Here is a 576,716-nt window from a genome sequence, read left to right as displayed (position 1 = left end):
CAGAATGTGTAAGAAATTAGTGCATATTTTAGACGACTCTACTGTTTCACTGCGTAGTAAGTACATGAGAATATAAACTGAAAACACTAAGATTTAGCTACTACACCATGGGGAATGGTGGTAGTTTAAATTCCAGTGGTAACCAGAGGACATTGTAACAGATGCTTAGTGTCTGTAATTAGTGTGAGAAGCGGACTCTAAGCAGGAGTCTTTAAAGTTTAACTCTCACAAGGGAAATATAAAGACTTAGTATGAGGGTGAGAAAAAAAAAAAGTATAAAAGGAAAGATCTTACCTGACATTTTTTTGTTGTTGTTAATTGTAATTCTGTCCTGGCTACCAGTGTTCACAGTGGGATTTTTGGTACCACAGTTTTGCCTGAGGCAGATCTACATTCTTCAATCACGCCTTGATTTCATGTATTATGATTGTTTATAGTGTGCTCTTGACAAAGGGACATTTTGTGGTCCCTGCAAATGTATACTGCAATTCAATTCATGTGCATCAGACCTCTCATATGGCAGACCTCAGAAGAGAAAGCAACTATTGTTCTATCTGAATATCACCTTAAAACTACCAAAACACTTTTATGGCTAACTCTAATAGCAGCTTTAGCCTCATCATTAAATTGCTTTTGCTGACTGTTATGAGTTTGGTGCTGTTGTGCAGTTCTGTTGCATTGGAAAACTTTCCACATACAGGAGAAACCATTAAGGACTCAAATGATTTTCATCACTCATATATTTTAATTTTTCATCTCCAAAGTCTGATGGAGGAAGTTAGTTGCACTCTTGTCTTTAGTTGGCTGGTAAAGGCTTATTGACAGGGAATGCTTCAGTATCATTCCTGATGTGTTCCACCTGCCAGATTCACTAATGTTGCTCAGCTCCATGCCCTTGTGAGTGTCCTTACTATTTTCCTTTTGGATATCACTGAAATATCATTTTTCTAAAATTCTTACAGAGTACTTGATTATTTTGTAAATCATGGAATTTAGATCTGCAGTAGGATGGATAGTCTCTCGGTTGTAATTCCTATTGTTTAGTTGTTGTGGTTTGAGAAGTCTTGACTTAAATATTATTATTTTAGTACTTTATAAGGTAGAAGAAATTATATTCACTCTGAAAGACAACATTTTAACCTTCAGTTTCACATAGCTTGTTACAATTTTGAGCATATTGCAGTTTTCATTTATGATTTCCATGACAGCCTGCATTCCTTCTTCTGTTGTTTTAGCAGTATCATTTGAAAGATCTTATACATTACCTGAGACCCATGTGGAATCCATCACATTTTTCTGATGAAAGGGTTTTGATCTAAGTACATTAGCCTAAATAGACCTTAAAATGAAGAAGAGCAAAATTGTATAAAATAAAATATGTTTATAAGAAGGGAATAAAGAGAAGAACAAAAGCGTGCTGAGTCAAGATCCGACTTCACTTTCTATCACTCTGCCTTTAAATGCCTCAAAGATGTTTCATCATTGTGGTGCAGTGCTGCTGCTCTTTACATATCCATATAACGCTCTACCATCTGCTGCTAACCTTCCCTCCCTGAGGGCCAGATTCTCAGCTGATGTAAACAAGTGCAGCCCCAATGATTCCTTTACACACGACCTGATTTTGATTCAGACTTTGCCTCAGGGTTACCTCGTCTACTGTCATCCCTCCCGTTGTCAGACCTGATGCAGGCTGAGTTTCTCCCAAAGGCTTGGCAAGGAGTGACCTTGGCATCCTTGCAGAGTTCCATTAACTTCAAACCCGGTCACCCTGTAGCACCTCACTGTAGTCCTGGGACTTAAGCTGAAAGCTCTTCAAGAGAAATATTTAATCTCTTTATGTTCTGAAACTCCTTCTACAGGAACTACAAGGTGAAATGAAGGTTGCCATCAGACAGCAGTGCTCATTGTTTGATTGTGTTACATTTCTCTAATGTTACCTTTTTACACAACGACTACTTTCAGAAAATACATGCTGCTCTAATCTTTGAGGAATGTTCAAGACAGCTGCTGCAAAATTTTAATTATATCTTAAAGTTTATTCTTAGCTTTCAGACAATGAATTTTCTAAACAGATATCCACCTTTTGATAGCATTAGTTCATCTTAAATTATTGGATCCCCAGTTACATCTACTTTCAGAAAAATTACAGGTTTTCCCGTGAAATTTGCATTAATGGCTTCATCTACTAATGTCTGGTTGTTGTTGTAATTGCTGTTTTTACTTTTTTGACATTGGTCCAAAAATGCTAATCTCTGTAAATAATATTTTAAAATCTATGATAGCATGAACTAAATTCTTTTACAGTACCGAAACTTTATTTGCTTTCCCACTCTTTCACCCCCTTTCCTCTATCTCTAAGCTCCCCTTCCTCTCCCCACCCTGTTTCAAATCCTCCAAAATACAGTAGTAAAATAACTAAAAACGTTTTAAAAATCTACTATTTGTAGGTGTCTGATTCAGATTGTGAAGGTCTTCCCTTCCCCCTAGAGAGGGGAGAATTGGTACAACAGATGGCTTTCTCCCTTTTTTCACTATTTATTTGGTGAAATATGCATTTTCTTTTTGGAACTCCTTTCTGATGAGACGGAAGAAAGAAAAAAAAAGCCTTAACTCTGCAGTATGTTTTACGTTCTGAAGTGAGTTTTCTCTGACAAGCCCAGCTGTGGTACTTGTGCCACTTTTCTCCGTACTCAGATTTTAGATGAGATTTTGTGTGTGTGTGTGTGTGAAGTCAGCTTGGCAGGCAATGCTTAATCCATTTTTTTTCATTTTTTGTCCATTTCCCATAATCTGTCTCTTATTACATTATGCTGCAGGCACACACAGCACCCTTTTCATATAGTAGATGACAGTACTAACAAGAATATATCAGTAGGCTGGAAAAATTCTGACACTAATTTTCATTAACTAGCAAACAAAAGTTAAAAAGCCACAGTTGTCATGAATACCTACAAAGAAAACTGTGTTACAAAAAAAAAAAAAAAAAAAAAAAGTTAGTGCAGAGCTATTACCTAACTTTCCACCTTAACAGACATTTACAAAGTTCTGCTTGCCATATACCCCAGTGTTTAGCAAAAGTAACTATTTCTACACTTTTTCTCCATGCATCAATAGCAATTAATGCTGTATCTGCATGCTACCAGAACACTCAGTATACAAATTTGATCATACTTGGGAAAGGCAGAAAGGGGGACAGAATGGCATTTCTGTCAAATGTGCACTGAAGCATAGAGTGAAGTGTTAAACCCTTTTTATTCAAGCATGTAGGAAAACAGCTAATACATTGAAATCTTTTCCATCAGAAATCTTACCATTTCAAAGTTAACACACCAACATCCTTTCAAAAATAAAATGACTGTACACAGTGAGTTGAAATTGGCTTATTATTTTGCATCATGGGATTTTCTTTTCATTTCATACCACAAGACTTAAAGATAGATTTATTCCCCAATCAAACTGAAGCCTAAGTCCATTCACTACTAGGGAGTTTGCAGGGATGATCCCCATTATAAGTAAGATAATTTCTTCTGATAACATAAATAATTAATTTTCTGTTTTTTATCAGGGAAGAAATCTTGCATCCTTAGTGTCCATCTTAGTTTACTAAAAAGATTGCCTTTTATCACTTGGGAGAGATCCTTCCCCATGACAAACACTTATTACATTTTTGCATTCCAAATCCTTTCCCTTGTTTTCATTCTGTTCAGACACAAGAGGTACCTGGGGATCAACTTCATTTGGATGTATTTTTTCCCATTTGATTTTACAAGAATACTGACGAGTTGACAAGGTACCTTTTTATTATTAATATATATATTTTTAATGTTTGTGGAATTTTGAAAGCAATATACTTCCCTGAAAAAAGAATGTGAAGCCTTCTAAGAGGAAGCCTTGCAGCAACATGTTTTCTAGGGCATATATTTTTCCTGTAAAATACACTGCACTGTCAAAGACAATGTTTTCAAAAACAAAACTCTCTTAGACAAATAGATTTTGGTGATTCTAGTCATAGCAAGTTTTCTGCCTTCCAAGTCAGACTCTGATCATTCTGGAGAGACAGAGAGAGGTCAGAATGAAAATTCAAAACGAAACCAAACATTTTGACACCATCCATTTTTCCAGAAAAGCTGGAAGATCTTCTCAAACTGAATCTGAAGAAATGCATTTTAAAATCTCAGAAACTGTACCGTAAATGGAGCTGTTTTCTTCCAATCATTTGTATGAGGAACTCAGTTTACTGGGCAATAATGTAGTTTAAGATCAGTACCACAAATAGATCACTTGCAAAAGAGACTTAATTTAAAATTTCTGATAATTTATATAACATATAACACAAAGTGGGAAGGGGACTCAGAGAAATAATATGCTGATCTGGGGATGTTCTCTTGAACTCTTATGGATGTAAAAGTCTTCCTGTCCTATAATTTCATTTACAGTATGTTTCAGACATACAAGATTATCTTTCTTCAGAGGCTGCTTTTCGGCATACTTCTGTTTCTCACCGAAGAATAGCCAGATATTATGTATATTAACAGTGAAGCTTCATCTACATGACTCTGTGCCATTTTTGGCATTACTGTAAGGTGCAGAAATCGCGCATTTTATGTACTAGAAGAGAGATTTTGGTTAAATGGAGGAAGCTTCTTTGCTCAAGTGTTAATCCAGGAAATCCAGTCAGTAAGTTCTTCTTTTCATCCAGCAAAATGAAAGGGTAGCTGCAATGTTTCCTTTAATAATTGTTTTCATTAGTGAAATGCTGAATATCACGCCCCATGCCATCTGTCTTCTTTTATTGCCCTTCTCTGCCTAACCTTTCTATTTCTACCACCTTTCACTTTAAAACCTTGCCCTTCCAATTGTGTAGTGCTTTTTGGATGTATCTGTAGACGTTTGCTGTAGATTCCTGACTTGAATAACAAAATAGAGAACAGAGAATTTAGTGTTATAACTTGGAATGCTTCCATTGCATTGAAAACAGGAATTATAGGCTCATTTGTTAAAAGATAATCACCTCACCACAGACAGTATGCTTAATTCTTGTCTAGCTGGCTATCTGTACCCTTTTTCATCAAAGGTCCCTGAATACTATTTATGTTCTCTTGCAATTTGCTTTTTTTTTAATGTACTTTGGATTTAAAATTTTCCAGTTCAGGCACTAAGATGCACCAGAGTGCAGAGAAGTACCTCGTTAAAGGCACGCAGAAGTTTTTTGGCAGCAGCCAACTCAAGATCACTGTTCTCAGCTTGATTTGGCAGTCCAGCTGCAATTTTGTTTATTTATATCAGATTTACTCAATGTCTGATGTAACTTAGAGACAGGGAAGTAGCTTTGTCAAAATGTTCCTCGCAACTCAAAGCTTCCAGACCTTTGTGGAAATTATTCATGTTTCTGCTCTGATCATGTTTATTTGTTCTCACCATACAGAGGTTGCAATCCGTAGTGATACCAAGTAGTTACAGGGAACTGAGAATAAAAATAAACAAAGCGGTGTCTAAGACAGTGTTGTACGGATGGTAATATTTAGCAGTCATCCAGTAACTCAGAAATTGTTTTTTTTTCATCCACAGATTGCACAATTCATGGAAGCAAGCATTTATCTGTGAGTATCAGTATAAACACCTGTAGTCCTTTCCTTGCCTTTGAGTTGGAAGAGACTCTTAAAGACCATCTAGTCCAATTTCCCCGCCATGAACAGAGACACCGACAGCTCGATCAGGTGCTCAGAGCCCCATTCAGCCTGACCTTGACTGTCTCCTTATTCCTTATTTCTTAATCCTTTGGACTTTTGGACTTCTGCAATGTCCTCTCGGAGAGAGCCAGCTTCAGTTCTGATTTAAGTGAGTTATTCTTGTCCCATGAATGCTTCAGCTTTGCTAACTTTTGTACTGACTGTTGAAAGACAATTGCAGGCAGTGGAAAACGAAGCTCTGAATAACACAGTACTTCAGCCAAGAGTGCATTCTGGGAACTTTCCTTTTTTCATTTTGTTTCACTTCTTTGGGGCTGTATGCTTAAAAAAAACAATCATCATTTCCAGTGTGTGCACATGATACCTATATTTAACATTTCTATCAAACTGCTATGCTGAGATCCCTACTTGAACTAATTGCTTACGTAAGACAAATTATTGGCTGCTAGCTGCAAGATAATAGGCTTTTTAAACAGATTACAGCAATGCCATCTAATTTTACTAAATAAAACTCTGTAAAGCAGTACCCATTAACTAGCTCTAAATCTCTTCCGACTGGTTTTTCCATGCGCAATCACATCTGTTTATGCTTTATAAGAAAGTGAGGTTTGAAAGAAATTGATGAAAATGTAGAGAAGCTAGTTATTTTGTAAGTTTTCCTAAGAAAATTTCTTACATTCTCTCTGAAGTAAAAAGACAAAATATCGTCAGTTCAGTTGATTTTTTTCCTGAAAATTTGGATGTGGTAAGTACAGAATTTAGCAGAGTATCCAAAACATTGATTTATTTGACAGGAATAGTCCTGAAATATTACACAGAGTAACTCAGGAGCAGCATATCATTGGATTCACATACAAAAACTGATGAACAAGTTACATGTAATTTGATTGGTCTAGCATCGTTCCTTCCTAATGAATTTTTGTTCTTCTCTGGTTCTGGTTCACACCACACTGAGATTTTGCAGATCATGAACGGTATCTTCTTAGGTGAAGTTAAACTGGAATATGAACTTTAGGAGCATACCTAACGTAGTCTCAGCTAGCAATCACTCCATCCAGGAGATCAAACTAGAGCTAAGATGCAGTATAGAAGAAATACATTAATCCTGTACTCCATAACATCAGCATTGATTTACCCTGCAGATGATCCACTCTAACCAGTCTGCTGTACTTGCTAATGTAGGGACAGCCATAAGAGACCATAAGGAACTTTAATACCTTTCCTAAGAGCATAAAGGCATGTGGAACATTGCTTCATTTCTACATGGGGTATGTTTTAGTACGTGCTTCAGTATCGTACAAACATTTCCCTTCATGATGCATGATGCTACAGATAAATTCATTAAGAAATTAATAAGCAAGCAAAACAATCCTAGGCAAGAATTTGAAGTAAAAGAAAATTGATGTTTCAAGGTGACTATAAAGCTATAAAAACTCTGCATACTCTGTGCAATGCTCAGATGAACACTATGCATGTTTGAGTACACCAAAGGTGGATTTTGTGCTATAAAACGGGCAGTGTTGTGCAGGGATATTCTTCAGTCTTCATTTTTGTTCATTCACAGACCTGTCAATTTCTTTTAGACAAATTGTTGTCCTTTATTTTTTAGGCAAAAGGTGGTCAACATTACGAAATATTATTATATTTCTTACTAGAAATGAATGCAAAAAATAGAAAATATGTGCAAAGCACTTGGCCACTGGTGGCCTACGGTGGAAACAGGCTGCTTGCCTCTGAAATAATGAAGAAACCTGACAGCAATATTTTATATCCCAAGCTGATTTTATTTTCAACTGTTGAACTCCTTTTTCATTTCTACCTCTGAGGAAATCTTGTGTAGTAGAAATGTAAAGTAAAACAGGTATGACAGCTTGAAACAGGAGAGGATTGCCTCTTTATGTAAGAAATTTGCCAAGTTCACTGCTAGAATATGTTAATAACTAGAAAATAATCCTTGGAAAAAGCTTTATGTTTCCTTCACCACAAACACGTATGCAAGATTTGTATTAGGATGCGTTTAATGACTTAGATTTTTTTTTAATATGTTTTATTTATTAGAGCTTAAAGACTTTGATTTTTTTTTTTTTTTTAATGTGTTTTATTTATTAGAGCTTAAGTGATACCCTTGGATGTCAAGAAGTCTTGTTCTTTTCTACCTTGAGTCATTCTTTTAAAGTGAGCTACTAATGTTCAAGGTAGTTTTTTAAAAAAGGCCAGTTTCTAGATGAATCCTCAATTGAACTATTCCCATTACGGATGAATAAATACCTACCTAGATTCTTTCCTGACAGAAATAAAAAATCATTCCTTCTTTTGGAGCCCATTGCATTGTCAATTTACAAACTTCTTTGTTTACTTGCCATTCGAGAGTTTTTCTCTTCTGCATTGTCTTCAAGTATGGGTTTTAAACTGGGTAGCTGTCTGTTGAAACTAATGATAATTTTCCTGAACAACTACCTAAGAAAGTACTTTCTTGTTTTCAAAGAGAGAACAAAAATATGGCTAAGAAGAAAATGTCTGCAATAATATAAACAACATAAAATGAAGTCAGCAAGCAGCCTTTTTCTCAGGAAATTGATCCAATTTGATAATTTTAGAGGGCTCATGCCTAGATAACTCTATGAGTAAGGGCAATATCCTCTTTCATATATCAAGCATTTTTAGATTTCAAGATGAGCTGCCTATTATGGAGTTTTGGGCCCACTAAATCAGAAACTTTTATGCTTTTAGATTGTGCAAAGAAATATCATTTTTGGCTATTTGTACCTCTTGTAGGAAATGGCAGCTTTATATGATTTAGACATTTATGCTCTCCTTTTGATACAACTCAAAAGAATCTGTTGTTCTCTTTAATAAAAATTAGGGCACATTTTCCATCAGAGAAATTCTGATGATATTAAATATTTGCAACATGAACTTCCTCTGCATCATCTTTCTGAATCTCAGCAAAGGTATGAGCATGCTATTGCATCACAGAAGAGGAATCTAGTAAATAATGCAGTTCATATAGCATTCCGTTCGAGCAAATATATTAAAAAAAAAAAAAAAAAAAAAAAAACCACCTTGATTTTTTTCCTGTTAGTTTCATTTAAATAATCAAGGTCTAAATTGTAGTGCTTAAATGGAAGTCAAGGAACTTGGAGAGTGATGGAGGAAGCAGTAATCAGCTTGAAAAGATGTTGAATCTCTGATGAGCTTTGAATATGTCAGATTTAGTTATGTCCTAGAAAGGGAGTTTCCTTGAACAACTGCTAGTCACTTTAAATTATTCTGCATTTCAAACAGGAAATCATCCAATTAGACTAACAGCTGCAGAGATTGGAATAAGCCTTGCATATGAGAAATTAAAGAAAATGCAGCTGAGTACTATGTAAAGCAGCGAAGGTAAGTCATTTTCTCTCTTTTTCTCCCATAATACTTAATTTCAAGGACTTTTAGGATAAGGCAATGACTACAAAATTGTTACATATGATTAAAACAGGAAAAATAATTTACCATGAATTGCGATGGATCCTGTTATCTTGTGTTCTGTTTTTTTCTAAACTACCCATTGTTTCTTAGAAAGTGGGTGGAGTTTCTTCTTAACCCAGTTCAGTTCCAATACCATCAGTATTATTTCAAAAGGTTTTAATGAAGATGAGTAACACTATCCATATCGGAATGACTCTCCTATATGAGTCATCAACATTTAAAATTTTTCTCTAGAGTACTTTCTGAGATTGTAAACTATAAACAAAATATGAAAAAGATCAGACAAAAATGTAGAGGTAAAAAAACAGTAACCCAGAAGGTGAAAATGAAATTTGTATATAATGAATAAAAACTTACTGACAACAACAAACAAAATTCTGGTGCCAGATAAAAGAAAACAATATTGAGAATATAGCATACTATGTATCTGGTGTTCTATCATGGATGAGACAGCAACTAAAGTAAAGCCAATTTAGTTTTATTTGGAAACTTCTTTTACCTGGACATATGCTTATAATTTACATGTTTGATTCAATTTAACTCTCCTTGGAAATAAAACATGAATGTAAAAGAATAGAAATAGGATTATGAAACATTGGCTAGAGTGTGTAAACCCAGAGAATTGTCTGTAAGGTTTGCAAGACCCTGAACTCCATGAAACAAGTGTGATTCTAGGATCAGAAGATGTAAAACAGCCTTTAGTTCTTACATATAAAATTGTGTTTAGTGTTAAGTAACCGGACTAATTTCACAGACATCAGTCTCCAAAAAGAAAAATAAAAATGGAATAATATGTCACTTACCAATTAAATTATAAGTTATTTCTATTTTATATTTCTATGGACTTCTGTTTTAAGCTTAGAAAAATATTGACGCAGTGAAGCCATATATTTCCATAGTGATTCCCTTAGACATCCTCAGATGTTCTCTATGCTTTTGGCAGTGTACATTTCACAACAGCCCTCCTTCATTTCTGAAGAGGCTGTTACTTAAAGAAACTCAGGCCCTATATAGGACTTTGATTTTTTAACTCGCCATGCACTAAATGTCAGGGCACATTCTCATGCTACATAAACAATTATACAGAATTCCTCCTACAGGCTTTGCTCTTAAGTGTTTTGCCTGGGGTTTCTGTCCCTTTAATACACACACCACGTCTTGCAGCTTACCACAGGAGCTCCTTGAAATCACAACTAAATCTCTAGAAGGCAGAAATGCTGCCTTTACGTGTCCTAATTCCTCTCAGCTTACTTTAAAAAGCATCATTCCCCTGATACCTTTTAAATGAACCACCAAGCATAATTAGGAAAAGTTTAATTTTTCCTTTATATGTAATTTCAAATTGTTTTATTTAGAAGATCTTTAATGAGTGTTCAAGCTTTGAGTCTTCACAGGATCATGGAAAAAATCATCAGGAAAAATATGTGGAGGAAAACGACCAACTGATTTCACCAATGTATATTCACCTCACATCAAGCTTTTAGCTAAATTTCTATAGATCAGATCTGGACTGCCATTGAAAGGATTTTTTTTTTTAGTTAAAATGTACAATTTAAATAAAAAGAGAAATTGAAAAAAAAAAAAAAAAATCGAGCAGACACTGTTGATTGCTGGCCACCAAAGAATTCAAGGACTAAGCTGCCCCAAAGGAATTAACTTTCCTATCCTCACAGCTGTAAACACTCCAAGAACAAATCTCTAAGCCAAAAGTGTATGCAAAAAGTATCATTTAATTCTAAAAATGGATTAAAGAATGTATTCAAGTGGAGGATGGAGTTAAATTTGAAATACATTTAAATGAAAGTTCTGAACAGAAATCCAGTTACTTTTATGTTACACAGAACATGCTGTCCTTCGGGAAAAAACAAAACAAAACAAAAAAAAAAGGATTTACATCAAAATGATAAGGTTTAATATTTATCAGTATAGTTGACTAATTATCTAATGTATTAGGTCCCAAGAGTATGACAAGTCTACATTATCTCAGACAGACCAGTGCATGGAAATCACTCTGGCCACTGCTGAAATGAAGAAGTGTATTAAAGAAAAAAGAGAGAGAGAGAGAAATTAAAATAGGAATGTCTGTATTGCACAATTGTTGCTAAATTGTGGTCCTGATTCAAAACACTGTAAAAAGATGTTGGCATGCAGTCACAGATGCACAGCTGACCTGGATGCATCAGTCTTCTGCTTGGGTAGTAAGTCCAGCGCTTGACCTTGCCATAACCATGCAAGACAGAGTTCAGAGCTGTCCAGCTGCTTGCAACACCACTAATCTCTACAAGAAATGAAAAAAAAAAACAGACTCTCCAATCACATCCATGGAGCTGAATTTAGCCAGGAGGTATATAAATACCAGAATGCACTTATCCACTGCCTCGTCTTACACACGGTGTCTCTTGCCAAGGGAAAGTCCAAAGGAGAAGTTGTGGAACTGCACTTTTCATCAGCTGTCAAGACAGTTTCTTGTATTACCTGCTAACGCTCATTTGTTTTGACTGTAATGTTTTTTATGTCTGATAACCACTGCCATCGTGATACAAGGCTTTAATGCCCATTGAAAATCAGCTGTAACTTCACTTTTTTTTTTTCTTTTTCTTTTTTTTTTCAGAGGAGATTAACCAAAGTTCCTCATGTTTGGATTTGAACAGACTAGATACATGGAAGATTATATTTGTGGTCACATACTGGTTTGATCTGGAATGATAGTTTATGTGCACAGTGTATTCTGGTGTGGTGGCTTTTTGTTGTATACTCAGATTGTAACCAGTTTCATTGATTGCATCATCTGAACATCTGTTTTTTAAAACCTTTTCTTTTAAACAAAAGAAGAGTAGCTGCAATCCTTTAATAAAATTTCTCTGAAAACAGGAGCCAATACATCCACAGACGAGCTCCTAAGTCCTATCCATCATAACATTTTAAAATGGAACGCATTTCAGAAGCACACCAGGTTCTTTGAAATTGTTCACTGTAACGATTGTTGTGTTGCAGCAAAAACTGAATAGCTGGCTAGGATAAAATTTATTCTTGAAAAGATAAAGATGTTTTTGTAATGATTATTACTTACCAGGTGGCTTTGAGAAGTAGTTCCTGCCAATCAACTTCATATTATTTTTATGAGAATATAACTATCTGACAGATACACGGGTGCTGATGCAGTTTTTGTATTGCATGACTTGATGCCACACACCTTAGGGTTCTCAAATGAGAGTGATACAAAGTTATTGTTGTGCTTATCAAATGGATCAAACACTTGTAAAACTTGGTTGGTTTTTTACTCTGTTTTGTTTTTTAAAGGACTCTAAATAAAAAATCGAAGGCAATTAGGTAACTTCTATGAAGATCCTTTCAAAAAGAAATGATGGAATTTAAAACTTACTCCAGCTTTTGGTTAAAAACAAACAAACAAACAAACAAAAACATGATTACTTATAAAAAAATCTTCTTTGCCATTCCAAGATAACATCAAAGACGCATGCTTGGCTATAAGTAAGTCAGATGGATGTTGAAAAAGCAATCTTTGTTTATATATATATATATATATATATATATATATATATATATATATAATATATATATATATATATATTGACTTGTTGCACACACACACATACAGAAGTTCCAGCATGGCCAAATGTTGGAATCTGTCACAGCTACAGACAGGAAGCTTTCACAAGAAAGCAATGACGCTGGAACATGGAAAAATATAGACAGCAGTGATCTGTGGGTGACCTTCCAGTTCAGTCCATATCCAAAAGGGTTAATGTGACCCCTGCTTGTATTAATGGAGTTATTGCTGGTGGCCACAGGTATCTATTTCTCATACTAAGGAGCTTTGTGGAAAACTGGAGGATTCAGACGAGTGTAGCAAGAATTAATAAAGGGTTGAACATAGCTTTGGAATGAGGAATGAGAAGCCTGAGAAGCTTAAATGATTAGTTCAATGATGAGAACATAAATGGGTAATTAGATCAGTGTCTATATGGTAGAGAAACTTAATAATGGACTTTTTAGACTATTAGAAAGCATTGAGAAAATCACTAAGTGAAAAAGCTGAAGGTGGACATATTTGTATTAAAGTTGGAGGGCATCAGTAGAACGAACAACTCAGTATTTTGGTCAGAACACATGCACAAATGTACATTCTCTCAATATCATTCTAAATAACCCACCATCCTTTAGGCAACTGTATACTGTGAAGAAGTAACTGTTCTTTAGTTTCCAATAATTATTTACACTTTTCTCTTTAGTTTCCATTTACCAGCTGACTAAGTCCATAATTATCACTAAGAATGTGAAACTAGCTCCTGGTATGCACCAGAGAATGTATTATTGGTTTGCACATAAGTGTAATCAAATCATGATTACTTGCAGCAATCATCATTAATTTTTTAGGCTTGAATTAGTTCTTCTGTACCACTAAATAAATAAATAAATACTAACCTAGAATTTACGCAAATGGAAAGCTACGTTTTAAAGGTTAAAAGATTCACTCATAATTTATTTTACTATACTGGCAGAAAATAATTACAGTATGCATTTTTTTTTCTGTTTGAAGTCCCTTAATTTTCATTCTTGTTATTATATTTTTTATCTATTTTAAATTTCTAGAGATGCTTGACCCGTCATTTACCTGATTTTCTCTATTGTGTTTTGCCTTTCTTCAGCCGCTATCAGAAAACACCTCCTCTACTCTTTTTTTTTTTTTTTTTTTTTGTGTGTGTGTGTGTGTGTGTGTGTGTGTATGTGTCAGAAAACTGCTCTTAAAGCCAAAAAGATCATTTACTTCAAATTTGTCCTGGATTCAGAAAACAATGATACCAACACATTAACTCCCTTCTCCCTCTTGTATATTTGACCCTTATTAAATGGGTTTAAACCTTCTAACTATGGAAATCTTCACATTAGCTTTTCTTTTAACATGCATTTTCATTTCTAGCTTATTGACAATGATTCTAAAGCTGGTATATAAGGCTCTGAGGCCCTAGTGCTGGAGATATCATTTATTGTCATCTTAATTTTCTGCTAAATTAATAATCTTCATCTGCTCTTTTTTTTCTGTAGGTCAACTTGTATTTTAATAAAAGCTATATCAAAAAACAATAATAAAATAGGAAAAATCTAATTTATTCTTTTGTTGACACTTATTTGTATGTGTTTATGCTACTCATTATTTTCTTATTTGAAATTATCAACATTGCAGTGAAATAAAAGCTCTTGAACGTAGTATACACTTAACTGTATTAATGTAAATCTTGTTAAGCAAATATTTAGAGTCATAAAATCATTGAATGGTTTGAGTTGGAAAGGACCTTAAAGCCATCCAGTTCCAACCTGGTGCTGTGGACAGGTGTTGCCACCCTGTAGACAAAGTTTCCCAGAGCCCCATCCAACCTAGTAAAGAGAAAAACAGATGTTAGGTCACATAAATCATTCATTATGCTGGAAAATAAAAGAACCTATGAAAAATAATATTTGGAGTGGGAAATCTAATCACTGTGTTACTTCCATAGAGCAATTGCATTGTATTTCAAAGGAAGTAATGCTGGTGAGCACTGTGCTCCCCATTAGGTAAAGTATTGTGATGGTGTTCTCTCGGCAGCCTTTAACAGGTCCTCACTGCCCTGTGAGTGAATAATTTCTTCTTCATATCAAATATAAATTTTTTCTTTTTTTTTTCTTTTATTTTCCTTTTTTTTTTCTTTCCATTTAAAACCATTATCCAATTTACATTGTTTTATTTTACTTTAGACAAATTCAGAGAAAGTTATTGTAATTCCAAAACTTTTCTTTTCTTACATACTTTGGATAGAAAAGTATTTAATGCAAAATTATTTATAGTTGTCTTATATTTTTAAGCAAAAACAGAAAAAATCCACAATTAAATGCTAAAATAAAAGGCTTAAAAAATACTATTTTAAAAGATCAAAATCAAAATGCAAGGTTTTCAAATCAATCCCTATTAAAAAGTCATTTCAAGTAATACTGAAATTTCAGGGACCTCAACACTGCACTTTTTACTGAATTAATTATTCATTTTGTTATTCATCTTTGTTTCTTGAGCCTATCTGGATAGATTGCTCGTTCCTCTTTCATGGGAAAGAAATGACTTACTCATTTTTTCTTGGCTTATGTTGCAATACATCTTTCCGTAAAAAGGTTGTAGGACTGACAGGAACAAAGAAGTGAAAGATTAACTGTCTTGAAGCTATACATTAGTATTTGGGTTGCACGAGAAGAAAAATTAATGTTTCCCTCTTGCTTGTCTATCTTAAAGTAGTTGGTATTAGACAAGGTAGCTCATAATAGTAATAACTTTCTTTTCTGTGCTATAAATTATTTCATTTCTGTTTTTTAGGAGAACACACAAGGCATAGAAGCTCATTGTTTAACACAACACAGTCTTGCACAGAGATAATTTTCATTGGGTCAGCTCAGAGAAACTAGTGAATCAAGTAGACTGCAGAATTTTCTTTCTCTCCTTGTATTCCCCAACTGAGCAGTCATTCATGTTCATTCCTTTTCCACAATGAGAAATAATGTGAATATCATGAATTAACTTATCATAAGATTTATGTTCATGGTACTTGCTATCAAGGCACAGACTGAAGAACATCATCAGCTTCCTGTCAGAAATCCCAGTACCAAATTTCTGCTGTAATAAAGAATAATGCAGAAGAGATTTCTTTTTTTTTTTTTCTAATCAAGAATGAAAACAGGATCCTGAAATTACAAAAATAAAATATTATCTCATATATGCATATATCTTTCTGAAATATATTGTGATTCAAAACTTAATACCTTCAAATACATTGCTTGCTGAGATTATCCCTCTAAAATGTTTAGAATTCTTAATTTACCAGTTGTTCTCACACAGTGTAAAAGTAAGAAGTTACCTAGCTTCTCCCACTTGGACTGGTTTTTATGTTACCTTTCTCATCAATCATCTTTTTTCCAAGGTTGCTAACACCAAAGAGCGACATTTCCAAGGAAAGAGTTTGTTACCTGTAGTTTCAGATTGGCTTCCAAATCTAAAGGTACTTTCCACTAATTCTCATTACCATACTCCAAGCACAGTGGCTATGACAGTCATGAATTAAAAAGAACTTTCTGATTAAAGTAGTCTTATAATATTATGGACTAGTCTCAGGTCAAATTTATGAAATTAATGAGAAGAGACATGAAAGTGGCGTCTACATATATATATATATCTGCCTGTTAGATGTGTGTCTAGTCCCCCTTTAAAACTAGTAAAGATCTGGTCATGATAATCAATGAAGACAAAATAGAAGGTAAGATATTCATCTTGCGCTAATGTGAAGGTCTGGGGTCTCAATTCAGCTACACACATGGTTATCTAGTACTTTCTGTGGTTTTTCTGCTCATCAAAGTCATTCAAACAAGGCTAACATATAAGACACAGACACAGAGGAGCTGTACTCTCCCAGAATGGTAGCTGGACATCAGGTACCTAGAATACTTCCAACAGCATTAAATGTGTAGGTATGACAAATGATTTACTTTCTTTGTGTTCAGTATGCCACATCTCTCTGGGTTACAGGCCTCCATCAACTATTAAGGTCAGCTTAGATGCCTGCTTTCTGTGTAAACACTCACAGGTGGTTCTTTAAATGTAACTATTCTCATTTAAAACTGAATTCTACCTTACGAGCCTATAACCAAGGACATGGCATGTAATACAAGCTTGTCTAAAGGATTCTTTAAATTTTGTTGAATGTAAGGTACAAAATTCCATATGAAGGCCTGAAATAAACTTATTTCATACCTAAAAATAAGAAGAAAGTGTAATTTCTATGAGTCTGATGGCTGTGAAAAGGGTTAACACTTCAACAGACTGAAGCAAATTGAGCATATGTGAAGAACTGCAGCTGGTAAGTCAATGCCCGTTATCACTCCTAGATCACCTGGACCAGAACCATCGATTTACAACTCATTGGCAGTTTTATATTCTGCATGAATGTGTTAAAATGTGTTCACACTAGCTAAGACTTTATTAGCTTTCTCTTTCTGAATTATTTATTCCCTTAGGAAAAAAAATATATATTAATAAAAAAAAATCCTAAGGCATTTTCCTTCCAAAAGCAGGCTTTAACTGACTACTGTATTTTCTGATTATGAGTAACGTGCAGATATACTTGCAAATATAGGTCAGTGATTCTTGAACAACATTAAATACAACTGATTCTTTTTCACAATTATGTTGTACCTTATTAGATCCCCTCATTGCTAAGGAGAACATTCTAAATTTTTAGAAAAACACACAATTAATTTTCTCTAAGCACTGAAAAACTAGGTAGTCATTTAGCATGCCATCCATGCAGTGTGTGTTGTGCTGCCAATGCTATGGGAGAAAAACTTGTTTCAGTTGATGAGCACAAATTTTAACTGCCATTTTTACTTTAGGTTAAGGTAGTGGGAAACTGGCAAATTAAAATGTGGTCAAAACCTTCCCAAGCACATTATTGAAAAATCTTTGCTTTACTTGCTTTGTAAGCCTTCTAAGAAGTTAATGCTTTTCCTTAACAGGAAAAAAGTCTGTTTAGCAAAACTGAAGATGAAGCATTCAATAAATTGCAATTGAACCAATATTTTTCACAGTTCTATCATTCTTGTTTTATGCACTTGTGTTGCTATTTCTTCTTTATGTTTTGCATATTCAAATTATGTCAACCTACTGTAGTTTAACAATACAATTTATTATATTAACACTTAAAGTCTCTTCAGATCTAGATCCCTTAGTATTCAACTAATTTTGCTCCAAATAATTTCAAAGCCAAAAGGAAAAGTTGCAATTATTTGTCTTTCATAGAGATGAGATACGTTACACATATTAAGATCCAGAGAGAATGCACTGACTCAGAAAATATGAGGTTAGCATTAAATCCAAAATAGTAATTCCAATAACCTCTCTGTTTTGAGTGAAGATTTATGGGAATGGTTTTTGCACCTTGTATACTTTCCTGCTCCAGAATTTATTGTATCACCTCACTATGCACTTCCTGCTATCAAGCAATTAATAGCAGAAATATACAGTAAATGTATTACAAATGCATAGTTAGGTAAATAAATAAAATAAATAAATAAATGCCACCACACAACACAAATTGTACAGAGAGAATGACTGAGAAACTGTGTAACTGAGTCCCCTCACAAATAAGCATCACAACCACTATTTACTAGGCCAAAAATTTTTTCTCAATTCCTCTTTTTCAAACTCTTGTTGTACTTGTGTTCTCACAGTAGCACAGCTACTGCGGAGTGAATGGTGCTCTATGTGCTGCTGTACTATACTCTCTTGATAGTTAGGAAGCTAAGAATTGAACTTACAATCTAAATGATCCTGCATTCCATTTAATATTAAAAAAGAATAATTATATTAGAAGAGCTTTAAAATCTTGGACTCATGAGTGGGCAAAGGAACCTGAGCTTCATTTTAGGGAAATATTTTTGAAAAATTAAATAGTATCTCCGTATACTTTATCTAAGGTTGTGAACGGGATGGAAAGCCAAGCCCAGAGAACGGTGTTGAATGGAGTCACATCCAGCTGGCGACTGGTCACAAGTGGTGTTTCTCAGGGCTCTATATTGAGGCATTCCTGTTTAATATATTTTTTTATGATCTGGACAAGGGTGTTAAGTGCACCCTCCCACCACTCTGGGAGGAAGCTTCCATCTGCATGGGGATAGGAAGGCCCTACAGGGGGATCTGGACAGGCTAGATCACTGGGCTGAAGCCAGTGGGAAAAGCTTTAACAGGACCAAGTGCTGGGTCCTGCACTTTGGTCACAAGAACCCCATGTAACACTACAGGCTTGGAGCAGAGTTGCTGGAAGACCGTATGGAAGAAAAGGACCAGGGGTGTTAATGACACTTGTTTAAACATGAGCCAGCAGTGTGCCCAAGAAGCCAAGAAGTCCGATGGCATCCTGGCTATCCAAAATAGCGCCACCAGCAGCAGTGGGAAAGTGATCGTCCCTCTGTACTCAGCCCTGGTGAGGCCGCATCCTGAGTACTGTGTTCAGTTTTGGGCCAGTCATCGCAAGGGAAGACAATGAAGCTGTGAAAGGTCTGGAATACAAGTGTCTTAGGAGGAGCGGCTGAGAGATATGGGATTATTTAGTCTGAAGAAGAGGACTAAAGGGAGATCTTATTGTTCTCTACATTTATTTGAAAGGAGGTTGTAGCAAGGCCTGTTCACTCAGGCAACAGTGATACTATGAGAGATAATGGCCTTAAGTTACACCAAGAGAGGTTCAAGTTGTATATTAGGAAAAATTTCTTCTCAGAAGGAGTGGTGAGGTGTTGGAACAGGCTGCCCAGGACACTACTGGAGTCACTGTCCTTGGTAGCATTCAAGAAATGTGAAGATGTAGTACTTAAATAGATGGCTATTGGGCATAGTGGTGATGTGTCGATGGTTAGACCAGATGATCTTGCAAGTCTTTTCCAACTTTAACAATTATATGATTCTATGACATATAAATAAGTATATCAATAAAGAGACATGAAAGTGAAAGGATGCTTCCAAGTCAGGATTTAGCTGTTTTTAGGAAACATTGCAGTGGGATCATCAGATTAGTTCTATATAGAGTTCTCTAGAGCTTTAAAATGACTTAATAAGATTCAGTTTTCATAAATTTTACATCTTACATACAGGAGTCCAAGAATTTTAAATTCTAAGATAGATTATAGAGGTTTTGCAGTAAATCTCAGAGGGCAATACCTGATAGCAATTCTTCTTTAGATTTTTGAACCTTTTAATTTTTAGCCACCTCAAGATAGTCATTCCCAAATGGAATTCTGCCTAGAGCAAGAACCTACTCCTTTATTATTAAAATGCCATTAAAATGAGCTTCTTTTTTTTTTTTTCAGTAGATCATATTCTCATTTTCTTAATTTTTCAATAAAAGAAAAATGAAGAGATAACTCAGAAATGCTAAATTTTTGGAAGAAACTTTTTGGTTGTAGATGTCCCAATTATTGCAGTGAGGCAGAAGGTAAAATTTACCATCTTGCCAGCTGAATGGTTATTTTCACTTTCTTGCTTTGGCTCAGGGACTACAACACTTGCCTACAACACCTGCCAGAAGGAATCTGAATCCAAAGGGACCAAATCAGCGAGTTACTCTAGGGTGAGGCATTTTCAGCTTTTTCTGCTAATGCTTTTATATCTTTTAATTTATCATTGATCCAAGAAAGAAAAGGATGAGCGTAAACAAGTGGTTATGATATTCTTCTGAAGATCCACCTAAAATACAGTTAGCTAAAAGTTAATTTTTTACAAAAGTCCTAACAGTAAATCTGTTTGAAGCTGAAAAGTTGCTGTTTTCAGAACACAGCAAAAAATTGAGATATTACTCAGTGGATAACTTGCTTTATCTAAAGGGCAAAAGAATCTGTAGATAAACAAAAATATTCTATACTAAAGCATTGCTGTTGCTGTTGTATGAGAGGTCTGATTTTCATTAGATCTGCTGGGAAGTGTATACTGCCTTTGGATATTAGTAATACGTCGGTCTGAGCCGATTAAAAGGATACCTCAACTATTCTAAAATGTGTACAAATTTAGAAAAATTCCCAACAAATACAATTGAGCCCAGAACTTGATAGAAACTTGAAAATCTTGACAACAGTGCACTTTTATCTCCCTATTCTCCTTTTCAGCCTCCCTGCTAGTAAAAAGTACATGTGCTGGGATAAAGATTTTCTTTTAAATAAAACAAAGTAAAAGGTATGCAAAATAGATAGAAAAGCATGATCCTATCAGACGTAAATGTGTATACAATAATTGTTACAGCTACTGGCCTCAGGAAAGGGGAACTAAGCATGACTGGTGTTTTCCTGGAGACGTGACCATGGTGACACAGAAATAAGATGAATAAATAAAAATAATGACACCTGGGATTAGTAAATGAAACAAAAGATACTAATTTTACTGATTTTATTTAAGACCTTTTTTTAAGTTTACTTCATAGAATAAATATTTAACCTAAGCAAGAGTTTGTCAGAATCACTGGCATAACAAATTTCAAGTTAATCAATGAACTTTCACAGAATACTGTAATGAAATTTGTTGGGAAGAATGTGGACAAAAGGCATCAGAATTACCAAGAACTGTGAATTGATCCCTCTGTTGGAATACTAAGCTCTCATGTGACAAATTCCTAGAGAAGAGATAACACATGAAATCCTAATTGCATTTTAAATAGCCTCCTGTAATGGTTGTATTAATCAATACTACTGATCATGTCTCTTAACCCATATTTCATCTTATTTATTGCAGTCAATCTCTTTAGTTATAATAATTTCTCTTAATTTTATATTTCCTTCAGAACTTTTAAAAAGATTGCACATTAGATCTCTCTATACAGAATTAAGAACTTCACAGCTGAATGATTCTACTGTGCTAAACAAATTTATATTTGCTCTTCTATAAAACATTACAGCTTAAATTTACTGGTTTACAGAGAGGATGACGAAAAATTATGCAAACAATCTAACACTTGTACATTGTTTAAATCAGCATGTAACTCAGGACATCGCTCTTGAAAATGCAGGCTATTTTTATTGCTGCAAGTGCTAGAGTGAGAATGAAGAGGTAGAAAATTTATACAGTCCACATAGGTTTATTATAGTAGTCCAATGTTTGACCTGTTTATGCTGTCTGTTAATACAATCCAAGAATGAAGAACAGTTTTCTGATTCGTAGACATCTCTTAAACTCACAACACTTGGAGAACTGTTAGGGAAAACACGTGAGTTTTTAACAAGAGAACACATGAGGAAATGACAGGTTAGCATCTTCCTAAATGTATATTACCAAATGGTTGAGCGGAATTATGTAGAGCTTTGTCTTCTTAGTCTTGTGCTCAAATAATTCAGTCAAATGAAGTTATGCCTGCTTACATTATGCAGCTGACTGACTCATAGCTGGTGCCTGCATAGCTGACTGCTGAATAAGGAAATCATGGCCTAATTTCAAGTGAAAGTCAGAGAACATTCTTAGAGAAAGTAAAATAAATGCTAGACTCTTCAAAAATTATATGATATCTTCTGTCTCATTTGAAGTTCAGTGGTCATTATTTTAATATGTGGGCTTACCATTGTGAAGTATCATACAGATATCATGTACATAAGCAGTTGAAGTCTTGCAACAAGAATTTCTTGGAGAAAATTTCTGATTGTAGTATTTAGAACCAGTTTATAACTTTACCACTTAAGTTTAGGTTGAACTAACCAGAAGTGGCCAAAGACAATAGAAATTTAAATGCCATTGTGCTATTTCATCCACCAAGACCTATCTATATGTTACCAGTTCCTTACAGATGTTTCTGTTATTGTATGTAGTAGATTTCATGCTTCTCTTTTCATTAAACAACGTGCTGAAAGCCAGTACTGTTTTTCCCAAAGGGAGCTATTCTGCATAGCTGAAAAGTTCCTGTTTCCTAATCTAATACTTAACAGTTTTTAAATTACTGTTCAATATAAGTTCTTTACAGAGAGAGTGGTGAGGTCCTGGAACAGGCTGCCCAGAGAGGTTGTGGATGCCCCGTCCATCCCTGGAGGTGTTCAAGGCCAGACTGGATGGGGCCCTGGGCAGCCTGGTCCAGTATTAAATGGCAAGGTTGGTGGCCCTGCATGTGACAGGTTGGAGATTCATGATCCTCAAGGTCCCTTCCAACACTGGCCATTTTGTTTTGTGTGTTAAGGCCACTCTATGCATATCTGTACATGAATTTCTTTAAATTGATGTCGCATCATTTCATTTCTGCTTCTGAATTCAAGTCTTATTGCTTTGATTTATTTGAAAGCTGTTCTTATTGTCCTACAGTGAAACCTAAAAAGCATGTATTTTCACATTGTGCTGTCTCGTTTCACAATTGCCTCACATTGTTATGATGCAACAAGGCATCAGTTCATTAAAACTATCTTATTATTAGAATTATTATCTATTATTATAATTACATACTATGTGAATAATATTATAATAATTATTAATTACAATTATTATTATTAGAAGCAAAGTTTTATTCTAAGGGGCCAAACTGCAGCTACTGTAGGTCTTCATAAACAAAGGTCTTATTTCCCTACAATCTTATCTAGTCACATCAGAGTGACTGAAAGTTGACTGTCTACGGTTCTAGAAACTCAAAATGCTATCAGTGCCAACTATAGATATTAAATACAACAGAAAAACACTATAAAAATATTAGTTCCAGAGTCTAAGCAACTGAAACTTAAAATATATACAATTTATTGAAGAGTTTGGTCAAAATTACCATGTATGATTTAAGGAATTAATGTCTTTGTAGGCATGATTTCTACAGTTCACCTTGCTGCAGAGTGTCTCCACTGTTACATACACATATTGTAGATTGCTATAATTTCTCCTTCTCCTGTCAAAATCTTTTAATTGTATACATTCTTTTTTTTATCTTTCCGCTGATTTTGCAAACATTTCTTCCAATTTTTTCTGAATTATCCGGATATTTCTTTCACTTCTTACTTTCACCTGAAAACTTTTAAGTATTGGTGTTTTTTTATGAATATTTAGATAGTAAATGATTTAAAACTTGTCACAGTCAAATGCAAGTCACTAACGACCCTATTAAGTCTTCTGAAACAAAGACTTTGTTGTAGTTCAAAACACATTAGCTGTTAAGTATATATGCAGTGAAGTGAAAAAAAAAAAAAAAGAAAGATATGCTGAACAAATATTTTCAATTAACTTTCAATATCATTGTGTAGAAGAGCTTAGGAAAATCTCAGCCTGCTGAAAAATTGTGTCAAATTTAAATGATTTCAATGTTTTTTGCTTCCTACCATGTTTATAATTCTTGTCTTAAAATGTCATTATCACTGATGCCAAATTATTATAGTTCAGGAGTCACATTTATAGAGATATTTTTTCATTCAGTTTTGATTTTATGAGAACTTTTGCTACTGTCCTAATTTACATCAACATTAGGAAGGTTGAGTGAGCTCTATGGATATCCATTATTAAAGTGAATTTGGCAGGTGAATGATCCTGATTAGCTGAGTTGCAGTTTGATTATTCATAAATAATGCAGATCTGAACTCAACTGTGATCAGCATTCGCTGTCCTACACGTTTGTTATTGTAAATGACTCACCATGTCCAACTAAATGAAAATATAGGCAGGTAAGCATGAGCCTTTCTTTCAGAATATTCTCTTAAAATATTTTGTAGATGAAGATTCATGCCCTACTTACTCTACATCAACAAAAAACAAAGCCTGTTCTTTTGCTTCTTTGCAAGAAAAATAAGAAATCAACATCAATACCAGAGCCAAAATGATTGTGATGATTATGATTAATATCCAGCAATTATGCTTATTCCTGTAAACACATTTTCAGAGTTATCTGAATATTTTATACCTGGTATTTGAATATATCACTCCACAGCACAAAGATTGTAAAAAATATAGAAGGAAACACTTGAGGAATTCTGTTGGTAACCATCTGCCAGCAATAAGTAGGAAAAATTAAAAAGTTTATTTTCAATCCTGAGTCCTCTTTAGTGTCTGCTGTCTTCTCATGTTGTTGTTCATCCAGCTGCTAAGTGGAACAAAATGTGCTGCTACTATTCTGGGTTTACAAACAGGATATCTAAGAGGATAGATAATATGATTCAAGATTCACCAGCTGACATTTTTTGAAAATTTTAAAGTATGCAACACTTGCAATAATCACATTGATCAAAAAGTATAAAAGATCGTATCACAGAATCACAGAATTGTAGGGGTTGGAAGTGACCTCGAGAGATGACCTACTCCAACCCCCCTGCAAAGCAGGCTCCCTATAGCAGGCTGCACAGGTCAAGCGGATCTTGAATATCTCCAGAGATGGAGAATCCACAACCCCCCAGGGCAGCCTGTTCCAGTGCTCCTCACCATGAAGAAGTTCTTTCGCATATTGGTGCAGAACTTCCTATGCTCAAGTTTATGGCTGTTTCCCCTTGTCCTGTCCCCACAGACCGCTGAAAAGAGGTTGGCCATGCCTCTTTGACTCCCATACTTAAGATACTTACAAACACTAATCAGATTCCCTCTCAGTCTTCTTTTCTCAAGGCTGAACAGATGCAGATCACCAGCCTTTCCACATAGGGAAAGTGCTCCAGGCCCTTTATCTTCTTTGTGGTACTCTGCTGGACTCTTTCCAGGAGACCCCTGACTTTTCTGTACCAGGGAGCTCAGAACTGGACATGGTACTCCAGGTGAAGCTTGACCAGGGCAGAGAGATAGGGAGAATCACCTGCCTTGATCTGCTGGCCACTCACCTTTTAATGCACCCCAGGATCCCATTGGTCCTATTGTTCACCAGGCCATACTACTGACACATCACCAACCTGTCATCCACACGGATCCCCAGGTCCTTCTCTGCAGAGCTCCCTCCCAGCAGGTCATCCCCCAACCTGTACTTGTAGTTATTCCTTCCCAGGTGCAAGACTCTGCACTTGCTTTTGTTAAAACTCATCTGGTTCCTCTCTGCCCAACTCTCCAGTTTGTTCAAGTTGAAAAGCAGATGAATAGGGATGTTGCCAAACATTCCTGATATTAAATAGGTGATTTGGCCAGAGTGCACATATCATAAATAAAGAGCTGCCGTCTGGAATTCAGTGATTCTGAAATGGGTCAATGACAGTTACATACACTAAGTTAGTCAATGTGAATAGAGCAGCAGATGTTTGTAGTGACTATTGCTGACATGTTAATAGAACACACAACTCACTTTTCCAATAGAAATTCAGTAAATTTTAGAGATCTTAAGGGGAAAAAAAAAAAAAAAAAAAAAATTGAAATTTTCAGTCTGAGCAACACATTTTTAATGTGAAATTTGGAAAAGAAGCGTACCTTTTAGCAAGCCTTTAGCATAGGCTTTTGACTCCACTGACTTACTCCTGATCTTGTCTTGTATCAGTGCCCTGTGCTCTGGAAATGTATTTTATTTTTTAAAATATACAATAATTTGAACAAAATCAAACCAAAACAAAGAAGGAATTTCTATAATGTAAGACAATTGGTATAAAAATATTCTCTTCCCACATTATAGAAATTATTGAAATAATTTCTTCTTATGCACAGATTTTGAAGCAGGATTTTTTAGTTAGGCATTTTATAATGGGAAACAGTACCCATGCCATCAGCAATCAGGAGCAGCATGTTTTTGTAAACACCTTCAGCACTTAGCTTGCATCTGATTTTAGCTTCTCTGTGGGATGACACAGTGAAGCTTTCATTTGTAAGGACATTGAAAAATGAGTCCATATTTATTTTATTATGATTGTTTTCTGCACATTCAGTCAGCATAACAGGAGCTCTTCATAAGCAGTCCTGGTTTGTTGCAAACCAAGAGATGCGTGTGACTGTCTGTACTAACTTCCAACATCTACCTGAATTTGAATTCATGAAAATCACACTTACAGCTAACCGTTGAGTCTTGTACCAGTATTACTGATTTTTGAGTAACATTACGTGTCTTATCTTTTTTCCCCAGAAAAACTTTGCATTGCAGTCATTATAGTAGGTAAGGTGAAAGAATTGATTCCAGAGAATCTAAAAATACTAGAGAATACACCATTCCTTAATAGTTTCCAGCAAAATGGTTTTCTTAATCCATTTTCAATACATCATTGGAAACTCTCAATATTACACTAACATTCTTTAATCTCATTTATTAGTATAAAGCAAAAGTGTATTTACCAAATCACATTTACAAAATCACATTTGAGATATTCTGAAATTCCATTCTAAGAATAAGTTAATATATTTTTTCCCTTCATGTTGAAGGCAAAACAGCCTGCAGTCACAGAAATTTGTTTTATTGTCAACCAGCACAAACCTTCCATTACAGAATGGATACCAAGAAATAGAACAACATAAACAATTAGGCAAGCGCTTGCACACATGTCTATCTTTTGTCTATCTTTTCTTATCCCCATATCAGTTTATTGTTTTTTGCTGTAGTTACACTTAGTCCATCAAAATTTCTCTGAGGAAGCAATGAGCATCACAGGAGTCTGAAGAAACATTTGCAATGGTTTCTGTTGTCTGTATGCAAGTTTCTTGTCGCTGTGTGTGTAATGTTTGTGCTTCACTAGTGTCCTGAACCAGGTGCAGTTTGCCCATGGCTGCAGTCCCTCAGAGGTGTTCCTGTCCCTTCTGACATGGGATGCCCTTCTAAGACCATGTCTCTTGTCCCAGTGGCTTCCTATTTCTTTTAAATACTTCTCAGCCACAGCACCATGTGCGACTCTCACTAGATAATGTTTCAGCCATCAAGAGTTCATTTTTCTCCTACTTTGCTCCAGCATGCCTTCTTGCAAGCACTGAGAACCAGAAAACCCACCTGCACTTCATCAAGCCATCTTTGCCTGAAAAGAGTGACTGTGGGTTTTGATACAAGTGGGTCTGGCACATGGACACTGGTGATTGCTAGTAGGAAATAGTGACCAGCAAGAACCAGACTAGCAACTCCACAATATTACTCATGCCAGAGAGTCAGCAGGAGTGACTGTAGTGGGAAAAAAGTCTCAGGCCACAGTTCTTCAGGTGGTTTCAGTTCATTCATCCCATTTCCCTTGCAGCAACTCATTTAATTACTTCACTCTGAAGTTGAAAATTTTTGCTAATTTTTTATCGATCTTCCAAAAAAATATGTTGAGTTATGAGACTATGGAAAGCCCTTAAAAAAGCCTGGGTATACCACATGAAGTCTTGAGCTATTTTATCATTCTCTGAGCTATGAACTCTTTTCCTCTGCCACAGATATTTCTAAAACCAGTCAATTCACTGTTGATGATTTTATACTTACATTGCTGGCAGCCATTGTTATTAGCCATATCGTGAGAAGTATAATCGAATCTAGGTGGAGTACTAGCTTCACCTAAAGTTATATAAGTGATGTATTTGTTACTCAAATGAAATCAGACAAGATACTTATTGTGTATTTTCTGTAAACAAGAATGTTCCAATTTGTCCTTTTAATATGGAACCCCTCCCCCCAAAAAACCAAAAAACATTATGTCCCAGTGTCCAGAAATATTTAATTTTGTTAGTACACATGCTGTGGACAATGATATTTCTCAAATCTTGAGGAACTGATGTTCTCAGGAAGAATTCATTTGAAAGCAGATTCTCTTTTAGCTTGAGTGGGAAGAATACAGTGTATGGAATAAATAGCTCCAAAGATATGTAAGGCAGGAATATCATGTTCTCTAGCACATATGCCAGAAGCTCCATAAGTGTCTCAACAAATCAAACCTAGCTCTGCACTCAAAGAGAAAGATACTGATCAGCATTTTGTTGAACTGGAGGGATGTACATATTTCACACCAGAGAGAATAACTAAAAACAGGCTATAGAGACAAAGTCTTGGCTCCTGAAACTTGTCCTTTGGAAGAAGAGTTTGGCTGAGATTTATTAGAGGTGAATCCAGTTTTTAAATTGCTTATGTTCCCTTGCCATCTATCTTCAGCTTTCGGATCTAATGATTGTTGCTGAAGTTGCTCTTTGCTTAGGCTCTAATACATCAGTATTATGCCTAGTGTCTGCTTTGCCAATCAAGGAAATGGCTGCCCCCTCCCTTAAGGCATTCAATGCCAGGGCTTTGAGCATCTGGTCTAGTGGGAGGTTTCCCAGCCTGTAGCATGGGAGTGGAACTAGATGATCTTAAATGTCCCTTCCAACCCAAATCATCACATGATTCTATGTTTCCATGAAATCCTAATCATGGAAGGAGATGTTTATGAAACTTTTCTCCACCAAAAAACATTTAGAATTACAGTTTACAGCATATGGCCAATGTTAGATGAGATGTAAGCCACCTATGCAGATATTTTCCCACCCTGATGGAACACATCTTCATTAAATTCAAGAGTGGTGAAATCTAATACATAATCCACATGCTTCCATATCAGTTTGAAATCCTTCCCTTAAAGCACCATCAGGAAAAGCAGTGAAGGAAATGGGGAAGTGGAAAGGGCTAGAGTCTGACTTGGTACATATATGGTATAACACAAAGTATAGACTCAAGGTAAGTTTGCACAGAAAAAAAATCTTCTCAATGTACTAAGCTATAACTTAGAGTCACCTGTAGGTCATATCATGATTAATAATCATGTCTGCAGGCTATACATCACCTTCTTTTTCATTTTTTAAAAGGCTTAAGAATGACTACCATTGAGAACTTGACACATCTTGAGAATAAGAGCCGTTTATTTCTCTTCTTTCCATCACAACCAGTATAGACCATTTTCAGTTCTTGTTGACAGCTGTGAAATCTTAGTGAATGCTCGGAGGTGTAACTATGGAAATCATTTGGCTTGTAGTATCTTATTTTTTATTTTAAACCTTTTTTACACCTTCCTCTGAAATTGCTTTCTTCTGGCTCCTGTTAGGCAGAGAATATGCAACTTTTCTAACCTATCATTTCATATTAGTGCTAATGATGATTGAGAAGAAAACAGCAAAGCTTGTCTATTAGAAATAAATTGAATTTGCTAAAATGCTAGGGTGATTATGCAGTTATGCATCCACAAATAGACATAAGGACATGTACGTTTAAAATGAACACATTCAACGTAAGACAATTAATTTCAGGTATGTTTACATGTTTACAGTTTAAACTACAGCTGAGAATGGAATATATTTTATGTATTATCTTGCATGTTTCTGCATCAGACAGACATGCTGAATATCCTTATACAAGGAAATGAAGAAAAGGTGCATAGTACAAGCTAGACAATTGACTTGTGATCATTCATACCTTTTTCTTAGCTTGATCTCACACCCATCCAAATTAGCATTCTGCCTAAACATGACCAATACCTGACAGACCCCATTCCCAAGTGGCAACTGGACACAGTTACCCTGCTTTGGAAGGGCAGAAGCAGCAGACTTGTATACACATGTTCTGCAGTGCCAAGTCTACAGAACTGATTCTGGCTAGATGTATTTAGTACAATGAGTGAATGCATCAAGCTGGATCCAGGCTGTCGCATCTGGCAGCCATGGCCAGGGACAATGAATTTTGAAACAGTAGTCTCCTTTACAACAATTCCTCCTAATGGAAGGCATCAATCTCATTGTTATGTTAGAATAGATTAATTAGCCCTATTTAACTCCATTTCTCTGCAGCTCAATGTCACAAGAGGGCAGAAGAGGCTATGTCAGTGGTTGTATTTACTTGAGAACTATTACAGCTGGGGATTTTAGTCAGTATTTTTATTTTCCCTAAGGTAAAATGTTTTCTTCATATCTCAGAGATTTCAGCCATGGCAGCATGCAGGAAATCAAAACTGAAATAACCAAGAGCAGGATTTTTGATAGCAGTGTCTACTTCTGTAATGATTTAGTTTTGTGCTTTCACTCCTTGGATGAACCTGTTGGCTTTGATTCTTAGTAAGATGGAAAGTGGGTAGGAGTACACTGCCACTGACTTAGGAACAAAATCTAAAGAAGGGGAAGTGCAGAAATATTGCTCCTAATTAACTTTTCCTCTTAAAGAAATGCAAAGGGTTTTATTATTATTATTATTATTATTATTATTATTATTATTATTATTATTATTATTATTTCTGAACAAATGGGTTTAAAAGAATAAAAATGAAAAAACTACATTTCTAAACTATTAAAATGGAATAAAATGGAATAAGATTGTCACCTCAATTTCATTTTCTGCAATGCCATAAACTCTGATGTTAAATAATTAATAAAGCAAAAGGAAAAAAAAATAGAAAATAAAGGAAAAAAATAGTCCTATTTCTAAATGCTCTATAAGTAGCACATATATGGATATTAGATGGAAGCAGATACAGCTACAACTGCTATTCTAATATGTTGCAACTCATTCATACTGAAAGGAACATCATAGAATTGTTATATAATGAATTTGGGTAAAAATGACTTTATCTTACAAAACACAGGTCCATTTGTCCTGGATTTTAGTTAATATTCACATTGTTCTGATGGAGTAAATGACTTCCCAGTCACAGGATGACATGGTATTTAGATCTGACCCTTAGTAAGGGCTGGGAATTCCCAAGTACCAGCCTTCCTGTTCCAGCCAGAAGAGAACCTTCATCATCACAAAGCGATACACCCCATGGTTTTGTCCAAAGTCACATGACAGTTCAGCAACAAAGTGAGGAATGAAATTCAACCACTCTTTTCTCAAAAGGACATTTCCTGAGGAGCTTTTCCTAAAAAGCTGGCTTAATATGTAAATAAAAACAAAGTAGAAGCGAATAGCTAGTCTTTGTAGCTATCTTCATTCAAAGATCCAGGAAAAAATTGTTCTGATAAGAAACTGGCATTTAATATTTCAAAGGAATGAGATATGTTCTTCAGGATATAAAAGACATTTCAATTTCAGGCTTATTCAAGCTCTGCAATGAAAGATCCCCATCCATCCTATTATTAAGTTGAATAAGTTAATAATTATTTCAGTAACAAAAGAGGGGGATTTTTAATTTCATCAGGATTACTAAATTGGAGATATCTGACTACTTAATGGGTTTGTATTTACTGAAAAAAAAAAAAGCTGCTGCTGAAATGACAGAGTAGTAATGACAAAAATTCAATATGGTTAACAAAGCTATGAAGAGTTTGCCATATACTGTGTGACTCAGATTTGACTGTTTCTTGATGTTCAACAGTAACATTGATCAAATATCACTGAAATAAATATCAGCAGTTAATCACAAGAGATGTAATGTTATTAAGGGGGAAAAAGTCCACCATTTTGTCTTTATATGCTTTGATTCAAAATTGTGCAGGAAGCAAGGAGCAGAAAAGATTAAATTAAATTGGCCTGTTCTGTCTCATTCAAAAGAAGTAGATCAGTCAATGCTACAGCACAACAGTAAAAAAGATGACAAAGTGTGGAGCTGAATTTGTATACAGAGTATCTTCTTCCTCCCCACTCCTACATTCACCACTTAAGCATTTTGAATTAGTGACATTCTAGAAATCAATTTTATTCATTAATGTTATATTTGAAGCATTTTCAAAATCTTGTTTCCAGGACCAGGTGTACTCCAAAATGTTACTTGTGCAGAGCCACAACTATTCTGAAAATACTTCTTTATCCAACAAACCCTCTACAAGACATTGAGAATTAAAATGACGTGCTTTACTGATTAATCCTTTGTCGTCTTGTGTGAAGAATGAGTCCAATGACCATTTATGTTTGTATAGATCTTCCTTTTGAAGGACAAAGCAAAAGCTGGTGTGGGGTCTGGAGCACAGGCCTTATGAAGAGCAGCTGAAGGAGCTGGGATTGTTCAGTCTGGAGAAGAGGAGGCTCAAGGGAGACCTTATTGCTCTCTATAACTACCTGAAGGGACGTAGCAGTGAGCTGGGGGTCAGCCTCTTCTCTCATGTAAGTGGTGATAGGACTAGAAGGAATGGCTTCAAGCTGCACCAGGGGAGATTCGGGCTGGACGTTAGGAAATACTACTTCTCTGAAAGAGTGGTCAGGCACTGGAATGGGCTGCCCAGGGAGGTGGTAGTGTCGCTGACCCTGGAGGTGTTCAAGGATCATTTGGACATTGTGTTGAGGGACATGGGTTAGTGAGAACTATTGGTGATGAGTGGATGGTTGGACTGGGTGATCTTGTAGGTCTTTTCCAATCGTGGTGTTTCTGTGATTCTGTGATTCTGTGAAATTAAAAATTTGGTGCTATAATGTATTCTCCGTTCTAGGGAAATATAAATACCATGAGTAATAGGAAGGAAATACTGTAAAAGATGGAACACCACAGAAGTCCAAGGGTAGTTCAGGAAGAGAACTCGGATCTTTCACATCATATTTTGGTTGAGAGACCTTCTGTTTACTTCAATTTCAGCAGCCCTTTTAATCCATTTTGCTCATCTTCTCAGAAGCTGGAGAAAAAAAAAACAACAAAGGAGCAAAAACTAAGAGACCAATTTCACAGACCTGTTGTCTAATCTGTAAATCATTCTTTAGTAACTGGGCGTGAATATCAACCAGTTCAGTGAGACTGATCCAGAAGCCATTAGTTATAATGCCCATGACTCCAAATAGAAATGTTATATAAGTTTTCTAACATACATTTCATAATATATATACTTTGACAGTTCGAAAAGTCTTAAAATTCTGATTTCCATTCTAGCAACTTTTAGAAAGTTTCAGAAATCCACTGACCCATTAAACATGATTCAAGAAAGGATATCTAGCCCCTGACTATACCACTAGTCGAGAAAATAAACAAATGGATAGAACTTGCAGTTGTAAGGACAATAGTTTTAAATTCTGGTATGTGAAAAAAGAAGGAAATTCTTGTGTTTTGTAAGATAAAAAAAACTTGAGGAAGCAGAGGTAAGATGTATGTATAAACCAAAGAAAGAACAAAAGAAACACAGTAGGTGTAAGCAATATTAACATGCAAAGTCCAGTTTTTATGCCTAATGCTAATAAACTAAACCTCTGTAAAGAATGGTACAGATGTTCAGGGAAATTATGACAGTTCACTTTCAGTATGAAATCCACAGGTTAGGCTCCATTAGAAGTTGTCAAAGGTACTAATCTAGAAGCTGTGCGATGTAGGAACATTCATGCTTTCCGAATCAAAAGGATAATTAAACAAAATGAGTTACTGCAGCCTATTTCAACTGTGGGCAAGTAATTTTTTTTTTTTAATGGGAACCTCTTCATAAGGAAAGAGAAGAGGCTCATTGACTTTGTAATATATGAGTAATATACCGCAGAGGTAGTCTAAAACACTAAATATGCTTTCTTTAGGTCAAGTGGGGAGTTACATTCATAAATTCTTATTGTAGTAAGTAGTAACTTTTGTCCAGTGGAAGTGATTACACTACTCCCCTATTGCACAAAACGTTCACTTAGTTTCTGTTATTCTGTCTATACATTTGGGGCTTACCGTCTTTCAACTTCTTAGAAGTAACATTGAAAATTCACTTAATACTTATAATTTATTATTTCAGAGAAAGATTGCTAGTACTAACTTGAAATAAAACTTTGAAAATGCTATCAAGTCTTACTTTTCTTGATACAGGGGGAAATATAAATATTTGTAGGTGTCAATTCTCATCTTGCTTGCTGTCTGTTGATAAGCCCGATACCATATATACCTTGTTGCAATGCCAGTATTTGCCACATGCAAACCGAAGCTGTTATGGATTGTAATATGAGGTGCAGTACAAAGATAATAGCAGAAAGCATTGTACAGAGTGTTAAGGTCATGGAATCTGAATAAATATTAGCTCAGGTCCACTGGAATTACATTTAATGTTTTTCTAATCTCTTTCCTTTCTTTTGGGATTTCAGATGCTCACATGTGAACTTTGAAATGTCAACTGAAAATAGAGCTCACATTTTTACACATTGCAGATACAGAATGACAAATGAACTAGAATTGTAAGCGTAAATTTTGTCAATTCATTGTGGGGCACCATACTTAATATTATAGCTTGTTCATATTGAGGGGTATCTTCAACAACTTTGCCTTCCTTTCTTATCTCTCCTGTAGATCGGTCATGGAAGATGGTCAGGAAAGATAGTGTGGCCTTTAGTTTCTGGCTAATTTTAAATAAAATGAAATCGGCATCTGCCCTAAATCTGAGGTATGCTCCAAGAGATATTCTGAAGAAAGTACAGGGACTACTCTAGTTTTTGCTTCCTTTTAGCTAAGGGAGGGACCTGGTGGTTAAATGAAGTGTTCCAGGCTAAAGCCAGGAGCCAGAAGTAAGAAATGAAAACTCAGAAGCAAATGGGGGTCTGAGCATTACTTTGAAGTTATATCTTTGATTTCAGGAGCTTCTTCATGCGGTTTACATTCCTCATCATGCAAACACTGTAGAAAAGGATAAAAGATATAGTGCTTCGGCTGTGGCTGAACACATTCTCTCTCCTTACCAATCCACTCCTAGTTCAGATGGTAACCCTTCTTTTCAACTGTCCGATCAATGAGGGAAAAAGCATGGAAGATTTGGGTGTGATTAACTGCAGTGAGTTGGTACCAGCATCAATAGCTACATCGTTTCCCCAGAGATCCTTTCTGTCATAGTTTTACTGATGAGAAGCAACAGTCAATAGAGGTGATACCGTGTTAGTTTTATCATGGAGTCAAAAGCATAGACAAGGAAATGTCTAGCATCATGAAACAAATGGACATTTCAGGTAATGAAAGCTAGCCCAAAGAAAAGTTCAGTAGATAAATCAGAGCAGTATAACAATATGCTAATTTCTAGGATGTGAATTAGTATAAGATACTTGGATTTACAGTAAAAGAGTCCAGTAACAGCTATAATTCCTTAAAGCACAGCAGTGAACCCTTAATAATTTTACCTGTACTGCAAAATTTTTTTTTTAAAGTTTTTAAAGAAAGAGAAAATATTTTTCTTTTTCTCCATCTGACTGAAAGAAAAGCATAAAAATAGGAAAAGTTTCAACTGAGAAGAAAGACAATGACAATATAACCTCATTTATTCCAGTAGGATTGCTCATTTGGGCAGCCCTCTGAGAGACATCAGGAGTGTGTACAGGCAGCAAGAGTTTCAGCCAGCCATTGTTTTTCCTCACCTCTTTTCTCAAAAAACATCCTGCCTAGGAATGGAAAATGCTGCAGCCTTGATTCTCAGCCAAAACAAAATCATTATTTTCAGGATCAATAAGAACCCAAAGTAGCATCCTGTATGTTATATAGTCACCCTCCACAGGACATTCTGATACTGCGGTGTGGGACAGATCATGAATGAATGTTTTCAGAAAACATTTTACCAGACTCCTAGTTTTTTAGGGAGACAGAGAGCATTTCCATCAGACAGGAGCAGTTTCAGGTTCACAACCAACTCCAAATGTGGGAATGGGGAAGGAGGCAAAGCTTCACCAAAGCACAACAGGTTGAAACTGCAGTTTCTTCTGTAACTTTTCATTGTCATTGCTGTTGTAGGCAGTCTCTCCTTCCCCATCTGTTTGAAGTCAATCTTTTCCTCCTTCATTTCTAGTTTATTCGTACCTTTCCACCAAATATATCCAACTTCCTGCAGCAGAGGCAAAGTCTGTTCTATCTCTCAATGGATGGGCTTAAAAATCATTTTCTGGACTGCTTCCTATAGAATTTTCAGCTTCTCAAATCTATCCTCTTGGCAACTGCAAGAAAACTTCCCTCCTCTGCATCACATCTCTTGCCCACGTATAACCTGGATAATAAGATAGTCTTGAACTCAAAGGAAATATCTTAAATTTCCATGTGCCAACCTTCCTTCATTTTGACCCTGGAGACAGAGAGCAAATACCAGGTGTGAATACAAGCGTTTGGACGTGAAACACACTTGTTTTCTGTGCATGAAGGAATTTCATGCCCTAACAGATATGTTCCACCTGAGGCAGAATCTAGTTCAAAATAATACAGACATTTACTGCATCCCCAGTGTAAGGAATTCAGTTAAAATCTGGACATTTCAAAAGAATTAAAGAACATACATGTGAGAAGAAAAGATTACGCTTTGAAGATCCACAAGTATAGATTTTCTTTATTAGGAATTTACACTTACAACTATGAAACATATTTCTAGAGGCTGACATAACAAAGTACTCTTTCACAGACTTTTCTGTCTCTCACATTAAGAGGACTGAAACCCAAACAAACACCTGCTGTGACAGATATTTCTTTGTCACAACCACAATTTTATCTGTAGTTATATCCTTCCAAGCATTTACAAATTGGAAAATTATTTAAACGTGAGTTTTTATGTGCATTTTCACAGATAGCTTTATTTCTAACAGTCATCAGTGTTAAAATGCAGGTAGCACTGTCTAGAACCTAGCAGTCATATGTGTCAAAATCCCTTCTGCCTTTCAAATATGTGAACTTTCAATTTACCACTGAAGATGATGTGTTATTTGGGGGAAAAGGTTTAATTACTATTGAGAAACTATTCTCTTTATCTGCAAATCCATAAATACGTGATCTCTTCTTCCTTCTCACCGTATTTCAAATGGCAAAGCAGAATAATGAGTATGCCCTTTGGAGCCTTTCTTCACTCAAGTACGTGTAATCATTACTGTCAGCCCATCAAGCACTAGGTGAAAATAGATTCTATACAAACTCTGTTAAGTCACATTTCATTAGACTCCTTTCTGTATGAGTTTGACATGGCTTATTGTTTCTACTACTGCTTCTGTGGAGGACTTCCCCAGAATAACTTCTGTACCATAACTGACAAGCCAAAACTGACTGTACTAAAGTGAATGTAATGCAGAAAGTACTCTGCAGAACATGGTAAATGGTTAATAAGCACACTTAATTGAGCAGAAGCTTTATCTGAAGTAACATAAAGCAAAAATGTAACATTGACCATGAAAGAAAAGGGTAGTTGTGACAGAGAATCTATGTAAATATTAAGAAATGTGAGTTGTCATGGTTTTATGATTTTTGGTTATTATATATTTGGCATTCCATATCACAACATCATGCAGTGCACTAGGAGTTAGAGAGCTAATGCTCTAGTTCCGGGTTCCTGTCCTGGAAGAGAAGAGCTATTACATTCCCCAGAAGAATGTTTGCCGTTCTGTTACCATTTCTGCTCAGGGGGAACAGCTACAAGGCCTTGGTAGGTCACCTGATGTGCTCTGTTCCCTTTTTCAGCTCTCATCCCTGCTACTCGACCTGACTGCGCATCTCACTTCAGCATTATGGCAAGACCTTTCCATCTTTCACACGCTCTCTCTCATTATAGGAGATTTATTAGCTTCAGTTCTAATTATATTGTATTATAGTGTGTTATCTTGCATCACCGTACCATATTTAGTAAATTAGTTTGTTTCTCCTCAGATCATTGCTACTGGTTTTAATTATTTTGGGGTTCACTGTTTCCCCTTTGCAGAGGCACGGGAGTCCATCCGCCCTGCCAGTCATGGAACTGGGCTGAACCAGCCCATAAACCATTGATATGAGGGCAGAAAGAAATATTAAGCAGACAGAAAAATGTATAAATTTAATCAGATATATGGTGCAGACAGTAATTTAAAGATATATCATATTAAGTATGAAAAACCAATATAATGAGATTATGGCTGGAACCTGTGGATGTTTCCTTTAATGTAATATTATGTCAATAATAATCAAGATTACAACATACAACAAAAAAAATTTTCTGATAGGAATGGTTTTCAGAAAATGAATACTATGAGAGATTTTGCTGATTTTACCAACAATTTTAGCATTTAACAAGAAATGAAAGAGAGAAAAGATAACTGAAAGAGCCAGATGCAGAATCTGAGAAGGAGCAGGAGAAGTAAATGCTCAGCACAGTGATACATTGAACTAATGATAAATTGCTATATCAGCTACGTTGATATCTGGAAAAAATTCAAAGTGTGCCTCTCTGACCAAGCCATTAGAGCTGGATTCAGACAAATTTATAGGTTTCACACACTACTTTTCAGATTTTAACAGGGTTAAAATTTCCAAAAAAAGAAAGCAAAATGGGCAGTAAGACACCTTCAAAACTCTCACCCATCTGCACTGAGGACTCTTGATGACTCAGAGGAAACATCAGGTCATCAAATGGTGCAAATCAGGACTGTTCAGCAGATGAAACTGGAACTGGTTTCATTTTAGGCCTGGGGTTGGGTGCACAATGAGGTCAACTGCTCCTCTTTGGGCAGTAACAGGACATTGCCATAGAGCAATGACAGACACCTTTGTCTTCCCAATTCCTCCTAAAATAAATATAGGCATGGCAAAAAGAAAAAAGAGTATTTTTGTTCCATTTATCTCTTTTAGTAGCCAGTTCTGAACTAAAATAATCTGAATTTTATTATCAGTTGAGAAGAAGTGGCATCTGCTGGCATGCAATCAACTGCTGTTTTATCCTTATTGCCACATGGGGAGAAGTTGTTCATCAGAGACTTCTGAAGTTGGGGTATCATACAAGGAAAAGGAAGATTCAGTGTCCTTCCCTGAGCTGCACACAGGAGCCAAGAGATTAAGTTTGAGGTCTGAAATACTCCAGACTTCCACAACTTACACACATTTCTGCCCATTGAAATTGCCGTGAGTTCCCCTATATTTCTATATGACACAAGCCTATGCCTCATTACTTTGCACCTGTAAGCCTCTGTATTTGACAGGCTTTCTCAGAAATTCAGTATTTGCAGTATCATACTTGTCTAAGATGGCCTGATCACACCTCCAAGAGCTTACAAAAAGGCCTGGCAGCTGGACCTAGTAGGAATTCTGTACTATTCTTCGCAGGAAGGACTGCATGTTAAAGTATGAATATATCCCAAAGATCTGAAAATGATAGTTGCCAGAATGGCTCAGCAAAGTTTTTCACACAGAGTGTGGTGACGCACTGGAACAGGTTGCCCAAGGAGGTTGTGGATGCCCCATCCCTGGAGGCATTCAAGGCCAGGCTGGATGTGGCTCTGGGCAGCCTGGTCTGCTGGTTTGTGAGCCTGCACACAGCAGGGGGTTGAAACTAGGTGATCATTGTGTTTCTTTTCAACCCAGGCCATTCTATGATTCTATGAAAGTTGCAAGAACACCTAGAAACAGCACCTGTGGTTATCAGTGTTAGGTACTCTTATCTTGAAAACTCAAATCCCAGAAACTCCTTGCAGGGAGTTCATGGCTGAGCCTGTAATAGTACATGACATTTCTCCTCAGGGATGTTGAATAAGTAATTCATCACCACCACACAGCAATCAGTCTTTAAACCAAAAGGATCTGACTGATGAGCCTGGGAGAGAAGCAGTAAGGCTTTATTTCAACTTGTCAATAAGGTATTCCAGTATTCATAAACTAAACCTTTCTGAGCCAATTTTTGGGACTGGGAAAACAAAGGAGGATTGGGTATGAAGAACAGATAGTCACAGAGCAATGAGCGCCAGCTGTTGTATAAGGGCAGGGAGCTGGAAGAAAAGCACAATACAGTGCCCAGCATGGTGGAGGTTAGGGAATGGCACTGGGGTCAGCATGGAGCCTGATAGGATATCCTTCCATGAAAGTATCTACATATGAATGTGACATGTGTTGTTCTCTGCCAGAGACACAAATTCCTGCTCTTGCTGCTCCCAGCACTCTACCCTAAGATCAGGTACAGAATAGAACATATTTCACGACATAACTTTCTCATTCTCTCCTTTACTCTCTGACTTCCTCTCGAGAAGAATTTCTGGTTCTGCCATCTCTTTCCCATCCTGGTGGAAGCAAAGAAGGAAGGGACAGGCTATATGGGGAGAATACAGAGAAGTTGTTAAGGTATGCAGGGAGGAAGTTAGAAAGGCAAAAGCCCAGCTTGAATTCAGATTGGCCACTGCAGTAAAAGAGAACAAGAAATCCTTTTATAAATATATCAATGGTAAGAGAAGAACCAAGGAGAATTTCCATCCTTTACTTGATGCAGCAGAGAATGTGACCACTGAGGATAAGGAGAAGGCTGAGGTCCTCAATGCCTTCTTTACATCTGCCTTTAATAGGCAGATCAGTTATCCTCAGGGCACTTTACACCCTGATCTGGACATCTGAGACGGTATGCAAGACACTCCCCCGGTGATTCAGGTGGAGACAGTTAGAGAGCTCCACCTCCATCTGGACTGTCACAGACGGGCTTCATTCTAGGGTGCTGAGGGAGCTGGCAGAGGTGATTGCTGAGCCACTCTCTGCCATCTTCCAGCACTCCTGGTTAAATGGAGAGGTCCCAGAGGATTGGAGGTTTGCTGATGTGACTCCCATCTACATGAAGGGACGTAAGGAGGATCTGGGGAATTACAGGCTTGTCAGCCTGACCTCAGTACCAGGGAAAGTTATGGAGCAAATCATCTTGGGTGAGATCACATGGCATGTGCATGGTGTCCAGGGGATCAGGGCAGCCAACATGGGTTCATGAAAGGCAGATTGTGCTTGACCAACCTCATCTCCTTGTACAACTGGGTGACCAGACTGGTAGACGAGGAAAAGGCTGTTGATGTAGTCTACCTAGACTTCAGCAAAGCCTTTGACACGGTCTGTCACAGTGTTCTGGGGAAACTGGCTGCCCATGGCCTGGACAGGTATGCCCTTCTGTCAACAGTTTATGGGCTGGTTCGGCACAGTTCCGTGACTAGTGGGGTGGAGGAATTTCGCAAAATCCGCGCCTCCGGAAAAAGGGAACAGGGGACCCCAGAATAATTAAAAACAGCGGCAATGATCTGAGGAGAAACAAACTAATTTACTAAATATAGTATCGGAATGCAATATAACACACTATAATACAATGTAATTAGAATTGAAACTAATAAATCAAATATAATGAGAGAGAGAATGTCCAAAAGGTGGATAGGCCTCACGACAATGGTGAGGTGAGATGCACAGTCCAGCTGAGCAGCAGGGAGATGGGAGAAGAGCTGACGAAGAAGCGCCAACGAAGAGGAGCACATCAGGTGACCTTGCCAGGAGTTATATCTCCTCTCTGACCACAAAGCCCCCTCGGAAATGTAGTTTTTCTTCTCTTCCGGGCAGGTACCCAGAACTTGAGCATTAACAGTTAAACTCCCAGTGCACTACATGATGTTATGATGTGGAATACTGATAACCAAAATCACAAAAACATGACACCTTCTTTTCTTAAGGAACTGGCTGCAGGGCCATGCCCAATGTGTAGTAATTAATAGTTAAGTCCAGCTGGTGACCCGTTACAAGTGGTGTCGGTACTGGGCCCATCTTGTTTCTTTATTGATGATCTAGATGAGGGGATTGAGTGTATGGGTCCTGCACTTTGGCCACAATAACCCCATGCAGTGCTATGGGCTTGGGGATGAGTGGCTGGATGATTGTGAAGAGGAAAGGGACCTGGGGTTGTTGGTTGATGCTTGACTGAACATGAGCTGACAGTGGCCATGAGGGCCAACAGCATCCTGGCCTGCATTAGAAATAGTGTGGCCAGCAGGAGCAGAGAGGTAATCATCCCCCTGTACTCAGCACTGGTGAGGCTGCACCTCGAGTATTGTGTTCAGTTTTGGGCCCCTCACTAGAAGAAAGACATTGAGGCCCTGGAACATGTCCAGAGAAGGACAACAAAACTGGTGAGGGGAGCACAAGTCTTATGAGGAGTGGCTGAGGGAGCTGGGATTGTTTAGTCTGGAGAAGAGGAGGCTCAGAGGAGACCTCATTGCACTCTACAACTTCCTGAAGGGAGGTTGTGATGAGGAGGGGTTTGGCCTCTTCTACCAGGCAACAAACAGGACCTGAGGAAACAGCCACAAGTTGCACCAGGGGAGATGTACATTAGACAAAAGGAAAAACTTTTTCCCTCAGAAAGTGGTCAGGCATGGTCAGGCACTGGAATGGCCTGCCCAAGGAGGTGGTGGAGTAGCCATCCCTGGCAGTGTTCAAGGGGTGGCTGGATGAGGAGCTATGAGATATGGCTTACAGACTTGTGGTAAGGACCTTGTAAATTCTTTCCAACCTTGTGATTCTATGATTTTATGATTCTATGATTCTATGACAGCGAACTAAGCTCAGATTCTGACCTTTCTCTCCTTTCTGCCAGTACAGCATCAGATAGCAAGAGAGTTTGGCCCCCCAGAAAGCCTGGGATGTGACAAGTCAAAGTGTGGTAGAAACACTGAACTTGCACTGAAGATCTCACAACTGTAATGCAGGGTTTCAGAGGGCTATCCCTCATGTAATATACTCAGTCTACAGCAGAATTCAGGACAAGGTGTCTGTGTGAATCCAGTTGTTTACTTACTCCTGAAGTAAGAGTGGCACGCATGTAGTAAACATTTCCATTGGACATTTAATTTCAGGGATAGGCAAGAGTGATGTCTGAAAACACTAAATGACACAGAGTCTTTTCAGAGCCGAGTTTCCAAATCTGACATCTTTTGCTTCAGCAACTTCACTGGCACTCTGAGGTTTAAGAGCTTAAAATATCTGACACAGTATTTCCTGGCTTGATAGATGTACACTGATCAGGAACCATAAGCAGCAAGCATGTATTTTCTCCATAGAGTTCTCTATGACCAATGGAATCCTGAATCCAAGAATGCCAGACTGTTTTTATGTGCTACCAGGAGTAATACAAAGGTTATAAGGAGATCTGAGCACTGTCACCAGTAGTGTAGGTTTCGTACAGAAGAGAAAAAGAATCAGAGATGGTTGGGCTCCTGAGGATATCTGTAAATTACAGAACAGATACACTGCCTAGTGCCTTTGATTGCTCATCATGTTCCCAACCTGCACACTTAGCCAGGTTTTCTTCTAACAGAAATTGCAGTGCCGGGAAATCAAATCTGAAAACACAATGGTGAGGCAACATTTGGGTCTCATTCCAGAAATCAGAACATGCTTCACAGGCCAGTAGGCTGAAAAGGACTTCTCATTTTACCTTCTCCTCTCCTGCCCATTCCTCCAGATAGTTATTAAAAAGTCTCATCAGTAAAATCAGTATCAACAATGAGGGATTAAAGCTATCCTATGAGGAACTGAAACTAATTGATGTGTGTATGACATGGAGCAGTGTAAAGTTTCATGTGACTGTGGTGCAGACACCTTCAGTGTAGTATTATTGCTAGAAAGACCCATCTGGACACACAGAAGGAGCTTGTGAGATAGGCAACATCAGTGGGTGTCCCAGAGTGTAGACAGCCTTGTCACATTCCTGCAACAAGGATAGTTTGTGGCTGTGGTGCTCCTGAAACTTAAATCTTTGTGTGGTTTTGTGGTTTGCAGTCGGTGGAACTTTGTCAGTTGAGTTCAGCAGAAAGAGGATTTCATCCTATTATCATGGAGCTTGAGCCTTCCAACTTGCATGCTGAGTATTTTTAACTTGAATCTTCAAATGCTATTTTCAATGGCTAGGGAGTACATCCCTATCTACATGTCTCAGTAATTGCTTTCTTGTAAGAATGGTATTTTTTGAATCTTATTTCAACACCTATATGCTGAGTGTTCATGTTTGGGCTTAGTATAAACTTTCTAACCACAAAAGAGGGTCCTATGGCTGAAAATCTCAGGAGTATCGCTCAAGAGTGACAACCTACCTTTGGTAAATCAGAGCTTCCCTGGGCATTTGTCTCGTTCCAATTTATAGGAGGGAGATGAGGTTCTTTTAATATATGTATACCCAGCATGAGATTAAGAAACAACGGTTCAAATGTCCAACCAGTTTATTATAAATCCTAATCAGGGAGACAGGGAAATACAGAAAAGATAGGAAAGAAGCAAGACTCACATAAAGCGGGGATAGTCACCACCAGGATCCAGCAGCAGTCCCGCTGCATGACATTTTGAAGGTCTGAGGCAAAGGCAGCAGGGGGGGGGAGACAGCAGCAGAGTGGCCGGCCTTGGGCAGCAAGCAGGTAGCAGTAAGAAGTCGCAGAGCCAGTCCGGGAGGAAGCAGAAGGACTCAGGTAGCGGGCCCAGGAGAGTCCATCAGCATGCAGGAATTCCGTAGTGAGGAATCTGATGGCAGACACCTTTGTTCTTCTTCAGCATCATGGCAGAGCGCAGAGCAAGTCCAGGGGGAGAGAGAGGCAGGTTGTGAGACTTCTCATGTCAGAAATCTCTTCTTCTTCATGAGGAATCTGTTGCCAGAAAACCTCTCCTCATGGTTGTAGGTCCCCTTTTTATCCTTCTTCTTCTGCCAGTGTGGCATTTCTGGGCACTTGAGTAAGAGTCATGTGAGTACGCCCTGAGATGGCCATCTTCCTCGACGCGAGTCCACACAAAAGACCGCTTCTTGGCCATTAAGCTGCAGCTTATCTCTCTCTTGTTGCCCCTGGCCTTGTCCATCTGTGTCCTTCAGACAAAGGATTTCTCAACCCTTGCCCAGAACTTGCTTGGACTTGTTCATCTGTGTCCCCAGCAAGCTTTGAGACAATGATGTAAAAGAATAATCTCTTACAGCATTTCACAGCTCACCTACGCTACTGGTAAACTGATGAGGTAATGCTGCCCCAAGTATCTAACACTATCTTCTGTGAACATTTCTTCACAGTAACACCAAAGCATGTAGTAAATAAGTCCACTGCTCACCCCCTTCTTGCAGGTGTAGACAGTGAGCATAGAACCTTCGAGTAATTGCTAGTAGTAACCAGATAAGAAGTAGTGACGCAAGTGCTTACGTACGATAAGAGGGGCGTAGACGAAGTTGTACAAGGCTATATAAGCTGTTGCCACAAGTTAATAAACGCCATTTTACCACCCACCACATTGGTGTGCACCGAGGTAGATGGACAGACCGAGGAGTCCCTAACGATTGCGAACACCTGTATGAAGCTGAAGCGGGCTTCCGGCTTCATATGGTGACCCCGACGTGATGTTAGGGAATAGTGGTCGGCCACAGGCGGCGTGGCGGGTTCCTGCTCTCGTTCCACCTCCCTTGGGGAAGGAGGTGATGACCCTAGAAGAGGGGACTGCGGCTTAGGAGAGTGGAAGCTGGGTAGCGTCGGAAGGTACGGCCGATAGCCTATAAGGCCTGTCCGAGGACCCAGGAGACCATCGGAAGAGGTGCCCGGTGGTCGCTTGTTCCGTCGGGGAGATTACGCCCGGCGATGGAAGCCGTCATAAAGGTGATTTCGTCCGCGTGTAAGACCTATTGCGGGAAAAATTCTCCTTCTAAGAAGGAAATAGGTACAGTGTTATCACTGTTATTAAAGGAGGGACTGCTTACATCTCCCTCGGATTTGTATACCCCGGGATCCTGGGATCCCATCACCGCGGCGCTTGCCCAGCGGGCGATGGTACTCGGGAAGACAGGAGAGCTTAAAACCTGGGGCTTGATACTTGAGGCTCTCAAAGCGGCAGAGGCAGAAGGAGGGTTCGGGGAGGAGCGGAGCGTGACGGGGTTGCCGGGAGCGGGTCTTTGCTTTCTCATAGATCCGGCGAGGCAAAGATGGCGGCGACGGCAGAGAGCGGAGGCGGAGAGACGGAGAAGAAGGAGTCGCCGAGTCAGTCATGTGAGCCGACAGCTCCGCCCCCGCCTTACCCTGTCCCGTCTTTATGCCCTTCTTTGGACAAAACGTCTCAGCCAGAACCGCCCCTTGAAGAACGCGATAGGGCGGTGGGCGGAGCGGGGCGGGGAAGCCCGCGGCCGCGGGGAAGCACGCGCCGGGAGGGGGGGCCTGGTTACTGACTGGGCTAAAGTTAAAGAGAAAGCGAAAGAAAAGGGCCTAGCGAATCCAGCTGCGTTTATAGTTAGCCCTGCAAACACAGGCGCTTTCTCTATCGCATCGGGTTATTGCGGAATCCGATTGGCCCTCTACATGGCCTACAGGGGCGGCACAGATGATAGCGGGAGTGGGAGGAACAACGCCCACCCGGAGGTCCGCCCAGATGGTTGAGATTATCGTAATCAGCAGGGATGGTTCCCTGGAAAGGCCTGTTCTGCTACAGCAGAACAGGGGCAGCAGGCATAACAATTTATAGTGGGGGCCACGATCTGTCAATTGTCAGCGCAGTATGCGATCCCACTGCGCTGGAGACAGGAAGTGCGACCTGTCTGGGTGGATCAGTGGTCCTTACCGACGGAAAAGCTTGTAGCGCTTCACGCATTAGTACAGCAAGAGCTTCGCTTAGGTCATATAGAACCCTCTCTTAGTCAATGGAGCACTCCTGTATTTGTGATAAAGAAGCGGTCAGGATCCTATCGCTTGCTGCACGACTTGTGCGCAGTTAACGCTCAGTTAGTGCCTTTTGGTGTAGTTCAGCAGGGTGCGCCCGTACTATCCGCCGTGCCTGCAGGCTGGGGGGTTGTTGTTATCGATTTGAAGGATTGCTTTTTCTCCATACCCCTGGCTGAGCAAGACAGGGAGGCTTTTGCCTTTACGGTTCCTGTCCGTAATAACCAAGGCCCGGCTAGCTCAGTCGGTAGAGCATGGGACTCTTAATCTCAGGGTCGTGAGTTCGAGCCCCACGTTGGGCGCCAGCGTTCAGATGCTCGAGGTCAGGGCTGTTGCGATGGCGATTGTTTATTGGCCCTCCCTTCCCTGTAACATAGTCACAGATTCTGCTTTTGCAGCTAAGCTCGCTTTGAAAATGGGCCAAGAAGGCATCCCTAGTACGGAAGCAGCGCTTATCTTAGAAGATGCTTTGTGCACCCGAGTAGAGCCTATAGCAATTTTACATGTAAGAAGTCATTCGGATGTACCGGGATTCTTTTCAGAGGGCAACGCAGCCGCAGATGCGGCTGCAGGGTCCCGTGTCCTGACGATCCGAAAGGCCAGAGACCTCCACTCCACGCTTCACATAGGCGCCCGGGCACTCGCTCGAGCCTGTGGTATTTCCATTACAGCTGCAAGGGATGTGGTGCAGGCCTGCCCTCACTGTAATTCAGCTCCTGCTATTGGGGCGGGGGTCAACCCCCGCGGCTTAGGGCTGCTGCAAATATGGCAGACGGACTTTACGTGGGAGCCGCGAATGTCACCTCGGTCGTGGTTGGCAGTTACTGTTGACACAGCCTCCACGATGATCGTGGCTACCCAACACGGAAAAGCTAATTCTACCTCGGCCCAGGCCCACTGGGCTGTAGCTATTGCGGTCCTTGGCTTGCCAGTGCAAACCAGATCTGATGAAAGAGAACAGTAACGAGGGACTCTGAGTTTTGCAGGTATGGCTCCTGTGAACACCGAAGAAGAAGGAGACAGCCCAGGAACCCTGAAAGAAGGCCAGGAGAAGCGTGGAGGAAACTCAACTGTTGCTGCCAACGAGAAAACGCGTTTCTAACAGGGGCATGGATGTGAAGACCTAGAAGGAATGTGCTGTTTCAATCTCAGCGACCACAGTGTATCCATCCATAAAGCGCTGAGAGCCCTGCGAGACCATACGGAGAAGATCCAAGTGGAGACGGACCCCATCGGGGACTGGCTGAGAAGTGTGTTCGGAGGCATCGGAGAATGGGGTGTGCACTTATTGAAGGGACTGCTTTTAGGGCTTGTAGTTATCCTGCTTTTGGTAGTATGTGTACCGTGCTTTCTACAAGTTATGCTAGGTTGTATTCAAAGGATGATTGACCGCACAGTTAACTATCGCGTAGAATATAGTAAAATGCAAAAGGCTTGTAGGCAGTCAGGAAACGCAGCGGTATAAGGGTAGCGCGGGATTACTTTGCGATTCGGGATGTAATGGGGCAAGGCTTAACTGAGAGGACAATGGCATGTATAGGCGCAAAGCGGGGCTTCGGTTGTACGCGGTTAGGGTCCTCTCAGAATAGGGTAGTTACGCTTGTGCATAGGGAGGGGGAGATGTAGACAGTGAGCATAGAACCTTCGAGTAATTGCTAGTAGTAACCAGATAAGAAGTAGTGACGCAAGTGCTTACGTACGATAAGAGGGGCGTAGACGAAGTTGTACAAGGCTATATAAGCTGTTGCCACGAGTTAATAAACGCCATTTTACCACCCACCACATTGGTGTGCACCGAGGTAGATGGACAGACCGAGGAGTCCCTAACGATTGCGAACACCTGTATGAAGCTGAAGCGGGCTTCCGGCTTCATGCAGGTTACAGTCCATCTGAACTTTTAAGATTTGTGTTAGAATTGGGTGATTCTGTTCCTCAAAATGTGCTGGGTTTCATTTCTACTTTAACACTAGAGGTTTGTCTTTTACCTGCTAAATACACCACTTCATCTCACAAGTTAAAATTATACGAATGGATGTTGAATAGCTTATTATAGAATTCCTATATTTTAGTCAACCCTGAAAACATACATGCCATATTGGCACAGAATGAATATCATTCAGTTCACAATCAGTGTCAAAATTTTGATATTTTATGGAGTCCTATCACCTGTTTTTTGGACAGCACTCCCTTCTTGACCCAAAGGTAGTCCAGAAATTTTTATCTCTGTTACATGATGATGATCAAAATCACAGATATAATTTTTAAGTCCCTTCCAATATAGGCCAGTATTGTTTTTCATTCCAGGGGTAGACAGAATCTCTAGGTACAGAAAATTAAAATCGTGCAAATTTGGGGTGCCTTGTCTAAGTATCTAAAGCCTTGGTTTTGCAGGTCTCTTAGCATTATGCATGTTTTGTCATTCATCTTGTCTTTAAGAGTGTTAATTATCTCCTCTCACCATGGGCAATTACATTGCTAATACATCTATAGAGATGTTTTGTCCAGAGATACGTAGGTAATTGAGTGAGTGGAGAGTGATCAGTGCTTCTGCAGTGGAAGACCCCTTCTGTAAAGATGTATAACACCATTAATGTTCCTGTTTCTCTCCATTGTCTGTATCAGAATTTTAATGAAATCTGTTCCAAAAGAGAAAGGATGCCTCTTTAACATCACAGCCTGGAGGCTGGGGCAGCATCTCAGAAAGCTGATGGAGTGAAATCAGTTTTCTTATTTCACTGCATGAACTTTTTCACTTCCCAAAGCCTTACATTAATCCTGCACACTGATGTTTAACAGTCACACAAGAGGGAGAAATTGTAGATATCACTGAGGCTATTTATGAAGTCTGCATGATACATTTGTTGAGTAATGTATTCAAATAGTAGCCTCAAAAGTGACGGGATGCTATCCTTTCTGAATTGAACCCGCATGGACTTCCCATGGGTGCAGTTCTTTAAGCACTGCTCCAACATGGCTCCATACCACGGGGCCCATCGGTCAGGAGCAGCCTGCTCCTGAATCCAGAACACTGTGTGAGTCTCTAAGAAACTCTCTCCACTAGTTCTTATTCTCTACAAAGCCTCCAGCCCACTTTCCTCTTACTTGAAAATTCTTAACACTTTTATTGGGAGGCTACTCTTGCTCATCTGCTATTCCACTGTCAATCAGAGGGCTGAACTGACTGATCTAGTTTCTGAATCTTTATATTTTTTTTAAATATTTACTTTACATTTTTATCTGTTTTACCAAACCACTGCATACACCCTGCTTCACTGAAGCAGATATGATTTACCCTCAGCTGACTTTGCAGATTGTTCACTGGTGCCTCAGTAATGGAATAGTGAACAAAATAAATGTACTCTTAAATGATTTGCTTTGAATTCTATTTTGCCTAGGAATTTTTATTTTCATTAGGATTAAATAAAATGTTTGCTGTGTCACAAAACAACTGGAAATAGCTGCACACCTTCATGACACAGTAGAATGTGTTAATTGGAATAATTAGCCCAAGGAGACATGATAACACATGAGAAGCCAGTAAAGTCACGTTACATGAAATCACTAGCTTGAAATGACAGACTATTGCATTTCAGACCAGCTGACTAGTGACGACTTAGTGTTAAATCATTATTCTAAACAAGGCACATGATGCATACAGAACATAGTAAATGCTCAGTAGAACATAATGCACTCAGATATCACCAGCCTCAAAAGGCATGAACTATGGCTTTCCGTGCACAGGAAAGAGGAATGAGAGATTGGAGTAATAACCTATATACAATGAGTAATGCATTTTTACATCATTAGCAAAGGGAAAATGAATGTTGTATTTGTATAAGCCTACAAATAGCAAAAGAATCTCTGATCATGTCACATTTATCACACTTGAACTGAGTTGAATCATTCTATCTGATCTGAGAGTTGTCTGCAATGGATTTCCTGTTGCTAAAGCAACAGCTAAGTTAGCTGTAAAATGAATGAGCAAAGTAATCCATAGGCATTTTTAAGTATTACATGTACAATTTTATCCTTACTGCATATAACACACACAAACGTCTTTGAGTGGGCTTTGCCAAAACCAACAGCAATTAAGCAAATTCTTATTCTATGAATGTATATGTAGGATAATTGTCTCAGAAATGTGTTTTAGTAAAATATTTCTTAAGTAGTTCAATTTGAGAATTAGAAGTTCTGAAACTACTGTGCTAACTGAAGATAATTTAGATAGATGTCATCCCTAGTAATAAACAGAGATTATTAACCACATTTAATATCTTTAGAATGTTTTCAAATGTAGACAAAGTATGTATTATTATTATTTTTTTTTTCCCATATAACAGTTCCAGCTGAGATATCAGACCTATTGCTGCAGATGATATACATCATATAGCAGGACACAGTTTCTTCCCAAAGACAATGCAGTCCATCTAGACAAGGTGGGATTTGGGAGGAATATTAGGAATGACAATCCAATAAAACAACACATCAGTGGTAGAAATAGAAAAGAAAAATGTGTTTATGAGTACTGAAAGTGTGTTTACTAGACTCAAATATTGTTTACAAATCCTTTCACAACCTTGAAGAGCCTTTTTCTGAAGGTAAAATGCATCGAATTTGGTGGAAATCAGTTCAGTTTGTGGATTTAAACAGATTTCCACCCCTGGGGAAGGGCAGATGACTGGATGGATTTGCACTTCTTGGGAAGACAATGTGGCAGCAAAAAGACAAATCTGAAATTGAATAGGGCCTCACTGAGCAGAGGGAACAAAGTTCTGAGAATGGCTGAAAAATACTGCTTTCTCTGCCTAAAAAAGCATTTCTCTGGTCCTCTTTTTGGATTTGCTGCTTGGGTGAAATTGCCTTGATCCTTTGTTGGACTTCAAATAAAGTCTGAGAGATTTCATATGATAGTGACCCTTGGTACTCAGTGTCCTAAATAGCAGGAAGCAAGAGCACTCTAGTGATAACTCTGCTGCTCTCCTCTGCATCCCAGTGTCCCATGCTCGCTCAAGTGCACTTTATTTTCATTCTAACTTTTCAGTAGATCTTGTAAAAAGAGGAAACTTTTTTCTCTCTGTTGAAGTGTTCGTAGGTATGTGCAACAACCTATTTTATGATTTTCAGTACTTAGATGACTACTTATTCTTTTGTTAAATATTTGCATAAAATATACCATTAACGCGCGTATATCAGTGAAGGTACAGACACAGACTATCATAATAGATACACTGAATTCTATTCATATATTTATGAATAGAAATACAGCATTTATCAACTGTAAAATACAAGACATACAGACATAGAATGTACAATGCATGAAGAAACAAGCAGGCAGAAAGTAATTTAAGCCAATTTAAAATTGCAAAGGCTAACTTCCTTTTGGTTCCTAGCCTTCCAGCTTGCTTATAATCTTTTTCACCCCTAGGGTCTGAATAAAGCATAAGAAGGAGAAATAATTACAATTATTTTATTCTTTTTAGTCTCTGCTTCTTTTCTTTAAAAATTAACCCTCTACAGAAACAAACTTGGATATTTTGCTGCTTCCTTAGGATTTGTCTGTTTTGCAAGAGTTCCAAGCATTTGCTACTGCTCCTTAATTGACAAGATTACCAACTATAGTCTGCAACAGCAGCCAGAATTTTATCTGAGAAAGGCAGAAGGTTTTCTAAGTTCATGAAATTTTTTGGAGAACAACTGTAAGGTTTATAGCTTTTTAACTTGATGTTGAATTAAATCAGTACATAATAGTTCCAGTTTCACTCCACAATCTATAAAGATGTATTACATTAACTAACAGGTGAGTCCCCACTTGTCTTTGTTCTTCTATGCTCTCATCTGGAGAAAGTAATATGAAAGTGTTGCTTCCCCGTGTGATATCCCAAAAGAGAAGGACAAGAGGTAGTATTATGTGTGAGATAGGGCAGGAATTTTTTCAATTGTTTTACGTTTCCAGCAATTCATTAATGGGGTATCTGTATGGTTTTATATCATCCTCTTAAATGGCAAATCTAGTTATTCTGAATTTTAGCAGCCTACATAACTTTCTAGAGAGCTTAGGCAGGAACAGGTAATCATCAAAAGTCATTTATAACTCAACCTGAAAAAAAAAAAAGAGAGAAATAGAAATGTATTTGTCCATCATGGCAGCATTCTACCTAAGGTATCCTCTACATAGCAGAGAACAACGAGTGATATTTCTGGGACACAGAAATATATGTACTTACCAAATTTGTATTTAATATGCTTCTTGAGACAGGACTTTGGAGATTGTTAAAAAAGGTGACTTTTTTTTTTTTATTATTTTTGAATAATCAAAAAGATATTAGATTTAGTCTAATTGGAAACATACTGATCCTATAAAAATAAAACAGCAGCAACATAAAAACAAACAGATGCCAAAACTACCAAAAATCTTCCAACAATATCAAAATGCTTCTGATTTCAGAGCAAATATGCCACATTTGCATCTTAAGGTTAAAAAATTGTTTTAATAAAATGTTAAAAATGCCTTTTTCAAAAGAAAGTGCATGCTACATCAAGAACAAAAGATGTATGCACCTAATTGAGTTATTTACTGCAAAGAGAATTTGTTTGCAGATGTTGTGATTTGTGATACTTTGCCTTAACAACAATAACAATTAAAAATGGTCACATTTGAAGGGAACACATGCTTGAAAAATTAAATCGTCACTAACACTGGTACTGTAACAGAGCCCAGAAGAAATAAAGATTGTACTGTGTTAGGGAGACTGAATAATATTTTAAGTAAAAGTTCATAGCTCAAAGAGCTTCCAGCCTGAGTAGAAAGTACAGAATCCTCTGTGGAAGTGAATGAGTATCACATGCAGCCAGCAAGTGAGACAGTCACAGGAACAGAGGACAGCTGAGCTGGGGGAGCACCCCTGGAAGCCATCTAGTACCACTCTGCTCAAAGCAGGGTCACAGACAGCAGGCTGTCATGTGACAAATATGTCCAGTCAGAATATCTCCAAAGGTATTCTCTACCCATCTCTAGTGTTTGACCCCCTCATATTACAACTTTTTTTTCTTATATCTATGTAGAAATCTTTGCATTTTAGCTTCTGTCAAAAGAACACCCTACAGATCTTTTCTAGCAACTTTATTTCATTTTCTAACTTGGCTGGGGAGGGAAGTAGAACTTTGTTAGCAAATGGTTTATTAAATTATGAAGGCTGCTCTAAAAACAATGTCTCCCATTTTATGATGTTGGCTCATAATGTCAAAGGAAGATGTTGGTGGGTGGCAATAGAGACTGAAGCTTCCCACCAATATTCTGTTACATTTTGTTGCTGTGAGACAGATGGCTGAAGAGGGGCAAATAGTGTTTGACACGGAAGTGTGTATGGAGCAAATATGTGGAATTGAATTTCTCCATGTGGAAAAAATTACACCCATTGACATTCACTGCCCGCTGAACGTTTGTGTAGACCAAATAGTGGATGTGAGCACAGTGAGACGTGGGTGGTGCATTTCAGCAGGGGTGACAGCAACAGTGGTCACCTCCATGGTGCAGACTTTTACATGTGCAGAATGCAGGCTCTTGTTCATCACTGGCAAACGTGTATAGCTAATGGTAGGAACTGCATTGAAAAACAGTGTTTTGTACGTGAGAATTTGTTCTGTCTAATAATGTTATTGTGCTCTTTGTATCTGTTGTAATTTCCAGGTTAATAAATAGGAGGCATTACTTTCAGAGAGTTATTCAGGGCTCCATGTTTGAGTTTCAGGAAAGTTTGGAAATTGCATTCAACACTTTGAGGAGAAAGGGTGCATTTTGTACCTTAAAATTTGACCTTTTGCTGGAAGTCTCCAGGCTTTGTTCTTCTGTGTCCAGCAGCCCATGATTTTATTGGGTCCATGTCCAGGAGGTGTCCTGGCATCTATGTCTCACTAGATTTACCAGCTGTCCCAGAACTATTTCTTCCCCTGAATGAATACAAGATAGATATGCTGCCTGAGAGGAGATAATATCTTTATTATTACTATTATTATTTTATTTTTTTTCTCTGCACACAGAATTGCAATTTTCTCATCTTTATACACTGTTGTTTTAAGTCACAGTCATTATTTCTCAGAGCATTTACAGATCTGAGGATTACTTTGGAAAGCCAAAGCCTACACACCATACGTGAGCTGAAGCAGGGGAGGGAAGGAGGCATTTTGTGATATTTGTTGCTCTTAGAGACTGTACTGTAAAGCATCTTCAATTTCAAGGGCTATATTTCCCTGTCCCTGTGCAACGCTGAGTGGCTATGGTTACAGAAAAATGCTTTGAAGGGGAAACACAGTAAATAGAATAGCAATTGAGACTGGGCTCAGATGACCATAACGACCTCAAAAAATAATAGAGGATATAGAAAATAGTTTCAGGAATGGGAAGACCTGAAAAAACACTTACAAGAAAAGATGTGCACAGTGACAACAATGCACTTCCAAAGACAAACTGCAACCATTCCTGTCTGTGGGAATTTTGCTGTTTGCTTGAACTGTCATCAGCATCAGGAGCTCTCAGGGCTTCCCCTATCAAGTTGATCACAAAGTTGCATATCACTAGGCTGCAGACAGCATTTTGCTCTCAAGAAAGAAACAGATAAAGCCTGAAGAATACCAGAACCTCCAGGATATATGCAATGGTAATTTAAGACAGACCTTTCTCTTCTCAATTTCACAATGATTTCCAGTACAGTAGATCAGCTTTTTAAATTGTTGCCCTATAAGTGTTAATAAGCATCTTATTTTCTGTGTTTTTTATTAGAACAGCACAAACCCCTTATTCTAATTATGACTTGTTTATGAATGCCCACTTGATCGTTCTAAATGAAAACACACTCTTACAGAGGTAATAAAATTAGCATCAGAATGTATTCAGAAACAAACTGAACACTGGATGCTCATAGCAGAAATCACTGAAGACAGAGCACTATAGGAGTAATCAAGAACAGTTACTGTTCTGTATATGCTACTTAATTGTCATGGCTATATTTGACACAGGAAAAAGAATTCTTGAGTTGGCTGGATTTTGATCTGAACTTGTAAAACTTATCCTTAGATGATTGATTTGCACAGCAATTCATAAGCAGAAAAGAAAGCGTGCTATTTAGTGCTAGATCAGGATCTAAACCTCAGCTGTATTTCAGCTAAGTTGCATCATAAGAAACATAACATTAAGAGACAATCACAATGCTTAGTTGCAAAGATCACACAGATAAACTCATTTTCTCACAGCAAAGTATTTACTAGTTTTCTGTCAGAGAGGAAAATTGCACTGCACATTTTAAAACAGTTTTCCAAAAATGTACCAAATGTGTAATGTCCAAAACTGGCCTTCAAAGGATAGAGATTCAAAAATAGCATCAAATACAAATCAAATACAATTTTTTTTTACTATCTTGACAATTTTCTTTCAACGTTCATATATTCCACTGTTTTAACTGTTAAATGTATTGCTCACCTGGCAGCTGCCAAAATGGAAAATCTGTAATGAATTTAACCTAGACAAAATTATCTGAGATTTATGACTTTGCATATAGGAAACATGTTTCATAGCATGTGGAAGACTGATAAAGCTGAGTATGAAGAAGCCAGCAGAGCTGCAAAGACAGACAGATGTAAGTTCTGCTCCATGTATTCAGCATTCCACAGGGAGCCACTGCAGTGAATGGAGGATGGATGGTGCTTATTGTTTTACAGAGGAGAAGTGCTATTGTAGTTTGTCCTTGTAGTAATTTCATCCATTCTAATACATTCATGCTACAGCCAAGTTAATTGCTGCAATTCTCTGTTAACCAGAAATTCAAGTTAATAGTTCAAAGACAGAAAGCTTCGTAAATTTCAAAATTCTCAGCTGAAAGATGTGGGCCTGGGGAACACTAGGAGAAAAAGTCCACTGAGGTAAATCTAGTCTTGTCAAAATCTTGTGTGGAAACATTGAAAATATACTTCTTTCAAACAGACAGAAGTCTATATGGATGCAACTTCTGATTAGTGGTCTCCTAACATGCTAGAGTGTTATTTTCTTTAACAGCAGTACAGTAATGACAGTGTTATCATAAGAGTTGGTTGTTGCTTAATTTCTGGATTAACTGATTGATTTCATTCTTGTGACACACTATCTGGAATGCACTGACCTCGTCAAAATGCAGGGATAGAATTTTTCATCTGGTAGGCAACTAAATCATGGCAGCTGCTCTTCATTTATACAAAAATACCTTAAGCCCATGGCTGATGCAAGGCAGTCATACTTCAGTGTGTGCAACTGCCAAGTTACAGTTGAAGAAAAATTGGCATGACACCATGTTTTGAATTCTCTGTGGTGAACAATTCCATTACTCTCCAGCCATAAATAGCATAATGCTACTTAAAATTCAGATTGCTACAGTAATACTACAGTAGCATATTTCGCATATGTACCAGCAAAATAAAACCTGCTAAGAACATGCAAGAAGGCTTTATGTTTTAAGTGAGCACCAGAGTACAATTTTCATCTCAGGTGACAATGACTATCTCAGAGTATACTGTGAATACAGAAGGCAATTTGAATGTAGCACATATCTACTGAAAGATCTTTAAAAAAATAATGATTACGTTCATCTCAGAAATATACTATACATTTAATGTGTTAATTTCTTTTTGTATCTTGGTGGATCTCATTTCATTTTCACAAAGATTTTATAAGGATTGTGGTTTCTGTGTTGTAATGCACTAGCTTGTCTCCCCCTGGAACAGAGGATTTGTTGCAGACTACTGACCTGAAACTTAATGCAGAGAAAGAGCATGCCAACAGAATCCTAACACATCCTTAAATATCTGTTTTCACTTTCTTCTGCATCTTCATTTTCTGTATTGGGCTGTGAGAATTTTTTTGGACAATAACATTTTCCTTTCAAGTGACACATCTTTGATACTTCCTAGGCATAATATCAGCAGTGTAATGCTATCAGGTCACTTTGTTTTCTATATGGCTGAACAACTAAGGCCCTAAGGCACCTCTCGGCCTTTTCCCCTGTTGACTACACAATATCTTCCATTTTTGATTCGCCATTTGCTAATCTTAGTTGACTAAAACCACAGCTAGGTTCTTCTGGTTAGATTATGTTAGACATTACATTACTCATAAGTTATGCAGTAGTTCCTCACTACGCTGGACTGCAACTAAACATTACACTGATTTTTTTAAGAGATTTAAATGACGCTGCACAGCAATCAACTGACATAGTCAGTTGTGTCACAGGTGATGTACACCTTTATGACCTCTCAGTACTTTATATTTTTGAATGTGTTTAAAATCGGTGGATAGAAATGCAGTAATGTCATAATGCCACCTACAGGTTTTAAACAGTTCCAGTTTCTCTTGGTGACCCTGTCTTCCATTTTCTACCGAAATATTAAGAGGAAAGATCAACAGAAAACAAAACACAACAAACTCTTGTGAGTAACAAATCATAAACAGTTATACCAAATGACTGCCCATAATGAGTATTCTTGACAGCTTTTTAGTAATCTCTGCCAGGAACAACATGAAAGTATTTATCATGTATTTATCATCTTAAGCCATGGCCTCAAGTTAGGAAATGAGATAGTGTGAAAACAAAGAATTAATTGGATAGGCCTGAATATTGCATTAAAGTTGCATGTTCAGGTTGTAACAACCACTGGGAAGCTTCTGATCTACAGTGATCGCCACTCCTATAACAGAGACGTGAAGAACCATTCTTGTTTCAACAGACACCCATCAAACATGAGCTGCAGGATACCAATTACATATTCTGGAGATGTGGGGGAAGAAGGAGGCTTAAACTGTGGTTTACAAAGATGGCAATAGCTCCAAGGGGTCCCACTACTCTACCTACCTGTAGTTGTCAAACTCGGTGTATCCTATTGCTGCCCCAATAACAAAGGATCAGATTACCCAGAGCTTCCCATGTCAGTTTAGCTCCTTTATCTCATGTAACATTTAAACTTCTCATTGTCTATATAAACTTTAAACCCGCTTTTACTATTGTATTAGGACTTGACATTAGGACAAGGCTTTGAGCAGTCACATTCCTTGTAAAAACCAACTGATACTTTCTTCTCTTACAATAAGATAAATGAAATAAAGCTCCATTAAAAAAACCTGAATGGCTGAAAAGCAGAAAAAACAGACCAGGGGTTTGAGTTTTATGGCATGAGCTTACCCAAACCAGAGGGAAAAATGTCCTTTCTTGCAAAGTGTGGTTCTTTTCAGGTTCAGAGGCAAGAAATAGTCAGAAATAGAGGGGAAACATCTTGCAATGCTTACATTTCGTCTACTTGTGTTCCTTTCTTTGAGAACCAGTGAACAGCTAATTCAACAACAATGTGAAGTACCAGAGAAAAAATAAGACTGAAAAAAAATATACAAACAGTTCATTCAAATACTGAGTCTCACATACTTTTCATTGCCTTGTTTCTTCAGTTATTATATATATAAAAGGAAAAACTGGTTACATATTCTCCTGGCAAACAGACATTCTTCTCAATCTATAGATTCCTCCCTCTGGCTGCTGTGTTCCTCACAAAGAGATTTTTCAGTATCCCCGAGAACAGTTAAAGAATCATTGAAATTATTCACAATGATGCTATATTTAAGGGAACATACATGAGAGCTTTTGGAACAAAATTTGAAAAATTTTCTTTCTAGATGAGTCCAAAAATACATCCCAAGTGTGAAATACCTTTTTAGTTGTACAAAGCCATCACGTTATTTTTTTTTTAAATACTATCAGATTTGCTTCAGTCATTAAGTAACACAATCAGAATTATTGACTCTTGTCTAACTCCCACAAACCGTAGAGAGAAAGAAGAGCTACATTCATATGAAAAGGAAGTGCTTCAAGATTTACAAGGCGTAACGGTTTTTAAATTAATAATAATTTTAATATTAACTGTAGGGTTTTTTTTATGTGCTGAAGAAAATGTTAAATGCATGCATTTAAATTCATTTAAGCATTATTAAATGCTTTCATTTAAAAAAAAAAGAAACAACATGCAAGAAGAGATAAAATGACAGCTAGACAATAGATAACACATCAGATTGCATTTTTACATGCATTCTTATTGCAGCCCTTCTCAGTGAAAAACAAGATCTTTTATCTGAGGATTTTGTACCTCACATTTGCTGTATGCAGCTATTATTTTACTTGACTTTGATGTTTCACGCAACTTTTTGAAGCAAAGATTCTGCCATGGTAGCATGATGTTTCCCATATGCTCCCTTAGCTGTATAAATGAGAAAACCTTGACTAACTCTAATTAGTATTGGCGCTGTTTTTTGTAATCCTTGCATTGGTTTTATACAAGTATTTTAGAAATTTCACAGAATCACAGAATTGTAGGGGTTGGAAGGGACCTCCAGAGATCATCAAGTCCAACCCCCTTCCCAAAGCAGGCTCCCTACACCAGGTCGCACAGGTAGGTGTCCAGGCGGGTCTTGAATATCTCCAGAGAAGGAGACTCCACAACCTCCCTGGGCAGCCTGTTCCAGTGCTCCGTCACCCTCACCGTAAAGAAGTTCTTACGCACATTGGTGTGGAACTTCCTATGCTGCAGTTTCTGGCCGTTTCCCCTTGTCCTGTCTCCACACACTGCTGAAAGCATTCTGGCCTCACCACTCTGCCCCCCACACCTTAGATGTTTATAGACCTGGATCAGGTCCCCTCTCAGTCTTCTTTTCTCAAGGCTAAACAGACCCAGCTCACTCAGCCTTTCCTCATAGGAGAGACGCTCCAGGTCCTTCACCATCTTTGTGGCCCTCTGCTGGACTCTTTCCAAGAGATCCCTGTCTTTTTTGTACTGGGGAGCCCAGAACTGGACACAGTACTCCAGATGAGGCCCCACCAGGGCAGAGTAGAGGGGGAGGATAGAGCTTTTGAAAAGTTTGGCTCTTCAAGCACAGGACAAAGTGCTCCAGCACAATGCTATAAGAGTTACTTGACTTTACATCAGTTCAAACAACCAAGCTCCCACATCTCAAAACTAGGTGGAGGTTATGGCTAGCCTGGATGCAGATGGACAAATATTCCTTCTTGCTCCACCTTCTTTCCTTATGTGGAGAGAAGGGAAACCTTCTAGAAAGCTGGTTGGTCAGCAGATGGAGGAAAAAAGTGTTTATGAATGAGGTTAATATTCTGCCTCCAGCCATAGGAAGCTTTTGTCCTTTTGCTAAAAAGTCACTGCCAACAGCAAAAGAAGAATTTAATATCCTACAGGTTAAAGGAATAGTACAAGTTGTGCATCTGGAGAGAAACAACCCCAGGTACCAATATGTGATGATACTGTTAGCCTTCTTTACAACAACGGCACACAGCTAGCTCATGTCAGATGTTTTCCACTAAGGCCCCCGTGTCCTTCCCTGCAGAGGTACTTCCCAGCCATTTATTCCCATCCTTCCTGAGTGCCTGGGTTCATTATTCCCCAAGGACAGGGCACAGCATTTCCCTGTGCTGAACTTCATAAGGTTCTTTACATCCCATTTCTCTTTGAAATCTCTTTACATCCCAGCTCTTTGAGGTCCCTTTGAAGAGCAGCACACCCATTTGGGGAATTAGATATGTTTCCTCATTCCTTTCTTCTGATAATACACTTTTTTCTTTTTATTTCTCAGCTTTCTATTTATTTAATTATCTGCTCATTTCACTCTTTCATACTTTAAGTTAAAAATTCTGTGTTTTGGCATACACTTTTATTTTACATTTTAGCATGGGGATAAGATATACACTGGTTCCAAAGGTGCTACAGTTTGAAATTCTCAGAGATTGTGGACAAGTACTGAGTAACTAAGCCTATTATTGCACATGTTGATTTGAAGCCAAGTGTTTTATCATTAAAATTCAGAACTGCTGCAGTAATACAAAAACATACCCACAAAATATATGGAGAAAAAGATAAAAGGAGTGCAGCAATTGAAAGGGCTCCTGCTGGGACTTTTTTCCATCTCTTTTCCTTATTTTTCAAATTTAACTTTAAAAATAGCTAGTGACTAAATTGTTAAAGGAAAAAGAAGCAAACTACAAAGTAGGCTAAAAAGGTACAATTTATGCAACAATATTTCTTGACAGAATAGTCTTCTGCTATACTCTCTGTTTCCTATTCCTTTTTCCTCTTATCTACTATTTGACTACTTCTTCACACATTTCTTCTCATTTGAACATAGCTTTTCTTCAGCTTCTTTTAGATCATATATTTCCTTTCTAAACAGTGTTAGCAAGTTGAGAAACAGCTTTTCTTGATCTAAGAAGAATTCAGGTAGAACAAGGTCAATATTATAAACTTGTTTTTCTTTCTCTGGATGAAAAGTCTGTGCAGAGAAGAACTCTTTTTTCACTCTGTATCCATAGACAAGCTGATATAACGAATCTTGAACACAACATACGCTCCTAATCACTGCTATAATAATTTAATTAGAGCAGACTATTTGTAACATTCATTGTGCATATGAGTTTTATTGCAAATCAGAATTTAGTTATCTGTTCGTATTCTTCCATAGATGATTATTATTTCCATGTGTTTAAGAGGCTGTTCACCACTTAACCACAACCTCCTTTCAAGGAGTTGTTGAGAGTGAGAAGGTCTTCTCTGAGCCTCCTTTTCTCCAGAATGAACAACCCTAGCTCCCTCAGCCGCTCCTCATAAGACTTCTGCTCCAGAACCCTAACCAGCCTCACTGCCCTTTTCTGGACACACTCCAGGGCATTAATGTCTTTCTTGTACTATGGGGTTCAAAACTGAACACAGTACTTGAGGTGTGGCCTCACCAGAGCTGAGTACAGGCGGATGATCAGTTCCCTGCTCGTACTGACAGCGCTATTTCTGAAACACACCAGGATGAATTCGGACCTGCCAAAAAAGACCTGGGGGTACTGGTGGATGGAAAACTGGACATGAGCCAGCAATGTGCCCTCTTAGTCCACAAAGACAACTGGATCCTGGGATGCATCAAAAGCAGCATGACAAGCAGGTCGAGAGAGGTGATCCTCCCCTCTGCTCTGTGCTGGTGAGGCCTTATCTGGAGTACTGTGTCTGCATGCAGAATCCTTAGTACAGGAGGGACATGGCCCTGTTGAAGTGCATCCACAGGAGGGCCACAAAAATGACCCAAGGGATGGAACACCACTTCTATGAGGACAGGCTGAGAGATGGGACTGTTCAGCCTGGAGATGAGAAGGCTGCAAGTTGACCTGATAGCAGCCTTTCAGAATCTAAAGAGGAGGTACAGGAAAGAAGGGGACAGGCTCTTTAGCATGGTCTGTAGTGACAGCACAAGAAGAAATGGTTTCAAGCTCAGGGAGGGTATATTTAGTTAGATACAAGGAAAAAATATTTCACAGTGAGGGTAGGGTGGTGCTACATTGGAACAGGTTACCTAGCAATGTGGTTGATGCCTCATCCCTGGAGACTTTCAAGGAGAGGCTGGATCAGGCCCTGAGTAACCTGATGGAGCTATGGTGTCCCTGTTCAGTGCGGGGATGATGACTAGATTGTCTTCAGAGGTCCCTTCCATCTCCAAGAATTCTATAATTCTATGATTCTGGCTACCTGGCACATTTCTGGCTCATGGTTTGTCGAGTGTTGACCAACATCCCAGGTCCATTTCTTCCACACAGTCTTTCAGCCATTCTGCCCAAAGCCTGTAGCATTGCTTGGGGTTGTTGCGGCCAAAGTGCGGGACGCAGCGCTTGTTGAACTTCTTCCCATTGACCTCAACCCAGTGATCCAGCCTTTCCGGATCCCACTGTAGGGTCTTCCTACCCCCAAGCATATTGACACTTCCAGCCAACTTAGTATCATCTGCAAACTTACTAAGGGTGCACTCAGTGCCCTCATTCATATCATCAATAAAAATATTGAAGAGGACAGGCCCCAGAAGTGACCACTGGGGAACATCACTTGTGACCAGTCGCCAGTTGGATTTAACTCCATTCACCACCACTCCAGGCCTGGCCCTCCAGCCAGTTCTTTAACAAGCAAAGAGTGTACCTGTCCAAGCCACAGGTTGCCAGCTTCTCTAGGAGAATACTGTGGGAGACAGTGTCAAAAGCATTCTAAAGTCTAGGTAGACTATGTCAACAGCCTTTCACTCATCCACCAGTCTGGGAATCACTTTTAACCAATCAGTCCTCTACAATTATTTTTTTCTATGAGGTGAAGTTCTCTTTCAGAGTCTCTTCCAAGCAAATATTTGAGGTATCTGTATTATCTTTTGTTTAATAACTTTTATTTCAGATCAACTAAGAAACTCTCCTTATTCTTACATGCATGTATGCTACATATGCACTTTGAAAGCTTTTCAGACTTGAAAGAAAGACATCCTTCAGCCAAATTCAACTTACTTGATAAAGGATTGAAACTGTAGTTATCTCCTTATGCTTTAGGTATAGAAGGAAAGGTAGTCCTTTTTTAGCATTATTGTTTTTTTCATCCTTTTCATTTCTTTCTTTCTTTGTTTGTTTATTATTCCTAAATAAGATTTGAGTAACACAGAACAGCTGTACATTGTTTAAGAGAAACTGAAGCAAGTCTTTTTGCAATGAAAATTGTGTACTGAACAGGTGAACATTTTAGAATCCCATTCTTTTGCCATTTTTTTGGTATAATAACTTGTGCTAACAATTCAGTGTGGTCCACTGAAAAGTTTGTTCCGAATTGGGTTATATGGAGAAATAAATCACAAATTAAATATTCTTTTATTCTGAAAACTGACAAAATCATAAAAATTGACAGTTAATAACAGTTGTGAGGAGTGACTGAAGGATTAGTGGTTGTTTAGTCTAGAGAAAGGAAAGCTGAAGGGAGATTGTATCACTTTGTAGAACTACCTAAAAGGAGGTTGCATTGAAGAAGATGTTGGTCTTTTTTTCTCTGTTAACAAATGATAGGTCATGAGGAAATGTTCTCAAGTTTTGTTGGAAATTGAATATTGGGAAGAATTTCTTCATGGAGAGAATGATCAAGCATTGGAATAAGCTGCCCATGGAAGTGATGGAATTCCCTTCCCTTGAAATATTTAAGAGACATGGGAATGGCAGTAAGGGATATTGTTTAGAATGGGGCTTATTAGGGCAGGTTGATCGTTCAACTTCATGATCTTGAAAGTTTTTTCTAATCTAAATGATTCTATGTCCTATGTTTCTATAATCTCTCTTCTTTACTTTTTATTTTTTTTTAGTATTTGGTGGCACTGTGCCAGAAATTATTGCCAGATCTACAAAATGGCTTTCATATTTCTGTCCCATGAATCCTTCAAAGCTTATTTTACTTTACTAAAATAGGTTCTGCAGTAACTACAAAACAAAACAAAACAAACAAACAAACAAAAACCTGTAGTTTCATCTTTGCAGGAAATATGTATAGGCTTGGAAATCTGTGCTTTCAGAAAGCAGTACAGCACTTATTTCAAGTATTGATTTTACAGTGAACACAAAATCTGAAAATTTTAAGCTTAAATGACTAGACGATATTTTATTTTTCTGTGGGCCCCATCTCTGAAAAAATTATTCTCATAGCTGGAGCCATGTAACTTAAAAATGACTATTTAAATCAGAACTTAATTGGGAGTGCTGCCATTGAAACTGAAATAAATGCAGTGTCTGTGATTTTTTTCTGGAAAATGCTAATGCTTTTGCCTTTGACTTACATGAACTATGCCTAGACACTAGAGCTCTATTGATTCACAAAGCAAGCAACTTTGAATAAACAAATTATTTCTAGTCTTCCAATAGCAACATTTTCATTACAAGCCTTTTAAAAAATGTATATTTTACATGTGCATGGATACTTTATCTCTTTTCATTTATTCTATGTGCATGAGACACCAAGAGATGAAGAATATAAAGGAAGTTTTAATTTTACTTTAATTAAAAATACTGAAAAACTCATGCAAACAGCGTAGCGTGTATGAGTAAGTCAAATAGAGGGACCAGGTTCTACTTTTTCTTACACACTTTGTCCATTTCCAGAGTTAAATAATTTCTCCTTTACAGTTAGATCTTTGACAGCTCTTTTGTTTACTTTCAATAATATTCATCTTTGTTTAAGAAACTAATACTTTATTGGTAGTGCCAATTATACTCTGTGGAGGAGGAAGAAAAAGGAAAAAAAAATGAGTAACAGAGAGAAAGAAAATGTGTAAAGACTAGAACCTATCAGTAAATGTTACATATCAAAAATTATTGAGCAATAGGAGGAAGTGAACACAAAGGACTGAAATGCAAGTTTCTCAGACTCCCTGTGCAACTGTAGTGCTCATCACAGAGAGAGGAAGAATATGTGCTGAGACCTAATTATTCTTCAACAGATTTATCAGCTATGTTTAATTTATTCTTCAAAATATTTACATTTTATAAATAAAAGTTCCCTTTCTGATTTATCCTTCATTGGGATATTTTGAGGTATTGTCTTATGGCTGAACACAGTTACAGAGGCTTAGTTTGGCTGATGGACATTAGTGATGAGTGGCCTGATTGCCTTGCTCTATGCCCTCCATTGCTTGTGATCAACATGATGTTAGCTGAATGTGATTAGGGCTTATTTCATGTCTAGCTGTCATGATGCCAAAACCAGCTGTATTCAGTCAGAGGTATCTGAGCACATAGCATCTGCAGTCAGCTCTCAGAAATGAGTTAAAGCTGTAATTGACTTGGATGTTAGCAGATATATTCATGAGTTTTTTAAATCATTCCTCTCTAACTGTGCAAACCAGCAGCAAAGTCATTGACATGAAACCCTTATCGCAAAAATCCACAATGGCCATTTATTTCTCCTAAGGCATATCTGCTGGGGTAGAGATTTTCAGTTCTTCATTTTGAAGGTAGTCAATCACTTAATTTTTCTTGGCTTCATATTTCTGAAGTTTGCCCTTTGCTCAGCAGCCAGGAGCGCAAGGTAAGGCATGTGTCCTCCTGTGACATTCATCCAGAGATGTGACATTGCCCAGTCCTGCCCCACTCCACCTTTCAGTGGTGGGTCTGCACCAACATTCAGAGACAGATGCAGACTCATCCCTCTACTTCAAGCTGATGATGATATGTTCAAAATTAGCAGGACACTCTGTCCTAGTTTCAGATGGGACAGAGCTGGTTTTCTTCGTAGTGTCTGGTATGATGTTATGTTTAGGCTTTGGGAGAAAAAAAATTGTTGGTAACGCACCAGTGTTTCAGTTGTTTCTGAGCAGTGCTGCACTGCCCTGTCAATGAAGGGGCTGGGGCGCATAAGGATCTGGGAGGAGACAGCACCAGGACCTAAAAGGGCCAAAGGGATATTCTGTGCCAAATGGCATCATGCAGAACTATAAAACTGAAGTTGGATGTTAAAGGCAGCCGCTGTCTGGGGACTGGATGGGCATCAGTCAGTGGGTGCTGAGCAGTTGCACTGTGCATGATTTATTTTATAAATATATTTATATAGGTTATTATCACTACTGTTATTTCTCTCTCTTTTCAGTCCTAGTAAACAGTTTTTATCTCAACCCACAAGTTCTAGTGTCTGTTTTTTTTTAGTGCTCTTTTCCATCCTACTGTGAGAGGGGAGTGGATGAACGGCTGTGTGGTGCTGAGCTGCCTGCCAGGTTAAACCAAAACACATTAAGTTTGGTGTTTTGTCAAATACAGACAAATAGTTTTTGATCTTCCCAGAGTATAATCAGGTCAGTTTTGTATTAGTATAGCAAATGCTGAGAGGGTTCAGATGCAGTGTCTACCCTTTTGTCTCTCAAGCATCAGTTTTCTGCAGAATACCTGACACTTCCTTCATTATCTCTAGTACATAAAGTTCATACCATTACAGGCACAGATTCAGAAAGGTGAAAAAAAAATTGCTTTTGAATATGCTCAGCTTTGTTTTCAAAGAAGTGGCTTGCATTTCACTAACGTACATACTTCACTGCTAATGTGTTTGCAAACTTTCCTAAATCAGACCAATACTTTTCAGATAATAATGTATCTGTAACTCAGATGATGAAATCTATACACCTGCATTTGATGATACATATTTTAGAATTAATGACACCAGTGTAATGGTACCATTGGGGTGTCAATCACAGTGAGGTGTTTAGCTCTTTTTTTTCTTGTGTGTTAAATACAGTATTGACTGTAATTGTAGTCTCTGAAAAAAAAAAAAAAAAAAAAACAGTATAAATACTACTGTTTGCTTTAGTACAAGAGGGATTGAAACCCAGGGGTGATTCTCCATCTCTAACTGCATTACTCACTATGGCTGTTGCTGTTCAGCTATGTTTCATTCCATGTGCAAAATGCCAGAAAGATTCTGGATTTTTATTAATTATTGCTCTCTTAATTAGTAAGTCTAATAAAATTATATGGTCCCATCTCCTAAGCATAAAGAAAATGTAAGGACAAAACCAAACCAAGCCCATAGTCAGAGGACGTTAGTAGATTTTGGCTTGTTTTGATGGTTTGGGTTGAGTTGCTATACTTAGAAATTTGGAAGGAGTGCCTCACTGGGCCTGGGGAAAGATGATATTAGCTAGTAAAAATGTTTATTATTGCAATCTCAAGAGAGTATTGTAAAGTGAAATTGTAGCATAAATTGTATGGCTGAATCATTCAGTAATGCAAACTTGACAGAAATAGTAGGAATAGGTATTTAGTCTGATGAAATGTTTACAGTATGTCTTAAGAAGCTGTTTGAATCCTTCATTACTGTAAGTAACAGAGGATCTGTATTAATCTGAAAGCCAAGTACCCCGCTGTTGACAGCTGGTATTTTTGAACATTTAAAGAATGGTCACAAAGAATATTCTCAGTATGACACTCAATGAGAACTAGACATTAATTGACCAGGATTGTTGTTTTAATTTTTATGGTACGCAAGGGGAAAATTGTTACACAGAGTATAATTAAGGGCTTCCATCACATCTCCTGTTATTGGAGTGGGGAGAAGGAATGTAAGAAAAATCACTACCTGCAAATATTAACTTTGAAGATGCCAAAAGATGTTTTGAAAATCTACATAAAATTCCATTAAAGTCTTTAATAGTCTTATAGGTTCCATGACAATTGTCTGCCCTCTTTTTCTTTTGTTCTTCAGGTTACCTAGCTACCTATTTCTTTGTGTCTTAAAAGCACCTTTCAAACTTCTATTTCTTAAAGCCCACTGAACTTTCATGACATTGATTAATGTGGGTGAGTTCTGGTTAAAAAAAGCAAAATCCTTTTTATAATGGGAATTTAACTGTCTTTCTTGTTTCCTTTCTTTCTTAAGCATCAAGAATAGAAAAGTTCAATAATGTTTTTTATTCAAGAGTAATTCAAGAAAGAATGAGCTGCAGACATGGCTCTCACAGTAAGGACTGGGTGACTGAATTTAAAGCTGCAGTTTATCTACATGGATAAGAACAAATACTGATATTAATTTCTGTAAAAGCAGTGAAAATTGTTTGTGTTATTTTTCTATTCTATATGTATAGCCAAGTTTCCACATTTTCTCACTAGGACTAGTTGTAATGTAAAGAAAATAGTTATTATAGGGGATTTATTTATTCATACCCAGTGAAAATAACTCATATCTCTTTAAGAAACTTGAAGGAACATTAATGATTGTCCATTCAGTGAATACTTTCTTACATTTGCAATCCTGACAACTAATGAAAGCAAGGGTAGCACATGTGCAAAAATGTGTGTATATGACCACGGGCATGTACTTGTATGTTACTACAGCCTTTCATTTTCAAATAAGCTGACAGAAATAAGCATCACATTTCTGCAAATGACTCAGAGAAAATTGATTTTGTAAGACTGGATGTGACTCCTTGCCTCTGCCCAAAATAGAGGACTGACAACTGAACAAAGAAGAGATGTAAAATATATTGTTGTCCAGGTGTTATCTTTGTATCTTTGTATGTCTGAATATATCAGAATGAAGCCTTTTTTTTTTTTTTTTTTTTCCTTCCAATCAGTTACCCAGTTACTCTGAAAGATGACATACTAGTAAGTCATTCAAAGAAAATGGGGAAATGAGAAAGCAACTGCAGAGATGTCAAAAAAAGCAGTAGTTGCAAAAGTCAGTAGAGGGCACAGAAAACAAACAAACTTCCAATAGTATCCTATGAAAGCATACTAGGGGGAAATGATATTTTTCCCATCACCATATGTTTGAGGAAAGCAACCAGGAATTCTCTACCTTTGCACTGTTTGAATGCAAGCACACAGCAACAAATTTTGCAAGCATTTCTGAATATGTGATACCTTAGTCACCCAGTTTGAAACCTGCTCATTAATTTTAATGATGCTGACTTACTTTCTAAAGGATTGTGACATGTACAGTTGGAAAAAAAATAAAGTACCCTATGGCAGGTATTATATTATTTGATTATATTAAATGTCATAATTTCAGATTGAAACTCATTGCCGTGAATGAAATTTTAATGACTTAAGGCTTGGTAGTTGAAGTGAAATGAATATTTTTATCCAGTATTTGACAGATTCCTGTTTCAGATATATACTTATTTAATGATAGTGAATTAGGTAAATATTTCAGAATTTTCAGAGTAATCTAAAAAAATCCTAGTTAATGTTTTTTGCAGTTTGTTTGAATTTCATTGTGTGTTGTTCAATTCACATCACTGACATAATACAGAAGTGTATGGTACTAGCTCCTGGATTCAAATCACCCATCCTTTATTTTTCACAGAAGCCATGTTTTGTGCAAGTTGTAAAAGCCACCTCTCAATATTCTTTTCTTTATAGGATACATAAAAAGGACAATGTTGCCACTGTTCTGTTCCCCTGGATCCTTGGGTCATGACATTTCTGTTTCACTGCTATCTCTGTTAAAGCCTCTTTAGCTTACCCCCAACAGTGTTGCTGGCAGACCTTGACATTATTATAAAGAATATAATCTGCTAGTCTTCTTCATGTTCCTCATTCCACCAGGTGAACTACCTTTCTCTTGAAGTTTCAGCTGTATAAGACACTGTTTGCATAAGGCACTGTCTTGTTGTCTATCTTGGATTTTGGTTAGGTTTTACATACCAAGGTAAAGAAGCAACTAAGGAACAGGTGCTGAAAGAATAGGAATGTCTACTGAGACATGAAGGAAGAGGCTATGCAAAAAAAAAAAAAAAAAAAGAATTGTTTCTAAGACAGTCTGCTCCCCTCTGATGTGATCTTCTCTGAAGGAAGGTTGAAGAAACCTTGATTCATTTCTTTGGATCAACTTGGGCACCACCAGCTAAAAATCATCACAGCTCTGCCAGCTTTGCAGTCAGAAGGTGCTGAAAAATTGATGACTTGAAAGAGTTGGCAGCTTGAGAGAAATTCTTCAGAAGACATAAATCAGTCCCTTCTGTTCATGGTGAGCAGTTAAATCCATTTCACCACAGCAAGAAATATGAAGCGATTTTCTTGTGGGCAAAGAACAAATCTGTTGCATATTCACATTGCCTCCTGCTCCATTTATTCAGGAATTGAATCTACTGCTCTCCAGAAAACAATTAAGCCTGTCTTTTTTTCCAAGAGGTAGCACCACATTCACCAATGACTCCTCTAGCATCCCAACTGTCTTCAGATACTACCTGGCCCCTGGCCTAGCAGGAAGGCAGCCAGATTAAGTCTATTTGGAGCTCCCTTCCCTCACAGTCAACAGAATGAGGCTATCGACTAATCTGAGGTTCAAATCAACCTCTCTAAAAGGACAGTGTGGACACAACAGTTGGACAAGCAGAAATTTAGTCTAATACTATCAGGAATAAAGATGTGTACAATAATGAAAGGACTTGCAAAAAGCTTCATGCTCCATAGAATCATAGAATTATAAAATGCCTTAGGTTGAAAGGGACTTGAAGATCATCAAGCTCCAACCCCCTTCTGTGGGCTGGTTGCCCCCCACCAGCTCAGGCTGCCCAGGAACCTGGCCTTGAGCACCTCCAGGGATGGGGCATCCACAGCCACTCTGGGCAGCCTGTTCCAATCATTACAGTCATTCTGCTATGCACACTTATTATAAAATTCATGTGTATGCAAAATAACAATATCTGTTTTTGCACATTTTTATTTATCTAATTATAAAGATTTTAATCCCCAAAGTATCTGAGTAAACTGCTAAAAAAAGAAAAAGATTATCCAAAAATTTTTCCAGAAAAAATATGTATATTCTGTGTTGGGTATGATGAAATCTCTGAAGCCGGAAGCCCGCTTCAGCTTCATACAGGTGTTCGCAATCGTTAGGGACTCATTGGTCTGTCCATCTACCTCGGTGCACACCAATGTGGTGGGTGGTAAAATGGCGTTTATTAACTCGTGGCAACAGCTTATATAGCCTTGTACAACTTCGTCTACGCCCCTCTTATCGTACGTAAGCACTTGCGTCACTACTTTCTTATCTGGTTACTACTAGCAATTACTCGAAGGTTCTATGCTCACTGTCTACATCTCCCCCTCCCTATGCACAAGCGTAACTACCCTATTCTGAGAGGACCCTAACTGCGTACAACCGAAGCCCCGCTTTGCGCCTATACATGCCATTGTCCTCTCAGTTAAGCCTTGCCCCGTTACATCCCGAATCGCAAAATAATCCCGCACTACCCTTATACCGCTGCGTTTCCTGACTGCCTACAAGCCTTTTGCATTTTACTATATTCTACGCGATAGTTAACTGTGCGGTCAATCATCCTTTGTATACAGCCTAGCATAATTTGTAGAAAGCACGGTACACATACTACCAAAAGCAGGATAACTACAAGCCCTAAAAGCAGTCCCTTCAATAAGTGCACTCCCCATTCTCCGATGCCTCCGAACACACTTCTCAGCCAGTCCCCGATGGGGTCGTCCTCCACTTGGATCTTCTCCGTATGGTCTCGCAGGGCTCTCAGCGCTTTATGGATGGATACACTGTGGTCGCTGAGATTGAAACAGCACATTCCTTCTAGGTCTTCACATCCATGCCCCTGTTAGAAACGCGTTTTCTCGTTGGCAGCAACAGTTGAGTTTCCTCCATGCTTCTCCCGGCCTTCTTTCGGGGTTCCTGGGCTGTCTCCTTCTTCGGCGTTCACAGGAGCCATACCTGCAAAACTCAGAGTCCCTCGTTACTGTTCTCTTTCATCAGATCTGGTTTGCACTGGCAAGCCAAGGACCGCAATAGCTACAGCCCAGTGGGCCTGGGCCGAGGTAGAATTAGCTTTTCCGTGTTGGGTAGCCACGATCATCGTGGAGGCTGTGTCAACAGTAACTGCCAACCACGACCAAGGTGACATTCGCGGCTCCCACGTAAAGTCCGTCTGCCATATCTGCAGCAGCCCTAAGCCGCGGGGGTTGACCCCCGCCCCAATAGCAGGAGCTGAATTACAGTGAGGGCAGGCCTGCACCACATCCCTTGCAGCTGTAATGGAAATACCACAGGCTCGAGCGAGTGCCCGGGCGCCTATGTGAAGCGTGGAGTGGAGGTCTCTGGCCTTTCGGATCGTCAGGACACGGGACCCTGCAGCCGCAGCACGGGACCCTGCAGCCGCATCTGCGGCTGCGTTGCCCTCTGAAAAGAATCCCGGTACATCCGAATGACTTCTTACATGTAAAATTGCTATAGGCTCTACTCGGGTGCACAAAGCATCTTCTAAGATAAGCGCTGCTTCCGTACTAGGGATGTCTTCTTGGCCTATTTTCAAAGCGAGCTTAGCTGCAAAAGCAGAATCTGTGACTATGTTACAGGGAAGGGAGGGCCAATAAACAATCGCCACCGCAACAGCCCTGACCTCGAGCATCTGAACGCTGGCGCCCAACGTGGGGCTCGAACCCACGACCCTGGGATTAAGAGTCTCATGCTCTACCGACTGAGCTATCCGGGCTCTTGTTTATTACAGACAGGAACCGTAAAGGCAAAAGCCTCCCTGTCTTGCTCAGCCAGGGGTATGGAGAAAAAGCAATCCTTCAAATCAATAACAACAACCCCCCAGCCTGCAGGCACGGCGGATAGTACGGGCGCACCCTGCTGAACTACACCAAAAGGCACTAACTGAGCGTTAACTGCGCACAAGTCGTGCAGCAAGCGATAGGATCCTGACCGCTTCTTTATCACAAATACAGGAGTGTTCCATTGACTAAGAGAGGGTTCTATATGACCTAAGCGAAGCTCTTGCTGTACTAATGCGTGAAGCGCTACAAGCTTTTCCGTCGGTAAGGACCACTGATCCACCCAGACAGGTCGCACTTCCTGTCTCCAGCGCAGTGGGATCGCATACTGCGCTGACAATTGACAGATCGTGGCCCCCACTATAAATTGTTATGCGTGCTGCCCTGTAGCAGAACAGGCCTTTCCAGGGAACCATCCCTGCTGATTACGATAATCTCAACCATCTGGGCGGACCTCCGGGTGGGCGTTGTTCCTCCCACTCCCGCTATCATCTGTGCCGCCCCTGTAGGCCATGTAGAGGGCCAATCGGATTCCGCAATAACCCGATGTGATAGAGAAAGCGCCCGTGTTTGTAGGGTTAACTATAAACGCGGCTGGATTCGCTAGGCCCTTTTCTTTCGCTTTCTCTTTAACTTTAGCCCAGTCAGTAACCAGGCCCCCCCTCCCGGCGCGGGCTCCCCCGCGGCCGCAGGCTTCCCCGCCCCGCTCCGCCCACCGCCCTATCGCGTTCTTCAAGGGGCGGTTCTGGCTGAGACGTTTTGTCCAAAGAAGGGCATAAAGACGGGACAGGGTAAGGTGGGGGCGGAGCTGTCGGCTCACATGACTGACTCGGCGACTCCTTCTTCTCCGTCTCTCCGCCTCCGCTCTCTGCCGTCGCCGCCATCTTTGCCTCGCCGGATCTATGAGAAAGCAAAGACCCGCTCCCGGCAACCCCGTCACGCTCCGCTCCTCCCCGAACCCTCCTTCTGCCTTTGCCGCTTTGAGAGCCTCAAGTATCAAGCCCCAGGTTTTAAGCTCTCCTGTCTTCCCGAGTACCATCGCCCGCTGGGAAAGCGCTGCGGTGATAGAATCCCAGGACCCCGGGGTATATAAGTCTGAGGGAGATGTAAGCAGCCCCTCCTTTAGTAACAGTGATAACACTGTACCTATTTCCTTCTTAGAAGGAGAATTTTTCCCGCAATGGGTCTTACACGCGGACGAAATCACCTTTATGACGGCTTCCATCGCCGGGCGTAATCTCCCCGACGGAACAAGCGACCACCGGGCACCTCTTCCGATGGTCTCCTGGGTCCTCGGACAGGCCTTATAGGCTATCGGCCGTACCTTCCGACGCTACCCAGCTTCCACTCTCCTAAGCCGCAGCCCCCTCTTCTAGGGTCATCACCTCCTTCCCCAAGGGAGGTGGAACGAGAGCAGGAACCCGCCACGCCGCCTGTGGCCGACCACTATTCCCTAACATCACGTCGGGGTCACCATATGAAGCCGGAAGCCCGCTTCAGCTTCATACAGGTGTTCGCAATCGTTAGGGACTCATTGGTCTGTCCATCTACCTCGGTGCACACCAATGTGGTGGGTGGTAAAATGGCGTTTATTAACTCGTGGCAACAGCTTATATAGCCTTGTACAACTTCGTCTACGCCCCTCTTATCGTACGTAAGCACTTGCGTCACTACTTTCTTATCTGGTTACTACTAGCAATTACTCGAAGGTTCTATGCTCACTGTCTACAAATCTCAAACTGTTGAAATGAGGCTTCAACAAAGAAGAAAGGATATTAAGCATTTTATGTTTTTTGGATGACAATACCACGGTTTTTAATTGCAATTTCCAGACAAAAAGGAGTCCTAGGAACTGCACATGCTTGTACTTCTGCTCATACAGCAGGCAGTGACTGCTCTGCTGCTTTACAGCTTGTTGTCCAAAATGGCTGTGAGCCTAGTAAGAAGAACTTGTAATTAAACATGATTAATCAGACACATGATTCTCTATTGTGGCCTCTGTGAAGCTGTAAACAGACTGATGTTCTTTGTTACAACAGGGTCCTTGTGCAAATGTAGCTCTCAGTGCTCCTGGGCTGTTGCTGGTATGACAGTCCCCACTGCCAAATGGGGCCATGTGACAGATGCCCATCTGTCTTCTCTCTATGCTGCCCAACTACCCAAGCACTCCTAGGTAGCTCCCAAAAGCAGAAAACCCATAGATTTCATAGAACTATAGAATCATTAAGGTTGGAAAAGACCTCACAGAATCACAGAATCACAGAATCACAGAATCACAAAGGTTGGAAAAGACCTATAAGATCATCCAGTCCAACCATCCAAACCTCTGATATCATCTAGTCCAACTGCCAACCCATCCCCAACATGCCCAATAATCCATGTTCCTCAGTGCCTCATCTCCACATTTCATGAACGCCTCCAGGGACAGTGACTCCACCACCTCCCTGGACATCCTGTTCCACTGCCCATTTCCAATAATTTGTACTTAAGCCACACAGACAACTTGCAGCTATACCAAATTTAAGTACAATATGCATGGCATATCCTTAACAGGCAGAATATGCTTTCACTTAACATGTAATAGAGTAATTGAGGTGTTTAGCACTTCAAAGTAGCCTGAAGAGTATTATTTATTTTGAGGTTAAACTGCTTCCAGTACTTGAACTACTTTGCTCAGAGGTACCTTGGATCTCTATGAATATGTTATGAGCATGTTGTGCAAATGCAACCTGAGCAGTGGAAGGCTCAGCTAGGACTTGAACAGCTGAAGAAGAGAACAGAGTAGCAGAATTAGAGTCTAGAGGGACCGGTCAAATCTCTGGGAGATTTCAGCAGAATCAAGTTGTGAATCACTGATGAGAAAAATCTTGTCACAGTGATTCCTAAAATGATCAGTGCTGCCACAGTCTAAGAAAAAGACTTCATTAGAGCTCAGCCTCACAAAAAACATTCCCTGCAGCTATGTAGTATTGCTTTTACGAAGCAAATCACTTGCTACAATACTTTTTTGTGTGTGAAACTGTGTTAGACTGTACTTCATATATATATATATATATGTATATATATGGATTTAAATAAATAAAAGAACATATTTTATTTCCTCAAAAGGACTCTTGTCTTGAAATCTATTGCCTGAAGTCATGTTTATCAGACACTCGCTCAGACTTCACGGTGAACTGCAGGTGTCAACGCTTTGTACAAAATCATATCATCACAGTCATCACTGTTCAGCACCATGAATGTCATCGGTGCATTATGCTTCTGTGTGGTATATTGGATTAAGTATTCCAGTAGTATTTTGTCTCATGTCTTCACTATTTTCAAGCTTAGTACCCTCAGCCTGTCAAGATTTGGATCTGAGAGTACTCCAGTAATTAAACAATGTACGTGTTGACAGTTCTGCCCTAAAGTTAACTTGGGAAATATACATGCACCATGATTATTACAGCTGATGAAATGAATCTTGCTGAGCCAATGGCCTCCTATTCATCTAGACCTGACATAGAAACCTAACAGGTCTTGCACAGCAGAGGGGAATAAAGGGAACAAAATGAGAGAAATGAAATCCTGAGGTGCAAGTAAAAGGGTTATGGAAGGAAATTTTACACAGCAGATATGGGTCAAATTCACATCTGATATATACATTAGATATTATGTATGTTTTACTAATGTTATATGTATTATTTATTAAACAGAAACCAGTTCATAGAAGATTTTGTCACAATCAATTTGAATTAATTTTCTGAAAGAAACATCCTGGGAGAGGAATGGGTGGTATTTTCAGAAGAGGAGACAGAAAGATGCTTTTCTTTAATGAGAGAAAAAAATTCAGACATTCTTTTACATGTCTTAGACAGATATACCTGAAGGTTTTAAAGGTCTACTAACAAACATCCAGTGGGTTTTAGACTAGAAGAAACATTTAACTTTTTATATCTATATGTATCTATATATAGACTTTGTATAGATTTTTTTAAAAAGTTTAAATGATATATAAATATACATATATAATATAATAATATGTAGCTATATAAATTATGTATTTAAAATCTCTCTATAGATCTATTTAGGAATATATATATGAATGATATATATATATATGTAAAAATACAGATGAAGAGATAAACATTTCTCTTGGGTAAGTCATCCTCATTTATAGGGCTTTAAAGTAAAGTTAAAAGTTTAGGCAGATTGCCTTTAAAAGGATAGCCAAAGGGTCAATGTACAGACAAAAGCAATACTTACTTTCTGCTTGAAGCTTTCCACAACCACCTTCATATCTGTAGCACTGATCACAGAGGTAAACTCAAACAGAGATAAAAGTAACTAAAAGGGACTATATTCAGGAGTCTTGCTTTCCCTCTACTCAGTGTTGGTGAGGCCACACTTGAATCCAGTTCTGGATCCACCAGTACCAGACATAGACATACTGGAGAGACTCCAATGGAAAGCCACCAAGACGAAGGGACAGCAATGCCTCAGGACACACTGTGAGAGCTGGGACTGCTCAGCCTGAGTAAGAGGAGGCACGGGGGGATCTCATCAATGTACATAAATATCTGAAGGGACGGAAGGTGCAAAGAGTATAGAACCAGGCTCTTTTTAATGGCACCCAATGCCAGGAGAAAAGGCACAAACAAGCACGTAACCAGTTCTCCCTGAACACGAGGAGCACTGCTGTGCTGTGCAGGTGACGGAGCACTGGCACGGACTGCCCAGAAGCTGTGGGGTCTCCTCCTTGGAGATCTTCCAAAGCCACCTGGGCACCCTGCTCTGACACAAACTGGTCTCCAATGTTGCAAACATAATTCAATTATTCACAGATTCTTCTGTGAGTGGCTTGTGCTGCTTTTAAAAAGAGAGTTAGTCTTGTTCTTTAAATAATTACACATCTTCAGAGAAAATAAGTGGCTGGTACATAATATAAGGCTGGAGAATTTTCAATTAGTAAGAAAGAAGAACGCTAAATGATATAAATTATAAGTAAATATTTTGAAATTACATCCTAGGTAACTAATGTCAACAGATCTCTTAGAGTGTTGATGGAGAAAATTTCTCATCTGGTAATTTAATTTTTTTTAACAGTTTTGGAAATCATGAGACAAAAGGCAGGATGTATGCTAGCAGTTTGTCAGAAATCAACAAGGGAAAGGAGAAGTGAGTTCAACAACAAATTCATGAAGAATAAAATCAAATGAATGCTAGGCAGCATGGATTGCCAGTTTGTGTGGAAAACTGGTCCCACCCTCAGAAATGTCTATGCATCCTCAGAGGAGATCTAGTACATGGAGCTAATCAATTTACTCCCTGTGTCACAACCACAACTGCTATATACTCAGGAGGAGGTTACATAAAAAATAACAAGAGACTGGAAAGAAGAAGAGCCATGAGAAGAGGAGGCTAAGAAAGCCCATAATCATTTTCATTTCAACTCCTTCATGTATTCACCTGACGCACTTACAGGAGGGCCTTCTCATCGGCAAGGAAGCCTACGAGGTCCAAAGCTCTCAAAGACTTCATTTGTAAGCTTGCTCTGTGAATGTTCTGAGCCTCATAAAGCATGCATTTATCTTCACTCTCATTAAAGGGCATAAATGATATTTCCTTCATATCTAGTTGCCTTTTCTATTAAAACCTGAAGGTACTTAGGCCTCTACCTTCCTTTTAATTCACTTGAAACTTGTTATGGATTCAAAAGTCATAAGGATTACCTCACTGTTATGAGACAAATTGAACAAGCTTTACTTTCTTAAAGAAAAGAGGGAAAAGAGAATTCCCACCAGCCATTTTCAAAGAATCACATGATAAACGGTTAAAAGCTAACTGACAAATGTCAGCAGCAGTGGCCACTGGAACACAAGGACTGGAAGGATATGCTTTTAGTAAATTCAGCATGCCATCAGTGTAGTGGACCTAAATATAAAACAAGCGCTGTACAAATCTGTGAATGATGAAAGCTCTGACAGAGACATAAACAAAGAGAGGCAATCACTGAGCACAGTCTGTATCATTTGGCTCATTGGACACATTCCTATAAAATGTCTTTTAATACAATTGCAGCAAAGAATGTGGGCCCTAACAACCAAATGAGAAACGTCATCTGGAAAGTAACTCAGAAAAAGGAGTTATTATGAACAGCATAATGCAGTGGTAAAATGGGTAAATGTAATTCTAGGATTTATAAACTCAAGCACATTAAAGTGTTTATAGAATGTGAGGACAAAAAAGAGAAGAAAACAATTGCTATAATCTGGAATAGAACTCAGTAAAGTCAAAGCAGAAAATGGAGTATATTTTTAATAGTGAAGATGATTAGCAAACAAAGTAGGTGAGTCTTATATTGGAAAAACTTCTACAGCTTTAGGGAGATTTCTCATAGAATCACAGAATCATAAAATGGCTTGTGTTGGAAGGGATCTTAAAGACCACCCAATTCCAACCCACTGCCATGGGCTGAATGCCACCCACCAGACCAGGTTGTTGTGGCCCCATCTAAGCTGGCCATGAACACCTCTGGGAATGGGGCATCCACAGCTTCTCAGAGAAGCCTTTGCCCAGTGCCTTATGGCCGAGTAAGGAATTTCCTCTACTCTGAATCTCCCCACTTTTAGCTTTAAATCATTCCCCTCTGTCTATCACTATCAGACTGTGTAAAAACCTGGTCTCCTTCCTGTTTTTAATTTCTCTTTATTACTGGAAAACCCACTGCCATCCATGGAGAAACCATGCTGAAAGAAATACCCACATTGCAGCCTGTGGAGCAGGTATTTCCTGAAGCAACTTTGGCCATGGAGAGAGCGATGAAAAGCATGAAGATGAGTCAGCAGCAGAGAGGATCTGACATGGACAGACCACAACCCCTCATCCCCCGAAGTACTTGAGGTGGGGAAGAGGCTAAGATAGAGTTATCTTTCTTCATAGTCACTGGTCTGGTTCTGTGTTTCAAGTTTGGGATGAGAATATAGGTTGATATCACGTGGATGTGTTAGCTGTTTCTGAGCAGTGCTGCTCAGAGTCAAAGGACATTTCAGTTTCTTGCATTGTCCTGCCAGCAATGAGCTGGGAGTACACAAGAAGATGGAGTAGGATAGAACCAGAACAGCTGACCTAAACTGACCGAAGGAATATTCCACACCATATACTGCCACACTAAACAATAGTACTGGAGGACTTGGCTGGAGGGCAGCTGCTGCTTGGGGACTGACCGGGCTTTGGCTGGCTGGTGGTGAGCAATTGTATTGTGCATTGCTCATTTTATATGTTCTTTCATCATTATTAATATTATTATCATTAATCATTACTATTTTCCCTTCCTTTTCTATTCATTAAACTGTCTCCTATCCCACTGAGGGGAGAGTGAACAAAGGATTGTGGGGCTGAACTTCCTTATGGATTAAACTACAATAATGATAAACTTAATTAATTTTTCCTAGTTTCATTCAAAAGAAAATGGTAGTAGAAAGCATTTTGCATGTTAGGAAATTCACAGGATCTAATTGTATCTACAACTGACACCAGTGGCTGTAATAACTAATTCAGCGATTCTTTACAACCAAACACCATTTGGCATTTGAAAGTGGGAATGTTACAGCAATGTATTCATTTTATCTGGGTCACAGGAGTGAAGTTGTATTGGGTGATTTCTTTATTTTAGTAAAGATGCACTGACTAGATCTTGAGAATGTATTCATTATGATTATCATGTATTAATTTCAATCATACAGCCTTGAAAGCAAGCTCTCTGTTTTGTTCTCTGTAACTAAGAATAATTTTCAGTTTTAGAGTGTCTGAAAATTCCATCTGTACAAACAAACAAACAAATCAGGCTGTCAAAAAAAATCACAAGACTGGGGAGAGGTGAAAGTTTCCTAAACAGCTTAAACATGAACTGTGCATCCATCGCTACAATTTTCCAAAGGTGATAGTTTAAACAAAAGGCATCTGTGGTAGATACATCAAACTATTTCTTAAACTTATCACCATTCTCTAAAAAAAAAAAAAATACACTGGGTGCCTGAAAGACAAGAGAAAGAAAGCAATAGTAATACTTCAGAATATTGTTATAGGTGATGTGTCAATAATGTAATTATTAATCCACTAAATTACATCTATAGTACATTCAGAAAACCAAAACCAAACAGTTCTTAAACTAAAATACTTGTGGTATATACTAAAGGTATTTTCTCCTCTTTTTTTCATACTGATGTGCGTAGATGCACGTCTACATCTTAGTCTTAAAGATGTTCTTAATATTTACTTTTTTGACTTTTACTTTAATATTTACTTTTTCTTCACATTTGCAAACTTTTTTTCCCCTGTTTTAACAGAACAATTCTTTTGTTTTTGTATTTTTTGCTTTTTCTTTATCCCGAAAACAGTTATCCTAAAAGTATAAGTTCAAAACAAGTCAGATATTTCCTTATTTTTTCACTGTATTCTGTTGTTGAGATTTTTTTTCTTGGTTTGTGGGTTGTGGGTTTTTTTTGCCAACACTTTTTTTTTCTTATTTGCTCTCCTGTCGTACCCAGATTGTTGCTAAACTCCTTAGTCCTGAGTACAGACATGAACCAAAACAGTCTAACAAACAATTGACACAAAAGACATCCATAAGCTTTAATTCTGTGATACATTTGTGAAAAAGTGAAGGAGATCAGCAAATGTCTGGCATTTCAGTTAAATCTTTAGGAGAATCTAGGAGAATTTATTAAATTATTCATTCACAATAAAAAGCATAACAGTAAAAATGCAGAGCAAGGTGGGTGTTATATATATATATTTTAAATTGTCAGCACTTCTATCTGATGCTAATTCACCAACATCCCTACCACACCCACCCACTAATAAGAGTTCAAAAATCTTTTGCAAAATTTACAACAGATGAGCTAGACCAAGAATAAATGAAATGGAAGAAATGACAATAAATCATAACATCTTGAACTTAATAAACCATATCTCAGACTGCGAAGATGCCTTGGGAAGTAAGGGAAAAGCCTGCAGTTGTGTCACATCACAATATTTTATGTGGTATTTAGCTGACTCTCATAAACTTGCTTCATGCTGTTGTATTGCTCATCTTTATAAGACAGAGATTGCTTGCTTTTGCTGAACTTACTATCAATCTAGGATCTAGCAAATATGTAAGAAAGTGTACTTTATAAGGTAAAGAACTTTTGCATTTGCTCATGTTTTCAGAACGGAGGTACAGTTTGTAAATACTCTCTGTTAGATATTTTAAATGCATTGCGCTTTCAAAGTGTATCTGCTTAGTAGTTTGTGAACATTAATATTCTTGAATGTAGTATGTTTTCAATAAATAAAAGTGAAGCACTCCACTAACTTCACTGAACAGGAATGCTCATCAGTGATATTTCAGTAACTCCTTCACTACGAATCAACTAGTTAATAAAGATGTAGATATCCCACAAATTAACAAACGCATGTGAGAAAAAAATAAGATGGAAAAAAAAAAGCAGTGGAAAGCAATATAGAGTACAAAAGAGAATGGAGATACCATCCACCATAGTGGATGATCTCAGAAGCCTAACATGGGTCTATGGTTTATGTACAAACATGATGACTATCTCTTTACAGAGCCTCAATTTCACCTTATAATCTCAAATGAATTAATGTATCAATATTTAACTTTTAAGATCTGAGAGATTCTTCTGCTTGACTTTCTTCTTCAAAATCTGACTAATCCAAATATTTTGTTTCTCTTGGGATCTTAAAATTGGCATTAATAGAAAATGGCACTAGCTCTACACTGTATGGGAAGAATTTAATCAGTCCAGACTCTGAATAATGTCCTCTACTAAGCTCATCTGTTTGGGCATTAAACCGGGGAAAGAGGATATTTGACTGTGTCAATAGAAATGAGTTTATACTGTGCTATCTTCCTGTGCAATCCCTCGACTGTGCTTAGATGAATTGCAATAAATGATGATAGGGCAATTATACTCTGCTGTTTTACCAGATGTCTGCATTTCTCTGAAATACTATTTTGCTCAGTTTTATAACCTCTGGCTCTCCAAATACCAAGCCACAGGACCAGTGTGTCTAGTTACTCTTTCTTCATTACTGCAAGAGCTATTTTGATGTCACTCTTTATATTGACTACGGTATCTCTTACAGTAAAATGTTTCTGTTTTATAAAAATGATAATAATTTTATTCACATTTATAATATTTCACCGTAACATTAAAAATGATATTTTGCTCTATGAAAAGATCCAGAAGGTGCATTTCCATGTTCTTGAAGGAAGATGATTTACAGTAATCACCCTGCTTCTTTTCCTCCTACACAGGGAGGCTGTATATGATGGAAGAAGACTGAGTATGTCTGGACTGAATGCAATACTAGGGCTGGCACTGGAACCTAGCCATATCACCATTTCATTCACTTCCCATAAATCTTTAAGAGATACAAACAGTGGAAACACATTTCCCATTATGGAGCAGAGAATGGACCCTTTATTCATGAGTCAGAATCACTGTTACTAAATGAAATGACACCGCTGTAGAACTATCAGAGAGAAAAAAACTATTTTAACATTCTTAATGTGACATATCTTGACTTTGACAAGGAAGCTTTGATGTAATGAAGAAAGAAGGCAGAATAAAGGAAGTAAAAGGTTCTGTGATGCTTCCTTTCCCCTAAATCAATGACTCTTTCATGTGCTGATTACAAGACACTGTATACCAAAAACATTTTTCAACATATCATGGCATTTCAGAGCACACCTTGGGATGTGCTGCAGAGCACCTTTCTTTGGATTTGTTGTCTTTGTGACCTTATATTCTCAACTTCGAGATTTTCATCTTGCCCTTTTCCTCCTCCTTCTCCCTTCCATCTCTGAAGATAGAAGCCTGAGTAGGATGCCCTAGTAACTGCAAAATCCTTGCCCATCCCAAGAAGCCCTTCAGTATGACTCTCCACCTTAGCTCACTAGAAATCTTGAAAAGTTGTTGCTTAAGCATCTGCACTCAGGAAAATTTGTTATGGCAAACCAAAGCAGCCACGGAGATGCAGAAACTGCAGTCAAATGCTTCATACATTACAAGCCTAAAAACATCATTTCCATGAACAGTGTGCACCCATCCAGTTCCTCTGAAATCAGACACCAGTTCTTTCAGAGAACTGTTAATGAAACAGTTCTGCTTTATCTTCTGTGCTTAAGAAATGAAGGTCACTTCCCTGTAGCTCTCTTCACACGTTTCTAGGCAGTGGTGTTTATTCAGAATTGTAGCAATCAACTTATGCTTTCATAAATATAGAAGCATAAGAAAAAAGCAAAGCAAAATGTATTTCTGCACTTACTTAAATGTAACCGCTCATTTTGAATCCTGTTTACAAACACTGTCCCCAACAATGCATGGCAACTGCTGTTGTTAATATCTCCTGCACGTGCTTTGGTGCAAATCATGTTTGGAAAAAAAAAAAAAAAAAAAAAAAAAACACTGTCCCCAACAATGCATGGCAACTGCTGTTGTTAATATCTCCTGCACGTGCTTTGGTGCAAATCATCCATAAGCTACTCAGAAAAATGCAAGAGACTTATTTATGTAGAAAGAATATAACTTCAATACTTCATTTTAACTTTGGTATTTGTATCCTTAAGTACAATATGAGTGGAGTGGGGGGGAGAGGGTGGAAGGCTCAAGATAAACAAACAAAAAAAACCAAATATATTCACAGTATTGCTTGAAGCAGCAGCCTGAAGAACTTTCAAAGAATCATATCATCATTTGAACTGGAAAGGGCACTTAAAGGCCACCTAGTCCAACTCTCCTGCAGTGAACATGGACACCTACAGCTCTATCAGGTTGCTCAGAGCTCCATCCAACCTGACCCTGATTGTCTCCAGAGATGGGGATTCCACCACCTCAAGGGCAACCTGTTCCAGTGCCTCATCACCCTCACTGTGAAAGACTTTTTCCTTATATCCAACCTAAACCTCCCTTCTTTTAGATCGAAACCATTTTCCCCTTGTCCTTTCACAACAGACCCAGCTAAAAAGTCTATCCCCTTCTTTCCTGTTGCTCCCCCCTTAGATACTGAAAGACTGCTCTCAGGTCTCCCTGGAGCTTTCTGTTCTCCAGGCTGAACAGCCCCAGCTGACCTCTGTAGCTTGTTGTAGGCAACCTGCTTTGCAGGGGGTTGGAGGTCCCTTCCAGCCCCTAGAATTCTATAATTCTGTGATTCTGTGATGTCTCTCCTGTACTGAGGACTCCACATCTGAATGCAGTACTCCAGGTGAGGTCTCACCAGTGTAGAATAAAGGGGCAGGATCACTTCCCTCAACCTGCTGGCCACACTTCTTCTGATGCATCCCAGGATATGGTTGGCTTTCTGGGCAGTGTGAGGGCACACCACTGACTTGTGTTCAGTTTGCCATCCACCAGTACCCCCAGGTCCTTTTAGGCATGGCTATGCCTTATCCTTACGTCCTCCAGCTTGTATTGACAGCAGGGTTTGCCACACCCCAGCTGCAAGGCCTTGCACTTGGATTTGTTGAACCTCATGAGTTTGCCTTGGCCCACTGCTCAAGCCTTTCTGGGTCTCTCTGAATGGCATCCCATCACTTGGGCATATCAACCACATCATTCAGGTCAGTGTTATCCACAAACTTGCTGAGAGTTAATTCAATCTCGTTGTAGATGTCACTGATGAAGATATTAAAAAAGCACTAATCCCAGTTCTGAACTCTGACGGACACCACTTGTCACCGACCTCCATACAGACATCGATCCATTGACCACCACTCTGAGTACCATCTGCAACCAGTTCCTCATCCATTGAACAGTCTACCCATCAAATCCATCTTTCCAATTTGGAGAGAAGGATGTTTTGGGGACCATATTGAAGGCTTTACTGAAATTGAGACAGATGACATCAGTGGCTCTTTCCTTGTTTGCCAATGCAGTTACAGCATCATAAAAAGCAACAAGTTTGGTCAGGCAGGACCTGTTCTTGATCCATCATAGTAACAGAATAAACAGATTTTCACTGCCTACCAAAGTCAAGTGCTCAGTTCACATAACACCATGTCACTTATGTGCAGTCAACATTTTCCAAACAGAGATCTTGGCCAGCAGGAAAAGCTATGACTAGCTATTTTTTGGTACTATTTACTTCTGCACTAATTCCTTGATATAGTATCCTTGGAGGGTTTTATTAAATTCTGTTGACAAAGAAAGATAGTCTGAACTATAGCACTAATTGATAGGTATTTACATACACAATAGGTACCACTAAATCATGGAAGTGAGGTATGACTTATCTCAGTAGCTCTAAACTTTGATATTTAGCAGAACTCAACAAAAAGGACATGTGCATCAGGTACACAGAATTCATTGTTTTCATCTACTTAGGTACCCATTTTGTGTGAGCCCTTATTAAAGTATTACTACAAACACATAAAGTCTCAGTCCACATTCTTGATATCTCATTTTCTAATTTGAATATTTGCTTTTGAAGTGTGGTATTTGATGCGCCAGATACATCCTATCTAGAATTTTTTTTTTTCTCTAGAGTTTTCAAACTGTAATCTTTCTGCTCATTATTTAGTGAGGCACTTACTTTCTATCTCCAGAAAAGGAATGCCACATAAAAGTATAAGCCATCATTTTTATTTCAAAGGCAAGGCTCTGTATTGATAACACGTTCAAACTCACCAAGAAGACTTGTGGGGACAGCAAAACCCTGTTGATTGCTTCTGAAATACTCAATTGCAATATGTTTTCCCAATAAAAAGGCTGAGTACAAATGTATGATCATTTGAGAACACAAAAGCAAAATGCTAATTGCACTGCATTATGCCAACAGTTGGTCCCACCATCAAACAAGGCCCTCGCCACCTGTTGTCTCCAGTGATTACAAAGTGAACCCACAAGGTCCTTGGCACTGTGCAAAAGCCTTTAACTCTCCTTTTCTGATTTTCTTTTAGAAATGTCAATCATAATTATTTTGTGGGGGAGACTTTTTTGTTTGGTTGGTTGTTCATTTGACTTTATTTCATTTCTCTATTGCCTGCGGTTCTCACTTCCAATTTCCTTTCAGGAAAAGCATAGGTGTATCCTTGCCAAGGCTTTCAGTAGGGACAAAAATATTTGAGGAATAATATCAGAAGAGATGAAACAAGCAGTGATCCTTCCTCAAGTTATTCTACATTCTTCAAGAAGTAACAGAGATGCTTTGTAGACCAGAAATAGTACTACTGCATTTAATTGAGGGCAAGCTATTCTCTTCCCAAAGCCAACTGCTCTGATCTGGGGAAGCACTGTAGACTCTGGGCTTCCAGTCGCTAGAAACTTTCTTTCTATGTCAATACAGTATTTTGCTCCAACTACAGGTTATCAGCAGCTGAGTACAGCTGAGTGGAGCTCAGGTATCTAAAGAGAATTACAGTCTACAGTGTCTGAGGAACAGGTGCAAACAGGCAAGAAAACAATTACATGTGGTCACCAAACTGAGAGACTGCCCACCTCTCCCAAAGCAATATTCATAAATCTCATTCAACTTCTATTCTGTTTACACTCTACAGGTCTGTATCTGAACATAATCAAAATGAAGATAATCTGAAGATAATCAAAAGGTAATTATTGTTCCTTTCCAGCGTAATGTACCAATACAATGGGGCTGAAAAGAAGTTCTCTGCTAAAAATCTTTTTCTTCATAATTCAGTGATGTAAGTAGAGAATGCCTCTGGACTTATTTTTTTGAAAAAAAAAAAAAAAAAAAAGAAAGAAATGTACATGATTTGGTAATTAAACTTTGAAATATGGAGCATTTGCAAGAGCACTCACTTAAATTCAAGAAGATGTATTGTGATCATCTCTTGTATTTAAGTGACTATCTCTGTCTCTAAAAAGAAGTGGAAATATCACTGAGGCTTGTAATGACCAACTTTATTTGTACTGTACCCTAAGAAGACACCAAATACTTCTTGCTGCAAAATTGGTGGGATTTATATCTTCCATTGCAAAATAGGGAAAAGATTGATAGCAAAAATGTGAATTCCATAAAGTCTGTATTATTACATCCTCTTCTTGTGAAATAAGGATTTTATTTTCATTTGAAGAATGTAAAGTGGAAGTCATAGAAGTACTGTCAGAAAATACTTGACTGCATATGTACTGATGTCTATGTGAATGGGAAGTATAGGGTCTAGCATAGTACATCGGATTTACCATATTCAACTTTAAATATCTCTACTGCTGTTGTCTATATCTGTCTATATCTATATCTGTTTAGTTACCCTAAACATTTTGTATTACAAATAATGAGAAATGAGCACATTTAGAACTATTTAAGATATATACAACAGACTGAGATGCATTGAGCTCTTGCTTAATATGAGATAAATACATAAAAAATACTGTAAAAGGAATGGTTACTGTCTCAGAGTATGAATGAAGGCATCTACATTTTTCCATAAACTAGGTAATATCCAGAAGGACATCTGAGCTGGGATATGGTACTCCAAGCAGGGAAATTTTTATATTTTTGCTACTAGATTTTTACAAGAGAAGGTCCAAAAATTCAGAAGTCTATTTGCTTCTGCATTATTTATTTATTTATTTATTTATTTCAATAATATTCATCATTCAGTAGTGAAGAAATCTCATTCTAATGTATGTAAAAAACCTATTCTGGAAGTTATGTTTAGTAAAGTTTCTAAGTTTCAAGACCCCAAAATTAGGCAGAGAACAGATTCACTAAACCAAACACAAGATAAACACTGTAAAATATGGTCAGCTAAAACTTTCTACTATGTTCTGCAGGATCCACATTTTTAACATTAAGGGGGAACCTGAAGCATCTTGAAGGGGAGAGATTTCCATGCAATTGTCTCTTATCAGCTGAGGTCCTTATCTTTACTTTCCCATAGCCCTTTGCTTGCCACAGTATTCCATCAGTTTTGTGTGAGTCCACATCCTACCTTGTTCTCCACTAAACTGCTGAGGAAGCCTTTGCAGTGTAAACACAACATATTCTGCTCTTTTTCTGTTTCATTTTCTAGTAAGTTTAGGATTGTGTTATTAGTGCAATAAAACCTCCGAGAAAGATATACAAAGCTAAATGTTACAGAACTTATATACTGACTTACAGATAAAACCTACTGAAAAAAGTGTACATTTTATGAAATTGTTATTCTTTCTCACTTCCTGGAGCACTTTTAAATAGTGTGCACAAAGCAGAATAACTTTAACAGAAAAGAGCTTTGGCTCCTTGGTTAGGGCCAAGGAATTCATTAGGTTCAGAAATAAATTTATGTTCCCCATGTGGGGTATAATATCAAACTTTCATCTTCCAGAAGAGCACAGAGCAGGGTAGAGAAAAGGCACTTCCATTTCTGAAGGGTCAAAGGTGCATTCACGTGGCACTTCAGGAGGACATTGCACAGCAGGGAATACCTGATACAGGAAGGCATATCTTCAAGACTATCTCAAGTATGTAACCTTAACTGCTTAGACCCAGTTTTTTTGTTTTTTTTTTTTTTCCTTAATATTTCAAGTTTATTTTGGTATAGCAATACTGCACTCGGTTACATAAAGGTACTGTAAGAATTCCTGAGCTCCACTCAAGGTGAGATGAAATTTTAATTGATTTTTTTTTAGTTTAAGAGCATTGACACTCACTGTTTCTGCATGGTGTAACACTCATTATTGTGTAGATGAATGTAGAGGAAAACTAAGATTGAGGGTTCTGATTTCCTATAAGCAGACAGATGCCTGCAAGGGAAGTATTGCAGTCATATGCCATTTATAAACTGCTTTCATCTACACCTTGTCTTTTACGCTTTACAAAGATCCATGTGTGGAGTTTGCAAAACAGAAATGACTGAATTTCCTAATCATAATGACTAGGTGAATCACAAACACAAGCTGAGCTGAGCAGCAAAATAAACTAAAATTAGCAACGGCATGCCCCTGGCCTAGGGCAACATCCAGCTGATGAACAGAGACAGCTGGGACTTCATCCTCATTCTACATTCCATTACCAAAACAAATTAGTTGTGTCACTTGTATAATAGTAAGGACAACAGCCACCTTCTGGAGCACCTGCACTGCCATGTCTACGTGGTTTTGTTCCTTTGTGGTTGCAATCTGCCTGCTCAGATGTATTCATCAGATCATATAAATGTCAAGAGAAAGAGGGAGGTGGAATAGCTGTTATTACATCTATCACTGATAATCCACCTAAAGCCTTTGCATTTGTTCTTCACAGGATCTATAAAGGCATTTCAAGGGATCTATATAGCTGTGTTTTGAGTCATCAGCTTCCCATCAGTGTTTTGTGAGTTTCTTGCTTCCCACAGATTAACACTCTCTCTCTTGGTTGTAAATGCCGCAACATAGCTTTTTATAAACTAATCAATATTTAATCATTGTAATACTTTGGAGGTTAAGAGAGGTTCAGACACAGAAATTATATTGCACTTTTCTGATACTGAAAAGACCTCACGTCAACTCCATGAGACTAATAAATCATATAATTCCCATTACAAGAATTCTGAAATATGCAAAAACTACATAAATTACCCAGGGTTACATGGTGGATTGGTAGCAGAGCAACAAACCAAACTGGCAGGTAATTCTCAGTGAATTAGACCAGTTCTGTCACTGTTTTTGTTTCAAGGGATATAATCTCTGATGTAAACTCCTATTGTGGGTATTCCTACACAGCCCACTGAAACCACCTCTGAATTTTTCTCCATTTAACATGACCATTTCATCATATCAATGAAGATGAAGAATTGAAAGCACTCAGAGAAGCTTTTTGTGCATGAACTAATGGTGAGCATCTTGTCAAATGACCAGGATTTGAATAACACTAGTGTCACTGAATGTCTGGTGGTGAAAGAGCAGCATGGGGTCCTTAGGAAGTATTGAATGTGTCAGTAGCAGAAAAACTCATCAGGAAAATTTTTTTACTCCTTGCAAATTATTTATAGAGAAGACATATACATGCCAACTTCTTGTCTTGGAATTATATTTCTAGGTTAATATTTCCAAATAGGTTGTCCAAAAGATACTCAACCACTTCTCACATCTGTCTTCTTTTTCCTTGAAGTTCCTGAAGGACTTTGATCACATTGGAAAAGGTGATCCTGAGTGGGTAAGTACTTCTTCTTGTGGATATCAGTTTTAGCCAATCACCAGGAAAGCAGTTTTGCTGATTCCTCTACACTCCTTGAGTAGATAGCATGAATCATCTGTCAGGTCAGCTTTGCAGAGCAGAAGTCATTTAGCTTCTCCACCATACCAATTCTCATTACTAACCTGCAAGTTTGTATTTACATCTAAGACACTCCTCATATTGCAGTCCATGTTTCTCAGTTTAGACAGTTTTAGCATGTGATACCGTTCTTTTTGTTTGGTCTAAGACTAGTTTCATCCGGTGAGAACTTTACAGAAGACCTTCATTTCTCTCATCTTTTCATGTTATATATTTCCTTTTGAAAACTCTCCTGGCAGCAGAAGTAAATACTTACCAGATAAATGTTCGGGTTTGTTCATACTTCTCCTTTGCATCTTGCCATCAGTTCATGAATATATGGAAAGAATATTTTCCATGAAATACTTAAAAGAACTGATTATTTAAATATATATACAAGGGCTCTAGCAGAAGTGGCTATGTAGCTGTGAATGTTCATTCAGGAATAAAATCCTCCGGAAAGCTTTCCTGAATGGCTACAAAAAAATACACTGAAAGTACATGAGCAAACAAAAAAGACAACATTAAGATGCAAATTCTTTGCAAGAATATATTTCAATAGACTTCTTCACCTCCTCCTCATAAGAAGATGTCATACTATCTGAAATCTACAGATTCCCCAAGAAACAGAATTTAAAACTGATTCTGATGGAGGATGTATTTAAGATGCTAGTTACAACATAGGCTTCTTTACACCAATTTGAAACCATGTATTAATTCTATCAGACAACAGAATACTTAGGGATATATTTAGAGTTAAGATCTCATCATTTCCAGAAGGACAATAATTAACCAGTTGAAAAAGCAGCTTTTGTTCTCATCTTTCTTTGTCCCATCTTCTTTTTTATAAAGAGATCCTTTTCTCTCTTGGTTATCTCTGCCAATAGTTTACTATTGCTGCATAGCTTTTCTAACACATCCTGTGCTTTGCATTATCTCTCTAGCTTTTTAACACTATGGAATTAGCTGAAAGGAGCAAGAAGCCCTATTTGTCTATTATTCAGACATTTTCATAAATACCATTAGCACTCTCTTTGATTCTTTCTCTTAGAAATGTGTTTAACAGCTCAAAGGCAGTTGGACTCTTTTATTATGTAGAATCTTCCCAGTTTGCAAACAGCTCAGAAAGGTTACTGCATTTGCCTAATATCTGCACAATACAGTAGTCTTGCTGGATTAATCAGTTTGCTAGAATTCTCCTCAGGGCGTTCCTTTGAGAATTTTGGAGTAGTTCCTCTTGTATGAAAAGACCATGGAATAATATTTAAGAAAAACAGGAAACTCAGGTGGGGTTAAGAACTTCCAACATTTAAATGAGATAGACTCTTGTTATCTGTTTTGCTCATGCCTTTGCAATAGATTTGCATGTAACCAACAATTTTCCAGAATTATTGTATACAGGCAAAGGAAACTGTTGAATGTACTATATTTCACAATCCTCAACCTGAGCTGAATATTCATACAAAGATGATATGGATCATTTCTTGTTGTCATGCCTTCTCTCCTGAGCATGGACAGGAACAAGTTGAAGATAATAAAAATGAAACAAATATCCAGGTCCTAAAAATATTCTGCATGATTTTTTGAGTCTCATGAACATCTATTTTCCCACTCCCCACTTTTCTGTCACTTTTTTTTCTTTTTTCTTTTTTTCAAGGAGAGATGACAATTTCCTTCTGGTATTTTATTATTATTTTTTTTTAATAAAAAAAAAATTAAATCACAGCTGCTGAAAATATTTTCTAGGTCTGTCTTAATTAGAAAAAGAAAAAATAAAAATAATATTAATAATAAAAAACACCAACAACACAATGGCATTGTTTCTGCAAATCCCAATTTTCTTAAGTTTAATGTATTTTTATTAATATTACTGTGGACACTGGAGTCCACTGAAGGTAAAAAGTTGTAATGAAAGCCACTGAACAGTGATGTTGCCTAGACATCAGAGATAGGACTGACTGACTGACCGTGAGATCTTATTCACTCCAATATCTGCATTCCTAGGAAAAGGTAATACAAGCTAATGAATACTGAGGGCTCATTGTCTGAAATACAGAAGTGCTATTGCATCTCAGTAGAGCAAGGCAATAAACATCTTATTGAAGCTTCATGAATTGCAATACCTGCTGTGGAAATTCATGTTGTTCCTGTAAATCTAGAACAGAGGTTGACTGAGCTGAACTAACTGAAGAGAGGTAAGCTTTCTTTTTGTGTGTCTTACAGTGAACTGCCAACTTCCCGTTTTCAAATGATTAAATAGAGTTTACTAGTTGATGTTATATTAAGTATGATGAACAGAAGAAGGAAACTGTATTACAGAGTAATAATTTTCAGAGATCTGTTTGGATATTCAGTTTTTATCATTGCAATTCACAGAATCACAGAATGGCCAGGGTTGGAAGGGACCTCAAGGATCATGAATCTCCAACCCCCCTGCCACATACAGGGCCACCAACCTCCACATTTAATACTAGACCAGGCTGCTCAGGGCCCCATCCAATCTGGCCGTGAATACTTCCAGGGACGGGGCATCCACAACCTCTCTGGGAAGCCTGTTCCAGCACCTCACCACTCTCTCTGTAAAGAATTTTCATCCAATCTAAATCTTCCCTTCATTGACTTAAAACCACTTCCCCTTGTCTTGCAGTTATCAACCCTTTCAAAGAGTTGATTCCCCTCCTGTTTGTAGGCTCCCTTTAGGTACTGAAAGGCTGCAATGAGGTCACACCACAGCCTTCTTTTCTCCAGGCTGAACAAGCCCAGCTCCCTCAGCCTGTCTTCGTAGGGGAGGTGCTCCAGTCTGCTGATCATCTTTGTGGCTCTCCTCCGGACCCTCTCCAAAAGCTCCCTGTCTTTCTTGTACTGGAGGTTCCAGACCTGGACACAGTACTCCAGATGGGGCCTCACAAGAGCAGAGTAGAAAGGGACAATCACCTCCCTGTTCAATTCCAAGTTCAACATCCTCACAGAGAAGAATGAGTGAAAAGGTAGGCAGAATAAGCTGAGAACTCATCTATGCATGGATTATGGATTCTGCTTATTCCAAAAATGTTGTCAGAAGACACAAGAAATGCTTATACTGTGTATCAAATATGAATATATATTTTAGACTGACATTCTTTACAGATTTAATTGCAACTTTCCTTACAACTAATTACCCAAATTCCATCTTTACCAACTTCTATAATAATACCAGTTTTAATTCCTCAGTTGTATTCAGAAGAATAGTGAAAAAAGCTAATACAGCCTAAATAAAATCTTGCATTTTGAGGTAAAGAATTTAGGTCATGTTTAGAGTAGAATAACTGAGAAGACAAAGACTCAGAAAAGAATAAGAAGATTATAATGAATACTGAGCTCTTTCAATGACACAGGAGTGAAGAGGACACTAATTTCATCTCTACCCTCATTAACACTGAAACCAATGTTTAAAAGTTGCATACAGCTTTACTCTGCAAAAAAAAATTAAAAATTGGAGAGTGTTTCTATGAAAGTTATTTGAGATCTAGTGAAAATGTCTTACATAGGAAGACTTTCAACTCTTACTAATAATAGAGTTTACAGCTATTATTGCTATAAACAATATGTATGACTAAACTAGAGTTCATTTGTAAGGGACATCCTAACCTCTTCTCCATTATTTATATGATGGTTCAGAATAATTCAGAACTGTGTAGATAGTTTGGCTTATCAGCTCAATGCTTTTGTTTTCTGTTTTTTGTTGGTTTTTTTTTTTTTTCTTTCTTGGGTTGGAAGGGACCTCAGGTTCTAAACGCTCTGCCACAAACAAGGTTGCCAGTCCCTAGATCAAGTACTAGACACAACTGCCCAGAGCCACATCCAGCCTGACCTTGAATGCCTTCAGGAATGGGGCATCCACAACCCCTCTGGGCAGTCTGTTCCAGTGCATCACCACCCTCTCAGTGAAAAACTTTCCTCTCACATCTAATGTAAATCTTCCCTCCTTTAGTTTAAAACCATTCCCCCTTGTCCTATCACTATCTAACCATGTAAAAAGTTGATTTTCCTCCTGCATGTAATTTCCTTTAAATACTGGGAGGTGGTAATGAAGTCTCCTTGCAATCTTCACTTGTCCAGACTGACCAAACCCAGATCTTTCAGCTTGTCATCATAGAAGAGGTGCTCCAGATGTGTCTGATCATCTTTCCGAACATCTTTCATAGAACAAGCCTCCTCTTTTGACATACAAATAACTCAAATATAAGAAGTATTCTAGTATTCTAGACTATTCTACTGTTTTATTTTATATGATCCAACAAGGGGGCATCCTGGATTCTGGTCCAGGGGCTGTCTATGTATTTCATATTAGGGAGTCACTAGACAAAAACAGAAATAATCCTGAAACCAAAACCAAAATACAAGAAAGTTCTCTCTTACCTAAAGGGCTTTTAGACCTGTTAGTTCAGTGTCATCTCTCTGATTTTCTAGTTCACAGCTCCAGCTATACTGTAGGGCAGCTTGAACAAGAGTCTAAACTCTTTTCCTATTGAGAACATCTTGTAATGCTAAAGTGTGAGAACTATGGGTATGAGAGTACTGAAGGCAAGACAAACATCTACTTTCTGAGTGTGGTTTGGATTGGAAGGATCTTTAAGATCATACAGCTCCAACACCCTGCTATAGGCAGGGACACCTCCCACTAGACCAGGTTACTCACAGCCTCATCCAGCCTGGCCTTGAATGCCTCCACGGAGGGGGCATTAATAGCCTATCTGGGCAGCCTGTTCCAGTGTCTCACCACCCCCACGGTAAAGAATTTCTTCCTAATGTCTAGTCTAAATCTACCCTCTTCCAGATTAAACTCATTTCCCCTTGTTCTGTCAGTACATGCCCTAAAAAAAGTCCGTGCCCAACTTCCAGCTTTCCTGTAGGCCCCATTCAGGTACTGCAGGGTTGCTATAAGGTCTCCTAGGAGCCTTCTCCTCTCCAGACTGAAAAGCCCCAGCTCTTTCAGCCTGTCCCCACAGGGAAGTTGTTCCAGCCCTCTGATCATCTTCATAGCCCTCCCCTGACGCAGCTCCATGCCGTTCCCTCGGGCCTGTCGCTGTCACACAGAGCAGAGCTCAGCCCTGCCCTCCACTCCCTGTGAGGGGCTGCAGCAGCCATCAGGCCTCTCCTCAGCCTGCTCTGCTCTGGGCTGAGCAAAGACCTTCAGCCACCCACACATTTTTCATTCTAAACACATCACCATCTTTATAGCCCTTCATTGGGTATTCTCTAATAGTTTTATGTCTTTATGATACTGTGAGACCCAAAACTGCACGCAGTACTCCTAGTGCAGCTTCACTGCTGCTGAGCAGAGTGAGAGATTTGATATTCTTCAAGTCTGCACATTCTTAACCTGGGTAGTGTCATTTTTCAAAATGTTCTTGTTGCTAATGATACTGCAGAGTGTATCAGAAAAGCAGAGTGTCATCTATGAGTTACTTCAGTCACATTAATCTGACCTCTTTGATAAGCTGATGTCAGATGGCAAAATGTGTTATCATCTGCTGCACCTCTGGAGTGCTGTAAAATCACAGATCTGGGAATAAAATCTCAGCTGAGATTCTGTGGTCATCTAGTTTGATCAAGTTTGAGAAAGTCTCAGAGATCACTTTTTGTTCTTAGTTCAAATGAAGAACTCATTCTGGAAGAAAGTTGAAATAGGGAGATGACTACCAGATCACTTTAAGTCATATAGCAAGTCATAAAACCTAGGTAAAGAAGACTCTGATGGCAACAACAGTCCAGTTTTTAATGTCAAATTTGTAGGATGTTATTGAAAATTTGTTGAAACGTTTTCAATATTAAAAGAGAAAATATGAGAATTGATAATTCACTGCCACTTGGCTTTAACTCTGACATACACCAGCACATTCAGCCCAGAACTCCAGTTTCGTTGTAGAACTTACAAAGAAAGAGAAAGATTCAACTCCTGGTATGCCAACTACAGCAAAATATTCTATCAGGATGTTCTGTAAAAGGTAAGATCATCGATGTCTCTGTGACTTTTAGAAAAAAGGAATTATCTTGCCTTTTGTACTCTTGCATATATTTTCAATCATAGAGCCATAAAATCATATTATCATAGAATCACAGAATGATTTGGGTTGAAAGACCATCTTAAAGACCATCTAGTTGTAATTTCTTCGCTATGGACAGGGGCACCCTCCACCAAATCAGGCTGCCCAGTGCCCCATCAAGTCTGGCCTTAACCACTTCCAGGGATGGGGTATCTCCAGCTTCTCTGGCATTTTTCAGAGTCTCACCACCCCCATAACAAAGAATTTCTTCCTAATATCTAACCTAAATCTACCCTCTTTTAGATTAAAGCCATTACCCCATGTCCTTCCATTACACTCCCTGACAAACTGTCCCTCCCCAGGCACCATTTAGGTACTGAAATGCTACAATAAAATCTCCCTGAAGCCTTCTCCTCTCCAGGCTGAACAATCTCAACTGTCTCAAACAGTCTCATAGCAGTCTCAAACTGTCTCATAGCAGAGGTGCTTCAACATTCTGAACATCCTTATGGCCCTCCTCTGGACCCACTCCAACAGGTCCAAGTACCTCTTGGGCTGGGGATCCCAGAATGGGCTTTCATGAGAGTAAAATACAGTAGAATGGGACAATCACCTCCCTCACCCTATTGGTCACACTTTTTTGGTGCAGTCATTGATACAATTAGTCGTCTGGGTTGCAGGTGCCACTGTGTGCTCTTGCTGAGTTTTCACCAAATATCCCCAAGTCCTTCTTGGGGTTGCTCTCAGTCCATTCTCTGCCCAGCCTGTATTGATGCTTGGCATTGCTCTGACCCACGTGCATGACCTTACATATGGCTTTGAACTTCATGAGGTTTGCAAGGGCAAACCTGTCAAGGTCTTGCATCCTTTTCCTCCATCATGTGAAATGCACCACATAGCTAGGTGTTGTCACTGTATGTGATAGTAGGAGGAAATTTTTTTTCATTCCACTTTTAAAAATATATTTCATGAGGGGCAGTAATTTGAGATTACTCTGAACAACAATGAATTTTTTTTATGAGTTTCATTTCTAGCCAATACAGTCTAAAATTATTGCAGGAGTTTTGAATTCTCTGACAATAAAATCTGAAACACCAGTTAGCAAAAACCAGATTTACCAAAGAAGTGCTCTCCACAGCCTGTCCTTCTCTTTCTCTCTGCCTTGTGTTGCCAGGACATTGACAGCATGGTAACTATAAATATTGCCTTGAGCGCTGTTCCAAGGAATGAAATCTTACATACTCCTCTTGCATTCTATTTTCAAAGCATTTCACAAAGCAATGCAATGTGGAGAGGTTTCATTTGACCAAATGTAAATACCTAGAGTATGCACATCTACGTCCCATCTAAATGCTCAAGGCAGTCTATAGTGAATGGAACCATAAACAAAAGAAACAATGGGCTTTTGGATCACAGTTCACACTGTCCCTCAACAGACACTTAAAATAGGTCAGATGCTTAATTATGAGTATCTGCTTCTCTCTTTTAGATTCTAAAGGTGACCAACTCAGACACAGATATGTACATTTTAGAGCTCTACAATTACATGAGATAAACCCCACTCTCAGTATCTTATTTCTAAAGGCTACACAAAAGCTCTCCATTATATGTGTTATGTTCACATTAGCTGTTGCTATGCAATTATTATGGTTATACTATTATTAAAACTTCAGCACAGAGCTGGCTTAACAAAACGCCCAGTATCAAAACAATTTCTGGTTTCCAACCTTCACATTTCAGCTAAACGTGAAATCATACCCTTGATTATCTACTATTCTTTTTTTGAGGAAGGATGTACTTAAAAATTAGTCATTTTTGCCAGGCAGCAAAACTCATAATTACTTAGGCTCTTTGAGACTTCAGTTCACCATGAATGTGAATGTACCCTGCAAAGCAAAAAAAAAAAATCTCTATAGGATCCATCAACTGACCTGCATGTTTGTGTCTCCATACATGTTGAGATATGTCCTGGAATATTTTAGAAGGGATAGTGCTTCAGGTGCACTTCAGTTTCTGGCACTTCCAGTCTGACTGTTTTCAATTACCAAACCCTTCTCATTTCTTGTACAGAGAAGGGTTTGTCCCTAAATTTAACCTGGTTTTGTTGCCTGCACTTTTTGTTTGTTTTGATTTGCTGTGTTCATTTTATTTGAAGAACAGCATTTAAACTGTAGGTGACGTGTTGCTTATCATGTTTTCTTTTAAGGGCTGCTTTGTAAGTAATGCTTCCTATTTTATTATGTTAACCCAATACATCAGAGGCAGATGCTGGTGTTATGGCTGTACAGGTTGAATCTTTCCACCAATGTTCCATTACATTTTGTTGCCACGTGACAGATGGCAGCAGAGGGGCAGTCTGACAGAATGACATCTTACATGGAAGTGCACTTGAAGCAAAGGTGTGGAATTCTTCTATGTGGAAAAAATGGCACACAAAGACGTTAACTGATGTTTGCTGAATGGTTATGGAGATATGTGAGCACAGCGAGGCGATGGGTGGTGCGTATCAGCAGATGCAACAGCAGTGTGAAAGACAAGCCACATTCTGGATGACCATGCAGATTTTTACAAGCGCAACATGCAGTCCCTTGATCATCACTGGCAAAAATGCATAGCTAATGGTGGGCAAATAGGAAGTACCTGAAGACTGGAAAACAGCTAATGTCACTCCAGTCTTCAAAAAGGGTAAGAAGGAGGATCTAGGAAACTACAGACCTCTCATCCTCACCTCAGTCCCTGGATAGGTGATGGAACAACATATACTGGATACCCTCTCCAAGCTACTAGAAGAGTAGAAGGTTATCAGGGATAGTCAACATGGCTTCACCAAGAGGAAAATCATACCTCACCAACCTGTTAGCCTTCTATGATGTCATCAATTGGCTTGATAGATGTGGGGAGAGCAGTGGATGTGTACCCTGACAGTAGATGAAGGAATAGGGTCCACCCTCAGCAAGTTTGCTGATGATACAAAGCTGGAAGGAGTGGCTGACACACTGAAAGGCCATTCTACCATTCAACAAGACCTGGACAAAATTGAGAGTTGGGCAGGGAGCCTGCCCAAGATTTTGTGTCATTAAATACAATAAATATTATCAAGTGCTTGGTCCAAATTGATATCTTAGAAAACTGACTAGCAACAGAATTAAGCAATGATATGTCGTGAGGCCATCTCTCAGGAATTTGCTCAGGGTGGAGTATCTGACACCTAGCTAAAGGGAAGAAGACTCCTATTGTGGTGCTTGAGATCAGTGGTATACACACTTGTTGTAATTGCATTGTACAGAAAGCTGGTTTAACTTTGACATTATATATTGTATCATGCCCCAGACATTTCTTTTGCCACCTTTGCAGCACAGACAATAGGCCATATCCTGTAATAGCAAGACTGCTTTTTTCTCAATCTATGCGACAGCATCATTCTGTGAATAAAGGTGGTATCTAATTCACCTTGACAGTGCATTCTCAGACATGTCGAGTAATATTGCCACAATCTGTAATCACATTAGATTTGTTCCTAGACATCCATTCCCTACATATAAACCTTTATATTCATGACTATACCTATGCTGATATTATTTACTCCCTTCCTGGTACAACAGAATCTCTCATATCAACACTAATAGCTGAGTTTATGTGTAATTTACTGCACTTAATGGTTTTTAGACACAACATTTTCAAGTAAGAATGACAGATTATGCATCTCTCTTTTTCTCATGCTGTCCTCTTGAAACATGTTCCTTTCTCTGCCCTTTTAACCCTACACATCACGTTGCTCTACACTGCAGGAGATGGTGATGTCATTTCTTTGTTAAACAATTTGCAGGATGCTTAAGCATTAAAGGTTTTACATCATAACATGCCTCACTTAGAAGAATAGTATTAAAAACATATGGGAAAAACATGTTAGCAATCCAGCTGGGATTTAAAAAGAAATCAGATTCCATTTCTTGTTTTGTAAGTTTGAGATAGTTAGTGAAGACCCAAGATAAAAGATTACTACAAATGAATCAAAATTAATGATAGTTAATTTGAGTTAGCTTTCTATTTGGTAAAATAAGTTAAGTTCTTTTGAATTCTGTCACAGAATCTTTCAAGAAAAATCAAAGACACTGGAGTCACCTTGCATTTGCCATGAATGCCTATTGAGAACTGATGCGTTATAATGAAATATTTCTTCCTGAGTCAGACATCACAGTGTATTGGCACTCAATTTTTTGGCCAATAAAGTGGGGATAGTGACATTTCATGAATCAGAAAGGCATTGCAGAGATAAAAACAGATAATATTGAGATCCACAGTTAACAGCACAGGGAGATAGTGAGTAATACAAGCCAAAAATGCCAGTGAAGGTACAGACATAGTAAGGAGTGTAAGAAGAGTAATGGATTTCTTCATCTATCAGTAAGTAAAGAGGTCTCTGGAGCTGAATGCTCTCTGTCTTAGTCTGCTGGAGAGTAGAAAGTGGCAGTAGAGATTGTAGAGGTTGAACTTTTCCCAGACAGTTTTCCTTTCATGGCCTTTTTTTTTCCCATTACCAACCAATTTACATCCTGAGTACTATTTGTAGGATATTTAAAGTATAAACTAAATTGGCAGGGTGGAGATTAGTGAGCAAAAAAATTAAAAATAAAGGAAGAGCTCTCCAGACAGTGGGGACAGTTGCATGCTGAATAGTGAGGACCCTCCTCAATGATCCTTTCTGTCGAGGTTTTTGTCAACAGTGCTAGAAATGACCTGGTTGTATTATGCTCTTTCAGAGCGCAGGAGGAAAGGTGACTGATCCTTGGAAGATCCATTTCCAATAGAATTTGAGTGTATCATGATGTAATGATGGGAACTCATGTCCAGGATGACCAGTGTTTTACCTTAGGGCCTGAATTGGCCCTGCCTTTCTATCCCATATAAAAAAAGTCACTACCTATCAGTGCCTATCAGTGTATAACTGGAAATGTGATAGGGACTATAAAATAAGAAACAAATGTTTGCTTCTAGGATGTTGTCAGAGGCAGACAGGGAAATAAATTAAAGATTGATACCAAAAAGTAACATGAGCTGAAGCATTTTATTCATTACTAATTTCTGGGGGCTATAGCTGTGTTTTTTAAACCTCCAGAAAAATTTGACTCCTAACATATTCCCTCCTTGTTTTGAGTGCAACCTTATTAACAATAATCAGAAAGTCTTCCATTTAAAATGTGTCTTCAGAACAGGTTTTGTTTTTACATATGCCTGGATAGTGCCTCAAGCTGATGCTTTACATTAATTTTAAGAGAAATCCCTAAATATTCAAAGCCCTCCTGTTGCCAATAATGGCTGTCAGAAGATTCACAGATTAAATTTACTGGGGCTGGCAATAATTTGCTATGTACAACATGTGGAAAATGCTCATTATTAGCATTGTGATAACAAGCACAACGTAATTGTCCTCACACAGCATGTCTGCCCAGGCTGACTCACATGGGAACTCAGCAAATCTTACAGATCCAGACAGCATGTCATATCCTGGGTTTTCCTCAGCTGGATGGGAAGACAAGTACCCTGGGCTGATGGCACCTTGCTGCCACTGAACTATAAGCTTATTTGAGGGTGGAGAGACACTGGAACAGGTTGTCTCAAGAAGCTCTGGACCCAATCTTTTCAATGATTCTATGATTTGAAAACTTTACACGTATGCCTTTGCTTCTGGAGAACTAAGTGAAACCTGCCTGTTCAGAGAGATGTATGGAAAACTCACTCAGTCAAATCTTTGCCTTATCCTTTCAGCTCTTGCAGTGGCATATAATTGTGCTCCCACAAAGCTGAAACAAGGACAGGGTAATAAATAAATTAAAGTTCACAGCTAGAGAAGGACGGACGTGCCTGAAGGGAAGTATTGGTCATAGATTTCTGTGGCCAGTAGAATCATAGAAACAGAATCACTTGGGTTGGAAGGGACATTGAAGATCAGCTAGTTCCACCCCTCTGCTATGGGCAGGAACTCCTTCCACTAGAGCAGATTGCTCTGAGCTCTACCCAACCTGGCCTTGAATGCTGTGATTGGACACCCACAGCTTCTCTGGGCAGCCTCTACCAGTGTCACATCACCTTTATCATCAACAGCAGATTCAGACTGCAAAAATGAAAATGTGTTTTTTGGTTTTTTGTGGGTTTTTTTTTGTTTGTTTGTTTTGTTTTTTTTTTAAATATCAGCTGTTCTATAGACAATATTTAAAATCTTTTCCAAAGAAATAAATAAAGTCGAAGTGAGAAATATGCATACTGTATTGGAAGCACACCTTTTTTTTGTCTTTTTTTTTTTTTTTTTTACTTCAGCAGATGGATGCACCTTTCGTCTGTCACAGACCAGCTATTCAGTCTTTGTTAACTTTTTACGTATTACAACCTGATCACTCAAACAAAATGCACTGCATATTTAGAGTATCAGTTGTGTGCACATAAGCTTAATATTTGTTTGTATTTACAGTAGCCATACTTTCATTCAGAATTTTTTTTACTTGAACAAAATTTAACTCAAAACCAAACAAAGGTGATGAGATGGTGAGATACATCACTCTGCAACTCGAGTATTGTTGAAATACAATAGTGCTGCCAAAGTAGAAATTATTGGTGCCACCTATTGGCAGGCAATGCAAACACAGCAAGATATAAAGCAGAAAAATAACGCAAAAATAAAATGCCAATTGCTTTTCAATCATGAATCTTCCTTTCCAGTAAAAAATAACATTAATAATTTCTCCTTTCCAGCGTTCTTTTGTGCTTTCTCTGCCTCCATGCAGTTCGAATATTAATTATAGAACAGTGTTTTTTCAGTAGATAATGGAGATAGTACTGAAAAATGACTTTTTAAATTTGGATATTTCCAATCAAAGTGGGAAATATTATTTAAAGATATTATTTAAAGTATCTCTCTCTATTTTAAACATTTATGCTTGTTCAGTCAGGAAAGGAAATGTATGATGCTATCCATATATCTAGCTAGGCAGTATGGAATAGAGAAGTTTAAAAGCAATCTATTCATAAAATCTTCTGGGAAATGACTCAGTTGATTATCAAAAACCCATGTAAAGTTCATTCTGTTCAGTATCTTTCAAAAATGCACAAACTATTATAGCTTATTTAAATTTATATTATTAATATGCTAAACAAAATTTATAAAGTTTAACAGATCTACAGTTTATAATGAAAGATCTGAACGTAGTGAGAAAAGATTCCAAAAGCTACAACAAGTTTTTGTGAGTACTATGCATTTAGTATACCCAAATTGTGAATATACATATTTGCTTGCTGAATTTTTATACAGAAGTCTTGCTTTGAATGCAAGACACACCAGTTGATAGGGGCATAAAGGATTAAACGTCACAGGTCTGACTAAACCAGATTTCATTTCCTGAATCCTGCCATCTGCCTGTAGGTTGGGAAGCACAGTATTAATTGCCTCTCCTGGTCACAAAGGAAAATAAGAGAGACAAGTCCCTGGAAACTGCTTGCAACAAGTCATTCCAATTTGACTGTTAAGTATTGATAAGTGCTTTATCAGTAAAAAAATTCAAGTCGTTTTGTGCCCAATTTCTATAATCTTGTTTGGAATAGACTTCCCTAGCTTAATTATAATAAAATTATGATGCAGTGTTAAAAGCTGAGTGTGACATCTGCTGCTTCTTTTCTATCTGCAGTTGCTCTCAAAGAAGAAAATTAGATTATTCTGATACAATTTTGTCTTGACAAATCAATGTTGACTGTAACTAATTTCCTTGTTTTCCTTTATATGCTTACAAATAGTTAGATTATTTGTTCCACTGATTTAGCAGGAACTGAAGTTCATTTGATTAGTCTAATTCCCTAATATTTTCACATTCCTTTCAAAGATCAGTAACACATTTGTTCCTGATTCCTCACCTATTGTCCTTGACTTCAGAGTGACTTCAGTCATCTCTTATTTTCTATCAGCTAATTTTTTCGGTATCACAGCATCACTGCTAAATGAAAACATTTACTTTTTTACTAATTTTTTAACTTATTCCTTCCCACCTCGAGCCTTGGGCTTAAGTTTTCTTTGTTATTACTTATTACTGTAGTACTGAACTGTATCTCAACTTTTTAGAAAAGAGTTACGCAGAAAAAGTATTTAAAAAGATGCGTCAGTAACAGCTCTTGATTATTTTCTGTCTTTTTTTGAACAGCTATTTAGTTAGTCTTTGTCCTTTTTTTTTTTTTTTTTTTACATGATGAAAGAATGGATTTTATTATCATAACGGCCTTTGGGATTGAAATATATTGTGCTTCTTTCTTATTTTTGATTCTTTGGCATCACATTTATGCAAAACTACCCCAATCTTAGGAAGTGTCCCTGCTTCACCTTTTCTTAGGCTGCATGGAAAGATCTTAATTTAGCATTATTTGCTCATAATTTAGAAGATCTTATACTTCCTATCTATCTTTCAAAAAGGATAATTTGCATTTATGCTCTTAAAATTGTTCTCTCAAGAAACTTCTAGATTTCTTAAACTCTAATGAGGCACTGTAAGACAATTCTAAGTTTGCTGAAGTCCACTTTCCTGTAGTCTTATGCTTTATTTTGTTATATTTCTCTTTTCCTACCATAAAGCTTATTAATTCTACCATTTCATGGCTTTTATCACCCCTTACTGCCATGTACATTAAAGTCTCAATCCATTAGGTACAAGAAGACTCTCTAGCCACGTTCTTCACCATCTGCATTCATAACTGTCACCAGTTCATTCCAGGGATTTTCTGGGAAGGTTATATATTTTCCCAACAGAAACACACTTGATAGAAGGCCTTACTAGCCTAAAATACTGTCATCTATATAGTTTTGAACTTAGTACACAAGAAATCTCATTTCCTCAACTATCCATGTAGATAAATTATTGTTCATCTATGTGCTTCAACAATGTATAGCTTTTTCTTTATTTTAATTATTTTTAGAGACATACAAATATCACACAGAGACAAAATCCATTTGGCTATATTTATTAACAAAAATATTCCCCACTAGTCATTACCAACTGCAAAATATCTAACAAAGCAAGGGACAGTGAAGATTTCTAATCTCTAACTAGGGACCAAAAGCACTTGAGAAAAGACACATTGTAAATGCTGCTCATAGCAGCATTGTAGGAGTCTTCAGTTTGTTTTCAGTTTTACCCTCAGCAAGGTTGATGATGACACCAAGCTGTATGGTGTAGTGGATGGGCCAAAGGGACAGGATGCCATCCAAATAGACCTGGACAGGTTTGAGAGGTGGGCTGAGGAGAACCTCATGAATTTCAATAAATCCAAGTGTAAGGGCATGCATCTGGGGTATGGCAACCCCTACTTCCAGGAAAAGCAGGAGGGTGTAAGGATGGAGCACAGCCCTGCTGAAAAGGACCTGAGGGTACTGGTGGATGGCAAGTTGGACATGAGCCATCAGTGTGCCCTCGCAACCCAGAAAGCCAACTGCATCCTTTGATGCATCAAAAGATGCGTGGCCAGCAGGGTGAAGGAGGTGATCCTGCCCATCTACTCTACAGTGGTGAGGCCTCACCTGGAGTACTGCATTCAGATGTGGAGTTTTCAGTACGGGAGAGATATGGACCTGTTGGGGCGCATCTAGACGTGGTCCACAAAATGATTCAGGGAATGGAACACCTCTCTATGAGGACAGGCTGAGAGCTGGGGCTGTTCAGGCCGGAGAAAAGAAGGCTGTAAAGTGACCTGATATCAGCCTTTCAGCATCTAAAAGGGAGCTACAGGAAAGAAGGGGACAGACATTTTAGCAGCATCTATTGTGATAAGATGGGGGGAAATGGTTTCAATCTAAAAGTGGAAAGATTTAGGTTGGATATATGGAAAAAATATTTTACAGTAAGGATGATGAGGCATCAGCACAGATTGCCCAGAGATGCCTTGGGTGCCCCGTGTATGGAGACTTTCAAGGTGAGCCTGGATCAGGCTCTGGGCTGTCCCTGTTTATTACAGGGGAGTTGGAATAGATGACCTTTAAAGGTTCCTTCCAACTCTAAGGATTCCATGATTCTATGCTGAAGCACAATTTGATTATTTATAAGAAGATTGCCTCTGTGTTCTTGAAATTCCCTTTTCTGAAGTACAACAAAAAAGAATAAAATAGAGATATAATAATGGAGAATAAAAGAAGATTCTCAAAGACTATTTGGTTCTTCATTTAATGTATATCAGTAAATACAGTAAATGAGGAAAAAATCAATAATGTCTCTTCTCCTGTTATGTTTGTGAGATAGATATAGATTTACATTTAATCAAAATCAATTCCTTACCTTTTAGCCGTTACTGCAGCTTAATAACAGTCTTGCAGAGATTTCTTTTTTTGCTGTCTGAAGTCAAGGGAATTTTGCAGTCAGCTTCAATGGAGAAAGATTTGACCCAAAGCAGTTCAATCTAATGATTTCTTATTAAAATAGTGGAGCCTACTTTGAGCTTTATTATGTCAGACAACTGCATTTGTATCTCTGTATTCCAAGGATCTTCTCTTTATAAAGTTGATACCACTGAAAGATCAGTGATTATCATGGTGATAGAATCTATGCTACATCAAATCCTTTTCTTTTATAGCATTTTTGAATAAGGAGTTCCATAGACTATTGGTTTTGTGGCAAGAAATTTTAAATTGTACATCTTTTGCCACTGCTGGGCGATAAAATGTAGGGAACAGACGTTCAACCATCAACTAATTGATTACAGCCTCAGGCTAAGATCTCAGTGCTTGCTCCCATTTCCCTATCTGACTATCCCAATATCATTAGCTTCTTAATCCTTTCTGTTCAGTACAGATGTCTTATGTTAGAACTATCTGTACAAACACTATAAACTACCAGATGTACCTCTTTTGCTTCTTTGCTTTCTCTTTCAGTATTTCAGCATAGAAGGAAACATGTCAGTGTTGCTGGATAGTAGCATCATTTTGGTAAGCAGCTACCAGCAAGCCCAGTGGGACTCTTAGAGTCAGACCTATGTTGCTCCCCAGTCACACTGGACTTCATTGCTTTCCTCACGCACAGCTGATGTTACTGAATCTGAGAAACAGTGCCAAAACTGCTGTGGTTATGGTGATCATTGTGTTTCTCCTGAGAGATTTCACTTTCTCTTCGCAAGACAGATAGATTAGCAGTTCTGCAGTACCCCTGGATAATGCTCTCAGTCAGATAGGTAGGCAGGTAGAATTGAGGAGTGGATAACAATAGTGCTCTACCAGTTTTATGCAGCATAGCATCCTACCAGGAATGATAGCACACAGTTCTATGTGCTCAGCTAATCTGTGCAAGCTAACCAGTCTTGTCTTTTGGTATGAAGAATGACAATATTATGTAACTCCACCTCAAAAAGTCCACTAATGAATAGAGCAGTACCATGCCTCAGTGCAAAGCACAAAATCTCCTGACTTAACAACTTATATGAAAAAATTATCACCATATAATCTTCATCAATATTCCATTATTTTCTTGTCTCCAAAATTGGTATAACTATTCAGTAACAGAAACTGAAGGATACACCTTCCCTGTTATAAAATTTCCTTTCACATCCCATGCGGGATGGTTTCATACAGGAGACTGGATTAGATCTGACCTGGTGTGGAAAATCATACATCTTTTATTTTGCTGGCAAATTTTTGACCAAAATATTGGATTTTATACTGCAGTGACATGTGCTATGAGACAGACATTTCAGAGTGATTTTTCTTAAAAGATAAGTCCATCCAGGGAAACTTTTGTGCTGAAAACCTCAAGCAATTTGCTGAAAATATTATAAAACTGAAGTAGTATCAGGATTTTCTCAGAATGCTGCAGGGAATCACAGAATCACAGAATCACAGAATTGTTGGGGCTGGAACGGACCTCTAGAGATGATGGAATCCAACCCCCCTGCACAGCAGGCTCCCTACAGCAGGCTGCACAAGTGGGCATTCAGACAGGTCTTGAATATTTTCAGAGAAGGAGACTCTACAACCTCCCTGGGCAGCCTGCTCCAGAGTTCTGTCACCCTCACCGTGAGGAAGTTCCTTCTTTGGTGAAGAACTTCCTATGCTCCAGTTTATGGCTGTTTCGCCTTGCCCTGTCCCCACAGACTACTGAAAAGAGGTTGATCATTCCTCTTTGACTCCACTCTTAAGATTTTTATAAATATTAATCAGATCCCCTCTCAGTCTTTTTTTCTCAGGATTGAACAGATCCAGTTCCCCCAGCCTTTCCACAGAGGGGAGATGCTGTTTATCTTCTTTGTGGCCCTCCACTGGACTCTCTCCAGGAGATCCTTGTCTTTTTTGTACCAGGGAGCTCAGAAGTGGATACAGTACTCCAGGTGAGGCCTGACTAGGGCAGAGTAGGGTGGGAGGATCACCTCCCTTGACTGACTGGCCGTGCTCCTTTTAATGCACCTCAGGATCCCATTAGCCCTCTTGTCCACCAGGGCACACTGCTGTCATCCACCCCAGGTCCTTCTCTGCAGAGCTCCTACCCAGCAGGTCATCCCCCAACCTGTACTGATACTTGTGGTTATTCTTTCATTGGTTCAAGACTCTACACTTGCTTTTGTTAAACCTCATCTGGTTAATTGTTGTCCAGCTTTCCAGTCTAGTCTGTCCAGGTCTTGCTGAATGGTATCACAGTCTTCAGCTGTGTCAGCCACTCCTCCCAGCATTGGTGTTCTTGCTGAGGATGGACACTATCTCCTCACTGGGCACAGCAGCGACTCCTGGGGAACACCGGTAGTCACAGGTCTCCAACTGGACTGCACCACTGATCACAACCCTCTGAACTCAGCCAGTCATCCAGTTCTCAACCCACCTCACCATCCACTCATCTATCCCAGACTTACTCAGCTTCAAGTGTCGTGGTCACTTTCTAGAGCTGATGCATTAATGAATTAATCATACAATGTGATTAAAGTAACAGCCTCAACAAAACAAACACTTCCACACTTTAATTCATACTGCTCTTTAAATGCTGAATATCTTCTGCATATATCTACAAAATAAATCTCTAAGTTCTCTCAATGAAATGTTAGTCTTAATGCTTTAGCATTGGCTCGACCTTTTATATTCTTTTTAAAGAATATGTTTTACAGATGGATACAAGCAACTATATATCTATCGCCATTACAATGCACAAAAGCCTCTTGAGCATGCAAAGCCATGCATCTGTTCCTACTGCCTGAATTAGAATAAAGTCCCACATATGTAGTTACTTGAACATAATGACAGTGACAATGAAATAAGTACTATTTATGAGACTGAGGGTTGTATGACAATTTTGTTATAGTCAAATCGTGCTCATGACAATAAACCAGAAGTTTTATTATAAGGCCACTTATGCAAAGACCTTTATTTTATCTAGTAATAATACAAAACTTTCATTTTCTGTGCTGAACACTGGATATAAAAAAATTTAAGCAAATTGAAGTATTTAAGGGAAACTAACTGTGGAGAGATATGGTGGTATGAATGCTGCCAGATAAGTAACAGCCTACAAAAGTCTCATTAAGAGTTTACTAGAATGGCTTCTTTGGAGGTTTTTCCCTATTTCACAGAAAGCATACACTGAACCAGCTTCAGGAAGCAAGATAAGTGCTAGTACAATAGCTGGTTAAAAATAGATCAATCAATCTACTCCATCTGTTCCAGAAATTCCCTCAAAAAATAAGGAAGCTCTATCACTTAAAGGAGAATCCTGCATTGATTCACTTCATTGTTGAGAATTGTTTGGTACAGCTCTGGTATAGCGTCTCTCAAAATTCTCTCTAATCACGTTTTTTGCTTTTTATTCCTTTTCTAAGAAAGAATCTGATGGTGATTCCCATAAAGAATTTTAACCTTGGGCCTCAGTAGAATTTCCTGGTGCAGACTCTTATGCGATGAAGGTCCAAGGGGAGCTTTGAGAAACCAGTGTGAAAGCGATGGTTCACAGATGCAGCTTCCAATCCACAGTGCCTGAGTTCTGCAGAGCTGTTGTAGTGCTTAGGATCCCAAAAGGAACAGAGTTAAATACCTTCAACCTTACACAGCTACAAAGTTCCCCAGGACTAGTGCCTGAAGATAGGCTCAGCAGTTGTGAAGTTTCCCTTAGGAAGCTCCTTCCCATAGGAGACATAACCTGTGGAATGATGATAAAGACGTAATATTCATGAATGCCAGCACAAACACAATTTTATTGTATTTTATTTTTTGCCAATTATCTCATGCAGGTTAGAGTTGTGAAATGCTAGTGGGAGAACTAGTCAGAAAATCAGAATTTTATTTGTGGATTTTTTTGAGAGGAAACAAAAAAATCTTTTAAGATTTCCCTGATGGATATTTCACAGCATTAAATGCACAAGAAACTCCTTCACTATCCTATGACTGCCTTCCAGCTTAACTGTTAAAACAGTGGAGTGTTAAAATCACTCTTTGGAGATAAAGTAGCACAATCATGCTTTGAAGTGTAATAAACATGGAAAAGAGAAAGTGCTGCTTACCAGTGTGAAACACATTATTTTTAAAAGGTAAGACATCGCTTCCTTTTTCCTTATTTAAAGGTCTTCACTTCCCAAGGGCTAAAAAAAGTTGGAGAAATTGGATATATTTCCATTATGTCCAATTCAAAGAAATACAATCCCTGAAAACACATTCTAGTGAAATTTTCTTAAAAATAACTTTGAAAGAAAAATATGCTTTCAATTCCTGCATATATAGGATGAGCGTATTTGCAGTAATCAGAATTAGTATTCTTTATTAACTAGAAAGCTCCCACCAGAACAGAGACAACACAAGAGGATCAATCTTCTGAAGTTTTAGTCCAGGAGTGTATTTTACTTAAACTATAACAGGAAGATTAGAAAGGTAATTCTCATATAGGACTATAGAGAAAATCTAGCTTTAGTCCGCTATTCATAGCAATCCTTTCTTCTAAAGCCTTGTCTTGATTTCTGAAGGGACCAGAGCATACTGGCATTACTAGAGTAAGTAGTTCATTAGCCATCTTCTAGTCTTCCAAACATTAAGGAAAAATCACCACTGTGTGTAAAGTATACAGTTTCATAGTCAGTCACATATCTCATCCCTGGTTTCATACAATGAGAAATCTTGGCAGAAAGGCAGCATTGCAAGTTCCTGTTTATAAAGATAAAAACATTAATTAAAGAGAGAAAGAAAAAGGAGCATTTGCCTGCTTACTACTATTGAAAGGAGACTTAAAATATGTCATTGAAATTGGCAAATTAAAAATCTGCTGAAAGTGTGACATAAAAAAAAATTTGAAATAAAAAAATACTATCAACATCAGTGTATTTTTAAATGCTAATAAAGTATGTATCTAAATTTTGATGGTTTTTCTTTTATAAGAGTTTCTATTCTGAAGAATATTTTACTGGATAATTTTCAGACCAATACATCAAAAGTTCAGCTGAATGATAAATTTTAATTTCTATCTGATGACTGGTATTCCACAAGAAATAAATCTGTGCTGCCAGAATATTTCAGACCAAAGCTTGCAGAAGCCAAGGATCAAATAAGGTGGATGGGCAATTACTTGTATGTACCAAAGAGACAAAGATCACAACAGAAGCACATTTTTAAGACACGTAGCAGAAGCAGAATGCAGTGCTGCTGCACACACCTGGCCTCTCTATCTCAGACGCACAGATAATTTCTCAATATGGGAACAGCTCCTTTCAGCAGCTTTATGGGCAACACGTTTAAAAATCTTGTCAGTCGTATAGCCCAGCTGACCTCTCAAAACAGGCACTCAACCTACTGGACTTCTTTTCTTCTAAGCAGAGGCATTTTATTTAGTAGCTAATGACAAAGTAGCAGCCAAAGGGAGCTGAATCGCAGATCTGATACAAGCCCTGTTCCTGAGGGTGGACAGTAGCGCACAGTGGATGCTTAAGAAAAGAATATAAGAGCAAGACAACTTCATATATCAGAGCCACTGATGTCATCTATCTTGACTTAAGTAAGGTCTTTGATGTGGTATTCCACAGCATCCTTCTCTCCAAATTGGAAAGATATAGATTTGATGGGTGGACTGTTTGATGGATGAGGATCTGGTTGCAGGATCAAACCCAGAGAGTGGTGGTCAACGCTCAATGTCTGGATGGAGATCAGTGATGAGTGGGGTCCCCCAGGGGTTGTTTCTGTGGCCAATACTTTTTAATATCTTCATCAGTGACATTGATAGTGGGCTTGAGAGCACTCTCAGCAAGTTTGCAGATGACACTAAGCTGTGGAGTGCGGTTGACCACCAGAGGGTCAGGATGCCATTCAGAGGGACCTAGACAGGCTTGAGGAATGGGCCCAGGTGAACCTCATGAGGTCCAACAAATCCAAGTGCAAGATCTTCAACCTGGGTTGTGCAAACCCCCATTATCAGTATAAACTGGGCTATGAAGGAGAGCAGACCTTCTGAAAAAGACTTAGGGGTACTGGTGGATGGCAAGTTGGACATATGCCAGCAATATGTACCTTGCAACTCTTCTGAGTTTTGGTTTTCTAACCAACTGTATCCTTGAATGCTGTATCCTCGAATGCATCCAAAGATGTGTGGCGAGCAGGTCAAGGGAGGTGATCCTGCCCCTCTGCTCTGTGCTGATGTGGCCTCCCTCATCTGGAGTACTGCATCCAGTTCCGGAGTCCTCAGTACAGGAGCGACATGGAGCTGTTGGAGTTCATCCAGAGGTGGGCCACAAAAATGACCCAAGGGATGGAACACCTCTCCTGTGAGGACGGGCTGAGAGAGCTGGGGCTGTTCAGCCTGGAGACAAGAAGGTTGCAAAGTGACCTCATAGCAGCTTTTCAGAATCTAAAGGGGAGCTACAGGAAAGAAGTGGACAGCCTCTTTATGGGTCTGTAGTGACAGAACGAGGGGAAATGGTTTCAAGCCCAGGGAGGGTAGATTTAGGTTAGATCTAAGGAATCTTTCACGAGGGTGAGGGTGGTGGAGCACTGGAACAGATTGCCTAGAGATGTGGTTGATGCCCCATGTCCAGAGACTTTCAAGGCAAGGCTGGATCAGGCCCTGGGCAACCTGATCTAGCTTTGTTGTCCTTGTTGATTGCAGGGGAGTTGGACTAGATAGCCTTCAGATGTCCCTTCCAACTCTAAGGATTCTATGGTTCTAAGATATGCTACCAGTATCTGACAATTAGTGGCTCAAGAATTTAACAGGAATAATTTCAGATATTCGTGTTTAACAGCCTTTTGGGGGATGTTTTGTAACTTCTGTAAATTTGTATCAACCAGTTTCTACCTTTATCTTTCAGAATATCCTGTGGCAGTTATTTCCACATTTTAATTAGGAACACGTTAATAATAGAATCATTAGCTTACAAACTATCATTATACTTGATCTATATACTATTACTATGTTATAGAATTTCTAAAAAGGAGGTCTTATTTAGTTAAATTTTTCTGGAAACCAGAACTGTAATGTACTGTTGCTCATCCTTGTCATTTCGTTCTTGATTTTCTATTTCTCCTATAGATCATAAACAGAGGATCAAAGTTTAAGAGTTGTACAAGGTTAGTAGAGACTAATCTCAAAAAGCACATAAGAAATTATCACTTTTTTTTTTTTTTTTTTTTTTTTTTAACAAATGCACAACATTAATGGAGGCAGATGTTGTATAATGGATGGTGGTCAACAACACAAGAATGAATCTTAGTCTGATCCCAGTGGGTTTTAGTATTCACAGAATGGTTGTGGTTGGAAAGGACCCTTGGGTCTGTCTGATCCAAGGCAACTGCTGAGGCAGGGAAACCCAGAGCAGTGTGCCGAGGATCACATCCAGGTGGCTTTGCCTAGTACAGAATATTATTAGTGTCCTTTGTAGCAAGGACACAGTGTTGACTAATGTTCAACTGGGTGCCTACCTGGCCTCCAGTACATCTACCCCAATAGCAGGTATATAGTGAAGCCAAGTTTTGGTCTTCAGGAGAATGTCAGAAATATAATCCTAAATGTAAAATACAGCGACACTGCAAACTCCTATGTTTGAAATTTCATCTGTGGAAGTAGTTTGGCAAATACTGTGCACTGTGTTCAAGACTGCCTTGCAGACCAACAGTCCTCCACTTAAAGAGCAGATGAACTAATTTCTTGAATGTTTTTTATGCTAAATTCCCACTGCCATATAATTTAAGATTAGGTTGCCAGTCTATCTCAGTGTCCTGTATGGTATCTGAAAATCAAATCTATTTGAGCACGGCTCGTATGCTGATTAATGTAAAGGGAATTTTCATGTATTTCTCCATGTATTTCTATGCACATGAAAGCTCTGATTTTTCTCCCTGTATATATTTCTTAAAACAACAGAAAAGTTCATTTCATCCCAGTGTTGTAATCATAATAATTTGAGCAAATACTATCATCTCTGACTCCCATGATACTATGTGACTCCCCTGATACTGAATCTAAAGTCGTTTTGACATATGGCTTACAGCTCAGATGGCATTTGGTTTACACTTCCCTGTGGAATTTGAAGTCATAGAAGTCACACTGAACAGTTCTGAAGGAAATCATGCAGAAAACACTCACAATACAAAAAAGGCATAGAAACGATGTAAAAATTGGAAAATACTGGAGGGACAAAAGTATATGTAAAATAATTCAGAAAATATCAAACTAGCCACTAGATTTTTCTATATGATAGTCAATTGCAAATTGCTTTGTCTTCTGAGTATTTTTTTTTTAAGTAAATAAGTGATACAGCCTAAATCCAATATTTTGTGGGGAAAATACTAACTTCGTTTAAAACAAAGCTACAGTTCAGCCAAAATATATTTGAAATTAGCCAGATTTCTCTAAAGTATGGCCACTTGTATTACATGTTAGTGAAAAGAAAAAAAAAAAAAAGTATTGATTAAATACCACTGAAAGCACAACAATCCAGAAGATTTTTCTTTTCCAAGATAGTGTAAATTCACCATATTAACACTATTGACCAGAACTGACCATAGTGACACAGTGAAATAATGTTCTTCAGCAATGTGTAGCTTATATATTCTAATACATTATAGGAGTTGAATGTAGTAAAATTGCACTATTATAGCACTTTTTTTCTCTTACAGTATTTCTAATGGAAAGATAACACTTTGTATTGAACAGTGACAGTCTATACTGTAAGTTATTTATCTTTTTTTGTTGTTGTTATTATATTGGTTCCTTTAGCGTTTTTTTAGCTAGATAAGCAATGCTATCTATCTTGAATACTTGAAAATTGTAATTTGAAATGACTACATTCTATTAGCCTCCTCTATAGCTTATCGGAAAAGAACAATTGAAACACTTGGTCTAAATGCTATATTCATCTTCCAAATCTCCACTGACAATATGGGTGCTATCAGGAGCCTAATTAGGGCTTGTAGGTTTATCCTTTAGCAATAGAGAGTTAAATATAGAAATAGATATTAAAAAATAAGCTTATGTCTCCCTGTTAAGAGTTTGCATGAACTTTGTTGGATCATGCCATTAAAAAAAGCCAATTTGGAATTAAATGCACTGAGGGATGGATGGCTCGTTGAGATTAGGAAAATGACAAAGATGGTGGAAGATCAGATACTGCAAGGATGATTATAAGGCTTCTATCCACACAGCAGATGTCTTTTGGGAGGATGTTGGCAATTGCTGTTCATTACCACTTGAGCTACAGCAGTCCTTCCCAAAGCCACTCTGAGATTTCATCAGTTCTGTATGGCCATTGTCTGTGAACAGAAACTTCCATCTGACAGTCAGGAACACATGGCTGCTCTAAGGATAGGACAGAGATGCATTAAGGATGGAAAAGGAGCTCTTCAGAACAATAATAGAAACATTGGAAATGTGGGGCATTTTTAGATTTTTACAGGAAGCAACTGGCAAATCATCATTAAAAATATACCTGAGATAGAAATTAATTTGAAGAGGCTTCACTACACAACCCCCCAAAAAAAAACAACAACAACAAAAAAAACCACCCTAACAAAACTAACAAAAAAAAAGATACCTGGCAAACTCTATGAAATTTTTATATCTTTATACTAGAAACTAGAATACTCTTCAGCTAATGTGAATCAAGACAGTCTTCAGCTGAGCTACACTGATTTACATGAGCTGCAGACATGACCCATTGTATTTAATTTAGGCATTTTATTATAAGAAAGTTATTCACATATTGGAGAAAGATCAGAAGAAAGCGGCAAAAATGATTAGGCCTCTGGAGTGATTGATGTATGAGGATTGATTGCAAGTGCTAAATATGCATAGTTTGTCTAAGATATGACTAAGGGGGGACATGGTAGCAATCTATAAATATGTGAAGAGTCTAAATGCCAAGGAGGGAAAGGCTTTTTCAGGATATGGGAAAGAAGCAGCAGAATGAAAAAGAAAGAGTGAATTTAAAAGTAGATCCTAAATAAAGCCTTTGGAGAGTGGAAAGCTGTTACCTTTCAGAAAGAAAAAATAGATATAAATATAGGTGGATATATCTGTAAATTCGTGGCATGCATGATTGGTCTTGAAAAATAAATTTTAAGGACAGTTTTATGCAAATGATCAGACTACACAAGCTGATGATCTCTCTTCACGTTGGTGTCTGTTGTAATTTGTTGTTGTCATTTTTTTGTTGTTTTTAGGGTTTAAACAACTGTCATTCCACAAGAGGAATCATATAATTGGTAAAAAAAAAAAAAAAAAAAAAAAAAAAAAAAAAAAAACACATTGCAATTGCAACTGATTTAAAATTAGAACATCCTTTTTATCCAAGAAATACCACTTTACTTTGATGAAAATAAGGAGAGACAAAATATCTGTATTTTCCCTGTTTTAATTATATTTGGAGCCAGTGGTCTGATTTAGGAACAACAAAGGAAAATGTTGCCGCTGGAGATGCCTTCTGCATTTTTATGCTGCCAGAATATTTTTGGAAAAGAGTGATGAGTTTAGAAAATGCCAATGTGTATGTAGAATAGAACTAAACAGTTGGAAGAGATCATCACTGATCATCAAGTCCAACTGCCTGACCACTTCAGGGCTGACCAAAGTTAATGCGTCTTGATGAGGACATTGTCCAAATGCTTGCTCTGTCAGGCATGGGGCATCCACCACCTCACTAAGAAGTATTTGCTCATCCTCACAGTAAAGAATTTTTCCTAATGCCCTGTCTGTTCTTCCCCTGGCAGAGCTTTGTGCCATTTCCAGGAGCAGTGTGTGACTCCCCTTCTCAGGCAGCTGCAGGGAGCAGTGAGATCACTTCATGGCCTCCTCTTCTCCAGAATGGACAACCCAGCTGTTCTCAGCCTCTCTTCATACTAGCTGTGTGGTAGTCTTCTGGATAGTGAGGGTACTCTTCTGGATGCTTTTAAGTTCCTTAAGATCCTTGTGGAAACCAGTACTACCCATAGTATTCAGTGTAAGGCCCACAAACACCAAATATAGCAGGAATCATTTCCTTTAGAATAGCAACTATTCAGAAAATGCATATATATATATACATTGACTTGAGAGACCACAATGGCATATTAAGTATGTTGCAGAAGCTTAAAATAAATTCGGTTGTTCTGGCAGGAAAAAAGAAAACTACTTACTCATCATTGTAAATTACATGTAGGTAAACACCAACATCTGCTTCTCATGCAAACAGAGTCTCCCATCACAGGACCCATTATATTATTATAAGTAGAAGAGATGATTTAATATTCATTATATAGATACAAGCAGTAAGATACTGCCTCATGCACATACCGATGGACAGTAAATGTATGAACTGTATTATACTAACCTCCACTGTTAGTACAATTACAGTTTTTAAATGTTAGCCGATATAATATGAAAAACTAATAGCATGAAAGAGAGATACAGAGGTGATGCGTATGCTTAGTGAATATATGTTTTAAAAGCTGTAAAAGACTAGCTGATAAGGAAAATCTAGTAATCATGCTTTAATGTACAAACAATATTAAGTGTACTACTTTTTTTACCTCTTTTGTAAAAACTCATATTACATTTTTTGGAACAAAAATGTCAGTACAGCTCTAAATGCTAATAAAGTGAGATGGATTAAAATAAAAAATCTTGTGCAATACCCATATGCTTTCCTTGGATTTCAGTTTTGGGATGTGGGACAGAACAGAGGCATTTCTTTGTCTGCCAGCTGCACCCTTGCTTTGCATGTATAGCACCCAGCAAGCAGGAGAAATTAGCACTTCTCATCCACAATATTTCTGCCCACAGAGATAAGACACCACAGAAAGTAATAAACAAAATCATAGTAATGTATTATGTAATGTATTATGTAATATGATTCAATGGAACTTTTTGTATTAATTGATTTAGTGAAACTAGAAAACATGAATGTAAACAGCATGATTGCAGATTAGAATTCATATTTTTGATGAATACTAAGTGGTTTCTGTGACTCATTAACCAATCAGATAAAAAGTAGGGTCATGGAAGAATTTTTGTTGCAGAAGACACTGGAAAGCATAGAACCATTTACTTTAAAGAGGTGCTAAGTAGTTAAATGCACCATCAGCATGGCTGTTCTACACAATTCTAAGTATAAAAACTTAAGTGCAGTTACCTAATCCACAAACAGCCCATGTGAAACCAAGATATGGAAGTTTTCCAATCCTTTGAGGCTGTCACAATTCACTGAAAGATTTGATACCGTATAGGCAAATATTAGAATCTAATCTTTTCATTGGACATTAATTTATCCTAGAATCTTGGAGACAAGTTTTGCTGATGATCTCACAGATAGTCCCCACATTAGCCAGCTACAGGAAACTTTGCAGCCTCTGTGGGTTATTTTAGGCTTGTTATGGACAAATGAAATAGCAGTCACACTGCATTGTTTTTCCTACAACACTTACCTTGTAGTAGGAGAGGCTACCATTCACTGAATTTTGGTGCTTAGTTTTTAGATTTGGATTAAGTTCTTCATGCTTAAAGGAATCAAATTCTGAGATGGAGCCTCTTTAACTTATGCCAAATGCTGGATTTCCTATGGAAATAGATTTTGACTTTCAAGTAGTTAAATGTAGTTAACCTATATAAGCAACAGAGAATAGCTACAAAAATGCAACAGTAGATGACTTCATTTAATTTTTGTTCTTTATACAGAAAGATCTGGGCAGCTTTCGTGCAATGGATATATGAGGTTCAATCTGTGCAGTCTTCTCATTCATATTTGTAGGCGGTCTCAGGAATGTGCAAAACTAACAGTGAGGTTTGTAAAAACCATATTGCTCCAATGGAGAAATATCTAGAAAAGAACAAACTCAGACTCCTAAAAACATGTCCTATCACAAGACACACTTAAAATTATGCCTATCATAATTCTTGTAATCAACAGGAATGTATGAATGGTCAAATCAAAATTCCATCTATTCCAGGAAGCTGAGTGATATTGGCTAATAATGAAAGCCCAGAAAAAGATAAGTGTGGTGCAACCATGACAAATACTTCCTAAGTTAACCTCCTAATCTGTGACTGAGGAACTTCCAGAATCAGAGATTCTGCTTTTAAAAAGTCTTGATGGGATTTTCTTCTCTGAAATTCTTTTATTCCTTTTTGAACTTATCAAAGCTTCCAACATTGCTTGCATCATGTGGCAGTAATAAGTTCAACAACTTAATTATGTATACCACATAAAATTAATTTATTTGGATTGCTTGAATCCTGCTATTCCAAAATTTCATTTCATATATTTTGGGACTTAAGTTGTGAGAAATAAATGAATAGTTGTTTCCTATTCCACTTTCCAGAGTCATGCATGACTTCTCTTCACTAGGTTTCTCAGAAGTATGAGACAATATCTAAAGGGTCTGTTCCAGGACAAAGCAACCAATGCCTTTTTCTGAAATTGAAGCATATGCAAATCTTAAATAAGTTCTTATATATTCATATACAAACCTCAATTCCATCATCATCTCATACCGCAGCCAGACTCACAGAACTGCTAAGGGCTAAAAGATACTGTAAAAGAGTTAGCTCATAATCATACCATCTATCTTTTTGACTAAGATATAATAAACTTAATATCTTCGGATCATCTTAAATAACAGTGATTATATAAACATCTGCATTTCTGTAATATACAAACTCTTATTTCTTTCCTTTTCTGCTCTGAATGGCATAAAATGTATTCTCCACTTCACGATAGTGCTTAGCAACCAATCTTCAAGATACTAAAATAATATTTGTTTCTTATTCTCACACTCTTACTTGCTGCTACTCAGTATTAAAACAGTCTTATGATTCACTATCAATATCTTCAACACTGACCAATTAAGTGGCACTTCTAAGAGTGTGGTATCATCAGATGTGAAACAAAATACCTTCATCTCAGTTCTGACATTCACTATTTTAGCAGCAATCTATTCTAGAAGTCTAAATACTAGTATGGTGTTCTTGTCTTATCTTAAGTATTTCTCATTCATACCATGTTAGAAAACAGCCTACTGTATTTCAACTTAGAAAGAAAATATACAATGTGAGCTTCAGGATATCTGGAAACAACTTCAACATCAATTCTTATAAAAAATACAGCTTAAACAATTTATAGGGGTATTTCTGAGACACATGTTGTCTCTGAGCTACATCACGATGCTAACTTTGCAGGAAGGGACTGCAGCTATTTCAGGAAGCAATGAGAATATGTGGTGAACTGAAATTAGAGAAAGCATTAGAATTTATTTACCTTCTATCTTCTAATTTATTTAAAACACTAAAAGGTTACCTGGAGCTCTAATCTAATTTAATTATTCAATAATAAAGTCTCGAAGGGATCTTCTCAATGTCTACAAATACCTGAAGGTATACAAAGAAGATGGAGACAGAATTCTTTCAGCGTTGCCAACTGCCAGAATAAGAGGCAATGGGCACAAAATTAGTAAGTTTGAAATCTGGTAAGAAAATCCTGTTTTTTTAGTGATTTTTTTTTTTTTTTTTTGGATGTAAAGGAGCTGCTAGATAATTACTTTTTTTTCTGACTTTTTTTTCTGAAACTGTGACCACACAATACAGATCATAGGAAATACCTAAAGGAGAAAACTTAATTCATATGTGAATAGTAGAAATTCTATAGATAGCAGTTTTTAAAGATTGAACAAAATGGAAGCTAGTTTTTCTATGTCAGGAAGTAATCAGCAGCACTGTCCATCTGATAAAAGATAATGTTATGAGACTCTAAAAGCAGGTTCCACCAGGCACATATTTACGTGCTTTTATGAACCACTGCCTGAAGAACTGAGCAGTCAATTAAAGATTTGGAGAAAATTTTGTTAAAGGATTTAACCTTTAAAAACATTTTTAAAACATTTTGTCATATTCTCTAAAATTGAGTACCTAACAGATAACAGATTTTAATAAAAAAGCAACTCTGTTATAATTTGGTCCCAATTCTTCTAACCTCATACATGCCCAACTTTCAATTTAGTAATGGAATATCTCTGTAAATATGAACAAGATTAAGTTCCTTTCTATGTCTTTCTTTTCCAAGATCTTAACTAATCTGTGTGTGTAGTATGTTGCACAAATGACTCAGAGAGCATCTGTGATAAGAACTGAGTGGGCCAACATTTTCTAGCAAGTAATATGATACATTTTGCTCTTTTCTCTTTGCAAATTCTGAACAGATTTTGTTTTTTCAGCATGTCTCTCTTCCCTTAAGTTGGAAGTTGTTCTCAGACTTTGTATCAGATTTCATCCAGCTCTATTCAGTGATGAAGTTGTCTGGTCTTTCCAAGAAATTTGGAAGAAGACTAAGAGTAGGGTCTTGATTAGACTAATGTGTTTGCATCAGCCCTTCCTCCAGTAAACACTGCTGCCGGACTAATTTGCCAGACTGTCTTCTATGAGAAAGCTGCTTGACAATGCACAGCTAATCATAGAGGAAGTCTGGAAAAGGTGTTGTCATCTGCGTTCCCATGCATGCCCATTGAAATGATTGTAAACTTTTTGCATTCTTCAGATCTGTCATCTCTTCAATGCACATGTCTGAGAGTGGATATTGAAATGTTTGAAAAAGAAACATTCTCTGAGTGCAATTCCTGTAAGTTGGGCTTGTTCAGCCTGGAGAAAAGAAGGCTGCAGGGTGACCTCATTGCAGCCTTTCAATACCTAAAGGGAACCTACAAACAGGAGGAGAATCAACTCTTTGAAAGGGTAGGTAACAGCAGGACAAGGGGAAATGATTTTAAGTTGAGGGGCGCAAGATTTAGGTTGGATGTCAGGGGGAAGTTCTTTACTATGAGAGTGGTTAGGTGCTGGAACAGGCTTCCCAGAGAGGTTGTGGATACCCTGTCCATTCCTAGAGGTGTTCAAGGCCAGACTGCATGCGGCCCTGGGCAACCTGGTCTAATATTATATGGGGAGGTTGGTAGCCCTGCATGTGGCAGGGGGGTTGGATATTCATGATCCTTGAGGTCCCTTTCAACCTTGGCCATTCTGTGATTCTGTGATTCATTGTAAGAATATGCTCAGTTTGTGTTCATAAGTGTTTGGCAATCTTGGCGAAAAATCTTCCAATAATTATTAATTAAGTAATTCAAATGAGTATTTACAAAAACCTAGTTCTAGTAGCAAAGGGCAGGCTCTATTTTAAGTCAGTTTTTCACACTGAAGCAGTACTGCTGGGATAGTTTGTTTAATATAATTTTTTTCAGAAGGAATATGTAAAAGGAAAATAGGTGGAGGTCTGTGCAAAATAAAACTATATAAACTGTTGTAAATGTTGGACACTGAACAGAAGGCATACAGAAACATTCCTTAAGTTTCTATTAAATTAGTCTGGATCTGGATGACTGTTGTGCCTGGCTGGTATCTCCTGATTACAGTACACTTTTTACAAGTATACTTTTTAATACAAATATATGTCTTTATGCACATACATCACTTGTCTATTGAGGAAGAAATATTTGGAAACTACTTTAAAAATATTGTGCAAATTACAATGATAGTGCTGGTACTACTGAATGTAGGAATGAAACTGAAAAAATTACCTCGCAGTGTCCTTTCTTACCCATCTGTGACTGTATTGATGGCCCTGCAAAAATCACTGGAGATATTTGTGGCAGTACATATCAGGGGATCCACTATGGTCCACTTCTGTTTTGCTTTAGTCAGCCTGCCCTTTGACCATGCCTCGTCTTTGTAACTTGGTTTGGGTTACAAGAATGTTATCTCATTGTTGCCTTTCAGATTAAGGGTAAATGCAATTAATTCAGTCTAGTAAATCAAAGAGAGAAGTTAAAAAAAAAAAAAAAATTAAAGTGTCAGATATAAGCACAGCATTACCAAAAGAAAACAAATTTCTAGGGGGATTGTAAAGTTCCCTGACAATTTTTTTTCACTGAAGTTGAAATGAGATAAATTAAGCTGTTACCACAACAAAACCCAGGAGATTTGGAAAGTCTTCACAAGACAACTAGAAATGCAGAAGATTTATGAGGAAATAAGTCGTATAAATACAGGTATAACATATTGGAGAATGACTACATGGGCAGGGTTTTAATCATAAAATTCGTACTTGGGTCCTTCCAGTAAGGCAGCAGCAGTATTTCCCTGTCTAATCATAACTCACAAAAAAATCAATTTTGACAAATCCACTCTACTTTTCTCTTTTAAAGTTCATGAGAAATAATTTACAACGTTAGCTATTAAATGGTGTTTTATAAGCATAGAAACTATGAAAGATGTTCAAATATATGTTGTTTCACATTATAGCTCTTATCAGTTGTCAGTATTATTCTTCCTCCTTTTTGCCTTCTTATTGTGTCTAAATTATTTACTGAAGCTGTTTACACTGATTGATTTTATAGCACTCAAATATGAATCAGTAAGTTGCTTCATATCTTTAATTTGTAAACTGGCTTTAAAAATGCATAATACATTGTGTAAACTAGTCAACAAGTAGCTGCACGCCATTGTAAGGGACTAATTCCAGAGCAACTTAGAGCTTCTGTGATAATTTTACAGGTTTCATAAAGCACTACGATTAGCAAATCCTGGCAGTGGGATCCGTACATTTTAGTTAATAGGGCAGTGCTTTGCTTCCATGATGGTCAACACTTTACTCATGGACACTGGCACAGAATTCAGTATAATATGAGTAGTAGCATGAAAAAAATATGCAAACTTGAATTTGGCAGTCAATTTGCTAGAGTGTTAGCCCATGTGTAAAAATCATAGAAGATATCAAGTCTGATTGTGTAGCTTAAACTTCCCACGTTTTAAATATTTCCATCTGTTGAATCAGGAAATGCAAACTGATTTCAAGACACTAATAAAAGACATAAGTCTTAAGCTATCTAGAAAATACTTGGCAGTACTAAATGATCCATATTTTCAACGACATATTTTAAACTACATTTGCAAAGACAGAAACATAAATCAGTGGCAAAATGTTTTATAAACTGGATACAAGTTTTCTTACTTCTCTTCTAGGTTTACATGCTTTTCAAGTATTAAATTGAAATGTTGACTTAAATCAAGTTTTCTAAAGCATAACTTTCAAGACAATAGGAAAAATAATAATAAACATGGCTGACTTCCTATTAACATGTTGATGAAAATATAAACCGTCAGAAATGTTTTTTCAATATACTTTTTAGTGCAAATATAGTAATATCCTTCTAAAACTAATCTTTAATAATCTAAATTCATTGCTAATGAGAAAAATGTTGCCATTCCAGTGAGTTCTGATTGTTGTTTATGGGCACCACAAGTTCTGCCTGTACATAAGTGGACATAAGTTGTTGCTAGTGAAAAAAATTTCATAAGATTTGAAACGTCCCTTTCTACTCCTATTCCTTTCACTTTCCTCCTCCCACCCCTCCCTTTTTTTTACAGTTTAGTGAAGAACATGGCAAACCTGAGACAGAATTCAACTATGCTCAGGTATACAGCTATAGCTAATTCATATTCTATTTCCATTTCATTTCTGGAAAATCACTCTTTTCACTTACTTTATACTTTGCTGCTGAACATCACAATATTAGGGAACTGCTTCTGGTATCAGATCAGAAATTCATCTTGGCAGGTAGCATTCTATTAAAAGATTACAGTAAAACAGCAAACACTTTGATCAAAGTCAGTGTTTCAAACTGATTTATAATCTTGCAATTACAAACTACTGTCTATCCCTGGGTTGGGTATAAATACAGAAGATGGCGATGAATATTTAAGGTTGGGTTAAATTTTCTCTTCCTACAATTTAGAGATGCAAATTGTGAACATAGTTTTACATCCACAATAATTGCTTATGCAATTTATCTCATTTGGATATGTAACTGCTTGATTAAACCTAAGAGGTAATTATTATGAGGCTTCCTCAACATCGTGTTATATTGACGTAATACTAGAATAATTCACTGGTGAATCAGACTCCGTAAATCTACAGAGCATAAATAGTCTCCAAAATTATTTGTTCTTCTATTACTGCAGGTGTAAAATGAAAGTACAAATAAGGTCATTCTGAATAATGTGTTTCTATTGTATTCAGAAATCTTTTTGGCTTAGCTTTCACAAGCTTATATCTTACCATTTATAACAGCCAAATTTTAGCAAGTATTCAAAATCTCTGACCTGTATTTAAAATAAAATAAAAAGAGTAAAAAAAAATTTAAAGGTTTCTAGTGTCTTGCTAATGTTAAAATGACACAGAAAACCATTATCTGGGCAAATATTTGTATATCAAACATCTAGCAAATTATTTTATCACTTAGTTCACCTAACAGTAATAGAATTAAAAAAAAAAGTTGTTTCAGTTCTTGTACATATCTCTTTATCAGAATAATTTTCACCTGTGTCATCTTTACTTATGCATATAGATGAGGAATTGAGCCATTTCAAAGTTTAGATCACAGCAGTTGAAGATACATCCTAATTTTGATTACTGTCACTTGCAGATTTTAATGATATCCACACTGAGATATGAGAATGCTTTATCTGTAGCTTCAGTAAAAATAGTGTGAAATAATCATAAACTGTGAGTATTTTTTATTCTGCTGTCTTGGGATCGTTTCTTGTGAATGTGTGAAAAGAATCAAAATGGAAAGCCCTGATTCTCATAGAATCATAGCATCAGAGAATGGGTTGGAAGGGACCTTGATTATCATCTAGTTCCAACCCCCTGCTATAGGCAGAAACAGCTCCCACTAGACCAGGTTGCTCAAAGCCCCATCACAGCCTATCTGGGCAATCTGTTCCAGTGTCTCACCACCCCCACAGTAAAGAATTTCTTCCTAATGTCTAGTCTAAATCTACCCTCTTCCAGATTAAACTCATTTCCCCTTGTTCTGTCAGTACATGCCCTAAAAAAAATCCCTCCCCAATCCCCAGCTTTCCTGTAGGCCCCCTTCAGGTACTGCAAGGTTGCTGTAAGGTCTCCTATGAGCTTTCTCTTCTCCAGACTGAAAAGCTCCAGCTCTTTCAGCCTGTCCCCACAGGGAAGTTGTTGCAGCCCTCTTGGTGTTCATCATCTTTATGGCCCTCCTCTGGACCTGCTCCAACAGCTCCATGTCTTTCTTGTGTTTGTGGCTCCAGAATTAGATGCAGTTCTCCAGGTAGAGTCTTGTGAGAGCAGAGCAGAGCAGAATCACCTCCCTCATCCTGCTGGTCATGTTTTTCTTGATGCAACCCAGGATACAGTTGGTCTTCTGGGCTGCAAGTGCACATGGCTGGCTCATCTTGCATCTTTCCTCGACATGTCCAAATCCTTCTCCTCAGGACTCCTCTCAAGCCATTTCTGCCCAACCTTTATCTGTTCGTGAGATTGCCCTGACCTAGGTGCAGGACCTTGCACTTGACCTTGCTGAACATCATGATGATCCCGGTAGCTACAGGCCTATCTAGTCTCACCTCGGTGTCCGGGAAGGTCATGGAACAAATAATCTTGGGAACCATCATGGACTGTGTTCATTTGGGCACCTCAGTACAGAAAGGACGTGGAAGTACTGGAGCTGGTCCAGAGAAGGGCAACGAGTCTAGTGAAGGGCTTGGAAAATCAGCCCTATGAGGAGAGGCTAAGGGAGCTCAGACTGTTTAGTCTGGGGAAGAGGCGGCTGAGGGGAGACCTTATTGCTCTCTTCCAGTACCTGAAAGGTGCTTACAGTGAGAGCGGGTAGGGTAGGTCTCTTCTCACTGGTGACAGGTGACAAGACGGGAAATGGCCTCAAGTTGCGCCAAGGTAAGTTTAGATTGGACGTTAGGAAACACTTCTTTACAGAAGGGGTGATTAAACATTGGAATAGGCTCCCCGGGAGGTGATTGAGTCACCATCCCTGTAAATGTTTAAGAGCCGTTTGGATGTGGTGCTCGGAGATACGATTTAGCAGAGGGTTGTTAGAGTTAAGGTACTATGGTTAGGCTGCGGTTGGACTTGATGATCCTTGAGGTCCCTTCTAACCTGAGTAATTCTATGATTCTATGATTCTATGAGGTTGGCATGAGCCCACCTCTCAAGCCTGTTCAGGTCCCTCTGGATGGCATCGCTTCCCTCTAGGGAAGTGGTGCATGTCAACTACCACTCAGCATGGTGTCAACTGCAAACTTGCCAAGGGTGGACTTAATCTCCTTGTTATATCAGCATTATTGACACTGAAAATAGTGAATAAGGTTCATCAGAAAACACTACAGTTAGATTTAAATCTCACTTGGATTTCTGCAGTTTTACACCAGAGTGAGTCCAGTGATGTCATAAATTGATGTCTAGAGTTATCTAAGGCAAGAAATAGACCTGTCCCAAGGATCTCTATTTTATTTTCCACTTGAAGGTTTATGTGACCTGAAGTTCATCAAGGTCAGGACCTCTCTTCTGACAGTAATCAATACCAGATGCACCACTGGAAAGCATAGAAGTCCTGTGGCACGGAGATACATCTGAGTTGAAATTACTTTCTGTTTTCATTGTTTGTTTCTTGTTATTTTTTTTTTAAGAATATCCACAGGTTTGGTACCTTCCCCTCCATAGAGCCTTTCATTGAAGATTTCTGTCATGTGAACAAAGTTTAATTAACACTCTCCAGCATGGTCTTCTACCCAATTAAACAAAAACTCCTGCAACATAAGTTTTGTCAAATTGTTCATGCATTTTCTCAGCAATGCAGTGACCCAGAAACAGCCCTGGCAATAACAGATGGACTCCAATCTGAATGTCACTACTGTTTTCAGTAATTTAAATCCAGGTTTCTATTTGAGTTGATACAATCATCCACCACTCCTCCAATAATGACAAAAGCTGGAAAACCAGCTCATGGTTTCTATAACTTATATGCCTTATGCATTGCATTTATCAGATTTTTTTTGTTTGCAATTAAAAAAGACACTTTTCACCTAAGTTGTCCTTCCTTCAGAAAAGGATACTCTATCTATAACTACACAGTACAGCCAATGCATAACAAATGCAGAGAATAGCAACATATACTACAGATATGTTATTGTGATTATGATTTAATGCAAATAGAAATTAATTAGGAGACTTTATGTCTGCTTATTTATATTTATACTTCTAAAGCTTTCTAAATTTAGAATATAGTGTGGGATGGGATGGGATGGGATGGGATGGGATGGGATGGGATGGGATGGGATGGGATGGGATGGGATGGGATGGGATGGGATGGGATGGGATGTTTGGGAGAACAGAATATATGGGAGAGACCTTCAAAGATCATAAAATCCAACAGCTTGGCCACTTCAGGATTAACCAAAAGATAAAGCATATTCATGAGTGCATAGTACAAATGTATCTTGAACACTGACAGCCATGGGGCATCAACTGCTTCTCTAGGAAGCCTGTTCCAGTGTTTGAGCGCACTCAAGATAAAGGATTTTTTTTGACATCCAGTCTGAATCTTCCCTGGCACAACTATGTTTTCTCTTGAATCCTACCATCAATTGCCAGAGAGAAGAGACCAATAATATTAACATTTAATAGTAAGCTTAATATAAAGCTTTAAGGTATTGCTATCTAATAATTATTTTGTGCATGCCATTAATCATTAGGAAATTGCATATTACAACACAAAGCACAAGATAAGATAGATCTTGCTCTACTCTGGAAAAGACAGAGCAACCTGGGAGAGCAGTAGAGGAAGTAATAGATTCTGAGGAGTATTTGGCTTAGCATAAACAAAAGCAGATCACTCTTCTTACAGCCAACATTATACTGTTTTGCTCACACATAAGACATCAACTTTATGTTTACTTAAAATGCAATCAAAGGTAGTCTGTAAGTTCACTACAAATAAATCATGAGTACTGCCAGCATTTCAGAATGCTGAAACGATTTTTTATTTTTTATAAAGTCATTTTAATTCTTTTAAAAAAGATACTGAAAGCATCAAAGAAGTAAAAACAGAAATTTAAAATTTCCCTGGTGATTTGATCAGAAATATGTTTATCTCCCATAGATGGACCAAATTCATTTATAAGAAACTGGCTGTACAACCTGTCAAAATATTTTATATGTACAAATGAAATAGTGCAGCTTTGTGATGCGGGCAAATGTTATTGTCTTTATGGACTGATGGGTTCGCTGAAATAGGAAATGGCAATGATTTGCACAAAACTACAAAGGTAAATCAGTCTGAGAGAATTCTGGAGCATCTGACTAACTCAGATAAACAGACTGCTTTATTTCTCTCACTGTTTTATTCCTAAAATAAAGAGTACAGGGGAATATGCTCTTGCAGTATGGAGCAGGTAACAATGAATTACATGCGAAAAATATGATCCAGCTGCTGAGTCCCTTCCCTGAATGTTGGGGCATTACTGCCTTTGTCCATCTCCTTGTCCATTATACTTTTAAGCAAGAGAAAGTCTGAAATTCTTACTAGTTTTCACAATTGCTTCAGCATATGCAATTTATATTATGTCGTTTATTTCAACCTAAGTGTTCCTAGATGTGTATCCCATAATAAACTGTGCTTTGTGTTCAGTTACCAGCCCAACCTACCAAAAATATACATACAAAATTTGCTTGGGTTATGTGATCAGCTCCTTTTTTATCTGTATAGCTTAATCAATCCATAGCACTCATTCCCACCAATTCCTGCCCAGCATAACTTTCATTCTAGCCATTTCGCCATACAGAAAATTACAGCATTTTAGTTGGAAAATAATGAGGAACAATCCACCCAAAAGAAAGAGATGAGGAAAATACCCGTGCAGGAAATACATCTCGATCCAGCATTAGTTTCACTGGCACAAACATTAGCATCTACAACCTTGTGTATTTATTTTATTCATAATTTCCGCAGTAATAATTAATGGTATCAAAAGTGACAAACTACTACATTTGGCTGGATGTTAAATATGCCTCAAAAATGAGAGATGATTAAGATATGTGCCATGAGCCAAGATCTATTTCTGTAAAAAAAACTTCTGAGGAAAAAAAAAAGGAAGACATGCTATCACAAGAATAAACCTGTACACTGCTAGTTGTGAAAGATTCAGAGCATTCAAATGAAATAGTCACCACTTTGTACTCACTCTTTTCTTTCTGTGTCTACAAGACAAACACCCACATTTCTACAGTGCTTCTTTATCTCTGGTAAAGACATAGAGAACTGTTTTTTTTAAATCCCTTTTAAAATCAGAAGATGATCCTTTCCTCTAATTCCTAACACAGCATCAGACAAAAGATGAAATTAAGCAGGACTATGAGGTATTCAAACATCCATGCAGCTATTAAATTAAAAACCAGTGGAAGAAAACACTCATAATATTGAGACATAAACCTTCTCTCATTTTGATTACTCTAAGAAATCGGTGAAAGAATATTAATATAAAAATTGCTAAGTGTAAAAACTAGAAGAAACCCTACTGAAGAGTTCTATTCCCACTTTCTGCAGCAAATTATCATCTTTACACTCTGTAGCAAGACATATTAAATAAATAAGGCCTTTTACACAGGAACACAAAATGTACATTTTAATGAGTCATTATTTAAGACTGGTAATCAGGAGGCTTAACATCAGAAGATAAGGTCATATTTTTTTTAACTCTAGAAGACCTCTGCATTTACCTTTACAAATAATTATACATTTACTGAATCATATATACTCAAACTGCTCTGACAAGTTATATGTAGAAGTTTATTCTTTGTAATGTCATAATTTCCAAACTACTGAGCCATCTTGATTCTCCCATTCTAAATTTGTGCTGTGGTTTATCCCTGACAAGTAGCTCAGCCCCACAGAGATGATCACTCACTCTCCCCAGGTGGGATGGGGGAGAGAATCAGAGAGGTAAAAGTCAGAAAATCTGTGGCTTGAAATAAAGGCATTTTAATAGGTTAACCAAAAGCTTCATACACAAGCACAGCAAAAAGAAATTCATTTGCTACCTCCCATCAGCAAGCAGGCAGATGTTCAGTTGCTCCCAGGAAAGTTGGGCTCATCACATGAAGTGGTTTCTTGGGAAGACAAATGCCATCACTCCCAACATCTACCCCTTCTTCCTTTTTGTCCAGCTTTTATTGCCAAACATCATGTGATGGCATATTGAATTATCCCTCTGGTTGGTTTGCGTTAACTGTTCTGGATCTGTGCACCACCAACTTCCTGCGCTTTCACAGCTCCTTCCTGGCAGGGTAGTGAGAGAAGTTGAAAAGTCTTTGTCTCTATGTAAGCACCATTCAGCAAGAACTACACCATCCGTATCTTATCAACATTGTTTTAATCATAAATCCAATAATGGCACTGCACAAGCTGCTTTGAAGAAAGTTAACTCTGTTCCAGTCAAGACCCTAATGCCTGCACTGTAAACAGTTAGAACAGTTAGGACAGTTTTACAGCTGCTCCTAAACAGTGTAATGGATTTATCTAAATTGAAGCTATTAATTGAAACATCTTAGTTTCAAATAATTTTTCTATGTCAAAAAATACTGATAAACACGATGTAGTATTCTTCCTACATCCCTCTTCATTATTATCAAATGATTATGTTTTTCTTATTAATTAGAATCATTCGCTCATTCCATGTGATAGCTAAATCGTAGCAAAAATATGTTTAAAATGTGAATGTATAAATTAAACAATATATTTATCAGTAATGAATAGGCCATTAAGAAATTCCACACACATTGCTGGAGAGAGTCATCCTGAACTTTGCAACTCATAAGAAAGGGGAACAAGAGGAACATGAAGATTTGGAATATCCAAGGGCAATGGTGGAACTGTGCAAACTGATACATAAAAGAACGTTCAGAAGAAGGGAATTGGGAAGGAGCAAAGAAGAGAATCAACAAAAAAGTGTCAATGAGGCTTGTCAGTGCACTTCTCTGGATGAGCCTTGCACGTGATCACCACAATCTGTACTAACTTCTTATTAAAATTTTTCTTAACTACCACTGTGTATAATTTCATTTCTTTCTCTTGTGTGTAAAGGCTGTAAGGACTACATGCCAGCTACTGTCAGAATCAGTGTGAGTGAATTTGAGGTCACCAACTGGACAAGGTGGTGTAGGCACAGTAGGGATTGGGGGATTTCAGTGCCAGCCGTCTTCACGTGGGAAGCCCACAAAGGATCAATTTTGAGAAGACACCCCATGTGAAGCAAGGGTGTGTGACTATGGTAGAGCGGCAGGGATGGACTGGCTGCAGACCCCTTTGTCCATTCCCCTGCACTGCCTGGGAGGAGGACACTGGATATGGTAGAAGGGGAGATGTTTTCCTTTGTGTTCTCACTGAAGTAGTGTGTTATCAGCAAAAGGTAATATATTACATTAATATCCCTAATTTGAATTTATTTTTCCTGTGACAGTAATTGGAGAGTGATCTTCCTGTCCTTATATCTACCCTTAAGCCCTTTTTCATCACATTTTTTTCCTCTTGTTCCTTTGAGTAGGAACGGATGGAGAGATGGCGGATGGAAAGATCAGTGTGGTGGAGTTCAGACAGCCATTAGTGTGAAACTGCCAGACTGGTTATTTGGACAGGAGACTTCATCTGAATTTCAGCTTTTCTGTGTTGTTATTGTTGATGTTCTTGTTGTTGTTTCCTTAACATAACTTATTTTTTTGAAAATAGTACTACCTGTCATCGTTGTTTCTACATCTTTAATGTGTAGTCTTCAATAAAAATATTTGATTACATGAATAAATAATTTTTAGGGGCAAAAAAAAAACCCCATACAGCAACATAGTTAAGCACTTACCAACTCAGACTTACGAACTTATAAGACACAGATAGAATAAGACATAGATATTAAAGTTCTTTTTCTTGATCTACAGCTGCTGGCGGCACATGGTTGAGATCAGAATCTTTGCTCTCATGTTCCTATGACATTTCTAGCCCTTTAGGGTAGTAGAAAAACTTGAAAACATGAGCTGAGCACACACAACACCTAAAGTGATCTAAAATATCCTGGAACAATGCCAGGAGATGTCAACTATTCTTTTCACTCTGAATTTTGAGACTCTTTCTAAGAATTAAGGGCAAAATAAAATGTGTTGTTTGGGTGGTTCCAACTGCGTAAGCTGTTACATTTCTTGTCAGTACTATGATCTTTACAAATGTGTATTAAAACACATTTTGCTGCAAAACAGAGTCATCAAATCATAAATCATAAAGGTTGAAAGTACTCTAAAATCATTTAGTTCAACTGTCCAAGCATTTCTAACTGAGCTCATGCTGAGGATACACAAAAAAACCCCAAAACCTTCAGGACAAAATGGTGATTAGCTGTTTTGAAGGCCAATATCTAAAAAGGATAAATTAAGAAAAACTCATGATGCTTCCTAGACAAAAAAAATAATCTCAAAAATAAACACTTTATTAAACTATATTTTCAGTCACAGAACTGAACAGTTTCCCACTGCTTCAGAAACTGAGTGTAAGTTCCATACTTTCAACTGAAAAGATGATCTGACATTTGTATAAAATATTGTATTTAATAAAGGCATTACACAAATAAGCTATTTGTTTTTGCCTTCTTATTTTTGACTCTATTTTAAACAGTATCTTAGTCCATTCTTGCCTCGTTATCTAAGCAAAAATGTGTATTTTCCTCTGTGTGCGTAGACTAACTTCTCACAATATATTTACTAATTTCTTTAGATATTTAATTTTTCTGTCTCTCTTTACACAGTATAGAACCCTGAGAAATAGAAAGTGAGTGCATACGTATATTATCTGTAGTCTGTTTATCCAAAATCCACATGTACATATAGTCTGATTCTGCAATATTCTGAATGACCTCTGTTTTTTTTTTGAAGCATTTTATAAACATAGAGCTTTCAAGAAAAGGCAAACATTTTGTAATTACAGTAAGAAGATCTGGCATATGCCCCAGAGAGTTAGTGACCTCTTTTCACAGATGTTATTAAAGGGAATCACTGTAACAGCATATATGGAATACAGATACATAGAATTAAATGTAGGAAGTGATTGAGGACATAATCCCATAACCCATCATTAGGAAATAGAAGAGCACCAATAAAGATTCTATTCCCCTGACTGTGGATGTACAAACTAGTGTATAAAGTTTTCTTTTATGGTCTACTGTTTGACCCTAAAACCCTGCACAAGCAGGTAGTACAGCAAAATGCAAACAACTTCTTTAAAAGAGAAGAAGTTCGGTGCTCAGGAGAGATGAGCTACAGCTGTTAAATAACAAGCATGGTCAGAATTAAATATATACAAATGTATCCTAATATATAACGCCACATTTTATCTCTCACATAAAAATACTTGTTTGGACTCTGCTAGCCACTGATGAATAATCACAAAATTCTACTCCTGTAAAACTTACACTTTTTGCTAGATATTGGAGTTTTGCTATCAAAACTCCAAAAGTTTGCTTGATATTGGAGTTAATATCAACTATTTGCCTCAGTCTGGCCTAAAACGTCAAATTTTTGTATTTCAAAGAACACTTAGAAGACCACAGAAACTGAAGAATTCCTATCTCAGATGAGCTTTCAGCTTCAGTATTTTGCAGGATGATACTGGAGGAAAGGAATACATATGTTAACAGCTTGTTAACTACAGTTGTAGTTTTCGGGCTTTTTTGTTTGTTTGGTCAGTTGGGTTTTGTTTTTTAACTGAAGATTTAAATTCAGGCTATTACCTCTTTTCTGAATCTTTCAAGTTTTCAGATTAATTGCCTTATAGAAGGAATTGAGTGTCATACAGGGCAATGAAACAAATTCAGCACAGCAGATTTGATTTCCACCTCAGGGTTTTTAGGCTACCCTGTTTCAGTGTTCTATGATCATACAAATATAATTTATTTATTTTTCCCTAGAAAATTATATAAAATAAGCATTTCAAAAGAAAATAACCATTTCATAATCTATGAGAGTTTAGTTGTTAACATGTAGTATGTCACTGCGTGTTTAGTTGTATGCTGTGCAAAGATACAAAGAGCTGAAATAGGAGCCACCATATCATCATCTGTCAATACATTTCTACATGATTTTTTAGTAGCAAGAATGCCTCAAATTCTTTAGTGTTTTCCAGCATCCAAATCATATTAACTCAGTGTTATAAAACTTTTTCTGATATAAGTAAAAATTTCATTCATTGTTACCACATTATACAAAAAAAGCATGAATAGTAAATTACTTTTGATGTTGTGTGTCCTGATACTACCCTGTTTCTCATATGGTACAACTTCCCTGTAGCAGTTCTTCCTTTCTCACCAGCACAGGTAGGCTAACTGACTGTTGGCTTCAGTGATAAATGATAATGACAAGATGGCAAGCATACATGCAAACAGAAGTTGTCATTAAAAACCATTCAATTTAATGACTGCAAAAAATCTTTATGGATTTCATCATTATCATTATACTAGCCAATAATTATCAGTAAATTATAAGTACCAGTTACTTTGCATTGTTCATGCACTGGTACAACTGTCATCAAACTAGATGGACCACAGTTCATATTACAGCTGTATGCAGAAGTTCAAATCAGAATCAGGAGCCTCCAAAGAAGAGCAAAGGCAGTAGGCAGCATCTCAAAACTAGTTTGAAAGACGGTGCATGAGCAGATGTGGCATGCATGAGAAAGGATGAAGCACAAAGAAAACTGTGTAGTCATTTATGGATTCTTCTATTATTAACATGAAAATCTTGAAATTTTCACTCTTCAGGTTTACTATTATCTTTTACTATCCCTACATATTCTTAGAAAAGCTTGGTTTTCTTTGATCCAGTTTCAGGCTCTTAGTAAACTAGCTGCAACTGCTTTGCTGAGTTAGCATGACCTCAACACACTAAAATACTATGGCAGTTTCTGATCACAAACACATACAAAACATGTTAAATTATTTCCCTGCAGACTTAGAGCGGGTTACTTTTTTCTTTCTTTTTGAAAAAGGGAACTTATTTGTAGTGCGTGACTATTTCTTTCTCTGAGTATTCTTAGAAATTTGTCACTTGCATGATAACTTCACTTGCTATATTCACTCACTTCCACCAATAAAACGTATTCTCGTTATTAATGACTGACAGAAAATGTACTGGTTACATTTTTTAAAAGTTCCATGGGCTTTGGATCAGGTCTTATCTATGAGATTAGGATGCCAGCACTGAAAATTGAACAAGCATATTTGAAAGAAAAGCATCATCTCTCACTTTGAAATAGTTCGTCTGTATTCATGGAAAAGTCCTGACTTAGCTAATTAAGAATATACTCTGTCTCAATTCAAGTGCTGCCAAGGGAGGCATATTTGAATATCTCATTATGTAAACGACGGCTAATTATATTTATTTTCTTTTAGTACATTCACTACAGCTGAAGAAACTATCTTTGCACTAAGCCATTTTCCTCACATTTTGACAATGAGCAGAAGAAAGGCGTAAAACCTGACCAGTATGAGTTTGTTAAATATGTAACAAGATGAGAAGGAGAAATAAATTTTGTGACGTTCTTTTCAAGCACTGATATTTCCCTTAGTGCCACACATGGTTGAGGTAAGAAATTTTGTGGCTTACAAGGCAGACAATGAAATTTGCTCTTACAGCCAGTTTACCAAGCATACTCTGCTTTGCACCATCACACTTGGCTGAAATAAGGTCTGTTGACAAACATGGTTTCCAGGCGCTATACCAAAGGCACTGCTGGTCTTTTAGAAAGATATTTGACTCACAAACACTCAGTAGCCTGTGAAGAAGACCTGCACGTCTATTGAAGCATTTAGTTAGAACTAGGATAGTAAAATATGATAACTTTGATCAACAATAAGGGAAAGCATGATAATAAGTCATACTAGAACTGCAAAACTTCAGCTTGGTACCACAGAAAAACAAATAGACCATGCTGGAGCTGGACTTGAAATCAAGTGACTAAGCATTGCTAATGCAATTAACAGATTTGACTTCATGGTTTTTAAAAAAGTAATTAAGTTGAGTAAAAATATGATGTTAGTGACCTTGGCACTTTATACATGGTGGGTCAGTAAATGCTTGTTCATGTGAAGAATCTTAACCTTGAACTTCTTGGGATTTGAATCAGGTTTCAACTCTGATTTATTTTAAAGATGAATTCAAAACTTTCTCTTTTGCACTCTTTGTGCTCATGGGGACAGACAGGAGAAACATTACCTTTAGCACAGGAGTAACTTTCCCTTTAGCATAACTTTCCCTTTTTTGGAGTAACTTTCCTTTAGCATAGTCCAGTCTGACACAATGAGCCCTGCCCTACACCTGTCCTACTGCTACTCGAACACTGCCAGATGATACCTATTGCAATATGATTAATATTTATTATGACAGATTTTTTTTATAATACTTTTTCTCCGTTAGACCAATATCTTTTTTCAAAACTTTCTGAGTGACATGAAGATGTCATACTTGGCTTTGCAAAGCATGGCCTTTATGCACTTCCTTTATATGCACTGACATTTCTGGGACAGGTCTGGCTCAACACAATCAGCGCAGAGGGAGAAGAAACAGCAGCACTGATGTTAAATTGCCAACAAGTTTAAGATTCTGTGTCTCACAATATACTTAATTCTGTATATTAGTTGCATTGTATTATCTGATGTGGAGTCTAATTGATTTAAAAAATAGTAAAAAGAACCATAGGAAGACAGCAAATGAAATTTCATCACACAGGAGTCAAAGGAGTACAATATCATCACAATTCTTGTGATACAGCCAGCCACAGAGAATCTGAGCCATTAAAAAAAATTGCTTCTGATTCTATTCCATATTTGATAAGTTACAAACATATTAGTAAGATACAAGAATTGCCCAATGGAGAGCTACAAAGATGGGGAATGGTCTGTAAGCAACACCTGTGAGGAGCAGCGGAGGTGCCTGGATGTGCTCAGCCCAGAGCAGAGCAGGCTGAAGGGAGGCCTGATGGCGGCTGCAGCTCCTCACAGGGGAGGGCGGCGCTGAGCTCTGCTCTGTGTGACAGCGACAGGCCCGAGGGAACGGCATGGAGCTGCGTCAGGGGAGGGCAGCTGGGGGTGAGGGAAAGGGTCTGCACCACAGGGCGGTGGGCATGGAACAGCCTGCCCGGGGCAGTGGGCACGGCCCCGAATCATGCATAGTGTTTGGATTTTGGGAGGTCCTGTGTGAAGTCAGGGGTTGGACTTAATCCTTGTGGTTCCCTTCCAACTCAGGATATTCTATGATCCTATAGGGAATTCTAGATATTTTCTAAGAGAAAACAGATAAAAGAGTGAAATGCTTTTCTTTGATGGCCTCAGATGAAGATTCCCAGTGAGAGCACAGAATGCCTCAGTTTTGCTCTCAGTAGGAATTCCATGGGGAAATCTTTATGGAGCCCACTCAGCACACAGTGCCCAGCCACCTCTCTTGTCGCACTGACCTGAGGGCATGGCTGCTGGTGCACACCGTACCTGTTTCCATACTGCTCTCTGATGGACCAGCTGCAATGTTTTCAAACCCTCATACCCACATCATCTCAGAGCATCCTCTGGTTTCCTCTTTACATCATTATGTTTGCAGAAGATATATTTATAGAGAGATTTCTACAAACATATGTAGAAAGGGATGTAAAATATGTGTAAATATATTATCTACATATCCATATATTGATATATATAAGTGCATGACACCTACATATGCATATATAAAAAGAAATTTAAATTAAATCTCATAAGGAAATAAAGATCACACATACCAGAAGAAGCAGAAAAATGGGTTAATCAATCAGGAATTTTTATTTTGAAATTTTCACACGGGAACAGGGAGGGTGGTTTGTGCAGAGTGGGGCACCTTCCGACTCTGCAGTGCAGTGCAGGCTGGGGCTGGGGGCTTTCCTCATCCCTAGGGCAATGTTACTCCAGAGAGCTGCAGTGACCTCAGGCAGAGTGGCTGAGGAGTGACAGGAGTCTGCCATGGTCCAGCTGTGTCCTGGCCTGGGCCTGTGGATGTAGAAGGTAGTGTAACATCAACACACACAGGGAGCAGCCACCCATGGTCAGCATGGGCATCCCCTACCCTCACCTGGGGCTTTCCCCATCTCAGGACAAGGCTGTCAGTCCCAGATTTCCTGGTGGCCAGGAGACATCCGTCCTGGTGTGGCTGTGTCACTCATCCCATGGTGACATGGACCTCTGCCGGTCCGCTGCCCTCTGTGGTATAGGCACTACTTCACTGGAGTTGGTGCCCAGCAATAATTTTTGATTCCTTATCTTTATTTTGATGTGCTTGAGGAAAGCAGCACATCTCTCCACCTTAGTGACTGAGGACAGGAGCGTGGCATGGTCTGGTCATGTCCCTGTCCAAGCCTCTACCTCTAGAAGACAGACAAAGAAGGAGCAGCCATCAGCTGTTGCATCAGGTGGTGAGATGGGGCAACCTCAGCTCTTTGCCTATCCCTCTCCAGCCCTGCCCTCTTCCCCACTTCAGTCCTTTCTCACCCACTGCTTGCCTCTGAGCTGGTCTGGTCAGCTCACCAGGACAGCCCTGTCCCAGACAGCCACCAACATTCTGCCCACTGTGACATGGCCACCACATCGCAAGATATGCTGGTGTATCTGACCTGATCCCACAAAGCTTTTTCAGGGACATCCAAGAGCTTCTGTGTCACCTATGCCAGATCTCAATGTTTTTCCACATAAATGTTTGTACATTTCAAATGCTTTCCTACATTTTGATTTCCAAAAATTGGTTGCATACAATGTGTTGCTAACAGATACCATGAGAGGCTTCATTCTGTGCTCTGGTATTTGCAATTCATCTGAACTATTTAGGAGCAGTGTCAAATTGAGACAAGCATCTTCACAGAAATGATGGTTTTCTTTTGTAATTTAGCACTAGAGATGACCCATTATTCTCTAAATACAGCATTTCATCTCACAATTTATAATTATATATGTATGGGTGCTCTATTGCAGAATCCCTATCTTTTAGTAAATCCTGAAAACAGAATGACTGCCAAATTGTCTCGCAAGAAATAGTATCACAGAACTGTAGCAAAAAGCAGCTCAATGCAGTATCTCACAGTTGTGAGTAGTCTGCCAAGCAGTCAGTGACACCTGTAATCCAAGGAGTCTGTCAAGCCTTGCTTGCAGTGACACAGTGGACACGGGACACCAGTTTATGAGTCTGTCTGCATACATACTGGTTCTTCTTGAGAATGTGTCAGTTTTGGATGCATTTCTCTATGCTGTTTCATCATTGTGAGTCATTGGGATGTACACGCTGTTTCAGATTTGGTTGTCCTGAGAAACTGCAGGCAGATTTGTGCAAAGATCTTGATGATCTCTATCTATCTATCTATCTATCTATCTATCTATCTATCTATCTATCTATCTATCTGTCTGTCTGTCTATCTATCCATCTATCACCCATGTTAGAGCCCTCCTCCTGCTGGTATTTTGTACCCAAGCATTCACATTTCCTCCCCATTTATGCCAGTATATTCTCATCACAGTTTTCCACATTTGTGGAAGATTCCTGGATTTATATTTCCTAATACATTGTAGGCAATTTTCTGCCTGCTAGGAAACAAATAAACAATCAATCAATCAATCAAACAAACAAAAAAAAAAGAAGGAAAAAGGACTGCTAACTTTTTATGACCCTCGAGTGTTCTCCCAAGTCTCCCTAGCTTCTGGTGTTGCCTGTTAGTATTTCAACAATACATTGTTATAAATGTCCAGAATAACAAATAAGACAATTCACTTCCTTCTATGCAGTATTTTTTTGCATGAATTCTAATCTGATCCAATCTTCACATTTGGCGAACCTTGCCACTGATAGGGCAGAAATAAGAAAATCTGCTGAGTAATGGAAAAAATAAGTATTTATTTCACTTTTATGTGATGTTATAAATGTTTTTCTAGGGTTTCATACATCATTTATGTCTTGGAGTGGCAGTTGTTTCTCTCATTAGATTAGCAGTGTAGTATTAATGCTAGATAGTAAATAAGAACTTCTCTTCCACAAATCCCCTACATGAACAAGCCATGATGTTCAATGAGAACTAATCTGCGCAAGAATAAGGCAGACACTTTTATGGAGGTGATATAAATAATAAGAAAAAACATTTTCTGTATGTATGCCAGTGGATAGCATATTTCATACAGTTTCAAACACTGAAATGCACAAAAACTGCATAAGGCTTGTATCTTCAGTCTTACATTGTTATTAACAGTTTGAGGAAAAATCTAATAGGATAAAAAAAATCCTATTCAATTACTTCATTATTATCATACCAGAAGACAATTTGGAAACTTTTTCAGAACCATCAGATCATAAAAATCTTGCCAATACTTGTAAGAATGAAACCCTTTCAAGACAGATTAAATCATCAGTGAGCAGCTCCTTCAAGACTTTGTACTGCCTGTGAATGTCGCCATGTACAGCAGAGCTGACATGACATTCTGTTTCAGGTCCTATGATTCACATATAAGCACATTATTGTGGCAAGCATTATCAATGATCCCGCAACAACAAGCTTGTTACCATAGTTTGTCACAATAATTATGCCCTTTCCCTAAACTGGTATATTCCAAAGGCGTGTCCCCATCCTGTTACAGCAGCATGTACATTAATGACATCATATCTCTATCTGAAATAATGGCTTGAAAAATTTTTAAAAAGTCATCTTTCAGATCTTCAAGTTGAACAACTCATATTGTTATACAGAACAAAACTTTTCAGCTGGCATCATCAGCACATTTAAATCTACAGCCAGAGGATTAAATTAGTCCTCAGAGACCTCCCTCTCTCGCACAGTGTTTGCAAATAACCTGTCCCCCAAACTGCTGATTTTGTTCCCTTTATTTGTAAACACTGTAATGCCACTTTGCAGCTTCCATATCAGAGCAACTTGTCCAGCAAGACCTCAGCATATTTTACAATTGTCAGGTAATTTAGCTTTGCAGTACTTCAAAGTGGACACCTGCTAATGGCTTTCATTTTTTTTAAAGGTGAAAGGTGAGATGCAAACATGTTAACCATAGCCTTTTCATTGAAAAGCTGAGCATCCATGCCTTTGAAATCAAGAACAATTAAAGCTTAGCAAATTTTAAACTCAGAGCAATGACAAAATTCTTAGGGGTGTCATAACTCTTTCAAAGGAACTCAAAAGAGAGAAAGCCCTTCACAATAAGATTGTCATAACTATTTATCCTCTTTTTTTTTTTTTTTTTTTCTGTACAGAATTCGATTCCATGTTACTCTACACTACCTTTGGTTTAAATGTAATCTGTCGGTCAATATTTAATACAGGAGGTTAAGGATAAAATATGAAGCATCTGACTAAAAATGTTTTGATACTCTGCAGTTAGATTTTTTTTGAGAAAAAAAAAATAAAGAAAGAAAATACTGCACAGATAATCATTTTTATGTTGCTATTTATACCATCAAGATGGTCACTACCAGGATAACAACTACATATGTATACACTGTATTATTTCTCTTTTGAGTAAAATCAATGAAATTCTGAGAATTCTGGGTAACATCATGCTGCCCAAAGACTGATCTGAGTATTCCATAAATGGACCACTACAGACCATTAAAAACACCATATAGTGAGTACTGAGATCAGGCAGGCTTTGATTAATTTAAGGGAAGCAATTATCCTAAATCCAACTACTCTGGGAAAGAGACATCATAATTTTGAAAGAGGCTCTGCTGAAATAACCTGAATTCAATATTGTGTGTAGCTCATCACTAGCTGGTGAATTCTTTGATCACTGGAGGTAGGAGAAAGGAAAAGATTTCTATCATACACTTGCAAAACAGGTACATACAGTGTGGTATGGAAAGATATATCTTTGTTTTTGAGGAAGTAAAATAAACACACTACTAAGACAACAAGTAGAAGCAAGGGGCAGGTCGTAATAGTTTTTCAATATTCTTAGAATGAAGAATAGTTTAGATTTTTAAGGGCTGTGATTGGAAAAAATGATGGAAAATTAATTGCTTCCGTTTGTATGACTTGCATATCTTTATTATGTTAATAATATCATGTTTATGCCTTCTTCTTGTAATGATGTGGGGGTGTTTGTGAAAATGGAAGTACGGTAATGATTGCATCTATTATTAATTGGAAATGAAAGATGAAATTCATCCCGCTTAACTTTAGCTTTCTAAGAGTTGAGCCTCAAGTCTAAGTTCATTATCTGGACTCCCTTTGGAGTCATTTGACAGCTAAACAGACAGCTAAATATTTCCCAGCTTAAAATATCTAATAGCCTTTAGACCTGCCTGTCTCTTACCATTGATTATAGAAAGAACCTATAGACTTAATTTTCCAGATACACAATTTTTGTGTAGCTGAAGTTAGATGATAGTAATGCTACCTTAATACAATTTTCTCACATGAAATCTTCTTTAGGTTAAGAATTAGAAGCTAAGAACTGCTATTGCATTTAGATGTAAACTTTTGTATAAATATTTTGTGAGATCTTGACCAGGCAATTTTCAGAAGTAAAATTTTGAGCATATAGTCAAAATTCTTACTTCCATCAGGAATTATAATTTTTAAATAGTTCAATATTTCTTAAGTAGCAATTAGTAAAGCATTTAAGTAGCTAGGGCAGGTACACTCTTGACTGGGTAAGGAACTGGCTGGAGGGCCAGGCCCAGAGAGAAGTGGTGGAGAGTGGTGAATGGAGTTAAATCCAGCTGGCAACCTGTCACAACACCCCAAGGGTCGGTGCTGGGGCCTGTCCTCTTCAGTATCTTTATTGACAACCTGGATGAGGGCATTGAGTGCACCCTCAGTAAGTTTGCAGATGACACCAAGTTGGCTGGAAGTGTCAATCTGCCTGGGGGTAGCGAGGCCCTACAGGGGGATCTGGACAGGCTGGATCGCTGGGCTGAAACCAATGGGATGAGGTTCAACAAGACCAAATACCGGGTCCTACACTTTGGCCACAACAGCCCCAGGTAACGCTACAGGCTTGGGGCAGAGTAGCTGGAAGACTGTGTAGAGGAAATGGACCTGGGGGCATTGATTGATGCTCAGCTGAACATGAGCCAGCAGTGTGCCCAGGTGGCCCAGAAGGCCAATGGCATCACGGCTTGCATCAGAAACAGTGCCGCCAGTAGGAACAGGGAAGTGATTGTCCCCCTGTACTCAGCTCTAGTGAGGCCTCACCTTGAGTACTGTGTCCAGTTCTGGGCCCCTCACTGCAAGAAAGACATTGAGGCCCTGGAGCGTGTTCAAAGAAGGGCAACAAAGCTGGTGAGGGGTCTGGAGCACAGGCCTTATGAAGTGCAGCTGAAGGAGGTGGGATTTTCAGTCTGAGAAGAGGAGCTCAGAGAAGACCCTATTGCTCTCCATGACTACCTGAAGGGACGTAGCAGTGAGCTGGGGGTTGGCCTCTTCTTTCATGTAACTGGTGATAGGACTAGAGGGAGTGGCTTCAAGCTGCGCCAGGGGAGATTTAGGCTGGACCTTAGGAAATACTACTTCTCTGAAAGAGTGGTCAGGCACTGGAATGGGCCGCCCAGGGAGGTGGTGGAGTCTCTGACCCCGGAGGTGTTCAGAGACCGTTTGGACGTTGTGTTGAGGGATATGGTTTAGTGAGAGCTATTGGTGATGGATGGATGGTTGGACTGGGTGATCTTGCAGATCTTTTCCAGCCTTGGTGTTTCTATGATTCCATGGTTGTGGTTGGTCTTTTCAAACCTGAGAAATTCTATGATTTTATTATTCTGATTTATAAAGAAATTTTGTCAATCTAATGGAGCTCCTCCTAAAGATCAGATGGTGATGGCATCTATAACAAATAGTGCATTCTTGATTCCTGCATGACACTAAAAAAAAAAAAAAAAAAAAAAAAAAAGACAGAATAGCTGAATATTAACTACAAAGTATTGTCATAAAATACAAATTTAATCAACAGGCTTTTCTTTTCAGTGGCACAAGTAGGTCCTATCAGCACCAGTGATCCTTGAATCTAAATCAGCCACCAAAAGCAGGGCCACACAGATTCACCATTCACCTCTGTAAGTGATTATACCTGCCTCGTTTCTGTGACAAGACTTTGCATTAACTGTGTCATACTAGCTGCTGCAGCTCTCAGGAGTGTGAACAGAAAAATCCATGGAGACAGAGATGATAAACTGTGCTAAAGAAGCCGTGACTCTACTGCAGTCAAGGTTGCCTTTGGTCAAGATGCTGGAGAGGAAACCTGATACACTTAATCCATTTGCAAAGCTTTGGAAATGAAAAGAAATAAATAGATAGATAGATAGATAGATAGATAGATAGATAGATAGATAGATAGATAGATAAAATCCTAAGAGTGACAAAGTCAGGGCTTCCTGCATCCACTGGGGAAAAATTTGTAATCTCATTCTAATTTATATTTGTCCCCTAACCTAGCCAGGCTGTGCTATTTTTATATTTAGATAGTTATGTGTCCGTGTTCTTCATCACTGTTTCTTTTCTGACTTTCTTACCTCCACATCATATCAAGAAAAGCACCTTTGGTATCTGTATCTTTGGTTGATGCACAAAACAGACTTTCTGAAGTTTCACATCAAGAATGTGTCAGAATCTGGAAAGCAAGAGATGCAGCTTTGCAGCTTTGCCCTCAGTCAGACACCCCCATCCACCCCAGTAGAACCTATCTTCAACGCTTTTCTGAACTCCAGAAGGCTGGATGCAGAGTTAGCATTACTTATTTGGGCCTAAGTCAAACAAAAGGGCTATGTAAAAGCTAGATTTTGTATTTTGCCTTCCTTCCTATTAGACATGTCACAGTCTGAGACCACTATTTCAACATGGGAAACAGAAGCCAGCACTGTGCTGTTAAGGAATAGACTATAGCTTTAGTTGAAGGAGTGATTTAGCTATCATATGTCTGTAAGGACTGTGAGCCTGAGGTAATGTTTTAGACTTCTTCCTAGAGCATCTAACACAAGGAAGAGACTCTCTGCTCAGGGTTCACACTTGTGAGAAGGGATAGCAATAAAAAATAATCGATATTTTTTCATTGGGTAACATAACCAAAACTCTGTGGAAAAAAAAGATTATTTCATCACCTGTATTCAGAATGTACTTCTTCCCAGGAGAACAGAATAGCTAATCAGTTACAAGTTTGTGTACTGGAAGGATTACTTGACCCTTAATCATCTGTGCTTAGAAAATTGTTCTGCATGTTCTTCCTCCTGCTACATTTTTGATGGCACTGAGGCTTTCGGGGAACTCTGAGTACTTTGACACTTAGGTGATCAGTGCAGGGAAAGAAGTACAGGACTTACTGCCTTACTGCTTCTTTTTTTCTCAGTAAACTCTGCTAAGACTAATAATTAGCACAGCAGCATTCAGCTCCAAACCTGAGCTCAGCACAAAGGAAGCCATCACTGTGAGCAATAACAAAGGATGAGAACAACAAAATCGTATTTATGGGAAGATCAACTAAGTGAACTCAGTCTGCATGTTGATTTCTCTTACAAAGTTGCTTATGGTGGCCTCTCCATGGTGTACTGCTCAGGTGCTTTTCTCTACTGTTCTCAGCATGTTTTGCGGTGCAGTAACCTCCTTGACTGTTTCTTGATTTTCCCCATTCCTGAATTTCTGCACTTGCAGTTTTGCTGTTCTATTACTTTGCAGATACGTATGACTTTTTCCAAATTTAACTCACAATGCTTTTCAGCAGATGCTCATGTACCTTCATTTTTCTTCAGGTCACCCCTAAGAATGATGATCTCATGAATCATAGATAACTAAACTTTCTTGCTTCTTGAGGAAAACAGAAGTAAGTTTTCTCTAAACTAAACAAGCAGTTTGGAGCATTCAGTATTTTAAGTTTTTATTTTAAAGAAAGTGTATGCAATAAATGAAGTGTAAGATCCATGGCCCATGAAGCTTTTACACTTTTACATTGGTCATATGGAAAAACAAGGAGGTAAAAGAATGGACAATACAGCTCCCAAAATCAAGACTAGATGTTGACTTGTTCATTTATATTTTGTCTGCTTTTATGTATTGTCTGCTTATTCAAAGATGTAAAAGAAAAAAAAAAAAGTGAAATTTTTGAACTGATTTTTGTTTAACTGATTCTTTTCCTTCTCTGATTTTCCTCTCTTGGTTGATATGCACTTCAGAAGCATGAAAGTAATAAGGAGGAATTTCAATCTTCTCAGTACTGAACCCTTTCCAGTGCAGTTTTCAGAATTAAAAAAAAAAAAAAAAAGAAAGAAAAAAAAAAGAAAGAAAAGAAAAAGAAAATTGCATATCCAGTGCTTCAGATATCTTTCTGCAGTACATAAGGTGATTGATTGACCATTCACATGTCCTTGCAGATCTTACTTCTGGCTGCCTTCACTGAAAGTCGTATCAGGTTGTGAAGAAATAATAAAAACATCGTGTTCCATTCCAGTCCACTTCACCCTCTATGAAGGCAGCCTGTCCTTGTACATTTTATGTGGCCTGTATAACCTTTATGCAGGACTCGTCTCCATGGAGCAGGACAACTTTTCTCTCTCTGTCTCTTTTTTTTTTTTTTTCAACCAAAAGAAACTGTTCAGATTTAACCTTGACATAATGTAGCCTGTTCATAAGAGATTCCACTCATGGGTTCATATTTTAATCTGCTGGAGAAACAGCAAGAGGGAAAACGAGTATCATACACACAGTTAAGCAGAGGTCATCAAACTGTTCTGTGTCCTTCTGAGGAGTCAGGAGAAAGTCCAGCAATGTGGAGCAATCAAAAATTTGGATCAGGGATGATATCCAAGGGACACTTCATGGTTTTCAAGTAGAGGATCACTGGTTTTATGAGTGCTTAATTGTTGAGAGCAGAACTTCAGCCTGCAAGCCTAGTACAGTATCTATCTATCCAAAATTCAGATCAAAGCCTTAACAGATGCTGGATATTGTTCCCAAGGAAGAGAAAAATATTGTGAGTGCTCTACATGCTCTGATGGTTTGGCATGGAGCTCCAGGGTATGATGTTGAGGTCAAAGTATGAATGATATGCAGTAAGAACTAAGAGCACTGGCTTCTTTCCAGAAGTCTCAGAAGGACAAGTTGCCTTGAGACAATAGAAGTGGAAAATAACTGCTTTGTTTTGCTTGCACATCTTTCTGATCTTCATTCATCAAAATGCTATGAAGAAGCAAGAGAAGCAGAGCTGGGCCCTGAACAAACAAGTTATTTGAAGTAGATAACATGCAAAGACTAGCAAGATAAGTGTTATTGCTCCAGATGTTTTATGATATCTGCCAAGATCGAGAAAAGGGTCTATGAAAGAGATCAGAATGCATTTGGGGAAACTATCTTACAACACTAGGGAACAAAAACCCAGTTAATTTGTAGTTAAATTGAACAATGTGATTTCTTTGTTTTGCTTGTACAGAACTTACTAATAGATTTCTTTGTTGGCATGTGCCACACTGAGTTATGGAATCTTGTCTAGCAAATAAGTGTTAGAGTGACTTAATTGCTTAATAATTTGCTACATTCAGTTAATGCAGTAATAATTCTAGTCTGTCAATATTCTACATAGTATTTTGCTGACTTTGTTACTTTATCAATAGAAAATCAATGCAATAAATTATTAAGGTAATTATGTCTTGGTTTTTTGTTTTTTGTTTTTTGTTGTTTACCTTAGGGATGTATATAAAGATTAAAATTTCTGTTTAAGATCTAAGTTAATAAGATAATACAAAAGGAACAAACAAAAAAAAATATTTGATTGGGAGATCAGAATACTTTCTGTATGTTTGGTATGTTATATGAATAGCACTGAAATAGTTATCATCTTAGGAAACAACGGTTGTCTTGAATCTTTGAATACACATGAACAAAAAATACAACAAACTCATCAACTACAACGTGTTCGCCTGAAATAATGATGTTGCTGAGTTTTATTAAAATTTTATTTTCTTAATTAAGTGAAATATGAGTGGTCATAGATATCACTATCTAAACATAATGTATTTTAGCTATAACATAATGTAAAAAAGAAGTTATTGTAATCTTTTTAATAATTATTTAGTCAAATACTTAATCTCAGAATGTGGGTCTTGACAAATACATATTTTTCAGACTACATTAATGTTGCATTTTATTTCATTAGAGAATTTGCAATGAATATTTCTTGAGTAACCCAGTTCTGTCACTGTCTGCTTCATCTGTCTGCAAGCCAACCGGGTTTTCTGGAGTTTGCACAGGTGAATGCAAATCTGTTCACAGAGTAAGAAGCTACATTTTGAGATGCCTATTTATTCTTTTATTTCTGTGTTTTATTCCAGTGTGTTACAAAAGTTTAAGGGATAGATTTGTCAGTACTTCAGACATCAACAATCCAGTTGACAACAGTTGCTTCTCAGTACCTTAAAAATCAATCCCTTTGGAACACATGTTTTTAAAATTTGGAAGCTGATAAAAATGTGGAAACCACTTTGACTTCATGACAAGGAAATAAATAACAGGAGAAAAGGAAAATTTAGTTAAGAACTATGTCAAAGAGACAAGAGACAGCCTGAGTAGCCTTTTTCTCATCAAATTAATAGAAATCACAAAGCAAAGAGCTTTATTTCTGTTTACATGCTGACATATTTACTTTGCTGTAATAGTGCCAATATGACATTAATGTAATTATGCAAAAGCCATTTGAGATGCTGTTATTTTTAGAAAATATTTTCAAATATTGCTATTAAACCAAGGTTATCATCATTTTGTACAGCTTGAAGCTTTTGATAATTGGGCTTCAGGTTAAGGCAGTACTGTCACCTGCATTAGGCCTTCTTTAAATTCCTTTTCACTGGAGTCCTTCAGGACACATTTCTAGTGAAAGTAATTATTTTATTTCCTGCACGGCTATAACGTTTTTTATAAATAGATCTTAAAAAAAAATAGTAAGATTGTCTTCTTTTCACATTTGGAAATAATTTTTGAAAAATCAAGTGAGACTTCTTTCAGAATGAAAATAGATGCATAGAATCAGTAGGGTTCACAAAATTTTGATAAGTATTCAATAAGTAAACCAGTACATGAGAAAAGTTGTTCAGGAAGTGTGATTTTTTTTCAAAAAATTTAAATGCAGTTATCTGTTTCTGACCACAGATATATCACATTTCTTGCTCTAAATGGTAAGAGGTGACACAGGCAATTGCCTCCTTTTCAGAGATGACTACTCCAGGTGTAGATATTAACATATGCACAGATGAATTCTGTACTAAATTTTAATAAATGATGATGTGAGGGAAAAATTAAAGCTCTTTTAATAATTTGTGCTACTACGAGGCTTGAGAACTTAAAAAGGATAGTAGATATATCAAAGTATGCCAATGTAGATTAAGACATTGCACGTAGTCTTAACAGATATTAACAGCTGCAAAACTTTTACTCGTATTTTTGAACAAATCTTTGAAGTTTACATTTTCTGCTTGGAAATATGATTGAAACTCCCCCTCACTTAATTATCATATGATCACTGATTAAGTGAATAGTGCTTTAATAACCACAGTCATACATTTATGTACATTTCTGTATGCTTGAGTATCCATATATTTTTGAATGTGCATTGCTTGAATTAAAGACTAATTCTCCAATATTTCTTCTTCAGAGACAGTTGCTATACTCTACTAATTTCTGTGCACAATTAAGTTATCTGTATAAATTTAGCACCTCTTCTGCTACACCAGTTGACTGCTTTTGATAACAGACCTCTAATATTCCAAGTGCATCCTGAGGAATTACATGGAACAAATATGCAACATTTTGCTCAGCTTGGAGACTTTTAAGCTGACAGATAAAATGAGAGTGACATCTATCTTTCCTAATGTTTCAGGGAAAAAATTCTCTCCAAAAATAAATCACATCTTTATATGACTATATATTCAATTTTATTTTTATTCTGACAAGATTTTATTTATAACTCTATGCTGCTCTGTTCTTTTTTTTTTTTTTTTTTTTTTTTTTTACAAAGGCTCTGCACTGATCACTTGAGGAAACATTATACATCTTCAAATTCACTAATAAATATGTACCTCCATGAGTATTCCTCCTAAAATTAATAAAATTTCAACGCAATTAAAGCTGATAAAAACATCAGAAATCAAATATTAAATATATTCTTAGAAATATCAATTTCTAATTAACAGTGTTTTTGATTTGTTGTGAAATTCCTTGTCATTACAAATCAATTAAAGATATAACTTCATGATCCTTAAATTTCCTGTATCTTATGCTTGCTTATATCAATTAAGATGCTGCATGGTAACAATAAAAATGAGAGAATATGGCATTTAATATTTCCATGCTGAAGATCAAGATAAAAAATTCCAACAGCGTATTTTTTGTAGATTTACGATACTGTTGTGCATTACCAGTGTGCATTCAAAGCCATTCAAATAAAGCAGAGCTTATTGATTTTCACAAATACATCTGATCATAATTGAAAGCCCATTGGCTCACTGAGAATTTGATTTTTTAAGTTATCATAATCCAGTGAGTGACCTTGAAACCATAATCCAGTGAGTGACTGAAAACCTTGAACATGCTCAGCTTTTCTTGAGTTTCCCAACACCTTTCAGGATTGTGCTGGGAGTTAAAATCTCATGAAAGGCAAGTAAAGATGTGTAGGAAGTTTCCAAGACACAACCTTTGAAAATAATAAAAAAAGATAACTCTGTATCCATAGTGCTTCAAAGCCCTTTGTACAGAATGAAAGCAAGGAATTAGATTACAAATCCAATAACAAACCCATACATGAAAGATTCTATCCAACTCGAACCCACAGCAAGACAAGCTGCTCTTCATAGTCACAGAATCACAGAATCACAGAAACACCTAGATTGGAAAAGACCTACACGATCATCCAGTCCAACCATCCACCTATCACCAATAGTTCTCACTAAAGCAATAGTCCTTTATTCAACCTTCTGACAAAATGTAGTAAAATGTTAATCTTCTTTAATTAAGATAATCAAAGTTTGGAATTGCAAGACATATAGATACATGCAGTGAAATTCTGGTGACCAATGTACAGAACTACAATTTTGAAGACAATGTTTGGTAACTTCTTCACCAGCCAAGATATGGGCTGGATAGCCAGACCCATTTCATCCATAATGCTAAGCATATTGTTCACTGCCTAGTGAACTGCCTTGATTTGGGGCATCACTAATGATTTGTTTATAATCATGTAGTAATAAATACGCTTTTTCTTAGTCAAACATGTAATCAACTGACTAGACCTGTGAAATGACCAATAAGAATAAGGTATGAGAGGAAACTTACTTGTTTCTAAAATTAATTGCTATATATTACAACATCACACTTCTAAATCCCTACAGTATTGGCAGCTATGATTGATTCATACTTAGTGGATTTATTATACTTTCAACCTTAGTCAACAACTGCTCTCACAAACTCTGTATTCATATACTAATACATATTTCAGTTATGATAAACACGGTTGAACATTGAGATTATGTTTCAAAAAATATGAAAGTGAGTTTCAGCTGATACAGAGATATTTGATATTTAGGGAGAAAAAGATAACTGTACTCATCAAAATATATTTTTTATTAATAATGATTTTAGGGTGAAGAAGAATTAAAATGATCTAATCAAAGTAAAAATGCAGCAACATCTGGGGTAACTCATTAGAGAAAGTTTTGTTTACACAATAGCTGGAGCACTGACATAAGATTTTGATGCACAGAAGAAGTAAGGTTTAGAGTCTACACGAATTTCCCACCTGCCTGGTGAAAATTCATCTCTCCAGTCATTTCCAAAAAGATAAGTGATATTGTACCAAAGGTCACGTTCATTAAATATGGAAGGAGGATACAGAAGGCCAATTCATCTGAAGTTTTTCTCCCATTACTGTGTGTGACCAACTGGCATAATGTTATAATGTTTAACTATCACTTTAAAAAAATGGTAAAACAACTTTGGTTCCTACCATCTATTAAACAGAAACTGCATTCAGGACAGTTTGCATGCAAAACATCACTTTCACAGCAACACTGTGATTAAGAAGGTAGAAACTCTCTTAGTGTTATCAAAATAGTGAAATTTTTATTCATATACATATTTTTTTTTCATACAGCATGTACTTCTACAGTGATGGTACTGAATCTATATGGAGGAGCTGTAGTAGTAGACAAATCATATCACTTAACAACATACTGCATCTTGAATGCAATTTCTTTGGACCAAGCCATAAAATAATGTTTTCTGAAGCTCCTTTATTCTGAAAAATCTGACTTGCAGAATTGAGCCCACAGTGTGAATTTCTTTCACTGTGTTTGTATAAAATGTGCTGGTATATCTCTGATACTTATGATATGTGCAGATTCAGCAGCACTATACAATTTTGTTTTGACTCACTGATTGGATGAGAAAAATTTTCATAAATAAAGGAAGGGGAAATCAAAGAGCTCTGAAGATAGATACATAGAATGGCATTCATGAGATCACAAATATAGGCATCAGCAATATAGATATTTTCATGTCAGCTAGTTGTCAAGACTTTTTCACAGTAAGTGGAGTAAAATTGGCACTTTCAAAGCATGAGTCATCTCATCCTAAAATAGATGATTAAAATAGGTCAGATGAATCATTGGATATTGCTGTCTATTGACCTTGAAGAGCACATTAGGTTACAGTATGTAAACATATAAAGTGCAGACATGAAACTGAGTGGGAAGGATACCACTACCAGATGTCTCTGGAAACAATATTCTCACAACAGATAAGCACAAAAGAGACAAATAAACTAATATTTCTGATATTCTGATATCTTATTTCCATTTGAGTGGAAAATAAACTGAAGGAGAGTACATATGATTTAAATCAGTGTTCTAAGTCTCTATGTAAAGTATTTGAATATAAAAATATTTTCCTAGCTCTAGAAGATTCATGTGTTTGAAATAGTATCATAGTGTTTTAGTATGTCATTGCTAACATACATCAAATGTCTTTATAGCTCCAAGACATAGACATTGTAAATTATTGATTCATTTGACAAAAAGAATGTCCAAGACTAAATACATTTAAGTGAATCTTGAAAGATTCTGATTAGATGATAAACAACTTTGCAGCAAACTACAAATTCTTCCCCTGCAATTAAAATGTAAACTCAATACAAGTGTTAAGCTTTTGACTGAGAAAGATAGTAACTGACCCTTTTGAACTTCAATGACAAAAAGCATACATTTAATGTTTTAATATCTTTCTTCTCTAATTTCCTTCTTGTACAAATTCCTTCAAGGGCACTTTCTCGAAATCAAAATCCAAAAATCATTCATGCTGACATATCTGCCAGGTTTCATCCCCAAACCATCAGAATATTAACAGAAAGGGTACAAGCAGCATTATGTCTCTGTGCTGTGTGTTTTTTCTTCCTATCTCTATATGACCTGAAAGTGAACTTGAAATCTGAATTCAATATGGATTGAGCTTTTCGTGGCTTATTTCATCTTCCATTTAGTCATGGTGATGCACTACAGAGTTAACAGCTTTTGCTGTTCTGCTAGAAATGAAGACCAAACAATCTGAAATCCAGTTGAGTATATATCTCTCCAGTTCGGATTTAAATAAGACTGTACTAAATCCAGTGTTCCTAAAGTAAAAACCATCTACCTGTTTTCATTAAGTTAAAACAACTTAAATCCATGTTTTACATTTGAAAGTTACTCCTTAGTGTCTATAAATTCTTCAGTGGCTCATTACTTCCACAAATTGTGTAATTATTGCATATTCTCCAGGCTTCTGAGCTTGTGTATACATTCAAGGCACTAGTAGTATAACTTGGTAAATATTAAGGAAAATACAGAAAAATGCATTTCCCAAGATAAAAAGCTTTCACAAAAATTGGATAAAACATTTCAAATAGCTGTAGGAGAAAAGGGAAGTTGATAATTTTGAAATTTGTTTCCTTCTAAAAAGAAATAAAAATGAAATTATCATTGGAAAAGATCTTTCAATCCTTAGAAACTTCTCAAACCAGAGGAAAAAAAAATTAAGATGGAAAAACCTGAAATTTCTTCCTTTTTCAAAAGTGTTATTATAGTATGTGGTTGATTACCTTACTTCAAATTAAGTAGACTTTTCTCCTTTGCCAGAATAATCTCCTGGTTCTTTTGTTCTCATAATTGGAAAAAAACTACAACATGCATTCCTACCAATGTAGTAGTTCTCATGTAACTACTTTTGAATTGCTTTATCATCCTTGATTTTCTTGGAATTTAAACATTTAGAATGTTGTTTTCAGACTAACTGGACATGTGCATTGGTACTTTGCTGAAGTAAGATTTAATTAAATAGCACTGTTGTATTGATACCAGTTTTGAAGAATTATTAAATCCTATGTTTAACTATACATTAGTGAAAAAAGAGAAGCTGTCTGGAAGGTAAAATACTTACAAATTATAACAGTAAGCTAAAACTGAAGTTTGCGAGGATGTTGTAATTTTATCAAATACTCATGTTTGCTTTTAGTTTTCACTCCTCTAGTCTGACATTGTTAGGCAATAAATTATATGAATCCCCCCTAAACTCAGTTTGTTTTGTCCATTATGGTAATCTATGTGCGATCTCTTTGCCTCATCTCAACCTAGAGGCCTTTTTTTTCACTTTTCATCTTCTTCCTTCAAAGGGACTAAGACATCAGTGTGGTGGAGCTTAGCCAGCCATCAGTGTGAAACCAACACTATTTAGACAAGAGATTTGGGGTAAATATTAGAGGGTATTTTTGTGTTTCTCATTGCTGTTGTTTTGTGTTCCTTTATAAAACTAATGCAGTTTTACAAAGTATTTTCTTCATGTTTAAAGGAAAATATAACTAGGAATACCAAAGGCAATCTTTAATGTCTTTATACTTTTCTTCCTCCTTACTTTTTATTTCTTTCATGGAGAGTAGAAATATATGTAAACTAGGAGGGTGAAAACCATTTATTGACACCTTATACTTGAAAAAGGTTTCTGTATATTCCTAATAGAAAGAAATGAAAGCACAGTGAGGTGTTTATATATATATTTTTATTTTCTCCATACTTGTATGTTTTGTGTTTTCCTAGTTTCTTGCCTTTCCAGTACAAAAATTAAAGCAAATAGTTTTTTTTCTTTCATTCCATTTAAGTTATTAAACTTCCTTTTTATGCTCTTTCTTTAGAAACTAAAACAAGAAAAGAAAAAAAAAATGCTGTTGTGCAAAAGAAAGAGCTAAATATTGAAAGATAGTGTGGGTAGCCCACAGTTTTTAATTTTCTTATATGACACTTTTATCTCTTAGAGGATTCATAAGATTTGGTAATCTTGATCTGGATACCATAGAGAATTAATTATAGCTTCATTGCATCAGACAATAAATGAAAACAGTTCATTCACAAATTTTGTTTCCCTTTAAAAATAAAATTCAGTAACTATTTGTCACAGTTGCAGCCCAGTTTGTCCTGGTTCCATGGGAAATGAGGCAGAGGGACCCATGAACCCAAGTCCAGGAGAGGGGGCAGAGGAGTAGGGAAGAAGGTGGGGAGATGGGCCTAAAAAAAAAAACCAGCAGCAATGAGCTAAAGGGGAAAACTAATTTACTAAGTATGAAAGCAGAATGCAAGATAACACAATATAATACAATATAATTGTAATTGAGGCTAATAAATCAAATAAAATGAGTGTCCAAAAACTGAAGGCCTCACTCTCATGCAGAAGGTGAAACAGCTAGGGAGCACATACTGCAGAGACGAGCAGAAAGAAGGGACAGCCCTGTGACTTCCAAATGGTTTTATCTTTCATTCTGAATGAAAACAGAAAAGGAACAGTGAAGTCTTCTGGTAGCTGGAGTTGTTCTCTTCTGAGACACATACGTAGAAATATCAACAATCCATGGAACTGCTCTCTTTAACTACTAATGCACAACACAGTGTTATAATGTAGAATGCCAATAACAGAAATCATAAAACCATCACGCAATTATAATCATCTACTATGGAGAACAAGAGCATGGTGTGAAAGCAGAAGAACTTCAGAGTGAAAGCTCCTTTTTCAGGCTGCCATTTGTCATGTATATGAAGACCCAATCTTCATCTTACCTCTATAAATTACAAATATTTAAAAAAATAACAAAACTGTTTTCTTCTTGAGCTATGCAACAGGTTGTCATAGCATACTCTTGGCACAATTGGTATTTTACCCAGATTTCAACTTTCTGCAGTATTCCTCAGCTGAACTCTGTGATATGTTATATAGGTGCTTCATGTCCCCCTCACATAAATGGAGATTGTTGTATCTTGGCATGTGAGTTCTTAAGAAAATCTTATGTCAACTTTTACAAAAGCAATTCCATCAATTAACTCAGGGTTTTAAAAATATCCTTTTAAGAGGGAAAAATAAAGGAAAAAAAAAATACAGAATGATAGGGATATGTCACAGACACAATTTCCACAAGGATTCTGTTATTAGTAGAAACTACTGTCCAGTGATTTGTCCTGTTTCTTTGCTGCTTTTATCTGTCTTTGTCCCATTCCTTACACCTTAAACATTTTCCATAGCTATTCGTCATACTGTTTAGTATGTTGTTTAATTATCAGCTTGCCAGTTTTTTTTTTCATATGTGTAATATGCACACAGTGTAATCAGAGGACAGATAGCAGCACATTGTATTACCCTGTGCAGTAGTCGCTTACAGAGGACAGAAACAGTAGGTGTAATACAATAGGAGTAATAAAAGGTGAACCGTTGTAATGAATTTCAATCAGGATATACACAGCGAGTAGCAAATCTGGCTAAGGTTCTGAAGCTGTGCTAAAATGCAGATTGACCCATCTTTACAGACACTGTTATCCCTGTTTGCTGCAGAAAGGTTCTTCTTCCATTCATCCCAAGTAGTTTTAGTGTGATAGATTTCAGGTATCTCACAATCCTTTGCAATTTGTGCATGAAATGCATTGTGCACCTTCTTTGTTGTTCAGCTGTCTAAAAGCACTTCTCTGTATTGATATATCGCATGAGAACATCTCAAGTATCTGGTGTTACACAGATTCATTAGTCTGTTAACTGAAAGCCAAGCTGCATTCCAGCCTATTAGCATTATGACTATACACCTTTATCCTGTTTTCAGGTTTCAGCTTTGCTCTGTCTCTTATGGCTGAAAGTAGAGCTGTGTAGGAAAAAAAAAAAAAAAGACGTGGTTAGTTTTAATTTTAAAGGGACTGGGAAAAAATTCATTTTCAGTGAAGTTCACATTGTAAAAATTCAAATTTTCATTGAAAAACAAACACCAGAATTAGTCTTTTCCTTTGCAAATGAAAACTCAGAAATCTTTGAATGTAAATCCAGGTAACTGCACTTGTGCAAACAAGTGAAAAAAGTCTTTTCTGTCCACAAATAAACATTTGAGGGCATTTGCCCATTTTTGGATGTACTTGCTGACTAATGTAATGCCCCCTGCCCTTTCCCTAAAATCCTCTTAATAGTATTGTTCCAGTCTGTACATCTGAAACTTCTCACATAACCAGAATAATAATAGACAGTAGAAAACATTCAAATAAATAAACAAGTTGACTAGACCGTGTGTTGATTTCAAGTACCCTATCCACTTGAATTGTTAATTTCCATTCCAGTCTCTTTTCTCTTAATTATCTGTTCAGATGATAAGTGGTGTTGAGATGACACTTTTCTCAGGTACTTATCCATGAATTGATAAGTTCAATCATACCACTATACCAGTCCATAATATTATTCACAGGATTAAGTAAATGAAGTGGTTTTAACACAGCATTTTCATTGAGGTGAGCTATCTGAGTCTCGGAAGCCAATTTTGTTGCTCAAGAAAGCAAGCCACAGTCTGAAAATTGACTCTCTGAAGATAGTGTAATTTGTGGCATTATGCCATTTCATGATGACTTCCATATTTCATTTGTTTTCTTAGGCTTCAGTTACTCCTGTTAAGAAACAGCATACTTATGCTTGCTTAAAGCTGCTTCCTTTGAGTGTATAGACTATATCACTGCACTCATTTGGAAGAATCATAGAATATTCCAGCTTGAAAGTGACTCATAAAGATCACTGAGTCCAACTCCTGGCTCCACACAGGACCACCCAAAATTCAGCCTGCATTTCTGAGGATGTTTTCCAAATGGTTATTGAATTCCAGTATTGTAAGGCCATGCCCACTGCCCTGTGCAGGCTGTTCCATGCCCACGGCCCTGTGGTGCAGACCCTTTCCCTCACCCCCAGCTGCCCTCCCCTGCCGCAGCTCCATGCCGTTCCCTCGGGCCTGTCGCTGTCACACAGAGCAGAGCTCAGCGCTGCCCTCCGCTCCCTGTGAGGAGCTGCAGCCCCATCAGGCCTCCCCTCAGCCTGCTCTGCTCTGGGCTGAGCAAATCCAGGGACCTCCGCTGTTCCTCATGTGCTTTGCCCTCTTCACCACTCTCCTCCTTTGGATAGCCCTCCTTTGGATACTCTTCAATTTCAGGTTCAGAATCTGTGAACTATGATGTCTCAAACAGGACAATGGAACAGTAGCAGTCAAATTTGGAAGCCACATCAAGAACCGTGGCTAAGTGTTTATGCAAGAATAACTGAATAAAAGAAAATACTGATAGCTTGATCTAGTGGTTGGCAGCTCTGTCCATGGCATGGAGGTTGGAACCAGGCGACCTCTGACGTCCCACCCATCTGAAGCCATTCGCCGATTCTGGAATTCTGTGACAATTCCTAGTGGCTTGAAAAATGCAGGTAAGAAAGAACCCAAGGTTTCCTACTCCATTTAACAAGAATCTTGGCTGCTATACTCATCATCTTCTTTAGCAGTATAGATAGTACACATCAGTATAGCTAGCAGGTTGAAGGAGGTCTTTCTCCTGCTCTGCTCCAATCTCTTGAGACCTCACTTGCAGTACTGTGTTCAGCTTTGGGGCCCCCATCATAAGATGGTCATAAAACTGTTGGGGCAGATCCAGAGCAGGCCACGAGAGTGATCAGAGCGCAAGAGCACCTTTGGTGTGGAGACAAGCTGAGACAGTTGGAGTTGTTCAACTTGGAGAAGGTTCAAGGAGTCCTTTAAGCAACCTTCCAGTCCCTAAAGGGAGCCCACAGGAAAGCTGAGGAGAGTCTGTCAGAAAGCGTAGTTACAGAACAAAAGGGAACAGTTTTAAACTAAAGGAGAGTAGATTTAGGTGAGACAGTAGGAAGAAGTTCTTCACTATGAGGGCAATAAGGCGCTGGAACAGATTGCCCAGGGAAGTTGTGGGCCTCCCTGTTTGTTGTTCAGGCCAAACTGGATGGGGATTTGTGCAACCTGGTGTACTGGAAGGTGTCTCCGTCCAGTTGGAACTAGATATGGTCCTTTCTAACCCAAACCAATCTATGATTTTGTGATTGCATGATTCATTATCCTGAGTATGCATATTTGTGATCTTGATTACTGTAATTTTAATTTATTATTATTCTAAATAAATTAATTTTTATGCAGACAGGTACACAGCATATGTACCACATAACAGGAACGGATTTAATTGAATATGTATTTTTTGTACTGTTTTGGATTTTTCACTGAAGGAAAAAGTCCTTAAGTGATTTGAGAAAAAAATGGTCCTTTTTAAGGAGTACTTTCTAAGTAAAGGATTGAAAATGTACATGGGTTAGTTGCTGATAAGCATCTATTTGGATAGGACATTACTTCTTTCTCATATTCAGTGTATTAAAATATTTATCAAAAGAAATTCCTCAGGGGAAGATAATGCCAGTGTTGAAACTTTACCATATGTTCAGTATATCATTTATCACATACATATCTTAAGTGCAATTTAAGTAGTCTTGTAGAAAGATGAAAGTTTCTAGAGTATAAAGTATCAAATATTAATTCTTTTTGCTAAGCCATGATTTTTGTTGATATTCTTGTATATGTAGCTGAAAAGAACCAAAAAGATACAAAATAAGATGGCTTTGTATTAAAAGTGAAGATTTTTTATATAAAAATATTTTGAAAATCAAACCAAAATAATGGATATGCTTCTAAGACTTGACCATATTTCACCTTGAGTGACCTAAAGTCCACTGAATCCAAAGATAGTTCCAAAAGCTCATTCAATTTTGCATCAAAATCTTAATGTGACTTTCTACAATATTTTGATTACAGGAGGGATCTGTGCAGCCTGGAAGAAAAAAAGAAAGAAACAAATAATTGACAATCTCCTCTCCTCTCCTCTCCTCTCCTCTCCTCTCCTCTCCTCTCCTCTCCTCTCCTCTCCTCTCCTCTCCTCTCCTCTCCTCTCCTCTCCTCTCCTCTCCTCTCCTCTCCTCTCCTCTCCTCTCCTCTCCTCTCCTCTCCTCTCCTCTCCTCTCCTCTCCTCTCCTCTCCTCTCCTCTCCTCTCCTCTCCTCTCCTCTCTTCTCTCTTTTCACGACTGAGGAGCTAGTGTTTTGAAAAAAAAGTGAAACAAATTAGAACTGACTCTAGAGGGTACACAGAATAATGTTTAAAGAACAGCTGCAGTTTAGTACCCACCTGGACTAAGCAGCAGTCACTGTAAATTAGGTTAAATGTCAATGTAAATTACAAAGTGTTATAAACTTCATTTAGTTTCTGTGTTTAATGTTTTACAACTGCAATTCGTTTGAAGTTTAATGACTGTGTATCTATGCATATTTCATCACAGAAGGAATGCAAAACATAGCTCTTCCTAAAAGCCTTAGTTTTGACCCTGTGCTAGTTGTTCCAGTACTCAGTGGAAATGCTAGCAATGTGATATGAAAATCAAGAAAGAGGTAAATAATGGGTCTCTACATTACTGCAGGTTATATAGTCAAAGAAATGAAAATCAACTCTTAATAGAAAAAATATTCGATGTGGTTAACACTGAATAATTTTCTGTTCTATTAGCATAATTTGGCAAATTATCTACAGATTCTGTCTCTGAAAGAAGTATCACTCATTGACCTACAGAATGCTTGTATTGACTCAGAGGTAAATACTAACATTCCTGTAAAATCATCAGTAGAAAAAAACAGACTAAGGAGCTTTTGTATAGTTGTTTTATTTTTTCCACATTCTTCCATCAGAGCAAAGCAGCTTGACATCAAAGCAATCTTTTTGAAACAATTTCTGTTGAACACAATATCAGGCAGAAATGGTATTATGGATGTTTAACTGCAGGACTGTCCTTTGTGGGTGAGTAGATGTTTTTCTCTATACCTACAAATCAATTCCAGAAAAATATATTCCAGTGCTGAAAAATAAATTCTCTTTTCCTTACTCCCTGTCTCTCATTAAATCATTCAGCAGATCACCAATTCCTTCATTTCCCTCTCTTTATGCAATTGTTGACTGAAAAAAACCCTTAAAATGTTGGACCTCAACCTTTGCCCAGCTTTCACATTCATCAGTCAGCTCAGTATATCAGTCATGCCGGTCTTAATCTTTCAGCACCACCCCATCTCAGCTCCATAACAAATGGTTATACCTCAGCTCCCCGTATTTTATCCTGAAGTCTCTTCAGAGAACATACATAGGTTCTTTTCATAAAATGAATACAGAAAATAAAGAAACAAATCACAGCTTCAAATAATTCTTATGCTTTCTATCTAACTAGACAATTCACTCCCTGGAATACTTTTGTTCTCTAATTCCAGAATCTAACTGCCTTTGAATTCATGATGCCATTCAATGACAGCACACAGAGCATCAGCAATTGGCGTAAATTTTCATTTTATAGTCAATATCTAGTGTACATTGTGCTTTTTCACTCTGCAGAATGCTTAAGTGTATATATACATGTAGTTTTAAGACCTCCATAATTGGGTCTTCTAAGATAGACAAGTCCTATTTTTTATTAGTCAGCTATACACTCTAGAAGGAGAGAATGAGAAAGTTATCAGTGTGCATTTTATGCTGTTTTGCTACAAACCCATATGTTTAAGCTATTTGATAACAACTATTCCTGCTTATCACAACTGTTTTAATGCGTCCCAATGGAAAATATTACTGAACAAATTTAACTTTGCAGTTATTTAATCATCCATACCACTGCTTTTACAGGGACCCTGATGTACAGTTGTTGAAAAATATGATGTTATTGACTCTCTAAGCGGGAAAATGCTCAGCGGGAAAGGAAGGCTGAGTGGATGCCAATCACATTAATTGCCTGTCTTCTCACCCTTTGTAGAGCTGTGTTCATTCACAAGAATGGTAGTAATGCCCTTTTTCAAAAAGGAATTAAGCAATTTATTTTTAAGTGCACTTGGTTGGAGAGTAGAGAGTGAAAGACTGTAAGCAGCTTGAAATAGAGTAAAAGATGTGGTTAAGATGATTTTAGAGGTCTTTGTGATGCTGTAGGCTGGTTATTTACAACACTACATGCAAGTAACTTTGTCTAACTGATGTGTGACCAGCAACCTTGTGTGACCAGACCTTTCCAGGAAAGGCCGATGCATAGAGAGTTATCAATATGCTTGTTTATTGTAGCCTAAGATCTTTAAAATGGAGATTCCCTCCCTCTCATAACCAATGAAGATGCTTTGCCACTCCTAACTCAGTTCAGATACAGACAAAGAAAGAGATTTTGGGAACTGCTTTCATCATGAAGCTTAAATGTTCACAGAATCAGAGAATTGTAGAGGCTGGAAGGGATCTCTAGAGATCATCGAGTCCAACCCCCTGCAAAGCAGGCCCCCTGCAGCACAGATAGGTGTTCAGATGGGTCTTGAATACCTCCAGAGAAGGAGACTTCACAACACACAAATGTTGATTTAGAAACACTAAGAGGTAAATCCAGCCTCACTGAATTGATGGAGGAACAAGGCTTGATTGTTGCACATACATCCAATATCAAATGCAATTGCTGAGCACTTGATACAAGACTTATTTTTCAGTCTGATAATGCTCAGATTGGTTTCACTGGTTCCACATAAATGTTAAAACTTTTTATCAAAGAATCATCTAATGGCTTGGGTTGGAAGGGACCTTAAAGACCCATCTAGTTCCAACACCCCTGTCATAGGTAGAATTGCCACTCATTAGATCAGGGTTCCCAGAACCTCATCCAACCTGGCTTTAAACGCTCTCTCTCCTGTTTATAATCTGCTTGTCAGTATTGGAAAGCCACAGTGAGGTCTCCCCAGAGCCTTTTCTTCTCCAGGCTGGATAAGCCAAACTCCCTCAACCTTTCTTCATAGGAGAGGTGCTCCAGTCCTCCAGTCATCTTCGTGGCCCTCTTCTGGATCCACTCCAACATCTTCACACCTTTCTTGTGCTGGGGATCCCAGGCATGCACACAGTACTCCAGACGGGACCTCACTGGGGCAGAGTGGGACACTCATCTCCCTTGACTTGCTGGCAGTCCAGTTAGCGTTCCTGGCTGCAAGTGTACAAGTGTACAAGCTTTTCATCACCAGAAGCCCCCAGTCTTTCTCACCAAGGCTGCTCTCAGTGAGTTCTCGCAGTCTGTGCACATGTCAGGAATTGGCTGCATGCAAGTGCAACACCTTGCACTTGGCATTGTTGAATCATGTTAGGTTTGCTAGTTTGTTGGTTTTTTTGAGCTTTTCTAGGTCCCTTTGGACTGCATCCCTTCCTTCTGTAACACCTCTCAGCTTAGTGTCATCAGCAAACTTGCTAAGGTTGTACTCAGTCCCACTATCCAAAGGTGCTGAAGATCACTGGTCTCAAGATGGACCCCTTGAGTGCACCAATCAAGACCAGCCTCCATCTGGACATAGTGCCATTCACCACAACCCTTTGGCCATGACCATCCAAACATTTCCTTATCCACCAAGTATCTACCTTTCAAATACATATCTTTCCAATTTAGAGGTAAGAATGAGAAATGGGACCATATCAAAGGCCTTACAGAAGTCCATGTCCATAATATCAGTTGCTCTTCCTGTGTCTGTTGAAGCTGTCATTCTATCATAGAAGGCCACTGGATTGGTCAGGCATGATCTGTCCTTGGTGATGCCATTCTGGCTGTCTCAGATCACCTCCTCATCTTGTATGTGCCTTAACATCTGGGAGGATCTGCTCCATGATCTTCCCAGGCACAGAAATGGGAATCACTGGTCTGTAGTTCCCTTTCTTAAAAACAAGAGTGATGTTTTCCTTTTTCCAGTCACCACGGACTTCATCTGACAGCCATGATTTTTCCAACGTGATGAGGAGCATGATGATGCCATGATGATGGAGTTTTGCAATCACATCAGCTAGTTCTTTTAGGACCCTGGGATGCATATATAGACTTGTACAGGTTTGGCCTCATAACATGATCTCAAACTTGCTCTGCTCTTACAGTGGGAGGGATTTTGCTCCCACAACTCCCATGTAGAGTTTCAGGGACATCGGAGACATAGAAAGCCTGACTGCCAGTGAAGAACGAGACATAGAACTTGTTAAGTGCCTCAGCCTTTTCCATGTCTATTGTTGTCATTTCTCTCTTCTCATTTATCAGAGGGGATATATTATCCTTGGCCTTTCTCTTCTGATTAATGTACCTGTAGAATCTATTGTTATTTTTCACATCTTATGCCTGGTTCAGTTCCATCTGCACCTTGGCTTTTATGATCTCTCTGCACATCCAGAAACAACTAATTAACTTACATAAATAATGACAAATATTACCTTCCTAACTTATAGAGTGCAATCTTTATATTACTTCTGCTGAAATTACAGAAAATTGTGCCACTAGCTTCATTTTCAAAAAAAGTCAGTTCATATAACTTCAAACACGCGCGCACACACACACACACAGAAAAAAAAAAAAAAAAAAAAAAAGCTGTGAAAAATAAGAGGAATGAAGAAACATAAATAATGAAAAATTTTATTAAAAAAAAAAATTGGCAGAGATAACTAGACAGAACACATTGAAGAAGGAAAAGAGAATGTATTGACAGCTCTAAATCAAAGCTCATTTGTTTTAGGTACTAAAATAGAAATGCCAAATTCTAAATAAAATTATAAATGTGTTTGATTCTTTGATGCCAGTTGGGCATATTCTGGTTAGTCAAGTTATTATTCAAGTTACTAAGGCTGATCCTATGCTTTTCTCTTCTGAGGAAAATTTTATATTTTTTTACACTATAAGTGAATTGCTCAAATAATGGACATATTTTAAATGTAGATCTCCAACATGACCCATCACTAACTCTGTCTTTACAAGTACTTGATTTTAGACAAATCCAGGGTGCTTTAATGATTTTTGAATGTACAAAATCATGTAATTAAGATTTAGAAAATTTATATTCTATGAAGAATATCTGAAAGAAGAGATTCATTTAATGTTTGTATCCAAACTGTATTGTGCTAAGTAGGACCTTATATATATTTATAAATCAAATTTATTGCCAAAACTAAGATTTTTATCATCACTACATTTTAATTAAAATGTTTCATCGAAATTTTTAAAATTAATTCTAATTGATAGCCTAAGTGAAATTTAGACATTATAGGAACTCTATTATTTCCTATAGAAATTGAAAAGTTGCCTTTGAAAAATGGCAAAGTTATTAAGTCATTAAAGTCACATTTGCAGAATTTAGTGCTGATTACTGATTTGACCACCATGAAACAGACCAAAACATATGAACCAGCCTACTAGTTCTCTGTGATTATCTTGCACTGAAGTCATCTACAATCAAAAAAATAATAATTTTTAAAGAGATCGTAGTTGTCTCTACTATTTTTACCTACCCACTGCATAGATGTCAGAGTGAGTCACTCTGATATGAAAAAAAGAAGAAATTGATAGGATGGAAAAATAGGCATATTTTAAAGAAAGAGTCATGTGACTTGTTTTACACATCTAAATATTTCTCCTATCAGACTGTATGTTAACACACCAGAAAGAGGCTGAGGTGTTTACCGCTGCAGAGAATCAAAATTGTGCCAATGCTTCTGGAGGGTCTCTGATCACCAAGGCTGGGCATGTTTCAATAATTCTGTGGTGGGGTTGTAATAGTTGCAGTGTCTCCCAGGGGTTGGCCTTGGAACCGGTGCTCTTCAACATCTGTCACGGAGTTAAATAGGTTAATCCGTGCCCCCCTCTCTTGTACCCCCCCTCCCCCCCCCACCCGTCCCACAAAACGGGAAAGAAAAGGGAAAAGGGATAGGGAGATGGGAGCTGGACTCAAGGGAGGGGAAAAAAACAGCAGCAATGGTCTATGGAGGAAAACTTATTTTACTAACTATGATATCAGAATACAAGATAACACAATATAATACAATCTAATTGAAATTGAGACTAATAAATGAAAATAAAATAGGAGAGAGAAAGTTCCTGAGACCGAATAAAACCTAAAAAGTTTTGTACAGCTAGGAAAGCACCCTTCAACACCCCGTGCAAGGGGTGTAAGAGACCATCCAACCCGGAATGGCCAGATCCCATGACTTCTGCAATGTACAGGGACAGGTACCCAGAACTGGAGCATTAACACTTTAACTTAACTCCCAGTGCACTACATGATGTTATGATGTAGAATACCAAAAACCAAAAATCACAAAACCATGACAACACGACATCACAGGGCCAGTTTGGAAGGGACCTCAAGGATTGTGAATATCCAACCCCCCTGCCACAGGCAGGGCCACCAACCTCCCCATTTAATATTAGACCAGGTTGCCCAGAGCCCCATAGAATCTAGCCTTGAACACTTCTAGGAATGGGGCATCCACAACCTCTCTGTTCCAGCACCTCACCACTCTCTCCGTAAAGAATTTCCCCCTGACATCCAACCTAATCTTCCCTCCCTCAACCTAAAACCATTTCCCCTTGTCCTGCTGTTATTTACCCTTTCAAAGAGTTGATTTCCCTCCTGTTTGTAGGCTCCCTTTAGGTACTGAAAGGCTGCAATGAGGTCACCCCGCAGCCTTCTTTTCTCCAGGCTGAACAAGCCCAGATCCATCTGCCTGTCTTCGTAGGGGAGGTGCTCCAGTCCCATGATCATCTTTGGATCCTCTCCAACAGCTCCCTGTCTTTCTTGTACTGGGGGCTCCAGATCTGGACACAATACTCCAGATGGGGCCTCACAAGAGCAGAATAGAGAGGGAAAATCACCTCTCCCTGCTGGCCACCCCTCTTCGGATGGAGCCCAGGATTACATTTGCTTTCCGAGCTGCAAGAGCACACTGCTGGCTCATGTTAAGTTTGTCATCCATCAGGACCCCCAGGTCCTTCTCTGCAGGGCTGCTCTCAAGGACCTCTCCTTCCAGTCTGTATGGATGCCTGGGATTCCTCCGGCCCAAGTGCAAAACTCTGCACTTTGCTGTGTTGAACCTCATCAGGTTCACCCAGGCCCACCCTTCAAGCCTGTTGAGGTCCCTCTGAATGGCCTCCCTTCCTTCCACCGTGTCAACCACACCACTCAGCTTGGTGTCGTCAGCAAACTTGCCGAGGGTGCACTCGATTCCGTCATCGATGTCATTGATAAAGATGTTAAAGAGCACCAGTCCCAAGACAGACCCCTGGGGGACGCCGCTCGTTACCAGCCTCCACCTGGACATGGAGCCATTGATGACCACCCTCTGTCTGCGGCCTTTCAACCAATTTCTTATCCATCGAGTGGTCCACCCATCAAATCCACATCCCTCCATTTTGGAGATAAGGATGTGGTGGGGGACCATGTCAAAGGCCTTTCTCAAGTCCAGTAAATGACATCAGTTGACGTTCCCTTGTCCACCAATGCTGTCACTCCATCATAGAAGGCCACCAGATTGGCTAAGCATGACTTTCCCCTGGTGAAGCCGTGCTGGCTGTCTCGGATCACATGCCCTTTCCTCATGTGATCAAGCATGTCATCCAGGATGATCTGTTCCATGATCTTCCCAGGCACAGAGGTGAGACTCACCGGCCTGTAGTTCCCGGGGTCCTCCTTGCTCCCTTTCTTGTAAATGGGAGTGACGTGACTCTTCCTCCAGTCATCCGGGACCTAACCTGACAGCCAAGACTTTTCAAATATGATGGGGAGTGGCTTGGCAACCACCTTGGTCAGTTCTTCAGAACCCTGGGATGCACGCCATCCGGCCCCATAGACTTGTATGCTTTCAGTCTCATGAGATGGTCTCAGACTTGCTCTACCTTTACAGTGGGGGGGGATTTACTGCCTTGGTCCCCACCTAGAGGTTTAGGAATGCAGGCCTCAGAGATGTGAGAAATACTAGAATCCTGGCTGCCAATGAAGACCAAGGCAAAGAACTCATTCAGTACCTTGGCCTTCTCTTTGTGCGTTGAAGCCAGTTCTCCTTTTACATTTACCAAAGGAGATACACTCACTTTGGCCTGTCTCTTCTGGCCAATATACCTGTAGAATGTCTTCCTTTTGTTTTTCACATCCCTTGCCAAGTTCAGTTCTGCCTGCACCTTGGCTTTCCTGATGCCACATCTGCAAGTCTGGACGGCATCCCTGACACCAAGCTAAGCAGTGCAGTTGTTAAATTGGATGGAAGAGAAGCCATCCAGAGGCATCTGGACAGGCTGGAGAAGAGGCACCATGTGAACCTAACCCAACAAGGCCAGGTGCAAAGATAATCCCAGGTATTTATATAGAATGGGGTAAGACCTCCTTAAGGGAGGCCCTGTGGAGAAAGATGTGGGGGTCCTGTTAGATGAGAAGCTGGACATGAGCCAGCAGTGTGTGCTTGCAGCCCGGAAGGCAAACCGTGTTCTGGGCTGCATTAAAAAAAGGGTGGCCAGCAGGGAGAGGGATGTGATTGTTCCTCTCTACTTGGCTCTTATGAGACCCCATCTGTAGTATTGCATCCAGGCCTGGGGCACCTAGTGCAGGAAAGACGTGGAGCTCTTACAGCAGATCCAGAGAAGGGCCACTAAGATGATCAGAGGACTGGAGCACCTCTCCTATGAAGAAAGGTTGAGGGAACTGGGCTTGTTTAGTTTGGAGAAGAGAAGGCTCTGGGGAGACCTCGTTGTGGCCTTCCAATACTTAAAGGAAGTATATAAACAGAGGGGGAACGGCTGTTTATATGTGTTGATAGTGATAGGACAAGGGAGAGTGGTTTTAAACTGAGATGGAAGGTTTAGGTTAGATATTAGGAGGATGTTTTTCGCACAGAGTGTGGTGACACACTGGAACAGGTTGCCCAAGGAGGCTGTGGATGCCCCATTCCTGGAGGCATTCAAGGCCAGGCTGGATGTGGCTCTGGGCAGCCTGGTCTGGTGGTTGGTGACCCTGAACATAGCATGGAGGTTGAAACTAGATGATCATTGTGGGCCTTTTCTACCTAGGCTATTCTATGATCTCATCTTGCCCTTTTTCTTGTTTTACCACTTTCTAGCATCCTGAACGCCAAATGTTCACAAGCACATTGAAAACAACTATTATAAATATTCCTACTTTTCAGCTTCCTGGACTTATTATTGGATGGTCTGTACAGTTACAGGCTATAAAAATGACGACAACAGAAATCTGGTCTTTATTCCATAGGCAGATATATGCGGCATTGGATGACTCCTCCAGATGTAAGAGGTTGGGCAGGATTTTTCTGTGAAAACCCATCACTTTAATAAGATCTAATGTCTTCCCATGAAAGGCCAGGTGAGGCCTAAAATTTTAAAACTAAATATACCTAATATATGTGTTAAAAAATCAAAGCTGTGAACCCAGCATTTTCCATATCTTCTGTACTGCTTTTTACAGGGATAGAGTTGCTTTACTTTATAGCAGATCCAACAGTTCTGTTTTAAATCTGTGGTAAAAAGAGTGTTGATAACACAGACTTCTTTAGTTGTTGCTGAGTAGTGCTTACCTGCTAGAGACTAGCTGGGGAGGAACAAAACCAGGATAGCTGACTCAAAGTGGCTGAAGGGATATCTCATGTCATATGGCATCATACTCAGCAATAAAAGCTGGGGTAAAGAAGGAAGAAGGGGGAAAGATGTTGTATGTCTTCCCAGGAAACCATTACACATAAAAAGCCCTACTTTCCTGGGAGTGGCTCAGCAACTGCCCACTGAAGGGAAGTAGTGAATAAATTCCTCATTTTGCTCTGCTTGCACATGCTGATTTTACCAGTTTACCAGTAAACTGCCTTAGCTTAATCCAGCAGTTTTTGCAGTTTTACCTTTCTGATTCCCCTGTCCCATCTGCGGAGAATGAGTGAGAAGCTGTGTGGTGAATAAGCTTTCTCAGAGGGTTAACCTGGAACAATCTCTGTGGTTAAATTCCATGATTTTCCAAAACTCCAAGAAGGTATCTACATTCTAACCTTAGAATGGTTTTAAGAGTAAGATTGCTTTGGTGCATTTCCTTATAACTTTGGCCTTTGAACTTTTTGGCTGCATACACTGTAATATTCATTAACGTGGCATACCTTGTGATGCTAGGAGTGTATTTGCTAGTAAGTAATGCATCCATTTTCAGGAGTAGAAGCCTTCCTTTAAGTAACTCTCACTAAAACACCAGCTATAAATATTCTGTTATTCTTCTCAGTAAAGACAAACAACAACTATATGGTCAAATTTACTTGCAAAAATAAATCATCTATTCTGGGAAAAATCATCCACATAATTATGTATTTATAAACTGCCAAAATATTTTATATCGACTGTGATTGTTCATTTAGCAGAATTTTCATTCTCTGAATTGCTTTCTTGGCCATCTCATTGCTCTGTAAGAGTTCTTCTGAGCTGACAGAGTTCTCAAACTGGTAAATCTCAGTAAAATTCTTCTTAGTCTTTGAGATTAGACCCAGTCACTGCCTTTGGCAAGCAGCAAACTAGTTTCATTAGGGTATTCAACATTCAGCATTTGTGTTTGTTAAGCATTCCAGACCTAAAGTAGACTCATCAAATTTAAACCCTTCCTTAGTTTCTGCAACCCTCTTTCACATTCTTATAGATTCCTATAGATATGTAATATGTTCCCATATTTACTATCTCTTAGTACAGCTAGCTGCATCACTTTCCAAGCACACAGTATTTCTTATTCTTTAATATATTTCTTTCAAGGCTCAAATTACTGCTGCAGATATTATCAATTATTTAGAGTACTCAAAATAATGTTTTTGTCCATCTCCTTCTCAGTAGCCACTTGCTAAGCCCAAGATCAAAATTTCAGCAAGGCTGAAAGTCCCTGCAGGGCTCTGACTTCAAGCTCACTTACAGTGCAGTCATACTTCCTTCACACTTGTTTATTCCTTGCCAACATTCTTCCCCCAGCTCAGACTGGCTAAAGAAAGTATAAGAACATGCAGCTATTAATGTCTTCATATAATAAGCACTCTACCTTTCTGAGTGCCAGACTCATGCCAATTTGGGATCCCAAAATTTATACTGCATTTCAAAATTTTGGCCCAAGTATAACAGGCATAAGAAGCTAAAAACAGCAGAATAAGCAATCTATACTGTGAGTATTTGCTAGAGTTGAAAATCTGCGAGAGTTATTTCTTGCTCTGCAGCATCACAATTGGATTGTGGAAACAGAAAGTCAGAGGCTTGGCCATAGATCATGCAGAGCTCTTTGCAAGCGTCGTGGGAGCAAAGGTAGATTCAGGCAAAGAAATTCCGAAAGTTTGGCTTTGCATTTTCACGGTGCAGAAGTGTGTTTTACCATGTGGTTCTTGGTTTGATGTGGGATGCAGATAGATAACACAGGCTGAATCAAACTAAGAAATTCTAGTAGAAAAAAAGGAGGGGGGGGAGGCGGAAAGAAAAGGGAGAGAATGCTGCTTGTTCCGTGAATTGCATTTTCTCAATGAGGAAAGAGAAAAATTAGAATCCAGATACAAGGAGAGAGCACACTGATGGAGCAGGGATGAGTGAAGGAAATAAAAAAACCTGCAGTCTTACCTGAGAGTCCTTACAAAGGGTGCTGACACACCATGTTTGTATTTTCTCTGCTGTGAGTAAATATGAAACACCAGGAACTGGGAATGGAATACAACAGTAGCATAACTTAGATGATGTAATAATTGTCTTAACCCCTTAAATAATCTTTTGAAAATGACCAAAGATATGACCTCAGTTTAAATAACATCATGTATAGTGCAGAAACTAAAAAATAATTTATTTCTGACAAGTTTCCCTTCGGTCTCAATGCTCTGTTTCACCTCCACGGTGAGTTCTCCTGACTTTTATACCAAAGATAAAGATTGAGGAGTGTCCAGAACATGGAAGCATTCCACAGTAATTTGTAAGGATTTTAACACACTTTTTCCCTACCTTGAGCATCACACCATGCTCTAGAAAGTGCCTGATGGATACAGTTGTCTGTAGAGTGAATGCAGTCTGCTCCCAGTACTGAAGAGCCAATGTGTGGTCACCACCACAGGCCCAAGGACATGATCTCTTTTGCATTCAGGCTCCCTGGTGTACAGAAACAAGTACAGTATCTTCAAAACTGTGTTGACAAATCCACTCAGTGACTATTTCTTATAATGCTCTGAATTCAGTCCAAGTGCTTCCTAATCCACATAATGAAAACAGAATAAAATATTCAGAAACAGAACTGTAGTATGTTCTGGTGAACTTCTGGCCAGAAATTCTGCGAGGTTAAGATCAAGAGCATCATTTCCGAAGAAAAGTAAACCAATTCAAGATAAGAAATGAAAGGAAGACATGCTGCAGTTGTAATGGTTTTATTCTCTGGTTTATTTCATGCACTTTCCACTGCTTCCAAATACTTGCAACATTTAAATCACCAGTGGTACTGAAACAGCTCTTTCCTGCCTGTGTGGTGCACCTGGCTCTTGCTGTGGATTGAAATCATGATTGGATCTGGGGCTGAGCAATAAAGTTCCTTTGTATCACACAAAAAGGAACACAACAGCTGTGGGGCAGGTACTCTTTTCTAACTTTCTTTTAGTGTGTGCCATAGCTCAGTGTTGAAACTCATTTTACCTATTAAATTACTTCTTACAGCCAGAATATTAGTGGCTCTCTTGAGTTTCTTTGCTTCTTCCTATTATGATTACTGGTATCTCATGTGGCTTTTGACATACTTCTTATGACCATTAGGAAGTATTCTATTGCTGGTGGTGGTGATTGGTTGGTGCTTGTGTCTGTAATCGTGCCTCCAGTGCAGGGGAATCCTTCTCTTTCACATGCTCCTCTACGTGATTACCACTGTTCTCCAGATGTGTCCTACTGCTACCCAGAGGTAGTTGGTAGATGCTGGTAGATGCTGGTATTTCAGTATTCTTGACTGGCAGGAGCAGAAGCAGATACTGAGGTATCACAGTGTGGTTTGGATGCCTTAGACTTTACTAACATGTAAGTAAAACACCTGAGTATTAAATACATCCTACCTTATGCACCAGAAGTATATTACTACTGATTCTTTGCAAGTAAAGATCCAGTACTTTCCTCTCCTCCACTTCTTACTATTTTTACTTTTTTAAAAAATTTTCTAAAATGTAATTTGAAAAGCAAATGTTTAGGCATGAGCAATTACCTAAAGAAGATGTAGTCTGCTTAGGAAGTAGTCATATAAGCATTCTGATTCATCCCAGCCAAAAGTAAACAAAATACTAGACTTCTGAATTAGGTCACATGAACTGTACCTATGAAGTGCCTATTTCTCTCTAGTACTATAAGGAAGCAAAGGTTGCCTAGTCTGAATGCAATCTGAACATCTCTGTATAGAAATCTAAAAGTAGATGAAATGAATCCCTCCTTGGGCAGTAGGCAGTTTGATGAAAGCATCATAGTAAAAAAGGACGTGTAGAAGTTTATTTGTTTTTTTTTCCTCTCAAGGAACCAATGAAGTGGTCAGGTTTGCTGTTCAAAGAATACTTCCCCATTACTTTGCACAAAGCAGGTTTCCTAATGAATCAATGTCTAAAATACTCTTTCAGCAAGCATTGCCCTGTAAATTGGGCAAGCTTTGTGACAAAGCCAGGAACAGAGCTTAAAGCAAACAACACAGCAATTGGGGTTCTGGCTCATAAACCAGAAGGGAAAATAAAACCTATTGAGTTTTTGCATGATGAGTGAGCATGATGTTTCATGGTTTTTTTGTGTGTTTTTTTTTAATGATGTTTCATGGTTTTTGGTGTTGGTTGTTTTTGTTTTTGTTTTTGTTTTTTTTCTTCTGAGTGCTGTACAACTTTCAGAGACATTAACAGTATATTAATTTTCCCACGTGGAATTCTGCGTTCTGGTTAATTTAGAACTAATTAATTTTTGAAGGTAATGGGTCTCTAACGTATTGTACAAATGTATATTAACTACTCTTTTTAAGAATTAATTAAGAAAAGCACAGAAAATCAAGACTATCTGTGGTTAAATTAGTTAAGGATGAACTTATCCAGATTCAAAATAACTGTTTTCTTTATATGGTGATGGTTAGAACATTTCAGAGAATAAATAAAAGTCTCTGTGAAAAGATCAAAATATGTAGTCTATAAATACATTGCTTCAACACAATCCCTTGAAGTTATTTTCATATTGTATTCAGCTACTGCCATGAAAATTTCCCCTATTCTGTTCATGTTTCTGCATTTAAAACTGAAATAAGACTAAGAAAAACACTTGAACAAGAGAATACAGCAACTTTCTTTGGAAAATCTGGGGAGGCAGCAAGACATGAAGACTGAGCCTTACTTCTGTGCACAATGAGTGCCACAGGGAAGAGTAGATCACATAGGCTGATTTTGAGTGTAATACAGATTATAACTTCTCCATTTAGAGAGTGAAATTAAACCAGTGTCAGAGAACCATTACAATTTCTTTGCCAATCATGCATAAATGATCTTTCTTATGAGCAAAGCAGGTAGTGGAAGACTTGCAATCCACAAAATAATCCATCTTCTTTTAGTTTAAAAATCATTTGAAAAGTGGTACCTGCATCTCTGCACTTGGTCCTTACAGTATTTGGAGTAGGTCTTTATTATAGATAAGTTTTGTAGCTCAACAACAGTGAAGTATTTCGTCAATTCAGTACTGAAAGAACAGTGTTTAAAAATTTCTCAACTGCCATCTCATTGAATGTCACAGCTTTCCTAATGCCAGTGTAACCAACTTGCAGACTTAAACAAGAGTACCACCAATTTAGTTCAAGTTCAAGCTTTAGTTTGAAAATTATTTCCATTTTTACTCATGACTTTCCTTAAGAAGAAAGACATACAAGATAAATAGGCAACTTGTTAGGTAAGTCAAAAACAAACAAGATACAGCTAAATTGAAAATGGTATTTTTCAGTTTGCAGTTCTTAAGCAAAGTATGACTTTGGTCATACTGGCAGAATTCCATTCCAGACTTTCAATAAAACCATTAAGACAAAATTAAGATGATAGCATAAACCATAAGCAGACTGTCACATGGTGAAACTCCTGACTGAATGTGAACTGAAGCAGCCAGCCACTTCCCAGCAATCCTTCTTATTTATATCATTTTTTAAATCCCATAAACAGAACAGCTAAAACTAAGGCTTAATCTGGAATATAGAAAGTGTCTCTCAATTCATATCTGTGCAAGAAATATTTTAGTAAAATGTGAGTAGGCTGGAATTGCACTCAGAAAGAATAAATCGCCATTATCTGTTCTCTTTTTGACTAAGGACTGTAATTGTGGCCTTTCCAACCACTACAGATAGTAATTCTGGCAGCCAGAGAGCAATCATAAACAATGTTGAAACAAGATTCCCAGAAAAATTGCACTGTCTCAAAGAAGGTAAATCAGCTGTATTTTACAGAAACAAGGGCTTAACTATTACACTACAAATGGTAAAAGCTAATGCCATTGAAACTAATAGTGAAGTAAACTGTTTCTGTTACAAATGTATTGTAAGCTGATGTATGATCATTTTGAAAGAACAAATTAGTGTAATGTCTCAAAGATGACAAGAGCAAAACGTTGAGGAAAGCAGACATGAACAAACAGCAGGAGACTAAAAGGTAATTCAAGGGCAGAGGAAAAAGACTGCAAACACTGATCTGAGTTTCTGCTGTCTGAATGGCAGCAGTCACGAAAAGCAGGTCAACCCACCAGGTGGTAGACTGCAATTGTTTGATGCTAAGCTCTCCAGACAATGCTCGATGTAACATGCATGTTCAGAGCGCAGTACAGTATGTAAGCAGCTATATCATCACAGTAAAATTCTCTCTTAAAGGGGATGGCAAATTCAGCCAGCCTTTTTGGAACAATTTCTCAAAAATCTAATTGCTGTCATGTAGCAGAGCACCAAGAACTGACCCCATCCCTGGACACCTGTTCCTGTGAAGTTCTCTGCTCCATTTTCACTGCAAACATGAATTTTCCCTCAGCACTTCACTCCCGCTTCAGTCCTTTCCATATAGCATCAGCTTCTCATCCTCTGAAAGCTCTCTGCATGTTTTTCCTCCTTGAGTTAGTTTTCTGATCTAACTGCCAAGTTCTCCCCTTTGTTATTTAAGTTCCTATATTTCATTAACTCCTTGTTTCAATGTTGTACTGTGGGTGTTTTCTTGATAGTGTTCCATACCATCACACGATTCTTTCAGCCACTTCTCCCCAGCAATGATCATCTGCTTTCCCATACTATCTAATATTTAGGCTGCATCATTTCTAGACTGAAATAATAGATTCTTCTACCATCTTCACACTCAAATCAGTTTTCTCATAAAAAGTTTCTTTTATGTGGAAGAAAAAAAAAAAAAAAAAACAACCAACCAAAAAGCAGAAAGTCAGAGACAGTCTTTTTGTTTCCTTTGTAGAACAAAACTAAATTACGGAACTAACTTCTTTTGTGTGTGTGTGTGTGTGTGTGTGGTGGTGTACTACATCCTTTCAATCAGTTTTTAATAATTTCTTTTTATGTGCTTTGACTGAGCTAGGAAAATTGGATTGAGCATGGGAACAGTGTGTGAGTAGCTCCACTTGCAACATAATCTAAATATTATAAGTATGTTGCATTGACTTATTTTTCCTAAAACATAACTTTATCATTTCAAGGAGGTAGGTATATTAACTCACCTGAGACTACACTCTAACTATTGTGTAAATATAGAGAATTGACCTTTTGCATCTGTGTTTAAATAATCCCAGGTAAACTGTAGTTTTAATGGAAAAAAAAAAAAAAAATTATACATGCAAGCATTCAAATATTCATAGAAAGTACCAGATGAACATAGAACAGGAACAGACAGACTCCTTGTAATACTCTTAGAGCAGGTAACCACATCATCCAATAAACTGAAATATAAGATACTGTTATACAGTAATAGTCATTTACTAAAATTGTTTTTCTGTAAAACAGTATTTCACACTCATTTCCTTTCCTGCCTAAATTTATTCCTGGACAGTTTGTTCCCACTTGTTTGCGAGCCAAAACTATTCTTAAGCTTACATAGTTCCTTCCTGTCTCTGGCTTTACCATCCTGATGTACTTAAAGACAGCAATCCCACTCTTTCTCTGCTTTTGTTCTTCTAAAAGTCTAAGCTCTTTCTGTGTCTTTTCATGAAATAGACTCTTTCTTCCCCTAAGGATCATAAAAGCCTGTCTCTTATACTTTTTAAAATTCATCTCTCCTGACTACGAATGAGGAATTGAACACAATATTCCAGATGAGGTCTCATCCAGGCCTGCTACAGTGGCATTAATATTCTTCCTCCCTCCACTGGAAACATCTCCCCTGACACATCCCAGTCTTTCATTCGTTTTTTTTGCTGCCACACTACAATGGTAGCACACAAATTATCCTGTGATTGATGAATGCACTCAGATACACTTCCTTCTCATTGGCACCCCATTGATAAGCTCTAAGATTATTACAAGGCCTTTGCTTGATTTATTAGTCCCTAATAATTAAAATCCTCTATACTTTGTAATTTTGAATGCTCTTCTATTTACATTATATAAATCTTAATGTCGAACAACTCTCTATGAATAACATCCTTTTATTAGTTTATATTGACAATACCTGTAATTTTCAAATCATCAGCACACTTCATTAGGACACTCCTACTTTTTGAGTGAAGTTCATTAATGAAAACATTACACTACATGAATTTTGAAAACGATTCTTTAATGCGTTCACTTAAAATACTTAGCTTATACTTCTCGTTTCAGCATCATCCAGTTGGTTTCCTCCTGCTAGCTGATTTTTCAGTCACTTAAAGCTTTTTGTTCTTCTCTCAGTTTTTACTAGCAATTCCCCACGTGGAAATATTGTGTTCTTTATTAAAATGTAAACTGTAATGAACCAAATTCATTATGTCTTCCAAGATCCCTTGTATTCTAAACCCAATTATCTTATGAAAGATGTCATTTTACTCTAGTTTAGTCTGATTTTTGTAAATCTTTTCATTCCATTTCACTTTTCAATTCTTTCAAAACTATTCTTTAGAGCTTCCAGTTGTCCAAATCTGTCCATGTCACCTTTTCCACAATCCTAATAAATATTCACTTACTGTCAGTGACGTATTTTTCTCCTGCATTCTACGTCTGCTGTTTCATCCATTTCCAAGACTACTTTTCTGATTTTGCTGAATTCAAGTTACAATGCTTTTAAATTCTACTATTTTACGTCACTTTCCATTACCACTGCTATTAATGATCAGCCACTGTTTTGAGACCTATTAGATTCACTGTATCCCTTCCCTGTCTTTAACACTACAGCCCTATTTTTTCTACCTTCATTCTTTTCTACTTCCTTTTTTTGTAATTCTCCAAAGCTTTATTATAAAAAAAGGGGGGGGGGAGGAAGGGGGGAATAACTGCCACAGCACGTGATGGAATAAATTTTGCCTCCTTAAGTGTGCAGCCAAAATAAATTTGTCTATCTCCAAGGATTTTCCACTTCTTGCTGCTGAGTCAGAGTGCCAGGGATAAATCCAGCACTCAGAGTTTGCATCAGAGGTATTGTCCATAAATTAAACTCATGGCCTCTTTGAGATGACAAGAATGCTAGTATCGTATAACTCTATATTAGCTGAACAATGTAACCCACACAGTATTTTCAAGGTTATTTTCACATGCGTTGGTCAGATCAGGTTGTACCTCAGTCACTATCCACCGTGGCGCAGGGATCAACTCAGGAATGCATTCAAAAAGTCTAAATCCCTAAAGTGCTAAAGTAAAAAAAAAAAATAAATAAATAAATAAATTGCTTGTTATCTTCTATGCTGTAATATGTTTAGACAGTCATTTAAAATTCATTCTGTTGGCTGGCTTCTTGTAGTTCTCAATTGTTTCTTCTTCACAGAAATTTCTGAAGGGATGGGTAGGGATGGTGAGGGCAGTGATTAAGGAGGAATGAAGAGAAGGGCAAAAGGAGATACCAACTCGATGCATCTTTTTCATTCAGAGTCATCAGACCAGTCATAACCAACAGTGCAGTAGATGGCTGATCCTTCTTGGTTTCTTATGGAAGGTGTGAGCAGGTACTAAACACTCCTATGCACAACAAATTAAGAGAAAAGTTCTTGTGCTATTTAAAGGGGGAACACTGTTCAAATACTGCAGTCCCCTGAGACAAGCTGTATTTATAGGAGAATCAGCTTAACTACTGAAAGTCACAGATCACAGAATCACAGAATCACAGAATGGCCAGGGTTGGAAGGGACCTCAAGGATCATGAATCTCCAACCCCCCTACCAACGCAGGGCCACCAGCCTTCACATTTAATACTAGACCAGGCTGCCCAGGGCCCCATCCAATCTGGCCTTGAACACCTCAGGGAAAGTGACACTATTTAAAGATTTGTATCTTCCACCACTCACACCTCAGCAAATTCACATTTTAGAAATGAACAAAAAAAATAATAAGGGCTCAAGTTTTCCTCGGTTAACTACAAGGGCTGCTTGTATAGAGAAAGCTACTATGGCTTCTATTTTTTTTTTTCCAGTGAGATGTTGAATTATTTGGACATCCTCTAAAGCTGTGTGACCTACTAGAAAAGCAAACCTTAAGAATTTACTATCATGCAACAATAACCTGGAGAGATAAATACTCTGCAGAGAGGGAGCTGTAAGCTGCAGAAAATTAATAACAGCCATTTCTCTATGAAAGAAAAGTGACTTACTCCTAGCTAATATTTTTCTTTCTTGTCTAACATTTCACAGACTTTTGCATTTTCCCAGGATACAATCAGGGGCCTTCAGCCCTTCAAATTTTCAGATCCAAACAAACCAGAAAGGGTTGTTTTGGAAAAGTTGACATCTTCTTTCTTGGTCAAGAGGTAAAATTGTGCTTTTCTTTTTCACCTGTTTCATTACTCTACTGATCTTAATGTTGATGTATATTTTTGAGTCTATCCGTAGGTAGGACAGATAGAAAAAAAAAGAGGATTATTGAGGATGATTGTATGCATACAGGACAAAATACTGCATAGATAAGGAGTACAATGAGAGAAGTAGAGGAAAAGTGGAGAATAGAAAATACTGATCTGTGTTTAGTCCCTTTGCCATACCAACAATTGGGCTTTGGATGTGACAGTAAGGGAAGGAGGGAAGGAGGGAAGGAAGGAGGGAAGGAAGGAGGGGAGGAAGGGAGAAAGGAAGGAAGGGAGGATTAGAGAGTATCAGTCTTCCTCATGTTCTTTTTTTTTTCTTCTATTAATTTTTTCCTTTCACCATCCCATCTTTCCATTTCTGATTCTTTCCAGAACTTCATTCATCCTGTGATGCTGAGCAAAGCTTGTGCTGATTCCACAAAGAGTTGGCATTGGAGAAGACAGCACTAGTAGAGGTCCATCTTTTAGGTATCCACATTTTTCTTCTCTAAAAAAAATCAGCCTAATACAGAGTCTGAAACAAGGACACAAGCAGTACTCCCAGTCTTAGCATGGTTCCTCCCTTCCCTTTATTCGTGTCTCACTGGCGGGGGACTGCTGTCTGTGGAAACACTGGGGATTGTTTCCTGTCTATGAAAAGCACAATGTGTTGAATATAGTGTGATATGTTTGCCATGCAGTAATTTAGACTTAGATATGTAAGAGATGTGGTATTACCTAAAATTGTGTTTGTTTGGGTTTTTTTAATTGCAATTTTACAGAACCCTGATAATTTTATATTGTAAGTGTATATTAAGATATTCCTTCAGAATAACAAGCTTCATATGTGGTCCAACTGCAGCTTCAGAAACAGACCAGTGATCATTGTAATAAACATGGATTACTGAGAAATGGCTTCTTGCTCTTGCTTGACTACAGTTCTTTTAATACAGTCTTAGGTAACTTGCTTAGATTTTGTATTTCTAAATTATTTTTCAGCCAAAATGAGATGAGTTCTTCAGTTTTACATGTTACCATTGAGAAACAAGGAGCTCTGAGGATCTGTATTTCTGGGGTATTATTACTATATATACATATCAATGATCTGAGGCTACAATAGCAGACAAATTGATATAGAAGTTAAGGTGCAATTATTAAAATATTTGTGAGTGTATCCAAAGAATAGCACATAAAAAGCAGAACTGTGTTCACATTCAGAAAGAACATTACATTGCAGTGTGGATTTCTGAAAAGTGTGAGAAAATGATATATGTACCCAGACATTTCAATGAAAAGATAGAAAATTTTAGAAAACTCTTTCTTGTGTCTTGTAAAACACAGCTTGTATATTATGTTAAGCCTCATCTTTACAGACAATAATAAGAGTTTTATTTATGGTTGTTGTGGTTTAAGCCAGCAGGCAACTAAACACCATATAGCCTTTCATTCACTCTCTTTCAGTCTTCCAGGGAAGAGAATTTGGGGGGAAAAAAAAAAAAAAAGGAAAAAAAAAAAAAAAAGTAGAACTCATATAAAATACTTACTAAGACAAAAAAGAAAGGGAAAAATAACAGTAATTAGAATTATATAAATATATATTTTTTCAAAACAAGTGATGCACAAAACAGGCACTCTGAAGAAAAACAGCTCTCTCCTAATGAAACCAGGACAGCGCCAAAAAGCAACAGGAACAAAACCTTCTGGAGTACAATTATGATGTTAATATCTATTATTTCCACCAATACACACACGTGAATTATTCTGTACTTTCAAGTTCAAATTTGCTATTTGAAAGATCTCTACATAATCAAAGTACCTGTTTCAAACATAATTAAGAACTATTTCATCTTAAGAAACATGAGGAATGCTTTGGATGACATGTGACAGGTCAAAGATAGCTCACGTTTCTTACTATTGGGCAAGCAAGAAAATTAGAACAGAAATCATAATGCACAGCTGTACTTCCTTTTCAGTGTTAACGTGAATCCTGAAATAATTACACTGAATCTCACAGAGAATAGACATATTATCATTTGGGTCAGCAGCTATATTCCTACTTTTCATTCTGAATGTCACAGTGTTTATAAACTGCTCTTCCTCACATGAAAATGTGGTGTAATGCACTTATTTGGAAATCAATGAGGAATTGTGGAGGGTTAGACTCTGAGTGTGTTAGCCTTAGAATTTCTACTTTTGTGTTAGCAGGTAGAGACTTCTGACACTTAAAAGAAGAAATTATTACATCTAATGTGCACAAGTGTGAATTTGCTAATAAGCAGAGTTGACATCCAACCTAGATGTTTTGTCAGTCAAAACAGTAAAAGTAAAAACCCATGGGAGATCTGATTATATATATGTTCACAGAATGGTGGGTGTGTTTCCAAAAAAAACATGATTATAAAGGTAACTTTTGGAAAGAAAAGTTGCTTTAGACAGATGTTTCTACTGCCTAACAGAAAGCAAGCAGATTTGAGAGTGTAACTGTGAGCGGATCCTCACTTTGTGATTTGGTTTAGAATTAATTCTGTTTTTCTCCCTGCATTCATCTAGTCACAGCAGGTGGACTAGCTGATTTCCTTTGTTTAGTTCATAACTGAAAACCTAATTATTATTTTTTTTTGTCCTTCTGGAATATTTTGCTGCAGTGAAGCCTGAACTAGTTAACAATAACACTTAAAGAGGAGGGTGGAATACCACTGTTTAAATTCTATAAATACATGCTGGCTTTATATATATATATATATATATATATATATATATATATATATATATATATATATATATATCTTAAATGCAGGTAGAATAGGAAGTGCTGTGCTACTGTTATGTCCATCGAACAAGTATTATTGAAAATTTCTTTGATGTGTCCACAGTAAGATGCCATGGCACTATTTTCCCAATGTATGAAACAGGTGTTAAAATTACCTTTTACTTTTCTGAAAAAAGTCTTTAATGTGCAACTGCAGTTTACAGTGACTCCTATTGAAAATGAATCAAATCCTTCCAGGGAGGACAAAGGAGTTGAAGGAGTTGTTCTTGATGTGGAAGGGCGTGCAGAGCTGTGTTTTGAGCAACTTCATAATAACATAGCCTAATGTAGATTTAACATGCTACAAATGGCATTTTGTTTCTAATGTTCCTTACAGTTCCTAGATCGGCGCATCTCTGGTTTCTGTTCTGTTATACAAGTAGTCAGTTTTCAGTAATTTGTTTTTGAAACAGCTATCATGTTACACAATGTGATATATATCAGATGTGAGCATTTTATCTACTTTCAGCAGGCTGATCTGGAAGTATCCATCCCAACCACCAGGTATGACTTGCCTTATCTAATCATAACTGTATGAAAACTAACATCCCTCAATGCATGAAATAATCCCTAAGAATACTCCAGGCATGGTATGTACAAGTGCTTCAAAAGCATTGTGAATGAGGAATAAAATTGCAATTTGCCAAGGCAAAATGGAAGTGCCAGAATCAAATCATTATAGTAATGGGTGGCAATAGCATACAAATATAGGTTCAAAAATAGTTTATCAGAACAGTCCATGGAACTTTGCATGTATAGACATACAGCATAGTGTGGCTTAATTTTTATTCCAAGACAGAGAATCAAAGATACATGCAAAAATAAAGAAAATATTATCCACCAAAAATAAAATGTTAAAGAAAAAGGAAGGATAAAAATAGGATAAAAATGCTTCCTTTGTGAAGAAGTGAAGAAGCCTTTCAGCTTTTTTTTTTTTTTTTTTTTTTTTTTTAATTGCAGGAGATATTTATGTATTTTAATAAAATAGAATTATTTGTGTAGATAATAGTTTAACTGTACAAATTTGTCACTTTTAAATTGCAGCTATAAGGAATATTCCAGACTTAGTGGATATTAACAATTTTGTTAGCTTGTTTCCTACTCAGTTGTACATCTCCCTCAGAAACTTGTATTTAATAATGTGATGAAGAATCACATATGGTGTCTATAACTACAATAACATGTGATATTACAAGAATCTTAAACTGCACCTAATTCTGATTATTTTGAATTGAGTAAAATAATAATAACTGATATTAGGAAAAAAAAAAAAAAGAGCAGAATTAAGACAGTATTTTGTGGATTTTTTCAGCATGCTGGCCAACAACCCAGTCTACTCTGAACTTGTTTCCTTCTGGGCTTTCAGAACAGATTAACAAATATGCTCACCACAGGGTACAGGTTAACAAATCTACTTACTACAGGTCATCAGTTTTTTTATATATGCACACATGGGTAAAGATTAGAGCAGGAGGAACTTCTTAAACAGCACATGAAGATTTAATAGAAACTAAGTGCTTTTAGCACTCCACAAATCAGCTCTAATTTTAGGACAGAAATCTGAAGGAAAAAAAAAAAATCAATGGTTACTTTTAGAATTTAGTATCTTAAAAATAAAGCATGACTGCTGGCCAAACGGACAATAACTAAATGTTTTTCAAAGAACAATACAAATTCTAAAATTCTTTGCTAAGCTTTCACTGTATTTTCATACTATCTTGGTTTTACTATATCTCACTCTCACTGTCTCAAATTCCTAAATAATTATCTTTTTTTTTTTTTTAATAAATAAATAAATAATCCACAGCCATCCAATCAACAACAATTACAAAATGGAAATTCAGCAAATTTAAAACTTTAATGGAGACTTATAAAGATCTATCGAGGTTGGTCAGAAAATCTTCATTCTTCATTGTTAGCTCAGCATAATGATAATATACCAAGTACAAACAAACTTTGCCTGTTTTCTGACTGTGTATCAAAAGAAAGCAAAAATGTACCTGCTTAATGTTCAGCAACAATCCAAAACCCCAAATAAGTACGAAATTTTATGGTCACAAGAGAAGTGTCCTACAAAGTATTTTCTGGAATATTTCTGTTCTACACAAATATTTACTATCCTGTCAAATTTATAGTACTGTAAAAAAAAAAAAAAAAAAAAAAAATCTATGTAACTCACATTTTTATATTGTTCATATGATTTATGGTTTCTTTGATACATATTTTCTTGTTGAAATTAATTCTGCTTCTCAAACCCTTGCATTCCTTGTCTTTCTATTCTATTTTGGAAATTGTATGTATGTATAAATGAAACCACACTAACTTTAAAATGAAATCACTATTATAAAATCAGTGATATTTCAATGTTATCATCAAATGGAGCAAATTTCCTAACTATTTGCTATTATGGAATAATAAGCTAGGAATACTTTTAGGCAGGTAAACAGCTGGCATTATATGTTTGGCTACTTCTTTTTATGTCTACTGAGTAGTTTTACAGTACTGTTACTACAGTGAGAATGAACTCTGGTTTTAAGACCAACGAACAAATAAACAAAAACAAAACAGAACAAAACAAGCAGAAAAACAGCAAAAATAAAATGAACTGGGATAGAGTCATATCTTATTTTTTTTAATGGTAAACTCCTCTAAACTTATTCAGAGGACTTAAGTGCAAAGCATGCTAGGAAAAAAAAAAAAATCAAAACCTATTTTCCTTCTCGTTGTGTTTAGTTTCAGTAGGTAAACACCATACATTCATTTGTTAAATCTACCCCCAACCATCAGTGGGACAGGGGAGAGAACCAGAAAAAAAATACAGCAAAAAAAAGTAGAACTTGTGCACTGAGATAAAAAATGGTTTACTAGCACATAAAAGGAAGAGGGAAAAAAAGATATAGTAAAGATAATAGTATATATATATACCATTGATATATGTATATATATATATATATAACAATGATATTTATGATATGGTAATATCATGATGATAGTATGATATAACGATAATAACATATGCAATATATATATATACATATTTATATTACAATATATTTTTTTATGTTCCTTTTCTTATCAATATATATTTATACATATTTATATTACTAAATCGACTGATACCCAGCCAGTCCCTGAGTAGTGGTTGCCTGCCCAGCCATTTCCCCACTATTTTTCAATGTTTTATTTGCATGATGCCATATAGGATGAAATATCCCTTTGGCCAGTTTTGGTCAGCTGTACTGATTTTGTCTTATCGCAGTCCCTTGTGCTTCCATCTGAAACTGGGAAACTTCAGAAACTGCTTAGAAAAAGTGAGATAATGGTGACAGAATTTGCCATCAGCAGAAAATTTTTTCCTTCAGACATTTCTGATCTTTCCTCCTTTCTGACTGACTGGCTGTGCTGCACTCTCAATTGTCATTTTCTATAATCAACACTCCAAAAAACAGTATTTTTTTCTTCACATTTTAGACTAAATGTATCTCTCACAATTAATTTAAATACTTCTCTCCCGACTGGAGTGATTGTAACATTTTCCCTATAATTTATCAACATGGACGAGGCATGTACCTACACAACTATAAGTACTGTCCCCTTATATGAAAGCTATAAAGTGGTCAATCTAAAAGCTTGTCCATCAAACAAGAAGTGTATATGCTGAAAACTCCATCTTCTTCATTATTTATAGCAATGAATTGTTGTTTTTGTTGTTCATCTTAGAGAGAGATTTTTAAAGTGTTATTTGGTAACATTTTATCCACCATACAAGACAGACTACTTCATGGTTCTGAGATGATTTCCTTAATATATTAATCTCACCAGCATAACCCTCTAGACAGTCTTTGTGATGGTGCATCCAAATACCTTGGCATCTTCAGAAAATGAGAGCCAAATTATTCCACCTGTTCTAAGAAATTTTCATAATTGCCTCTAAATTTTCACCAAACATTTTTCATTCTCAAGAAAATGGGAAGAGCTGCTCACATTTATTTGCCAACAGAAAGTCCAGGTGTTTTGGAATAGTGTAGAAAGGCTGTATATTTTATTCCTCTTAATCTGTCTTTTCCACAAGCTATGGACATTTTCAATCATTTACTAATTATGACTGTATGTAGTCATATACAACTTGTGCATTTTCAGGAGACAGAATATCTGTATACATACCCATTCTTAAGTTTCCTAGCTCCAGTACAGGTACACATTCCTGATCTAAATAGATATAATTATTCAGCATATGTTTTAGCATTTATGACGTCTCAAGTGAAAATATTTTGCACCAAATATTTCAAAAGTTATATTAGGCAAAATTATGCCTTTTTTCTTTCAGAGAAAAGACTCATTGTTCTCTAAGTTAGATTCAGATTTCTACCTGAAGTGCTGTAATATAGAACAACTAAAATGGACTCATTGTTTGCTTGTTTTATATAATAATGTCCAGTTATGGAATATTTGGTCTTCTTTTATCATAATTCATGTTTTCTTCTTCCAGAAATTTTTACATTTTGAAGCACTTTATGTATCTATTCCCTCTAAACTGCTTGGAATACTGTGTCTACAATAAATAGTTTCAAAATTACTTAAAAACTTAGTCTCAGATTTTAATAACTTCCCATAGGAGCGTACACTATGAACTCTATTATTCCACCTGAGATGTTTTGTGTTACTTCTGATTCCTCATTATTTTCTGCAGCCTGGTGACCAGAACTGTGTACATCTTTCCACAGTTTTGATTTTGAAACATGCTCACATGTAGCACAAGTATTCATATGAGTTTTGTTACAGGATCACAAAACTAGGAATTTAGACAACACTGGAAATGAGAAAATACAAGATGTGATCAGAACATGAAATGCTAATAAGCTGAAAGACTGGTAAGAAAAAGTCTTGTTTTACCATTGTAGCTCTTTCTAACTTAACTCAATTTCTGTGTTTGCTTTCAGAGGTTATTGACATTTTGTCATGTTCTTACCCTTGGGAAATTACAGTGAAGGAGTAATTTTGCTGGATCTATCCAGTGATCTGAGATCTAAGATGTTCATTGGATCTATCCCTTTATATGAAGGATTTTGTGAATCCCTTTTGGAGGAGAGAAGAAATGGGTCATATGATTAATCCCTGTGCTCGTGGGGCTTGTTCACACCCTTTCCCTCTGTCCTTTTATCTTCCACTTCTGCTATTTTTTGTTGTATGGCATTGATGTACATCTGATGTTCTTTCTGAAAATCTGCATTATTTTGGATAAACCAACCAAATTTTTCTATCTAAATCATAACAGAAAATCACAAGCAAATGAAGGCTGCTTATGAAGTGCAAGGCAGAAAAATCTGCCAAATAACAAAGGTGTGTGGCTAATAATTGAGTGACAGAATGCTTAAGAAAAAAAATTAAAGGAACAATTTACAATAAAAAAAAATGCACTGTCCCTCAGAACTGTTCACCTCTCCTCCTTTTCAGAATGCATTTACTTACTGATCTAACCTTAGTAGGTATGTTGAATTTTTATGAAACTTTTCAGTGTTGGTAATATGGTTAGTAAACCTCATATACTGTTCTTTCACACAGTAGAGCATGAGAAGTCTCCATGATGTCCATGTAGGTTGTATTTCTTCCCTGATTCTTGTCATCTCATCTCATCTCATTGTCATCTACTCAAATAAGTTAATCAAATTTCTTGAGCCAGCTCTCCTTTTCATGAATTCATCTTATAAGTTTGCCTGGCTTCTGCCTCTTTTTATGAAAAAGACCCAGGACAAAAATATATTTTAAAAAAAGAGAAAACAAAACAAAGTAAATAGAAAACTACAGAAGAAATAGAAAGGCTTAGGTACATTTATTTTAACAGAACCCATAGCCCTGTACTGAAGGGGCAGGAGCCCCTTAACTGCTAGACTGTGCTGGCAAATTCATCTTCAGCTAGTTAGTAGGATAGAGGAATGTTCTTGAGCACTATCTAACTTTTAAATTTCAGCCTGCAGCCATTCCCAGCATATCAGTAAGCATGCATTTCTCTCAACATCTTACCTAATATTGTGAGAAATCTCACGTGAAGTGTTTGTATACAAATCATATTCAAGTTGAATTTAAATTTTTAGTTTTTTCCCACTCTAGTTTGGGACCCTTATTCTCTCTCATCCAGTTTTCATGAATACCTGTAGTTCTAGTGTTTGCTACCAGTTAAGTATGAGATTTTACAAGTAGCATCTTTCAAAAAAATTCCATGTGTATTTATATAAACGTTATACACAATGGATATGTAACTATAACTGTACATATTGCAAATATAGTATTAATTCATCTTCTAATGCATATTTTACTACAATTCCAACATAACTTTCTTCACTTTATTTTCTTACATGAGTGCTGCTCTGAAGTAATGCCTCCTATGTTATGTTGGTCCATAACATCAGAGGCAGGCATTGGTGGTATGGTAGAAGAGATTGAGTCCTCCCACCAATATTCTGTGACATTTTGTTGCTGTGTGACAGATGGCAGCAGAGGGGTAGTCTGACAAAATGTCGTTTGACATGGAAGTGCACAAAACCACGACAATATGAAGCAAAGGTGTGTCACTGAATTCCTCCAAGTTGAAAAAATGGCACCCATTGTCACTCAGTGATGCTTGCTGAACATTCATGGAGACAAAACAGTGGCTGTGAACACAGTGAGACTGTGGATGATGTGCTTCAGCAGTGGCTGCAGAAACAGAGGGTCACCTCTGCTACTGCAGATTTTTATGAGCACAGCATGCAGGCTCTGGTTCATAGCTGGTGAAAATTCGTAGCTAATGGTGGTGAGTATGTTGTAAAATAGCGTTTTGTGGTGGAGAATTTTCTCTATCAAACAGTGCTGTTGTGTTCTTTGTATCTGTTGTAGTTTCCATGGAAATAAATCCGAGGCATTACTTTTGGAGCAAACTATGTAAGGTCCTTCTTCATGAATGTATATCTTCTCAGTAGCTGACTTGATCTTCCAATCTAAAGCGTTCATATGCCTGTTTAAGCACGAATTTGAATTAAAGCAATGATTTTCTTTCTGCTCCTTTCAGTATGTAAGCATCTCAAATGCATTAACACCTTTAGCTTCACAGAACACTTGTGAATTTAGACTGTAGGTTTTTATAGAAGAAAACTGTGAAAAGCCTATACTAAAATGATTATGTTTTCATACATCTTGAGTGCTCTGCTTGTAAAAGCAGCTCTCAAGGACCTGCTTTTTCAGCTACTTGACCAATTCACTTAGTTCAATAGCAGCATGTGTGTACAGCACCCATGGAATTCAGACCAGGATGTCTCTGAACTGCTTCAGAGAGATCACACAGTGAGTAGTTTTTTCCTTTCTGAACCCCATCTGCTAGTGACACAAGCCTCTAAATTCAGCTCTGCGGACTATGGCTCAGTATTTCCTAGTCAACATATACTTTCCAAGACTCAGAGCACTAGATGCACGTTTGAAAAGGTGTCATCTCCAGAATTATAGTATTTCTCTATGTAAATTTGTCTGCTGTTTCCTGGCAGCACTTCAGCTCCAGTTCTCTGGTTTCCTTCTCATAAATCCTGACTTATGACACTAGGCTATTGAGCACAACAAAGTGCTAGTGTATTTATGAAGGCTTTAGACAAAGTTCTGAAGAGGAATGATTGTTAGTTTTGGAAATGAAGGAAGTTACAGGTAAAATTGAAACATATAATTTCAATAAATCCCAGGAGATCTAATGCCAAATACACTTCTTAACATATATTCAGTTTCCTCTTCTTTGCTGTGATCAGTACAAAATCTTACAATATTTAAGGCATCATACATGATGACCAGTATTACCTGTACGTCAGCTTGTTTAAATCTGAAACTTCCCCAAAATCCCGATTCTTTTCAAAAGTTTTAAATACAGGAATAAAACGTTATACAGACAGGAATCAGAAAACTTCCTCCATCCTGATTCCTTTACTCAGATTCTTCAGACCAACAGTTATGGGCATACTAAATGAGAATTTTTAGCTACACAAGATAAGATTCACAAATTTCATACCTGGGTATTTCGACTGCTAACTTAAACTGACAACTGGAAATCACAGCTCCATAAAGAGCAAAATTAAAACTTCCTACTGCTTACTCATTGCTCCTTTTTAGATCTGCTCTCTTCCTTGAGTTGAACCTATAGTAAAAAGCACAGTGCCTTCAGTCAATAGGATGAAAGAAGCACCTCTAAGTACAACTTAATAAGCCCACAGGGAGTCACCTTGTTCTAGCCAATCTGTCAAATTCTGGTGTTTGCCTGAGAGTACAATATTCCCCAGACTGTAACTGCCTAGGGTAGACCTGAAAAATGGGATCTCTATCCCCTCCTGTAATAAAACATAGTTATCAAAGAACTTAAGAGTGTTGGCATGGTTCTGTTTTAAAATTTGAATATATTTTAGAATGTAGTTATGAATGCCATCTGAAAAAGGGTTTTTCTCTTCTGTATTTAATCCTCTATTGCTCCAAGGGTTTCTCATTTCTCCTGATATCCTCATGCATACACAATTCACAGTAAAAAGAAGAAATTCTTATTAAGTAGAAACTAATGTCTCAGATGCTCTTGCAATAGTTGAGCAAACCTCTGTTCCCAACTGTCTCTGAAGAAACTTCTTAAAGTTTTTATAGACTTAAATCATTCTTTTACCAGTAAATCACCAGGAATTACCATAAACTAAATAAGGCCCAATATGACATAATAAGTTTCAAGTCAGAGCTCCAAAAATAGATGTTTTCTTAAACAAAATAAAAAATACTGAATTACTTTTCTACCAATAGCCTTTATTTAAATAAACTACTTAGTGATTTTACTTGAGATTTAAAGAAGATACAAATCTATATAGCTTGAAGCTTATGTGCTCGTGTAGAAAATTCCCGTCCTATGAACTATGAAGGCACAAATGACAAGACATAATGGGAAATGTCTGGTAAACTAGCTAAATATATGTCTAAATACAGAGAGGGTTGATGTTTTGTCATGCAATGTACTTACATTTTTCACTAAAAGAGTATATTATTTTGTTCCATTCCTTTTCAGCTGTTGCTGTGTCTTAGCCCATCTACTTTTTTATAAGCTCTTTCTTCCTTTAGTTTCTTTCTTCTATCTTCGATGGTCAGATGGCAAAACCTGAGATCCTGTGTGGTGAATTCACTACTGATATTGAAGCGGTCATGAAATGAAACGAAAATGATTGATCAGTGTGTTAAGAAACATTGATCCTTAATATTATCAAAAATTGACATAATTTGCTTATAATTAATGGTTTAAAATGTTCTGCCTTGATCCAAATTGTTTTGGAAGTGTAATGAATCATATATTTTATGGAGACCGATAACCTACACTTCTCTCAGTCTTAATCCCACTGAGGAAATCTGAACTTTCCACTGACAGCCAGCCCATCTTATGAGTACTTACAAAATTGATTTCTTAGAATTCTCAGTTTCTGCATATAATAATTGTTACTTTAGAATTCCATGCTTTTCACATTTCTTTATTATTTGGTGATATAAATAACAGTTAAATAGAGATTCTTTCCACTCTTTTTTTTAATTTTTATTTTTTAATTTCAAAAGCCAATTAACATTATGTTGAAGATCAAGAGTCCTTCACATAGCTCTTCCTTGGATGAAACTTCATATACAGGTGCAAGTTGTACCAAGGTCAGAATACAATATAAAAAAGACATTGAGTATTTTTTTGCAAAAAATGCTGACAGTCATTAAAGAAAAATTGGTGTGGATTCTTTCAGTCAGATAGTTTTCTGTCATGTCAGCAGCAACAAGTTCCTGTGTCAGTGTCCTGAGGAACTGAAGACAGATGTCGTTTCAAGTCTATATCTTGGGCTAAATACTTTACTATCTCTCTAGTCATTAGTTCCTATATACAGAAATACTGAAATGCAATGCAAATGCTATCAACCAGTTTTAGTCCTCTTTGCTAGTCAAATTTTCCCTTAGCAGACTGTATGAACTATATTAACAAAAGGTGCTGTATTCCTTTTTGAACCTTCAGAGTCTCAAAAGCTGTATATGTAGATATTATGCATTCAGTTTTCTTACTGCTTTTCATTTTAGCAGCATGCTCATGCTGCATAGGGCTTTTTAAAAGGTTTGTGTTTGCTACCTCCAAACATTTTGGCCAGCTGCAGTATCTAGCTTCTATTTATGTCCAGTTCTTATTTGGCTGCCTCAACTGAATCATATTAGATTTAGTTATTGTGCAGTGGGGAAAAAAGAGTTCTGAGATTAGCACATTTTACATGTGTCATTCACTTGACATGAAAAGTTAAATATTTCTTCTCCACTTAGAATTATTTCCCCTTTTTTTTTAATATTCACAGTTAATACCCTTATTACAAAACATTACAACAGTTTGTATTGTCTGTCAGCACACGTTAGAGGCTTTTTTGGATGCAGGTCATTTAATTGTCATAGTCCGAATCGTTGCCTGATTTCATGTGCATTCAGTGTTACCAGTACTATGCAAATGACTTCAGGAATGCAGATTATAGTGGTCAGCTTTCAAAATCATTTGAGACAGCTCACCTTCTGAAATTATATGCAAAATATATCCAAACATTCAGAAGCCTTAAAAACATTTAATTCAAATTCTTGAAATGGTTATGAATTTGCTATCATTAGAAACTGGAGAGTTGTCATTAGAGCAATTTTTCAACACTGGAAAATGCTACCCCTATTTTCTACAAATGAATAGTTACATACAGTTGTATACAATTGTAGAGAAATTTACAGTAGTGCCAGAAATTGGGATTTTAACTCCTGTCACAGTATCTTTATGTCACTCTTCTAATAGGGCATGTAAAAACTGAATTTGTATTTTACACCTAACTATGTATTCAACATTACACTCACACCTAGAATAAGTACAGTGCCTGAGCTCATGCAAGGCCATATGTGTTCTGGAGGTATTGCATTTGGAAGGATTTGAAATTTCCTTCACATAAGATGGGTTGATCACGTTGTTATTGTTATTTCATTCCAAATCTGACTGACCTGACAGCCAAGTCAATTCACATATTTTTCAAAGTGCGAGGAAACATTGCACTCCATCTCCCTGTATTCATAGCGTGTTGTTTGACCAGAATATCTGCAAAGATCAGAAGAGAGAAAGAATCGCACTTCAGTATTTACTGAGATTTCTTTTTGTTTTCACTTTGCTCTTGAGAGGAACAAATTCAGAAATGCCCATGAAATGCAATAATACCACAATCTGTCTCCAGTGTTGATTTACAGTGACACAGGTTGTAATAGTATTATCAGGTCCAGGGGCTGCTGCGCAGTAAAGTAGAACTAGGCATGAACCCAGTCAGACTCAAGTGGAATTTCCCTGAATTGAAAAGACCTGCAGAAATCTCTTTACATTACAAGAACTCAAAAAAATCAGACTAAATATGTTTCCACATTTTCCCAATCAAATTCTGCTGTGGATATATAGCAGCCAAAGTCAAACTACTTCTGCAAATAGGAGAATGCATTCAAACATGTGCCAAAAGAAAATTTTGATTTGGTTTGTGGTTTGTAGTTTTCTTTCAGCTAAACGATAGAATTATTTACCTATAAATATCTATTTTTCAAGGTCGGTCTGACATGCTCTGGAATATTATTTAATTACAGCAATAAATTTTGAATGTGGACAGCCAAATGCATGTACCCCAAAGTAATGACTGAAGCATATTTTTATTGAACTTGGACCTCTTTTTTTTCATCTATTCAATAATTAAATTGTTAATTTTTCTCCTTACTTCCACACAATCAGTTCTTTGGAAATATAAGACATTCTTTAAAGACATATGACTTTAAAGGCAACCCTATGATGGTTGAAAAAGGGCAAAAGATAAGGAGAAAATGTTATTTTTCTGCCAATTTGTCTGTAGTTCATGCAATAATCTAAACTATTTATGTAATTCTTTAGAGATCCTTAACTGCTATGCATTATACAAAAGCAAACAAAAAGGTAGTTCTCCCAAGACCACTTTTAATCTACTTCTAAGATGAAAAAGTACTACATGAATAATAATAAATCAATCAGCAGTTTCATTCAACTTAGCTACTGCAGCAATTATTTATCCGTGGCCATAAAAAATATTTTTTTCATTCTTAAGTGTCTTAACAGCGTCAGTAAGCACAGTCATATTTTTTACCAGGAAAGAACTTGTATATGGAAAATTTAACAACTGATATGAGCATCCTCCACCCAGAAGTCTCACCAGAAATGTTTTTTTTTAAAGTTGACAACTTTAGATTACTTTCCCCAGAGTTCTGAGTCATTGCATAAGGGTTTCATGAACAGAGGACCACGTGCAATAATCTTCTTTGGGGAGCACTACACAAGGCAACTGTTGTCTGCCTTGCAATGACAAGGACTACATTAATACCAGACACACCATTCAATTCTGATCTTCGGTGCACCTTAAAATGTGGTCCTTGGTCTGCTAGGGTTGACAGAGTGCAGGCCTGTAGAAATAGTGGTGATTCAAATGTAGTACTAGATTTTTCAACTTATTCCTTTTCAAGCTAAGTAAAGGTAATCTTTGTACATAACACACATTAACCTGGAAATACAGTGTACTCCTTACAAAATTTAAATTACTCTTCTATGGCTGTATAAGATAACATTATATGTAGTTATATGTCTCAATCTTGCAACATCTTGAATTTAAAGACCTAAGACCACAATTTTGGAGTAAAGTCTGGTAAAAGTATTTTACTGTATCAGAAAGTCTAGTTAGATTTTGACTTTCTTTCCTCTCTCTTGCTATTTTTCTCTGTATGATGTTGCAGTGTGTATAGTCTGTAACAATATATATACACAAACATTTTTCATCTTGAATCACAAATTAAATGAAATTACATTGGGCCTAATAAACTTTGTCATCTAAATAGCAGCTTCATTAGATTTCACTATAAACATTTTATTATTTAGAATTTACTGTAATGCTGACTACTGTTTATTTAATTCCAGTAAAAAATCTCCACACATTATTATGTGCAGGCTGAACCTTACAATTGTATTACATCAAGATCTGAATATGCATAGCTAAGATTTGTAAACTGTTTTGCACTTCCTAAGGGGTAGCCACAGCACAGAAGTAAAATCACCAAAATGAGCACATGCAAAATCCTTGTAAGTGAAAAGAAAATGAACAGTAAATACAGTGACAAATAAGATAACCAGGGATTAATAAAACATATCCCCAACATCCTCCAATAATCAGAGATGCATTTCATAAATACTACTAATAAAATTTATTAACAAACATTAGAATATGGCCAAAGTTCCAGTCTAGGACTAGTACCTGTTGAAGTAGACATAATGCAAATGGAGGTATAAGATGGGTGTTACAATCTATCTCACTCAAGACATAACATTAAATACTAAAAGTCTGTACAGCAGCTGAATGCATCAGAAAAGTATTTTCGGAGGCTTGGGAACTATTAATGCCACTGTATAAGTTAAGTATTTGGGCTTCATCCGGAATATTCAATGAAGTTCTAGCTGTCCTCACTCAAGAAAAAGAGTTCAGATTGCAAAAACATAAAGTTTCTTAGCATGAACATGAAAATGAGAAAGGTTGCCTTTATGGACTGTACTGAAAAAGCATGACTTGTTTATTTGGCCAAAATGAATGCTGGGATGCAAAGAGGAATATGATTGATTTATTTTACATAATAAAGGAATGGTGTAGGAAGATGAGGTAGGATGGTGTCAGAATGGAGAGAGAATCAGCAGGGAGGCAGAAGAACTACATAAAGGAAGGACATACTGAAACAAGAAAAAAAAATGGATATAAATTGGACAGAAATAAATTCAGGTTTAAAATTAGAAGGAGGACTGACAGAGTGATGGAGACAGAGGGACCACATCTACTTTTCAGACAGCCTTAACCAGGATGGCTCCATGTTATCAGGGAGCACAAGTTAAAGCCCAGAGCTTTCCCATAGCTGTCCCACACTTCACATTGGTTCAGAGTTTCAGAGCAATGAGATCTGATGAAAGAACAGATCAGACCTGGGAAAATGTCGCCTTCAATCCCCAGCATTACACTATAGAACTTTCAGAAATTAACATGGTCTTGTTGGAGGATCTGTTCAGCTCTCAATCTCTACGCTCAAATTCCAATGGTATTCAAAACAGTTGACATGAGAGAATGATTTCTGGCTCAGAAAGCAAGTCACAGAACCCATGTGTCTGGTTTTTTCTGTTAACTGATCTTCATAAAATACATTGCAGTGTGGTTGCTCCTAAACCCTCAAATTTGGCAGGGAATAGATTTTTTATAGAGACAATCACCATGGTATCTCAGCTCTTTCTATACTGGGAAATTTCAACACTTGGCTTGATTAAACCAGACTTATAACAGATTTTCAGAACAACGTCTATATCTTACCATAATGATTTTTACTGTGTAAAAATGCATACACAAATTAACAGTATTACAATAATATAGTTTGTAACATTCCAGTGACACTTTCTCTGCTGCTGGAATTGAAAGAAATGACCCAGAAAAGACCGTCAAATGTATATTCCAGAACATTAATCATAACGTTAAATACAAACTCAGAAGAAAATGTAGTCAGAGATTTCCATTTGCTTTTTTTTTTTTTTTTTTCTTGTTAAGGTTGAATGAAAATAGTCTATAGTCAAAACTTGTTCCCAGTACAAAGCAAAACCCAATGGAGATAAATCTGAACTGAAGAAAATAATCTCAACAACTACGCTAAATATGTTAGTTGTGCTCCTTAATCTTGAAGAAAAGGTCATCAGCTAAATTTTGCTCTGTTCATAGAATAGCTGCAGGATGACTCAGAATAAACTGGAAAAAGCTAAAGCAGCACATGTAGTAGATCTGAGTACTATGTGTACAGAACTGCATATACAGATATATTTGCACTGCGCAACACAAATATGTACGGTGCAACCTCTTCTTGAACGCTACAGCATCAAATGGCCCTGAAGGTACAGACAAACATCAGGTAACAATGGAGCAACAGGGCTGATGTAAGAGCAGGGACCAGTACTTCTCTGTGTGCGCACTGCATTCCATGCTGAGAAAATCGTTTGAATCTTGTGAAATGATTTATTTCCTTCCTCTGGTGGTCCTGATGATGCCAGGCTTTATAGACAGTGATATGAAAATAATTCAAAATGCATACCATAACCCCTCAAAAGCCCATATCATATTATTCATATGTATAGACTTTCCTAATGAAACAGTCTTTCTTTACAAGACATAGACCAGGTGTTAATTTCTTGGAAGTTTCGTGGAGTCCCCATAAGTTTAGATCAGGAAGAAAAAAAAAATCAGAATGAAATCCAGCCAATCTCTTAATTATTTTTGCACATTTCCCCAGGAAAGGGATTAATTAGCATCTTCACAGCAAAGAGAGCTATTCATGCAAGTCTTTGTCTCAGTAAACATCTGGCCTAATTTGAAAAATATTTTACTGAAAGGTCAGCTACAGGAGCATTATGTAAACCTCTATTTCACACAATATGATGCTTCTGCAGAAAGTAGGCCATATTCTTAAACAATTTTCTTTCATCATTGTTACAGTGGAGTAGTACTTTACTGCATAAATAGCCTGTGTCTGCATGCCATTTGTGTTGGGTTTTTTTTTTCTTACTTTTGTGAAGGCAAACTATGTTTTGTCTCCAAGTCATAGTTTTTTATTGAATACTGTTTTCCAGAAACTGCGGTATGGTTTGCATAGTAGTTGAGAATTCTGCCCTGCTGTGATGGTAAAAACTGGAAAAATTATTACCTGCATTGCTCATGCATTAAGTTTCCTTCTTCCACTTCCAAGGCCATTGCGAATCATCACTACAGAAGCTAAATAAGTTCTTGATATTATGTAAAGGCATAACCAAAACATCGTGAAGAAGATGACTGCTGCACTGATGGAGGACAAAAAGTTATACAATTTAAAAAGAATAAAATGGTTACAAAAGGAGATATAGGAATTGAAAAAAATGATCTGTAATTATTACAAGAAAAGAAAAATCTGTTCAAAACTTCTGCTTTGCTGACATGTGCAATAAATGTCTTTAGAGAAAAGAAAATAACACAACTGGTTATTTAAAGTGAAATCAAAACTTTCAGAGATGAAGTTTATAATGTAATGTTGTAATTCATCATGAAATAAATCTCAGCAGAGTGTTACAGAACATCAGTGAAAGATAAAAACAGGAGATAAGATTAAGGGCAGGGTATGAAAAGCCCTCCCACCTCAACACAACATTGCATCTCTCTTTATCTTTTTATAAAGCTTTTCAGTATGCAAAGATGAGTGTAGTCAGGGAAAGCAGTATGCCAGTTACAGAACTGCTACAAGCAAAATGAAGTGTGGGCACTCTGCCGATTTGATGGAAAGATATTCTTCACCAAGTATTCAAAAAACAAAGAAAAGCAGAAAACTAAAATGCATTGTGAGTCAATTCTGAGCCACAATTCATTGTGGCTATTCAACATACTAAATATACATGAAAGTGGATGAAGTATCTCTGTAACCTCACGTGCAAAGCCCTGATCAAGTGGCAGGAGAACATCTTTCCAGCTAGGAAGACGAAATATGATCAGGGATCTCTCTCTCTCATCTTGAAAGCAACATATTCCAAGAGACGTAAAATTAATCCTATCCTTTTCAAAGAGGAAGCTTTCTATTGAACTATTTGTATTGATTTTGCACTGAACAAATGTAAAAAATTGTCTTTAAAAAAATGGAGGGTCACCTTAATTATATTCTACAAATATCATTTGTTTCTGACTCACCCAGAGACAGAGAGTACTTCATGAAAAGTTCTGATTTTTTAAATTCAGTAACACTTCCTCACACAACTTCCTCTTTTCTAAATTTCTTAAGAGAATCTGCTTGCCAGTGAGTTATTGGGCAAAAGAGAAAATACCTTCCTTCTACCTAATGCACCTATTATTCAGAAAACATGCCTACTATATTATGAAAAATTTCATTTGATCTGTTTTTTATTGTTTTGTTTTTCTAATTCCAAAAAGTAATTTAGTTTTTTTTTTTTTTTCTTGTTGGACTAGCTGAAAATGTCAACAGTTTATAACCTTTTGCTATAGACCTATTTCTTTAAACTGAAAAGCTCATTCAGTTGTACCTGATCCTGAAAGTTTAAAATGGCCAGAAAAATTAAATGGAAACAGCTTTCAGTAAAGAAAGTAATTCTATCAAGGTTAATCCTTTGTGAAAACATTTTACAGGGTTTTTGGTTGTTCAGTTCTTTTTGGAGAGGTTAGAAATGAATGGAAGAAAATCTGACAGAGCAAGAGCACGAATTAAACCTTCTCCTTTATTCCCTCCTCATTGTTTCAGTCAGTTAATCTTTCTGTATACAAATGTAGCGGTCAAATTCAAATATAAGCCCTTTTTTCCTGCTATTTAAAGCAAACAATCACATTTCGTAATTGTTCCTTCTAGCACTGAGAAGTCAGGGCCCAATAGATTTGCACAAATGGACAAGATTACATGGGATTTAAAGATCTGTGAAAACTGATGTGAAAAAGCTCATGTTTTCTTCTTTTCCAAGTTACGCTCTCTTTTCCAAGCCAGAGTTGTAGATGTTTATGGATATTCTTGCACCAGTGTGGATTTAGCATGAAAGTGTTACAGCAAAGTAGGAATCATTTGAAAAGTTATAGTATGTCAGCTATCTTTCTCCAGCTACAAGAAGTAGTTTTTGTTATTATCTTCTTGTTGACAGAATCTGGTGATCGAGTAATAAAATGGTAGTGGAAATGCAATAGAAAAGTGAGAAGTAGTACACAGAGGAAAAAATAGGATTATTGATGAATGCTGAAGACTCCAACTTAGCTATTATCACCGTGAAAAACTCAGAGAACTACTGTGTGCAGTTCTCTCAAAATGTCAAGAATATATTCAAGCAGCTCTGCTAGTTGCTGGATTTGGGGGTCTTTCGCAAGATAACTGAGGACAATCTGCAAGAAATAAATATGTCAACATTTAAATTCAGTTTCCATATTGGAATATCTCATAAGGTTTACTTCAAATAATTGCATTAAAAAAAAAAAAAAAAAAAAAAAAAAAAAAAAAAGTGTACCAGAAGAACAACACAATACAAAAATAGAGTTTTTTATGCATAAAAGAAAAATAAATCAATATCATCTGGGAAACAGAATAAGATATTTTTACAGGCAAATATGTAAAATTACTATCAACACAGAAAGGAAAGATTATTTCTAGTATTTTGTAACAGAATAATGAGGAAACACACTAGGAAATTATCAGGAAGTATATGAACATGAAATGAAAATGAAATAAAATGAAATGCAACTGTAGAATTAATGACTGCAAGATATCATGAATATTTAAAATACAGGGAAGGTTGCAGGTAAGTGAAATATATTTGTGAGATGTATTTCTGCCTCTAGGTATTACATGTGGTTGGCTATCAACGTCAGTTGGAGAACTTATGTTGTGCAAACAATATTCAGTAGTTCTTCCAACTATCATGCATTTTAGCAGCATGAACCACATTGTCTTCAAATTCTAAGCTTCCATCTCAGCCCAGATAACTGTGAGAGCAATTGCTACCCACCAGTAGATAAGACTAGCCACATACGATTTGATGATGTCATATGACTTGAATTTGGTAGATGAGAGGACAGCTGTAGATGTTGTCTACCTTGACTTCAGAAATACCTTTAAAAGTATCTCACAGAGACACTGATGAACTGGATGAAGAGTGAGGTGGACTGAAAACTAGTTGGATGACTGGGCTCAACAGGTGAAGATCAGTAGTACAAAGACCAGTTGGAGCCCAAAAATTATTGATGTTCCCTGCGGTGCTGGAAAGAAATAATTCCAGGAAGCATAATATGCTAGGAGTCATCCATCTAAAAAGCAGCTTTGTGAATAAAGATGTGAGGGTACTGTGGATGAGAAGTGGACCTGAGCCATCCATGTGTCGTTGGAGCAAAGAGGGCCAACAAAGAGGTTAATTTCAAATGTGCTTTTACACTTGCAATTCTCTGGACATGCAGGCAAAGCATTCAGATGTAGTTATGATCTTCCAGTCCAGCAGAATTACTTAGTCTTCCTGGTACTGTCTTTCAAGACATTTGAAGTCCTTTACCATGGTGCTCTCTCTGTGCTTTCCCAAACATATCAGAAACAAACCCGTATGATTAGCCTATAGAATATGTCATTTTTAAGTCAAAATATGTGCAAATAGGTAATTATACATATGAACATAACCTGACACAAATAAGTCATTTTTTTGCTTGTGCTGGAAGCTATGTAACTGTGCATGAAAAAAAGACTTGTTCCAATGTGTGATTATGCTCTCTTTTCTAAAGGAACATAATGGGAACGGGGAGCAGGATGGAAGTGTGGACAACAAGAAAACAACAGTGGTTTTTTGTTTGTTTGTTTTTCCCCAAATAAATACTCAGTGTCATGATTTCATCTTCCAGATGATTATTTTAATTCTCATGTAAAAGAATAACTCAACAGGATCCTCATTTTTCACTTATTAAAAATAATCAATTATTCATACAAAGGAGTGCTGCCATGAGGAGACATCAGTATCTGGAGCATCCTAAATTGTGAAAAACACAGAAATAAATCCCGTCAGCTTGCAGAGGGGAATTCTGCTCATCCGTTTAGGAAGAGGTAGGATTTTGTCATCATCACCACAGGATTTAAACATCTCCACCATTCCACTCCTTTTTGCCAAGATGTAATTATTCAGTGAGTTCACTAATGCTTCTGAAGCTTCATGTCCTCTTCTACGCTCACAAATCTCTCCCTCTGTGATTTAGCAACATGACTACTACAGATTATGAGGTGTCCATTAAGCAGAGGTTGACAACTACAAATGTCTGGCTAGCAAGACATTTTCTGTGCTATTTTAAGCAGTAGGATTTGAAAACATACAGAATCCATGTGCTTGTGGAGAACTTTATGCAGGAAGCTCTCCAGACAGATTTTTAAAATAATGCACAGAGTGAGAACTTGTTGGCTGTTTGTCATAAGTCACACGTTGCTAATGCTGACCTCAAAGGGTTCAGGCAATAGCAGTGTCTAGTTAAAGCTGGCAGATTGGAGGTACATCTTCCCAGTCACCAGAAAGGTCAACATAAGTCTTTATATACAGAAACAGATATGCTCCAGAGGCGAAGGTTTGGTGGGTAACCATACACATGTGAGAAGGCCACACCTCAAGTATTCTGTCTAGTTTTGGGCCCCTCACTACAAGAAAGACATTGAGGCACTGGAATGTGTCCAGAGAAGGGCAACAAAGCTGGTGAGGGGTCTGGAGCACAAGTCTTATGGTGAGGGGCCAGGGTTGTTCAGTCTGGAGAAAAGAAGGCTCAAGGGAGACCTTATCACTCTCTACGATGACTTGAATGGAGGTTGTGGTGAGGTGGACATCAGCCTCTTCTCCCAAGTAATAGGATGAGAGGTAATAGCCTTAAGTTGGGCCAGGGGAGGTTCAGGTTGAATATTAGAAGCAATATTCTCAGAAAGAGTGGTGAGGCAGTGACACAGGCTGCCCAGGGAGATGCTGCAGTCACTGTCCCTGGAGGCGTTCAAGACGTGTGTAGACATGGTACTAAGTAAGGGTTAAGGTACTAAGGTTAGTGGGCATAGTGGGGATGGACTGAGGGTTGGAATAGATGATCTTACCGGTCTTTTCCAACCTTAATGATTCTGTGACTCTATGCAGTTAATAGGACAGTGTGAAGGGAGCTTGCTGGGAGGTTTGGACACTGCCAGCACCCACAGATGTCACTGACCCAGTGGCAGGCAAGCAGGACTGGGAGGTGACAAGTCATGGCCAAAGTCCATTCAGGAAACTCAATGAATAACTAGGAACAGGACTAGGGGCCCATACCCCAGTACCAGTGCTCAGGCAGGCACCAGAAGCTTGGGACTGGGCAAACGAAACCCTCAGTCAAAGAGTGTAGGGACATCCAAGTGCCCCTACTTCTATTGTCCTTGGGCTCCTACGTCTGTAAGCAAGGTGAACACTTATGCACCTACACAGTCATGTGCAAAATATTTGTCATTCAAACCCAACTGAGAGCCCCAGGAACTGAAAATGGAAAGTACTGGCCTGTAAAAATAATAGCATGCTGCCCTTTGCAAGCTTAGCTCGCTGTAACAAGTGTTGTTTTTCACATTTTCCAATGAAACTATATGACATAACCAAATTGATTTACAAAAGCTTTTAAAATTGAGATCTGTTGAATTCAAAAAACTGTTCATTTTGTAGTACTCTTGCAAAGCAGAGGTTGTGTGCACCCTTAGTAGGACAACAAGCAATTGATCAAAACAGTGGTACTTCTATAATGTGAACTGTTGGCAGCAGCATGCACAAAGCACTAAGCAGGGACAGGTGCCTGAGCCTTAAGGAAAATTCAACAGTAATGCTTCTGTTCTGTTTTGCATTCACAGAATATATGAAATTACCACACTAACTAGCTGCAGTGTTAGCATGGTTGAGATAGTGATACTGTCTCCAGTTTATAACTCTTACCTATCTAGTCTATCCTAGGAACCTGTGTCAATATCCACCTCCTTTCCCATTTCTCTCACTGCTTTTGTCTGTTTCCAGTACCAGTTATTTCATTTTCCTACAGCAGTGTTCAATAGTTTTCCTAAAAGGACTAAGATATCCTGACATTCTACTGGCATCTGGAGGTGTCACGACTGTGTGACATTAAATAGTGCTGTGGAGGGTGTGTTCACAACCCAGCTCTAGAAGACTGACACTTGCCACCAAGTCCTGCCAGGGTTATTTATCTTATTGTGCCTAGTGCTCATTGTTTTCCTTGTGAATCAGGACACATACAAAAACACATATGGAAAACTTTACATTCTTTTCTAGTCAGTGCAAAGTATTCTCTTTCAATCTAAGTGATGAGAATAATCTTACCTAAGTCAATTTTGGTCTCTTAAAATAATCAAAACCTCTTTAAACAACAATAAGCTTGCTTGAAATTACAGAATCAGAATCACAGAATCACAGAATCACCAAGGTTGGAAAAGACCTACAAGATCATCCATTTATCTGTTTGCTAATAGAATTTGCTGATAGTGACTGCCTGTTCATAGATTCTATTATTTTCTTCCTATAATGTCTAATAAAATTTACATCTGCAATATATCAGTAGGCACAAGATAAAGTTTCTTTATAAAAAGAATATGTACCAGAACAAAAAGTCAGGATGCTAACTTTGCAACCTAACAGCTAAGTTAGAGCAGCATTTTACTTTAATTTCATACAGTTTCTCCATTGGCACACAAGCAAATAAAACTTCTCAGGCGTGAAGGCAACAGTAACAATGCAGAAAAACTTATTTAACCAAAAGATGTGGGTTTAAAAGAAAAAAATAAAATCTATTTAAGTTTGATTTATAACCAGAGTTGTTCTTTATCACCTTCTTTCTACTGTTTCTTTCTAAATCTTATCACATATAAATAAAAAGCAGACAACATAATTTTCAGGCCTAACGATAGACTAACAAACAGTAAATACTGAACTTTTTCAGAACCATTCAGCAAGCAGTTTCCAGTACCACTCCAGAAACTAGACTTCTTTCTTTAAATGTCAATTTCCATTAATTTTACACATCTCAGTTCCTTGTTTTCCAAACAGCATCCTGTAGTATTATTCTAAGCTAACAAAAGAACATGCTTTAATGATGAAGAAAAACCCTGACCTATAAAATTTCTGAGATTATAGCAACAGTACTAAGTATCATTGGTGCTTTCAAAACCCTGTGACTTTGAAACTATTCGAGTAAGTAGATCAGTTTGGTGTTGTATTAGAAGATCCGGTAACACAGTGGGGAAAAAAAAACAAACACTGAAAAAGACATGCCAGACCATGTGATACTTTCGTATCAGTTTGGAATCCAAGCACTAGCTGCCTTCTGCTCCAATTTTGATGCTGTTGTGTTATCAATAGTAGCATTATTTCAGAGAAATAGTACCATCCACATTAAATCTACCACACACAACAAGCCTACATTTACAAATTACTGTAATCTATATACATTTTCCTGGGAATATATACATGTAGATCAGAAATTAGAATGTCAAATTTTGCATATGGATCTCCTCTGATTGGCACCTCTTAGTCTATATGTCTAACAAGCCCATAGCAACTTCAGTAAGATGTTTATAAATAAGATAGACATTTATAGCTAAAACATCTCATATTGCCTCTGGATATTTCCCATGGCAATACAAGAAAAAAAAAAGAAAAAAGAAAAAAAAAAAGACACAATTTTTCCAAATAGACCTGTCCTTTAAAAAATCTATTTGCTTTTTGAGGATTTCCCCTACTATTAAAGAATCTGAACATTGAAGCTTCTGAAAAACTGACAACAGTGAAACAAATGGTCAGTGAGGAATTTATTTTCATTTTCAAAATCATTAATTTCTTGAAAACAACAGCCTTTGAGCTCCCATTTCAAGTAAGACAGGAAACTGCTGGCGAGAGTCCAGTAGAGAGCCACAATGATGATGAAGGGTCAGGAGCATCTCCCTTATGAGAAAGGCTGAGACACCTGGGGCTGTTCAATCTGGAAAAGAGGAGATTGAGGGGGATGTTATCAAGGCATATAAATAACTAAAGGATGGTTTTCAAGTGGTTGGGGCCAGGCTCTTTTCAGTGGTGCCCAAAGACAGAACAAGAGGCAATGAGCACAAACTGGAACATAGGAAATTAAACATGAACATCAGAAAAAAAACTTTTTCATTGTGAGGGTGACAGAGCCCTAGAACAGCTGCCCAGAGAGGTTATGGAGTGTCCTTCTCTGGAGATATTCAAAACCACCTGAATGCTTTCCTGTGCAACCTACTGTAGGGAACCTACTTTAGCAAAGGGTTGGACTGAATGATCTCCGGAGCTCCCTTCCACCCCCTACAGTTCTACAATTCTGTGATTCTGTAAGCAGGAGGCTGAAATTGCTACAAACGTAAATTATGACTCCAAACAGAGCATAGCCCAGACCACAAGGCAGAGATGAAAGACATTTCCGGATTCCATGAAATGAGGCCTTTGAATAATATATAATGAATACAAATGTATTTTCCCGTTAAAGCCTAGTTCTACAGCTTTGCTCACAAAGTATAAACTATGAACCACTTGATGAATGTGTGTAAATGTTCACGGATACTTAGAGTAAAGGTCAAACTCTGTAATATCAGTCAGTCAGTCAATCAATCATCTGTTTCCATTGACTTTCACAGATTGCTCTTTGGACACACAGATGAGGTATTCAAATTATTTGCTAAGTTCTGGTTCATCAAACTGGATGACCTTGTAGGTCTTTTCCAACCTTGGTGATTCTATGATTCCACAATTCTATGAAATGGTCTTTCCCCATACTTTAGCTTTGTATTTCACATGTGATCTTAGTATCTCATTCTGGGAACTCTGGGAATCATTCTTGATTATATTGACAAGTTCTCCAAAGCTACTGGGATATTTTAAGATACAGAGGGAATATTTTTATCGTATCAACATATGTATTTGGGACAGGTGTTTTGTTGTATATTTAGGATTGTATGATATAAACTGGTCCTACATTTTAGAACATAACATGCTAACAAACTTTTCAAGTTTACATGTTATCAGTTGTTTCTTAAAATCCTATTAACACTAATAGGTGACTTTGATGTGCTGACACTTTGAGATTCATTTTATGTCAAGAAGGAAATCTTAAAGCAATTGGAGTAAGTATTGACCATTTCGAAGATGTTCAAGCATGTCTGAATCTATCCCAGCCATCACTGTTTTTACAATTACCTGTCACCTTTCTCAGCCAGCTCTCGTTTCTCTATTTGTCTGGGTTTTGTTTCTTATTATAAACTTTTTCTGTGGACTATCCAAAGCAGAAAGATTTGTTTCCTTTATCTGTATTGCACCTGAAGGAATCTCATATCTTTTTAATGTTAGTAACAAAAGCAACTTCAAATAGCTTGGAATTCAGACCATGGACTCTCCACAAAATTTCCCTCTACCTCTGCCTAAGGAAATAGGACTAACCTCTCAAGGAACTTTTTTATTTTTTGCTAAGTAGTTTAACCAACTCCGTTGCCGTTTAACAGCAACTAAACAACTGAAAACTGTTTAAGAGACAAAAAGTACCACCAGGTTTAGCAGGGATGTTGGACTAGGTGGTCATCAGAGGTCCATTCCAAACCCTACAATTCTGTGTTTCTGTAATTAAAACCACTACCTCACAGTGGTTGAAGAGACAATATGGATAAAATAAAAAACTGGAGGACAAAAGGAGTAAAATAATCATTGTTTTTTCTGCTAACACAAATTTACTCAACATACGTTATCCAGTACTGTATTCCTGTTCTAAGCTTGTTTTAAGGCATGTTTGTTCCATTAGGTAAAGATTCCTAGCTCTGAATTCCAATGTCAGTAATCACATTTTCATCTAGTGTCAATAGCAGGCTTTGAATCAAAGATCCCAAATACTTCAGTAAAGAAGCTAAAGGCACCTACTTTTTCCCTAATATTCCATAAATTGTAAGTGCTTTTCATAGGTTCTGTATGAAAATAATTCCATTTATGGCTGAAATATTGTTAGTATTTTTATCACGAAAAATAGCTAGCTGTTATAAATTTTTATTTTTCATAAATTCATGATTCATCATTCATAAAAGTTCTGCCTATTCCCTGCTCTGATCTATTGACATTCCCTCCACATTTTTCATTCATTTTTTTCATTCAGTGAGTGCCACTGTTTCCTCAGTCAGAGTTCATCTTGAAAAATCTTACTCTTTAAATTAGCCTGGACTTGCCCTGCCCTTTAAAAACAGTGTTTCCTAGCCTCCACATGTGTTCCTGCTTAGCACAGTAAATTTCATCTTCAATAAAAGCTTCCAGTTATTTTTGTTCAAAACTGTATTAGCGAGTGTGCTCTTACTAGATACTGGCACATTTCAAGCAACTTTCTTCAATAACACACTTGCTCATGCTGATAAAAGAAGCAAAAATTGCTTATATGTCATTACTCTTTATTAAAGATAAAACATACTATAATTTCATTTCAGAAGTTTTCTGGCTCCTTCTGAGCTTAAGAAATGTTTTGTTCTTTTTTATTTATTTATGAGTTTTTTATGCAAACTTTAATCAAGTTGCAGGTTTTATATAACAGTAGAAGATCCATATTTCCATCTAGGTGAATACAAATGTATTCAAAAGACACTGATCATTATGAAGAAAATACAGAGCAAGCACAGTTTCTAATAAAAATTTTGACATAAAAATATGATCACTAGTTACCTTACTGGAGGAGCCTTCCTTTTTTCTAAGCTACATAAGAACAGAAACTCTATGCTGTATGCTGTTAAGTTTATAAAATCAAGCACTTGCGAGTGTGAAAATCATGGAATATGAGCTACACTTACAAGTTTAAATTTGTTCCTTTTTACACATGTATTATTTATCATAAACTGTCATTACACTATTACTGTGAGTATTTTCATTTCATAGTCTACAGCCCCTCACAGGGAGCGGAGGGCAGCGCTGAGCTCTGCTCTGTGTGACAGCGACAGGCCCGAGGGAACGGCATGGAGCTGCGGCAGGGGAGGGCAGCTGGGGGTGAGGGAAAGGGTCTGCACCACAGGGCCGTGGGCATGGAACAGCCTGCACAGGGCTGAGGGCACAGCCGGAGTGCCAGAGCTCAGGGATATTTGGACAGTGCTCTCAGACATTGGATTTGAATTTTGTTTGGGTGGTCCTGTGTGGAGCTGGGGATTGGAGTCAGAGATCCTTATGGGTCCCTTCCAACTCAGCATATTCTATGGTTCTGATTTTGACTCAGTGTGTAGTCATTACACAAGAGAGTAAATATTCAGCGGCAAATTTCAAACCAATCCTTACCTAGACAAATTTTATGGAACTAGATAAATGTGATGAATACACTGCAAATATGTATTTGCTAATCACATTACGGGCTCTTAAATATATGTAAAATTTATTCATATGACCGATAAGGTATCCTCTCCCTAAGCTTGCTGTTTCTCTGACTGTAACCATACTATATTGTTAATTCCAAAAATGCCTGAAAATGTTGAACTTTGAAACTCACATTACTTGGTACATTCTGTTGCCCTCAGTACTGAGATGTAATCAATGAAAATGAAGGAAGGATTTCATTTTGTGCATATATGTCATGTTAAAGGTAATTGGTATTTGGCAGAAAATGAACCCCCATACATTCCATCTTGTGAAATATCTGGGGGAGGGAGTGGCTGACCTTAGTTAGACTCTGTGTCGTGCTCACTTCAGTGTACAGATTTGGTGGTGTTCAATGAACTACCACAATTACACATTCACAAACAGTGCACTGGCCAGTTCATCTAGTGGTCATCAAATGGGCTCCCACAACAATCTGAAGGAGTTTGGGCCACATCCAATGAGAACTTACATGACTAGATTAGTGAATAGTGCAGTTTATTAAAGCAACATATTACATATTCTTTTGGATTGCCAGTAATAAATACATCGTCTGTAAATAAAGGGAGGTTAAATAAGAAAGTAAATAATATGGTCAGGTACAATTTTAAATCATGAAAAACGCTATAGAGATTTCTAAATTTGCTGGGAAAGACCTTGGTACAACCATGTGTATGAACCCTACCTCCTTGGAGGAGGGTTGCTTTTGGGATGGAGGTGTGTTTTCGTATTATATTGAGTAAAATTCAACTGAGGGATAGTATTATGTTAAAAAATGGCAGACTATTGGCTCAAGGTAGCAAATATGTGGCTTACTGATTCCATAATACCATCATGTTCCCATTTCAGCGGTGGTACCACAGAACCTGGCCAAGGTGTCTTCATTCCACCTTCCGTGCATTTCTCTTAGAATCGGCACATCAAAGTTCTCTGATGCTGCCAACAACTGAGGTTGCCTACGGAACTTCTGTGGAATGGATTCCTTGTACACCGGCCTCTTTCCTCTTTTGTATCCCTCTCCAGTGTGTGAACAATGATGTACCTTTAATATAAGTTCAATTTCCAAGTCACCTCTAGCAATTATTCTTCAACATGGAATAGCAGTAACTGTTCATAATAAATACAAAGACATTTTTCTTTAGGATCAGTTTTGTCTGAAAACAATTTGTTCTGCATAGAGTCATAGAATCATAGAATTCTTAGAGTTGGAAGGAACCTTTAAAGGTCTAGTTTAACTATCCCAGTGAACAGGGACATGTACAGCCAGATCAAGTACTCAGAGCTTGGTCCAGTATATCTGTGAAACTCTCCAGGGATGGGGCACCTGCCACATCTCTGGGCAACCTGTGCCAGTGCCTCACCACCCTCACCATGAAATACTAAAATACTTTTTCTCCTCCCCATGTTTCATGCCCCTACAGGATTCCTGCTACTTGCACTTCAAAAGGGTATTTTAAAACTAACTCGGCACCTCCAACCTACACAGAAAGATCCGCCACCAAGGCTGACTCACAGGCAATTGTATCGCATATGACATGACAGCTGCTGTTGATTCTACCTTAATATCATTAACCTATGAAAAATACACTCAACATAACCATAGCCTGCCACGCTGCTGAACTTCATGAAGTAGTTCAAATCATTGTTTGCTGCAGGTCATTAAGAAACTAGTAAACAGACTATTTAACAATGCTGCTAATGTAAATTTTCCATGACAGCAGTCACTGGTATCCTGCTGACAAATGATAATGTCATTGCAACGTGTCCTTAGAGCTCACTAATTATTTCTATATTCATGAGTTTATATGGATGAAAGTTTTCCTGTTCTCAGTGTAAAAACTCTCAGCAAAGTTCACACACGCTTGTGCATCAGGTGCTTGTATGACATGAAATGTTTAAAATACCTATGAAGAAATACTCTGTTCACCTTGGGTGTCACACTGTGTTCCTCCCACCACACAAGCCTCCTCTTGAAATACTGCTTTAATGAACTATTGCGTTAGCTCTTTACCTTACAAGACTTTTGTCGACATTGAAGAGCTTTGGATAATGCCCTTACTAATGACATGCTTTCACTTTTGGTTAGCCCTGCAGCGGCCAGGCAACAGGGACACGATGATCTTTGTGGGTTCCTTCCAACTGTACTGTTCCAAATTCTGAAAAAAATGTTTCAGGGAACAAAATGTGAAATACTTCCAAACAGCTGCAGCGAACTAGCTTTGAATGTGTCCTGTGTGAAAGTGAATTTTGTTATTGCAAACAGCACTACAAATGAGTATTTTGGATGTTGTGGGGAATGTTACTGGGAGCTGAAGCGTAGTTTTATGATGGTGATTCTTTCAAGGTACTTTTAAGCCTTCTGAAGTATTAAGAAGGACAACATCAGAATGTCAGTAGTTAAGACATAGTATCTAATATTTCTAAATGAGATTTATGTATTAAAATGCCCAAGACATGATTAAATTTATCTTCAATTACATAAATAAATAAATATCATTACTTTAAGCACCAGTAGTTACACGTGAGGAGTCATATTAAATAGAGATGGTCTCAGAAAACAAGCAACTGGGCATCTTATAGAGAAGGATAATAGAAGATTCAAAGATAACAGATTATTTCACATATCTACAGGACTACAAGAAAAAAATGAATAAACATGCAAATGGTGAACTTACCTGAAGAATAATAAAAATAGCCCAAATGTACTTTTCAAAAACAAATTATGTCAAACCAAGTTAATTTCCTTCTTGGACAGGATAACTGGAATACTGAATAAAGAAAAACAAAATTTACCCTGTCTTGAGTTTGAGGAGGCTTTTTATATTTTCCATATTCAATTATCGTAGGAAAATAAGGGAAATGTTGTCTGAATGAAAAAATCATAAAAGACTGTGTGGCTTGAAAAGCTCTTCTGTAAGAATAGCTGTCAGTACCAAACAGGGACTTCCTTTCAAGCTGGCTCCCTCTGAGATTTCAGGCCCAACTGTCCTCAACATTTCATTAAACAAATGCACTTCAAAGTTAATGTATAAAATCTGTAAGTGTGTTAGGGTTACTGAAGGGTTATAGAAGTCTGGTGAACAATTCCATAATTCAAAACTGTCTTAATACAGACATAATCAGGAAGGAAGGAAGGAAGGAAGGAAGGAAGGAAAGAAGGAAGGAAGGAAGGAAGGAAGGAAGGAAGGAAGGAAGGAAGGAAGGAAGGAAGGAAGGAAGGAAGGAAGGAAGGAAGGAAGGAAGGAAGGAAGGAAGGAAGGAAGGAAGGAAGGAAGGAAGGAAGGAAGGAAGGAAGGAAGGAAGGAAGGAAATTCAGAGCACAATAACTAGTTAAGGAGAAATGAAAACTCAAAATGACAAATAAGGAAGAACATGCATTCTGTAACATATTAGCAACGAGCTGTGAGTCAACATGGAGTATCACTGGAAAGAAAGGAAAGAAACAGCTCCTGCAGTCAATAATTTTGCAGGCAAGATCTGGGTGGGGATTGCCTCCTTGCTCCCCAGAAAAGTGCAGCTGAAGCAGTCCTCAGCACCATCCTCCAAAACATTGGTAGCCACTGTGGAAAGCCCACAGCACAAACAGCAAGATGGAGAAGAGGACTCAGAATGCATTATCCGTGAAAGAAGACTGCAGAAATGGGGTTCCTTTAGTCTAAGCAGGTAGGGAGTTGATAAATCTTCCAGGGTACAGAAAGCTGTTCATAAGAAAGACAGTGATAGATTGGTATCCATTGTTCACCAGAAAGAATGACAAAAGGAACCCAGTGTAACTTTCTGTAAAGGCTATATAGGCCAAATACTAAGGTAAAACTGAGAGGAAAAATCTCGAACAGGACACCCTCAAATGTCTTTTGGCAGAAATTCTAAAAAAATATGTTCCAGAAAAATTCTCTGCGGGAAACTCCATTGTATTTGATTCTTCCCCAGCGCCAGGGGACTGAACGATGTAACCTTTGGAAATCTATTCCATCCCTGCATTTCTAATTCAGTGGCCACATGATGTGCTTTAGCAAGGACCATTTATGGATTTTTTATGAGTGCTCTAAGTGACATAAGGTTAGATAATTCCGCCCTTTCACAGAGCACATTTTCTTCCCCAAAAGGCACCCTACTTCTCTTACAGTGCTAGTTAGCACAGCTAAAGACAGAGGAAGTTGTTCTAAATTGTATTTGGGATTATTTAAAAAAATGTGACTGTAAACAAAATCTGACCTGACTCAGAGTATGAATCACTGTTTATTAAGTAATAAATAAATCAAAAGCTTCAAAATTAATTGTTTTTAAGGGATTTTAGTGCCAGATGAGATCATTCTAGCCCTGATTTGCTTCATGTAACTTCACCTTGTAATGCAATGGACATACCCACTTTGATTATGGTTAGAAGAACCCCATTATATATACATATTTAAAGAGTTAACTGGTTGAAAACAGATGTGTATTGATCATCAGAATACTCCTAAGAACACACGCTTCAGAACAAATACCAGGTAGGTTTGCAGCACTTAAGACATCAAAGAGTGTTCTGATTTTCTAGGAAAACAGATCCTAGTTGTACAAACAGTGAGCACGTGGCTACAGCTGAATGGCAGCAATTACCTAATCTGCAGCTTCTGCTGTGGGCTGTGGGGACAAGTGCTGGAAGACGGCTACAGCTAAGAAGACAAACAGATTTATTTGAGATAAACTTCAACTCTACCACTAAATAAAGGAAGTAAGAATATCCAAACTGTGGGCTGAAAATGCATCCCTAATGCATGCTAATGCATGCCCTATGCAGAGTCCTATTGCATGAGCTCTAATTAATACGAAAATTAAGTAAAAATTAGAATCTGCGTATGTTAAGAAAAGCATTAAATTTCTTGGGTCTTTTTTTTTTTTTTTTTCCCCCAGAGCTGGGAAATAACTTCATGTAAATAATTAATGCTTTGATATAAAAGTACAAGCGGCATGATGGCAGTGTTTTTGTCTCTCAGACTTACTGATATGGGTCAGTTTGAAACGGGGAAAGATAAGACTAGATCATGGGGTATACCTGGGTGAAAATAATCCTTGTTATTGACAAGAAGCCTAATGAAAACTAATTTTATTTTAATGAACAATTTAGTGTATCAAACTGCAGTTATACTCTACAAGTAGGATTCTGTAGAAATAGCACTGAGGGTTTCCTGATTATTGTGCTTAGACTTTTCTATCAAATTTATTTCAAAAACATGGGGCAGTGGCTTCTTCACTGCCAGCTCAGCAATCTCCCCATCTCCTTTCTTCTCACCTATCTGCCATCTAGACTACATCCTCTTTGCCCATCTGCCATCATCCATACTGAGGCTTCTGCAGATAGAGCTGATATGGTGAGTCTGGAATATCCAGTGTGAACCACAAGTGCCCAGCTCACCCTTTCACGTGGGTGGAAGCATTGGAGAGAACAAGAGCTAAAAAATCTACCATCCTCAGATAAAGGTGAATTTTCTGTTTGTGTTTTACGGATAATGTTAATTAGGTCAACACAGTGAGGGAGCTGCTCTGGGTCGTGAGCAGAAGCCATTCTTTATACTGTGGTGACTTTTTCCTGACTCAGCTGCTTACATTATGTCACAGAAGTTAGGCAAGATATTTTAATAAGAAGTGGTCAGATCATTATTTTCAGTATTTTCTATCAACAGTTGGAAAAAAAAAATTGGAGAAAAATCCATTTTTTTTCAAGGAAATAGCATCATGTTTTGATATTGGCTTTGCTGTTGTTGCTGTTCTTGTTTTCTTTACAGAATCCAATGAAATTGTCCTTTTTCATTTGAAAAATAAACATTTATGGAAAAACAATGTTATTCACAATAATTTACATTCCAAATATCTGTAATTATCTAACTTGAGTTTCTGCCTCCCGATGATTTTCTCCCAGGTTCTTTCCATATTATTCCACGCTGAACTCAGTTTTATTGGAAAGTTTTCAACTGCAGGGGTTTTTTATTGCCTCAGATTTTGTATGGTTCGGCAATATAGAATCAACATGATACTTCCAATTAAGAAACGCAGTATTTAAAAATTCCATGGTTCAGGAGGGCCATATGCATGCCTCTTATCTGTAGCAGAGGAGCATGTGGTGAACAGCCTTTTGACCTGCACCCTCCCTTTCAGGGAAGTGTGGGGTGACAACAAACCAGACACCTACAGCAGAGCAGGGAGCACTCTCACTTTGCTACCCCAGATGAGTACTCAGCAAAGATATGCATAAAAACTGAAACAAAATGCTTAGGTCACTCCAAAAGTAATGCCTCCTACTTATTTCCATGGAAAGTGCAACAGATACAAAGAGCACAGTAATACTTTTTGATAGAGAAAATTCTCTGCTACAAAACACTATTGTTCAACATAGTCGCCACCATTAGCTACACATTTTTGACAAAGATGAACAAGAGCCTGCAAGACACACTCACAAAAATCTGCAAGGCTATCCAGAACGTGGCTTGTCTTTCACATCACTGTCCCCACTGCTGAGACGCACCACCCACCGCCTCACTGAGCTCATACCCACTGTTTGGTCTCCATAAACGTTCAGCAAGCATTGATCACTGAGTGCCATTTTGTCCTCATGGAGGAATTCAATTCCACATCTTTGCTTAATCTGTACTTCCATGTCATACACCATTTGTTGAACCGCTCCTCTGCTGCCATCTGTCTCACAGCAACAAAATGTAACAGAATGTTGGTGGGAAGGTTCAGCCTCTATGGCCGTATCACCAGCATTCACCTCTAACATCATGAGCAAACACAGTAAAATAGGAGGCATTACTTTTGAAGCAGCCCTTGCCCATTTATTTTAAACGGTATTTCATGTAAACTTCCTGTAATGGTATAACCCATACAGCAACTAGAAGACTGGAAATCACTCATGCATCATTTGCACTTGGGATCCAAGTATTATTAGAAGTGATGTGAAGAAACCAGCATTAGCAAAAAATTGATATTTTTCACTAGAAAAATAGCCCAGATGAGCTCAGGTGGAATGCATTTAAGTTGGTGCAATTTCCCACATACACACATCTCTAATTGATGAGGAAATGGCCCCATCCTTCAGACCTGCCTGGCATTACTACTGTGATAAGCTGTGCTTAGGAAAGAAACATTGCTTCAAACATTCTTACTCCCTCAGGTACATCCCATGATGCAGATCAGGTTATAAATCTGACCAGAAGAAACGTATTACACCATTAAAAATGTAACAAAGATGAGATTAAATTTAAAGGGCATAGATTCCAATTTTGCTCTTCTATGAAATTTACAGGGACCTTCCTGTCTGGGAAGTATTGCAGAAGAATCTCAAAATATTAATTGACTGAAGCAATGAAGTGGCAGATGAAATTCAGTATCAAAAAAATGCAAAGCAATGCACATGGGAAAAATAATTTTAACAAAACTATATACTCTAAATTAGTTATTAGCATTCAGGAGAGGGATCTTGGAGTCCTTGTTGGCAGTTTTCTAAAAGCACTGCCTGCATACATGGAAGGAAATGGCATTTTAGGAACATGTAGGCAAGTAAATGAATAAAACAGAAAACATTTTTACACCTGAAAAAAGAAGTGTCCTATTCTGGGTGTCCTACTTTTTCAAAAGTTGCAAGAAGACGTAGAGAGTGGTGGCATGGAGTTCTAGTATATAGCACAGAATATAGAATATAGGAGGACAGAATAGTTGGAGGATGTGTTCTTCACCTTGAAAGAGACGTAGCTGAAGTGTTATATTATAAAGGTATACGTTACTATGGGTGATATGGTATGGTAAATGGCTTTTACCTCTTTTTTCTTAGCAAAGTGCCAAGAATGACAAATATGAAAGATGTAAAGCCAACTAAATAAAAGAACTTCTTAGAATGAGTTTTAGAGCTCATTTGCGTAGGATAATGTGGACACAATTTATAAAATATGTTTAAGATAAACTGGATAAATACACAGAAATTATGACTGTAGGAAACTCTTCAACACATTGACCCCTCTGAAATCTTCAGTTTAAAAACCTGAAATCCCTGACTGTCAGGAGCTGAGAGCTCTTAGTGAGGAAGGATTTCTCTGAAGTTCCCTCAAGTTTAAATGAACCACTGCTCAGATTCTCATACCTCTCCCCAGTAACTTTTCATCCGTTAATTCTGGATATAGGATGTTCTTCTAACTGGGCATGAGGTCTAAATTAATTCTATCAACATTTCTCTCAAACTGGAATAATCGTGACTGATATCACTGTGATTTAAAGTATAATCAGCCTTTTTAGCTTTCTGCAGGACAATCACAACAGCCTCTCCTTTCAAGGTCAAGATCTCTTAGCATATATATTTAATTTCTTAAACTTGGTACATTTGAAAAGAACGTTTGCAGACACTGGCAGAAAGGAATGGGAGCAGTGGATGAACGCAATCAAAGCCAAATGTTTTTACTACCCCTGCCTCAGTATCAACATAACACTGTTAATGAGAACCACTATTAAAAATAATTACCTGTTCTGGCTACCCAAGCATTTAGATGAATAAAAAATAAGTCAATAAGAACAAAAATGCAAGAAAGCACTAAGGCAATTTCCTGAAAATGAGTTCTGTGACTGAAAGGGACCTATCTGGCTAACTGCCTTGTTCTGGTGCACTGCTAATCTATTCATAACTGTCGGTATCACTTCAAGAGGTGATGTGAGATGATGCCAAAGGGTGGAGTGTAAACAGTTCTAGATGAATGATTTGTATTTTATTTACTTTTTATTGCCCATAAGTGCTAAGCACTTCACAAAAGACATATCTTTGTCCCAGAGTTTACAGTCTAATGGATCTATCTGACAGGTATGTGTGAGCTACAACATATCATAAGGCACGAAAGGACTAAGAAAGGACAGGGTGCTGAGTGAACTGTTTTTATTGCTGAAGCATTCACGCTGACCACATAGTGAAAGTCACATCTGAAGCAAGACTAATCTAAACGACTGAATTTAGTTTCCAGATTGATCTCTGCCCAGATGGCTGTGCCATGGGGAGCCTTTTTGGCACAGACATTTGCCTATTTGGAAGGAGCTCATTCAGCAGCACTGGCACACAGGGCAGAGGGAGAGTGTTCTCTGTTTTCATGCTGTCACTGCCTCAGTGCACCTAGAATCTGTGGGGAGGAGTGGTGATGGATTTTTGTTTCTGTCTCTCTTACTCTGAGTGAAACCACTCTTACCTTCGTCTTTCATCCTCTCCATACTCCTAATTCTCAACCTATCCTTGATAATTGTACAGCTTCTTTATGCCTTTCTCAGCCAAGTCCTCCACTCCCTCGCAAAGTTACGTGTCTTCAAAACCATAACAACATGCCTTAACAGATTGTGTAGCTGGGATTTGTATGTTGAATGCAGGAATGTATAAATACGAATCAAAGTTGCTACTTCAGCATATGGGTATTTATCAGTACATACACATTAAAGTTCTGTCCATATGACAAAGTATCTGTATCTACTTCGTATCTTGCTTTTTCTCTAGAATTTCCATTAGGTGGATGCCTCTGGTTTTCTCTGTAGTTTTACTCCTGGCTAACATACAGCCTTCATTTCTTCTATAGCAAAAATCTTCTCGTATTCCTCCTCTTCCTTCAGGGTCTCTTCATAAACATATTTACTCCAAGCGCATGTCTGTCTGATGAAGAAAATAGCTGAATGTTTTCAATCCTTGCTAGAGGGAAACTGTATTGTATTTATACGCCTTCTGCAGCAAGATTCACTCAGGTGCTGCAGCAAATAGTCAGCATGTCAGCTGATGTTCTGAAAAAGAAGTCCTCTCTACCAGTGGCCTCCAGGCAAGGCCAGTAAGAGCTGCTATGCGCCCTAAGGCAAAGAAAGCATTCACTGCCAATAGATCCCTACTAGTCTATCCCATCCTTACTGCTTAAATATTCAGTAAAACACTTTTCAATCATTTCTCACCATCAGAATTCTTTTTTTAATTATTCGCAAATTACTTTTACCCAAGTCAAGACTGTTTTGCCTTTGACAGTGACTGGTTAGTGGTCTCCCTATCTTATCTTGACCCATGAGCTCTTCCCCTCATTTTCTCCCTGTGTCCTGTTGGAGACGGGGAGTGAGAGAGCAGCTGCACGGCACCTAGCAGTCAGCCAAGGCTAACTACAGCAGCAGCAGTTTAAAAACCTACCTCCCCTTCTTCACTCTCTGTCTCAATCTTGATTACATCCCTGTTGCCTTTCCTGTCCCAGTTTTTCTGAAAGGTAAAATCTGTGGCCAAATACTTAATCATCTACCATGCACTTTGCCAAACTCTGCTGAATTGAACTTTTGCCCTTTGACACTGCAACCTGTCTCTTCTTCTTCCCTTGTGTCACTTACACAAAACAGCTATATGGTGGTATCCTCCTGTTTCTTTCCTCTGCTTTCCAGAACTGAGAAATGATCTCGAGATGTCTACTCAAGGTACTATCAAGAAGAGGATGGGATCATCTCCAGGAACAGCTCTGAGTGATACTTCTACTGGAACACTGGGTTTATCTCTAATCATAAATATTAGAAACCAGAGCTAAGAAAATGAGGGTTTTAACAAATGAGTGTAGGAAACAACTGGAACAACTTACCCAGGAAAATGATGGATTTCCTGTCTTTTGAAGTCTTTACATCAAGATTGGATGTTTTGCTAAAATACATGGTTTTACTCCGATAAAAATTACAGACTTTATGTAGGAACTGCTGAGTGAGACTCTTGGCCAGTTCAAATTAGACTATTGTATGAAATAGTCCCCTGCAGATTCTTGAATTAAATTTAAGTTAGCATGTTACCATCATATTTGAAAAAGACGTAAAACATACTCCTTAGTTCAGCTGATAGGCAGAAACTCACTGTGCCAATATAAAGGATGTGAGTCTAAAATCCTAATCTTGTTTACCTGGAGTACTGCATCCAGATGTGGAGTCCTCAGTACAGGAGAGACATGGAGCTGTTGGAGCATGTCCAGAAGAAGGCCACAGAAATGATCCGTGGAATGGAACACCTCTTCTACGATGGCAGGCTGAGAGCTGGGGCTGTTCAGCCTGGAGAAGGCTTTGGGGAGAACTGAGAGTGGCTTTACAGTATCTAAAAGGGAGCTACAAGAAAAAAGGAGACAGACTCTTTAGCAGGCTCTGTTGTGACAGGACAAGGGGAAATGATTTCAAACTGAAAGAGGGAGGATTTAGGCTCAATACGGGGCTTTTTTACAATAATGGCGGTGAGGCACTGGCACTGTTGCCCGAGAGGTGGTGGATGCTCCATCCTTGAACACACTCAAGGTCAGGCTGGATGGGGCTCTGAGCAACCTGATCGAGCTGTGGATGTCCCTGTTCACTGCAGGGGAGTTGGACTAGATGACCCTTAAGGTTCCCTTTCAACTCAGATGATTCTACAATATGTGCCATGAATTCCACGTGTGTCAAATTAACTCAATGCTTTACATATTTCCAGGCTTAGTTGCTATTAATTGTGAATAATCATCCAGCCACCACGGAATGGAAATTCTACTTCATCCTCATTACTATATTTTCCTGTGATTTCCAAAGTCAAAAATTGGAATGCTAAAGGATGGGGAAAAAAAAGGAAGAGCTGTACTTAGGGGAGAATTCAGAGAGACAAAGATTTCTTGGCAGGCAGGAAGAAGAAAAAGACAAGCAGGAGCAAAACCAGAGATCACAAAAAGCCACTGGTAAATAACAGGCAGCACGAGTCGACAGATTCAGAGACAGATGGGAATATGTGGTGGGAAAATAAAGGAAAGTTGAAGAACTACTCAAAAATAAAGGAATGAGTATACCAATATGTAGATGAAGTCTTTTTACCATTGACCTGTGAAGAAATCTCTCAAAGAGTAATTTGTTTGCAGGAACACCACACTCTACCAAAAACACACACAGCCACACACAGTCACACACAGGTGCACATGCCCATGCAAATAGCTTTATGCATCTGTTTTCAGTGCTCTTTGCTCAGTCTTTGCATCATTCTTCAGAAATCACTGTCACCCTCCACAGCAATTCAAGGGGATCTCTTTCTCCCCTGTAAGATACAGAAATATGGCAAGAAAAGAAGCCTGGGTGAAAGCAGACAGAGTTCTGGTCTTGGAACAAATGTGTTTGAACACAAACCAACAAAGTTCACCTTAAAAATCGATATTCTTCCATATTGCCAATTAACATTTCAAAATTAATTTACTGAGGATCTGATTGTTCTGTGCAGAAATCTCTGCAAAGCCACAGGTAAAACCAGAAACTCCCATCTCTGACACACAGTTATTTTGGGATGACTTCATTACCTATCATTTATTACATGCGTCTTTTAATTATTAACTGCCATTTCCCCAGACCTCTGGCAGCCGCTTTGGCAGAAGTTCCAAGGCTTCAAACACAACGGTAAGTGTTTGGTTGCAAAAAAGCTCTGTGATTTTTCCCACCGAAGGTTAAAATAAATGAACAAACGGGAGGCGGAGGAGCAGGGAAGTTTTCCTTTCATTCGCTCCCTCCTCTTGGCAGCGATGCCCGCAGGTCTGAGCGCATCCCCAGCCCTCGCCCCCATCTCTGCCGCAAACCCCGACAGAGGGGGGTCCTGTCGGGACGTCCCCCCTCCCCCGACCTCCGCAGCTCAGTGCAGGTGGATGCGCGCCGCCACCTTCATTAACAACAACCGCTGCTTAATGACAGCGGCCCGGGGCTGCAGCAGCCCAGCAGCGATGAGGCATTCCTAGTTCTTGGCCCCTCCGCTCTGTCCCCGCGGTGCAAAGTTCCGGATATGCGGAAAACAAAATAAAGAAAGATAGAATAATTAAGAAAATAGAAAACAGAAAAAAAAAAGAAAAGAGAAGAAAAAAAAAAAAACCCACACATTAAAACCAGAGGGATCTGATGGTCTGATCCGCGTTGCCGTGGCGCTGCGGGGAGCGTCTCCAAAGCGCAGCGGCTCCGCGAGGCGGCTCCGCGGAGGGCGCGGAACGTGCGCGGCCGCTGTCCGCCCGCGGCGGTGCGGGAGGCGGCGGCGGCGGCGGCGGGGAGGGTTGGGGGGGGGGGGGGGGAGGTGGGGAGCACGGCGCATGTCCGCCCGCGCCGCGCCGCCGCCAGCCGCTCCCCCCCGCCGCCAAACTCACCACCATCTTCTGCATGTGCATCGCTCGCAGCCGGACACAAACCGCTCCCCGGCGATGGAGACTGCGGGAAAAGCCCGGCGCGGTGGGATGGCTTGCTGAAACTGCGGCGGCTGCAGAGAGAGAGGCAGAGCGGCAGAGAATAGGCAGCAAATCCTAAAGCAACGGCAAAATAAAAACTGACCAAAAAAAAAAAAAAAAAGGAAAAAAAGAAAAAAAGAAAGAGAAAGGAGAAAATCTCTCTTTTTCTCCCCCTTTTCCCTCTTTTTTATTTTTTTTTATTTTTAAATTCTTGATTTTGTTTGTAGCCGCCTCGTCCTCAATGCCTCTCTGAGCAGCATCTAGCGAGCGAGCGGGAGAAGGCGAGAGAGAGGCAAAAGAGAAGATGAGGATAATTTGCAGACAGCTTGTCTTGTTGTTTTCTGGCTTTTGGGGACTAGCAATGGGAGCTTTTCCTAGCAGCGTGCAAATAGGTAAGCGCTGCATTGGGCTGTGTGCGGGTGCTCAGGGGTTCGAGCCTTTGCGAAGTGAGTTGGGAAGGCGGCTCTGAAGGCAGCTTGCAGCTTTCTCCTCCACCACCATCCCATTTCCCTGCCTTCGTTGACAGCCCGCGTGCATTTGTGTATGTGTGCGTACGTGTGTGTGTGTGTGTTTGCGTGCCGTAGGAAGGATGCTCATCTTCTGCCCAACTCATTCCAGCCCCGGGGTGCACAGGGTCGGCAGGAGGGGAGGGCGCTTGGGGAGATGCTCCTGCGCTGCTTCGGCCCCCTCCGGCTTCCCATTTCCCAGAGCTGAGGTTGCGGTACCGTAGGCATGGGGCTGAAAGGCAGCGCTGCCTTCCCTTCCTGTAGTTGAAAAGTTTGGGATTTTGAAAGACTAACCGCTTAGCTCTGTGCCCCTTCCTCACCCTTTTCCCATCGCCTCCCGCTTCCCTCCGTCCGGGCGCGTTTCGGATGGGACGCAGCTATCTGAATTCCTTCCAGCTCATCTCCATCGCTGCATCATTGCCCGTGGACTTGTGGAGATGCTGCTAATAGAGCTGAGCGGCTCCCTGCCTGCACATGGCTGTGGAAGAGCAAAGTTCATTATATTCCTGTTTAGTGCAGATAATCCGACACAGAGTGGGTATTTTTTTTAATCCGGAAAGCATCGTTCCCCTTAATCAGCCCGCCACTTCATGTGAGAGGCTGCTGAGTAGCTGATTTAGCAGTGTGTTCAGTCGCAGGGAGATGGAGGCTAAACACTTCCAAAGGTCACTGTAATCATGGCAAATCGGGGTATTTACATGTGAAAGGCTGGAAACCGAGAAGTCGGGAAAGAAGCATGAAGCGTCGGGGTGGTGAATATCGATTGAGAACAGTGATTTAAAGGCAGCGGTTGTGATTATGAATGTGATTAGTTCCTTGCCCATTAAAGTCTTAGGACTTTCCTTACTGTGCAGCTTTGGGAGAATCAGTTCCTTGGTGTTACAAGACAGTAGCTTGCCAGCAATTCACCTTGCCTCCTCTGCATCTTGCTATTTTTTTCCTTTTTTCTTTATTTTGTTTTTTTCTTGTAGGTGGTCTCTTCATCAGGAACACAGATCAGGAATATACTGCTTTTCGATTAGCAATTTTTCTTCATAACACCAGCCCCAATGCCTCCGAAGCACCTTTTAATTTGGTTCCTCATGTAGACAACATTGAAACAGCTAACAGCTTTGCTGTAACAAATGCCTGTAAGTAAACGTGCCATTGATCTGACCAGCTTACGGGTAAATTGCAATGAAAATAACAGGAAATCACATTGCTATCGTGCATTGGAAATACAGCAGAAAGTCTGGTTTTGGTGTAGATACCGTAGCAGAAGAGCAGGGGGGGCAGCAGTCCTTGTTAGTCCTAACTGGAGCACAGTCCCCTCGCCCGCCTTGTGCTCACTAACCTGATGTGACATTTACTTTAGTGTTATTCCTGTAGTTTTTCGCTTTCTGGTTTCTATGGAGATGAATTTTGTTGTTGTAAAGAAAAATTATGAATGTCTCGATCCATCCATAAACCCCACTGTTGCTCTTGTTCGCGTTCGGGTATGACGTGCCTTGCATGTATTTGGAACGTGAATGTGTATGCTCACGAATGCTTTGTTAATGCTTGGAAAGGAGATAGGAAAGCAGCGGTGTGCAGGATTATATATCTGAGTCGGTTGACGCTGCAGTTGATCTGGTGATGTCACTTGAGGCAGCCCTGCTCTTATATTCTAGGTTGTAAATGTCTCTTATCATCTCGTAATGCATACATCCTGTGGATATGTCTCTATGCATCCATACATTGGTGCCAAGTCAAGTTAGTATCTGATCTACTTGATTTCACAGACCACCTCAACTGGAACAAATATTCTCTTCCTACTATATATTTTCTACACACACACACATGCACACACACAGGCTCACATACGCCATGAAAGGGAAACAGAAAATGAAATGCCTTTACCAAATAACAGTAACGGTTAATCTTTTTTATTATTATTTTTAACAGATTATAATTAAGTGAATTTCCTACATTTCGATCACCTTGGGGTCTTTAGCAGTGGCTGAAACACATGCTGAATAGTGCTTGGTCTCAGAGAGCAGCAGAGCATCATTTCTGTTTAACTTCACGTATGTCAGGCTGATAAGGAGGAATTTATTTTATTACATAAGACAGTGGGATACAGTGTGGCAGAGCTGAGGGCTGTTAGGAACCTCACGTTCATGCTTCAGAATTCAGTTCTATGGGTTTTCCTCTTTGGCCTTTAAGTTTTTGAACCCCTTCTCTTCATTCAGGAACAAATTGCCTCTGGATGTAGATGCCCTGAGCGGCATTGCTTATTGAGTTTAAAATAGAAATGAGCTGGAGAAGGTCTTCCTGTCCACTGTGCCTTTAAAATATGTTCTGTGTTTCTCCCCAGCTTCTCACAGCCATCTTTTAATATGTAAACATGCCATGCACTGTGCAGTTCTCATATATAATTTATTGAATGTGCACTAAATTTATTTATGTGAGTCTTCAGTACTATAAGTTTCAGATGACCTTGCCACCTTATTTAACAGGAAAAGCTTCAGAGCTGCCAAAATGGCTCCATTCATTTCAGGCAGGAAAGACTGATGTCCCATTAAGTGTGAATTCTATATTAAGCAATGTATTAGTTGTGTTTAGCATGAAAATCAATATCAAATTCCATGAGAAGAAAGCATTTCAGAAGGGCTTTTGAAACTGGGAGGCATCAGATGTGTGCAGGTGTAGTTCATTGAGAAAACATTACCATGCGTGTCGAGTTTGAAGGCGCCGATTACATATTCGTGGAGACAGATGACACGGGAGCTTTTTTTAAACTTTCGTTTTTAGCAAAGGAGGAAGGGACTAAAAATATTGCATATTGAAATCAGTAGTTTTAGATAAAGTCAATTATCTTAGATTCTGCCTACCCATCTACTTCTGCCAAATAATTTCAGAGGCAATTGTTACTTTTTGGATTAAGGGTATTGTGGAGAATTTCCATTGGAGTGCTGGTGAATTAACTCTGATTTGCATACATTTAAGATTATCTAAAGTTGAACCACTTCTGTGTGTCAGACTTCAATGCCTTAGATTCAAACAAGGGTTTGTCCGAAACTTTCCCTAATTTCAATGATCCACAGCAGATTCTTCTCTTGTTCCAACCACCTTAGGTTATTTTAGCCTGAGTATCTTAACTGAGGAAAACCTGTCCCCTTGTATTTGCTACAATCTACAGAAGTAGTGATTCATAACCTTGTTCTTTTATTTTTTGTTAAAGTGAACCCATTTTTATTTCTAAAGAATGTAATGACTCAGAGATGATAAATCTGCACTGTATAGAGGGAAGCAGAGAAAAAAAGAGAATAAATGTATATGTTTATATATGTGTATACTACTATAATTCTGTAACTGTATTAAATAGACAAAACCCGACAGGCCTTTTCAGCTCTGTGCTTCTCACTTAAACCAACGTGTATTTTTAGTCCAACTTTGTATTTACGTTACATTTTGCAGTCTCATTCTAATAATCTGTTTCTCATTTTTCATATAATACTGGAAAATATATTTTAAATAACAAATGTTCTACTAATGAAACACAGGCAAAGTGACTGACAAGTGAATAAACATATCACATGTCCCTTAAGCTAAATATGAGCAGAATCCTGCAAAAATCAATTGTCTGATAGCTGGAGGACACTGACTTCCATGTGATTGAATTTCCTGCCTTGACAGAGGCTTCTAAAGCACAGATGTGTGAGGTTTTCTAATCTAATTAAAGAACCCCCACCATCAGCTCAGAATTAAATGATTTCATGGCAATGTAAAATGATAACTCTTTCCTGAACCGCTGTTAAAAAGTGGCTTTGGACCTTGTTATTTGTATAGAAAAATTCCTCTGTGCACACGTTTCCAGATACAAAGTACAAAAGCATTAGAGCTGCTGGGCTGAACTGAATATTCATATGAGTTCATGCATGAAGGTCTAAGACATGACCACTTACCTCTGGATCTGTTTCTATGTGCACAGAGGTTACTTGTGAAGATTCAAGGCCTGGCTCATTGGATGTGTTAGGGACTCTAAACAGACTATTTCGAAGGATTATGGAGGGTATGTTGGTGGGTAACCCACTGCAACGTTGAAAAACTGTGGGGTATTTTTTCTTTTCATTAAATATAAACATATAGCCAAGTGTACATTCAGAAGTGCCTTTGGAACTGGAGTAATTTTGTATATTTCATTTAATATAATGTCTTCTAATGATTGTCATGGACATTTCTGTTTTCTTTAAAAAGGCCTAGGAACAATTAAGTGTGAATGCACATGAAACAGGTTGCTTAAGCACAAGGACTCTGTTGTAAATCAGCAAAATGAATCTGATCTGTATCAGTTTGGAGATAGTCATTCCTCTCCTTTCCCCTTCCCACTTGCGTGTTTTATTTAAACCCTGTTCGTTTTTGCACTGCATACATTATTCAGAGAATCTCTCTTACTGACAGAGCTGAAATTATTGCAAAACATGAAAAGTACAAGGTTCTTACTCGTCAGGGCACAATACACCAAAGCTGAAACATATGCAACATTGACATATATTGGTTTGCACATTACAAGTGGGAGATTATGCTCATGATTGGAAATCCAAATTCAGGTAGATGTCAGAGGTATGAAATTTGCATTGGTTATTGGAGAGCATTTTAGATATTTATTCTTCAGCTGAATGCTGAAGAATTTTCACCATTGCATGCAGAATCTATATTGCATTAGTAATTCTCAGAAAAGCTATCAACATTATACCTGCTTGAATCATTTTGAGAGGAAGTTGTATAGTTTCACAAAGAACCATCTACCTTCCAACTCTTGTCTTGTGGTTGGGAATTTTTTTGTTGAAATTTCTGATGCAGGCCAGGCAATTTAGAATAGTTTGACTGGAAAGGACCTTCCAAGAACATCGCATCCAACTGCTTGACCTCTTCAGGGCTAACCAGAACTTAAAGAATGTTGCTGAGGGCATTGCCCAAATGCTTCTGAAAGGCATGAAGCACCAACTACCACTCTTGGAAGCCTGTTTCAGTGCTTAATCCCTCTTATGATAAATAAATTTATCTTAATACTCAGTCTGAACCTCCTCTAGTGAAGATTTGTATCTCACATTCTTCCTCTTTTAACAAATTAGTAATCACTGCATTTATCTCAGCATCCATCATGGTATGTAGTGCATAGTTGTTGACTTTGAAGGGCCTTGAAGAAAAAGAAAATAAATAAATGCTTTCTCTGCCCACTGTGGGTGAGGCATTCTGGTTACCCATAGTCTTTGCACTCCAAGTTGCAGTGCAGATTCTGAGCCAAACTTTGTTCATTTTTTTCATATATAATCTCTAAGGGTACAAGAAGAGATCACACCTGTTCCACACCTGGTCACACTATTTTTCAGAGTGATCTTGTTTTTCTTAAGCCTTTAACTCCAAGACCTCTGATTTTTATGGCTAAGTTTCATCATTAAAAACATACTACACTGTGACACTTAGTTGTGAAACATGTATAGCTAACTTGGTTTCAGTTCAGATCACAGTACATGAGAAGACAACACTGGAAGCTTCATTGTGGAATGTAAAGCTTAGCAGAACACCTTGCTGCCTAGATTACCACATCTTCTCTGTTCTGCAAACAAGCTCTTTAAAACATAGCTGAAGTTGTTCCTCTGTGCATGAGCAGAAATATGGCAGTCAAAACTATGTGCACTCTACACAGCATGGTGCACTGTGATATTTGCTGCAATATTCTATTCCACAGACTATGAAATCATTATTAATAAACTCCACCAGTCCAATTGGTTTGTGAAACCACGTGCACAGAGCCATGCTCTGATTTTTTTTTCCTGGAGAAGTCATTCTGGAATACACACACGTACTCAGTTGAAATATTTGTTTCAAAAATCTTTCATGTATAACCAGTCTTGCAGTTCTTGTACATGATTAGGCTAAATGGGAAAGAGAAGGTCTTGGTTCAAGAGTTTCATCAGTACCTCATATTAAAACTACAGCTTTTCCCTTTGAGTCAGTTCAACTTCATGTATGTACTGAAATGAACATATTCCTAATGGATGTAACTTGGGGCAAATCAAACACTCCTTATCTTGCACACAATTCATTTCTCACCAAATTTTTTATCTCTTCCCTCAAATTGTAATCCCAGTAGATAGTATTGAACTATCTACTTGAGTTTGCTACATGTCACATAGATCTGGAAGGAAAAGAAAAAAAAGCCTACTGGAATTTAAAAAAAAATTGTATCTTGGAATAACTTCACTCTCTTTCCAACAGTTTGTTTCTTTGATTGTAATGCCCACCAGACTAAGGGCGAGCTGGGGACCTGAAACTAGTGGTCTGACTCTACCTCACCAGATTGCAGTTTCTGGTTGAGCTCCACCAAGCTTGGAGTCATCCCCAAGGGCAGACAGGAGCTTCTTTCCATGAGTCCATCTCTGGCCTTGAGATGTTGGTTGTGAGAGCAAAAGCGGTGCCATCTGCTGAGGCATCCAGGAAGCTGAGGAAATAGGCTCAGATGTAGCATTGCTTTTCTATCATGACTGCCATCATGAAACTTAGAGCAGTTTCAACTTTGATTTGAGAAGATTTTCATTAAATTTGATAATTAATTCTACTTTAATAATTACAACTCACTTTAACAATAAGTGTGTACTCTTTGCTTAATAATCAGTGCCATTTATACTGTGATGGTCTTTATATAGAAAGTGAGTTTTGATAGTTTAAAAATTGTTTTCACAGAATCAGAGAATTACATGATAGCTGGGAAGGGACCTATGTGTCCCCTGGCCCAAGCCCTGCTCCAGCAGGGACACCCCGAGCAGGGTGCCCAGGACCATGTCCAGGTGCCTTTGAAAGGAGACTCCACAGCAGTGCTCCTGGTGTTGAGAGAGAACCTCCTGTGTGCTACTTTGTGCCTAATGCCTCCTGTCCTGGCACTGAGCACCACTGAGCAGAGCCTGGCTCTGTCCTCATTGCACCCTGCCTTCTAGTATTTGTGGACACTGATGAAATCCTTGTGTGCCTGTTCTCTGGGCTGAACAGTCCCCAAACAGCTCTTTCGCTGTCAAGAGTAGTACAGCATTCCCAAGGATGCAGTTCAGAGTTTTGAAAGTTACCATAAAGGCGTACCATGTGCTCAGGTTGGAACTGCAAAATCAAACATTGTGCTAGTTGCCTATAAAAATGGAACTGGATTAAATCTTACTGTTCTGAAATAGGAGTGATTACAAACAAACAACAATAACAGCAAAAAGCAACCCACAACATTTGAAGTGTTTTTCTTTCATGTGTGGAGTTAGTCTCAAAATAAACCACAATTCTCGGAAATGATGTCTCTTAAAATTCTGTTTTTTGAACTTGCTGATGGAATCAGAGAATATGTGGGTACTTATATGTCATTCAGTGTATGAAGGATTTTGTGCATGTGTACCTGGGAGAGGATCTGCATTCAAAGAGTTTCATAGTTCTAAAAGCAGTGAGAAAATCAACCATCAGTAGCTCCAATCCATCAGAGTCTGGATTTAATTTTCAAGGTCATTGTTGGGAAAATAAAAGATGGGCCTTTGGTGAAATATAGTCAGATTTCTTCAGTGAAAATTCAGAACATGCATTTCTCTAGCATGAAATAAGGCTTTTGTCTTAGCATTCTACTGGACTGGCTAAAACTGTAAACTCAAAAGCTTTATTAGAGGCTACAGAACTAATTTCATCTTCCTTTCATGGTATTAATGACAAAGATTGTGCTACTTCATTCCTCCTGCAGAAGCCAACGCAGTGCAGTGCGGTGTTTTTTGTCTAAGACAAAGCACCTTTACAAAAGTAAATTGAATGGATTAACTTCAGCTTTATCATTGCAATCTAAGTTTGTACGCTAGTCAAAATAGCTTATGCATTTCATTTTTAGATCTTGACTGTTTTAAGACTTGCTTGATCACAAGAGAGGAGGCCGTCTGCTTTGATTTCTTAAACATTTTACACCCTGCTATGAATTGTGCAAATTCAGGTTGTGAGCAGGTGCAGTTATTTCAATTGAAATATGTTAGGCCATATATCTAATCTTTTCTTATAGGTCTTACTTCTTAATAGGTGACTGATTTAAAAGGGGTGACATTTGCGCCAGTGCAAACATGAAGAAATTCATAAATTGGATAAGTGTAATTAAAAGGAAAATTTGGTCTCCTGTCTGGATTTCCATTTCTCCATACAGTTGGCTTGAGGCAATGATTTTGGACTAGCACAGCACAAAATCCTCTAGATTGGCCTGGGCAGGAACTCCTGCAACTTTGATGGGTGTGCTAATATCTGAGTTATGTGATTGGGCAGAAAGCCCAAGTGGACAATGTATTCCATGGTTATAATGGTTCTTACCTATTATTAATTTTTTTAAAGATCTTGCTAGGTTTTAACAACGTTAATATGGATGCTTAATAATTCTATATATCTGAGCTGTATGTTTTCAGACAAGCACGTTAAAAAAGAGAGATTTCCTCACATTTTGGCATGCAGAGCTTGTTCTACTATTTCCCAGCAGCACCTGTCTTCCCAATGGGAACTGCTTATTACTAAGCACTTAAGAAAATCTGTCCTTTTCTGCGTGATAAAGTATGGGTCAGGTGCCTTGTTTCAGTAGTGTTACCTCTTTGTGAGGATTTTCCCTCTTTTCTTTCCCATGAACCTGCCTGACTTGTTTGGGTGAGCGCAGCCGTTTGTTGGATCTCTGGTTCCTTACGGTCAGGTGGAACCAGAGTGTGACATACACACCATATTTATAGTGGCTGTGTGATGTGAAGGGACAGCCCATTTTCTTCACAACATTCCTCAGATTATGGATAAGCTTTCTGTGGGAATCAAGGGGGAAGACCTGTGTTCACAAGCTGCTGTTCTTGCTGGGTGTTGGCCAACCGCACTGACATGAGAAAAATCCTGCTCAAATATTGGCCCTCGTCCCACAGTTCTTTCCCCAGGCAGAGCTGTCGCTGAGTTAAGTAGGGGCTTTACCTGCAGCTGGAAGGAATGGTAGGGTCAGCTTGTTTGCAAGATGAACGGGTTCTCATACTTTTCTCTCATTTCTCAGTTTTTTTGAGTATTAAATTGCTTAACTCATGTTATTTTTTAAAAAATATATGTTTAGGAATTGGACCTCTGCTGTGTAGTTGCCTATTTAAAAAGAATGTCAATTGGGCTGTTTTCTTGTGTTCCACAGGCTATTTCAGTGTTGTACTTACATGCAGCCATTGCTCCTGAAAAAATACAGTCTTGTACAGTACCTTTTGATATTCTAAAATCATGGACAGTGTAAGCTGTTGTCGACTGCGGTTTATTTCTGTAAATACAAGTAGAGCACAAGGGAGGCAAAAAGCAGTTGCAGTGTTCGTTCATTACATTCTTGATAGGGAAAGGCTTTAACACATTATGAAGATTCATGCTAAAATATATCATATTTTACTATTCATAAGAAATCCCTCAGTTTCTCACTCACAGACCTTCTCCGAGGTAGATTCTATGCCATTTCTGCATGCACTTCTTCCACTTGATTTTATGGTGTGTTTGCATAGTAGTCTCTTAAGCTCATAAAATTTGAACTTCATTTTTATGTGAATGTCATCTGTTCTTACAATTGGCTTTCCCAATGAATATCCATCAAACAGGTGTTTTTGAAAAGCTCACAGGTAGTGCAAGTGAACTGATGAAAAGAATTGAGACCTCTACTCTGTCTTGAAATCTTTTGAATTCAAATTTTGGCACTTTGCAGTAAAAGGCAGTGTATGTGTTAATATTAAAAATGCTACACAAAATAATTAGGAATTACAACACAAAATATTCTGTTCTTGTTAATTTATTTCACAGCCTTGTGTTACACTTCATTTCCTATGGTTAAACATTTCACGTGGCCTTTTTTTTGGTGTCAGGGTCAGACCTGTTTCCTTAGTGGATAAAATGATTCATGTAATACATATTCAAGGTAGAGGCAGGGGAGAGTGAGAAAATTCTTCTTGAGCCAAGAGAGTACAAAATGCAGATTATTACCGGTCCTCAAAAGATTCCTGTTCTGCTTCAGTGTTCCTGATGTACCAGTATTTCACGCTATGAGTTCATGTGAGATACAGATCTGGACAGCGCTGTGGTCAGCTCTGGAAAACTACATAGAGTGCAAGTGAAAAACCGTTTATCAAGCACAGATACATTCATGTAAAATTCAGGAGTAAAAAGCTCTAATATTAAAAATAAAAAGGGGACATCTGTACATCAGTACACTTAGCACTTTTTTTAAAAGCCTTTTACATTGATAGGGAGAAAGGAACAAAGCTTTAGAGAGCCACAGTCTCAGCAGAGTTCTGTAAGGCCTTTTATTACTGATTTCCTCCAAGTTTTCTTCTACTGAGATTGGTCCTTTCCACCCATTTAAACTAAGAAGAGTGTTTAGGAAAGGACTTTTCAAAAACACTGCAGCTGGGAAGATAATTTGCTTTGGAAATCAATAGTCATGTGCTCTTGCCTGACTCAGGAGTTTTTCCCAATTTCTCCCTTCTACTCCAGGCAGGAAGCCCGGGCAGGCAGGGATCTGGCTCCTGGGGTTGTGTGCACAGCCAGGTAACACTGCTCTGCATCCTGCTGGTTGCAGTGCCTCCAGCACAGAGCTCTGCAGGGTGTTTTCTTTCCAAATTCTTTGTTCTGCTCAGTATCCCTGTTCTGTGCTTCTCTTGAATAGTAAAAGCAACAAGGTAAAACTTCAAGTGATGCATTATTATGTATTATTATTATTACATTTGAGCCATTATTACTTTGGCAGGGGGGGTTGGACTCGATGTTCTTTGAAGGTCCTTTCCAACCCCTACAGTTCTGTGATTTTCTGGTTATGTAGATAAGAAGAACGGGAAGTGGTATGTGGAGGCATAAACTAATGTCCAAGAAAAAGAGCATAAGAGGACATGGGTGTATTGGAAGGACACATATATGCATCTGTTGTGAGGTTACATATGCTTCATGAAAGTGGCTGGCAGATCAGAAGTGGTGCCATATGGAAAGTGATCCACATTACAAGTCCTTACAGATGATACAGAAAAGATGTGAAAGCAGTCTGGAGGATGAACTGTTGTCTGATGGCTGCGAGTATCAGTGCCTCAAAGAAGAAAAAGCAAAGGAGCTCACCAAAAAAAATAGAGAGTGGGTAGCATGTAATAGCATTCAGTTTATTGTGTTTTAAGGCTAAATGGGACCAATTTGATCACCCACTCTGAGTTATGAGATATTAATCAGCCATTCTCAATTAATTTCTTTGTCAAATCCATAATTCTTTTCTTTCTGAGTACCCAACTTCTCAAAAAATAAAAAAATAAAAAAATAAAAAAAAATCCTGTACTGAATTAAAGCCTGGAAGAAGCATGGGTAAACTGTTATGCCATCAGCACAGAATACATCACATATCACTGTCTTTATCTGTGTGCGGTGTGCAGGAGTCACACGGAGTAGGCAACCAGAAAAAAAGTTTCTCAGTTGTGATTGATCTCTGATTTAGAGAAGGACTGCAGTCAGTAATGCTGGAGCACAGGAGCAGTATGGGACATACTATGGGACATATTAGCAGCAAGACCCATTGTCCTACAAGACACTTAGGGAATTACTGGGGCTATTCTCGTGCTCCCTTGAAAATGGACGCATGTCCAGTGGACACAAATGTGGGTAACAAAGAATATCTCCTAACCCCACAGCTGGGGTGTGGCTTGAAGCACAAAGAATATAAAGATGGTATGTAGGTTCAGTGGTCATAAAGTATGTTTTTGCTAATGAGTGCACACAAGTTCCTATGATTTGTATGCAAAGGCTTGTCTAGCAACCAGTACAACTTAATGGTTATGTGTGTTTCACATACTTCACTTTCTTCGAGCCACAGAGTGCATAAATCTATTACTGCTTTCACCTGGAGGATTCAGGCTGTTAGCTTCAGATACCGAACATACGAATTTGGCTTTGGAAGTCCCTGGTTTCATCTCCTTTGTGTGTCGGAGGAGATGGCAGCCTAAACACAAATACGATGATGAATGAGATTTGCAGGAAGCCAAAGCCTGAGTAAAGGGATACAAGAAGTGCTCCCATAGCTGTCTTTAATAATTCTGAATACCAGGCACAGTCAAGGGAATGCACATGGGCAGCACGCAGGTGGTGTGGTTTGTCTGGGCAGTCCATGATGAGAAGGGATGGCTTTGCCCTGTGCTTCAGGGACCCTCATGGACCCCGGGGTGGCACATTGCCTGGGACTGGGAATCAGCCTATTTGAGGCCATGTAGTTGAAGTTTCTGTTTGTCCTTAGTTTTTGAAGTGGGAAAAGGCGTTCAAGATGCAGTGGGGACCATGCATTTGTTTTATGTTGGGGAATAAGGTTTCTGGTGAGTGCTGAGAGCAGAGGAAGAGCTGATGTGCAGCATAGCTCATGGCTTTAAGAAATGGAGCAGGAATGTACTGCTGGTGCTTGTGAACTAGGGATTGCAGCTGGTGCAAGCTGAGATGGCTTTGAGGAACTTGAAACTGGACAGATGTTATGCTAAGCTAAAAATGTAGTATGGGGAGAGATGTAACGATTTGCCCAGCAAGCCTGGTAGAGTACAATAGGAGTCAATAGATGTGGAAGAGCATAAGACTAAAAATACTGCTCAGAAAGAGAAAACCGTGCTCCTGCATCTGCCATCCTCCCCCTGTGCAGTGCCCCAGTTCTCACGGTGCAGTGGGAGCTGCCTGCCAGGAGCGGCCCGCAGTGGCAGTGGTGGGCACAGCACTTCCAGCTGCACACAGCTGGAGGGAACCGCAGGCGTTCAGCATCCTGCTGCCCTGCTCCCCTTCTGCCCTGTAATGCTGCGGCTTCGGCACGGTCTGTATTGATTGCAGATAGCTGTCAGCTTAACGGCTGCAGGGAAAAGGAGGGAAGGGACAGAGCAGGGAGTATCAGTTTCTTGGTTGAGAACAAGAAAGGAATTGCATCCTTAGAAAACCTCAGAAAAATTGTGCGAGCTTCCGTCTCTGTTTTGCTGTCCTCAGCCTGTCGTAGACTCTGTCATGGCCAATGCTTTAATATTTTAAGGGAGTGAATGGAAGAAGGGAGTGGCAGAGTTGTACCACAAAAGGCAGTTTATACAGATGGATTGGATTGCTTTCCACCATTCTTCTCTGAGTTTCTGACAGGTGTGTAAGGACTCCTGTACTTTTATTTCCTGATGAAAGCCCCAGGAAGCCCATCATTCTTTCAGTTACTGGTTATGATCAGAATCTTTTGCACTTCAGTAGAGCTGCCAGGCACCAGAGCTTCACACCTTAATCACATTTCCTTTGTCAGCTTTTCACATACTATGTTAAATGAGAGACTGGTAGAAAATCCTTTGAGCAATTACAGTAATAGGATAATAATAACAATTGTGGATCCTTGCACTTACAGAGTGAGAGGAAAATGAGATCCAGCATAATGTTGCCCCTTTGAAAAGGTGTGGCTGTTCCCTCCCAGCAGCATCTCTTTGAAAAACTGCTCTCCAGGGCCTCAGTTCCTTGCTTCCTTGGCTGTGTTGTGGTCAGGCGGGCACTCCACCTTCCCATTCCCACCCGTGAACTATTGGCTGCACAAATAATTGGGGAGAATTTGAATGGGAGGACTCAGCAGCATGGGGAAGGGTTTTTCCTGTGTGGGGCAGGAGAACATTAAAAAGAGTCTTCAGTTCAGAGGGTGCACACCTGCATGAGATATATGTGCCCATTTGATAGGACAAGGGGAGAATGACAGGATGAGGGGAAATGGTTTCAAACATAAACAGAGGAGGCGTAGATTGGATATAAGGAATATAAGTACAATGCTGTACGCTGTCTCCTGTCTCAATTACATGAGTGACTGAATCAGCTGTGTTTGTCACCTCAGTTATCTGATGTAGCTTGATGCTTGACTTCCAGAAAGCACAGAATGGCTCAGAGTTTGTAAAATACCAAATATGTATTATAAATGTGTGTAAGCTCGTGGCTCCCAGCATAGCCAGTTTCAACCCAATATAGAACCCAAGGCTTTTCAGCTCCTTTAAACTCTCCATTTGGGCTTTATGATTTTAATTGCAAAAATTCAGGAGACACTTTGCAGGATGATGCTTAAAGGAGGTCAATGCATCTCACATCCTGGCATGGAAAATCTGATAGCTAATTTACTTGGACAGAGTTTTGTTCACTTCTGGTTGAAACTGTTGCCCAAAAGCCTGTGTAAATGTGTGTGGCTAACAAACAGCTGCCCCTCTGTGCATGCATTTTCATACTTCTTTCAGCTAATTCACTGATCCAAATACTAAATCTATCAGTCAGACAGTTTTTGGATTTATGGCAGTCCCTGAAGGACTTTGACTTACAGTTATCCATATAGGTAGTTTTTAAAATTTATGACAGAAATAATAACTCTGTGATGGTGTTCTTCCTTTTGCTTATTCAGAGCACCTTATGTGAGAACAAAAAGAAGAGCAGCTGGAAATTCCTGGGGCAAAGCTCTGGCTGAGGGCTCTGCTTTCCCTCACTCTGTGTGGCCGCCAAAGAAATTTCAGAGACTTTAGAAAATTTTGAGAATTTGCAGAGACATAAAACCAGAGTGAAATTTAGCCCAGAGCAGCTACCTATCATATGCAACTGCATTTTAAAGATTCTGTTCAACTTTTTCCACTTAATTATTGTTTTCTGCACTTCAAGGATATGCAGAAGCATTTTGTGAATTGCCTCTGCCCTGTTCTGCAGGATGAGGGGAATTTTGAGCTATCTGCTCTGTCCCCCCTGGTCTGCACCCTGGGAGGTCAGAGAAGGTCTCTTGGTTCTGAGGCAGTAATGAGGGTATAACGGAGAAAAGAGGATGGGGAGTTGGAGGCGAATGGAGCCACGTCTCAACAAACCACTGCTGTGGTGTTGCAAGAAGAACTTGCTAATGGCACTGCTCAATCAGGATTGGTACCAGGGATTAATACTTTTTCTGGTCATACCTCCCATTGGTGTTTTCCATGCTCCTATGGATACCTGGTGGAAGTGTGATGTTGTTCTGGTACCCAGGGATGGGGAAGAGGACGTGGAACAGAAGTGGGTAAGGTGATACGGTATTTCCTGGGCAGGAGTGGGAAATGAAAACTGGGTTCCTTCTGTATTCCTCCATATGAAGAAAGGAAAGTAAAGCCTTCCTGAGGCTGGGCTCATGTTTTCATTGAAATAATATGGAAGTTAAACATGATTATCTTAAGGACCAAGAAACAACTTCAGTTGTAGACCTGTAACATGAGAAGACTTTCTCATAAGGGAAAAGGATGAAGTAGTCAACTGCTATTGTTTTAATTTGTGGCTAAGGTAAAAAGAAAGAAGGAAACGTATAATGAGTGCATGAGGAAAAAGCTGCCAGGGGCTTGGGGTCAGGAAGAAGTGATGCCTGGTGACTGTCTGGCTGGCAACAGGGCCTGCAGGGGCACCAGGCGTTCTCAGACAGAGGTAATAGCTTGCAGACACCAGTTACCAATTTCAGACATGCTGCAGCGAGCACTGTCATTAATAGCACAGTAGTAAACATCAAGGTGATAATATGTGACTGCAAAACTCTCAGGCCTCCTAACAAGCCAAATAGCTAGTGTTTGTTTCAATGCCTTAAAATGATGTGTGGTTTTATTTCAGTCTTTGGGGTTAATACGCTACGTTCACATCTTTAGAGCATATCTGGTACATGTTTCTAGCAAGATTTCTTGAAATGCTGCCAGAAGACTTAGATTGCTACTTACCTTGCTTTTAACTCTGAGTGACAGCTTTGCATCACATGTTTTGCGCTGGTGGTGAGGAATGTAAATATCAGGGTGTAATTATTACGTGTGTTTATAATTCACTAATAGGAGTTAGACAAGGCAGGCTAAGAAAATTGAAGTTGGTGCTTAAATAATAGATACTGGAACAGAATGTATGGAATTTTTCTTTCCTCCATTTTGCTTTGCTGCAGTTATTTGTGTGAACTCTCAAAGTTGTTCCAGGAAGAGGAGCCAGAAATAGGACAAATGTACATCCATCAGCAGTGTGATGTGAATTCTGAAAGTGAGCTTTAAATGCAGTTTGGACTGCTGAACATAAAATGAAAAGGAACAGTCCTGCATTCTGTAGTAAATATTTCTCCAGCAGTCCCCATTCAAACTTTGCATATATTGAGTAAAATATTTTTAACTATGTCCTTTCCACTAGTTCTTGAATATATATAATAAGTTTTATTGACTTCATGATAAATATTTCAGGCATTGTTTATCGGTTTGTGTGAGATAGTTGATCTGTCATTGATTTAATGACATAAAGCCATATTTAGGTAGTGAACTTTTTAGTCGGTCTTTCCCTTATAAACGTATAATCACAATTATTTTTCAGGCTAAATTAAATGTAGCACCTGAAAAAGGTAATGTATACATAACCTATCACATACTTAGCTATAACTTGTCTAGGTAGCAGAGTGCACTGTTACCTAACCATCAGTCTGGCTTTAGAGGAGTAATCAGCTGAAAGAAAATGATGAGTACCTAATTTTATGTAATTAGAGATAATTATTGCAACTGGAAATGCTTTTAACCTAAAGGTGAATAAACGGCACCTGTGCACTATATATGAACATATTCTTTGAAAGATAAATTTAAGTGAAGGATGGAGTGAAAGGCAGAAAACTGGAATTCTCAGTTTGTGCATAGCATCATTTTGATCTCATGCAGGTGTCTTAGGGCACTTGAGATGCAAATGCCATTTAATAGAACATGCTAGTTGTGTACAGCCCTCGTGGTAGGTACGGGTTGCAGAGGTCCTCATTGTGGTGGTCTTGGACCATCTGGACCAGGGCTTGGCCAGGAGGCTCCCTGGTGGAGCTTACTGCTGCCAGGCAAAGTTCACCAGTGAGTGGCCACAGGGAGAACTCCCCATGGCTGCTGCCAGACAGAGCAGTAGTGATCTGGGCTATTTTCTACCAACAAGATGTTTAGGACCTATCTTTTGGCAGTGGTGTGTTGAGGACACAGTAGCAGCAGGAAGGCTAATGGGAGATGTGGTTGTTCACTTCTCAGAAAAGAAGGACTCAGTTTGACTCAATTCTGCCAGTCAAACAAGTCTGTAAAGCTTATTTGTTTTGTCTGGAGAAAAAAAGCCAGAAAGGTTTCTGTGAGAGCCCATATGGAGGCTCGGCCAATTATGGAATCAATAATTTTGTGAAAGGACTTTAACCATTGACTTCCAGTTCAATTTCAGTTTGTAAAATAAAAAGAATCAACTGAAGCCCCTGTCTTTTACAGCTTCTGAGACAGCTGGAAGCTTCAGAAAGATTTGCTCCCCAACTTTATCTGCTTTGTGTTCAGTAGCATTTCCTAGGTGCACAAATGGCAACATGACAATATTAACTCTGTTCAGTTTTCAACAGTTTAATCGAAGACAGAAATTTCCTTTTCTCAAGATGTTCTCATCAGCAACAATCTGTTGTTTTAGTAAATGTCAATGAAAAGTTAATGCAGTGGACAGTTAAGATGTAAGTGAAAGAGATATTGCTTTGTGATCCATCCAGTGTGCATTTTACTCAGAGAGTGGTGAGGCACTGGCACAGGCTGCCCAAAGAGCTGTGATGCCTGATCCCTTGAGGTGCTCAAGGCCAGGTTGGATGGGGCCCTGGCCAGACTGAGCTGGTGGGGGGCAACCAGCCCATGGCAGGGGGTTGGAATCTGGTGATCTTTAAGGTCACCCAACCCAAGCCATTCTATGATTCATTTAGTGATTCTACTTTAAAAATGTGATATGGACAGTATTGTTTGTTTAAATGTTTTTTTCATAAAAAGGAATTCAACTCAAAGACATTGCAGTTACATGTATGTCTAAAGCATACTTTTAAATGCTTAGTTGAACAAAGGATTCAATGCACTTCAGTGTTCTTCAGGCTGAAGCAGAAATATTTTACAAACGGGGACAGGAAAGTGACATCTTTGCTTGGGGCCAAGGAACCAGTTGCCAGAAAGACTGGAAGGAACTAAATTCTCTGATCAGCTTCTTGTCAGAGGGAGCACAACTTTAGAGCCATTTACATACCTAGACATTGGTATAAGGAACTCAGAGTGGTTATGTTTTATGGATGTCTTTATTCTCTGAAAGTGCTTTGACAGAAAAATAGGAGTTTTTTTAAAGAGCCAATAAACTACTACTAGACAATCTATTACTAGAGTACAAATAAACAGGAATTTATGCATATTTTCATCTTTTTCTGTTATAATGTTGTCATGAATAAGTTTATAGCCTTAGCAATATGTTTCATTTTCCCCAGTATCGTTAAAACTGTCATTTAGTTTTAGTGTATGTTGTACAATTGCTTGTCAGTTTATCGTCAAGTTTAAGATGATATTTCCTGCAACATGGAGTACACTTATCCCCAGACAAAAAAAATTCCCCAATTGTGAAGGGTAAGAACAGATGTTGAGATATTGTTTTATCATTCTGTTTTTAATTTTAGTTTTTACATAGTGTAAACATTAATCCTTGCCTGAAAAGACTTTCTGGGAAAAAAAAAAAAAAATGCATCTGTTAACTTTCTCATTCATATCCACGGGTGCTCCGCTGTGTGGTTAATTACGTCTCTGCCAATCTCTGTGTTTCTTTGTGGGATAAATGGGATTAGATGACCTTTTAAGAAATCCTTGAAAGGTCTCTTGTGGTACTAGTTTGTATAATAATAATAAGGAAGGGTGTTAAGGAAAAATTATGAACATGTTGGATTTTTACAAACAACGGTGTAAGTACATTACTAATTTTCTCTATCAGATGGTGGGATAAACTTTCATAATTTTGGAAATACCGTTGTAATTGTTCCAAGATCTTATTTTTTGTATATCTTTGCTATGTTTCCCCAACAATGCTTGTGTGTATCTAGTTCAAAACAAACAAGCAGCTAGAATTTTACCTGGATGGGGGATCTATGGGACCCTTTTCAGGTGCAGAAAGTTTGCACATGTTGAAGTAGAGGTTAGCTGTGTACTTCGGAAAAAGATCCATGACACCAAGTCACATCAGACTTGGAAAATCCCATGAACTCTAAGTAGTTGTGTGCTGAGAGGGTATTCAGGAGAAATACACACTTCAGGCCACTGCTGGAGATAGGTGGGCCCCTCACCAGAGCCAGTATTACGATTCTTATTTCAGGGGTACTGTCAATCCACGTGCATTTGCAGACTCCTTATGCAGTATTACGCAAACATAAGAACAGAGTAGTCATGATGGCAAACCAATGTCTTTGGAGTTAGCTGTGTGATGGGAGGGACTGATCCCTGAGCATGGCCACCTGGGAAGACTTGGAGGATGCTGCTTATGGTGGTCAGTGTTGGCTTTATGAAGGTGTAAATGATGGCGTGAGATGTGAAATGGGAGAGGCTTAAGCTCTGTGGGGTAATTATGTGCTCGGTGCACGTGCCAGCACTAATGATATACCTCACAGGTATAACCAGAGGAGAACATACCCTTTCTGCTCATAAACATCAAAGGATCTGTCGGGTAACTGATTAGGAACTGCAGCTTCTTTTACTTAAGGAAGTCATGGATAATTAATGATTTTGCGTTCTGATTAGAAAATTAACATTGCTAATGCTGCTACTAGATAACTGAATTTTGGTATTATAAAAGCCTTTTGAAATGCAATTTGACAGAGCATATATCAGATTAAATTGGATTGATTATGGGAGTTTTGAAGTTGTTGATTTCTTTGAGAGCTCTGTTAATGAAGCATTATATTTTAACAGAACCCATTAATAGCTCTGTTCTACTTAGCTAACAGCCCATTTGCCTCAATAGGTAATAAAGTACATATGCAAGCTACCATAGGAAGCAGGGAGGGACATGGTGTTCCACTAGGTCTGCCACAGACCAACAAAACATTTCAGATATAATGGTGCTGGAGTGTTTGGTTTTCACTGTGAGCCTTGTGTGGTTATTTTGCATCCCACAAACTGTTGTCAGGAAACAAAACCACAGTTTTGCAATCAGCCTGAACTATTAGCACTATTGACTGTTGCAAAAATACCATGTGGCAGGATGGCATGGTGACAGTATTCTATCTATTCAAGGAACTAATTAAAAAGATGGGTGCTGTGACCCTTCCCAAAATGGCAGTGAAGTAATTGCCCACAGTGAGTTTTTCTTGGTTTCTTCTGACTGAGCTGCTTTTCTCTCTAGTAGCCAAAGCAACTGCACTGTACTCTGAGGTACCATGAAAGAAATACAGATGTGTGTTAAATGAAAATTAGAAAGCTAGCTTCAAAGTAGGAGTAATTAGAGGTTTTGGCTGCGTACCAGAAGATCTTCTCAAACCTTTACAATCTTCCCTGCTTTGAATCTTGATCAAAAATGTATCATCCTACATATCCAAAACTTTGGAGAGAAGAAGCCTTGGTGTCCCATTTCTGAATGTTGTTGCCGCAGTTGTGGAGCTCTTTGCTACCCGCAGTAACATACAGTTGCTGTAAAGGTCCCACTGAAGACAACGGGCAATGCCAAGGTATGACTCAAGGATATCATCCAGTGGTGCAAAGATAATACCAAGAGTTGTTTTTCATCTTCTCAGCTTTTGATTCTAGCGATGGCAAAGGAAAAGATATTTTCTCAGCTGGCAGCTGAAACTGCACTTTTTAAGGTCAGGAAGATAGAAGGTCAAAAAATAATAAAACCCATGCTGCTATCTTTTCTTCTTTTTGCAGTGAAATTGCCCCTTAATTCACATTTTTCCAAGTCTATTGTTCCCTACTGTGGTTCTCTAGAGCTCCAAAAAAAAAAGTAGCCTGCAGAGGAAACTACTAATAGGGGAAATACATGACACTACAGGTCTTTTGCCATCCTTGCATGCATAGTCTGCTTCATTATGCCTAACAGATAACATTAAAAAAATATTTTATTCTGTGAAGAGAGTTTTGGAGGCGGCAGGAAGATTAGGGATGTGAAAACTAATGTGCTTTCAGGAGATTTCTCTTTACTTGCCCTAAAAATCTCGACTGTAGAAGGTAAAATATGGGCTCTGAAGAGGTTAATAGGTCTGAGAGCAATAACCACCGTAAACCTAAATGCACCTGTCAAAGACTGATAAGAGCACAGGTCTGTCAGCTGCTCTTATTGAAAGAATCTGCATTTCTGTAGTTCCGGAATTGTGTCAGCCCAATTTCCTCTCCATTTTATTACTTTTCAGTAACAAAAAATCTTAGAGGAGTTCTGATGCCTTGCAACCCCAGAACATAATTCAAATTATTCATCGCCGGAACTGCACTTACAGTCTTGGCACATTAAAATTCTGCCTCATTGCAGGGGGTAGGTTCCTCAGTGTCTAATATTAAGGAGGAAAAAAAAAGCCACAACAGCAAAATACAATCACTGGCATTTTATTTTAGACTCCTCTGTCTCAGATTAAATTCATTTCTTTTCCCAATGAAAATGGCTTTACATGGGGGTAATTATACTGAGTTCATTGGCCTTCATCTGAATGTACACTGTGCTGTGTCTCTTTTCTTTTAGCAAGTGTTGGTTCTCAGTACTTCGGGTTTCATTTTGAAAAGTACTCTCTACATCCAAAGTTTGTTCTTGTGGAACAGGACCTATAATCAAGTAAAAGCATAGTTCCAATTAGAAAAAAATACTATCAAGACAAAAAGGTGGAAATGGGATGTTGTTTTTTTTAAAGTGAATTTCATCTGTGGAAGAACAAGTGAGACAGGGAAGTACAAAATGGTTGAAAAGAGAGGGCTGACAGATGCTGAGACGTGAGAAATGTGTTATTAATGTAGTATCTTTAGTCAAGATATCAAAAGAGCAAAAAGCAGATGGATTCACTGCCACAAGTAAGCAGGGAAGTACAAAGGCAGCATACAGAGCACTGCAGTGTACAAGCAGTTGTGCAAGCTGGAATGAAGTCCATCTAACCATCATCTTCCCTCCATCAGTTGCCACGGGAGAATAGTTACAGAAGACAATGGCCTGTGTGGGTGATCATTCCTGAGTGATCTGTGCAACTTCTAGCAGAGTGTAGTGACATCTGGAGCCTATGTTTATGTCCATGCCATTCCATCTTATTCTACAACTTTTTCAATCTTTCATGTTTTGCCTGATTCCTTTCTGAGGTCATGTATCCTGAAACTGGGACAGTGTCGCATTCGTGCCCTACAGTGTGCTTCCTTCTTTGAGCTATCGGATAAGTGGGAAGGAGTATTGAGTTTACATGGTGAGACTTTGTTTGTAGGGATGACAGCGGGGTGGCTCTGTGAGCAGTGTCCAGCAGTCCCCCACATCAAAGAGCAGCGGCAACTGCTCCCACAGAGACCCACCGCTGGGCAGAGCTGAGCTGAGCATGATGCTGGGTGTGCCTCTGGGAGAGTGGATTGGAGGGAGGGAATCAGATCTGTGCAACTGCAGCTGCGAGAGAGGGGTGAGAGATGGGACAGAAGTGGCCCTGCAGCCCTCAATGTCAGTGCAGGAGGAGGGCGGGAGGTGCTCCAGGCACAAAGCAGCAGTTCCCTGTGACCCAGGAGGGTCCTGTGGAGGAGCAGGCTGTCCCCTGCAGCCCACGGGCACCACATGGAGCACATCTCCATGTGCAGCCATGGAGGAGCCCACTGTGCAGCAGTGGATGAAGGCTGAAGGAGGCACAGCCCATGGATACCCCTGCAGGAGCAGCCCAGGCTAGAGCTGCAGCCTGTGGAGAGGAACTGTGGTCGGGCAGGAGGGCTGGGGGAGCTGCCGCCCGTGGGGCTGAGCTGGAGCAGTGCCTGAAGGGTGGGTTCTGTGTGTTGGAGCAGTGCTGGGAGAGCTGCGGCCTGTGGGAAGCCCACAGAGGGTCAGATCAGGAAGGACTGTGTCCCGTGGGAGGAAGCCACCTGGAGCAGCGGCAGAGTGACCATGAGAAGCGATGAAGTGTTATGGAGTGACCACAAACCCCATTCCTCTGCAGTGTCCAGGGAGAAGAGGTAGGGAAGGGTGGCTGAGGAGAAGGTGGTTTGAGTTTGAATTTGCTTTTATTTTAGATCTCACTGCACTTGTCTATTGGCAGCAAGCAACGAATTACATTAATCTCCCTTATGCTGAGTCTATTTTCCTGTGGCAGTAATTGCTGACTGATCACCCTGTCCTCATCTCAACCCACGAGTCTTTCTTCATCCCATTTTGTCCTCTTGTTCTATTGAGTGGTGGAGTGACAAAGTTGCTCTGGTGGAGTTGAACTAGCCATCAGGGTGAACCCACCGCAAGGAGACAGGGACTTTTCCATAAGGTGTGCAGAAAGCTGCATCAGGCAAACCAATTAAACTTGTTAAATATTTTCTTTGAAATACTGTTTAGCCAAATGTATAGATTTGTTTATGTTTGTCATTTCATTAATCCATTTAAGTTTTGCAAATGCATTCAGCATCTTGTTCTCTTTCTCTCTTTCCCTAATTCCTTAGGAGTCATTATATTCAAGTTAGGTATACTTAAATACCACCTTCCAGTTTTAGTATTTGATATTTTTGTTTTAAATCTGCTTTAAATTCAATGTCAAACATCATTCTTCCAACAGTGACTTAAACTGAAAAGGAGATTTTGTTTTTTACATTTAGATATGCTTCTATTTCAAAAGCAAAAAGGAAAAGATTTCATCTCCATCCACGACAGATATTAATTTTATTTTCCGAATCACAAAAGGAATGAAAAATAAGTTATTTAGAGAGTTTTGCCGCTGCATCTTCAGAAAAGGGACATAAAAATGTTACTTCAGAACTTTCAAATTACAGCAGCATGGAGCTGCGTCACAGGAGGGGCAGCTGGGGGTGAGAGAAAGGGTCTGTACCAGAGGGCAGTGGGAATGGAACAGCCTGCCCAGGGCAGTGGGCACAGCCTGAGTGCCAGAGCTCAGGGAGTCTTTGGACAGCGCTCTCAGACATTGGGTTTGGATTTTGGAAGGTCCTGTGTGGAGCCAGGGGTTGCACTCCATGATCCTTGAGGGTACCTTCCAACTTGGGATATTCTGTGATTCTGTACAACTTTTATATCATGGTACCCATTGGTATACTCCTTGAAGTAATTTCAAAATACATAGCAAGGCAGCACAATGAACTGGATGGTGCTGACATGTAACAGTCTTATTCAGGAATGGTATGGTTCTCTACCAGAGTTGTTAGGACTCTGCTTTCCTTGAAAAAGAATGGAAATCCCTGTGCTTGCTTTAACCTCAACTGTATAGAACACTGAATTCAGAGGGAACAAGAAATAATCCTGATGACAGACAGTGTAATTAGATCATTTGCATTTTATTTTCTCTATAGTTTATTCCACTCTGTACTTTATCACCATCTGCCTAATTAGGAAGATACCCATGGTAGGTGAGAAAATTGCTTGGATACTGGGGGCTTTTTGTTGGCTCATTTAGAAGCAGCAGAAAACAACTAGAATGAACGAAAATGTTCATATGCAATGCTAAATATCATCCTAATTAATGTTTGGCAGTAGTCTTTTATGTTGTAAAAGCTATTAAAACAAACAAACAAACAAACAAACAAAAACTTTTTATGCCAGACCAAATGATAAGCCAGGGGGACAGAACTTCTGCTAGCGTAAATTAACACAAAGCCAAAGCTCCATCTTAAGTTTTGAAAACGGTATAAGAAAATTGTTTGGAATGTACAGTTTTTCATATTTTCTTCCCTTTTTTTTTTTTTTTTTCCCTCTACAAAGTGAGTCATGTTCCTTTCCCTTAGTGGAATTTTAGTTTTCAGAATTAAATATGGTTACCTGTGAAATAAAGGTATTGGACTAACATTGCAGGCTACAAAAATGTCAAGAGAAATCACTCACATCCTCTCCTAATTACTGCACATGATGTTCCAAAAGCAAATGCGAGATTTTTTTTCTCTATCGGACTGGCTTCTGGTTGCGCAGACAGTGGCTGAGCAGGATTTTACATCAATATTCTCAGTAAAATTAGACAGCTGTATTAGTAATCTTGCTCCAGTCTGTGTGCTGACAAGCAGTGCATGAGTAATGAAGAGGTCTTTCCAATGTGACCCCACTGCAGAACACTAATGAACAGGGATGTGCATTATTAGTTGATAGTACATACCAGAATTACAAAAACAGAAATGTGATTTAAGGTGCTGCATACATATGTAATGTTCTATCTTGTTTACTTTAGGAACAGTTAAGAAACAAGACTTCTGTGCTGGGTCTGTCTAACTAGTATTTTCCTTGTTCTTTTAGGAATTAATGTTTTTTCAAGAGTAATCTAGAAAGCTTCAAGAAATTATTGTTCCTAGCCTTACAGTCCAAAGGCAAACACATGACCTGTAAAAATATTTCCATTAAATTAGAGTTTTGATGAACTTAAAAAGTGAACTGTCATGCTCTTTTACAGACAGTGAACATTTCACCTATAAATGCAAATATCATCCTATAAATGCAAATGCAAATACATTTTAGGTTTTGCTACCCATTGCTACCTCAGAATTAATAGTCAAGCAAATAAACTGCTTTCTGTCTTCTTCTCTGACATATGCCCGCTGACCTTTTTTTTGACCAGTTGTTTTTCTTGCCTTATTACAATTTTGTGATAATGGGCAATGATGTGTTTGTGATGGTATCCCTTTTTGCATACTTAGGCCAAAAATTAGCCCTTCCTGTTTTGAAATTGCAATTGGTTCCACAGGAAGAGAAAAGAAAAAAAAACAGGATAAAATTTCCACTCAGGGTGACTGCAACCCATTGGTTGTCATTTCAGTGAGATGGCAGCCATGCGATTTTGTCACAAGTTCATGGATTTAAACCCATGGTACATTGCTCTAGTTTGGCAGGGTCAGCACAGACATTTTGTTCTGCATTACTATAATCCTCAACACAGCCATGCCTCAGGACAGAAGCAGAAAGAATCATAGACTAATCTAGGTTGGAAAATGGCTTTCCAGATCATCAAGTCCAACTATCAACCTGCCCAACCGAGTCCAGTCATTAAATTATGTTCCTTAGTGCCATATCCCCATATCTTTAAATACCTTCAGAGATAAGGAATCCGCCACTTCCATGCGCTGCCTGTTCCAATGCTTGAACATCTTCTCCATGAAGAAATTATTCCTAATACCCAAGTTAAAGCCCACCTCATGCAATTCAATACTGTTGTTGCTACCCACCCAAGACTGGTGATATACTGACTGGTGAGATGAGTTTTATTCTCCTGCAGACTTTCAGCTTTGTGTGCACAGTTTTTCACAAGATTCTCAAAGAGAATAAGTGAAAAAAGAGGTGTGATAAGCTTCATGTTCGATGTGATGTGATGGCAGGGTGTATAGTTGTTGCCATGTTTTCCAAAGGAGTCTTTGGCCCTTGGGCCAAAGATGTCTAAAAAGGTTGGCAAGTATTTCGCCAGTCTTGCTTCTGTGGACAACTTTTTTTCCCTCTCAGCTTTTAAATTAAATTAAAGGTAGATAAGAATTGTACCTTAAGGGATGGTGATCGCTATTCTTTTGAATTTTTATTCTAAATCTTTCTTTGTCCCAGAACAACTGGAAGCTATGGAGCAGTTCAGTTACCTTTTCTAGCTTGAATTTCTATTGCTTATCATTTTATTTCCCGAAGATTCTCCTTAGGAACAAATTACTTTCTGAAAATGATGACTCATTAATTCATTTAATCACAAAAATAAAGCTTTCCATCTTACTCTTTTATTGTTTAAGAACTTTACTGTATTCCATTTAAAGTATTCCATTAAGTCTTTAAAAAAAAAAAAAAAAAAAAAAAAAGAGGAAATGCAAATGCTTTTTCATTCTAATTGAACCATGTATGAGTAGGATAAGGAATACCTAGTTCTTAACCAAGTGTGAAATCATCTGTCAGTTTCAGTTGACTGGCTAATCTGAGGAAACATCTTGTCTGTGATCTGCATGTCTCTCAGTGGACTGAGGAAGCGAGTCTTGGAAGACAAGCCGTCTTCCAAGTCCAATACAATGTGTGTTGTTTCATGGAAAATGATAGCAGCTTGGTCTTCCACATTGTCTCATAAGCGATTATACTAAGGCTGCACAGAAACAAGTAGAGGTAGGATGCTTATTCATACTTGGAAGCATAGTGAATGCAATTCTAGTGCTTACATCACAACAAGTCCATCAAAATATCATTGTTTCATTAAAAGTTAGCCCCCAGTCTGTATCCTGAATCTAGGACAATTGTGGAAATAATGGAAGAGGGAAGTCACACATTATTATTCTATTCAGTTTGTTTAGTTTGGTTTCAATGAGAATTTGCTTGTGTATTTGCTATTATTTTCCTGTGAGATTAGTGCTGAGGAGAGAATAATTTCTGACTACATTGAGATTGTTTCATTCATGGGAAGGATTATCTCATATTATTGCTAGTTTGAGAGTTCACTTCCAGACAGACATTTCTGTGTTTTCCTCAAAGTTTTAAAGAGATTTGTAATTTACGTGACTGTTATGAAGAAAAAAGGCCACATGTGGAAAAGCCATCTAGCTGACACTTTTTTCAGCAGTTCTTTGGTGGCCTTTCTGGGTTACATCTCTTCCCCGTTAAGAGATAGGCTCAGTGTCCCGAATGGTGCATCTGTATTTCTAGAAGTCATGTTGCAGCACTTTACAAAGTGAATATATAAATTTAGGATCAGAGAAATGTCAGAGACTTACTTTTGCTTCTTCTTCTGTTTTTATAGTAGGTATTTTAGAATGTGGGTCTTGTGTCTCCATGTATCTGCTTGGTAGGCTCCTTTAGAAAAAGTTTTCTTCAGTTAAAATGTAGACAACATGCATATGTAAATTTATGCATACAGACATAAGATGTATGTGTGTCACACTTAAGTGATGAAGCAGTCTGTCCTTTTGCAAGACTGACAATTTTAGTGAAGTTGCTTTAAGTGAAGGAAGGGCTCTTATCTTAAGGCTAATAAAGGCTGTATGCAGGCAAGCTTCATTTGTTAATGCTTATGAGAATGTCTGCACAGAGCAGCTAGATTTGATTTTTCTCTGGCGTTGTACCATTTGCTGACAGTCAGGTTGATGTGCATGGCCAGGTATACAGACCTGCAGAACTGCAGCTCCCTTCCTCCTCAGCTGCCTTGGACACTGGAGGAAATAATTCCAGAGACCATGGGAAGTGGAAGCCTTTGTTGTTTGTGAAGGAGAATTTTTGTTTTGGGAAGAATCACATTATTGCTGACCATGAGTATTCCCAGTCTTACTCTGGGAGGTGCAACAGTCAGGATATGTCTGTTGCACCACAGGCTGAAGCTATACTTTGCCTCTAATTTCTAGACCTTAAAACCTGAAAGTAATACAAAACATGTCTTACACACATAATTTCCTTGCTTTCAACTAATTATATTGAAAAGAGTGGAGGTTTAGATTACATGTTATGTATCATGATTTGTATAGACTGGGTGTTAAAACTTTACCTTACATTTTGTTAGGGAGTTGTAATGATGGCACAGTGAGGATTTGCATGTTTGATGAATGAAATAGATTTTCATGTACCAGGACCAGTACACACCAGTACACTCCAAAGCAAGGCCTGAATGGCATACTTGATCACAATTGTTGGATGAGTACAGAGATGCAGAATCAGAGAATCCCTTAGGTTGAGATCTCTAAGATCATCAAGTTCAATCATTAACCTAGCTCTTGCAAGTCTACACCTAAGCTGTGTCCCTAAGCCTCACATCCACAAGTCTTTAAAACCTCCAGGGATTGCTACTCAACTACTTCTCTGGGCAGCCTGTTCCAGAGCTTTAAAACGTTCAGTCCTAATATCCAAACAAAATATCCCCCAGTGTAACTTGAGAAAATTGAACTGAACAATATTGAGGAGTACTGTTTCTGGCTTGGAGATGACATCAAAACAGAAGAGTTGTGTAATTCATTTGGATCTAGAAGGCTGCACTAGGAGGCCTCTTTAGTCATACACTGTGAAATCCTGCATCTCTGTGTGTTCTGTTGACTAAAAATTGTAATTAAAACCTTTAAAATATACATCAAAGTGTCTGCAGAGTATAAAATTAAGAATCTTGTACTATGCCAGGTTGAGTGACAAGATAATATATATTTAAATGAAAAATGACAGTGGAGCTCCACCAGGCTTCTCTTGAATTCGAGCAGCAATTAAACATTACTCAGTGTTCCTAATGAAGAGATAGAACAAGCAGCGAGGAAACCCACAGTTAGAAAATATCAAAACATAAAGCAGTCATTAGCAGCAAGTCAATATTTACTACACTGTAAATATGCAAAGTATTTTCTTTTTTTAAAAAGAGTCAAACACGAGGCCATAGTAAATGTCATATCTCTGCAGTGATGACTACTGTCACTGCAAACAGCTATCAAATAAATATGCTGCCAAATGCTATTAGCACTTGGGCTTGCCACAGAAATCAGAAAAGCTTGCATACAGTTCTTAAATGAGGGCAGCGTAAGTAGCTCTGGGCAATAATTCAGACTGCCTGATCATGTCAGTTTTACAAGAGAATGTAACTAACAATAGCTTGCCAGCACCAGGAATAGTGAAAGCAGCTTGGTACAGAATTCTGGATGTGGAAATTCAGGTTGTGGCTCATCTCAATACTGCTACCTCAAGTGGAAGCATCTTGCTTTATGTTGTTTTAAATGTAGATAAGGGAGAGCATTGGATGAGTGAGAGCTTGGGGAGTTCAATCAGTATAACTAAGAATAAAGGGCTGAATGTGTATACAAACATTTCATGCAAGATCTTAAACCTTGGAGAGTTCTGAAATGAATTTGTTATTTCAAGTTATGAGGTTCAGTTTGCAAGATGTGGTAAAGACAGTATGTGGTAACGTTAACATTGGAGGTGGTGGGAAGCATGGTATCACCACTGGGTAATGCTGGGAGTTCACTGTCATATCACAAAATTACAAAACATGAGGGATTTAAAACATACTAAATTCAATGAAGTGAATAAAATAATACCTTAATTGACAGTATTTGAGGAAAAAAATCACAGCTGTTCCCATCAATATACTACAACAGAGACAAAACCTGTCACAGTATTACAAAACTATTTTATTCAATCCTGAGTTGAAGCTGCTTGACTTAAAATATTTGTTTCCTCAGATCTCTAAAACGTATTGTGGACTTGACAAAGGATAATCAAAATAAATCACTGTCTAAACCTAAATTCATTATAGAATTGAAATGGCAAATCTAGACTTAAGGTTGTCCTGCCAGATTCAGTCCCATAAAATATTACTATAGCCTATTACTAATTACTAATAGCTTATTACTATTACTAATGCTGAAATGTCAGTCATGCTTTTATTCAGGCAATGTACAAAGTAATTAACAGACAGATTCATTAAAATTAATATTACAATTAATTTAAAATGTTCTATCATTTGAAATGTCCTAGCATTTGCCTGAACTGGAGGTGACTGAAAATTGGAATAAAGGGTGGAAATAAATATAGTGGTGGTTGTGCTGGTTTTATTTTTATTTTTATTTTTCTTTTTGTTTGTTTTTCACTTGGTATAACAGATGAACATCTTTTCTGTACACTTCCAGCTCTAATATTTAACATGAATAGCATATATTCATGTATTATGAAATACTCAATTTGACCATGTTCATTAGTAACCAATGAAAAGTGCAGTTGCATAAAACAAGTTGCTCAATATGGTGTCCCAATAATGTCTCTATACAGAAAAGTCTGCATGCAAAGAGAATTGTAATACATTTTGTAATACAGTAGAAGAAGGCACTCAGGAACAGCAGTTGATAGTGATACTGAATATCCAGACCAACTTTGGTAACTTATTTTCTTTCCAAGAGGTAAAACCACTTGGTAAGTCACATGATCATGTAAGGAGATTGGTATGGTTGATTTGCAAAACTTAGCATACAGAATCCAAACCTTCCATCCAGGTTGGATGGGGATTGGAACAACCTGGTCTAGCAGGAGGTGCCCATGCCTGTAACAGAGAAGTTGGGAGCTAGACGATCTTAAAGGTCCCTTCCAATCCAAACCATTCTATGATTCTGTGATTTGGTGTGCTCTATCTTGCTTGATGATTATTTCAATTAATACAAGTACTGCTTAAACCAGATGAAAGAGGGAATGTGGTCTAGAAATTCAGTATAATACTGTTGCTAGTGTTGTTGCATTTGGTTAAATTCCTGTGTTTCAAAATGGACAAATTTACGTTTTCCTCAGATCTATCTGAGGTAGAGTTTTTAAAGTAGCACAGTGCATATGTACAGCGCATCAGCAATTCATAGGAAGTTTTTTGTGCTGCGTGAGCTTCCAGAAAAGTGCATATTTTTCCAGATAATTGATGAGACTTTTGAAACAAAGTGCAGATTTTTTTCAAAGGATTACTGGGATTGTTTTGGAAAAAAAAAAAAAATAGAGCAAGATAAAAATCATCAATTAAAATTACTTGGTGATCTTTACTTCGGACTATTTAGTATGCTAAAAATTTGAAATGTATGAACTATTTTAAAAGATCATTTCAAAAAAAAGTAAGGAAAATTGTTTTTCTGATGAACAAAGCAAAACATTCTTCTAAAAAATTTTGCAAAAACGTCTGCCATTTCTACACTGTTGTGAGTTTCATAGCCATAGAGGCACATAACAATAGCACAGCTACACTCTTGAACTGAATCCTTTCTCATCATCAGACTCAAGGACGAATGTTTTCTTGTGGCAAGGGAAAGTAATCACATTTGCAGTAAAAGAAATACATGTTCAGTCTGGAGAAACTAATGTAGTATCAGACAAAATGCCTTTATAAGTTCGGTAAAACAGAGATACTATTAAAGTTACTTTGCCTTTTGAAATTTCTATTATATGTGCTCCTTAGATAGATACGTCTCATATCTGTGCACACTACTCTACAATATGACTTGGCTTCTGAATGTCTTTTTTCCTCCTCTAGTTATAATAGAGGTGATGTTGTAGTATTTGGTGTTAGAAAACCATCATTATTTAATTACAGAAACTTTAGTGATAATATTATGAATGGAACATTAACTCCTTGGGATAATATATTTTGAAAGGAACGCCAGGCTGTAGTTTGGGGTAAATTATACAAATCAAATGACCTTTGTGTCTTCTATTGATCTCATCTAATCTAATTAAAAAGGCAAACAAAATGGTCCCCCACTGAATTGCAGATGAGCTAGAACTCTGTATTTTGGCTTCACAGTTCTTTGCCAGTAGTTAAGGGGCATCAGGAATGCTATGAAATCTGTTAAATAGCTGATGTACACGACAGAACGATGTAGTTTCCTGGTAGGCGCTCTTTGCAGCCTGATGGCAGGTGCCAGACCTGGGCTGTCTGGCTGCAGTGTGAGACAGAAACGTGCTTTCCCAGCTGTTTGCCTAAAACACCCCAGTGCACCATCTTAACTTGTCACCTTGGATCCTCATCAGTCCATATTGCTTTTTATTTCCATACATATGTATGATGGATGAGCTTCTGTGTTGCTTTGTGCAAATTAAAAGTACCGTCAGATCAACATCCGAGTGGCATGCAATTCCTTCTAATATCTTCTTGTTTGTTTGTTTGTTTTTGTTGTTGTTTTTGGCAAAGCATTAGTGTCTGTAGGAAGTTCAAAGCAGGGAAAAGCAGATTGAGTTTCTGGTCTTCAGAATGTATGATGGGAGCTTTTGATCTTACTGTGTTGATTTTGACCTGGAAGACTTGAGGTAGTGTTTGCTAGAAGTATATGAGCAAAATTATAGAATCATTGGAGTTGGAGGAGACCCTTGAAGGCCATCTAGTCCAACTCCTCAGCAAGGAACAAGAATATCTATAGCTATATCAGGTTGCTCAGAGCTCAGTCCAGCCTGACCTTGAATGTCTCCAAGGACGGAGCTTCCACTACATCTCTGGGCATTCTGTTCCTGTCTCACCACCCTTTAAAACAAACAAACAAACAACAACAACAAACCAAAAAACTTCTTACTTATATCCAATCTAAATTTTCCCTCCTTTAGTTTGAAACCACTTTCCCTTGTCGTGTCACAACAGACTGCTAAAGAGTCTGTCCTTCTCTTCTAGCCCCCTTTTAGATACGGAAATGTCACACTCAGGTCTCCTCGAAGCCTTCTCTTCTCCAGGGTAGTCATCCCCAGCTCTCTCAGCCTCTCCTTATAGGAGAGGTGTTCAGTCCCTTAGATCATTTCTTGTGGCCCTCTTCTGAATGCACTTAAGCAGGTCCACATCTCTCCTGTACTGAGGATTTCACTTCTGAATGCAGTACTCCAGGAGAGGCCTCACCAGCACAGGGTGCTGCTGGCCACACTTCTTTTGATGCAACCCAGAATACGATTGGCTTTCTGGACTGAAGGGGCACATTGCTGTTCATGTTCAGCTTGCCATCCACCAGTACCCCCAGGTCTTTTTCAGCAGGACTGTGCTCCATCTTTACATCCCTCAGCTTGTACTGAAAGCAATGGTTGTCGTGATCCAGGTGTAAAACCTTACATTTGAATTTATTGAACCTCATCAGGCTCACCCACTCTTTGAGTCTGTGTAGGTCTTTCTAAAAAGTATCCAAAGGGTGGTGATGTGCTGGAACAGGTTGCCAAAAGAGGTTGTGGATGCCCCACCCCTGGAGGCATTCAAGGCCAGGCTGGATGTGGCTCTGGGCAGCCTGGTCTGGTGGTTTGCAACCCTGTACACAGCAGGGGGTTTGAGACTCGATGGTCCTTTTCAACCCAGGCCATTCTATGATTCTATGATTCTTTGAATTGCACCACAAAGTATGGTGTCATCTGCTGAGGGTGCACTCAATCCCACTGTTGATATCATTGATGAAGATGTTGAAGAGCACTGGTCTCAGTACTGCTTCTGAGGGACACGACTTGTCACTGATCTCCATCCAGACATTGATCCATTGACTAACTCTCTGAGTACGATCTCATAACCAGTTCCTCATCCATCAAACAGTCCACTCATCAAATCCATATCTTTCCAATTTGGAGAGAAGGATGTTGTGGGAGACAGTGTCAAAGGCCTTACTGAAGCTCAGATAGATGACATCAGTGGCTCTTTCCTTGTCCACTGGCAAAATTACACCATCACAAAGAATGACAAGATCGGTCAGGCAGGACCTGCCCTTGGTGTAGCCATGCTGGTAAACTGATGTGACTCCAATTGTTCAATAATTTCTAGGATTATTTGTTACCATTTTCTAAAGATTGCCACATGATATTGACCCATATTTTGGTCTCAGCTGAGATCATGGTGGGTTCTGGGGGGAGGAATTTTTTTTTTTTTTTAATAGATCCATGTAAATTCTCAGGAGCTAAAGAATCTTTAGAAATGAGAATTGAATTGTATAGAAATAGAAAAACTCTCTTAGTTATGCTGAGCTTTCTATTTTGTTTATAGCATCTTTGTGACTATGGCTGAAACTGCCTCTTAGCTCTTGTTTTGGAGTTTTGGTAGTATGTACAAACTGTCTACGTTATTATCGTAAAAAACAGTTAATTATGTGAGAATCTCTCTGCCTTATGCATTTTGGAAACTAAGATATTGAAACCATCATGTAGCTGTATAACTTACTTGGAAGACTTCAAGCAGCTCAAGAAAATTTTTTATGTGCCCATTTTTCATCTTTTTAAAGTGGACTTGGTAGCTACTTTGTATACCTGTTACAGTCTGTAAATCTCTGAATGCTATTCCTAAATATACTGTCTGGAAAGCATAACATTTATCATGAATTCAACTTTGCAGTCAGACAGAAGTGTGATTCTAAAATGTATTAATTTAATATAAACATACTGAGTACTGACCATATAAAAATAGTGAATTTAAAATATGAAGTATAAGGGAAAGTAGATAGCCAAGATTGGCTTATGTGAGTCATCAAAGGTTTAGACTGATTTGTCATATTGTGAATGTGTCATACTTTGATTTTCTAGCTCAGTTGTTCACTACCAAAAAGTCAGTTTGATGCAAGCATTTCATTTCAACAGGTCACAGAATGTGGTTGCATATGTACTGTGAATTATTATTGTTCATGTCTGTAATTCGAAGGCGGTAACATCCTAGACATACCGCATTAGGCACTGTAGCAGCTTAAGGAGGCCAGTCCCTACCCAGCAGAGATTGTGAGTCCAAAGTAAAAGGAATAAATCATAGTGCTCATATGGGCAGGTATTGGCAAGTTAGTAGTGATATCAAACTGAACATTACTTGTGGATGTAACAGTTGTATTGTTATGGAAAAAAAAAAAGAAAATAGGCTAAGATTTCAACTGCAAGTTTTTTAGTAGTTTGCATCCAGTAGTTTCTTGTAAAGGTTGATTATTTCTTATGTAATAGCTTTTGATCTTAGAGGTCTTTTCCAACCTTAACTATTCTATGATTCTGTTATTCTAATTGTAACAATTTCTCACATTTCAAGGAGCACAGAAAGAAGGCAAAGCAGAATGCATGAAACTGTTTAGGATAGACCTCTATGTATCCACGAACAGAATTTAAACAGTCTGATTTTGCAGAAGCCTGACAATATATACCTTACACAACAATCTGCAAAGTACAGTGCAATTCTCTTTCCATTTAAGGCAGAATTCTGGCTTCTAGGAACTGAGATCAAGAGGGGCTTTCTGATATTTCCAGTGTAGTAGTGTTTGGAGCTTGGTGCTTACAGGAATAAAAACTTGAAGGCTGCCTATTTCTCCAAGGAGTGCACTTAGAATTGGCCTTTAGTATCTATTGAGAAAGAAAATCAAGGCAGGCAGAAATATTCATGGATAAAAATGACTTTCAGTAGTGTTAGCAAAGCTACACCTTTTCTCTCATTTTCTCTGCGTTTCTTCTGCCTCTCCACACAGCTTTCTTTCACACATTAAATGTTAATTAGATGGTAATGTACTCACTTAAATTACAGGAAACATTCTTGTGATTTTATGCTTTGGATTTTGCAAAATCAGTAAGGAAATACATTAAAGGACTAGTACAGATGTAGTGCAGTTATATTCAGTTCTATATAAGTGTGTACTGCATTTGTCTCATTGTCACAAAATCTCTAGAAAATTGGCATTTTTAAACATTGGAGTTATTACAAAATGGAAGTTCTTTCTGCCTCCTCACGCCTTTGAAAATTGTAAGATGTGTTAGTAATTGGTAGATAAATGTAAACAGAATAAAATTACACACATATTGTCTCAAGTATATGTTTGCAGCTCTAACCTTGCCACCTTATGCCCCCTCAGTGCCCAGTGGCCTGCAGGGGTACATCCATTCAGAAATGTGCCCTACTCTCAAGACCAGTTTGTGAAAGAGGAAAGGTGGCAGAGAGCTTCAATTTGTAGTAGTTCTTTTACCTTAGTTTTATGATCCATCTCCCAGAACAAGAAGATTTGGTAAGTTTTCTACATTGTAACTTGCTGAAAAACAGGAAGAAATACCTCATTTACAAAGGAACTTTATGACTAGTGTGTGTTGATGATGAGTACGTTATAGCATTGATCTGGAAGTTCTTAGGTGTTTTTGTATTCTGTGGCTGCAGTTTCTGCAAGCTGACATAACTGTGTCTGGGCTTTGGACTTAGAGGCCTTTCCAGTTTTAAGGCCTGGCTATATTTCCCATCAGTGTCCCAAATCTACATTCCACACAGACTTATTTGTAAGACTATATGCTTACTTGTATTTTATTTCTAACCATAATTGCAGACAGATAAAACTCACTGTCTAAAAGTGGTTTACACTGAATCCTAAGCCTTTTTCATATTCCTTAGCCTGTCTTTGCTAACATCTGCACCTTGCAAAGTAAATCAGCTGGTTAGTAGCTCAATGGAACAAGATTTTAAATCATAGAATCATCACAGAATCATCACAGAATCATGGAATGGCTTAGGTTGGAAGGGGCCTAACAGATCATCTAGTTCCAACTCCATGCCATGAGCAGATGTACCACCCACCAGATCAGGATGCCAAGGGCCCCATCCACCTGGCCTTGAATGCCTCCAGGGATGGGCATCCTTAGTTTCTATCACAGCAACCTTTTCCAGCACTTCTCCACCCTCTGAGCAAAAACTACTCCCCAACATCTAAATCTCCCCTCTTTTAGTTTAAAGCCATTTCCCCTTATCCTGTCACTATCAGACTGTGTGTAAGCTCTTTGTTATCTCCCTTCAAGTACTGGAAGGCTACAATGTAGTCTTCCCAGAGCACTGAATGCAATTTAGAAGCCCTGTCTGTGTCAAACCACCATACTTCTTCCCACACCAGTACACTGAAGTCATCTCACCTTCTTGCTTTGTCTTCTAGATTGCATGCTTCCTTGTGTAATTCACCTCACAGGGCCGTCTTTTCTCTGTATTCTGTGCTTGGCAAACTGAATCTTTTGAATTATTTGCACAGGTCCTTTATTATCTCTACTATGTCTTCATCCAGAGGAGGGTCACTAAGATGATCAGAGGGCTGGAGAACCTCTCCTATGAGGAAAGGTTGAGGGAACTGGGCTTGTTTAGTTTGGAGAAGAAAACGCTCCGGGGAGACCTCATTGTGGCCTTCCAGTACTTGAAGGGAGCATATAAACAGGAGAGGGAACGGCTGTTTACAAGGGTGGATAGTGATAGGACAAGGGGGAATGGTTTTAAACTGAGACAGGGGAGGTTTAGGGTAGATATTAGGAGGAAGTTTTTCACTCAGAGGGTGGTGACACACTGGAACAGGTTGCCCAAGGAGGCTGTGGATGCCCCATCCTTGGAGGCATTCAGGGCCAGGCTGAATGTGGCTCTGGGCAGCCTGGCTGCAGCAATGACCCTGCACATAGCAGGGAGTTGAAACTAGATGATCACTGTGGTCCTTTTCAACCCAGGCCATTCTGTGATTCTATGATTCATGTCTTCTTCTGAACTCCTCCGTCCCCCCCACGGGGATTGCTAATATCAGATCTTCACCTTTGTAAGCAGTGTTGTACACTTGCAGCACATGCTCACTGTTGTAGGTTTGACATCTGTCACTTTGTGTCCGAAGTATTGAGGTATTTCTATGAGGTTGGCTGCAATGCTGTGCCAATTACTCAGTTCATAGCTAATTTTGGAGAATGCACTCACAGAATAAAAGACTACTGTTTGCACTCCATACAGCATAATGTTTGGTCCATTATTAACTTTGAAGATGCTTGCCATGAAACCTATGCTTGTTTGAAGCATAAACACATATTATTTTATTGAATATTTTACAATAGATACAACATCCCTTCTGTCATATATTCAGGTTACTAAAAATGTTCAGTTTTTCATTACTTATTCTCTGTGCAGCTGCTAAAATAAAAGCTTTGCCATAATGCTGCCTACACAAGTTTCTGACACAGAAGAGAGTTAGTAACAGGTATTGTAAGGATGTTAAAAATCACAGAATCACAGAGTGGCACAGAATGGCCAGGGTTGGAAGGGACCTCAAGGATCATGAATCTCCAACCCCCCTGCTACACACAGGGCCACCAACCTCCTCTAATGCTAGACCAGGCTGCCCCATCCAATCTGGCCTTGAACACTTCCAGGGACGGGGCATCCACAACCTCTCTGGGCAGCCTGTTCCAGCACCTCACCACTCTCTCTGTAAAGAATTTCCCCCTGACGTCCAACCTAAATCTTCCCTCCCTCAACTTAAAACCATTTCCCCTTGTCCTGTTGTTATCTGCCCTTTCAAAGAGTTGATTCCCCTCCTGTTTGTAGGCTCCCTTTAGGTACTGAAAGGCTGCAATGAGGTCATCCCGCAGCCTTCTTTTCTCCAGGCTGAACAAGCCCAGCTCCCTCAGCCTGTCAGGTCGGCTCCCTCACTCAGGGATCCCCGAGAGAGCAGAGCAGCCGCGCAGCTCTCGGCTGACCAGTTCTCGCGAGAGCTGCCGTCGCGGTGGGGGCGTTGCCAGGGCAATGGCGGGAGATTTAAACGGGCGCAAACCTAGAAGGAGCCCTTGATCGCCGAGGATCGTTGCTTCGGTGCTGTTCCAGCCAGAAGCGCAGCGACTGACCGCGAGGTACAGGGGGGTTTCGGTCGGTTCCCTCACTCAGGGATCCCCGAGAGAGCAGAGCAGCCGTGCAGCTCTCGGCTGGCCAGTTCTCGCAAGAGCGGCCGTCGCGGCCGGGGCGTTGCCAGGGCAGCGGCTCTGCACCCACCCCCCTCGTCTTGAAAAAGCCTCGGGGAGGGCAGCGACGGATCGCTGCTCACTAGAGGAGGTGTGTGAGAAACACGTAGGCTGATTTGTCGAGGAGAATCAGTAAGCCAGTCCTACACGGGACTCCCCAGCAAGGACGGTTGTTGTTGTCAGGGTGAGTGATAAGTGCGGGGGCTCCTGTTAACGACCCGGCAACGGGGTGGGGTCAGAGCCAGCACTACCGGCAGCAGGGCGGGGTTGGTCAGGCACGCCTCAGTAAGGCTATCTAGTAGTGTTGGTGTGCCTGCTGGTTGGGGGTGGCAATGGCTGCACCCCGGAGGAAGGCTAACGCCACAAAAATTGTGGAGACTCAGGCGGAAGTTCCATGCTCACGCAGAAAAAACAAACAAAAACCAAAAAACAGTGTTCAGTTTCAACTGTGTTAATATGAACTCTAAACCCTGAACATGGATCCCACTTCATGAACTCCATTCTTTAACCTTCCATGAAGACATTTCTCTTAGTTTTTTTTTTTTTTTTGGCTTAATTTTAGTGTTAATGTAATGTGTGCATGCAGTCTGTAAGAAACACTTACATCCTGTGCTTGTAAACTGAACAGGATGCAAAATCAGGCAACAGTACTTTTGCAACAGACAGAAATATTATTGAGTTGCATTATATCCTACGTGGCATTAGTGAACACATGAATTGATCTGATGTACTTTTTCTCCCACTTGTCACCAGATGGATCACCACAGTTACGTAGCACCAGTCATCTGTCTTATTTCTACTTTATATTATCCAGTGGGAAGCAAACAGCACTGAGTAAACAACAGCATGGTTCGATACCCTGTGCTGATTTATGAACACATGCAATACAGGAATAAAGTCAGAAACTACTGTAGTGAAAATGAAAAAAATGTCATTTTTTGTATATACCAGGAAACCTGAAGTTATATTCCTAGTGTGGAGTCAGTGCACACTGAAGCCCTTTCTCAGGAGAGAATTTCAGCATCTGCATCCTGGTGCTGTTTCTTGCCTTGATTCAGACTCCTAACCCAAATGCACTGACCTGTGTGCCACACACTTGCCTGAGGGAGCAAAGGGTGGTGTAGTCACTGTGACCTCTGGTTCATACAGATGACCTTCACATTTTTCTTTGTGGGCACGTGGGGTCTTTGCAGGGACAGAGGAATGAAGGTTCTCTTACTTAAGACACGTTTACTTGCTTCTTGTTAATCCCTTTGGGAGCTACGCTGTGGTATCAAAGTAAGCATATACTGTTAATCTCTAAAGCAGCCCTCTAACAGGTTACTGGAATTTATAGCTCTTAACAATTTGCAGCAGTGTAGGTGAATAAAGAGTCTTTAAAATAAAGCAGCCGCTGACTCAGCCTAGATAGAGGCTTGGGAGTAAAACTGAGCATTCAGCAGTGCCAGTGCCTCCTCATCTATCAGCTGCATGAAAGTATTACCCTTTTCCTGCTAATCCACAGAGACTGGTGTAATGTAAAGAACTGGAGATAGGGGTGTCTAAATAGCAGGAGATTGCTAGTGTTTGGAGATCCTCTAAAGGGTAGCTCCTCTGGGTATCCCCTCACGGCTGACAGGGAGAAATATTAAGGTTTACTTTACATCTGAAAGCTAACAGAACTGCTCGGGCAAAATCAGCAAAGCTAACAAACATAGAGACAGTTCAGTAAGGTTTTCTTTGCCATCAAAAAGTGGTAGAAGTGTTTATGAAGCTGGATCTGAACACTTCTATATTTTGACTACTTGAGATGAGTAAGGTTTGATATTCAGCCCAGTTTGTATAGCAGTCATCCAAACAGTTCATTGCAGGTACATTAATAAAAATTATAATCACAGAACATCAGATTTAGGTAATATGCTATTGTCATATGATAAAATAGAAATGCGTGTTTGTTGAACGGTATTGGGAAGAGTTACATTTGAACTCCACATTCAAGGCCAATTATTATATGAAATATCAATTTAATCCACAAATAATTATTTTAACCTTCCAATTGTCCAAATGTCTGAAATGTCTGCTTAACATTTGTATATGTATTGAAAAATGTATACTTAGGTGCAGATTAAGAATAAACTACAGTCAAAGATGATGTTCCTTCTGGTAATTTAAGATGAACATCCTTTCATAGCTATATTTTTTTCCTTCGGTACTGATGATTTGATGAGTAATAGGAAAAAGTACAGTGTAATAAGTAGAATATTGAATATATATAAAAATATTATTTCACAGATTTAACAGAACAACAGCGTCTTGAAAAGGCCAAGCTTCATATTCTCCTGTCAATTCATTTCTAATATCTGATGTTTGATTGTTTATTTCTAGAAAATAATGGCCTTATAGTTGTGTAATTATTTTTTTTCTAGTTATGTAAAACCACACTGAGAATTTGGCCTTTCTCAGAGTGGTTTAAGAGCCACTTAGTTGTCATGCAAGGGGTCTTTCGGACACTATTCACAATGATTATTTCATAGAAAAAATAATTACGTTCAATTTTGTATGAGCATATTGTAGCTGATTTTTAATTTTAAAATGATAAAAAAAAAAACACTGAATGGTATATCTGAAGTCAGTAGAACTTTCCTATATTTCTGCTTTTTTTATCCTCATAAGCCATTACACTTTGCTTTTGAGTGAAATGTACAACTCCCTACTTTATGCTACTTCATTAAGTAGAACACAAGAAACTAGTACTGTAAGCAAAATCCCATAAACAGAATATTGCCTTCAGTTATAGAGATAGAAGCATTTTGAAATTGCAAATGCAATGACAAAAAAAAAAGAAAAAAAAAAAAAGAAAATGAAAGTACTCTGTGCTCACAGATATTTGTGGAGAAACTTCTGGAATCATTAAATGCCTCATTTCATTCATAATATGGGAAAGTAGCAAGACGCACCTGTTCAACCTATCAGTGATGTGAGCTTTTACAACAAAAAGCTGCATGTGTTTGTTCTGCAGGCAGATAACATGAGATGAAATATCAGATCATTTGTGTGTAGAAATCCAGTTAATAACAGTAAAAAAAAAAAAAAAAGTCTTCAAAAACTTTTATGAAAGTTGGATATATTTTGATTACTGTTCCATAGAGAGAAAATACTATTTTTTTAGGAGCTCATGATACTGGTAGTTAAATATTACAGAGACTGCGTTACACAAAATGAAGAAAGGGAGGTCTGGAGTTTATATTCATGGCTTCAACATCTAGATGTCTGTATTTCATCTCCAAGTGAAATGAAAGCTGAATCCTAAACCAGCTGCTATTTCACTACGACTTACATGTATGAATGTAACTGGAAGAGAATGTAGTATAGCTGAGTATAGCAGATTGAGCAGAGTGTAGTAGAGAGAATAGTAAAAAAATATGATGGTATCTTTTTATAAAGAAGTGTCTGTATGCTTTTCATGTCTTTACTTCTAGTTGATGCCCTTCAAGGACTAGAAATTGAAAAGAAACTCCTGGTTCAAGCCAGGAGACTCCGGTACAGCTCCGCTTATGTGTAGCACGGGGAGCTTTGGCCCCAGCTGGCTGCGAAGTTCCATCCTCTGGCAAAGGCAGATAGTCTTTTCTGGAGTGAGCTGCCGATGTTTTCAATACTGGTAACCCAACTCCATGTTGCAGCCTTAGCCTACTGTCATGAAAGTCTGTGTGGGTGGCCGCTGTCTTCCCTGTTCCTCTGATCTTTCCCTTGTTTATGTGAGGAGTCAACCATGTTAGATTGAAATGTCTTCACTATTGATTTAAGATTGAAAAAAAATATTTTGCATTGAGGATCTGAGTTTAGTAAGTGCATGTGGCCTCCATTTAGTTCGCTTTGCTGTTGTCATGGTGATCTCCAACATGGAGGTGGTAAAAAATGGCCTGAGGTAGTATTTGCAGCTGTTCCAGCTGCCTGAAAAGTGAATGTGTGTCTGCGATCTTAGATGGAGGGTTGCAGCTTTCTAATTAGCTGTGAATTTTAGTCTTTAAAATAAATATAAATATTTTTTTAAAAAGCCCTTGAAATGTATATTTATTTAATTCCATAGGGCCGTATTTTAATTCCAGTGCTGTCAATAGTACTAAATGTAACTGTATGTTGTGCTCTGAGATTATATATTTCAATTCTTATATTTTCCCTAGTCACAGTCTAGGGTCTTGTAGTCTTCTCAGGTCTAGCAGCAAAGATAGTCTTGTAAACATTAATTTTCTCCATAAAAATGTCCTTGAAAAATAATTCTATGCAATTAGCCTCCTACCATTTTGTTCTACACTAACTACAAATACAATGTTTTACTATTCATTGAGTCTAATTTATATTAAGTCTTTAGATCAGGGCTGTAATTTCTCTCCATTTACATTTGCGATACTATGTAAAGTTTTCGTATTATTGAACTAAACCATAATTATCATAATTTATCTTTTTTTTTTTTTTAAATTTTGTTCAGTAAGGACTGGTAAAGCTGTTTAATTATAAGGTGAGTGTAACGGGGAAAAAAGTTGAAGGGGCTGGAGAGCTTTTCTCTCAGTCTTTGCATTTGTCAGAGATGCTCTGTGGAGAAACTGAGGAGAATAAAAGCATAGTGTGTCTAAGGTTGCTAGTTTCTTTTGTACCTTCAGAAGTGTAAAAAAAAGCAGACCTTTCCAAAATCTCTTCACAGAGCACAAAGGCTCTGTGAAGAATGTTATGTTGGTCCTCAATTATTGGAATCATAGGAGACTGTTCCAGAAGGCTCCATATTTCCTTTGTGCCCAATTATGTTGCTACTCAGGCAGATGCAATGATCTGGGAATGGACATAGCCAACAGGATATCTTGTGGCAGTGTCTGTTGGGATACAGGGCCACATCTGTCACCACATTGTGCAGTGTTATTCCTTTGCAGCTGAGATAATTTTCTTCTTGCAACTGAGAATAATAATTCCTTTAGGTGATGTTTCTATCTTTATCAAGCCCTTTTTACGTGACTTCACTTTTCTTAAACTATGAGGTATTTTCCTTCAGCTCTGAAAGAAAACTTGCCAGATGTACCTACCCATCACTGGCTCCAATTCAGACTGTGGGAAGGCAGCAGAATGGTTGCTGCAGAACTGTCCTAGCAGAGTTAAATCTGGATCTATCAAAGCTATTGCTTCATTTCTCTATATGTTGTTTCCAAACCTGGAAGCTCAGTCTGGAGTCATATGAATCCGTGATCACAGCTTGCTGCTTTGGGTCTGAAAGTTTAGGATAATTCTAGGCTTTATCCTGGGCAATCCCCATCCAATTTTTCTGTATGGCTCAATGTGGTTCCTGGCTAACACACTCATACAGCCAGCAAACCTGAAACCAGTTCTAGTTAGTGATCACTGGGAAGTACCTTTATGTACAGTACTCAGTGCAGTCAAAATTAAGCAGGTTTTAGCTGTACTCATGCATGTATGTGTGTGATGCAGTGATTGTGTCACTGAACCAACTTAAATGAAGGAAAGAAGAAATATATGAAAGGATCCAACACAGCTGCTGTCACTGGATTTGAATGCAAGATTGAGGCTCTCAGCTTACACACTGTTTGCCATGGGAATGGAGGTCTGGAGAGAACAAGGTGCTGAGTATTATGGCAGAACACATTCCTGAGGTTCTCCTGAAAGATTTCCCACACTTCCCCCAAGCACAGAGCTGGCCAGATATCTTGTGAGCCAATGCTAGCATACACAGCTCAAAGACAGAAAAAGATCATGGATTTTAGGATAAGGCAAAGGGAAATAGGTTCGTATGTAGGACATACAGCTCTGGTAGTTTCTTCCTGAAAGCAGAGTTTTTAGAGTTACTCTAATTTGACTGAAGACACCGTAACAGTGTCTGAAGAATTCCATGACTTTAACTCACTCAGAGATTTAGGGGACAGTCAGACAGTGATTCAGTATGCATTTGCAAGTTCAGTTTCAGTCTGATATTGTAATTAGGAGTTCTTTAACATACAAATGTGTCTTTAAGTGTAATAAATTGGATGGCAGAGGTTTGTCATATAACTATATATATATATATGTTTACATTTCTTCTGTAGACCCTCCCTGTGCAAAGAACTATCTTTGGATAGTCTACTGTCATTTCAATCTTGCTTTTCTTGAAATGAAAATTGGGAAGAAAAAAAAAAGTTGCATTTTTACTTGTCCCAAGCAAAACTGACGCATTAGCCAAGTTAACCACATATAAAAACCACTGATAAGAGCACATGAAAAGTTAATGCTTCAGTTTTCACTGCATTTTTTTGTAATTTGGTAACAATTATAACTGTTGGTAAAAACAAGAATGCATAGTAGTTTGCTTAGCCTCTCTTCCTTTTTTTAAAATGCCTTCAGCTACCCGGAAAATTATTTACTATGTCACAAAATTTCCTGCCTTATTAGTTGAACGAAAATATTTCCCTACAGATATTTTCACATTTAATGCTATTTCCCATATTTCACAAGCTGTTTGCAGTTTAAACTTAATCATATTTGCATCTCTGTCATTGAGGCTTTTTAGAATTACCTTAGAGATCCAGATCTTATTTGGATATTTGTGGCATAATTCGATTTGACGTATCGTACTTTGTTTATCTCAGTTAATGCCTGAAGGCTTGATTCTAATCTCAGATATGCAGAGGCAGAGCACTAAATTTGGAATAAAATCTGTATCAGAGAGTCTAATAGCAGTCCCTGTCCAAAACAGTTACTCTGCTCTCCTCTTTTCTCATACAGTGTGCTAGCTTGGAAAGATGTATTTTGTCTGCAATGAGATAATGACAGGAATTGGAGCCAGTCTGCAGGATTTTAGTCTCTTGTTGCGTTCTCTCTCTTTCCCTGTAAAGCTAGCACCTGGATATACTTTATTTACTGGAATAAATATGGCTTTTGAACTTTAAAATCTACTCTGCCACAAAAAGATCTGATCATCTCTACTTTTGCTTTTTTTTCTTTTCACTCTGTTTCTAATAATGCAGAAATCTATTTATAAAATTCAGCTTTCCTCGAAAGTCAGTCTGGACTGATGACGTCCCTGAAATAACTTTATTTATTTTTTTATTCCTGTGAGTCAATGAATTAATCATTATCCATAATTTGTATTTTACCTTCACTAAATGAAATATATGTTTTGGTTGATTTCTTAGAACTATAGAATCATAGAATCATTAAAGTTGGAAAAGACCTCCAAGATCATCTTAGCATCAATATTTCCCTATTACACCATGTCCCTTACTATTACATCTGAGTGTTTCTTGAGCACAGATATCTTCCTATCACTAACAAAGGTTAGTGCAATATCTATAGGCTGAGGGTGCATCAACATTAACTGCTGTGGTTTTTGTGTTTGAAGTACAGTGAATTACAATCTGTAATGTGTTACGTTTCCTTGTCTTGTATGTGTGGCAAGACTGTCATCATCCTCCTCTCAGACAGACATTTTCATCAGGGGATTTGGTAATATGGTAGCATCTGCCACTGTGCTGTTTCTTCATGTTGGTGATGAAGGATGGACATATTTGAAAGCAAGAGTGCTTAGCTGGTGTACAGTGCTTTGCCTTTGCCCACATTAATGAGTAAACTGGCACGGGGGAACCTTGCTGTGTTCAGCTGTGAGAAAACAGCACATGACAGGAAAACCCTTGTAAAAACAGTTCACTGCTTTCAGTTGAAACCCTGAAATATATTTGCCAAAACGTTGGAGCTGATCTTCCAACTGAGAGCTGGGCCCCTCTGTACTCCAGCCATGCTGGCTTTGCTCATCCCTTACTTAGGTGTGCTGTAATGCAACTGGAGAACTCGAATTGCTGGAAAGTACATTTCAGCTTCATAAGTTTGCTGATGATACACAATAGGAAGGATTGGCTGACACACCTGAAGGCTGTGCTACCATTCAACAACTTCTTTACAGTAAGGGTGACAGAGCACTGGAATAGGGTGCCCAGGGATGTTGTGGAGTCTCCTATAGAGATATTCAAGATCTGATTGGATGCCCACCTGTGCAACCAACCATAGGGAACATGCTTTGGCAGGGAGGTTGGACTCAGTGATTTCTTGAGGTCCCTTCCAACACCTGCAATTCTGTGATAATTGTCTACTTGTGGCAACTGATCCCTAAAGAGAACAAATAAAGCTGTAGTAAAGCAGAAAAAAATCAATCGTGCTGAAAATTAATGTTTCTAAATAATTTAATTTCTTATTTGTCTGTTTGTGTTGTTTTGGAGAAAATACAACTTTATTAAGAAAAGACAAATGATTATATTTACTCATTATTCAGAAGTTCTGTATACAGTAATTAGCACTATACTTTTTCTCAGATTTTCAAATTATGGAGTACAAATAAATTCTAATTGCTAATGATATATACAAAAGTTACTAATTTCATTATAATAGAATGTTGATACTGTGCAAAATTATTAATGCAGTATGCATTTTAGACAAGAGTAGTCCAATAATTATTGTTACTATTAGTATTCTAGTACTAACAAAATTTACCGAGCCCTCTGGAAACACAGAAGACAGCACAGCCTGTATCTTAAAAATGCATAGAGCAGCAAGAAGAGATGTAATATGCAGAGAGTCAGATTGATGCTAGCAAATGTCTCATTATTTACAGGTTTGCTACTGTCTGAGTTTACATTTAACGCATTTGCAGTATTTAAGCTGTTGCTGTCTGCACTAATCCATCTAAATCAGTGACCAATCTGTGGCTCTTGAGTAGCCGACATGCAGCCCTCTGGCAGTGCAGTGTGCAGGGCTGTGGTAAGGCTGCCTGTCACAGTCATCACTGGATAAATAAAACCCACAGTCGTGGAGCTGGAGGATGCTGCCAATGCCAGCTTGGCGCCGAGGAACATGCTCACACCAGGCTCTGTCTGGTCTGGACAGGAAAAGCTCCCCTGTTAGGTATGAACTGCTCCAGGGTTTTGCACCTATTTCCCTGCTCCACTGCCTCCCAGTCCCCATGTGGGGACATGCTTCTGTTTTACTTCTTGTGAAGCTCCTGATATTTTGCATGTATCATCAAGATATTGGGTCACTTCTGATCTTTTTTCTCCAGCAGTTCCCAGCTTAAAGGGAAGTGGGTGCCACAGATGTGCCAACACCATGCCCTCTGGAAAGCAGACTGCTCCAGGAGAGTCTCAGGAAGGAGTAGGGGAACTTGTAGTCAAAGCAATTTCTTATCTCAGAGGAATATAATAAATGCAGCATAAATAAGGGTGTCGTTAATACTTGCTCAGAGGTGAGGCTGTGGTGGGAACGAGTCAGGGAGACTGGCAGAGATGACTCTCACACATACCTCCATACAGGCATCTCTGGGAATCAGAGTTTGATAAGAAGCAATAGGAGGACAGAGAAAAGATGACATAAATGAAATGTAAGAAAAAAAATTGTAGTAAGTGTCAGACATGAATTGTGTGAGTGAGTTAGGTAAGGAAAAGAATTAGGGGTCTTGGTTGACATCAAGCTGAACATGAGCCAGAAATGAGCCCTTGCCACAGAGAAGACTAATAGTATCCTGAGCTGTATTAGAAGTCCATTGGCAGCAGGCCAAGGGTCCTGCCTGTCTGCTACGTGTTGATGAGGCCATGCCTGGAGTCCTACTTCCAGTCCTGGGCTCCTCAGTACAAGAAGGACCTGGATATGCTGGTGGTACTTCAGCAGAGGACCACCAAGATTATGAGGGGCCTGGAGAACTTCTCCCACAAGGAGAGGCTGAGAGCTGGGACTGCTCAGCCTGGACAAGGGGAGGCCTGGGGAATCTCATCATTGTACATAAATATCTGAAAGGTGGTTGCAGGGAGGTCAGAACCAGACTCTGCAGTGGTGCCCAGTGCTAGGACAAGCGGGAATGGACACAAAGTGGATCACAGGCAATTTCTTAGGGAAATCAAGAAGTACTTCTGTGCATGCGTAAGCAATGGAGCACTGGAACTGGTGTCCCAGAGGGGCTGTGGAGTCTACTGTTTGGAGATCAGGAGATTCCTGGACATGGTCCTTGGCATCCTAATTGAGCAGGGGTTGGAGCAGGTGACATCAGAGGACCCTTTACACGTCATTCTGTGATTCTGTAAAAATTATGTCAGAACTTGGGGATGACCTGCTGGAGAGGAGCTCTGTGGAGAGGGACCTGGGTGTCCTGGTGGACGACAGGTTGGCCATGAGCCAGCAGTGTGCCCTTGTGGCCAAGAGGGCCAATGGCATTCTGGGGTGCATTAAAAAGAGTGTGGCCAGCAGGTTGAGGGAGGTGATCCTCCCCCTCTACTCTGCCCTGGTGGGGCCTCATTTGGACTGCTGTGTCCAGTTCTGGGCTCCCCAGTACAAAAAAGACAGGGATCTCTTGGAAGGAGTCCAGCGGAGGGCCACAGATAGTGGTGAAGGGCCTGGAGTGTCTCTCCTATGAGGAAAGGCTGAGTGAGCTGGGTCTGTTTAGCCTTGAGAAAAGAAGACTGAGAGGGGACCTGATCCAGGTCTATAAACATCTAAGGTGTGGGGGGCAGAGTGGTGAGGCCAGAATGCTTTCAGTAGTGTGTGGAGACAGGACAAGGGGAAACGGCCAGAAATTGCAGCATAGGAAGTTCCGCACCAATGTGCTCAAGAACTTCTTTACGGTGAGGGTGACGGAGCACTGGAACAGGCTGCCCAGGGAGGTTGTGGAGTCTCCTTCTCTGGAGATATTCAAGACCCGCCTGGACACCTACCTGTGCGACCTGGTGTAGGGAGCCTGCTTTGGTAAGGGGGTTGGACTCAATGATCTCTGGAGGTCCTTTCCAACCCCCACAATTCTGTGATTCTGTGAACTGTATGGAGAAAAATAAGTGGTTCTGGAGGAAAGCAAAGATCTCTTTTTGGTCATGGCGAGTTTAAGCAGATAGTGTGAAATCATGTGAGTTAGGTTGATTTATGGAATTTAATAAATGGAGACAGGACATCACTGAAGAATCAGTACATGAGTTTTACCTAACAGTGTTTGAGCAATCAAATTAGCAAAAAAAGAGTGAGAAAAAAAAAAAAAAACCAAACACAAAAGCAAACCAAAAACAACCAACTCCAAGGGGAGCAGTCTAAGGAAAAAGCTATTTCAGTTGTTGTGGAAGTAAGGGAATCAGTCAATACAGTAGACAATTACATTTGAACTGAAAAAAACCAGAAATACCATTCACTGTTTTCCAGTTTCTCATCTGATAGTAAATTAACACATGTCAATTGTTTTAAATTTACAGTAGCCGAAAATCAGACCATCATTAATGAAAAAGGATGGCATATATAAAATGGACCAAGAGACCCAATAAATAACTTATTCGACCTTTATATATTATTTATAAAGGGCTGTGCATGCAAAGTGCTAAGCACTTTTCATTTTCATTGACTTAAGCAACCAGCCTGCACTGCTTTAGTACAGCGAAGAGGGAAGCTATGTACATTAGAGAATTTGCCCCAGTCAGTGAGATATAGGCTGTTCTGTTGCATAGTAACGTGAAACAGCCTTGAAGTGACACCCAAGAGGAGATTTGAAATAGATCAGTGCAAGAAGTAACCAAGCCTTTATGGAACTGGTGGTGAAAATACAATACAAGAAATTGAAGTCCACTGCTATGGATTAATTTAAATATGGTTTACATTTAAAAATTTGTTCTGTAAGACAGTTTCTGTAAGGCTGATGTAAATCCTGTACGGCAGATGAACTGTTCTTTGCAAGGGTGTTAAATGAGAGTTTAGTGCTATCTAGGAAACTTATTGCAGGTCAAGTAATTATTCATATTAGGTGGCAAATTCATACCAAACAGCAAGAGGAAATGGAAGCTGGTACAGCTGTATGACTGCACATGGGAGGTGGCTAGATGGTCATGGTCAGGTTTTTCAGGATTCTGCACTGGGTCTTTAATGCATGGGTTCCCCAAAGCCTGTATACTGGGTGCTACAGATTGTGCTCCAGATCAGTGAAAGTGTTTGCTACCAGAAGCTATGGCTGTAGCGTATGTTACTTTGAGTTTAGCTTTGGAGACTTGAAAGACCTTCACAGTTCTATGCTTTCTCTGAAAGAGTCACAGAATCACAGAATGGCCAGGGTTGAAAGGGATCTCGAGGTTCATGAATCTCCAACTCCCCTGCCACACGCAGGGCCACCAACCTCCTCATCTAATGCTAGCCCAGGCTGCTCAGGGCCCCATCCAATCTGGCCGTGAATACTTCCAGGGACGGGGCATCCACAACCTCTCTGGGCAGCCTGTTCCAGCACCTCACCACTCTCTCTGTAAAGAATTTCCCCCTGACGTCCGACCTAAATCTTCCCTCCCTCAACTTAAAACCATTTCCCCTTGTCCTGCTGTTATCTGCCCTTTCAAAGAGTTGATTCCCCTCCTGTTTGTAGGCTCCCTTTAGGTACTGAAAGGCTGCAATGAGGTCACTCTGCAGCCTTCTTTTCTCCAAGCTGATCAAGCCCAGCTCCCTCAGCCTGTCTTCATTGGGGAGGTGCTCCAGTCCCCTGATCATCTTTGTGGCCCTCCTCTGGTCCCTCTCCAACAGCTCCCTGTCTTTCTTGTACTGGGGGCTCCAGACCTGGACACAGTACTCCAGATGGGGCCTCACAAGAGCAGAGTAGAGGGGACAATCACCTCCCTGTCCCTGCTGGTCATCCCTCTTTGGATGGAGCCCAGAATACCATTTGCTTTCCGAGCCACAAGGGCACACTGCTGGCTCATGTTAAGTTTTTCATCCACTGCGATCCCCAGGTCCTTCTCTGTAGGGCTGCTCTCAAGGACCGCTCCTTCCAGTCTGTATGGATGCCTGGGATTCCTCCGGCCCAAGTGCAAAACTCTGCCGTGTTGAACCTCATCAGGTTCACCCAGGCCCACCTTTCAAGCCTGTCAAGGTCCCTCTGAATGGCATCCCTTCCTTCTACCATGTCAACCACACCACTCATCAAACTTGCTGAGGGTGCACTCGATTCTGTCATCAGTGTCATTGATAAAGATGTTAAAGAGCACTGGTCCCAAGACAGACCCCTGGGAGACGCTGCTCATTACCGGCCTCCACCTGGACATGGAGCCATTGATGACCACCCTCTGTCTGAGGCCTTTCAACCAGTTTCTTATCCATCGAGTGGTCCACCCATCAAATCCACATCCCTCCAGTTTGGAGATGAGGATGTGGTGGGGGACCATGTCTGAGGCCTTTCTCAAGTCCAGTAAATGACATTGGTCATCTTCCCCTTGTCTACCAGTGCTGTTACTCCATCATAGAAGGCCACCAGATTGGTTAAGTATGACCTCCCCTGGTGAAGGCATGCTGGCTGTCTCAGATCACGCGCCCTTTCCTCATGTGATCAAGCATGTCATCCAGGATGATCTGTTCCATGATCTTCCCAGGCACAGAGCTGAGACTCATTGGCCTGTAGTTCCTGGGGTCCTCCTTACTCCCTTTCTTGTAAATGGGAGTGATGTGACCCTTCCTCCAGTCATCTGGGACCTCAACTGACAGCCATGACTTTTCAAATATGATGGAGAGCGGCTAGCAACCACCTCAGCCAGCTCCTTCAGAACCCTGGGATGCACGCCATCCGGCCCCATAGACTTGTATGCATTCAGTCTCACGAGGCAGTCTCAGACCTGCTCTGCCCTCACAGTGAGGGGGGGATTTACCTCCCACTGTGGGATTTAAGAACAACTGTTGTAAACATAACTGCTTACCTCCCTCAGATTTGATTAGATTGAATTTTTCTTACAACTGAAACAAACAAACAAAAAAAACAAACTATGTTATCTTTTTTTTTTTTTTTTAATTTCATCAAGTTTTGTATAAATCAGTGTAGACAGTCCAAGTTAAACACTTTATCTAACATCATTGGAATTTCTTATACAGTGAATTAAAGATGTGCCTTTTATTCTCTTAAACATTAAACGTTTTTTTTTGTCTTCATGCATTCTGTGTCTACTGATATAACTCACTTTAACTGCATTGCAAAATAAGGTTGCTTTTTAAAAAAAAAACACAAAAAACAAAAAACAAAACAGAGTAGAGAACAGCACTCACAGTACATTAGGAGCCTTTCAGCCTCAGTGCTGTGGGATGGATACCAGCAGATTTCATCATTCAGTATATTTTCATGTCAGTGTGACTTTTTTCCACTCCTCACAATTCTGCTCTGTTTGCACCTGTAGATATCTGAGGCAGTAGTGCTGGTATCTCTGCTTATGGGGCAGCTAATCCATACATTTCAAGGCAGCATAGGTTCTTTGTATTCAGCCTAACTTAAGCTTTAGTTTCACCTTCTCCTACTTCATTTTACAGTTTGTGCAAATATTAATACCTTTTTTTCCTACTCTTCTATGATTTAAGCATGTGCAGACAAGCAGCTACTAGTTTTCTATCATTTATAAAGATTTTTCTGATGGTTTAGGGAGGCAAATTTAAAATAATTTTATCGTTTTAATCTTCTTTCTCCCTTTTCTTTCTCACCTCTCACACTCTCAAGTGGTTTTTTTTTTTGCCTTTTCCTGATCACTTCTTCCTCTTCTCATATGCTGATGAACTTGGTTCATGCCCAAACTCTCTTGGTGCCTCTTTTACTCTTCTGGACAACATTATCAGTTTCACCTTTCTACTTGCTCTGCTTTGTTGCCTTTAGGAATAAATCATTTTCAACAAACAACAAACAACACATTTTGCTTTACTAATGAAAACATGGAAGTTTTCTGGCAGTTAAAATGGCAGAGACTTCTAATTTCATAGAATTGATGAAGTGAAGGAGTCTCCATTCATGGAAGTATTTAAAAGGAATGTAGATGTGCCACTGTGGACATGGTTTAGTTGGGACTTGGTTGGGTAGGTGAGATCTGATAATTTTCCACCCTAAATTATTCAATAATTCTATTATTTAGGTGATATTAGAAAAATGAGTTGCTTTTCCTGTCATGCTGTATACTCTGTGACATAATCCTTTAATCTTTTTTTATTTAAAATGGAGCTATTAGTTCTCATTACAAGTTTTTTATCATTTTCACATTATTTAGTTGTTTTTTTTTGACATGTGAAAGCTCATGAGATGTACAGACCAAAACTGGAGAAAATAAAGTCGGCAAGTATAGTCTATGCAATCAAAGAACCTTTGTGTTTTAAAAAATCAGCATAGACAAATATATATATTTTTTCTCCTGCTAAGTATATAAAACAAAATAATTATAGCAGACGACTTGAAGGTATACATGGAAATATATTGTTACCTCTTTATAAGTGTTCTGTATTTCCTGCTGTATCATCTTATGTTTTGTCCTATTATGTATTTAAAAACTCAGATAAGGATGCAGATGTAATTTGAAGAAAGTAGTCTTAGAAATAGGATATGGTTGTTTTTGTCCACATAGAACACACAGCAACACAATCAGAGAAATTGGCAGCACTCTGGATAAGAAAGGGCACTCAGTATCAGACACTGCTTAAGGCACATCTCACTAGCTGCTTGATTTCCTGATTGCTCGGCATTTTGCAGAAGATTGGAATTACACTAAAAGTAAACTTATGTGTTTTGTACAAATTATTTACTACTTCTTTGCTGCAGGGCTATCACAAAAACAACTTGGCGCTTTTCTGCTTTTTTTGCAGAGGACCTTTTTTGATCAAAGACAGTGATAACCTTGCCTCACCAAATCAGATGAGTATAAATCAAAACACAGTACTCACTGCTAAATACCCAGTATCAGACAAAACATCAGCAGGTGTCCCAAGTGTTGGTGTTTCCTTCTATGCTGTCATTCCTTCATTTATCCATTTCTAAGCAGAAGCATTCCTAACCATCAGACTTCATGGTGAAATGTCCTGTCCTGATGAAGTGTTATCCTTCCTGGAGAAAATTCATTTAAGATTTTCAGTACTCCACCATTCCCTGTTTTTCCTCTTGGTGAATCTGAACTTCTCTTGTATGTGATATTACTTAAATCATAAATTGAGGAAGTATATTTCTTTTCTTTTTCTTCCCAATCTCACTATTAATTGCACACAGATTTTTATAGACATAATCCCTATGTTTACATAGTATTCTAATTTTGTTAATGAAGGATCTGCTATGCCTGTACAGGAACTGATGTCCACAGCTGTGTTTCATCTTTTACTTTCTTGAGATAATATGAAGATGTGGCAATAAATAAATCATAGTACAACAGAACAAAATTCAGATTCTATAGTAAGCCAGTTACCCTATTCTGACATGTCTAGACACACGCCCTAGGCTGCATACAGTGCCAAATAATCCAATAGTGCTGTTTAAAATACCCATTGATACATGCTGTTTTATTTCCTGATGCCAAGGGATGACTTCAGGGTAGATTGTGGCTTTATGTGAGCACACGCAAATCCCAGTGACTTTGAAGCAAGGTGACCCCACACAGGCCTGTGATGTTGTCCCTCAGCCTTTATGGCAATACAATTATTTAATCAATTGAAGTTGTGGTTTTGTCACACTTCATAGTGCACCCAGTCAATAACAAATGGTTGGTCTGTACTGACTGCAAGTCAGTAAGTGACTTGGACTAAAATGTGTTCCTGATTGTGTTAATAACATTATTATCAAAAGATCAGCTGTGCATAAACAAGACTTTTATTTCCTTCTTGCAGTTACAAATTTGGCACAATGTAAAAAAATATGACTACCAAGCGCAAATGTAATGTATAGCTAGGCTCATATTTTCAGAAGCATATGTATATTTATCTTGATTGGTATTGCCATTGATACCCTGTGTTTTTAAGAGCATTTTGTGTGCTTTATTTTTGCTTTAATAGCAATGCAGACTTTGTTCACGGCGGTTAACTACTGCTTACAGCGCTCAGTGAAAATTGTGATGTCTTGCAGAGAAGTGCTTTTTAACCAATAATAAGCACAGAAGAGTGCTTATTAACCAGTGTTTGATTATTTGCCAGCAGTGTCCTGGGCTAAATGAACAGGAGCAGAGCCAGCAGGTCAAGAGGAGCAGCAACCTGTGAGGATATGGGAGTGCTTAGCCTGGGATGGCTCTGAGGGACCTAACAGCATCCCCCAGTGCCTGTGGGGAGGACATCCTTTGGATATAGCTGGGCTTTTAAGTGGAACAGGGTGGGAAGATGAGAGACAATGAAAATATACTGAAACAAGGGTGATTCTGACTATAAGGGAAAAATTGCCCCCCGTGAGCATAGTCAAGCTGTGTCACAGGCTGCTCAGAGAGACTGTGCATTCTCTGTCTCTGGAGGTTTTCATCCCAGAGCAGGTGAAGTCCTGAGCATCCTGGTCTGACCTCAGAGCTGAGTCTCCTGTGAGCAGGAGGACCAGAACCCTCCTAAGCACCCTCCACTTCTGAATCACTCTGTGACCCTTACTCCATTTCTACTCTGCAACCAGGTAGTTTGAAATTTGTTTTTTTTCTTTTCCTGAATTTTGATCTTAATCAAGTGCATGGACAGAAAGTAGTATGATAAGGAAATCCTGTGGGATTTTCCAGCACTCAAGATATGACAAGGAACTGAGATTTCTTTAGGCCTCTAAGTGCAATCTTCCCTGTTCTCACAGTCCACTGAAGGACAAACATCCCTCTTCTTCAATCTAGAGAAAGTGAGTCTAGCAAATTAAGTAGCTGGTTTGTTTACACTATCTTTTAGTACTATTGTATTTAGAGGAAGAATCATCCAGCAAAGAATAACAAGTGAAGCAGAAATATCCAAACATTAGAAATCAAGAAAATACAAGAAGTACACTAGTAGGACTGGATTTCGTTCAGCTCAGTTCAGTGAGACAAACATTAAAACTAGTAAAACCTGCAAAGTACAATGACTCTCCCTACATTATATTTGATCTTTGTCAAAGGAATAGCTGGTGCCAGGCAGCATCTCTTTCTTTTCTGAGCTATGTTGCTATAGAAGCATGAGTACTGTGGAAATTTCATAAAAATAGAATGAGAAAGAGGCTGTAGAGAAAGTTGGATTTTAAAGAGACAAGTTTTTTGTGCTTCTGTGCGTTATTTCTCATATTCTGCAACTCTTCTGCTTCAAATCAAGCTGTGAAAAATAATGCTGTTGCTTTAATAGCATCTTTGTTCCTTTGTGAACAAAACAAATCAATCAGGCTAAGGCTAGTCAGTTTGATTCTGAATAGCTGTGTAGAAGAGAAAAATCATAGAATCATAGAATCATTGTAGAATCACAGAATCATTAAGGTTGGAAAAGACCACTCAGATGATCTAGTCCATCCACCGACCCTTCACCACCATACCCACTAAACCACCTCCCTTAGTGCCACAATGCTTTGCTCCTTACATTATTTCTGACTGTTTGAGCTTAGGTATGCTATCAGTATTTCATGAAATACTTGGTTCACTGCAAAAGTATAATCAGTGTTTACTGAAGTCGTGAAATAATTATTTACCAAAGTTGATTTTTGTTGGTAATTGTGTATTTATATAGTAAAATTCTGGTATCTAATTACCAGTGAATCTTCTGTATGTAGACATTTGTAGATCTTAAAACATTTTATGCATATATTTAATGTGACTTTAAAAAATAATTAAAAAAAAAAAAACAACATGGTGTGATAGCCCTTGGCTACCCAAAATTGTTAGGCTTTAATGGTAGGAGTTCTTTTAATAAATATGCTATTGTGTATGTATAAAAAATATTGTGTTGCAATCCTTATTCAGGAAAAAATCCTTTCTGTTAATATTTTTTTCTGAAGCAGAACCCAGAGTAAACAAGACAGAGTCTCAGAGAGAAAGTACATCTTGCTAGAATCATCAAAACTGGTTTCAATATTATTTTATTTTAGAACTAAAAAGAAAAGACTAATTGTATGGTTTTCTTTAAAATTCTGCCTACAGTGTTCTGTCTTCTTCTAATAAGCCTGTAAGCAATACCAATCCATTATCCTAAGACAGTCAGACTCATCCTGCACGGGAAGTAGTTCTGAAGTAGTTCTGCACTTCTGTGCTTGCGTGATAGATTTGGTTTGAGTGCACATTTCAACAATCACATTTCATCCACCAACTCTTCAGCCTCTGTTACTGATTTTATTTTTTTTTAAATAGCAAGAGACTTGGAATTATAAAAAGAAGATATGCTAATTAAGACACTAAAATATTTTAAAGATACACAAATGTTAATAGGATTTGAAATAGGAAGCAGCTTGAGGCCACTACCGTAACTAACAGACCATTTAAAAATTATTAGCATCAGGCCCAGTGGACCAGTAGTAAAGTACAGCTGTCTTGTACAGTATCTGCACAGCCCCTAGTCCCTGACTTTTACTCCAGTGATCACAGCTGTGGACTGTGGTGAACTAGTTTTGCTTATTTCTGCAAATGCCAGCATAGAAGCTGCTAGCCTTACATAATGCCTGGAGTGATAGATAGAATACTTTGTTATTGGTATAGCAATCTTTACAGCAAGTTAATTTAAGTACATCTGACTGGACCAGCAGAGACATGTTCTTGCATTCTTTACATCAAGATGTTAAATGTTTTATTAATTTTCAGTGGTCTCTTTTACAAAGAGACAAAGAATAACGAAAGGGAAAATAGAGTGCATTGCTCATTTGGTTGATCAAACTATTCAATGAAGTGAAGGGTTATGCTTTGGTCAGCCCTGCAGTCTAAAAATAAAATGAAAAATAAGCATTTCTTTTGAGAAGAGGTCTATTTGAACATAAAGTGACAGCTATTTTGAATCCGCTCTGATGACTGTGATAAAGAAAAATATTTTGGAGTGGCAAATCCTGTTTGACTCCTTTCCCCTCAGGGCCCCACAGTACACCCACCTTTGGTCCATTCATAGAGATAACAGGGTGCCAACTAACCCATCTCAGCTCTCTTCTTATCTCTGCTCTTTTTTAAAACCATCACCAGTATATTTCCCAGCTCAGTAGAAATTCCAATTATAGATAGTCCATTTCCAACTGCCGTATGGATGAAGCCCAATTTCTGCCAAAATGTGTGAGAACAAAATGAGAGGAGTTGTGCTCCTGTTTTAAACTGTGAAGTTGTGGAAATACTTGTTTAAGATGGAGGCACAGAGAGGCCTGTTTCTCAACATGGAGAAAAGAGGAATAATGACAGATAACTTAAAAATAAATTGTATTACTGCTTTCTTTTTGTTAGTCAGTTTCCAAATACAGAAATCATGATTTACCTTGAGAATGTACATTTTTAGGGAAATGAGGAAAACTCATCACATGTCAAAAGATTCAAAGCATTACATAAACCTAACATTAACATCTGCTTTAAGATTGAACCAGCAATTTCTGAGAAGCAGTTTTATTTCTTTGCAGTTATGATTTGAAACCAGTGGGTTGTACTGACATCTTTTTGTGTATTGGGAAATAGTGTGAAAGATTACTGTGACTGAAAGAAAGATTCTGACATTACTGTAGTCAACAATGCAATAACGCAATTTTGTTCTATGCTAGTGCAAATTGATTGACTTTAATGCCAGTTGGCAATTTCACTCTTAGAGGACAATATGCTCTATGTTTGGTAGTTCCAGTATTTCATGAAAGGTCATGTTGTTTACTGAATGGTTCTTTGACTCAAGGAGGACAGGTCAGGCAACGCACCTTTACCTACATCCTACAGGCTGTTCCAATTGCACCCAGGAGCTCCTGTTGTGGATAAATACACCATTTTGTTTGATTTTTTTACAGATAGAGTTATGTAAGAGATGATCATTCATCACAGAAGTCACAATATGATTATTTCATGTGAAACAATATTTCATGGGTGGTAAATATGCTTTATTCTCACACTGCATGTTAGGTTGTAAGACTAAAGCATGTTTATTTCTGTGAATATCTTCTGAATGAAATAAACTTTTCTTGCTATTCCAGGTATGGAAAAGTATATAAGTAAGACAGATACGTTAGCCACAGTTTCAAAATCAAGTATTTTTCTTTGACGTATCTGCTTTTTTCTTTAAAGACACCAAATAATGATATCTTAATGTCATAATATCACAATATTTTAATCCTAATATAATAATCCATGGAATGGCTTATGTTGGAAGGGACCTTCAAGATCATCTAGTTCCAGCACCCTACTACAGACTGATTGCTACTGATCAGATTAGGCTGCAAAGGGAAGCTAAGTTAATGTTGGGCCCATTTTATAGTAGAGATTTCTAAGTAATTAATAATATTATGACATTGGAATTTGTGATCTATAGAAATAGAAAATGATATCTTACAATATATATGCAGATGTGTTTATTTATGCGTTAAACCATGTTTTAAGTCTTAACTGAGAGGAACTATTTAGGAACAATACTCCCTTCATGGCATATGACTCTGAAACCTGCTTTTCTTATCAAGTAGTTAGAGCCTACAGTCATTAAGCACAGGGGCATGACTAGAATCTATCTTGCACTGAGATGTGATGAAGCTGGTCTTCCCTTTAGAAGTTGAATGGCTTTCACTTTCAATAACCTTGATTGAACAGTTCATTTTTGAAGGGTAATTCCTTTTTCTCACTATTTTAATGATTATATGAGACCTACAGCCATTTAGGAATGCCTTTTATACATTAAAAAAAAAAAAAAAAGAAAGAAAAAAAAGAAAAGAAAAAAAAAAAAACAGGAAGATTAGTTTTTCACTGAAAGAAAAAACATCTTGGTGTGAAAAAATGAAGGCAGTGAAAGATACATTTCCAGTAACCCACACCAAGCATTTGATTTTAAAAGCAGCTAGCTATATTGCAGCTGATTCTCACCAGCATGACTGTGGGAGGCTAAGAAGGCACGCGGGGAAAAAAAAGGAAAAAAAAGAGGAAAAAAAGAAGAAAAAAAAAAGAGATGGCTCTGAGTTTCTTATGCCTTGGACTTTTGGCTGGCCCTACCCACATGGTAATCCCTAATGTCATTTTGATACAGGACGTCCACAGTAAGCAGAAACTGCATCTAAAAGTCCATTAGCTACAGTCACTGCATTATCTGGGGAAAACAGGCAAGCTACAAGATGCAGAAAAATTTTCATTGCAGCAAGATGATCACAACAAGGCTACATAAAGTACAAGTTAAAGTGCAGGTTGTTTGAGATTTCAGCATAAAATACCTGAAGTAACTGTGATCTGAAGATGCATAGAGTCACCCAAACAGGCTATAATGCAAACTTCTGGAAAAGCAGGAGATAAACTGTTTTGATATGGTTTTGTTTTTTTGAAGTTTACAGTAGTAATGCCTAGGGCATTTGAGGGAGAGCTGAAGTATGAAGAAGGCGATGCAAAAAATCTTAAAGAACTCATGCTGAACAAACCAGCGATGGATAATATTTACAATTATATTAGTGATTCTTTGAAAGTATTTTTTCCATTGCCATGACTTTGTATGGTACATAAGTATTATAATCTTTGATTTGCAGATTGGGATACTGAAAGTGGCATGTCTGTGGCCGGTGGAAAGTACATAAAATGGGAGTTAGACTGAAAATACACTAACACCTTTCTTATCATTTAAACCACCATCTCTGTGGCACCATTTACCAGATCATTAGATCAAGCCTGGGAAAAAGAGTAAAAACAATGAGATCACAGAATTTATAGGGTATTTCTAGGAAAAGTCAGAAGCATCTAAGCATTCTGGGACAGTCATCATTAGTGACAGTAAAAAGATAAATACAACATAACATATTAAAAAAACACATTCTGGATGTACATGAAAAAATGAGTTTCACGTCTTTTTTTTTTTTTTTTTTTTTTTTAATTTACTGTGAGATGTAATACAGAAGAAAAATAATGGAAGATTGAAATATCGTATCTAGTAGAAATAAAACCAAAATCCTCAAATGTGAGAGTACAACAATTAGCGCTTTGCATACTTTGATCCCTGAAGAGCTTCTAAGATGCCCTTGACTTGAAAGTAGCTGTGGCAGAGCCTTGTGTACTTTCTCGGCAACTGCTATTCTTTCAAAACAGCGTCACAGGCTGCAGACGGCAGGAGAAGAGTTTCATTTCTATGTCTTGATAGGAGGTTTCTCTCCCTGACCAAGATATCTATAATCTGACAATGTGATACTTTGTTTCATTGACATGAAATGGTACCAGCTTTAAATTCTGCTTTGTGCCATGACTTGGAAGGAAAGAAACAGAAGAAAAAACAACAAATCCTATCAAAAAATATTCAGAATCTCTTCTTATGGAAGTCCCAACTGTGACAAACAAACAAACAAACAAAAAGTAAAGTTTTTTTCTCAAACTAGGATATGTATAGTTAGATTATAGCTTCTCTTAATCCATAGGGAAGTGGGAAAAGCAGATGAACATTTTATCACATATATTCTCTTAATACTGACATTGTTTTCAAAAATGAGCAATCATGTTTCCTGGCTTTTTATAAAATATGTAAGTGTAGGAATAACCAAGAAAGCAATGTTGTGTTTAATGCTTTCCAATCAACATTTGTGGTGTGCATCTTTTAACATTACTAAGGCAAAAGAGAATCCAAAGTTTTATTCATTTCTCAGGTGAATAAATGTATTTCAGAGAAGGAAGGTGTATTTTTTTCATTTGCATTCACATTGTGCATTTGCATTATGTGAAGAAAAGTCAAAGTCAGTTGTGAGCGACTGTTTATTTCTGTCTTACACATCTTTCCTTAGAAGCTCATAGGACGAATAACAGCATGGAATGATTTCAGCCCAGTCTTTCTTTTATAGGTCAGTAGGACATTGTTGAGATGTAAAGTCTAGTCAGAGTTCCGAGAGCATTATTCACTCCACCAGTTTACAGATCGCCAAAATAAATCAGAAGCAAGGTATCCAATGATATAGATAGGTCAGAGTGTTATTTTTGATGATACTGTCTGGCACCTACATTAATCAAAATAAGTGATAGTTTAGGTGGTTAGTGAGGGGATGTGGTAGTGTGAAATCTGCTACTGAGAAAAGAAAATAGCCAAAACCCCAGCTCACCTCCACCAGTGTTCAAAAGCCTGGGCTGGACCAACACCACTGCGAGTCAGAGAACGATCTGCCTTAGCTATATGATTGAGGTGGAAGAAATGAAGACACAGTTTTACCAGTAACATAAAAACAAAATTCCCGTGAATGATCTGTGATACTGTGATTCTGTGATCAATTGACATTGTTCCCAAGTTCTGATTCAAAAGATAAAGTTATGAACCAGACAAAAATCTGAATTCTAGTTTCAATGACAAACACCTTTGGACCTTCAGTGTAAATGCAGGATCTAGTTAGACACATCTTTCATAATTTCCTATCTTCTTTTCCTTCCTTTTCCTACATGTTTCAGAGATCTGGAGGGAGATTTCCAAAGTCAGAGGGAGCAGTTAGGTGACTACTCTCCCCTTTTAAAAGATACACATGGAAGCCCAGTAACAAACTTACCTCAGTATTTCAAGAATTCCCTTATTTCAGCTTCTAATTACAGCAGATTTCATGTTTTGATTTTGTTCAGTTGAATTAGAACACAAGGTTTGATTTAAAAAAGCACTATTTTTTCCAAATGTGAGGTATAAATGATGATAATGTTGAAATTGCATCCATTGAACAGTTTAGGTCAGGAGCCTTAACATATGCTTTAATATATTGTTCCAGCTCTCAGTTTTCCTACTAAATTCAGTGAATTCCATTCAGTGACAGCTTTGCTTGCAGAAAAACTGCAGAATTAGCATGTTTCTTCAAAAAGAAGAAAAAAATGTGTTTTTTTTTTCTTTTCTGTGAGAAGTACTAATACTTGTTCTTCTGCATAAGAAAAATCTGTGATTAAGTAGCTATGTTTAAAAATATACTTTTATCTAATCAACTACCCATTTGATTAGATGCCCTCCTATTTAAAACAGTACTGATTTTTTTTCAGTTCTTCTGGAAAGAAAAAATATCTGCTTAAATGTGCTGATTTTCTTCCTTTTCAAGATAAAAAGAAACAGGAAAGCTATATATTGTAGAAAATTGGGCCATCAAAGGATTACTTCTTAAAACAAAATTCAGACTCGTCTTTGTTCTGTTTCATTAAAGTTGGATGTGGGAAAAGGTTTTATAAAATATTACATTTTTGTGAGAAATCAAGCGGCTTGCTTTTTTCCTCTACAAAGGAATGTCTGGATGAAGTTCAGACTTGAATTAAAACAAATACCATGTCACGTAAGAAAAAGAATCAATGAACACCACCAACAACAAACTAATCACACAGGCAATCTAGATGCATTATAAGCCATGAATTCTGTAGATACTCATAAATGATCAAGATGAGCTTTCCCTCAGCTAACAAACTAGAGATTTTTTACACAGATCTCTAACCACCACATGAGTATCTGAGTTGAAATGTTGACTTTACTGAAGCAACTGGAAATTATACCGCTGATTTCATTGTGTTTAACTGTTAGTCTACTTTAATTTACATACAATCTGTTATGCCTCTTTAAGTTTCTATTCTGAAGGAAAAAAAAAAAAAAAGAGAACTGTCAACATTTTGTCCTTGAGAAAACCTGACAGAATCATGGGAACTTTTTACCAAATCCATTGGTCTTAAATACTTTTCTAAATATTTCTCTGAGTTTGAAAAGTCTTGCAGTACATGAGGTGCTGATCATTTTGTCAGTTTTTAAAAACAGCCAAAAAAGAACTTCTGTACCAATGTGGGTTCCCATTCATATGAAAGGTAAATGCTGCATGTGGATTCTCTTTGGGAGAGTGTTCAAAGAGGAAGCTTTGGTTGAGTTAGAGAAACACGTGTTTAGGTGCATAGCTCTAAATGCCAGACCCTGTGTGTGTGTAGTGGGCCACAAAGGCACAAAGACTGGGTAATTTATTGCAGAGAGAGCCATTAAGTACTTTTAAAAATTAGAAAAGATTTGTTAGCATTCAGCACATGTGAAATTCATGAGAGGAGTTCTATCAAGTAGATTTGCCAAGGCATAATGGAAAGAGAAATTTTATAAATAAGCCCAGTGGAAAATGTTTCTTGTGTAAAAAAGTTCCATTGGATTTAAATGATTTGGAATTATATATTAATGAAAGTAAAATACCTTAGTGGTGGAGAAATGTTCTGATGGAAATTACTAGAAGATTAAAGTTTTCCTCATAGAAATTTATGAAAGGCTGAGCTATTTTGTGTTCTCCATCAAGAAATGAGAGTTGTCAGCACTTTCCAGGAAAACAGATACAGAGTCTGTATCCGAGAAATGCCTGCAGCCTTGGCTAGAAGAAATCAGTGCCCTCACTGTGTGAGGAGGATTTTGGGAAAAGTCAGCTCCAAATCACACTGAAGCTACAGATGGACAGGGAAAAAAAAAAAAAAAAGGGAAAATTTCTCTAGTGAGACTTTAAAAACCTATAATATTAAATGTAGTTATCTAAGTGTAGAAGAGACATACAGTGGGTGAATCAGCACATCCATCTTAAGCTGGGATGATCTGTTTTGTGAACATACCTTTTTCCTGTTTTAGAGATGGAAAAACAATCAAAAAATACCTTTTTGGTGGAGGGCTCAAATGAGACAGTCCTGTCATCTCTCTTTGTGTGCATATATACTTAAAGGACGTAGATGCCTTTTTCACAGATTTTTTGGGACTGGCATGGAGAAAGCTTTAATCAGTGTCTTAATTTGAGAAGAGCAAAGCTTGCTCCATAGGAGGCATAGAGTTCAGCAGTTGAATCTACGAGTCAGTCATGCCTAGTTTCTGTGGCCCTTTCTTTTTTGTTATTTTGGGCATTTCTCAGAATAACTTTCTGAAGTTAATGTTCTGTAACTTAGTGACCTGGTGCAAAACATCACACAAAAAAACACTATATTACAGTGTTCATACAGATTTTGAAAGAGGAAAACCCTGTGCATGTTAATTAAGCTAGTTCAACTTCTTTTTCCATTCAGTAAGCAAGAAATGTATTATCATGTCCTACTGTTATTTCAGGAACTTGTCTTTTAGAGACAATTCACTAGAACTGTTTCTGGAAATTTAATTATTAATTAAAAAATGTAACACATCTGTGGTATAGCTTTGCAGTATTTTCTCACATCTGCAGTTGCACAAAAAAAACTATACTTCCCAAATTACTATATGATATAGTAAACCAAAATTTACTATTTTTTAAAATACTTTTATTATTTTTTAATAAGCTGGCAGGTAACTTAGAGATATTGGTAGAAACCCACTGCTATGAGTTAAGATGTAGAGGCAACTCATGACTTTTCTGTGACTCGTTTGATAGATCCACCTGCTGATTTCCAAATAAGTACTCCTGCACACTCTTTACTATGTGTTTAATTCTATTTATGAAACTAAACACATTAACCTCTAGGACAAGTGCTTATGTGATCTGTTTCTTTGGGTTCTCAAATTTACTACAGAAAGTTTACAAAGTGCAGGTCCATTAGGTTTTTAACATAATTAACATAATTATTTATATTGAGTCTCACCCAAAGGCCACAGGTGAGAAAGTTAGACTAACTATGCTGTTAATCTACTTTCAAACATCTAAAAGGAGACTGGCCTTTCTGTCAACTGCTCATAGTCTGAAATAGACCAGGCAGTTGAAATGCTGGGAACTAAAAGATGGGAATGATAGAATATCCTGAGATGGAAGGAACCCATAGAACCAACTGAGCCTAACTCCTGGCTCCACATATGAATGTGAGATGATTTGACCTGGAGTATGAATTTAGTTTCAGAGGTTCAATGCCTGACATACTGGACTTCACAGAATCACAGAATCACAGAATGACCCAGGTTGGAAAGGACCTCAAGGATCATGAATCTCCAACCCCCCTGCCACATGCAGGGCCACCAACCTCCACATTCAATACTAGACCAGGCTGCTTAGGGCCCCATCCAATCTGGCCGTGAATACTTCCAGGGACGGGGCATCCACAACCTCTCTGGGCAGCCTGTTCCAGCACCTCACCACTCTCTCTGTAAAGAATGTCCCCCTGATGTCCAACCTAAATCTTCCCTCCCTCAACTTAAAACCATTTCCCCTTGTCCTGCAGTTATCAACCCTTTCAAAGAGTTGATTCCCCTCCTGTTTGTAGGCTCCCTTTAGGTATTGAAAGGCTGCAGTGAGGTCACCCCGCAGCCATCTTTTCTCCAGGCTGAACAAGCCCAGCTCCCTCAGCCTGTCTTCACTGGGGAGATGCTCCAGCTCCCCTGATCATCTTTGTGGCTCTCCTCTGGACCCTCTCCAACAGCTCCCTGTCTTTCTTGTACTGGGGGCTCCAGACCTGGACACAATACTCCAGATGGGGCCTCACAAGAGCAGAGTAGAGGGGACAGTCACCTCCCTGTCCCTGCTGGTCATCCCTCTTCGGATGGAGCCCAGGATACCATTTGCTTTCCGAGCCACAAGGGCACACTGCTGGCTCATGTTAAGTTTTTCATCCACTGCGACCCCCAGGTCCTTCTCTGCAGGGCTGCTCTCAAGGACTGCTCTTTCCAGTCAGTATGTATGCCTTATAATTATTCAACTATATTGTACGAGAACAAACATTTAATAAATATTAGAGAGGATAGAGTCTGTGATTCAGTTTGCACTTTTTTTTTCAATCAGAAAGATCTAGGTCTCTTTTGGTTCACCTCAGTCATTAATACTATTAATATTAATACTATTATATATTAATACTGTATTAAACTATAGAGCAATAAACTGATTTCTGTTACAGTAACAGTGTAATATTATTTGAAGATAGAACGTTTTAGGCATAGTAGTACCAAAGTATGATGTGTGCTTCCTGAAGGTAGAGGAAGATAATTTTTTTTGCCTGAAGAAATTTGTATTGAAAGGGCAAAAGCAGATCATGTGAGGTCTACAAAATTGAAAACAATATGGTTAAGATAGGTATTTCTTTCATTGGACAGAGAAAACATAAGAAACTCTTCCATTTTTCCCTTATTTGGATAGCAGTAATTAGATATATCTTTTTCTATGCAAGACTGTTTTTAAGATAGCAGTAAATTAGTCCTAATACACCTATAAAGTTTTTAATCTGCCCATTTTATGTAACATTGTCTTCTGTACTATAATACTATCCATCATCTCATATTAATGATTTAATTGATGAAGGTACCTCATTAAAGTGGTCTCGGTGCTCAGAGTTTTTCTTAACGCAAGAGCATAATTTAGTATAAAATCAGCAGTCTTAATCATAAAATCAAGGAAGATCACATTTGTGTGAAATCTATTCTTGATTTGGGGCAAAATGACTGAAAACTACATAGGGATGAATCTGGATCATTTCCCTTGTGATGTGGAGCCTTACCTGATTTTGTGTCCTCCTCCAGGAATTGGGGTCAATGGAGGGATCAGGTGGAGGTGGATCAGGGAGGACACATGAGAAAGAGATGTTGAATTCTGTGCAAAAGCAAAGAAGACTTTTGACAGTTTAACAGGGAACTCTCGTCTCAAAGTTGTTTTAGGAGTTGTACTTACTCTCTTAGGTCTTGGAGCTCTTATGCACATAGCTTGATAAATCATTTGACCTTGGGAGATAGATCTTTATTTGGATGAAATAATTTTCCCTTCTGTGCTGCATTTCAGTTGAAGAGCTTTCATCAGTCCATTCCTCGTTGAAGGAGTTCAGCAGGTAAAGAAAATTTGCCCACTACTTTTACTTCCGTGCTGGCAAACACAAGTGTACAACAGCAGAACAAAATGGAGAACACAAGAGTGTGATCCAGGGCTTGACAGCACTGCAGTCACTTATCAAATGAAAGCCTTCATATGCTACTATGGTGGCAAGGAAAAATACATACCTACATAGATATTTTATATGAATTCCTTTTGGAGTTGAGAAAGCATGTTAGGCTTCTGTGGCAAGATTATGTAGTGTGGGATGTATCAGGGATGTCCATTGTGAGAAGAGACCAAGAGCTGCCCCAGTTTCCAGCTAGTTGTAGTGAGTTCCAAAATGGACCCATGGTTGGCCAAAATTGAACCCATCAGCAAACCTGGTGACATCTCTGTGATAACACAGTTAAGAAACAATGGCTCAGCTGTGAGAGAGAGTGGTGAGAAAATGAGAGAGAAACAACCCTGTAGCGACCAAGGTCAGTGCAAAAGGAAGGCAGCAGGTGCTCCAAGCACACAGCATGCATTTCCCTGCTGCCCATCAGAGGCCCATGGTGAAGAAGGTAGCTCCTACAGCCCATGGAGGGCCCATGCAGGAGCAGGATCCTGGCAGAAGCAGTTGTGAGAAAATCCCAGGCTGGAGCAGTTTTTTGAACTGGGGTTGGTGGGTGACCCATGTTGAAACAATCCGTTTTTGAAGGACTGCAACTCACATGAAGGACCCATGTCGGTGCTATTCTTGAAAAAGAACTGCAGACCATTGGAAGGACCCATGCTGGAGCAGTAGGAGCCTAAAACCTAGAGGAAAGCATTTTAAAAAAGAGGTCAGCACACTGTTTCAGAGTCTGTGCCCTGGAAGTCTTGGAGGCATGGCTGTGAAGAATAGTCCTGCTACTTCCCTGTTAGGCTGTGAGTTGGCCAAATTCCTGCCTGTATGGTATAAACGCTGTAAGCTAACAAGCAAAATTGATATTATTGACAGATGTGCTCTGCTTACCAGATTTAGTTTTGTAAATATATTCTTAGCATGATGTTTCATTTGCATCTTGAAGAAATCAGAAAATTTTGGGGTCTGACCAAATAATGAAACAAAGCCAATGTCACTTTCACAAGGCAGACTTTCACTGCCTTGTGTCCTTTTCACGGGTACTGTTACAGCCATATGTGGACTCTGACATTCTACCTGTTCTTTTAAACTTTATGGATGCAACTTTTGAAAATCAGTAGATAATAAAAAATTGGGATATTTTTCTTCGCATTTCTTTTTTAAGAAAATGGTTTGTATTTAAAATGAGAAAGAATACCACATGTGCCTTGACTGTATATGTTGGTACAATTTTTGCCATTATGGCATCATGATTTATTCTTTTTAACCGAAGGTGCCTCGTGTTCTTTTAAAGTGACAGTACAAATACATAATAACAAACTGCTAGAATAGAACATACCTCATTCGTATTATAGGTACTAGGTAATATTAGGTAATATTAGATAATATTATAGGTAATAGGTAATATTACCTTGTGTATTTAATGTATACCATTCTGCTTATCTTTAGTGAGAACAACGGTATTGCTAAATTTACAGGTGAAAATCATATGTGTAATACTGAAATCAGTTGTCAGCTACGAAATGATGACTTGTTTAAAGACAAATTATTATTCAATAACTTTCAAAGTATGTTCATGAAAGTCTGTTTGTCACTGCTTTATATTTATGGGGGAAAAAATCCTGAAGAAAATTATCTTGGAATGCTTATACTAGACTGTATTTTACCAAGCATAGTTTAGTCAATTTATAATAAGTGAAATGCTTTTGGAATCATAAGAGAAATAAAGAATTGGGAAATTCAGGTAGTCATGTTTGCCTGGAGGCATTTTCTGAGAACAGTAGTGAGGTAGAATGCAAATACTCATGGTTTTGCTGATTTTTGTGGTCGCTGCTGATTACTATAAAATTGATTCAGGAGCGCTGCAGCATCTCTGCATATGTTTGAGCCTAATCTCCATAGTGTCATAGGCATTTTTTCTCTCTTGGAATTGTACTGAGTAAGAAAAAATTCTAATAACCTTCTTCATCTTAGCATTTCTTCTTATCAAGGAGCAAAGAAGGACACTATTCAGTAACTTGCCAGTCTTGATCTGAAGTAGAGCAGTTTAAGCTTTCTTGGATTTGTTATTTCAAGACTTTAATGATAGGCAGGTAATGTTTTATTGCATTTGGAGTGTAGGCTGTGGCAAAGACAGTTTGCTTAGAAAATGCAAAGAGTTATTCTTCTATTATTTTTAGTGAAAAGGTTAATATGTTTAATGACATTCTAAGGCTTTTTTTCTGTCTTTTCTTTTTTCCCAACATCTTGAGAATGAATCTGAGGTTTAACTCCACCAAGGGGACCATTTCACAGCTTGATACTGATTTCTTGAATTTTTTATCATGTAAAATCCAACTGTATGGACTAAAAGTACTTTGCCTGCATAAAACTGGAAAGAATTAAGGCAATGCAAGCCCTTATTACCTTATAGAAGGTTTTCTCTAAACCAAAAATACATTTATTAACTAGCAGTTGTGCACATATTTTAGGTTCAGCTCTTTCAATTGGTAAAGTTGACTGTACTGTGCTTGAGAATGGGGACCCTGCCATTTCCTTACAGAAAGAGTTGTAGAATCTGAAGGAATCCTTTTGCAGGGGAAGGTAGCTTGCAGGATGGGACTCCAGCACTGAAAGAATGAATGATTATACAAGAAAGACATGAGAAACAAATACTTTTAAATATCAGTAAGAAAAGTAAGTAAAGAGGTGGGTTGTTCGTTTGTTTGTTTTTGTTTTTCAGAAATCAGAGCCTACATTAGTGCTGCCAGTGAGAACAGAGTTTTACAAAGGATGTTGATACAACTGCAAAAGGTCATTTAGATCTATAAATACAAAGGGAAGATATAGTAAAATAATTGAGACTGGTATACATTGATGATGGAATGAAAAATCATGAAAATCTGGATATGGATGAAAACTAATAGGTACTTCAAGGAGGATGTTGACCTTGAAAGAAGAGACCCAATGGCTAATGGGAATTGGGAAATTGCCCCTTTTTCCCATGATTTTTGAAAAGTTTGTTTACTGAAGGGCAGATGCAATAACAGATGCTTCTTAGTAGAGCTGTTGAATGAGTTGTGATACACATGGTCAGTGAATAGAGAGTAGAATATTTATTTTTGAAGTGGACATAGAAGCTGTCAGCCATGCAGTGGCTAGCATCAATAGTCTGTAAGGTAATAGGACAAATTTTTTTTGAAATAAAATGTAAAATACAGCTCTGGACTTCAAATGCAACCAGGAATTAACAGGATGGAAAGTATGGGAGTAATCAATACCTTTCTATTGCCAAGAGTCTGAAGTAAAATAAGCATGTTCCTAAGAAAAATTATCTATGGAAATAGATGTAAAGAGGAGAATTACAAGGTAGGTGTGGAACTAAGAGTGCAATGGCAACAAATGCTAGTAGAGGAGTTTATAGAGGAGAAGTGTAACTGATATTGGGAAGGTACTAAGAGATTGCTTTTATAACAGACATGGGGTTAAAAAGTCACAGTACACTGATGGAATTTGCTGGTGAGGCAGACACAGACATCTGTAGAAAGTTCAGAGCAGACTAAGAAAATAACTGGAAGTATATAATTCTGAGGAATATGGCAATAGATGCGACATAATGGAAAAGTTGTACATTGGTGACTAATAAACATACTGTGCACTAAGCAGAAACTCATCTTTTGAAAATGACCTAGGAAGACAAAAGAACAGAATTTTGATCCTGAGATGATTGTCAGCCATTGCTGAGATGCACATTTAGGAAAAAAAAAAAAAAAAAGCAATGTGATCTTAGGATATGTTAGCAGAAGTGTTTTACAGGGAGTAATGCAGAAAGAAGCAGAAAGCCTTCAATTGAAATTCTGGGCAGGTTGTTCATCTGTGTTCAAGACAGACAAGATGAAACTGAAAAAGTGCAGAACAGCACTTTTTGGGATGATTAGGGAAATGGCGAGCCAGTCATTTGATGGTTTTAGGAGAATGTATGCTGTGTGGTCCAGCAAAGCAAACACTAAGGGCTTTATAAGAGCTGTGTATCGACATATTGAAGGAGACCTTTGAAGAAGAAAGCTTTTTAACTGTTGAAAGTATTTTTGTATATTCTGACTGTGAAAATCTTTAGGTTAGGGGCTGAAATAGTAGGGAAATACATAAAATCCCAGAACTGCCCTCCAGTGACTTGTTCCAGTTCTGGCTTCAGATAAATCACTGAAAACTAAGGAGAAAAAATGCATAAGTTTTATTTTCACTCTTCATGCTATAGTATGAAACAATTAAAGCTGAACTGATTTGAATAAGCCTTTTGCTAAGAGTGTATGTGATACCCTGACCGTGCTGATCTATCTGGGTGACTGTGACTTCCAGGTTGGAAGTGAGGAGAGCTCTTCATAGATGAATTCTTCATAGAGAACTCTTCATAGATTGGATGGCTACAAGCTCTTCAGAAGGGATAGATGAGGGAGGAAAGGTGGTGGTGTGGCCCTTTGTATTAAAGACTGTTTTGATGTTGAAGAGCTTGGGGTTGGGAATGATAAAGTTGAATGTCTGTGGGTAAGGATCAGGGGGAAGGCCTGTAGGGGTGACATCTTGGTGGGGGTCTGTTATAGACCGCCTGATCAGGTTGAAGAGATGGATGAGGCGTTCTAAGAGCAGCTTGTGGAAGTCACGTGATTGCCAGCACTTGTTCTCATGAGAAACTTCAATTTCCCTGATATATGTTGGAAATATAGTACAGCATGGAGGAAGCAGTCCAGGAGGTTTCTAGAGTGTGTGGATGCCCTGCTAGACCTTCTCTTCACTAACAGAGAAGGACTGGTGGGAGATGTGAAAGCTGGGGACTGTCTTGGGCAGAGTAACCAGAAGGGTGACTAGCAAAACTGCTATCTTGAACTTCAAGAGGGTGAACTTTGATCTGTTCAGGATGCTTGTAGCATGGGTCTCCTGGGAGTCACTCCTTAAGGGTAAAGCGGTCCAGGAAACCTGGTTGCTCCTCAAGATGGAAATCTTAAAGACGCAAGAACAGGCTGTCCCTGAGTGCTGTAAGGCTACTGTTGAGAGTCCGGAAGAAAAAGAGAGTCTATGTCCTCTGGAAGAAGAGACAGGCTTCTTGTGGAGATTACAAGGAAGTTGCTAAGATATGCAGGGAGGAAGTTAGGAGGGCAAAAGCCCAAATTTAACTCAGATTGGCCACTGAAGTAAAAGAGAATAAGAAATCCTGGTATAAATATATCAGTGGTAAGAGAAGAACCAGGGAGCATTTTCATCCTTAACTTGATGCAGCGGGGAATGTGAGCACTGAGGATAAGGAGAAGGCTGAGGTCCTCAATGCCCTCTTTACATCTGCCTTTAATAGGCAGATCAGTTATCCTCAGGGCACTTTATGCCCTGATCTGGAAGTCTGGGGTGTTACACAGAATACACCCCCAGTGATTCAGGTGGAGACGATTAGAGAGCTCCTCCTCCATCTGGACTGTCACAAGTCCATGGGACCAGATGGGCTTCATCCTAGGGTACTGAGGGAGCTGGCGGAGGTGATTGCTGAGCCACTCTCCGCCATTTACTAGCACTCCTGGTTAGCTGGAAAGGTCCCAGAGGATTGGAGCTTGCTGATGTGACTCCCATCTATAAGAAGGTCCATAAGAAGAATCTGGGGAACTACAGGCTTATCAGCCTGACCTCAGTACCAGGGAAAGTTATGGAGCAAATCATCTTGGGTGAGATCATACAGCATGTGCATGGCATCCAGGGGATCAGGCCCAGCCAGCACAGGTTCATGAAAGGCGGGTTGTGCTTGACCAACCTCATCTCCTTCTACGACTGGGTGACCAGACTGATAGACGAGGGAAAAGCTGTTGATGTAGTCTACCTAGACTTCAGCAAAGCCTTTGACACGGTCTCTCACAGGATTCTTCTGGAGAAACTGGCTGCCTGTGGCCTGGACAGGTGTACTCTTCTTTGGGTAAGGAACTGGCGAGAGGGCCGTGCCCAACGGGTAGTGGTTAATGGAGCTAAGTCCAGCTGGCGACCTGTTTCAAGTGGTGTCCCCCAGGGGTCGGTACTGGGGCCTATCTTGTTTAATATCTTTATTGGTGACCTAGATGAGGGGATTGAGTGTACCCTCAGTAAGTTTGCAGATGACACCAAGTTGGGAGGTGGTGTTGATCTGCCTGAGTGTAGGGAGGCCCTTTAGAGGGATCTAGATAAGCTGGATCGCTGGGCTGGGGTGAATGGAATGAGGTTCAACAAGGCCAAGTGCCGGGTCCTGCGCTTTGGCCACAACAACCCCATGCAGTGCTATAGGCTTGGGGATGAGTGGCTGGATGACTGTGAAGAGGAAAGGGACCTGGGGGTGTTGGTTGATGCTCGCCTGAACATGAGCCGACAGTGTGCCCAGGTGGACAAGAGGGTCAATGGCATCCTGGCCTGCATTAGAAATAGTGTGTCCAGCAGGAGCATGGAGGTGATCATCCCCTGTACTCAGCACTGGTGAAGCCGCACCTAGAGTACTGTGTTCAGTTCTGGGGCCCTCACTGCAAGAAAGACATTGAGGCCCTGGAACGTGTCCAGAGAAGGGCAATGAAACTGGTGAGCACAAGTCTTATGAGGAGCGGCTGAGGGAGCTGGGATTGTTTAGTCTGGAGGAGAGGAGGCTCAGGGGAGACCTCATTGTACTCTACAACTTCCTGAAGGGAGGTTGTGATGAGGAGGGGTTTGGCCTCTTCTCCCAGGCAACAAACAGGACCACAACAGGCCACAAGTTGTACCAGAGGAGGTTTAGGTTAGACATGAGGAAAAACTTTTTCTCTCAGAGAGTGGTCAGGCACTGGAATGGCTGCCCAGGGAGGTGGTGGAGTCGCCGTCCCTGGCAGTGTTCAAGAGGCATCTGGATGACGAGCTACGAGATATGGTTTAGTAGCTTATGGTAGCAATGGTAGTGGGAGGACAGTTGGACTAGATGATCTTTCAGGTCGTTTCCAACCTTGTGATTCTATGATTCTATGATTCTGTGTCATCTAGTTATCAGGGCATGACTTCTGTTTTCCCTTGTTCAGTGTGCATGTAGGAATGGGCTGGCAGGAGAGAGGATCTGCAACGGGAGAACATAAGAAATACATACCTATGATGACACTTGGCTGTTCCTTTCTTAATTTTCCATGACTGTGGGATAACTAACTGATAATTATCACACACTGTTTCTAGTAAGCTGTTCTATGCTTCAAGAGAAAAATAGGATGTTTTTCATTGGGAACTTATTATGCTAGAAAGGCTGTACTTACTCAAGAAAATATCCTGTTTCTATGTGCATACATCAGTAAGCCCTTATGCAGTCAGCTGAAATCAATAGAAGTCTTTCTTTATGTCTTAAATGATCCCAAGAGCAAATCAAAGTTCAGAATATGTATTAAGGTCATTTGTTTTTTAGTTTTGAGGTTGATCCAGAGTAGAAAAAGGTTTGGGGCAACAGGTTGGTCACAGTGACTTACATTTTTCATCAACTGGTCTCTTAAAGTCAAAAAGATGGTTCGTGAAGTAGTTTGTTATTTTTTCAGTGTCTGTAATAGTCTTAATACAGAATGGGGGATCCATGCTTAAAAGTGATGAAACTTCTATGTTGCTGTGATTTAGAATATCCAGATTTCCCTCATGAGATTGATTACATTTTTGTAATATTTTTCATATTTTGAAATGTGAACACTTTTCTGCTTAAAATAATGTAAATGATCAAACCCTGATAGAGCTATGACTAAAACAGCGTATGCTGGCTTTTGACTGGCATGCAGTCCGTATTATTTACTTTCTATTTTATTTTAGAATTAAAAACAAAAACAACACCAAAAAAAAAAACAAAAAACAAACAAACAAACAAAAAACCAAAAAACTATAGATAATGTAATGTTCTATGCATAGATTCCAAAAGTGACAAAATGTTATTTTGATATTTACAAAGTCTGCTCCAAAAGTAATGCATCTTATTTATTTCCATTGAAACTACAACAGATACAAAAAGCAGAATAACACTATGTAATAGAGCAAATTTCAAACCACAAAACATTATTTTTCAACACAATTGCCATCATGATCTATGCATTTTTGACAGCAATAGACAAGAACCTTCTTGCTGCGCTCATAAAAATCTGCACCAGCAGAGACGGCTCACTGTTTCACAGCTGCTGTGATGGCATCATTTTGCCCACACAGTCCATCTTTTATCAGCCTGAACAGATGCAAGTCAGAAGGCAACAGATCCAGACTATACAGTGTCTGTGGCAGGACAGTCCAGTCAAGATTGGCAGTGTACTCCATGATCTTCAGGCTGGTCTAGGGCCTGGCATTATGATGTTTCAAGAGAAAGATGTTCTTCTTCTCTGACCTGACCGTGGAAGTTTGAGCCTTCAACTTAGTCAGCTTTGCAATGTGGCGATCAGAGCTGATGATTTGTCTGAGTTCCAGAAAATCCAGAAGAATCACTTTCCTATCCCAAAAGACAGTGCACATGACAGTGTCTTGAACTTTTTGCTCAGTGAGAACTTCATGTCACCATTCCATGCATTGCTATTTTGACTCCAACTCATAGTGGTGATACTACATCTCACCACTGGTAATTATGTGATTCAGGAAATTGTCACCTTCAGACTCATATTGATTCAATGGGCACTGACAAACATGCATACAGTGTTTTTTCTGTTTCTGTGTGAGCTTTCATGGGACCCACCTGGCACAAACTTTGTGATATTCCAGCGTAGCCATAATTGTTTCCAACAGATTGAAGCTGATATTCAGCTATATACACAGATCCTTCGTTGTAATCCACTGATTGGTGTGGTTGAGCTGATTGAGACCCTCTTAATTTTGTGCTGTGAAAGCTATGCATGGCCATCCAGAATGTGGGTTTTCTTTCACATCGCTGTCACTGCTGCTGAAATGTACCACCCATCATCTCACTGTGCACTGTGCTATGTTTGATCTCCATAAGCGTTTAGCAAGCATCAATCGTGTCAGTGGATGCCATTTTTTCCTCATTGAGGGATTTAGGTACACACCTTTTCTTCATCCATGCTTCCACATCAGATGCCATTTTGTTAGACTGCTCTTCTACTGCCATCTGTCACATAGCAACAAAACATAATGGGACACTGGTGGGAAGGTTTAACCTCTACTGCTGTACCACCGTCTGCCTCTGATGTTGTGGAACAACATCATAACACAGAGGGCATTACTTTCAGAGCAGCCCTTGTATTTATTGGTTTCCAGAATGAAACACACATAAATATTGAAGTTAACTATATAGGCAGAAATGGAAATCTTCGAATTATGAAATTAGGGGTGTTGGAGTAAGTATGTATTTACAGATTTTTCTGTTACTAAATGAACTTTTTCTTTTTTTCTTCCAGTCTGCTCCCAATATTCTAGAGGAGTTTTTGCCATTTTTGGACTTTATGATAAGAGATCAGTACATACCTTGACCTCATTCTGCAGCGCCTTGCACATCTCCCTCATCACACCAAGTTTCCCCACCGAAGGTGAGAGTCAGTTTGTGCTGCAGCTGCGGCCATCGCTGCGGGGAGCCCTCCTGAGCTTGCTGGATCACTACGAATGGAACCGCTTTGTCTTCCTTTATGACACAGATCGAGGTGAGTTGTAACCACTTTTATTATATTAGTTCCATTGGCTTTTGCAGGAACTGTGCATTTTTATATGGCATTGAGAGATTGGGGAGTCAAATTTAAAAGCTCTTCCGTTTTAAATACCTTTCTCTGAGCAGCTCTGTCGCTGAAGGAAGAATTCCTTCATCTGCAAACGCTGGACAGTGCATGCAAATAGTAATCGACCAGCCGAAGCTTGCACTTCAAGTCTAGAATAATAAAACATTTTAATTAATGTTAGTGAAATAAAGACACAGTTCAATAAGCAGAATTGTACAGCTCAGTTCACTTTTCAGATCACTTCATAAGTGACAGCAGTAGCAAGAAGTGGAGAGGGCTGACCACTTCTCTGCTGCACCTGCACCAATGTGAGCTGAGAAGTGAGCAACCCTCTCATGCCTTTGGAGATCAGAACAGGCTCACGAAATGCATGATCCTTAGGCTGCAGCAGAGAAATGACAGGTGATACGGAGAGGACATGGCAGCAGCCTTTTCCATGTGCTACTCCTTTCATCTGGAGTTTCTTCTGTGGTCAACTATACTTTTATAAGATTTATAATGCATTGCAAAAGGCTACACTTTTTATTTGCGTTCTCCATTCCAAACTGCAGAGCATTTCAGAGCTTTTGAGTGGTAGAAAACTATAAGTGCATTACTGCATTTTGTCATTTACTGCCTAATTGAGAAGTAAAATCTCAGGTTCTCCATGTTATGTGTTCACTCTGGTGGCAAAGCATTTTGCCTTGGCGTATGGAAGGGGATTTGGCCAACATGGCTGAGCTTCTGGGAAAGAAGCAAGATTTTTATGTTGATGGCTTACTTTCAGGGGAAAAGTGATGCATGGCTGTAGTCAAATAATTATTTTACTACAGCCATTTCACTGTAGCTGCCCATATAGATAGACTATTCTGAAGTGGCTTTATTCCAGAGTCATTATTCTGCAGTAGAAATAGGAAATCATACTGACCTAACTAAATCTGTTTAATTATTTCATTATGGCTATAGAAGTCAATTTTCTGGTATACACAATCACTAAATTTTAGTGAGTTTTTAGTGAGTTTTTAGCACTGCATAAATACCTGAACTTAAATAAAAAAAATAAAAAGGGCTTATATTGTTCTGTAATTGCTGGTGTTTTTTTTATTTTTAAGCTAATCTGTTGGTTCTGTTTGTAAGTTTGTTTGTTTGTTTGTTTGTTTGTTTGTTAGTTTATGTTTGCTGGTTCAGTAAGGGAAGTTTTGGCAAGCTGTTGTGTTAGAGGACAACATATTGAGTGATGCCCAGTTTGGCACTGTAACTCCAGTCACCTTCAATATATGAACTACCACAATTACTGATTCACAAATAGCACACTGCCTAATTCATCTAGCAGTGTTCCATGAACTTATTCACAGCCCCCTCATTATTTGTCTAGCAGTGCTATATCGGAACTAGCACAGCTAGATCAGTGAAGGAATTTTGGCCATGGCCAATAAGAACTAACATAGCTACCTTAGTGAATGGTGCATTTTATTAGCAACTGGTTACAGGTTCTTGTGGATTGCCAGCGATAATTCACTGTCTGCAAAGCTTGAGTGTAACCAAAAACAATGCAAAGCATGTGCAAAGAGCTAACAGCAGTACACCCTGGCCAGAAGCACACTAAAAATTATAAAACAAACTTTACAGTGATTACTGCATTTCCCAGGGAAGCACTCAGCATTAACCAAATGTGTGAACCATACCAATTGGTGTCCCTACGGGCAGGAAGAAGGACTTGGCCTGTCAACTGATCACAGATGTATGCAGGTGTTCTACCAACTTGTCTGACATGGTATCTTCCTTAATCTTTCCCTCTCTTAAGCCATTTTTATACTATTTCTTACTATACAGGTGGAACTTGAGTTACTCTGGTCATATATACCTTTCTTCTGATTGGTATAAAATTCTCTTATTTCACTTTTAAAAGTACAGGTTAAAAAATCCAAAAATCCCTTAGTGAGGGGTGGTTGCAACTTGAAGATGGATAGCTTTTGAGATGGAGGTGTATTTGGGCATTATAATGAGTGTATGACCAAAATTAACCCAGAGCATGGCATTTTGTAAAACAAAAGTGACAGACTTTTGGCCTGGGGCAGCAGGTGGTTTTATGAGTGCCTTGGCTTCTCTAAGTCCCATCCCAGCATTGTTCTTCCTAAAGTCAGTGCATCACATTCTCTTGATGTCACCAACAACTAAGGTTGCCTGGGGAACTACTATGGATTACAGAACTTGGACACAGTGTCTTCACTCTGCTCTACCTTTGTGCTATTTAATGGCTTTCCATTGTTTTTGTACCCCTATGAACAGTCTGTACCTTAGTTTTAATGAACAGGGTTATACCTTAATTTTCAAGTTGCCTGTAGCAATTATTCCACATTTTAGAACATGCTAGATAACTATAAAAAAGAGAAAAAATGATGAATTTAAAAGTGTTCTTATTTGAGACATCATAATGGGGAACAAGTAAACAAGCACACAGTTACAGATGTGATCCTATAAGTTCAACAAATTGTCATGAGAAGAAGAGCAAAACCAGCAGTCTCTTTTCTTATCTAAATTCACATGCTTAATTAGATTGAGGCATCAGTTTTAAGCATGCAATATCACACCAAGGCCAATTTCAGAATATCATCTATAACACTGTGGTCAATAAACAATTCTTATGGCAATAAACTCAGCAATTCTGAACTCATCAGTGTGTCTGATAAAGAGATGACATTTGCCATGTATATGGAGATTGGATTTTCTCTCAAAATTTGAATAGGTCTTGTGACTCCATTTAATGCAGGAGAAGGTAAGGTGTGATGTACCTTTAAGTATTAGGATAACTGTAAAGATATAATAATTTTCACTACCACTCCACAATACAGTTTTGAATAGGGAGCTCAGATACGATATGAAAAAAAAAAAAAAAGAGTAAATATAATCTTTAAATTTAGTGTAATCAGGAAAAAAAATCATTGCACTTGAATCACAATAGGGTTTCTGTGAGACCGGAACTTAGTCACATCCAGATTTTTGCCAAAGAACCTTCCTTTCCATTCCAGACATATCCCCATCTCTCCAAGCAGCTCCATCTAGCCAAGCTGCAGGGATGGGAACAACTGTTATGTCTTCTTTTTTACATTAAGCCCACAAGTTTCTCTCTGCAGCTTAACCAGAAAGCTATAAATAAATTCTTATGCAGGAAGGTAAATAATAAGCATACAGCCAGACGCAGTTGTTTTTTAGGAAGAAGGCAGCATTCAGCAGTGTTGTTTTCAGACTTGCTTTGCCAGCCTTTCCATCGTACTTGCCTCTCTTCTGTTGCATGTAGCTCAGTTCTTAGAGGGCGAACAACTGACTTCTTTGACCAAGGTGGGTTTCTCTGTTGTATCGCTCTGTTCATCTCTGGACAGACCCTCAGCTCCCTGTAAAACTACAGCCTTTTTGCTACTGAAATGCACTATCACTGCAGTTCTCCAAGTCACTGTCACACGCTGCACTTGGGTTTATGCCACGAAGTAGTCTTGGCGCTCACAAATTCCAGTGAGTTGGTAGCTCTAGCCAGTATGTTCTCCTTTTCTGAAATTCTGCCAGACTTGCAGTCTGAAAAATCACTGTCCTGTGACAGAGTGTAGATAGTACAAAGAACAACATAGCTACAAAATGAATTGTAAATAGCAAGGGATGTTACAGAAAAGGAAAACAGGTTTTGCAAAAGACATCAGGTCTGATGAAATATGTAACTTGTTACTTAGCGGGGAAGGTGAGCAAATAAGAAGTGAGGCTAAAGCCTCGTGGACCCTTTGGTTTCAGTACATCCTCCTTTCTCCTACCCTCCTCCTATAAAAGGGTTTAATTATTAACCAGAACTCAATACAATTTCTGTTAACTGCAGTAAATATTAACACCAAAGTTCTGGAAAAATGTACAGAAACGGGAAAGAGCAGGCTGAAGAACACTTAGCTGTAACTCAGCTGACAAAGCATAACAAAGCATGACAATGGTAGTGTAAATTGAAAGTCATGCCTCCTTGAGAAAAGAGGGAAATCCTATGGAGGCGAAGTTCTCTGTTGTTATTTGTTGTCAGCTCTAAAGGGAGAGAAATGAAGGGGCCAAACAGGCAGACCAGTGGAATATTGGGGTTACGTATGTTCTTTTCATTGTGACTGAGAGGCATTTCTTTCAAAAAGAGACATACAATCATAAGGAGATTTGCATCTGAAAATTAGCAGGGGAGTTTTGACTTGGCTCAGGTGCTCCTGCAGAGTTTTGCTGGTTGATAATGGTAATTTCTAGCATCAGAAAGCAAAAGCCGGAGCCTAAAACCACAAGAAGTCTGGAAGAGTTTGGGTGAAGTGTGAGAATCTGTTTTAGAGTCTTCTGCAGGCTTGTGTTCTTTGTGCTGTACACAGCCTTCCCGAGAGCTGGAATGTTATCAGTTGCTGGTAGAACTGTGGGCATTGCCCAGCTCAGGGAGCTGGGGCTGGAGCCCAGAGGGCTGCAGGGCTGCACAGAAAAGTGAGGAGGACAGCAGCCAGTAGGCTGGAAGGGCTTCCACCAAAGTAAATCAGCCACTCGAATCTAACGCTGTTTCCCAGCAAGAGTTGTCAGCCCCTGACTGTGACTAAAGAGCTATAGCAGGAGCTGGAGCTACCAGCTGGCCTAACAGTTGGCTACGCAGAGACTGTAAAATAGTTATTGTTCTCTTCTAGAAATTAGGCATTGTCCGTGAGCCTGTTTACGTACCTTGTTGGATTTTTTTTTTTTTTTGCTTTTCTCCTTTTAATTACATAGTTTTCATTAAACCAACTCAGTCATGGTTGCAGGTAAGAAAAAATCAGCTCAGTGTGCACAATATGAATTTAATTTCCCCAGATTGCTGCAAACTGCCTTTATAGCAACTCCTTTAAAGTTGGAGCAATTGCATTTTATGAAAATCTAAACCTGGCAGTAGGGTTAGAGAAGTTCTAATAACATGTTCAAGGTCATCCAAAGCACTTAAAACAGCAAAATGCAAGCATCTGTCTTCAAGTACTTGCAGAGGATAGGTGAGGTCTCAGCTATCTGGAGAAGACAAAGAAAGATATAAGAAATATATAGCTCTCCATCTTACTTTGAGATAGATTTTTGGAATTGTTATTAATAATCATTTTATCAGGCTAATCTAATTTTCTCTGTTGTCAGAATATCTGTCCCAGCAGTTAGCAGCAAATCTGCTAGCTATACTTAATTCCTGCCTTGCATTCCTTCAGAAAATATGGAAAATAGAGAAGAAGCATAGCATGGTGTCTGGAAAATTAAGAAACTGTATGCCCAAATAGTTTTTTAATAACTCAAAGAATCACAGAATCATAGAATCACAGAATGGCCTGGGTTGAAAAGGCCCACAATGATCACTGAGTTTCAACCCCCCTGCTATGTGCAGGGTCACCAACCACCAGACCAGGCTGCCCAGAGCCACCTCCAGCCTGGCCTTGAATGCCTCCAGGGATGGGGCATCCACAGCCTCCTTGGGCAACCTGTTCCAGTGTGTCACCACCCTCTGAGTGAAAAACTTCCTCCTAATATCTAACCTAAACCTCCCCTGTCTCAGTTTAAAACCATTCCCCCTTGTCCTGTCACTATCCACCCTCGTAAACAGCCATTCCCCCTCCTGTTTATATGCTCCCTTCAAGTATTGGAAGGCCACAATGAGGTCTCCCTGGAGCCTTCTCTTCTCCAAGCTAAACAAGCCCAGTTCCCTCAACCTTTCCTCATAGGAGAGGTGCTCCAGCCCTCTGATGCATCTCCTCTGGACCCATTCCAGGAGCTCCACGTCCTTCCTGTACTGGGGACCCCAGGCCTGGACGCAATACTCCAGATGGAGCCTCACAAGATCTGAGTAGAGGGGGACAATCACCTCTTTCTCCCTGCAGGCCACCCCTTTTTTAATGCAGACCACACAGTTTGCCTTCCGGGCTGCAGGTGCACGCTGCTGGCTCCTGTCCAGCTCCTCGTCCACCAGGACCCCCAAGTCCTTCTCCACAGGGCTGCTCTCCAGGAGCTCTTCCCCCAGTCTGTATAAATACCTGGGATTGCCCCGACGCATGTGCAGCACTCTGCACTTGGCCTTATTGAGCCTCTCTAGGTTTTCATGGACACGTTTTAAAAGTAAGAGTATTTTTCAAGTGAAGCAATGGGTTTGTCTTTGCCCTGGTCTTGTGAACAGCCATTACCAACTTGCATGATCACAAAGAGTTTTAGTTGGTTACCAGGCTGGCTAAGGTAAAGAGAGTGACTCATAGCAGGTTTGAAGTTTGAAGTGATCTTACTCAATAGATATATCAAGAAGGAGAAGTATGATAAAGGCAGGGCAAAGGGTAAACTTGGAAGGAAAAAAACATAGTTACACATACAAAGTGCAAAGTGACTGACTTGACACCAGTATCTTCCAAAATGTTTCAGGAGTGATGGTGGGTCTTAAAAATAATCAAAGAGAAGTCTATAATACTTTTTCCAAGAAATTAAATGTCATTTTGAGATTTAGGAAAAATATACTGCACATAGGAAATGGAATATGGATGTTGCTTGCTTTCAGATGGCTGTGCTGCTATGTTGGATGCTAGGATTCACTCTTCAACAGCAGAGATTGAAAATCCGCAAAGCTGAGGAAGTGGAATGGAATCAGGAGAATGAGACATGCAGAGAACATTATGATGGCAGTAGTGTCCCACAACTTTTTTCTTGCTATCTGAAAGCACTAGGTAGTGTTCACATCTATGTCAAAGGCATTCGGTATGACCATGGCACAATGATCAGGCATCTGTTGCTGGAGTGGCACTGTGGTTACTGGTGACCATATGTATCAATTTCACAAGTCCAGAGGAAAGGAGGAATATGAAAAAGAGTGAAATCATGACTTGTGAGAAAAAAAAAAAAAAAAAAAAGCTTAAAGAATTGAGATTATTGTAGGAGAAGTTTGTTGAGGAGAAAAGACCAGTTCTTCTTTGTACCAGTTGAGATCAAGGCATTAACAAGAATTATTTTGCAGAGAGGCAGATTTAGGGTGTTAATAGGAAAAATGTTTCAGTGTGGTTAGATAATCACTGTAGTAAGCTGAGAAGATTGTTGGCATTCTTACCACTGGAGGTTTTAGTGAAGAGATTAGAAAATATCTACAGCAGTGATCTGCTTTACTACATCCTGCTTCTGACGATCTCTTAGGTCCCCTCAGGATTTATATTTATGTAATTTTCATGGTTTCTCCAGGAAACTGAGAATGGTTTCTCCACAATGGTAAGGACACTTTACTAAAGAGCAACTTTCTATAATATATTATTGCTATTCAATTATATACACTGCCTTTCTAAAACATTTAGTATGTTCTATTATTCAAAAATCAGATCAAAAACATTCTAAGTGACTTAAGTTAAAAACACCGTGAAATCGGGTTGAAGGGCTGTAATTATAATATGGCACTCAGTAAGCTGAGTTACTGTTTGCTGAGCATTCAGAAAATGCAAGAATTGTCCCTACATCAAGCTTTACTTGATATTTTTACTGCACTTCTGAACAAATTTGTCAATGCCTTAATAATGAAAAGGAGAAGTTATATTATAGCAGCTATAAAGTTATTTTAATACTTAGTTCAGTTGAAAAAGCTAGACAAATCAAAGCCAGTAACAACATAGAAATACAGACTGCTTATTTATCTGCATAAAATTATCAAATAAAGTTTCTTATTAGTGAAATGAGTTTAAAAGTACCAAATGCTGCTAATAAACAGCAAATTGAACGTGAACTTACAACACAGTACTGCCAAGAAAATATTTTGCCTTTAGGTGCTGTTTAACTCCTGAATATTTTCTGCATATTGCTCTTGAGCCCAGACCATGTCACTCTTAAACCACTAGAATATGATCAGAGGGTATTTCAGGCAAGCACACATGTTCATGGAGAAGATTAAGATGGCAATCTGATTTTCTTCAGTTTCCTTGGTTTTGGGTCCTTTCTTTCATGACAGTCACCAAGAGGAGTTTGAAATGTTTCCTACAACAGGCGTTTTTTATACTACTGACTTTCAGCAAAATGTCCAAGAATAAATGAGAAACAAGATCACAACTGTGATCCACCATCCACTACCTAAAAACAAAAGATTCTTACCTGCAGCATGAAATTATGTAGTAAACTTTCATGAAACCAAAAAATGGAGCTGTCATGGAATTGCAATTATATTGAAATGATATATTTCAGAAAACAAAGTCTGATACCTTGTCCTCGAGGTTTTTTTACACTATTCTAATGTCTGGTGTGTGTTTTTAAACTTTTCAGTGTTTTATGTCTGTACAATTGCTAAGATCAAGATCATCAGTGTTCTCAGCATGTCACCATGTTACATATTTCATCAGATCTGGTCCAGTGATAAAACTAGTTTGGAAATTTCAGTAGCCCTATTAAATTCCAGGAATTAATTAGTGTTTATGCCATAGGTGAACAGACAGAAGTTCTCACTAGATATTATAAAGAAGCCATTTGTCATCAGCAAACTCTTTAGATGGACAGTGGACCTACATATTGGTACCCAAATATCGCTCTGTTTGGTTCTTGCCAAACACATGTTGTACTTTGGTGCTGACCAATCTGAACTGATACATGAAATGTAAAGAGAAAGTTCATAAGATATCAGAGAATATATAAAATACTGCAGTAAGTTTGTCCCCCCATCTCTACTCATTTACAGTGAATACCACGTTTTTAATAGAATAAATAATTAATTGATAATGTTTGTAGCAAACGTAGTTTTGCAAGAGTTAGCTCATTTATAACTATATGAGCAAACTGACAACATGTTCTCATCTTCTCTGTAGCTGATAACAGCTCGAAGATCAAGGTAGTAAATGTACACATGAAATAAAGACGCATCAGCATCAGTAATGATGCAGTGACTTCCTTTGTCTTTCTACCAAATTTCTGTCTTTCCCTTGTCTTACTACCAGATCAGATGGTATAACTGTCTAGAAATGAACTCAGAATTTACTACATATGAAAATCTTCCATAGTCTTTCAAACTGCTTCATTAAATAAATGTACTCCCCTCGTTGATTATAATTATTGAACATTAGACAAAGGTGGAGATTAACAGAAAGTGTAGATGTGGAAATCAGAAACTGGCCATGAGGTGTACAGGTGAGTCCTCTGATTTTGCTGTTATGTAGAAGGTGTGGATCAGACATATCTACATCAGAACTTCTGGGGGTGCTTTGTTCATCTAGTTGAGCACGTGGAATACACAGTGCAGCTTAATAGAGGCTGTTGGACTCAATGATCCTTGTGGGTGCCTTCCAGCAAATGCTGTAGAAATACATCAGTCAGGAAACATTAAATAAAGAGCTACTCATTATCTTCCTGATCTAAAAAGTTTGCTTTCCTTCATTGTGGGCCAGTGGATGTCATGGAGAAGGCAAGGCTCATGATCTCAAATTTTGCTTTTCAACTTGCTGTGTCAGTTAAGCATCTAAATCTATGTTTAATGATTTGTTTGTGACAGTACTGTAGAATCTTCAGAGCTAAGTTCTTTCCCAGGAAGTATTCATCTCAGCCACACAAGCGTAAAACTCAAGAGTATGGCTGTAGATTCTACATACTTTTGTATTCCGACATCCTAATGCTAATGTAAATAGTACTTCTACCTCCAGTGCTGTGTTCTAATAATTTCAGACACATACAGTTTACTTGTTACCTGTTTCTGTAACACATTCTGTATTCTACTTGAAAGCTAAACAGTGTAATTCTGAATACCTTTTTCCATTTCTTAAGGAGATTTTCTATAGCAGAAAGTTATATGGCATTAAGAAAGGAAGTGATCTTATAGTAATAGTATTTTTGAAAAAAAAAATAAAACCAAAACCTTCTTGAATTGGAATTTTTACTCAAGATTTTCTACAAAGCAAAATTAATTTCAGCTGTGCTTTACTAGTACTGTTGTGGTTCTCAGAATGATCCTGAGCATGTGCTATACTTGACTACATGAGTAGGCTTTGTTTTGATTAGTATTTTTTTCACTTGTCCTATACAGGTAAGTCTGTGAATGCTGTGATTATTTCATCCTATGTAAGAGCAGGTGATTTATGTGAATACTAATGTGATTTGTGTTTATCTTTTCTATAGAATAAATACATTCCATCCAGATAACGGAGTTCTTAGCAGAAATTAACATTGTGATTTACTGCTTATTTAGCTTTCTTACTACTGACCTTGCCATTTGTTACATAGATGTGTATCAGTGGCATCACCATTGACAAAAGCTGCAAAAATCTGTCTTCACGGAAGGGACTCCAGCAGCCTTACACTAGAATATCCAAAAACATCCTTACTAAGTACAAGGCTGTTCTCTGTTACCACTACACGTTGGTCAGTATTAGTGGTGCAGACAGGTGATAGATACAACCAGCCCTTCAGACCCTCTAAAGAAGACCTTGAAAAGACTCAGACAAGGAAGCCAGCCACACATCTAAATGCTTATGCTTTAGAAATTTATTTCATTGTGGACATCTGAGTCCCGCAGCTGCTGTACATAGCCTTTTATATAGCCACAGGTGTTGGCTTCAGTGCTGGAGCAGAGATGGCAGCAAACAAAGGGGAGTATAGTCGACGCTGCCAGAGAGCAGACATAGTGCCAATTTAATACTGAATCTAAAACAAATACTTGTGCCAATTTGTTTATAAATGCATTTTAGTTAGAAAAATTAGCTTGTCTTTGGAGAACATTATCTATGTGTGGGTGAATGTTCCAAGTTTTAATACAGTATAAAGCAGGGTTTAAAAAAAAAAATATGAAAATAAATAAACAAAATACAGACTTACAAATAGCCTTACATCATAGCCTTACAAATATCAAAACATATTTCTGTTGGTTTTGCCGTTATTGCTTAAATAAGTATTAAAATGTATTAGAAGATTTTTTTTTTTTTAATCTCTCCATGGAAGAGAAATTTGGTGAAACTAACTTATCTCTTATGTAGTGCAAGTGACTTCTTGGAATCTGCAGCAGGAAGCAAGGGTAATTCAGCATTAGAATGTAATGTGAAATAAACCTAAGTGTTTACATCCAGGGATATTTCTAGAGTTGGACATTTTTAATTCAACTGACTGATCTGTCATTGCATAATTTAAGAACTACATTATCTGCTTTTATAACAAATGCATATTCCAACGCATTCAGATTTTTACTATTTGGAAATGCATTTTGCCTGTAAAAAGACTGTATTTTAGGTATTTACCTCATTAATCACAGCTGAATCCTGTTTACTTACATATTTGTACAACTAATTTGTCTTTGCTTGACTTCCACAAGAGGTGGAAGTGTAGAGATCCTTTCAAAATGATTGAGTACTTATCACAGTACTATAGATGCTATTTCTGCCTCTGTACAGGGGATTTCCTTCACTAGTATTTACAGATAATAGCATTAACTGTTGTTTCTGTTACCAAAATTGCAGAGAATGTTTGAGATATTTAGCATTTTGCAATTGAAAAGAGAGCTACCAAAAGCTTGTTTAGTCACAAGGACTCAAAAACTCTATTGTAAAATCCCCTTGTTGGGCTTTAATATACACCTGAATGGTGCAGGAAATTTTCCTGTGAGCAAGACACATGTTTTCTTCTAATTTGACTTGGACTGCAGTGATCAACTTTTAATGTAGTTTTGAAGATCTGGGCATAATAAAGGACAAAAGTGTCACCAAAGAGAGAAGTTGGGAATGCAAAACTATGGTTGCTAGACTAAATGCTTGGAATAAATATGCATTTTATGTTAATCTATCACTGTTTTTTTTTTTGTTTGTTTTTTGTGGTTTTTTTTTGTTTGTTTTGTTTTTTTGTTTTTTTACTCGGAAAGAAACTAGTCAGAGAATAAGAGTGTCTATCCTAGGTCTTCCCTGTCCTAATAAAGAGCCCTACTTGATGCAGGACTGTTGTTATTCTGGAAGGTTGTAGATACTCACTTTACAATAGCTTCTGAAGCTCATTTTTCTCTGTAGGGAGCTCAGAATAAGAAAACTAATTAAAAAATTGCAAGTGTAGGTACACATTACAAAAACTGTGCATGTAAAGATAATAAGCAAAATGTTTTAAGCGAGTTTATACAAATGAGTTCCTCATAACAGAGAAATATATTTGTTGATGGTTGTTATGAAATGGTTTGATTAGTATGAATGAAACAACATGAAAAAGACAGTTTATTTATACACAAGTTTGTTACAAACAAAATAGTTTAATAGAATAGATGCTTTCAAATAGGTCTGATTGTTCAAAATACTTTCAGCAAACATCATCTATTGGAGTTACACATACCTACTTTGCCATACTAAAGATACAGTTTACATTTAGTAGCATAAAACAGGTCATGAACCTGACCCTCAAACATGCTGACTATCCCAAGGACAGATCTATTACTGATTGTTGACTGGGGTCTTCTCTTGTGTGTGCTGATGGTGTAGATGACTTTTTATAAGTCTAAATATATATAAAAATCCTTGTATATGTGGTTATATGTATGGATTATAATAGTTTTATTTCCTAGCTTTGTCTGAATGCAGAACAATTTAAATCATTTAAATCTCAAAAATCTCACCTTAGAAGTTCAGGTCATGCCACCAGAGTCATAGAGTCATAGAACTGTCTGGGTTGGAAGGGACCTTGATTATCATCTAGTTCCAACCCCCTGCTATAGGCAGAAACAGCTCCCACTAGACCAGGTTGCTCACAGCCCCATCCAGCCTGGCCTTGAATGCTTCCAGGGAAGGGGCATTCACAGACTCTCTGGGCAACCTGTTCCCATGTCTCACCACCTTCACAGTAAAGAATTTCTTCCTAATATCTAGTCTAAATCTACCCTCTTGCAGTTTAAAGTCATTTCCTCTATTCTTTGTCACTTACAAAAAGTCCCTCCCCAACTTTCCTGTAGGCCTCCTTCAGGTACTGGAAGGCTGCTATAAGGTCTCCTCAGAGCCTTCTCTTCTCCAGGCTGAAAAGCCCCAGCTCTCTCAGCCTGTCCTCATAGGGGAGGTGCTCCAGCCCTCTGATCATTTTTGTGGCCCTCCTCTGGATCTGCTCCAGCAGTTCCATGTCCTTCTTGTGTTGGGGACTCCTGAACTGGATGCAGTGCTCCGGGTAGGGTTTCACGAGAGCAGAGTAGAGGGGCAGAATCACCTCTCTCAACCTGCTGGAATGTCTTCTAGCAGTAGTTTCAGATTATGTGTTTTATTTTGTCTAATTTATATTTTCATTCTCATTAAGTGTTACTTTAAAACCAGTGCTTTACACTTTTAAACTAGTATGTCTCAATAGTCTCCATGTTTTATTTCAAAACCCATTCAAAGTAGAATAATCTTAACTGGGTTTTTTCCATGAAAAGGATTTTGTGTTTACTTTTCAAAAAAAAGAAATTTTGGGAAAAATGTCCCATTTAAATTCATACAACAAGTATGAAAAGAATAAGAAAAGAATATCCTTTATCTGAAATATTTCTTTTTAAAAGATGAGTTTTTGAGGGAGGGAAGATCTAGGTTGGATGTCGGGGGGAAGTTCTTTACTATGAGAGTGGTGAGGTGCTGGAAAAGGCTGCCCAGAGAGGTTGTGGATGCCCCTTCCCTGGAGGTGTTCAAGGCCAGATTCGGTAGCCTGGTCTAGTATTAAATGGGGGGGTTGGTGGCCCTGCCTTTGGCAGGGGCGTTGGAGATTCATGATCCTTGAGGTCCCTTTCAACCCTGGCCATTCTATGATTCTGTGATTCTGTCATCAGTATGGCATTGTGTATATCTTTTAAATTGTGCCTTGCATGAGATTGATTTCATATCAGTTTGTGAGAAGACAATTTTTTTTTCTCCTCTGGATCAGAATTTCCAGTTTCGGGTTCTTATCCCATGTCTCCATTGTGTGCAACAATCTTCTGTACATTCACAAACTCTGATCAATAGGGCCTCCCAAAACTCAGAGTATCCATTTTGTTTCTCACATTTCCACAGCCTCAGGAAGTTTTAATTATCTTTAGTTATGTTATCTCTTGTATCACCTCTACATCTACTTCTGCACTGCTCTCCATATTTTAGACTACTTTCACATATTTGTCCAGATTTATTTTCTTGATTCTGCATTTCTTTTTTTCTTCAATCACTTATCATTGCCTTTCTTTTCTACACCTTCTATTTCTTTTCCCACACTTTCCTCTTCCAGCTGTGTGTTAATTTTTGTCCCTGAAACATTTTTTGAGAATGAAATGATTCTTAATGTTAGTGTGTGCCTGTGCCTGCCATGGAAGAAAAAGTGCAGTTTTGTATCCAGGTTAAATAAATAGTTACCAATACATCTCAATGCATTAGCACTCAGGTTTGAATGAAATGAAAGACAAAAAGAAAACAACACAGTTACTGGCTCATTTTTATTCCAAATAAGTTTAGAAAGGGTGATATTTCAATTTTTTATGTGCTTACATTATTGCTGCTAAAAATGTATATGGGCTTCATGTCCATGTCTCATCAAACAGCAAAAAAAGACGTTCACCAAGGACATTGTCTTGTATCCTCAAATGCCCCTCTAGGCTACCAGACAAGATTGATAATAAGAAATGCATAGAGGTGCAGTATTTTGTCTACGCTAAGAGCTGAATTCACAAGTAGACTAAAAGCCAAATTGCATAATCTCTCCTCCTGCAAATCAGGCGCGTTGCGGTGGCCATTGCACAGCTGCTGGTCTGGGTGGCATCCAGGCAGACACAGTCACAATTGGCCCTTTTCATCTGGGTCATTCTGAATTCCTTCAACAGGAAATGGAACACAAGCAGAAAACTTTTAAAAACACCCCAGACATGAATCAACAAAAACCCGGAACATCTGCTCATCAAAGCTCATCAGAAAACAGTGTATTTTATTTACACTACTCTTCTGGATATTCTTAGAATGCCTAATGAGATTAGAAATCACTGGAAAATATTGCCAGTATGAAGTGTCCATTTCACTTTCCAGATATCCAGTGTAACCTATACAAAGTATTTGAAATACAATAAATCATATCCACAACCTCAGCAATTTTTTTAACTTATTTTAGTAGAAAGAGATGAAATTTTATTAAATCCACAGCTGGCAGCAAATCCAAGCTGGTCAAAACCAGGTACAATATTTTAATTAATATGTCAATTTCTTTTGAAGATCATAGAACCATAGAATGGTTAAAAGGGACCTTTAAGATTGTCTAGTTCCAACCCCTTGCTATAGGCAGAAACAGCTCCCACTAGACCAGGTTGCTCACAGCCCCATCCAGCCTGGCCTTGAATGCTTCCAGGAGCGGGCCACAACCTCTCTGTGTCCTGTTCCACCACAAATCAGGCCACTTTCTTTAAGCACTTAACACCATATAGTTTTTCTGAGCCATAGTCTGTCCTCAATCATAACTTATGAATCCTCATGCCCTTGAGAGGTTTTACTACTGGGATTGGTCAAATTTCAGCTGTTAGTTTACTTGTCCAGACTAAGAGCTCAGATACATACCTTTTTTCAGAGGTTGGCATTTGTTTGGTTTTACATTCCAGCTATTACACATGGAGGTTTTAGAGCTCAAAGATGTGTGCTGAGTTAACTGAACTATTTCAGTTATTTTGAGGACAGGTTCACCTCAGCTACGGAGAGAAAGTGTTGCCTTACAGTGACCATACAGCTTAGTGACCTTGTCCTTCCGAAGTCCCTCGTTCTTCTCTCTGTGTACCAAAGGATAGCGAACACTTCTTTTTTAAGAGTAGGATTTGTTGGTGAGGGAAGGGGATGCTTTGATTTTACTTGCCCACTGATTCTTGTCTTTTTCAGATCTTGTAAATTCTACCTATCACCTCAGCAGTTTCCTCTGAGGCTTTTCTGTTTCTGATCATAGGAAAGCATCTTCCTTAGCAGTGAGTGCTTTTAAAAGAAGCCGATGTGGCAGCCTGGTCATCCTTTAAAAGTCAATTTGGAAATTATGCAGTTTATTCAGTAAATTCCAGAAGCAGCAACACTGTTATAGCGTTGGCTTGGAATAAGAAGACAACAGAATTGATGAATGCCTTAAGCAGCTGTAAGTCACATAAGGGATAATTATTTTTTGCAAGCGTAGAAGGGAATTTTATTCTGCATGTCTGCTGTGTAGCTACAAAATATTGCTGTCAATGCCAGAAAGGATAAACACCTGCTAAAGGATCCGTGGAGAGGATTATCTTTTTCTTATGCATGCACTTATGCAATGCGTACTACACGTTGGACAGTCTCCAGTTCTTCCCTTTTTCTCTCAGTGCATTTCCAGCCATTGAATCAATTGTTCATCCTCTCTGCCTGACCTGTGAAAAATACATCTGCTGTGCAGAGAGGCCAAATATCAACATATGACATGCTTCAGTTACCCTGTGCCAACCTTCTAGGAGAGAACAATTATTTTCAACCGATATGCTTTTGGATTCTGTTGTGTGAGTCTGTCAGTGGGCTGTGGGGCCTGTACACGCTGCTACTCCTTATCCCTCCTCACCACTCTGGAAAGAGCTCCGTGCTGATTTCGTTCCACCTGTGTGGTGGTGATGCTCTGCCTGCAATGCTAATGCTCCCTTGTCAGTTTTTAAACATTCTCCCAAGTAGAGAGAATTAATAACAAGATCTGAGTCATCTCTAAAGTAACCCAAATGCCCCTGTGTCCTGTTCCTTCAGTATTATGTCATTTTTCAGCTCCTGTCCAGGATGATAAAAAGGGTTTGTTATACTTCCACAGCTGAGAAGTGTGTCAGGGCAGGCCACACCATTTATTCAGGCTACCCTTTTGCCTTTGTGGCCCTAAACATTTAAAAACCTTCAGGCCAGATTTTCCAGTCCATGTCATGCTGCTCAGCTGGTGCAAAGTGGATGGATTCCGGCCAGAGCTGGCGAGTGGCCATGGCCTCCCCCTCATACCCATGTGGACAGCCAGGAAAGGCAGTGAGGCCTCTGTCCTCACAACCCCTCTGCACGAGGCTGCCCCACCTGGTCCCTGACACCCTCTGTCCTCACTGGGACCCCATGGTGGGCTAGGACTCATGTCTGTGTGCTTGGGGGGCACAGGGTGGCATGGCTAACGTTGGTTCCTCTGTGGACATCCACGTTTCAAGCATGGCTTTTGGTGTTTAAACTGGAAAGCAGTAGAGTTAAAACAATGGAAGAATTTGAGTGAATGTTAAATCCAAAGGGAGAAACTGTTGAAACTGAATCATATAGCTGGTAATGTCTGCAATATAAATGCCTGTTATAACTTCGACATCAGCTTTTCACTGTGCTGGGCTAAACAGATCTGATGCTCTTTCATTTGTTTTGTTTCATCATTTTCTCTCAATTTCTAAGCAGATCTAAGATCTCAGAATATCAGAAGGACTGTCAGAAGTGAATGCTAGAAGATGCTTTGGGATGGCTGTGTTCAGTTGGTACCATGTCTTCAAGAAGTGCTGCCAAATCACAGAATCATAGAATTGTTTGATTTGGAAGGACCCTGAAAAGTCATCTGTTCCATTTCCCCTGCAACGTACAGAGATACCTGAGCTGGATCAAGCTGCTCAGAGCCCCACCCAGACTGACCTTGAAGGTCTCCAGTGTTGGGCCATCCACCACCTCTCTAGGCAACGTGTGCCAGTACCTCACTACTCTTAGTGTAAAAAAACTTCTCCATTATATCCAGTCTAAATCTTTCCTTTGTTAGTTGGAAACCATTTCCCGTTGTCCAATCACAACAGACCTTGCTAAAGGGTGTGGTCCCTTCTCTCTTACGGTGCCTTTAGATAATGAAAGGATAGGATAATAATCCTTTTAGGTTTAAAACATACTGTTTCACTTTTGTTTCAGTAAGAATCATGAAATCATTAAGGTTGGAAAAGATCTCTTAGGTCATCTAGTCCAACTGTCTAACTACCTCTAATGTTGCCCACTAAACCATGTTTCTTAGTACCACATCTAAACATTTCCTGAACACCTCCAGGAACAGTGACTCCACCAACTCCCTGGGCAGTCCATTCCAGTGCCAACAGCACTTTCTGAGAAGATTTTGCTAGTATCCAACCAGAACCTCTCCTGGTGCAACTTGAGGCCATTCCCTCTCATCCTATTGTTAGTTACCTAGGAGAAGAGGCTGACACCCACCTCACCACGATCTCCTTTCAGGTAGTTGTAGAGGGCAATAACATCTCCCCTGAGTCTCCTCGAGACTAAGCAATCCCAGTTCCCTCAGCTACTCCACATAAGATGTGTGCTCCAGACCTCTCACTGCCCTTCTCTACACATGCTCTGGAGCCTTGATGTCTTTCTTGTAGTGAGGGGTTCAAAACTGAATACAGTTTTGAACACACCAGAGTTGAGTGAAGAGTGATGATCATCTTCTCCTGCTGGCTACACTATTTCCGATATGAGCCAGGATGCCACTGGCCTTCTTGACCACATGGGCACACTGCTTATTCCATGTCCTACTGAGCATCAACAGACGCCCCCAGGTCTATTTCCTATGCATATTCTCTCAGCCACTCTGCTCCAAGCCTGTGTAACGTTGCCTGAGGTTGTTGTGGCCAAAGTGCTGGGCCCAGCACTTGGTCTTTTTGAACTTCCTCCTGTTTGCCTCAACCCAGCTATCCAGCCTATACAGATCCTTCTGAAGATCAACACTTCCTCCCAACCCCTGAGGAACACCACTCATGACTAGTCATCAGCTGGATTTAACTCCATTCACCACCACTGTCTGCATCTGGCCAACTAGCCAGTTCTTTATCCAGCAAAGTATACTTGTCCAGAATGAAATAAGAAAACTTGGCCTTTAGTCTCCAGAACTACTGGATGGTATGCAGAGAAGAGACAAAGGAGTAGATGTTGCTCCAAGCAGTGGTGCTTCCTTTTTCTTTTCCCAGAACTTTTCATTTCTTTTGCAGTTACTGGAATCTTGCTTTGACTGAGTGTCGTTCTTCCCTTTCCCACGGCTCTGACAAATGTCTGTGCAGCTACAATCATAACCTGGTATGCTCTGAACACCTTTTTCTCCCCTCTCTGCCACACATATTAATCATGATCTTTACCATTTGGATGGCATCCATGTTGATCTCCCACTGTACCTCTGTCTGTGCTGTGTTTGTTTTTTCCCTGGGCCATTTGGCTTTGAGTTTGCAGTTCTGCAGGTTTGTTTCTTATTCTGCAGCCTAAGTCTTCCATTCACCATTAAGAAAAAGGAACAATACTGCCAGCTTGCCTGCATAGTATCTCTAATTATCAATATGAAAACATTGAGACAGCTTCTACTGTTAGTGTGCTAAAAGGCATACCTTTCTGTGGAAATGTGAACGTGTTATACTGTGTCACCTACCACCTGACAGTCATGTGTCGGTCTTTTCCTGTTTTGTGCTTGTAGATTACACATATATTTCACATTGTGTTACCTTTTCCCCATCACTATCCACTGCTTTTACTGATAAGGGTTTATTCTATGCTTGTTATGATGATATGGAATAGTCAGTGCTAGTGAACTCTCCCCTTTGCTGCTTATAGCCCCAGAGGGATCAGTATGAGAGAAGGAAGACATGTTTTTAGGTCAAGTACCTCATGTCACCTTTTTTCTGGTCAAAAAGAGTCAACTAGCTTGATGAATTTTTTTGAAGAATCTTATTTTTTCTGAAGCTGTCTTCCATCTGTTTCAGGGCATCTGTTTGCACTTGAGTAGGTGTTAGCACTTTAATATGATAAGTTAGTTGTTCTGGATGAGTTATGTGGTACTAGCTGCTAAATTCCTTTTTGTCTCACTGCTCAGTTTGTAGTAAAGAGGTAGTTTCTGAAGGCCTAGAAGTTATCAGCCTCATAAAGAAGAATCCAGTCTCTGGCAGAGACTTGAGCTATAAAATTTGACCTACTTAGTAAAAAATCCTATTAGATGGATTTACGCATGGCTCCATGAGATCAAACTGTCCAATATGAAGAATAGGACCTGAAACCTTTTACTATTTAATGCTGCCAGGTTTTTTTTTCAGGCTACTTCTCCTTGCTTCTTTCAGATTCCGATTCTAAAACCAAAGCAAAATGTATTCTGATCCATATAGAACTTACAGTTATGAATATCAGCATGTCAAACTATTAAACCTACTATGTTACAATTTGATAAACAGAATTACTGTAAACAAGAAAAAAAAAAACTTTAATCCTGATTTGCCGCAACTAGTTATGTATGGCAGAACAGCTCTCCTGAGAAGCTATTCTGAGTTCTGAAATAGTCAGTTCTCATTCTAGTTTGCTGCAGTCAAAACTATTTTTTCCTGACTTCGTACTGCTGCATCTCAGCCCATGCTGCAAAACGTGTGACTTTACTGCAAAGCTAACAGCACTGAATGTTTTTTTCTTCGGTCTCTTGCTTCAAGAGTCAGATGTTTTTGTGAAGGTCTCAGCACTCCTTTCTGTCCAAAGAGAAAACAAAAAGAAGCAAATTTTTCATTTACTTTGCTACAGAAAAGTTTGTGCCTCCAGTACACTGCAGTGGCTCAGAACTAGGGAGCAAGCGAACCAAAAACCCAACTATAGATTGCTATCTTTAAATCTTTTTTTATTAATCATGTAATTACCTTTTCCTTTCAAGTAATGATTCTGAAAGTTTGTTTACTTAACCAAAACAGTAGAAACAAATGAAAAGCAGAAGCAGGAGAAAGCAAGACTGTTTTGTAAAGCCTCTTTTTCTTTCAGGTATATATTTGGAAGTAATACTATTTTAAAATAATTGCAAAACTTTTAAGCAAACAGCCTTCCTTAAAAAAAAAAAAAAAAAAAAAAAAAAAAAAAGTGGTTATCTATGTCTAACCAAAAATATCCAAAAATATTTTCTTAAATATTTTCTTTGACTTCTTCTTATCTTGTAGATAACAGTGTTCTTGAAAATGAGATATTCCTTTGCCTAGTACCTCCTTTACATAGCTCTCACCGGTTCCATAGCCTGGGCAGAGGGAAACACAGGAAACTAAAAGCCATTCTAGCAGTGGCATAACTGGCAGATTTGCTTGCTGCACTCCTCGGAAGAGTTGCTCAGTTACCCTCTGGCAAAACTTGAAAAGATGCTTTCTCCATAAAATGTCAGGGACAATATTTCTGGATCCTGGGCTGTTGTGGTTTAACTCAGCATGTGGCTCAGCACCACACAGTTGTTCACTCACTCCCTCCACTCCCAGTGGAATGTGGGAGAGAATTAAAAAAAAAAAAAAACAAAGTAGAACTTGTGAGTTGACATAAAACTACTTACTGAGCTAGAGAAAAGGAAAAGGATAATAGTTATAATAATTTATATGTATATTAATGTGCGTAACAAGTGCACAAACAATTGACCACCACTTACAAACAGATGCCCAGCTAGCCTCCCAGGAGAGATGTGCTCCCACCCCCTTCTAAACTCCTTCCATAGCATGTCTTATGATATAGAATATCCCTTTGGTCAGTTTAAGTCAGCTAATTCTGTCCCTTCCCAGCTCCTTGGGCCCTTTGCTGCAAATGATCTTGGCTCTGTAAGCACTGCTTAGCAGCAAATACTAACATAGCTGTGTTATCAACATTGTTTTTCTCCTAGAACCAAAACATGGCATTGTACCAGACACTCTGAAAAAAACAATTCCATCCCAGCTTAAATTAAGACAGGAGCAAACAGCTTTATCTTCCTGTATCCTTAAGAACAAAGCGAGGGCACTGCTGTCTTGGGTATTCAGCTGTGTCGTTTCCTATGTTCTTTATATTAGAACTTATGGGAAGTCTTTCACATAGAAGATATATGCATAATATTAAAAAGTATAGTAATAAGTATTCACTAACTATAGCAATAAACTTTCTTCATGCTTTAGCTTTTAAAAATTGTTGTGAATAACTTTGTGAAGAGGGCTGCATTCCCAGCTGTCATCAGAAACAACATCAAGGCATTTATGCGTTTATTCTCTGAAGTTGGGCTCCCAAGGCTCTTTTCTGACGTGACTGTTGTGCTAGTAGAGTTTGAAAACCTTACGCTAAGAATCCATAGTAAGGCAAGGTTGGTTTTATAGACGTGGATACAACCGAAGGACTCTCATTTACCATTAAAAATGTGGGCACTCATGTATCTCTGTGTATATGCATGTGAGGGTGCCTTAGAGTTTATTTCGCTCATTATTTGCAAACATAAATAGTCCCTAGAATTCCACCTCACCTTAGTTAGACTTGGCTAACTGAAGCTGAGGGTACACCTCTTTTACATATGTTTCCTCCCTGCATGTTTAGTCTCTGGAGGCTTTAACAATCTTTAGAACAGGTGCAAACAGAAGGTGAGATATTATTAGTATGAATTAAAACAGCTTACACCAATTTTGCATTTAATTGTCATAACTTATCAAGAAAATGCAGAATATTGATTCCTCATTTGTCAGCCCGTTGATGTTTACAGTGCATTTGACGTGCAAATATTGACCTTGATATGATGTTGGTCAATGTTATCTCTTAAAACATTAAAATCTTAACCTCATCTAAACAGAACTGGCTATCTGATTATTGTCTCCTTAGTCTGTATGAATTATTTTACGTGACAATATATTAATTATATTTGAATTTACAAATACATTATTTGAAATAAAAATAGTGTATTAAAAATCTCTGGTGAAACAGAATAGATTTATAAAAACTGCAAGTGCAAACATAAACACGGTGAATTTTCTTATCTCTTTTTACATTTAATGTAGTATAATCTTTCTGTCATACAATTAAGTTTGGTCTGTCACTGGTTTATGTGAAAGGAAATTTAAAGTAGTTCATATCAATTAACATGAAAAATGGTATGAAAGGAGTTAATCTCAGTGCTACAAATCTGGAAGTATTTTAAAGCATATCTTGTCCTTTTGAATTAAAAGGACCATTTGTGGCTGAAAATTTAATCCTAGCTGAATTGTTTTTCAATTAAGAAAGTAAGAGCTTTTGAAACAGTTTGTGATTTATAGATAGTCTTCAGAAAGTGCACATGAAAGTGGCTGTTCCTTCAGCCTGATACTGCTTTCACTGACATTGTTGACAATTGGTAGTAGCTCCAATGAAGTCAATGAAGCTTCCTGGGGAAAGATGAGACCAAAATGAGGAATTTACAGTTGTGGAGCAAATATATAGCAATGATGGATTATATCTTTATGGACTATGACACTGCCTCAATGAAGAAAAAATATTAGTGGCTTATGAGCAATTGATTTTTTTTTCAACACTGAATCAAGTAGAACCACTATTGGCCACTGTCCTTATGCAGAGAAACAACTGGAAAATTGTTAAGAAATTATACTGGATGTGAAGATGTTCTTCAAAAATATTTTCAGTTTAATAATTGAAACATAGTATTTTGCCATTTTATAAGGGGAAGTATACTTTTCTGTAACTTCTGATAAAGTCTGCCTGATAGGAAACAAAGTGGAGAAATGCATGCCAGAGACTTCCTAAAGTATCTTTTATTTGCAGTTAGTAATCTTTAAGAATAAATTTAGACTCCTTCAGATTGGGATATTTTACTGTATGTCGGTTTGAACTATTGCATCTCAATGTTGAGTAACATTTTTCATTTTTTAATTAATAAATGATGGATAACTTTGGGTTAAAGAGCTTGATCTAGACTTTAACTTCTGATGTTTCTCTTAAACTATTATTAACTCCCCCCACAAATCTCAGCTTTACATTCATACAGGTTAGTTAAATGGTTTTATTTGATTCATAGTGAACACTGGGAGCTAGTAACATTTATTAATCTATTTAATTTATCTTTTCCTTGCTGTTCCGTGTCCTCTGCAAATTATCTAACGCTTAGTTGTGATCCTCAGGAAAAAAAAAAAAAAAAAAGCTACTGTATTTCTCTATTTCTCTTCTAAAGGATCAGATAATAGAGAGCACAAACTGACACCTAATTCTATCTGTTTAAAAAGCTGAGGGCAGAAGTTTCATTCAAGGATAGAATTTTAATAGCCAACAGGACTTAATTTTGTGAAAGGAAAGAAAAAGGATGACAAATTATTAATTTTCTTTGAAAAGAAGATTAGAAAACTAAAAAGAAGATGGGGGAAATTAAGAAGACTGAGTCTTCTTTATAATAATGAAAATGACTTAAAATACTGTTTTAAAATATCCAAAGAATCCTAGACTAAGAAAGCATCATGTGGGATGAATCCAAACACTGGCAAATACAAAACATTGTAACTGTGGGACTACTAAGGTTTCACTAGATGGAAAAGAAACTACTTTCGGATTCTCCAGGCACAGAAAACCTCAGGTTTTGTTCAATGCCTTTGAAATGATACAGAGGAAATAGAGCAGATATCTAGGAGGAGAACAAATAAACCCAGTATTAGAAGAGACCACATGCGCCTCTTTCTCCATATAAACCAAGATATAGTAGATGTTCTGGAAAGGTGGGCATTCAAAAACTGATAAATAATTTTATATAGAGTTTTGAAATTAGAGTATGAAAAAAACACACAATATTACTGAATATATCCTATAATACAGGATTTTACAAATGCATTGTGCTTCAGTTGTCAATTGGAAAACGCTCTGAGCAGCAGTATCTTGACTAGAAGCTATGAGATATGGCTTAGTAACTTGTGGTAGCAATGGTAATGGGAGGACAGTTGGACGAGATGGTCTTGTAGGTCCTTTCCAACCTTGTGATTCTGATTCTATGACTTACTCTTCTAGAGCCAAATGAGAAGACAACAACTTGTGTCAAGCTTGAAACTGGTATCTGAACACCAGATATAGAGTCTATTGCATAGCAACTGGTTTTTTGGCCTTTTTGTGAAGCAGCAGGATAACGGGTGATTTGGACTTTGTTTTATTCTGTGTCTAAAATGATAATCTGTAAAATAAAATTTATACAAATTAACTTACTAACAGAATGATACAAAGCCTGTCTGTACAAAAATTCCTTGCTTAAAATTTCTCTTGGATAATTTGTCCAATTGTATTGTCTAGTAGAACTGTGGTAATTTATCCCAAATGACAGTAGACCTTAGAGTTCTAAGATCGGCTGGAAAAGAAATAAGAGATTTCAGCAAAAACTAACACTGAGAATTAATCACTTTGATTTCAGAAGGGAAAAGCACCATGATACTAATATACTTTTTTTTTTTTTTAAATTAATGATAACATAAAGTGAATTTCTAGTTTGGGAAAGCAGCACTTCACTCTGAGTCTCAAGTTGAATCACAGAAAGTTTCCTTGCAGGGTTCAGCTCCTGCATTGTTAGTTTGTAAAGCTCAACTTCAGGTGATGCCATTGATCTGGTACAGCTGGGCTAATATTTGGGGTAGAAACTTTGAAAACTTAAATGCTTCAAGATAAACATTGAATTACTTTTGGAACAGATAAAAGTATCTGTTTTGGGTGTGATAAAATGTTAAACGTAAGTGACAGAAGGATGGAAAGAAAGATGTGGGCATTTCTACATTATATTATGTTGTCAGAGCACTAGTGGTACTTTGTCAAAGAGACTGATTTATCTGTTGGTATCAAATTGTAAATTGTAACAAACTATTTTCTGTTCAGTGGAAAACTATTGAAATACATAATTCAATTTAAAAAAAAAAAAAAGTAATAATTAATGCCCATGTCACAGAAAACGTTGTGGGGGTTTCTTCTGTGATCAGTTTTAGGATGATCATCTATCAAAATCTATCAAAAAGTCTATCAAAGTCTATCAAAAATGAAGAAATGAGATGTTATTTTCTGAATGACAGTAACAGAAGTACTGTGAAATCTAAAGAAAATATTTCAAGCGTCTAATGAGAAAAACAGAACAGAATAGTTATTTGGATTCCTGGTAGTTTAAAAATGAGGTGCTTGAAAAGTAAGCACATATGTAAAGAGAGAAATGAGCATATACATCTAAAATCACTTTCAGTGAAGTTTTAAAGCAAAATTTTTCAAACATCTCTGATATCTTTTTCAGAACTTATGTATCCACATTGCTTAGCACAAAGTGTTTATGCTATATTATTTATATTGGTGATAAGCTGCTAATTAACACATTACTGAATTGCTTTGCTGCATATTGTCTTATTTGGAGGAATGACTATGTAAAGATTTTTGAACCAAAAATTTTTAGAGTTCCAAAAGTACTGACGTAGTATATTTGCACAGGGTAGACTGGGCATTTTCTCATCCCCTACTAAGATGAAAAAGCTAATACTTTTCAGTTCAAAAGTCTAAAAACATATAGCCATCAATCTATTATTCTCACAGTTATTCCCAGTTCAAATCTGATGGAATGTAAAGTTAATGGCCACAGTTTTTCAAATGTACTTATGATTTTGTACCCTGCTATTTTGAATGTTAATTTGATTGCCTTGGGACCTTAATTTTTATAGGGCTTAGTGCTGCCATTTTTTGCAAAGAAGAATCCAGTCTGATGCTTCAGTGTGCTCTAAAAACTATTCTGTGCTTTAAAATATTTAGGCAATCTGAATATGTCCTGATTGTAAGTAGTTTATCCACAATATATGATGAGTTATGTATAATATATAATGAATTACTGATAGCTTTAGGACTGAAAGTATACAGTAAAGACATAATAGCAGGTGAACAAAACCTTGTCTATCAAAAAGAAATAATATCTGGGTGGGAGAAATAAATTATTACAGGAAGAACTAGTGTATACATTCACAGTAGATTAATTATTCCACAGTAGCTTCCTGACTATGTGGGAGGTAAACCAAGTGATCTGACAGGGTGCAAGCTAAGAGTCTGTACTTCTTTGCCTGATAGTGACCCATTAATTTCTTCACATAATAAATATTTTTCAATGTTTAGTAATACAATATGACATTTAGAGACAGCATGCATCAAACTGTTGGTCTTAATTCAAAATTCTTAGATTCATGGAATCATAGAATCCTAAGAGTTGGAAGGGAGCTCTGGAGGCCATCTAGTACAGTTCTTGATTGACAAAAACATTTAGGAATCCATATCTAAGTATGAAATTAGAAATTTGGACTTCAGTGAAGGGTTTAGCAAATTAATAAAGTAAGTAAAATTTGATCTACTACAGGTATCAGTGATTAAACCTCAAAATCTGGGAGAATTTAACTAAATTCAGTGCTTACCTTCTTGATATTGTTTTATATGATAAGAGGTAAAGCTACCAAGTTTGTCCTGAGCACTGCAAAGTTTGCAGAACAAAATTGCTTGTTCGGTAGTCTTGAACTGTCCAATATTCTTGGCATATTCAAGCATAGATGGCACTCTTACAAGTTACTTGCTCTTTCTCCATTGGTTCCCAGTTTCACCTTTCATAGTTTTTCTGTTCTCTTTGTTATCCTTGAAAACAATTTCACCTGAGTGAGTAACCAACCACTGACCATTCTGATTTGTGGTTACAGTTGCAGGCATCCACTGTCCCCCTGTGCCCATACTCTTCTATCATAAACTTTTATTCTGACTCATGGACCATTCACTATATACAAAACATCTACTTGTTATCACTGCCTGTTAATCATTAATAAGTTTTGTACCACAGATTTGGACACAGCTGAACTGAAGCTAACACATTTTAGGCAATAGGCACCTACCTGCTAAATGTCTTCTAAAACAAGCTATGATAATCACAGGAAAAGACAAAGCCATGCAAGTCCAGAGGCCTGCACTGTTAGTACAATACAAAGCCTTTGATCTCTTGGTAATGGCAAAGCCATTTTTACTGGTGTGCAAATATGATACTTCAAGGTATCTACAGCTGTTTTGGGGAATAAGTATTTGTTTCACGGCTCAGGTTCATTATGTGCTAGAAAACAAACAAACAAGCAAAAACCAAACAACCATTGATCTGTTTTAAGTGAACAGCCATTTCTGCCAGTTTTCTTCCAAGTTTATTCCCACGATGTCAGGAATAAGCAAGCTGGTTTACACAGAGCAGGAGATCCTGGGACTGGAGCCAACAAGAGAACTACACAGTCTACAAACAATGGAGAGAGATTAAAATAATCTTGAAGGAGATGTTGGATGCTGCTTTTCCTGGAGAGATGCTGATGGCACCCAGTATCTTAGGAAGAACCAAGTGATTTCAAGAGAAAATCATGGCTATGAGTTAGGACATTTTGGCACATTTTCATTTTCTTCTAGGAGGTGATGGGTCTTTACAATAAGATTGGAACTGCCTCCACACAAATTGCCAGTAAAATATATGTATTTGTAGGCTTTTGATAATAAAAAAAAATGCTTTGGAGTGATGAGCTACTGTTGAGTAATGTAATAATTACAAATAATCAGAACGTCTAAGCAGTAGTTCATAAAAGCCTTTAAAAACGGCTGTTTATTGTTAGTGAGTAGAAGAATATTAACTAGAAAGCTGATGCAGGGATATCTTCCCAGCCACTTTTTACTGCCTTGGCTAGAAACTGCCATTCATTTATGAACATACTCAAACAGATTGCATTATGAGAGTTAACCAAAGTACCAACAATATGTATTTTAAAGGAAGTATATTTCACCTTTTCATTGATTCTTAACTTGAGTAGGATCTGTCCCCATTTGTAGCTTTAAAATTAGAAACTGTGATTTCCCATTTCAAAGGATAAATCTGTCTGCTAAACTAAAAAAACCTGAAGAACTAACAAAGTAGAGATAAATTCCTTTTATGACTTCAGTTAGTCTGCAGGAGAAACATTTATATTCTTCATTAACTGAACAGCATAGCTCCTGTAGTTCTGATCAACACCCCTGCTGAGTCTTGGATTGTTTGTTCATCTTGGATTACATTTACATATTCTGACTTCATTTATATGTGTTTCTTTATCTTGTCAGACTTCATGTAGTCTTTAAAACAGATGAAAAGAGGAGACTAGTTCCCTTTTCCGTTTTATTTGGATTGTAAACTGTATTCATTTTATTTGTATTGAAAATTTTATTTATTGTAAAACAGAATGTTTCTGATAGCTTGTGAATGATGAAGAAATGAAGTATCTCATGCCATATACATCAGTCTTACTCAATGATGACTTAAGGGTTATAAGGCCTGATGGTTTGGTTGGCTGTGTTCATCTACCTGTATATTTTAGCATACACAGTGTGTAAATTTTCTAGGTTTCATATTTAACCAAGTGTACTCCTAGTTAAAGCATTTACTGTCTGTCATGCAGGGCTTTCACACTGAACAAATACGTGTTTTATCAGGATCAGAACATAAATCTACATTAAAAAAAAAAAAAAAGTGTAGCAGAAATTTTCTCCAAGAGATTTTCCTCTGATGCAAAGTTCACCATGAGTCAGCACTGTGCCCTTGCTGCTTAGAAAGCTAATTGTGTCCTGGGCTGTATTAGCAGGGCTAAGGAGGTGAACCTTTCTCTCTCTCAGCATTAGCGAGGCCATTCCTGAAGAGATTCCTGTCCAATTGTGGGTCCCTGATATCAAGGGGCATACCAGTAAGAATCCAGTAGAGGGACACCAAGATAATGAGGGGACTGGGGTACCTCTCCTATGACGAGAGGCTGAGAAAACTAGGATTGCTCAGACTGGAAAAGTCTAAGGGAGGTCTCATCAATATCTTTAGATACCTGAAGGGAAGATGCAGAGAACACAGAGCCAGGCTCTTGTCAGTGATGCCCAGCTCCAGGACAAGAGGCAGTGGACATAAAGTAGAACAGAAGTGGTTCTCTCTGAACACCAGGAGCATTTCTGTGCAGTGTGGGTGATGGAGCACTGGCACAGGCTGCCCAGAGGCAGTGGAGTGTTCTCCTTGGAGATCTTTCAAAGACACCTGGTCATAGCTCACATCACCCTGCTCTGGGTATCCCTGCTGGAGCAGGGCTTGGGCCAGAGGGATCCAGAAATCACTGTCATTCCATTAAAATTTTTGCTAAATCTCAGTTTTAATCTGTACATACAGCATGTCATCCCAACAATTATAAAACAAAGACTGTGCATGTTTAGATGGCTTTCATGAAAATGGTTTACCTAAAGTCCACAGGAACGTAGTAGTCTGCAGTCACAGGATTAGCTGTTATGATCTGTGGCGTAAAGCTGTGGAATAGGTTTCAGACAAAGCAAGAATAAGGCTGAAACACATGTCTGAGTCAATAATAAAAACATACCATTGGCCCTGCTAAAATCATAAAATCAGAATAATTTGTTTTGGAAGGAACTTCTGGATGTCTTCTGACTAAATCTTCTCTTGAATAGGCCAACTTCAGCAATAGAGCAAGTTGAAGAATGGTCAGTCTTCAGGAATGGAGGTCCCAGAATTTCTCTGGGAAACCTTTTCCTTTGGCCACCTTTAAATTTCACTGTGAAAAATTTAAAATTCTATTATTAGAACTTTTGTATGCAGGGCTTCTTCCTCATTTACTGTGCACCATCAAGAGTTTGGCTCCATCTCCTTTCCCTTCTGTTATGTAGTAACACAGAGAGCAGTACTGTCTCCCTTAGCCTTCCCTGCTGTTGCTGCCTTCTGTCTCAAGTGAGGGCTGTGCAGGTGAAAGATGTAGCTCTCAGAATTTAAATTTAATGTTGTGAACCAGCAAAGGCTTTGTCCCAATTTATTTAGCCCCGGGCAGGCTAAGCAATTATTCCTCAAAGAGTTAATATCCTTCTCAGACTGCATTTTGAGTAGCAATTTGAAAAGAGTAAGGAACCTTATTTGGAGTCATTTATGCCACTAATAACAGTTTTCAATCTTAGTTATGGTGTCACTAGTATAATATTATAATAAGAAAATTCTTTTTCTCTGCCTTAAGGTAAAACTAACCACAGAGACAGAAAATGCATATTGTAGGTTAGACTCTGCCAGTTATACGTTCTCTTAGCAGAGGGAGAAACAATCTGTGACATTTCTCCAGTATGTATTCTGTAAATTATCAGCGCATCCGTTTCTGGGACAACCGATGCAGAAACAGTGAGTGTCATGCTTGAAATTATTCCCATCTTCGATGTGTAGCATGTGAGGAAGTGGTCACACAAGGACTAAAGATAATCTAATTGCATGGAAATATTCCCCTTCTTCTTAGATATGCAAACACACAATGCCAAGGGCTGAATTTTTTGCTTCAGTGCCTCTGAGGATGGGGGCACAGCATATGGCTAATTGTGTTGTCGGTCCACTAGCCACAGGAAGGAAAAGGAGCAGGCACCTTTCAGGTACTATTTCTCCCGTCTGCTGCACTTATGTGATCTGACGGAGGAAGACTAGAGGAGACAGAGACAAGAGGCCACCCCGGATCTGACCCCCAGCAGTCCCGTCACAGCAGCCGGGCTGTGGGGAGGCCACAGGGGTACACCTGGGTGCCCAGCTCCTGCTGCTTCTCTTGCAAGAAGGGAGCAGGGGACTGGAAGGTGACTTTCTGGGTCACAATTCATACCTGAACCTGCCCCTGGGCTGTGCAATTATACTTTTTCCATTTGCAGGCTTCATGCTGACTGTGTGATCTAAATAAATTTCAGACATTCTATTCATGTAACTGTGATTAGATGAGGTGGCACAATGGCTGTTTTTAAACAATCACAGTGCTCTCGGCATGTAGGATCAAGTTAAATGCTGAAGAGAAGATGTGTAAATAATACTTTTCTTCAACTGAAATTTTGTTTTCGGGTTATAAATGAGGGATTTTTTAAAGGGCTTTAGCTGGATGTATGTAAAACTCTCTACGCCATTGACAAGGCAATGACAAAACTAAGTTTGATGCAATAAATGTGATACTTCTAAGCTTTCTGGTGGGCCTACATCATAATAGTATTTACAACACGAATCAGCCTAATTCTTTCTGCCAGGTTGCTCGTGTCATTTTCTCTTCCTTCCAAAAGCGATAGTTCTTTACTTCTTTTCTCTGAAAAGCTGAACTTCTCTTCTACAATATAAGGCTTCAGAACTTAATCTAATGTTATAAACTCCAACAGAAATATATTTTATTTCCTTTATTCCAGGTGGAATTATTATCTCAGTGTAGCTCTTCAGAATCATAAATATATTAATGCAAAACATCCAACATCGGATGATTATAAATGTACAGACGTCAGAAAATCTGAAGTTATTATTCCCACACAGGTTGTATTTTTTTATTGGATATCTGCAGTAGTCTGTATTTCTCATGAATGCTTTACTTAGTTTTTATTTCACAGCCACATTATATATGATTTATGATTACTGCAGGAGATGTTAATTCAAATTTCCAAGGTGTTATCTGTTAATACAGTAATTTCTTTAGGTGTGTTATATATAGAAGAGTGTTGTGAGCTTTTTTTATTTTTTATTTTTTAAGGGGATGAGGAGGGGAATCAGCGCAAAGTAAGGAAAGGAGGGAACACAATTAAATATTAAATACATTAATTAAATACATAGCTGTACCTTCCTGAAAGATACTGCCTAATTGTGTCAGAAGTGTCTCTCTGTATTGTTGCTTACTTCAGGCCTTGTGCTGTAACTAAAACAACATCTGATTGGGATGTATTTGTATCGTGACCTCTCAAAAATGTGCATTATGATGAGATGGCATAATGAGCAGAAGCACTTGTAGCCACTAAAGTCTCTCCTTGTCACTGCTTGTATGCAGCTGTTTATGTAAAGACTGTCAATTCTGTGAACTCAAGATGAAAGCAGTAGAGGGAAAGGAAAACCAAGAACATATACTCAGTAATCATAGAATCATAGAATCACTAAGGTTGAAAAAGACCCACAGGATCATCCAGTCCAACCATTCACCCATCACCAATGGAAACGTGCAGTGGAAAACTGCCAGGTTACAGTTTTTAAAGGATTATGCATGTTCTCGATCTGATTTAGAGTAATTCTGCCCAGGCTAAGTTAGAACCTGAATGAGAGGGAATTTGAGGAGTAACATCATTATCTTGCCTCCTTTTTGGAAATAGGCTGAATAAGCGCGTACTGAACTGTGCCGGTCTGGTCAGTAACAGTGACACCCACATGCAGTGGAAGTGCAAACAATGCTGCCTTTTCTTATGATATGTCAAATCACATGACCAAGGAAATTTTGTTTATGGAGAGAATAAAATCGATGTGTCATAAGCCAGATTTTTGTGGAGCAAACAGCAATATCTCATAAACTAACATTTATTTTTATCTTTTTGAACTATTCATTATGCTATGAAAATTCACAGTTTTATTTAAAAATAAAAATAAAAAATAAAGTGATGAGAGCAACATGCAGAATGACAAAAACACCAACTGCTGATGACTCCATTTCAATATTAGACAACAACAACAAAAAGAAGGCACAGAAAATTCAACTTCCTCAATAACCCTCCCCCTCCTCTTTGGAAATACATTTAACAAATGACTAAAAAAATAGAGAAAAAGCAAAATACAGGGGTACCCTATTTTAGTCTTCCTTGATATCAATATTCAGTTTTCTGGCTTTTGTCACACCTACAAAAGTACAATGACTGATAATAAAACATATAATTAGATGGAAAACACTTCTACTCATGATGTGTGCTACTCATGATGTGTAGTGCCAAATAAACAGCGATGAATTTAATTCATTTTTATTTTTCCAACCTTTCTTTTTCTTATCAGTGATCTCCATCACACATCTTGATCTCTTTTTTATCTTCATGTGATTGCAGTGCTGCTTGGGAGAAAATGTTGAGAAGGTTGTAACAAGGAGGCCTGGATACAAAATGCTAAATGACTTTTGAAAAATGCTCTGAATCTTTTCTTCCTTGAAAAGCCTTCGGTCTCCCAAGTAGAATTACTCTATACATTGCAGCACTGCTGAAAAGTAGTCATGTGGGAGTAACACATAGGCATGATTATTTCTTACATCCAGTAGGATGTAGGATGGAAGAGATGCTAACAAAACGTCTAGGCGTTCAATTCAGTTGGGATTTTTTAAAAGACTTTGGCTTTCAGCTTCCAGCTTTTCAGATATCATACTCTCACTTCACAAAGCTATCTGAAACGTGATTCATTAAACATAATTAGAAATGAATCAAGACAAAGTGAATTATGCCTACATTTCAAGTTGTTCTTTGATCAGAACTCTTTTGTTTTGGGCTTCTTGATCTGCTCTTTCTGGGACCAAGTCACTATTTTTGCTTTATTACATATGAGATTCCTGGCTACTCAAGAAACATTTCCAAAAATACGTATTCTTAAATATTCTTAATAGGTGAATAGCAAGAAAATTTTAGAACAAAATTAGCTTCATAATTAGTCAAGAGTAAACACCACCATAATGGAAACAGTACGTTAATTAGGCAGCTATTTGTTGGTATCAGCATAGTGCTTTAGAGTGGTAGTCAAAGGACTCAGAGATTTACACAAAGAAGCACCATCATTCCTGAAGTGATTTTATCTACGTATAGATAGGATAGCAAAAACACATCAAAAGATGGCAAAATTCAGCCACACTGGGAGCAATGAACAATATTAGCAACATGACAGTCTAATCATTTTCAAACTTTCTTGCAGGTGTAATGGAAAAGCAGTATGTTAGGGAGTGTAATGAGATGACTAAGCAAACACTCACAGCAAGCTGCTGCTCAGCCTGCAGAACTACGAAAGTAGTCATGAATGCTGGAAAATCTCAAAAGTTGACAGGAGATTAGCATCAGCAGTGATCACCTTCTCTTAAACATATGAGAATAAAGTAGAGGTAGGTCAGAATGGGCCTTGAAAGTGGGTAGAAGTATTTAATTTTGATGCAGTGAGAAGAGGACAGGATGAAGGAGTACGAAGAAAGTGACATCACTAGAACAGTGAACTAAGAGTCATTGATTGAGAAATGTTATGGATGGACATGACAGAGAAAAAAATTATGTGTGTCTAAAATGAATGAAATAATATTGGAAAAAAGAGAAAAAGAATGGAAGACGTGATGAGTTTCACTTTGGAATGAATACAGTATGCTAATAGTAAGGAAGTTGAACTACAAAATAATAGAAAAATAGAATGTTTAATGTGACAACTTTTTTAGGAGTTCTGATGTGTAGGTTAAGAATCTGCCTTACAGATGAAATATTGTTATTAAATTATTACAGGATTTAAGAAGATCAATAGGCAATTCAATGAGCAAAATTATTCACTAGAAAGACAAGTTTCAGTTTGCAAAAGAGATGCACTGGGAAAACAAATGAATAGCTTGTACATAAAGATGGCAAAAGGAATTTTGACTGATACAGAGAAGTAGTGGGAGGCAAGGAAAAACAAATGAACGGCCGAAAACTGGAGCATAGGAAGTTCCGCACAAATGTGCGCAAGAACTTCTTTATGGTGAGGTGACGGAGCACTGGAACAGGCTGCCCAGGGAGGTTGTGGAGTCTCCTTCTCTGGAGATATTCAAGACCCGCCTGGACACCTACCTGTGCGACCTGGTGTAGGGAACCTGCTTTGGCAGGGAGGTTGGACTCGATGATCTCTGGAGGTCCTTTCCAACCCCTACAATTCTGTGATTCTGTGAAATGAGACGATCTGAGAAGGACTTGGTGAAGATGTATGCATAAAGCAGTTCCGAACACTTAATTAAAAAAGCTTATGGAGAAAGGAGAATTGAGTAGTATTGTAAAGGCAAATAGAAGCAGGATTGATACAGATCCTCTGATCTGAAGTAAAGGATGATAACTAATGTATATGTTAGAGTGAATGTCTGTATATGCATATTTATAAGCTTACAAAATAAAGTCTATACTCCAAAGAGAAACAGATTTTTTTTTTCACTCTAGCCACATTGCCACTTTATAAGAAGCATGTGGACTGTTTTTAGAATTTAGCAGGTCCTTTAGAATAAAAAGTGCATAATATTGGCTTAATTATTAAGACATTAAAATTTATTGTTAAATTTTATTAAATTGCATTATTTTTTTCTGTTGAATGCTTTGTTCCACTAATAGTATAGGTATGTGCTAGAATAACTGGTTTATATTACATTTAGAATATAATATGCAAGAGGACGGATGTTGCTTTTCTAAACCTCCTTTGTTGCAGAGAAAGATAATGAGAGCTATATAAAGTCCTGAAATCATAACCAATTTATCAGGCCCACTGTGTGAGCTAATGTAAGACTAGAGACATACTGCATTGACTGCTGATCATTTAATATGACTTTTAATGCCCTGAAATGAAAAGAGAGAAATTAATGAGGAAATAAAGAGAAAATTGAATATAAATAATGTATTTTTTTGACATTTTGAATCTTACCCTATTATTAGACTTTTTTATCTGGGAAACAAATCCACCATTCCAATCAGATGAGTATCCAAATTCTTTACTTCATTCCATATTCAGGGATAAGAGAATACTCAAATAAGTGTTGCAAAATAATACATTTCTGATAAGAACACAAAGGAAGCAACGAATGGGAACTGACACAAATGCAGTTTTCTGAGTTCTGATGCTTCAGAATTCCAATAGTACTTGTTTTTTAAGTGGTTAATATTTGTTCAGTATTTCTGTTATAGTATGTTTTTTAGAAGTCTGAAACTTCTAAAACTTAATCATGAGGTCTTGCTTTAGTCTAAAAGTTGACATTGAAAATGTAAGATAAATTACCCTGACTTATTTTAAGTCAGATGAGGGAGAAGGAAACAAAGAGCAGTGGTAATAATTTCAGGCATGTTTGATTTCACAAGAAACTGTGATGTCTAGTCTGAACTTTGACATCTAGGCTTATGAATAAAAAGCTGTCTGTATATCTTTGGTTAGGATGGTGCTGCAGACCTTGACGTGGTGGGAAGGCTATGAGGAAGATGCCTAGGGAACGGGAGGATGAGAGAGGCTCTCATACTCTTTCCAGTGAAAGTTCAGTGATTGTGGTCCCATCACAAGTGTCTGTGCATGGGCAATAAACAGGCAGGATTAGATGTCCCTGTGCAGCTACTGAGCTGGGACCATATGTGGGATTACATACAGTGATGAGATGGCTCACAGTATGGGTGTAGAGCAGGGAATGAACACAGGATTTTCAGGAAAGATGGGCTGGGAAGATAAGGAGCAGGACCTGTGCTCTGGTCAAAGGAGCAATTGCAGTGTGTGGCAGCTGCCTGTAGACAGGACAAAGTGGCCTGGAGCACAGTATTCAGGAACAGAGGACAGAAAAGGAAGGGTAGGTGGTATGGTAATAATAACCTGTGACATGCTGCCTAATTAAGTCATAAGGAGACTTCTGAATGGTTTTTCCTAGTATAGAGCTGCCTACCAGGAAGATGTAGAAGGATCTAGAATCCTTGCTCAGCAAGAGGAGAGAAGTGAAGCAATGGATTTTCTCATTACATATTAGGAAAAGCCATTCAGATTTCTTCTGAAGGTGGTGAAGCACCAAGACAGGTTGCACATAGATTTTCTAGAATATTCATCAAAATTTAATTGTTCAAAACTCATCTGGACATATCTTGAGCAATGTGGTGCAATTGGCCCTGCTTTGAGCAGAATACAGAACCAGATGGCTTACAGAGTTCCCTTCCAGTCCAAATTATTCTGCAATTCTGAGACTGTGGAACAAGTATGTACAAAATTATTGTTAATTGTTCTGGAGGTAAACTGAAGGCCAAGCTTCCATGTGAACTCAGTATGATAGCAAATATGTAGCTTTAACTTCACTAGTACTTCTGATGTTGATGAATGGAGGTATAGAGCATCCATGGTCCTGGGATGCCACAAGAAATAGAGGTTAAAGAGGTTTGCTGTCTTATTTCCCCAAAGAATCTTTCCACAAAAAAGAGCAATATATTTTTCTAGCTTCGCACTAGGAAGAACATACAGGTGATCTGTTTCAGAATAAAAAAGACCAGGCTTGCAAAAGCACTTTAACACAAAATTCCTGTTGTTTTTCATGGAATTTTTTGATGCTTTATGATTCTGGTCTTTGAGTTCTAACAGGCCTTTTTGAGAAGTAAATTTTTAAATCTAGATGGTCTAGTTGAGTATAAAATAAATATTTATATTGTGATCTTCTTGAACATTTAGAATTTAGGAGTTAGACAAGGGAAGAAACTAAGTACTGGTAATGAAACTATATCATGAACATTACTGTTTTTTTTGCCCTCTCCCTCCCCAAAGAATATGTTAGAAAGATTGCAGTAGTTTGTATTAAGTCCATTAAAATATTTGTGTATTAATTTAGCAGTTAATTTCAAAATGAGCATATTTCCTCATTTAAGACTCTTTAATAATTTTTTTTTTAACATTTTGATCTCCCTGCCTTGAGCTGTTTTTTCTCAAAACTTAAACCAATGTGCCTACTACTTGGCAACAGCAGGTTTATAATGATAATGTATGAAATCTTACAAGGTTCAGGCACTAAATAAAATGGGGTTCTGTGAGGAAGAAATATTCAAATTTCAAATGTTAATAAAAGAGAGAATGTGGTGTTTCCTCATCTTTAGTGTTTACTTTAGGAGGTGTCTTAATTGGAAATAATGGTAGGCATCTTTACTAGAAATACTGAAGATTGGACAGGTATGAGTATTTCTCTTGCGTGATTCACACCTTTCTCCACCAAAAATGTTATATAAATGTATTTTTTAATCCATTTTTCATTATTACAATACATTTTAAACAGTGGCAAATTGTTGTGTGCAATTTATGATGTTCAGTCGTTCTTTGAAAACTACTGTTCTGCTTTTTGCTCTCCAGATTTCATCTTTTTTCTTCCTCAGTAGCTTTTTTTTTTTTTTCCCATGTACTAGAACTGCCCTGAGAGCAGTCTGAGGTTCTCTTAGTTCTTGTGAGAGTACTGCACCTCTGGAGAACCAAATTTACTTGGCTACCAAAGTGCTGTAGAATACAATTATCTCATGAGATTTCATGCTTGGTTAAGTTAAATAGCATATGCATTTCATAACTCGTTATGATTATTTTGCATATTTTCTAAATGTTACCACAAATAGTGTGTTATTAAAAATAAATAAATAAATAAAAGTTTATATGAATAGTGTTAATCATGATAAACCTTTTCTTATTTGAAATGTGGGTCATATAAAATCTTCCAGCTACATATTTTAGTTTCAAAAGGAAAGCTGTGATCAATAAAAGATTTTACTTATTGATTCATAAATGCATAACGTATTTAGAGAACTTCCTGCCTGTCAGTTAATGCCTCCTGTCCAGAGCTTTGCCTGCTGTATTTTTGTGTATATTTATGCTACAGTCTTATATACCAGAACGCTTTATAGGACCGCACTGTGAAGAGGCATTCTAGGAAGAAATTGGTAATCCCAGTAACTCCAGAATAAAATTTAGATCAAGATCAAGAAGAGCAGAAATGTGACCTTCTTAAAATACAATTCATAATTTGTTGAAAGAACTAGAAGAAATTCTCAAAGAGATGATGGTGTTAGTTAATTCTGGCAGAATGTCTTCATTTTGTACCAGACCGTACACAGAGCTCACTTCTTCCTTCTCATTTTCTTCCACTCTAGGGAATGGAGGGGAGATGGGGATGGGAGGACTCCGTTAATCCAGGAAGAGAGGAATTGATTCAGGACATTCATTTAGCACATTGAACACACAGATAATCTGGAGACCCATTAGATTATTTGCACACGGATGAAAGATACTATCATCTCCTAATGTGAAGTCTGAGATCAAATTGCCACAACTCATTTGAATTTCTCTGTGACTCTTGAAAATCATCATAAGAACTAATTACAAAATCACAGAATAGTTGAGGTGCGAATGGACATCTGGATATCAATTAATCCAATCCCCCTTCTCAAAGGAGTGTCATCTAGAGCAGGTTACACAAAACTGTCCAGGCATTCTTTATGTGTATCTAAGGATGGAAACTCCACCAACATTCTGGCCAGCTTTTTCCAGCATTTAACAGCACTAGATGCAGCACTCCAAATCAGTCTTAATGAGGCAGGTTAATCCTCAGGAAGGATCTCCTCTCAGTCTGTTGGCATTTCCCTGCCTGACGCAACCCATGTGAGGGCATACTGGGTTTGTTTCTCTCCAAGGGCAGGGTCTGCCATTCCAAGAGGCTCCTTTTGGCCTATTTCTGTTTCTTCACCTGTCAAGGTTATCCTGAATGCTAGCATATCTATCTGGTGTATTTTTTTTTTTTTCAAACATGAAACTAATTCAGAAACTCCTACAGTATGAATACAATTCAGAAATTGTTCTTTGTGAGATTCTACCTGTGAGCTTTGTAGATGCTAAGTGGTACAAAGGGTGAGTGTATATTTAAGATCAATTATCCCAGGAGAGAGGAAGAAGAATTTAAGACATTCTCCAAGGGCACACAACAATTCAACCCATGGCAATTTTTGTAGCTCCTCTTCAAGAAAGGGGGATTTTGAAAAGGTCTGCTAGGGTAATCATTGTTATGGATAACCCGTGTCACCAGAGGAGGGTAAGAAGTCTCATCTGTAGATGTACAGTAATTGGTTTCCATAAATGTATTTAAAAAGTAATGGAGAAAATTGAATTGTTCAAGCTAAAGGACAGTGCTGAATCAAGCACAAAGCAGCATAGCAAGGCCTAAAAAGACATTCGTGAATTTATGCTGGAAATCCAAATACCGTTAAGAAAAACTGGATAAATTTATTGAAGAGCCACCAAATGATTTTTGTGGAAGAAAGATTAAAGCATCTTTAAGAGGGCCATTGATGATTCCTGTCTTATTATATTTTGCTCAGGTGTTTCAAACAGGGCTCAATTTAACTTTCAGAGTTAAATCACAAAGAGAAAATGTCAGTACTTTATGTACTTGATAAGAAAGATAAGTTTCTGGGAATGAGTCACCTGAGTTTGCCCCTCTGTTTCTTATTATGTCTTGCTGTATGGAGAGGAGTTGTTCTGCTTGCTGGGGTCAAATAACAATGCTCCTTCATTAGATATGGCAGTCTTTGACAGGGTTTTTAGGAAAAAAAGTTTTTGTTTCCCTTTAGATTTTTTCCAATCCCCAATATCATACCAATGTTTTCCCTGAGATCTTTTCGTCTCTTGCTGTTCCTATGGGATGTTATGTTTACCTTGTTGGAAAGAAACAAAAACAAAAACAAAAACAAACCAACCCTGACTTCCCTGACTCTTATGCAAGCAAAATGCATTTGAATAAAATCTTGAATGAAAACAAACAAACGAAAAACTGTTTATCAGGAAAAGCCCCTTCCAAATGCATGTTCTACCCCGCAGACTGTATTTTTTACCTGGATATAATTGACTGAATTTCTGCAGTAAGCTTATTCTAAGTTCTTTACATTTCACTGGGAATATGCATATCAAAACCAATCTCCCTTTCGGTGCATATTTGTTTGTTTGCAGTGGGTACACGAAGTCTACATGTCCATATGGAAAAGTGAGTGGGATATGAAGGCATGTTTATGGGAAAATTATGTAGACCGTGCAGTTGGAATTCAGGAAGGCCTGGACTATGAGATTGGACTCAACTGTGCACTGATGCTGGCATTTTATGTTTATCAGATTGCAAGCAGAAGCACCAGACAAAACTCTCTATTGAATTGGTACTGATGATGTGAGACTAAATAGCATAAAAAGGCTTAATTCCGTTTCATCACTCAGCATATTTCACTGTGTGTAAGAGCAACAATAATAATTCTTTAGAGAATTGGAAGAGCTTTTAACTCAAGGTGATAAACCTGTGCCACATAATGAGGAACAGTCACAGTTTTTATATGATTATCATCAGTATCTTTGAACTTGATTACTTCAATCTTTAGCTAACTCTTAATCTCAGCATTGGAGTGGCTGTGTGCTTGGAGTGGCTTGGCATTCTGTTCTCTCAGAAATGAGGAGGAAATTACCGAGTGTAATTTTGAGTGTCTTCTATGGTGTTCAGAATTTGAATGTAGGGTTATTTCCCAATCTATTGGCTGCTTTTAATATTTTTTACATTTTCTTGTGGATAGATTAGTGATGTAACTCCTAGTTTTTGCTAAAAGGAAGCATTGAAATAAGAAAATAGCACTGTAAAGCAGTTAAACAGATATACTAATAATTCCATTGATCTTGATTCCTATAATTTTACTGATGTGTCTATGAATCCCAGTAGATGCTATGAAGTACTCTAATTCTGCATGGATTTGTTGTTCAAGGAGAGTCCAATAAGAAAATAGATTACAAATTCTGAAAAGACTAAAGGAGCAATATTGGGAAAAGAAAATCTGATAATGCTTTTTCTTAGGATACGCCCATAGTATCTCCTGATCTTCTGAATACTTCATTTCCTGCTAAATTTTCCTTTCCATTTTACTGGTAAATCCAGGGAATTTGCAAATCCACAGAATGCCAGTCTGGCATAAAATTTAATTTTTAAGTACGTATCAGGTACGTTTCAGGTATCTCAAGTGACTGACAGTACCTTATAAACTTATAGTCTGTTCTTTTTAAGTCCTACTTTGTCCATTTATCCCATACATGTAGCTTGTACTGCAAGTTATACTGTTGTGGAATTGGGACTGTGACTATGGGAACTGGGAAACTGTGGCAACTATGACTATGGGAAATGGGAACTAGCATTTAGGTATTTCTTTGCTGTCATTCTGGTTACTGTACAAAAGCTGATTCTCAGGACACTTGCCACTATGTTAGACGTAAATTCTGAAGGATTATCATAGAATCATAGAATCACAGAATGGCCTGGGTGGAAAAGGACCACAATGATAACCTATTTTCAACCCCCCTGCTATGTGCAGGGTTGCCAACCACCAGAATATCTAACCTAAACCTCCCCTGTCTCAGTTTAAAACCATTCCTCCTTTTCCTATCCACCCTCATAAACAGCCGTTCCCCCTCCTGTCTATATGCTCCCTTCAAGTACTGGAAGGCCACAATGAGGTCTCCCTGGAGCCTTCTCTTCTCCAAGCTGAACAAGTCCAGTTCCCTCAACCTTTCTTCATAGGAGAGGTGCTCCAGCCCTCTGATCATCTTAGTGGCCCTCCTCTGGACCCGCTCCAAGAGCGCCACGTCCTTCCTGTACTGGGGGCCCCAGGCCTGGACGCAGTACTGCAGATGGGGCTTCACAAGAGCTGACAGGGGTGGACAGTCACCTCTCTCCCTGCTGGCCACCCCTTTTTTAATGCAGACCAGAACACAGTTGGCCTTCCAGACCGCAAGCACACACTGCTGGCTCGCGTCCACCTTCTCGTCTACCAGGACTCCCAAGTTCTTCTCTGCAGGGCTGCTCTTCAGGAGCTCTTCCCCACTTTGTTAAATACCCAGGATTGCCCCAGTCCAAGTGCAGCACCTTGCACTTGGCCTTATTGAATCTCATTAGGTTTTTGTGGGCCCACTTCTCCAGCCTATCCAGGTCCCTTTGGATGGCTTCCCTTCCTTCCAGTATATCAACTGCACCACTCAGCTTGGTGTCATCTGCAAACTTGCTGAAGGTGCATTCTATGCCATCGTCTATGTCATTGATGAAGATGTTGAAGAGCATTATGTAGGGTTTCACGCAGGTCTTCTTTATGTAAGAAGGTTAGATGCTTTCCAGATTTTAATGTTGCATCTTAAATGTATCAGGGCAGGATATCAGTAGCTGACTGTAATATTTGCATTGTAATCAATCTGTAGGACAGAAAACCTTTGGAGTGCCAAAGAAGCAGTGTAACGAAGAAGTGTTGCTGTTAACTGACTATGTATAAGAGATTTAAAGAATAATGTAGCTTTCAGTTTTGCGTATTACCATCTTGTAGCACAAAGACCTTTTTTGTCCCAGTTTTGAGTGACATAAGATTGCAAGTTCAATTCTGTAGGGGTTTCAGTAGAAACATACAAACCTGGAGCATGCTCGGAGCAAGTTACTGTGCCCACAAAGAAAGTCGCCTATTCAAAATGAATGTTTAAATGTCAGTTTATTGTAAGCTATCCTTAATAAATTCTAACATCTCCCTGGCAAATATTTTGTAGTGTTTATTAGCATGATAGGTTTTTTTTTTAAAAAAATTATTTCCTACCCAGATATTGACTGTCTCAGATATAAAGTGCTGAGATAGTTCCATAGTGGAAAAGGGATCTTGCTATTGCAGTCCATTGGCATGTCCTACTCTTTATCCATTTACTTCTCCTCTGCTAGGAAATAACTAATTTTGACATAATGGCAAGCTGACAACAAACTGTCAAAACTATCAGGAATATTAAAAAGAAAAGATTATGCTTAAAATATGATAAAACATATTTGGTCACGTTTGAAGTGCTCCATTTGCAAACAAGGCATGGCATTTAACAATCAGAATCTGTTGCTTCCTTGAAAGCATCTCTTGAAAATGATCCAAAAACATATGCCATATCTTTCAGCTTGTAGTTTTGACATGCCAAAATTCTGCCAAATCTTTTGACCACCCTGAAGTTGTGAAACTGAGTCTGTATGAAAGTTACACAAGAGAAAGTTGTACAGAGAAGGTGAACATTTGGTCTAAACTGTGAAATATATACATATATATATATTTCTGGAGGAAAAAAAAGTATGTGAGAAAAGGATTTAAGTTAAGAATAAAACATCAATTCTGATCTAGACTGTAACTTACTGTGTATATTACCCAAGTCCAGCTGCATCTTTTAATGCCTTGTGTCAGGACTGTAGTTTTAATATAGAAGGGTAATAGTCCTCCAAAGAAAGGTCCCCATCCTGCCTTCCACCCATAAAGTTCTTTGTCAGTTACATTCACCTGCCACAGAATTAGTTGCTTGCTTAAAATCTAGTCAGTGTACTAAATGAGACTTGGAATTAAATGCTTTCAAATTTTCATTACATGAGATTTCAAATATTGGACCATTTTCTTCTCCCCTGAGCAGTTCCAACTAAGGTCAATACCAATATTTTATGAGATATGCAACAGGATTTGTCCTATTTTTCATAAGCAGTCCTAACAAAAAGCATCTTTTAGAGTATTCTTCTTGTTCTTCTTTTGTTAAATTCAACTTAGAATATAAACCATGAAGTGATTCACTTACAAAGTTGCAAAGGAATGACAGAAGGGAAAATATGTACTAGGTTAGCTAAGTCATCAACTCTTAAATATATAAATAAATGCAACAAATATTTATATAAAAAAATAAATGTTAATTTATGTTGTGTTGCTCATCATATTCAGAATAAATTACTGAATATTCAGGTGAGAGCAATCTCTTATTTTTAAACAGAAATGAAAAATACTTTTGAAATTTCTTCTGACCTAATTTAAAAAAGAAAAAAGAAAGAAAGAAAGAGAGGGAGGGAGGGAGGGAGGGAGGGAGGAAGGAAGGAAGGAAGGAAGGAAGGAAGGAAGGAAGGAAGGAAGGAAGGAAGGAAGGAAGGAAGGAAGGAAGGAAGGAAGGAAGGAAGGAAGGAAGGAAGGAAGGGAGGAAGGAAGGAAGGAAGGAAGGAAGGGAGAAAGGAAGGAAGGAAGGAAGGAAGGGAGGGAGGAAGGGAGGGAGGGAATGGAGGTGAGGAAGGGAGGAACGGAAGGGGAGGAAGGGGAGGAAGGAAAGGAAGAGGAGGAAGGGGAGGAAGTGAAGGGAAGGAAGAAAAAAAAAAAGATGGCACAATTGCCCTTCATAATATATTTAAGTACAAACTCCTCTTTTCTGAGCATTTTTCTGTAGGTGCTTTGGACAATTACACCTCTGATCACAATATTATTGATATAAATGCAAACAGTTATTCCTAGCAGGGTGCCTACAAATTTTATCTGCATTCTCTCACAGAGTGTATTTTACTGGCCTTTCTCATATTTCCTGATAGTTGTTTCAGGAACAGAATAACCTTTTTAATCTTAAAAATGAATTAACAATAGACACTTGCTGAAAGAGGACTTGTTCATTTAAACTACTATGGAGATGAAAGTGAATATTAACATTTTCAGACAGAGATAAAACTTTTAAGAGGTATCTTTCAAGTAATTGCAACCTTTTTGCTTACATAAAATACATTCTTTAGCCACGCCACTAAGGTTTTTTTGACTATTTCATTAAGTGATGTACAGGGCAAGTCACCATCGTAAATAGAATATTGAATGCAAGTAGAACTGGTATCCTCTAGAATATTTTTCAATAAAGAGATGTTTTGATGTTTCCTTTATTAAATTAAAGAAAAATCTCTTCATTGTGGCTGTCTTGAACACCTCTGGGATTTGCTAACAACATGCTCCAGAGCAACTCCAACCCAGGCAAGCTTGACCCGAGGGCAGACGTCTCTATGGATAAAGATGCAATTAGACAACCAAAACCTAATGTGGTTAAGGAATGACATGGAGCTTTATAGCTGCAATTTGGTCTGCTGGAGACTCTTGAGCATCCCCAGTGAAGGAGTTGGGTGTGGAGTCTTCTCTCTTCCTTGCTGCTACAGAGAAAATGCCCTCCAGTGTTACTCATGGCCCACTGCCTTTTCTGGAATAATGTCTCAACCCTCAGGTTGAGAAGGCTGGACATCATATATTAAGCAGACTGGAAAAAAACAAATCTGCATTGTATCTCTTGAGGAAAATAAGACAGTTGAGGTAATTTATAGCATTTAAGATGTTCTGTTATGAAACAGTATCTCAACAGTCACACTGAAAAGAGCAGTGGGATCAGAGGCCAAACAATATAGAAAATATTATTCAGCAGTATTTTTTTAGGGTTTTTTTGCAGCATTTTTTTCAGCAATAAGCCTAAGGACAGCAGTTTATAAGAAAACTCAAGATAAATTTAACAGTCTAAAATGCCAATTATGTGTTCTTGATCTTATAAAGTATTATATATCTGTTGAGTATGACTGGATTCTCACTTGTCATTGCTCTCTTGTACAAGGAGAGCTCTCCACTTCTTCAATTTTTTATTGCCAGTTCACAAATGCTCTGCAGCTTTTTTAGGGTATTCTTTTATAAAATGCTTAACCACTGAAGAGTGCAGTTAAAGTTTCCCACTCTGATGAATACTGTTTGTACCACACTGCACAGAGGGAGAGAGTGTATTGCTACCAGTTCTTTGCTGGGTGACAATTATGCAGGTACCAAATTACGCTTTTTTTTCTCTGTTCACAGAGATGCCCTAATCTGAAATAATTAAGCAGTGTCAATTTTTGTTAGATGTTTTCCACTCTTTTAGAACCTTTTTTTTTTTTTTCTTTTTTTTTTTTCCTCATTTTGGCGAGTCCTGTGCAGAAAAACTCCCTCATTTTCATTAAGACCTGGGATGTCACTAGAGTGCACTTTTCTGTGAACAAACACCTGTTCAGGGGAAAGAAAATACCCAGCTCTAAAATGAGCAAAATTCTTAAGGCTGTTTGCTTTCAGAATGGTCAGTGCAAGTGCCATTGGGTGATGAAATGTCACAGGCACTTAACTTTTATGGAGCAGTTTTTGACTGGTCACTGTGTTCATTTTTACACTAATACCAAGGTCAGTTAAAACTAACCAAAGTCCAGATCAACATATGTTTAATAGCAGAAACTTGCCAGGATTGTATTACAGTTTTCTGTCCTGGCTTGTTTTCAGACAAACCATTCGCAGTTTTTAATGTCTGTATTCTTTTACCTGTTATCTTTGTCATTATACTTTGCCTATTTCTGTGTTTCCCACTAAATGTCAATTCCTACAGCTGAAATTTAATTTGAATTGTTAAATATATTCATTCTACCAGAGCTTTGAACATGAGTTTATGATTACTTCTTGGAATATAGCTTGCCTCAGTGGGATGTAATAAATTAGTCTAATCATATAGTGAGTAGTTACTTCATCCTGTGTTTGTTCCTGCTAGGAGCTGAAATTGTCTCTGTAATTGTATGCAAATCCCTTCCTCAGAATAATCAAAGAAAACCTGTGTGAAGCTGCTCAACCTCTACAAGAGAAGTGTAAAAGTAACCTAACTTTTAATTCTAATTAAATGAAAAGTTATGCTTTCATATGTAAGTTAATAAAACACAAGAAGTTAGAAGGCATGTATGTGGTGGGTATAGCTCTCTCCTTCCATTAGCTGTACTTATTTCCATCATAAAAGTTACACAGTATGCAATCTAATAAGGTGCCTGAGAATAAAACGTATCTTTCAGAAACTCACTCAGGCATCAAAGGGCAGAGCATCTGAAGCAACTGTGGTTAAAAATTTTTTTCACTGTTAATAGTTTGCATTTTATTCTCAATAGCAAATTTCTTCTGTACTTATCCAACTAGTTACATCAATTAAAGAGAAAGAAACATCTTAGTCTGAGTAAAATGCCTCCATACTCAATAGAGCTAAAAGGAAAAGTTATTTTCCCCTGAGGATTTGTGTGGTAGATGCTAAGATGTTTTGTTAATTGCCTTCAGAAGGGGCCTGTTTTCCCCCTCTTGCTGGCTGAAGGAAGCCAGAGTAACTGGCATAGGCTTAGCAATGTAACAGTTAGGTGGGAGAAATCCTCCTCTAAGTCTTGTACTGCAAGGCATGTTTTATATATTGGCCTCAAATCATTCTGATTTGCTTCTCTGAACTCTGTCAAATATTTTAGTGTTATTTTTTATAATGTGGACTAAAAAAGTGGTTTAGTCATGTAGCAGTAAAGCAGTATTCAGAGTGAAAATCACATAATTCTTGGCTTCCTCTTCTCCATGTCTCTCTCAAGTAGCTTGATGTTACCTTAGCTATCTTACATCATCAAAGGAACTGCTCAGGTCTGCATATCTATGACTGTAAAGCCAGAATTGCAAAGACATTCAATTTATTTCTTTGGACACTTTCAAAGAGCTGCATGTCTTTCCTTGTGCTGGGGGCCTCAGACCTGGACACAGTACTGCAAATGGGGCCTCACAAGAGCTGAGCAGAGGGGGACAATCACCTCCCTCTCCCTGCTGGCCACCTCTTTTTGATGCAGACCAGAACATAGTTGGCCTTCCGGGCTGCAAGCGCACACTGCTGGCTCATGTCCAGCTTCTCATCCACCAGGACCCCCACATTCTTCTCTACAGGGCTTCTCTCAAAGTCTTACCCCATTCTATATAAATACCGGGGATTGCCCCAGCCCAGGTGCAGCACCTTGCACTTGACCTTGTTGAATCTTATTAGGTTCACATGGGCCCAACTTCTCCAGCCTGTAGAGGTCCCTCTGGATGGCTTCCCTTCCCTCCAGTGTATCAACTGCACCACTCAGCTTGGTGTCATCTGCAAACTTTCTGAGGGTACACTTGATGCCATCGTCTGTGTCACTGATGAAGATGTTGAAGAGCACCGGTCCCTAGACCGACCCTGAAGGACACCGCTTGTGACCGGCCTCCACCCTGACACAGAACCATTGATCACAGCCCTTTGGCTGCGTCCAGCCAGCCAGTTCCTAATCCATCGAACAGTCCATCCTTCAAATCCACACCTCTCCAATTTAGAGAGAAGGATGTGGTGAGGGACCATGTCAAAGGCCTTGCAGAAGTCCAGGTAGATGACATCCACCACCCTTTTCCCATCCACTGAAGCTGCCACTCCATCATAGAAGGCCACCAGATTGGTCAGGCGTGATCTGCTCTTGGTGAAGCCATGCTGGCTGTCTCGAATCTCTTTATCTCATATGTGCCTTAACATAGCTTCTAGGAGGAAATAGAGATAGTATTAAAATTGTCTCTCTCTTAAAATGAATACTTCCTAGTATGAGTGCTTATTGTTTCAGTCTGAGACTTACATTTTCTCATTATTCTATAATTACATAAATTCTGATTTAGCATTCAAAGTTCTAAGTAAGAATTTGCTAAAATTTAAGAAATTTTCTTCATTGCTTCTTGTAAATGTCAGAGGAGCTTAACACTTCTTATCTGATTCTATTGTAACAGAGCCCTTTGGCATAGCTCAAGGAAAGAAAATATAAAATGCTAATAACACACATAATCGTGCTTAGAATATATTTGCAACTATGCTCACATGTGTTCATCTCTTTGTATGTAGTCATAAGAAAGGTTACTAGTCTTGGTGTTACAGTTTTACTTTGAAGTCATGTAGTGATGTGGGAATGGTAATGACATCTGAGAACTGGGAGAGCACAAGGGCAGCTGTCAGACTGCCTTCCAAACCAAGATTTCTCTGCAGTTCCTCTCAAGTTTTCCATCATCTTTATTGCATGGCATTTTGATGAAAAACCTTCACAGTGTATTTCATACAGAGGTTGAAGTCTGAAATGCAAAAAAGGGGAACATTTTGCTACAGAATGGGTACAGCACAAATGGGACTTGACATTGCCTGAACCTTTGATCATGAATTTCCATGGCCAGGCCATCTCCCATTTACTTGCTGAAAGCACATGATCTACACGCTGTTGTTTCTCTTAAGACTTGTTTGGAAAAAAGGTTGTGTTTGAAACATACTAACACCATTTCTTAGGTCCATCTCAAGAAAAGAAAATTATTACACACTTCAGCTAATGTTATACGTGCACAGCTCTCTGCAGCATTGAGGGAGAGAATGACAGAAAGTCTGACCACAGACAACTGATAGAGCTTGTTTTGGAGGTGTGTTACAACACCGAGAAGTTATTCCAGGTCATAGATATCAGTGAGTTGAGATGCATAAACTCAGATCATAAGGGTAATTTCCTTTGTCATCATATATTCTGAAATCTGTGAAGCAGACAACAGTAGAGACAATGGCTAAAGTGATCCATTGTTTCCACAGTTTTGTTTCAGATCCATCTGCAATAAAATTATCCTGATCACTGACAGTAATGGTGACATAGTTCATAACCTACATCATACCAAACATACGTATGTAACATAACATATGTAATATAACATATACAATTGAAACTATGTAGAATTTGGAAGGCTAAATGAACACTGACGTGGATTTATTGGGGGCAAGTCATGTTGGATAAAGCAAATTTCCTTCTTTTACAAAGTAGCAAATTTTATATACTTTGAAAAGAGAAGGTGTCTCATTCTAATAGGAATTTTTAAATAGTTTAAATGATTTTTTTCTAAATAAGATAAGGAAATTTTGTCTCAATTCAATTTCTAGAACATGACAAAACAATCATCATGCTTGGACTCAGAAAAATGTAGATGAGGTTCACTGTCAAATAACAGAGTATCAGGTAGTGACCTATTCTGGCGTCAGTTTTTCACAGTGTCTTTGTTAATGTCTTGGGCGAAAAAAATGTGGAAAACATTTATTTAACTTTCAGATGATAAAAAAAACGAAAGGACTGTGTCTGCTTAGGAATGTGTGTTTAAAATATATAGCGTTTTCAGCACTGCACTTCAAGAAAGATGTGGATCAATTGCAGCATATCCTGAGGAAAGGAAAGAAAATAGCCAGAATCTAGACTAAAACATGTTTCACAAGAAAAACCTGAAAATCATGTTTCATCAAGAGAAAAGCAGGCAGAAAAGAAATGAAACAGCAATCTTCAGTTATGCGAAGGATTGCTTTAAAGAAGACAGGAACAAACCATTCTCCATGTCTACCAGGGTAGGACAGAAATGAGTGGCTTTAAATTGTGCCAGGGGAGATTTAAGTTTGACTTCAGGAAACATCTCCTAGTGATAAGGATAATTAAGCAATGAATATATTACCTAGGAAGCTACAGCTCCTCTTTAGAGGTTTTTAAGGACAAACAAAGATACCTGTCTAGGCTGATTTAAATATAATTTATCTGCCTTTGGGGATGGAGGGATAGAGAGGAATAGATGGGATTGTTTCTTGAGCTCCTTGTCTTATTTTCCAATCTTTCTGTCAATTCAGTGAATTAGACCTAAGAACGACTCAGAACACACTTCTAGTTGTAGCTTTCACTCTGGCATCTGACTTAAGCAGTTTGTACGTTTTTTGTGTTGAATGATCTGGCTGCAGCTTAAATGTGGAGAAGGTCAGGCATGTGAATGAGTAATCATGTGTCAAAGGTTGTATGTCTAAGCTTATAAATCTCAGTTCAGAAAACTGCATACTGGCCAAAAATATAAAATAAAAAAATAAAACAAAATCATGTGTTAATAAGGAGATATCAACTCTAATGAGGAAAAACTAAAATGCAAATGAATGTGGATGTTTGTAGTTACTGGATGAACACATCCAGTATAATCATGAATCATTTGTACTATGCATTATTTGTATTGGTTTCATCACGGTAGTGTTAGGATTAATCTTGCCAGGGTTGGGCTGTATAAATGGCAGGTGTTTTCACTAAGCTTCATGTCCAGATTCCTTTTCTGTAGAAACAGAAAAGCACCTCTGAAATAAATATCTAAGAGAAAAAAAAAAAAGAAAAAAGAAAAAAGAAAAAAGGAAAAAAAAAAAAAAAAAAGCTTTTTTATGGGAGATCCATCTCTGTTGTGGAAGCCTGAATGATTAACTTAGACACCTTCTTTATAGACAGCTAGTTTCAAGTGACAGGAATCCCATCCTGATAGTCAGGTATATTGGCTTATCCATATCAAATGATTTGATCATTTATTCTCTACTTCTGCTGTTTGTTGGATTTATAACAAATGCATTTCTTTCACTGATCCTCATATGAATTCCATTAGACGGAAGTCACTTTCATAAAATACCTCCAGTGTCTCAACCTCTCTAGCTGAAGGGATCATAGATAATTTTTGGAACAGCTGGATTTTTGTTCCTGCTGGAAAGTTACGTGGACCAGGAAAAAAATGTATTTGCAGTTCAGCAATGTGCAGTATGTAATATCTGTTTTGAAAAAGACAAAAATCCCTGTGTTACACAGAGCTGTCTTCTACTCCTTGGGCCATAACAGAAATACATTGCATGTGTTGTTCCTAAGTTCATTAACCTGCTAACTCGTGTCAGTCACTACTGTCAGAAAAGAAAAGAACAGTAATAATACATGAACAGTACACACTGTGCATCATAGAAAATTAATATTAAGTTATTTTCTGCCCCATAATCCCATACCATGATTTATTACGAGGGTGCTGTTCTTCAGAGCAAGCGGCCACTCTGCTGGCTGCCTCCTGGCAAACCCATCAGCGACTGCATCCTTTTAGAGGGACAGTGGAAAAGGTTTCCCAGAATTAACAGATTTCTGGAAGATGAAAGTTATTAGAATTCTAATTATAGCTCTGTAATTGATCACTGAAATATTGCTAGAGAAAGCAAACAAATGAGAAGGTAAAAGAAATGGAGAGAAAGAAAAGGAAACAAGCCAACCATGTGCCTGCAGGCAGGAAAAAAAATCAAGAAATGTTTATCTGATCACTTCAGTTTATTCTGAACACACTGAGATTTAGGTATCAGATTTTCCTTTTCATTTAAATGGAAATAAATAAAATTAAGTCACTGACTACTGAAATGAAATTGAATGGGGGCAAGCCTAGCTGGAGCAGAAGAAGACAAATAAAAACACCTGAAGGACTACTGAACTTCTATAATTGAAAAAGATGACTCGTGATTTCAGCTATGTGGAGGGAAGGGGCAGGAAGAGTAAAGACGGGGCAGTGCAGTACTGGCAAGGAGAAAGCCCGGGCTCCCGAATTCAGGCACTTATAATGTGCTTTGCACACTTTGTTCTCCAGCAAGTGTCTGTGATGGTCTCTGAAGAATTACTAATCTCTCTTTAAACAGACATAAGACCAGGTGCACACCTGGCATTGCTTCTCTATGATTGATGCATTTTGCAGTGAAAAACATGCCTATGCAATGGGGAATGAGGAAAGTAGGGTCAAAAACATATGAGGTTTTGTTTGTAAGGTACTTAGCTGCTTGTTCCTAGTAAGTAAAAATTTGGGGATAAGCATTGTCTAGTCTGATTTTACAGAAAAAAAAAAAAAAAAACAATTCTTTGTCTTTCTTTGTTTTTCAACCAGACAATTGTCAGGTATCCATTTGGAAAACAGGAGCAGTGTGTTAGATTACCACAATTCCACTTCACCATAAAACAGAAGTAAATAGGCTGAGAGAGTTGTGGCTGTTCAGCCTGGAGAAGAGAAGGCTCCTGGGAGACCTGAGAGCAGCCTTTCAGTATCTAAAGGGGAGCTGTTAGAAAGAAGGGGACAGACTCTTTAGCAGGGTCTGTTGTGACAGGACAAGGGGAAATAGCTTCAAACTTCAAGATAGGAGATTTAGATTGAACATAAGGAAGACTTTTTTACAGTAAAGGATGGTGAAGCACTGGCACAGGCTGCCCAGAGGGGATGCCCCATCCCTGGAGACACTCAAGGTCAGGCTGGTCAGGACTCTGAGCAACCTGATCGAGCTGCTGGTAGCCCTGTTCACTGCAGACTTTTCCTGTCTCAGGTTTGATTCCAGGGTAGTGAAGTGGAGCTGCTATTACTGGACATTGAGCAGTTGTCAATAGAGTCTGCATTTGAGCAGTGACCCACAAAAGCAGTTGGCAGACTTCTCATTGCAGGTTATTAGAGGAAAATTCCACAGGATCACAGTCCTGTAAAAAAAAAAGAAGATATTCTTGCATATAGCATCTTTGCATTTAAGGAAGACTTCAACTATGTTTCCAAGCAATTTCAGTGATACCTTCTCTTGTTCAGAGATTTCCTAATTTAAATAATCAAACTGATGGAAGGACAGGTATTCTGTTGATAAAGATCCCCAGTCTTCAACCAGTTATGTCTGGACCAAGTAATTTGCATTTTTTCCTAATGATTTAAGTGGATTTAAAGGTTGAATTGGTGAAGAAAGGTTATTATATATCTATCTGACAACTTCCTTTTCTTTTGTTTCTTGGTATAGACCTAAGCATTTTGTAAAATAATGGTTTAAATAAAAAACATTGACCGTGCTGCTCAGATGACAGGAGTTAGCTTCTTTTTTAGTTTGCTTTCATGAAGGCAGTAATATTCCACAATACATGGGATGAAATTTACACATATCACTAAATATCCAGAAAATGAATCACTTATCTGCCTGTGACATAACTGAGAATAAACAGCAGATAACCAGAAAACAAATACTTTTCAGAGCACAGCTGTACGATTCATGTCTGATGTCTTCGCTTGGGCAAACACATCTCTGAAGTCTACAAATTTTGTCTAAGCAGAAGCACTGCACTTAGTTTCTGTATTAATAGTATTAACGCGGGTTAGTTTCATTTTTTGTTGCTGTATAAGATATTTGCAACATCACATAAAACTTTTTTTTTCCTCTTGGTTGTTGCCAATTATTTTACCAAATAGTGATTTTCTTCTGCATGTGTAATTTTGATGCCTTCTGACCCTGTGATTGCCTTTATTCATTCTGCACAAACTCCATCCTTGTCAGGCTGTTTTATTAAAATTTCTTCTTGTGCATTGAATATATAACTGTACCATGAATTACCTGCCTAGGAATCCCTCACATCTTGTGGAGATGTGTGCTATTTCCAGTTACTACAGATTACCTGTTTTATGCTTTATATGAAAGATATACTAACATGAAAACCCATGTCTGAGTGCCAGCTACTGATGAGAAGCTGTAGAAGCCCAAAATGCCTACATGGAGGCAGTTGCTAATGAAATATGGCAAGTCAAATCTTGATCCAAGGTAGAAAAAAAGCTTTTCTTTGTGTTTGTCTGATATTTGTCATGCTTTATGCTGGGATAAACTCCCAGTTTGATCAAAATACATCTCAGTAAAGTTGTCAAAATGAATTAAGAGGGGAATGAGGGGATGTCAATTGCTCTTTCAAACACCATTCATTCTGAATCAAAGAAAATGTTAATTTGTGTCAGGAAGCTGAATTACGTAAATGTTGACTGTCTTTGTAGCAAAGACCAGTCAAAGCTACAGTGTAAATGAAACAGGAACCCCTATAACACTGGAGTAGTCTTAATGTACATCTATATATGGAAATGAATAGGAAATGAAGCAATTAATACAATGTTTGGGAAAGAATCGCGTCATGATTTGCAGAGATAATTACAGACAAAAAGGAGATTTAATATAGCAACAGGAAAAGCAGAATAATTATGTAGCAATTAACAGGAAAGCTGTATGGTTCTTTGAAAAAAAATAGCAGTCATCAGGTTAAAAATATATGCTGAGTACAGAAATGTTTTAACAGTCAATGCATGAAGTATTTGAATGCATTTCCTAAGGTAAAACATTGTTTTATAAATTGAATGTCTAATTTATAAGATAAAATAAATTACACAATTTGTGTTTTCATTATAGGCGTTTGCATTTTTATCTTAAATAACAAGAAGATACAGATTTTAAGTTAATGTTTCAAGGACTACAATTGTCATAGGAGCCAGTGAGAAAATAACTACTCCTAATTCGCAATAGAATTAGTGTCGTATGTCCTAAAATCTGCATATTCTGCTAAAAAAAAAGAGCATCTGATTTTACTTTACTGGGTAGCAAGTTTGATTTTTGGTAGTTTTGTTGGTCTACTTTATCAGTTAGCAACTGCACACTCACAATACTCTTCCTGTAACTTACAAGGCCCCTCTTGCAGTCTGTGTGAATCTCAGTCAATACCTTTCATGGGGAGCCTGCCATGCAGTGATGCCTCCAACAGCTGGGGATCCCTGTGCCCAAGCATGGGATCATCCTGTGAAAGACAGAAAAAAGGCACCAAGTGTATCCATGTTATCACATGAGAGTTTGAAGAGGTGAAATCTTTTGAAGATAATGGGAAAAGCCAGATAGCAATTAAAATGTCTTATTTTTTTGTGTTTTGATTCTGGACAGAGGCACTTTCTTCGAATTATATCATTTCTACCGGTATGTTGTCAACAAACATGCCTGTCCTTGTTTTTCTTAAACATTAGCTCTGGATCTGAGATGTGCAACCTTCTCTGCTTTATATAAATTCCCCGTTTAGATAAAAGATGGGATAGCACATGCTTCCAACTTCTTGGGAAGGTCAGGGCAAGATGTGCAAGATATCCTGTGTAGGCACAGGCTCCTCTCCTGCCTCTGTGCTGCACTTCTCTAGTGAGAAAAATTAGAAGGATTGAGGGGAGTGGCAGGAGGCTGTGGGCAGGGAGCCTGCCCTGTGGGTTCAGGCAGAGACCTGGGTGCAGATGCTGCTTTCGTCACCTGTGAATGGACAAAGAGATGACAATGGGGGCATCAAATAGTAATGACAAAGAGCAGTAGTAATAATTAATGCCTCTGTGGTGCCCTTCGTTTGTTGACCTCTAGTCACTTTGCATGCATTGATTAAAGCTATATAGGATCACTGAAATAGATCAATGTGATTTTTATTCACACATATCTTTACTGGCATAAATACAGAAGTTACTCTGAAAGTAATGCCTTATTATTATTTTTTCCGTAAACACTACAGCAAATACAAAACACTATTTGATAGAGCAAATTGTCAGCTGCAAAATGCTATTTCTCAATACAGTCACTGCTATTAGCTGCACATTTTCATCAGCAATGAACAAGAGTCTGCATGCTGCACTCATAACAGTCTGCACCAGTGGAGGTGCCCCACTGTCCCCATGACCACTGCTGAAACTCACCGTTCCCCCCTCATTGTGCTCACACAAACAGTGCTCACTGTTTGTTCCCCAGAAACATTCAGCAAGAGCTGATGAATGCCAATGGGTGCTGTTTTTTTCTGCATGAAAGAATTCAGTTACACACCTTTCTGCTCCTATGTATAAGTAAATTCTTATTAAGAAGCATCAAAAGTCACTTGGCTTAAGTGTTAAAAAAAAAAAAAAAAAAAAAAAAAGTCCACTGACAACAAAAAACAAAGCATCTCTGCTTTTTTAGTATACAAATCTTTCTGGTGAATGAGTGGACTCTGGTATTTTCTTTGTGGTATCATGAGAAAGGTCTGGATATATAAGTTTGTATGAAACTAATCTGGGAAATTGAATGGTTGACAGGATGAGTTTGTATGTATAAATCGTATGTGGCTTATCCAGAATACTGAGAATCATTCCAACAGTTCTGATTATAGCAATTGTAATTTTCATTAATTACATAATGTGCGCTGATCATGGCTAATAACATAGGTAGGGATACAGACTTTATCTTATTCTTCTCCCTGCAGGAGCCAATATTAAGAGACATAATATTGTTTAAGAACAATTCCTATTTAATAATAATAATAATAATAAACAATTGTTGTGTTACTAGTGTATTGTATCTTTTTCTTCTAGGTTATTCAATACTTCAAGCTATTATGGAAAAAGCAGGACAAAATAGCTGGCAAGTCAGTGCCATCTGTGTGGAGAATTTCAATGATGCCAGCTACAGGCGGCTTTTAGAAGACCTGGACCGAAGACAAGAAAAGAAATTTGTAATAGACTGTGAAATAGAAAGGCTGCAGAATCTCTTAGAACAGGTAACACTCCTTTTAATGTCTCTGTAAGCACATTACTGAAATTCCAAATGAGATAACACTGTGCATTGCTTTTTGTTTCTTTTCTCAGTGGAAATGAGATTGCCTGCTCTTCCCTTTGGTTTTTCTTCATGGGCTGACATCTGTAGGTCCACATTCACCTTCTGTTTGCCTTCCTGTAAGATTCTTGTCACAACAGCCAGTGCCTGAGCACTGAGCCCCTTTTCCAGCACAGGGCTCTGGGCAGCACCTTCCTGTCTGATGTGACCCATGCTGGGGCCTTTGGGCTGATAGAGCAGCACAGTGCTGTTGTGTCACCATGGTGCCCTCCTTCTGTACCTTAACGGGGAGAAACTGACTGTGTTTGAGGGGGAAAAAAAAAGAAAAAAGAAAAAAGAAAAAGCTTATTTGAATCCTGTATTACTTGCAATTCACAAGACCATGTATTTCTAGCTATAAAATGTTTTCCACTTATTACTGTTTATATTTAAGCTGATAGTTTTATGACCTTAGCAGGGTGTGTGTGAACATGGAGAACAGCAGGATAAAGGTGCTGTTGAACTGAGAAGGAAGGCCAGGTTCTCCCATGAGTTATTCACAGAAAGCTGCTGTTATGTAGAGAAAACACTGTTCCAGACAGACAGCTTGCACTGAGCAGTACCTGCTCCAGTGTGTGGATCTGACTCTACACAGTTCTTGATTGAGGTCTTGAAAACTGGAAAAGAATAAAATAATTCCATGAAAGGAGCATTTTGTTAAGCGATGAGAGAGTAATTTAGGGTCACCTATCCGCTCCTCAGTGATCCCACAGTTGGGGTGCCAGTTCACTGCCCACTGGCAATGCAGGACCTGCAAGACAGGATTGCCATCTGCTGGCAGCGGGGCCTGAACAGCGCTGCTCACCCTGGATCCTGATGCATCTGCTGCTGAAGTCACAGAAATAAAAAACGCCATTTGTGATGCAAAAGCACATAAAGTAATCCTCATAGACATATATGCATCACATTTTCTTTTAAAGGCAAAAGACAGAGAAACTGAGAATTAATGGTATGGCTGATTTAGAAAGGACTTTTTCTGTCACTGTTGCCAGGAGAAAAATAGATGATGTTGTATTACTATGATATTCATTTGCCCATTTTTTGTGTCAGTAATGCCATTATATTTTAACACATGCTTTCTATAGTTATGATGAAACTCTCCCCAGGTTCAGCCTATGTTGTAGTAAAGCAGAACACTCATTTGAGTGTCTCTTAAAGTATATTTTGAAAGATATTTATTTATCCCCTCAGCTTTATGTGTGTGTGTGAATTTAGATGCATGTAGTTTCTTTTACACAGCATGCAAATGTGAATTAGAAAAAGTGTGCTGTATTACGAAGAGTTCAGAATACACCCACCATCCTACGTAGGTGTATGCACTGAGCATGCACTCAGTTGCACAGGCAACTAAGTCATTTGAAACACAATCAGAACTCAGTGATCTCAGACATACATTTTATTTCCTTCCTGGAGCTACACTTTTTTTTTTTTTTTTTTCTGGATTAGCACCTGCATAGTCAGTTCTCTTTGAGTGTAACCTTGTGCTCTTTATTCAGATCAGTCAGAACTGGACAGGATATTGATTTTAATGGAACTAGGTGTTGACCTCCTCTGATTTCATAGAGGTCTGGATTTTACCTACCTAAAATAAGCACTTAATGCATATATGACACGTCATAAAAAAGCAGAGCTTGTCCTCAACAGGGTGAGTCAGACACTGTGAATCTGGCTAATGTCTCTGCAGGGTAAGCCTGAAAGCTGATGGAGTCCTCTTTCCATTAACTGTGCTGAGACAGTCAAGGGTAGGAGTTACACCCAATTTACAATGTTCCTGTGTCTTAGCCAGTCATACAAATGCATTTAGAAAGTCACTCATTTGACTACTGCCTAATTTGGATGGGATTAAGTTTACCTAAGAAATAATCTATTCTGAATTTGTGCAGGTGAATTTTCAAAACTAACTGTACAATCTTTGTACTGTTATGTGGACTTCTGGAGTCACCGCAGTGACCACTGATATATTTACGCTACATGTAATTATATTGAAGGTTAGATACTTCAGAACATTTCTGCAATTTATTCAGATTGTGCATTTTCTTCTGCTCTGCAGAGAAGGCCCTGGATATCCTGGTGAACAACAGGTTGGGCATAAGTTATCAGTGTGCCCTTGTGGCCAACAAAGCCAATGGTATCCTGAGGTACATTAGAACTGGGGTGAACTTCCCCCTCTAGTCAGCCCTGATGAGGCCACATCTAGAGTACTGTGTCCAGTTCTGAGCTCTTCAGTTCAAGATAGACAGGGAACTACTAGGGTCAAGCAGAGGGCCACAAAGATGTTTGGGGCCTGGAGCTCTTCCTTACTAGGGAAGACTGAGAGATCTGGGCCTCTCAGCCTTGAGAAGGGAAGACTAAATTGGAATCTTACCAATTCTTATAAAGGCAGGAGTCAAGAAGATGGAGCCTGGTTCTTTTCAACAGCACCCAGTGACAGAACAAGTGGCAACAGGCACATACTGGAACACAGGAAGTTCCATAAGACATGAGGAAAAACTTTACTGTGAAGACGACAAATCACTGGAACAGGCTGCCCATAATGACTGTGGAGTCTCCTTCTCTGGAGATATTCAAAACCCTCCTGAATGCTTTCCTGTGTAACCTATTGCAGGGAACTCACTTTAGCAGGAAGTTGGATGATGATGATTCCTAGAGGTCCCTTCCAACCCCTACAATTCTGTGATTCTACGCCAACAACCCTGGAGCACCACTTCATCTTTCAGGAGGAATGTCCCTGTACAGGCAGCAATGCTGTTGCAGGCAGGCTGAGTGAAGAACACAGGAGACCTGTAGCTTTACTCTCTAGCACCCTGTCTTCCTAGATCAGATCACCTGTGAGTAAGCCTGGGGTTCTGTGTTTAGCCACTGGCTTGGGACTCCAAAATGAAAGCAGTTTGCTTTCAGATAACCAAAAGCAGTCAGAAACCATCTCAGAGAAAAAACGTAGACAATCTGCCAAAAATGGGAGTGAGGCAAAAAGAATCTGCCCCAATGTAGAAAACGCAAAAAAAGATCAGTTTTAAAATAATCAGTCTCTGAATTTCCAGTTTGTATGAGGACTTCAATAGACTGCAGCATATTGGTATGGTGACTTCGCAAATGGACTAAAAATTGGAATGCTCTTCCCTATATAAACAGAGGAACTGATTAAGCTTCACTGATTCTAATTAACTCAAATTTTGCTGCCTGGTTCTCCTGTAATTGAGAGTCTTAGCTGTGACTATACTGTAATACTTCACAACATACAAGTAAATAATCTTAAGAACATTTAGGAAAAGTAATTACATCTCAGTAATGAGATGGTATCTCAAACTATTTTGCCCTTAAATTTATGTTAATGAGGGGGGAGAAACTGGCTTGTGGGTTTGCAATTTTAGTCTCAAGTGACTGCCCACATCTGTACACATTCACACTTCTCATGGCTGTGCACCTCAAGCACGGAAGACTGTTTTCACCGTGTCCAGAGAATGAGTGTGTGGGGTGCTCTCCTGCCTGTATCTGGTCCCCACTTATCCAACTTGGAGACTTCTTCCACTTTCCTCTCCCAGCTGCCCAGCTGAGAAGAGCAGCCCCTTGCCATTTCCTTGTTCTTATGCAATTTTAATCTTATCATTTTCATTTTTTTCTCTTATATTTTTTCTTAGTTCATTGTTGTATTTTTCTTTTTTTTTCATTTATTTTCTCCTCTCCACATGCCTTGATTTATGCAGAAGCTGTATCCACAATCCATATTTGAGGTCTGTCTTCATGGAAAATTCTTTTCTGGATCATAAAAATGTTTTGTAATCCAAACTCCAGAAACTGTGCACAAGCCAGCATGTGCATTTTTCATTATATAGTCTTCCTTTCAGATTATTATGTTTCTGTAGTGAGGCTATTTTTGGATATTTTCTAGAAAGGGATGGTAGGATAAGTGTTAAATTCAGGAGATACATTCAGCCTGCCCTCAGGTACTTATGTCTAATTTACTTGGATTGCCCACAAAAAGTTTTGAGTTTTCCCTCCTGAGGTTATGCCAAGGCACACCATTATGGTTTTGTCAGTAACACTGTTTCTCTTCTTTAACCATGCTCCCCTACACAGGACTGCACATTATCTCGTTGATGGTAGAGATATTTGGTGTTGATAGAAACATTTCACTTGGTTTCTGTACTAATGCCAGTTGGCATGGCTCAGCATTGTTCAAGCACTGGAAAAAGGCATCACTTTGAGCAAGGTCATAATTGCTTTGATTTGTTACTTTGATTCATCAGTGAGACAGGCAGTGTCTTCGGCCTATCTGAGTCAGTACATGTCCACCTACTCTCAAAAATCTGCCATAACTTAAGTGTACCAGGATAATTTTAGCTCTTTTTCAGATTTTACTGTCAGGATAGTGAAAGAACACCATACCTCCTTAATATCAAATAACCACTATAGTGAGAAATGCTTTTGGTTGTCTCGGAGTGAGATTCCTCCTCTATACACTCCTCTAGCATACCTCATCTTCCTGAAATCCCAAGCTATGAAAGACCAAACACAAACATCAATACCTATGCTGTAAGTTTTTCTTTGCTTACCCATTTCCATTCTACTAACAGCAATGGAGAAGACTACACAAATGGTGACAAAAAATCTCTAGCTTATCAATCATCTTATCCTTTCTGTAGTACAAGCCCAGACACAAGGCTTGATGCTGCTACTTCTGTTCACCCCAAAATTGTGAGTCTTAGAGCCACACAGGAGCATGGAAAGCAATAACATGTCAGATTTCTGCCGAACTTCAGAACATGTGCTTCCATTTTGGAGAAAACACATCTACATTTTGCAGTTGTGGAGGACTTTTTATGCTTTTCAGATTTTTTCTGAAACTTCATAAATGATCTCTCTAAAGCTAATGAAGTGCTTCCCCACTTTACTTACCTGGCCTTTTTTTTTCATTTGTTCTGACACAGTCAAAATAAAAATATTCAACATTTTTAACTAAAAAATTATGATAGCCTCTATTTCTATTGCATAAATGACTAGGAAGAAAAGGTCCCATTTTCCTATGTGCATGAAATTAGAGATAGTTTTTTAGCATCAGATTTCCAGTTTAGCAGGACAGAATAGAAATAAAAGGAACTAAACCAAAGATCTAGATAGATAAAATGACATATCCATAGTTTTGTATAACAGATATAGCTTATATATAGCTGAAGACAATTCTAGTGATTCATATTCTTGTGTCAAGGACCGTGACGTCCTTGTCAACAGCTCTTTCTACTGTGAGCCACGATACATTCAGTAAGTGATCTTTAAAGAGCACTGCAAAATTCTTTTTGAATCAAAGAATGAAAATCACTAAGAAAGATGGAAAATTCTCTGCTTATGTGTCACTTCTTTCGAATTGTGTTTCTAAAGTGCTTCCCTGAAATTAGCACACAGAACTTTCTGTTTAACACGTAACTGATATTTTAAAAACTTTGTAATGTTATGATTTCATAGAATCATAGAATGGCCTGGGTTGAAAAGGACCATAGTGATCATCCAACCTGCTTTCAACCCCCCTGCTATGTGCAGGATCACCAACCACCAAACCAGGCTGCCCAGAGCCACATCCAGGCTGGCCTAGAATGCCTCCAGGGATGGGGCATCCACAACCTCTCTGGGCAGCCTGTTCCAGCACCTCACCACTCTCTCTGTAAAGAACTTCCCCTTCACATCCAAACTAAATCTTCCTTCCTTCAACTTAAAACCATTTCCCCTTGTCCTGCTGTTATCTACCCTTTCAAAGAGTTTACTTCCCTCCTGTTTGTAGGCTCCCTTTAGGTACTATAAGGCTGCAATAAGGTCATGCTGCAGCCTTTTCTTCTCCACGCTGAGCAAGCCCAGCTTCAAGTCAGGCTTAGTTATTTGTTTAACATTTATTGTTATTTTATTCTGATTAGTATTTATTAATTGTTTGATTTCTATCTTTGCAATCCCAAAATAGGAGAATGGAACTGTGGTTAGAGTTATTAGAACAGCAAGAAGTAAGGACTGACAAAACCCCTTTGGGTTTTGTGGGTGTTGATTTACTCTCAATCTAGCACTGTCAACCAATACCATAAAAATCTCCTTCCCACATACATACCAAACAAACAAGAAATAGCATTTTCTATAGCTAAGCAGAAATGTTCACAAATTCACCAACCAGGTAGTGCCCATGTGCTGGCTAGTGAGCTGTCAGGCAGGAGGCTGAGTGCCTGGTTTGTCTTATCTCTTTGGTTTAATCAGATGGATCTGTGTTAGTAATAGTAAGAACAATACAGATTGTCTTAGATGTCTTAGATGATGTCCTAGTGACATGATCTTTCTTTCAAATATAGCCGACACTGTTCCCAGTGTGTTAAAAGATATTTTCCTGAAAAACTGATAGACAGACATACAGACAGAGCAGTAGTGAAAAAATAATATCTGGAAAAAGCAGAACTGTGAATATATAGTAAAATGCACACTTGTAAGAAGATGTCCTGTCACTCTTTAAGATGTGCTTCTATTTAGTTAGCAGGATTAATGCACCTTCAGCAATTACATATCATAGAATTCTTTTGTTATTTCTTCATTTGCTAACTTTCTAGCTAAATGAAGTGTAATAAAATGATGAACTTGTGGACAGATTTGGAGAACAACAGAAAATCATTTTGAAGATTTCAGTGAAAATGTATTATTTGTTCAACCAGTATTTCAGCCCACTTCCATTGCTTTTTGTTGTTAATCAAATTAAAAAAAAAAAAAAAAAAATTCAAAATCATATAACCAAATTACCAAAAACATGAACACTGAAGTTGAAATTTAACTGTTACAGTCCCCTATTTATTTTTCTGGCAAACTTCTTGCTGGGAGCACATATGAAATACCACAGAGCAAATAAGTTACCAGGAAGAAGACTGGAGTCTCACAGTCGAGTTTTACTTTTAGGCAGATGTAGATCTGTTTGTGAAATTCAGGCTGTGAAATAATGATGCTAACAGGCCTGTTCTACAAACAGTCATAGAACAGCAGAATGGGTTGGAACAGACCTCTGAAGGTCATCTGGACCAAATTCTTCTCAAGGGGGCAAGCTTAGATTAATTACTCAGGCCCCCTGTCAAATTTTGAACACTTCGAGGGATAGAGATCTTGCAGCCTGTCTATGCCTGGTTCCATCATTTGACTATCTGCTGGTAAAAAAATAAAAATAAAATAATAAAAATCTAATATCTAGTTAAATTTCCTGTAATGCTTCTTATTCTGTTGTTATGCACCTTCACGATGAGTTAGATACCCTCTTCCCTACACCATTCCATCAGGTATTAATGCATGTTAATAAGAGTGCCCTAAGACTTCTTGTTCCAGGCTGAACAATCCCAGCTCTCTTAGCCTCTCTTCTTCCATCAGGTTCTCCGAGACCTCAGACTCTCTCCAGTATGCTGATGTCTCTTGCACTGGGGAGCCCAGCACTGGGCACAGCACTCCAAACATGTCTCACCAGGGCTGGGCAGAAGGGAAGGATCATCTTTCCCGACCTGCTGGCAATGCAGCCCAAGAGGCTGATAGTTTTCTTTGTTGTGATGATACATGACTGGCTCATAGAAACATATCACAGAATTATAGAATGGCTTGGTTGGAAGGAAACGCCAAACCCATCCAACTCCATCTGCCCTGCTGTGGTCAGGGTTGCCACCCACCAAATCGGGCTGCCCTGGGCCTCATCCAACCTGGCCTTTAATGCCTTCAGGGATGGGGCATTCACAGCTTCTCTGGGCACCCTGTGCCAGTGCCTCTCCACACCCTGAGGAAAGAATTTCCCTGTAATATCTAACCCTTTCTTCTAGATCTCCTTTCTTCTAAATGTTTCCCCCACACCCCCCAGTGTTCTGTCATCCAGATGATGTAAGAAGTTGGTATCCATTCGTTTATAAGCATTCTTTAAATATGGAAAGGCTGCAATGAAATCGCTCCGGAGCCTTCTCTTCTACCAGAATTCCCAGGACCTTTCCTGTAAAGCTTATTCCTAGCCTGTGTGTGCCCTTCCTGTCCTGCTCTCATTACTGAGTCAGGAGAAGGGTATGGACAAAAAATAGGGCACAGATCAACACAGATGACCTCATTTGGTATTTGTTCCTCTGTTTGTACAGGGATAAAGATACCTTATGGGTAGGTGAACTATGTGTCACTATTGAATCTTGCAAACCTATATTGTGCTTGCATCAACAAGAGTTAGAACGAATACCAGGGTAATCAGATAAACATCTGTGTTACTGCAAGTGACTTTATCTAAAACATTCTTCACTAAGAGGGCACCTGCTTCTCCAGAACTTTGGTTCCTTATTCTGTGCTGCTGAAAGCTCTGCTGCACTCTCTGTAATTTCTCATAGTTTTCTTAGGTAGATTTCAAGTAGAAATTGAATTTAACCATGTCTGCATAATGACCTTCATACAAAGCATGGCCAAGTAAAGGCAAAAGTACATGCTAGGTATGAGTGCATTTGCTTAGCACCTCTGTGCCTACTCCTTTCCAAAAGAGCATGTTGTTATCCTAATTTGTGCATTCCCAGAGCTCCTGTGTCTGTACATACATGTACGTATAAAAAAATATGTGCATAGCCATGTACAGAACTTCATTCAGGAAGAAAAATCCCTTCTGGAAGAACAGCAGTGAATTTCCTTTCCTTTCTTCTGCCAATAGCAGTTCCACCCTCTCCCTCCATCTCCATCTCACAAAGTTCAAACTTCAGCACTCCTGCGTTAAAAGTCCTCCAAGGTGTCCGCTGCAAGCAGCAGCATCTTCTGAATTTTGCATTGCAATTCAGTTTTGCTGTCAGATACTCAGTCTGACTCCTGCACTGCCTAACAGACTGATCCCAGTCTTTTTCTTCTTTCCAGCCCTTCCACATAGGAGCTAAATGGGATATTTCCCAGTAGATTTCTCAGCTCTGTCAGCACTCTGTATCAGCAAGATGAAGTGTCTCTCCTCGTCCAGGGCTGTATTCGCCTTTAAATACAGAGGTGAAAACTGCTGTGCAGCATCTGGCATGTATTTAATGCTTCAGTGCACACAGCTGAATTTATACATAATCATAAAAAGAACATTCATTGCATTTTGTAATACTAAAAATTAAGCACAGGTGTAAAGTTGTCACGTAGCAAAGTACTAGTATTGTTAATCTTGTAAAAATTAGAAGCCAATAAACTCTAATTACTAGCATATAATAATATGTATTATCAAGCATGGAAGGGAAGTAGCTGCATGGTGCTTTGGACTCTGTTCATAACTGTCTGAGTAATTCTGTTTTTCAATGTATTGTTTTCCACCTCTGATCCTCAGCTTCCCTAGCCTTAAAGAAAGAGTCTTGAGAAATGCTGCCAGAGAGTACCATATTATTGTTAGTACTCCAAACCAAATCTGTCTGATGGGTAAGATGGAGCATACTGCCATTTGAACGATTGATTATTATTGTTACTGGAAAATGAAAGTAAATGAATGCGTAAGCGGTGAAAAATACAGAAACTGATGTATTCCATTCCTTCTTGTTATGATTGCAATATTTTGCTGCTGGCGTGCTAAACCTGAAAAAGCAATTGTTTGATTGCTGAAGCTTTCTAAATTGATAAAGCCGTAATTTTTGCTGTTTTAAAAAATATGTTGTTTCTTAGCTTAATTTGCCGTGTGTCTGCTAACTGAAGCTGGCAACTGACATTTTTACAAGTGATATCTAGACTAATTAATTGAGAATAATAAATCGAAACAGAATACTTAGGGAGAAGCAGATATTAACCAGATACATGAATTCAGCAGAACATGAGCTCAATCATTCCTCTACAATCTCCTCTGATTGAAGCATAGAGGTTCACCACCTCAATATGATCAAGTGTTTATCAAGATATTTGTTGGGTTTTTTTTTACATTTAGTTGCACAATGAGGATTTCTTTATCCCTTGAGTTGAAAGTGCCATGAACTTGCCTAGTGTCTCCTTGTCTCCACATTTCCTGTTCATTCTTTTGATTTAGTTGAACAAAATGTAGGTTTAGTTCTTCTCACAGAGTAACACAGAAGCAGATCATCAGCCAAAGAATTTGGTGCATGCAGAGCACATTAATTTGGGCCAGAAGCAGCATCATTGGACTTAGGATGCTTCAGGGCCATAGTACCAGCACTCTTTGTATCTTTTCTTCATCCAAAAGGTTTGGAGAGATCCGTAATGTGCCTTTTCCTCATCACTTCTGTCCCTCTGTATTTGTTTGCTTTTCCTCTAGGGATCTATGGAGTTGCTTCTGACACTGATGTCAATGTAATCTGATAGCTCTTTGAGGCAGCCAGCTGCCAGCGCTGCTACCAGCGTCTTCCTCACCCTGCAGTCAGCAGGGGCTCCCAGCCTAGGTTCATTTTCTATAGAGCAGCTGGGATTTTGCACACAGTAATAGGCCCACACCACAAAGTAATACAAATACATTTTGTCACTGCGCCTCAAACTGATGAGGTTTGGACCCAAGAAATAGCTCATTTCATGAACAAACAAATAGGCAGAGACAAAGGATGAATACAAATGGTTTGTGAGATTTGTAAAGTGACTTTCTTCCCACACTCTTCCTGCCTCTCCCTCACTGCACATCCCTGGCTGTGTCATTGGTGTTCAGCCACCCAGCCTGCTCCACAGCCGCTGCACAATTCAGGAAGAAACACGTAGTCTGTAGAGAGACGATGCTGCTTTGTTCATCGCCTTCTTGTACACCCTACCCTCTGTGGTGATTTTATGCTTTTAACTGTCCACCATCTCCCCAGCTATAATGCCCTTTTGAGAGCAATAGCTTTTAACATTAAGCATGTTTTTCAATGGCATTTTTACAGCTTTGTAAAAGATCTATCCTTGCATCAGATATTTTATAAAATCCCATTTCAGTTGTGGTTTATATCATCACTGTTTCTGCTAGAGTATTTCAGGTCAGGTCTCAATCTTCCATCTTTAACAAGTCCCTAGACTTTTTACATTGTGTTAGACAGACTTCATTTTATTGCATGTATTCTTTTTTTAAGGAAGTGGATTGTGAGACAATTCCAAAGAGGAGAACCTTTTTTAAAGTCCCACTGGTAATGAACAGCTATCACCCTTTGAAGAGATTTAACTGAAAAGAAATTCTTTCCGCACTACCTTTAGTGACCTTCATCTGTTGGAAAACATAATGGGAGAGATTTCATGCTATGGAAGTTAAGCATTCTTTTAAAATGAGTTATATGCAATATCCATTTCTGTGGCAGTGAAGGGCAGAGACTAACTTGGAGTCTGATTCTCTGTTCAGACACTGATGTAAGTCTGTAAATGGCTTTATCAAAGTTTGTGAACATACCAGTCCTGAAGGGAATAAAAACAACAAATAAGAGAGAGAGAATAAAAGCAGACACTTAGTCCTCTTCTTCTTTTTGATAATGGAATAGTTTCCAAGTTTCCTAAATTAGACTATTGTTAAGCTAAACATAATGAATAGTGTTGCTTGGTAAAGTCAGAAAGTTCTAAGTTGTGTATAAAGCCTAAGTTTCATTCAGATCTCCCTGGCTCTGCTTTTACCACACTTCAAAGTCAGTAGTATTATTCTAACTACTGTGATTATCACTTGACATTACTGACATCAGAATCAGATAAGAATAATAATAGCAGGACAAGGGAATATGGTTTTAAGTTGAAGGAGGGAAGATTTAGTTTGGATGTCAGGGGGAAATTCTTTACAGAGAGAGTGGTGAGATGCTGGAACAGGCTGCCCAGAGAGGTTGTGGATGTCCCGCCCCTGCAGGTGTTCAAGGCCGGGTTGGATGGGGACCTGGGCAACCTGGTCCAGTATGAAATGCAGAGGTTGGCGGCCCTGCCTGCAACAGGGAGATTGAAGCTTGATGATCCTTGAGGTCCTTTCCAACCCCAGCCATTCTTTGATAATTCTATGGTTCTATGATAAGGCATGCTAGATCAGCAAGAAAAAGTTCTCACAATACACTGTTCTTACACACAAATGCATTTAATAATGTGAGTGATTTTCAATAGAGCATAATATTGTTTTATATTTTTTCTAAGTTCATCTTTTTGTGGACTTAAAGACGGACTTACAAAATGATCTTTGAAAAAAAAAATTGTGTTAGATTCTTATAAGGCACTGATAGTTGATGTCCTTAGTATTTCATTTTGTTTGATTCTCTGTTGCTACATTTACTAAAACAAATACTCACTTATAGTGTAAGTAGTAGCTAATACTTTGAGTTTTGTTGTCTTTCATATTAACAATAATTTGGGAGAAAGTTGTGCCTCCTTATTCATTCTTTTTCAGAAGTGTTGCTTATTTAATAATTTCTTCAGCTGTACATACAAGCTTAAAAGAGCTTGCTAAATTGCAGCATGCATATGCCCCAAAACCAGCGCAGCACCCCACTTTCCTGTGCTCTCATCCTTCCCCACAGGTTATAAGTCAGTTCATCCTGCCTAATGCTTTCTTCCCAAAATCTCCCTGGAGGAAGCTGAGGTCACCTTGAACTCTCAACACAAAGAAAGCTAGATATAATATCTCTGTGTGTGCTGTTAAGATTGGTAGCATAGAGCAATAGTAAATATTAAAAGATTGAAGAAGTAGTATATGAGGGGCAGGAATGGATCTGGCTCCTGATGCTCTGATTGCCAGCACCAGTTCATTTTTTAACTGAAGTATCCTGAGGCCGTGCACAGGGTCCTCCCTTACGTGCCATACCAGGAGTTTCATTGTGTGTGGTTATTATATGACTGGTTATTATATGACTGGTAAAGCTCATCACTGGTTCCTGGCTCTCCCAGGCTCTGTGTCAGGCTGGGTGCAGGCTGCATCAGGGCTGCTCCCTGGCAGGGCCACCACACGGGGCTGTGACACTTCAGCCTCTCTTCAGGGCCTCCATTTTGAAATGAAGATGGCTCCCAGTACCCAATCTCGCACCACAAGTGTGCCTGCCACCTGTCCCACATGCACATGCAGCATCTTAATTTGCTTCAAGAATGTGCTTTTTGGAATGGATGTCTTGATTGTGGCCATTCATTTGTGCTGTCTTTCACATCAAGGTGTCCTGTGGTCTCTGAATACATTAATTTCTTCTGGGAGATGCCAAATGAGGTGTGCCCCTAGATGTGAACTAGCTTCCATTGTGAGTTGTGCCCAAGGAGCAGGTTAGAACCAATTGAGAGTAAAACCCTGAACCATGCTTGAAATGGATGCCAGCTCCCTAGCACAAACACTTGTGCTGTGTACACCCTGTCTTATGGGGTTTGCTGCTTTCTGTCATGGAGATGATAGACAGTACAACTCTGTTCTTTCTCTGCATTGTTACTGAGGTTGACCTTTTGGTCAAATTTGGGAACGTATGAGGTGGCATGTGTTGTTTTAAGGTGTCCCCAGACCTAGAGAATTTCTATAACAAAAGATTTCTGGAAGATACCTCATTTACCAAAATCTCAGTCTTTTTTTTTTTTTTCTTTCAGAGTAGATGTCTGGCTTTTTTTTTACCTTACTCCTCAGCTCTACCACAAGAAAAGGAATACTCTTTCCTGACTCACTAGCACTCATGTCTTTACTGTGTAGTTCATGGCTATAGCTACTATTATTTGTACAGAATGGTCGAAGTCTCATCTCTGTTAAGGTCTCCAGTCACTGATATCAGTTAAAGGATAGAGAAGGAAAATGTTTGAGTCTGTGGAACTCTTTGAGAAGTTCCTTTTTTTGTTAGAAATTTGTCTTAGTGCAGAAGTACAACATAAAGAGGGATGGTTCATCAGGTAGCAAGGATTCCTATCCTATATTATAGATCGTAAGCTGCACATTTAAGAATTCAAGAGATAAAGGTGGAAGCTATTTTCACTAAACAGGCACTTTTTTCCTAAATCATGAGTGATAAAAATCAGAATTGTGTTTAATCTTGGTTGAAAATGCGAGCATATAGCATCATTTCTTTTCTCTGTCTGTGTGATCAACATTTTTAGGGTGAAATTCATCTCAGTTAACACTAGGGATATAAAATGTAGGTGCCTACATCAGATCTAATCATCATCAACTCTTCTTGTAGTCAGCGGAGAAAAATAAGCACTTTCAGGGCACAAGCTGTCTAATTAATTTTAGACATGTACTTCAGAATAAGATGAATCATTTCCTCTGAGTGCCTGTTCTTTCTACTGACTTTAAAGGAAGCACAGACAACTAGATGATATGTAGATGTGTACCTTTATTACATACCTTCAGAGACAAGCTTTGAGAGAATATGCTTACAGAAATCTTTCCTTTATTCATAAATTTTCTGTATTTTTCACATTAAATCTGGGAATTCTGCAGTCGTTACTACATATATTTGCTAGGAAAAAGAACAGGGGCAAATCCATTTAATCATTTGCAATATTTACTCATTGTGACTATGTGAAAAACTACACCTCAATAGATTACAATAGTTACCTTGTGCATGCTTAATATAACCAATATCTTGCAATGATTGTCATACTTTGTGTTACAAAACTGTACCAAGGAACAAATCACTAAGGGTGTTAACTGCCAAAGCTGTATCAGGTCCCAAGAGCTTGAAGGGAGTTGCAGTGATTTCCCAAGCTGAGGATCAAACCCATGGTTATCCCATTACATTCATTTTAAATCACATCTTCTTATACTGAAACAGTGATGCTGTATATGTTCAAATTGTGGGGTTTTAATCTCTATCATTTTCCCTCTAGTAGGGAGGCGAGCATATTGTCATTACCACAGACTGTGGAGGAAGTATGTATGTAAAATATTACTGATGTCAGAGATCACATTTCCACTGAAGCCATTCAAGTCTCTCCTTGTACTACCAAGGATGTGAATTCAGTATTTACAGTGGGGAAAAAAAAAGAAAAAAAAATTAAAAAAAGATATTTAATTACTGATATTAATAAATGATAAAAAATTGCATATTCACTTTATTACTTTAAAATAATGAAATTAATTATTATCAATCTGCAGCACATGGCAAACATTTACCTATATCTTATTTATTCATTTGAAAGGAAGATAAAAATGTATAGTGGGGATGAGTGCTTGAGGAGAAAAAAACATGATTTTATGATTCTGTGGTGATATGTTGACAGTTGTATTTGATCTTAGAAGTCTTTTCCAACTTTTATAATTCTTTGATTCTGTGATATATTTAACTACAAATAGACTTTCTTAAAGTGAATGGTAAACCATTCAATTTAATTGAAAATAAGAGTTAAAGGACTCTTTGCTGGCATTAAACACAAGTTGCATGGTATCACGGGTATCGCTACAAATTTATTTAGTAAAAACACTTCTGAAGTCTAACAAATCTATTAGCGCCATTTTCTACTGAGAAGATTTTCACTCCTCATTTCTGGTATTCAGCACATTAAATAGGCATGCTGTCATAGAAATGGCGGTGATATTGGTACAAGGCATGGGCTGACATTGTTTTGTCTAATCCCTGTTTGTTGAGCTGTATCAAAACCATAGCACATCAGGAGTGTTCCCCCTTGCATCACTTGACATTAGATGTTGGCTATAGGCTCAAATGTGTATGGCTTCCCCACAGGACCAAGCACTGTGTTGCCCCTCTCACCTCCTGCATCACCAGAAGCCCCTCACAGCTGGAGACAAGGGGCTTTCACAGCAGCAAGTCTGGTTGCCTCTTCTTGCTCTGTCCTTGCTCATTCCCATTCCCGAATCTCCAGTTTATTACTGAGAAGTGAATAACGCTCAGAGTACTTGACCACCTCAAGGGCAAAAAGCTTTGATACCAAGAGGTGAAAACCCAGTTTGATTCATAAATGCTGCACTCATTTGAAATGAAAAAGTACATTAGGAGGTAGGCTTTCTAGCTAATGTGTGACCTCCTGCTTCTGAATTTGTGTCCCGCAGGTAATTGCTGTACTTGATGAAATAGTGTACTACACTAACACTTTCAATCATATGGAAGGCACTCAGATTACCAGTTCATTACTTTACCCACTTTAATTTTAACTTTTTTTCCCATGATTAAACACCTGGAAAGTTATAGCTACTTTATTGGAGTAGGACTGTCAGTGTTATATTGCTAAGGTTAAATGCTTCAGAATTTATATCTATATGGGTGTGAAAACACTGTATGACAGGTTTTTTTCTGTTTTTTTTTTTTTTCCTGTTTTTATTTTCTGCATCTTTCTTTCTTTCTTTCTTTCTTTCTTTCTTTCTTTCTTTCTTTCTTTCTTTCTTTCTTTCTTTCTTTCTTTCTTTCTTTCTTATTTCTCTCCTACAGATTGTGAGCGTGGGAAAGCATGTTAAAGGATACCATTACATTGTTGCCAACTTGGTAAGATCCTTTTCTAGAATTATACACCTGCTTGGTAAGTGAAACGCTCAGATTTGCTTTGGAGTCTCAGAACTTTATCTGCCTTTTGTCACGAATATGTGGTTGCATATAATACATTCTTTAGAACGTGTAAAAGAACTTGGTTCTGGTGTTCTGCCATCTATACAAGAAAGAAAGATAAAATGTTATCTTCTTAAATCTTATCAAAATCAATGTAGTAAAGAACAGCTGTGTGTTTCCTGTGGCTGAATCAGATGCCTTTACAGAACTACACTATCAATGTTCACTCATCTTTTTAATAATAGCGTAACAATTATTGGAGTAACTTTCCTACATTGAGTGGGGAAAATTCATTTTGTGGTAAGAGCATCTACTCCCTGTCAAATCACTAATTCAGTATTTTCACTCTAAGTCTAAACAGCACTTTAACACGAATGATGTTTAGAAGAAGGCAAATGAAGAGCAAATATGATATTTTGTTATTAAAATAGCTCATTTTTCAAGTTGAAATACCTTCCTGGTCAAGCACAGTGAATGTAGGGCAGAGTCTAATGCGTTCTTCCAATTGTTTTCTTTTTATTCTTCCCTCAAGGAATTTTAGCTGACATGAAATATGTTACTGTTCTTTGGTATACTGGTACCTTAAGATCATTTCACATTATTTTTAAGACCTGAGGCTTTTGAAATGAGAGAAGTCTATCCTCTTAGGGTCTTACAAATTAGATTTTCATCTTACCGAATTTAGAATTCCCCAAGTAACCTTTTCCATGCAAAGTGGTTGCTGTAAACAGTAGGATATACCATGGAGACACTCAGAACTTTAGCATGAGTGCATGCTCCTATCTATCAGCTATTCAGTAACATGAGCAATATGACTTACTAATGTGTTGCTTCTCATATACACCATTAGTCTCCTTTAGGAAATGAATCAAATCTCTGTCTTGAACATTGTGGGTTTGTTTTGTTTTGCTTTGTTTTGTTTTGTTTTAATGTGGAGTATTGGGTCAGTGGCCCACAATTACTTTTTCCTGAATTTTTTCTTGAAGTTATACGACAGTAGACTTCATTCTCTACTGTTAAATGCCAATCAGAGAAATTAAAGAATGTAATGAATAAATAAATAAATATATAAAATCTGAGATACCATAAAATGTAGCAGCAAAAAATTAAGATTTTCTTCTTACTTTAACAGTTTGCATTATGCAGTCTCTTGAAGTTCAGTTGCATCTCTAAATGCAAATTTTACTAAAAGATTTGTTTGTGTGCCTTTGAGACAAATGAGCCTTAAAACCAGTAAGTCAGGAAGTACATGTACTTCTTTTTTTTTTTTGTTCCATGTTGGAAGTCACTCTAGATTTTAGACAGATTTAGATCTGAGAACTATCACCACGTTTCACAAAAGGTTGATTCTGATACTGTTTTCCTTTTTTCATTGTACTAACAGTGAGACACTCATGTCCTGTTTCTGCGTTCTAAAGCCCATTATATTATTTCATAACTTATGTTACTCAGATAACTTCAGCCTAAACAATGAGTCCTGGAATAAATATATTTATACAATAATGTTCTTCACTTTGTAAACATGAAAAGAAGCAGGGATGTAATGGACCAAGCACAAACACATTAAAATCTACCAACTTCAGTGGAAATTGATTCTAGGATTCAATGTTCTGCAGGCACTTTTCATCTCCAAATGCACTCCTTCTAAAACTAAACTGACTGCCATTCCCAGCAGTGTGTTACTGAGCTGTTGAGACCACTCTATCAATAATGTGAGAATTTTGTTTTCTGATTTTGTTTCTTTCTTTATAACACAAATGGAAACTATGAACTTTCAATGTCCAATATTATTCTCTGGTTTTAAGTCTTAGCTGCTAATGGAAACCTGCTGTTGCCCTTCTTTATGCTGTCTTACTGATCTAGAACAGATTGAACTCACAGTGATGTATAAGGGCAAACAAAATCTTAAATTGATTTTCTAGGGATTCAAAGATATTTCTCTGGAGAGGTTTATGCATGGAGGAGCTAATGTGACAGGATTTCAGCTAGTAGATTTCAGTACCCCAATGGTAACTAAGTTGATGCAGCGCTGGAAGAAGCTGGACCAGAGAGAATACCCAGGATCTGATACTCCACCAAAGGTAATGATGAATATGAAGCACTATCAAAGATATCACTTAGGTGTTCCAATTTCTGATTAACACTGATAAATAAATGAGTAAAGACCTTAATATTTAGACAGAAGCTAAGGCAGTTTATCCTACTATTACTGGCAGCTAATTATGTCTTGTCCTTGTGATTGTATGATAGCAACACAGACTGCAACACATTTCACTGATGTACTTTACTGTTTTTTGACAGTCAGTCTGCAAATCACCTCTTTACTGACAGGAACTAAAGGTCAAACACTTAACTGACAACTTAATTTCAACCTATTTTATATTAATTAATCTAATTATCTAGATTCACTTAGAGCACAGAGCTTTCCTGACAGCTGAATTCTTCTGCATATGAGATATAACCACAGTCATAAATTTAGTACCTTTAAATTTTCATCTGGAATTTCCTTTGGAATTATTTCTGTCTCAAAACTTGGTGTAATAATCATTTTCAGGCACAATCTTACAGTGCAATTATATCCCAGTGTTCCTCTATCCTAATCCTTCACAGATGGATAACAAAATATTTCTGTCACCTATAATTTTCTTGTCAGGCAAGTCAAAGCATAGTTATAAATATGAATTCATCAAAACAGCTCTGATTTATATATATACAAATACATGTCAGACCCAATTGTGGCTCTTCTGCGCTCTGCAAAAATATGCAATCAACCATTCTGTGGCTAGAAGAGCAATGAGTTGGCAAAACCTATAGAAAGAATCAAGATGGGTAATACAAAGGATATCGACATCATTTGGTGAATATTCAAGAAGTTTGTTTTATGGAGTGGAAAAAATACACAAGGATGCTGTGGTCTCTGGAGTGCAGAGATACACAGTACTGTTGAGTGGAACTATTTAGCCCATAGGACTCATTTTCAATGAATAGAACTATAATACCTCCTTCTAAGAAGTTGACATGATTAAACAGTATCACACATAATTCACCTATGATTAACCAAAATTCACGATTTTAAACTTAAACATGCCCCAACAGGCTTAAAATATGCAAGACAAAGGACAGGAAGGAAATTAGCTTTCAATAACTGACATTTTGGCATCTAAAGTGAATTTCAATATCAGCCCTGTGGTTATGACCCATTTCTCCTGATGCAGGAAATTCATCGGAGAACCAAGGTGCAAAAATGCCCCTTTGTTTATATGCTCCTAGCTAAAATCTGCTGAAGACATACTCTATGCATTTAATTTAACATGTTCTCAATCTAAAATAGTTATAATAGTCTAGAAACACAGACTGCCTTTGATGACCTGCCAAGCCCCCTTTATGCTTCACTACTGTTCAGTACTGTGTGTTATTCACAGGGCTTGCAATAGGAAGAACTTACTCTTGATCATTCTTAACAAATCCAGCAACTTGGATTTTGGCTCATTTATTCTTGCTTATTATCTTTTTCAGTTACTATTTATTTTATTCTTTTTTTCTGTTTGAGTGAGTTGGATGGGTAAGACAAATATTTTAAAAGTTTCTTCTGATAATTCTTCAGAGGCAGATTTTTCTGTGCTTATGAAATACAGTCTAAAAGCTATAAGTAGTGTAATGTACTCTTCTCAATCCTGCATTCATTCCTTAGACAAAACTGCTTTTGATTTTGAGAGGAGTTTTTTCTTAACGAAAGTGTAGAAACTGCTGTGTAATGCATCAAGCTAGAAAGAAGCAAGACAGCTGATTTTTGCAAAGTGTACCAACGCTAAGGCATTGTGTTTGTCCATCCATTTAGTATACATCTGCATTAACATATGATGGAGTGCTTGTGATGGCTGAAACTTTCCGCAATCTTAGAAGGCAGAAAATAGATATTTCAAGAAGAGGAAATGCTGGTGATTGTCTTGCTAATCCTGCTGCCCCATGGGGTCAAGGAATTGATATGGAGAGGACATTGAAACAGGTAAGGGTGTACTTTATTCTATTTAGTGATCTTTGTGAATATTACTTACAAGTTGTACATTACATTATTTGGAAGACACTATATTTGAGGATACTGACGGGAGAGAGGAAATTTATTTGTCAATTGCCAGTTGGAATCAGCTGGGGCTGTTTTGATGTTTTAGTTTGGAATGAATTGGAATGAATGCAGAAGGCAATTGCAACTGTAGAAAACTTCTAGTAGTTCTAGTCTTACTAGATAGTTGGGACTTGTGTTACTGAGATGTTGAGCTCATCTGTTGCACTTTGCATATAACCTGGCTGTGCAGATACTGTCATCTAGGGGAACAGATCAAATACAGCCTTTCAGATATTCTTCTGTCATCTTGAATAAATGCAGATTTCTTCCAGGGAAATCACATAGGTAGTGTTCTTTTTTTTTTCTTTAAAAAGACATAACCCAGAGCCATTGTTCACTGATGTCAGGATTTTGAATTCCCAATGAATATGGATGCCTAGAAAGTTCCAGATCTCTGTCAAGATGATTTAGTCTTTCCTTTGGGTGGGACAGTAAGAAAAATAAAAATCTTGCAGTTGAATTTAAATCATTGCAAATGAGAAGGCTCTGCTCAGGAGAAGATGCTGAGAAGTGACTGCTGACAGAGTCGGCAGCTCTATGCCTGGAAGCCTGTGTTTCAGACCTGGAGAAAAATCAGCACAGATACAAATGGTCAAAGGGAAAGAGTAAGTGGTTTAAATCCACATTCTGACTGCTAGGAGGAGATATAAAGCATTTTATCTGCTTTGCATAGTCTCTGCAGATGCACAGATCTATAATAATTGTGAAAAATGTGAAATCAGGCTTCTGTGTTAGGTTGGACAGCTTGAGCCTCAGAGTCTGGCCAAAAATGCTTGCATGGCTGGATCCTGACACAATTAGAGCCAGCAGCAATATGGACGTGATTTCTTTGGAATGAGGTCCACAGTCTGGGTGTCCTCCAGTAAAGCAGTACTGAGCTATAAGAACAAAACATGTTTTGGTTTCAGCTCTGAGACAGGTGGTGGAAAACTGCCCCAGCCAGCCTTGTGACTTTACGTCTGTCCTTCTTCACTGTGAGGTCTTGAAAGCATTTCTTTCAGGCCTTGTGCATCACACTCATCCTCTGTGATAGTGAATTGCTTTGCTGGCAAGGTTGCTGGCAAGGTTACTTTAAAGAGCAACACATATTCATTTTATGCATTTAATCCTCCAGAGTGTGAGGTAAAAAGATATTTTTCACTACTCTGTGACATCTGGAGTAAAGAACATAAGTCTGGATCTTCATGATGCTTTTTCTTCCATTTTTAGGTTCGAATACAAGGATTGACAGGAAATGTTCAATTTGACCACTATGGTCGCAGAGTCAACTACACTATGGATGTCTTTGAGCTGAAGAGCACAGGTCCTCGGAAGGTATGTGCTTACAGTGTTTATTATCTTTATACCTTGTAAATGCGAGATGGAGCCCTGAGTAACCTGATCTAGTGCTTGATCAAGCAGTTGGCCCACAGCAGGGGGATTGGAACTAGATGATCTTTGGGATCCCTTCCAACAAAAACCATTCTGTGATTCTATGTTTCTATGAATCTATGACTGTGATTTTTTGATAAATGAGTTTACAATGACTAAAGATTTAAAATAAATCAGATTCTGTGTCATTTAAAAAGGATAATATATCAAATACATGGATAGTATGTCAGGTGTAAGCAGAAAGACTATTTTCTACTAGATATTATTGTTCCATGCAAAAATTGGGGAATACAGAAACAAGTGTGCATCTTAGAGATGTGAAATGTCAGTCAGTCTGTCAGGCAGGCTAATAGCATAAGTCCCAGCAGCTATGTACGAATGCACATAGACCATCACTCAGCCCAATCATTCTGAAAAGATAAGCCTTATGTTTTGTTAGCCCTTCCTATTTTGTGCTCAAATTTTTTCAATTTATCACAGTATAAAACAAATAAAGATTAGAAAATGGACTAGACCTCAATGGATTTATTTCTTTTGGAGACACTATGGCCTGTATTGTTTGCTAGGACATCAGAAGATGGACATCACAAGCCTGGTAAATAGTATCCCAGATAAACAGTTTATTGCCAAAGATTAGTTGCAGTGATGAGGAGGCAGTGTTAAAGAATTACTCATTAGGTTGCGCTTACTGACAGTATATCCTAGTATAGAGCTGTAGACCAAAGCAAAGTTTGTCCCTGCATATCAGGTGTATTAGAGCAGTTGACTTTTGAAAGTATGACTTATGGCTAAGAAACACACTGGGAAAGGTGAATTTGTCTTGCTTCTCTCTTGAGAAGTCCTGTGTCTTCTGCCAGAGAATGTCTGACCTTGTTTCCTGCCTGGCTATGATCCATGCTGTCAACAGCTGGGAGGATGTACAGGTAGCTGGGATGCCAAGGCAATTGGTGAGTGAGGTACAATCTCTCCATCCCCAATACCCAGTGGTACCAGAGGGGAATCTAGGTAGAAAAGGTGTAGTTAATTAGGTCACAACTTAGGTAACTCATTAGGGAGCTTGCTTAATGGAAAATTAACTGCCCCAATTGGTATATTGTTCTCGTTTCAACATTTCTCATCCATTTTGGGAATGATGCCATTGACTTGCACCACTGCAGGGATGTCCCCATCCTCTCTTCTTGACTATGATTTGAGGGGAAAGGTGGTAACAAAAAGAGGAGTTATGTCTGTGCTGCATTAGCATCCCAAGGTGCTTTTCTTATCTTTTCAGACATGCTTTCCTTTTGTCTCTATGCCACTCTCAAACCATTACCTGTCTTTGATATAAACAGCCATAACAGCTCTGACAGGTCTGGCTCCTCACAAGAATTTATTTCTTATGTATTGTTTGGGATTTTATATGTGATCATTGAACCAATTCTGTGCTCCATTCAACCTGACAAATCCTATATATTATGTGAGAAATGACTGTACTTAATTGAACTAAGAGGCCTTCACCTTTAATGTCTTCTTCTCACATCCTAAATAACATGATTAATGAATCATCCAGCAATCTTTTCAGAACTAGTCTTTCCAGTTAGAATAGCACATGCTTCTAATCTTTAGAAGAGTGATTTTTGCTGTCTACAGCTTTAAGGTTGTGAATAGAGCATTACAAAACTGCACAGCTAATGAGAAGTAGATTTGCATATAGTGTTGTCAGATGAGAGACAATAACCCATGCTCCTGTTGGAGCATTCATTTATGCAGCATTCTATAGAAGGTTCTTGTCTGCAAAACAATGGTGTCAAGATTAAAAAGAAAACAAAACATAGACAAAGTTTATATATATATTTACACGTCTAAGATTTGAATGTCTAAGAGTTCGAACTTAGTCAACCAAAATAGAAATTACCAAAAATTTAGAGTTGTCTGTTGCTTGTGGGCTTCAGCAGGAACACCTCAGTGGTTGACATAAGGTGCACAGGCCTTCAAAAATGACATTGTTCATTCAAAAGCCAAACAGTTTTGACAAATATACTTTGAGGCAGATATTTTTACAATACTGTTTTCTGAGTGATAAATTCAGCCTCTCTATAAGTAGACAAAACTGCTAAAAAATCTAATGGAAGTCCATATTGAATTGGATTTACTTATATAATAGCTGAATTCAATCATTTCCTTTGAGGAGTTTTTCCCCTGAGAACTTGAGATTTTATAGGTAAACATAATGTATTTTAGTGCTTTCAGAGTTACTGCAAACCTATATTCTCATACATTTGTCATATATACCTTATATATTTGTTAGTAATCCAGTTCCAGAGTTGATTTAGTGCAGGTTTGAGGTACACACGAGGAAACACCTTTGCTCACAGGCTGAAATTCCTTTAAAAATACCTGCCATTCCTCAAAAAGCTCCTTTATTTCTGTCTGCTTTTTGCTATTGTACTTACTTTTACAGTACACTGCATCATTCATTTTCTACTTTCCTTCTGAACTTCCCAGCAGTGAACACTTGCACAATGAAAAACAATCACTCACTGTTATAATGATCTTCCCAAACTGCCAGGTTTCAGTGTACGCATTCTGCCTCAAGTCGGTCACAGTTCTTGACAGCAACTTGACATTTTCAGTTATCAATTTTATCTTTGAATCTGTGATTGTCTGTATGAAAGAGAATATTTGTTAGCAGTGCATCCTACTAGGAAACCAACCTGCCTCCCCACTGTATCAGCAAAACTGAAGCTTCCGTAAGCTGTAGACACATAAATCAAGGTTTGTATGTTATAGTGAAAAGAAAAGGAATGTGTCAACCAGAAGTAACAAAAGTTGTGCATTGGAAGAGTTTGTGCCTGTTCGCTACACTAGTTGAAAGTAAAATATTGGCTCATACTCACTCATCACCCATACTCTGCTACTTTTTATGTTTGTCATTCTCACAAATGCCTATTAACTGTTGTGATGAGTGTGCCTGAATATAGCTTTAGGGACTGCTAAGGTGACTTGCCTCTCAATAAATTAATTTAATAAAACAAATTGAATGGAATATTAAACATAATGAGAAATTTAAGAATGCATAGTATCCAGTAATGCATATGAACTCAGGAACCAAAAAACACCCCCCTGCACTTCTAGAGTCATCTACTGCATCACTGCATTTTTCTGAACAAGATGATTACTACATTTCATGGATAAAATCCTTTGTGAAGATGAGTTTTATTCTGGGTTCTGAAAAAACGTTAAAAATAATATTGGCTGCATAATTGATCTCATTCTCCAGCCAGTTTGCTTCACACTGAAGTCTTATCCAAGGCACAGACTGTTCTTTGGCACACACAGTTACACTCTAACAGAAACTCTAACCAGACCCCATTTTCCTCTAAAATTCCCCCTCTTCTAGTGAGATGGACAAGGAGTTCTTTTCTCTCACCTCTTGCTCTCATGAACTCCTAATTAATAAAGGCAGGCAGGAAGGAAGAGTAATTGCTGACAAATCCCCAGCTGCTTCTCGAGTGGCCTATGCCAACTTGAACTGCTCAATTTTGAAAGGAATCTTTAAGATCACTGCCACTTTCTGCACCTTCCCTGGGAAGAAGAATCAGTTGCTAAATTCAGTTCATTAGAAACAAAGAGCCGCTTTAGGTGCGGGTATTGTTCAAGGGACACATCTGTATTCATGCATAGCAACCCAAAGACTTAGTATATAGTACATATATTTTGTTTACGAGGGTGGATAGCGATAGGACAAGGGGGAATGGTTTTAAACTAAGACGGGAGAGGTTTAGGTTAGATAGTAGGAGAAAGTTTTTCACACAGAGGGTGGTGACACACTGGAACAGGTTGCCCAAGGAGGCTGTGGATGCCCCATCCCTGGAGGCATTCAAGGCCAGGCTGCATGTGGCTCTGGGCAGCCTGGTCTGGTGGTTGGCGACCCTGCACATAGCAGGGGGGTTGAAAGTAGGCGATCATTGTGGGCCTTCTCAACCCAGGCTACTCCCATGATTCTATGACCTCGTGTGCTCATGAAAATTACCGAGTGCAGACGGATTGGAAAAAAGGGGAGGTGGAACATGGAGGTGGGATTTGGGTGGAGGGTCCCCAGCCCCGAGCTGGGTGCACGGGTGCACCCACACCGGGGAAAGGCATTGTGACATCACAGGGCGGGACATGACATCAGTCTTTATTAAGTCACGTTGGAAGCCTCCCCCAGCTCAGACACGTGGGGCGGTCACTCCGTCCTGGTGGTCACTGCTGGAGCTCCGCTCTGGGTGACAGCCACTTGTGTGTTGAGAGTGGTCCTTGGGAGAGAACAGGATGAAGCTCAGCCTGACTCTCTTCCTGATCTTACTAGCTTTCATGTCTCCAATTCCGGACTTTTCCAGCTGTCTCAGCTGGGACCGGAATTGGGACAAAAAGCTGCTCCTTCCCGAGGAGCAGCATCCCGTAGAGACCGAGTGCCAGACCTCCAGCTGGATCGCCTGGCTTGGTCTAACCACCTGTCCCAACAAGAGCGAGGATGGGAACGAAAACCAAGTCCTCCCCGAGGAGCAGCGCCCGGTTGAAACCAACAGCCAGACCACCACCTGGCTCTGCTGGCTTGGCCCAACCACCTGCTCCACCAAGATGGAGGACGAGAAAGAAAACCATGTCCTTCACGAGGAGGTCAGCCCGGTTCAGACCGAGAGCCAGACCACCACCTGGCTCTGCTGGCTTGGCCTAACCACCTGCACCACCAAGGTGGAGGATAAGAACGAAAACCATGTCCTTCATGAGGAGCAGAGCCCGGTTCAGACCGAGAGCCACACCACCACCTGGCTCTGCGGCTTTGGCCTAACCACCTGCCCCATCAAGATGGAGGACGGGAAGAAAGACCAGGTCCTCCCCGAGGAGCAGCGCCCGGTTCAGACCGAGAGCCACACCACCACCTGGCTCTGCTGGTTTGGCCTAACCACCTGCCCCACCAAGATGGAGGACGGGAATGAAAGCCATGTCCTTCATGAGGAGCAGCGCCCGGTTCAGACCGAGAGCCACACCACCACCTGGCTCTGCGGGTTTGGCCTAACCACCTGCCCCATCAAGACGGAGGACGGGAAGAAAGACCAGGTCCTCCCCGAGGAGCAGCGCCCGGTTCAGTCCGAGAGCCACACCACCACCTGGCTCTGCGGCTTTGGCCTAACCACCTGCCCCATCAAGACGGAGGATGGGAATGAAAGCCATCTCCTTCATGAGGAGCAGCGCCTGGTTCAGACCGAGAGCCACACCACCACCTGGCTCTGCTGGTTTGGCCTAACCACCTGCCCCATCAAGACGGAGGACGGGAAGAAAAACCAGGTCCTCCCCGAGGAGCAGCGCCCGGTTCAGACCGAGAGCCACACCACCACCTGGCTCTGCTGGTTTGGACTAACCACCTGCTCCACCAAGATGGAGGACGGGAAGAAAATCCAGGTCCTCCCCGAGGAGCAGCGCCCGGTTCAGACCACGAGCAAGACCTCCGACTGGCTCTGCTGGTTTGGCCTAACCACCTGCCCCACCAAGAATGAGGATGGGAACAACAACCAGATCTTTCATGAGGAGCAGCCTACGGTTGAGGCCAAGAGCCAGTCCACCAACTGGCTCTGCTGGTTTGGAGTAAGCGCCTGCCCAACCAAGATCGAGGATGGCAACAACAACCAGGTCCCTCCCAAGGAGCAGCGTCCAGTTGAGACCATGAGCCAGCCCTCCAGCTGGCTCTGCTGGTTTGGACTAACCTCCTGCTCCACCAAGATCGAGGATGGGAAGGAAAACAAGGTCTTTCAAGAGGAGCAGAGCCTGATTGACACCAACAGCCAGACCTCCAACTGGCTCTGCTGGATTGGACTAAACACCTGTCCTGGAAATGGAGACAAAAAACCTGTGCGTCCCGAGGAGAGGCTGCCCATCAATGCTGAGCGCCGTGCCTCCAACTGGCCCTTCTGGATTGGCCTTTCTCCACATCCCAAATGGGTCCCGTACAGGGTCAGCAAGTCCGTTGTTCCAGAGGGCCCAAAGCAGCAGTCCCCGCGCACCGAGCAAAAGGCCTTCAGCGTGTCTGACACCCTGCGCCACCTCTGGGGCTTCCGTACGCAAATCCTGCTCATCAGCTGCTTAATAGATTTATCAAGAAACTGGTACATGTTTCGGCTGCCGTGGGTTGCCTACCGGCTCTGGAGAGGATTGTGAAGACATTAGGCACAGGTAAGCGACCCAGATTCATACAGCACAGAAGGGACTGTGGGTGGGGAGCAGGGAACCGCAAAGGTCTAGTCTGGGAGGGCTTCCAAGAAAAGCAGACCTCCAGAGGTCCATCCGCTCTCCCCAGAGACTGGCCCGGCCGTAGGGCTGACACCTAGCCGGAGACTCCCATGCAAAACGGGGCCTGCCGGAGGTGCGGTGAGCCCCACGGGCTGCCCCGAGCTGTCCTATGAGGCTGGAAAAGCGACGCAAGAATCACAGCCCTGCAGGGTGATGCTTTGCAAAATGAGCCTGCATCCCTTTCTCTGCGCTCATGCCGTGTCATTTCCAGGGAACGGGACAAACGGCCTCGGCTTCCACAGGAACAGAGTGATTTCCACAAAGCACTTCTCTCCATCTGACAGCCTGTGGGTCAAATGGTGAACGTCAGTCGGTGCGGCGGGACACGCCTCAACCCACCAAAGGTTGCTGCACTGAAGGCACCTGCGATGACAACAACGTCTCCTACTGGGTGGACACCAACCTCTCCCAGATCATCACCTCCATTTCCTAGCAGTCATTAAATTAATAACATCATCATTGCTGCAGCCTGTGTCGTTGTGGTGGCAGTGGGTCCGGGACAGTGGCAGCACTAAAGGCATTGGTGCAGGAGAGTGCTGCTGTACGGGGACTGGGGGCATGTTCCTAGGGCGGAGGAGGAAGGGCGCTGGGCCGGGGATAAAAGAGGCATCGGTGGCTGTGAAGTGTCCAGAGACAGCCATGCCCCAGGGGAGAGAGCACATTTGGAGCGGGAACCTACGTCCCAGGGAGGTAATGCAGCGTCCCCCCTGCAGAGTACACGGGGAGGTCCCGTGAGTCCTGCAGCACGCTGGGAAGCATCCAGAGCACTCTGGGAATCCTCAGCTGGGCCAGTTCTGCAAAGATCCCGTGCGCATCACCTTCATAGAGGAGGCTCGCACAAACGGAGCCTTCCCAGAAAGGGAAAGTGGCGGCAAAACACCACAGCAAGATCTGCTGGAGAAGGGAGGGAGGCCCTGAGGCACGGCGACTCAGACTCCCTGGTCTGTTTCGTCCCTCTCATTAGTACTGCCGCCTGGTAGTTCAGGCCGGCAGCCATGAAGTCGCTGAGAGAAGCCTGTGGGCTGCCAAACGGGACTCTGGGGCACTGGCGTGGTGTCACGGTTCCAGCCCGGTGCAGCCCGGTGCTGTGACTAATGGGGTGGAGGGACAAACGAACCCATGAACCAGGAAAGGGGGAAGAGAGGTAGTGAAAAGACAGGGAGATGGGCCTAACAACAAAACAGCGGCAACGAGATAAGGGAGAAAATACTAATTTTCTGAGTATGATAGCGGAATGCAAGGTGAAGAAAACAGATGAGGTTTTCCAAAAGCAAGTGTAGAGTCCTGCACCTTGGAAGGAATAGCCGCAAGTATCAGTGCAGGTTGGGACACGACCTGCTGGAGAGGAGCTCTGCGGTGAGGAACCTGGGGGTCCAGGTGGACAACAGGTTGGCCATGAGCCAGCAGTGTGCCCTGGTGGCCAAGAAGGCCAATGCGATCCTACAGGGCGTTAACAGGAGCGTGGCCAGCAGGTCAAGGGAGGTGATCCGCTCCCTCTACTCTGCCCTGGTCAGGCCTCACCTGGAGTATGGCGTCTGGTTCTGGGCTCCCCGGTACAAAAAAAGGCCAGGATCTCCTGGAAAGAGTCCGGTGGAGGGCCATGAACATGATAAGGGCATGGAGCACCTCTCTTATGAGGAAAGGCTGAGTGACCTGGGTCCGTCCAGCCTTGAGAAAAGAAGACTCAGAGGGGATCTGATCAATGTCTGTATCTAAGGTGACGGAGGCAAAGGAACAAGGCCAAGCTCTTTTCCCACGCCGTGCGTGCTGATAGGACAATGGGAAACGGCCAACATAGGAAGTTCTGCACATACGTGCATAGCAACGTCTTCACGGTGAGGGTGACAGGGCACTGGAACTCCTGCCAAGGTAGGCTGTGGACTCTCCTTGCCTGGAGATGTTCAAGACCTGCCTGGACGCCTACCTGTGCAACCTGCTCTACGGAGCCTGCTTTGGCAGAGGGGTTGGACTCGATCATCTCAAGAGGTCCCTTTCAGCCCCTACAGTTCTGTGATTCTGCGTCAGGGAGAACACTGCGTTGCTGAGGAGGAGAGGACAGATACAGACACTGCTACGGGAAATGTAAAAGCAAAGGCTCAGATCTCTTGGTCTGTACTATCATATATTCTTTTATTTTCTTTTCCACATCCAAATAAAGGAAATTAATCCAGTGTTCACTGCCGCTGGACTGAAGGGGTCAAAAGGATGGGAGAGGATCACCTGACCTCTGTTTACATCTGTTTACGAGGGTGGATAGCGATAGGACAAGGGGGAATGGTTTTAAACTAAGACGGGAGAGGTTTAGGTTAGATAGTAGGAGAAAGTTTTTCACACATATGGTGGTGACACACTGGAACAGGTTGCCCAAGGAGGCTGTGGATGCCCCATCCCTGGAGGCATTCAAGGCCAGGCTGCATGTGGCTCTGGGCAGCCTGGTCTGGTGGTTGGCGACCCTGCACATAGCAGGGGGGTTGAAACTCAGTGGTCATTGTGGGCGTTTTCAACCCAGGCCATTCTGTGATTCTATGATTCAGCGATTCAATGATTCTATGATTCTATGATATAATCTGTGTGCAGTTTTGGGGGCAGAAGTTTCAAATTTTTACCGTACAACCCCCAAGCATATGAATAAAAGTTTGAAAGAGAATCTCCCTTTTTCAGTCTGTCTTCATCCCATCTGCTTTTACAGCAAGTAATGCTGGCTCATGTCTTGTGCCCAGCAGCATCACTACCAATGCAGAACGCACAGCTGCAGCTTATACTAAATGCCAGAGGTGTCCACTGCAAAAACTGTATCTGTATGTAAGGGGAGAGCTTCTGATTCCAAGCATTCCTTTTTTTTTTTCTTTTTCTTTTTTCTTTTTTCCTATGGATGATTTAAACCTCCCAGTATTTGAGCACCAGCAGTGAACTAAGGCGGTTATTTCACCTTAAGGCTGCTCTGGGAAAGGTTGTGGTCAAGAAGCCTAAAACTGATTTGTTTCACCTCAGCAGCAGACTTAACAGAGAGATTTTCAGACTATGGTCATGCTTACCATGCTTTGGAGTGAGTAGGGAAAGGCAAGTATGAAGTTCTTCATTCTATGAAGTATTTTCCAGAGGGGAGGCATATCATTCATGAGCTGCTTTATAGTGCTCATCTCTCCACTGAGTATAAAAAAAAAATTAACAGGAATTGTAATGTAGATACCAAAGTCAATGCCAATGGAACAAGCTTTTTAAGGTCCTGGACTGGAAGTCATGAAAGACTCACAGTGGAGCAGGAAATGAAGCTCATCTACTGCACTGCGAAGCTGCAATCTGACGTCTTTCACTCCTCCAGAGACCAGAAGTTGTCGGGGATTAATGTATGAAAACTTTCTAGCAGAGAGCGAGAACTCTTATATCTCTTTCATTTATGGCCCAAGGAAGGATTCGGAATATTGCAGGTGGGGTTTAATTTGTGCCCCTGGTTGAAATAAGTTTCACAGGTCAGTCAGGATCTGCTGAGGCAGCAGTACCAGGTCTGTCTGCAACAGTACTGCAGGATGGTATATATACCCAAAGTGCTGGGTGGATACTACTTTGCACCCATCTATGGCAGCACTTCTTTGGTATAAAATTGCCTTTGGATCACACTGTTTTTCAAACAATAACTGTATCTGCAGTTTCACCAAATGTGAAGTTACCTGCTGTAAATTCTATTCCTTTTATTTTGCAGGTTGGTTACTGGAATGACATGGATAAATTAGTTCTGATTCAGCATGAACCTACACTTGGAAATGACACTTCAGCCATGGAGAACAGAACTGTAGTTGTCACTACAATTTTGGTAAGGTGTTTTTTTTTAATCAGTATCTTTTTTTTTCTTTTTTTTAATGCTCATACTATGTGACACAATATCCTTTTTAGTTATAGTGTTATTCAGTCTGCCAGTTCATGGGTTTTTGGGGAGGGTGAGAGCCATATATCTTAATAATCTTGACTGTTATGTTTGTTTAGAGGTTTTTTTGATATGTATTTAAAATAATGATTCACTTGATGTCAGGTTTTTAGAAATAAGTTGAAGTAATTTTCTTTTGGTATACAATCTTTTCCATTTTTTACTGAAGTAATTCTCAAAAATATACATGAATACTTTCAACCTCTGATTGATAAATGTTGACTCACAAGAAACTGGAAGAAAAGAAAAACCTAAAATCTCTAACTGACATAATTGAACAGATGTCTATAATGTCAGTGTCCTTTTTGGTGACATATTATAATTTCAAAGTTCATTTTAGTAAGAGCTAAAATTCTAAGCACTATGGTTCAAAACTGTTTTATCTACCTGTAATTGTAAACGAAAATATGAATTTAGTAGATGCATTTGAACATTTTTCTAAATATAATTATTCATCGTGTCAATTCAATTTTCCATTTTAATAAAATCTAAATAAATTTGAGATTTTTCAGTGTCAGGTTTGTAATTAGTGTTTTTGAAGAGTGGTTGCAGACCAAGAAAAATGGAGTTGTTTCATTCATTTACATTTTTAAAACACAGTTTTTCAAAGCGATTTTTTTTCTTCTAAATCTGTATTTTAAATAAAACATTTAACAATTTTGATTCAGAAGTCAGAAATGCCCTTTTAAGCTGATGTTTATAAAAGCCAACTGGCAAAGGCTGACCTTTATCTGACCACATCTAAGATTTTACATCTCAGTTCACTGCCCTTTTCACCTGTTTCATTTAGACAAGATATTTTAACCCTTTAGGATAAGCTACGTGTCAAATGGGAAGGAATATTCTGTTTGTTTTGTTAAACAACAATTTTCTAACTTAATGCAGAGCTTAAAATACCCAAAAGGAAAGTGTCAATATATTTTCTTACTCAAAAATTCAATTACTACATTTCCAGCAGTGTGTATCAGCATTTATACATTAAGTCTATTTTTTAAAATCTCCTGTTGAAGATTATCATTCAAGGATGCAAACCAACCAAACTACTGTGCAGGAATTCAGAGTGTAAATCCTAACCAAATTGTGTAATTTTTTTTTTTTTTTAATTTGCATGGGACATTTAAAATAATATGTATCTTTTTTCCTAAAAAAGACTTGGTGATGGAAAAAAAAAAATACTTCAGTACAGTCCTCCTCTTTTCAGCCTCTGATGAAGAATCCTATTTTAAGAAATTGATCAAGGAAGAAAAGAGTCCCAAGATGCTGCGAACATTCCTAACTAAGGCTCAAGTATTAACCACCAGTCTAGTAGCATTGAGCTAATTTTTCCATATGGATTACTGTTCCTCTGACTGGATGACCAGGCACTGAACCACCAAGAAAAGTTCTGTGACTAATCTGAAATGTCTAGAACAGATGACGTTAACCTTCAACTTTGCCAAGCTGAGAAGAGAATGATGTGAATAACAAGCTTTCAGTCGAAATTTTCCTCTCATACCAATCCTGATATCTTTGACTGAAGCTACAATACATGAGTACTGTAATTTCCATAAATAGCTCCAAGCTTAGTAGAAGCGAGTAAAAAATAATAATGAAAAGTAATATACAACGTTCCTGTTTGTCAGAAAGAAAAAAAAAAAAGGAAAACAAGAAAGCTTTTAAAATGTGTTATCTTGCCTATCCTGTTTGCACTGAAGCATTTTGATGTCAATAATAAGTGTTATCTTCAAACGAACTTTTCCAGTCCCTGTATTGAAGGGACTGGTGGGATAATTTTCAAAACCAAAAAGCTGAATTAGTATTCCAAAGCATGCCCTCTGTTTATGCAGCATGTCATTTTGGGATAAATACAATTATTTAAAAGTAGAACTAATTATTGACCAAAAATGTCCCTTTTCAGTGTTTTGAAATCACAGTGCAAGAGAAATATATCAGAATTTGGTTTGAATATATGGTGAATTCTGCCATAAACTAGTCATGCACATCTCCCATTGATGATCCAATGGGAGCTGATAACATGATTCTGAAGGCAGATTACAACCATGATTCTTAGTATTCACTTATTGAAGTAATTAATTTAATATTCAGAAGCATAATCACACACCTAGACTCCAAAAAATATATATTTAACTAGAGCAACTCTTTCCCAGACAATGAGTTTTTTGACCTCTTCCTTGCCTACTTCACATTGAAGGGAGGTTGAACCACTTGTAGATGGCATATAGTTTTGGTTGCATGCCTATTTTCCAACATTAAAGTGAAACGCTTCTGCAATCAGTGCTGTAGACTTTTCAGTCGTCAAAGAGAGGTGTCATGGCAGAGTTAGAAAAGTTTACAAGTTCTCAGCATGGCTTGCTTTAATTTCTGCCTGAAGCCAAATAGCACAAGTTGATTTGCCTTCTGTTTCTTCACATTTTGTGTGTCTACGCCTACTTCGCTGTAACATGGCTGTATGGCTATGGTATTATAGAGAATTAGCTCTGCAATCAAAGAACCTGGTACAGGGTTTTCTGCTTGGTAAAATGTTATCTTCATTTGTAATGCAGTAAGAGCATACAGAATTTTTTTTACAGATTTAGTGTAGCACATAGACACTCAGCCTATCACCAAATAGTCAAGTGGTGAGGGAGCATCCCAGAGTGAGAAGGTAACATAGGCAGTGACATACATTAATCTACCAACTGCCACATAGCCCTGGATTTTATAGTTCCTGGAAGAGTCATGTGTCATGCACTTCACGTGCTTCACATCCTCCTGCACGCCTGGCCCTCTCAGAATGAACAGATGTTCTCCCTATGTGCAGAGCAGAAGTATGGCCCCTCACCCCCACCCCTGCCCCCCCAGAGGCCCCAGCTTGATTGTGCAGTAGGCTCATTATATGGCTTGAGTAGAGACACTGTATTTAACTTTCTCTAAAAGTAAGGCAAATATAGTGCTTTATTCAGCCAGGAAAAGTAATCATCACTGTACTAGTGAGATAAGAAACATGTTGGTAAGATCACAGAATCAAAACATGGTTTGGGTTGGAAGGAACCTTCAAGGCCACCCAGTTCCAATCCCCTTGCTATGGGCAGGGCTGCCACCCATCAGATCAGTCTGCCCAGGGCTTCATCAAACCTGGCCTTGAGCACCTTCAGAAATGGGGCATCTGTAACTTCCCTGAACAACCTCTTCCAGCTCCTCATCACTTTCTGAGATGCTGAACTAGAATATATAGGAGTAGGCTGTGATGAGTACCCTAGATTCTCTAATCCTTTTCATGATACAGACAACGCTGTACCTAATCTGAGACTGCAAAACCTAAACACCACAAAAATTATGTAGAACCAAAGCTATTTCAGCTCAGTTTTTTAGTAAGATAGTCTTCGCATTGGCAGACTAATCTTTAAGGGCAGAATCTCATTCAAGATTGTGCCATCTAAATGTAGATGTCTTTACAGAGGGTCTCAATTCAGTTGCCCGCTTAGAGTATGCAGTGAGATTTATGATGCTGTAGGATATTCTGCCTATTCCCATTTCTGTAATTACACCAGCAGGATGAACCTTTCCTGTCTTGCCTGTCTTATGCCATATATGACCAATCCATGTGGATGTCTTAGCTACCATATGATGTTTCACACATGGGATAAATTGCTCACCAAGTGTGTAAGCTTTCATGAAGGTACTCAAAGATTTAGAGATTGCTTCAATTATCCATAGGTAGGTGGCTAACACTGAGGATATCTGAGCTACCCAGACCTGCAGAATGACAAATGGAGGGCAGGCAGGCTACTGTAGGGCACCCAAGATGACAGACACTTCCAGTAGGTGACTAAATATCACCCTCTGTTTTGACTGATGTACACTTGCCTGAGTCTTACCTCAAAAATTCCTTGATCTTCTCATAATAGAAAAATATTTTTTCATAAAATATATTTATTAAAATCTTTAGTAAACTGGAGGAAAAAAAAATATATTTGTTGCATGACAATAATAAAGACTTCAAACCGAATCCTGTACACTTTATTCCGGAAAAAAAAAAAAAAAAAAAAAAAAAAGTTAAATTGGGTACTATAGAAGGTGGGTTTTTTTCAGAATAAAGTGTGATGTGTGCCACTCCTGTTAAAAAATGAGACATTTCCTTGCACAAATATTTGTCACTTTTACAATTTATTTTTACAGTGCTTAAAGATTTTGAAATTAACTTCTTAACAGTAGGCAAGGCATACATAGATCTGTTTAATATTTGGACTAGTTACATTCTCCAGCTTCCATTATAGTATGAATCATCACTTGTGAGCATTTTACTGTACACATGAATTTATGGGAATGTGGTGAAATGATTTGTTCTCATCTATAAAGGTAATTGTTGCAGACATAAACTTGTATTTACATATGTTAAGTATTGTTATAAAATTGTGAAATATATAAGTAAAGCTTGCACCATTTCAAATATCTGTTCCTGTGCTAGTCATTGATCATTTCAATGCGGACTTTTCCTTGATTTACTACAAAATAGAATATTATTAAACAGCTGAAATCTTGCAAGTACCATGATATCGAGCCTCACTCAGCAATAAGTCAAATCTGTGTTTTTCATCAGCAGGTTAAGAGTGTATTCTTCAAAAAATGCAGTAAATAAAAAGCTGGTAGGGAGAAATAATATTTTTATTAGACTGGAAACAGTAAAAAACCCTCTTAGAGTCTTCAGCCATTTTGATTGATCTAATAAAAGATAATATCCCTACTCAGATATCTTACATCTCTCATTCATTTGGACCAGCATGGTTACACTTACCATAACCACTGGTTTAGAAAATGCTATTGTAATAGACTGTACAGACCAAATAATCTTTTTTCAGTGTCACAGGTAGAATGTAACATACAGCTGAGTACATGCTACTGATTCAGATCTTTTTTGTCTTTGCAGCATGGTCTTGCAAGTTCAGTTGTATCAGTTGCTTCTTTGCAAACCAGTAAAACTTGCCTTCCAGTGTCCTGATGTTATTGCGATAGCATCTGCACACCTCATTAGTTTTAGCCCCAAAGTCTGATGTGGCCAGAATTGAAACTAGTTCATCTATCTGAATTTTTTTGCAAACAGTCTTTTACCAGAAAGCCACATCCGGTCCCATCCATATTCCCCCATCAAATTCTACCTTGAAAATACATTTCATATTGGCAAATAATGTAGACACAAAAATTAAATAAAATCATTTATTCTGTAAAATAGATTGAAGGGAAAGGATAGCACAGTAAGTAAGAGGAAATATGTGTTCCCTTAATTTTAATTGCATTGCCTTGTGCTGAGAGATTACACTGAACTGTGGCTTCTTTTAAAGTATCTACAGCAAGTAGTACCTCCCTCTATAATAGATTCACATTACAAATGATGCTCTTTGTTGTATCTTACTCTAAATCAGAAAATCAAATGAGTAGAAAGGGAAGCAGAAGGGAAGTGAGCCAAAATGGGTCTTCAAGTCACCCAAGCGATCCCTGCCAAAACTCAGGCCAAGTGAGTCTACACTCACGGGTCCCTGCACAGGATGGGACTCACTACTGCTTGCACCTACGGAGAGTGGTGCTGAATCTCACTGCTCCACCTCTTGGTGATCCCTCAAAGAGCTTGGAGAGAGGAGGGCTGAGATTTATGTAGCCATTAACAGGAAGAATCAAGCATCAGTTGCTTTGCTATGCAGAGGCAATTGAAATGATTTTATTTTATTTTGTAGCAGCTCTATCAATGATGTACAGGCAGCAGCTCAGTGTCAGGGTTCTGGGAGAAGCTGGCCTCCTCTACACCTGTCTGGTTCAAACCTCTCTCCAGGATTTATTTATTTATTTTTTTCCCCATGAGTTTAATTATATGGCTTTGGTTTGGGATTTATAAGAATGTCTGAATCAGAAAAGCTAGCAAACACTGATGCTGGAGTTGAAAAACAAAATGACTTTTCAAGTGCAGCAAGCAAATGTAATTGAAGTTTGTAAAGAGAGTCCACAACTTCAAGATATTGGACAGGACATGGTTCTACTGCTAAGTCAGGAGACAGGCTATTTTTTTCCTCTGATTATTTTTAATCATTTATCTGGGGAAAAAAAAAAAAAATGTAGAAAGACAGAGGTTTTGACATCTCCTCTAATGGGAACACAAACTGTAAATGAGTGAGGAACATTTGATTCATGTGCCTGATATACTCCCCAAAATTAAGATGTTCCACAAAACTGAGGACAGAACCCCTTATCCCTTCTCTTCTCCTTCCCTCCCCCTGGAAAACAGGTGGTTGACATTAAGCTCACTTGACAGGGAATGGGAATATAATGAAAGAAATGGACTGCTGCTAAAATTCAGCAGGTTTTTTTAGAAGATCCAAACACGGCACTACAAGTCACTGCACTGCATCATTGCAGAGATTATAATGTATGGTTAATGCTGTGGCCTTCTCAATGTCCGTGTCACATATGCCAGGATGATAACAGCTTGCTTGGGGATTGCTCCAGTTTTAGCAGTCCTTGGTCATGCAGTGCTCATAACAAAATCCTCAAGAAGTGCAGCAGTCTGCTATTATCCTCAGATTTCTCCGGGCTTTTACCTATGTGTATACATAGCAAGGAGCTGGGTAGCCAGGTAGCATTTGAATGTGACCACTGCAAACAGTTTTTTATGCAATATAATTCATAGTGGAATTAATGGTGGTAATGTATAAATGGCCTCCAGTGCTGAATTATCACTCAAAGATTGTGGCTCATGAAAGCACATCAGTAGTAAAGAATATCACAAGGAGATGATGGGAGAAGAAGATTTCTGGGGATACATCTGAGAATGAAATATTCTTGCAGTACTTACTAACCTACATCTTTGTTTAAGTAACCTCTGCTGCTTCCCCATTCCCAAACTGTTTTATTTAATCTAGGATATTTTTGTCACATTAAGTAAATGAACAATATAACTTTCTCCATTCTCTTTACACAAAGCTCCCTTCTGCCATCCTTATACTGAGGTGTGTCATAAGCACAATTAGCACAGGGATTAAATTTACATAAGGGAATAGTGCCTCCCATATACAATCTCACTCTTCTCAGGTTTTCTGCCTTTTCATTCTGTAACAGTAAATTGAATATACTGTTCAAACTCGCCTATCAAGTTCTTGTCTTGGGTGGGTTCAGATGCAGCTAACAGGAGCTACATTTTTGTATCTGAAAGAAGAAATTTATCTGGCATACTAAAAAAATTGGAATTGATGTATGTAATCCTTCATTGCTCCTTTAATGCCATGTATCCTTTTTTGTTAAACACTGAATATAGGTCACATAATTGCTGCTGCATAACACTGATGTTCATGTAGTACCATCTAGAACAAATTCTCAATCTACCCATTTACCTTCATTTTATTTGTGCACTAATTAGATATGTAGGAAAGATGTGACTAGGGCAGAAAACTACCAAGGTCAGTGTCTAAAAAGCATGCCAAGAGCCAGCACAGTTATAGCCTCAGAGAAAATTGAAGTTGCCAGTATTTTATGATGTAAATTCAAACGAAGGGTGACATTAGCAACATTATTTTATCTGGAACTGGCTATTAATATGGATTATGTGAAGTCATTTAAAATACCACCACGAACTATAGTTTGACATAGTGATTGCTAAAGTCTGAAATCCTCACAGAGCCAGATAAAAAAAAATATGATTTTAATTTCCCAGTCACATGTTCACTTTTACTGGGGTAGCATGATTTACAAAGACTGTTAAGATCTACTTTTCAAAACAATTTTCACTTCTTTCCAATGTCACTTAATAACCAAAATTGTATTTTGATAATTTGACATGCATCTTTAATATCAGTCAGCTTTATACTATGCTTTTTCATGAATATTACTTAGGTCCATAGTAAAAGACCATGTAAAATATGCACTCTTCATTCAAAGATTATATGCTTCCTATGGATCATATTTCCATATTCTCACCAGAATGTACATAAGCCTCTGCTGTGCACCTGAAATTATGTACAAAGGAGTTACATTATGTTACAGGATACAGATCGGTTGAGCTGAAATTAACGCCTCCTATTTATTTTCATGGAAACTACAGCAGATACAAAAAGCACAATATCAGTATTTCATAGCACAAATTCTCAGCTACAAGGCACTATTTTGCAACAGAGTCACCACCATTAGCTGTGTAAGAGTACTTGTAAAAGTCTGCACCAGTAGAGGTGACCCACTGTCCCCACTGCTAAAACACACCATCCATCACCTCACTGTGCTGTTGTCCACTGTTTGGTCTCCATAAACGTTCAGAAAGTGTCTGTGAATGTCAGTAGGTGCTATTTTTTTCTGCATGGAGGTATTCAATTACATTTCCTTCATCCACACTTCTGTGTCAGATGCCATTCTGTCAGTTTCTCCTCTGCTGCTACCTGTCACACAGCAGCAAAATGTAATACACTTGTGGCAGGAAGGTTCAAACTCTACTGCTATAGCACCAACATCAACCTCTGACATCATGAGCCAACATCATAAAATAGAAGCCATTACTTTTGGAAGAGCAATTTCACTCATTGCAGTCAAAAGTGTGATTTATACCTTGTATTATCCCACTGTCATTTGCATTGTACAGATGCAACCTCTGATCTTGCTTTATATTCACTATACACTGTACTAAGATCTTTAATTTAGCACAAAGTAAAAACGTACTTGGGTCTTTTTTATGATTTTTATTTGTAAAGGTTGATAAAGCTTGTGAAATGTGTAAGCCGAATTATAGTATGTCCAGAATAGTATAATAGTATATCCAAAAGGATTTCTGTTCATATGTTTAAATTTAAATGTGCTAACAATATTCATGTACTTTTGATTAAAAGTGTGTTATTCAGTCAGTAGATTACATGTTGCTTTTCAGAGTATATTCTGTATACTTCTCCTTTACAGTTCTAATTCTTTCATTATAGGAAGCCCCATATGTTATGTTCAAGAAAAACCATGATACGTTTGAAGGGAATGACAAGTTTGAAGGATACTGTGTAGATCTGGCGTCAGAAATTGCAAAACATATTGGTATCAAGTACAAAATTGCCATTGTTCCTGATGGAAAATATGGAGCAAGGGATCCAGAGACAAAAATCTGGAATGGGATGGTGGGAGAACTTGTTTATGGGGTAAGCATACCAATTTTTGAAGCAGGATTTAATTTATTTTAGTATTAGTCATAAATTAGGAAGTATATGTGTATTTTATTTAAACCTGAAGTCACAGAAAAGAAACAATTCTGTTTCGTATCTCTGTGCTTTCATTTATTTTCAAGAGAAAATCAAATAGCTTCATGCAAATTTTGCAATTTGTTCAACCAGTACTTTGTGACATTAGAACATCCATAGTTTTCACATCCCTTAATTTTTTTTTACTCTCAGAAGTAATATAGGACTTTCAAAACCACCTATTCTTGATATACTGTAAAGTTTAGCTGGGAAGAGTATCGCTCATTGATTCATTTTCATGGAATGGGGGCAGATCTTTTAAAAAAGATAGGACTGTTGGACTAGTGTCAGAAATTGTCATTTATTAGAACATATAAACAACATATAGGAACATATAGGCACTGAAATAGCATATATTTTAAACTGATCCGGAGAAGAATTCTTCAGAAAGAGCATGATGGCTAAGAATTCTGTTGACGAAGTTGTAAGTGTGAAAATAGTTCCAACAACCACAAGAGAAATATTTTTAGTATTTAGTGTTACCAAAAAGAGCAAAAGCTCAGAGCTCTGCTTGCTGGTTGCTTCAGCTGCTGCTATCTGTACTGCGAACAGATCCAAAATTTTAGATAACCTTTCAGTGATGGAATAAAAAAAATCCTGAAGCTCTTTAGATGAGAACATTTCCATCAGTGAGCATGTATCATGCTTGCACCTCTGTGAAAGACTGCTGAGTAACAGCTGTTCTACTCACAGTTTTAGGCAGAGCCTTGCCTGCCCAATGACGGCTAGGGCCCTGCTCTGTTCGATCAACTACATAAAGCTGACAGATTTTGTCAGTCTTTTACTCATCAGTTCAGGTATCTCCATGACATGGAATAGACTTTGTACAGTAAAAGTATGGGAAACCATGTCCGCAAGTTTGTTGATTTCCTTTGACATGAGAATGGGAAGATTATATCAGCATCACAAACTCCTGTGTGTTCCTGGAAGCTCTTGAATGAGCTAATCTCACAGAGGAAAAGCTGAGTGATCACCAAGCATCTGTATCTGCTTTAGTGCTTTAGAACTCCCAGAATGTTAAAAATCAAGGGTTTTTCAGATTTATCCTATCCAAATTAAGGCAACTTCTTATCTGGCTTTTAATTACATTAACCATCACATAGATGTGATCATTTTGCACTTTTACATCAGTAGTTTCTTTTAAAATATCTGAGAAATTATACAAATTGTGAAAAAGTTCCTTTTTCCAGATTCTGTAGAGTTTTGATAGCAGAGTTTTAGTGGCTTATAATCTAGTGAAGTTATAGAGAAAAATTGAAATTACACTTTTTCTGTTTCCTGATCATTTGTGGTTTTTTTGTTTTGTTTTGTTGGGGTTTTTTAATTGTTTTTTTCCCTTATCTTGAAAAATTTACCTCATGAAACACAACCATCCCTAGTAATAGGCTAACACACAAATTCCTGTTGGGAAGCTCAGACGAGGTTCATACCAGTCCTGGAATGTGACTGCTGCTGTTGACATATTTGAAAGCAAGGAAACTCCCAGGCATGAGCAACATGTTGCAAATAGCCTGAAGAGGACATTCCACAATGCAGGGTCAGAACTTCATTTTTTGAATGGAGAAGAATGACATGAAAGCTCTTTAGAGATTTGATGGTCAAGCAAAAAGCTCTCAGGACTGCTTTTTTAACTAAAAAAAGTAACAGTACTCTGCTGTTGCCCAGTATTTGCTGTAGCACCCAAAAGCTCCTATTGGCAGCGTTGATCCCAGTATGTCAGTAGTACCAGGGAATGCCTCTGGGTACTTGAACTCTCTTGCCAAATCTGCTACATTATCATAGATGTATACAAAGTCCATGGTGTATTTTTGTCCATAGTTACTCTCCAAAATATTTTCTGGTCCCAGCTTGACACTAGAATGGGAGATAGACTACTCCCTATAAGCAGCTTGACTGCAGCCATTCTGGCTTGGAGGCTCAAGGACTTTCCTGGCAGAGACACAGCCTGTCCTGTGCCAGCTGGCCAGGAGCTCCCCAGCCATGTTCAACTTACTTTTACAGATGTAGCTTTAAAGCAGATTGTTCTTCCTGTTAATGCAGAAAAGTGTGTTACTTAAGATTTCCACAGGGAAATCAAGAAAACCATTCTCCCTGCAACCTCCTTGAGTCCTTGCCAGATGATTTACACAGCAGCAGGTCCCCACTTAGAGAAGCAGGAAAATCAGCCCATCCTTCCTGCAAAGCTCTCCTGTAAGGGGCTGCTCATCTTCTCTGGTAGATCCGCAAATCATAATCACAAAGTCTGAGTGTTTGGCTGTGCTTCAAGCAGGGCTTTTTATATGCAGTCAGGATTGAGACCAAATTTGCAACTGAATTAGCAAGTTAACAAGACAACCTGCTTGGGAAACATTTTATGGATCTAAATGCTAACCATATTAAAGGGTAAACAGCATTGTGCCACCCAATGAAAGCATTTCTGCACTACACAGGACAGTCCTTGCCTCTCCTGCTTTTTCCATAAGGACCCAGTACCATGTAGCACTGCTCATGTTGCTGAGGTTGGGCACACGTGCCAGTTAGTCCCACGTTACCTAGTTAAACCCATATGCACTTTGTGTTTTTCTGGTAGCTGGACGCCTTCAGATTCTGTGCAAATGGCTTGGTTGTTACCTGAGCTCTGTAGCTCATTTTTTTTCTATCGTTGCAGGGGAAACAGAGTGATAATGTGCTGTGATATGCAGCTTTGCTATGACTGTACATAAGGTCATAGCAAGGATTGATTTATTTTCCTATTTTGATTTTAGCACTATATGAAAAGCCATCGGAAAATCTTGCTAATTTGTCCCTGATTTATCTGAGCGCCCTCAGTAATCTCTTGTGGGGCTCTGTAGCCCTTTGTAACTAGCCCACTCAGAGAAGAAATGCTAGCTGAGGTTGAAATACCATTGATCATGTATAACAGGTGTTTTCAAATGCACTGACAGTCAACCTTGATTAAAAATTTATTCACCTGACAGAATATGCTACTCTTGCACTGCTTCATACAAAGGGTCGGACCTCATTTCTCTTTAAAATCTGAGAAACCGTGTGCTTCCACAGTTGAAGTTACTTCCTGTATGATTTTTTCTCAGATAGCTTTTCATACAGATTGCACTAAGCACAAATTTTATTTAAAAGATTACAATAATATATTCTGGAAAAGTGAAAATCTGCACCATCAGGCTTAATCTTGTTCCATTATTTTAAGCTGGAAGAATGCAGAATACATCTGTACTTGGTAGTGTGGAGCCTAGACTGAAATACCATTACAGGTGAAGTTGGTTTGAGTATGAGGTGTCGTTAGTCTTTGTCCAAACAGATTTCACTGGGAACATGATCATGAATAATTTGCAGTATTATTATACTGTTTATCATCTAAATCCATAAACACTGATACTTTTAATGCACAGCAATTGTTGTTATTTAGCTTTCCACTACAAGGAGTTTATGTAGGTCTCCATGTACCACAAAATATCCATACAAAAATAATAAGTAATATGATCAGATTGGGTAGGTTGGATTTTTTTCCAAATATTGGGCTTCTAATCGTGACCTAGCTGTGTACTGTTCATTTACATTTGTTGTCATGAAACAAGTTTGTCTACATTATGAACCATCTGACATTAGACAGCAACTGTAATGAAATGGGATATGTACTTATTTCTGTTCTTTAACTCCTTAGGGTAGTGTAGACAGCTCATTCTTCACGCCTTTTAATTTGGTAAGATGCAGCTCATCCAATGTTTTGCATACAACAACAGTGTGCTAATTAGGTCTTTAAATTAATCTCCACAGCTAGCACCAAAGTGGTGCTGTCACTTTTCCACCTCACATCATAAAAGCTAACAACTCTCAAGGATCCATTTTTTAACACCACTCATAATCTGCAGACACATAAGAAAATCAAGATTTAGCAACACTTTTGAAAACCAAGCTGAGCATTTACACTGTGTTAATAAAGATACTAGTATGTGACTGTGACAAAAACTACCAGTAGTAGACCATGATTTCCCTGAGTCTTTCATGTATTTGGTTTCAAGGACTCCACAGAAGGCATTCACAAAACTTGAGATTTAGGATTATAAATGACATTGACTCTAAGGTAGGAAGCCATCTTTCTAGAAAGAGGGAAGTGATGAGTGAGATGAAGTACAGAACTATGCAGCAGTGTCAGTAACCCAAACCATCATACAGTCCTTAGATTACAGACACTAGATTCAATTTCTACTTGTCAGGATATTTGAGAATATATTTTATACACTGTTTGTCTTTGTATTTTTTACTAATAAAATCACAACACTTTAAGAAATGAGATTTTTAAAAATGCTCATATCACAGAATTTAAAATGCAGAGAATTAGCAGTATCGCCGTAATGGTTACCCGAGATATTAGCACAGAAATAATGGCTGGTATGCTTGCAAAATGATGATTTTAATTATACTGCTTAAACTGTAATATCTTTACATAAAATTGGGGTAAGTGCATCACAGCTCTTTCAGAATGACAGATATAACCCAATGATTAATATATAATAATTTAAATTTGAATTTGCATTTTTGGACCATTGCACTGTAATGAGTCACTTCTTTTAATGTATTCAGAATTATGCAGCTACAAATACACATTTAAATTATAACGACATTAAATTAGTTTAAAATTAAATTCCATAAAATATGTATAGCTTAGTATAACTTAGTTTATAAAAAAACAACAGCATATTACTTTAAATGCATATATCTGTTTTAAAGTTTAGAGATGACAAAAATCCTACATTTCAATTTTAATTTTTCTTTATCACACAAGCTATTTATGTAACACTTGGATTAGACAAACTATTTAAGCACATCCTTAGTTTTCACCCTATTTTAATCTCGTTGAAATTTGAGGGATTAAAATATGTCCTTTTGTATTTTACTGAGTATTTATGTCCTGAAGAACTCACTAAAATGAAAATGCTTAAATTTTGATAAACTATGAGATATGTACTTTACTTGAAGATGCTACTCTGTAAGATGAATTTGGTCAAAATGAGTATTTAGAAAAGAAAATGAAGACAGTTACATTATGGAAGTTTATGAATAACTCAGCTGTGCCCGTGAAGATGATTGGGCTTGGAATGGGGGGAAACACATACAGAATATCTCACGTGTTGAGATCTGAAGCAGAATATGGCCACTGCAGAAGGCTGGTTGCAACCAAAAAATGTATTTCCTAAAGATATCCTCCTTAGCCCATTAGCTAAGAGGTCCAAACTAGCCAGAGAGCCTGGGCTAGCCTTCATCTTTATAAATGCATCTGGAGATAGCACTGTGGCAAACATAGAATCATAGAAAGTTTGGGTTGGAGGGGACCTTAAAGATCATCCAGTTCCAACTGCCCTGCTATGGGCAGGGTAACAGGATGACAGGATGAACAGCAGAAAGTTTTCATCAGCTTCTGCATCCCTGCCCCCCTATCACTGTTGCATCTTCTTCCCAGTTCCTTTTACAACTCCCATGTAAAGTACTACTGTAATACTGTACTGTATTACAGTATATACTATAGTATATATAGTATATACTATGGTATACTATAGTATGTACAGTATATAATACTGTAGTACAACTGTACTACTGTACAGCTTTAGCTCACATGGCAGGGAGCAAACCTTAGTGTGATGTTGGTCCTGGATCACAGAAAAGACAATTAGTGCAGTTACAATACTTCGTAGTTAATGCAAATATCAGTGTTAGCAGCCATAATCAACATCATCATCAGTAATGATTCATTAAAGACAGACAAAAACATGTTTAAAGAAACAGATCTTTTAAAAAATTCTCTCTGATGGAAGTGGATTCAACAAACTCTATCATTTAATGGCACAGTTTTGTATCCTGTTTTCCACATACTTGTCTTTTGTGCTGCTTATAACTTGATTCCTTTGTACTGAACTATCTTTTCCTCAAGTTGTCTTCCTGTAGTTTTGTGGCATTAATTAATCACCTTTGTTACTTCATGGAATTTGGAATTTCCATGAGACTCTGAGTTGGCTTGTGCAGAACGATGATTGTACCTTATGAAAATATGATAATATGCAACTATTTCTGGGATCTTATAAAAAATACCAATATATCTTGTGTCAATAAGGCCATTTTCACTTTGAATCCTTCCTTAAATTCTTTAAATTTGAATTAATACCTAAAGTGACCTACATAGACTGCTGCCCACCTCTGTAAGAACTGAGAATCTTCTCTCAGGAAAATTAAGTATTTCTGTAGTTCTGCAATATGTTTATTTTTCTAAAAGCATATTGAGTAAATGTAGACTGTGGTAGTACAAAACAGAAACATAGTATAAAGAACATATAAGCCACAGTGTCCTGATGTTGATAACATACCTTTGGAATTAGCTGCTTAGCTGAGTCTATAAGCCAAATCCAATTAATCTATACATCTATATTTCTTTTTTCTTTATAGAAAGCAGAGATTGCTGTTGCGCCTCTGACCATCACTTTGGTACGAGAAGAGGTCATTGATTTTTCTAAGCCTTTTATGAGTTTGGGGATATCCATTATGATCAAAAAGCCCCAGAAATCTAAACCAGGAGTATTTTCCTTCTTGGACCCTTTGGCGTATGAGATCTGGATGTGCATAGTCTTTGCCTACATTGGTGTCAGTGTGGTCCTGTTCCTAGTTAGCAGGTTTAGCCCATACGAGTGGCATACAGAAGAACCAGAGGATGGGAAAGAAGGACCCAGTGATCAGCCTCCCAATGAATTTGGCATATTCAACAGCCTCTGGTTTTCCCTGGGTGCCTTTATGCAACAAGGATGTGATATTTCCCCAAGGTTTGTGTCAAATCTTTTTACGTTTGCATTTTATCTTCAACACTGAAGCATAAAGTCCCCCTTTTTATTTTCCTGGCAGTGTTTTGAAGTTCATTCTTTAGGAAGCTTTTTCATTTTTCTTGTTTTAATAATTACAATAAGAGTAAAAAAATATGCTTTGAATTTCAGCCGTTATTGTTTACATATGTCAATGTGCATAAATCACAGACAGTTCTCAGAAACAACAGGTACACACGGGAGGAATCCCACTGTGTGGGTTTCAGAGGAATTGTGTTGTTCCTAAATTAGTTCCATTGTATTACAGTTGTGAAATGCACACTATTATGCTACTTAACTTGTCTGAACAAATGTCCCATTTCTGTTCCCTATTAAATTCTTCAGCACTGCATCCAGAATATCCCTGTCTACGCGAGAGATAATATTTGACCAGCTGTCTGTGAAAGCCATGCTGTAGTGCCAAACTAGGCATTACAGAGTGGGTTACTTCAGATGTAATATGTGATCTCAGTCCTGAATCTCTCAACCTTTTTAGATATTCTGGAACTTTAGTGTGCAGTAACTACAACTTAATTTATGACCCATTCTTTCAAATTTGAATTAGCAATGAGATTTTAGAGCATCAGCACTGACCTCTAGCTCTGCTATTATTGAAATCAGAAATAACATTGCTACTGATTAATACTGGTTGTACATTCCTCTTCAAAAGCCTTCACATCAAATTGCAGGTGGTAAAATGGAAAGTAGTTTTTACTTATCATAAATAACAGTTGCCACAAAAATACCCGCTTCTTAAATAACAAAATATGAAATGTTGAGTTATTACAGTTGTGTTCAGAATGTTTGATAAGTCCTTGTGGTAACTGAATATATGTTATGTTGGTCACAGGAACATTTTAATCCTGGAACCAACATAATGCATGTGCAAATCTTTCTTAAAGATGAAAAAGACAAAGCTATTGATTTGCAAGTACTAGGCTTTACTTTTGTCTCAAAAAAGAAATTACATACTTAGGATTTTTTGCAACGTTTTTGCCATGCTAGGAATTTCCTGAAATAAGAACATTGGGATTACTGTTCAAGAGAATTCATACTTCTGTGTCTATGAGATATATGTATTACTATAGTGGACTGTATACTGTAGGCATTAAGATTAAAGAGAAAAAGTGTATATTTAAAATGTGGATAGTCTCCTTCCCATTCTCTGTTAGGTAATGACATATTCAGTAATAATAGTGCCTTCTTTTTTTTTCTCTCTCTCTTTGTTGCTGAAGAGACAGGAAAATGTGCATTATCTTATTCATGTTTAGATCCCTCTCAGGTCGCATTGTTGGAGGTGTCTGGTGGTTCTTCACGCTCATCATTATTTCATCCTACACTGCTAACCTCGCTGCTTTCTTGACTGTTGAGCGAATGGTCTCACCCATAGAAAGTGCAGAAGACCTTGCCAAACAAACTGAAATTGCTTACGGGACACTGGACTCAGGGTCAACCAAAGAGTTCTTCAGAGTAAGTTGGCATACCCATTAGAGCAGCTTTCCCTAATGACCACCCTGATAAGACGCTTGGAAAGGGTGAAGTACCATTACTTTGCAATTATGTATAATATGGTTTGTAACTCATGCAATTCTTAATCTACATTTTTACCCCTGACACCTTTTGTTGGAGTTTTCAGTTATTTTAATTCATGAAAAACTTATTGATCCTGTCACATTGGAGAGAAGAGTTTCCCTGAGGGATACTGGAGCCTGTGGTAATTAAAGCAGCATTGCACTATTGATTCATTTGTAGCTACAGCACTAAAATGATGTGAAGCACTGAAAGTCCGTGATGATAATATGCAGTCTTGCAGGTTTTGCTTTTACTTCTGGATTTGGCTGCATGTATTTTCCTTTAGGGTCTTGGATAGGAAATGCATTATTTTTAATTTATAGACTTTCAGATGAATAATAAAGAGAAAATATAACTTGAGGGAATGGGGCTTAAACATTAGAAAATAGCCTAAATAGCCATTCATATGTCTGTGCTGTCTCTATTGATTACTTCATTTTCATTTGCTTTCCTATATATCTGTAGTTGGCAAGTAAACCTCTTCCCATGCCAGTCAGAAAACAGGGAGTCTGGGCATCATCAAGGGTACATAATAAATAACCCCTCCTGCTTTATTTCACATTTCCAGCAAATGAAAGTTAAACTTGCGTTTGAAAGTGTGTGAGTTTAGTGTTTGAACATGGCTTTGAATAAGCGTTGTAAGCCAGTAATCCTCCCTTGGTAACTAACAAGACTATCAAGACTAAAATTTATATGAAAGATACAGGTTAAGGCATTTTTAGAAGAAAGAAAAGTTTGTCTTACTGAAAGGGTACTGTTCAGACGCTCCCATGTAGCTTGAATGTTTTCAATTTGGCCAAACTGAAGTCACTCAACAACATTATGAATGGAATTTGTGAACTGAAGACAGTATCAGTTCAAAGAGAGTTGCAGAGTGTTGTCAAAGAAGCCTGTAGTGAAATAATATTTTCATTGTAAGATACAGCTCCATAGAAAACTTGCAGATATTTTCTTGCATATTTTAAAGCTGTAAAAATATGGTGCCTTATGGGAGTTTACTCTTAAGAGAATTTACTAGATTTCATCTGTAGATACTGAATCCTGTCTGGGACAAGAATTTTAGGATGGAATAAGTCACCCATTGAAGTATCTTTCTCTTTGCACCAACTCTAGAGTGATTCATCAGAAATGGCTGGAGTGCTTGGTATTTCATTTTTTGATGGATATGTTTCAGGGACAGGTGTCTATACCTGTCTTCTTGCATAGTCAGTATGCTGCTATACACCTAAATTCAATGTTACAGATGTTTTCTGAGAGCAGGCTTCGTTATCCCTGAGGTGGTAGAAACACAGGTTTTTATTCTTGGAAGCCTTGATTTCACATCAGACACCTGCCAAAATGGTGGCTTTCAGATACAGAGAGCTTATCCAAAAACTGAAACACTGTAATCCCTGAGATGGCTGGATTTCCTATTTTCTAGAAAATAGCATAATCCCACAGTATTCCTTTTTATTTTTCTTCATCTATGCTTAACCCATAGATTCTTCTTCAGTTCACTTTGTGCAAATTCTGGCATTTAATTCTGAGAATTCCAGTTCTAGTACATTAAAATGTATGTATTTCAGTATTTTTTCAACAGGCATGAAGCTGTGACGATAATTAAAACCATGATGCTGAGATCAAAGCAGGTTTATTTAATTATTTATTTATTCACTTCTTGCATTCTCAAGAATATACAGTACTTGCTGTTTTTAATGTGATCATACAAAAAAGAATTCCCAGGGGAGATCTAAAGGTCCTTCCCAACCTAAGCCATTCTGTGATGATTCTATTTCTAAAAATTTTTGCACAAAACAGGGACAAGGATAAAATATCACTGACAGACAATATTTATACAAGCACTGTTTGCATAATCTCAAACTCAGGCCCCAGCTCAATCAATAGTACATGAAGATTTGTTTCCCAATTAATTTTTGTGTGTGTGTGTGTGTGGTTGGAAGCAATCATCAGTTTTAGAATTAGAGTCATGGATAACTTCTTTTAGTGATTACTGGAAGTGATTAGTGGCTGTGATCCGTCAGAACATTTTCTTATCATTTGATCGTTTCTTATCAAAACGTCAGAAAATCAGAACAGACATTCAGTCTGCTTTAAATCCTGATTGAAAACAGAAAAAGAAAGTCATTTTAAAGACACAGTAAAGAAAAATAAGATTTTGATTCACCAACTATTTACTCTTATTTCCTGTTTTGGAAGCATCAAGAGTTGCACTGTCAGAGCAGCTTGCTCAAGAGGAAGAAAGCAGTCTCAGAAAAGCCCTAAATGAAAATCATCCTATCTTGACTGACTGCAGTGGAAAGCTGCTAAGCTTTCTCATGTGGTAATAAGGAATATCTTCATTTTTCACTCTAGGTTGACATGTGCAATTTGAATGTTAACAACTGAAAGCTTGGGAGACAAAAATGGCCTTACAGAGCAAATGTCTTGTTAAACTTTCTGTGTTTTTTATCTCTTGATGGAGAAACAAAATAAGATCCAGAAAAAAAAAAAAAACCAATCTTAAATGAAACCTTTTTGTTAATTGACTTAGGGCATAATTCCATGTTAATAACAGTACTGCTTTGTGTGGCATGTTTCTAGTTTTGAAGGAAAGTGTCCTATTATAAGTTTACTTATAATATATATACACTTATATAATATTAAGTGAATGTTAATATGTAAGAAATTGTTAGAAGTAAAGGTAAGCAAAGGCAAGTAAATATTCCTGAAATGTTGCCTGATTCATTACTGTTCTTTTACATTTTTTTTTTTCTTTTGGTACTTTTAATTGTAATTGTAAAGCAAAGGGAAGACATGGGTGGCTTGACTAAGGCTCTGCTCTTAGCTGCTATTATGTAAATGAAAAGGAGCTGTGTCTGCAGTGAAAAGAGAGGATGTGATTATGGATATACACAACTATTATTAATTTAAGTTTTATTGTGTTTGATGGACAAAATGGGATAGGTAGACAAACTAAAAAAAGCATGGATAATTTATGATGTTCTGTTGTATTGTATTTGTATCTAAATGTTGAATGTCTGGTTGAATGATGCCTATTTTCCAGTTAGATGTTCTTCTAACAACTTCGTTTCTGAGCCATAATACATTCAGTCAGTATTTGCTCAGTGAAATTACTCTTAACCTATGCAAAGTCTTGGTTCCAGAATTCTTAAAGCCATTCTACATTTAAATAATACCTAGATGACATTATTTTATGTTTGCTCAAATATTCTAAGATCCTTCTGTTTCCTTCAGTGTGGGGCCATATAATAAAGTAATTATTTTCCTGCAGTGCTCAGCACAGCATAGGAATGGCTGACAGACCAAATCTCTCTATGCTTGAAATTCTTGTTGACTCAAGGAAAAGCTTTCATGGCTAGAAAGATTCTTTTTTCACCCACACACTAGAGAAGACAAATGCCATGTCTTATTAAATAAAAATACTGGATAGTGGTCAGCTGCCATGCTGCTGGTTAGCATGTATGTATTGCTGTTGCTGGATGAAGCAGAGGAGTTGCTGAATTAATGTAACCAGCACAGGGAAGCTTCTGATATTGACAGCAGTCTCACCACTGGTTTCCGAGTTTAAATTCTACCCTTTCTGATGTTTCATTTCCTTATTTATTTATTTTTGCTTAAGGTTTATCGTTCCCTTATTCTTTATTTGTGAATACATCACACAATCCCAGTCGGGAAAATCTCCAGCTAAGTCATGAATTCCTGCACATTGCTTGAGCGAGCACATGTCCCAGCCAAGTACTTGCAAGATATAAACCTTATTTATTTATGAACTACTGTTCTAAAATCATATCTAATATTTGTTTAAGACCAAATGCTCCCTGCATTATATCTCCTTCAGCAGCATATTTTGTACAATTTTTTGTTTTCATCTTTAATTTGAACCATATCTTCAAATATACAGAATCTCAATTGAAGTTGAACCAGTTCTGGAATTGTGAATAAGCAGAAATATTACTTAAGCTATTGTGGTTTCAATTACGTGGGTGTAAGAACAGAGAATTAACTCAAGATACAGCTCAATATTTATGGAGGAACTCTTTTTTTTTTTTTTTTTTTTCTCTTTTCCATACAGGTTTCTTATGGATATCTATTTCATACATAATTCCCTAAAATACTCCTTATAACATTTACTGTGTGAACTGCTTTTATCTAAAAATAAATTCAGGCCCTAAATATGCAGTTACTTTATTGTAACTGGTCTACAAGTGATATCTGATTTTATAATACATCATTGTTATGTCTTTTTTTCTTATTAGTCATTGGATTCAAAGGAAACCCTTAACAGTCAGATTTTCCTAATACCCATTATTTGAAAAATTGTGATTGATTTTATTTTGAACAGCACCACTGTGAAATGTCGCAACATTCTTTTGTTCTAACTTCTTTTTAATTTCCTCCAGAGATCAAAAATAGCAGTGTACGAAAAGATGTGGACCTACATGAAATCAGCAGAGCCGTCAGTGTTCACTAGGACTACTGCAGAGGGAGTAGCTCGTGTCCGCAAATCCAAGGGCAAGTTTGCCTTCCTGCTGGAGTCCACCATGAATGAATACATTGAGCAACGAAAGCCTTGTGACACCATGAAAGTGGGAGGAAATCTGGATTCGAAAGGCTATGGCGTAGCCACACCGAAGGGTTCTCCATTAAGGTGGGTGGAATAGTATAACAATATAAAATGTGTTGTTATAGTATTCCACCTTCCCTGATGTCCCTGATATAGCTATTTTTTTGTTTTGTGTGTGAACATGGTATGTTGTTTTTCTTTTCTTCCATTTCATATTTTGTTTGATCAGCAAAGGTAACAGTTCCTAATTGCAATATGGATTTAACAGCTATAGTTGGCATACCTTTCAAGGCCATATAAAAACCAAACTGGTTGAACACTAGCTACTTGAAGTCAGCCTCAATAGAATTAACATCAGCTATTCTATTTCATCAGCTTTTTTTCACCAAATTCAACCCTTTATAGAGTATTACGCATACATTATTTACATCAGTAGCTGCATCAATAATAATGCCTACATTTTATGTTTTGTTCATTGATCTTGGCTGCCAATTTCTGAAAAAGAAGCTGCTTTTAACATTTTTTTTTTTCAATTGTCATCATTTAGAGGCAATTGTTCTTAATTGAATTGCTTCTCTTAAAGCACCTTCTTATTTAGAAAAAGAAAAAGGTTTTGTTTCCAGCATTATGCATTTCAGTACTGCCTTCAAAGTCACCAGCATTTTTGTTATCTTGGTATAAAACACAGTCAAGCAGGAGAGTTTTAGATTCACAAACAGAACATTGTTTGCTGTTCATTTGGATTTTCAAGGAAACAGAAGTCTAGGTACTTCTCTGTGTCAAAACTGGCAATATTTACCATTGTGATGTCTTCAGCATTTAATGCAAACAAAAGTTGTCTTTTTCCTATGGTAGACTTATCAATTTTCTTCAAAGCATAAGAGCAACTAGCAGATAGAGAGAATATGGCCTGTGATGTCGTACAGCAACAGGGTGCATGGAAGTTGGGAGAGGGAATGGGCCATGGAACAACCAGCACTCCCTGCAGCAATTTCACTTGTGCTCACCAGTAGGGGTTAAAACAGTCTCTGGTAACACAGTCAGTAGTGAGATGAGAGAGGTGCTGCAGGCGCAAATGGAGACATTATTTTGTGTAGGAAGTAACTGGGGATATTTGTCTACATACATGACTGCAGAGGAAACAACTTTACCACTATTCAATTAACTAGGTTAACTCTTAACTCACTGATTTAACCTGCTCACAGTACCACAGACCTCAAGCCTTAGCTGCGCCACACTGATGGGAATGGAATTATCACCATGTCCATCTGCAGCAAAAGAAAAGGGGTGTACATTCAAGGGAACATCAGTCCAGTTATTGCCAGGATTGAATATTAATTTTTGGTCCTTAACATTCAGTACCTCTCAGATTTAAAAATTGACTCCTTTGACACTGAATGGAATGATAAGAGAACATAAGGAGACGAGAGAGGGAAAATATCAACAGTAAAATACTAATTGTAAAGAAATTACATCCAGAACTCATGGGGCAGTAAAAGCAGAAGGTAGTAGATAATAGAAGAGTAATCTGTTATCTGAGTATATTTCCAAAGCACACAGCCACATATTTTTAATTTTATATTTTTAATATATTACTCTCTCCTCTCAGTGCTGCAGAGTATCTAGAAGAGTTAGGCAGCACTGCAGTTGAGTGGAGCTGCTTTTTTTTGCAGCTTAGATAATACAGTGCCCAAAGTCAGAGCAAACTTGTTTAGAAATCATTTCAGTTGTTCACGTATATATCCTAGCCGTGGTCTGTTTGCCCTGAGCATGTTTTGTGGTGCTCTGTAGTCCTTCTCAGTATTTTCTGTCAAGTATTCAACACCAACAGTAACAGACAGCCTATTATCCTGAGCATTAGCAGCCAGTGGTAGTTATTTTATGTCAAATTTGGGTTTATCTTAGGTTTGGTTGGCTGGCAAGATAAAATACACTGAGAGTAACAGGGCTGAAACATAAAGTGGTTAGACCAGAAGGGAAGAGAGCCCATTAAGACAGTTTAATAGGAACAAAAAATGAAAAGCCATGATCACAAGGATAAAGTATGAAATCCTGGTTCCATCCCATATAAAAACAAAGCTCACATATGTTTCTGTGAGGCCACAATTTGGTCTAAGTGGGAGTCAGAAAGTATCATTAGGGTGATATGATCAATATTTAGTTTTTCACCTCCTAAGTTCAAACATGTTTCATAAAAGGCATAGGGAGAATCTTACCCAGGCTGAAAATCAGACCAAATCTTCTTTCAAGCTGTCTTGACTGGCTGTCAACGTCCATGTTTTTCCTGAGCCTTTCTTTCACATGTGCTAAGCTGCTTGTTCTCCTGCTGCACCCCATTCCTCTCCAGCCCCAGTGACAAACCTTAAGCAACACATTAGTGCTGCTTACCCATTAAAAAACATTAAGCAACTAACTTAATGTTCTGGACAAGAAGAAAGAACAAGCAACATCTCACATGCCTACCACCTGATCCATGTGTCCATGTAGAACTAGAGTGAAGAGGGGAGAGGCGTCCTAGCCGTGTGCTTTTGAACAGAAAAGATTCAACTGTACTTTTTAACTGCATGCTTCAGTATTTCCTGAGCTGTTTGGAACCATAGAGTGTGCTGGGTTTGCCATTTGGACTGCTACCGGTCAGATGACTTATGTAACCGCTGCCAGCACAGATAATTGCAAATATTGAACATGCACTTTGAAATTCATGAAGGGCAGACTAGCTCAGCTCATTACATAAATTAGTCAAAAGACATAATTTGCTGTGGGAGTTGAAAATTTTATGTTTTACTTAATTATCATAACTTCCTTTTGGAATTATGTGTTTACCATAAATTACTTAATGTAGTTCAGAAATAATTGCAAATAACATATAAATGTTAAAAATTCACACTATATTCTTGGGTTGTTCAGGACCAGGGAAAAATATCAATTTTTTTCAAATGAATTATTCATGGCAAGTTATTTACTAAGCTCTTTGAACACCTATTTCACTTGAGATATTCTGTTCTTAATCTTCATCCTATCTACAATGATTGCAAATCAGGAGTTTCTTCACTAAAAATGTGGTAACAGCTTCATATAATATTGATATGATTATATGGAAAACCAGGCCATATATTTTCACATATGTAGCACAGACAGAAATTGGAGGAAATATAATCAGATTTCTTCCGTTTATAATGATTTCCAGCCATCACATCACTGGGCTTGCGTTCATTACAATGCACATACCCATTCCTTTGCTCATACAGATGAAATCCACCCTTCAGAGTGACCAGGGACTGGTCTCTCTGTTGCTCATGACCCTGCTCATGAGCAGGTTAGTGGATTTTAATTTGAAACTCTTCTTTATTGGATTCCATGCCTCACTCCTGCAGTGTTCAACCAGTAGTTATTGGCTAACTTAAATGATTTATTCTCGGTGCTGGTGGAGGAGTAGGACTCATGCATATATATCACTGGGTGGAAGAGAATGAGAAATGCTTGATGTGTGCTTCCTTTATGCCCAGTGGGCAGTATCATGCTCCACATCATGTTTGTCTCCTTCCTTCCTGCCTTTTCAGTGATATTCTTTTATAGATAATATGGTAAAAGCCTAACACATCTGAAAAGGAATGTGGGATGAAGGGCAAAGATTCATCACAACAAAAACTGAGTTTCTTTCATAGCATTACCCAGTCGTCCCACTGTTTCCTCTTCCTACCACGGTAGGTATCTGTCCAAAACTACTGTGTAGTAATCAGTGTAACATAAAGAGTGTTTTTCTTCAATGGTTGTGTATTGAAAGTTGGTTAAGAGAGAGCTCCTGGTCTGCTTAGCCACACCTGCCTTTGTAAATGTGGTGTTGTTAGAAGATGGGCTAGTGGCCAGAGTTCTGGTCACTGTGTACCACCCCTGGCTTGTTGGCCTTGCCATGCACAGTAATCTGTGTCTCTACAGGGCAGTACCTGGAGGCCTTTCGCTGTGCAAATTCTGTACCTTGCATGCTTATGCTCTTCTGATTTGGTTATGTAGGCATCATAAACATGTTTGAATAGTGATGAAAATGGAAGTTCTTTGCTCTTAAAGATAAAGGAAGAGTAAGCAAAGGCAATATTGTCTTAAAGGTACTGCTTTTTGTACTTGAAGCTCTTTGATGCAAGGATAACAGGTTGAGCTAGAACATCATTGTTGCCATGACTGCTTCCATGAAGGACATTGTGCTGGGCTGGCCTGCAGCCCACAGCGTGAAGTGTGAATGGGTGCAGGGTGGTCAGGTTAAAATGCTGGTGAGGCTCTTTGAGACCTGCTCAGTGTGAGTGGTAGAATTAGATCTGCCTAAATAATTAACAACCGTTGTGTGAATAGATGTGCTGATGAGATGGAATAAATGTGTTAGAAATTGGTGGGATTGATGGTGGCTGTCCCAAAAGTGATCAAATCCAGAGCTGTATTAAGTTCCTGCTATTGACCTTACAGAGAGTGTTTATAGATACAAATCTGGGATTCCATATTTCGTTATTCAAGTCTCTATTCTTTATGTATAGTGAAGAATAATTTCAACTTGACTTTAGAAGGAAGTGTTTATGTTCTGGTAAGGAAAGAGAACAGGGCCATGTTGCTGAAATGCTAGTTCTTCACCCCTTCCTCACTGTGTTTCTTATAACATGTGATGGGAAACATGGGAAAGGCATTAGTGAAGCAGGTGATGTGGTTGTAATTTTCTGATCGCTGGTGTGAAGTGCAGAAGTGCAATGGGAGCAAAGCCATGGATTTTAGTTTCTAGCCCTTGCAAGGAAGAAGTCTTCTGGAAATGCTTGGAGTGAAAAGGCATCCCCATGGTGCCCTGCCAACATCTTCAGTCATTTGAGTGCAGAACCTGAAAGAGTTTTACCTACAGTGGGGTTTCTGTGATGGAAAAATCTTTTTTCTTGAGTTAACTTGTGAGTTTATGTGAATAAGATAAATATCCATTATGAATGGGGGTCTCTGTGTGGGGAGCTTTGCAACCTACTGTCCTGATATTAGTGACTTTATAACTGAAGTCCAAGTTTTCTTGAGGCAAATTTCCAAACTGTTGTCTAGCTGTCCATCTAGCTGGCAGCTTAGTGTCAGTGCAGAAATAGTTTCCATGGGGACACGTAGATTGCTCTTTGAAGTAATTCAAAGATTTATTGATGTATTTTTTTGTTTTTTTTTATTTTTGGCAGGACACAGAAAGTGCCATGAGTGCAGTATCATGGACACTAATGAGGTGTTTTCTCTAGAGAATAAACTCTTAATAATAACACTTTTCAATGCAATTTTGTCTCTTAAGTCAGGATTGTTTTGATTTCCTAACTTTCCACTTGTAAAATTTACAAGAACAAAACTCTCCAAGTAAAAGATTTTACTTAAATGTATTTGCTTGTTCATCCTGCAGTGGAGCTCTTTATCCAAACACTTAGTGCATTTATAAATGTTTCCTTTTTTTCTCTCTCTTTTTTTTTTTTTTTATTGGATTCTTTTCTTACGGAGAAGACCCTTATCTTTGTTAAAAATTAGAAAGTTAATACATGAGGCATCACTGTGGAACAGTAGAACCTAGGACTCTGATCTCTGCTATCTCTATCTCTGCTCTCAAGATCTTTTTTTTTTTTTTTTTTCCTTTTAAAACAGACATTCTGTTTTCAGACAGAAATTATCAGAAATAATCCAGGTAGCAGAAAGTAAATATGCCTCTGAGACTCAGCTGAAGGAACAACTTGCTAACATTCTTTGCCAGGCTTTCTGTTGACTGATTTTCTTTTGACCCCTGACTTTTACATTCCTTGCTAAAGAGTGGTCCCCTCTCTGCCTTTTTACCCAGTAAATGTTATTTTTAGTTGACAGAAAACCCAATGCATTCTGAAGGATTTGACCTGTCTGAGAAATATCCATGCTATAAGCTCTGACACTGCATGGGTAATGGGGTGTTAATTTGTGCCTTGTTATGCCTAAAGTAAAGGGAAGAATATTATGTGAAGTCATACAGTATGATCTACACCATCAGTCAAAATGGGATAATGTTTACAATATGCATAAGATGTTACAGATCACATTCCAGTTTTCAAATCATTTTGCATCACAGGAACAAATGACCTTATAAAAACTCAGTAAGAAAAACTCTTGACTAAAATTCTGTTCTTGAAAATACCAACACAGTGCCTGGAACTATGCTGGGATTCCTGTTTTCTCAGCTTCCCCTTGCTTTAAAAGAATAGAAGTCAAACTCAGTGATTTCTCACCACTACCGCATTTTTATCATCCATTATTCACCAATTGTTTCTATATGTTTACAGCAACCATAAACAACACCAGTTTCTAGCTCCTCCGGTGCTCTTCTGAAATGATTTATACCATGGTGATGCTGCTTATGGGCAAGACTTGGCTTTCTGGTAGAGTAAGAGAAACACATTTAAAAAAAAAAAAAAATAGCTTTTTCTGTATCTCTTCTCATTCATTTCCAAAATCTGAGGAGGTACAGAGCTACATGGTGGACCTCTGCTTCCGCCGATCTATTCCTTACTCCCAGGGAAGATCCCTGGGAACTTAGTGAGACCAGTTGTGAAATGAGGTTTTTGAGCAGGTCTGAAAGGACGAAGTGGAGATATTGCAGTGAGGAGTGCAGTGATACACAGTGTGGAAACAGCAATGAAACTTCTGCCTAGAAGATAATCTTTATCTAAACGTTGTAATAGCAGCAGATATTTTTAAATTTGCAGCGGATCTCAGTGAGGTTAAACTACCATTCTGCCTTTTCATCTTCAACACTGGCTTAGCAGCACAATGAGGTATTTTTTTCCTTCATCCTCCTTTTTTTTTACAAAATATTTAGACAGGAGCTTTGTCCTTCTGATACTTAGTGATTGCTGAAGGTGAAATTTCTGCTCTTATAGAAGCATTGATGGGACCATCAATATCTGTAGAAGAAATGAAGGCACCAAAAAAAAAAAAAAAAAAAAAAAAGTCATGTTTCTTCTTTTGTTCTTTTGTTTGACTGCTCCAGGATTATTTGAATGCAAACAAAATAGGAGCTACCAAATCTGACCAAATGAAGTCTGTCAGGTCATTTGCTTCCATGTCAGGTAAAAAAGGGATGCATACAAATAAAGCATAATCAATGAATTTCCCTAAAACTATCAGTGAAGAACCAGAATCTCTCAAAAAGATGGATATCGTGGCTGTACATGTCTTACTGACTGTCTGGAAGTTTTACCCTTGATAAGCATTAATCCCCAGAGTATGCCAGTGGGATACAAAAAAGGGTTATCATTGTTTCCCATCTGCAGATACTTGGAGGAAAAACTCTGCTTCTTGGCACTTCAGGAGTAAATTTCTCCTGTCCTTTTCCCTGCTATTTCCCCAGTTTCTTGCAAAGCAGCTCTGCGAGAGCAAGATACAGCTCTTTATATTTTAACAATGCAACTTGTTATTATTTCTCCTTTTTCTTTTTATTACAACTCTTTGGCTGCTTAGGTGTCAATTTCCAGGAAATGGACAGGCTTCAGAGTATGTATTCATTAAAGGCACAATCCAGCCACCCTTTGAAGTTGATGGTACAATTCCCACCAAGTAAAAGATCTATCCCACTAAGATAGTAATTGTCCAGGTAAATTGTAGGTAGACTAAAGCAAGGGAGCAGGGCACTGAACAGCATCTAAGCAGCTTGTAACAATACCTCTCTGTGGAAGTGACATTTGGGAAACAAATAGCACCTTCCCAACAGCATGCAATTAATCTTTGTGGTAGTTGCAAAACTGACCACTTCCATTTGATGGTAAGTACCAGATGGACTTCCAAGAGACAAAAAAAATATGGCCATTTAGTTTTTTCTATGCAGCCTTGGCTCTTGCAAGAAATCCAAAATCAGAAGTAGGAAAAACAGTTTCTTTCTCACATAATTTAAGTGAGCTGAGTATTTTCATCACTCAGCACACTGAGTAATGGATGGGTTGAACATCCCAGAAGGCAAAGTGAAAAACTCTTCCCAATAAAGCATAAAGAAAAAAAAAAGTCAGCTCTAGTATCTATTTACCCACGTCAACAAGATATTCCCAAGGTGCTCAGGTTCCAGATAAAAATGGACGTACATGTATCTCACAAACCAACATGAGTTAAAAAGATTTAATAGAACAAATACTTGTGGTCGATCGGTAGTCATTTCTCTGAATTGGTCTACCTTGCTTGTGATAGGAAGTAGAGTCAAAACTTCTGCTCTTTTATTCAGTTAGTTTCCTTCAGATATCCTTTGTGCAAGTGTGTCAGTATTTTTATAGCTAGAAGACTTACTCCCAGCTTCTGCTTCAGTTCTTCTGCTATCTTTTCCATTTAAGTCACAAAGTACTTAAAGCTGAAAAAGGTTTTAGCTTCTGTTTAACTATACTTTTTAGCACATCACATGATGCTAAACAATTCTCTCTGCTCTTTTGTTGAGCGAGACTCCCTTTTAACAGCTTTCAGCAGGACTGTCAGTTTTCTATAGTCAACGTTTTAGTACAATTTTCCTTCCACTTCTTTAAAGCCAAAGGTAGACTGGATGAAAGTGGAGTTATAGGTCCTAGCGTGACCTGATACAGAGACCTATTTTATTGTTACACTTCAGTTATTTCTTTCCAGTGTGAAAAGGCATGAGAAAATAGTAATTTGTCTCCAGGACCCAGAGGACATAGGGTTTGGGGTTTTTTTCCTTCCTTCCTTCCTTCCTTCCTTCCTTCCTTCCTTCCTTCCTTCCTTCCTTCCTTCCTTCCTTCCTTCCTTCCTTCCTTCCTTCCTTCCTTCCTTCCTTCCTTCCTTCCTTCCTTCCTTCCTTCCTTCCTTCCTTCCTTCCTTCCTTCCTTCCTTCCTTCCTTCCTTCCTTCCTTCCTTCCTTCCTCCCTCCCTCCCTCCCTCCCTCCCTTCCTTCCTTCCTTCCTTCTTTCCTTCCTTCCTTCCTTCCTTCCTTCCTTCCTTCCTTCCTTCCTTCCTTCCTTCCTTCCTTCCTTCCTTCCTTCCTTCCTTCCTTCCTTCCTTCCTTCCTTCCTTCTTTTCTTTCTTTTTTATTTTTCATGGAGCCAGGAATGGCATCTATTCAGGAAGATCCAACTCCTTTGCACCTTCCAATATGAGCAGCAGGGATGATCAAAGTCTGCAGGTGAGAGTGGCCCCAGTATCTGGCAGCCCATCTGTTACCTTAAGGATAGGCTTCACAGCTTCATAATTATATATTTCAATACATTTCAATCTTTTGTTTATATGATTTGATCTACTAAAGCCAAAATTCACAACCATGTGCACCTTAAGAGAGATTTTTATATTTAGAATTAGATGTTTGGCTTCCTTGGTATGGATGCAGGCAACTAATTTTGCACACATCAGTGTGGAAATTCTTTATATAACATTTTAGGTTGTCTCAACTATGTGATTCAGATCAATTTTGGATCTTAAAACTGAGCCTATAGAAAAACTCATTGGATGTTGTTGGAAATCTGTAAATTATTTCCTACAGAATATTTAAACTTCCTGTGTGTAAGTTAAATCACCCTCATGTTAGGTGCCTACACGCAAACATTTCCTTGGCAATTGCAATTTTTTTTCATGTTTTTACATTTTAAACAAAAATTTTGAATTTGAAGCTTTTCACAAAAGATTTTTGGTTGCAACACACACACACACACAAACACACACACACACACACACACAAAGGCAACAGCTAGGGTATAGGTTGGTGCTTCTCTCTTTGCTGGTTTTAACTAAGAAAATTATGACCTTTTGTGTGTAACATCTGGGACCAGCCCACATTCAGATGCTCTGTGCTAAGATCCAGCTCCTCAGGTTTCAATCAATATGTAACCATCTTAGTTACATTCTAACCTTATCTGCTGATAAGGAATTTGTTGGTTTTGTTGTTTTTTCCTTTAAATCACACATGACAATTGGATCTAGTTGTGTAGAGTTTAGATAATGTGAATTCAGGCTGTGAAAGTGTTGAAAGTGAACAGAAAATCATCAGGGTTTCTTGAAGACTTCAGAATTTTTCCTATCACAGATAATTAAACAGACTGCTACTTTTGGCATCTCTTTTAGATTGTGGGCAATCATCCAAGGTTGTTTCCAATTAGAGTGCTTTTAGTTCATCCAATTTGTAGGCCACAAGAGAAGATATTTTGGCATCAAATGAAATAATTGCAAACATTCAGACCATATCTTGAGTACTGCATCCTTTCTTGGTCCTTAATTCAAGAAAAACATCAATAAATTGAAGCAATTTCTGCAGAAGGTTGTCAAGATGGTCAGGAGCTGGAGCACTGACATATGAGGAGAGGCTCAGGAAACTGGCTTGCCCAGCCTGAGAGAGAAGGCTTTGGGGAGGAGCTGACCAAGGTCTCCAGTGTCCCTGAGGAGGTCACTGAGAAGATGGATTTGAAATCTGCAGCAGTGCAGGTCAGGAAGGTGAAAGGCAATAGACATAAAATGAAACAGGAGAGATTCAGCCCGGATGTAAGGAGAAATTTTTCCTTGATAAGGATAGTCAAACAGTAGCAAAGGTTACCCAGAGAGGCTGAGCACTGTCCATTTTTAAAGGTTTTCAGGCTGGGCAAAGCCATGAGCATCCTGTCTACTCTCAGAAAACACCTGCTGTGAGCAGGAGGCCAGAACAGACATTCTAAGGTCCCTTTCAGTCTGTGCTATCCTGTGATTCTTTTGTGGCAATTACAGATTGAACATCTCCAGCTGTCACATTCAACCTCCTGGAATTCCAGGATTATCTGGAAAGTGTCAGGAGCTTATGGAGAAGAATGTTTGCTGCTCTTTTAGTAGCTGGTCATCTCTGCTTGTACCAAAGCTGCTCCTTGCCACCAGGCTTCAGTGACAATTTCTGTGAATCACAAGTCAGTTAGGTTGTTCTCATCTAAATCCCAGTCACATGCTAGAAAAGCAGAAGAGTAAGGGTAAGTGAGCTGAATGAAACAAGCAGCATTGCTTTGTACCTCTTCTTTCTCAGGACACACATGGAACACTTAACTTCCTAAGTAGCCTTGTAGGATTTTTGAGTGTTTGATAAGCTTTGTGGAACCCCTAACACCGGGATCAAAAAGTGATTTTTTTATTGTGGAAGTCAGAGCCCTCAGTTTGGCTGTCCCCCACTTTCATCAGGGTGTGCAGAAAAATCAGAAATTTTTCATGGTTAAAGACTGAGTTGAGGGAATTCAGGCACAGTTTTTTAAGTGCAGTCTGGGTCTAGAAAGTAAGTAACTTCGTTGTGAGGACAGAAAGCTAAATTTTTGCCTGAGAAAGCCCAAAGATTTCTGAGAGGCAATGAAATGTGCTTGACTGAGCATGAGGCTGAAAGTCATGTCAGACTGATGAGCTTAATTGTGATCTTGCTCCCATCTCCCAGGAGACTTGGAACAGGTCAGTTCACCTTATGACTTCAATTTCACCTTTGCAAATTGAGGGTAATGACAATTGCCCATCAGCTTTAGAGGGATTGTGAAGATGAATTGCATAGTGTTTACTGTGTTGTGAATATGTAAAGTCTGTTCTTACTTCAGATATTGGCATTATTAACTTAAATCCATGGAGGTGTGTGCTTCAGAATGAAACCCCACAGTAAATTTCTCACAGTCTTTGATCAAAGAGACGGTTTTAGAGACAAAATAGTGGGAATGGCTAATTAACTAATGGCTTATAAGCAGCAGTCTTCGAACACACATTGTTCTGTCTTCCCTCTAAAAAGCACAGCAGAAATCTCCATCACAAGTGGATCTCATTCCCTCCAATTTTTTAAAAAAGGAGTGGCATGTGGGCATGTGTTCAGGACAATAATTGCATTAGTTAGATCTCTCTGTCTACTGTGGAGATCCTTTCCATACCTGTTTTTTTTTTTTTTTTTTTTTTTCTCTCTCTCTCTCTATAGTCTGGCTGCCTGTGATTGAAACACAAACTGGAAGTGTTACTGTGACTGTGTACCTGTGACACTGGTACACTGCCTGGTTATGAGTGCAGGTGCCTTTGCATTTTCTGCTGTGTGCATATCTGTACCAGTGATCACAACTTCTATATAGCTGGTTGCCAAAGGGATTTGTTTGTCCTTGTGTGACAATTTCACCTGATCTTGGACTGATGTTCAACTAATGTTCAACTGGCTTCAGGGCATTTTAATTATCAGCATACTGGTTATTGGATTGGCCATCTCGTCTGATTGCTGGCACTGTTTATGTTTGTCTCAGCCTATCAGATCTTCTCCATTAACTTTTGCAATAATATTCAGACAGAAAGTCCTAGGAACTCTTCCAGCTAATCCCTATTTTGGCTGCTGACCAAATAAGGCTTTATATGACACAACTGTAATTGCTTCATTTGTATGGTATTGATCGGGCATTAGGCAAAACACAAGCCAGCATTTCACTAAGGCTCAAGTAATGCTGTATTATTTATTGTTTGCATTGAAGTTCAGCCAGGGTTCCCACCTGGGGAATGGACCCCTGGTGTTTCTCTCAGTCCCTGTTTCTACTTAAAATAATGTACTTGAAAGTGCTTGCACTGTAATTAGACCAAAGCTTAAGAAATCATCTCTTAGCAGGGATCTTTGCATTTGTTGCCTTCCTTCTAATCCTTTTTTTTCTGAAGAGCATCAGTATGAAGACACAAAGAAGCATGTAGCAGTACAGAAATATCTCAGAGCTCTTCTCAGTCTAAATTTAGTTCTCATAATAGTATCTTAGGCATGCAGACCTCACTAGGTAGTGTCTGATTTTGGAAACAGTTAAAATAATCTAATTTCTCAGTGTTATCAGTGGCTTCTGACGTGGCGGCCATGTCATTTCAATACCTTTGTGAACACTGATCTTAGTGAATGAACTCCCTCAGAACTAAACTTCATTTTCCCTTATATCTTTCCCATGTCTGGTTACTGCCCTAACAAGGAACAATTACTGAACAAAATTAGAGTGCTTGTATTACAGCATTTTCAGTACCATGCAGTATGCTGACAGTATTTGGCTTTACAGTCATTTCATGCTTCTTTCTCACTGAGGTTCTAACCACTGGGACTTGGTTAGAACTGGACAGCTGAAAGTCCAGAAAGACTGATGCTTATTGGAAACAGTCTCTAAGCTGGCAATGATGGAGTTTGTGAAAAAGATGTGCATGAATGCTCAGTCTTTATGACATCTTTATGTGTAGCAATTCCTCCATTCCTGATACGGAAAAAGCAAAGTATGCTGACATACAGGTGAAATTCTCTTATTTTTTCAAAGATATTCTATTTCAAAGAAAACCTACATAAAGCAAATAATAATTAATCCTGAAAACTAATAACTTAATGTGATTTAGGTAGTGCCAATCAATACTAGTGATGCACCTGTCACTACTACAAGATATTTAAATTACTTTAAATTCAATGTAGAGGAAACAATAAATAAATAAGCTGGCAGTAGTAATAGTAATTATTGTTGTCTATCTAAATTACTGAAGAAAACCATATTTTACTGGACTGTGTTCATAAAAAGTAAAGATTAGCATTGCAAAGATATTTCTGGAAAAGGAAACAGCATTATTTGAGCCTTTATAAAACCAAAATCATCATGCTTGTGTATAATTTATCTTCTTAATATAGTTGAAATTCTAAATGTTGTAGTGTAAACACCACAGACAAGGAACAGAAGACAGCATGCCAGAAGTGAAAAATTATTTATTTCATCATCTTATGTACCCCTAATATAAACACTATTATATCGATTTGTTAGGTTTTTTTCAATCTACTCATTTGTTGTGAGACATGGATGATGGAATCAAGTGCATCCTCAGCAAGTTTTCTGATGACACCAAGCTGAGTGGTGTGGTTGACACAGTGGAAGGAAGGGACGCCATTCAGAGGGACCTCAAGAGGCTGGAAAGGTGGGCCCGGGTGAACCTGATGAGGTTCAACACAGCAAAGTGCAGAGTTTTTCACTTGGGCCGGAGGAATCCCAGGCATCCATACAGACTGGAAGGAGCGGTCCTTGAGAGCAGCCCTGTGGAGAAGGACCTGGGGGTCCTGATGAATGAAAAGCTTAACGTGAGCCTGCAATGTGCCTTTGCAGCTTGGAAGGCAAATGGTGTTCTGGGCTCCATCCAAAGAGGGGTGGCCACCAGGGACAGGGAGGGAATTGTCTCCCTCTACTCTGCTCTTGTGAGGCCCCATCTGGAGTACTGTGTCCAGGTCTGGAGCCCCCAGTACAAGAAAGACAGGGAGCTGTTGGAGAGGGTCCAGAGGAGAGCCACAAAGATGATCAGGGGACTGGAGCACCTCCCCTACGAAGACAGGCTAAGGGAGCTGGGCTCGTTCAGCCTGGAGAAAAGAAGGCTGCAGGGTGACCTCATTGCAGCCTTTCAATACCTAAAGGGAACCTACAAACAGGAGGGGAATCAACTCTTTGAAAGGGTAGATAACAGCAGTACAAGGGGAAGTGGTTTTAAGTTGAGGGAGGGAAGATTTAGGTTGGATGTCAGGGGGAAGTTCTTTACAGAGAGAGTGGTGAGGTGCTGGAACAGGCTGCCCAGAGAGATTGTGGATACCCTGTCCCTGGAGGTGTTCAAGACCAGATTGGATGGGGCCCTGGGCAGCCTGGTCTAGCATTAACTGGTCTAGTATTAAATGTGGAAGTTGGTGGCCCTGCATGTGGCAGGGGACTGGAGATTCATGATACTTGAGGTCCCTTCCAACCCTGGCCATTCTGTGATTCTGTGAGAGTTGCATTTGAAAAGTCCTTGATATTTTCAAGTAAAAGTTCGATTTTCACATTATTTTATTGTATAAACTGTGCTGCATATCAAGGCAGATAACAATTTCTTAATCTTAAACATCTCTAACATCTTAACCAGTTGCTGTTCTGTGGTCTTGCTGGAAGGAAAGAAATGCATCATAAGGTATAGGATAAAAGGAAAGATTGAAATGGTCATGTAAAATTAGATGTAGTCGCTTGTAGTCATATTGCCATTCTTTGTTTATAAGATTCAGCCTAGGCCTAAGTGACAAGTTGCAGAAGCCTGATATTGCAGTCTTTTCAAATATTACCAAATTTGGACCAGTTTCTAAAAATGCTAAAGAAGCTCAGTGGTGCATGAAGAAAGATCTTGGGATTATTATATTACCTGCCTTGCTAGCCAGAAAACATAGGATCATATAGCACATTGAGAAACGATGATGGATAGGAATCAGAAAAACTAATTTTTATATTGAGTCTCACAGGATATTTTGCTTTTTGTGGTTCTTAGTGAGTCAGCAATGAGCCCTGGCTTTCTGGAGGTCACAGTGCCATTTCTTCTGAGGACAGATGATTCAGCCCAGAGCTAGGTCTTCCCACAGATGTAAGCTGTGAAATTCTCAGTTCAGGGCACAATATTTCTGCCACTGCTGGGACACGTTAATGGAGTGAAAAATTAAAAGCTGCTGAAATGGCTGCCATGCACTTTGTGCAGGAAGTTTTTGATGTACCCAAGTCTTCCTCCTTGCTGGGTGGCCAGAGTGTGTGATGTTAATAGCAAATGTTAATCCACCAGTGATATCGAATTTATTAAGATGGATATAGAGAAGAAACAAATTTCTGGAATGTAAGAAACTATGCCTTATTTCTCTTCAATAAGCACCGATTGCCTCCAAATGAGGCACATTTTTCCTGATCTCATCCTCAGTGAAAATATTCATTCCAGGACTCTCAAAAGCAGAAACTTAGAATGTCTTAGCTAAGATATTACGTAAAGCACATTTAAAATTGCTGGCCAACATCATTAATGTTGAATAATATTTTCAGTCCTGCAGAAAACAAGCCATCCACTCAAAAAACAAACAAACAAACAGACAAAAAAAACAGATAATTTGTGCAGACAATAAACTGCAGCATTTGGCTTTTTGCTGCAGAATGAGTAGCATAAAGAGTCTGTATGACATATGCCTGGATAACATAACATATTGTCACTTAGGCCTGCACTGATGCGGTCCAGGTAGGGCATGAGATGTGGTAGAGGGTCATTGCTGTACCCCCACCACAAACCCTTATTTCCTGGCACTTACTTTCATCCTGTGCCCCTGCCACAGACTCTGTACCCATTCTCACCAATGCTGCTATTTGATCTCAGCTGGGTGCCTCTAAGAGTAAGAGTTACTGGACAGGCACATGAAGCAGCATCCAAAAACCCCACTGTGACAAGACCGTGAGCAGAGATCTGCTTCACCTGTGGTGTGAAAAGGCACAAGGCTTTGTGGTGACCATGCCAGAGGTGAATTTTACTGTCTGAAGGAGTTAGGCATATTTGGGAGAATGTATTTAAAAATGCTCATTTTAAACATTTCCACCTTTAAAATATTTTAATTGCTTTCAGCTCTGTAGGATGCATAAACAAAGTAAAGGGCTTGAGATTCTCAATGTTTCAGGAGTGAGAAGGTTTCAGCAATGGGCTAAAGCTATCCTATGAGCAATTCCTAGCATGCAGAAACTTATACCAATGCTAAGACACTTTTGAAAAATCCCACTTAAACCTTTAAAACATATTTTGAGTTGCAGGAGTTGGCTGCAGCAGCCTAGTCATATAATCCTGCTTATGCTGAAACCAGCAAGAAAAACTGCACTTTGGAAAGTGGCATTTCTGCACGTGAACAGGATTACGTTGTTGTTAGCCAAAATTAAAATAAGCTAGTGTTTCTGCATCTGCTGAACCAATATGAGGAGTTACCTTAGGGACAATTTTACTTGTTTATATTTACTGCATAAACCAGAGAAACAAGCTAAGTTGCCTTCCCAGGTCAAGTGCTGTTGTTTTCACTCAAGCAAAATATATATTTAATTGTTTGTGCCAAGAAACATTTGCATACTCTAATTGCAGTATCTCACTGCAAAACAGCTTTTGATTTATATAAATATTTTAAGCTACCGTCATCGGACCTCTAGCTGGAGTAAATTGTCAGAACTTCTTTGAATTCAAAGTAGCTATGGTAATTTTTAGCAGCAGTGGGTCTCCCATTAATTGGATCTCCTGCTGATCCTCAAGGTGTCTGAGTTTGGTTCATATTTGTCTACAAAGCTCAGTTGAAGTAACTGAACTGCATAGTTAGGATATGCATGGAAGCTGCAAATACTCAGTGCCCCTGGAAATTAACCACCTTATTTGTATGTCTAAATAAAGAGCAATTATTTTAATCAGCTACAACTGGAAAGCATTTGAACTCTGCTTTAAATTTCTCATCTCTAAAAAGGAAAAGCAATCAATATGCATTCTTATAAAGATACTTTATTCTTAGTATTTGTAGAAAATTTTGAGGTAATCTTCTGGTAGAGGTGATTTAAATGTAATTTAACAGGTGATTTTTAAATAACATATAAATGATAATTTCTAATGTAGTGTGATGCCAAAGAGACACAGCTTTGCCATAAGTTTTCTGCAGGAGGTAGCTTTCTACAGTCCAGACGGACCCCTGGGGACTGTGGGACTGAAGAGACACCCACTGTCCTGATGTGTGCTCAGCCAGGCACTCACCTGAGGTGGCAGGTCATGTCTCTGCTCTGTATGATAAGTATGTATACAGCAGTAGAGGATCTTGTCAGGAAAGCCTGAGAGACTTAATGCAGGAGAGCTAATATAATTGTGAAAGCCTTCAACTTCATTCTATATTTAATAGAAATGATGGGCGAGCTATCAGAGCAAGTGCCAAGGACTCTATGTTGTTTTCACTAATATATACACATGAAACTGTTTGGTGCTGTGCTTCATTTTATTCATTTCTCAGCATGCAAACTTTCATCAATCCTAGTACAAAAATGATTCCCATAAATTTTTAAATGTGTTTTAAAAAACATGATTTCAAAGTTGGCCCTTTGTCTTTAAAATTTCAGCTGTTTTTCTTGTAAAAATGCTCTTGCAGTTAGCTTCCTTTTTTAATATTTGCATTATTGATTGATCCTTCAGGCCTTCTGAGGATGGAATGATGTAAGCTTTGGCTACATCTTCCTCATTAACAGAGTGCTTGTTTCATTCCTAATTTATTAAGCACATTCAACCATCTCCATGCAGCTTTACACTTAATTTCTCTTGATGAATTGTCAAATACCCTTCAACTGTGCTGCATTTGTGTAGTGTTACGATCTGCCATCAGCACTTTTCAAAACGCTTTTCAAAAATATTTCAGAAGACAGGGAGGGTTTTCCTGTTTTTGTTTGATAAGGTTGCATTTTATTTTTTTCCCATTTGAAATGATCTGAACAGCTGACACAACCAGGCTGTACGAATGCACCCTGTGTTTCGCCAGGCCCTCAGCCACAGCCAGGCAGTGCTGAGTGAGGCAGCTGGGGCCTCCTCTTCCCAAACACCTGGGCTGGGTACAGATCAGATCGTGAGGGAATAATTGTGCCTCACATCACCAAAAGAAGGGCACTGGTCTTCAGAAGGGAGTAACTGTGACACACAGCACAGAAATACTGTCACTGGGCTTCAAAGGGCACACTCTGCCATGCCTTGAGGGTTGGTCCCTCCAAGTCAGGAGGGCTGAGCAGCCTGGCTGTGTCAGCAGGGAGAACAGCATGAAATGCAGAACAGAGGTGGTCTTTGAGTTTCTGGAGAGGCTTCAGCAGTTGCCAGCACATCTCTGCCTTCAATATGATATTCCTTTGATAAAGGAAAACCTTTATTTTGGTGAATTTCTCTTCCAGGTGTACCACTGCATCCATGGCTTTGCTTCCCATTGTGCAGTAGTTTCTTGGTCCACACTTCTAGCCAGCCACTGCTTACATAGGAATGACAAACCAGGCTTTCACTGGAATGATAAGCAAAACCTTGTATTTTGCCAGTTCATCCATACCTTGTATCTAGCCCACCTACTGTTCTGTAATAGTTTAAAATTCTGCTATTATCTGTTTGAAGTTTGCTGTACGTTTAAAGAATCTAAGGTTAAAGAGAGGTGGCATCCCTCTGCATTGTGTTGCTTCTAAGCAGCTAAGTGATTTCTAAGGTTTCCCAATATCAGTGAAAAGGATTTGAGAAAAGCCTTTTATATGGTCAGGGTCTGTGCTTCTGACTCAGTATGCTCCAGCAGTGTTACCAGCAGTGCTGGGATGATACGGTGTGCAATGCAGCTGCAGGCTAAACAAAGATGGCTCTGTGTGTGTAGAGTCTCCTCAGTGAGTCATATTGTTTAACTCTTCCTGGTTGTTATTTCAAGTGAACAACCTCCCTAGAATAACGCTAAGCAGTGAAACAGCAGTGCCACCATCTGTGAAGGAAAAGTCAGAATTTCTCCAGGAGTCTGCCTGGGAAGTATTTTGGCATCTAATGTGGCAGTTACACAGGATTTATGAGTCTAGGTTCAGGAAAGGGATTCAGGAAAATGTCAAACCTGTTTAAATAGCTAAGGCATTTAAGTTTCCCAGGCAAAACTCTACTGGTTGCTTAAAAAATTGCTGTTAAATGCTCCCAGCAGAGATCCTGCCATTGTTGTAATGAGTACCTGGGGATCTGTATGTGACTTTAGGCCATTTATTATTCAAAAATGGGTATTCCGTGACCTGGCTTTTCTTGGAGAAAGTCTGTTTGCTAAATGTGCTTAGGCCACGGCTGACTCTCCAAATGGCTTCTGCAGGTGGTGTTGAGTTGTGCTAAGGGATGTGATTTCCAGGCATCCCATAACCACTGTGCTTCTGGGAATTTGGGGAGCAGCTGTGGCTGAGACCATGGATACTTCTTCAAGTCTAATCAGGCTGGAGAGATCCTTTTCTACCTCAGAATAAGGTCTCAGAGTACAATATGTTGGTGCTCTGAGCATCAGACTGTTGAAAACAGGGTTGGCCTTACCATGAAGGATGCGTTTCATGTGTTCATTTCTGGTTCTTTCAATGCCCAGTTGTGGTGCAGAAATAGATACTTCAAGCAGTGCACTAGACAGCTTTTGGTGTCCTCTCCTGAGCTGTTCCCTTATGGCTATCTCAGATTTTCAGCAGTGCCCACTTCTGATTCAGGAAGTGTAGTGGTAGAATGATGATGATAAGATGATAAGATGAGGAGTGATTTTTAACTAAAAGAGAAGAGATTTAGGTTAGATATTGGAAAGAAATTTGTTACTCAGAAGGCAGTGAGGCACTGGCACAGGCTGCCTAGAGAAGCTGTGGATGCCCCATCCCTGGAGATGTTCAAGACCATGCTGCATAGGGCAGAACAACCTAATCTAGTGTGTGGCAGTCCTGCCCACACCAGGGAGTTGGAACTGAATGATCTTTCCACACAAGCCATCTTGTGCTTCTCTGATGCTTGTTGCGGTCCCCAGCTCAGGTCTTTGCCTCATTCACTCATGGTGTAGGGACCTTTGTATGTCTGTATCAACCCCTTCTTTAGTTGAGCATGTAATTACTGGGTACCACAGTATTGTGTGCTGTAGTGTTTGTGCATAATGCCTGCCTGACTGCTTTGTACAGACTGAAGTCCAACAGATGGGTTGCCCGCTAACTGCTGTTGTGACCCAAACTCATTGGAAGTCTAAGCAGAACTCTCTGCCAGCTTCCCAGGGCTTTGGGCAAGCACCATGCTGTCATTCTTTTGGGTAGCAGACAAGTTATCTCTGTCCAGTTTTGTAGATGTTATTTTGGAAAGGGCTGTGTAGGTGCTCCGTCACCTTCCTGTGCAGTTTTGTCTTCTGCTATGAAAAGCATATCTGCAGGTGGCACAAGCAGGCTCTTCAAAACAAGTGACACTGATTATCATTTTAAACAGCTTCTAACTATTTATTTATGAGGAAGTGGAAAGTGATTTTAATGGAATGAGAATTATTTAATTCTCATCAAGTTTTTCATAATGTAAATCTGTAGGCAGCCTACAAAAAGCTGTGATCCATGCATTGAAGTCATTGTCCATGCACTCGTGTAAAAGTGGAGGAATCACTGTAATACAGAGGGCTGCAGTTTGGGCTCAATCAGTGTGACATTTGCGTATAAGGACTCCATTTTCTTCTGGGTGATAGAAAATCCAAGATTGTGCAATGACTGCAAGGATTAAGAGTCACTTGTTAAAGCACTTGCCTGCTTTCTACTGTTAGACTCTTAGTCTTGCAGAGCTTTCAATTCCTGTATTGATAAACAAATTGTTCTTCAATGGCAGTTTTGCCTAAGTGTGGAATTGAGGATTCAGCCCTATTTTTTAATGATGAAAGAACATTTCTGCCACCAATAGTCAAGTCTGAAAATGCCTTCCTCTATGGCAGAATGAAGCACTGTCCAGGAAGATCATGAGTGATCTAGCCTGGCTCTGAGGTCTCAGGTACATAATTTTCAACATAGTCATCACTGCATTTACCAGGGTCTCCGTTGGAGCATTTATATGCAGGATACAGCATTGTTCTCTGTGTTTTGCTGACCGGAAGGAAATTGTTTCCACATATTGCAGTGGACCTGGATAACAAAGCAACAGAGAAAGCAGTGTGAAACTAACCCGTTTTTACATGGCCTACTAGACATGATGAGGACAATAATATGTTACATTTATAAACAATACCGATAATTTCAGAGCAATTATTGCAGCTAAATCCACATTTACATCGTCATCCTTTTTATTTCCATTTCTCTATTGTGCTGTGAAACTGTCTATGGATATGGCTAATAACCCAACTAAATAACCCTCTCATGAATGGGTTTCATTTATTTATTTATTATTCCAATATTACTATCAACCAGCTGCAACTTCTCTAAAATACTGTGGAAAAAAATTCCTCGATCATCTTCAATGTTTTGAAAGATAAATTTAAACAGTTGGCAAGCTTTCCCCCTTCAACATTGAAAATAAACATGAAAACTTATATTGTTATAAGATACGAATCTCATTTGTCCATTCCTGCATGGACAGGATTAGATGACAAAGTGTTTGGCTACCTTAAGAGAATTGCAGTTACACCTGCCATTTATCCACACATCATTGAATTTCTTCACTTTGACATTCAGGGCACTGGGCAGAAGTCAGTGCTAATTTGCCTGGAAGTTTTTTATTCATCTTTAAATAGCCATGTAAAAGGCCAAGGTAGACATTAATTTGAAAAGCTTGAAAAACTCTGAAGTCTAAAGATATTTACAGTGCTGAAAAAATTTGTAAGGTTTCAGGCAATTCAAGATAATATAAAGACTGAATAAAAACTTTCATAAGTTTTATGAAAGCATAACAACTTTGTCTAATTCAATGAGCTTTAGTGTTCTTAAAAAAAAAAAAAAAAAAAAAAAAAGTAGCTTAGAGGAAGTAATATGAAGATGCTTTTTCAGATAGACTGGTAAGGCTTCCAAACTGCTTCAAAACAGGACTGTGCTTACATGACTCATGGAATGGAGCATTAGTGATGTTCCTTGAGATGCGTTCCATCCTCTTGGGAGTGATCACTCCATAGCACTTTCAAGGTGGCTATTTATGTTATTGCTACCCAGTATGACAATTAGACACAACAGCATTAAATTAGTCTGGTTTCCCTTGAAAGGAGCAGGAGTTTTACTGACTCCGTAGACAGCTCAAGCTATGTATTGAAGCCATTTTCTGAATAAGTAGTGTTGATCCTCCTCAAAGAAACAGTGTTTCTAGGATAATTTTCATTTATAGCTAAGTCTTAAAGTCCTTTCAAAAGCAAAATTTACATTTAGTATATTAGAAAGGTGGCTATTAAGTGTCAGGGCTACACTGCTATCTTTCTGAAGGGGGCAAAGAGGGAAAAAGCATAGGCACTGAAACAAAAAGCTGAGTAGGAAATATCTGTAGTAAATATAAATGGCTCAAAAGCAATTGCTTCCAAGAACAAAAGGGACAAATGAACAAATTCATTCCAATTTTGTTATTTCTCCTCTCCCTCTGGAGTGCAAACCATAATTGGAGCTCTTATACAAAATCACATTTGTCAGCCTGGTTGCTAAATTCCCCTTAAAGCTTTATGCACAAATAGCCGTCTGATGCCAGTCCCACAGCAGCCTAGAGTTCTCATTTGCACTTTCAGGGACAGACAGTTTCTTTATCTGTATGAAAATCTCTTACAAATGTAACCACAGTGATATTAGGTAAGGTCAGTTCTACACAAAGCTGCTTCCAGACTTCCTGATCAGACAGTGAAGACCTGTCTTAGTTCCAGCAGGAGCTGTATGAAAAGCTGTTACTAGGCAATCGAGGTATGTCCTAAAGCTGACACTGCTCCCAGAAGCAGGGTTAGTGATGCAAGGAATGCTCCGCTCCATGAGCTGAGAAATACCACAGTTCATACATGTATGCCAAGAATAACTCTCCTAATAAGGGAGATAAGAATTTCCACTCTAACACCGGAAGGGATCTTCATGGACAAGAGACCAGCCATCTCCAGTGAGAGTGAATTACAATCCACATTGGCTTCTGATGCCATAAGATCTACTGGATTCCTGTCACAGAGGATCTTTCTTCCCCAACCTTTCTGCAAGAGCTCTGAAGGTGTTGTGTCCTCTGATAATTGATGAAAGGAAGATGTCATTAAGATGCATCTACTTCTTGACAGGCAGATCTTGGCAGTATTAAATAGCTTCTAAGAGGGAAACTCCATGTTTCTCAATTTCTCTTGTCCCCGAAGAGCAGTATTTAAGCTACCAGAACAGGTACTTCTCTCCTATTAAAGATGCGTTGTGTCTCAAGGATATGATGCCATTGTTCCATGTCACTGCACATCCATAGGCAAGCCTGAGCAGACATGCATTAGAAGCAGTGCACATGTCTGATAGTCATGGGAGCCCTACGGACTCCCATGTTATTTATTATGAATTATTGAATAGGAAGTCATACTTTAAACAAGTGCAAAGCTTCCTCAGGAAATGTGTAAGTTCCTTGACAGATTAGTTGTCAACTGATTTTAAAATGCCACTTAGGGACTGTAACTCCTGTACGAAATCTAGGTGCCTCACAAGGTTTGTATGGTGATCTCTGGACACCAAAAAGAAAACCTCAAAGCATGGGCAGAAGTAGCCCCGTTCTAGGACCAGACGTGCCCCTCTTTTGCCTGAGTTTTCATGCAGTCCTGACAGTCTTAAGTTCATGTCAGATAGAAATGGTGCTTCTCATTAGCCTTCATTTTGGAAAAGGTTTAAAACCTGGACGGATCCTAAGTGGTGCTTCTCTCACCTGGAGGAAGAGCACTAAACTCAAGATAGAAGACACTGTGTCATGGAGCCCCTTTTGGCCTGGGTGCCTGTGCCACTGTGCTGCTAGCAATAGAGGAATCACGTTCCATGCAGTGACAGAGCAGTGCATGTAGACCCTTCAGGGAGAAGTCACCAGGACGTCCCAAACACCCACTTGTGTCTCAGCACCTAGCTGAGCTCAGTGCTGACTTCCTAGTGCTTGAGTTTCTGCCTAGCTGTCCTGTCTCCAAGTGTCTCCATGGGAGATGTCCTCCATCTCCACCTTCCTCCCTAACACCAGTGTTGAAGGAGTCAAGCTGCTCTCCCAAGGAACAGGAAGTCCCTGGGAGAAAGCTAGACCCAGGGTCTTGCATTTCAGCTAAGCCTCTACTGCGCAAAGGCAATGGGACTGTTCTTTAACCTGCATGCTGAATGCATAGATGTCCTTAGAGCAGGCACTGAAACTTCAGACAGACAGTATCAAATACATTAAAATAGGAAACCTCCATGTTTCTCAACTTCTTGTCCCTGAAAAGCAATAGTTAAGCTACCAGAACAAATACTTCTCTCCCACTGGAGATGTATGGTTTCTCAAGAATGTGAAGCCATTGCTCCCAGGCACTTCTCCCATCATTTCCTATTGCCAACAGTCAGCATGAATGCTGCTAACTGGGTTTGTTTGCACCTCATCCTCCCTACTGCTGCCTCTGCATCCACAGTCCACAGCTAGCATCCTGAGAGCCATATGCAATCACATTACTTACTCTATGTCAAATCTGTAAGAGGTGTAGCAACTGACAGGGCCTACCCTAAGCCAGATGGGTATGGCCTGTGTAGGACATGGGAATGAATTTTTCCCATCTAATTGAGAAATCAACCCAGGACCATGCTAAGTAAATTTTCTTAATATAGATTCAAATAAATCTGTGTAAATTGTAATTCCAGACAGAGTTTTATCATCATTATAGCAAAAACTCTTTTGGTTGGTTGATAGAATTTTCTTGTTAAAATTCAAGCCGTTCTGAAAATCTTTTCTAGACAGGAAATACATTTTTCATATTTGAAGGTAACTACAATTATGTACGCTGCAAAGGGCTTTGAAATATGGAAATGAGAGGTTTATTTAGTGTGTGGATCAAGCTTATGAACAGCTTAAGTCCTCATTCCTTCTAACATCTTAACAGCTGTGCAGTTTCTTACAAAATATGTTTTATCGTTTCAAGAAATGCTGTTAACCTCGCAGTTTTAAAACTGAATGAACAAGGCCTCTTGGACAAATTGAAAAACAAATGGTGGTACGACAAAGGAGAATGTGGCAGCGGGGGAGGTGACTCCAAGGTTAGCCTCAATGTCACCAAAAGCGGGTAAACAGTATGTGAAGTAATTGGTGCATCTGCTGGGGTTTAACCTGAGCCGAAATAGCTTCAACACTATCATGGCACTGCCAGCACCTGCAGTTGAAACCTAGGTGTATGCAATTACTGTCAAAGCAAAAATATTTGCATTTGTTTAAGCATCCCAAAGGGAACTCTTAAAACACTCCCTGCTATGAGATATATTGCCAGTTTCAGAAATCCACACCTTTTGAGATCATGATGAGCCTTTTCAGAGCTTTCTCCTGTGAATCAGCTTGAAACCCTCGGGAACAAACACCAGCTAAGGCTTATTTTCCACTTACATTATACTCCCAAAATAATTTTCAGTGACATTAAAGACAAAGGGTGCAAATCAGTGTGACTGCCTCCTACCAGGAATTTAGAGCAGGGCCCACACTCACACAAACAAAACTGGTACCAATTGTGATTTTCTCATGAGTAGACAAAATGGGTGGGCAAATTTCAGCTGAAATATCTGTCTTTGTACAGACATTTTTTTATGAAATCTTATCAACAAACAGAAATGCATAGTGATTCCCATAACAGAATTATTAGGCAGGAATTTCCCAGAACTTACAACCTTCTCTACTGTGGCATTCACAGCTTTTCACCACTTCTGAATTTTAGGCCGAGGTAACAACATCTTATTGTTCCTTCCTTTCTAAATCTTCCACACTGGTTCATGGCCTCATCACAGCTTACTTCTGGGCTGTGAAACTGGAAGATGTGGTAGTAGAGAAGGATGAAGATACTGAAAATTCCCCTTCAGTGCCAGGCAGCATGTATTAATACTTATGTGCTTGTGTGTGAGCAATATATAAGAGAACATTGCACAAGGTACTGGTGCAGGCATAGAGCTAGTCAAACACACATTATTAAATATGACAGATTTGTTATATAAGCTTATGTAGCTTCCTTTACAATTGCCTACATATATTTTTTCTTTCTATCTTCTCTCCTCCTTCAGTTCCCTTGCTCTTTCATGTTGTGTCCTGGCCTCAGGGACCGTCCCTTGGGCTGCGCTGCACTCACCCAGAACTGCTGTCCTAATTCTCTTCACTTTACCTCTGATCCTACTACTCTACCTATTTTTTCCCACTGCTCTGCTTGCCAGCAGTCACAGTTTCAAAAATGGTCTCTATTTTCTGTTCCAAAGTGCATAGGCATATTAGACTCAATAGCACTTATGTGCAAGTGGAGCACACACCAGTGTCTTTTAAGAAGACTGACATGTGAACCATGAATCTCCCATGTTGCTACTATGATAAGCTCCACCCAACCCTGAATTTTTGCATTATTGGGAGTGGAGGAGGCATTTAATTTTTTAAAAAGTCACAGGCAAAGAGTCTTATAATTTAAAGATCTCAATTTTCTTAAAAATATACTTTTCACAAATCTACTGTGGTTGAAATGTGAGGTAAAAGTTAGGTAGCAAACCAAAGATTTTAACTTACTGGTAGTTTGAGTCACAAAGTGGCACAAGGGGAGCAGCAGGGCTGGACCAGGGGATGTGTCTGCAAGATGCTAGAGGGGCATATTTGGTGTGATGGCAAGTAACAGAAGAAAGAAAAAAGAAAAAGAAAAAAGAAAAGACAGTGCAGTTCATGGAGAAACTAATAGGATCTGTGAGTGCAGGAGAGAGGTCAATGAAAATAGGTGATACAGGTGGGACTTCATGAAAATAGAGTGGGCAAGACATTGCTAGCTAGGAATGAGGAACATGATGGAGCTCAACCTGTGGTCATAGGACTACAGACAGCCTTCCAGGAGCATTTGTCTTTTTTTCCTATGCACACAGGAAAGAGTAGCCAGACCTGTGCATAAGGACTGTGTTTGCTGAGAGGAAGCCCAGTGATTTGGGTCTGCCATGTGCCTACAGCCGCCTTGTTCAGGAGGAATGGACACATGAATATGCATTACTCTGCTCTTCATATTCTGCACTGCACCATCATCTGGTCTTCTTGTTTTTAAACTGCGTCTGTACTGACTCCCAGAACTGTTGGGTAGCCATTTATAATCTACAAAATTCATTTCCTTCTTCAGTGACAGTCTTGTAGAATTTCATCAATTAAGATCAATAAGATCATTTCAGTTGAATTAATAGAGCTCTAAATATTTAAATTTTATATTCTATCAATTGATTGTCAGCAGAATAGCAGGACACTGAACTCTGTTGCAAACCTGATGACTGCCAGCAGGTCCAGAACCTAACCAGTACTGCTTTTCTGTTTGTGAATTTAGGAAGATCAAAGTCTGAGCTCTGTTAGCAGCTCTGGCCCAAATTACAGAGCTTCCTATTATAATGATGAACAATAAGAACATTCTTCTTGTACTAAAAGCAGCAGAGCACCTAAATCTTAATTGGACAGCTATGCTGTTACTTCTGAGGTTGACGTGAGTGTCTAAACCTAGAATACCTTCTCCATTGTAATACATAGGGCTTGAGTAATCAGGAAGTTTCATGAGAGCTCTAAAGGTTTGTGTTACTCTACAATCTAAGATTTCTCCTACTTCCACTCTGTGCTTTTAAAAGGTCATCTGTACCTTCTTTTGTAATTTCCCTTCAAGTAACAATCTTCCAAAATTCAGAAAGAAGTTCATGGAGTGAATCACAATTACCAGTTTCCCTCAGAAGACTGTGTTACCAACTGGGTAGCTGGCATTGCCTTCACCCATGGCTTAGTGACCTCAGAAGAAAGTCATATTTGAAGGGAAGACTGAGATCCATCAATCATTGGAGTGCTTCTGAAAATACTACTTCTGATCTCAGTAGCATGCCAGCATCAAATCCATTTGGTCCATGGAGAGCTATCTAAAACCAGTTTCTGCCACTATATTCCATAGCTTTTATAAAGCTCTGGATTGAAAGAAGCTGTGCTGGTGAAATTCTCCTTCTGTCTCTGCTGGCAGCCTCAGGAGAATGCAGCAGCTCTTGTTTTTAATTCAGCAGGTGAGACTGACCTTTCACTTAATTAATGGATCAGCCCTGAGTGGGTAATGGAAAAGTTCCTAAAGCATACTCATGATTGCTTTTTTTTTAAACAATTCCTGTCTCCTAAATTCTGTACCGGTTTCAGAATCACTCAGCATTGTAATTTAAATGCTATAACTTCCCATTCATTGTCCTGTACACAAGGAGCTCAGAACTTCATTAATGTCATTTTAAGGCACTTTGATTTTGCTGAAGTTCCTGGCACCAGATTCAGCCTGGGGCTCTTAAAAGTCCTTCCAATAGTAAGTGATGGAAGTGATGGAGGACAGGATGGGAGGAACATCCAAATGTGAAGATGCCAAGAGGGGCAACTGAGGACATGTTGAGAAGGTTGAAAACCACTGTCCCTGTGCTCCGGTCAGGCTGTGCCACCACTGCTTTCAGCATATGGAAGAGCACGGTCTCCTCTGCTGCATCAGATAACATTTTTGCACTGTGGCTAAATGGGACTAAAAAAGTGCTGTCATTTTCTGCTGTAATATTGAGCATAAAAGACTGAACTTGATGGGAAATTTAATTCTAAATGCTGAATTTAGCCTCAGTATATAATTCAAGTAGATTGTTCTTGCTTGTGTACAGTAGATCATAAATATTCTTAATTTCTGCTCCTTTTAATGTCAGTGGACTATTCAGTAACCAGTTGAGTGAGCACTGTAGTAACACATTGTAGTGCACAACTGGCATAATCAAAATGATGCTTATTTGAAGAAAAGGTTTTCTAAGAAGGAAAGATGTCTTAAATAGTCAACTTGCCCTGAAAGCCAAGGTGATTTGGGCATTCATCTCCCATGGCAGCTGCTGAAAATCTCCTACGAAAGTTTAAAACCAAGAAAAACAGCTTAAAATACACCAGAAGTCACCACACTGGCAATCTCTTCCTGTGACTGCAAGCAGATATATATGCTGGTGTTCTGAAAACCATAAGCTGAAATTTTCATTTCCGAATCTGCAGCCACTCAACTGGGCTTCACTACTGGGTTGAGTATGAACTTGTCCTATCGCATGTTCCTGATTTACTCTGGGATTCAGGATGAGTTTCAGCAAAAATAGTGGAAAGGAAGAACAAGGGCTTGGCCTCTGAGACATGACTGGCTGTATTTCAGGGAAGAGTAGGAATGAATTGCCTCATCTGTGCTCACCATTGCATTCAGTTATTTATTGATGATAGTACGGTGATTTTAAGCATGAAATTGATTGCTCTTCCCAAAGAGCTTCTTTGCAGAGACAGTGCAGAAAGGCTGGCACTAAAAGAATTACAGTGGCAAAGAAAAAATCCCTGCCTGTATCAGGTTATATATACCTGAACTGTTTGTGCTGGGAAAAAGAAATGGCTGGGAAACATCTGTTTTTTAACTTGTCCAAGCTTGCTGCTGGTCTCGATAGTTTATACAGAGCCCTTATTGTTGCACCACTTTAATCAGTTTAGTCCGCAATAGCTTCACAAACTTCTGATCATCTGTGTAAGAACAGTACCTAGATGTCCCCAGCCCTTGTCACAACAGTCCCGTTACACAGCTGGGATTTGGGAGCACTGAAATGCCTCTCAGTGCCAGTGCATGGCAAGTCACAGATGAAGGCTATCCAGATAATATTAATTATTTCACACTTATATTCAAAGCAAACGGAGGATCATATGGCCAGGCAACATGCCAGCATCTCAAGCTGCTGCCCGCTTCTTTCCCTCAGGGACTTGCACATCCCACTTTCAGCCTGCACAACCTGATGCCAAGGAGCCTGAAGGCAAAATGTAAGTTTGAATACTGAAAAAGATTGAGAAATCCGTGCTAGCAGCACCCTGTTCCATATGACCTAAGTGTGTGAGATTTGGAAAGTGGCTAAAGCATTTCCTTTATTTAAAGAGATCACTTGAAAGTTCCTTGGGATTTTCTCACCCAGCTGTAACTGTCAGAAATTGTCATTTTGATGCAAAACGGAGTCCTCCTCAATAGTAAATCTGGATGGTATGCTTCAACCTCTCTTAAAACTGGTAGCTCAACCCATCTTTTTCTTTTAACTAGAGAGAAGCCTGGACAGGCATAACTTTCTGGTTGGAATGCTGAAGTGAGGTGAATCTCACACTGTATGCAAATGTATACAAAGAGTAACCAGAAAATGTTGAAAGCCAGGATCCCTTAAGCTAATAGTTGCAAACAAGTTTCAGGATGTTTCATATATGTATGTTAATATATACACAAATATATGTATATAAAAACTATTGGGGCTTTCCATATAGAGTAACCAGTTATAGAGTGTAAGTATGAGCCCCTTTTCTCTTTCTAATATCTGCTTTAGTCAACTCAATTGTTCTGTAACAATTAATGTTTGCACCATGTTGTCTATTTTTATTTTAAGTTCTGAATTCATGAGTTGACATTTTAGCAGGGTATGGATTATGGTGCATTATGAGAGATTAATGGTACCACAGGAATCTGCTGGCACACACAAGATCAGTCTCTGTGTCATCCGTTATCACCAGCAGCCTATCTATCACATGCTGCTTCTGTTTATCTGCCTCCTTCTCTTATATATACTGTATTTGCATGCACACCTGCACATAAATAGATAACTATATGCCTATCACGTTAAGAATTAAACAGTCAATGTTTAAAAACAGAAAGTATGGAAAATAAGGCTTAATCATTTGATAGGTCTTGAGAAAATAAACTGCTTCAACTACATGAATTGGGCATCATCAGAGCAGTTCATGGCTTTGAGGCATAAGATTAGGTTTCATCTTAATATTGAATTCCATTGTGTCATCCACAGCAAATGCCTCAAGAAAGAGAAGACACCCCGAGCAGTGATTAATAATCAATCTGGGACCCCTCAAGTACTTTTTTGAATAAGTGAGATTGAAAGAAAAGTCTAGAAATTGAAAAAAATGTTGGAATATAGGATACGGAAATGCAATCCTGGTAGAGGTGATCTCAGCAGAGGCACAGGCACTCAGAATGAGGGCAGGTCCATGCCAGGGGCTGCGGTGGCAGCCGGCAGGAGCTGCTCCTTCTCTTGCCAGCTTCATTTTGAGGGCAGTAAATGAAATAGCTATGGCCAAGTCATGTCATTAGTTTGTATGCTTGCAAACCACAAATGGATCAAGAGCAAGGAACGCAGAATGCTTCTTAAGTCATATATGCAATTGTATTGTATTATGTCTCTGGAGGCTATGTTGTTAATGTGTTTAAGCCAATAGTTTTGGGTTCACAGTAATTGCATACCATTTATTTACAAATCTTCCCCAGCAGTATGTGCCTGTTACCTAAAGCGATGGAGCAGGTCCCGGTCGTATGTCTGTCTCTAAACCTGGGCCAACAGTACATGACATAGCACCCACTGTGGCCTCTGCTCTGTCACTTTGCAATGCGATTCTATGTAGTTTTACTTGAATAACATAAAATAACATATATAATGTTATTTATGTTATTTTCCACGTGAAGAACTCCTGTAAACCTTGCCGTTTTGAAACTCAGTGAGGCAGGCGTCTTAGACAAGCTGAAAAACAAATGGTGGTACGATAAAGGTGAATGTGGACCCAAGGACTCTGGAAGTAAGGTCAGTCGCTGCAGTTCGGGACCTACTATCGTGTTCACAAAGCAGTAAAGGGAGTAATGAACAAAATTACTTAGAAGTAAAATAAGCAGCTGTAGACACTCACAGAGCAAATTGGCTTGGCCTCATCTTGATGGGGGTCATGGTTTAGTTTAAAGAAGCACTATTGTTTTTTGAAGTATTCAGCAATATAAATCACCCCAAATCACCTCATACTCTCCTATCTTATCGGGGCAGCCACTGAAGAGTTATAAGGCAGGGTTTTTTTTGAGGGAGGTAGATTGAGTTGTATTTTTCCATCCTGCCTAAGAGGATGCTCTGTCCCCCTCTGCTGCCCAGAAGCTGTGTGGCCTGGCTTCATCCATGTCTTCTCCTTTCAAAGCTGGCTGTTTTCCTATTTTCAGACAGGAGGAAGCACTAAGATTTCATTAGTTCTCTGTGTAGAGGATAGCTGTGCCTGGATCCTATTAGGGAGGTCTCTGGCTCCTTGAGGAACCAAGGAAGTTCTAACTTGAGCTTTGGAGTGAAAGTCTTCAGTAATTCACTGCATTCTATTGCTTCTTAAATTTACCTTAGTCCATTCCCAGAGTAATCCTTGCAGCTTTGGGGAGTGTAGACTGATATTTCCCCTGGGGTTAAGCCCACAAACAGGTGTTTTTTCTGGTGCACCACAGGCAGTATCAGCTCTGTGTGCTGGAGTCAGACATGTCTTTGTGATGCTCAGAGCTGGGAGGACAGCCTGAGGGCCATGACTGCTCACTGTCCATGCCCTACACATTTTGCTTTTTCTTGCAAGTGGTTTGGAGGAAAGAGTAAAAACCTTAAAGAGGATGGCAAGGTACCCATAGAGCATGGCTGGGAAAGCCTCGATGCACTGTGTCCATTGGATCAGATTCTTCCCTGTCAGGCCCTGCCTGCTCCCTGTTCCCAAGCACCATATTAACAATTATTACCAGAAGAACTAAGTCATGTACAAGGCATTCAGAATCCTCCTATACAGCTAAAAAGAGCCAGACAAAACAGAACCCCAGCAACACCTCTTTACATCCATGGGAATTACTACTGTGCTGGTCTCCTGACTGCACAGCTAATAGTGCCTCTTTAAATTAAACCCAAATATTGAGAATAAGTTAATTTTTCATACAAATTATAATTGGAAGTTAAGTACTCTCCTTACTTTAGGTAAAGATTATATAGTCTGCATAAGAATATAGCTTTATAAATATCTTAAGGCACACAATGTAGTATATGGGAGTCAATCCTGAGAGAGTTCCTTGAGAACTGTGCTATAAAATGCACATGGATTTCAAATCATAACATATGTGAACTAAGCAGTGAAGTATAGAGAAATGTAGAATAATTATTTACAACAGTAAGTCTAAAACGGTGATTGTTTATCAGATGTTGCATATTTATTAATTTGCTAAAGAATGTTGTAATAGTTTTCTAAATTATAAATATTGTGTAAAGTTTAATATATCACTTTTTATATAACTGTATAACTGCAGAGCCTTAGTAGTCCATGGGCATGTACCAGATCTGTATCTAGAATAAAGTAGAAACAAAATACAATAAACAGTAAGAGGCAAATATATGATGATGTGTATGGCACAGTGTGCACTTTCAAGAAGTGTTTGTTCCAATAACTTAAGCCTCACTTGTTATTTTTACCTTTTAGCAGAAAGTCAGTCTGGATCTTTTAAAATAACAGCAATGCTTATCAGAAGTGAAAATTGTTTTATATTGAAGATCAAGGAGAATCTTGTTTAATGTAAATGGATTTCTGGATTCCAAAGCTTTTAAAGAGCTTTGTGTAAATGCAGTTTGATGCCAGTGTTAAAATGTGCCCTAGTGAGGACTGGATGTGTCATTGTTTAATTCTCCAGCTAGTGGAAATAATCCTTGGCAATAAGTAAACAATGGCATCCTGATATACTGGCAGTAAATTTATGATACTTCTATGTCGACCGGGAAAAGCAGGTGCTTAATATGCATTCTGTAGATCCCGATAGGAGAAGTTTTGTGAGAGGCATGTAAACGATGGTCACTTAATTTCAGCTAAACATTGTTGTTTATTTCTATTTCCAGTGCTTTAATGTGTACCTTGTGCTGCAGAGGTCTGGATGCTGGAGTTAACTGTGTTGCTTCTGTTTCCCCAGGACAAGACGAGTGCCTTGAGTCTCAGCAACGTTGCTGGAGTCTTCTACATTCTGGTTGGAGGCTTGGGCTTGGCAATGCTGGTGGCTTTGATAGAGTTCTGTTACAAGTCCAGGGCAGAGGCGAAGCGAATGAAGGTGGCAAAGAGTGCACAGACTTTTAACCCAACTTCCTCGCAGAATACCCAGAATTTAGCAACTTATAGAGAAGGTTACAACGTATATGGAACCGAAAGTATTAAAATTTAGGGGTAGGACTTAGGGCCTACTACAGTGAGTGGGTGATGCATCTTGTACTGCAGTGTTGTGACATGTCTGTCTAGTGGTGCTTGCTTCTAAACAGAGCTTTATATTTTGGAAAACTTCAGTGCAAAGTGGTTCAGTTTTTTTGGCTGCAGATGTACAGTATACTATTCTATGTTGCTAATAGACATCTGCATTACAAGAAATTTTTAAGACAAAAATTACTTTTATAACGGCCCAAAGTTATTCAATCTGTTGGGAGATGACAGCTATTTGAAATTGAGGTCCTAAAATACATATCCAGAGGGCCAGTGTTTAATTACTTGATTGGCCAGTCTGTCCTCCTAAAGGTTGGCACTATACTGGTGACAAATTGATGTAAGCTTTTATTATTCTCTGTTGGCCCTAACTGGATCTTCCTTACAATGAGGATTTAGGATAGGCAACGTCACTGAACCATAGTTAACCTAATGGAAGACAAGGCACTGTTACAAGAAGTCTAAATGTTGTTTTACCTTCTCCTCCTCCTCACCACCCTTCTCCTTCACCCTCCTTTCAGTACACGTTTTATGCTAATTGTGTGGCTTTTTTTTTTCTCCCCCCCACAATATCCTGCTTCAGGTCAAGCTTTGCCCACTATAATAACCAACAAAATTCACTAACCACTGAACAGACTTGGACTACTGTCCTCAATCTTCAGTAACATATGCCCTTTTCCTTGCTCTGGACTCAGTTTTCAGATGCTCATGCAGTGGTTTCAGACTGAAATGCTGATAATTGCTGAGCAGCATCCTGCATACTTCCCCTTAGAAAGCATGCAGGAATAGTTTACTAATGCATTTGATCTTATCCATGTGGTGATTATCTTGCCAACTAATCATTAGTAAAATAGTCAAATCAGCTCCCTGACCTTTGGAAATGGCACGCAGCTTCTAAACATAACTCTTCCATAGCTTACAAGCTATTCTGGCTGCTTTGTAACAGAGGTGCTGCCAGGACACTGCCATCTCATTGCTACTTTGAGTCCCCTTCTTTTGCACACAGCAATCTCTGTCTCTTCTAACAAACACCTACGTCCTCCTGAAATCACTGAGCTATCCCTGTAGAGGAAGTAACAAACAAAAATGAAGTGAAACGAGATGAATAGAAATGTTATGTTGCCACGTAGAAAAAAAACTCAGAGGAAACAACTGGAGATGAGATTATTATTTTTTATTTATTATTCATATAGCGCTGGAGTACACGGCGCTGTACTATAGGTGAAGTGTGCCAAGCACATAACAGGTCCCTGTCCCGAGGAGCGTACAGGCTAAAGACACAGCCGGTACAGTACCGAACCATACAGTACAGAGCAGACACAGAGTGAGCAGAGCATGGTGCTTGAGCATGGTAGCTGGAGCGCTGCAAGGAATAGGTGGGTTCTCACGGTAAGGGGGGGCTTGGCATGCGCTGGCTGGGGAGTTTCTCAAAAATGTTGTGGTGCAGTTTTCTTTGTTTCTCTGTTGTATACAACTCATGGCCCTGGGTACATGTGCATTGTCATGGAACCTGATATCCTACTGTGCCTGATTTGTGCACAGCAAAGCATCAGTTTGCTGATGGATTACCCAGCTAAGCAGGTGTCATCATGGCTCCGGGGGTACAGGTCAGTGGTCACTACTGTGACAATATCCCAAGCTCACTGTCTGTTCTCTGTAACAAAGGTCTTAAAAAGAAGTGAAGCCCCGGCACAGGCTGACCATAGAAGCAGTGGATGCCCCATCCCTGGAGTTGTTCAAGGCTAGGTTGGGTGGGACCCTGGGCAGCCTGATCTAGTGCTTGATTTAGCAATTGGCAACCCTGCCCATGGCAACTACATTGGAAATGGATGGGCTTTAAGGCCTCTTCCAACTAAGTCATTCTATGAGTCATGCCATGAAATAATCCCATGAAAGTAATTGAAAAAAAAAAAAGAAAATAAAAAATCCTTTCCATAGAATTCTTTAGTGCCCATCACTGAGAGCATCCCTAGCCCAATGCATAGAACAGTGTGTGCATATGTCAAGAAGTTCCAATGATAAGTGCCTTTTTGTAAGCAAATCTAGTCCATATTGACAACTAATTTTTTTAAGCCAGCATTTTGTTTTATTGTAAATTCATCTTTGCTTCAGTGGTAACTTCTGATAACATTTAAAAAAACATTTCAGGATAGAGGCATTTAAAAAATTTCAAAAAAAAAAATAGAAATTGCTTTGGATTTTTGAGCAGATATTTATTGACCCAGAAATTCTCCTTATCTTGTTTGCTGTACTAGTTACCAGAGAAATGTTAGCACATGAACCTGACATAGAAGAGCTTATGCTTGTCGGAGGCAGCCTGCTGAGGTGAGGTCACACTCACCAGCAGTGTGGTTCCACCCATGTGCCCTCTCCTGCCCACACTGCTTATAGACCTCTGCCTGCCCACAGCAGCACAGAGTCACAGTGCTGCACACATGTATTTCTACAGACATATGTCTACATTTAGCACCTCAAAACCTCAGATGTGTTCATTTATCTGAGGTGTAAAGGGATTGTATTGGAACTAAAACTTGCTAATACAGAAAGATGCTTGACAGTTCTAACCTGCATGAGTAACCCACATGCTTATTTTTAAGCTGACATCAAATAGTTTTAATTATTTATGTGTTAAACTTATAGAAAACAGCTTAAATAACCCACTTGGAAATTAACATTTATTACTATTTTTTTCTTCTAATTGAATCCAGTAAGAAACGAGTAGCCACAGGGAAATTCACCAGTCTGCAAGGCAGCAGAAAATGGAAACGTAAGACGTGTGGTAAAGATGTTCAGAAGGGATGACAGACTATTGCATCTGCCCTTGGCAGGGAAGGAAGTGTGCTCTGAAGTGGGAGCAATCCCTTCCCTTTCCCTGAGCAGCACTGTTCCATTTTCATTTATTCATAAGCCAGTCAACTTGATAGTCTGGAGGAAATACGGAGCCAACACTTCTCTCCAGCTGCTCAGAGAAAACTACTGCTGGGTTCCTCCCATCAAACCCATGAGTGACAAAGGGGTTGTCCCAGAGGCATCTTCCCAGCCACCACCACCACCACAGTCCTCATCGTGGGCCATGAGACTCACCAGCCAGCTCCCAGCTCCACTGCATTTGCTTGCGCTCCCACCTTGTGCTGGTTATAACTGACCAAATTAACTACAAAATTTACGAATATATATATATAATATTTACATGAAATTACAAAATGAATGACTAACAAGGCCAAATTGTAAAAGACAACTCAGTAAATCTGTAATGTATTTATCTTGACTTACATACTTCCAATTTCATTTTCCATATAGTAAAAGTATTTGAAAGTTCATCTTCAAGTATCTGTGCAAAGACATTCCCAGGTGACCTAGGTGCTAGAGACGTCTAAACAGCAGAGACCCAGCAACTGGGTACTTACATTACATAGACTGAGTAGATCAGCTTCCTACATTCCTATTTCCTACTGGGAAGAGGCTGGGAAGAGAATCACATTTTCACGTGATTAAGTGAACAACTAGTTTAATCAAAACTAATGACATTAATATGAAAATTAACTACTGCTGAATTTGAAACTAACACTACTAACTGAGTACACTTACTGAACAGCGACTTCCTAACATTCTTACCAAATACCAAGAGTTTTCCTTCTTATCCCAGCCTCTCCTGAAACCGTTTTTAAAGCCAGGCCATAAATCTGAAATTGTAGTAGCACAATCAAGCACAGTATTAGCCTGGCTCATTACCCACAGCTTAGTTTGAAATAAAGCACAGACACATATTTGGTTAGTTTACTTTATGGCAACTTCCTGAGTACAAGTTTGACCTGCTCCTCTGGCTTTGTCGACTGTCTCGGTTGTTTCCTGCAGTGTGCTGCTGAATTGTTGTTACCCTGTGCTGTGAGCAGAGGGGAGTTGCCTTACTGCAGCTTTTTCTGTTGTTCCATGGAAGGCTGCTGAGAGATTGTTTTTTCTCATTTGCTTTTTCTTTTTTTTTTTTTGGTAGATCCTTTTTTCAGTGTTTTTCTGTCCTGCGCATGTTGTCAATGGCCAGAAAACCACAGACCTAGAAAAACATAAACTTTTACATAGATCACTGTGTCCCCTAAATCCCCTGTAAACATGAGCTCTGATTTTCCAGTGGCAAAGGGATGGAGAGATGCTGTACACAATGACAATCTGCTGGGAAATTTACCAAATCTGGAGTAGACTGTCCTGTTTCCAAGCCAGTCTGCATTCTGATCTGATCTGCTCTCCCATCCCTACCCAGAACTCAGCTAAAGACCTTTTCTTGCCATTGACCAAAACATGTTCTGTGCATTTCTGCAGACAGACAATCCTTGATGCACATTTGCAACAGGACATGCACCATGTGGAGTTCCACCACATTGCATTGTATCTGTGTAAATGTAGTTTTTTTATTTGCTGCTGGGTGTAGCTGAAGTCTTCTGTATTCAGTAGAACTCTGTGTGGGCCCAGATCCTCACTCACTCGTTATCTATTTCTCTATTCTTATATCTAGCTGTTGAATTAGGATAAGATCCGCTGGGTAACAGTCACTGCCACAGAGTACTGCAGCAGCAGGGGGACTTTTCAAAGGGTTACTTTGGATGTTGCAATTGGTGGTTAACAAAGCCAAGGTTTTCAGCTTGAGGAGAATGCTGTAACACCCTTTGTAAACGGGGCCTTACCCCCTGAGAATTTTACAATGATTGATTTGGGAAGTTGCTCTTATACATATCCTACTGTGCCATAAGGGCAGCTATACTTGGAAGAATTCTTCTTTGAAGGAGTTAGTAACAGCAATGCAATATGAGGCAGGTGCATTTCTTAGAGGTGCACCCAGAGAATGGAAGTTTTAAGGGAATCTCCCTTATCTCAGCTTAGGATTTAATTGCTACCTTGAAAGGAGAAACTGGGCTCAGAGGGACAAAGCTCTAATTGCAGAGATCAGTAACAAGGCAAATAAAATGATTTTATGCTTGTCATCCCTTTGCTCCTATGTGAATGCACTCTCCTGCATCCCATTTTTTCCAGTCAGTATTCCAGATTGCATCCCTGCACATTAATTATAAGAGTTAGTTGCATAGAGCATGGTTTCTGTTGGCTAGAAATGAGAATTACTCACTAATTATTATCTTAACGCAGTGTCTTTGAAATCTGTTTCAATACAGTGTAGTTCAGGTGCCTGCTGTGCCAGGTGCACATTGGCTTTTTCTATCATTACAAGAGAGCCCTCTTAGATTAGATTCCTTATTTTCGAATGGCTGAAGTTAGATGGAATAACTATAAATGTTTTTTCTTCTGTTTGAGGCAATCAGTCTCTAAATAAGATATTTTGTTTGACTTCACTGAAGGTAATGATTTTGAGGCAGCAGGATTTAAAATCCTCTTGTGGAAAATTTAGTTCTAATGTAGAAAAACTATAGAAAATGTGTTTTCTCAGTGAATGGTATTTCCTTTGAACGTTTTTACCTTCCCTGATTACAGCAAAATGCATATACGAAAAGAGTTTTGTGAATGGATGCACTATGAGTAGAAATAATAATTTCTTTAGTTTGATCCATGGAATTATCACAAAGATAATTGAAAGAGCTATACCGATATATAAGCAATTTTCAGTAGTTATTTTTTACCTTGAAATACCTTGTTGAAGGTCTCAGTCTAGAAGTACTCATGCATGACTTTATTCAAAGGTGCTAATACTTTCAGGTTCATGAAAGGTCTTGACTCTCATTTCACAATATATGAATGTAGTTTGAAGTACTTTACATGAAAGTATTCCTTCTTCTGTTGATTTCCTGTTCAAATTTGGAATTTATATTTAAATGGATGATGATTTATTGTAATAAAATTTAACTTCAGAATTTTGAACCTTTTTCCCCTAGTATGCTATGTATTTTATATATATGATTAACTATAATGTTAAAATGAAAAAAAAATGCAGATGTCTAAAATTTAATATTTTGGTGTTTGCTGTGTTCTGGTTTCTTGAAGGGTAGAACCTTTCTAACACTTTTTTTTCTCTTCTCCTTTATTTTTTATCATAGCTTACCTTTTCTGAAGCCATAAGAAACAAAGCCAGATTATCCATCACGGGGAGTGTGGGTGAAAATGGCCGCGTATTGACTCCCGACTGCCCGAAGGCTGTGCATTCCGGAACTGCAATTAGACAAAGTTCAGGATTGGCTGTAATTGCATCGGACCTACCATAAAAACCAAAAAAATAATTGAGTGCCTTAATTAAACTGTGTTGGTGACTGATGGGAACACAGCACAGACTGTAACGACATGGGAGTGTCATTGATGAACTAATAATTTGGCTGAGAAAGGGAAGTACGTCCAAATGCGCCGGTAATCATCAGCAACAATGTGTGCATGAGCTCAGCTCGGAAACCCAAACTCAGATTTTATATCAGGAAAATTCATAATTTAGTTTTGTTGGGGGGAGGGGGCTGGGAAGGGTGTATTAACAGCAACAAATTTCACTTGAGTGGACTAAAAACTAATAAGACTTTCCAATTTAGCGCATTAAACTGTGAAGAACATGCTCAGAAAAGAGAACATTTCGGTCTTTGTCTTGACAAAGAGAGAAAAATAGCTATAGAAGTCAATGAACATGCTAACCTGTGTCTCCAGAACATCAATATATACAATGGAAGAATATTCAGCTGTTCAGCTGTAGAAATGAATCACTAAACTGTGATAAGAAAATAATAAATATGTAAATCCTGTGAAAAAAAATAAAGAAATTATTTACATTTTCTTTGAAAAAAGAGGAATATTGAAACATGCTTGCTTTTTAACTGATGTAAATTCGGTAGAGGACAACACAATTCTTTTTTCTAACCATCTTAGGGAACAATTCATTGCAATAATTGATATAAAATGCCATCACTGTAATAAAATTCAGAGACTTTTTTTTTATAAAAGTTGTTGGTCATCCTCTTGTTTGCTGTTACCTTCATTCTGTTCCATCATTCTGTGTTCCACAGATTTGCATCCGTCTAATACAAGAAAGAAAATGAAAAAAATGTTTAGAATACATCGTCAGTCTGCAGTGTAGAATCAAAAGAGACTACGGGTCACTCATGTTACAGATATTATTTATAATCTTGTTCTGTGTAAGAAACTGTGGTTTTTGTACCCACCAAAAAGAATAAAACAACAAACGTTCTTATAATATCGCCAGAGCTTGAGTTGTTTTCTGATCGTTAGGGACAAGTAGGGGTGTCACCTGGGAAATTGAACAGAGTGGTTCATTAATTACTGCAGGATGCAGGACCTTATCTAATATGGTCTGAGTGCACGTCTGTGAAGAACTCTGAAGCCTTTAGAGAGACAGGACTCTAAAATGTCAGAGTATTGCAGTGTTTATTCACTAGGTATTTTAGTAGTAGTCACTGATACTGATAGGTTACAGAAGCATTTAGTGATGGTGTTTGTTCCCTGGGGAGTTCAAAAGATGTCGTACTAGGGAGCAGGGAAGTAATCTTTCAAATTGACTTGGTATGTAGACTTTTCTCAGTGCCTGTCAACCTGAGCCTTCATCATACATCCTTCCAGTGACATCAGGGAAAGGCTACTAAGCACCATTTGAATCAAATTCAGTCTCTATGGGAGAAGGCGCATCCATCACTCCTCTCATGTGACGGCCATTCCCCTTGGCTGTGCTAGACACTGTGGTGGTCTGAAAATCCAAGCTCTTAGCACCAGGGCAGCAGTTCCAGTCAGAGTCCAGACTAAAGGTCAGATTAGATTTGGATTAATCACAACTTCTAATACCCACAAGTGGTCATATTCGGATAGCTTAAATTCTCTCAGCCTCTGTTGCTGGTTCTCCTCTTGGGTCCCAGGCCTTCAGGCCCTCACAAAAAAGAATGCAGGCTAAGAGCGAAGCCTAATGGTACCAAATGATGGGCAGCACTCACCAACTCCAGCAAAGGACAAATAAAAAAAGCACTATGAAGATGAGATTCATCCTATCTAATACAGACAGGCATGAAACAGTAAAGAGTTAGCTTCAGTTCAAGTATCAACAATATAGATATGAATTTCTCTACCTCAAATACTCCAGACACCCTTTACAGTTATCAGAGAGAAACAATAAATGAAATTGAATGATCTCATCTTAAAGCTGGCATTAAAACACCAAACTGCTGAATCATAGCACAAAAAACCTGTATCTTTCCACTAACTGTAATCTAGGCTGAGGGTGAGCAGTTCTTACAGTGTAGGCAAAGGTGAAAATAAGGTGATGCTTACCCCTAAGGCGTAATGACTATAAAGTGTGCAGGTGTTTCAGAGGGAAAGAGCATCTAACTGTACAGTGAATGGCTGTGACTCAACCTAGTGAATATCTTTGTTTTACTGGTATGTTTATCTCATTCATGAGTTACTATGAACTGTTTGTGTCTGTGGCCAGAATGGTGACTTGTCTGACATTCCTGTTTGAGTAAAGCTGTGAGCTCTCTCATACTTCTTTTTACAACTCAATTAAAAAAAAAAAAAGTCTTTTTGTTAAAAGTATAATAGGCTTCTTTTGATTTTGTGTAATGTTGTAAAGTAACTGATTTACTGATTTGAGGCTGAACAGACTGGAAGACTGAATATAAGGAATGCTGTCTACTCTGTTCTATTGTGCCTGTCTATTTTTCCAGGAGTCTGTCTTCAGCCTTCCTTCACTCAGGACTGTGAGCAGTGCCATTGCTGTCCTGGGATATTTTACTGTCTTCCTGTTTTACTTCTCTTTCCTCCTGCTCTGTCTCTATGATGTATTATCTTTATTTCACGTTTTCAGCAAATGGCACATCACAGCACTTTTGAATGTCACCCCATGGAGCCTAAATGGGTTTCCACTTGACAGCCAAACCCTGCAGTCCTTTAAGATGTCAGTAACTACCAAGTTAGTTCCAAGGACTCCTATGGAAAGGATTCTTGATGGAGCAGCAAGACCAGTGTTGCCACTGAGCATCACAGCCATAGGGTAGCGTGGAGCACATGGCCAACAGCCACAAGAGTTCCATCTCCTTACCACTTCCAAGCCTTGTCCTTGGCCAGGGAATGCTTTGCTCAAAGAAAGCTTGGTTAGATGTGGTGAAGGAAGACTGTGATGCCTGTAATAAAATGCCATGGTCGTGAATTTAAAATAAAATAGTAAAGTTAAAAAAGAGAACTAGACAGGAAGATGGTACAGCAGAGAACAGACTATATATAATCTGGGGAGTATCGTTCCACCCTCGCCATAGTAGCTTACTCTATTATCTTATTCAAAGGGGTAACTTTTAATGACTCCTATGACCATTTTCACATATCTATCTCAGCTATCTCTCAGAATTTTTTTCTTTTGCATTTCACCCTTCTCCGGAGATACACATTACTCACTCCTCCCTGCTAAGACATTTGTGTTTCTCCCTGCTAAAATATTTGAGCATCTGTGACAGAAGATAACCTCCTCCCTTCTACAGGCAGGAAATATGACCTGTGTGAGGACTCACCCTCAGGTCAGGTTCAAGAAGGTTATGGTTTCTAGTACAATGGGTATGAGAATCTAAGGCTTTGTCATTAGATCAGGGCTGCTACAAGGCAGCAAGAAGCCATGATGCAACTTCTGTTGGCAGCTGGGCTGCATCCTATCCTCCTGGCACAACAACATCAGCTCTTTTCCATGCTTCTGTTTTGCTTTTTCTTCAGCTTCTGTGGCAATCACTGGCTCAAAGTGAGAAAAAATGAATAAAGGAGGCTACTGAATAAATGATGCTATTCATGTTGAGGTATTTACTCAAGTATCATCCACATCTTTTCCAATATTTGTCCTCAGAAAGAATACACACAGAAGAACTTGATCCAATCTCTTTGACATACCATTCTGCTTGGCCTCCAGCTACAGGTCCAGTAAGAGTCCCACTAGCTCTGAGTCATATCAGTCAGTCCCAAAGATGCCTCAGCCATTGAAGAGAATCAGAAAAAAAGCATAGGATAGCCACATGTGGCTGAATGAATTTTCTTATCAAAAGAGTGATCTGATCAACTGAAGTCTTACTTTTACTGCATAAACCTAGGCAATTAGGATCACCTGAGATGCCTTTGAGTATCCTATCTGGTGTCCTACTGGGAGTCCAACAAATTATGAGTTTGCTGTAGATCCTGGATCAGATCTAAGGGCACTATGAAGATGAATCAAATAGCCTAAGGCATCTCAAATTGTAACAGGCACAGTAAATGAACTGTGCTTTTGAGTCTGTTCAGGTAATTTATTTTCACAACTCCATTGACTCGATCTTCACAGAGCATGAAAAAACCTCAGATACATAATTTTTCTACAAACATCTACATTCAGCTATCTTAATCATGAAGTGAATGTTATACATATTTATCTGTTTCTAAAATAATTTCAGCTCTGATACAACCAAGTGCAGTTGTTAACATTAATATTTACACTTATTTACAAATTAATTATCACCTGTCTGCAAATTAAGTGTACTCTAAGCTCGTGCCACACTAGGCCAAGACTGCTTTGCCATTCATTGTTATATTTCTTGCTTTTCATTCTGCATCTCCAATCCTTCTACACTCGTGGTGTATCATATTAAATATCTGCTAAATTCAAAATCAGTACGGACTTGCTGGATTGTCTAAGGACCTCACATGCAAAATTAGTCTTAACTAATTCTTACTGCTGAATTTCACATGGGGACTATCCTGGGAGTTGAATGTATATGTCCAAAGTTGAATTTGTCTTAGTGCATTTAAGAACAGAGCCTAAGGAGAGGAATACAATTTTATACAAGTGGTTGTAAGCATTGGGTGAGGTGAAGAAGGAGCAGTACCTGTCCCTTGCTGTCCTTTAGTAATTCTATATCAATTTCTGCCCTGGTACTATGTCAGGATGAAGAGCAAATATTCCTTAATCTGATGTAGAAGCCACAGCGTTCTTCTGCCATCTCAATATGCAAGTAGATCTTCATCCACAATTGGATGATTACAGCAGAGGGAAGCTCCTGCAGCTCTCAGTTGGCAGAATGTAGCCTATACACTTATTCTAAAAGCAGGAAAAGAATGGCAGATATTTGTTGTGAACATGGATTAATGACAATTGCTACAATAAATATGCGATTGGTATGCAACTGGCTGTTAAACTTCAGCTGGAATATATCAGAAGTCACCAATGAGATTATAAATAGAAGTTTGGAATCATTTCCTTTTCTAAATGAGATGAATGTCACAGATCGCAAATAACTTATTGATTTCATAACAATTGTGTCGAATGTAAGGTCAGGCAAGCTGAAACTAGTAAATAGGAATGATAGGATAATTTAGATTGGAAGGAACAATTGAAGGTCACATGCCTCAGACCTCCATTTAAAGCAAGTCCAGCTTTGAAGGGACATCCAACTTGGAAGAATTAGAGAGATTGCTCAGGTTAGCCCTGCTAAGCTTTGAATATCCCCAGTGCTGAGGCAGCGTAACATCTCTGGGCAACTTTCTCCAAGGTTTGATCCTCAATAGGAAAATATTTTCCTAAGTTCAAAATCTTCCTAATAAATTTGTTTAGCTCTGCACTGATAGTGGTTTCAAAATTGCAGCAATGTGTATTCCAAGTATTCCCAGATGCAAATATGTATTATTATTAGTGCAGCTGAGCTCAGAACCTGAACCGATCTGTTAGGTTAGAGCAAAGGCAAACTATCACCATCCTTCAGAGGAGCATGTGTTGCTGCCAGACTTTCCTTAGGGCTAAAAAGAAGATTCACTCTCTTAGCTCACCAATCCATCTCCTTCCACTAGCACAAAACATTAAAGAGTTACAAAGGTCTTTTCCTACATTTCTTTTTAGAAAGTGACAAATCTCTAAATAACTTTAAAGAATTTTGATAAGGCTAAGCTACTGAAGAGGACTTAAAAGCACTTTAAGAGTCACATATTCACATATATAAGAATCACATATTTTTCTAAGATTGAAGAAGGAAAACAATACTTTTCCTTCTTCTATTAGATAGATATTCTATTTTATCTATTCTTCTGAGAATTCTGATACTAAGGCACTGATTCCACTCACTCTGACATGAGATGCAACCAATGATGTAGTTGAAAAGTTCTGATCTGGTGAGACTTCTACACCTACTTCAGTCTTACTGTGTAGAAATTTCAGGGGGAATAGAAGATATAAAACTGTAGAAGTTCAAATCCAGTAATTCTATTGAAGGTCTTGTTACATATTGCAGCAGTCATCAAGTCCATAGCATTGCAAAAGAGGTGATGCTTTTCCTTCTTCCACCATACCAGGTATGTGATATGTGTCTGGAGAGAATATTCAGACCTTGTTGAGCAGATCAGGCCACAAGACTGCAAAAAAGTAAAAGGATATCTGAGAACATCTGCTGATAGTTGTGATGACAATAACTGTTAATATCTCCACTGTAAATACCAAGAAATGTGTATGATATGTCATATCTGATTGATTTTATATGACTTTAATGGAAGATATCATCATCCCTTATCAATCTCTGCTTTTTGTTGATTAAGGCAACCAGGAATGACTAATTTGTATGTCAACATTTACTCTGCAGATGTCTACACTTGACGAGGAGACTCCTAATTCTGGAGACCTAAGTCCAACAAGCAAATTATGAAAAGGACTGAGAATAGCTGTGCAATATCAATCATACAAGGGCAGAGTGACTGGAATCACCGCCAAAGTGTATGTTTATGATATTCAGTTTCACAGTATCTGAACTCTGGAAATAGCTTGTTTTCCACCCATGTACAAACAAGCTATTTAGGACTCCCTCCGGCTCTCACTACTGATGTTTACATGGCACTACACCCTAGAGATAACAGTTCAACCTCAACTCCAAAAGATTATGTTGCACACATTTAATTAAAATTGCTGATGCCAATTGTGAGCTGGTGGGAGATATAATTATTTTTAGACTCAAGTTTCCTGTTTTTTAATGTTTTGTCTGGGTGAGAAAACTGGAAATGAATTGAACACGAGTGATTTAAGAAGAGAGGAGGCTGCTCCTAACATCCTAATGGGACTGGTGGAGTTTTACAAATTACTGCCAATCATTTCACTTGCTCAAGTTTCCACTGAAAGACAACAAACATGAATGTGCTTTTAATGGGCTCTCTGTGAGCCTGTGACCTCAAACTCTCCCAATTCAGCATGAGGGAGAAGGCAGATAGGACAATGAGAAACGGCCAAAATAGGAAGTTCTGCACACACATGCATAGCAACGTCTTCACGGTGAGGGTGACAGGGCACTGGAACTCCTGCCAAGGTAGGCTGTGGACTCTCCTTGCCTGGAGATGTTCAAGACCTGCCTGGACGCCTACCTGTGCAACCTGCTCTACGGAGCCTGCTTTGGCAGAGGGGTTGGACTCGATCATCTCAAGAGGTCCCTTTCAGCCCCTACAGTTCTGTGATTCTGCGTCAGGGAGAACACTGCGTTGCTGAGGAGGAGAGGACAGATACAGAAACTGCTACGGGAAATGTAAAAGCAAAGGTTCAGATCTGTTAACATGTATAAATAGAGTAGTGCTTAACAATAAAGCAGACTAATAGCCTTTAACCACGGTGTGCTGTTATGTCTCTAGCGCGTCCTGAGAGTCCAGAGACTTCCCCACATTTGGCGCCTGAACAGGGACCCTTCGTGGGACGATTCGGGGAAGTGAACAACGGCAGGACGGTCGCGACAGAGGTTGGCACCGTGTTGCGGTAGCTGGATTAGGCGCCAACGTAAGTGTTGCGGTTAGCTGGAAGCGGGGTCGCGAGCCACCCTCTGTATCCACGATGGAGTGGGAAGCTGCGGAGAAACTGCCGTTAAATATTCTCTCTAAGAGAGGGGAGCAGTCATCTCCTAAAGGCATGACCAAGACCCTGGTACATTGGGCTCGGAAGAAAGGACATTTGTCAGAAGTGGCACTGATATTCAGTGTCGACAAATGGTGTGATATTGGGGACTGCATGTGGGAATCAGTCATTAATGGTGGAAAGGAAGAAAAACTATTGCGGCCCCTTGACCCCTTGTGGAGGTCTGTTATTAACTCTTTGAAAGCTATGCAAGCCACGCGACAGGCAGCCGCTGCAGCTATGCAGGCACTGGCCGGTACAACAACTAATTTGGCTTCAGAGTTTGACGTGCCTGTTCGGGGTATCACACACCCTGTGTGTTCCTCGGCGGGTCAAGTAAAAGCATTGGTAGGGGCTGCAGCTCCTGATCTTTCAAATGACACTGCTACTGAGTCATCTGCAGTAGTGCAGCAGGAAAAAAGGACTATATCTGACATCACCCCTGATGGACACTGCCACGAGCAGCCTCCTGCAGAATCAGAGTGCGTCAGTGAGGGTGAGGGATTAGAAAAACTGGATTGCAAGGTTAAAATATTAACAGAGCGATTATGTAATCTGGAAATCTGTATGTGGCAAAAAAAAGATATGGGGCCTGACCGAGACTCTCAACTAGTGCCTTCTACGGGTCCTGACCTACTGATAGTGCCTTTTGCTCCACCGACTCATCCAGCAGCGCCGCCCGACTGAACTACGGAGAGCTCGTTTCGCGCGCGCCCGCACCGTTCTGTGGGACAGGGGCTGAGCGGTCAGGATCTGTGCGGAGTTCACTGGCGAGGGAGCAGCCGGTAAATCTTGCAGCGTTACAGTTAGTTGACGTTTCAGAATCAGCCTGTAGTTACCTTAGCATTAGTTACTTTTCTCAAATGGTAAAGCAAAAATGTTCCTGAATTTCCGAAATCTGGATTCTCTTTCTATGGAGAGTTTGGGGCAAAATTGGGAGGTTTTTATTACTATGACAGCACGGCTGCTAAACTTTTATTTGTTTGGAACCAAATAATGGAAGGGCTTAAACAAATTCGACAAGGAAGAATTTCTTCCGATTATTCCCCATCGCCCTCCCTCCCACCCCCACCGCTACCCCTCGGTGCAGAAAGCAGCTCTGCTCCACATTCGATCCGCAGCTCTGATCCCACCCCTGACCGCGGGGAAGAGAAATCGCGACTCCCTCCCTTCACTCCCCTTCCACCCCCCATCGCTGCTGCCCTCGGCTCTGCCCCTGGCGCTCATCCCGCTCCCACCCTCCGCCCCACCCCCGTTGCTCGGGGTGACGCTGCTTTCCTCTACCCCGCCTACGTCCCCTCACGCTGCGTCTCTGCAGCCTGCGTGTAACTTAGAGCCAATAACGGTCCTGCTTATATTTCTAAAGGCATTCGAACTTTCCTCCAAGAATAGGGTGTTAGATATATTACAGGCATTCCTCATTCTCCCACTGGACAAGCTATCATTGATCATACTCATCTAACATTGAAATCCATTCTTAATAAACAAAAAAGGGGGAATATGGGAGACACACCACAAGAAAGACTGTAAGTGTTTTGCTTTCTCTGTGCCATCTGTCAATAAAGTGGAGCCAGCCTCTCGGTATCAGTGGGTTGTACTGCCTCAAGGCATGAAGAATTCTCCAATTATGTGTCAGATATTCGTAGCCACACCTTGCAACCTATTTGTAAAGCAAACCCTCATATGATCATTTATTATTACATGGATGGCATACTGTGCTGTTCAGGAACAGCCTTTTGATAATAGCTGGGAAATGCAATTAATCTCCCATATCTCTCAATTTGGCCTTACAGTGGCACCGGAGAAAGTGAAACGCACCTTTCCTATGTTAAATTTGGGTTGGAAATTATCAGATGCTATGATATGCCCTCAGACTGTAGAATTGAAAATTGACATTTCCACACTCACTGACTTACAAACTCTTTTAGGTCGCTTTTAATGGCTACGGCCAACCCAACGGTTGGCATTTCCAATGTTCAATTAGAACTGTTGTTGTTAAGAGGGAGATGTGCTAATGATGCTATTGTACTGACGCCTGAGGCTAAGCAGGCTCTAATTCAGATTACTGCCCAAATTCAATCAGCAGCTAGCTATTGACAGTCCTTACATCACAATATCTCCCTTGTCTTGTATGTCCAGGAGAAGCATGCTGTCGCAGTCATTTGTCAATGAAAACAAAAACAAACAAACAAACAAACAAAAAAACACACTTCTCCTCAAAACAGGCCTACTAAACAATCTTCTACTTCTCCTTCTGTGTTTTTTTTTTTTGCTGAAATGGCTATTTCCCCCTGCTCAGCCTCGGTTGTCCTTGATGACTCGTATCAATATAGTAGCTGAACTGATTCATGTGGGCAGAGTGGGTGTACTGTCACTCCCTCTCCTTACAGTTCACTTCAGAAGGGTACCCTGGTCATTTTCATTTAGAACGCCCTGATCAGCGAGTAGCGTAGTTTCTGAAAAAAAACTGACTGGATTGGAATACCTCGGTATTCGAAATAATCGGTGGATGGTCGCACAGTATATACTGACACTGGATGCTGGAGCCACAAAGATGTCTGTGTGTGGTGGGACAATAGCTGGAAGCATCAGTTTGTGCCAATGGAGCTGCAAGACAGTTTACAAACTATGGAACAAAAAGCAATTTTATGGGCCTTTACTGCGTGGCCAAATGAACCTCTAAATGTTGTAACTGATTCCCTCTACATGGCTGGCATATGTCAAAGAATTGAGGATGCCCACATTAGAGACAACAAGAATGTGTGCCTTATCTCTCTGTTTTTACGTCTTAAACACACATTACAGCGAAGAAAGGAACCATATTGTGTCATCCACATTCGCAGTCACCTAAACACTGTTGGTTTAGGGGAGGGTAATGCTGTTTGCTGATAAATTGGTTGTTGTAACTCCTGTTAATCTGTCCGATGCTGCTTGTATCTCTCATTAGATGTTTCATCAAAATGCCCGTGGTTTACATAGACAGTATAATATTGGTGTGAATGATGCAAGGTTGATAGTTCAAACATGTCCACAGTGCAGTTACCATAACAGTGGCCTTGGGCTGGGGACTAATCCCCGAGGATTGAAAGCATTGGAAGTATGGCAAACGGATGTCACCCATATTGCAGAGTTTTGATTGATTGCGATGTGTTCATGTTGCTATCGACACTTACTCTGGATTTATATGGGTTTCTCCTTTAGCGGGTGAATCTGCTAGATACGTCATTAAACATTGGATTGCATGTCTTGCTATCTTGGGAGCTTCAAAACAAACTAAAATGGATAATGGGCCAACCTAAAAGTTGCAGTCAGTACAGTCCTTTTTGCAAAAGTGGGGAGTTCAATATAAGTTCGGGATCCCACATGCTCCTCCAGGTCAGGATATTATAGAACGCACACATGCTACACTAAAAACACAACTAAACCGAATGAGCGATATACGTGATGTGCCAGATCACCTCATGAGCATTCTTTTCTCCCTTAACTTCCCTTTTGTACGAGGAGGCTCATATAGTTCATACATTCTATAACCTTGCATCATTCAGGCACTAGTATGACAGTGCTATCTGAGTCTGCAAAAGTATCTTACAAAGATCCATTGACTGGAGATTGGAAGGACCCAAGTACTACCATACTTGTAGAAAGAGGTTATTTTTGCCTTTTCACAGATGATGGCCCTATTTGGATTCTTGCTCGCAGTGTTTGCCCTTGGTGCAGAAGCACTACCTGAACCGCACCAAATCAACTCATGGCAAAATATGTGGGTCACCTGGACTAAATCAACAGGCTGGACCAACTTCTGCTTAATACTTGCTTCTGCCACTGATCCCTTCCAAACTTGTTTTATAGGGATGTTGTTTCTCAATGATTCTGACTTTTCTGCTTACTCCACAGGTAGTTGCAATGTACTGGATACTCCAGGTGATTGTTCTTTTAAGCTTCTTAGGAGTCTCAATACCACAATACCCTGGGACTCACAGGAGTTAAATCTTCTTGGAACTCAAAAGATCGGTAACACATCTAAGGGATGGAAGAAAACATGTTTTATATTTGGAAATACCAGGAAATGCCTTTGGGGGTCCATGTTACATTGGTAAATTCACTATATTTTCTCTCACTTTCCAGGATATGCGTGATATCCACTCTAAACTTAGCGCACGGGAAGCATTAGCTGTCCTTATACCAGGAGCTGTTCCTAGGAATAGGCATTATAACCATTAGTATAGTTATCCGTATTGTAAAATGCTTACTTAACAAACTGTCCACTACTGTCTTGCTTGCGCAAAAGGAAAAAGGGGGAATGGTTGTGCGTACTCCCATTGCAGCTCACGGAACCCACAAAAAGAATGGTGTCAGGATGTGAAACAATGAGAAAGACTGAAACTAGGCTTGAAATGACCATGAACTCATAATGATTGGGATTGTGTGCTTCTTATTATTTGGTTTTGCTTTGTAACTTGTTGTATTGCAAATAGCAGAGTAGTAACCGTTGTGTAGGTTTTTTTAAATTTTTTTAGTAATAGATTGAATGTGAATTACTAATGCTGAAATCTATGGAGATAGCTATTTTAATGTATTAGTAGTGCTAAGACAAAACCTGGAAAGGAATCCCAAGCAAAGGGATGACCCTATATTATATAATGATTAACTCTTTCATCCCACTATTCAGGAATTTTAAATATGATCATGCAGCACCTGAGACAAAGGCACACGCTAAGAGAGTTAACCTTGATAGTTCATTCTGCAAGCAGATGTTCCATTTGGCCTCTGTATCACGCACTGGCCTGCGGATGCAGTGTACAAATGGAAAATACCCTTCAGACTCTGAGAAGAATAAAAGAAAGAGAGAATCTGTGGTGGGTGAGAGAGGAAAAGTGCACCTTGAAGCAGGGGACGCCCTGCTGGCACTGCCTATCGCATTCACCACCTTTTTCTGCAGGTTGTAATTTCTCGAGGGTCAGTAAGTAATAATGCCCCTAGTTCTATCTGGCATGCAAAGTTCCTCAACTATTAATTTTCTATTAGCCCAGAGGCACAATCATGAGCACTCTAAAAGCATCTGTTGTACAAATCTTAGTGATTTTTCAAAATCAATATATCAGAATATATAAAAGTTGAAGATTTCTTTCAAAGCAGTTAGAGATTAGCACAGAATGGGGCCCTTGGGGATTTATTTCCAGGTTGCAGAAAGTTGGGCTGCAGACCAAACACGTGTTTGTTCTTTTTAGTAGGTTAACAGTATTTCTTGTCATGATATTATGTTTGCTTTGTCTCCTTTCTCACACTTATAGTATTGTCAATCGAGGCCTTGATTGAGTCATAATGATTGTAATATTAATATAATTAGTGTTATTATTTTATAGTATAGTAGAAGTTTGCTAATAAACAAAAAAAGGGGAAATGTGGGAACGTAAGAAAAAACTGCACGGAGCAGCAGTTGCGGAGCAAGATAAGCGGCATGAGAACCAAGGACACCTTCAGAAGAAGAAAGAACATCTCACGGCTCTGATTGGCTAAGCACCTGTCTGAATGGTTAAAGAGTGTTTTTGCAAAATGCTCTGTTAACATGTATAAATAGAGTAGTGCTTAACAATAAAGCAGACTAAAAGCCTTTAACCACATTGGTGTGCTGTTATGTCTCTAGCGCGTCCTGAGAGTCCAGAGACTTCCCCAAACCCATGAACCAGGAAAGGGGGAAGAGAGGTAGTGAAAAGACAGGGAGATGGGCCTAACAACAAAACAGCGGCAACAAGACAAGGGAGAAAATACTACTTTTCTTTTTCAGACTCCCTGGTCTGTTTCGTCCCTCTCATTAGTACTGCCGCCTGGTAGTTCAGGCCGGCAGCCATGAAGTCGCTGAGAGAAGCCTGTGGGCTGCCAAACGGGACTCTGGGGCACTGGCGTGGTGTCACGGTTCCAGCCCGGTGCAGCCCGGTGCTGTGACTAATGGGGTGGAGGGACAAACGAACCCATGAACCAGGAAAGGGGGAAGAGAGGTAGTGAAAAGACAGGGAGATGGGCCTAACAACAAAACAGCGGCAACGAGATAAGGGAGAAAATACTAATTTTCTGAGTATGATAGCGGAATGCAAGGTGAAGAAAACAGATGAGGTTTTCCAAAAGCAAGTGTAGAGTCCTGCACCTTGGAAGGAATAGCCGCAAGTATCAGTGCAGGTTGGGACACGACCTGCTGGAGAGGAGCTCTGCGGTGAGGAACCTGGGGGTCCAGGTGGACAACAGGTTGGCCATGAGCCAGCAGTGTGCCCTGGTGGCCAAGAAGGCCAATGCGATCCTACAGGGCGTTAACAGGAGCGTGGCCAGCAGGTCAAGGGAGGTGATCCGCTCCCTCTACTCTGCCCTGGTCAGGCCTCACCTGGAGTATGGCGTCTGGTTCTGGGCTCCCCGGTACAAAAAAAGGCCAGGATCTCCTGGAAAGAGTCTGGTGGAGGGCCATGAACATGATAAGGGCATGGAGCACCTCTCTTATGAGGAAAGGCTGAGTGACCTGGGTCCGTCCAGCCTTGAGGAAAGAAGACTCAGAGGGGATCTGATCAATGTCTGTATCTAAGGTGACGGAGGCAAAGGAACAAGGCCAAGCTCTTTTCCCACGCCGTGCGTGCTGATAGGACAATGGGAAACGGCCAACATAGGAAGTTCTGCACATACGTGCATAGCAACGTCTTCACGGTGAGGGTGACAGGGCACTGGAACTCCTGCCAAGGTAGGCTGTGGACTCTCCTTGCCTGGAGATGTTCAAGACCTGCCTGGACGCCTACCTGTGCAACCTGCTCTACGGAGCCTGCTTTGGCAGAGGGGTTGGACTCGATCATCTCAAGAGGTCCCTTTCAGCCCCTACAGTTCTGTGATTCTGCGTCAGGGAGAACACTGCGTTGCTGAGGAGGAGAGGACAGATACAGACACTGCTACGGGAAATGTAAAAGCAAAGGCTCAGATCTCTTGGTCTGTACTATCATATATTCTTTTATTTTCTTTTCCACATACAAATAAAGGAAATTAATCCAGTGTTCACTGCCGCTGGACTGAAGGGGTCAAAAGGATGGGAGAGGATCACCTGACCTCTGTTTACATCTGTTTACGAGGGTGGATAGCGATAGGACAAGGGGGAATGGTTTTAAACTAAGACGGGAGAGGTTTAGGTTAGATAGTAGGAGAAAGTTTTTCACACAGAGGGTGGTGACACACTGGAACAGGTTGCCCAAGGAGGCTGTGGATGCCCCATCCCTGGAGGCATTCAAGGCCAGGCTGCATGTGGCTCTGGGCAGCCTGGTCTGGTGGTTGGCGACCCTGCACATAGCAGGGGGGGTTGAAAGTAGGCGATCATTGTGGGCCTTCTCAACCCAGGCTACTCCCATGATTCTATGACCTCGTGTGCTCATGAAAATTACCGAGTGCAGACGGATTGGAAAAAAGGGGAGGTGGAACATGGAGGTGGGATTTGGGTGGAGGGTCCCCAGCCCCGAGCTGGGTGCACGGGTGCACCCACACCGGGGAAAGGCATTGTGACATCACAGGGCGGGACATGACATCAGTCTCTATTAAGTCACGTTGGAAGCCTCCCCCAGCTCAGACACGTGGGGCGGTCACTCCGTCCTGGTGGTCACTGCTGGAGCTCCGCTCTGGGTGACAGCCACTTGTGTGTTGAGAGTGGTCCTTGGGAGAGAACAGGATGAAGCTCAGCCTGACTCTCTTCCTGATCTTACTAGCTTTCATGTCTCCAATTCCGGACTTTTCCAGCTGTCTCAGCTGGGACCGGAATTGGGACAAAAAGCTGCTCCTTCCCGAGGAGCAGCATCCCGTAGAGACCGAGTGCCAGACCTCCAGCTGGATCGCCTGGCTTGGTCTAACCACCTGTCCCAACAAGAGCGAGGATGGGAACGAAAACCAAGTCCTCCCCGAGGAGCAGCGCCCGGTTGAAACCAACAGCCAGACCACCACCTGGCTCTGCTGGCTTGGCCCAACCACCTGCTCCACCAAGATGGAGGATGAGAAAGAAAACCATGTCCTTCACGAGGAGGTCAGCCCGGTTCAGACCGAGAGCCACACCACCACATGGCTCTGCTGGTTTGGCCTAACCACCTGCCCCATCAAGACGGAGGACGGGAATGAAAGCCATGTCCTTCATGAGGAGCAGCGCCTGGTTCAGACCGAGAGCCACACCACCACCTGGCTCTGCGGCTTTGGCCTAACCACCTGCCCCATCAAGACGGAGGACGGGAAGAAAGACCAGGTCCTCCCCGAGGAGCAGCGCCCGGTTCAGACCGAGAGCCAGACCACCACCTGGCTCTGCTGGTTTGGCCTAACCACCTGCCCCATCAAGACGGAGGATGGGAATGAAAGCCATGTCCTTCATGAGGAGCAGCGCCTGGTTCAGACCGAGAGCCACACCACCACCTGGCTCTGCGGCTTTGGCCTAACCACCTGCCCCATCAAGACGGAGGACGGGAAGAAAGACCAGGTCCTCCCCGAGGAGCAGCGCCCGGTTCAGTCCGAGAGCCAGACCACCACCTGGCTCTGCTGGTTTGGCCTAACCACCTGCCCCATCAAGACGGAGGATGGGAATGAGAGCCATGTCCTTCATGGGGAGCAGCGCCTGGTTCAGACCGAGAGCCACACCACCACCTGGCTCTGCGGCTTTGGCCTAACCACCTGCCCCATCAAGACGGAGGACGGGAAGAAAGACCAGGTCCTCCCCGAGGAGCAGCACCCGGTTCAGACCGAGAGCCAGACCACCACCTGGCTCTGTTGGTTTGGCCTAACCACCTGCCCCACCAAGGTGGAGGATAAGAACGAAAACCATGTCCTTCATGAGGAGCAACGCCCGGTTCAGACCGAGAGCCACACCACCACCTGGCTCTGCGGCTTTGGCCTAACCACCTGCCCCATCAAGACGGAGGACGGGAAGAAAAACCAGGTCCTCCCCGAGGAGCAGCACCCGGTTCAAACCGAGAGCCACACCACCACCTGGCTCTGCTGGTTTGGACTAACCACCTGCTCCACCAAGATGGAGGACAGGAAGAAAAACCAGGTCCTCCCCGAGGAGCAGCGCCCGGTTCAGACCACGAGCAAGACCTCCAACTGGCTCTGCTGGTTTGGACTAACCACCTGCCCCACCAAGAATGAGGATGGGAACAACAACCAGATCTTTCATGAGGAGCAGCCTACGGTTGAGGCCAAGAGCCAGTCCACCAACTGGCTCTGCTGGTTTGGAGTAAGCGCCTGCCCAACCAAGATCGAGGATGGCAACAACAACCAGGTCCCTCCCAAGGAGCAGCGTCCAGTTGAGACCATGAGCCAGCCCTCCAGCTGGCTCTGCTGGTTTGGACTAACCTCCTGCTCCACCAAGATCGAGGATGGGAAGGAAAACAAGGTCTTTCAAGAGGAGCAGAGCCTGATTGACACCAACAGCCAGACCTCCAACTGGCTCTGCTGGATTGGACTAAACACCTGTCCTGGAAATGGAGACAAAAAACCTGTGCGTCCCGAGGAGAGGCTGCCCATCAATGCTGAGCGCCGTGCCTCCAACTGGCCCTTCTGGATTGGCCTTTCTCCACATCCCAAATGGGTCCCGTACAGGGTCAGCAAGTCCGTTGTTCCAGAGGGCCCAAAGCAGCAGTCCCCGCGCACCGAGCAAAAGGCCTTCAGCGTGTCTGACACCCTGCGCCACCTCTGGGGCTTCCGTACGCAAATCCTGCTCATCAGCTGCTTAATAGATTTATCAAGAAACTGGTACATGTTTCGGCTGCCGTGGGTTGCCTACCGGCTCTGGAGAGGATTGTGAAGACATTAGGCACAGGTAAGCGACCCAGATTCATACAGCACAGAAGGGACTGTGGGTGGGGAGCAGGGAACCGCAAAGGTCTAGTCTGGGAGGGCTTCCAAGAAAAGCAGACCTCCAGAGGTCCATCCGCTCTCCCCAGAGACTGGCCCGGCCGTAGGGCTGACACCTAGCCGGAGACTCCCATGCAAAACGGGGCCTGCCGGAGGTGCGGTGAGCCCCACGGGCTGCCCCGAGCTGTCCTATGAGGCTGGAAAAGCGACGCAAGAATCACAGCCCTGCAGGGTGATGCTTTGCAAAATGAGCCTGCATCCCTTTCTCTGCGCTCATGCCGTGTCATTTCCAGGGAACGGGACAAACGGCCTCGGCTTCCACAGGAACAGAGTGATTTCCACAAAGCACTTCTCTCCATCTGACAGCCTGTGGGTCAAATGGTGACAGTCAGTCGGTGCGGCGGGACACGCCTCAACCCACCAAAGGTTGCTGCACTGAAGGCACCTGCGATGACAACAACGTCTCCTACTGGGTGGACACCAACCTCTCCCAGATCATCACCTCCATTTCCTAGCAGTCATTAAATTAATAACATCATCATTGCTGCAGCCTGTGTCGTTGTGGTGGCAGTGGGTCCGGGACAGTGGCAGCACTAAAGGCATTGGTGCAGGAGAGTGCTGCTGTACGGGGACTGGGGGCATGTTCCTAGGGCGGAGGAGGAAGGGCGCTGGGCCGGGGATAAAAGAGGCATCGGTGGCTGTGAAGTGTCCAGAGACAGCCATGCCCCAGGGGAGAGAGCACATTTGGAGCGGGAACCTACGTCCCAGGGAGGTAATGCAGCGTCCCCCCTGCAGAGTACACGGGGAGGTCCCGTGAGTCCTGCAGCACGCTGGGAAGCATCCAGAGCACACTGGGAATCCTCAGCTGGGCCAGTTCTGCAAAGATGCCGTGCGCATCACCTTCATAGAGGAGGCTCGCACAAACGGAGCCTTCCCAGAAAGGGAAAGTGGCGGCAAAACACCACAGCAAGATCTGCTGGAGAAGGGAGGGAGGCCCTGAGGCACGGCGACTCAGACTCCCTGGTCTGTTTCGTCCCTCTCATTAGTACTGCCGCCTGGTAGTTCAGGCCGGCAGCCATGAAGTCGCTGAGAGAAGCCTGTGGGCTGCCAAACGGGACTCTGGGGCACTGGCGTGGTGTCACGGTTCCAGCCCGGTGCAGCCCGGTGCTGTGACTAATGGGGTGGAGGGACAAACGAACCCATGAACCAGGAAAGGGGGAAGAGAGGTAGTGAAAAGACAGGGAGATGGGCCTAACAACAAAACAGCGGCAACGAGATAAGGGAGAAAATACTAATTTTCTGAGTATGATAGCGGAATGCAAGGTGAAGAAAACAGATGAGGTTTTCCAAAAGCAAGTGTAGAGTCCTGCACCTTGGAAGGAATAGCCGCAAGTATCAGTGCAGGTTGGGACACGACCTGCTGGAGAGGAGCTCTGCGGTGAGGAACCTGGGGGTCCAGGTGGACAACAGGTTGGCCATGAGCCAGCAGTGTGCCCTGGTGGCCAAGAAGGCCAATGCGATCCTACAGGGCGTTAACAGGAGCGTGGCCAGCAGGTCAAGGGAGGTGATCCGCTCCCTCTACTCTGCCCTGGTCAGGCCTCACCTGGAGTATGGCGTCTGGTTCTGGGCTCCCCGGTACAAAAAAAGGCCAGGATCTCCTGGAAAGAGTCCGGTGGAGGGCCATGAACATGATAAGGGCATGGAGCACCTCTCTTATGAGGAAAGGCTGAGTGACCTGGGTCCGTCCAGCCTTGAGAAAAGAAGACTCAGAGGGGATCTGATCAATGTCTGTATCTAAGGTGACGGAGGCAAAGGAACAAGGCCAAGCTCTTTTCCCACGCCGTGCGTGCTGATAGGACAATGGGAAACGGCCAACATAGGAAGTTCTGCACATACGTGCAAAGCAACGTCTTCACGGTGAGGGTGACAGGGCACTGGAACTCCTGCCAAGGTAGGCTGTGGACTCTCCTTGCCTGGAGATGTTCAAGACCTGCCTGGACGCCTACCTGTGCAACCTGCTCTACGGAGCCTGCTTTGGCAGAGGGGTTGGACTCGATCATCTCAAGAGGTCCCTTTCAGCCCCTACAGTTCTGTGATTCTGCGTCAGGGAGAACACTGCGTTGCTGAGGAGGAGAGGACAGATACAGACACTGCTACGGGAAATGTAAAAGCAAAGGCTCAGATCTCTTGGTCTGTACTATCATATATTCTTTTATTTTCTTTTCCACATACAAATAAAGGAAATTAATCCAGTGTTCACTGCCGCTGGACTGAAGGGGTCAAAAGGATGGGAGAGGATCACCTGACCTCTGTTTACATCTGTTTACGAGGGTGGATAGCGATAGGACAAGGGGGAATGGTTTTAAACTAAGACGGGAGAGGTTTAGGTTAGATAGTAGGAGAAAGTTTTTCACACAGAGGGTGGTGACACACTGGAACAGGTTGCCCAAGGAGGCTGTGGATGCCCCATCCCTGGAGGCATTCAAGGCCAGGCTGCATGTGGCTCTGGGCAGCCTGGTCTGGTGGTTGGCGACCCTGCACATAGCAGGGGGGGTTGAAAGTAGGCGATCATTGTGGGCCTTCTCAACCCAGGCTACTCCCATGATTCTATGACCTCGTGTGCTCATGAAAATTACCGAGTGCAGACGGATTGGAAAAAAGGGGAGGTGGAACATGGAGGTGGGATTTGGGTGGAGGGTCCCCAGCCCCGAGCTGGGTGCACGGGTGCACCCACACCGGGGAAAGGCATTGTGACATCACAGGGCGGGACATGACATCAGTCTCTATTAAGTCACGTTGGAAGCCTCCCCCAGCTCAGACACGTGGGGCGGTCACTCCGTCCTGGTGGTCACTGCTGGAGCTCCGCTCTGGGTGACAGCCACTTGTGTGTTGAGAGTGGTCCTTGGGAGAGAACAGGATGAAGCTCAGCCTGACTCTCTTCCTGATCTTACTAGCTTTCATGTCTCCAATTCCGGACTTTTCCAGCTGTCTCAGCTGGGACCGGAATTGGGACAAAAAGCTGCTCCTTCCCGAGGAGCAGCATCCCGTAGAGACCGAGTGCCAGACCTCCAGCTGGATCGCCTGGCTTGGTCTAACCACCTGTCCCAACAAGAGCGAGGATGGGAACGAAAACCAAGTCCTCCCCGAGGAGCAGCGCCCGGTTGAAACCAAGAGCCAGACCACCACCTGGCTCTGCTGGCTTGGCCCAACCACCTGCTCCACCAAGATGGAGGACGAGAAAGAAAACCATGTCCTTCACGAGGAGGTCAGCCCGGTTCAGACCGAGAGCCACACCACCACATGGCTCTGCTGGTTTGGCCTAACCACCTGCCCCATCAAGACGGAGGACGGGAATGAAAGCCATGTCCTTCATGAGGAGCAGCGCCTGGTTCAGACCGAGAGCCACACCACCACCTGGCTCTGCGGCTTTGGCCTAACCACCTGCCCCATCAAGACGGAGGACGGGAAGAAAGACCAGGTCCTCCCCGAGGAGCAGCGCCCGGTTCAGACCGAGAGCCAGACCACCACCTGGCTCTGCTGGTTTGGCCTAACCACCTGCCCCATCAAGACGGAGGATGGGAATGAAAGCCATGTCCTTCATGAGGAGCAGCGCCTGGTTCAGACCGAGAGCCAGACCACCACCTGGCTCTGCGGCTTTGGCCTAACCACCTGCCCCATCAAGACGGAGGACGGGAAGAAAGACCAGGTCCTCCCCGAGGAGCAGCGCCCGGTTCAGTCCGAGAGCCAGACCACCACCTGGCTCTGCTGGTTTGGCCTAACCACCTGCCCCATCAAGACGGAGGATGGGAATGAGAGCCATGTCCTTCATGGGGAGCAGCGCCTGGTTCAGACCGAGAGCCACACCACCACCTGGCTCTGCGGCTTTGGCCTAACCACCTGCCCCATCAAGACGGAGGACGGGAAGAAAGACCAGGTCCTCCCCGAGGAGCAGCACCCGGTTCAGACCGAGAGCCAGACCACCACCTGGCTCTGTTGGTTTGGCCTAACCACCTGCCCCACCAAGGTGGAGGATAAGAACGAAAACCATGTCCTTCATGAGGAGCAACGCCCGGTTCAGACCGAGAGCCACACCACCACCTGGCTCTGCGGCTTTGGCCTAACCACCTGCCCCATCAAGACGGAGGACGGGAAGAAAAACCAGGTCCTCCCCGAGGAGCAGCACCCGGTTCAGACCGAGAGCCACACCACCACCTGGCTCTGCTGGTTTGGACTAACCACCTGCTCCACCAAGATGGAGGACAGGAAGAAAAACCAGGTGCTCCCCGAGGAGCAGCGCCCGGTTCAGACCACGAGCAAGACCTCCAACTGGCTCTGCTGGTTTGGACTAACCACCTGCCCCACCAAGAATGAGGATGGGAACAACAACCAGATCTTTCATGAGGAGCAGCCTACGGTTGAGGCCAAGAGCCAGTCCACCAACTGGCTCTGCTGGTTTGGAGTAAGCGCCTGCCCAACCAAGATCGAGGATGGCAACAACAACCAGGTCCCTCCCAAGGAGCAGCGTCCAGTTGAGACCATGAGCCAGCCCTCCAGCTGGCTCTGCTGGTTTGGACTAACCTCCTGCTCCACCAAGATCGAGGATGGGAAGGAAAACAAGGTCTTTCAAGAGGAGCAGAGCCTGATTGACACCAACAGCCAGACCTCCAACTGGCTCTGCTGGATTGGACTAAACACCTGTCCTGGAAATGGAGACAAAAAACCTGTGCGTCCCGAGGAGAGGCTGCCCATCAATGCTGAGCGCCGTGCCTCCAACTGGCCCTTCTGGATTGGCCTTTCTCCACATCCCAAATGGGTCCCGTACAGGGTCAGCAAGTCCGTTGTTCCAGAGGGCCCAAAGCAGCAGTCCCCGCGCACCGAGCAAAAGGCCTTCAGCGTGTCTGACACCCTGCGCCACCTCTGGGGCTTCCGTACGCAAATCCTGCTCATCAGCTGCTTAATAGATTTATCAAGAAACTGGTACATGTTTCGGCTGCCGTGGGTTGCCTACCGGCTCTGGAGAGGATTGTGAAGACATTAGGCACAGGTAAGCGACCCAGATTCATACAGCACAGAAGGGACTGTGGGTGGGGAGCAGGGAACCGCAAAGGTCTAGTCTGGGAGGGCTTCCAAGAAAAGCAGACCTCCAGAGGTCCATCCGCTCTCCCCAGAGACTGGCCCGGCCGTAGGGCTGACACCTAGCCGGAGACTCCCATGCAAAACGGGGCCTGCCGGAGGTGCGGTGAGCCCCACGGGCTGCCCCGAGCTGTCCTATGAGGCTGGAAAAGCGATGCAAGAATCACAGCCCTGCAGGGTGATGCTTTGCAAAATGAGCCTGCATCCCTTTCTCTGCGCTCATGCCGTGTCATTTCCAGGGAACGGGACAAACGGCCTCGGCTTCCACAGGAACAGAGTGATTTCCACAAAGCACTTCTCTCCATCTGACAGCCTGTGGGTCAAATGGTGAACGTCAGTCGGTGCGGCGGGACACGCCTCAACCCACCAAAGGTTGCTGCACTGAAGGCACCTGCGATGACAACAACGTCTCCTACTGGGTGGACACCAACCTCTCCCAGATCATCACCTCCATTTCCTAGCAGTCATTAAATTAATAACATCATCATTGCTGCAGCCTGTGTCGTTGTGGTGGCAGTGGGTCCGGGACAGTGGCAGCACTAAAGGCATTGGTGCAGGAGAGTGCTGCTGTACGGGGACTGGGGGCATGTTCCTAGGGCGGAGGAGGAAGGGCGCTGGGCCGGGGATAAAAGAGGCATCGGTGGCTGTGAAGTGTCCAGAGACAGCCATGCCCCAGGGGAGAGAGCACATTTGGAGCGGGAACCTACGTCCCAGGGAGGTAATGCAGCGTCCCCCCTGCAGAGTACACGGGGAGGTCCCGTGAGTCCTGCAGCACGCTGGGAAGCATCCAGAGCACACTGGGAATCCTCAGCTGGGCCAGTTCTGCAAAGATGCCGTGCGCATCACCTTCATAGAGGAGGCTCGCACAAACGGAGCCTTCCCAGAAAGGGAAAGTGGCGGCAAAACACCACAGCAAGATCTGCTGGAGAAGGGAGGGAGGCCCTGAGGCACGGCGACTCAGACTCCCTGGTCTGTTTCGTCCCTCTCATTAGTACTGCCGCCTGGTAGTTCAGGCCGGCAGCCATGAAGTCGCTGAGAGAAGCCTGTGGGCTGCCAAACGGGACTCTGGGGCACTGGCGTGGTGTCACGGTTCCAGCCCGGTGCAGCCCGGTGCTGTGACTAATGGGGTGGAGGGACAAACGAACCCATGAACCAGGAAAGGGGGAAGAGAGGTAGTGAAAAGACAGGGAGATGGGCCTAACAACAAAACAGCGGCAACGAGATAAGGGAGAAAATACTAATTTTCTGAGTATGATAGCGGAATGCAAGGTGAAGAAAACAGATGAGGTTTTCCAAAAGCAAGTGTAGAGTCCTGCACCTTGGAAGGAATAGCCGCAAGTATCAGTGCAGGTTGGGACACGACCTGCTGGAGAGGAGCTCTGCGGTGAGGAACCTGGGGGTCCAGGTGGACAACAGGTTGGCCATGAGCCAGCAGTGTGCCCTGGTGGCCAAGAAGGCCAATGCGATCCTACAGGGCGTTAACAGGAGCGTGGCCAGCAGGTCAAGGGAGGTGATCCGCTCCCTCTACTCTGCCCTGGTCAGGCCTCACCTGGAGTATGGCGTCTGGTTCTGGGCTCCCCGGTACAAAAAAAGGCCAGGATCTCCTGGAAAGAGTCTGGTGGAGGGCCATGAACATGATAAGGGCATGGAGCACCTCTCTTATGAGGAAAGGCTGAGTGACCTGGGTCCGTCCAGCCTTGAGAAAAGAAGACTCAGAGGGGATCTGATCAATGTCTGTATCTAAGGTGACGGAGGCAAAGGAACAAGGCCAAGCTCTTTTCCCACGCCGTGCGTGCTGATAGGACAATGGGAAACGGCCAACATAGGAAGTTCTGCACATACGTGCATAGCAACGTCTTCACGGTGAGGGTGACAGGGCACTGGAACTCCTGCCAAGGTAGGCTGTGGACTCTCCTTGCCTGGAGATGTTCAAGACCTGCCTGGACGCCTACCTGTGCAACCTGCTCTACGGAGCCTGCTTTGGCAGAGGGGTTGGACTCGATCATCTCAAGAGGTCCCTTTCAGCCCCTACAGTTCTGTGATTCTGCGTCAGGGAGAACACTGCGTTGCTGAGGAGGAGAGGACAGATACAGACACTGCTACGGGAAATGTAAAAGCAAAGGCTCAGATCTCTTGGTCTGTACTATCATATATTCTTTTATTTTCTTTTCCACATACAAATAAAGGAAATTAATCCAGTGTTCACTGCCGCTGGACTGAAGGGGTCAAAAGGATGGGAGAGGATCACCTGACCTCTGTTTACATCTGTTTACGAGGGTGGATAGCGATAGGACAAGGGGGAATGGTTTTAAACTAAGACGGGAGAGGTTTAGGTTAGATAGTAGGAGAAAGTTTTTCACACAGAGGGTGGTGACACACTGGAACAGGTTGCCCAAGGAGGCTGTGGATGCCCCATCCCTGGAGGCATTCAAGGCCAGGCTGCATGTGGCTCTGGGCAGCCTGGTCTGGTGGTTGGCGACCCTGCACATAGCAGGGGGGGTTGAAAGTAGGCGATCATTGTGGGCCTTCTCAACCCAGGCTACTCCCATGATTCTATGACCTCGTGTGCTCATGAAAATTACCGAGTGCAGACGGATTGGAAAAAAGGGGAGGTGGAACATGGAGGTGGGATTTGGGTGGAGGGTCCCCAGCCCCGAGCTGGGTGCACGGGTGCACCCACACCGGGGAAAGGCATTGTGACATCACAGGGCGGGACATGACATCAGTCTCTATTAAGTCACGTTGGAAGCCTCCCCCAGCTCAGACACGTGGGGCGGTCACTCCGTCCTGGTGGTCACTGCTGGAGCTCCGCTCTGGGTGACAGCCACTTGTGTGTTGAGAGTGGTCCTTGGGAGAGAACAGGATGAAGCTCAGCCTGACTCTCTTCCTGATCTTACTAGCTTTCATGTCTCCAATTCCGGACTTTTCCAGCTGTCTCAGCTGGGACCGGAATTGGGACAAAAAGCTGCTCCTTCCCGAGGAGCAGCATCCCGTAGAGACCGAGTGCCAGACCTCCAGCTGGATCGCCTGGCTTGGTCTAACCACCTGTCCCAACAAGAGCGAGGATGGGAACGAAAACCAAGTCCTCCCCGAGGAGCAGCGCCCGGTTGAAACCAAGAGCCAGACCACCACCTGGCTCTGCTGGCTTGGCCCAACCACCTGCTCCACCAAGATGGAGGACGAGAAAGAAAACCATGTCCTTCACGAGGAGGTCAGCCCGGTTCAGACCGAGAGCCACACCACCACATGGCTCTGCTGGTTTGGCCTAACCACCTGCCCCATCAAGACGGAGGACGGGAATGAAAGCCATGTCCTTCATGAGGAGCAGCGCCTGGTTCAGACCGAGAGCCACACCACCACCTGGCTCTGCGGCTTTGGCCTAACCACCTGCCCCATCAAGACGGAGGACGGGAAGAAAGACCAGGTCCTCCCCGAGGAGCAGCGCCCGGTTCAGACCGAGAGCCAGACCACCACCTGGCTCTGCTGGTTTGGCCTAACCACCTGCCCCATCAAGACGGAGGATGGGAATGAAAGCCATGTCCTTCATGAGGAGCAGCGCCTGGTTCAGACCGAGAGCCAGACCACCACCTGGCTCTGCGGCTTTGGCCTAACCACCTGCCCCATCAAGACGGAGGACGGGAAGAAAGACCAGGTCCTCCCCGAGGAGCAGCGCCCGGTTCAGTCCGAGAGCCAGACCACCACCTGGCTCTGCTGGTTTGGCCTAACCACCTGCCCCATCAAGACGGAGGATGGGAATGAGAGCCATGTCCTTCATGGGGAGCAGCGCCTGGTTCAGACCGAGAGCCACACCACCACCTGGCTCTGCGGCTTTGGCCTAACCACCTGCCCCATCAAGACGGAGGACGGGAAGAAAGACCAGGTCCTCCCCGAGGAGCAGCACCCGGTTCAGACCGAGAGCCAGACCACCACCTGGCTCTGTTGGTTTGGCCTAACCACCTGCCCCACCAAGGTGGAGGATAAGAACGAAAACCATGTCCTTCATGAGGAGCAACGCCCGGTTCAGACCGAGAGCCACACCACCACCTGGCTCTGCGGCTTTGGCCTAACCACCTGCCCCATCAAGACGGAGGACGGGAAGAAAAACCAGGTCCTCCCCGAGGAGCAGCACCCGGTTCAGACCGAGAGCCACACCACCACCTGGCTCTGCTGGTTTGGACTAACCACCTGCTCCACCAAGATGGAGGACAGGAAGAAAAACCAGGTGCTCCCCGAGGAGCAGCGCCCGGTTCAGACCACGAGCAAGACCTCCAACTGGCTCTGCTGGTTTGGACTAACCACCTGCCCCACCAAGAATGAGGATGGGAACAACAACCAGATCTTTCATGAGGAGCAGCCTACGGTTGAGGCCAAGAGCCAGTCCACCAACTGGCTCTGCTGGTTTGGAGTAAGCGCCTGCCCAACCAAGATCGAGGATGGCAACAACAACCAGGTCCCTCCCAAGGAGCAGCGTCCAGTTGAGACCATGAGCCAGCCCTCCAGCTGGCTCTGCTGGTTTGGACTAACCTCCTGCTCCACCAAGATCGAGGATGGGAAGGAAAACAAGGTCTTTCAAGAGGAGCAGAGCCTGATTGACACCAACAGCCAGACCTCCAACTGGCTCTGCTGGATTGGACTAAACACCTGTCCTGGAAATGGAGACAAAAAACCTGTGCGTCCCGAGGAGAGGCTGCCCATCAATGCTGAGCGCCGTGCCTCCAACTGGCCCTTCTGGATTGGCCTTTCTCCACATCCCAAATGGGTCCCGTACAGGGTCAGCAAGTCCGTTGTTCCAGAGGGCCCAAAGCAGCAGTCCCCGCGCACCGAGCAAAAGGCCTTCAGCGTGTCTGACACCCTGCGCCACCTCTGGGGCTTCCGTACGCAAATCCTGCTCATCAGCTGCTTAATAGATTTATCAAGAAACTGGTACATGTTTCGGCTGCCGTGGGTTGCCTACCGGCTCTGGAGAGGATTGTGAAGACATTAGGCACAGGTAAGCGACCCAGATTCATACAGCACAGAAGGGACTGTGGGTGGGGAGCAGGGAACCGCAAAGGTCTAGTCTGGGAGGGCTTCCAAGAAAAGCAGACCTCCAGAGGTCCATCCGCTCTCCCCAGAGACTGGCCCGGCCGTAGGGCTGACACCTAGCCGGAGACTCCCATGCAAAACGGGGCCTGCCGGAGGTGCGGTGAGCCCCACGGGCTGCCCCGAGCTGTCCTATGAGGCTGGAAAAGCGATGCAAGAATCACAGCCCTGCAGGGTGATGCTTTGCAAAATGAGCCTGCATCCCTTTCTCTGCGCTCATGCCGTGTCATTTCCAGGGAACGGGACAAACGGCCTCGGCTTCCACAGGAACAGAGTGATTTCCACAAAGCACTTCTCTCCATCTGACAGCCTGTGGGTCAAATGGTGAACGTCAGTCGGTGCGGCGGGACACGCCTCAACCCACCAAAGGTTGCTGCACTGAAGGCACCTGCGATGACAACAACGTCTCCTACTGGGTGGACACCAACCTCTCCCAGATCATCACCTCCATTTCCTAGCAGTCATTAAATTAATAACATCATCATTGCTGCAGCCTGTGTCGTTGTGGTGGCAGTGGGTCCGGGACAGTGGCAGCACTAAAGGCATTGGTGCAGGAGAGTGCTGCTGTACGGGGACTGGGGGCATGTTCCTAGGGCGGAGGAGGAAGGGCGCTGGGCCGGGGATAAAAGAGGCATCGGTGGCTGTGAAGTGTCCAGAGACAGCCATGCCCCAGGGGAGAGAGCACATTTGGAGCGGGAACCTACGTCCCAGGGAGGTAATGCAGCGTCCCCCCTGCAGAGTACACGGGGAGGTCCCGTGAGTCCTGCAGCACGCTGGGAAGCATCCAGAGCACACTGGGAATCCTCAGCTGGGCCAGTTCTGCAAAGATGCCGTGCGCATCACCTTCATAGAGGAGGCTCGCACAAACGGAGCCTTCCCAGAAAGGGAAAGTGGCGGCAAAACACCACAGCAAGATCTGCTGGAGAAGGGAGGGAGGCCCTGAGGCACGGCGACTCAGACTCCCTGGTCTGTTTCGTCCCTCTCATTAGTACTGCCGCCTGGTAGTTCAGGCCGGCAGCCATGAAGTCGCTGAGAGAAGCCTGTGGGCTGCCAAACGGGACTCTGGGGCACTGGCGTGGTGTCACGGTTCCAGCCCGGTGCAGCCCGGTGCTGTGACTAATGGGGTGGAGGGACAAACGAACCCATGAACCAGGAAAGGGGGAAGAGAGGTAGTGAAAAGACAGGGAGATGGGCCTAACAACAAAACAGCGGCAACGAGATAAGGGAGAAAATACTAATTTTCTGAGTATGATAGCGGAATGCAAGGTGAAGAAAACAGATGAGGTTTTCCAAAAGCAAGTGTAGAGTCCTGCACCTTGGAAGGAATAGCCGCAAGTATCAGTGCAGGTTGGGACACGACCTGCTGGAGAGGAGCTCTGCGGTGAGGAACCTGGGGGTCCAGGTGGACAACAGGTTGGCCATGAGCCAGCAGTGTGCCCTGGTGGCCAAGAAGGCCAATGCGATCCTACAGGGCGTTAACAGGAGCGTGGCCAGCAGGTCAAGGGAGGTGATCCGCTCCCTCTACTCTGCCCTGGTCAGGCCTCACCTGGAGTATGGCGTCTGGTTCTGGGCTCCCCGGTACAAAAAAAGGCCAGGATCTCCTGGAAAGAGTCTGGTGGAGGGCCATGAACATGATAAGGGCATGGAGCACCTCTCTTATGAGGAAAGGCTGAGTGACCTGGGTCCGTCCAGCCTTGAGAAAAGAAGACTCAGAGGGGATCTGATCAATGTCTGTATCTAAGGTGACGGAGGCAAAGGAACAAGGCCAAGCTCTTTTCCCACGCCGTGCGTGCTGATAGGACAATGGGAAACGGCCAACATAGGAAGTTCTGCACATACGTGCATAGCAACGTCTTCACGGTGAGGGTGACAGGGCACTGGAACTCCTGCCAAGGTAGGCTGTGGACTCTCCTTGCCTGGAGATGTTCAAGACCTGCCTGGACGCCTACCTGTGCAACCTGCTCTACGGAGCCTGCTTTGGCAGAGGGGTTGGACTCGATCATCTCAAGAGGTCCCTTTCAGCCCCTACAGTTCTGTGATTCTGCGTCAGGGAGAACACTGCGTTGCTGAGGAGGAGAGGACAGATACAGACACTGCTACGGGAAATGTAAAAGCAAAGGCTCAGATCTCTTGGTCTGTACTATCATATATTCTTTTATTTTCTTTTCCACATACAAATAAAGGAAATTAATCCAGTGTTCACTGCCGCTGGACTGAAGGGGTCAAAAGGATGGGAGAGGATCACCTGACCTCTGTTTACATCTGTTTACGAGGGTGGATAGCGATAGGACAAGGGGGAATGGTTTTAAACTAAGACGGGAGAGGTTTAGGTTAGATAGTAGGAGAAAGTTTTTCACACAGAGGGTGGTGACACACTGGAACAGGTTGCCCAAGGAGGCTGTGGATGCCCCATCCCTGGAGGCATTCAAGGCCAGGCTGCATGTGGCTCTGGGCAGCCTGGTCTGGTGGTTGGCGACCCTGCACATAGCAGGGGGGGTTGAAAGTAGGCGATCATTGTGGGCCTTCTCAACCCAGGCTACTCCCATGATTCTATGACCTCGTGTGCTCATGAAAATTACCGAGTGCAGACGGATTGGAAAAAAGGGGAGGTGGAACATGGAGGTGGGATTTGGGTGGAGGGTCCCCAGCCCCGAGCTGGGTGCACGGGTGCACCCACACCGGGGAAAGGCATTGTGACATCACAGGGCGGGACATGACATCAGTCTCTATTAAGTCACGTTGGAAGCCTCCCCCAGCTCAGACACGTGGGGCGGTCACTCCGTCCTGGTGGTCACTGCTGGAGCTCCGCTCTGGGTGACAGCCACTTGTGTGTTGAGAGTGGTCCTTGGGAGAGAACAGGATGAAGCTCAGCCTGACTCTCTTCCTGATCTTACTAGCTTTCATGTCTCCAATTCCGGACTTTTCCAGCTGTCTCAGCTGGGACCGGAATTGGGACAAAAAGCTGCTCCTTCCCGAGGAGCAGCATCCCGTAGAGACCGAGTGCCAGACCTCCAGCTGGATCGCCTGGCTTGGTCTAACCACCTGTCCCAACAAGAGCGAGGATGGGAACGAAAACCAAGTCCTCCCCGAGGAGCAGCGCCCGGTTGAAACCAAGAGCCAGACCACCACATGGCTCTGCTGGCTTGGCCCAACCACCTGCTCCACCAAGATGGAGGACGAGAAAGAAAACCACGTCCTTCACGAGGAGGTCAGCCCGGTTCAGACCGAGAGCCACACCACCACATGGCTCTGCTGGTTTGGCCTAACCACCTGCCCCATCAAGACGGAGGACGGGAATGAAAGCCATGTCCTTCATGAGGAGCAGCGCCTGGTTCAGACCGAGAGCCACACCACCACCTGGCTCTGCGGCTTTGGCCTAACCACCTGCCCCATCAAGACGGAGGACGGGAAGAAAGACCAGGTCCTCCCCGAGGAGCAGCGCCCGGTTCAGACCGAGAGCCACACCACCACATGGCTCTGCGGCTTTGGCCTAACCACCTGCCCCATCAAGACGGAGGATGGGAATGAGAGCCATGTCCTTCATGGGGAGCAGCGCCTGGTTCAGACCGAGAGCCACACCACCACCTGGCTCTGCGGCTTTGGCCTAACCACCTGCCCCATCAAGACGGAGGACGGGAAGAAAGACCAGGTCCTCCCCGAGGAGCAGCGCCCGGTTCAGTCCGAGAGCCACACCACCACCTGGCTCTGCTGGTTTGGCCTAACCACCTGCCCCACCAAGGTGGAGGATAAGAACGAAAACCATGTCCTTCATGAGGAGCAACGCCCGGTTCAGACCGAGAGCCACACCACCACCTGGCTCTGCGGCTTTGGCCTAACCACCTGCCCCATCAAGACGGAGGACGGGAAGAAAAACCAGGTCCTCCCCGAGGAGCAGCACCCGGTTCAGACCGAGAGCCACACCACCACCTGGCTCTGCTGGTTTGGACTAACCACCTGCTCCACCAAGATGGAGGACAGGAAGAAAAACCAGGTCCTCCCCGAGGAGCAGCGCCCGGTTCAGACCACGAGCAAGACCTCCAACTGGCTCTGCTGGTTTGGACTAACCACCTGCCCCACCAAGAATGAGGATGGGAACAACAACCAGATCTTTCATGAGGAGCAGCCTACGGTTGAGGCCAAGAGCCAGTCCACCAACTGGCTCTGCTGGTTTGGAGTAAGCGCCTGCCCAACCAAGATCGAGGATGGCAACAACAACCAGGTCCCTCCCAAGGAGCAGCGTCCAGTTGAGACCATGAGCCAGCCCTCCAGCTGGCTCTGCTGGTTTGGACTAACCTCCTGCTCCACCAAGATCGAGGATGGGAAGGAAAACAAGGTCTTTCAAGAGGAGCAGAGCCTGATTGACACCAACAGCCAGACCTCCAACTGGCTCTGCTGGATTGGACTAAACACCTGTCCTGGAAATGGAGACAAAAAACCTGTGCGTCCCGAGGAGAGGCTGCCCATCAATGCTGAGCGCCGTGCCTCCAACTGGCCCTTCTGGATTGGCCTTTCTCCACATCCCAAATGGGTCCCGTACAGGGTCAGCAAGTCCGTTGTTCCAGAGGGCCCAAAGCAGCAGTCCCCGCGCACCGAGCAAAAGGCCTTCAGCGTGTCTGACACCCTGCGCCACCTCTGGGGCTTCCGTACGCAAATCCTGCTCATCAGCTGCTTAATAGATTTATCAAGAAACTGGTACATGTTTCGGCTGCCGTGGGTTGCCTACCGGCTCTGGAGAGGATTGTGAAGACATTAGGCACAGGTAAGCGACCCAGATTCATACAGCACAGAAGGGACTGTGGGTGGGGAGCAGGGAACCGCAAAGGTCTAGTCTGGGAGGGCTTCCAAGAAAAGCAGACCTCCAGAGGTCCATCCGCTCTCCCCAGAGACTGGCCCGGCCGTAGGGCTGACACCTAGCCGGAGACTCCCATGCAAAACGGGGCCTGCCGGAGGTGCGGTGAGCCCCACGGGCTGCCCCGAGCTGTCCTATGAGGCTGGAAAAGCGACGCAAGAATCACAGCCCTGCAGGGTGATGCTTTGCAAAATGAGCCTGCATCCCTTTCTCTGCGCTCATGCCGTGTCATTTCCAGGGAACGGGACAAACGGCCTCGGCTTCCACAGGAACAGAGTGATTTCCACAAAGCACTTCTCTCCATCTGACAGCCTGTGGGTCAAATGGTGACAGTCAGTCGGTGCGGCGGGACACGCCTCAACCCACCAAAGGTTGCTGCACTGAAGGCACCTGCGATGACAACAACGTCTCCTACTGGGTGGACACCAACCTCTCCCAGATCATCACCTCCATTTCCTAGCAGTCATTAAATTAATAACATCATCATTGCTGCAGCCTGTGTCGTTGTGGTGGCAGTGGGTCCGGGACAGTGGCAGCACTAAAGGCATTGGTGCAGGAGAGTGCTGCTGTACGGGGACTGGGGGCATGTTCCTAGGGCGGAGGAGGAAGGGCGCTGGGCCGGGGATAAAAGAGGCATCGGTGGCTGTGAAGTGTCCAGAGACAGCCATGCCCCAGGGGAGAGAGCACATTTGGAGCGGGAACCTACGTCCCAGGGAGGTAATGCAGCGTCCCCCCTGCAGAGTACACGGGGAGGTCCCGTGAGTCCTGCAGCACGCTGGGAAGCATCCAGAGCACACTGGGAATCCTCAGCTGGGCCAGTTCTGCAAAGATGCCGTGCGCATCACCTTCATAGAGGAGGCTCGCACAAACGGAGCCTTCCCAGAAAGGGAAAGTGGCGGCAAAACACCACAGCAAGATCTGCTGGAGAAGGGAGGGAGGCCCTGAGGCACGGCGACTCAGACTCCCTGGTCTGTTTCGTCCCTCTCATTAGTACTGCCGCCTGGTAGTTCAGGCCGGCAGCCATGAAGTCGCTGAGAGAAGCCTGTGGGCTGCCAAACGGGACTCTGGGGCACTGGCGTGGTGTCACGGTTCCAGCCCGGTGCAGCCCGGTGCTGTGACTAATGGGGTGGAGGGACAAACGAACCCATGAACCAGGAAAGGGGGAAGAGAGGTAGTGAAAAGACAGGGAGATGGGCCTAACAACAAAACAGCGGCAACGAGATAAGGGAGAAAATACTAATTTTCTGAGTATGATAGCGGAATGCAAGGTGAAGAAAACAGATGAGGTTTTCCAAAAGCAAGTGTAGAGTCCTGCACCTTGGAAGGAATAGCCGCAAGTATCAGTGCAGGTTGGGACACGACCTGCTGGAGAGGAGCTCTGCGGTGAGGAACCTGGGGGTCCAGGTGGACAACAGGTTGGCCATGAGCCAGCAGTGTGCCCTGGTGGCCAAGAAGGCCAATGCGATCCTACAGGGCGTTAACAGGAGCGTGGCCAGCAGGTCAAGGGAGGTGATCCGCTCCCTCTACTCTGCCCTGGTCAGGCCTCACCTGGAGTATGGCGTCTGGTTCTGGGCTCCCCGGTACAAAAAAAGGCCAGGATCTCCTGGAAAGAGTCCGGTGGAGGGCCATGAACATGATAAGGGCATGGAGCACCTCTCTTATGAGGAAAGGCTGAGTGACCTGGGTCCGTCCAGCCTTGAGAAAAGAAGACTCAGAGGGGATCTGATCAATGTCTGTATCTAAGGTGACGGAGGCAAAGGAACAAGGCCAAGCTCTTTTCCCACGCCGTGCGTGCTGATAGGACAATGGGAAACGGCCAACATAGGAAGTTCTGCACATACGTGCATAGCAACGTCTTCACGGTGAGGGTGACAGGGCACTGGAACTCCTGCCAAGGTAGGCTGTGGACTCTCCTTGCCTGGAGATGTTCAAGACCTGCCTGGACGCCTACCTGTGCAACCTGCTCTACGGAGCCTGCTTTGGCAGAGGGGTTGGACTCGATCATCTCAAGAGGTCCCTTTCAGCCCCTACAGTTCTGTGATTCTGCGTCAGGGAGAACACTGCGTTGCTGAGGAGGAGAGGACAGATACAGACACTGCTACGGGAAATGTAAAAGCAAAGGCTCAGATCTCTTGGTCTGTACTATCATATATTCTTTTATTTTCTTTTCCACATCCAAATAAAGGAAATTAATCCAGTGTTCACTGCCGCTGGACTGAAGGGGTCAAAAGGATGGGAGAGGATCACCTGACCTCTGTTTACATCTGTTTACGAGGGTGGATAGCGATAGGACAAGGGGGAATGGTTTTAAACTAAGACGGGAGAGGTTTAGGTTAGATAGTAGGAGAAAGTTTTTCACACAGAGGGTGGTGACACACTGGAACAGGTTGCCCAAGGAGGCTGTGGATGCCCCATCCCTGGAGGCATTCAAGGCCAGGCTGCATGTGGCTCTGGGCAGCCTGGTCTGGTGGTTGGCGACCCTGCACATAGCAGGGGGGGTTGAAAGTAGGCGATCATTGTGGGCCTTCTCAACCCAGGCTACTCCCATGATTCTATGACCTCGTGTGCTCATGAAAATTACCGAGTGCAGACGGATTGGAAAAAAGGGGAGGTGGAACATGGAGGTGGGATTTGGGTGGAGGGTCCCCAGCCCCGAGCTGGGTGCACGGGTGCACCCACACCGGGGAAAGGCATTGTGACATCACAGGGCGGGACATGACATCAGTCTCTATTAAGTCACGTTGGAAGCCTCCCCCAGCTCAGACACGTGGGGCGGTCACTCCGTCCTGGTGGTCACTGCTGGAGCTCCGCTCTGGGTGACAGCCACTTGTGTGTTGAGAGTGGTCCTTGGGAGAGAACAGGATGAAGCTCAGCCTGACTCTCTTCCTGATCTTACTAGCTTTCATGTCTCCAATTCCGGACTTTTCCAGCTGTCTCAGCTGGGACCGGAATTGGGACAAAAAGCTGCTCCTTCCCGAGGAGCAGCATCCCGTAGAGACCGAGTGCCAGACCTCCAGCTGGATCGCCTGGCTTGGTCTAACCACCTGTCCCAACAAGAGCGAGGATGGGAACGAAAACCAAGTCCTCCCCGAGGAGCAGCGCCCGGTTGAAACCAACAGCCAGACCACCACCTGGCTCTGCTGGCTTGGCCCAACCACCTGCTCCACCAAGATGGAGGACGAGAAAGAAAACCATGTCCTTCACGAGGAGGTCAGCCCGGTTCAGACCGAGAGCCACACCACCACATGGCTCTGCTGGTTTGGCCTAACCACCTGCCCCATCAAGACGGAGGACGGGAATGAAAGCCATGTCCTTCATGAGGAGCAGCGCCTGGTTCAGACCGAGAGCCACACCACCACCTGGCTCTGCGGCTTTGGCCTAACCACCTGCCCCATCAAGACGGAGGACGGGAAGAAAGACCAGGTCCTCCCCGAGGAGCAGCGCCCGGTTCAGACCGAGAGCCAGACCACCACCTGGCTCTGCTGGTTTGGCCTAACCACCTGCCCCATCAAGACGGAGGATGGGAATGAAAGCCATGTCCTTCATGAGGAGCAGCGCCTGGTTCAGACCGAGAGCCAGACCACCACCTGGCTCTGCGGCTTTGGCCTAACCACCTGCCCCATCAAGACGGAGGACGGGAAGAAAAACCAGGTCCTCCCCGAGGAGCAGCGCCCGGTTCAGTCCGAGAGCCAGACCACCACCTGGCTCTGCTGGTTTGGCCTAACCACCTGCCCCATCAAGACGGAGGATGGGAATGAGAGCCATGTCCTTCATGGGGAGCAGCGCCTGGTTCAGACCGAGAGCCACACCACCACCTGGCTCTGCGGCTTTGGCCTAACCACCTGCCCCATCAAGACGGAGGACGGGAAGAAAGACCAGGTCCTCCCCGAGGAGCAGCACCCGGTTCAGACCGAGAGCCAGACCACCACCTGGCTCTGTTGGTTTGGCCTAACCACCTGCCCCACCAAGGTGGAGGATAAGAACGAAAACCATGTCCTTCATGAGGAGCAACGCCCGGTTCAGACCGAGAGCCACACCACCACCTGGCTCTGGGGCTTTGGCCTAACCACCTGCCCCATCAAGATGGAGGACGGGAAGAAAAACCAGGTCCTCCCCGAGGAGCAGCACCCGGTTCAGACCGAGAGCCACACCACCACCTGGCTCTGCTGGTTTGGACTAACCACCTGCTCCACCAAGATGGAGGACAGGAAGAAAAACCAGGTCCTCCCCGAGGAGCAGCGCCCGGTTCAGACCACGAGCAAGACCTCCAACTGGCTCTGCTGGTTTGGACTAACCACCTGCCCCACCAAGAATGAGGATGGGAACAACAACCAGATCTTTCATGAGGAGCAGCCTACGGTTGAGGCCAAGAGCCAGTCCACCAACTGGCTCTGCTGGTTTGGAGTAAGCGCCTGCCCAACCAAGATCGAGGATGGCAACAACAACCAGGTCCCTCCCAAGGAGCAGCGTCCAGTTGAGACCATGAGCCAGCCCTCCAGCTGGCTCTGCTGGTTTGGACTAACCTCCTGCTCCACCAAGATCGAGGATGGGAAGGAAAACAAGGTCTTTCAAGAGGAGCAGAGCCTGATTGACACCAACAGCCAGACCTCCAACTGGCTCTGCTGGATTGGACTAAACACCTGTCCTGGAAATGGAGACAAAAAACCTGTGCGTCCCGAGGAGAGGCTGCCCATCAATGCTGAGCGCCGTGCCTCCAACTGGCCCTTCTGGATTGGCCTTTCTCCACATCCCAAATGGGTCCCGTACAGGGTCAGCAAGTCCGTTGTTCCAGAGGGCCCAAAGCAGCAGTCCCCGCGCACCGAGCAAAAGGCCTTCAGCGTGTCTGACACCCTGCGCCACCTCTGGGGCTTCCGTACGCAAATCCTGCTCATCAGCTGCTTAATAGATTTATCAAGAAACTGGTACATGTTTCGGCTGCCGTGGGTTGCCTACCGGCTCTGGAGAGGATTGTGAAGACATTAGGCACAGGTAAGCGACCCAGATTCATACAGCACAGAAGGGACTGTGGGTGGGGAGCAGGGAACCGCAAAGGTCTAGTCTGGGAGGGCTTCCAAGAAAAGCAGACCTCCAGAGGTCCATCCGCTCTCCCCAGAGACTGGCCCGGCCGTAGGGCTGACACCTAGCCGGAGACTCCCATGCAAAACGGGGCCTGCCGGAGGTGCGGTGAGCCCCACGGGCTGCCCCGAGCTGTCCTATGAGGCTGGAAAAGCGACGCAAGAATCACAGCCCTGCAGGGTGATGCTTTGCAAAATGAGCCTGCATCCCTTTCTCTGCGCTCATGCCGTGTCATTTCCAGGGAACGGGACAAACGGCCTCGGCTTCCACAGGAACAGAGTGATTTCCACAAAGCACTTCTCTCCATCTGACAGCCTGTGGGTCAAATGGTGACAGTCAGTCGGTGCGGCGGGACACGCCTCAACCCACCAAAGGTTGCTGCACTGAAGGCACCTGCGATGACAACAACGTCTCCTACTGGGTGGACACCAACCTCTCCCAGATCATCACCTCCATTTCCTAGCAGTCATTAAATTAATAACATCATCATTGCTGCAGCCTGTGTCGTTGTGGTGGCAGTGGGTCCGGGACAGTGGCAGCACTAAAGGCATTGGTGCAGGAGAGTGCTGCTGTACGGGGACTGGGGGCATGTTCCTAGGGCGGAGGAGGAAGGGCGCTGGGCCGGGGATAAAAGAGGCATCGGTGGCTGTGAAGTGTCCAGAGACAGCCATGCCCCAGGGGAGAGAGCACATTTGGAGCGGGAACCTACGTCCCAGGGAGGTAATGCAGCGTCCCCCCTGCAGAGTACACGGGGAGGTCCCGTGAGTCCTGCAGCACGCTGGGAAGCATCCAGAGCACACTGGGAATCCTCAGCTGGGCCAGTTCTGCAAAGATGCCGTGCGCATCACCTTCATAGAGGAGGCTCGCACAAACGGAGCCTTCCCAGAAAGGGAAAGTGGCGGCAAAACACCACAGCAAGATCTGCTGGAGAAGGGAGGGAGGCCCTGAGGCACGGCGACTCAGACTCCCTGGTCTGTTTCGTCCCTCTCATTAGTACTGCCGCCTGGTAGTTCAGGCCGGCAGCCATGAAGTCGCTGAGAGAAGCCTGTGGGCTGCCAAACGGGACTCTGGGGCACTGGCGTGGTGTCACGGTTCCAGCCCGGTGCAGCCCGGTGCTGTGACTAATGGGGTGGAGGGACAAACGAACCCATGAACCAGGAAAGGGGGAAGAGAGGTAGTGAAAAGACAGGGAGATGGGCCTAACAACAAAACAGCGGCAACGAGATAAGGGAGAAAATACTAATTTTCTGAGTATGATAGCGGAATGCAAGGTGAAGAAAACAGATGAGGTTTTCCAAAAGCAAGTGTAGAGTCCTGCACCTTGGAAGGAATAGCCGCAAGTATCAGTGCAGGTTGGGACACGACCTGCTGGAGAGGAGCTCTGCGGTGAGGAACCTGGGGGTCCAGGTGGACAACAGGTTGGCCATGAGCCAGCAGTGTGCCCTGGTGGCCAAGAAGGCCAATGCGATCCTACAGGGCGTTAACAGGAGCGTGGCCAGCAGGTCAAGGGAGGTGATCCGCTCCCTCTACTCTGCCCTGGTCAGGCCTCACCTGGAGTATGGCGTCTGGTTCTGGGCTCCCCGGTACAAAAAAAGGCCAGGATCTCCTGGAAAGAGTCCGGTGGAGGGCCATGAACATGATAAGGGCATGGAGCACCTCTCTTATGAGGAAAGGCTGAGTGACCTGGGTCCGTCCAGCCTTGAGAAAAGAAGACTCAGAGGGGATCTGATCAATGTCTGTATCTAAGGTGACGGAGGCAAAGGAACAAGGCCAAGCTCTTTTCCCACGCCGTGCGTGCTGATAGGACAATGGGAAACGGCCAACATAGGAAGTTCTGCACATACGTGCATAGCAACGTCTTCACGGTGAGGGTGACAGGGCACTGGAACTCCTGCCAAGGTAGGCTGTGGACTATCCTTGCCTGGAGATGTTCAAGACCTGCCTGGACGCCTACCTGTGCAACCTGCTCTACGGAGCCTGCTTTGGCAGAGGGGTTGGACTCGATCATCTCAAGAGGTCCCTTTCAGCCCCTACAGTTCTGTGATTCTGCGTCAGGGAGAACACTGCGTTGCTGAGGAGGAGAGGACAGATACAGACACTGCTACGGGAAATGTAAAAGCAAAGGCTCAGATCTCTTGGTCTGTACTATCATATATTCTTTTATTTTCTTTTCCACATCCAAATAAAGGAAATTAATCCAGTGTTCACTGCCGCTGGACTGAAGGGGTCAAAAGGATGGGAGAGGATCACCTGACCTCTGTTTACATCTGTTTACGAGGGTGGATAGCGATAGGACAAGGGGGAATGGTTTTAAACTAAGACGGGAGAGGTTTAGGTTAGATAGTAGGAGAAAGTTTTTCACACAGAGGGTGGTGACACACTGGAACAGGTTGCCCAAGGAGGCTGTGGATGCCCCATCCCTGGAGGCATTCAAGGCCAGGCTGCATGTGGCTCTGGGCAGCCTGGTCTGGTGGTTGGCGACCCTGCACATAGCAGGGGGGGTTGAAAGTAGGCGATCATTGTGGGCCTTCTCAACCCAGGCTACTCCCATGATTCTATGACCTCGTGTGCTCATGAAAATTACCGAGTGCAGACGGATTGGAAAAAAGGGGAGGTGGAACATGGAGGTGGGATTTGGGTGGAGGGTCCCCAGCCCCGAGCTGGGTGCACGGGTGCACCCACACCGGGGAAAGGCATTGTGACATCACAGGGCGGGACATGACATCAGTCTCTATTAAGTCACGTTGGAAGCCTCCCCCAGCTCAGACACGTGGGGCGGTCACTCCGTCCTGGTGGTCACTGCTGGAGCTCCGCTCTGGGTGACAGCCACTTGTGTGTTGAGAGTGGTCCTTGGGAGAGAACAGGATGAAGCTCAGCCTGACTCTCTTCCTGATCTTACTAGCTTTCATGTCTCCAATTCCGGACTTTTCCAGCTGTCTCAGCTGGGACCGGAATTGGGACAAAAAGCTGCTCCTTCCCGAGGAGCAGCATCCCGTAGAGACCGAGTGCCAGACCTCCAGCTGGATCGCCTGGCTTGGTCTAACCACCTGTCCCAACAAGAGCGAGGATGGGAACGAAAACCAAGTCCTCCCCGAGGAGCAGCGCCCGGTTGAAACCAAGAGCCAGACCACCACATGGCTCTGCTGGCTTGGCCCAACCACCTGCTCAACCAAGATGGAGGACGAGAAAGAAAACCACGTCCTTCACAAGGAGGTCAGCCCGGTTCAGACCGAGAGCCACACCACCACATGGCTCTGCTGGTTTGGCCTAACCACCTGCCCCATCAAGACGGAGGACGGGAATGAAAGCCATGTCCTTCATGAGGAGCAGCGCCTGGTTCAGACCGAGAGCCACACCACCACCTGGCTCTGCGGCTTTGGCCTAACCACCTGCCCCATCAAGACGGAGGACGGGAAGAAAGACCAGGTCCTCCCCGAGGAGCAGCGCCCGGTTCAGACCGAGAGCCACACCACCACATGGCTCTGCTGGTTTGGCCTAACCACCTGCCCCATCAAGACGGAGGATGGGAATGAGAGCCATGTCCTTCATGGGGAGCAGCGCCTGGTTCAGACCGAGAGCCACACCACCACCTGGCTCTGCGGCTTTGGCCTAACCACCTGCCCCATCAAGACGGAGGACGGGAAGAAAGACCAGGTCCTCCCCGAGGAGCAGCGCCCGGTTCAGTCCGAGAGCCACACCACCACCTGGCTCTGCTGGTTTGGCCTAACCACCTGCCCCACCAAGGTGGAGGATAAGAACGAAAACCATGTCCTTCATGAGGAGCAACGCCCGGTTCAGACCGAGAGCCACACCACCACCTGGCTCTGCGGCTTTGGCCTAACCACCTGCCCCATCAAGACGGAGGACGGGAAGAAAAACCAGGTCCTCCCCGAGGAGCAGCACCCGGTTCAGACCGAGAGCCACACCACCACCTGGCTCTGCTGGTTTGGACTAACCACCTGCTCCACCAAGATGGAGGACAGGAAGAAAAACCAGGTCCTCCCCGAGGAGCAGCGCCCGGTTCAGACCACGAGCAAGACCTCCAACTGGCTCTGCTGGTTTGGACTAACCACCTGCCCCACCAAGAATGAGGATGGGAACAACAACCAGATCTTTCATGAGGAGCAGCCTACGGTTGAGGCCAAGAGCCAGTCCACCAACTGGCTCTGCTGGTTTGGAGTAAGCGCCTGCCCAACCAAGATCGAGGATGGCAACAACAACCAGGTCCTTCCCAAGGAGCAGCGTCCAGTTGAGACCATGAGCCAGCCCTCCAGCTGGCTCTGCTGGTTTGGACTAACCTCCTGCTCCACCAAGATCGAGGATGGGAAGGAAAACAAGGTCTTTCAAGAGGAGCAGAGCCTGATTGACACCAACAGCCAGACCTCCAACTGGCTCTGCTGGATTGGACTAAACACCTGTCCTGGAAATGGAGACAAAAAACCTGTGCGTCCCGAGGAGAGGCTGCCCATCAATGCTGAGCGCCGTGCCTCCAACTGGCCCTTCTGGATTGGCCTTTCTCCACATCCCAAATGGGTCCCGTACAGGGTCAGCAAGTCCGTTGTTCCAGAGGGCCCAAAGCAGCAGTCCCCGCGCACCGAGCAAAAGGCCTTCAGCGTGTCTGACACCCTGCGCCACCTCTGGGGCTTCCGTACGCAAATCCTGCTCATCAGCTGCTTAATAGATTTATCAAGAAACTGGTACATGTTTCGGCTGCCGTGGGTTGCCTACCGGCTCTGGAGAGGATTGTGAAGACATTAGGCACAGGTAAGCGACCCAGATTCATACAGCACAGAAGGGACTGTGGGTGGGGAGCAGGGAACCGCAAAGGTCTAGTCTGGGAGGGCTTCCAAGAAAAGCAGACCTCCAGAGGTCCATCCGCTCTCCCCAGAGACTGGCCCGGCCGTAGGGCTGACACCTAGCCGGAGACTCCCATGCAAAACGGGGCCTGCCGGAGGTGCGGTGAGCCCCACGGGCTGCCCCGAGCTGTCCTATGAGGCTGGAAAAGCGACGCAAGAATCACAGCCCTGCAGGGTGATGCTTTGCAAAATGAGCCTGCATCCCTTTCTCTGCGCTCATGCCGTGTCATTTCCAGGGAACGGGACAAACGGCCTCGGCTTCCACAGGAACAGAGTGATTTCCACAAAGCACTTCTCTCCATCTGACAGCCTGTGGGTCAAATGGTGACAGTCAGTCGGTGCGGCGGGACACGCCTCAACCCACCAAAGGTTGCTGCACTGAAGGCACCTGCGATGACAACAACGTCTCCTACTGGGTGGACACCAACCTCTCCCAGATCATCACCTCCATTTCCTAGCAGTCATTAAATTAATAACATCATCATTGCTGCAGCCTGTGTCGTTGTGGTGGCAGTGGGTCCGGGACAGTGGCAGCACTAAAGGCATTGGTGCAGGAGAGTGCTGCTGTACGGGGACTGGGGGCATGTTCCTAGGGCGGAGGAGGAAGGGCGCTGGGCCGGGGATAAAAGAGGCATCGGTGGCTGTGAAGTGTCCAGAGACAGCCATGCCCCAGGGGAGAGAGCACATTTGGAGCGGGAACCTACGTCCCAGGGAGGTAATGCAGCGTCCCCTCTGCAGAGTACACGGGGAGGTCCCGTGAGTCCTGCAGCACGCTGGGAAGCATCCAGAGCACACTGGGAATCCTCAGCTGGGCCAGTTCTGCAAAGATGCCATGCGCATCACCTTCATAGAGGAGGCTCGCACAAACGGAGCCTTCCCAGAAAGGGAAAGTGGCGGCAAAACACCACAGCAAGATCTGCTGGAGAAGGGAGGGAGGCCCTGAGGCACGGCGACTCAGACTCCCTGGTCTGTTTCGTCCCTCTCATTAGTACTGCCGCCTGGTAGTTCAGGCCGGCAGCCATGAAGTCACTGAGAGAAGCCTGTGGGCTGCCAAACGGGACTCTGGGGCACTGGCGTGGTGTCACGGTTCCAGCCCGGTGCAGCCCGGTGCTGTGACTAATGGGGTGGAGGGACAAACGAACCCATGAACCAGGAAAGGGGGAAGAGAGGTAGTGAAAAGACAGGGAGATGGGCCTAACAACAAAACAGCGGCAACGAGATAAGGGAGAAAATACTAATTTTCTGAGTATGATAGCGGAATGCAAGGTGAAGAAAACAGATGAGGTTTTCCAAAAGCAAGTGTAGAGTCCTGCACCTTGGAAGGAATAGCCGCAAGTATCAGTGCAGGTTGGGACACGACCTGCTGGAGAGGAGCTCTGCGGTGAGGAACCTGGGGGTCCAGGTGGACAACAGGTTGGCCATGAGCCAGCAGTGTGCCCTGGTGGCCAAGAAGGCCAATGCGATCCTACAGGGCGTTAACAGGAGCGTGGCCAGCAGGTCAAGGGAGGTGATCCGCTCCCTCTACTCTGCCCTGGTCAGGCCTCACCTGGAGTATGGCGTCTGGTTCTGGGCTCCCCGGTACAAAAAAAGGCCAGGATCTCCTGGAAAGAGTCCGGTGGAGGGCCATGAACATGATAAGGGCATGGAGCACCTCTCTTATGAGGAAAGGCTGAGTGACCTGGGTCCGTCCAGCCTTGAGGAAAGAAGACTCAGAGGGGATCTGATCAATGTCTGTATCTAAGGTGACGGAGGCAAAGGAACAAGGCCAAGCTCTTTTCCCACGCCGTGCGTGCTGATAGGACAATGGGAAACGGCCAACATAGGAAGTTCTGCACATACGTGCATAGCAACGTCTTCACGGTGAGGGTGACAGGGCACTGGAACTCCTGCCAAGGTAGGCTGTGGACTCTCCTTGCCTGGAGATGTTCAAGACCTGCCTGGACGCCTACCTGTGCAACCTGCTCTACGGAGCCTGCTTTGGCAGAGGGGTTGGACTCGATCATCTCAAGAGGTCCCTTTCAGCCCCTACAGTTCTGTGATTCTGCGTCAGGGAGAACACTGCGTTGCTGAGGAGGAGAGGACAGATACAGACACTGCTACGGGAAATGTAAAAGCAAAGGCTCAGATCTCTTGGTCTGTACTATCATATATTCTTTTATTTTCTTTTCCACATACAAATAAAGGAAATTAATCCAGTGTTCACTGCCGCTGGACTGAAGGGGTCAAAAGGATGGGAGAGGATCACCTGACCTCTGTTTACATCTGTTTACGAGGGTGGATAGCGATAGGACAAGGGGGAATGGTTTTAAACTAAGACGGGAGAGGTTTAGGTTAGATAGTAGGAGAAAGTTTTTCACACAGAGGGTGGTGACACACTGGAACAGGTTGCCCAAGGAGGCTGTGGATGCCCCATCCCTGGAGGCATTCAAGGCCAGGCTGCATGTGGCTCTGGGCAGCCTGGTCTGGTGGTTGGCGACCCTGCACATAGCAGGGGGGGTTGAAAGTAGGCGATCATTGTGGGCCTTCTCAACCCAGGCTACTCCCATGATTCTATGACCTCGTGTGCTCATGAAAATTACCGAGTGCAGACGGATTGGAAAAAAGGGGAGGTGGAACATGGAGGTGGGATTTGGGTGGAGGGTCCCCAGCCCCGAGCTGGGTGCACGGGTGCACCCACACCGGGGAAAGGCATTGTGACATCACAGGGCAGGACATGACATCAGTCTCTATTAAGTCACGTTGGAAGCCTCCCCCAGCTCAGACACGTGGGGCGGTCACTCCGTCCTGGTGGTCACTGCTGGAGCTCCGCTCTGGGTGACAGCCACTTGTGTGTTGAGAGTGGTCCTTGGGAGAGAACAGGATGAAGCTCAGCCTGACTCTCTTCCTGATCTTACTAGCTTTCATGTCTCCAATTCCGGACTTTTCCAGCTGTCTCAGCTGGGACCGGAATTGGGACAAAAAGCTGCTCCTTCCCGAGGAGCAGCATCCCGTAGAGACCGAGTGCCAGACCTCCAGCTGGATCGCCTGGCTTGGTCTAACCACCTGTCCCAACAAGAGCGAGGATGGGAACGAAAACCAAGTCCTCCCCGAGGAGCAGCGCCCGGTTGAAACCAAGAGCCAGACCACCACCTGGCTCTGCTGGTTTGGCCCAACCACCTGCTCCACCAAGATGGAGGACGAGAAAGAAAACCATGTCCTTCACGAGGAGGTCAGCCCGGTTCAGACCGAGAGCCACACCACCACCTGGCTCTGCGGCTTTGGCCTAACCACCTGCCCCATCAAGACGGAGGAAGGGAATGAAAGCCATGTCCTTCATGAGGAGCAGCGCCTGGTTCAGACCGAGAGCCACACCACCACCTGGCTCTGCTGGTTTGGCCTAACCACCTGCCCCATCAAGACGGAGGATGGGAACGAAAACCATGTCCTTCATGAGGAGCAACGCCCGGTTCAGACCGAGAGCCACACCACCACCTGGCTCTGCTGGTTTGGCCTAACCACCTGCCCCACCAAGGTGGAGGATAAGAACGAAAACCATGTCCTTCATGAGGAGCAACGCCCGGTTCAGACCGAGAGCCACACCACCACCTGGCTCTGCGGCTTTGGCCTAACCACCTGCCCCATCAAGACGGAGGACGGGAAGAAAAACCAGGTCCTCCCCGAGGAGCAGCACCCGGTTCAGACCGAGAGCCACACCACCACCTGGCTCTGCTGGTTTGGACTAACCACCTGCTCCACCAAGATGGAGGACAGGAAGAAAAACCAGGTCCTCCCCGAGGAGCAGCGCCCGGTTCAGACCACGAGCAAGACCTCCAACTGGCTCTGCTGGTTTGGACTAACCACCTGCCCCACCAAGAATGAGGATGGGAACAACAACCAGATCTTTCATGAGGAGCAGCCTACGGTTGAGGCCAAGAGCCAGTCCACCAACTGGCTCTGCTGGTTTGGAGTAAGCGCCTGCCCAACCAAGATCGAGGATGGCAACAACAACCAGGTCCCTCCCAAGGAGCAGCGTCCAGTTGAGACCATGAGCCAGCCCTCCAGCTGGCTCTGCTGGTTTGGACTAACCTCCTGCTCCACCAAGATCGAGGATGGGAAGGAAAACAAGGTCTTTCAAGAGGAGCAGAGCCTGATTGACACCAACAGCCAGACCTCCAACTGGCTCTGCTGGATTGGACTAAACACCTGTCCTGGAAATGGAGACAAAAAACCTGTGCGTCCCGAGGAGAGGCTGCCCATCAATGCTGAGCGCCGTGCCTCCAACTGGCCCTTCTGGATTGGCCTTTCTCCACATCCCAAATGGGTCCCGTACAGGGTCAGCAAGTCCGTTGTTCCAGAGGGCCCAAAGCAGCAGTCCCCGCGCACCGAGCAAAAGGCCTTCAGCGTGTCTGACACCCTGCGCCACCTCTGGGGCTTCCGTACGCAAATCCTGCTCATCAGCTGCTTAATAGATTTATCAAGAAACTGGTACATGTTTCGGCTGCCGTGGGTTGCCTACCGGCTCTGGAGAGGATTGTGAAGACATTAGGCACAGGTAAGCGACCCAGATTCATACAGCACAGAAGGGACTGTGGGTGGGGAGCAGGGAACCGCAAAGGTCTAGTCTGGGAGGGCTTCCAAGAAAAGCAGACCTCCAGAGGTCCATCCGCTCTCCCCAGAGACTGGCCCGGCCGTAGGGCTGACACCTAGCTGGAGACTCCCATGCAAAACGGGGCCTGCCGGAGGTGCGGTGAGCCCCACGGGCTGCCCCGAGCTGTCCTATGAGGCTGGAAAAGCGATGCAAGAATCACAGCCCTGCAGGGTGATGCTTTGCAAAATGAGCCTGCATCCCTTTCTCTGCGCTCATGCCGTGTCATTTCCAGGGAACGGGACAAACGGCCTCGGCTTCCACAGGAACAGAGTGATTTCCACAAAGCACTTCTCTCCATCTGACAGCCTGTGGGTCAAATGGTGAACGTCAGTCGGTGCGGCGGGACACGCCTCAACCCACCAAAGGTTGCTGCACTGAAGGCACCTGCGATGACAACAACGTCTCCTACTGGGTGGACACCAACCTCTCCCAGATCATCACCTCCATTTCCTAGCAGTCATTAAATTAATAACATCATCATTGCTGCAGCCTGTGTCGTTGTGGTGGCAGTGGGTCCGGGACAGTGGCAGCACTAAAGGCATTGGTGCAGGAGAGTGCTGCTGTACGGGGACTGGGGGCATGTTCCTAGGGCGGAGGAGGAAGGGCGCTGGGCCGGGGATAAAAGAGGCATCGGTGGCTGTGAAGTGTCCAGAGACAGCCATGCCCCAGGGGAGAGAGCACATTTGGAGCGGGAACCTACGTCCCAGGGAGGTAATGCAGCGTCCCCCCTGCAGAGTACACGGGGAGGTCCCGTGAGTCCTGCAGCACGCTGGGAAGCATCCAGAGCACACTGGGAATCCTCAGCTGGGCCAGTTCTGCAAAGATCCCGTGCGCATCACCTTCATAGAGGAGGCTCGCACAAACGGAGCCTTCCCAGAAAGGGAAAGTGGCGGCAAAACACCACAGCAAGATCTGCTGGAGAAGGGAGGGAGGCCCTGAGGCACGGCGACTCAGACTCCCTGGTCTGTTTCGTCCCTCTCATTAGTACTGCCGCCTGGTAGTTCAGGCCGGCAGCCATGAAGTCGCTGAGAGAAGCCTGTGGGCTGCCAAACGGGACTCTGGGGCACTGGCGTGGTGTCACGGTTCCAGCCCGGTGCAGCCCGGTGCTGTGACTAATGGGGTGGAGGGACAAACGAACCCATGAACCAGGAAAGGGGGAAGAGAGGTAGTGAAAAGACAGGGAGATGGGCCTAACAACAAAACAGCGGCAACGAGATAAGGGAGAAAATACTAATTTTCTGAGTATGATAGCGGAATGCAAGGTGAAGAAAACAGATGAGGTTTTCCAAAAGCAAGTGTAGAGTCCTGCACCTTGGAAGGAATAGCCGCAAGTATCAGTGCAGGTTGGGACACGACCTGCTGGAGAGGAGCTCTGCGGTGAGGAACCTGGGGGTCCAGGTGGACAACAGGTTGGCCATGAGCCAGCAGTGTGCCCTGGTGGCCAAGAAGGCCAATGCGATCCTACAGGGCGTTAACAGGAGCGTGGCCAGCAGGTCAAGGGAGGTGATCCGCTCCCTCTACTCTGCCCTGGTCAGGCCTCACCTGGAGTATGGCGTCTGGTTCTGGGCTCCCCGGTACAAAAAAAGGCCAGGATCTCCTGGAAAGAGTCCGGTGGAGGGCCATGAACATGATAAGGGCATGGAGCACCTCTCTTATGAGGAAAGGCTGAGTGACCTGGGTCCGTCCAGCCTTGAGAAAAGAAGACTCAGAGGGGATCTGATCAATGTCTGTATCTAAGGTGACGGAGGCAAAGGAACAAGGCCAAGCTCTTTTCCCACGCCGTGCGTGCTGATAGGACAATGGGAAACGGCCAACATAGGAAGTTCTGCACATACGTGCATAGCAACGTCTTCACGGTGAGGGTGACAGGGCACTGGAACTCCTGCCAAGGTAGGCTGTGGACTCTCCTTGCCTGGAGATGTTCAAGACCTGCCTGGACGCCTACCTGTGCAACCTGCTCTACGGAGCCTGCTTTGGCAGAGGGGTTGGACTCGATCATCTCAAGAGGTCCCTTTCAGCCCCTACAGTTCTGTGATTCTGCGTCAGGGAGAACACTGCGTTGCTGAGGAGGAGAGGACAGATACAGACACTGCTACGGGAAATGTAAAAGCAAAGGCTCAGATCTCTTGGTCTGTACTATCATATATTCTTTTATTTTCTTTTCCACATCCAAATAAAGGAAATTAATCCAGTGTTCACTGCCGCTGGACTGAAGGGGTCAAAAGGATGGGAGAGGATCACCTGACCTCTGTTTACATCTGTTTACGAGGGTGGATAGCGATAGGACAAGGGGGAATGGTTTTAAACTAAGACGGGAGAGGTTTAGGTTAGATAGTAGGAGAAAGTTTTTCACACAGAGGGTGGTGACACACTGGAACAGGTTGCCCAAGGAGGCTGTGGATGCCCCATCCCTGGAGGCATTCAAGGCCAGGCTGCATGTGGCTCTGGGCAGCCTGGTCTGGTGGTTGGCGACCCTGCACATAGCAGGGGGGGTTGAAAGTAGGCGATCATTGTGGGCCTTCTCAACCCAGGCTACTCCCATGATTCTATGACCTCGTGTGCTCATGAAAATTACCGAGTGCAGACGGATTGGAAAAAAGGGGAGGTGGAACATGGAGGTGGGATTTGGGTGGAGGGTCCCCAGCCCCGAGCTGGGTGCACGGGTGCACCCACACCGGGGAAAGGCATTGTGACATCACAGGGCGGGACATGACATCAGTCTCTATTAAGTCACGTTGGAAGCCTCCCCCAGCTCAGACACGTGGGGCGGTCACTCCGTCCTGGTGGTCACTGCTGGAGCTCCGCTCTGGGTGACAGCCACTTGTGTGTTGAGAGTGGTCCTTGGGAGAGAACAGGATGAAGCTCAGCCTGACTCTCTTCCTGATCTTACTAGCTTTCATGTCTCCAATTCCGGACTTTTCCAGCTGTCTCAGCTGGGACCGGAATTGGGACAAAAAGCTGCTCCTTCCCGAGGAGCAGCATCCCGTAGAGACCGAGTGCCAGACCTCCAGCTGGATCGCCTGGCTTGGTCTAACCACCTGTCCCAACAAGAGCGAGGATGGGAACGAAAATCAAGTCCTCCCCGAGGAGCAGCGCCCGGTTGAAACCAAGAGCCAGACCACCACCTGGCTCTGCTGGCTTGGCCCAACCACCTGCTCCACCAAGATGGAGGACGAGAAAGAAAACCATGTCCTTCACGAGGAGGTCAGCCCGGTTCAGACCGAGAGCCACACCACCACCTGGCTCTGTGGCTTTGGCCTAACCACCTGCCCCATCAAGACGGAGGATGGGAAGAAAGACCAGGTCCTCCCCGAGGAGCAGCACCCGGTTCAGTCCGAGAGCCAGACCACCACCTGGCTCTGCTGGTTTGGCCTAACCACCTGCCCCATCAAGACGGAGGATGGGAATGAGAGCCATGTCCTTCATGGGGAGCAGCGCCTGGTTCAGACCGAGAGCCACACCACCACCTGGCTCTGCGGCTTTGGCCTAACCACCTGCCCCATCAAGACGGAGGACGGGAAGAAAGACCAGGTCCTCCCCGAGGAGCAGCGCCCGGTTCAGTCCGAGAGCCAGACCACCACCTGGCTCTGCTGGTTTGGCCTAACCACCTGCCCCACCAAGGTGGAGGATAAGAACGAAAACCATGTCCTTCATGAGGAGCAACGCCCGCTTCAGACCGAGAGCCACACCACCACCTGGCTCTGCGGCTTTGGCCTAACCACCTGCCCCATCAAGACGGAGGACGGGAAGAAAAACCAGGTCCTCCCCGAGGAGCAGCACCCGGTTCAGACCGAGAGCCACACCACCACCTGGCTCTGCTGGTTTGGACTAACCACCTGCTCCACCAAGATGGAGGACAGGAAGAAAAACCAGGTCCTCCCCGAGGAGCAGCGCCCGGTTCAGACCACGAGCAAGACCTCCAACTGGCTCTGCTGGTTTGGACTAACCACCTGCCCCACCAAGAATGAGGATGGGAACAACAACCAGATCTTTCATGAGGAGCAGCCTACGGTTGAGGCCAAGAGCCAGTCCACCAACTGGCTCTGCTGGTTTGGAGTAAGCGCCTGCCCAACCAAGATCGAGGATGGCAACAACAACCAGGTCCCTCCCAAGGAGCAGCGTCCAGTTGAGACCATGAGCCAGCCCTCCAGCTGGCTCTGCTGGTTTGGACTAACCTCCTGCTCCACCAAGATCGAGGATGGGAAGGAAAACAAGGTCTTTCAAGAGGAGCAGAGCCTGATTGACACCAACAGCCAGACCTCCAACTGGCTCTGCTGGATTGGACTAAACACCTGTCCTGGAAATGGAGACAAAAAACCTGTGCGTCCCGAGGAGAGGCTGCCCATCAATGCTGAGCGCCGTGCCTCCAACTGGCCCTTCTGGATTGGCCTTTCTCCACATCCCAAATGGGTCCCGTACAGGGTCAGCAAGTCCGTTGTTCCAGAGGGCCCAAAGCAGCAGTCCCCGCGCACCGAGCAAAAGGCATTCAGCGTGTCTGACACCCTGCGCCACCTCTGGGGCTTCCGTACGCAAATCCTGCTCATCAGCTGCTTAATAGATTTATCAAGAAACTGGTACATGTTTCGGCTGCCGTGGGTTGCCTACCGGCTCTGGAGAGGATTGTGAAGACATTAGGCACAGGTAAGCGACCAGATTCATACAGCACAGAAGGGACTGTGGGTGGGGAGCAGGGAACCGCAAAGGTCTAGTCTGGGAGGGCTTCCAAGAAAAGCAGACCTCCAGAGGTCCATCCGCTCTCCCCAGAGACTGGCCCGGCCGTAGGGCTGACACCTAGCCGGAGACTCCCATGCAAAACGGGGCCTGCCGGAGGTGCGGTGAGCCCCACGGGCTGCCCCGAGCTGTCCTATGAGGCTGGAAAAGCGACGCAAGAATCACAGCCCTGCAGGGTGATGCTTTGCAAAATGAGCCTGCATCCCTTTCTCTGCGCTCATGCCGTGTCATTTCCAGGGAACGGGACAAACGGCCTCGGCTTCCACAGGAACAGAGTGATTTCCACAAAGCACTTCTCTCCATCTGACAGCCTGTGGGTCAAATGGTGAACGTCAGTCGGTGCGGCGGGACACGCCTCAACCCACCAAAGGTTGCTGCACTGAAGGCACCTGCGATGACAACAACGTCTCCTACTGGGTGGACACCAACCTCTCCCAGATCATCACCTCCATTTCCTAGCAGTCATTAAATTAATAACATCATCATTGCTGCAGCCTGTGTCGTTGTGGTGGCAGTGGGTCCGGGACAGTGGCAGCACTAAAGGCATTGGTGCAGGAGAGTGCTGCTGTACGGGGACTGGGGGCATGTTCCTAGGGCGGAGGAGGAAGGGCGCTGGGCCGGGGATAAAAGAGGCATCGGTGGCTGTGAAGTGTCCAGAGACAGCCATGCCCCAGGGGAGAGAGCACATTTGGAGCGGGAACCTACGTCCCAGGGAGGTAATGCAGCGTCCCCCCTGCAGAGTACACGGGGAGGTCCCGTGAGTCCTGCAGCACGCTGGGAAGCATCCAGAGCACACTGGGAATCCTCAGCTGGGCCAGTTCTGCAAAGATGCCGTGCGCATCACCTTCATAGAGGAGGCTCGCACAAACGGAGCCTTCCCAGAAAGGGAAAGTGGCGGCAAAACACCACAGCAAGATCTGCTGGAGAAGGGAGGGAGGCCCTGAGGCACGGCGACTCAGACTCCCTGGTCTGTTTCGTCCCTCTCATTAGTACTGCCGCCTGGTAGTTCAGGCCGGCAGCCATGAAGTCACTGAGAGAAGCCTGTGGGCTGCCAAACGGGACTCTGGGGCACTGGCGTGGTGTCACGGTTCCAGCCCGGTGCAGCCCGGTGCTGTGACTAATGGGGTGGAGGGACAAACGAACCCATGAACCAGGAAAGGGGGAAGAGAGGTAGTGAAAAGACAGGGAGATGGGCCTAACAACAAAACAGCGGCAACGAGATAAGGGAGAAAATACTAATTTTCTGAGTATGATAGCGGAATGCAAGGTGAAGAAAACAGATGAGGTTTTCCAAAAGCAAGTGTAGAGTCCTGCACCTTGGAAGGAATAGCCGCAAGTATCAGTGCAGGTTGGGACACGACCTGCTGGAGAGGAGCTCTGCGGTGAGGAACCTGGGGGTCCAGGTGGACAACAGGTTGGCCATGAGCCAGCAGTGTGCCCTGGTGGCCAAGAAGGCCAATGCGATCCTACAGGGCGTTAACAGGAGCGTGGCCAGCAGGTCAAGGGAGGTGATCCGCTCCCTCTACTCTGCCCTGGTCAGGCCTCACCTGGAGTATGGCGTCTGGTTCTGGGCTCCCCGGTACAAAAAAAGGCCAGGATCTCCTGGAAAGAGTCCGGTGGAGGGCCATGAACATGATAAGGGCATGGAGCACCTCTCTTATGAGGAAAGGCTGAGTGACCTGGGTCCGTCCAGCCTTGAGAAAAGAAGACTCAGAGGGGATCTGATCAATGTCTGTATCTAAGGTGACGGAGGCAAAGGAACAAGGCCAAGCTCTTTTCCCACGCCGTGCGTGCTGATAGGACAATGGGAAACGGACAACATAGGAAGTTCTGCACATACGTGCATAGCAACGTCTTCACGGTGAGGGTGACAGGGCACTGGAACTCCTGCCAAGGTAGGCTGTGGACTCTCCTTGCCTGGAGATGTTCAAGACCTGCCTGGACGCCTACCTGTGCAACCTGCTCTACGGAGCCTGCTTTGGCAGAGGGGTTGGACTCGATCATCTCAAGAGGTCCCTTTCAGCCCCTACAGTTCTGTGATTCTGCGTCAGGGAGAACACTGCGTTGCTGAGGAGGAGAGGACAGATACAGACACTGCTACGGGAAATGTAAAAGCAAAGGCTCAGATCTCTTGGTCTGTACTATCATATATTCTTTTATTTTCTTTTCCACATCCAAATAAAGGAAATTAATCCAGTGTTCACTGCCGCTGGACTGAAGGGGTCAAAAGGATGGGAGAGGATCACCTGACCTCTGTTTACATCTGTTTACGAGGGTGGATAGCGATAGGACAAGGGGGAATGGTTTTAAACTAAGACGGGAGAGGTTTAGGTTAGATAGTAGGAGAAAGTTTTTCACACAGAGGGTGGTGACACACTGGAACAGGTTGCCCAAGGAGGCTGTGGATGCCCCATCCCTGGAGGCATTCAAGGCCAGGCTGCATGTGGCTCTGGGCAGCCTGGTCTGGTGGTTGGCGACCCTGCACATAGCAGGGGGGGTTGAAAGTAGGCGATCATTGTGGGCCTTCTCAACCCAGGCTACTCCCATGATTCTATGACCTCGTGTGCTCATGAAAATTACCGAGTGCAGACGGATTGGAAAAAAGGGGAGGTGGAACATGGAGGTGGGATTTGGGTGGAGGGTCCCCAGCCCCGAGCTGGGTGCACGGGTGCACCCACACCGGGGAAAGGCATTGTGACATCACAGGGCGGGACATGACATCAGTCTCTATTAAGTCACGTTGGAAGCCTCCCCCAGCTCAGACACGTGGGGCGGTCACTCCGTCCTGGTGGTCACTGCTGGAGCTCCGCTCTGGGTGACAGCCACTTGTGTGTTGAGAGTGGTCCTTGGGAGAGAACAGGATGAAGCTCAGCCTGACTCTCTTCCTGATCTTACTAGCTTTCATGTCTCCAATTCCGGACTTTTCCAGCTGTCTCAGCTGGGACCGGAATTGGGACAAAAAGCTGCTCCTTCCCGAGGAGCAGCATCCCGTAGAGACCGAGTGCCAGACCTCCAGCTGGATCGCCTGGCTTGGTCTAACCACCTGTCCCAACAAGAGCGAGGATGGGAACGAAAACCAAGTCCACCCCGAGGAGCAGCGCCCGGTTGAAACCAAGAGCCAGACCACCACATGGCTCTGCTGGCTTGGCCCAACCACCTGCTCCACCAAGATGGAGGACGAGAAAGAAAACCATGTCCTTCACGAGGAGGTCAGCCCGGTTCAGACCGAGAGCCACACCACCACCTGGCTCTGTGGCTTTGGCCTAACCACCTGCCCCATCAAGACGGAGGACGGGAAGAAAGACCAGGTCCTCCCCGTGGAGCAGCGCCTGGTTCAGTCCGAGAGCCAGACCACCACCTGGCTCTGCTGGTTTGGCCTAACCACCTGCCCCATCAAGACGGAGGATGGGAATGAGAGCCATGTCCTTCATGGGGAGCAGCGCCTGGTTCAGACCGAGAGCCACACCACCACCTGGCTCTGCGGCTTTGGCCTAACCACCTGCCCCATCAAGACGGAGGACGGGAAGAAAGACCAGGTCCTCCCCGAGGAGCAGCGCCCGGTTCAGTCCGAGAGCCAGACCACCACCTGGCTCTGCTGGTTTGGCCTAACCACCTGCCCCACCAAGGTGGAGGATAAGAACGAAAACCATGTCCTTCATGAGGAGCAACGCCCGGTTCAGACCGAGAGCCACACCACCACCTGGCTCTGCGGCTTTGGCCTAACCACCTGCCCCATCAAGACGGAGGACGGGAAGAAAAACCAGGTCCTCCCCGAGGAGCAGCACCCGGTTCAGACCGAGAGCCACACCACCACCTGGCTCTGCTGGTTTGGACTAACCACCTGCTCCACCAAGATGGAGGACAGGAAGAAAAACCAGGTCCTCCCCGAGGAGCAGCGCCCGGTTCAGACCACGAGCAAGACCTCCAACTGGCTCTGCTGGTTTGGACTAACCACCTGCCCCACCAAGAATGAGGATGGGAACAACAACCAGATCTTTCATGAGGAGCAGCCTACGGTTGAGGCCAAGAGCCAGTCCACCAACTGGCTCTGCTGGTTTGGAGTAAGCGCCTGCCCAACCAAGATCGAGGATGGCAACAACAACCAGGTCCCTCCCAAGGAGCAGCGTCCAGTTGAGACCATGAGCCAGCCCTCCAGCTGGCTCTGCTGGTTTGGACTAACCTCCTGCTCCACCAAGATCGAGGATGGGAAGGAAAACAAGGTCTTTCAAGAGGAGCAGAGCCTGATTGACACCAACAGCCAGACCTCCAACTGGCTCTGCTGGATTGGACTAAACACCTGTCCTGGAAATGGAGACAAAAAACCTGTGCGTCCCGAGGAGAGGCTGCCCATCAATGCTGAGCGCCGTGCCTCCAACTGGCCCTTCTGGATTGGCCTTTCTCCACATCCCAAATGGGTCCCGTACAGGGTCAGCAAGTCCGTTGTTCCAGAGGGCCCAAAGCAGCAGTCCCCGCGCACCGAGCAAAAGGCATTCAGCGTGTCTGACACCCTGCGCCACCTCTGGGGCTTCCGTACGCAAATCCTGCTCATCAGCTGCTTAATAGATTTATCAAGAAACTGGTACATGTTTCGGCTGCCGTGGGTTGCCTACCGGCTCTGGAGAGGATTGTGAAGACATTAGGCACAGGTAAGCGACCCAGATTCATACAGCACAGAAGGGACTGTGGGTGGGGAGCAGGGAACCGCAAAGGTCTAGTCTGGGAGGGCTTCCAAGAAAAGCAGACCTCCAGAGGTCCATCCGCTCTCCCCAGAGACTGGCCCGGCCGTAGGGCTGACACCTAGCCGGAGACTCCCATGCAAAACGGGGCCTGCCGGAGGTGCGGTGAGCCCCACGGGCTGCCCCGAGCTGTCCTATGAGGCTGGAAAAGCGACGCAAGAATCACAGCCCTGCAGGGTGATGCTTTGCAAAATGAGCCTGCATCCCTTTCTCTGCGCTCATGCCGTGTCATTTCCAGGGAACGGGACAAACGGCCTCGGCTTCCACAGGAACAGAGTGATTTCCACAAAGCACTTCTCTCCATCTGACAGCCTGTGGGTCAAATGGTGACAGTCAGTCGGTGCGGCGGGACACGCCTCAACCCACCAAAGGTTGCTGCACTGAAGGCACCTGCGATGACAACAACGTCTCCTACTGGGTGGACACCAACCTCTCCCAGATCATCACCTCCATTTCCTAGCAGTCATTAAATTAATAACATCATCATTGCTGCAGCCTGTGTCGTTGTGGTGGCAGTGGGTCCGGGACAGTGGCAGCACTAAAGGCATTGGTGCAGGAGAGTGCTGCTGTACGGGGACTGGGGGCATGTTCCTAGGGCGGAGGAGGAAGGGCGCTGGGCCGGGGATAAAAGAGGCATCGGTGGCTGTGAAGTGTCCAGAGACAGCCATGCCCCAGGGGAGAGAGCACATTTGGAGCGGGAACCTACGTCCCAGGGAGGTAATGCAGCGTCCCCCCTGCAGAGTACACGGGGAGGTCCCGTGAGTCCTGCAGCACGCTGGGAAGCATCCAGAGCACTCTGGGAATCCTCAGCTGGGCCAGTTCTGCAAAGATCCCGTGCGCATCACCTTCATAGAGGAGGCTCGCACAAACGGAGCCTTCCCAGAAAGGGAAAGTGGCGGCAAAACACCACAGCAAGATCTGCTGGAGAAGGGAGGGAGGCCCTGAGGCACGGCGACTCAGACTCCCTGGTCTGTTTCGTCCCTCTCATTAGTACTGCCGCCTGGTAGTTCAGGCCGGCAGCCATGAAGTCGCTGAGAGAAGCCTGTGGGCTGCCAAATGGGACTCTGGGGCACTGGCGTGGTGTCACGGTTCCAGCCCGGTGCAGCCCGGTGCTGTGACTAATGGGGTGGAGGGACAAACGAACCCATGAACCAGGAAAGGGGGAAGAGAGGTAGTGAAAAGACAGGGAGATGGGCCTAACAACAAAACAGCGGCAACGAGATAAGGGAGAAAATACTAATTTTCTGAGTATGATAGCGGAATGCAAGGTGAAGAAAACAGATGAGGTTTTCCAAAAGCAAGTGTAGAGTCCTGCACCTTGGAAGGAATAGCCGCAAGTATCAGTGCAGGTTGGGACACGACCTGCTGGAGAGGAGCTCTGCGGTGAGGAACCTGGGGGTCCAGGTGGACAACAGGTTGGCCATGAGCCAGCAGTGTGCCCTGGTGGCCAAGAAGGCCAATGCGATCCTACAGGGCGTTAACAGGAGCGTGGCCAGCAGGTCAAGGGAGGTGATCCGCTCCCTCTACTCTGCCCTGGTCAGGCCTCACCTGGAGTATGGCGTCTGGTTCTGGGCTCCCCGGTACAAAAAAAGGCCAGGATCTCCTGGAAAGAGTCCGGTGGAGGGCCATGAACATGATAAGGGCATGGAGCACCTCTCTTATGAGGAAAGGCTGAGTGACCTGGGTCCGTCCAGCCTTGAGAAAAGAAGACTCAGAGGGGATCTGATCAATGTCTGTATCTAAGGTGACGGAGGCAAAGGAACAAGGCCAAGCTCTTTTCCCACGCCGTGCGTGCTGATAGGACAATGGGAAACGGCCAACATAGGAAGTTCTGCACATACGTGCATAGCAACGTCTTCACGGTGAGGGTGACAGGGCACTGGAACTCCTGCCAAGGTAGGCTGTGGACTCTCCTTGCCTGGAGATGTTCAAGACCTGCCTGGACGCCTACCTGTGCAACCTGCTCTACGGAGCCTGCTTTGGCAGAGGGGTTGGACTCGATCATCTCAAGAGGTCCCTTTCAGCCCCTACAGTTCTGTGATTCTGCGTCAGGGAGAACACTGCGTTGCTGAGGAGGAGAGGACAGATACAGACACTGCTACGGGAAATGTAAAAGCAAAGGCTCAGATCTCTTGGTCTGTACTATCATATATTCTTTTATTTTCTTTTCCACATCCAAATAAAGGAAATTAATCCAGTGTTCACTGCCGCTGGACTGAAGGGGTCAAAAGGATGGGAGAGGATCACCTGACCTCTGTTTACATCTGTTTACGAGGGTGGATAGCGATAGGACAAGGGGGAATGGTTTTAAACTAAGACGGGAGAGGTTTAGGTTAGATAGTAGGAGAAAGTTTTTCACACAGAGGGTGGTGACACACTGGAACAGGTTGCCCAAGGAGGCTGTGGATGCCCCATCCCTGGAGGCATTCAAGGCCAGGCTGCATGTGGCTCTGGGCAGCCTGGTCTGGTGGTTGGCGACCCTGCACATAGCAGGGGGGGTTGAAAGTAGGCGATCATTGTGGGCCTTCTCAACCCAGGCTACTCCCATGATTCTATGACCTCGTGTGCTCATGAAAATTACCGAGTGCAGACGGATTGGAAAAAAGGGGAGGTGGAACATGGAGGTGGGATTTGGGTGGAGGGTCCCCAGCCCCGAGCTGGGTGCACGGGTGCACCCACACCGGGGAAAGGCATTGTGACATCACAGGGCGGGACATGACATCAGTCTCTATTAAGTCACGTTGGAAGCCTCCCCCAGCTCAGACACGTGGGGCGGTCACTCCGTCCTGGTGGTCACTGCTGGAGCTCCGCTCTGGGTGACAGCCACTTGTGTGTTGAGAGTGGTCCTTGGGAGAGAACAGGATGAAGCTCAGCCTGACTCTCTTCCTGATCTTACTAGCTTTCATGTCTCCAATTCCGGACTTTTCCAGCTGTCTCAGCTGGGACCGGAATTGGGACAAAAAGCTGCTCCTTCCCGAGGAGCAGCATCCCGTAGAGACCGAGTGCCAGACCTCCAGCTGGATCGCCTGGCTTGGTCAAACCACCTGTCCCAACAAGAGCGAGGATGGGAACGAAAACCAAGTCCTCCCCGAGGAGCAGCGCCCGGTTGAAACCAAGAGCCAGACCACCACCTGGCTCTGCTGGCTTGGCCCAACCACCTGCTCCACCAAGATGGAGGACGAGAAAGAAAACCATGTCCTTCACGAGGAGGTCAGCCCGGTTCAGACCGAGAGCCACACCACCACATGGCTCTGCTGGTTTGGCCTAACCACCTGCCCCATCAAGACGGAGGACGGGAATGAAAGCCATGTCCTTCATGAGGAGCAGCGCCTGGTTCAGACCGAGAGCCACACCACCACCTGGCTCTGCGGCTTTGGCCTAACCACCTGCCCCATCAAGACGGAGGACGGGAAGAAAGACCAGGTCCTCCCCGAGGAGCAGCGCCCGGTTCAGACCGAGAGCCAGACCACCACCTGGCTCTGCGGCTTTGGCCTAACCACCTGCCCCATCAAGACGGAGGATGGGAATGAAAGCCATGTCCTTCATGAGGAGCAGCGCCTGGTTCAGACCGAGAGCCACACCACCACCTGGCTCTGCGGCTTTGGCCTAACCACCTGCCCCATCAAGACGGAGGACGGGAAGAAAGACCAGGTCCTCCCCGAGGAGCAGCGCCCGGTTCAGTCCGAGAGCCAGACCACCACCTGGCTCTGCTGGTTTGGCCTAACCACCTGCCCCATCAAGACGGAGGACGGGAATGAGAGCCATGTCCTTCATGGGGAGCAGCGCCTGGTTCAGACCGAGAGCCACACCACCACCTGGCTCTGCGGCTTTGGCCTAACCACCTGCCCCATCAAGACGGAGGACGGGAAGAAAGACCAGGTCCTCCCCGAGGAGCAGCGCCCGGTTCAGACCGAGAGCCAGACCACCACCTGGCTCTGTTGGTTTGGCCTAACCACCTGCCCCACCAAGGTGGAGGATAAGAACGAAAACCATGTCCTTCATGAGGAGCAACGCCCGGTTCAGACCGAGAGCCACACCACCACCTGGCTCTGCGGCTTTGGCCTAACCACCTGCCCCATCAAGACGGAGGACGGGAAGAAAAACCAGGTCCTCCCCGAGGAGCAGCACCCGGTTCAGACCGAGAGCCACACCACCACCTGGCTCTGCGGCTTTGGCCTAACAACCTGCCCCATCAAGACGGAGGATGGGAATGAAAGCCATGTCCTTCATGAGGAGCAGCGCCTGGTTCAGACCGAGAGCCACACCACCACCTGGCTCTGCGGCTTTGGCCTAACCACCTGCCCCATCAAGACGGAGGACGGGAAGAAAGACCAGGTCCTCCCCGAGGAGCAGCGCCCGGTTCAGTCCGAGAGCCAGACCACCACCTGGCTCTGCTGGTTTGGCCTAACCACCTGCCCCATCAAGACGGAGGATGGGAATGAGAGCCATGTCCTTCATGGGGAGCAGCGCCTGGTTCAGACCGAGAGCCACACCACCACCTGGCTCTGCGGCTTTGGCCTAACCACCTGCCCCATCAAGACGGAGGACGGGAAGAAAGACCAGGTCCTCCCCGAGGAGCAGCGCCCGGTTCAGACCGAGAGCCAGACCACCACCTGGCTCTGCTGGTTTGGCCTAACCACCTGCCCCACCAAGGTGGAGGATAAGAACGAAAACCATGTCCTTCATGAGGAGCAACGCCCGGTTCAGACCGAGAGCCACACCACCACCTGGCTCTGCGGCTTTGGCCTAACCACCTGCCCCATCAAGACGGAGGACGGGAAGAAAAACCAGGTCCTCCCCGAGGAGCAGCACCCGGTTCAGACCGAGAGCCACACCACCACCTGGCTCTGCTGGTTTGGACTAACCACCTGCTCCACCAAGATGGAGGACAGGAAGAAAAACCAGGTCCTCCCCGAGGAGCAGCGCCCGGTTCAGACCACGAGCAAGACCTCCAACTGGCTCTGCTGGTTTGGACTAACCACCTGCCCCACCAAGAATGAGAATGGGAACAACAACCAGATCTTTCATGAGGAGCAGCCTACGGTTGAGGCCAAGAGCCAGTCCACCAACTGGCTCTGCTGGTTTGGAGTAAGCGCCTGCCCAACCAAGATCGAGGATGGCAACAACAACCAGGTCCCTCCCAAGGAGCAGCGTCCAGTTGAGACCATGAGCCAGCCCTCCAGCTGGCTCTGCTGGTTTGGACTAACCTCCTGCTCCACCAAGATCGAGGATGGGAAGGAAAACAAGGTCTTTCAAGAGGAGCAGAGCCTGATTGACACCAACAGCCAGACCTCCAACTGGCTCTGCTGGATTGGACTAAACACCTGTCCTGGAAATGGAGACAAAAAACCTGTGCGTCCCGAGGAGAGGCTGCCCATCAATGCTGAGCGCCGTGCCTCCAACTGGCCCTTCTGGATTGGCCTTTCTCCACATCCCAAATGGGTCCCGTACAGGGTCAGCAAGTCCGTTGTTCCAGAGGGCCCAAAGCAGCAGTCCCCGCGCACCGAGCAAAAGGCATTCAGCGTGTCTGACACCCTGCGCCACCTCTGGGGCTTCCGTACGCAAATCCTGCTCATCAGCTGCTTAATAGATTTATCAAGAAACTGGTACATGTTTCGGCTGCCGTGGGTTGCCTACCGGCTCTGGAGAGGATTGTGAAGACATTAGGCACAGGTAAGCGACCCAGATTCATACAGCACAGAAGGGACTGTGGGTGGGGAGCAGGGAACCGCAAAGGTCTAGTCTGGGAGGGCTTCCAAGAAAAGCAGACCTCCAGAGGTCCATCCGCTCTCCCCAGAGACTGGCCCGGCCGTAGGGCTGACACCTAGCCGGAGACTCCCATGCAAAACGGGGCCTGCCGGAGGTGCGGTGAGCCCCACGGGCTGCCCCGAGCTGTCCTATGAGGCTGGAAAAGCGACGCAAGAATCACAGCCCTGCAGGATGATGCTTTGCAAAATGAGCCTGCATCCCTTTCTCTGCGCTCATGCCGTGTCATTTCCAGGGAACGGGACAAACGGCCTCGGCTTCCACAGGAACAGAGTGATTTCCACAAAGCACTTCTCTCCATCTGACAGCCTGTGGGTCAAATGGTGACAGTCAGTCGGTGCGGCGGGACACGCCTCAACCCACCAAAGGTTGCTGCACTGAAGGCACCTGCGATGACAACAACGTCTCCTACTGGGTGGACACCAACCTCTCCCAGATCATCACCTCCATTTCCTAGCAGTCATTAAATTAATAACATCATCATTGCTGCAGCCTGTGTCGTTGTGGTGGCAGTGGGTCCGGGACAGTGGCAGCACTAAAGGCATTGGTGCAGGAGAGTGCTGCTGTACGGGGACTGGGGGCATGTTCCTAGGGCGGAGGAGGAAGGGCGCTGGGCCGGGGATAAAAGAGGCATCGGTGGCTGTGAAGTGTCCAGAGACAGCCATGCCCCAGGGGAGAGAGCACATTTGGAGCGGGAACCTACGTCCCAGGGAGGTAATGCAGCGTCCCCCCTGCAGAGTACACGGGGAGGTCCCGTGAGTCCTGCAGCACGCTGGGAAGCATCCAGAGCACACTGGGAATCCTCAGCTGGGCCAGTTCTGCAAAGATGCCGTGCGCATCACCTTCATAGAGGAGGCTCGCACAAACAGAGCCTTCCCAGAAAGGGAAAGTGGCGGCAAAACACCACAGCAAGATCTGCTGGAGAAGGGAGGGAGGCCCTGAGGCACGGCGACTCAGACTCCCTGGTCTGTTTCGTCCCTCTCATTAGTACTGCCGCCTGGTAGTTCAGGCCGGCAGCCATGAAGTCGCTGAGAGAAGCCTGTGGGCTGCCAAACGGGACTCTGGGGCACTGGCGTGGTGTCACGGTTCCAGCCCGGTGCAGCCCGGTGCTGTGACTAATGGGGTGGAGGGACAAACGAACCCATGAACCAGGAAAGGGGGAAGAGAGGTAGTGAAAAGACAGGGAGATGGGCCTAACAACAAAACAGCGGCAACGAGATAAGGGAGAAAATACTAATTTTCTGAGTATGATAGCGGAATGCAAGGTGAAGAAAACAGATGAGGTTTTCCAAAAGCAAGTGTAGAGTCCTGCACCTTGGAAGGAATAGCCGCAAGTATCAGTGCAGGTTGGGACACGACCTGCTGGAGAGGAGCTCTGCGGTGAGGAACCTGGGGGTCCAGGTGGACAACAGGTTGGCCATGAGCCAGCAGTGTGCCCTGGTGGCCAAGAAGGCCAATGCGATCCTACAGGGCGTTAACAGGAGCGTGGCCAGCAGGTCAAGGGAGGTGATCCGCTCCCTCTACTCTGCCCTGGTCAGGCCTCACCTGGAGTATGGCGTCTGGTTCTGGGCTCCCCGGTACAAAAAAAGGCCAGGATCTCCTGGAAAGAGTCCGGTGGAGGGCCATGAACATGATAAGGGCATGGAGCACCTCTCTTATGAGGAAAGGCTGAGTGACCTGGGTCCGTCCAGCCTTGAGAAAAGAAGACTCAGAGGGGATCTGATCAATGTCTGTATCTAAGGTGACGGAGGCAAAGGAACAAGGCCAAGCTCTTTTCCCACGCCGTGCGTGCCGATAGGACAATGGGAAACGGCCAACATAGGAAGTTCTGCACATACGTGCATAGCAACGTCTTCACGGTGAGGGTGACAGGGCACTGGAACTCCTGCCAAGGTAGGCTGTGGACTCTCCTTGCCTGGAGATGTTCAAGACCTGCCTGGACGCCTACCTGTGCAACCTGCTCTACGGAGCCTGCTTTGGCAGAGGGGTTGGACTCGATCATCTCAAGAGGTCCCTTTCAGCCCCTACAGTTCTGTGATTCTGCGTCAGGGAGAACACTGCGTTGCTGAGGAGGAGAGGACAGATACAGACACTGCTACGGGAAATGTAAAAGCAAAGGCTCAGATCTCTTGGTCTGTACTATCATATATTCTTTTATTTTCTTTTCCACATACAAATAAAGGAAATTAATCCAGTGTTCACTGCCGCTGGACTGAAGGGGTCAAAAGGATGGGAGAGGATCACCTGACCTCTGTTTACATCTGTTTACGAGGGTGGATAGCGATAGGACAAGGGGGAATGGTTTTAAACTAAGACGGGAGAGGTTTAGGTTAGATAGTAGGAGAAAGTTTTTCACACAGAGGGTGGTGACACACTGGAACAGGTTGCCCAAGGAGGCTGTGGATGCCCCATCCCTGGAGGCATTCAAGGCCAGGCTGCATGTGGCTCTGGGCAGCCTGGTCTGGTGGTTGGCGACCCTGCACATAGCAGGGGGGGTTGAAAGTAGGCGATCATTGTGGGCCTTCTCAACCCAGGCTACTCCCATGATTCTATGACCTCGTGTGCTCATGAAAATTACCGAGTGCAGACGGATTGGAAAAAAGGGGAGGTGGAACATGGAGGTGGGATTTGGGTGGAGGGTCCCCAGCCCCGAGCTGGGTGCACGGGTGCACCCACAGCGGGGAAAGGCATTGTGACATCACAGGGCGGGACATGACATCAGTCTCTATTAAGTCACGTTGGAAGCCTCCCCCAGCTCAGACACGTGGGGCGGTCACTCCGTCCTGGTGGTCACTGCTGGAGCTCCGCTCTGGGTGACAGCCACTTGTGTGTTGAGAGTGGTCCTTGGGAGAGAACAGGATGAAGCTCAGCCTGACTCTCTTCCTGATCTTACTAGCTTTCATGTCTCCAATTCCGGACTTTTCCAGCTGTCTCAGCTGGGACCGGAATTGGGACAAAAAGCTGCTCCTTCCCGAGGAGCAGCATCCCGTAGAGACCGAGTGCCAGACCTCCAGCTGGATCGCCTGGCTTGGTCTAACCACCTGTCCCAACAAGAGCAAGGATGGGAACGAAAACCAAGTCCTCCCCGAGGAGCAGCGCCCGGTTGAAACCAACAGCCAGACCACCACCTGGCTCTGCTGGCTTGGCCCAACCACCTGCTCCACCAAGATGGAGGACGAGAAAGAAAACCATGTCCTTCACAAGGAGGTCAGCCCGGTTCAGACCGAGAGCCACACCACCACATGGCTCTGCTGGTTTGGCCTAACCACCTGCCCCATCAAGACGGAGGACGGGAATGAAAGCCATGTCCTTCATGAGGAGCAGCGCCTGGTTCAGACCGAGAGCCACACCACCACCTGGCTCTGCGGCTTTGGCCTAACCACCTGCCCCATCAAGACGGAGGATGGGAATGAAAGCCATGTCCTTCATGAGGAGCAGCGCCTGGTTCAGACCGAGAGCCAGACCACCACCTGGCTCTGCGGCTTTGGCCTAACCACCTGCTCCATCAAGACGGAGGACGGGAAGAAAGACCAGGTCCTCCCCGAGGAGCAGCGCCCGGTTCAGTCCGAGAGCCAGACCACCACCTGGCTCTGCTGGTTTGGCCTAACCACCTGCCCCATCAAGACGGAGGATGGGAATGAGAGCCATGTCCTTCATGGGGAGCAGCGCCTGGTTCAGACCGAGAGCCACACCACCACCTGGCTCTGCGGCTTTGGCCTAACCACCTGCCCCATCAAGACGGAGGACGGGAAGAAAGACCAGGTCCTCCCCGAGGAGCAGCGCCCGGTTCAGACCGAGAGCCAGACCACCACCTGGCTCTGTTGGTTTGGCCTAACCACCTGCCCCACCAAGGTGGAGGATAAGAACGAAAACCATGTCCTTCATGAGGAGCAACGCCCGGTTCATACCGAGAGCCACACCACCACCTGGCTCTGCGGCTTTGGCCTAACCACCTGCCCCATCAAGACGGAGGACGGGAAGAAAAACCAGGTCCTCCCCGAGGAGCAGCACCCGGTTCAGACCGAGAGCCACACCACCACCTGGCTCTGCTGGTTTGGACTAACCACCTGCTCCACCAAGATGGAGGACAGGAAGAAAAACCAGGTCCTCCCCGAGGAGCAGCGCCCGGTTCAGACCACGAGCAAGACCTCCAACTGGCTCTGCTGGTTTGGACTAACCACCTGCCCCACCAAGAATGAGGATGGGAACAACAACCAGATCTTTCATGAGGAGCAGCCTACGGTTGAGGCCAAGAGCCAGTCCACCAACTGGCTCTGCTGGTTTGGAGTAAGCGCCTGCCCAACCAAGATCGAGGATGGCAACAACAACCAGGTCCTTCCCAAGGAGCAGCGTCCAGTTGAGACCATGAGCCAGCCCTCCAGCTGGCTCTGCTGGTTTGGACTAACCTCCTGCTCCACCAAGATCGAGGATGGGAAGGAAAACAAGGTCTTTCAAGAGGAGCAGAGCCTGATTGACACCAACAGCCAGACCTCCAACTGGCTCTGCTGGATTGGACTAAACACCTGTCCTGGAAATGGAGACAAAAAACCTGTGCGTCCCGAGGAGAGGCTGCCCATCAATGCTGAGCGCCGTGCCTCCAACTGGCCCTTCTGGATTGGCCTTTCTCCACATCCCAAATGGGTCCCGTACAGGGTCAGCAAGTCCGTTGTTCCAGAGGACCCAAAGCAGCAGTCCCCGCGCACCGAGCAAAAGGCCTTCAGCGTGTCTGACACCCTGCGCCACCTCTGGGGCTTCCGTACGCAAATCCTGCTCATCAGCTGCTTAATAGATTTATCAAGAAACTGGTACATGTTTCGGCTGCCGTGGGTTGCCTACCGGCTCTGGAGAGGATTGTGAAGACATTAGGCACAGGTAAGCGACCCAGATTCATACAGCACAGAAGGGACTGTGGGTGGGGAGCAGGGAACCGCAAAGGTCTAGTCTGGGAGGGCTTCCAAGAAAAGCAGACCTCCAGAGGTCCATCCGCTCTCCCCAGAGACTGGCCCGGCCGTAGGGCTGACACCTAGCCGGAGACTCCCATGCAAAACGGGGCATGCCGGAGGTGCGGTGAGCCCCACGGGCTGCCCCGAGCTGTCCTATGAGGCTGGAAAAGCGATGCAAGAATCACAGCCCTGCAGGGTGATGCTTTGCAAAATGAGCCTGCATCCCTTTCTCTGCGCTCATGCCGTGTCATTTCCAGGGAACGGGACAAACGGCCTCGGCTTCCACAGGAACAGAGTGATTTCCACAAAGCACTTCTCTCCATCTGACAGCCTGTGGGTCAAATGGTGACAGTCAGTCGGTGCGGTGGGACACACCTCAACCCACCAAAGGTTGCTGCACTGAAGGCACCTGCGATGACAACAACGTCTCCTACTGGGTGGACACCAACCTCTCCCAGATCATCACCTCCATTTCCTAGCAGTCATTAAATTAATAACATCATCATTGCTGCAGCCTGTGTCGTTGTGGTGGCAGTGGGTCCGGGACAGTGGCAGCACTAAAGGCATTGGTGCAGGAGAGTGCTGCTGTACGGGGACTGGGGGCATGTTCCTAGGGCGGAGGAGGAAGGGCGCTGGGCCGGGGATAAAAGAGGCATCGGTGGCTGTGAAGTGTCCAGAGACAGCCATGCCCCAGGGGAGAGAGCACATTTGGAGCGGGAACCTACGTCCCAGGGAGGTAATGCAGCGTCCCCCCTGCAGAGTACACGGGGAGGTCCCGTGAGTCCTGCAGCACGCTGGGAAGCATCCAGAGCACTCTGGGAATCCTCAGCTGGGCCAGTTCTGCAAAGATCCCGTGCGCATCACCTTCATAGAGGAGGCTCGCACAAACGGAGCCTTCCCAGAAAGGGAAAGTGGCGGCAAAACACCACAGCAAGATCTGCTGGAGAAGGGAGGGAGGCCCTGAGGCACGGCGACTCAGACTCCCTGGTCTGTTTCGTCCCTCTCATTAGTACTGCCGCCTGGTAGTTCAGGCCGGCAGCCATGAAGTCGCTGAGAGAAGCCTGTGGGCTGCCAAACGGGACTCTGGGGCACTGGCGTGGTGTCACGGTTCCAGCCCGGTGCAGCCCGGTGCTGTGACTAATGGGGTGGAGGGACAAACGAACCCATGAACCAGGAAAGGGGGAAGAGAGGTAGTGAAAAGACAGGGAGATGGGCCTAACAACAAAACAGCGGCAACGAGATAAGGGAGAAAATACTAATTTTCTGAGTATGATAGCGGAATGCAAGGTGAAGAAAACAGATGAGGTTTTCCAAAAGCAAGTGTAGAGTCCTGCACCTTGGAAGGAATAGCCGCAAGTATCAGTGCAGGTTGGGACACGACCTGCTGGAGAGGAGCTCTGCGGTGAGGAACCTGGGGGTCCAGGTGGACAACAGGTTGGCCATGAGCCAGCAGTGTGCCCTGGTGGCCAAGAAGGCCAATGCGATCCTACAGGGCGTTAACAGGAGCGTGGCCAGCAGGTCAAGGGAGGTGATCCGCTCCCTCTACTCTGCCCTGGTCAGGCCTCACCTGGAGTATGGCGTCTGGTTCTGGGCTCCCCGGTACAAAAAAAGGCCAGGATCTCCTGGAAAGAGTCCGGTGGAGGGCCATGAACATGATAAGGGCATGGAGCACCTCTCTTATGAGGAAAGGCTGAGTGACCTGGGTCCGTCCAGCCTCGAGAAAAGAAGACTCAGAGGGGATCTGATCAATGTCTGTATCTAAGGTGACGGAGGCAAAGGAACAAGGCCAAGCTCTTTTCCCACGCCGTGCGTGCCGATAGGACAATGGGAAACGGCCAACATAGGAAGTTCTGCACATACGTGCATAGCAACGTCTTCACGGTGAGGGTGACAGGGCACTGGAACTCCTGCCAAGGTAGGCTGTGGACTCTCCTTGCCTGGAGATGTTCAAGACCTGCCTGGACGCCTACCTGTGCAACCTGCTCTACGGAGCCTGCTTTGGCAGAGGGGTTGGACTCGATCATCTCAAGAGGTCCCTTTCAGCCCCTACAGTTCTGTGATTCTGCGTCAGGGAGAACACTGCGTTGCTGAGGAGGAGAGGACAGATACAGACACTGCTACGGGAAATGTAAAAGCAAAGGCTCAGATCTCTTGGTCTGTACTATCATATATTCTTTTATTTTCTTTTCCACATCCAAATAAAGGAAATTAATCCAGTGTTCACTGCCGCTGGACTGAAGGGGTCAAAAGGATGGGAGAGGATCACCTGACCTCTGTTTACATCTGTTTACGAGGGTGGATAGCGATAGGACAAGGGGGAATGGTTTTAAACTAAGACGGGAGAGGTTTAGGTTAGATAGTAGGAGAAAGTTTTTCACACAGAGGGTGGTGACACACTGGAACAGGTTGCCCAAGGAGGCTGTGGATGCCCCATCCCTGGAGGCATTCAAGGCCAGGCTGCATGTGGCTCTGGGCAGCCTGGTCTGGTGGTTGGCGACCCTGCACATAGCAGGGGGGGTTGAAAGTAGGCGATCATTGTGGGCCTTCTCAACCCAGGCTACTCCCATGATTCTATGACCTCGTGTGCTCATGAAAATTACCGAGTGCAGACGGATTGGAAAAAAGGGGAGGTGGAACATGGAGGTGGGATTTGGGTGGAGGGTCCCCAGCCCCGAGCTGGGTGCACGGGTGCACCCACACCGGGGAAAGGCATTGTGACATCACAGGGCGGGACATGACATCAGTCTTTATTAAGTCACGTTGGAAGCCTCCCCCAGCTCAGACACGTGGGGCGGTCACTCCGTCCTGGTGGTCACTGCTGGAGCTCCGCTCTGGGTGACAGCCACTTGTGTGTTGAGAATGGTCCTTGGGAGAGAACAGGATGAAGCTCAGCCTGACTCTCTTCCTGATCTTACTAGCTTTCATGTCTCCAATTCCGGACTTTTCCAGCTGTCTCAGCTGGGACCGGAATTGGGACAAAAAGCTGCTCCTTCCCGAGGAGCAGCATCCCATAGAGACCGAGTACCGGACCTCCAGCTGGATCGCCTGGCTTGGTCTAACCACCTGTCCCAACAAGAGCGAGGATGGGAAAGAAAACCAAGTCCTCCCCGAGGAGCATCGCCCGGTTGAAACCAACAGCCAGACCACCACCTGGCTCTGCTGGCTTGGCCCAACCACCTGCTCCACCAAGATGGAGGACGAGAAAGAAAACCATGTCCTTCACGAGGAGGTCAGCCCGGTTCAGACCGAGAGCCACACCACCACATGGCTCTGCTGGTTTGGCCTAACCACCTGCCCCATCAAGACGGAGGACGGGAATGAAAGCCATGTCCTTCATGAGGAGCAGCGCCTGGTTCAGACCGAGAGCCACACCACCACCTGGCTCTGCGGCTTTGGCCTAACCACCTGCCCCATCAAGACGGAGGACGGGAAGAAAGACCAGGTCCTCCCCGAGGAGCAGCGCCCGGTTCAGACCGAGAGCCAGACCACCACCTGGCTCTGCGGCTTTGGCCTAACCACCTGCCCCATCAAGACGGAGGATGGGAATGAAAGCCATGTCCTTCATGAGGAGCAGCGCCTGGTTCAGACCGAGAGCCACACCACCACATGGCTCTGCGGCTTTGGCCTAACCACCTGCCCCATCAAGACGGAGGACGGGAAGAAAGACCAGGTCCTCCCCGAGGAGCAGCGCCCGGTTCAGTCCGAGAGCCAGACCACCACCTGGCTCTGCTGGTTTGGCCTAACCACCTGCCCCATCAAGACGGAGGATGGGAATGAGAGCCATGTCCTTCATGGGGAGCAGCGCCTGGTTCAGACCGAGAGCCACACTACCACCTGGCTCTGCGGCTTTGGCCTAACCACCTGCCCCATCAAGACGGAGGACGGGAAGAAAGACCAGGTCCTCCCCGAGGAGCAGCGCCCGGTTCAGACCGAGAGCCAGACCACCACCTGGCTCTGTTGGTTTGGCCTAACCACCTGCCCCACCAAGGTGGAGGATAAGAACGAAAACCATGTCCTTCATGAGGAGCAACGCCCGGTTCAGACCGAGAGCCACACCACCACCTGGCTCTGCGGCTTTGGCCTAACCACCTGCCCCATCAAGACGGAGGACGGGAAGAAAAACCAGGTCCTCCCCGAGGAGCAGCACCCGGTTCAGACCGAGAGCCACACCACCACCTGGCTCTGCTGGTTTGGACTAACCACCTGCTCCACCAAGATGGAGGACAGGAAGAAAAACCAGGTCCTCCCCGAGGAGCAGCGCCCGGTTCAGACCACGAGCAAGACCTCCAACTGGCTCTGCTGGTTTGGACTAACCACCTGCCCCACCAAGAATGAGGATGGGAACAACAACCAGATCTTTCATGAGGAGCAGCCTACGGTTGAGGCCAAGAGCCAGTCCACCAACTGGCTCTGCTGGTTTGGAGTAAGCGCCTGCCCAACCAAGATCGAGGATGGCAACAACAACCAGGTCCTTCCCAAGGAGCAGCGTCCAGTTGAGACCATGAGCCAGCCCTCCAGCTGGCTCTGCTGGTTTGGACTAACCTCCTGCTCCACCAAGATCGAGGATGGGAAGGAAAACAAGGTCTTTCAAGAGGAGCAGAGCCTGATTGACACCAACAGCCAGACCTCCAACTGGCTCTGCTGGATTGGACTAAACACCTGTCCTGGAAATGGAGACAAAAAACCTGTGCGTCCCGAGGAGAGGCTGCCCATCAATGCTGAGCGCCGTGCCTCCAACTGGCCCTTCTGGATTGGCCTTTCTCCACATCCCAAATGGGTCCCGTACAGGGTCAGCAAGTCCGTTGTTCCAGAGGGCCCAAAGCAGCAGTCCCCGCGCACCGAGCAAAAGGCCTTCAGCGTGTCTGACACCCTGCGCCACCTCTGGGGCTTCCGTACGCAAATCCTGCTCATCAGCTGCTTAATAGATTTATCAAGAAACTGGTACATGTTTCGGCTGCCGTGGGTTGCCTACCGGCTCTGGAGAGGATTGTGAAGACATTAGGCACAGGTAAGCGACCCAGATTCATACAGCACAGAAGGGACTGTGGGTGGGGAGCAGGGAACCGCAAAGGTCTAGTCTGGGAGGGCTTCCAAGAAAAGCAGACCTCCAGAGGTCCATCCGCTCTCCCCACAGACTGGCCCGGCCGTAGGGCTGACACCTAGCCGGAGACTCCCATGCAAAACGGGGCATGCCGGAGGTGCGGTGAGCCCCACGGGCTGCCCCGAGCTGTCCTATGAGGCTGGAAAAGCGATGCAAGAATCACAGCCCTGCAGGGTGATGCTTTGCAAAATGAGCCTGCATCCCTTTCTCTGCGCTCATGCCGTGTCATTTCCAGGGAACGGGACAAACGGCCTCGGCTTCCACAGGAACAGAGTGATTTCCACAAACCACTTCTCTCCATCTGACAGCCTGTGGGTCAAATGGTGACAGTCAGTCGGTGCGGTGGGACACACCTCAACCCACCAAAGGTTGCTGCACTGAAGGCACCTGCGATGACAACAACGTCTCCTACTGGGTGGACACCAACCTCTCCCAGATCATCACCTCCATTTCCTAGCAGTCATTAAATTAATAACATCATCATTGCTGCAGCCTGTGTCGTTGTGGTGGCAGTGGGTCCGGGACAGTGGCAGCACTAAAGGCATTGGTGCAGGAGAGTGCTGCTGTACGGGGACTGGGGGCATGTTCCTAGGGCGGAGGAGGAAGGGCGCTGGGCCGGGGATAAAAGAGGCATCGGTGGCTGTGAAGTGTCCAGAGACAGCCATGCCCCAGGGGAGAGAGCACATTTGGAGCGGGAACCTACGTCCCAGGGAGGTAATGCAGCGTCCCCCCTGCAGAGTACACGGGGAGGTCCCGTGAGTCCTGCAGCACGCTGGGAAGCATCCAGAGCACTCTGGGAATCCTCAGCTGGGCCAGTTCTGCAAAGATCCCGTGCGCATCACCTTCATAGAGGAGGCTCGCACAAACGGAGCCTTCCCAGAAAGGGAAAGTGGCGGCAAAACACCACAGCAAGATCTGCTGGAGAAGGGAGGGAGGCCCTGAGGCACGGCGACTCAGACTCCCTGGTCTGTTTCGTCCCTCTCATTAGTACTGCCGCCTGGTAGTTCAGGCCGGCAGCCATGAAGTCGCTGAGAGAAGCCTGTGGGCTGCCAAACGGGACTCTGGGGCACTGGCGTGGTGTCACGGTTCCAGCCCGGTGCAGCCCGGTGCTGTGACTAATGGGGTGGAGGGACAAACGAACCCATGAACCAGGAAAGGGGGAAGAGAGGTAGTGAAAAGACAGGGAGATGGGCCTAACAACAAAACAGCGGCAACGAGATAAGGGAGAAAATACTAATTTTCTGAGTATGATAGCGGAATGCAAGGTGAAGAAAACAGATGAGGTTTTCCAAAAGCAAGTGTAGAGTCCTGCACCTTGGAAGGAATAGCCGCAAGTATCAGTGCAGGTTGGGACACGACCTGCTGGAGAGGAGCTCTGCGGTGAGGAACCTGGGGGTCCAGGTGGACAACAGGTTGGCCATGAGCCAGCAGTGTGCCCTGGTGGCCAAGAAGGCCAATGCGATCCTACAGGGCGTTAACAGGAGCGTGGCCAGCAGGTCAAGGGAGGTGATCCGCTCCCTCTACTCTGCCCTGGTCAGGCCTCACCTGGAGTATGGCGTCTGGTTCTGGGCTCCCCGGTACAAAAAAAGGCCAGGATCTCCTGGAAAGAGTCCGGTGGAGGGCCATGAACATGATAAGGGCATGGAGCACCTCTCTTATGAGGAAAGGCTGAGTGACCTGGGTCCGTCCAGCCTCGAGAAAAGAAGACTCAGAGGGGATCTGATCAATGTCTGTATCTAAGGTGACGGAGGCAAAGGAACAAGGCCAAGCTCTTTTCCCACGCCGTGCGTGCCGATAGGACAATGGGAAACGGCCAACATAGGAAGTTCTGCACATACGTGCATAGCAACGTCTTCACGGTGAGGGTGACAGGGCACTGGAACTCCTGCCAAGGTAGGCTGTGGACTCTCCTTGCCTGGAGATGTTCAAGACCTGCCTGGACGCCTACCTGTGCAACCTGCTCTACGGAGCCTGCTTTGGCAGAGGGGTTGGACTCGATCATCTCAAGAGGTCCCTTTCAGCCCCTACAGTTCTGTGATTCTGCGTCAGGGAGAACACTGCGTTGCTGAGGAGGAGAGGACAGATACAGACACTGCTACGGGAAATGTAAAAGCAAAGGCTCAGATCTCTTGGTCTGTACTATCATATATTCTTTTATTTTCTTTTCCACATCCAAATAAAGGAAATTAATCCAGTGTTCACTGCCGCTGGACTGAAGGGGTCAAAAGGATGGGAGAGGATCACCTGACCTCTGTTTACATCTGTTTACGAGGGTGGATAGCGATAGGACAAGGGGGAATGGTTTTAAACTAAGACGGGAGAGGTTTAGGTTAGATAGTAGGAGAAAGTTTTTCACACAGAGGGTGGTGACACACTGGAACAGGTTGCCCAAGGAGGCTGTGGATGCCCCATCCCTGGAGGCATTCAAGGCCAGGCTGCATGTGGCTCTGGGCAGCCTGGTCTGGTGGTTGGCGACCCTGCACATAGCAGGGGGGGTTGAAAGTAGGCGATCATTGTGGGCCTTCTCAACCCAGGCTACTCCCATGATTCTATGACCTCGTGTGCTCATGAAAATTACCGAGTGCAGACGGATTGGAAAAAAGGGGAGGTGGAACATGGAGGTGGGATTTGGGTGGAGGGTCCCCAGCCCCGAGCTGGGTGCACGGGTGCACCCACACCGGGGAAAGGCATTGTGACATCACAGGGCGGGACATGACATCAGTCTTTATTAAGTCACGTTGGAAGCCTCCCCCAGCTCAGACACGTGGGGCGGTCACTCCGTCCTGGTGGTCACTGCTGGAGCTCCGCTCTGGGTGACAGCCACTTGTGTGTTGAGAATGGTCCTTGGGAGAGAACAGGATGAAGCTCAGCCTGACTCTCTTCCTGATCTTACTAGCTTTCATGTCTCCAATTCCGGACTTTTCCAGCTGTCTCAGCTGGGACCGGAATTGGGACAAAAAGCTGCTCCTTCCCGAGGAGCAGCATCCCGTAGAGACCGAGTGCCGGACCTCCAGCTGGATCGCCTGGCTTGGTCTAACCACCTGTCCCAACAAGAGCGAGGATGGGAACGAAAACCAAGTCCTCCCCGAGGAGCAGCGCCCGGTTGAAACCAACAGCCAGACCACCACCTGGCTCTGCTGGCTTGGCCCAACCACCTGCTCCACCAAGATGGAGGACGAGAAAGAAAACCATGTCCTTCACGAGGAGGTCAGCCCGGTTCAGACCGAGAGCCACACCACCACATGGCTCTGCTGGTTTGGCCTAACCACCTGCCCCATCAAGACGGAGGACGGGAATGAAAGCCATGTCCTTCATGAGGAGCAGCGCCTGGTTCAGACCGAGAGCCACACCACCACCTGGCTCTGCGGCTTTGGCCTAACCACCTGCCCCATCAAGACGGAGGACGGGAAGAAAGACCAGGTCCTCCCCGAGGAGCAGCGCCCGGTTCAGACCGAGAGCCAGACCACCACCTGGCTCTGCGGCTTTGGCCTAACCACCTGCCCCATCAAGACGGAGGATGGGAATGAAAGCCATGTCCTTCATGAGGAGCAGCGCCTGGTTCAGACCGAGAGCCAGACCACCACATGGCTCTGCGGCTTTGGCCTAACCACCTGCCCCATCAAGACGGAGGACGGGAAGAAAGACCAGGTCCTCCCCGAGGAGCAGCGCCCGGTTCAGTCCGAGAGCCAGACCACCACCTGGCTCTGCTGGTTTGGCCTAACCACCTGCCCCATCAAGACGGAGGATGGGAATGAGAGCCATGTCCTTCATGGGGAGCAGCGCCTGGTTCAGACCGAGAGCCACACTACCACCTGGCTCTGCGGCTTTGGCCTAACCACCTGCCCCATCAAGACGGAGGACGGGAAGAAAGACCAGGTCCTCCCCGAGGAGCAGCGCCCGGTTCAGACCGAGAGCCAGACCACCACCTGGCTCTGTTGGTTTGGCCTAACCACCTGCCCCACCAAGGTGGAGGATAAGAACGAAAACCATGTCCTTCATGAGGAGCAACGCCCGGTTCAGACCGAGAGCCACACCACCACCTGGCTCTGCGGCTTTGGCCTAACCACCTGCCCCATCAAGACGGAGGACGGGAAGAAAAACCAGGTCCTCCCCGAGGAGCAGCACCCGGTTCAGACCGAGAGCCACACCACCACCTGGCTCTGCTGCTTTGGACTAACCACCTGCTCCACCAAGATGGAGGACAGGAAGAAAAACCAGGTCCTCCCCGAGGAGCAGCGCCCGGTTCAGACCACGAGCAAGACCTCCAACTGGCTCTGCTGGTTTGGACTAACCACCTGCCCCACCAAGAATGAGGATGGGAACAACAACCAGATCTTTCATGAGGAGCAGCCTACGGTTGAGGCCAAGAGCCAGTCCACCAACTGGCTCTGCTGGTTTGGAGTAAGCGCCTGCCCAACCAAGATCGAGGATGGCAACAACAACCAGGTCCCTCCCAAGGAGCAGCGTCCAGTTGAGACCATGAGCCAGCCCTCCAGCTGGCTCTGCTGGTTTGGACTAACCTCCTGCTCCACCAAGATCGAGGATGGGAAGGAAAACAAGGTCTTTCAAGAGGAGCAGAGCCTGATTGACACCAACAGCCAGACCTCCAACTGGCTCTGCTGGATTGGACTAAACACCTGTCCTGGAAATGGAGACAAAAAACCTGTGCGTCCCGAGGAGAGGCTGCCCATCAATGCTGAGCGCCGTGCCTCCAACTGGCCCTTCTGGATTGGCCTTTCTCCACATCCCAAATGGGTCCCGTACAGGGTCAGCAAGTCCGTTGTTCCAGAGGGCCCAAAGCAGCAGTCCCCGCGCACCGAGCAAAAGGCCTTCAGCGTGTCTGACACCCTGCGCCACCTCTGGGGCTTCCGTACGCAAATCCTGCTCATCAGCTGCTTAATAGATTTATCAAGAAACTGGTACATGTTTCGGCTGCCGTGGGTTGCCTACCGGCTCTGGAGAGGATTGTGAAGACATTAGGCACAGGTAAGCGACCCAGATTCATACAGCACAGAAGGGACTGTGGGTGGGGAGCAGGGAACCGCAAAGGTCTAGTCTGGGAGGGCTTCCAAGGAAAGCAGACCTCCAGAGGTCCATCCGCTCTCCCCAGAGACTGGCCCGGCCGTAGGGCTGACACCTAGCCGGAGACTCCCATGCAAAACGGGGCATGCCGGAGGTGCGGTGAGCCCCACGGGCTGCCCCGAGCTGTCCTATGAGGCTGGAAAAGCGACGCAAGAATCACAGCCCTGCAGGGTGATGCTTTGCAAAATGAGCCTGCATCCCTTTCTCTGCGCTCATGCCGTGTCATTTCCAGGGAACGGGACAAACGGCCTCGGCTTCCACAGGAACAGAGTGATTTCCACAAAGCACTTCTCTCCATCTGACAGCCTGTGGGTCAAATGGTGACAGTCAGTCGGTGCGGCGGGACTCGCCTCAACCCACCAAAGGTTGCTGCACTGAAGGCACCTGCGATGACAACAACGTCTCCTACTGGGTGGACACCAACCTCTCCCAGATCATCACCTCCATTTCCTAGCAGTCATTAAATTAATAACATCATCATTGCTGCAGCCTGTGTCGTTGTGGTGGCAGTGGGTCCGGGACAGTGGCAGCACTAAAGGCATTGGTGCAGGAGAGTGCTGCTGTACGGGGACTGGGGGCATGTTCCTAGGGCGGAGGAGGAAGGGCGCTGGGCCGGGGATAAAAGAGGCATCGGTGGCTGTGAAGTGTCCAGAGACAGCCATGCCCCAGGGGAGAGAGCACATTTGGAGCGGGAACCTACGTCCCAGGGAGGTAATGCAGCGTCCCCCCTGCAGAGTACACGGGGAGGTCCCGTGAGTCCTGCAGCACGCTGGGAAGCATCCAGAGCACTCTGGGAATCCTCAGCTGGGCCAGTTCTGCAAAGATCCCGTGCGCATCACCTTCATAGAGGAGGCTCGCACAAACGGAGCCTTCCCAGAAAGGGAAAGTGGCGGCAAAACACCACAGCAAGATCTGCTGGAGAAGGGAGGGAGGCCCTGAGGCACGGCGACTCAGACTCCCTGGTCTGTTTCGTCCCTCTCATTAGTACTGCCGCCTGGTAGTTCAGGCCGGCAGCCATGAAGTCGCTGAGAGAAGCCTGTGGGCTGCCAAACGGGACTCTGGGGCACTGGCGTGGTGTCACGGTTCCAGCCCGGTGCAGCCCGGTGCTGTGACTAATGGGGTGGAGGGACAAACGAACCCATGAACCAGGAAAGGGGGAAGAGAGGTAGTGAAAAGACAGGGAGATGGGCCTAACAACAAAACAGCGGCAACGAGATAAGGGAGAAAATACTAATTTTCTGAGTATGATAGCGGAATGCAAGGTGAAGAAAACAGATGAGGTTTTCCAAAAGCAAGTGTAGAGTCCTGCACCTTGGAAGGAATAGCCGCAAGTATCAGTGCAGGTTGGGACACGACCTGCTGGAGAGGAGCTCTGCGGTGAGGAACCTGGGGGTCCAGGTGGACAACAGGTTGGCCATGAGCCAGCAGTGTGCCCTGGTGGCCAAGAAGGCCAATGCGATCCTACAGGGCGTTAACAGGAGCGTGGCCAGCAGGTCAAGGGAGGTGATCCGCTCCCTCTACTCTGCCCTGGTCAGGCCTCACCTGGAGTATGGCGTCTGGTTCTGGGCTCCCCGGTACAAAAAAAGGCCAGGATCTCCTGGAAAGAGTCCGGTGGAGGGCCATGAACATGATAAGGGCATGGAGCACCTCTCTTATGAGGAAAGGCTGAGTGACCTGGGTCCGTCCAGCCTCGAGAAAAGAAGACTCAGAGGGGATCTGATCAATGTCTGTATCTAAGGTGACGGAGGCAAAGGAACAAGGCCAAGCTCTTTTCCCACGCCGTGCGTGCCGATAGGACAATGGGAAACGGCCAACATAGGAAGTTCTGCACATACGTGCATAGCAACGTCTTCACGGTGAGGGTGACAGGGCACTGGAACTCCTGCCAAGGTAGGCTGTGGACTCTCCTTGCCTGGAGATGTTCAAGACCTGCCTGGACGCCTACCTGTGCAACCTGCTCTACGGAGCCTGCTTTGGCAGAGGGGTTGGACTCGATCATCTCAAGAGGTCCCTTTCAGCCCCTACAGTTCTGTGATTCTGCGTCAGGGAGAACACTGCGTTGCTGAGGAGGAGAGGACAGATACAGACACTGCTACGGGAAATGTAAAAGCAAAGGCTCAGATCTCTTGGTCTGTACTATCATATATTCTTTTATTTTCTTTTCCACATCCAAATAAAGGAAATTAATCCAGTGTTCACTGCCGCTGGACTGAAGGGGTCAAAAGGATGGGAGAGGATCACCTGACCTCTGTTTACATCTGTTTACGAGGGTGGATAGCGATAGGACAAGGGGGAATGGTTTTAAACTAAGACGGGAGAGGTTTAGGTTAGATAGTAGGAGAAAGTTTTTCACACAGAGGGTGGTGACACACTGGAACAGGTTGCCCAAGGAGGCTGTGGATGCCCCATCCCTGGAGGCATTCAAGGCCAGGCTGCATGTGGCTCTGGGCAGCCTGGTCTGGTGGTTGGCGACCCTGCACATAGCAGGGGGGGTTGAAAGTAGGCGATCATTGTGGGCCTTCTCAACCCAGGCTACTCCCATGATTCTATGACCTCGTGTGCTCATGAAAATTACCGAGTGCAGACGGATTGGAAAAAAGGGGAGGTGGAACATGGAGGTGGGATTTGGGTGGAGGGTCCCCAGCCCCGAGCTGGGTGCACGGGTGCACCCACACCGGGGAAAGGCATTGTGACATCACAGGGCGGGACATGACATCAGTCTCTATTAAGTCACGTTGGAAGCCTCCCCCAGCTCAGACACGTGGGGCGGTCACTCCGTCCTGGTGGTCACTGCTGGAGCTCCGCTCTGGGTGACAGCCACTTGTGTGTTGAGAGTGGTCCTTGGGAGAGAACAGGATGAAGCTCAGCCTGACTCTCTTCCTGATCTTACTAGCTTTCATGTCTCCAATTCCGGACTTTTCCAGCTGTCTCAGCTGGGACCGGAATTGGGACAAAAAGCTGCTCCTTCCCGAGGAGCAGCATCCCGTAGAGACCGAGTGCCAGACCTCCAGCTGGATCGCCTGGCTTGGTCTAACCACCTGTCCCAACAAGAGCAAGGATGGGAACGAAAACCAAGTCCTCCCCGAGGAGCAGCGCCCGGTTGAAACCAAGAGCCAGACCACCACCTGGCTCTGCTGGCTTGGCCCAACCACCTGCTCCACCAAGATGGAGGACGAGAAAGAAAACCATGTCCTTCACGAGGAGGTCAGCCCGGTTCAGACCGAGAGCCACACCACCACATGGCTCTGCTGGTTTGGCCTAACCACCTGCCCCATCAAGACGGAGGACGGGAATGAAAGCCATGTCCTTCATGAGGAGCAGCGCCTGGTTCAGACCGAGAGCCACACCACCACCTGGCTCTGCGGCTTTGGCCTAACCACCTGCCCCATCAAGACGGAGGACGGGAAGAAAGACCAGGTCCTCCCCGAGGAGCAGCGCCCAGTTCAGACCGAGAGCCAGACCACCACCTGGCTCTGCGGCTTTGGCCTAACCACCTGCCCCATCAAGACGGAGGATGGGAATGAAAGCCATGTCCTTCATGAGGAGCAGCGCCTGGTTCAGACCGAGAGCCACACCACCACCTGGCTCTGCGGCTTTGGCCTAACCACCTGCCCCATCAAGACGGAGGACGGGAAGAAAGACCAGGTCCTCCCCGAGGAGCAGCGCCCGGTTCAGTCCGAGAGCCACACCACCACCTGGCTCTGCTGGTTTGGCCTAACCACCTGCCCGATCAAGACGGAGGATGGGAATGAAAGCCATGTCCTTCATGGGGAGCAGCGCCTGGTTCAGACCGAGAGCCACACTACCACCTGGCTCTGCAGCTTTGGCCTAACCACCTGCCCCATCAAGACGGAGGACGGGAAGAAAGACCAGGTCCTCCCCGAGGAGCAGCGCCCGGTTCAGACCGAGAGCCAGACCACCACCTGGCTCTGTTGGTTTGGCCTAACCACCTGCCCCACCAAGGTGGAGGATAAGAACGAAAACCATGTCCTTCATGAGGAGCAACGCCCGGTTCAGACCGAGAGCCACACCACCACCTGGCTCTGCGGCTTTGGCCTAACCACCTGCCCCATCAAGACGGAGGACGGGAAGAAAAACCAGGTCCTCCCCGAGGAGCAGCACCCGGTTCAGACCGAGAGCCACACCACCACCTGGCTCTGCTGGTTTGGACTAACCACCTGCTCCACCAAGATGGAGGACAGGAAGAAAAACCAGGTCCTCCCCGAGGAGCAGCGCCCGGTTCAGACCACGAGCAAGACCTCCAACTGGCTCTGCTGGTTTGGACTAACCACCTGCCCCACCAAGAATGAGGATGGGAACAACAACCAGATCTTTCATGAGGAGCAGCCTACGGTTGAGGCCAAGAGCCAGTCCACCAACTGGCTCTGCTGGTTTGGAGTAAGCGCCTGCCCAACCAAGATCGAGGATGGCAACAACAACCAGGCCCTTCCCAAGGAGCAGCGTCCAGTTGAGACCATGAGCCAGCCCTCCAGCTGGCTCTGCTGGTTTGGACTAACCTCCTGCTCCACCAAGATCGAGGATGGGAAGGAAAACAAGGTCTTTCAAGAGGAGCAGAGCCTGATTGACACCAACAGCCAGACCTCCAACTGGCTCTGCTGGATTGGACTAAACACCTGTCCTGGAAATGGAGACAAAAAACCTGTGCGTCCCGAGGAGAGGCTGCCCATCAATGCTGAGCGCCGTGCCTCCAACTGGCCCTTCTGGATTGGCCTTTCTCCACATCCCAAATGGGTCCCGTACAGGGTCAGCAAGTCCGTTGTTCCAGAGGGCCCAAAGCAGCAGTCCCCGCGCACCGAGCAAAAGGCCTTCAGCGTGTCTGACACCCTGCGCCACCTCTGGGGCTTCCGTACGCAAATCCTGCTCATCAGCTGCTTAATAGATTTATCAAGAAACTGGTACATGTTTCGGCTGCCGTGGGTTGCCTACCGGCTCTGGAGAGGATTGTGAAGACATTAGGCACAGGTAAGCGACCCAGATTCATACAGCACAGAAGGGACTGTGGGTGGGGAGCAGGGAACCGCAAAGGTCTAGTCTGGGAGGGCTTCCAAGAAAAGCAGACCTCCAGAGGTCCATCCGCTCTCCCCAGAGACTGGCCCGGCCGTAGGGCTGACACCTAGCTGGAGACTCCCATGCAAAACGGGGCCTGCCGGAGGTGCGGTGAGCCCCACGGGCTGCCCCGAGCTGTCCTATGAGGCTGGAAAAGCGACGCAAGAATCACAGCCCTGCAGGGTGATGCTTTGCAAAATGAGCCTGCATCCCTTTCTCTGCGCTCATGCCGTGTCATTTCCAGGGAACGGGACAAACGCCCTCGGCTTCCACAGGAACAGAGTGATTTCCACAAACCACTTCTCTCCATCTGACAGCCTGTGGGTCAAATGGTGACAGTCAGTCGGTGCGGCGGGACACGCCTCAACCCACCAAAGGTTGCTGCACTGAAGGCACCTGCGATGACAACAACGTCTCCTACTGGGTGGACACCAACCTCTCCCAGATCATCACCTCCATTTCCTAGCAGTCATTAAATTAATAACATCATCATTGCTGCAGCCTGTGTCGTTGTGGTGGCAGTGGGTCCGGGACAGTGGCAGCACTAAAGGCATTGGTGCAGGAGAGTGCTGCTGTACGGGGACTGGGGGCATGTTCCTAGGGCGGAGGAGGAAGGGCGCTGGGCCGGGGATAAAAGAGGCATCGGTGGCTGTGAAGTGTCCAGAGACAGCCATGCCCCAGGGGAGAGAGCACATTTGGAGCGGGAACCTACGTCCCAGGGAGGTAATGCAGCGTCCCCCCTGCAGAGTACACGGGGAGGTCCCGTGAGTCCTGCAGCACGCTGGGAAGCATCCAGAGCACTCTGGGAATCCTCAGCTGGGCCAGTTCTGCAAAGATCCCGTGCGCATCACCTTCATAGAGGAGGCTCGCACAAACGGAGCCTTCCCAGAAAGGGAAAGTGGCGGCAAAACACCACAGCAAGATCTGCTGGAGAAGGGAGGGAGGCCCTGAGGCACGGCGACTCAGACTCCCTGGTCTGTTTCGTCCCTCTCATTAGTACTGCCGCCTGGTAGTTCAGGCCGGCAGCCATGAAGTCGCTGAGAGAAGCCTGTGGGCTGCCAAACGGGACTCTGGGGCACTGGCGTGGTGTCACGGTTCCAGCCCGGTGCAGCCCGGTGCTGTGACTAATGGGGTGGAGGGACAAACGAACCCATGAACCAGGAAAGGGGGAAGAGAGGTAGTGAAAAGACAGGGAGATGGGCCTAACAACAAAACAGCGGCAACGAGATAAGGGAGAAAATACTAATTTTCTGAGTATGATAGCGGAATGCAAGGTGAAGAAAACAGATGAGGTTTTCCAAAAGCAAGTGTAGAGTCCTGCACCTTGGAAGGAATAGCCGCAAGTATCAGTGCAGGTTGGGACACGACCTGCTGGAGAGGAGCTCTGCGGTGAGGAACCTGGGGGTCCAGGTGGACAACAGGTTGGCCATGAGCCAGCAGTGTGCCCTGGTGGCCAAGAAGGCCAATGCGATCCTACAGGGCGTTAACAGGAGCGTGGCCAGCAGGTCAAGGGAGGTGATCCGCTCCCTCTACTCTGCCCTGGTCAGGCCTCACCTGGAGTATGGCGTCTGGTTCTGGGCTCCCCGGTACAAAAAAAGGCCAGGATCTCCTGGAAAGAGTCCGGTGGAGGGCCATGAACATGATAAGGGCATGGAGCACCTCTCTTATGAGGAAAGGCTGAGTGACCTGGGTCCGTCCAGCCTCGAGAAAAGAAGACTCAGAGGGGATCTGATCAATGTCTGTATCTAAGGTGACGGAGGCAAAGGAACAAGGCCAAGCTCTTTTCCCACGCCGTGCGTGCCGATAGGACAATGGGAAACGGCCAACATAGGAAGTTCTGCACATACGTGCATAGCAACGTCTTCACGGTGAGGGTGACAGGGCACTGGAACTCCTGCCAAGGTAGGCTGTGGACTCTCCTTGCCTGGAGATGTTCAAGACCTGCCTGGACGCCTACCTGTGCAACCTGCTCTACGGAGCCTGCTTTGGCAGAGGGGTTGGACTCGATCATCTCAAGAGGTCCCTTTCAGCCCCTACAGTTCTGTGATTCTGCGTCAGGGAGAACACTGCGTTGCTGAGGAGGAGAGGACAGATACAGACACTGCTACGGGAAATGTAAAAGCAAAGGCTCAGATCTCTTGGTCTGTACTATCATATATTCTTTTATTTTCTTTTCCACATCCAAATAAAGGAAATTAATCCAGTGTTCACTGCCGCTGGACTGAAGGGGTCAAAAGGATGGGAGAGGATCACCTGACCTCTGTTTACATCTGTTTACGAGGGTGGATAGCGATAGGACAAGGGGGAATGGTTTTAAACTAAGACGGGAGAGGTTTAGGTTAGATAGTAGGAGAAAGTTTTTCACACAGAGGGTGGTGACACACTGGAACAGGTTGCCCAAGGAGGCTGTGGATGCCCCATCCCTGGAGGCATTCAAGGCCAGGCTGCATGTGGCTCTGGGCAGCCTGGTCTGGTGGTTGGCGACCCTGCACATAGCAGGGGGGGTTGAAAGTAGGCGATCATTGTGGGCCTTCTCAACCCAGGCTACTCCCATGATTCTATGACCTCGTGTGCTCATGAAAATTACCGAGTGCAGACGGATTGGAAAAAAGGGGAGGTGGAACATGGAGGTGGGATTTGGGTGGAGGGTCCCCAGCCCCGAGCTGGGTGCACGGGTGCACCCACACCGGGGAAAGGCATTGTGACATCACAGGGCGGGACATGACATCAGTCTTTATTAAGTCACGTTGGAAGCCTCCCCCAGCTCAGACACGTGGGGCGGTCACTCCGTCCTGGTGGTCACTGCTGGAGCTCCGCTCTGGGTGACAGCCACTTGTGTGTTGAGAATGGTCCTTGGGAGAGAACAGGATGAAGCTCAGCCTGACTCTCTTCCTGATCTTACTAGCTTTCATGTCTCCAATTCCGGACTTTTCCAGCTGTCTCAGCTGGGACCGGAATTGGGACAAAAAGCTGCTCCTTCCCGAGGAGCAGCATCCCGTAGAGACCGAGTGCCGGACCTCCAGCTGGATCGCCTGGCTTGGTCTAACCACCTGTCCCAACAAGAGCGAGGATGGGAACGAAAACCAAGTCCTCCCCGAGGAGCAGCGCCCGGTTGAAACCAACAGCCAGACCACCACCTGGCTCTGCTGGCTTGGCTCAACCACCTGCTCCACCAAGATGGAGGACGAGAAAGAAAACCATGTCCTTCACGAGGAAGTCAGCCCGGTTCAGACCGAGAGCCACACCACCACATGGCTCTGCTGGTTTGGCCTAACCACCTGCCCCATCAAGACGGAGGACGGGAATGAAAGCCATGTCCTTCATGAGGAGCAGCGCCTGGTTCAGACCGAGAGCCACACCACCACCTGGCTCTGCGGCTTTGGCCTAACCACCTGCCCCATCAAGACGGAGGACGGGAAGAAAGACCAGGTCCTCCCCGAGGAGCAGCGCCCGGTTCAGACCGAGAGCCAGACCACCACCTGGCTCTGCGGCTTTGGCCTAACCACCTGCCCCATCAAGACGGAGGATGGGAATGAAAGCCATGTCCTTCATGAGGAGCAGCGCCTGGTTCAGACCGAGAGCCAGACCACCACATGGCTCTGCGGCTTTGGCCTAACCACCTGCCCCATCAAGACGGAGGACGGGAAGAAAGACCAGGTCCTCCCCGAGGAGCAGCGCCCGGTTCAGTCCGAGAGCCAGACCACCACCTGGCTCTGCTGGTTTGGCCTAACCACCTGCCCCATCAAGACGGAGGATGGGAATGAGAGCCATGTCCTTCATGGGGAGCAGCGCCTGGTTCAGACCGAGAGCCACACCACCACCTGGCTCTGCGGCTTTGGCCTAACCACCTGCCCCATCAAGACGGAGGACGGGAAGAAAGACCAGGTCCTCCCCGAGGAGCAGCGCCCGGTTCAGACCGAGAGCCAGACCACCACCTGGCTCTGTTGGTTTGGCCTAACCACCTGCCCCACCAAGGTGGAGGATAAGAACGAAAACCATGTCCTTCATGAGGAGCAACGCCCGGTTCAGACCGAGAGCCACACCACCACCTGGCTCTGCGGCTTTGGCCTAACCACCTGCCCCATCAAGACGGAGGACGGGAAGAAAAACCAGGTCCTCCCCGAGGAGCAGCACCCGGTTCAGACCGAGAGCCACACCACCACCTGGCTCTGCTGGTTTGGACTAACCACCTGCTCCACCAAGATGGAGGACAGGAAGAAAAACCAGGTCCTCCCCGAGGAGCAGCGCCCGGTTCAGACCACGAGCAAGACCTCCAACTGGCTCTGCTGGTTTGGACTAACCACCTGCCCCACCAAGAATGAGGATGGGAACAACAACCAGATCTTTCATGAGGAGCAGCCTACGGTTGAGGCCAAGAGCCAGTCCACAAACTGGCTCTGCTGGTTTGGAGTAAGCGCCTGCCCAACCAAGATCGAGGATGGCAACAACAACCAGGTCCTTCCCAAGGAGCAGCGTCCAGTTGAGACCATGAGCCAGCCCTCCAGCTGGCTCTGCTGGTTTGGACTAACCTCCTGCTCCACCAAGATCGAGGATGGGAAGGAAAACAAGGTCTTTCAAGAGGAGCAGAGCCTGATTGACACCAACAGCCAGACCTCCAACTGGCTCTGCTGGATTGGACTAAACACCTGTCCTGGAAATGGAGACAAAAAACCTGTGCGTCCCGAGGAGAGGCTGCCCATCAATGCTGAGCGCCGTGCCTCCAACTGGCCCTTCTGGATTGGCCTTTCTCCACATCCCAAATGGGTCCCGTACAGGGTCAGCAAGTCCGTTGTTCCAGAGGGCCCAAAGCAGCAGTCCCCGCGCACCGAGCAAAAGGCCTTCAGCGTGTCTGACACCCTGCGCCACCTCTGGGGCTTCCGTACGCAAATCCTGCTCATCAGCTGCTTAATAGATTTATCAAGAAACTGGTACATGTTTCGGCTGCCGTGGGTTGCCTACCCGCTCTGGAGAGGATTGTGAAGACATTAGGCACAGGTAAGCGACCCAGATTCATACAGCACAGAAGAGACTGTGGGTGGGGAGCAGGGAACCGCAAAGGTCTAGTCTGGGAGGGCTTCCAAGAAAAGCAGACCTCCAGAGGTCCATCCGCTCTCCCCACAGACTGGCCCGGCCGTAGGGCTGACACCTAGCCGGAGACTCCCATGCAAAACGGGGCATGCCGGAGGTGCGGTGAGCCCCACGGGCTGCCCCGAGCTGTCCTATGAGGCTGGAAAAGCGATGCAAGAATCACAGCCCTGCAGGGTGATGCTTTGCAAAATGAGCCTGCATCCCTTTCTCTGCGCTCATGCCGTGTCATTTCCAGGGAACGGGACAAACGGCCTCGGCTTCCACAGGAACAGAGTGATTTCCACAAACCACTTCTCTCCATCTGACAGCCTGTGGGTCAAATGGTGACAGTCAGTCGGTGCGGTGGGACACACCTCAACCCACCAAAGGTTGCTGCACTGAAGGCACCTGCGATGACAACAACGTCTCCTACTGGGTGGACACCAACCTCTCCCAGATCATCACCTCCATTTCCTAGCAGTCATTAAATTAATAACATCATCATTGCTGCAGCCTGTGTCGTTGTGGTGGCAGTGGGTCCGGGACAGTGGTAGCACTAAAGGCATTGGTGCAGGAGAGTGCTGCTGTACGGGGACTGGGGGCATGTTCCTAGGGCGGAGGAGGAAGGGCGCTGGGCCGGGGATAAAAGAGGCATCGGTGGCTGTGAAGTGTCCAGAGACAGCCATGCCCCAGGGGAGAGAGCACATTTGGAGCGGGAACCTACGTCCCAGGGAGGTAATGCAGCGTCCCCCCTGCAGAGTACACGGGGAGGTCCCGTGAGTCCTGCAGCACGCTGGGAAGCATCCAGAGCACTCTGGGAATCCTCAGCTGGGCCAGTTCTGCAAAGATCCCGTGCGCATCACCTTCATAGAGGAGGCTCGCACAAACGGAGCCTTCCCAGAAAGGGAAAGTGGCGGCAAAACACCACAGCAAGATCTGCTGGAGAAGGGAGGGAGGCCCTGAGGCACGGCGACTCAGACTCCCTGGTCTGTTTCGTCCCTCTCATTAGTACTGCCGCCTGGTAGTTCAGGCCGGCAGCCATGAAGTCGCTGAGAGAAGCCTGTGGGCTGCCAAACGGGACTCTGGGGCACTGGCGTGGTGTCACGGTTCCAGCCCGGTGCAGCCCGGTGCTGTGACTAATGGGGTGGAGGGACAAACGAACCCATGAACCAGGAAAGGGGGAAGAGAGGTAGTGAAAAGACAGGGAGATGGGCCTAACAACAAAACAGCGGCAACGAGATAAGGGAGAAAATACTAATTTTCTGAGTATGATAGCGGAATGCAAGGTGAAGAAAACAGATGAGGTTTTCCAAAAGCAAGTGTAGAGTCCTGCACCTTGGAAGGAATAGCCGCAAGTATCAGTGCAGGTTGGGACACGACCTGCTGGAGAGGAGCTCTGCGGTGAGGAACCTGGGGGTCCAGGTGGACAACAGGTTGGCCATGAGCCAGCAGTGTGCCCTGGTGGCCAAGAAGGCCAATGCGATCCTACAGGGCGTTAACAGGAGCGTGGCCAGCAGGTCAAGGGAGGTGATCCGCTCCCTCTACTCTGCCCTGGTCAGGCCTCACCTGGAGTATGGCGTCTGGTTCTGGGCTCCCCGGTACAAAAAAAGGCCAGGATCTCCTGGAAAGAGTCCGGTGGAGGGCCATGAACATGATAAGGGCATGGAGCACCTCTCTTATGAGGAAAGGCTGAGTGACCTGGGTCCGTCCAGCCTTGAGAAAAGAAGACTCAGAGGGGATCTGATCAATGTCTGTATCTAAGGTGACGGAGGCAAAGGAACAAGGCCAAGCTCTTTTCCCACGCCGTGCGTGCCGATAGGACAATGGGAAACGGCCAACATAGGAAGTTCTGCACATACGTGCATAGCAACGTCTTCACGGTGAGGGTGACAGGGCACTGGAACTCCTGCCAAGGTAGGCTGTGGACTCTCCTTGCCTGGAGATGTTCAAGACCTGCCTGGACGCCTACCTGTGCAACCTGCTCTACGGAGCCTGCTTTGGCAGAGGGGTTGGACTCGATCATCTCAAGAGGTCCCTTTCAGCCCCTACAGTTCTGTGATTCTGCGTCAGGGAGAACACTGCGTTGCTGAGGAGGAGAGGACAGATACAGACACTGCTACGGGAAATGTAAAAGCAAAGGCTCAGATCTCTTGGTCTGTACTATCATATATTCTTTTATTTTCTTTTCCACATCCAAATAAAGGAAATTAATCCAGTGTTCACTGCCGCTGGACTGAAGGGGTCAAAAGGATGGGAGAGGATCACCTGACCTCTGTTTACATCTGTTTACGAGGGTGGATAGCGATAGGACAAGGGGGAATGGTTTTAAACTAAGACGGGAGAGGTTTAGGTTAGATAGTAGGAGAAAGTTTTTCACACAGAGGGTGGTGACACACTGGAACAGGTTGCCCAAGGAGGCTGTGGATGCCCCATCCCTGGAGGCATTCAAGGCCAGGCTGCATGTGGCTCTGGGCAGCCTGGTCTGGTGGTTGGCGACCCTGCACATAGCAGGGGGGGTTGAAAGTAGGCGATCATTGTGGGCCTTCTCAACCCAGGCTACTCCCATGATTCTATGACCTCGTGTGCTCATGAAAATTACCGAGTGCAGACGGATTGGAAAAAAGGGGAGGTGGAACATGGAGGTGGGATTTGGGTGGAGGGTCCCCAGCCCCGAGCTGGGTGCACGGGTGCACCCACACCGGGGAAAGGCATTGTGACATCACAGGGCGGGACATGACATCAGTCTCTATTAAGTCACGTTGGAAGCCTCCCCCAGCTCAGACACGTGGGGCGGTCACTCCGTCCTGGTGGTCACTGCTGGAGCTCCGCTCTGGGTGACAGCCACTTGTGTGTTGAGAGTGGTCCTTGGGAGAGAACAGGATGAAGCTCAGCCTGACTCTCTTCCTGATCTTACTAGCTTTCATGTCTCCAATTCCGGACTTTTCCAGCTGTCTCAGCTGGGACCGGAATTGGGACAAAAAGCTGCTCCTTCCCGAGGAGCAGCATCCCGTAGAGACCGAGTGCCAGACCTCCAGCTGGATCGCCTGGCTTGGTCTAACCACCTGTCCCAACAAGAGCAAGGATGGGAACGAAAACCAAGTCCTCCCCGAGGAGCAGCGCCCGGTTGAAACCAAGAGCCAGACCACCACCTGGCTCTGCTGGCTTGGCCCAACCACCTGCTCCACCAAGATGGAGGACGAGAAAGAAAACCATGTCCTTCACGAGGAGGTCAGCCCGGTTCAGACCGAGAGCCACACCACCACATGGCTCTGCTGGTTTGGCCTAACCACCTGCCCCATCAAGACGGAGGACGGGAATGAAAGCCATGTCCTTCATGAGGAGCAGCGCCTGGTTCAGACCGAGAGCCACACCACCACCTGGCTCTGCGGCTTTGGCCTAACCACCTGCCCCATCAAGACGGAGGACGGGAAGAAAGACCAGGTCCTCCCCGAGGAGCAGCGCCCGGTTCAGACCGAGAGCCAGACCACCACCTGGCTCTGCGGCTTTGGCCTAACCACCTGCCCCATCAAGACGGAGGATGGGAATGAAAGCCATGTCCTTCATGAGGAGCAGCGCCTGGTTCAGACCGAGAGCCACACCACCACCTGGCTCTGCGGCTTTGGCCTAACCACCTGCCCCATCAAGACGGAGGACGGGAAGAAAGACCAGGTCCTCCCCGAGGAGCAGCGCCCGGTTCAGTCCGAGAGCCACACCACCACCTGGCTCTGCTGGTTTGGCCTAACCACCTGCCCCATCAAGACGGAGGATGGGAATGAAAGCCATGTCCTTCATGGGGAGCAGCGCCTGGTTCAGACCGAGAGCCACACTACCACCTGGCTCTGCAGCTTTGGCCTAACCACCTGCCCCATCAAGACGGAGGACGGGAAGAAAGACCAGGTCCTCCCCGAGGAGCAGCGCCCGGTTCAGACCAAGAGCCAGACCACCACCTGGCTCTGTTGGTTTGGCCTAACCACCTGCCCCACCAAGGTGGAGGATAAGAACGAAAACCATGTCCTTCATGAGGAGCAACGCCCGGTTCAGACCGAGAGCCACACCACCACCTGGCTCTGCGGCTTTGGCCTAACCACCTGCCCCATCAAGACGGAGGACGGGAAGAAAAACCAGGTCCTCCCCGAGGAGCAGCACCCGGTTCAGACCGAGAGCCACACCACCACCTGGCTCTGCTGCTTTGGACTAACCACCTGCTCCACCAAGGTGGAGGACAGGAAGAAAAACCAGGTCCTCCCCGAGGAGCAGCGCCCGGTTCAGACCACGAGCAAGACCTCCAACTGGCTCTGCTGGTTTGGACTAACCACCTGCCCCACCAAGAATGAGGATGGGAACAACAACCAGATCTTTCATGAGGAGCAGCCTACGGTTGAGGCCAAGAGCCAGTCCACCAACTGGCTCTGCTGGTTTGGAGTAAGCGCCTGCCCAACCAAGATCGAGGATGGCAACAACAACCAGGTCCCTCCCAAGGAGCAGCGTCCAGTTGAGACCATGAGCCAGCCCTCCAGCTGGCTCTGCTGGTTTGGACTAACCTCCTGCTCCACCAAGATCGAGGATGGGAAGGAAAACAAGGTCTTTCAAGAGGAGCAGAGCCTGATTGACACCAACAGCCAGACCTCCAACTGGCTCTGCTGGATTGGACTAAACACCTGTCCTGGAAATGGAGACAAAAAACCTGTGCGTCCCGAGGAGAGGCTGCCCATCAATGCTGAGCGCCGTGCCTCCAACTGGCCCTTCTGGATTGGCCTTTCTCCACATCCCAAATGGGTCCCGTACAGGGTCAGCAAGTCCGTTGTTCCAGAGGACCCAAAGCAGCAGTCCCCGCGCACCGAGCAAAAGGCCTTCAGCGTGTCTGACACCCTGCGCCACCTCTGGGGCTTCCGTACGCAAATCCTGCTCATCAGCTGCTTAATAGATTTATCAAGAAACTGGTACATGTTTCGGCTGCCGTGGGTTGCCTACCGGCTCTGGAGAGGATTGTGAAGACATTAGGCACAGGTAAGCGACCCAGATTCATACAGCACAGAAGGGACTGTGGGTGGGGAGCAGGGAACCGCAAAGGTCTAGTCTGGGAGGGCTTCCAAGAAAAGCAGACCTCCAGAGGTCCATCCGCTCTCCCCAGAGACTGGCCCGGCCGTAGGGCTGACACCTAGCCGGAGACTCCCATGCAAAACGGGGCATGCCGGAGGTGCGGTGAGCCCCACGGGCTGCCCCGAGCTGTCCTATGAGGCTGGAAAAGCGACGCAAGAATCACAGCCCTGCAGGGTGATGCTTTGCAAAATGAGCCTGCATCCCTTTCTCTGCGCTCATGCCGTGTCATTTCCAGGGAACGGGACAAACGGCCTCGGCTTCCACAGGAACAGAGTGATTTCCACAAAGCACTTCTCTCCATCTGACAGCCTGTGGGTCAAATGGTGACAGTCAGTCGGTGCGGCGGGACACGCCTCAACCCACCAAAGGTTGCTGCACTGAAGGCACCTGCGATGACAACGTCTCCTACTGGGTGGACACCAACCTCTCCCAGATCATCACCTCCATTTCCTAGCAGTCATTAAATTAATAACATCATCATTGCTGCAGCCTGTGTCGTTGTGGTGGCAGTGGGTCCGGGACAGTGGCAGCACTAAAGGCATTGGTGCAGGAGAGTGCTGCTGTACGGGGACTGGGGGCATGTTCCTAGGGCGGAGGAGGAAGGGCGCTGGGCCGGGGATAAAAGAGGCATCGGTGGCTGTGAAGTGTCCAGAGACAGCCATGCCCCAGGGGAGAGAGCACATTTGGAGCGGGAACCTACGTCCCAGGGAGGTAATGCAGCGTCCCCCCTGCAGAGTACACGGGGAGGTCCCGTGAGTCCTGCAGCACGCTGGGAAGCATCCAGAGCACTCTGGGAATCCTCAGCTGGGCCAGTTCTGCAAAGATCCCGTGCGCATCACCTTCATAGAGGAGGCTCGCACAAACGGAGCCTTCCCAGAAAGGGAAAGTGGCGGCAAAACACCACAGCAAGATCTGCTGGAGAAGGGAGGGAGGCCCTGAGGCACGGCGACTCAGACTCCCTGGTCTGTTTCGTCCCTCTCATTAGTACTGCCGCCTGGTAGTTCAGGCCGGCAGCCATGAAGTCGCTGAGAGAAGCCTGTGGGCTGCCAAACGGGACTCTGGGGCACTGGCGTGGTGTCACGGTTCCAGCCCGGTGCAGCCCGGTGCTGTGACTAATGGGGTGGAGGGACAAACGAACCCATGAACCAGGAAAGGGGGAAGAGAGGTAGTGAAAAGACAGGGAGATGGGCCTAACAACAAAACAGCGGCAACGAGATAAGGGAGAAAATACTAATTTTCTGAGTATGATAGCGGAATGCAAGGTGAAGAAAACAGATGAGGTTTTCCAAAAGCAAGTGTAGAGTCCTGCACCTTGGAAGGAATAGCCGCAAGTATCAGTGCAGGTTGGGACACGACCTGCTGGAGAGGAGCTCTGCGGTGAGGAACCTGGGGGTCCAGGTGGACAACAGGTTGGCCATGAGCCAGCAGTGTGCCCTGGTGGCCAAGAAGGCCAATGCGATCCTACAGGGCGTTAACAGGAGCGTGGCCAGCAGGTCAAGGGAGGTGATCCGCTCCCTCTACTCTGCCCTGGTCAGGCCTCACCTGGAGTATGGCGTCTGGTTCTGGGCTCCCCGGTACAAAAAAAGGCCAGGATCTCCTGGAAAGAGTCCGGTGGAGGGCCATGAACATGATAAAGGCATGGAGCACCTCTCTTATGAGGAAAGGCTGAGTGACCTGGGTCCGTCCAGCCTCGAGAAAAGAAGACTCAGAGGGGATCTGATCAATGTCTGTATCTAAGGTGACGGAGGCAAAGGAACAAGGCCAAGCTCTTTTCCCACGCCGTGCGTGCCGATAGGACAATGGGAAACGGCCAACATAGGAAGTTCTGCACATACGTGCATAGCAACGTCTTCACGGTGAGGGTGACAGGGCACTGGAACTCCTGCCAAGGTAGGCTGTGGACTCTCCTTGCCTGGAGATGTTCAAGACCTGCCTGGACGCCTACCTGTGCAACCTGCTCTACGGAGCCTGCTTTGGCAGAGGGGTTGGACTCGATCATCTCAAGAGGTCCCTTTCAGCCCCTACAGTTCTGTGATTCTGCGTCAGGGAGAACACTGCGTTGCTGAGGAGGAGAGGACAGATACAGACACTGCTACGGGAAATGTAAAAGCAAAGGCTCAGATCTCTTGGTCTGTACTATCATATATTCTTTTATTTTCTTTTCCACATCCAAATAAAGGAAATTAATCCAGTGTTCACTGCCGCTGGACTGAAGGGGTCAAAAGGATGGGAGAGGATCACCTGACCTCTGTTTACATCTGTTTACGAGGGTGGATAGCGATAGGACAAGGGGGAATGGTTTTAAACTAAGACGGGAGAGGTTTAGGTTAGATAGTAGGAGAAAGTTTTTCACACAGAGGGTGGTGACACACTGGAACAGGTTGCCCAAGGAGGCTGTGGATGCCCCATCCCTGGAGGCATTCAAGGCCAGGCTGCATGTGGCTCTGGGCAGCCTGGTCTGGTGGTTGGCAACCCTGCACATAGCAGGGGGGGTTGAAAGTAGGCGATCATTGTGGGCCTTCTCAACCCAGGCTACTCCCATGATTCTATGACCTCGTGTGCTCATGAAAATTACCGAGTGCAGACGGATTGGAAAAAAGGGGAGGTGGAACATGGAGGTGGGATTTGGGTGGAGGGTCCCCAGCCCCGAGCTGGGTGCACGGGTGCACCCACACCGGGGAAAGGCATTGTGACATCACAGGGCGGGACATGACATCAGTCTTTATTAAGTCACGTTGGAAGCCTCCCCCAGCTCAGACACGTGGGGCGGTCACTCCGTCCTGGTGGTCACTGCTGGAGCTCCGCTCTGGGTGACAGCCACTTGTGTGTTGAGAGTGGTCCTTGGGAGAGAACAGGATGAAGCTCAGCCTGACTCTCTTCCTGATCTTACTAGCTTTCATGTCTCCAATTCCGGACTTTTCCAGCTGTCTCAGCTGGGACCGGAATTGGGACAAAAAGCTGCTCCTTCCCGAGGAGCAGCATCCCGTAGAGACCGAGTGCCAGACCTCCAGCTGGATCGCCTGGCTTGGTCTAACCACCTGTCCCAACAAGAGCGAGGATGGGAACGAAAACCAAGTCCTCCCCGAGGAGCAGCGCCCGGTTGAAACCAAGAGCCAGACCACCACCTGGCTCTGCTGGCTTGGCCCAACCACCTGCTCCACCAAGATGGAGGACGAGAAAGAAAACCATGTCCTTCACGAGGAGGTCAGCCCGGTTCAGACCGAGAGCCACACCACCACATGGCTCTGCTGGTTTGGCCTAACCACCTGCCCCATCAAGACGGAGGACGGGAATGAAAGCCATGTCCTTCATGAGGAGCAGCGCCTGGTTCAGACCGAGAGCCACACCACCACCTGGCTCTGCGGCTTTGGCCTAACCACCTGCCCCATCAAGACGGAGGACGGGAAGAAAGACCAGGTCCTCCCCGAGGAGCAGCGCCCGGTTCAGACCGAGAGCCAGACCACCACCTGGCTCTGCTGGTTTGGCCTAACCACCTGCCCCATCAAGACGGAGGACGGGAATGAAAGCCATGTCCTTCATGAGGAGCAGCGCCTGGTTCAGACCGAGAGCCACACCACCACCTGGCTCTGCGGCTTTGGCCTAACCACCTGCCCCATCAAGACGGAGGACGGGAAGAAAGACCAGGTCCTCCCCGAGGAGCAGCGCCCGGTTCAGTCCGAGAGCCACACCACCACCTGGCTCTGCTGGTTTGGCCTAACCACCTGCCCCATCAAGACGGAGGATGGGAATGAAAGCCATGTCCTTCATGGGGAGCAGCGCCTGGTTCAGACCGAGAGCCACACTACCACCTGGCTCTGCAGCTTTGGCCTAACCATCTGCCCCATCAAGACGGAGGACGGGAAGAAAGACCAGGTCCTCCCCGAGGAGCAGCGCCCGGTTCAGACCAAGAGCCAGACCACCACCTGGCTCTGTTGGTTTGGCCTAACCACCTGCCCCACCAAGGTGGAGGATAAGAACGAAAACCATGTCCTTCATGAGGAGCAACGCCCGGTTCAGACCGAGAGCCACACCACCACCTGGCTCTGCGGCTTTGGCCTAACCACCTGCCCCATCAAGACGGAGGACGGGAAGAAAAACCAGGTCCTCCCCGAGGAGCAGCACCCGGTTCAGACCGAGAGCCACACCACCACCTGGCTCTGCTGCTTTGGACTAACCACCTGCTCCACCAAGATGGAGGACAGGAAGAAAAACCAGGTCCTCCCCGAGGAGCAGCGCCCGGTTCAGACCACGAGCAAGACCTCCAACTGGCTCTGCTGGTTTGGACTAACCACCTGCCCCACCAAGAATGAGGATGGGAACAACAACCAGATCTTTCATGAGGAGCAGCCTACGGTTGAGGCCAAGAGCCAGTCCACCAACTGGCTCTGCTGGTTTGGAGTAAGCGCCTGCCCAACCAAGATCGAGGATGGCAACAACAACCAGGTCCCTCCCAAGGAGCAGCGTCCAGTTGAGACCATGAGCCAGCCCTCCAGCTGGCTCTGCTGGTTTGGACTAACCTCCTGCTCCACCAAGATCGAGGATGGGAAGGAAAACAAGGTCTTTCAAGAGGAGCAGAGCCTGATTGACACCAACAGCCAGACCTCCAACTGGCTCTGCTGGATTGGACTAAACACCTGTCCTGGAAATGGAGACAAAAAACCTGTGCGTCCCGAGGAGAGGCTGCCCATCAATGCTGAGCGCCGTGCCTCCAACTGGCCCTTCTGGATTGGCCTTTCTCCACATCCCAAATGGGTCCCGTACAGGGTCAGCAAGTCCGTTGTTCCAGAGGGCCCAAAGCAGCAGTCCCCGCGCACCGAGCAAAAGGCCTTCAGCGTGTCTGACACCCTGCGCCACCTCTGGGGCTTCCGTACGCAAATCCTGCTCATCAGCTGCTTAATAGATTTATCAAGAAACTGGTACATGTTTCGGCTGCCGTGGGTTGCCTACCGGCTCTGGAGAGGATTGTGAAGACATTAGGCACAGGTAAGCGACCCAGATTCATACAGCACAGAAGGGACTGTGGGTGGGGAGCAGGGAACCGCAAAGGTCTAGTCTGGGAGGGCTTCCAAGAAAAGCAGACCTCCAGAGGTCCATCCGCTCTCCCCACAGACTGGCCCGGCCGTAGGGCTGACACCTAGCCGGAGACTCCCATGCAAAACGGGGTATGCCAGAGGTGCGGTGAGCCCCACGGGCTGCCCCGAGCTGTCCTATGAGGCTGGAAAAGCGATGCAAGAAACACAGCCCTGCAGGGTGATGCTTTGCAAAATGAGCCTGCATCCCTTTCTCTGCGCTCATGCCGTGTCATTTCCAGGGAACGGGACAAACGCCCTCGGCTTCCACAGGAACAGAGTGATTTCCACAAAGCACTTCTCTCCATCTGACAGCCTGTGGGTCAAATGGTGAACGTCAGTCGGTGCGGCGGGACACACCTCAACCCACCAAAGGTTGCTGCACTGAAGGCACCTGCGATGACAACGTCTCCTACTGGGTGGACACCAACCTCTCCCAGATCATCACCTCCATTTCCTAGCAGTCATTAAATTAATAACATCATCATTGCTGCAGCCTGTGTCGTTGTGGTGGCAGTGGGTCCGGGACAGTGGTAGCACTAAAGGCATTGGTGCAGGAGAGTGCTGCTGTACGGGGACTGGGGGCATGTTCCTAGGGCGGAGGAGGAAGGGCGCTGGGCCGGGGATAAAAGAGGCATCGGTGGCTGTGAAGTGTCCAGAGACAGCCATGCCCCAGGGGAGAGAGCACATTTGGAGCGGGAACCTACGTCCCAGGGAGGTAATGCAGCGTCCCCCCTGCAGAGTACACGGGGAGGTCCCGTGAGTCCTGCAGCACGCTGGGAAGCATCCAGAGCACTCTGGGAATCCTCAGCTGGGCCAGTTCTGCAAAGATCCCGTGCGCATCACCTTCATAGAGGAGGCTCGCACAAACGGAGCCTTCCCAGAAAGGGAAAGTGGCGGCAAAACACCACAGCAAGATCTGCTGGAGAAGGGAGGGAGGCCCTGAGGCACGGCGACTCAGACTCCCTGGTCTGTTTCGTCCCTCTCATTAGTACTGCCGCCTGGTAGTTCAGGCCGGCAGCCATGAAGTCGCTGAGAGAAGCCTGTGGGCTGCCAAACGGGACTCTGGGGCACTGGCGTGGTGTCACGGTTCCAGCCCGGTGCAGCCCGGTGCTGTGACTAATGGGGTGGAGGGACAAACGAACCCATGAACCAGGAAAGGGGGAAGAGAGGTAGTGAAAAGACAGGGAGATGGGCCTAACAACAAAACAGCGGCAACGAGATAAGGGAGAAAATACTAATTTTCTGAGTATGATAGCGGAATGCAAGGTGAAGAAAACAGATGAGGTTTTCCAAAAGCAAGTGTAGAGTCCTGCACCTTGGAAGGAATAGCCGCAAGTATCAGTGCAGGTTGGGACACGACCTGCTGGAGAGGAGCTCTGCGGTGAGGAACCTGGGGGTCCAGGTGGACAACAGGTTGGCCATGAGCCAGCAGTGTGCCCTGGTGGCCAAGAAGGCCAATGCGATCCTACAGGGCGTTAACAGGAGCGTGGCCAGCAGGTCAAGGGAGGTGATCCGCTCCCTCTACTCTGCCCTGGTCAGGCCTCACCTGGAGTATGGCGTCTGGTTCTGGGCTCCCCGGTACAAAAAAAGGCCAGGATCTCCTGGAAAGAGTCCGGTGGAGGGCCATGAACATGATAAGGGCATGGAGCACCTCTCTTATGAGGAAAGGCTGAGTGACCTGGGTCCGTCCAGCCTTGAGAAAAGAAGACTCAGAGGGGATCTGATCAATGTCTGTATCTAAGGTGACGGAGGCAAAGGAACAAGGCCAAGCTCTTTTCCCACGCCGTGCGTGCTGATAAGACAATGGGAAACGGCCAACATAGGAAGTTCTGCACATACGTGCATAGCAACGTCTTCACGGTGAGGGTGACAGGGCACTGGAACTCCTGCCAAGGTAGGCTGTGGACTCTCCTTGCCTGGAGATGTTCAAGACCTGCCTGGACGCCTACCTGTGCAACCTGCTCTACGGAGCCTGCTTTGGCAGAGGGGTTGGACTCGATCATCTCAAGAGGTCCCTTTCAGCCCCTACAGTTCTGTGATTCTGCGTCAGGGAGAACACTGCGTTGCTGAGGAGGAGAGGACAGATACAGACACTGCTACGGGAAATGTAAAAGCAAAGGCTCAGATCTCTTGGTCTGTACTACCATATATTCTTTTATTTTCTTTTCCACATACAAATAAAGGAAATTAATCCAGTGTTCACTGCCGCTGGACTGAAGGGGTCAAAAGGATGGGAGAGGATCACCTGACCTCTGTTTACATCTGTTTACGAGGGTGGATAGCGATAGGACAAGGGGGAATGGTTTTAAACTAAGACGGGAGAGGTTTAGGTTAGATAGTAGGAGAAAGTTTTTCACACAGAGGGTGGTGACACACTGGAACAGGTTGCCCAAGGAGGCTGTGGATGCCCCATCCCTGGAGGCATTCAAGGCCAGGCTGCATGTGGCTCTGGGCAGCCTGGTCTGGTGGTTGGCGACCCTGCACATAGCAGGGGGGGTTGAAAGTAGGCGATCATTGTGGGCCTTCTCAACCCAGGCTACTCCCATGATTCTATGACCTCGTGTGCTCATGAAAATTACCGAGTGCAGACGGATTGGAAAAAAGGGGAGGTGGAACATGGAGGTGGGATTTGGGTGGAGGGTCCCCAGCCCCGAGCTGGGTGCACGGGTGCACCCACACCGGGGAAAGGCATTGTGACATCACAGGGCGGGACATGACATCAGTCTCTATTAAGTCACGTTGGAAGCCTCCCCCAGCTCAGACACGTGGGGCGGTCACTCCGTCCTGGTGGTCACTGCTGGAGCTCCGCTCTGGGTGACAGCCACTTGTGTGTTGAGAGTGGTCCTTGGGAGAGAACAGGATGAAGCTCAGCCTGACTCTCTTCCTGATCTTACTAGCTTTCATGTCTCCAATTCCGGACTTTTCCAGCTGTCTCAGCTGGGACCGGAATTGGGACAAAAAGCTGCTCCTTCCCGAGGAGCAGCATCCCGTAGAGACCGAGTGCCAGACCTCCAGCTGGATCGCCTGGCTTGGTCTAACCACCTGTCCCAACAAGAGCGAGGATGGGAACGAAAACCAAGTCCTCCCCGAGGAGCAGCGCCCGGTTGAAACCAAGAGCCAGACCACCACCTGGCTCTGCTGGCTTGGCCCAACCACCTGCTCCACCAAGATGGAGGACGAGAAAGAAAACCATGTCCTTCACGAGGAGGTCAGCCCGGTTCAGACCGAGAGCCACACCACCACATGGCTCTGCTGGTTTGGCCTAACCACCTGCCCCATCAAGACGGAGGACGGGAATGAAAGCCATGTCCTTCATGAGGAGCAGCGCCTGGTTCAGACCGAGAGCCACACCACCACCTGGCTCTGCGGCTTTGGCCTAACCACCTGCCCCATCAAGACGGAGGACGGGAAGAAAGACCAGGTCCTCCCCGAGGAGCAGCGCCCGGTTCAGACCGAGAGCCAGACCACCACCTGGCTCTGCTGGTTTGGCCTAACCACCTGCCCCATCAAGACGGAGGACGGGAAGAAAGACCAGGTCCTCCCCGAGGAGCAGCGCCCGGTTCAGTCCGAGAGCCACACCACCACCTGGCTCTGCTGGTTTGGCCTAACCACCTGACCCATCAAGACGGAGGACGGGAAGAAAGACCAGGTCCTCCCCGAGGAGCAGCGCCCGGTTCAGACCGAGAGCCAGACCACCACCTGGCTCTGCGGCTTTGGCCTAACCACCTGCCCCATCAAGACGGAGGACGGGAAGAAAGACCAGGTCCTCCCCGAGGAGCAGCGCCCGGTTCAGACCGAGAGCCACACCACCACCTGGCTCTGTTGGTTTGGCCTAACCACCTGCCCCACCAAGGTGGAGGAGAAGAACGAAAACCATGTCCTTCATGAGGAGCAACGCCCGGTTCAGACCGAGAGCCACACCACCACCTGGCTCTGCGGCTTTGGCCTAACCACCTGCCCCATCAAGACGGAGGACGGGAAGAAAAACCAGGTCCTCCCCGAGGAGCAGCACCCGGTTCAGACCGAGAGCCACACCACCACCTGGCTCTGCTGGTTTGGACTAACCACCTGCTCCACCAAGATGGAGGACAGGAAGAAAAACCAGGTCCTCCCCGAGGAGCAGCGCCCGGTTCAGACCACGAGCAAGACCTCCAACTGGCTCTGCTGGTTTGGACTAACCACCTGCCCCACCAAGAATGAGGATGGGAACAACAACCAGATCTTTCATGAGGAGCAGCCTACGGTTGAGGCCAAGAGCCAGTCCACCAACTGGCTCTGCTGGTTTGGAGTAAGCGCCTGCCCAACCAAGATCGAGGATGGCAACAACAACCAGGTCCCTCCCAAGGAGCAGCGTCCAGTTGAGACCATGAGCCAGCCCTCCAGCTGGCTCTGCTGGTTTGGACTAACCTCCTGCTCCACCAAGATCGAGGATGGGAAGGAAAACAAGGTCTTTCAAGAGGAGCAGAGCCTGATTGACACCAACAGCCAGACCTCCAACTGGCTCTGCTGGATTGGACTAAACACCTGTCCTGGAAATGGAGACAAAAAACCTGTGCGTCCCGAGGAGAGGCTGCCCATCAATGCTGAGCGCCGTGCCTCCAACTGGCCCTTCTGGATTGGCCTTTCTCCACATCCCAAATGGGTCCCGTACAGGGTCAGCAAGTCCGTTGTTCCAGAGGGCCCAAAGCAGCAGTCCCCGCGCACCGAGCAAAAGGCCTTCAGCGTGTCTGACACCCTGCGCCACCTCTGGGGCTTCCGTACGCAAATCCTGCTCATCAGCTGCTTAATAGATTTATCAAGAAACTGGTACATGTTTCGGCTGCCGTGGGTTGCCTACCGGCTCTGGAGAGGATTGTGAAGACATTAGGCACAGGTAAGCGACCCAGATTCATACAGCACAGAAGGGACTGTGGGTGGGGAGCAGGGAACCGCAAAGGTCTAGTCTGGGAGGGCTTCCAAGAAAAGCAGACCTCCAGAGGTCCATCCGCTCTCCCCAGAGACTGGCCCGGCCGTAGGGCTGACACCTAGCCGGAGACTCCCATGCAAAACGGGGCATGCCGGAGGTGCGGTGAGCCCCACGGGCTGCCCCGAGCTGTCCTATGAGGCTGGAAAAGCGACGCAAGAATCACAGCCCTGCAGGGTGATGCTTTGCAAAATGAGCCTGCATCCCTTTCTCTGCGCTCATGCCGTGTCATTTCCAGGGAACGGGACAAACGCCCTCGGCTTCCACAAAAACAGAGTGATTTCCACAAAGCACTTCTCTCCATCTGACAGCCTGTGGGTCAAATGGTGACAGTCAGTCGGTGCGGCGGGACACGCCTCAACCCACCAAAGGTTGCTGCACTGAAGGCACCTGCGATGACAACAACGTCTCCTACTGGGTGGACACCAACCTCTCCCAGATCATCACCTCCATTTCCTAGCAGTCATTAAATTAATAACATCATCATTGCTGCAGCCTGTGTCGTTGTGGTGGCAGTGGGTCCGGGACAGTGGCAGCACTAAAGGCATTGGTGCAGGAGAGTGCTGCTGTACGGGGACTGGGGGCATGTTCCTAGGGCGGAGGAGGAAGGGCGCTGGGCCGGGGATAAAAGAGGCATCGGTGGCTGTGAAGTGTCCAGAGACAGCCATGCCCCAGGGGAGAGAGCACATTTGGAGCGGGAACCTACGTCCCAGGGAGGTAATGCAGCGTCCCCCCTGCAGAGTACACGGGGAGGTCCCGTGAGTCCTGCAGCACGCTGGGAAGCATCCAGAGCACTCTGGGAATCCTCAGCTGGGCCAGTTCTGCAAAGATCCCGTGCGCATCACCTTCATAGAGGAGGCTCGCACAAACGGAGCCTTCCCAGAAAGGGAAAGTGGCGGCAAAACACCACAGCAAGATCTGCTGGAGAAGGGAGGGAGGCCCTGAGGCACGGCGACTCAGACTCCCTGGTCTGTTTCGTCCCTCTCATTAGTACTGCCGCCTGGTAGTTCAGGCCGGCAGCCATGAAGTCGCTGAGAGAAGCCTGTGGGCTGCCAAACGGGACTCTGGGGCACTGGCGTGGTGTCACGGTTCCAGCCCGGTGCAGCCCGGTGCTGTGACTAATGGGGTGGAGGGACAAACGAACCCATGAACCAGGAAAGGGGGAAGAGAGGTAGTGAAAAGACAGGGAGATGGGCCTAACAACAAAACAGCGGCAACGAGATAAGGGAGAAAATACTAATTTTCTGAGTATGATAGCGGAATGCAAGGTGAAGAAAACAGATGAGGTTTTCCAAAAGCAAGTGTAGAGTCCTGCACCTTGGAAGGAATAGCCGCAAGTATCAGTGCAGGTTGGGACACGACCTGCTGGAGAGGAGCTCTGCGGTGAGGAACCTGGGGGTCCAGGTGGACAACAGGTTGGCCATGAGCCAGCAGTGTGCCCTGGTGGCCAAGAAGGCCAATGCGATCCTACAGGGCGTTAACAGGAGCGTGGCCAGCAGGTCAAGGGAGGTGATCCGCTCCCTCTACTCTGCCCTGGTCAGGCCTCACCTGGAGTATGGCGTCTGGTTCTGGGCTCCCCGGTACAAAAAAAGGCCAGGATCTCCTGGAAAGAGTCCGGTGGAGGGCCATGAACATGATAAAGGCATGGAGCACCTCTCTTATGAGGAAAGGCTGAGTGACCTGGGTCCGTCCAGCCTCGAGAAAAGAAGACTCAGAGGGGATCTGATCAATGTCTGTATCTAAGGTGACGGAGGCAAAGGAACAAGGCCAAGCTCTTTTCCCACGCCGTGCGTGCCGATAGGACAATGGGAAACGGCCAACATAGGAAGTTCTGCACATACGTGCATAGCAACGTCTTCACGGTGAGGGTGACAGGGCACTGGAACTCCTGCCAAGGTAGGCTGTGGACTCTCCTTGCCTGGAGATGTTCAAGACCTGCCTGGACGCCTACCTGTGCAACCTGCTCTACGGAGCCTGCTTTGGCAGAGGGGTTGGACTCGATCATCTCAAGAGGTCCCTTTCAGCCCCTACAGTTCTGTGATTCTGCGTCAGGGAGAACACTGCGTTGCTGAGGAGGAGAGGACAGATACAGACACTGCTACGGGAAATGTAAAAGCAAAGGCTCAGATCTCTTGGTCTGTACTATCATATATTCTTTTATTTTCTTTTCCACATCCAAATAAAGGAAATTAATCCAGTGTTCACTGCCGCTGGACTGAAGGGGTCAAAAGGATGGGAGAGGATCACCTGACCTCTGTTTACATCTGTTTACGAGGGTGGATAGCGATAGGACAAGGGGGAATGGTTTTAAACTAAGACGGGAGAGGTTTAGGTTAGATAGTAGGAGAAAGTTTTTCACACAGAGGGTGGTGACACACTGGAACAGGTTGCCCAAGGAGGCTGTGGATGCCCCATCCCTGGAGGCATTCAAGGCCAGGCTGCATGTGGCTCTGGGCAGCCTGGTCTGGTGGTTGGCAACCCTGCACATAGCAGGGGGGGTTGAAAGTAGGCGATCATTGTGGGCCTTCTCAACCCAGGCTACTCCCATGATTCTATGACCTCGTGTGCTCATGAAAATTACCGAGTGCAGACGGATTGGAAAAAAGGGGAGGTGGAACATGGAGGTGGGATTTGGGTGGAGGGTCCCCAGCCCCGAGCTGGGTGCACGGGTGCACCCACACCGGGGAAAGGCATTGTGACATCACAGGGCGGGACATGACATCAGTCTTTATTAAGTCACGTTGGAAGCCTCCCCCAGCTCAGACACGTGGGGCGGTCACTCCGTCCTGGTGGTCACTGCTGGAGCTCCGCTCTGGGTGACAGCCACTTGTGTGTTGAGAGTGGTCCTTGGGAGAGAACAGGATGAAGCTCAGCCTGACTCTCTTCCTGATCTTACTAGCTTTCATGTCTCCAATTCCGGACTTTTCCAGCTGTCTCAGCTGGGACCGGAATTGGGACAAAAAGCTGCTCCTTCCCGAGGAGCAGCATCCCGTAGAGACCGAGTGCCGGACCTCCAGCTGGATCGCCTGGCTTGGTCTAACCACCTGTCCCAACAAGAGCGAGGATGGGAACGAAAACCAAGTCCTCCCCGAGGAGCAGCGCCCGGTTGAAACCAAGAGCCAGACCACCACCTGGCTCTGCTGGCTTGGCCCAACCACCTGCTCCACCAAGATGGAGGACGAGAAAGAAAACCATGTCCTTCACGAGGAGGTCAGCCCGGTTCAGACCGAGAGCCACACCACCACATGGCTCTGCTGGTTTGGCCTAACCACCTGCCCCATCAAGACGGAGGACGGGAATGAAAGCCATGTCCTTCATGAGGAGCAGCGCCTGGTTCAGACCGAGAGCCACACCACCACCTGGCTCTGCGGCTTTGGCCTAACCACCTGCCCCATCAAGACGGAGGACGGGAAGAAAGACCAGGTCCTCCCCGAGGAGCAGCGCCCGGTTCAGACCGAGAGCCAGACCACCACCTGGCTCTGCTGGTTTGGCCTAACCACCTGCCCCATCAAGACGGAGGACGGGAATGAAAGCCATGTCCTTCATGAGGAGCAGCGCCTGGTTCAGACCGAGAGCCACACCACCACCTGGCTCTGCGGCTTTGGCCTAACCACCTGCCCCATCAAGACGGAGGACGGGAAGAAAGACCAGGTCCTCCCCGAGGAGCAGCGCCCGGTTCAGTCCGAGAGCCACACCACCACCTGGCTCTGCTGGTTTGGCCTAACCACCTGCCCCATCAAGACGGAGGATGGGAATGAAAGCCATGTCCTTCATGGGGAGCAGCGCCTGGTTCAGACCGAGAGCCACACTACCACCTGGCTCTGCAGCTTTGGCCTAACCATCTGCCCCATCAAGACGGAGGACGGGAAGAAAGACCAGGTCCTCCCCGAGGAGCAGCGCCCGGTTCAGACCAAGAGCCAGACCACCACCTGGCTCTGTTGGTTTGGCCTAACCACCTGCCCCACCAAGGTGGAGGATAAGAACGAAAACCATGTCCTTCATGAGGAGCAACGCCCGGTTCAGACCGAGAGCCACACCACCACCTGGCTCTGCGGCTTTGGCCTAACCACCTGCCCCATCAAGACGGAGGACGGGAAGAAAAACCAGGTCCTCCCCGAGGAGCAGCACCCGGTTCAGACCGAGAGCCACACCACCACCTGGCTCTGCTGCTTTGGACTAACCACCTGCTCCACCAAGATGGAGGACAGGAAGAAAAACCAGGTCCTCCCCGAGGAGCAGCGCCCGGTTCAGACCACGAGCAAGACCTCCAACTGGCTCTGCTGGTTTGGACTAACCACCTGCCCCACCAAGAATGAGGATGGGAACAACAACCAGATCTTTCATGAGGAGCAGCCTACGGTTGAGGCCAAGAGCCAGTCCACCAACTGGCTCTGCTGGTTTGGAGTAAGCGCCTGCCCAACCAAGATCGAGGATGGCAACAACAACCAGGTCCCTCCCAAGGAGCAGCGTCCAGTTGAGACCATGAGCCAGCCCTCCAGCTGGCTCTGCTGGTTTGGACTAACCTCCTGCTCCACCAAGATCGAGGATGGGAAGGAAAACAAGGTCTTTCAAGAGGAGCAGAGCCTGATTGACACCAACAGCCAGACCTCCAACTGGCTCTGCTGGATTGGACTAAACACCTGTCCTGGAAATGGAGACAAAAAACCTGTGCGTCCCGAGGAGAGGCTGCCCATCAATGCTGAGCGCCGTGCCTCCAACTGGCCCTTCTGGATTGGCCTTTCTCCACATCCCAAATGGGTCCCGTACAGGGTCAGCAAGTCCGTTGTTCCAGAGGGCCCAAAGCAGCAGTCCCCGCGCACCGAGCAAAAGGCCTTCAGCGTGTCTGACACCCTGCGCCACCTCTGGGGCTTCCGTACGCAAATCCTGCTCATCAGCTGCTTAATAGATTTATCAAGAAACTGGTACATGTTTCGGCTGCCGTGGGTTGCCTACCCGCTCTGGAGAGGATTGTGAAGACATTAGGCACAGGTAAGCGACCCAGATTCATACAGCACAGAAGAGACTGTGGGTGGGGAGCAGGGAACCGCAAAGGTCTAGTCTGGGAGGGCTTCCAAGAAAAGCAGACCTCCAGAGGTCCATCCGCTCTCCCCACAGACTGGCCCGGCCGTAGGGCTGACACCTAGCCGGAGACTCCCATGCAAAACGGGGCATGCCGGAGGTGCGGTGAGCCCCACGGGCTGCCCCGAGCTGTCCTATGAGGCTGGAAAAGCGATGCAAGAATCACAGCCCTGCAGGGTGATGCTTTGCAAAATGAGCCTGCATCCCTTTCTCTGCGCTCATGCCGTGTCATTTCCAGGGAACGGGACAAACGGCCTCGGCTTCCACAGGAACAGAGTGATTTCCACAAACCACTTCTCTCCATCTGACAGCCTGTGGGTCAAATGGTGACAGTCAGTCGGTGCGGTGGGACACACCTCAACCCACCAAAGGTTGCTGCACTGAAGGCACCTGCGATGACAACAACGTCTCCTACTGGGTGGACACCAACCTCTCCCAGATCATCACCTCCATTTCCTAGCAGTCATTAAATTAATAACATCATCATTGCTGCAGCCTGTGTCGTTGTGGTGGCAGTGGGTCCGGGACAGTGGTAGCACTAAAGGCATTGGTGCAGGAGAGTGCTGCTGTACGGGGACTGGGGGCATGTTCCTAGGGCGGAGGAGGAAGGGCGCTGGGCCGGGGATAAAAGAGGCATCGGTGGCTGTGAAGTGTCCAGAGACAGCCATGCCCCAGGGGAGAGAGCACATTTGGAGCGGGAACCTACGTCCCAGGGAGGTAATGCAGCGTCCCCCCTGCAGAGTACACGGGGAGGTCCCGTGAGTCCTGCAGCACGCTGGGAAGCATCCAGAGCACTCTGGGAATCCTCAGCTGGGCCAGTTCTGCAAAGATCCCGTGCGCATCACCTTCATAGAGGAGGCTCGCACAAACGGAGCCTTCCCAGAAAGGGAAAGTGGCGGCAAAACACCACAGCAAGATCTGCTGGAGAAGGGAGGGAGGCCCTGAGGCACGGCGACTCAGACTCCCTGGTCTGTTTCGTCCCTCTCATTAGTACTGCCGCCTGGTAGTTCAGGCCGGCAGCCATGAAGTCGCTGAGAGAAGCCTGTGGGCTGCCAAACGGGACTCTGGGGCACTGGCGTGGTGTCACGGTTCCAGCCCGGTGCAGCCCGGTGCTGTGACTAATGGGGTGGAGGGACAAACGAACCCATGAACCAGGAAAGGGGGAAGAGAGGTAGTGAAAAGACAGGGAGATGGGCCTAACAACAAAACAGCGGCAACGAGATAAGGGAGAAAATACTAATTTTCTGAGTATGATAGCGGAATGCAAGGTGAAGAAAACAGATGAGGTTTTCCAAAAGCAAGTGTAGAGTCCTGCACCTTGGAAGGAATAGCCGCAAGTATCAGTGCAGGTTGGGACACGACCTGCTGGAGAGGAGCTCTGCGGTGAGGAACCTGGGGGTCCAGGTGGACAACAGGTTGGCCATGAGCCAGCAGTGTGCCCTGGTGGCCAAGAAGGCCAATGCGATCCTACAGGGCGTTAACAGGAGCGTGGCCAGCAGGTCAAGGGAGGTGATCCGCTCCCTCTACTCTGCCCTGGTCAGGCCTCACCTGGAGTATGGCGTCTGGTTCTGGGCTCCCCGGTACAAAAAAAGGCCAGGATCTCCTGGAAAGAGTCCGGTGGAGGGCCATGAACATGATAAGGGCATGGAGCACCTCTCTTATGAGGAAAGGCTGAGTGACCTGGGTCCGTCCAGCCTTGAGAAAAGAAGACTCAGAGGGGATCTGATCAATGTCTGTATCTAAGGTGACGGAGGCAAAGGAACAAGGCCAAGCTCTTTTCCCACGCCGTGCGTGCTGATAAGACAATGGGAAACGGCCAACATAGGAAGTTCTGCACATACGTGCATAGCAACGTCTTCACGGTGAGGGTGACAGGGCACTGGAACTCCTGCCAAGGTAGGCTGTGGACTCTCCTTGCCTGGAGATGTTCAAGACCTGCCTGGACGCCTACCTGTGCAACCTGCTCTACGGAGCCTGCTTTGGCAGAGGGGTTGGACTCGATCATCTCAAGAGGTCCCTTTCAGCCCCTACAGTTCTGTGATTCTGCGTCAGGGAGAACACTGCGTTGCTGAGGAGGAGAGGACAGATACAGACACTGCTACGGGAAATGTAAAAGCAAAGGCTCAGATCTCTTGGTCTGTACTACCATATATTCTTTTATTTTCTTTTCCACATACAAATAAAGGAAATTAATCCAGTGTTCACTGCCGCTGGACTGAAGGGGTCAAAAGGATGGGAGAGGATCACCTGACCTCTGTTTACATCTGTTTACGAGGGTGGATAGCGATAGGACAAGGGGGAATGGTTTTAAACTAAGACGGGAGAGGTTTAGGTTAGATAGTAGGAGAAAGTTTTTCACACAGAGGGTGGTGACACACTGGAACAGGTTGCCCAAGGAGGCTGTGGATGCCCCATCCCTGGAGGCATTCAAGGCCAGGCTGCATGTGGCTCTGGGCAGCCTGGTCTGGTGGTTGGCGACCCTGCACATAGCAGGGGGGGTTGAAAGTAGGCGATCATTGTGGGCCTTCTCAACCCAGGCTACTCCCATGATTCTATGACCTCGTGTGCTCATGAAAATTACCGAGTGCAGACGGATTGGAAAAAAGGGGAGGTGGAACATGGAGGTGGGATTTGGGTGGAGGGTCCCCAGCCCCGAGCTGGGTGCACGGGTGCACCCACACCGGGGAAAGGCATTGTGACATCACAGGGCGGGACATGACATCAGTCTCTATTAAGTCACGTTGGAAGCCTCCCCCAGCTCAGACACGTGGGGCGGTCACTCCGTCCTGGTGGTCACTGCTGGAGCTCCGCTCTGGGTGACAGCCACTTGTGTGTTGAGAGTGGTCCTTGGGAGAGAACAGGATGAAGCTCAGCCTGACTCTCTTCCTGATCTTACTAGCTTTCATGTCTCCAATTCCGGACTTTTCCAGCTGTCTCAGCTGGGACCGGAATTGGGACAAAAAGCTGCTCCTTCCCGAGGAGCAGCATCCCGTAGAGACCGAGTGCCAGACCTCCAGCTGGATCGCCTGGCTTGGTCTAACCACCTGTCCCAACAAGAGCGAGGATGGGAACGAAAACCAAGTCCTCCCCGAGGAGCAGCGCCCGGTTGAAACCAAGAGCCAGACCACCACCTGGCTCTGCTGGCTTGGCCCAACCACCTGCTCCACCAAGATGGAGGACGAGAAAGAAAACCATGTCCTTCACGAGGAGGTCAGCCCGGTTCAGACCGAGAGCCACACCACCACATGGCTCTGCTGGTTTGGCCTAACCACCTGCCCCATCAAGACGGAGGACGGGAATGAAAGCCATGTCCTTCATGAGGAGCAGCGCCTGGTTCAGACCGAGAGCCACACCACCACCTGGCTCTGCGGCTTTGGCCTAACCACCTGCCCCATCAAGACGGAGGACGGGAAGAAAGACCAGGTCCTCCCCGAGGAGCAGCGCCCGGTTCAGACCGAGAGCCAGACCACCACCTGGCTCTGCTGGTTTGGCCTAACCACCTGCCCCATCAAGACGGAGGACGGGAAGAAAGACCAGGTCCTCCCCGAGGAGCAGCGCCCGGTTCAGTCCGAGAGCCACACCACCACCTGGCTCTGCTGGTTTGGCCTAACCACCTGACCCATCAAGACGGAGGACGGGAAGAAAGACCAGGTCCTCCCCGAGGAGCAGCGCCCGGTTCAGACCGAGAGCCAGACCACCACCTGGCTCTGCGGCTTTGGCCTAACCACCTGCCCCATCAAGACGGAGGACGGGAAGAAAGACCAGGTCCTCCCCGAGGAGCAGCGCCCGGTTCAGACCGAGAGCCACACCACCACCTGGCTCTGTTGGTTTGGCCTAACCACCTGCCCCACCAAGGTGGAGGAGAAGAACGAAAACCATGTCCTTCATGAGGAGCAACGCCCGGTTCAGACCGAGAGCCACACCACCACCTGGCTCTGCGGCTTTGGCCTAACCACCTGCCCCATCAAGACGGAGGACGGGAAGAAAAACCAGGTCCTCCCCGAGGAGCAGCACCCGGTTCAGACCGAGAGCCACACCACCACCTGGCTCTGCTGGTTTGGACTAACCACCTGCTCCACCAAGATGGAGGACAGGAAGAAAAACCAGGTCCTCCCCGAGGAGCAGCGCCCGGTTCAGACCACGAGCAAGACCTCCAACTGGCTCTGCTGGTTTGGACTAACCACCTGCCCCACCAAGAATGAGGATGGGAACAACAACCAGATCTTTCATGAGGAGCAGCCTACGGTTGAGGCCAAGAGCCAGTCCACCAACTGGCTCTGCTGGTTTGGAGTAAGCGCCTGCCCAACCAAGATCGAGGATGGCAACAACAACCAGGTCCCTCCCAAGGAGCAGCGTCCAGTTGAGACCATGAGCCAGCCCTCCAGCTGGCTCTGCTGGTTTGGACTAACCTCCTGCTCCACCAAGATCGAGGATGGGAAGGAAAACAAGGTCTTTCAAGAGGAGCAGAGCCTGATTGACACCAACAGCCAGACCTCCAACTGGCTCTGCTGGATTGGACTAAACACCTGTCCTGGAAATGGAGACAAAAAACCTGTGCGTCCCGAGGAGAGGCTGCCCATCAATGCTGAGCGCCGTGCCTCCAACTGGCCCTTCTGGATTGGCCTTTCTCCACATCCCAAATGGGTCCCGTACAGGGTCAGCAAGTCCGTTGTTCCAGAGGGCCCAAAGCAGCAGTCCCCGCGCACCGAGCAAAAGGCCTTCAGCGTGTCTGACACCCTGCGCCACCTCTGGGGCTTCCGTACGCAAATCCTGCTCATCAGCTGCTTAATAGATTTATCAAGAAACTGGTACATGTTTCGGCTGCCGTGGGTTGCCTACCGGCTCTGGAGAGGATTGTGAAGACATTAGGCACAGGTAAGCGACCCAGATTCATACAGCACAGAAGGGACTGTGGGTGGGGAGCAGGGAACCGCAAAGGTCTAGTCTGGGAGGGCTTCCAAGAAAAGCAGACCTCCAGAGGTCCATCCGCTCTCCCCACAGACTGGCCCGGCCGTAGGGCTGACACCTAGCCGGAGACTCCCATGCAAAACGGGGCATGCCGGAGGTGCGGTGAGCCCCACGGGCTGCCCCGAGCTGTCCTATGAGGCTGGAAAAGCGACGCAAGAATCACAGCCCTGCAGGGTGATGCTTTGCAAAATGAGCCTGCATCCCTTTCTCTGCGCTCATGCCGTGTCATTTCCAGGGAACGGGACAAACGCCCTCGGCTTCCACAAAAACAGAGTGATTTCCACAAAGCACTTCTCTCCATCTGACAGCCTGTGGGTCAAATGGTGACAGTCAGTCGGTGCGGCGGGACACGCCTCAACCCACCAAAGGTTGCTGCACTGAAGGCACCTGCGATGACAACAACGTCTCCTACTGGGTGGACACCAACCTCTCCCAGATCATCACCTCCATTTCCTAGCAGTCATTAAATTAATAACATCATCATTGCTGCAGCCTGTGTCGTTGTGGTGGCAGTGGGTCCGGGACAGTGGCAGCACTAAAGGCATTGGTGCAGGAGAGTGCTGCTGTACGGGGACTGGGGGCATGTTCCTAGGGCGGAGGAGGAAGGGCGCTGGGCCGGGGATAAAAGAGGCATCGGTGGCTGTGAAGTGTCCAGAGACAGCCATGCCCCAGGGGAGAGAGCACATTTGGAGCGGGAACCTACGTCCCAGGGAGGTAATGCAGCGTCCCCCCTGCAGAGTACACGGGGAGGTCCCGTGAGTCCTGCAGCACGCTGGGAAGCATCCAGAGCACTCTGGGAATCCTCAGCTGGGCCAGTTCTGCAAAGATCCCGTGCGCATCACCTTCATAGAGGAGGCTCGCACAAACGGAGCCTTCCCAGAAAGGGAAAGTGGCGGCAAAACACCACAGCAAGATCTGCTGGAGAAGGGAGGGAGGCCCTGAGGCACGGCGACTCAGACTCCCTGGTCTGTTTCGTCCCTCTCATTAGTACTGCCGCCTGGTAGTTCAGGCCGGCAGCCATGAAGTCGCTGAGAGAAGCCTGTGGGCTGCCAAACGGGACTCTGGGGCACTGGCGTGGTGTCACGGTTCCAGCCCGGTGCAGCCCGGTGCTGTGACTAATGGGGTGGAGGGACAAACGAACCCATGAACCAGGAAAGGGGGAAGAGAGGTAGTGAAAAGACAGGGAGATGGGCCTAACAACAAAACAGCGGCAACGAGATAAGGGAGAAAATACTAATTTTCTGAGTATGATAGCGGAATGCAAGGTGAAGAAAACAGATGAGGTTTTCCAAAAGCAAGTGTAGAGTCCTGCACCTTGGAAGGAATAGCCGCAAGTATCAGTGCAGGTTGGGACACGACCTGCTGGAGAGGAGCTCTGCGGTGAAGAGCAGAAGGAATGACTGTGTACGTGTTTTGATACAAGATGGGGGAATGATTTTAAATGGGGGAAGTGGAGATTTAGTTTATATTTTTCGATGAAATTTTTCCTACAGAGGGTGATTACACACTGGAACAGGTTGCCCAAAGAGGCTGTGGATGCCCCATCCCTGGAGGCATTCAAGGCCAGGTTGGATGCGGCTCTGGGCACCCTGGTCTTGTGGTTGGCGACCCTGCTCATAGCAGTGGGGTTGAAATGGTCCTTACGTCTTTTAACTAGGTATGAAGGGGGAAGGGAGAAAAATCAGGGTCGCTTTGGTTGAGCAGGTCGTCCGAGGGCTCGTGCCAAACTCGATGGGCGATGACAGTGAAGTACAAAGGGATGGAGTGGGGCAGGGGGCTGTTGGGGATGTGGCTGTTCTAGGGGAAACTAGATCCTCTATAAAGGCGTTGAGACGGAAAGCGCAGCTGAAGTGCCTTTATACCAATGCACACAGCCTGGGAAATAAGCAGGATGAGTTGGAAACCATGATGTCCTTTGAAATTATGACCTTGCTGCTATCACGGAAACATGGTGGGATGATTCCCCTAAGTGGAATACCACCATTGAGGGCTATTGGCTCTTTAGAAAAGATAGGCTAGGTAGGAAGGGTGGGGGAGTTGCCCTCTGTGTCAAAGAGTCTATCCCCTGTTAGACTGTGAGGAGCTTCCTCTGAGAAACAGTTATGATCAGGTTGAGAGCCTGTGGGTTAGAATTAGGAATGGGTCTAACAAAGGCCAGCTCGTGATAGGAGTATACTATAGGCCACCTGATCAAGGGGAGACTGTTGACGAGGCTTTCTTGCTTCAGATGCGGGAGGCCTCATGTTGACGGGCTCTTGTCCTGATGGGGGACTTCAACCATCCGGATATCTCCTGGATAGACCACACGGCAAGTTGCAAGAGGTCCAGGAGGCTCCTAGAATGTGTTGACGATAACTTTCTGGTCCAGGTGTTAGACAGACCGACCAGAGGTGAAGCGCTGCTGGACCTGCTGCTCACCAATGTGGAGGAAATAATTAATGGTGTTAAGGTTGGAGGCACCCTGGGTTGCAGTGACCACGCTCTGGTTGAGTTTGTGATCTCGAGAGATGTGGGCCTGGTGAAGATTGGCATCAGGACCCTGAACTTTGGGAGAGCAAACTTTAAGCTGTTCAATGGACTGTTGGCCGAGATCCCCTGGGATGCTTTCTTTAAAAACAAAAATGCTGAGTAGAGCTGGTTACTCTTCAAGGATGCCTTCCTAAGAGCGCAAGAACTCTCTGTCCCACTGAACAAGAAAGCAGGCAGAGGAGGGAGAATGCCGGCGTGGCTCAGTAAGGACCTGCTGAGGGCGAAGAAAGGTGTGTACAAACTCTGGAAACAAGGGCACGCCACTTGGGAAGAATACAGGGATGTCATCCGGACTTGCAGATGTGGGATCAGGAAAGCCAAGGCACAGGTGGAACTGAACTTGGCGAGGGACGTGAAAAACAACAGGAAGACTTTCTATAGGTACATTAGCCAGAAGAGACAGGCCAAAGCGAGTGTATCTCCTTTGGTAAATGTAAAAGGAGAACTGGTTTCAATGGACGAAGAGAAGGCTGAGGTACTGAATGAGTTCTTTGCCTCGGTCTTCACTGGCGGCCAGGACTCCAGTACTCCTTCCGTCCCTGAGCCCTGCATCCCTACACCTCTGGGTGGGGACTGGGGTGGTAAATCCCCCCCGCTGTGAGGACAGAGCAGGTCTGAGACCGCCTCATGAGACTGAATGTGTACAAGTCTATGGGGCCGGATGGCGTGCATCCCAGGGTTCTGAAGGAGCTGGCTGAGGTGGTTGCCGAGCCGCTCTCCATCATATTTGATAAGTCGTGGCTGTCTGGTGTGGTCCCGGATGACTGGAGGAAGGGTCACGTCACTCCCATTTACAAGAAAGGGAGCAAGGAGGAGCCCAGGAACTACAGGCCAGTGAGTCTCACCTCTGTGCCTGGGAAGATCATGGAACAGATCATCCTGGATGACATGCTTGATCACATGAGGAAAGGGAGTGTGATCCGTGACAGCCAGCATGGCTTCACCAGAGGAAGGTCATGCTTGACCAATCTGGTGGCCTTTTATGATGGAGTGACAGCATCAGTAGACAAGGGAAAGGCGACCGATGTCATTTACCTGGACTTGAGCAAGGCCTTTGACACAGTCCCCCACCACATCCTTATCTCCAAACTGGAGGGATGTGGATTTGATGGGTGGACCACTCGACGGATAAGAAACTCGTTGAAAGGCCTCAGACAGAGAGTGGTCATCAATGGCTCTATGTCCAGGTGGAGGCTGGTAAAGAGCGGCGTCCCCCAGGGATCTGTCTTGGGACCAGTCCTCTTTAACATCTTTATCAATGACATCGATGACGGAATCGAGTGCACCCTCAGCAAGTTTGCTGACGACACCAAGCTGAGTGGTGTGGTTGACATGGTTGAAGGACGGGATGCCATTCAGAGGGACCTCGAGAGGCTAGAAAGGTGGGCCCGGGTGAACCTGACGAGGTTCAACACAGCAAAGTGCAGAGTTTTGCACTTGGGCAGGAGGAATCCCAGGCATCCCTACAGACTGGAAGGAGCGGTCCTTGAGAGCAGCCCTGTGGAGAAGGACCTGGGGGTCTTGATAGATGAAAAGCTTAACATGAGCCAGCAGTGTGCCCTTGTGGCTCGGAAGGCAAATGGTATCCTGGGCTCCATCAAAAGAGGGGTGGCCAGCAGGGACAGAGAGGTGATTGTTCCCCTCTACTCTGCTCTTGTGAGGTCCCATCTGGAGTACTGTGTCAAGGTCTGGAGCCCCCAGTACAAGAAAGACAGGGAGCTGTTAGAGAGGGTCCAGAGGAGGGCCACAAAGATGATCAGGGGACTGGAGCATCACCCCTGTGAGGACAGGCTGAAAGAGCTGGGCTTGTTCAGCCTGGAGAAAAGAAGGCTGCAGAGTGACCTCATTGCAGCCTTTCAGTACCTAAAGGGAGCCTACAAAGAGGAGGGGAATCAAGTCTTTGAAAGGGTAGATAACTGCAGGACAAGGGGAAATGGTTTTAAGCTGAGGGAAGGGAGATTAAGGTTGGACATCAGAGGGAAATTCTTTACAGAGAGAGTGGTGAGGTACTGGAACAGGCTGCCCTGAGAGGTTGTGGATGCCCTGTCCCTGGAGATGTTCAAGGCCAGATTGGATGGGGCCCTGGGCAGTCTGGTCTAGCATTAAATGAGGAGGTTGGTGACCCTGCACGTGGCAGGGGGGTTGGAGATTCATGATCCTTGAGGTCCCTTCCAACCCCGGCCATTCTGTGATTCTGTAATTATGGCAACCACTGGATGCCCTGAAATCAAAATTCTCTAAGTAGAGGTGAGGGAATGTGAGAATGCATCTCCCTGCTGGGGCCTCATGCTAGATGCATCTGCAGCACACCTCAGGCACAACTCTTCGGATGGAAAGGGCAGAAGGCAGATCAGCACAGCCATTCTGAGCACCTCTGGAGGTACAAGGCAGCTTTCTTTGCGCATTTAACCAGGTTTACAGAAGGAACTTGAACCTGTATCTCCTATGACTGAAGTGAGTTAACTGTTATCAGTACAGATATATCTGCATTTATGTTACTCTGTTAATTCTTAATTCTTCATCCCAAGTGACACAGGAAAACACCAGCCAGAACAGCCAGTCTCCCACTGTTTTAATGGGATTTGAGCTGTGGGCTTCAGACGTAAGACATCTGAACAGGTTCCCACCTCTTTCATAGAGGTCCAGCACATTGCCACATTGTAGTTTCTCTTTTTCACAGAATGGCCAGGGTTGGAAGTGACCTCAAGGATCATCAATCTCCAACTCCCCTGCCACAGGCCACCAACCTCCCCATTTAATACTAGACCAGGCTGCCCAGGGCCCCATCCAATCTGGCCTTGAAAACCTCTAAGAACAGGGCCTTTCTGGGCAGCCTGTTCCAGCACCTCACCACTCTCTCCGTGAATAACTTAAACTTTCTCCACAGCCTCTGAAACTTGATTTACTGCTTAACATTTGAAGAATGCAAGATCTAATTTCCAGTGTTTTTCTCCAAACTTCTCTTCAGACTTCTTGGCAATCTGTCTTTCCAAGAGACTTTTCAAGGTGTCTTAAGGTCCCTTTGCAAGCCAT

General features: G+C 41.9%; 8 protein-coding genes and 2 long non-coding RNA genes across 24 annotated transcripts; 7 read left to right on the top strand and 3 right to left on the bottom strand.

Annotated features, from left to right (window-relative positions):
• Positions 1-209,663: 209,663 nt before the first annotated feature.
• LOC149920278 (uncharacterized) lies at positions 209,664-226,305 on the bottom strand. Its single transcript, XM_090146604.1, has 3 exons — positions 226,097-226,305; positions 224,135-224,333; positions 209,664-209,832 (listed from the first exon to the last, which is right to left on the bottom strand). Exons 1-3 carry the CDS (start codon positions 226,303-226,305, stop codon positions 209,797-209,799), a joined length of 444 nt encoding a protein of 147 aa, XP_090002730.1. The 3' UTR covers positions 209,664-209,796.
• Positions 226,306-226,596: 291 nt separating this feature from the next.
• On the top strand, positions 226,597-460,611 carry GRIA4 (glutamate ionotropic receptor AMPA type subunit 4). 15 transcript variants are annotated; one of them, XM_090133925.1, is made up of 18 exons: positions 226,598-226,827; positions 227,913-228,071; positions 304,994-305,233; positions 363,142-363,326; positions 379,672-379,725; positions 381,708-381,866; positions 383,624-383,791; positions 385,118-385,222; positions 395,289-395,399; positions 404,432-404,638; positions 411,173-411,543; positions 412,851-413,049; positions 417,552-417,799; positions 447,800-447,928; positions 449,619-449,733; positions 451,890-452,024; positions 453,361-453,543; positions 458,203-458,325. In XM_090133925.1, exons 1-17 carry the CDS (start codon positions 226,740-226,742, stop codon positions 453,493-453,495), a joined length of 2,808 nt encoding a protein of 935 aa, XP_089990051.1. In that variant the 5' UTR covers positions 226,598-226,739; the 3' UTR covers positions 453,496-453,543; positions 458,203-458,325. The 15 variants fall into 15 exon arrangements, 13 of the variants coding, with proteins under 13 accessions (XP_089990054.1, XP_089990051.1, XP_089990052.1 ...); XM_090133926.1 differs by lacking the exon at positions 458,203-458,325 and adding an exon at positions 454,423-455,260; XR_016463409.1 differs by lacking the exon at positions 453,361-453,543 and adding an exon at positions 459,148-460,611 and having other exon boundaries at positions 226,600-226,827; positions 458,203-458,506.
• LOC149920277 (uncharacterized) lies at positions 289,256-305,150 on the bottom strand. The gene is made up of 5 exons (XR_016463412.1): positions 305,061-305,150; positions 295,385-296,320; positions 295,215-295,306; positions 289,913-289,979; positions 289,256-289,810 (listed from the first exon to the last, which is right to left on the bottom strand). It is a non-coding gene; the product is annotated as an uncharacterized LOC149920277 (long non-coding RNA).
• Positions 383,971-387,800, bottom strand: LOC116230621 (uncharacterized). The gene is made up of 4 exons (XR_016463411.1): positions 387,712-387,800; positions 387,174-387,247; positions 386,149-386,280; positions 383,971-384,470 (listed from the first exon to the last, which is right to left on the bottom strand). It is a non-coding gene; the product is annotated as an uncharacterized LOC116230621 (long non-coding RNA).
• On the top strand, positions 427,119-434,177 carry LOC149920276 (uncharacterized). The gene has a single exon (XM_090133922.1). The coding sequence runs from the start codon at positions 431,472-431,474 to the stop codon at positions 432,306-432,308; it is 837 nt and encodes a 278-aa protein (XP_089990048.1). The 5' UTR covers positions 427,119-431,471; the 3' UTR covers positions 432,309-434,177.
• A 38,250-nt stretch (positions 460,612-498,861) lies between the features above and the next one.
• LOC149920275 (uncharacterized) lies at positions 498,862-501,577 on the top strand. Its single transcript, XM_090134367.1, has 2 exons — positions 498,862-499,209; positions 499,627-501,577. Exons 1-2 carry the CDS (start codon positions 498,862-498,864, stop codon positions 500,743-500,745), a joined length of 1,467 nt encoding a protein of 488 aa, XP_089990493.1. The 3' UTR covers positions 500,746-501,577.
• Positions 501,578-525,765: 24,188 nt separating this feature from the next.
• On the top strand, positions 525,766-530,816 carry LOC149920274 (uncharacterized). Its single transcript, XM_090134366.1, has 3 exons — positions 525,766-525,779; positions 528,605-528,884; positions 529,530-530,816. Exons 1-3 carry the CDS (start codon positions 525,766-525,768, stop codon positions 530,646-530,648), a joined length of 1,413 nt encoding a protein of 470 aa, XP_089990492.1. The 3' UTR covers positions 530,649-530,816.
• A 7,878-nt stretch (positions 530,817-538,694) lies between these two features.
• LOC149920273 (uncharacterized) lies at positions 538,695-540,964 on the top strand. The gene is made up of 2 exons (XM_090134365.1): positions 538,695-539,042; positions 539,688-540,964. The coding sequence occupies exons 1-2, from the start codon at positions 538,695-538,697 to the stop codon at positions 540,804-540,806; spliced, it is 1,467 nt and encodes a 488-aa protein (XP_089990491.1). The 3' UTR covers positions 540,807-540,964.
• A 20,234-nt stretch (positions 540,965-561,198) lies between these two features.
• Positions 561,199-566,081, top strand: LOC149920272 (uncharacterized). The gene is made up of 3 exons (XM_090134364.1): positions 561,199-561,212; positions 564,038-564,317; positions 564,735-566,081. The coding sequence occupies exons 1-3, from the start codon at positions 561,199-561,201 to the stop codon at positions 566,079-566,081; spliced, it is 1,641 nt and encodes a 546-aa protein (XP_089990490.1).
• A 196-nt stretch (positions 566,082-566,277) lies between these two features.
• On the top strand, positions 566,278-571,176 carry LOC149920271 (uncharacterized). Its single transcript, XM_090134363.1, has 3 exons — positions 566,278-566,291; positions 569,117-569,396; positions 569,928-571,176. The coding sequence occupies exons 1-3, from the start codon at positions 566,278-566,280 to the stop codon at positions 571,044-571,046; spliced, it is 1,413 nt and encodes a 470-aa protein (XP_089990489.1). The 3' UTR covers positions 571,047-571,176.
• Positions 571,177-576,716: the final 5,540 nt, after the last annotated feature.

This window comes from Phasianus colchicus, chromosome 1 (genome assembly GCF_987193195.1).
Source record: "Phasianus colchicus chromosome 1, bPhaCol1.hap1.1, whole genome shotgun sequence".
Taxonomy (NCBI): domain Eukaryota; kingdom Metazoa; phylum Chordata; class Aves; order Galliformes; family Phasianidae; genus Phasianus; species Phasianus colchicus.
Note: the sequence above shows the minus strand (reverse complement) of the source record. Positions and strands in the feature narration are given on the sequence as shown.

What these genes read in the sequence shown, in the direction of transcription:
- LOC149920278 (XM_090146604.1), bottom strand. Translation starts at nt 226,305, where the DNA reads ATGCGCCGTGCTCCCCACCTCCCCCCCCCCCCCCCCAACCCTCCCCGC. An exon ending in GATCCCTCTGGTTTTAATGT is followed by an intron (nt 224,334 to 226,096) that starts GTGGGTTTTTTT and finishes TTTTTCTTGTAG; the next exon opens with CTCCCTTTTAGATACTGTAA. An exon ending in ATCTGGATGCAGTACTCCAG is followed by an intron (nt 209,833 to 224,134) that starts GTAAACAAGATT and finishes CCTCTTTTCCAG; the next exon opens with ATTGAACAGCCCCAGGTGTC.
- GRIA4 (XM_090133923.1), top strand. Translation starts at nt 226,740, where the DNA reads ATGAGGATAATTTGCAGACAGCTTGTCTTGTTGTTTTCTGGCTTTTGG. An exon ending in TCCTAGCAGCGTGCAAATAG is followed by an intron (nt 226,828 to 227,912) that starts GTAAGCGCTGCA and finishes TTTTTCTTGTAG; the next exon opens with GTGGTCTCTTCATCAGGAAC. An exon ending in CAGAGGCGAAGCGAATGAAG is followed by an intron (nt 452,025 to 458,202) that starts GTGGCAAAGAGT and finishes TTTTTATCATAG; the next exon opens with CTTACCTTTTCTGAAGCCAT.
- LOC149920276 (XM_090133922.1), top strand. Translation starts at nt 431,472, where the DNA reads ATGGATGATGGAATCAAGTGCATCCTCAGCAAGTTTTCTGATGACACC.
- LOC149920275 (XM_090134367.1), top strand. Translation starts at nt 498,862, where the DNA reads ATGAAGCTCAGCCTGACTCTCTTCCTGATCTTACTAGCTTTCATGTCT. An exon ending in ACCACGTCCTTCACAAGGAG is followed by an intron (nt 499,210 to 499,626) that starts GTCAGCCCGGTT and finishes TGCCCCATCAAG; the next exon opens with ACGGAGGACGGGAAGAAAGA.
- LOC149920274 (XM_090134366.1), top strand. An exon ending in ACCATGTCCTTCACGAGGAG is followed by an intron (nt 528,885 to 529,529) that starts GTCAGCCCGGTT and finishes TGCCCCATCAAG; the next exon opens with ACGGAGGACGGGAAGAAAGA.
- LOC149920273 (XM_090134365.1), top strand. Translation starts at nt 538,695, where the DNA reads ATGAAGCTCAGCCTGACTCTCTTCCTGATCTTACTAGCTTTCATGTCT. An exon ending in ACCATGTCCTTCACGAGGAG is followed by an intron (nt 539,043 to 539,687) that starts GTCAGCCCGGTT and finishes TGCCCCATCAAG; the next exon opens with ACGGAGGACGGGAAGAAAGA.
- LOC149920272 (XM_090134364.1), top strand. An exon ending in ACCATGTCCTTCACGAGGAG is followed by an intron (nt 564,318 to 564,734) that starts GTCAGCCCGGTT and finishes TGCCCCATCAAG; the next exon opens with ACGGAGGACGGGAAGAAAGA.
- LOC149920271 (XM_090134363.1), top strand. An exon ending in ACCATGTCCTTCACGAGGAG is followed by an intron (nt 569,397 to 569,927) that starts GTCAGCCCGGTT and finishes TGCCCCATCAAG; the next exon opens with ACGGAGGACGGGAAGAAAGA.